This window comes from Canis lupus, chromosome 4, assembly GCF_048164855.1.
Source record: "Canis lupus baileyi chromosome 4, mCanLup2.hap1, whole genome shotgun sequence".
NCBI classification, from domain to species: domain Eukaryota; kingdom Metazoa; phylum Chordata; class Mammalia; order Carnivora; family Canidae; genus Canis; species Canis lupus.
This window is the reverse complement of record NC_132841.1, coordinates 71,044,689-71,621,404: the sequence shown is the minus strand read 5'-3', so window position 1 is coordinate 71,621,404 and position 576,716 is coordinate 71,044,689. Positions and strand designations below refer to the sequence as shown.

At 41.6% G+C, this 576,716-nt stretch overlaps 4 protein-coding genes, 4 long non-coding RNA genes and 1 other non-coding gene across 13 annotated transcripts; 4 read left to right on the top strand and 5 right to left on the bottom strand.

Moving 5' to 3' along the window:
* Positions 1–20,388: 20,388 nt before the first annotated feature.
* On the top strand, positions 20,389–24,515 carry LOC140632630 (uncharacterized). Its single transcript, XR_012030238.1, has 2 exons — positions 20,389–20,579; positions 24,306–24,515. It is a non-coding gene; the product is annotated as an uncharacterized lncRNA (long non-coding RNA).
* A 111,180-nt stretch (positions 24,516–135,695) lies between these two features.
* LOC140631429 (uncharacterized) lies at positions 135,696–145,758 on the bottom strand. The gene is given in 6 exon segments (XM_072822837.1): positions 135,696–142,080; positions 142,082–144,220; positions 144,222–144,347; positions 144,350–144,588; positions 144,591–145,085; positions 145,377–145,758. Coding segments are annotated over 6 exon segments (3,687 nt in total). The 3' UTR covers positions 135,696–141,774.
* Positions 145,759–168,263: 22,505 nt separating this feature from the next.
* LOC140631627 (uncharacterized) lies at positions 168,264–290,715 on the top strand. Its single transcript, XR_012029155.1, has 5 exons — positions 168,264–168,376; positions 184,303–184,457; positions 190,971–191,112; positions 230,250–230,425; positions 290,605–290,715. It is a non-coding gene; the product is annotated as an uncharacterized lncRNA (long non-coding RNA).
* A 13,125-nt stretch (positions 290,716–303,840) lies between these two features.
* On the top strand, positions 303,841–485,535 carry EGFLAM (EGF like, fibronectin type III and laminin G domains). Of its 4 annotated transcripts, none has more exons than XM_072824830.1 (23): positions 303,841–304,164; positions 367,023–367,132; positions 368,196–368,279; positions 371,165–371,191; positions 379,515–379,632; positions 380,873–381,008; positions 399,849–400,015; positions 430,806–430,921; positions 431,503–431,821; positions 432,493–432,593; positions 433,691–433,791; positions 436,006–436,150; positions 439,433–439,622; positions 447,972–448,097; positions 449,452–449,695; positions 453,000–453,111; positions 458,682–458,798; positions 461,601–461,781; positions 469,900–469,978; positions 473,362–473,505; positions 480,210–480,293; positions 483,460–483,563; positions 484,365–485,535. In XM_072824830.1, the coding sequence occupies exons 1-23, from the start codon at positions 304,068–304,070 to the stop codon at positions 484,517–484,519; spliced, it is 3,057 nt and encodes a 1,018-aa protein (XP_072680931.1). In that variant the 5' UTR covers positions 303,841–304,067; the 3' UTR covers positions 484,520–485,535. The 4 variants fall into 4 exon arrangements, with proteins under 4 accessions (XP_072680931.1, XP_072680932.1, XP_072680934.1 ...); XM_072824831.1 differs by lacking the exon at positions 303,841–304,164 and adding an exon at positions 321,172–321,191; XM_072824833.1 differs by lacking the exons at positions 303,841–304,164; positions 367,023–367,132; positions 368,196–368,279; ... (13 more) ...; positions 458,682–458,798; positions 461,601–461,781 and adding an exon at positions 466,783–466,802.
* LOC140631626 (uncharacterized) lies at positions 341,036–349,560 on the bottom strand. 2 transcript variants are annotated; one of them, XR_012029154.1, is made up of 4 exons: positions 349,054–349,560; positions 347,163–347,355; positions 346,188–346,284; positions 341,036–341,121 (listed from the first exon to the last, which is right to left on the bottom strand). It is a non-coding gene; the product is annotated as an uncharacterized lncRNA (long non-coding RNA). The 2 variants fall into 2 exon arrangements; XR_012029153.1 differs by lacking the exon at positions 341,036–341,121 and adding an exon at positions 343,841–343,947.
* On the bottom strand, positions 415,015–415,592 carry LOC140632627 (proteasome maturation protein-like). The gene is given in 2 exon segments (XM_072824829.1): positions 415,015–415,444; positions 415,446–415,592. Coding segments are annotated over 2 exon segments (426 nt in total). The 5' UTR covers positions 415,542–415,592; the 3' UTR covers positions 415,015–415,114.
* An 8,864-nt stretch (positions 485,536–494,399) lies between the features above and the next one.
* On the bottom strand, positions 494,400–571,636 carry LIFR (LIF receptor subunit alpha). The gene is made up of 20 exons (XM_072824828.1): positions 571,485–571,636; positions 548,092–548,253; positions 546,138–546,252; positions 543,208–543,347; positions 537,208–537,371; positions 531,495–531,669; positions 530,032–530,286; positions 525,435–525,564; positions 524,214–524,383; positions 522,209–522,354; positions 520,853–521,015; positions 518,234–518,304; positions 515,333–515,546; positions 512,946–513,125; positions 509,923–510,024; positions 509,064–509,231; positions 505,031–505,192; positions 503,826–503,919; positions 502,098–502,176; positions 494,400–501,715 (listed from the first exon to the last, which is right to left on the bottom strand). Exons 2-20 carry the CDS (start codon positions 548,231–548,233, stop codon positions 501,092–501,094), a joined length of 3,294 nt encoding a protein of 1,097 aa, XP_072680929.1. The 5' UTR covers positions 548,234–548,253; positions 571,485–571,636; the 3' UTR covers positions 494,400–501,091.
* On the bottom strand, positions 517,210–517,401 carry LOC140632817 (U2 spliceosomal RNA). The gene has a single exon (XR_012030501.1). It is a non-coding gene; the product is annotated as a U2 spliceosomal RNA (small nuclear RNA).
* A 613-nt stretch (positions 571,637–572,249) lies between the features above and the next one.
* LOC140632626 (uncharacterized) lies at positions 572,250–573,996 on the top strand. The gene is made up of 2 exons (XR_012030236.1): positions 572,250–572,412; positions 572,712–573,996. It is a non-coding gene; the product is annotated as an uncharacterized lncRNA (long non-coding RNA).
* The last annotated feature ends 2,720 nt before the right edge of the window (positions 573,997–576,716 follow it).

The window sequence follows — 576,716 nt, the reverse complement described above, 5'->3', positions numbered from 1 at the left end:
ACTTAACATGCAGCATCTAGGAAATCCAAAGACGGTTTAATCTTGGGTTTTTAACTCCCTTCTCTAAAAATAATATGTAACATCATTTAGCCATCTGACTCAAGGATCTAGGTGCATTCCAATCCAATAGGCACATTTTCCTAAATTACTTTATAAATGATAGAACCATCTGACCTTGAATGCCCCAGGACCTTATGAAAACAGATGAGCTGATGTTTAAATGGAGTCTCTAAGCCTTAAGAGGGCAGGCACTGTGTCTGTCTAGTTCATCATCATGTTCTAGTACCTATTTTAGTGGCTGGCACATAATAGATGCACATAACAGTTGGATTAATTAATAAATAATACAAGAATGATTTGAGGTTTTCTTTTAATTTATAGTTCTATGTATTAAGTACAGCTATTGGGCTTTTATACCTTAATTTGTCAACACCTATCTAGTGGTTATTTAACTCAGATATTGTTCAGCATTGTTTTATATGTTCCTTAAAAAAAAAAAAAACAAACAAGTAGGTACTTTTGGTGGAAATGAGCATCTGGGGAGATGGAATTGGACTCTTAATTGGAGGCTCTAAGAACATTCATGCTTGAATTCTTCTGGGGTGAGAGAGTATCACCCTCCAGATCTTAAGAGTTCTTAAAAGGGAGGTGTAGTATTTCAGAAACAACCCTTTCAAGCCTTAATGCCTTTCATCAAAGGCTTTTAAAGCACTTTGCCTTTAACCGGGTCCATGTCTACCTCCTGCCTAGCTTACACACATGCCTCCCTTTGAGGTCAGTAGAGGCTAATAGTGCTGAGAAAACAAGCCAGTGTACTCAGTGGAGGATGCAACTAGCTGTATTTCAGTCTTGCATGTGAGTGTACACCTGAGACTTCAAATAATTCAGTGTAGGCCAGTATGAAATGAAGCATGAGGGCCAAAGAAAATCAGCTGCCAGATGAAAGGAATTTAGATTTCAGAATTAGAGCCTTCTCTGAATGGAACAGTTTGTCACGGGAGGTAGTGAGGTCCTTATCATTGGAGATATTAGCAGTGCTGTGGCAAGAGGAGTGGGCAGGACTTAGGCTCAAGATGGAGGGACCAGCTTCATGGACAATAAGAACACCCACTCCTCCATGTCTATGAGTATATCGAGTCTGCCTCTCTTTCTTGGAAGAAGTCATCATACATCTTCAATTTACTTGGACATTCACCCACCCACATTTCCCCCCTCTTACTCAAGTTTAGTGAGAGAGAGGCAAATGACTTCACCCTTGTTACAAGTCAGGTTGGAATCAGAAATGAATTTTAAAAGGAGCTTCCAGGTAGGCTTTGGACTAGGACATATTCATCGCTGTTATTCCAAGTGAGGACTCTGAGCAATGAAGGAATCTGAATCAGCAATGATTTGGTTGGGTTTCCTATTCTATACTTGTTAAGGCAGGACATGGCACTAGTAAATTTTATCATGGCTAATCAAGTCATTAATTGTCAGTGTTGACTTTTCTTGGAGATCAGTGTCTGAGTGTGTTTGCTTAGTCTGGTGAGTGGCTCTCAAACTTTAGTGTGCATTAGAATTATCCCCAGGGGCTTGTTTAATGGCAGATTTCTGGGCCCCACCCTCAGATTTTCTGATTCAGTAGGTCTGGGTTGTGGCCAGAGAATTTGCCTTTTTAGCAACTTTCCAGATGTATTAGTTTTCTTATGCTGCTATAACAAGTTGTTAGAACTTCAGTGGCTTAAAACAACACGTTTTTTATTCCATAGTTCTGCAGGACAGAAGTCCAAAATGGGTCTGGGCAGGCTAAAATCAAGGTGTGGCAGGGTTGTATGGAGGTCCTATGGGAAGAATCTGTTTCCTTGCATTTTCTAGTTTCTAGACGCTGCTCGCATTCCTTCATCCATGGCTATCTTCCATCTTCAAAGCCAGCAATGACTGGTTGAGTCTCACCATGCTCTCTATCTGGTTCTTCACTCTTCCTCTTCCCTCTTACCCATTTAATGATCTTTGTGATTACATGGATAATTCTTTATTTTAAAGTGAACTGTTGGGGATCCCTGGGTGGCACAGTGGTTTGGCACCTGCCTTTGGCCCAGGGCGCGATCCTGGAGACCCGGGATCGGGTCCCATGTCGGGCTCCCGGTGCATGGAGCCTGCTTCTCCCTCTGCCTGTGTCTCTTCCTCTCTCTCTCTCACTGTGTGCCTATCATAAATAAATAAAAATAAATAAATAAATAAATAAATAAATAAATAAATAAATAAAGTGAACTGTTTAGCAGCTTTAACTTCATCTGAAACTTAATTCTTCTTAGCTGTGAGACATATATTCCTAGGTCTCAGGGATTAGGATGTGGACATCATTGGGGGGCCTTTATTCTTCCCATACCATAACAGGTGATCATTGCTGTAGGCCTGGGGACTTTACTTTGAGAACCTTTGGTTAAGTGACTTGAGGGACTGATTAGAGGCTGCATAGTTATGAAGAATACAGCTTGTCAAAAAAATTGGACAGGAAAATGTATATCTTATAGAAAATTAGCATTTTGTGTGGTTTATTTTTTTATCAAACTTTTATGCAAAATGCAACTCTGTAAAATATTAATCCCAAGAATCTTGTGGACATTCAGACAGAAGGACTAAAAAAAGGCCTCTTTCCCATGACTGCAGCACTCTCCCCTACTGCTATTAGTCTGATTCACCTCTTGTACCTGTGTTGTCTTTGCTGCTGTCATGATGATTACCTGCCACATTGTTCCCATTCTCTTACCTATTGAGACCCTGCTCCTTTTTAAGGCTCAGTTTGGAGACTCTCTCTGTCATGATGCCTTCCCCAATTGCTCTAGCTGAAAGATCATTGCTGGTTTACTAGATGCCCTCACACATGAAATCATTAGTTCCTGTGACAGTGTTGTGAGGTGGGCAGTATCTACATTTCACAGATGGAAAGAACGGGCAACATACTTTTTTTTTTTTTTAAGATTTTATTTATTCATTCATGAGAGACACAGAGACAGAAAGAGAGGCAGAGACACAGGCAGAGGGAGAAGCAGGCTTCCCACAAGGAGCCTGATATGGGACTCAATCCCAGATCCTGGGATCACGCCCTGAGCCAAAGGCAGATGCTCAACTGCTGAGCCACCCAGGCGTCCTAGGCAACATACTTTAGTGAACTGCTCAAGTTCACCCAACACTTTCAGGGCTGGGACTCAGTCTCTGCCATCACCTGAATGTTCATGTCTCCCAAAATTCCTATGTTGAAACCCAACACCCAGGGTGGAGCCCTCATGATTTGGATTAGCGCTCTATGTAAGACACTCTAGAGCTCCCTGGCCCCTCTTACCATGGTGGGGACACAGCAAGAAGACAGCCATCCATGAACCAGGAATTCTTCATCAGATACCAAATCTGCTGGATCCTTGATCTTGCACTTCTAGCTTCTAGAACTATAAGAATAAATGTTTGTTGTGAACTACCAATCTGTGGCATTTCCATTATGGCAGCATGAACAGACTAAGTCCCTGAAACTATGACTCTAAAGCTGATCTTGTCTAGCATTGTGAAGAAGGATGGGCATTTTCTGGGAAACTTATAGTTAGTGAATTTCAGTTTGACTGACTGCATTTAAGCCTTAGGTAAACTCCTTTCCAGTCAGTCTATGTTAAAGGAAAATTCTCTTTTGTTATGCTACTCTTTATTGGGTAGCATATTTTTAAAATTCTTATAAATGGAGATAGAAGCCCTTGCTTATGAATTTAATTTGTCAAATACAAATGCTGTCATGATAATTATTATGTGCAATTGAGATGAGCCCCTATCATTCTCAGCTTCATTCCTGGAGTTTCAAAGAAAGAGGCTCTTGGAGTGATAAAAATCACAGATTTGGAACAAGGTTTGTTAAAATCAAATACTAACAGCCATGTGTTTTCTGCATTCTGCAAACTCTGAGTACCATGACATAGATAGTCATTATTTTTTTCTTTCACTTCAAAAATAATTGGGCCCATGATTCTGATCGAGGTGAAAGGTTATATCATTAGGCTTGCTCCGTGGGAAAGGAGAGGGAAGAGGAAGGCCAACCACCTATAAAAAAATTATAACCCTAGGGTAGTGATTTTGTAAAACAAGTGTATCAGTAGATGGTGATTCAACACTAGTCTTTTCTTTTTTTCTAGCAAGTATTTATTTTGTTCTTGGGTGGGTGAGTGGGAAGGAAAAAAAATGGTGGATAGACATGGGATTAAAATATCAGAAAGGGAGACAGAACATGAAAGAAACGAACTAACTCTGGGAAACGAACTAGGGGTGGTGGAAGGGGAAGTGGGCGGCGGGTGGGGGTGACTGGGTGGCACTGAGAGGGGCACTTGACGGGATGAGCACTGGGTGTTATTCTGTATGTTGACAAATTGAACACCAATAAAAAATAAATTTATTTGAAAATAAAAACAGACTCTAATGACTCCTTTGGTTTTTCCCCGCCCTGCTCTTCCCTAGAAACTTCCTGATCCCCCTGCCTTCATTTCCTTGAGGATGTGGATGAACAGGCTGGGACTGAGGTTTACCTGCTGTGTGGGAAAGGTTGTTGGGTCAGTTCCCCTGAATGATTATGAGATAGTGTCCACCCAGCAGGTGTGTTCTAAAAGTGCATCTGTCATCAGAAAGGGAATTCCTTCTTGTTGCAAATGAAATGTGATTGCTTGCCAGGTGAGTGAGCACCCACCTGTTCTGCTTGTTCACGTTTGGCTGTTGGAAATATTCTGGGATGTAAGGAGACATTCCATTATAAACTCCGTGAATAAAATTCACTGTAATGTGACTAATACTGTGACACAAGATTCATCTACTTCACCTTCTTAAGTTGTGCCTTGGGCATTCAGAAGAAATGTTAAATTAATTGATTAAAATATCAAAATGCAACAGAAGTTCTTAATGTATTCCACAGTGTCAGAACATGAAACCAACATGGTGACTTTCCTCCTAAGTATCACATAGGAGGATCCACAAAATGGACTTCTAAATTTTCATTGGTTTCCAAATCAAAATATTTCCAGAAGAGACCCAGTTTCAAGAGCAGTAGATAATAGTGACTTTGATGCTGCTGCTAAAGAAATTATAGTAATTAACATTTGGAATGTTATTTACATGTATTACTACACTTAGTCCTCAGAACAACCCAATGAGGTAGGTGCTATAATAATCCTCATTTTACTGGTGAGGAAATTGGAGCTTAGAAAGCTTAACAAACTTGCCCAAGGTGACACAGCTAGTAAGTTCCAGAAATGAGATTCAAACCAATCTTTCTGACTCTAGAAACTGTGTTTTATTTACTATCTCCTTATATTTCCTGGTTTAAGCTAATTTTTCTTTCTTCCTTCCCTTTCTCTCCTTCTCTCCCCTCTCTCTGCGGTATTCATTCTTTTCCATTTATGCTCATTTTTGTTTATACTATTTAATTATTCAAACACTGACTAAGCACATGCTCTGTCCTAGGCATGATGTTAAGAGGCAAGAATTCAAAGATGAGCAAGACTCAAATCATACCAGCAGGAAACTTGCAGTTATCTTTGTTTCTTTATTGCCACTTTTTCCTCCTCCTCCTTCTCTTTCCTCCTTCTCATCTTCATCATCATTAGCAAACACAGCAGATAACTGAGGCTACTCTACTAAGACTTAAGAATTTTCCCTCTGAACATTAACTGTTGAAGGTAGAAAAAGCTAGAAGGCAGCTATCTCTTTGCCAGGGGGATTCTGACAGAAGAAAGGCAGACCTGAAAGGAAATGGTGCTAAAAATACCACCAAGATGTGAAGGACAGACTGACAGCCAGAGTCTTCAGAATGAGACTGTGCAAAGCTGGAGAAGGTGAAAATAACATTTGGTCTGTGATCACTCCCGGAATGATAATGATCTGCTTGTATGTGTCTACAGGGTGTGTGCACACAGGAAATGAGATGGTTGGGCAGAGTTCTTCAGATTAATCTGCCAGAAAGATTAAGGGGGACAGGGAGGAGAGAAAAGAAAATGATTGATTGCTATTCCTAAATAGACTTTTTTTTTTTTTTCAGTAGACTTTACATGCCATTTCAAACTCTGGGCCTACTAGTGAAAATCAAGGGAAGATGTTCTTGTTTGAACTATTTTTAGATGTTCACTTTGCTTTTAATATCAGCTGAATGACATGGATTATTTAAAATGCACAATGCCCAGGGATTTAAAGAAATTCCTATGAAATCATATAGTCTCTGGTAGAAGAATACAATGTGCTTCTCCCAGTGTTTTATTTCATTTATCTCAAAGGACCAGGATTTAATGAAAATTGAGTCCAAGACTATATTCCTGAGGGATAACTGCCAGATAAGGAAAGTCAAGCATGTAAGATAGTTTCTGAATTATTAAAAATGGTCATGAAAACACCTTCAGATCCTGACTCATAAAGATTTACCCTTTCTGTTTGGATATTTTCTTAAAATGATCTGTTCAGAGCTTTTATTCATTGCTAGTCCTCTCAAGTGAGTGTTAAAGTCAGGTTTCTGTGTATGTAGGTTTCTGATTTTTGGACTATCATGAATCCCTGTGTTCCTGATCACTTCTTCCACTGAGAGGCCTCCTGAGAACCTGGGAGTTTCTAGCAGGCCTTGTCCTACTGGAAAGGCACAGTGTTCAGATGCTGTGTTAGTCAATGTTCTCCAAAGAACAGAATCAGTAAGATATATAATGTATCCTATTGATATGTGTGTGCGTATATATAGAGAGAGAAAGAGAGAAATTTATTTAGGAATTGGCTCATGAGATTGTGGTGACTAGCAAGTCTGAAATCCATACTGCAGGCCAGCAGGCTAGAAACCCAGGCAGGGTTTATATGTTGCAGTCTGGAGGCCAAATCCCTTCTTCAGGGAACCTCAGTCTTTGCTCTAAAGTCTAAGCCCTTCAATAGATTGGATGGGGTCCACCTACATTTTAGAGGGCAATCTGCTTTATTTAAAGTCTATAGATTGTAAATGTTAATCACAAAATACCTCCATAGCAATGTCTAACCTAGTGTTTAACTCAACCATTGGGCATCATAACTTTGTTGACACACATAGTCAACCATCACAGATGTCTAGAACCCAGGGGTCTATGGGGATCATGCCCAGAGCAGAAGGCTGACAGAGCTTACCTTGGAACTAAAGTTAAATCTATGTTGTGTGGTTGTGGGAATCCACCCTGCTGTGACCTCTAGCCTAAATAATACAGACTATATATCATGGTGAATCAACCTAGTCAATCCACAGGGCCTGGCCTGAAAGTAGGGGAGGTGGAGCATGGGAAGTAGTAGATTCATGTGTGTGAATTGCAGAAAATTAAGATTAAGTCCTTGGAAACAGAACCTCTTCTAGTAGCCCCTTTGGCATTTTTGTCTAAATTAGAAAAAGGTCTTTCTTCTTTTGAGTAGATACAGCACCTAGTGAACTGTATAGCCTGGTGAACACTAGATATCATCCCTTGTTAGATACTTGAGCCAGGTGTCCTTGTGCAGTGAACAACCCTCCCAACCATATGTATTGGCCTTGCTCAGAGAGAACCAAATCTCACTTTATAGGTGAGAAATTAACCCCAGAAACTAATGAACTTGCCAAAGGGTGTGTCCTAGGTAATCTTGTACTTAGAATTTTAGATCCTAAAACTAGAATCTGAGTGGACTGATGACATATTATACTTCTCTCTTTGGGCAAGGGAGCCAAGGAAGATGTGTACAGGAAAGAACCCTCCTCTCCAAAAGTTCCCTTCCCCCTCTTGTCAGCTCACCAATTTCAGAATACTTAATTTGATGATAAATTTAAAATGAGCCCTGAGAATATTGCCCCAGTCATATTGGCATGAATGGCTTTAATCAGGTGATGAAAATAATTCTTTACAACTAAAAAAGCACCTAATAATTTTCAAATATACACAGTATTTTATTCCCAAGACTATAAGGATTTCATGGCTGTTGAGGACTCTCTTGAGGAAATTAATAATTAATGACTTCAAGAAGCATTAAAAACTATTTTCTAAGCATACTTTTTATTGAAATATAACACATAAAAGCAGACAAATCGTAAGTGTACAACTCAGTGAATTTTTACAAACTGAATACACCTATATAATCCCATCCCAGATTGAGAAATAGAATATTAGCAGTGCCCCAGGAATCCCTTTTCTCTAAAAATGATTCTAAACTCTTCCTAAAGACCTGGTGTTCAGTGAGATAACTCCAACAGGAGGTCTTGAGGTGAGGATGAAGAATTCAGACCAGGGGTGGGTTAATCTGTGCTTAACAAGTTAAGAATGAATGAGAAAGGTATTAAATAACTCCTGGCCTTTATTACTTTTAAACTTTATTTGAACCTTAAAAATGTTTACCCAATGATTTTGTTTTTTTGGAATCTATCAGAGATTCAGAGAGATTTCTGTAGAAGTTGAGAAATTGGATTTAACCTAAACATCCGGCAATGAGGGCTTGGCTAAATTAATTTTTCATAGACTGAGAAATGGAGTATTATGCAATGATTAAACAAATCAGGATGTTTGCTTAAATGCTTATGATACAGGAAGAAGTGAGCAGGGCAAGATATAAGAATTATGCATGTATTAGACAATAATCTCAATTTTTGTAAAAAAAATGTCTGAAAAATTGGGAAGATGGCAGAGTAGGAGGATCCTAAGCTCACTGTGTCCCATGGATACAACTAGATAATACCCACATCAGTGCAAATAACCCAGGAAATGACCTGAGGACTGGTAGACAGACTCTCCACATTTAAATGTAGAAAAGAGGCCACAACCACGAGGGTAGGAAGAGCGGAGACATGGTTGAAAGCTGTATGACACATGGGACTGTCCACAGGAGGGAGGGATGCTCTGGACACAAAGTGGAGAAAAACAGCCTCTCACATGAGGAGGCCTGAATGGGGAAGACAAATCCCTATAACATTTGGTTTTGAAAACCAGAGGGGCCCAACAATTGGTTGGAGCTTAACACTTGAAACTTTAAAAATCAGTGGGCTCCACTCTGGGAGAGCTAGGAAGGCAAGAAGAAAGTGAATCCCCACCCTTGAAGAGACAGCACAACAAATAGCCCCTCAGAGATATAACATAGAAACAGCAGTTTGAAAAATGCCTGGAGTATACAGGAGGGGGATTGTTTACTGATCACAGAGGTAGGCTGAAGGGGTAGGGATCATTGGGAGACTCAGCCAGGAGCCAAGGACTTGGCAGGTGCCATTTCCCTCTGCCATACCCCTGCCTATGTACACATACACCTGTGGGGAGCCAGCATAGTACAACACACGCCACCTAGCTTGCTAACAGTGCACTTTGTCCCTGCATTCTACAGATTTGCCTCCTTCAGTCAGGCCTTTGTTCCAGGTTCCCTCCTACATGGAAACCTTGCTAACATTATGAGTCCTGCTCCCTTCAATATGCCGTTGGCCAGAGCCCATCCAAAGCAGTGCCATAAGCCTGGCAGTATGCAAGCAGCCCCAAGAGGATAGCACTACTCAAAAATGACTTCTACCATAGTAAGAAGGGAAAGACGGTCACATACACTCAGACTACAGCCCCAGCAGTGGGCTGGGGGTAGACATCTGGTCTGACTGCCGCCCCGCCCACCATCCAAAGCTTCTCAGGGAACAACACATGAAAAGTGCCCTGCAGTTTGGTGCTATTACATCTCTGGAAAATGCCTGGTGTGACACAAAACAAAAGCTGAAGGGGGCCCCAGATGTCCCCACTTACAACACAGGGACCAAACTCCGTCCACACAAGCAAAGAGAGCCATTGCAGACAACTAGACTGGAAGCAAAAGCAGCTCAGCCTCAAGAGCAGGGCATACACAATACACATAGGAGACACCCTTGAAGTGCCAGATTCTGGTGGACAGGGAACAGTGCACTGCAGGGCACTATAGGACAACTTCTTCATAAGGCCACTACCTGCAAGAGCAAGAGACTTAGCTGACTTTAAGACATAGAAGCATTTGCAGAGAGTTAGACAAAATGAAGGGACCAAGAACTATGTCCTAAATGAAAAAACAGGACAAAATTATAGCAAGAGAGCTAAACAAAATGGAGATAATATGCCCGATAGAGAATATAAAGTAATGATCATAAAGATACTCACTGGACTTTAGAAAAGAGTGGACGACCTCAGTGAGACCCTTAACAGTGGTAGAAAACATAAATCAGAGACAAATAGATAAACGAAATTTAAAATATATTAGAGAAAATAAGTAGTAGACTAGAGAAAGCAGAAGAATGGATCAGTGACCTGGAAGACAGAGTGATGGAAAGCAATTAAGCTGAACAGAAGAGAGAGAAAAGAATAAAAAAGGAAAACAGACCTAGGGAGAGGCCTGGGTGGCTCAGTGGTTGAGCATCTGCCTTTGGCTCGGCATGATCCCAGAGTTCCGGGATCAAGTCCCACATCGAGCTTCCTGCATGGGGCCTGCTTATCCCTCTGCCTGTGTCTCTGCCTCTCTCTCTCTCTCTCTCTATGTCTCTCATGATTAATAAATAAAATCTTAAAAAAAAAAAAACAGACTTAGGGAACTCAGTGACACCATTAAACATAATAACATTCCCATTATAGGGATCCCAGAAGGAAGGAGAAGAGAGAGAAAAAGGGGCAGAAAATTTATTTGAAGAAATAATAGGTGAAAACTTCTGGAATCTGAGGAAGGGAACAGAAATCCAGATCTAGGAGGCACAGAGAGGCCCCACAAAATCACACCAAGACACATGGTAATTATAATGGGAGTGATAAAGAGAATTTTAAAAGCAGCAAAAGAAGTTACATACAAGGCAAACCCCAGAAAGCTATTAGTTTTTTTTAGCAGAAACATTGTAGGCCAGAGTGAGCAGTATAATATATTTAAAGTACTGAAAGAATAAAAACCTGAAGTCAAGAATACTCTATCCAGCAAGGCAATCATTAAGAATAGGAGACATAGAGAATTTCCCAAACAAAAGTTAAAGGAATTCATCACTACTAAAGCAGCCCTCCAGGAAGTGTTAAAGGGGACTCTTTGAAATAAAAGCAAAGACCATAAGCAGGAGTAAGAAAATTACAAAACACAAAAAGCAGTAAAATACAATTATATAAAATATAAAATAATTTATATAAAAAATAAAAAAGGATTCACAAAATAAAAGGATGTAAAGTATGACCATATACCTAAAACATGATGGAGGGAGAAGGGTAAAGAATGGGTTCAAACTCAAGTGACCATCAACTTAATATAGACTGCTATATGCATAAGATGGGCACTTGACGGGATGAGCACTGGGTGTTATTCTGTATGTTGGCAAATTGAACACCAATAACAAATAAATTTATTATAAAATAAATAAATAAATAAATAAATAAATAAATAAATAAATAAATAAAAATCTTATGGTAACGACAAATTAAAAACTGATAATAGATATGTAAAAAATAAAGAGAAAGAAATCCAAGTATACCACTAAACAAAGCCAGCAAACCATGAGAGAAGAAAGTAAAAAAGAAATAGAGAACTACAAAAACAAACATAACACAAGTAACAAAATGGCAATAAGTACATACCTATCAATAATTACTTTGAATGTAAATGGACTAAATGCCCCAATCAAAAGACTTGGGGTGATGGAATGGATAAAAAAGTAAGACATCTATATGCTGCATATCAAAGATTTATTTCAGACCTAAAGACACATGCAGATTGAAAGTGTAGGGATGAAAAAACATTTATGAAAAAGCAAATGAAAGTGAAAGAAAGCCAGTGTAGCAATACTTACATCAGACAAATAGACTTTATAACAAAGAATGTAACAATAGACAAAGAAGGACACTGTATAATCATAAAGGGACAAGAAGATATAACAAGGAGATATGACAATTGTAATACCTAGGTAATACTTATGTATCCAACATGAGAGCAGCTAATAATAAACATAAAGGATGTAATCAATAGTGATACAGTAGTAGTAGTAGTAGAGGACTTTAACACTCCACTTGCATCAATGGATAGATCATTGAAACCAAACCAACAAGGAAACAGTGGTTTTGAATGATATGTTGGACCAGATGGATCTAACATACATATTTAGATAATGCCATCCTAAAACAGCAGAATACACATTCTTCTCAAGTGCACACAGAACATTCTCCAGAATGGATCACATATTAGGCCACAAAAGTCTCAATAAATGTAAAAGATTGAATTTGCATGCATCTTTTCTGACTACAATACTATGAAAGTTGAAATCAACAAGAAAAAAATCTGAAAAGAATATAAATATATGGATATTAAATAACAATAACATACTTCTAAGCAATGAATGGGCCAACCAAGAAATCAAAAAGGAAATCAACAAATACATGGAGACAAATGAAAATGAATATACATCCAAAATCTTTGGGATGTAGCAAAAGCTGTTCTAAGAGGTAGTTTAAAGCAGTACAGGCCTACCTCAGAAGCAAGAAAAATCTCAAACAACCTAACCTTACACCTAAAGGAGCTAGAAAAAGAAGACCAAACAAAGCCCAAAACCAGTAGAAGGACAGAAATCACAAAGATTAGAGCAGAAATAAAAAAAAAAACAAATAAACAACAGAGCAGATCAATGAAACCAGGTATCTCTTTGAAGAGATCAACAAAATTGATAAACCTTTAGCTAGACTCATCAAAAAAAAAAGACTCAAAATCAAAAATGAAAGAGAAATACACCACAGAAACGCAAAGAAACGCATTTCAATATAATGAAAAATTATATGCCAACAAATGGACAATCTAGAAAAAAAAGGATAATTCTTAGAAGCACATAGCCTCCCAAAACTCCGTCAAGTAGAACCAGAAAATTTTTAACAGGCCAATTACCAGCAATGAAATTGAATCAGTTATTGAAAAATTCTCCCCTAAAACAGAAGTCGAGGACCAGATAGCTTTACACATGAATTCCACCACACATTTAAGAAGAGTTAATACCTATTCCTCTCAAATTATTCCAAAAGATAGAAGAGGAAAGAGCTTCCAAATTCATCCTATGAGGCCAGCCTTAACCTGATACCAAAAACAGAGAAAGACATTACAAAGAGAGAGACAAAGGAAGAGAGAACTACAAGCCAGTATCTCTGATGAACATATATGCAGAAATCCTCAACACTATAATAGTAAACTGAATCCAACACTACATAACAAAACATTTACCATGATTAAGTGGGATTTAAACCTGGGACATAGGGTGGTTTAATATTTACAAATAAATCAGTGTGATAAAAAAATCAAAAGAAAGGTTAAGAACCATACGATCATTTCAATAGATGCAGAAAAAGCATTTAACAAAGCACAACATCAAAATAGGAACTGTCAACAAAGTTGATTTAGAGGGAACATACCTTAACATAATAAAGGCTATATATGAAAATCCTTTAGCTAACTTGATGCTCAATGCTGAAAACTGAGAGATTTTCCCCTAAGTTACAAGACAAGGGTCTGTAACTGTCACCACTTTTATTCGACATAATACTAGAAGTCTTAGCCACAGGAATTAGACAAGAAAAAGAAAAAGTATCCTAATTAGTAAGGAAGAAGTAAAACTCTCACTATTTGCAGATGACATGACACCGTATATAGAAAACCCTAATGATTCCACCAAAAAACTAGAACTGATAAATGAATTCAATAAAGTTGTAGGATACAAAGTCAATATACAGAAATCTTTTGCATTTCTATATACTAATAATAAAGTAACAGAAAGAGAAGTTAAGTAAACATTCCCATTTACAATTACACCAAAAATAACAAAAAACACCTAGGAGTAAACTTAACCAAGGAAGTGAAAGACCTGTCCTCTGAAATCTATAAAACACTGATGAAAGTAACTAAAGACAACACAAACAAATGATAAGATGTTCATGCTGCGGAACTGGAAAGACAAATATTGTTAAAATCTTGTTTATACATCCAAATCAACCTACAGAATTAATGCAATCCCTATCAAAACACCAACAGCATTCTTCACAGAACCAGAACAAATCATCTTAAAACTTCTATGGATCCTCAAAACACCCCACAGAGCCAAAGCAATCTTGAAAAAGAACTGGATTGTATCACAATCCCAGATACAAAGAGAAACTACCAAGCTGTAGTAATCAAAACAGTATGGTACTGGCACAAAAACAGACACATAGATCAATGGAACAGAGTAGATAGCCCAGAAAGGAACCCATAAAAATATGGTTAATTCATCTTTGAAAAAGGAGGCAAGAATATGCAATGGGAAAAAGTCTCTTCAACAAATGGTGTTGGGAAAACTGGACAGCTCTGTGCAAAAATGAAACTGCACCACTTTCTTACCCCATATACAAAAATGAACTCAACATGGATTAAGGACCCAAATGTGAGACCTGAAACCATAAAAATTGTAGAAGACAGCATGAACAGTAATTTCTCTGGCATTGGTCATAGCAACAAAGACTTTTAGATAAGTCTCCTGAAGCAAAGCAAACAAAAGCAAAAATAAACTATTGAGACTTCATCAAAATAAACAGCTTCTACACAGCAAAGGAAACCATCAGCAAAACCAAACAACCACCTACGGAATGGCAGAAGATATTTGCAAATGACTTATCTGATAAAAGGTTAGTATCTAAAATATATAAAGAACTTACACAACTCAACATCCAAAAAACAACTAACCCAATTAAAAATGGGCAGAAGACATGAGCAGACAGTTCTCCAAAGAAGACATCCAGGTGGCCAACAGACACAGGACAAGATCCTCAATATCTCTCATCATCAGTGAAATGCAAATCAAAGCCACAATGAGGTATTACCTCACACCTGTCAGGATGGCTAAAATCAACAACACAAGAAAAGTGTTGGCGTGAATGTAGAGATAAAGGAACCCATGTGCACTGTTGGTGGGAATGCAGTCTGGTGGTGCAGCCACGGCGGAAAATAGCATTGAGGCTCCTCACAAAATTAAAAATAGAATTGCCATATGATCCAGTAATTCCACTACTGGGTATTTACCCAAAGAATCCACAAACACTACATCAAAAAGATGTATCCATCCCTGTGCTTATTACAGCATTATTTACAATAGCCAAATTATGGAAGCAACCCAAGTGTCAGTTGGTAGATGACTAGATAAAGAAGATGTGTGTGTGTATAAGTATACATGTACACACACAGTGGAATACTCAGCCACAAAAAAAGGGAAGAAAATCTTGCCATTTGCAAAACATGGGTGGGTGTAGAGAATGTAAAGCTAAGTGAAATAAGTCAGAGAAAGACAAATACCATATGATTTCACTCATATGTGGAATTTAAGAAACCAAAAACCAGATTCTTAACTATGGAGAACAAACTGATGGTTTCCAGGGGGGAGGTGGGTAGGGGGGTGAAAGAAATATGTGAAGGGATTAAGAATACACTTATCATCATGAGCACTGAATAATGTATAGGATTGTTGACTCATACACCTGAAACTAATATAACACTCTATGTTAACTATACTGGAATTAAAAGAAAAAAATTAAAATAAAGTATAAACATTTTGATGATAAAATGTCTAAAAAATTGGTAGGAAGTACATGGAACATAAACAATGTTGGTCCCTAGGTATGGAATTGGAGTCAATTTTAATTTTACTTTCATGCTGTTTTATTTACTTTTAAAATTTTAAACAGTTAAATGAGTGTGTTGCTTTAGAATACAATAAAGTATTTGGAACTTATTTATAAAACCATTTACCTCTGATGTTTTCCACTCACTAAATAACTTTATTTTTGTAAAAAATAAAACAAAATATGCAATTCTTCTCATCATATTAGACGTGGCAATAATTCCTTTTGTTATGGTCTATAGCCTTGACTGATGCTTGCAGCCTTAAGGAAATTATATACTCAGCTTTTCTGAACACAATACAAACCTTTTGAAAACTGGGACTGTAAATGACATGGAGCTAAACCACTGGCAAACACTCTTGGTATTTCTGCCATATTCAGACACCTTTGGAATTTTTAAGAAAATATGTGCGTATCTTCATCATGAACTTCAAAGTATGTGGGCTTTTGTTTTCTAATTATTCAAAATCTGATCATTTATATAGCATGTGTTTGGTCATTCTCAACCAGAACATTTCATTCCCTATTTCTGTTAATTGGGAGGAAGGGGTTTAATTTTTTCTCCCCATTTGCACTTGAAACTTCCCACTCAGTATATAACCAGTGGACACTTAGGTGTAGTTGTCCAGTTGTTCAAGCGTCCAAACTGAGTTTTTCAACTCTGCAACCTTGAGAAAGTGAGCAGTCTCTTTTTGTGCCTAGTTTTGCCTCAAGGAAATGAAGCCTGGAGACATGTTAATTTTTAAGAGCTGAACTGAACTGCAAGAATCTGGGTGCATGATGCCTGGAACATGGAGCACTGTTCTGGGAGGGCCATGTTTTGGCTGGAGGGGAACAAGCTTCTAAACAGAGCAGAGAATTCTTGGGTTATGGTGGAGGGGACATGGTATATGTGGTAGTTTCTTAAAATTGTAAAATATGGGGGCTCAAAGAATCCTTAGTGATCATCCAACCCAATAAAGTCCTTTTAAGATGGGAAAACCGAGTACAAGACAAATTAGGGACTCAATTAGGGGAGGGATCCAGTTAGCAATAGAGGCAAGATTTACGCCATGTCTTTTGTTGCCTGTCTCTGCGTCCTTTCTCCTACTCATCATCTTAAGCCAAGTAACTATCCAAACTGTGACTCTGTGGAGGTATGAGTGGGAAGAACTTCTTTTCCCAAACCAGCCCCTGTCGGGTGGTGTAGCATTTTCTTGGAAGATTCAGCCCAGATGCTGCCATTTTCAGAAGCCAGTGTCACCTGCTTACTTCCCAGTTTCCTTGGCCAGCCCCATGGCTTTATTACGTAGCTGAAGAGTAGGGGAGACTGGTTGCTGAGAAATATAAGGTTTGATGGATGTTTTGTGGTTTGGGTTTGGCCAGAAGCACACCTTGAAATGAGAATTTGAAGGCAAGTGGTTTACTTGGAAGGTGATCTCATTAAATATAGTAGGGAAATGAGGGAAGTGAGACAGGGAAGGGAAGGAAGCCAGTAAATGGTATGTTATCAAACCAGCTACCACTGCCAGCAATTAGTGCTCGGTTCTTCTGCACACCTTGGGAAACCATATAGAATAGACACCTTGGAGCAGGCTTTCTCATATCAGCACTGTTGGCATTTAGGACTGGATATTTTTTTTTTTTTTTTTTTTTTTTTTTTTGCAGAGGGCTCTCCTGTTTGTTTTTAGATGTTTAGCAGCATCTCTAGCCTTGACTCACTGGATGCAAGTTGCATCTCTCTGCCTATTGTAACAACCCAAAATGAATGCAGACATTGCCAATGTTCCCTGGAGGCACAATCTCCCAGGGTTGAGAATCATTGCCTATGGGTTATCCCATTCAAGGAATGAGGGCACTGGGATATATTTATCATCTGACTATATTGACATTGCTAGAGGGCTATTTCTAGGGACATTAACTCCTTGAAACTCATTGGCCAAACATGCCATCTTGGTCAGAAGGAAAATTTCACGGGCAGAGATTTTGGGGTAAATAGCTCTTGACATTTATAGGTAAGTCCTAAAGGTATGTGGGTGGCACACAGATAACACCTACTATATGTGGTCATCTGGGGATCTGTTTCATCATTCATTCATTTAGTCATCATTTCTTCACTCTATAGATGTTTATCAAGGATCTGTTATGTGCTAGGCATCAGGCAGGACATGGGAGACTCAACATTCAATGGTGAGCAAAAAATGGACCCAGTTCCTGGCCTGATGCCATTAGAAGGAACAATCTAGAAGAACAATGAGCATTAATCAGATAATACAGATGAATGTTTTAAATTTTTTTTAAAATTTATTTATGATAGTCACAGAAAGAGAGAGAGGCAGAGACACAGGCAGAGGGAGAAGCAGGCTCCATACACCAGGAGCCCGATGTGGGATTCGATCCTGGGTCTCCGGGATCGCACCCTGGGCCAAAGGCAGGCGCCAAACCGCTGCGCCACCCAGGGATCCCCAGATGAATGTTTTAAATTGCAACTATCAGTGATAAGATAGATAGTATGCAAATAAATGATAAACCTATGGCTGTTCCTCCAACACTCTGCCTTTAGGACTTTTGCCCTGTTGTTCCTTCTACCTGGAGCTTTTTTCTTCCAGATGGCAATGTTTGGTCCTTTCACTTCATTGGCGGCTCTGTTATGCATCTGCTCTCTAGAGACGTATTCTCCAACCACTTTATCTGAGATGGTGCTCCTCTCCTTTTGCCCTTTATCCTGTTTATTTGTAGTTCATAATACTTATCATACCTGACAGGACTTCTATTTATTGTTTATTGTTCCTCCCTGCCATATCCATTGTTTTGTACCCTTTATGGTACAAATGCCCAGCACTTAAAGGTATTCAAAATATATTTGTTGAATAAATAATCTAGAGAGATTGACTTAGTGAAGGAAGTCAACGTGTTCTGAAGGCAATGGCAATAAGCCATAATCAAAAGATTGTCCCCCCCCCCAAAAAAAAGATTGTCATTTTACCGGGGTGAAAAGGGTAGAGAAGAACATTCCAGACACTGGGAACAATATGTAGAATGGCTCTCTGGATGGAAGTAGTATGATAATCCTAAAGAACAGAAAGATGTGCCTGGATCAGAGTATGGAATTGTTCAAACCAGAGTTTGAACTGTAGTCTTGAGAGTAAAATCAATGGGAAGCCATTGATGTGTTTTAAATAATAGAAAGTGGGATCCCTGGGTGGCGCAGCGGTTTGGCGCCTGCCTTTGGCCCAGGGCGCGATCCTGGAGACCCGGGATCGAATCCCACGTCGGGCTCCCGGTGCATGGAGCCTGCTTCTCCCTCTGCCTGTGTCTCTGCCTCTCTCTCTCTCTCTCTGTGACTATCATAAATAAATAAAATCTTAAAAAAAATACATAATAGAAAGTTGTGCATGGGAAAATTGAAGAAGAGTCGGGCAAATACGACCAGTTTTCTGTTTTTACAGGATCATTCCAGCTTTAGCATCTAGAACACTGGAGAAGAGCAAGCACAGACACCATCATGGTGATGTGTCTCATTCTCAGCCTTACACTCATCTGGTTGAATATATGTGTGTACGAAAAATTTTAGGTCATGTGTCAGAGGCTCATGTATGTATCTTCCTGAATTAGGATGGAAAAAGCATTTTTCTCTCCAAAGAGCTTTTAGAGAGCTCTTCTGCCCTGTGTTCCTCACTGTTGTGTCTATCTTCAGAGTGTCTGCAGTTTTTGTTGAGGAATAAGGAGTTGTGGTTGCCTCCCTCTTACTGGATTATTTACCTTCTGGGGTCCCAACTCCTTAACTAATCTGGGTGAAACCAAGGCTCATCCTGGGTTTTTGTGGAGGACTTGTCTTACTGTTCTCAAACCTTTGATGATTTTTTCCCTGGAAGGATAATCCATCCCATGGAAATTTGTCATGGCCAGTGAACTTGCTTTGTCTAATGAAATGTGGGCCAAAAGGATATGTGTCACTTCGGATATAGAAATTTTCAGAGCCAGAGTATGGTTGTGTGTGCTTCCTTTTGCCTTTTGCACTTTATAAAAGTTTGTTTAAAAAATACTAATGAAAAGAAAAAAGCCCCAATTTAGGAGCTGGGATAACTAATTCATATTCCCAGAGTTAACATTGACTAGTTGTGGAATAATTGCTATTCCAGCGGCCACACATTTTTCTTGAGTTTCCTTTTGTTCCTAAAACTCTATCCAGATACCGGAGAAGTAATTGATGAATTTTGGATGCTTACTAGAAATAGTGACCCTGGGGGCTAATGTAAGGTACAACTTGGGTGGGGTAAGGAGGACACTGATAGGGAAGGTATTTTGAGATTTTTTTTTTTTTTAAGTTCTTCAGGGTAGTGTGCCTGAATGCCATGTTTTCCCTGGAAGCTGTGTTCCATCACACTTTTTTTTAGACTTTTCCCTCGCTGCGGTAAAGAGGAAAGACCCGGGAGTATTGAGTCTCTGAGGAGCCTGAGACCCGGAAGTTGACGGATCCGTTCTTACAAATTGTTGTCAACATTTACTGTTAGTAGTTCCCCGTCGGCGTTGGTTGGGTGACTTCGTCCCTGGAGGCACGTCCTCAGGGCAACAAAATGACAGGCGTGGGTTGTGTGTGAGGATGGTTGGGGACCGCCCTGTCCCCAGGAGCCGGACCCACAGGGTCTCCCACCAGAGACTCCGACAAGGCGGACGCCATCTTGCAGACGTGCAGATCCTGCCGCCGCGTGGGTACGTCACCGGCGGGGTCTTGTGCGCAGAGCCGGAAGTGAACGTCACAGGTGCTCATCCTGTTAAGCCTGAGCTTAGTGTGGAGTGACTGGGGCCGTCACGTGCCCCGGGCGCCGCCAGTGCGCCGCTGCGTGGCGGCTGCGTCCGCTGCACCGCGGCTCAGCTCTGCGCACGTGGCCCTGCTGCCCCTCCGTCGCCGTCTGTCACCCTAAAACCAGCCTCGGGTCTCAGGTCGGGGACCCTTGAGGGCTTAATCTGTCTGCTGTTCGTGGCGAGGTGGGTGGCCTCTGAAAAATCATTTAACGCGTCCCTGTTCTGATTCCGTCGATTGTGTGGTACCCAGTCCCCTCACGGTGTCGCCTCACGGTGTCGCCTCACGGTGTCACCTCACTACCTATGAAGAACAACGCCGTTCAGATGTTTAATCTTTTACCTAAAGACGGAGACTATCCGGAGAGGTTCCTCGCTTGCCGGATGATCTTGTGAACCTTGGGTCACCGTTTATCTTCTTAACTATGGCAGGAATTATAACCACAGAAGGTTGTACCTCAAAAAACGAAAGTTTCTCCCTTTCTAAAAATGAAAAGTCGTGGAGCCTACATTTGTGATTTTTTTCTGTGATTGCTCAGAGTCAAATATAAAAAACTTAATTGGCGGTTATGTTAACCCTTATTGTTAGAATATTTTTCCTTTTGCCATTTGGTCCTAATTTTGTATTTTATTGACCTTACTGATTTGACGGAGTGTGAGTAAATTCAAAAACCAAGTCAATTCATGCATAGCCTGAAGGGACTTTATGGATTGTTAAACCCGACTATGCAGTTTTACAGATTAAGCAGTTAAGATACGGAGAGAAGGAACTAGAACAAGTGCCCTCGGCTTGTTAGTTACAGACCTGGGCCTGGAGAGCAGGTCTTATGATTCTTAGACAAAAATCCCCCCCCCCCCATTTCATGGTAGCTGTTCTTAGAAAGTGGAGTTTACCTATAACAGCCTGGGCAAGGCAAACACAGGAGCCTTTGCTTGAGTTTCAGGAACAGGATTTTAAAAAAAAAAATTTAATTCCAGTATAATTAACGTAGAGTGTTATATTAGTTTCAGTTGTACAATATAGTGATTCCATACGTTACTCAGTGCTCATCACAATTAGTGTACTCTTAATCCCCTTCACCTCTTTGAGAACCCACCCACCCACCTCCCCTCTGGCAACCACTAGTTCTCTGTATTTAAAAGTCTGTTTTTTTTGTCTCTTTTTTTGTTTGTTCTCTTTGTTTCGCAAATTCCTCACATGAGTGAAATATGGTATTCGTTTTTCTCTGACTTAACTCCCTCAACATTATATTCTCTAGATCCATCCATGCTGTTGCAAATGGTAAGATTTCCTTTTTTCTCACAGTTGAGTATTCCATTGTGTGTGTGTGTATGTGTGTGTGTATCACATGTTCTTTATTCATCATCTACTGGTGGACACTTGGGTTGCTTCCATAATTTGGCTATTGTATGTAATGCTGCTCTCTTTTTGATGTAGTGTTTGTGGATTCTTTGGGTAAATACCCAGTAGTGGAATTACTGGATCATATGGCAATTCTATTTTTAATTTTGTGAGGAGCTTCAATACTCTTTTCCACAGTGGCTGTACTACCAGACTGCATTCCCAACAGTGCACGTGGGCTCTTTTATCTCTACATCCCACGCCAACACTTGTTTCTTGTGTCGTTGATTTTAGCCATTCTGACAGGTGTGAGGTAATACCTCATTGTGGCTTTGATTTGCATTTCACTGATGAGGAGAGATATTGAGGATCTTGTCCTGTGTCTGTTGGCCACCTGGATGTCTTCTTTGGAGAACTGTCTGCTCATGTCTTCTGCCCATTTTTAATTGGGTTAGTTGTTTTTTGGATGTTGAGTTGTGTAAGTTCTTTATATATTTTAGATACTAACCTTTTATCAGATAAGTCATTTGCAAATATCTTCTGCCATTCCGTAGGTGGTTGTTTGGTTTTGCTGATGGTTTCCTTTGCTGTGTAGAAGCTGTTTATTTTGATGAAGTCTCAATAGTTTATTTTTGCTTTTGTTTGCTTTGCTTCAGGAGACTTATCTAAAAGTCTTTGTTGCTAAGAGAAATTACTGTTCATGCTGTCTTCTACAATTTTTATGGTTTCAGGTCTCACATTTGGGTCCTTAATCCATGTTGAGTTCATTTTTGTATATGGGGTAAGAAAGTGGTGCAGTTTCATTTTTGCACAGAGCTGTCCAGTTTTCCCAACACCATTTGTTGAAGAGACTTTTTCCCATTGCATATTCTTGCCTCCTTTTTCAAAGATGAATTAACCATATTTTTATGGGTTCCTTTCTGGGCTGTCTACTCTGTTCCATTGATCTATGTGTCTGTTTTTGTGCCAGTACCATACTGTTTTGATTACTACAGCTTGGTAGTTTCTCTTTGTATCTGGGATTGTGATACTGCCAGTTTTGTTCTTTTTCAAGATTGCTTTGGCTCTGTGGGGTGTTTTGAGGATCCATAGAAATTTTAAGATGATTTGTTCTGGTTCTGTGAAGAATGCTGTTGGTGTTTTGATAGGGATTGCATTATTTCTGTAGGTTGATTTGGATGTATAGACAAGATTTTAACAATATTTGTCTTTCCAGTTCCGCAGCATGAACATCTTATCATTTGTTTGTGTTGTCTTTAGTTACTTTCATCAGTATTTTGTAGATTTCAGAGGACAGGTCTTTAACTCCTTGGTTAAGTTTATTCCTAGGTATTTTTTGTTATTTTTGGTGTAATTGTAAATGGGAATGTTTACTTAATTTCTCTTTCTAGTACTTCATTATTAGTGTATGAAAATGTAACAGATTTCAGTATATTGATTTATATGCTTTCTTTAACTTTAATTTTTTAACTTTAGTGTAGTTGACACATAATGTTACATTAGTTTCAGGCGTACAATTTAGTAATTTGACAGGTTTATATGCTATGCTCTGTTTACCATCTGTCCCATTATGTCACTATTAAATATCTTTGACTGTATTCCTTAAGTTCTGCTTTTTATTCTGGTGGTTTCCTTATTCCCTAACTGGAAGTCTCTATCTTCCATTTCTCTACTCTCATTTTGCCTAACCCACTACACTCCTCCCCTCTGGCAATCATCAATTTGTTTCCGTATTTATAGTTATGATTCAGCTTTCAGTTTGTTTATTCATTTTTTTCCCATTTATGAGTGGAATTAAGTGGTAGCTTTCTCAGTCTGATTTAGTTTACTTAGCCTAATACCCTCTAGGTTCATCCATATTGTCTCAGATGGCACAATGTCATTCTTTTATGGCTGTATAATATTTCATTGTATATATTGTGTATTGATTTTGTATCTTGTGACTTTACTGAATTCATGTTATCAGTTATACTAATTTTTTTGGTGAAGTCTTTAGGATTTTCTAAATATAGAATCACATCATCTGCAAATAGTGAAAGTTGTACTTCTTTCAAGAACAGGATTTTTAGAATTATATTGTTTCTGGTACATGTAACAGGGAATCCAGTTAATATATGCTGATTAGGTCACACTTAATGGTTATTATGCTTGTGACTCTAGGTTATGGGTTCTTTCGGAGTCTTCTGAAATTGGCAGACCATTTCTGAATGGATGAAAATTAACAGTCTTTCTTCGTCCTAATAAAAATTAGGAGTTTGTTATAGTTTAATTGCCACAGTGTATAGCTATTATAGTAAGTATATCTTTATTAGTTTATTTGAATAATTTATGAAGTTCCTATTATACCTAATAATTGGGGCTCAATAAACATACACAGATAATGTTTATGTATCAAATATTTTTTATGGGTAAATGTAATATGTTTATGTAGGTAAATGTAACATTTTGTATATAGATCCATGAATGTAAAATCCACAGCAGATCTATTATGATCTGTATTTTCATATTCTTTATAGGAATTCTGTTGCCTGGCTTCCTAATATTTCCTTATTCCTTCTCCTGACTCACAGTTTTCTTCTAGTATTAAAGAAGAATAGGAAAGCCATGCATGATGAAGCAGGTTTTGCACAGCAGAGTTCTCCAGGGCTCATTCATACCTGTACAGCCATAAAGCAGCCGTGCAGTTCAAATCATAAACTCACCACCTACCTAATGATATCTTGTAATTCTAAACTGAAGGCAGAATTTCAGGTGAAATAAACCATCTTCTGAACACTGAATTTGCAAACAAATGTGTATCAAAAATAACAATTATATCACAAAATGAATCAAACTACTTGTTAATATTGGGCAGAGTTACAAGATTGTATCCTCAAGAAAGATACTTGACTCCCCTTACTGGTGCTGTCTCTGAGGCCTGTAATATGATGTTGGACTAGTCATATTGTGTTGAAATTCTTTTAGTTCTCACCGATACGAAAAACATTCTAAATGTGTCTTAATTTCTGAGCTATAGTAAGATTACAATATAGTAAGACTCCATTAATTTCTCTGTCATTTGGAAAATTAATTGGAGAAGACGCTAAGAATTTTGCAGATAATCCCTCTCAATGGTAATATTGTAAATATTTAAGTATGGTTAGCATACTTAAGTATGGCTAACTATATTTAAGTATGGTTAACATTATAGTAGTACCACATATTTATATATCATCCTATCTCCAAGGAGCTCTAAGAGATTTACAAATTGTTTTTAAATCCACTTATAGCTTCTAGATTCTTTGGGAAGCAAGCTGTGACAGGTTCTATGAATATTATTTAAAGACAAGGAATTTGAAATTCATTGAGTGGCAAATCGAGACTCATCCAGTATGTCATTGTCTAAGTTAGATGATCCTGGCACCTATACCTTTCCTGTTTTGTTGTTTTCAATGGAGGCTTAAAGCTTTCATTCCTATTTGATGAACTCTCTGCCTTCTAGCTTGCTTTCTAAACACCATCTCACCATACTCTATTGCATGATGTTCAAGGCAAAATGGAAATCTGTCCTTTTTTTTTTTTTTTTTTTTACCGTGGGATTGAGATTTCTGTACTCACAGTGAATTTTGCCAAAAACCACAAACACACTGTTTTGGGTCAATAATTTCTTTTAAAATACTTGATGCATAACAAAGAAGAAGGGTTTCAGTGGATTCTGGGATATTACCAATGGAAAGGAGGTGATGGGGTACATTGGTCAGAACACTTTCTTGTGATTCAAGGTTCTGGGTTCTAGTCTTCAGGAGTCTTCCCTTTGCCAGAGATTGATGAGCTGAGCTGAATTGCATTGAGAATCTTCCCTAGGAGATGGGGCTTTAGGAAATGACCTTGATTTACAAGAGGACCCTTTTGAATTGTATCCTTTCTTAAACTCACCATAGTCTTTCTTCTCTGGTCACTATTATACATTTTTTTAGAAATTCGAAAATACAAGGGCAAACATAGTAATAATTGCTAACATTTTTGAAGTCTTTACTTATGTGCAGTCATTTCATCCTGTGACCTAGGTTTTAGCAATGTGACCTTAGGCAAGTGACTTAATTATTCTGGGTGTCAGTTTTATCAAGTATAAAAAGGAAGGGTTTGGCCAGAGCTAGTGGTTTTTAAATTGGGCCTTGTGAAGCTCTAAGGATCAGGAGAGAGTTTTATCTTCTGAGAACATCAAGGAAGAAGTTGTGTAGGCAGGTTTCCTCAGGCTATCAATCCTTTACCTCACTTTAGGTCACAAGAGCTTTGCTTTGTATCTGTGTTAAATAGTGACATTATTTGAAAAAAGCCTTCTCACCCTAAAAAAAAGTTTAGTTTTGTTTCTGTCAAGATGGATTAAAAGGGATCGGATTTACCTTTCCACCTAAAATGAACAAAGATATAATATATAAAAGAACAGTAGATACTAGCTCATACATATGAAGAAACTGAGACCAGAAAGAACTAGACAAGAGCATTAGAAGAAATAATCTCTGGTGCTCACACGGGAGACTGGAGTTCGTGTAGCAGTGGGTAGAATACTCAGAATAAATCTTGTTTCATTGGTAGGAAATAATTAACCCTAGGTTAAACACTGCTCTGGTTCAGCCTAACATGTTGCAAGCAAGAATAAAAAGACCAAATTGTTTCCTTGAGCTTTAGTTGTATCCTTGAATAAAGCTCAAAAATATTTGTAAGAATATAAAAATATCCAACTCTAAACAAAGTAAAATTCACAAGTGGAATCCAATAAAAAATTACCAAGCATGTAAAAAAGTAGGAAAATACAAACCATAAAGAGGCAAAAAGTGATCAAGCTGACTTGGAATCAACACAGGTGTTGGAATTTTCAGATAAGGGCGTTCAAAACAATTATTATAACTATATTCCATATATACAAAAGTAAAATGGAGATATGGAAGAGATCTTAAAGAAAATCAAATCAGGCTTCTATATGTTAAAGCTACAATGTATGAGATGACAAATACATTGGATGGGATTAATAACATATTAGACATTGCAGAGGAAAAGATTAGTACAGTTGAAGACCTAACAATAGAAATTGTCAAAAATAAAATACAGGAAAAATTTTAAAAAATAAGCAGAATATCAGTGAGCTGTAGAGCAACTTCAAAAGGATATATAGAGGGGTAAACTATTGACACATAAAGTAATACGGATGAATCTCAAAATAATTATTCTGAGTGAAAGACAAGAGAAAAAGGCGTGTGTGTGTGTGTGTGTGTGTGTGTATGTATGATTCTAGAAAATGTAAGTTAATCAATGATGATTGATAGAAGTCAGATCAGTGTTTACCTGGGGATGGGAGAGTGTGGCAGGCAGGAGTAGGAAAAAGGGATTGCTAAGGAATATTAGGAAACTTAGGGCATTGTTGGATATGTTTACTCTCTTAATTGTGGTGGTTTCACAGATCTCTACATATGTGTATATATATGTCAAACTTCTTAAATTATATACTTTAAATATGTGTGGCTTATTGTATGTCGATTATACTTTTATAAAACTATTTGAAAAAACTTTAACTGTCATGCTACTTGATTGAAACTTATCTTTTTCTTCTGAATAATGAGCAAAATTTTGAATGAAGGAACTGCTATTGGTGGTATAAATTATTATAGTTCTTATAGAAGGCAATTTGGCAATATTAACAGGATTCCTAAAAATTTTCATATGCTTTGCCTCAGAGTCCTATTTTTGATAATTTGGCCTAAAGAAATAATGGAAAATACAGAACAAGTATTATGGAAATCCTTGTAGCCTTCCCTCCCACAAAAAATCCCCAGAAATGGCAAAAATCTTCTGTTTAAAATTATTCCTCCAAACAGTTGGCCAAAATCATTTGATGAATTTCAGAAAGCTGGAAGATAGTTGTAATCAGTTTGAAGAGTGAAATCACAGTCCAAAACCCACGCAGGAGCAAACTCTTGCAAAGGTGGGTATGGCCCCAAGGATGTGTCTAACCAAAAGATTGGTAACTTTCAGAGGTGTGGTAAGAACTTCCCTGTGGCAACTGATAGAGTGATTAATTGGCATTCTGTAGTAGAAGCAGTCAGGTCTGTTGACCATCTGCACTCTCCCCGTCTTCTGCCTCTACCATTTCCAGGCAAAGAGCAACCAATATGTCTGTTCCCTTAGGCAGGAAAGATCAGTGAAGAGAAGTTGGGTGGAGCCTTTGGTGGCTGACACCCAGGTGAAATAATGAACCCCTACATCAGGAGATGACTAAGGCCTGCCCTGAAAGGGATAGCATACTCTGTTCCTCATCCAGATCACAGAAGACAGGCTAGAGGTCACACTGCACAGAACAACATGTCTTACTGTCTCCCACAAGCAGGCTGAAGATACACAAAGGTTGAAATGAAATGATTGAGAAAAAATGTAAAAGGAAAATGCTAAGGAGAATACTGGCAATACTAATATCAGACAGAAGAAAATTCGAGGTAGGTATTATTAAAATGACTGAAGAGCACTTCAGGATAATAAAAGTTATCAAGCAAACCTTTATAATCCTGACAGCGTAGTTCTTAAATATATAAAGCAAAAGGAAATAGGAAATATCAGGATAAGTAGATCCACAATCACAATGGACTTTCATGATTTTTGGAAATCCATAAATCAAATATGCTAAACATAAAGATGTAAAAGATTTGGGATCCCTGGGTGGCGCAGCGGTTTGGCGCCTGCCTTTGGCCCGGGGCGTGATCCTGGAGACCCGGGATCGAGTCCCACATCGGGCTCCCGGTGGGTGCATGGAGCCTGCTTCTCCCTCTGCCTGTGTCTCTGCCTCTCTCTCTCTCTCTGTGACTATCATAAATAAATAAATAAAAAAAATTAAAAAAAAAAAGATGTAAAAGATTTGATTAGAACAAATTTTACATATGCATGTAGCCAGTGAACAGCATTCATTTTTTTCAAAAGCACATTAAGCAGTCAAAAAAATTGATCATGTATTAGAAAATGTTTACAAATTAAATTGAAATCACATAGGCCACATTAACCATGATACATTTAAATTAGAAACTGAGAAGGAAAAAACAAAACCACCTCCCTCAAATGAAAAACTAACTATACTTCTTAAAATTGAAAATTGTACTCCTTGAAGAAAAAAAGGCAGATCTTTGTAACATCTGCATTAAAGAAGAAATAAAAAACTATTTAGAAATGCAGTATAATAAAAGTACAGTGCATTAAAGGCATTGTTATGGACAAGAAGTACTCAGAGAAATATTTGTTAACATAATTGTACTTACTAAGAAAAATGAGAAAAAATGAACTAATCCTTGAAATTAAGAAGCTAGGTACTAAAAAAATAAAAATAAAAAAAAGAAGCTAGGTACTAAAAATTAAAAAAAAATATATAAATGCCTGCATAAATATGCTGAAGTTAGAAAAATGAAACTAGGTATGGATGACATGTTAGGAAATTTGAATGTAGCCTCTAAAATTGTACACACAAGGGATTGTGTGAAATCCTAGCTATCTGAATGATTGCTGAATATACTGTCGAAAATCTGGTACTTATAAACCCATGGTTTCTTTCTTGGGGAAGAAATCCTTTTTTTGTGAGTGAAGTCTGAGAGAGGAATTGCAATTACTTTAGAATCTCTGAAGCCCTGCTCATGTGGCTAAACAGTTTAGGTGAGGTTGGCACTGCTGCTTTTCTTTTGATCCTATATACCTTATTTCTCACTTGCACTTTATGCTAAAAAATGGCTGGTCCTTGGAAAATTTGCAAAAGTCACTGTTGCATGTTGCCACATTCCCAGCCCTTTGCAGCTCCACTGAAATATGTTGTGCTTTCTACTTTGGATCCCACTGAGCTAGGATGATACCCTAAATTCTAATCACTTGCTTCTCCATCCAGCTTATTAATCCTATGTATCGTGATTTTATATTTCTATTGTATCCAAGAGGCCAATAACTAATTAGACAAAATGATTTGAATGTAGAATTCCTGGATCTAAAAGGAATCTGAGATATCTTCATATTCACTGTCCTTAACTCCATTCCATTCCATTCCATTCCATTCCATTCCATTCCATTCCATTCCATTCCATTCATAAGATGCACAGAGAGGCAGAGACACAGGCAGAGGGAGAAGCAAGCTTCATTCAGAGAGCCTGACATTGGACTTGGTCTCCAGGATCACACTGTGGGCCGAAGGCGGTGCTAAACTGCTGAGCCACTGGGCTGCCCTGTCTTTAACCACTTTAAACCCATGCTCCCCACAGAGAGCTTTTTTATTTTCATCTCTTGAATATTCTTATCAATTATTATTTTTTAAAATATTTTTTATTTATTTACTCATGACAGGCACAGAGAGAGAGGCAGAGACACAGGCAGAAGGAGAAGCAGGCTCCATGCAGGGAGCCCTATGCGGGACTCGATCCTGGGTCCCCAGGATCACACCCCTGGCCAAAGGCAGCACTAAACCACTAGGCCACTGGGGCTGCCCTATTCCTATCAATTAAATGGTTTTTGTTTCACTTTACTTTTCATAATATCTGTGATTAAAACAGTAAGAATGTTGGCAGACCCCATCCCCAATCTGATGTGTTGCTCCTATAGAGGTATATTCTCTTAGAATTACTGATGCAAGCTGCAAGAATTGGGTTTGCATTTGGTTATCTGTAACAGAAGCATAAATGCAGTGGCTTCACCAAGTAAGGCTTTGCTGAATTCCAGTTAAAAAGTCCAGAAGCAAGAGAGTTAGACTGGGGCTGCTGCTCAGGGAAGTCACCAGTACTTCACCTGGGTACATTGCCTCCCAGAAGTAAAGAGGAGTTCCTCTGGCATGGAAAATGGGAAGAATAGGTATCTGAGTGAGAACTGACAAAGTCCAATCTACCCATTTCATAAATAAAGAACCTGAGATCCATATAATTTTAATGACTTGCCCAAGGTTGTAAAGCTATTCAGTAACAGACCAGAACTCAAAATGCAAGACATTCTCCTACCTAGTGTTCTCAAAATCCCCCAAATTTGATGTCTCTGCATTTTACATATGTCTTCCCTTTACATGGAACTGTAGGCCAATATGCCTGCTCACTTAGACCATCTGGAAGCCCTGTCCCCCAACCCTACTCATCGCATCTGATGCTTTTCTTGATTTGAAGGTAGCAATTTGAAGAACTTGGGGAAAGCAATGTTGGAACTTATGTTTGACCTGAGGGTTTAAGTCTTCAGATCGTATAATTCATAAGCCACTTCATAATCTTCATTAACCTAGTGATAGCTCCTCTTCAGCTACCACTCTCTCTTCCCACCCATCATTTCCTTCCCACTGTTCACCATGATCTGCTTTGTTCTTTGAACTCCATGGGGGTAGAGCTGCCTTTGGAGCCCAACTCCCTCTGCACTCTGTTCTTATACCACAGCCTCTAGCATATGGATTAGAGGAGTTTTTGTGGGGGTTGGGTTGGGTGTGTCATTATTCTTATGGGACTTTATAAGTCCCTCACAGGAAATAAATATTAACAGGACAGGACCCTTTGTTTTCTCATCTTTGGATTTCCCACAGCACTTTCTATAGATACTAATAGTAATTCCTCAAAACATATTTGTTGGATGAATGACTTCTCAGGAAGTTTCTAGGTTGAGGTTTGGGGGCTTTGCTTTGCTAAGGACCTGGCACATAATAAGCCCCCTAGTATGATGTCTAAAACTTACTTTCAACTATTTCATCATCAGTAGTATGGTATTATTTCAATGTTGCTTTAAGCTACAATCTAGAGATGATCTGTTGATCTAATCAGGAATATATACCTCAGGAGTAGTCAGCTTGTGTTTAATCAGAAAAGTCATGCTTCAAAGATATCTTCAATAAGCCATTTTCTGTCAATATTAGAAACATTACTAATTGCATAATGAATGTTAATAAAGGTAGTGGTATTCAAGATAAGTGGCTGGATGTAAACTTTTTTCCAGGTATTTCCTATTCTTGTCTAAATAGGCTCTGAGAAATTAGTAAGGTCTCATGGATGGTGTCATTGGTGTACTGGTAAATGTTAAACAGGCTATTTGGGGAAATGTATAGTGTTTGCTGATATTATGGTGTAAATACTCCCACCATGGTCCCAGTACCAGCATGATGCCGTTGAACAGGAGATTGGGAAGAGATGTGTACAATTGGCGCTAATCAGTAGGTGGGAGCCTCAGTGAGCCAGTCTCAGTACACCTTAATTATGTTCTCCTGTAGACTTCTGTGTCCAGCCTCTGGTTCCTGGGTTCTTGGCTGCCTCACTCCAATAGAAGTTAACTATGTCATCCTGTTAATCTGAGGTGAATGTTTCTTGCCAGGTGTGGGCAGTGCTCTGAAAAGGACAGAAATCTTTGAGCTTACAGAACAGGTTGTTTGGCTGTTTTCTGCCTGGTTGCAAATAAATGTCTATGTCTATGTGTGTGGTTGAATTTGGTCTGAGCTTTTAGTTCACAAAACGTGTTAGAAAGATTGGGAGAACAGCTAATTCTCCTTTTCCTATTGAAAGCTACCAAAAATAATCTAATAGTTGTGCATACAAAGTGGTGTAGGCCAATTTACAATGCCCTCAGTAAATACTTGTTTTAGGAATACATGCTTCCAATCCTTGGAAGTCAGCATTATGCCTAGAGGTGTCCTCTCAGATCTTCAGAGGCCATGATGCTGCTGTTATTTGTGAGATATTTTACTATGTGGTTGAGTGTGAGTTGGATACCACACTTTCACCCTGAGTAGCTTTAAATAACATGGAGTTGCGTAGACAGGTGTCTTGGTTCATATTCCCCTCCAAAAACAGATTCTGAAACGGGGATTTGGATGTTAGTTTACTACAAGGTACGAATATTAGTTTACTGCAAGGTTAGTTTACCCAAGAGGATAATGATGTGGGAACAGAGACCAAAAAAATGGAGGAAAGCAACTCAAAGAGATACTAATGGGTACATCACTTCTGTGGGCAGCTAATCCTATAGCAGACCTTCTGAGAGGGTGAGTGGCATATAACTAATAACTGTCTCACCAATGAACTGGAAAGCTGAGGTGTTTCTTCACCAACTTTTGTGCCTCGTTGGTTGCAGGGGCTAAGCATGCTCTGGAGTCCAGAGAAAATTATATACATTATACATGTAAAGAAAGATACAGGGGATCCCTGGGTGGCGCAGCGGTTTAGAGCCTGCCTTTGGCCCAGGGCGCGATCCTGGAGACCCGGGATCGAATCCCACATCGGGCTCCCGGTGCATGGAGCCTGCTTCTCCCTCTGCCTGTGTCTCTGCCTCTCTCTCTCACTGTGTGCCTATCATAAATTAAAAAAAAAAAAAAAAAAAGGAAAGAAAGATACATGTATTTGTGGGAGGAAGCCTTTGGTATGTTTGAGAACTGTCTACTGAAGCTGTAAATGACCTCTTGAGTAGGCTGAGGGCAATGGATGGGCCTGACCTACAGTGGGGCAGACTGGCCTCCTCAAAATGAAAGAGCCTCCCTAACATCCTGGCAGAACACAGAGATTCCACTCCTACCAGGGTTTTTTTGGGAGGAGGTCAGTAACCCTACTCTACCCTGCTCTAGGGTGACCACTCTTGTGCTGGAAGGGGCTGGGTGTTGGACTCCAAGGTGTAGGGGGACTGAAGGGAAATAATCTTGACTCTTGACTAATTCCCATGACTATTAACCATGCTCCCAGTAAATTTGGGAGAGAATGTCTTCCTATCGAGTTCTTACCACCTCCACTTTACCTCTGGGAAAGAGGGACCCAGATGTGGTCCCAGAAATCTCCCCAAACTTTCACACATTTTTCTTTTTTTCTTTTAAAGATTTAATTTATTTATTTGAGAAAGAGAGACCACGGGTAGGGGGAGGGGCAGAGGGAGAAGCAGACTCCCCAGTGAGCAGGGAGCTTAATGAGGGACTTAATCCCAGGACCCCAAGATCCTGACTTGAGCCAATGCAGATGCTTAACCCAGTCACCTTGACACACATTTTTCTTTGAAACAGAGAAGCATGTGTCTCCTCTAACTCCCATGTGCCACAAGTGTAAACTCTTCCTTACACCAATGTCAGCAACAGTGAAGAACAGACTATAGAGGGTGTCTGTATATTCCATGTATACAGGCTCTTGTGTCTTTAAGTAATATTTGTTTGTTCTTTATCTTAGCTGGTGGTGCCCCCAGGCTGCTGAAGGGCAGACACCATCTTTAAAAACTGCAAAATAAATACCTTGGCAAGCCCAGAAAGTGTTAGCAATTGGGGTGAGGTCAAATTATTTAAATGAACATCAGCTTCTCCATCATGAAGAAGAACCTCCAACTGAAAATTAAATCAGCCTAATAATAACCATTTGTTTCTCCCTCTGCACACATTAGTTGGCAAAACCTCCGTCTACTTCCAACCAGTACATTTTATTCATTTCTGGTTGCATTCTTGTCATCCCAGTTCAGTATTGAGATTTTTATCCTGAGGCTAATTAGTTTCAGCTGATATTTGTACAGCACCAAACTTTTTGGGGATGAATACAAGTAAAATACCCATTTGGTATGATGGATTCTTTTATCTGTGTAAGTTTATGCCATCCTTACTATCTTCCCCTTTCACATTTTTCTAAAAAAAATGATAAAAATCTTATGAAATCTGTCAGCATAAGATAACAAGAGCTTCACAGGAAAGATAAGAGAAAAAAAATCATTTGCCAACCAACCCTCAGGGGCAGATTCTGAAGGAAATGTACAGCTTTATTTCTGTTGGAGGAATATGTCAGATGGATGAAAAAAATCCTACCTTGGCATAATGGGCTCTGTTTGCAGCCGACAGCTTGAGGTTTCTGCACTGGGGACCTGAAAAGTTGTCAGTGTTAATAAAAAGTTTTCCTGATAATAGTTTTGGTTCACTGTGTGCAAGCATGTGCTATTCCTAGTGTTTGGTCAGAAAGAAACTATAATATGGAATGCATTATACAGAAGAGCCAAAAATAACATCTGTCTCACAAATAAGGAAAACAATCTCATTTCATATCTCTTCTTATTTGACAGCATCTTTTTTTTTCTTTACTGGAAAATTATAGTTTTGTATAGTTCACAGAAATAACATTTAAACATCGCATGTGATTTTAGACTCAAATGGGATCTACTTAATAAAACACACAAGCAATTAGAGAACTTGGTTGTAATCACTTCTGAAACCCCAGAAGGTTCACATCGGCTGAGCTGGGTTGCTGCCTTCCCAGCTTCTCTCGTTTCGGAAGCTTAGTGTAGAGGAAATCACCGCTGCCCACATCATGTATACAGATCATCTTTACCTAGCCGTACAGATGTTTTTGAACTTTATGCTGCTACTGCTTGGGCAGATTTCTCATTTCTAGAATGAAAATTATATTCACCAGGGATTAGAGTTGGGTGGACACAGACATTAAGCACACTTGGCAGCTCATCCTAGGGACCTCTTAGGGAAGAAAGAATGATTAGGATAGAGACCCCAGTTTTCTGTTTTTAATTTTATGTAACACAGGAGGTACCTATTTCAGCTGTAAGCTAAGTCCACCTACTTACATTTTTTTTGCCCTTCCAAATATACAAACTCTTCTGCAAGTCCAAAATGTGCTACATGGAGGTGGCTATTTTGGTAAATGTGTCATGACAACCATGTTATTTTCATTAGGATTTGTCTTGTTCTTGGATCTACTGTGTTTGAGCTGCTTTGATCAGATGGACCTCCACATTTCAGGAGGTGCTGGTATTTCCTGCTGTTATGACTGTGCCTGATGAACTACCAATCTTCAGTTCGTATCATGGTTATTGTTTGGTTGGAGATTACAGTCTTTGATTTCAGTGCCCTTATCTGTTGGTTGAATCATCTCTTGGATGCCCAGGAAGACTCTATTTGGATAGTATATGATCTGGCATTTGTGTAATTCTGATAGTCTATAATGGGCAGTATTGAGGTGCAAGAGATGGTAGTGATGCTAGCAATAAATAGTTCTGATGGAGATCGTGGTAGTGGAGGTGATGGATGCAGTGGTATCGTAAGTGGTGGTGATGGTGGTGAGGGAGATGGTAGTGCTCATAGAGGTGATGGTGGTGCCAATGGAAATGATGGTGATGAGCTGATGATACTATTTTGCCAGGCTTAGGCTTCACAAGAATTACAGGAGGTACTGAAGTCTTACTACTAACACTGGTGGCCAAATTTTTATTGTTTAAGGTGTGGTCCATAGAATAGCAGCATTGACCACAAACCAGGATTTCATTACAAATATAAAAGCTTAGGCTCCATCTCAGACCAAATGAGTCAGAGTGTGCATTTTAACAATATTCTCAGGTGATTTGTATGTACATTAAAGTTCCAGAAGCATTGGTCTAAAGGAGAAATAAATATGAATATCTGTTACCCTCATTGCCCCATCCTTCTGCCCTATCTCCTTATCATTAGGAAATCTCAGTCTTCCCCTGAGTATAAGGTAAGGGAGGTTAATATTTAGCTGCAGGATAGATTATTTGGCTTATAATCTAGGGTCTAGAGTCAGCTTTAAGTATAGATCCAAAAGAAAGCTGCTCATGCCCTGAAATTGGAAATTTCTCAATGAACTACATCTTCTCTACAGATTCTACTGTGCCCGACATTCTCATTAGCTTGACTTTTTAAGAAGCCCAGCCTTTTAACAGGAATGAGTCATTTAGGTACCACATTGAGGCATTGATTATATCATCCAATTAATATATTAGCATGCACAGAATCTTGGGACTGAAACCCACTCCACATGGGTTCCTTATGGCAGTCTTCAGAAGGCTTGCTTATCATATCTGATATACAGTGGGAATCCATGGCACAATGCTGATACACACACACATACACACACACACACAGCCAGAATAATTACATTAGCAGAAATTCCTGTGTAGTGTCAGTGGTATGTGTGTAAATTGTGTGAGGAGAGGCAAGGTTGATTTCTACACATATATTATAGTTATGTATTTGCTGTATAATAATAGCTTTCCCCAATTCCTAGTGGCTTAAAACAACAATCACTTATTTTTACCCACAAGTCAGTCATTTGGGCTGGGCTCACTGAGGCTAGCTTGTCTCTGACCTACATAGTGCCATCTAGGTTGGCCTGATTGAGATCAGAAGATATGCTTCTGAAGTGGCTCACTCCCATGAGCAAGTTGGTGCTTAGCCAGGGCTGTCAACCAGAGTCTTGGTTCTTCTCCATAGGACCCTTTTGCTGGAGCTTTTATCACAGCATGATGGTTGGGTTCCAAGAGAAAATAGCCATGAAGACTTGGGCAGAAGCTATAAAACTTCTTCTAGCTTCTGAAGTCCCAGGTGTCATTTCTTTGCTATTGCCTTTCTTTCGTGTGGGTGCCGATATCTCAGTGGCTCACCCCTTTTCAATACTGTTTTCCTCTACATCTTCTCATTATCAGTCCCAATCCATATAATGAAATAAGAAACACCATTCAAAGGCAGGTTTAATGATACAGTAGGCTTACATAAGTATTATTTTTCACAGAGATATTTACCTTGTGTATAGTTTATGTATATATATTTATATATTATATATTTATATGTATATATAATTTATATATATTTATATATTATATAATATATATTTACATATAAATGTATATAAATATAGTTATGTATGTTTACCCTTGGTTAACCTAAATCAAATCACTGTATATTTATTGAGACTCTATTATGTGCAAATCTTTGTGCAGAGCTGTGGAAGTGCCAAAGCAGCATTAGACATGATTTGCCCCGAGGAACTTAAAATTTAGGTGTAGAAAGGAACCTAGTATACATTAGGAATAATGAAAATACAAGTTCAATGCTAAGGTGTTGGTTTTGAACATAGGGTATTTTATGGAGGCAGACTCAGCACCAGGATGAGACGTAACTGGTGGCTGGAAGGACATTTTTCTGCCACCACACAGGGTTCCTCGGAGTGCTTTATAAAGACCCTCTGTGATTCTTCTCTATAGTTGGAGTGGCTGCCAGGTCTCAGGGAAGCCGTGTGACCTAGAGATTCAGGGTAGTGGTGGTGGTGGATGGGAAGACCAGGAGGAAATCCTCACTCATTATGCTTGCAGATGCAGTCAGGTGACTGAAGAAATTATAAAGGAGGGGTGAGGACAAGGGAAATGTCATTGCACTCCATTTCAGTTCAACAGCCAGGTTCTTCAGGTTGCTTTATAATGGTAACATCCCTCCTCTGCAAATGGTGCTGTTGGAGGAAACCCTTTCAGAATGACAATTGGATTTGAACCATGCTCAGAAACCTCAACAGCCTACCTTTCCTTCAGCTTTTCAGAAGGAAATAGGGTATTTTGTGGTGGGTCAGGAGATGAAGCAAGAAAACTAGTAGGATGGGGAGTGCAAATAAGGAAAAACAGATCTACAGAAAACGGCAGAGTTTAACAAGCAGGGCAGGCATGTGGCCTATATTTAAATGAGACAAGTTTCCTATCTTTTAAAACAAGTTTACCATCTTTTTTATGTATGCAGGGAGACCACACAGTGTTTGTCATAAAATTCAACCAGGATGGATTTCTGGACTTACCCCTACGCACCCCAGGCTCTCAAAGAAACAAAAAGGGAAGCGAATTTGGGGGGCGGCAGGCTAAATGCCTGCAGAAGAATACCACCAACTTAACGTAGAACTGCTACATTTAATTCTAGGCCAGGCTAGCTGCCAAGTCCCACAGAAAGCAAATGCACACCCAGTGTTTTAGCCACAAGTCAACACTGAAACAGGGCCCATTAGTGATTTGTAAATCATTATTCCCATTGGTACAGTTACTACTTCATCTGGAACTAAGCAGGGGCAATTTTTAGGGAGCCTATTTATATCATTAGCTAACTGCTGGCTCATTCATTCATTCGTGTTCCCAGTCACAGCCTTTTCTTTATGCTTCACCAACACTCTGTATGTGTTTCCTTTACAACATTTGTCACACTGTATTGTTAGCATCACCAGATTTAGTTTCATTTCTTCTTGAGGACACATGGCTTAGACTTAATTTCCCTACTTCTTTTGCCATTAGGTATAGCTACATTACTGAGTCCTATCTAATGGAATGTGAGTGGATATAGTGTATTCTGTATACAGGCCTGGCCCATAAAACAACTTCATATGAAATCATCTATACTCCTTTCCCCTCATAGCTGGCTGGAATGGAGATGATGCCCAGGGAAATTTTTATGATTTTCTTTTGTTATAATGTCTTTATTTAATTTTAGTATTAAAATGAATACTCATAAAATGAATTAGGAAGTATTCCCTCCTCTGTTTTCTACAAGTTTGTGGAAGACTAGCATTATTTCTTCTTTAAACATTTGATAGAATTCACCAGCAAAACCATCAGGGCCTGGAATTTTGTTTGTGGGAAGGTTTTAAATCAGTTCAATATAGTTAATAGCTATAGGGATATTCATATATTTTTTTAATTTCATTTTGCCCCGGAATTGGTAAGGTGTATTTTTCCAGAATTTGTTCATTTCATCTAAGTTGTAAAATTAGTCGGCATAAAGTTTTTCATAATGTTCATTTATTATCTGTTTGATGCTTGTAGGGTCTGTGGTGATAATCATTTTTTCATTCCTGTTACTGGCAATATGTGTGTTCTCAGTGTAACTTTGATAACCAAATGTTGAAGATGCTGAAGCCATGAGATGGAATGGATGTACGTAGGTCTCTGAGTCACCCTTTGGCAGAGAACAGCCAACAAACTGGAAGTGCCTGTATCATATTGTTACGTGAGCAAGAAATAAACAGCTGTTGTATTAAGAACAGATGGGGGGGGGTTGGTTTGCTATGGCATCTAGCATCACTTCACCTATTCAAAGTGTCATTATTGGTTTGTGTTTATATTTCTCACTATGTTGTGGCCCCCAGAAGACAGGGGTGACAAGAATACTGCTCTTGGTGTAGGTTCTTGGGCTTAGTGCAATACCTGGTGAATATTAGGTTTTCTACAAATGCTTCTTGAATTATAAATAAATGACTGAAATGGTTCCTATGTGTTTGGAGCCTGGAGATTTTCTTCCAGAGATGAGTGACTCCAAGCTGGAGCCCCTAGGAACACTCCGTGTTGGTTGCTCTTGCCCTTCCATCCTCTGGTAATTCTCTATCTTTCTTCTTTCTATTTTCTGTGTCCTGCCTGTGTTCAGAATCATACCAGTGTGTCCCTGTCAGAGGCCTGTTAGGAAGGTAAAATCTCATCAGTTCAGATACCGCTGGGAAGGAATTCAGAATAAACCAGACATGGGCTAAGCTTATGTTTGCTTTTGCTTTCCTACCAAAGCATACCAAAAAGGATCGGCCCACCAAACAACACCAGCACTCAGAACTCTATGCAAATGAGTATGTAAAAATAGATCCCAGAGAGGAACATTGAGATTACTTGAAAGAACAAAGTTTTAAAGGATACTTCCAGTGACATCCATTTAATGCCTTTGCATATAAACAATAGACTAATTACAAATTATGCTTAATTAAAGTAGGTATCACATCCACTGCTGGGAAAAGCACATTTTGCTCTGTCTTAGCATATGTTCCTCTAAAACAATTAAATAAAAAATGTTTTGTATTTCAGACTGTCACCAAATTGGACTAATCCTCTTAAAAACAAGACATATTGGTGAGAGGCTCCCTGTACTAAGTAACCATTAGCTGAAGGCTGGGTGTCTTTTGCAGTCCTTTTAGGTGTGAATGGAAACGTTCCAACACGTAACTGCTGAGTTCTAGGTGATCTTGAGAGTATTTTTCAAGTAGTAAATGCTTAAAGCCAAGTTTCATTTCATTAGTGCTTTTTCTTAATTGCTGACAAGTTTACTCCTATGTTTTAAGCAAATAGGTGGTGCCATCCTAATTCTCAGACTATTTTTGTTCTTTGGTGTAATCTATGCTGAAGAGTTTCTGTAGTGCTATCATGCTTCACATACATCCTTAGAAAAGTATGTAGGCCTCTTTCCTTATACTCTACAAATGCATTCTAGCAAAGTTTATTATAAAGCAAATATTATTTTCCATAAGGATCTAAGGATTTATTTAGCTGGAGAAAATCCTCCAGTAGATTGGGTTGAAAAATTCTGGCAAGAAGTGTTGAAAGGGTGCCTAACTGAATGGTTCAGGGCGGCACTGCAGGAACTATGTGCTTCCTGGACTTTGCAATCTCCCCTTAAACCTTTCTCAACAACCTTACACCACCTTTCTCAACGCTGTTACCCTTAACTCCTGTTCCATCTTAGCCTATTGTATGTAGGTAGCCCTAGGCATTTATACAATATCCAGAAATTCCCTGGTTTCATTCATACTCACTTCCCTGAAACTCTGCTTCCTTTTTCCTTTTGTTTGGTTATATAGTGTCCCTTAAAGCTGGGCTGTGATATTGTGCCTTCACAAAAGATGTCACTGTCTGCAAATGAAAGACTCTCATCTGAACATTTCCTAAATTGGAGGCTTTAGATTCTGCAAAATGCAAATACAATTTGGTTAGTTTAAACTACATATAATTTACTTAATTGAAGGGAATGTGTTAAGAGCAGTCAGCAGAGTCAAACTTTGTCATAAACTATCTTGCTTTAATAATGCTGATTATAAAAACTCATAACTATTATTGAGTATTTACTATGTCCTGGATGCTATTGTAGGTACTTTACAATACACATTAAACCATTCGGTTCTCATAATAGCACAAGAACTTTTATTATTTCCATTTTACAGATGAGAAAACTGAGGTACAGAGAGGATAAGTAGTTTATCCAAGGTTACACAGCTTATAAGTGATGTCTATGCCACATATTCAAATATTTCTTGTTGAAGAATCTTCCTCTTGCTCAGAGTAATACATATTATATCTTCTTTTGTTATAGTAAAGAAGTACTGTGAAAGATACTCTTGTCTGCAAACGTCATCTGCATAAAAATGTTCTATATTTTAGAGCTATACTGATGTTAACAGCAAAAACATTTACTTAGTACCCTAAAGATATAGTAACTATATCTTGGTTTTTAATCCTGGCATGCGAGATCTAAATAGTTAATTTTGATGGGGTATTTTATAAATTGAATTGAATTTTATAAATTGAATCACCACTATCATTATGGTCAGCAAGATTGATTCTCATTATAACTAGTTTGTTCTCACTTTATAAGGTATAGTATTACAGAATTTGCCAGTTTTCACTAGCATGATCCATGTTGTAAAAATAACTAAAGGTAAGTTGGCTCCTAAAGGTCTTGCTGCCCTATCATCTCTGTGGTGTATTGTAAGGTTTAAATGTAAGAATACATATGGTATCACTTAGAAATGTTAAATCCCTAATCAAATGTTAATAATTTAACTTGTATTATATCTTATTAACCATTCATTTTTAAAGTGACTTTAGGCATGTTAATTCCTCATGGGTTCATGTACATTTTTGATACCTATTTGTTGAAAGAGTTCATTTTTCAGGCTTAATTATGCTACTCCTAGAATTCTGAGTATTTCTGCAGATTTATTGTATTCATAGCCCCCAAATTTTCACTCTCCCTACTGTAGGAGGGACATTTTGACCCAACTCTGGACTCTGTGGTCAGCCACATGACTTGCTTTGCCCTAATGGGATATTAGCAAATGTGGTGCAAAGTATGCGTCTGGACACAGTCTCTTGCAGCTATTGCTTCGTTGCCATAATCATGAGAACATGACCAGGCTAGCCCACGAAAAAGCTATAAAGGACAGGTATAAAAGATTCAGACAATTTGAGGCCATCCAAGACCAGTTAGCCTCTAGCCAACCTGCCTGCTATCTACACATTTATAAGGGGGTCTAGCCAAGATTAGCTAAGTATGAGCCAGATCAATAGAACTACCTAGCTGATCTATAGACTAGTAGAAAATATTAAATTAGTATTGTTTTAAGCCACTACTCTTTGGGGTGTTTTGTTATATAGCAGTAGCTAACCAATACAACCTTAATTGCAGCAATAATCATTACTATTCATGAATCCCCAATTTGAGTACATATTGAAGGTGCTCAGCATTGTAGTTTAGGCTCTTGGCTTTGGAGCCAGCTACCTACAGTTAAAATACCAGTCTTTAAACTTATTTAACTTATAATAGCACCGGGCAACTAGGAAGCATTATAAGTGTTAAGTGAAATGCTTTGTGGTCAGATCTGTGGCAAGTGTATGCACAAATGGTCTCTTTCTATCCCCTTCATTCTTGTGAAGTAGATAATAATATATCTGTTTAGTAGCTGTGGATACCGGGATCTAGAGATGTTAAGAAACTTGCATAGTATCACAGTCATTAAGTAGCAGAGCCAAGATTTGGGATCTAGGTCCGGCCATATTTATATTCACCATAGTGCATCTTAGCCATTTAAGCCTTCTTTTGGGCCTTTTGTCCCAAATTCAGTCTTGTGCCTCAAGTGGAATTTTTAAAAATAAATTCGGAAATCTAAATACTAACAGGGCAGGAGAGGATGTAACAGAGAAAGTGTGGAGTGTGCTGAGTGCTGGGTATTCCCTTTTACTTATCCCCTTTTATTAATGTCAAGGTAACTTGACATTAAAATCCTATTCATATATATCAGTTTTGGTCATGAGAGATGAAGATAAATGAAAACCATCAAGGCTAGATTTTACCTATTTAGTATGGTTTAGACTTATTACTGGATTTGAGGATGAAGTTGGGGAATAAACCCAAATGAACTTATAATATTTGAATTATAGATTTAATTTTCAAAGAAGTCCAGCTTTATTTAGGTAAATAGTATTTCCATGACAGATACTGTTGTTTATAGATTCCACTGAACAGTTATAGGGTTATTGATATTTAGCTCTCACCTTTTCCCTGTCTCCTGCTAAACTCTCTGGAATTATAATGAAATAAATTGCTTAAACATAGCTCCAGTCTTTTTTTTTTTTTTTTTGTATTCTTTTCCTTGGAAAGATAGTAATGATCCTGAGTTTTGGATTCCAGAAAATATATAACTAAGACTTTGTAATCCCTCCTTCCTCTGGATTTTCCCTTACAGCTTTTGATCATTGTCACCAACAAGCAACAAAATGCTAAACTTGTCCCTTTCTTGTGCATGTGTTCATAAGTCATTAAAGAAAAACAATCCCAGTGGAGTCAATTCTTTGGGAGCTGACTTTGGAAAACCTGGCCTGCATAATCCACAGCCTGAATAATATACTTCTAAACTCCAGATTCTTTGCTGAGTATATTTCTCAAAGTGTTCAGCTTTGGGACACCTGTCTCAGTGATTGAGCATCTGCCTTTGGCTCAGGTCATGATCCAGGGTCCTGGGCTTGAGTCCTGCATTAGGCTCCCCTCAGGGAGCCTGCTTCTCACTCTGTGTATGTCTCTACCTCTCTCTGTGTGTCTCTCATGAATAAATAAATAAAATCTTAGAAAAAAAAAAGTGTTCAGTGTCTGTTTTCCTGACGCTTTCCTTTACTCTAAAGGAGACTCAGACTGTTGTAAATGGTTTCTGCTTGGAACCAATCTCAAATGAGCCAGGTTTTTCAGTCCTGTATCTTGTACAGCAGAATCATCATGTGCCTCCCATCAAACATTTAAGAACTACAGTTCACCCTAGGAGCTCAAGACCAGTCGCTTCATGTGTATGGTGACAAGTGTGTCAGCCAAGATTCTGAGAGCAGCCTTCTGTGTCAGGAGCTTTCTTGGTGAAGATGGACTGTTACATGAATCTCCATCTCTAGGGATTGGCCAGTGCCAAGTCCAGACTCATGGACAGATAATTATTATCATAGTAAAGTTACTTCAAAGAAAGAGTAGAATTCTATGGCTGTGAGATCATGGTAGATGTGAGTGCAACTTTTGCAGCATTTCATTAGTTTTTCCCTGGAACAGTCCAGGAAGTGGCATGCATGAGGCTTTCTGGCTCACAGATTTGTTGTGCTTTTGGATGAAAAAAAAAAGTACTGAAATCTTAAGAAATATGTTTATGGTGCCTGTATCTTAAGAAGCTTTTACTTGATCTTGGCAGGGCAAGCGGCTGTTTGAACAATTGAAAACATCTTTTTAAACTGTTTCCAGAAAGCATTTGCAAACACCCTGAAGTAAGGTTACATACTTACAATTCAGTTCTAAGCCTCAATTAAGGCTGTTGTTGTACAGCATTTGCTGCCTCTTAATAGCCTGACACCATAATAATATTATGCAGTATTCCGAGATAATGAGAAGAATGCCTAACATCTGCTTATACTCAGAGAACAAAGGAGAATGCAAGGATGTGTCCTGCAACACTTGCAAAGCACCGCCTTTGCTTCTTGGAGATGCAGGGTTGCTTTTCCCATGGATTACTTCTCTGCCTTCCAGAGGCAATGGCAAAATGTTCTGGAAGAGTTTGCAGAAAGCTTACCATTGGTGGGCTGCTCAGGCTGGGGACTCAGCAAAACTGACCTCATTAAGGAAGCCATTTCTTGGGCTACTGAGGAATAGTGAAAGATAGTATTTTGAATTACAATTACTTTTTTTGTGGTAAGAACACTTAAGATTTAGTATTATTAGCTCTAATCACCATACTGTACATTAGATCCCCAGAATTTATTAATCTTATAACTGAGAGTTTGTACCCTTTGACCAATATTTCCTTATCTCCTCCATTCCCTGCAGTCCCTGGTAATCACTGTTCTATGTTTCTCTGAGTTTGGCTTTTTTAGATTCTACATACAATAACTGAGAACATATATTTATTTTTTTTAATTTTTTTAAATTTTTATTTATTTATGATAGTCACACAGAGAGAGAGAGAGAGAGAGAGAGGCAGAGACAAAGGCAGAGGGAGAAGCAGGCTCCATGCACCGGGAGCCAGACGTGGGATTCGATCCCGGGTCTCCAGGATCGCGCCCTGGGCCAAAGGCAGGCGCTAAACCGCTGCACCACCCAGGGATCCCCATATATTTATTTTTATGTTTATTTGTTTTTCTTTGACTTTTCTCACTTAGCATAATGCCCTGAAGGTCTATCCATTTATCTGTTGATGGAGACTTAGATTGTTTCCATATTTTGGCTATTGTGAATAATACTTCAATGAACACGGGAATGCAGATATCTCCATGAGATCCATATTTCAGTTCCTTTGGGTATATACCCAGAACTGGGATTGTTGAATCATATTGTAGTTCTATCTTTAATTTTTTGAAGAACTTCCATACTATGTTCTATAGTAGTTGTACCAATTTGCATTTCCATTAACAGTTCATAAGTACACCTTTTTCTTCATTCCCTTGCCAATACTAGTTAGCTCTTTTTAAAGATAGCCATTCTGCATCCAAATTGGCAAAAAGGAAGTCAGACTCTCACTCTTCACAGATGACATGATACTCTATGTAGAAAACCAAAAGAACTCCACCCCGAAATTGCTAGATCTCATACAGGAATTCAGCAAAGTGGCAGTATATAAAATCAATGCACAGAAATCAGTTGCATTTCTATTTGCTAACAACGAGACTGGAGAAAAGAGAAATTAAGGAATCAATCTCATTTATGATTGCACAAAGAACCATAAGATACCTAGGAATAAACCTAACCAAAGAGGTAAAGAGTCTGTACTCTGAAAACTATAGAACACTTACGAAAGAAATTGAGGAAGACACAAAAAATGGGAAAACATTCCATGATCATGGATTGGAAGAACAAATATTGTTAAAATGTTTGTTCTAACCAGAGCAATCTACACAGTGCAATCCCCATCAAAATACTATCAACATTTTTTACAGAGCTGGAACAACTAATCCTAAAATTTGTATGGAACCAGAAAACCTCAAATAGCCAGAGGAATGTTGAAAAAGAAAACCAAAGCTGGTGGCATCACAATGCTGGACTTCAAGCTCTCTTATAAAGCTTAATCATTAAGACAGTGTGGTACTGGCACAAAAACAGACACATAGATCAGTGGAACAGAATAGAGAATCCAGAAATGGGCCTTCAGCTCTATGGTCCACTAATCTTCCACAAAGCAGGAAAGAATATCCAATGGGAAAAAGTCTCTTTAACAAATGGTGTTGGGAAAATTGGACAGCCACATGTAGAAGAATGAAACTGACCATTTTCTTATGCCATACACAAAAATAAACTCAAAATGGATGAAAAACCTAAATGTGAGGCAGGAATCCATGAAAATCCTGGAAGACAACCCAGGCAGCAACCTCTTTGACCTCGGCTGGAGCAACTTCTTGTTAGATATGTCTCCAAAGGCAAGAGAAACAAAACCAAAAATGAATGGTTAGTATTTCATCAGGATAAAAAGCTTTTGCACAGCAAAGGAAACAGTCAACAAAACCAAAAGATAACGGACATAATGAGAGAAGGTATTTTGCAAATGTCTTATCAGATAAAGGGTTAGTATTCAAGATCTATAAAGAACTTACCAAACTCAACATCCCAAAAACAATCCAATCAAGAAATGGGCAGAAGACATGAACAAACATTTCTCCAAAGAAGACATATGAATGGCCAACAGACACATGAAAAAATACCCAGCATCATTTGGCATCAGGGAAATACAGATCAAAACCACAATGAGATACCACCTTGCACCAGTCAGAATGGCTAAAAATAAGTCAGGAAAGAACAAATGTTGGCAAGTATGTAGAGAAAGGGGAGCCCTCTTACACTGTTGGTGGGAATGCAAACTGGTACAGCCACTCTGGAAAATAGTGTGGGAGTTCCTTAAGATGTTAAAAATAGAGCTACTAGGTTTTTACCCAAAGGATACAAATGTATTGATCTGAAGGGGCACCTACACTCCAGTGTTTATAGCAGCAATGTCCACAATAGCCAAACTATGGAAAGAAACCAGACATCTATTGACAGATGAATGGATAAAGAAGATGTGGCATATATATACAATGGAGCATTAGACATAAAAAAAAAAAAGAAATACTACCATTTGCAATGACGTGGATGGAACTAGAGGGTATTATGCTAAGCAAAGTATAAGTCAGAGAAGGACAATGATATGATCTCACTCATATGTGGAATTTAAGAAACAAAACAGGAGCATAGGGGAAGGGAGGGAAAAATAAGACAAAATCAGAGAGGGAGACAACCCATAAGAGACTCTTAACTAACTATAGGAAACAAACTGAGGTCTTCTGGAGGGAAGGTTGGTGGGGGAATGGGATAACTGGGTGATAGTCATTAAGGAGGGCACGTGATTTAATGAGCACTGAGTGAGAACATATCATTGTCCTTCTCTGATTTTATGCAACTGATGAATCACTGAATTGTGCCTCTAAAACTAATCATACACTCTATATTAATTAATTAAAAAATAAAGATAGCTATTCTGACGGTATAAGGTGATACCTTATTGTGGTTTTGATTTGTATTTCTCTAATCATCAGTAGTGTGGAGATGTCAGCTAATGTTATGGGACTAATCATTTTGTAGTGTATAAATGTTTCAAATCCACATGTTGTACACCTTAACTTGTGCAATATTATATATCAACTATATCTCAATAAAGCTGAAAAATGCAAATAATAAATAAGTTGTATTTTTATATTAGTTTATTAAAATAAGCAGTAGCTGGTTCCCAGGTGGTAGAGAATACTCCAGAGATAAGTCTTTCTAACTTGGATCTTTGTTATAATACTCCCTAATCTCTAATGTCATCCTCTGGAACCAAGTGATGGGGAATTATGTTAAATATGCCTTGCTGACCCTTGTAGCAATAGACCCACCTGGAAGGAGGTTTAAGATAGATTTCCCTTATGGCATGATCTGCTTTCCTGGAGTCATAGTCTGTAGGGACAAGGATCATCATGCTCGGTCTTCGTTAAGTAGAAGAGACATGATGAAAGTAAATAGTTTGCAAATAGAAATATAGCAGGTAGGAGAAGGAATAGGAATGATGGAACCCAGTGTGTAATGCTTCCTGGTCTGCCAGGGAGTGCTTTGCTCTTATATGTTTAATAGAACTATAGGGGGAAAAAAACTCCATGACTAATTAATTGAGAGAGGGGAAAGTAATGACTTTGAGGGGAGAGTAATGACTAGTGGGCTGGTTGACTTTCTAGTACTTTGTAGTCTTTTTCTATTTTCTAAAAGAGCTCTAAATTTCAAAAAAAAAAAAAAACTCTAAATTTCCTACCTTGCATTTATTGGGCCTTATACTAATCTGGATACCTCTGGGAACAAACATGACACAAGGATTTAAGTAAAAGTAGCTTATTTAGGAGATAAACTGGTGGGAGAGAGAAAGTCAATAAAGGGTGTGCTAACCAACCACCAGGGACAATAGAGCTCAATACCCCTAGGAAACTTTGGGTTACTCTTTAGAACACTCGTGAGCTCTTCCAACTGAGGTGTGAGGATGCTGGAATATTTATGTGCCAATTTCCTAAATCTGTAGTTGAGGGCTGCTTCTTGGGGACATTAACTTTGGAGCTTCTAGCTTGCTCAGCGCATGGACTGGACAATGTTCTTGTTTCTAAGAAAAAAAGGAAAAAAGCCTGCAAGCTGAAAGTAGCAGGTGTTTGCAGTGAACAGTCTTGGCTGAGTAGATTGAGGGCTGAGGGGAGGTATATGAATACTAACAGTGAATACTGTAGGACTTGACTCCTCCTCCGTGTCAAGGGGAAGGCTTTGATTATCTCAAAGCAGTCAGCATAGTCCATCCCCTTAGACACTGTCACTGGTATTTGGGCACCTGAGTCAAACAGTCTATGTTAGGCATGTGACTCAAATCCCAGACTTTAGTTGGCTATTGCAAGGGCTGACTCCCTCCATTAAATATGAAGAATCAAGAAGCCTGGAAATTGCTGGCAGCCTTCTTGGGAGCAAAGAGAAGAACCATCTGAGCCCGAGGACTTGTAGCCAAGACTGGAGAGAGAGAAACATGGTCCTGATCAAAGAAATTGGGCCCTGAATTAAGGGTTTATACAAAGTTGAATCAATTGCCTGGGACTGCTGTAACAAAAGCACTGAAAACTAGGTGGCTTGAAACAACAGAAATTTGTTTTCTGACAGTTCTGGAGGTCAGAAGTCTGAAATCACAGTGTTGGCAAGGTCAGGCTCTCTCTTGACTGCTCTAGGGGAGAATCTTTCCTTGCTTCTTCTAGTTCCTGGTATTTGCTGACAATCCTTGCTGTCCCTTGGCTTGTACATGCAGCACTCCAGTCACGTGGCTGTCGTCTCCCTACATGTGTCCACATCTTCCTTCTGTCCATGTCCATATTCTCACCCAGTCCCTTTCAAGGACATTAGTTGTACTGGATTAGGACCCATATTAATGACCTAATTTTAACTTGTTTACCTCTATAAAGACCCTATTTCCAAATAAGATGACGTTCTGAGATGCTAGAGGTTTGGACTTCAACATATGTTTTTTGCAGGAGACACAATTCAACCCATAACAGAAGCCAAAGCTTTTTAATTTGATTGGAAACAAGCCTGTTTCGGTTTAAGGCATTTGGGTTGAGATTTTCTGTTTCCTGTTATGACAATTTACTTAATAATTTTTTTTTATCTGTGGCCATGGATAAGACAAAACAAAGCAAGTGGAGGATTTGCCTCTATGGTCCAATCACAACGTGTGAATAAGCAAGAGGATTAGAATATGCACTGCTGAGGTGCTGTGCGCAATGTAAATTTTCAGAAAGGGCCTCCATTCATTCACTGATTGAACATGTATTTCCTAAAATCCCCTTTTCCTCTGTAAGTCAGATACTGTTCTAGGCATTGGGAATATAGTACTAATTAGAAAAGACATGTTTTTCTGCCCTCATGGAGTTTATATCCTAATAGGGGAAACACATCATAATAAGAGTAATCTGTGAAATGTAGAGTACATTATATAATACTACAGGGACATAGAGTATCATGAAGCCTAAAATTTTAGATAGAGTGGGCAGAGAAGACCTTACTAGTATGATAACATTTGCATAAAAACCCAAAGGAAGTGATGCAGTTATTCATGTAGACAGATCCTAATGAGAACCTGGTATCCATTATAAGTCTTAACTGGAGGCATAAATGGATTAAAAGCCAAAAAGACTTACCCATAGAGGAGACTCTCCATAAGGAGATTATAGCTAGAAGATTCGTGTTTAAGGGGAATTTGGTTTATTTCCATCAGGTCCCTCTTAGATTCCTGGAGAACTATATAAACTGTTGTATCTGTTTATAGGAGACTACTTGTGGCAACAGTTGAGTCCAGCTCATTACCATGACAAGATGAATGAATCTTTAAAAGCTGACTCTGTTCTTACCAGTCATTATGTGCATTCTCCCTGACTTCAGGATTTAAATACTAGAAAAAGAAAGAGAAGGACTAAATCTTTTGTAATGTTTCTTGGGGTTTATTTTTTAACAGCAAAATATTGATTTTCTAAAATATCCAAATATACAAGCTATGGCTTGAAGGCCCAGGATGGTTCTACGAATACCCTTTGAGAATCAGTTGTATATCTTCTAGTATAATAAGTTCTTATGGATGGGCAACAGGTATTGAACAATGCTTTAAACCTAGTTAAATACACTGTTTATGCAAAAGGACTCTCTTTGCTCCAAAATTACATTGAAAAGGGTGATTTGTTACTTTGCCAGTTGGTATCACTTAGCACATTTTTTTACAACCCCAAATTAAGACAGCAGCCATCAGTTATATAACAAAGCATTGACTCTAGTGCAGATGGTAAGCAGAGTTATGCTCTACTGAATTGTCTATTGCTTTTGGATAGTAGCTACATGAATAGTAGATGATTATGAGTTTCCTATATATGTGATGGTAGTGATAATCAGTATTTGGATATTTGGTTAGGAAACTTCAAAAATGTCCCTTTATAGGCAAAATTAAGTGATAGGAATTTACAAATGATAGGAGTTACCAAAGGTTCAACTCAAGGTGTTAAAAGAGAGAGAGATCTCAAAATTCAGAGGCATAAAGAGACAAGTTTGCTTCTCTCTGATGTAAGTCTAGGACAGGTGAGCAGTCCAGGATGGACAGATAGTTCTACTACCTGAGGTCACCTAGAACTCAGTTTCTTCTGTCTTGTTATTCTGCCATTGTTAAGTTGCTGTCCTCATCTCCCTAGTGGCAGCTGTCTTAGCAGCACTCTGCTTTCTAGCCTTTAGGAATGGGAAGGAACAAGTAGAGGAGATGCAGCTTCTTTTTAATGACACAACCTGGAAGTTGTTTGTATCCGCATCCAGAGCCTAACTGCAAGGGAGGCTGGAAGCATCTCTTGCTATGTGGCCTCATTCCTTGCCAAAACTCCTGGGGTTCAGCTACCCCAAAGAACCAGAGATTAGAATGGAAATCAGGAGACTGTTAGCTTCAATAACAGTGCTACGGTTTCTTTTATGAAAAGGAATGACATTTGGACTTCTAAGGGCTGATAAAACTTTGGGAGGCATTCATTTACTTAACCACCAGGTACTGAGGATATGATATTTTCTTCATGGTCCTTCAGTCCAGTTGGAAAAATAGGCAATTAAATAGAAGTTAATATATGAAAATATTGCTGTGGGGGAGATACAAATACTAACCATGGACACTGAACAGAAGAACCCAACCTAGTCCAGGGACAGAAGGACTCATGATGATTCTCAGGGGTGATTGATGCTGGGCTGAGACTTCTGTGCAAGGTCCTGTTTGAATGGAAAGTGGAAATTGTTCCAAAAGTGGGAATCAGAGACACAGTGTGACTTTAATGAATCTTCCAAAGACAGAAGTCATTTACAAAGCTGCTGCAAGAAATCTTAATCCAAGGCAGGAGCTAAAGGGAAAGCTATGTAGAATTTATCCAGAAAGGAAGAAGGATTACTGAGCCAGGAGGAGATTTTCTTGGCAACAGTCTTGTAGCAAAGTATAGAATCGTGATGAGCCCCAGATTCTGGGTCATCTGTAGTGATTTGAAACATGGACCTGGTTATTGTTTGGCTGCAGGCACCAATAAATCAATCAAGCTTTTCATCAAGAATTAGAATATTCCTATAATTCCCCATTAATCACGTCTTTTGGAAAGGTAGGAAGTGGTAGGAATCACATCTGTTTGGTTCTTTGGCACCGAAGTATTAGCTCTCCCAGTGTTTATCTGGTGTTTCTTTATTAAAAAATGTTGTAAGTTTGAACCATGATGAAATCTATTTTATGTGGAGAGTTGTTTTTGGGAACGGATAGCAAATTTTCCTGAAAAAGCTGGGTGGGGGGATATTGCAAGATAATGATTGGGTAGGAATGGGGGAACTTAACTTCACTGTCTTTGCTAGTTTGAAGAAAAAAAAAAAAGTCTCATTTTGTCCTGCACTGAAACAGGATATCTCCTTTTCAATGTATATATTTTATTAGGTTTTGCTTTAAGTGCAAATTCTGAGCTGATGCATGCTTTTAATTTTACCTTTCTTAAGATTATTGATTTATAAGCACTTATTGAATGCCTATTATGGTGAAGTGTTGCTAGCCAGGGGTTGCAGGCTCTGAGTATTGCTAGGAACTAAGCATTACGGTCATGACAGTGAAAAAGGCAGACTTAGTTCCTGCCAAAATAGAGCACAGTGCTGGAAATTGAGGCACACCATTCATCAGCTTTACTTCTGAAATGCTGTGTGTCTCTGGCCTGTTATTCAACCTCTCTCTTCTATAAAATTCCCTACCTATAATAAGGATAAGTGCAGTGTCTTTTTTCCCCTTTCACTCTTCATTGGCAGCCTCTGGCAAAATTCTCCCATATCCAGTTCTTTCACTGTGGCTGGGACGTGACTCATCTTTGACAAAACTAAGACTGTTTTGAGAAGGATGACTCTGAAAGCATTTGCTGGGAGAGGTGTCTTCCCTGCTGTAGACCCTCCATGTTTTTACTCACAAGATAGAAACTTAAGTGTCCCTTGGAATGCTATGACCAGCTGAGACCATTTCCACTGTCTGCTACTTTTTAGAGACATGCTGAATAGAATTTTAGGAAAGTATCTTTGCCCAGCATTTGATGGGAATAGTGGCATAGAATGGATGTCAACTTTAATTGAAGTATGTGCCAGGCACTCTTATATTACCTTGCTTAGTATAATAGACAAGTCAACAATGAAGATTAATTATTCCTATTAAAAAGAGGAGGTTGAGGTTGAGAGATGCTAAGTAACAAGCTGATAAAATGTAGAGGCTGAATCCAAACCAACCTATCTCAGACTCCCACATCTATGTTGCCTTCCATTAAAATGTTTTCCCTTGAGCCAGTGAAATCCAGACACCTAATTAGTCTGGTTGGGTTAGTCCTGCTCCTTTCAGGAATCCAGGTGAGTCTCAGCTATTTGGAAGAGCAAACTCCTCCAAGGCTCGGGCAAAATGGGACAGATTTGAGCTGAGAAAGGAAGTTGGCTGGAGTATCATAGTGCAAGCTGCTGTCTTACTGGCAAGAACAGACCATTTTTGTTTAACAAAATGATTGAAGTTCATCCCTCATTTGGGCCTTAGAGATACCAATAAAACATTAATTTTTTTTAAATTTCTGGGGTTTTGAAAACTTTTTCCAAATTTATATTCAGTTCAGATCTGCAGAGAATACATGTGATCACCTTACATGCAGCAGAAGCTGTCTTTATCCTGTGCATTGTGCTGTGATTATTTGGCTGGGGGTCTCCAGAGGCCAGGGCTGTAGCTCAGTCATTGTGGAATCCCCAGCGCCCAGCACTGTGTCTGACATACTGTATAGCAAATGTCCATTAAAATTAACTGGTATCCTCATGTTTCTTCTCCATAACTAAAGGAAGCAAATTTAAATTCAAATAGACAAATGTTAGTCATTTCCAACTCTCTTTGTTCCTGGGGAATGTGTGGGCTTCGTTAACTTAGTTTTACCTGGTCTTACCTGTAAAGTGGATACTGTCTTTGTGCCATAACCCACCTTATTTAGGGGAAAGCCCCCTAACAGTGGTACATGGATTCTTGGTGCCATCCCTGGTGGTCCACCAAAGAATTTGACAGGTGGTAATAACATTTGTAACATGACCATTTTATCTATGACTGTTACTGCCAATTTTTCCAAGCAAATAAGGAAATCTGGAGAGAAATTAGGGAAAGCCTATGGTAATCTTGAAATATAAGTTTGGAGAGCTGCTTAGAAAATGGTTAACTTTTCCCTAGCACAGGAAGAACGGAAAGAAGCGCATGAATGAAGACAGCTGCTCTGTGTTCTGAGTGCGTCTATTTGCATTTTCACTCGTAGGGTCACTATGGCCTTTCTACTAATGTTGGTAATGCTCTGGTGGTTAGTTTCAATGATTTTCTTTATTGTGACTTGCAGATCAATCTCCTACATGGTTGTTCCATTTAACCTGTATTCCCTAGGTTATTCCTTAAAACAATTTATTGAACATTATCCTAAATTGAACTGCATTTACTATCCCCTGACCCAATTACTTAAGTGGTCCACATCCATTTGATTTTGATTGTCTGCTCTGTTGCTATTTGCTTTCCCTCTAATTTTACTATAGGTTGCAAAGGAGACTATTTAGTTCTGATGTCCTTCATTTCTCAAACCACTCTGTGTTTGAGCAGTGCAACTCATAAAGGCAGCTGTTGTAATTTGAAAAATCCCAGTTCTTCTGAGTATGGTTTATTTCAACAATTTAATTCTACAAAGATTTATGGAGTGCCTCATTCGTGATAGGACTCAGCAAAGAGCTATCTGCTTGCCCCCTTTCTCCTTTGGATTGAGTTTGCTAGGCAAAGGTCTCTGGTCTCTGAGCAGGGTGCCTTAGCTCTGGATCCTGTCAGATGGTGTTCCAACACCAGTTTCATCCTCTAGGTTCCTTTCAACACTCCTCTCCCAGTGCATAGCAAATGTCCAGCAGGTTACTTGGCTGCAATCATTTGTGTGTTTGTAATTTTTAATTCATAATCAAGCCCTGTTCCTTCAGGTGTTCTTCTGTTATAGTCCTTAGAATAGTTTTTACTCTATCTAATAACATTAATATAATATGCTTGGTCCTGGTTCATATCTTGAATTATAGTAAAAAAGTTTTTATTTTTTTAATTTTATTTATTTATTTATTTTTAAATATCTATCTATCTATCTTATCTATCTATCTATTTATTTATTTATTTATTTATTTATGATAGAGAGAGAGAGGCAGAGACACAGACAGAGGGAGAAGCAGGCTCCATGCCGGGAGCCCGACGTGGGACTCCATCCCGGGACTCCAGGATTGCGCCCTGGGCCAAAGGCAGGTGCCAAACCGCTGAGCCACCCAGGGATCCCGAGTAAAAAGTTTTTAAAAGTCAGTGTCAATACGATTTGTCATTCTCCATCCTTAGGATTTTCTCTTTAAACTTCTGAACTCAACGGAGATTCACCATCTTCGTCCATTTCTCCTAACCGTTCTAAACTAGCACTATGTTTTTATTGGCCTTAAACTTGTTTAAGTAGAGCTAGCAGGAATGGAAACGGTTTTCTTTGTGAACCTCATTATTTATACTGCACAAGTGCGGCCATCTTTAAGTAGGGCTCCCTTTTGGTCTGTTCGGATTTCTACCCTGGTGTGTGAAACTGACATTTTGCTAAGCTTTTTCATTTGCTAATATCCACGTCCATCTTGTGAGGTCAGTGCTGCTGTCGCCAATTTGCTGCTTAAATCCCATTATGACCAGTTTTCCAGTAACCCAGAGAGCATAGTTGCGGGTGGAATTCTTGCCTGGCCTGCTGGGCCCCACCCCTCTGGAGTCTCAGTACAAACAGGATTTGACCTGTTCTCTTGAGGGATAGAGAAGATCTTGTCTAAAGCCACTTAGTAGCTCAGTAGTTGAAAACCCAGAAATTCCAGATTTGGGGATATCTGCCCTGATCATTCAACCGTGCCATAGTTCAAGCCGCAGGTTATATTTTGAGTGACAGCGATTTGATTCAACCATGACATTGAACAGGCGATTGAATTACCTGAGTGTCGAGTTTACTGAAGGGAAAGACAAAACAAAGTAGGAGAAATGGAGGCAATCGAGAGAGGCAGAATTTGGTAGCAGAGTGGAAGGAAATGGAATTAGGCTGTTATTTGAAAGAGCTGGGACTGTGGGGATTATGTTAATGAGCCCATCAAGGGTTTTTTTCTTCAAGTTATGTGCAGTTCACTTTGTGTGTGTGTGTGTGTGTGTGTGATATGCTTTCTTGTGTTTCAGCAAAAAATAAGATCCTGCTCCTTAAGCAAAAAGAAAAAAAAAAGACATAGTTAAAAAGAAACCTTTATGTCTTAAAATGTGACCTTTGGTCTTAGAAATGCTTCTTTTCTTTCTGTTTGGATTTATTCTATGGCAAATGAAAGAGAAGGGTTAGACTACTCTCATTTTATCCTTGCTCCCTTTCCTGGTAGTGTCAGGATTCCACTAGACTCCCTTATTGGTGTGAGGATGTGGCCATTTGGCAAAAAACTGGAGGAAATAGGACTTTTTTGGTTTGCAGCTGTATTGTATTCTAAAAGGAAATGTGGCTCTATTACAAATTTGCCTTATAATCTTAAATATCTGGGCTCTAATACAACTGTTCATAAAAGGGGAGAGGAGGCAGGTTGTTTTGAACATTATGTACTAAATGTTCTTTTTATGGAATATGCCATGTCTCTCCATTTGAGATTCAAAACTTTGTAAAAATTCACTTCACTAAAGGATGGGGTTTTTTCCCCCTCTCAAGAATTAAAGAGGAATATTTAATGTAAACACTTATTCTGATATGAATAATTTCATTCTTGGCTGTAAGGAGCTCTTGAAAAACATTCATTTGAAGACTTTAAATTTATCTTGTGTGCAAAATACAACATTTCAAAACTTCCCAACCCTCATGTCCGGTTACAGTATATTTGATGATCAGAGATCAATTTTCTCTATTCATTTTGTCAACTAAACACATTTCCCTTTCAATCTATTTGTCTCAATAGAATGAGACTGGCTACTCTTGGCATTTGGCGTTTGTTATAGTAGTTTGTATTTTTTCCAGATGACTTTAGTATATATGTCAGCACTATGTACATAGAGCTCTATTTTTTCTTAAAGACAGCAGAATTCAGTCTAGCTCTTTTATATAGAAGAAAATAAAGCCATATGGAAAGATTTCATTTTTCAAATGTACTTTTAGCAGACAGAAAATTTAAATTCAGCTTTTGTAAAAAGCAGGTTGAGTTTGTTTCATGTCATTCTCACTGTTGACTCTGAGTTTGAAGAGCATTGCACTGACTCTTGCCTTTGCATCATGCACAATATCTCTTGCCCTTGTGTTTAGACAGATGTGAAGAGAAAGGGGGACTTGGGCAGATATTTTGGACAGCCAAAGTCAGACATTCTTGGAAACTGATGCAATCTAGGTTTCAGAAGAGCTTGTAAAGCCCCAAAGACCTTTATTGGTTCCACAGTGAGGCATTGTGTGGGGTAGTGGGGCTCAAGCCAAGCAATGGCATCTGCAGCCCCTGATGGATTGACACTTAAAGGCCAGCTAAAACGGAAACCACTTTCCCAAGATAGCTGGACTGCCTTCATTTGGAGATCTCACTACTTTGTAGAATTTGAAGAAAATGCTCATGGAATCACGGAATAAAGATGTCAGCCAAGAAATGTCCTGGAAGACATCTGCCTTGTATATGTAATAATCTGCTGTTTGAAAAACAAAAGCATACGCAGTATAGCTTGTAATCTGCACTTCGCTTGAGAAAGATAATGATTGTGAATGGAAATACATCTGGGTCTCTTTAAAGTACCAAACCCCATACTCATTTATGAATTGTTGATTGCAATCAGCCATGGTCAGGTGCTGTCTCCTCTCACTTCAGGAATGGCATGGAGCAGGTTGGAGCTTCTGAGGACATCTCATAGATGGATGCTCTAAGAGGAAAAACATTCCAGTGAGAAGGACCATAATGGGAAACACTAGGGGAGATTTTCCTTACCAGTGAGCTGTTCTGGATATTTCAGTAAGAAGGTGGCTTGGAAACTATGGAAAAAGCTAGATAAACATATTCAGAACCGTGTGTTTCTTAAGTGACTGGCAGCAAGTATAGATTATTATGAAAGATTCAATAAAAATGTGAATTGAAAGCAGCTGCAAAGTTATTAAAATCAAGTAGGATGGGACAGTATATTCTTATTTTTAGCTGTTTCATTTTTCTGGGTTCTTTTTATTTGGTTGGTGCCTAATGGTTCACAATAAGACTTCTGAGCTATTTTAAATTTTTTTAAAGATTTATTTATTTATTTATTCATGATAGAGAGAGACAGAGAGAGAGAGAGAGGCAGAGACACAGGCAGAAGGACAAGCAGGCTCCATGCCGGGAACCTGACGCAGGACTCGATCCCGGGACTCCAGGATCGCGCCCTGGGCCAAAGGCAGGCTCTAAACCGCTGAGCCACCCAGGGATCCCCGCTATTTTAATTTGTAAATAAAATGTAAATATTTTGATATGTGATAGTATGTCTTCCGTTGGTGTTCTTGGTATCTAATGTAGGAAATTTCAGATTTCAGGTTGCAAGTGATTTGTGAGTGGGAGAATATAATTTAGTGGTTTGTGACCACTATTTTTTCTTAATGTTTTACTGAAATATGATTTACATACAGAAAAGTGCATACACGGTTTGATATAATTTCACAAGTTGAACACCCCTCCCCCCCAGACAGCATCTAGATCCCTCGATCAAGAAGAACCAGGTACCCAGAACCTTCCCCAACCATGACTTCTTCAAATCACTACCCCTCCAAAGGTGTCCCACTACCCTGACTTATAACAGTATAGATGACTTTTGGCTGTTTTTGAACTTTATATAACCAGAATCATACAGTATGAACTCTTTTGTATCTAACATTATGTGTGGGAAATTAATCTATATTATCGCAAATAATTGAAGTGCTCCATTGTATGAATATACCAGCATTTATTTACCCATTCTTCTGTTGACGAGTTTCTGATATTTGGCCTTGTGAACGTTTCTTTTGTTCATAGTAGTTCCGTGACTATTCTAAACAAGTGTAATGGTGGACACATATACTCACTTGCGCTTTCATGGATCCTACCAAAGGATTTGCCAAAGTAGTTGTATCAGTTTAGAGTTGAATAGAATAGAATAGGAGTAGAATTGAATGGAATGGAAAATAAAATGGAAGACTGCATCACATAATTAGTGGTAATTATTGTTTTTCCAAACTTTCATTTTAATTATATAAATACTTATGTTTGTACTAAATGTCAGTATGAAATATACCCCCTTTTTTTCTGAGTTTTCATAAAAAAGTTTAAGAAGCACTTGTCTAATCTTAAGGCTCAAGTCCAAACAATTATATTGACTCTATTACTTTAATGAGCAACAGAAATTGCCCTGGTGTCAGTGAGTAATAGAAAAGGCATTGTAGAGAGTAGGGAAATCATAAGATCTTTTAGGATCATGACCAACTTTCAACAATAATAATATTTAGAAATATGTTGTGATTAGAGCTACACAAAGAAATGAAAGCATAAGGTTGAGTAAACTTTTGTGCTTTTGAGACACTCAGAACAGCAACTTGGATAATTTCACATTATCATTTCTGGTTTGGGGTACTGAAAGTGCTTGTGGAGTGTGCCTTAAAAAGCTATTCCTCACATAAGATTCCAGCTTATGCAGTTCCTCAACCAGGAGAATCCGTCACTTCTTAAGTCCAAGGCAAAGGGCTAATTCCATTATAATACACAGAATGTATGGATCACATACAAAACATATTTGCCTGAGTTTCCTGATTAAACTCCCCAAATGGTTAGGAACTCAATAAACAATGTAACAGGCATCATAAAAGAGTAGTATAGTTGACTGTCTGAGACTGTGTCCTGGCTCTGCTATTTCCTACCTATCCATCCTTTCTTCCTCTCTCTTTCTCTCCTAACTTCTTCCCTTTTACCCTTCTTTTTTTCCTTCCTTCCTTCCTTCCTTCCTTCCTTCCTTCCTTCCTTCCTTCCTCCCTCCCTCCCTCCCTCCCTCCCTCCCTCCCTCCCTCCCTCCCTCCCTCCCTCCCTCTTAAAATTCTGATTACAAGTATGGCATCTATTGCGTAGTGTCGTTCCGTCTTTTAGGCTTATAGTTCTATTAAAAGTGTGATCATGGCATTCCTTTTCTTCATATTTTTCAATGTTCCCATTGCCATTACAGAAACTTCTTAATGTGCCTTACGAAGCCCTCTGGCCCCTCCTTACCTCTTCAGGCCTGTTGAGTGACATTGCTCCTTGTTTTCAGCCATATTGAATTCCTTTTGATTCTTTGAATATGCCAAACTCTATCTTTAAGACTTACCTTGGGATGTTCTCTTTTTTCCTTTTGTGTCTGGCTCATCTTAGATAACATTTTCTCCAGGAGGCTTTTCCGAAGTGTGAATTATTTGCCCTGCTTCTGTTGATTCTTCTATTGATTCTTGCTGTTTTCTATATATGCTATATTGTATTTGTTTTTTTCCTCACTGGATAGAGGCTCTCTAAGAGCAAGGACAGTGTCTTTCTCATTCATCTTTGTATCTTTAAAACAATATTTGTTGAGTCAATCATGAAACCCAGGGGTATTCTCTGAAGGGTAGAATTGTAATTGACCTTTTATTTTTGTTTTCTACTTTTGTGACTAATTTTTTTGTGGTGAACATATTATTATCTGTCTTGTAAAATTGTGAAAGTTTTGAAATGAGTTAAATATCAAAAAGTAAATTTAAAAAATGAGATCACTGTAAGAAAAAGAAAAAGGGTGGTAACACTGTGAGCCTGTGATCCATACCTGGTGTTTAAAAAGTGATAGAATTTAGGGCCCTGGTTGTTGCTGTCCCAAATGTTAGTAGGATTTAGGGTGTGGAGATTGTAGGGTCCAGCCTATTAAAAGCAGGTGGAATTAGAGAGGAAATGAGTTATGATTAAGGAGGAAGAGGATCATTTAGGAGAGACAGATGGGACCAGCTGTGTGTGAAAGTTCCTTGGAAAACTGGAAGAAAATAAAAGGGTTCCAAGTATAAGAAAAATAAGAGCTGCAGAACCAGGAAATAGGAGAGAAGGCTAGAGGAATAAGAAGTACAAAGTATAATAGAGAAAAGAGAGACAAAAGAAAAGAAAGGAATAGGGCTCAGGAGGGGAAAAAAAATCTGAAAGATATTTAGGGAAGAGATCAGGAAAGAACAGAAAGCTAAGTCCTACCCAGTGTAGGACATCTGGGCTCCTGCTGGTAGGAGATCTGCTTCGTTCAGCCCTCCAGGTGCAGCTGTCAGAGCCACACGGTCCCACAGCGATTTCTGAAAAGTCCCCTTCAGGTCACTCTTTTCTTTGGGAGGTTTTGTCTTCCAAACTTAAGTGCACTGGGCCTCTGGTCTGAGCCATTTATTTACATTTTGAAATGTGAGCATTCCATGTGAACTTTCCCTACCCTGCTATATCTGTGTGCCTGGGACAAAAGACATGACTTAGCTGTCAGTATGCTGAAGTATGCAGCCTGCCTGTAGGTCAGGTCACAAAGCAAAGCTGTTTAAAAAGTATGGGGCTCCTCTCGGGAGACAGCTGTGTGTCCATGCAGCATTTGTCAGCTGTGCTAAAGATGGAATTGAGGACAGAAAGGAATATCCAGAAGAACACTCTATGAATGGAAAGGCGCCATGAAGTGTTTTAAACTGGTGTGAAATCAGGTTTGAAGTGTTGAGGTCAGAGGGTAAGTTCCCTTTCCGTGGAGCCTAAGTCATTTTCTGGCAGAATTTCAGAAAACTAGTTGTGGTAGGTATAGAATGACTACCCTGAGGCTCACTGACCATGAGTCTTCCTTCTAGTCTACCAAGATGAAGCCTACAGGCCAGAGTCCAGTGGTTGAGCATATTTCCTTAGGTTTAGGAGGAGGTAGTACTTGTCCTGTATGTATTATTTGTTTTCTATCTTGCCATAGATTCTACTTTTAATCATAGATGGCTTGGAAACTCATATTCTTGGCCACTATCCAGTGAGTCTGCTGAATGAAATTGATCTTGAAAGTGAAAAGGCTAACACAGGTGGTTAAATTGCCTTTATCATTCCTGGGGAAGAACTTAACCTTCATGAGATAGTTGTATTCAATATATGGAACAACATGGGGTGGGTAACGCAAAACTTGCTTTCCCTTGTGGCCTTGAATTTGTTTATGAGAGTATGGAGATTATTGTTGAGTTTGGTTGTTAAATTTGTAAACAATCATGAGAAGTAGAGTTAGGCAGAGCTAGGATGGCCCAGTGGCTCCAGGGACTCATCCTCTTCTGTCTTTGGCATGGATTGCAGGCAACCTTCCACCTTTTGGTATTGCTCTTCCATTGAAATGATTATTTTATGACCCATTGTGGAAACTATTATATTTGCAGATATGCTCATATGGAAAATATTGAGGCTCATTCATGTCTCTGTCTTCAGGAAACAGTTGTGATGCTATGGAAATGACATGGACTAGGAAACGAGACAGTTCTAGTTTCAAATCTGGGCTTAGCCACATACTTGCTGGAAAACCTTGGACACTTTGTTTAACCTTATGGCTTTAGTTTCCTTACCTGTAAGATGAGGATACTACTATTTGTTCATGCAATTGTTGTGACTATTGAATAAGAAAATGTGTTGTTAGGGTTCTTAGTTAGCAGGCAACAGAATTTGCTCTCATTGACTTAAGCAGAAAGATATTTATTTACTAAGGAATTTTAGCTCCAAGAATCATTGGGAATACAGAAAAATGGCCTTCAGGCTGGGCTTCCAAGAATCACACCGTGGAACTGGCCTGCTAAGAGAGATGCTTCCACAGTGAGTCCCAGAGCCAGACTGCCTCTGCTCTGATAAGAAATTGATAAATCATTGCTGCTGCCAGTCCTGGAAGAGCCAAATGCTTTTACCTTTGGACTTACCAGAAAAGCTGGCACCTATCACATCTCACTTCTCTTCTCCTACCTCTGGTCCCAGTGTGCTCTTCTTCAAAGGGTTATGGCCCTTTTTATGAAGATTACTTCCATTTTACCTTCTGATCTTTTATTGCTACCTTGTTACCCAGAATGACTTTCCTCCTGGTCTCCACCCATCAAAATCCTAGTAACTTTAAAGGCATTAGCTACAGTTCTTCTGTTCTAGGTGTCACAGAATTAAGTCATCTATCCTTCATGTTTTAAAATGATCTCTGCTTGATTACCCTCATTTCTCTGATACTGTTTTCTTTGCTTGTTATTTTAAAATTTTATCATGTGGTTTTTAAAAATCTGCTCTCTTCAACTAAACTGTTAAGTTTCTTAGTGCCAAGGATATATATAAAATTTGGTGATCTCTATAGTAGTGAGCACATGGTACATATTCAATAAATATTTGCTGATAACAGACCCACTGGACTGTTAGCATACTTAGAACTGGCTCCATTAGGAACTGTAGGAGATGCTGTGATGAGCCTCACAGATTGCCCTTTGGAACTGAAAGACTTACTCCACCAGCTGCTTTACCTCTCTATCTGGGGCAGCTTGAAAGGTGCCATCCCAGCTTCAGAAGCCCTTGGGCCCAAGCCCAAGAGGTGTTTGTTGACTCTGTCATAGACTATCTTCTTCCCCAGTCCCATTTCTGAGTCCTCTTTCTTCCTTAGGTGCTGATCTTGAGAGTACTCCCCCACAGACTTCCTACACATTAATCTCAGGGTGTATCTGTGGGAACTCGACCTGCTGTAGGAACTGTGTGATTAGCTAAAAGCAATAGGCAATTTGAAGGCTGTGAGCTTGGTTTCTTGTGTTTGAAAGAAAAAGAAGTGGTTCAAATTTTGGCAGGGTTTTTCATGCCTACATATTTGAAGTCAGGGGCATGTAATTATTATCATTTTCAAGGGGTAGTCCTAAAAACATTAACAACTAAGGTGTGTCTTTTCATTCAGGTAGTATCTGTCACTGTATTCAGAGTGATACATGAATCCACAGATAGGTCAATTTTAACATGTGTATCTTATTTCTTAAATGCGGAAACTTTGAAAAATTACTAACAGGTCCTGCCTGGTGGAAACTGAATATATCATAATGTTGATAAAAGACTTACTTATTTGAGTGTTCTAAATTAATTAAAAAACCAAATGAAGTAAAACAAATAACAGCATAAATTTGTTTAAAAATTAATTGAATTTTTAACAACTCTGTCAATTTGTTAGAAGTTGTATTTGCTACATTGTTTTGCAGTGAGAACTGTGCATTTTGGAAGATATTAACTATTATAGGCTTCTGTTTACGGACAGGACTATGTTTTTATACTATGTAATATACTGCATGTATAACATGGCTCTTCCCTCAAGTTCAGAGTCATACAACTAGAAGCAGTCTTAGATTTCATCCAGTGAGTCTGTTTCTCTTAGTTTACATGTATGGTTTATAAAGAAGATGAAAATAACAACAACAACAACAACAACAACAACACCCAACATGTCCAGAGTCAAGGTCCATTTGATAGCCAGGCCAGGCATCTAATCCAGGATCTTGAAATTCTGTTCCTTGTGTGTGGTAGTCCCTTTCTGTGTCTGTCTTTTGGAGATTGTGTGAATTACCTCTCAGAGCTGAAAGATGATTTTTCTCACTTGCATTTTTTTATGCTATGCAAAAAGAATTGGAGCAGTCAGATAAGAGTGTCTGAATTCCATAAAATAACAGAAACTTGAGTTTAATTCACTCAAGAGATTGACTTTTTTTGGCTTCCATAATGCCTAGCTGATGAATTGACAGAAATATTTATTTCTCAAATTACTATTGTACCTGCTAGGAAAACATTTGGTTGCTTGACATAAACACAAAGGAAATGGAGGCAGGGCAATAACCTTCTCTACCTTAAATGTAATTGAGTTTAACTCAAAGGCTGAGGAATACAAAAAGATACATTTTTTTAAAGTATCTTCCACTCCATTCCCTGCCCACCTCCCCTGCGAAATCAGCTTTTTGCATCAACCTGGCCTGTTCAGATCCATGAATCTGTGACTTATTCCTCTCACTTGAGGTCGAGAGTCCAGAAAACATGAATTTACTGTAAGCCTTCTGTGAGGCTGTGTTTCAAGATTTGTTTAGAAAATTGAATAGTTATTCAGTTTTCTAGTGGGAGAGCAGTGTGTCTATCACATTAGCCTGGAACCAGAGCCAGAAGAGTGGTAACTGGGCCCAAAGCAAATGGTGATTTAACTTTTATTTGGCTAATTTGCTTCTCCATAGATAGCCAATATTTTGGCCATATTCAGTCATCTTCAAGAAATCAAATCTACCGTGTACTGTTCTGTTACTTCTAGAGAGGTAAGGGCTATCCAGAGCTGTTTTCCTACTATCTATATAACAAAAAAACAAAATAACAACAACAAAAAAACCAAACCTGATCTATAGCCAGAAAAAGAAAAGGCAAAATGGCAGTAATGACTATACTCAGCCATTCTAAGAATAAACTCAATATTTGACTCCAATGAAGTTTAAGGTATCAATATCTAAATTCTTTTGTTGGAATTATAATACACTTTACATAGTTTTGGGGCTCTCTCTGACTTCCTCACCCCAAACAGATCCTGCTTATAAATCTTATGCATCAGACGATAGGAACTTGGTTTCTAGACCCTGATCCTCTACTGACAACTACCTTATTAAATGTAATTATTTCTTTAAGGTGAACTAAATGTCAGCTTGAAACTCTGCAGTTGCAGCCTGTCTTGGGAAAAACTCCCTAGTTTTCACACAATGATTTTATAATTATTCTTGTTTCCCAACAGTCATTGATTACTGGCAGATAGATCATTCCTGACGTGCCAGACAGGAGGGTATATGGGTCCAAGTAGATACTCTTTCTGCCAGTTTTCAGTTTTAACTTTTTTCCAGTAATACTCTATTATATTCATAGGTTAGCATTATGCATGGTGGGGTTTTGTATTTATACTTGTGAGCCTTAGTGTTACACAAATCTCAGAGGCCAGATCTATATTCTTACTGCTAATACTACTATGATAGCCATTTATCAAATGGTGACCATGTGCTAGTCACTGTGTGGAGCTTTTGTATATGTTATATTTAATCCTTTATGTAACAGTGCAAGTTAGATATTATTATATCCATTTATATGAAAACCCTGAGGCTAGGAGAAATGAAATAACTTATCCAGGGTCTCATAGCTGACTTGAGATTCAAAGCCAGTTCTCTTTGGGTTCAAAGCTCTTAATTTTTTATTTTTTTTCACTAGGAAAATAATATCTGTGCAATGCAGATAATCTGGAGATGGATTAATCTGTCCATTTTCCCTATAATAGTTTAATGCAGAAATATTCTGCTTTATTTTTTCTAAGTGCTATGAATTTGTTGATAGACAAGTTTTTCTATAGAACATAACATGGTAGTTGTAATACTTAAAATCACAAGCCGTCTGTGGTGGTGGTAAAGCGTGCCTGAGTTTGAATCCTGTCTCAGCCATTTCACCCAAGTAAGTCACTCAGCCCAATCTTCAGGGAGCTCTGCAGCCTAAATTGCACTGTAGATTTGTCCTGCCTTGAAGCAAGGAGCTGGGCTTTCATACTCCCTCACCAGCCAACCATTGGCTAAAGGCTTACAAGAAAGGATGCAAAAGTTTAGGCACTTTCAGTGATCTGCACTTGTGAAAAGTGGTGCTGTCTGTATTAGCCCCTAAAGCTCTAAGAACCTGGGAAGGTAGAGCACACAGACTGGCAAACCAGGTCCGAGGGTTCTGGCCAGAGCACAGGCAGGGTCCAGTGCAGTGTGCGAATCATTTCTCTACTTGCCTAATTCACTGTGGGCATATCCTGTGCTGTAGGAAAGGCTGTGTGGCAGGACCACTCAGGTTAGACCCCTTACTGCTCTATTGTGGGCCTGGAGATTTGAGTCCTATTGTTCTCAAGAGTACCTGGGATCTTTATCTCTTTTTTTCCTCATTGTACCTTGTTAGGCAGAACAGTGCTCTTGGGCCATGCTGTTGAGATGTGGGGTATGCAAAGAGGAGTCAGGCATAGTCTCTGCCATTCTAGAATTCACCGTCTTGTGAAGGAGGCAGCCATGTAACAGTTGTCAAAAATAGCTCCTAAAGACAATGACATTGGGGCTACGAAGAGGTAAAAACACAGTGCTATGGGAACACAAGAGAAAGAGTAGAGAATTCAGACCGGGGCTTTGAGGGAAAGCTTTATGGTAGTGGTGGCATTTTAGCAAAGCCTTGAAGGATAAATATCAGTAAGATTTGTAGATGGAAGATGAGATGGCATTACAGATTAAGAGAACAGCAGAAGCAAATACTTTGAGAAAGGAAACTTATAGTTTGCTCAGGGCAATGAGTGACTGTTCCACTGACCACGGGGATACTTGAGTGGGATGTGAGTCAGAAGCAGGGCCTTGATGCTGTGGAAACTTTCACAAGGGGACAATGCTGTCAGTAGTGGCTAGGTTTTACAGTACATGCTATGAGCACTGTGGTTTCATTACACTGCATCAGAGGTGTGCTTCAGTAAAATTCTCATAAAATGACTGCAACATAAATGATTACAATAAGTTCCAGTGGAAGTTTCTGTTGATGCCCAGGAACAAGAGAAATAACATTCCAAACTGAACGTAAGAACAGGAGTTCTAAAGCAAGTGATTGAAAACTTAACGCCTTGAACCCTTCATCCGTGTTGGATATAAAGGGGTTGAAGAGAGGAGTACTTTTCAAAGAGGATTTGTGGAGAGCATTTTTGGGGAGAGTGGGTTCCAATCCAAAGGATTCCCAAAGAAGTTGTTCCCCATTCTCTTCACATTAAGAGAAAGTAGCTGCTAGGACACCAATTGGAGATAGGAATCCCTCTGAGCTTAGGGAACACAGTGAACATGTCTAACATCACTGGAAAGTCCAAAAGGTGAGAGATGGACTAGCTGGTTGCTTTGAACTGAGAAGTAAAGGAGAGAGTGCTATGTATGGGATTGATCTGCACTTTCAGAGTTATTGGGGCAGGTGATGGGGGTTGCAGCAAGAGATAACTGGTGTAGGGTCTCCTATGTCCTGTCTGAAAGGTCTCACGGAAGGGTGCTCAGATCTCAGGAGACAAGCTGGAGGTACAGCTTGATTTTTTAGGACTAAAGAAGAAGTAAACCACTAGCTGGAATATAAATGCATTGTTCTGTTGGCAGATACGTAATTAAGGAGCATCTCCAAAGAATTCAGAAAAGTGCCTGCAAAAGATTCAACTTTAGACATTTACCAGGTCCTAAGAGTAGCAAAGCTAACCTGTCACAATCATATCAGTTAAGTAAGAATGTATCTACCTTATTTCCTTTACTTCTTCTATGACTTCTAATTCAGAGGCTTCAGAAAGTACATTTAGCAAGCTGAGGGGGGAGGAATAAAGTACTGGGCCATGGAGAGGAAAGAAATGGTCTTTAGCTCATTTCCTGACCTTAGGCTTCTTGTATATAATAGGCCCTCACTTTGGGTAGGGGTGATAGGGAAAAAGTTGTAACTTTAGAGCAAGACTGAAGTTTACATAGAATTGGGCATTTAAACTAATAGATTGGAATATTCATATTTCTTAAAGGCTATCAGAAAAGTAATGAGGCTGCTCAGATTTTCACCCAAGGGTATCCACCAATTAAGCTCCACTGAATAAGTCATTTTACAGCTAAATTCCATGAATTATATTGGTTTAATGTAATGCTGACACTACTAGTTATTCTTAAAATTGTTTCCTTCGGAAAAACTCATCTAGTTCCTAGAAGATGGAATACAGCATGTCAACACTCCCCTATTTGCACATTTTAGGTAATACCATATTGGTTATAAGCATGCCAGCCAGTGAAATAATGATTCTGATTTAAGAGCTGAATAAGTGACTTCCAGGCTTCTAGGATCACATTTGATCTGGAGTGAAATGATACATGTCTTCAGGTGATCTTTCTAGGATCAGATGTATGGGATCTTGCCACCTGGGTCTGGGCCATCACCCTTCTTTCTCCAGATGAACCGGAGACCCTCCTCCATTCACTAGCTCCCACTGTGCCCCTTAACAGGACACTGATCCTGCTGGTTCCCAGTCTAAGGCAAGGAGACATTACTTTTTCCACAGTGGGGTTCTAGTAGGCCTTCAGGACTTGAATAAAAGGCAGCCCACATGCTAATGCTTAGGGAATGACTGCATTGTCTGAGCTCTTCTAAAAATTATGTGCTAAGCATGTGAAGAACCTGTGCATCCTATTTAATCCTGCTTAAGCATTTTGTAGAGCAAAGTTTTCTTTTAGACTGAGGTCAGCAAACTTCAACCCATGGGCCATCTGCCTGTTTTTCTATAGTCTGTGAGCTAGTGATGGTTATTACATTTTTAAATATTTGGGGGAAAACATCAAAAGAAGAATAGTATTTTGTGACATATGAAATGATATGAAATACACATTTTAGAATCCGTAAATAAAGTTTTATTGGAAAATGGCCATGTGTATTCATTTAAGTATTGTTTGTGACTACAGTGAAAGTTGAATCCATGCTACAGAAACTATATGGCAAAGCCTGAACTACTATCTAGCCCTTTACAGAAAAATGTTTGCCAATTCCTGATCTAAACTATTATACTACTCCATTTATAATTTTATCTTAATCCAAGAATGTTCTTTCTTTCATACATTTCTTCCTTCCGTATGTTTTAGTTGTAGCAGTCATGGGGTTACTGATTTAGAAAATAAATCTTTTCTTGGTAGGAGATTTCGGTGTAAGATTAGTGGGCATAGCACTCAACAGAAAGGACAGCTGGCATTTAGGCTGGGTTCTGTCATTAGCTTAAAGACTCTAGGCTAGTCATTTCATCTTTTTGGGTTTTGAGGAATGTATGGAGTCACAGGTTTTCAACCTGTGCTTTGGGGACTTCTGGTCAGTCTTTGAGTCTTTTCAGGATCAAATAGAGGGTGCTTCCAGTACCCCACTACTTGGTCTTCAACCAGTCCCTGCAAGAGTATGATAGGCTTTACATACTGGCCATTTGCATAAGATTTTGTTGATAGAAAGGACTGGCTGCTAAGCATTGTTTTGGAAAGCCATAGAATCAGATCATCCCCAAGGTCCCTTACTGTCTCATGAGGCTAAGAGGAAGGAAGAGCTTTTGGGATATGATACTACTCAGAGCTTTAAGCCATGGACAGGAGATGCTGACCTTCAAATTCTAAATCCAGCTTGTTGGCATATTATGTAATAGTCCACCTGTTTCAGTTTTCCCATCTAGATAACAGAAGCAGCACATAGCTGAGTTCTCTAAAGTATATGATAGTTATGGCAATATATACTATTTGAGGAAGAAATGGTAGCTTGGTTAGTTTATTCCAATTTTTGGCTCACTAAAAACTCAGAGGTGTGGATTCTATCAGGGAAGCTGAAAGGTGAGGAGCCCTTATGTCTTTCATGTCAATCCTCAGGGTTGACAGTTTTGATGAGCAGTTCTCTAAAAACAATTTGAAATTAGTGTCGCTTTTTATACTTAAGTGTACACCATTAATGGTTTTGATTGGTGAAGTTCACGAGAAAGCCTAAAAAGGATGGATGTAATAAACCACAGTTTCTTTTTACTCTCTAATGTAGTATTTTTAGGTGCATTATCTTTGTGTTGATAAATACTTTCAGTTATTATCTTAAGGCAAGTGTAACTGAGTTTGCAGTCTACATTCTCTGAGTTTTACACCCATTTGCAAATGACCATTCACCCACCCACTTGAAAAGATTAATGATAGAGGGCAGACAAATTGTTTAAGGTACAGATTTGATTTATTTTTACTAAATAATGCTTCATAGTGCGTACATTGGGGAGATGGTACTGGTAATTTTTTTGCAGTTAAATTTTGAAAGTACAAGTGAGTGAAGAGAAGTAGAAGGGATGTTCAAAGGAATGATAGAAGGGTCCATTAAGTTTTATTTTAAATAGGGATGCCTGGATGGCTCAGCTGCTGAGTGTCTGCCTTTGTCTTAGGGCATGATCCTGGAGTCCCGGGATTGAGTCCCACATCAGGCTTCCTGCATGGAGCCTGTTTCTCCCTCTGCCTGTGTCTGCCTCTCTCTCTCTGTCTCTCATGACTAAGTAAATAAAATCTTTAAAAAAATTTATTTTAAATATACACAATTTTCTTTCCCCTCCTTTCCACCATCCTCTTTTCCCTCCCTGCCTCCTTTCATTAGTTCCTTCTTTCCTTCCTTGAGTTTAAACAGCAGAAGATTTTTATTCCCAGCTGGGGAGGATGAAATCTGAAATCAGAGTGCCAGCATGGTTGGGTTCCTATGAGAGCCCTCTTCCTGGCCTGCAGATGGGTGCCTTCTCACCATGTATTCCCATGGCAGAGAAAGAAAGAGAGCACGTTCTCTGGTGTCCCATCATGGCAGCTCTAACCTTGTGGCTTCATCTAATCCTAATTACCTTCCAGCTCCCGATACCATCACAGTGGGTGTTAGAGCTTCAACATATGAATTTAGGTGTGTGTTGGGGGAATATTCAGAACATTTAGTCATAACAAAGACCAAAGATAACTTTCTAAAACTTAGATCTGAACTCATCACTCCTTGCTTCTGTCTCCTGCTTATGGACTAGTGAACAAATTACTGAATGTGGGTCCTTCACAATTAGATTCTGCCCCCTGTGCTTTTTTATACTAACCCCAACTCAGCCCATGCCCAGGTCATAGTCCACTATCCTCCAAGCCTTTCCTTTCTCACCTCCAAGCCTTTATACTGCTGTTCCTTCTGCCTTGAATACACATATTTCCTCTATGTTATCCTGCTATGTCATAGACCAGTGTCCCAGAAGTCTTGAAGTGAGAATTCATGTATGCACACTCAATTTATTCAATAATAGTTTATTGACTGCCATACACCAAATGCTGCAGTGGAAATGACAATGAATTAATTAAGAGACCTGTTTTCAAGGGACCTGCTCTCTGGTGAGGAGTTCAGAGGCAGAGTGGATCCTCTCTGTTTAACTCTGATAGCCTGACCCTCCCCTGGCCCGCAGACCATGGGCGACCTGAGGTGCAGCTGGCGGGGAGTGCTCAGCTTGATGGAAACATTGCATGCATGAAATGACTCATTCTCTCCTATCTATCCCAATGTTCTTCCCACTTCCAGCTTGGACAGCATCGATTTATGTTTCAAATCATCTTCAGATAAGAGATTTAAAGAGGCTACATGGTCTTACAGTCCTCTGTTCAACATGAGGTTTGGACCGATATCTGCAGTGGGACATTTGGGAATAGAATTATGGAAGTTCTGAATCCAAATATTCTAACTGTGATGTTATACCATCAGGTTTCCCAGAGAAATCCTGGGATCCCACCCCTGGTCTGCAGTTGAGACCAAATTGTTGGCTCTGCTGCCAGTTGCTCTATCACTCCTGGATAATCACTTGATTTCCTCTCTCAGGTTCCTGGAAGGGGATGAGGACTGGCCTTTCTCAGGTTCCTGGAAGGGGATGAGGGCTTCCTGTAGCATTATTGTGGTAATTCACTGGGAGTTCACTCTTAATTGTCTTTCACTGGAAACCTCCATGAAAGTATATGATCAAGATTGAGAAGGCATGGTGGAATGAAATATCCCAAGATTTCCAATCATATTTGGGTATCTAGGGGGATAGAGGGTATATTTCAGAGCCTAGTTCAATCTCCCAAGTTGGGGACTTTGAAAAGAACTTGGACTTTGGAGGGTTCAAATTTGTTAGTTTTTGGCCAAGCACAACTTTCCATTCCTAAGGAAGAAGTCTATAAAAAGGCCATTTGGACTTCAAAGAGATGATATTTTGATGCATTAAGTGTACATATGAATCAGAAACATGTGGATTAAATTTCCTGTTCAAACACGTGGCCTTGACAATTTCAGGGGAAAGTGTTTGGCAAAGTCTGCTTGGGATTTGGATAGAGATGGAGCTATTTTTTATGTTTCACAAGTTTTATCTTCTTCTTTGTACCCCCCTGTGATGTGATTGACATAGCTCTAAAGTATATTCAGAGGGTGGCAGGGGAAAAATTGCCTCTTGATGAATACATATTGAGTTTACTAAAGAGGAGGAAGATATGGACCTTTGTTAGAAGGGTCACTGTAGTTTACAAAAACCCCAAACCCAACCAAATAATTTTTTCCTGGAATAAGGGCATGGGAAAGCAAGACACCAATTACACTGGCGACAAGTGCTGTGGGGCAGTTGGCTCTGTTTTAATGACTAGTGTCCTGCCCTCTCAGTCCAAGGCCACCATCAGTATTGGTGTGACCTTTGCTAGGCGGCCTTTAAAGAACTCAGGAAGAAAACCAGCCCTTCTGAACTTGGCTGCCAAGGTACCAGTTTCTGCACAAACTTTGGTTCATCTACAGTTTACTGGCTGTAGTGTGTATACCATGCCTTCTTAAGTTCCCCTGGAAGAGGCTGCCTGAGTGTAAGAGGAGCTAAAAAATTATTGCACTAAGGTCAGCTATTTAATGTGAATGGGTGATGACTTTCCATTCAAATACAAAAGAATCCTCCATCTGTCCTAGAGAACAATATGGAGGTTGACTCATTGTTTGGTCAAAGGTTGAGCATAACATTCTTTCTTTTTTGTTCTATAATGTATTTTTCCCTGAATATAAATAATTCTTGCTAATTGTAGAAAATTTGAAAAGCACGACTGCATAGAAGAAAATAAAAATCAAATAAAAAAAAGAAAATAAAAATCACCGTAGTCCAATAACTCAGTCATCATTTCCATGCCATTAAGTATTTTTCAAAAGCATTACTTTTAACAGTTTTTAAATTCCACAGTACAGATGTTTCAGAATATATTTGACCAGTCTCCTATTGTCAATATTTAGTTGGTTTTCAGTTTTTTTGTTATGATAATTCAGAGATAAATATTTCTGAATATAAATTTGTGTTCCCATCTCTGATTGTTTCCTTAAGGTAGATTTCTAGTGAGGAGATTGCTTACTTACAGTGAACATTTTTATACATTATGCCAAGTAGGTTTCCAGGAAGTTTGCATTAATTTATTTTCCCCCACTTGCAGTGCATTTGAGGGTCTCATCCATTCTTTAAAGCCATACCAGTGTTGGAAGGGACCCTCTTTATTCATGCACAGACTCACAGATGTAGATATTTATGAATGCTTTGCATGCTGAGCCCTCTAATAAGAATGGCAGTGACCATATATGTTAACCACTGAGCCATGAAGGAGGTGAGAGCCCTGCAGAGCGTTTAGAAGGATCTTGTTGGTTTTAGAGTATATTGGCTAAATTTTTCTTCTGTCTAGACCACTAGGACTCTATTTCTTCTTTGAGTTGTTCTAAGAACCTACATGGCAGCTTCCTTGAGGGTTCGCCACAGACTGATTCTAGAGTGAATACATGGGCTGGGGATCTTCTTCCAAGCCTGTTTTAGAGGGTGGGGATCCTCTTCCAAGCCTGTTTTAGACTTTATCATTCAGAGACACAGGGACCTTATACTTGACTTTCCAATTCAACCAGGCTGAATAGGAGCTAGGATTTGGGACAACTAGGCAGTATATGGCCGAAAGTCAGAATGTTTTCTCTGCATCGACCAGGGAGGGTTACTTACTCTTACTATTAGTTCAGAGATGCCTGAATTGTATTGTGCTATCAATCCTTCCTTGTTCCAAAAGCCAGTGGATTTTCACATCAGGGGTATGATGTGCCACAGGTGAATAGCAATACTGTTTCCCACATTTGGTGGGGGAATGCCTTCTGGGTTCCATTATCTGAACCCACCACCTCTCTCCCTATACCATTAGGCTCCCATTCTCCCGTGGCCACTGTATGTTAGGAATGCAAATTAACATTAGTATTAGGTTAAGTAGCACATATATTGGGGAAGTAAATTTTTCGTTAAACAAGTCATCAATAACAAATCCAAAGTCAAATACACAGATTTTGCATTTATTTTTCTGGATTATCTATAACAAAAAAGAATCACTCTATTCATTAATCAAATACTTAGAGTCTGTGTAAATACTATGAAAACAATATTTTAAAAACATTTTAAAAACTAAAAATAAAAGAAAAAGAAACCCTATGAAATTTCTATTTATTTTAGGCCACATGGTGTTCTGACAGGCATAATTAATGATATAATTTCCTGAGTGTCCATAGGACCTTTTTTTTTTTTTTTTTTTTTTAACATATAACACACACATATAGCAAAAAACCAAACAGGTAATTAAAGTGCTTCCCATTTTTAACGAGTAAACCCTTCAGAAACCTGTCAGGCAACATCCGGGCCCCACCTCCCACTCTTTATTAACTGACATGTCAAAGAAAAAAGCCATATCATTTTTATGTTCCCATGGCACAGAAACTAATTTTGGGTATTTTAGGCCAGGGAGATTTATAGATCAGCATCAGAAACTTCTCTTGGGTTCCTGAGAGAGTAGTAACATTCCAGGAACTGGATGGATTTAGTATCCTCCTTGTTTAAAATATGGGCTCCTGTCAAACCTATGGGTATCCCCGAGTAACCTTCTATTATAGCCCAGCTGTTCCTTAAAAGAAGCCATGGAAAATGTCAGCACACTCTGGTGGGTCTCCCCTCCTTTGCTGGGTCACCTTGGGGAGGATTGAGTTGAGCGGCAATTCTGCAGGAGGGTTCTTAGGTTCTCAGGAGAATCTCTTGCCAAATCCTGTTGATGGTGCCCTTTGAAATTGGGCATTTGGTGGAAAGGGAGAGAAAAAGAGTACCTGGGAATCAGCATTTTGGAGCAAATGTCAGGTCTTTCTTTAGCTCAGCTTCTCAAAGGGCCTCAGGAGGAAGGAAGTTGATGTTCAGAGTATAAATAGAAACATTACATAAGGCTTAAATAGATAATGCATTTGTTTTGATTTTTGGTGTTACAAATTCGTTCATTTGTTGGCCAAGGAGAAATAAAAGGTTTAATTATCATTTGACTGGATTACCTAGTTGATAACCACAAAATAAAGCTTTTAAAACCTTATTTCCATCTGCAGCATTTCCCTCATTATTCTAACAGAGGTGATAACAAAATGTTTCTTCTGAAACCCTTAAGCTACACCTGAATCTTCCAGAAATGGGCAGCTTTGAAATCTAAGAAGCTTGAATCTCAATCCTTCCAAGTTGTGTGACCTTGGGTAAACATTTAACATTTTTGGGTCTGATTCCCTAAACTCAAAGCGGGGATAATCACACTCATTTTATGAGGTTGGTTTGAGGATTCAATGAGATAATGCAAATACACTATTTAGTAGTGTCTGACACATGGTAAGCCCTCAATGAATTGGAGCCCTTAGGATGATCATCAGGGAAGCACCAGGAGAAATGGAAATAGATGGAACATAGGAAGGCCGAAAGCAAGCACACAGGAACTGCCACCATTTGTACTATAAGAAATTTGATGAAAGTCTGGTTACCTTTACGCTGGTAAGCTCCATGAGAATGGGTACATCTTGTTTTGCTCATCATCATCATATTTCCAGTGCCTAGTGGTACATAGGGTGTGACTATTCGGTGAGTGAATGAATGAATGAATGCTCAGTCTCACTTTAAGTTTTCTATTCTCCATGGAGATTTCTCTAATCCATTCTCATTTCTCTCTTTTCTGAATTTGACTGCCTGACCTGTTTTTTGGAAACTAGCATGTTCTGCCCTGTATTATTTAATGATTGTGTGTGTGTGACTTTGAACAGATTATTAACTCTGGAAGTCAGGAGCTAGGCCTCACACTTCTTCTGAGTCTTCTCCTGGCTTCCTCTCACCACTCCTGACCGCCCCCCACCCCCATCCTTAGGCATACATTAGTGATTAAATACATACATGTTGAATTGAGTTGAAATACTGCAGTGCCCTAGCAAAGGGGAATAAGCATATGGAGTCATAGATTTGTGAGAATTCACCATGTCGGAAAGTGATTATGTCAGAAAGCATAGATTTTATATGCTTCCCTAATCATTTCAGGAGTCTTGGGGGCTTGGCATGTTCCCACTTATCTTCTCTTGCAGAATATCTCCACCAGTCTAAGCAGGGTCATCATGTGGTTAGTTTCTTTATTGCCTTCCCATGAAATACATATTCTCAGAAAGTCCTCACTTTAACGTCAGTTAACAACAGCTTATATATCTATGCCAACAGAGGAAATCTTGTTCCTTTGCAACTATTGGCTCTTTGAGTAGACAAGCTGGGGATAAATTCATTGGTTTCTCCAGGACTTTGGTTTCAAAGTTAAACAGGTATGAGGAATATGACTCCCATCTGATCATATTTCATGACCACCGCAAGTGGCTGCTGAGAGATTTTGCTTAAGGCTGCAGCTGGGGCCAGTTGGATGCCTGCCAAGAGCAGGGGCATGATATATTTTCAGGGTGTATATGAATGTCTGTTTTCATAGGTATAATATTCATATATATTACTTTGGGGATCGAGGGGAGGGGTATAAATACTTTATCCTCTCCGTCTCCCACTTCCTAGTGGTTTGTAGGCTTCTTTCTGACTCCTTGGCTTCCAGCAGGGTCCTAAAGATGACAAATCCTCAGAAAAAGCCAGTACTCAATAAGTATGCCTTTAAGGAGGAAAATCATACGAGTCATTCACAAGCCTAGGGTAGGTATTATGCATAGGGGTATTAAGCCTTGTTGATACACAGTTGTCACAAATAACCAAATATGTTCCTACATTTTCTCTGAAAGCTTCAAGTTCTATTTTCACCCATGCCCTCCCTCATCAGCCTGCCTCAGGCCTCAGTTTGGATATCTGTTTAAGGGAATGGCTTATTAAAGATTGCCAACAATTATCCTCTCCCTTCTCTCTCTCTCTCTTTAAGATTTTATTTACTAGAGAGAGAGAGTGAGACCATGAACAAATGGAGGGGAGGGGCAGAGGGAAAGGGAGAAGCAGAATCCCTGCTCAGCAGGGAGCTGGATGTGGGGCTTGATCCTAGGACCTCAGGGGTTCAATCCCAGGACCAGGGTCATGACCTGAGCCTAAGGGAGACACTTAACCGACTGAGCCACCCAGGCACCCCTCCTCCCTTCTTATTTAAGGAAGATTCTATTGAGAAAATAGGATTTCAGGAACTGCTTGAATAAAGGGAAGAGAGGTCTTTGTGACTCAAGTGCTTTATCTGATTCTGTTTTGTAATTATTCAACATACACTTTGTATCTTTAGAACCCTTGGCATAGTGTTTAACTCTTTGAGTTTTTAAAAGTTTTCATTGATTACAGTAATAAAGAATATCTTATATTGCCTATATGTAAGAATTTTTACTTTTCAGAGAACTGGAAATTAGAGGATGGAGGAAAGAGACTCTGTGTGTGTGTGTCTATCTACATGCACACTTGCATGTGTATCTTAGATTCTGATAAAACTATGTGGATCAGGAAGCTATAACATGGTGTATTGTGTACTTACCAGGTGCCAGCCCCATACCGTGTCTTTGCAGGTATCATCTACTTTTCAAATTTGCATAATAGCCATGAGGCAGGTATTATTATGACTCACATTTTTAAAGATGAGGAACTTAATATTTCAAAAGAGAAAGTAATTTGTCTAAGGTCATACAACTAGTAATTGGCAAAGTAGGGAATCAAACTCAGGTTTTTCACTAGAGCTCGAGCTCTTCCTAATGGTACACTATCTTAAAGCCCCTGATAGATTGCAACACATACACATGCCATCACCATCATCATCACCATCAACACCAACTTTGAAGATTTAGGAACTTTCTCTGAGCTGTGGAGACATTTGATGAGCAAAAGCTCCTGGTACTGAAGGCCCAAATGAAACATGTTTAGGGATGCAGAGGTTCAGGTTTTATCAGGGAATGGACTCGTGAATACCACCAGCAGCTGGGCCAGCATGCTGTTTCTTGGTTGGGTGTGACTTACAAAGAAGTTTGTGATTTCAAGAGCCATGTGGTTTTTGGGAGTTGCTCTCCCACTCATCTACAGGGACCAGTCACATATCCATTTCCTGGACGTGGAGAGTAGGGGTCCACAGTAAACTTGGGCTTACTGGATATCTCATTGTCTTTGCATCTCCCTCTTCCTGAAGCTGCCCTCTTTCTTTGTTGATAGAGTGACTGTTTACTATTGAACCCCTGTTGACAGGATGCCTCTTGAGTGTTTTGGAAGGATGTATCATCTGTTGTTGAGGGCTATTTTCTGGACTGTTTTTGCTCTTTCTTATTGTCTCTTTGACTTTCCCCTGACAATAGCTACAGAGCATCTTGATGTGTTTTTGAAGATTAAGTCTGTAGCCCTTGGACCACTGACTGTAACTACCTTGAGCCCTAATCATCTTAGATTAGAAATGGACCTGGGATTTGGTTCTAATGTTCAGGCTATGAACAGAAAGCCAGCTTACATATCTCAAAGAATAGCTCATCAAGTGATTAAAGAAACACTTTGCAAACTGAGATCAATATCCTAAGCTCAACTCTCACTTAAATTCAGACCACCAGTATAATCAATTTCAGTAGGCATTATGCTGCTCCATCAAGGAGAATCAAGCCATGTTATCTTCATGTGGGCTGCATACATGATGCCTAATAGCAGTTTAAGTGAGTGGAATCTCAAAGAGAAGAGGAATTCCATGAATAGCTCATCAGTCATAGATGACAAAATGTCGACTAGCTTAATGGAGTTGGTCACCTGCTGCTTCCAGGAAGCTGGTTAATTCAATTTGTCAGCTTTAGGCAGACGCTAGGGATCCAAGCTCATCTCTAGAACTCATAAGGACTGTATTGAATTCTGATGTCTTTAGTTTCTCACTTTTCTTTCAGTGGCATTTACAACAGGATCCACTGGCCAGAAAGGTGGGTGATGTTATAAGGAAACTGCTCTGAATGAGCAAAGAATGAGTGCTGAAGAAAATTGGCTAATCTCTGACCTGGCATGGACTTCCTTGATAACTTCCTATGGTCCTAGACTGTTGTGCTTGCTGTGAGGAGACCTTTAAGGTCTCTATGACTGGAGCCACCAAAGAGTAACATCTGGCCCTGATGTTTACTTTTTAATATAGAATTCGAGAGTCATCTTGCTTCAGATTGAAAGACCTTTTCTTTAGTGTATACCTAAATTCCTCAAGTCTTCCTTGATCATGGAAGAAGAGGTAGTCAGTTCTCCTTGAGTCTGCTTGTTCTCAAGAAAAAAATAACTACATCATAGATAATGCTTACTTAGAATTTTTCCCTCTGCAGGATGTTGAACTTGTATGGATATTTTTTAGAGATGTTTATAAGATGTTGAAATACAAAAATGAGTAAATATCACTTGATTTGAAACATAGACATAAGAACTGTGGTATAATCATTATTCCCCTTAGGAGCATACGCTAATGATAACATGGCCATGAACTGACTTTCCCACCAAAAAACAAAAGTTCAGGAGAGCAGGATTGCTCTTAGGCATGACTGAATTATTTGAGAGCACCTACCTTTTGTGAGTGACCTAATTAGCATTCTTGAGGCTACACAGCTACAAGCAGTGGTCCAAAGAGTGTAGGTCTGAGTGCTTACAGCAAGCAAGGTTATTTAAGAACTTTCCTGAGGCCCTGTGGCACTATTGAATATCAATAGCCAGTTCCAGGTTGGGAAAAGGAGCAGTGTACAGTTACAGAAGGAGTGAGCGTTGACATTTTTTTGTGCCAGGCCTGACATCCAAGCAAGCTGCTTGGGTAAACATCTAAATTTTACGGCTTTGAACATGTGGCACTTCACACATATTGGGCATTTGAATGGATTGGTAATTTTGAATAAGCAGAATTTCTTGTTGTGTTCACTAGACTTCCCCTGTCATATGTTTTAGATTTTCAGAGTGGTGAACCGGGAGGCCTGGAGCTTCCAGTATTAAGGAACCAAATCTGAACAATGCCAAGGAGTAAGATCTTAGAAAATTAAATAATCCTTGTAACACTGTAATGCTTATCACTTTAGAAGGCAAAAGTTGGGGGTCCCTGGGTGGCTCAGTGGTTGACCGCCTGCCTTCGGTCCAGGGTGTGATCCTGGAGACCTGAGATTGAGTCCCACGTCGGGCTCCATGCATGAAGCCTGCTTTTCCCTCTGCCTATGTCTCTGCCTCTCTCTCTCTCTCTCTCTGTGTGTCTCTCATGAATAAATAAATAAATAAAATATTTTTTAAAAAGGCAAAAGTCTTACTGGGGGTCTCTTTTTTGCAAAACTAAGTGGATCCAGTTGCTGCCCTCCTCCTCTTGGATTTGACAGAATTTTGATACTGGTTCATTTCTTACCTTTCTGCAGCAAGATTTTTAATCTTGTTCTAGAAAAATCTGTTTTCCTGTTATCTTTTTCCTGTTTCTTGTCCCTACCCTCATGCCTCCTATTCCCAACTAAAAGAAAGAAAGGAAAAGAAAAAGGGAAGAAATTCATTCAAGATTAGCATAATGGGACCTCTGTATGTTTAGTTTAGGGGTTGGCATTAGTCAAATTTGAAGGTGAATGCAAAGGTCTGGAGACCAGGTAGATGGAAAAGTGGAGGACTTAGAATTTTCCCACAGTAAGCGAAATAAATAATGATCTTAACTCCCAGGGGCATTGTAGGATGAGCATTGTACAAGTGACTCTACAGCCTTTGTCTTCCATAAGACATATCCTCAACTTGTCAGGCACCTTTTTCCCACCTCTTCTTTCTTTATAGGACTTAAGTTACCCAGCTATTCCAGTTCCTTCTCTGGAATCAAGTAGCACTTCTGTAGTCCACAAAGTTTAGGACTTATACCATCCTTGTGTTGTGTTATCCATGTTAGTTTTTCCTCTTCTCTGGTGCCAGTTGTCTGGTATAAGGAAAGTACCATGTCTACTTTTCTAAACCTACAGGATCTAGTACACAGTTGAGCACATTATTATGCACAAGAAATATTTATGGATTAATCCAGTTTTTATATTAGGTAGTGAAGATGGACTAGGACCAAAAGAGGTAAGAGCTCTGGTCCTTATGCCTCAATTTTCTCACCAGTAGGATAAGGGTAATGGATTAGAGTTAGTGGTTTTCAAATTTTTTAACAGTGGAACTTTCCTTTATTCCCCCTGAATGAAGTATTATTTTATTCAAAGCATCAGTAGGCAAGGGTTTATTAAAAGTTGTTTTAAAAGTTTACATTTGTCATGTTTACTTATTATAATTAATTGGCATGTGCAACGAGGCTTTCTATATAGACACAAATCAGAAGTCATAGCAGCGGGAACTGTGTTTTGCTTAGGTTATACTATATGGAGAAACCCTGACTCACACGAGGATATTTGCAGGTAGGAGCAGTTTTCTTTTTTAAACAGAACACCGCGTCATTTCAGAGAACCCACCAATTAAAACTACCCAGAAGATTAAAAGAACGGGAAGACATTTTTGATTGAAGTTCTAATCACTCATAACTTCTCACACTTGACAATATTTATTATCTCATAAAAGTCAGATGAAGAAGCACCATATTTTATGAATGTGAAAACTAAGATATTAATACAGTCATTATGGTATCTACTTCTTGTTACACAACTGTGACTCTATAATACATATGTGTCAGACATGCAAATTAATGAATGTTAGTTTTATTAACATAAAAACATAAGCAGAAGGTCATTAGAAACTCATGGAATAGTACAGTTAAGAATTGTACATTTTATTCAATGTAAATTTAACCTAAAAAAAGTAACAGTAAACTAGTATTGAATTCTAGCTTGAGATATGTATACTTACGTGTCTAGGAGTGAAATGTTTTGATGTCTGCAGCTTACTTTGAAACAAATCAAAGAGATGGATTGATGGATGGATTGAGTTGGGTAGTTGTAGAGATCTATGGTAAAGCAAATAGAGCAAAATGTTGCTTGTTCACTGTACAGTTTTTCCACTTTTCTGTATGTTTGACAATTCTCATAATATTGGGCCAAATTTAACTAGAGAGACAAATCTATCTGAAATGAAAGACTGTGTATCAGGTATATGTTATCTTAAATTCCTTTCTGATTCAGGTCAGGGGTAAGACCTAAAAATGTACATTTCAAACAAGTTTCCAGGTGATGTTGATGCTGCTGACTGGGGGAAACACAGGTTCTCCCAGGGAACCTGTGAGATAGTGAGAACCACTATCTTAAAAAATAGGAAAATTGTTACATGCAATAAGAAATCTAGAACAATAGTTCTCAAACTTGGCTGTACAATACCACTGGGAATATTTTTTTAAATCCTGATTATTATATCTCACCATTTACTAGTTAAATTGGATTCTCTAGAGGGTGAGACCCAGACATCAGTATTTTTAAGACCAGACGTTTACAGTGTGCCAGAAAGATCTGTAGGAAGGTCTCTGGTCTACAGGAAAGTGAGGTTGCAGTTTTGGTTAATTCATTAGTCTGACAGTGTCACCATGGACTATGTATTTATCTTTCTCTTCTGTTTTCCTCTAGGTATTGGGCCTTGATGACTTTTTCTGTAACTCTTGCAAACTGTCCCTATTCAGACCTCACCTCCTCTTAAAACACTGTCCAAAGTTTGGAAAAAGAGGAGCACTTACCTTCCTTTTGTGTTCTAAACCTGAAGAAAACTTTCTTAGAAGCCTTTCAGAAGAAGCCTTCTCATATCTTTGTCCTGAATTAAACCACATGACCAACCCTAAGCCAGTCACTACTGACAGAATTAAATAATCATGTTGACTTAGACCAGTAGTTCTCAACCACTGGTGACATTAGAATCACCAGGGGACTTTAAAAACTATTGGATGCTGGGACCCATGGTCTGACCAATTAAATCAGAGCCTTAGGGTGGATCCCAGCCATTGGAATATCTAAATCACTCCCCAGGTGTTTCCAATGTTTAGGCAGAGGTTAAAACCATTAGTTTTGACCAATTAAGGTTCACCCCCTTGGACTGTGAAGAAGGTCACCTTTTAGGAAAACACAGTCACCTGGTAATTGAACAAAGTCAGGTTTTTGTTAGCAGGGAAGGAAGGTTAAGGGCTATTAGAAAAACAGCTGCCACTCATGGGGCATCCCATATGCTATATGGTTATTCATAATTGCCTACACATATATTCCCAGTGAGAACTGGGCTCTGCTCCACTTCTTTATAGCCTTAACAAGCTCTTATCTTAATGAGTTGCACAGAGTAGGTGTTCAGTACATTTTTATTTATTCTTAATTGGTCAGTTTGCTGAGGGATTCACTAACGGAGTGAAGTTTCTTCGCTTGGACATTTAAACCTGCCAGAAGGACTGCTTTGCCTCCCCCAGCATCGAAGCCAGAGAAGACCTTGAAAGGTTCTGCTCTGCTCCTTGATTAGTGTATCTGCCTCTTGACCCCACTGTGGTTTTATGTGACAGGGAAATTCCACACTCCTGGCAGGAATGGTTGGCCTGACCGAGGCCATGCCAGGAGCTGCTGCAACGTTTATGTGTGCCTGCTTTTGTCTTCAGGGTGGTAAGGGCTAAAGTTTGTCGCTCAGAGCAGACTTGGGCAAGTCAGCACTGGGGCTCTTTTGTGTGACAAGTACATTTGGATGCATAACTGAGAAACTTCCCTCTGCAGAGAACTTGGCATGGTTAGAGAATAAGGATTTGAAGATTGACAAGGTGAAGAGATAGTCCATCAACTGCAAATTAAGGGAGTTGATGGGGTGGGGGCTGTTTGTGACATTAGAAGCACAGATTCTTTTTTAATTCAGCAAAATCCTGTGCAGAGCTCCCCATTCACAACTCCTACAGAAGAGAATGTTGAAGGTCTTGCTCTGGGGAGGTTTAATTGGTGTTTTAACCTGTAAATTGTTTCATCTGGGGCATAAAAGGAGGCGGTCCTAAGAGCAAGGTCTAAGACATAATCATTTGGAATTTTTATTTCAAGGTGGGAGGAGGGTGTTTGATAGTTAATCGTTACTGTCCCTGTAATGAAGTCTGAAATAAAGACCTTGTATTTTGTTACACAAAACCTCATTCTCAGTGATTGTTGCTTCTCATTTCTTTCCTTTCCAAACTCATAATTAGTCTGGCCACCCCCTATTAATTACTTGGTTCTTGGTAATCTGAGACACTACTGGTAGGCTTGGACAGGGTCAACTTGGAGGGCTATCTCGCATCTAACAAGTGTTGGTATCAAATTTACTACACAATGAGCAGAAAGTGGCCATTTCTTTCCTATCATTTGCTTTGAACTGAGAAATCCTTGTAGCACTACCCCTTGTAGATGAAAGATTTTGCAGACCTTTCATTTCAGGGACAATTTTCTAAGGATCTGGGAGGGGGGCTGTAAATATATTGCAGTCTGTTTGAAGCCGACACTATTTGGAGAGGTAGGTGAAGCCAGGTTGATTCACTTTGGAGGCCCACAGCTGGCAGTGGACGGAATGGTATTGATTTCTCCTTTGTCTTCAATAACGTTCTTTGAGAGCTCTACAAAGCCAGCAGTACAGCTTTACGGGGCCAGAGTAGGAGCTAATGTTTTCTTTGCCTATTGCCATTTCCTATAAATCTTACAAAGACCCTTGCACGTTGTTTACAAAGATGCAGCATCTGAAGGCCAGAACAAGGATCAGATTATTTTTCCAAAACTTCATTAAGTACAACTTTCATCCTTCTTCCATGAAGAATTATTGTAAAAAGTGAAAACTCTACCACATGCGGCTAAAGGATGAAGCTGTGGAGAGTGTGTGTTCCTGGACCCAAAACAAGTGCCTCTAATTTGCCAAGTTGACTGTTGTCCAGGCTCCCAAAGAAAGGGTATATCCTGGCCCCCAATACTCATCATTTCTTTCCTAAGAATTCCTACTAAAGTGTAAAATGAGTATAAAGGTGTCTTAAATCTTAAACAAACAAAAAACCAGGAAAACCTCAGTCCCCGTCCTTCCCCCCAGTAAATCTCCTATTGCTAATTGGTTGACACCCAGGGTAAGGAAAGAAGAGCTCCACACCTGAGAATTTTCTAGTTCCTGGCCACACCTGCTTGGTGAATGGGATGACAAGGAGGGGAGAATTGTTGCTATTAGTGTTTCTTCTTGGGAGGCAAGAAGAGAGTGTGGCCAAGACTCCTCCATGCCCAGCAGCCTCTCTGCCTGCTTGTCCAATTCCTCAGGGTTTGGAGGAGGGGTGGTTATACTAGTTCCATGAGGATTTCTGAAACTCTGAAGGATTTGCAAGCATTTTGCTGTTCTTTGCTGCTGGTGAGTCTCCTCATGAGGAGGATGGGGTAGTCAGAGGTGAGTTGCACCAGGTGAAGCTGAAGCTTGGGGATCCCTGATGGGGAGCAGGCTGGTCGGTGTGGTCTGGGAGGGAGGCTGTGCCCTGATTCTGGCACTCCATGATGCTCCAGGTGATGGATGGATGACTTATTCAACTTTTATTCTCCCCTCTTGGTCTGGAAAATAGGAATGACACCATCAAACTACTCAAGGTTTCCGACATGTATGACTATGTAGGCATTTGCCAATAGGAAATGTTGACTGTGCTGACTGAATGAGCCTGGCTTCCCAGATAGGGGGACTCACTGAAACACCTCCATTCACGAAGTTTTCACCAGGCCCTTCTAGGCCTTTTGGTCTAAATCCTGAAAATGTCCTGACAAGACTGTTTGCAAGCTTGGCTAGTTTGTTAGCTCTTATGAGACTGTGAACATGCAAAATGAAGGCCAGCTGCATATTTGCACCTTTTTTCCTTATGGAGGAGCCCCAGGTATTAACTAGAAAAGAAATGGAAGAGATGTTTTCATTTCTCAGAAACTTGGCCTTCTCCCTGGGGTGTTTCTTCCCTTTTGGGTGTCAGTTGCTTTCTGACTCTCTCAGCCAAAAGAAAAGATTCAGCGTGCTAGTTTGAAATATCTTTTTTTTTTTTTTTTTTTTTTAAAAGGGGCAATCTTCATACATTGTAATTTGCCTGTGGCCAGATATTCCTACCTTTTGGCTAACTACAGTATTTACCTTTTCTACTGTAAGTGTGCTACAGTCTTGTGTGATTCAGTTAGAAAGAGGCTTTCAGTCAATCCATTTGTGCATTTTCTCTGGTGGTCTTGAACCATTGTGATTAAAACCTGCATTTTCAACTTGGAATGCAATTTCTGTGAAGATGGGCTGCTTTCCTCCAGTGCTTTCAGGATTCTTGCTGGTCCCCTTTCACTTGACCTGGAGGGCAGGAGCCCAGCCTTACCAAGGAACTCAATAGCAGACATTAGTGCAACCTTTTTGTAATTCTGAGAGAAGGATTAAAATGTACCAGATAGAAGGCTAAACCCTGATTTCCCATTCCTGTACTTTATCTGTAGCAGGGGTCTTCTGTACCACTGAGGCTCCCACTGCATTTCTGAGTGTATCCTCTTTTTATACTCCATTTACTTCTAGCTGCGTGGCCTTTGCTGTCACTGTCATTCTACCTCCAAGTCAGGTGGATAAGTGTGATGGGTGTATAAGATACGAAAATGTACCTTTCTGTCCCCTCCCGTCCTGTGTTCCTCTAAGTAACAGGGTGTTCAGTAGGTGACAGTTCCCAGAAAGAAGGTGAGGATAATGCTAATGGCAGAAATGTCTCAAGACTCTTCAGTTTCTCTTCTTTTATCCAACACTATGTCTCTACTCACACCTTGTATATCAAGGGCTAAATAACAGGATGTTAAGGCAGATCTCTCCCCGACTATCTACAAGTCTGGTCACTACCCTGGATGCTCAGTGTGGGTCTAATCCAAGTAAGTTCTCTCTTTGAGTCTCAAGAATTTTATTCTGTCAGAACAAGACCTTGGAGCCAGAGAACCATGGATCCTTGAACCATACATAGATACTTAGAAACTTTGTGATTCGTAGACTTTGTGACTATTATCTCTAAGTAGAATATGCTGAAAGTTCTCTAAGATTTATGCAGTGGATTTAAATTTCTGTGGTATTCCACATACCATGCTATTTAAAGTAGGTATTGTTTTTTCAATTTTACTGATGAAGGAAACATTAGAAGTGAGTTAGTTATCAAGCCTGAACTGGACTTCTTTAGTGCATGGTGTACCCCGAGAAACTGTTTGGTAAATTTTACAGAGAAGGAAATGGGCTCTGAGGGGGTAAAATGTACTGTCCAAGGTGGATACAGCCAGTTGTCAGGAAGGGCTAGGGCCACTTCCATGTGGCCTTGACTCTGCTCTTCCTTGCACCATTCTTTCTTCCTATAAGGGAGTGAGTGCTCTATGCAACAATTACCTGATTGAGGCAGATTCGATTCCAATGGAGAGAACTCCATTTTGTGTATCAGCAAAGCTTGTAATCTTAAAAAGAGCATAGAAATGTAAGTCTGTATTAATTTAAGATGCTAAGCAATATTGGTACTTCTGAGGTTTTCTATGGAACGCTTTTTGTTCATTATCATGGTCTATAAGTCTTGCTGTATCTGAGGGGGCTGGTTATTTTATGGCTTAAGAGTGGTGTAGACTTTGTGAATCTCCCCCCCCCCCCCACTCCCCTCCTCTCTCTCTAGTAGAATGTACTGAGAGGTGGGGGACTTACTGGACACAGGTTGAAGTCTTTCTATTTCATCACTTTTTTTTTTTTTCAGCTACTACGGCAGACATTGCCCTCCTGCCTTGCCTGCCTTCTTTCCTTCCTTCCCTCTCTTTCTTTCCTTTCTTTTCCTCCTCTCTCTCTTCCTCCTCCTCCTTCTTGACATCTTCTTCTTACATCCTCCTCTTCCTCTGCTTCTCCTTTGATAAAGGAATGAATGGTTGGGAGTGAATTGTCAGGATGAAGGTATAGGGTATGTTTATGGTTCAGTCAACGCTAATTATCTTAAATCACTTTGTTTGCTGGTGCCCTAGACAAAACAAAACAAAATTGTAGAAAAAAGGTATAGAGCAAAGTCATAAATAGGCATTTTACCTGTGATTGTGAAATCCTCAGTTCCTAATGGCATTCTGATGAAGAAAGTGTGGTCTTGGACAACATGATCATAGACTAGGTAAGATTTGTCTCTATTCCTGTATTCCACAATTTGAAAACTGGATCTGGGACTCCTGAAGGTAAATAAAGGGGCAACAGAGTTATATAACATCGGTAAATTAAAAAAAACATGATTAAGCCAATCAAGGATGACCTCTTCCCTGACTTTTTTTAGAGTCTGGACATGGTCTCATAGAAGTAATCCCATGTGGTGTAGGCCAGAGGGCAAAACTCCATTTAAATTCATTGCTAAGACTTCTCAAAACAGAATCAGTTCTGATCAGGCTGCAGTAGGAAAGGGGTTAATACTAATGAGTTGGAAGTGTAACCAAACTTGCATCTAAGGAAAACAAATATATTCCTAGAGATTAAAAGGCACTAATTTTTCCCATGAAAGGATGGATGGGACTCAATCCTCTTTTCAATTAGGTCTATCACATAGATTGGTGTGTGTGTGTGTGTGTGTGTGTTTCCTTTTCTCTAGAAACATCTTTCTTGTTTTTTGAAGCTAATTTAGACCATATTTAATAGTATAGAAAAAGTTCTAACCATGATGGTTTTCAGTAATTAAGGGCCTTTTAAGTATTCCCCTGGCCCTACTGATTTTAAAGGTGCCATGATCATCCTAGGCCATTTGGAAATTGTAGTGACAAATTGTGTAGTAAGTACTTCCTTGTGAACTTATGGTTCTCGTCAGATTTTGGAGCATGCTAATGGCCAAGGTGAGGGCAGGACTTGGAGCTTGACTGCTTCACTGCTCATGCATAGCTTCCTTTCATCCCCCTTTCCAGTTCAGGAACCCTACAAAGTTTTTCAAAGGCTATTACACTGCCCAATAGCATTCCTAAGAGTAGAAGGAAGACTGTTTGTTTAGCTGAATTAGGGGAAGTCTCCTGAGGCTAATGAAGTTTTATTGAGCTATAGTTGAAAGGACTAAAAAAACCTAAATGGATTTCTTCGTGTCTTTATATTCCCTTGAAAAGGTAATGTATACTGAGATTTGAGCCAGCTGACGGCAGTTGAGAAATAGGACATCATTTCATAGGACAGAAAGAGAGGAGGAGCTTGCAGGAGGTGACGCTAGAAAATATTGGGATAGGTAGACATTTAATTGAATTGTGAAAGAGAGAGTCTAAGAATTTCATAAAGTCAATTATGGACTCTGGTGACATTAGCTGAGTGTATAATGTGTCAGACGGTGAGAGCTTGCTGGGGAGTCTAAAGGGATTCCCTGCAAAAGGTAACAAAGCTGGAAGATTTGCTAGTTGGAACACTAAGGAGCAGATTGGGAAACTCTATCAATAAGGAAGAGTTGGGATGGAACTGAAGTGTAGCAGTGCCATGTCACATACCGAAAACATGATAGCATTATATGTAGATATTTGTGTGGGAGTGTGTCTGCACACGCATGTGTTTGATTATGCAGCTACTACAAATATAGACATGTTTAACCTAACACTTAATGCTTACTGTGTACCAAGCACTGTGCTGGAGTCAGTGATCTGAATCTCACAAGACTTTTTGTCCTCTGAATATTGCTTTGCTTTCTGTAAGCAAGTGACCGGCAGATGCAGGATTACCTTTGTATAAAATAAAATAAAAATAAAAAACAGAACAAAACAACGCAAAAGCCAGAAAGCATATATACCCATGGGATTACTGTGGAATTTAAGGTAAGTACTGTGGTCAGCCTCATTTTATAGAACACAGAGGAGTTAAAGATTTTGCCCAAAGTCATACAGTTAGAAAGTAGAATAGGTGGGATTTGAACCTTGGCGGTATGAAACCAGAATGTGGCTGCTGAACCATGATAGTACTTTCCTTCTCTATAAGCACTTCTTAGTCTTTCTGTTTGTTATCATGCCTAACTGCACATAAAAGGATGTTCATGGGAATGGTTAAATAATTTTGATATATTCCTGTGAGAGAATGCTATGCAGCTGTTAAAAATAATATTCTCAAAGAATATGTGTGAATACTTAATAACATTAAGTATTTAATGTTAAGTGGGAAAAGCAGGCAACAGTTCTGTGTTATAATTTGATGCCAATTTGGTTTTTTAATCATTAGAAAGGGAAAAAAGTGGAGACCATCTAACTGTATATCAGTAGAATAAACAAACTGTGGCTTTGTCATATGATGGAATATCACCTCTAGTTCAGCACAATGAAAGCCATATCTATGTATCAACATGGATAAATTTTAAAACATACTGCTGACTGAAATAAGCAAGGTACAAAAGGATGTGTATGTCATTATACCACTTATACAAAACTTTTAAATATACAAAAGAGCACATACACTGTTACGGAATATGTATAGAACGTAGTAAGTGTAAAAATATGCAGAGGATGTATACCCACTTCAGCTTCAGGACCAACTTCCAAAAGGTTTCTGTCAGGAAGGAGAGAGATGGGGGCTGGATTTTAGCTAGACCTATTTAAATCTATTTTATTTTTAAAGAAAAGAAAGAACTGAAGCAAATATGCAAAATATTAGCATTTGTTAAGCACTCAGTGGTATATAGGGTGGAATATAGGTTTGTTTATACTACTTTCTGTATATTTGAAATATTTTGTAATTAAAAATTCATATGTAGATAAAATACCCCAATATTATGGAAAAGACTATTAGATAGGCATCAAAATATAATCAGTGATTATTGTTGGAAGATTATAAACAATTCTTATTTTCTTAAGTTCTGTATTTTCCAAATTTTCTATAATAAGTATGAGATGAGAAATAAAAACAGTAAATGACTTTTTAGAAAGTGTTAATATGGGATCCCTGGGTGGCACAGCGGTTTGGTGCCTGCCTTTGGCCCAGGGTATGATCCTGGAAACCCAGGATCGAATCCCACATCAGGCTCCCGGTGCATGGAGCCTGCTTCTCCCTCTGCCTGTGTCTCTGCCTCTCTCTCTCTCTCTCTCTCTGTGTGACTATCATAAATAAATAAAAATTTTTTAAAAAGTGTTAATATTATAGGTAAAGAGTGCTGTATTGGAAGATAGACTCTGCTCCTGTGTATTGGATAACTCACTTAGCTGCTCTAGACAGTTTTCTCATCTGCATGGTGGTGGTGGTGGGCTTTGGGGTCTGTGTTAGAGATGGACTGCATGCTCCCTACACTACTGATTTTTCTTGGTATCCTTGGTATCTAGTTGGGCATGTGACTAACTCTTGCCAGTGGAATGGGAGGGAGCAATTAGGGGTAAGCATACCTTCTCTGAGGTTTCTTTTGTCTCTGTCTGCTGGCTGGCTGAAGTGGGTGTCTTGAAACCCCTTGTTGATATGGTGGAGCCACAGTGTGGAAGTAACCTGGAACCCATGTGTCACCACTTGGAGGAAAGTGGCCTAACCGGGAACACACACACTGGATTTTGTGAGAACAGTAAGAACTTTTGGGGTTCTTTGTTGTAACAGCCTACTCTAACCAATATAGTCCCCATCTCTAAGGTGCTTTCAAATTCTAATATTCTGTGAGTGCAGAATTCCTTGGTTTCAAGTTGTCTCTCCAGTTGTTTGACTCTTAATGAGGTTCACTGGTCTCAGGAACAAACTAATCTAAGCCATAAATTTGGATATGTCCAAAAGAAAGAAATTATATAAGTGACTTGAAAAGATAAGGAATAGCAGAAGGCCAGAGAAAAATCTAGAACCAAGTAAATTTGGAATGTGAACCACTTGAACCTATTATGTTTACATTTCTTGAGGATAAGGACCTGCACTTCTTTGATCTCTTTATAACCCCCTATTTTTATATATCACAGGCACTTAACGAGTACTGTTGCATGCATCAATGAATGGGTGGGAGGATACTATCAAGTTCTGATGGTTATGTACTGTGAGAAGTCCTATGGTCTGAATATAATTTTCTTCAAAATTCTTGTTGAAATCCTAACTCCCAAAACTGATGGTGTTACTAGGTGGGGCCTTTAGGAGGTACTTAAGTTGTGAGGGTAGAACCCTCATGAATGGGATTAGTGCTCTTATAAAAAAGGCTCCAGAGAGACCTCAGCCCCTTCTAACATGTGAGAACATAGTGAGGACGTTCTGGCTGAACCAGGAAGAGAGCCCTCACCAAAACCCAACCATGCCGTGGCCTTGATCTCAGACTTCCAGCCTCCAGAATGGTGAGAAGTAAATTTCTGCTGATTATAAGCTGCCTGGTCTGTGATATTTCGTTATCACAGCCTGAAGGGACTAAGACAAGAAGGCAATGCTGCTTAATTTCTAGCGTTATAATCAGCCTGCACTCAGTTCTGTAATACATGGATGATGCCCTTCAGTTTGATAAAGGGAGTAAGAGCACATGCTCTGGGCCTGGAGGAGTCAGGCTAGGTTAGAATCCTCTATGGCTTTGCCTCTTCTTTAACCCTTTAATTCTTCAGCTTTTTTTAAGGTATAGAATAGAAATAAAAATGTTAACAAAACTCTTGGAGCCATTTTTGAAAATGAAAGGAGTTAATGCAGGGGAAACACTTAGTATAGACTTGGCATTGAGTTGAGTAGCTTGGATTTATGACATGAATTCACAGTGACCCTAAGTTAAATCAAGGTGAGACTCCCCACCCCCAACCAGTTCTGCCTCAGACACACTAAGCCAGTACAGGTGTTGGCCTTGACAAGATGTAGCATTGGCACTAGTAATGTGCTCCGGAATTGCCTTATTAATTTTTTTTTTTTATGATAGTCACAGAGAGAGAGAGAGGCAGAGACACACGCAGAGGGAGAAGCAGGCTCCATGCACCGGGAACCCGACGTGGGATTCGATCCCGGGTCTCCAGGATCGCGCCCTGGGCCAAAGGCAGGCGCCAAACCGCTGCGCCACCCAGGGATCCCCGGAATTGCCTTATTAAACATCACTAAGTCATACTCACTGAATAAGCAATGGCTGTCATGTAGCAGGAGCGTGGGTGTGTGTGAGTAGTCTCCTAATGCAGATGTCCTTCAGAGTAACGCTGAGTGATCTAGAGAATGTGACTCAAGTCCCTGAATTTCATTTTTTCATCAGTAAGGTTGGGGAAGAACACCTACCTGTGTGCAGATTATTGTGAGGGCAAAATCAAAACAGTGTTCCCGAAGCTCAGTGCCTGGCACAGAGGGGCCTGGACATCATGCTTACCCCTCTGTGTTACCTCTTTGAAACCTAGCCCTGCTTGAAGGTTAGAAGACAGTTCTCTAGATTTTATTCAGAAAGACAGTTCTCTAGATTTTATTCAGAACACTGTGGTTTTTGTTAGAATTCACATACATTTTTTGGGAAGCTTTTATTTATTTATTTTTTCCCCAAACACCCATTTTCTTGAAGGGAAATGGAATCTGTCTGGTTTTGATTCATTTACACTCAACTTGTTAGTATTGTTTTGTAAGCGCCAGCCAACATCCAAGTAGCCCTTGGAACATTGTCTCAAAAGCTGTATTTTAAAATCTAGAAAGTTTATTTTTCCTTCTTCTTTTTCAAAAAGGGAACTGAACTTGAGCACCAGTTTGCGTTTATTCTGAGTATATGACTGGATTCCAACAAATTTGGTAAAAAAAAATAGACTTTGCCATTCCTGGTTTTAAAATTTCAGCTCAATTTAATTTACCGTTGTAAAAAGTTTTCATATTCCAAGCCAAGAGAATGTTTGTGTGTTCTGTTGCTGATTTGCTGGATCATGAGATTGTCGCCTCTTCAAGACTTTTGGTTTGCCACTTGAATGAAAAAAAAAAAGAAGACCTTTCCTGCATATTTGCATGGTACTGGCTTTCTGTTGATCCTGTCTTCATTGATTTGGTAGAGGGTTTTGGTGGAAATTGGTAAGAAGTTTCATTCATGTAGTCAGACATGAGAAATTACATATAATTATCCAAACCTATACTCAACAAGAAGAAAAACAGAAAGGAGTTGGACACTCCCCTCGGTGTAGAGGGTTTCTCAGAGGTTTCTAATGAGTAGGACACCAGTCCTCTGTTCTACTGTATCATTTTACCCACCAAGCTGGTATAGTAAACACAACCTCAAGACAATGCCGTTTACTTTCCATTGTGCAGTAATAGGCTTCATCTGCTACTTCTAGGCTAACAATTGTTCATTGTTCATGCTGCTTCAAGGTTTAGAAATTGAATTTTCTCTCTGGTTCTCAGGGGAAACAGGAAGACCAAAAACAAACAAGGAGGTAATTTCCACATGTGTAGCAGCCACTTCATTTGCTAAGGGTCTCATGTTGTGTATTTTAGGAGATGAATTTGCAACAGGTTAGATTTTTGTGTAAATCTCAGAAGGGAAATAAAATCTCCTCTTGAATTTGCATTCAGGTGTTTGAAGCTCAGCTGGGCTTTCTGGGCAGACTTGGTGAGCTTTGGCAAGTTTGACCTGAATATGTATTTCCAGCTAGACAAGGAAGGTGTGTTTCCAGTTTCCTAAGAGGAGCAGTGAATTCCGGTCTTCTGGACTGGAGGCAGTGCATGAAATGTCACGGATGACTTTTTATCTCCACCTTGATTGTGAGCATTTTAAGCTCTATAAGGGAGACCTGTGAAGTATCAAATCCATTTTCTTTAAACCATACTCCAATTTTCATATAGCCAAAATAGCCACAGAAGATGTGGTGAAAGTGATAAACAATCTTTGCAGCTCTTCCTTGTTTAATTTAATAAGTCAGGTAGAACTCAGTGAGAACCCGCCTACCCAAAGCAAATGTTGCCCACTCAAAGCAAAAAGATAGTAAGGAAAACCTCCCAAATACTAAGAGAGGTGGGATCTGAGGGAGTGGAATTATGTTTATGGTTGGTTTTCTTTTTCTGAATTTTTATACAATGAGTGTGTGTGTGTGTGTGTGTGTGTGTGCGCGCGCATGTATCTGTATATATTTTATTTACCAATGCATGTATCTGCATATATCTTATTTACCAATTCATGAGCAAATGTTTATTTTAAAAAAAGGTATAGAAATGTATAGAATGAAATGTTCAAGTTCTTTTTACTCATCCCCAGCACACTCTACTCTCAGAGATCACAGTTGGTTTTGTGTGTAAACATCCTGACTTTTCTCTTTACATATGTGTAATTGTTAGCATTTTATTGAAAGAATGGGACTCTGTAGGGTAAAGGTAGAGAATAGCTTCCCATTGCTGTCTCAATAAAGATGATATGCAGGCTCATTCTAACTTTCTTGGACGCTCATGTATATAACAGTTCCTCCAGTCCTTTCAAGTCTCAAACCTAGTCCCTAGGCTCTCTGGCTCTCTGTGCACACAGGGGGTCCACCACCTTGAGGGTATCCTCTGACAAAAGACGCAGGTGCTATCGGGGAGAATGAAAGCTCACCCCCAGAGCAGGTGTGTGAATATGATCAAGAGATGGGAAGGATATGAGTGGTGAGTGCTGACAGCATCTCTACAGGTGGAGTCCCTTTTAAAACAATCCTGGCTGGCTCCTTTGCATGTGGTCCGGAGGGAACACAGATGCAGCCTTGCTGCTGCTCTTAGGAGGAGTGAAGTTGCTGCAATGCAACACACTTGGTACCTGGGCCAATAAGGTGAGCTAGGTTTTCTCGTGTTTGTTCATTTCTTTTTTTTTTTTTTTTTAATTTATTTATGATAGTCACAGAGAGAGAGAGAGAGAGGCAGAGACACAGGCAGAGGGAGAAGCAGGCTCCATGCACCGGGAGCCCGACGTGGGATTCGATCCCGGGTCTCCAGGATCGCGCCCTGGGCCAAAGGCAGGCGCCAAACCGCTGCGCCACCCAGGGATCCTGTGTTTGTTCATTTCTATCTGTGCTCTGTGAATTGCTTCATCCCATAGCCTTCTCCATTTTGGGGTTCTAAGGTCTCTCCCAATTCCTTGTAGTTATAAACAAAGGCAAAATGGCAGAATGATAAAGGAGAGGGAGAATGTAGAGACTTGGTGGGAACCTGGGCCCAGCTCCATGAGGACAATAAATAGCAGAAATTCTACCAGTCAGATTTTATCACTTTTTTGCAAGTCTGAATCTGAAACATAGGCTACCTTTTTCCTCAAATTGACACATATAATTTTATTAGTAAAATTTCAACTGATGCCTTGTGTTTGAGAACATGTGCAAACTTACTCTGAATCTTAAGCCTAAGTAGTTACATTTATGCTTTTTTGTCTCTTGACCTTTATTTTACACATATAAAAAATTAAAAGGCATATTGGGTTTAAGAAGAAGAACTGTAGGAGATTATTTAGGAACACCTAGCAGCCATGGCAACGTGCCTTTAAAAGGGGCATGTACTCTGCTAAAAAATATTCCACTTACAGGTAATGACATACATTTGCCAAACAGCCCCAAGCTAACCCAAGAAAGAATAGACAGATGGTTTGAGGCGTGTCAGGAATAGGATTTACAAAATAAGATTATGGTTATGCTGGAAAGTAACAGCAATCATTGTAAACAGATGGAACAGATTCACTTTTTGCCATGGGGCAGAGGAAGAAAGGGGTTTTGCATTGCTGCATGTGAATTAGAGTTGGCTCACCTTTATACATAGCTCTCAGGGTTTTGTAGATTTTGTAGGCACTTGTATAGGCCACATGACTGGGCCTCCAGTTGGGTATCTTTAGATCCAAAGCAGGAGAACTGCATTCTAGTTTGTGTGTTGGCCCTGTTTGGGTTGTATCTGGCATTATATTGACATCCTTTTCTATATGAACATAACTACCATACCCCTTGAACTATCAGTTGAGAAGATATCAGAGAGAGGCAGCCTGTGTATTTCTGAATTTGTATTTTTGGCTGCATGAATTAGATTTATAGCAGAGGAAAGAACAAAACACCTCCCATTTATAATTAGTTTGTAATTGCTCATTAGTCCATATCCTAGCTCTTCAAGGTGTAATGAATGAGTCTGCCTCTGCCATGAATTTAAAAATCTCAGATCTCTTCTTTTCAGTTCAACTAAGAATTTAGATAACGCTTCCTCCTGGTGGTATTTTGGCATTTTTCAGGGGAAAAGAAAGAGGGGTTGTCAATGGAAATTTGTTTTGATGATGACATAAGAGAAAGGTGGTCATAAAGGATGACTGGAAATCTCAGATCTTGGGACTCAGTTGAGGCTCCCTTGCCTGGTTAGAACTGTCCCTATGTAAGCAAAGGGTGGAATTTGGCCTTTAGTATACATTTCCATTAGTCCTAGAGTTTGACAGCTAGTTCTTAATGGTAGCCCGCCGCAGAACATGTGAAGCCTCCAAGTTGGCAGAGTTGATCTCTGACTAATGGGGAAAATTACCCAATGAGAATTAGTAATCTTGCATCACTGATCAAAATTCTTACATTACCTTTCATGTGGGTAACAGAACAAGACTTCCAAAAGGAGTTGAGACTGGTTTTAACATGGCCTGTTGGTCACTGAGACAGGAAATATTTAACATGAATCAGACTAATTTGGAATATTTTTGATTTGTCTTGATCTTGAGGTTTCCAGGTATTAGTATTATTGAACACTCATGTAGTCCTTTTATGTATTGAAAAATGCCCTCTCATCATTCCTGGATAGATACATTTGCCTTGATTTGGCTCTATCATGTTCTTTATTTGTACCAGATTTTTCAGTGTAACACTTTTGAAGGGGAGCAGTCTTTAATGTGACACTCAGAAAACCAGACCTGACCAACTATCCCAAAGAACGTTGCTGTCATCAGCTGAATTGATCTCAGGTGGATTCTGGAATGGAAGGATTAGCAATGACATAAAATGATCTAAATACAAATTACACAATGATGACCTTCTAGAAGGGGGCTTGACCCACAGTTACATGTGTCCTCAGAGTTGGGGCTTAGATATAATTTCCTTTGGGCTTTGGATGGCTTGAGGTGGTAAAAATGATTTAAAAATGTCAAGTTATACGGACATTGGAAGATGGCATAGTTTGAGAACAGATGTAGCAATGCGGGCAGTAAACTTGCCTTCCATATCACTCATGTCAGAAATTAAGTGAGGGTGCAGGATGGAGGTGACTCAGCTTTATCTTGTCTTTTTGGACTACATTGAGAAATCCTGCTTTTGTCCATTTGCTATTTTGTCTTTTGGTAATAATAATAACCGAGTAGAGGAAAATGTAGTTGTGGCTTTCTGACCCTTCTCTAACCAGGACAATAAATATAATGACAATAGTGAAGACACTCAGAGTGCGTCTTTATTTATCTCTCCATGGGAAGTCATAAGATTGAATAGGGCTTTCTTTCATTTAGTAGATTCCTCTGTGGGAATACCCCTTGGTATGGGAAGCCTGCTTCTTCTCCCTCTGCCTCTCTCTCTGTCTTTCATAAATAAAAAAAATCTTAAAAAAAAAAAGGCTGAAATTTACAACCTTACAAAGTTGAAAAAACGGTTGACATCAAGCCAAGATCCTACCTAAGCAAACTTGAGAAGACAAAATTTGTCAAAGCTCTGTCATCTTTTTCAAGAATATTGCTCATTGTTCATTTAAAAAACAAAACAAAACAAAACATCCAGATACTCATATCCAAGCCATGTCAAACCCACAGGACCTGTCCTGGTCAGGGGCGCCATGTCTAACCCCAGGTAACTGGGGTATCCTGAGTAGACTGTAGGACTAGATGGGACTGTCTCTTCATTAGTTGTTTTTAAGGAATAGGTAAACTGTATACTTAAAATGAATTTTTCAGGACATAGGCTACACAATGTGTAGGTTAAATTATTACGAACCTAGTTCAGAATGGGAGTAAGACGAATACCAGCAAAATGCTCTCCTTTCAACAAATCTTACTACGAAGTCTAAATTGCCATTTTGAACACCTGCATGATATACAGGAAGTGTGGTGCTGTGGGACCCTTCCCCTCTACACACACACACACACACACACGCACGCACGCACACGCACTTACTTTAGCAGAGACTTATCCACTTAGTGAATCAAGATTTCTTAGGGGAGATTTCTGAGTGTTAAATCAGTGTGATTCATCACATGCAAACCAGGCTGCACACTAGAATTATCTGTGAATATTTCTTTTGGGGGAAAAAAAAGACCAGTTTCTCTGACCCCATACCAGACCCAAGTAAATCAGCATCTCAGGGCACTGAAAAAAAAAAAAAAAAAAGTTCCTCAGGTGATTTTTAATGTGTGGCCAAAGTTGAGAACTATTTTCTAGTATAGTAGCTTGCTGAGATGGTTATATAGACACTCCCTCATCTCTTCCAGATAGCTGTAATTTTCCATTAGTTTTTCAGTTCCTTGAGGGGAGGGGCTGCCTTATATAGCTTTTGGTTTTCCAGAACATCCAGCTTTCAAGGAATAATTGTTTCATGAATGGCTCCACAACAGAATGAGCTCCCATTTCTAGTGTTGGCTCTTCCATTCATTAGCTGGGAAACCCAGGAGAAGAGTGTTCAGATAAAATATAGGATACTCAGTTATGTTTGAATTTTAGATGAACAATGAATAATTTTTTTAGTATGCATCCTTCCCATGCAGAGTTTGTATATGAATTTTTATTCGCTCAGTTTGGCCTCTTCTTCCTATGTCGTCTTGGTCTCAGATTATTTACTCATAAAATGAAGAATGCAATCTTCAGGGATTAACTGATTTCATTTGATAGAAAAAATTGTAAGAAATCAGAATCAATTTTAAATATGATGAATTTAAATTGAAGTATAGCAAATTCTTCCTTCCCATTTAGAATTTGCAAAACAGGTTCTTAAATGATGTGTCTGGGTATACATAATGTTGAAAAGACCAGCAGACATAGTTATTATAAAAGTGCTTTTTCTCCATTTAATGATGTTTATTTGAATTGCAAGGAGCTCTTTCAGGTTAACACCAAAATGTGTTCTTTTCAGTTTCTGTAAAGATTGGAGATATTTGATTTTGAAAAGCCCTCTCTCATCAGTTTCTTAATTTCAAAGTACACAGAGGGTCTCTAGTCCACTTAGTTGAGAACATTTTTTTTTTTTTTACAAGCAAATGGAAATTTTTGTATTTTTCAGATTAAGCTTCCTCATTGTGTATGTATGCTACATTTTTGTGTGTAAAATTTTGTCCCATTTCATCAGGTGATGCAACATATAACAACTTTTGGAGTTCTAATACTTTACAGTATTTATTATGTATTTATTAAGTTGTATTTGCACATTTGCAATTATCCAATGCTAAGATCAAGGGAATAAAATTTGCGTCCTAAGGCAATTTCTTTGTAAATTGAGGAATCATTAAAATTGGAATTTCCAAATGAATTTTTCCATGTCTTAAACTTCATGGAATGGAATAATGAGTCAGATGTCCGGGAAAGTAATTAGCAGTGTTCTTTTAAAAACAATCACAATGTCTGTAAGGCAAAGACATTCCTACTTTCACCCAACATTAATTTAATAATGTGGGGTCAGGAAAGCATTCAAAGCCTGGTGGAGGTGGACTCTTTAAGGTCACCAGATGGAAATTTGAGGAGTTTTTCAGCGAAAACTGAAATTGTGTGAATTTTATAATATGGTCAACATTAAAACCAGGGGAAATATTAAACTGTGAAGGTTTACAAAATGAGTGTTGTAATATCTAAAAGAATCTGCCATTTTAATGTGATTTTAATGGGAAGGTCAAATGGTCAAAATAGAGGTCATTGAAATCTACCAGATTGGGATTTCTTTCCTGTTCTCCAGTCTCTCTTCTAGAGAAACTATCAGGGAGCACCTAGAAACAATCCAGGGGTATGCACTTTCTGTTTACTCTTACTCTGGTTGGTATCCTCAGTGGACAATTTATATACCAACTTTCTCATTTTCGTTTTCCTCTCCCTGACGTTCCTTGGGACCAGGCACCACACTAGACTGCGACAAATCCTGCCCCTCTTGTGGCAGGTCAATAAGCTTCTCAAAAGATTCTCATCCTTGCTAATTGTTTTGATTTTAGTAACTGTAGTTCCAATGAATTCTACTCCAAAACGCATGCAATGGTGATGTGCTAAGCCTTATGCCAGACATTTTATATGCATTATCTCTTTTGATCTTCCGAACAATCTTATGATGTAGGCATAATTATTTTGAATTAACAGATGAGAATTCTGAGGTCTTTAGAAGTTAAGTACTTCCCCAGAGCCACATGAGTATCAAATGGCACTAGTAGAATTTGAACCCGGGGCTCTGGAGTTTTTGACCACCATGTTATAGTAAGATGCTAGTTTTGTAATAAAAGTGACATAATCTTTTAAACAATAATGACTGTTATAGCAACATTTACTTAATACTTACAGTGTGTCAGGTATTATAGTAGGTGTTTTATTAATCCTCTCCTTTGTACCACGGTTAAGTAAGATTGTATCTATGCTACAGATAGGTGAGTAAGATTAGAAGTATAACTTTTTCAAAGTCACACAGCTGAAAAGAAGCAGACTCAGAAACCCAGACCAGAAGTATTTATGCTAGACCCTCATGCTCTTCTCTCTTCATCCCTCCTTTTTGGGAATCTTCTAGCTATTGCCAGCAATAGTCTAGAATGGTTTGAATCCAAAAGCCTATTTCTACACTACTGGCCTTCTGTCTGCCTTCCTCCTTCCCTTTCTACCTGAGGCTGGACTGCAGCCATGCAGAGATAGTGCTTGCTTTATTGAATGTGGCACTAATGCTGCCTGTCCTGAAATACACTGGAATTGGATATCCAAGATGGCATTAGCTGCCCTTGAAATGAAGCAGTCTTTCTTTTGGACTCCTTGAGTGAGGCCATTGTTACCAGTGAAGACATGCTCAAAGGCCATGCTAATGGAAAAATGCTCACCCTTATTGCAGCTGATGTTAATGACACAGTTGAAATTGTTTTATGGAAATATCAAGTCAAAGGTTTGATCCTGAAGGAAGGAATTTGGTCTTCACAAAAGAAAAATGGTTTAGCAAGTGGCATCTAAAGATAATGTGATTCTTACAAACTTGGTTGGTAAAGGTGGGACACATAGGAGAAGATATAGGGTATGGTGACCATATGCCCTGGTTTTATGCCTGTTTTAGCTCAACATAATTAGTAATCAGCATCCACTTTTACTCTCAAAAGTGTCATGATTTGAAAAATTTTACGAGTGCCCTATATAAGAGGCAAAATGTAAATGCTGTCAGGTTTGTTCATCCATTTATTTATTCACTCAACAAATATTTATTGAGTGCCTACCTACTCTGCTCCAAACAGTATACTAAGGAAGTAAAACAGGTAAGGTTCCTTTCCTCACTGGATATGAAAATCTAGCAAAGAAAGAAATACATTTTTACAAGTTGTGGTAGGAATTAGGGAAAAAATGTCTGTGAAAAAGAACACAGTGTCTTCTCTGGGGAAATCTAATCATGGGGGACTTGAAGAAACAAGAGGAGTCAGCCACGGGTTATGTGAATGGGAGTCAGACTGAAGAACTTGAAGGAACGCCTTCAGGTATGATAGAACTAAGTATGTTCCAGGAGCTAGAAGGATTGAGAGTTAGGGTCCAACTGTGGGAATGAGGGGAGGTTTTTAGGGGGAAGGGGAGAGGATTATTAGCAAAATCTTGGAAGATACTTAGGGGACAGGTGTTCTGCTGAGCCAGGTCCATGGTGGGTTTGTTGAGCAACAGTAGTGTTCGTTGGGTTAGTCTATGAGATCCTATGAAAAAGTAATGGGAGAACACACTTGGAATCTGGGCTGGGGCTGGAACAAGAAGTTGCAATATGTAGTTTCCGGTTTGGTTTGATGCTTCTTAGTAGGTGGCCAGGATTTGAAGTCATGCCTATGCTGAGTCTTAAACCTTGCTACCTATTTTTTATGCTCATGATCTGACTGGCTAATTAACAATTAAAAGAACTAAGCTATTGCTTTTGTGATAGAAATCAATAGGTTTTTTCCACATGGAAGAAGTGTTTCATCTAAAATTGGAGGTCAGAATAGGAGGTTATGGGGGACATGCCAAAGTATAGTCTGTTTTAATGAAAATAATGCAATTTGACTACACTTTAACATATGAGAAACTATTGTGTCATGGGTGCTCAATTCTGATACTACCTCTCCCCCATCTCTTCCCTTTTCCCCCAGCTCTCATCTTCAAATTGCATGGGGATTTTTGAACCAAATTTCTAATAAATAGGCTCTAAGAGAACATTACAACTGCATTTCAGATAACTGGTAAATACATGTAGAGTTACACTAAGGCTCAGATTTATGAATTGAGATGCCAACTTATTTCTTAGAGCTAGCTGATATTTAGGAAGAAATGCAGATGGTAGAAATACCATCTGAAGTATGCTAGAGCTAGTGACTGCTTCACTCCTTCCTTCCCTATTTGCAAGGTCCTCCCTCCACTAACCCATGTGGTGCCATGTTGCAAGCTCAAAAAGGGACCTCTCCCTCCAGGCAGAAGCAGCCATGTGCCAGAATGTACAATGGACAAAAGAAGTGTGAGCTGCATGTCAGCCTCTAGTCATCCTCTTGGCTGGGTGCCATTGTGCGGTGAACAACCTGTACAGTGATACATAGTTTCCCCAATCACTATTGCTGTGGTTCCAAACATTCAGAAGATGAAAATAGCAATGGGCCTGATTTGGCAGAGAAAGGAAAGAAAACTGTTGAGATCAATAAAAGGTCTAATTGCTTATGAATCCTTGAGTTTAACCACTTTGGTTTTGGTTTCTTGTATCATACTTTCTTTGATTTGCTCTTTGACCTCACTGATATGTTCTTGTTGGGGGGGAAATGTTCAAGTGTTCTTCCCCAAGGCAATATTTTTTTAAACATAACTAAATTGGAAAAATAAGTAAACTTTGTTCAGCTCACAGTAATTACATTTATGTTTTATTCATGTGTATAGAGCTCCTGGGGAGTCCACTCCTGGAAACCTGTTAGAAAAATAAGTTTTCCACTTCTATGTTTTGGTGGATAATTCTTGTTCAATCCTCTTTCTGTGTGAAGCACAAAATAGAATTCAGCAGTCTGTTCTGTGCTACCACTCTCTTGACAAGATGTTCACCTTGTCTGTAATTCCAGTAGAAAGTCATTCAGTGTCCTGTGTGGCTCAACATACATCTCCTTCAGATGATGCTCAGTGTAGAGGTAAGTGCTCAAGCAATGCACAACTGAAAAACCCCTCATCTGATTTCTCTCTGGGCTCTCATGTGAATAGAAAAGATTTGACTCCAAAATATGGTACCAGAGTAGCATTCTGATTGGCTATCATACTTGCATTTGTAGAGACTTGTAATACAGAAGTTAGGGTATTTTCCCTCTTAACCCATGTTTATAAATAGTAGCCTGACACCCCCAGGCAGGGGTGTTATAGGGAAGGATTATTGCACTTTTTTAGGGGCTTTCAGTCATTCTAATTTTGGAGACATACCTTACAACATACAGGAGGTATGCAGGAATCAGTGCTCAGAAATGCCCTGGCTGACATGTCTTCTGGCTTAATTATAGCAATGCACATCCACAACATCACTGTCTTGAATTATTCCCATAGCAGTGTTTACACACTGCTCTGCCTTGGGTTTCTAGGCAATTCAGCCCAGAGATGTGTTACTGATATACTGTACAGTAATTACTACTTGGATTCAGTTGTCCTACCAGTAGATTTATTTGAACTCTTTGGAGTTCTTAATACAATTATTTAGAAGTCCTAGTGCTTAAATTCTAATCTGGTGTTTTTCAAATTATAGGTTGAAATCCATTAATGAATTTGAAATCAACTTAATGGGTCATTACCAGCATTTTGGGAAGAAATGACATTAAATAGAATAGCACATAATAAAGGTTAGGATTATTGCTTGAAATTTTCTCTATATTCCATCCAAGTTATATTTTATCTAAGACATACAATTTTTCAATTACAAATCTCTGAAATCATGATGAGTTTTACTATGAACAATTTTTTTTTGTTCTTGTTTAGTGGTAAAGTTATGGTGTATCTTGCAATTGATGACAACTTAAATTCGGTATCATGTGTATTGGGTTTTCAGTGTAAACTATTTTTCTTCCTGTGGGTCATGGTTGAGAGCTTAAAGCTTTTGATTTAACCTATCCTTTCCAGGTTTTCTTTTCTACTGGAAGTTGGATGGTTGTTGGTCTCTTGCTGTCTGGAGACTTTATGCAGAATTTTTGAGCCTCCAAGTATTGCCTCATTCCTGATGAAGAATGGTTGTCCTCCCCCAACAAGGAAGTATGCGTTCCCAAACTGGTGAGCTCTAATGTAGTCTCTCTTTGGATTTTGAAGATGATTCAGCCAAGAAAATGAACAGTGTCAAGGATCTTGAGTAATGGGGATTCTCTGGTTTAACCCTCCAGTCTACTGTTCATACCAGTGAGTGCTTCCTGAAAGAGATTCTTGGTGATCTTGGAGGTGGCAGATGAGGCTGCTCCTAGATATTGCTTCCGTGGATGCTACCTCCTAAGTCTTCCTGTGGTTTCTGTCATTAGCCAGGGCTTCCTGTGGCCACTCTCAACAGTAAGGGTTCACCAGTGCAGTGGTCTTTTAAGGTCTTTGACGTTTTTCAGGTCTCAGGTGATCAGCCTCTTTTTCAGGCTGACAGCTCAGTGGGATTCCCAGCACCATTTACAGAGCTCAAGTCACAGAGTCCTCAGTTCCCTTTCTGTGCTGAATATCTGGAAAACTCCTAGCCATTCATCTCTGTTAAAGAAAGACATAACTTTTGCCAGTTTGTGTCTTTTATTAAGTGTTCAAGCTATATTTTTATGTAACCATGAATAGGCAATATGTACAAATGGTTTAAAATCAGAAGTTGCAGGGGCACCTGGGTGGCTCAGTTGGTTAAGTGACTGACCCTTGGTTTTAGCTCAGGTCATGATCTCAGGGTCATGGAATTGAGCTTGTGTGGGGCTCCCTGCTCAGTGAGGAATCTGCTTGAAGATTTCTCTCTCTGTCCTGCCCCACCCCCACTGCTCACACTCATGTGCGCCCTAATAAATAAATGACTCTTTTTTCAAAATTCAGAAGTTGTAGAAGGATACATATATATCTCTCTATATATAGATTCTTGCTTACTGTCTCTCTTTGACAATACCAAAAGTTGGCAGTTATGTGAAGCAACTAACTGGAATGCTCATACACAGATGGTGCTAGTGTAAATTGGTACAAACACTTGGAAAAGCTGCTTGGAAATATCTACTAACATCAGAATACCCTTACTTGGGATCTAGCTATTCCTCAGTACTTGTAAGATCACCAGGAGACTCCCAGAATACTACCAGAATACTTCCAGCAGCTTTGATTCATTATATTCCCAAACTGAAAACAACTGAATGTCTATCGACAGTAGTAGTTATACAAACTGTCGTATATTCATTTACCTAATGGAACACTATATGGTAATGAAAAAGAACTGCCATATGAAAAACAATGTGGATGAATCTCATCAAAATAATATTCAGTGAAAGGGATCCCTGGGTGGCGCAGCGGTTTGGCGCCTGCCTTTGGCCCAGGGCGTGATCCTGGAGACCCGGGATCGAATCCCACGTCGGGCTCCCGGCATGGAGCCTGCTTCTCCCTCTGCCTGTGTCTCTGCACCTCTCTCTCTCTCTCTGTGTGACTATCATAAATAAATAAAAATTAAAAAAAAATAATAATATTCAGTGAAAGAAGCCAGACACAAAAAGTTATATACTGTATGAATCCATTTATACAGTGCTTATCTTGGGAGGCTGGGTATTGACTAGGTAGGAGCAGGGGTATCTTCTGGGGTTCTAGGAATGTTCTGTATTTCGATTATTTGTTTATATGGGTAGATACATATGTAAAAAATTCATTGAGCTATTCACTTAAGATTTACATATTTTACCTCAATTGAATAGTAAATAATTTTAAGAAACCACACCCATATTTTTTAAAGCCTCTCTTCCCTCTTTTGATCCTCCAAGTTCTCTTCAGAGAAAACCAATGTTACCAGTATTTTTGGTGAATACTTTCAAGGGTATTTTATGCAGGTCCAGGCAAATACACACATATGTACATGCATGAATACTTATATGTGTGTGAATTATTCTCTACCTTGGACAAAGGAGACTATGATAAATAGAAATGATGGTAGAAGTTGTCAACCAATGAAGTCTGCTTTCTGTTGATTATGGCAGTGTTAGGACAATGTCACCCTGGAACTAGCATCAGAGAAAGTTTAGACTTAAAATTGATCGGTAATTAAAAAACAAAAATTGTTTCAGAAATTTGTAATTGTCCAGTTCTAGTTGAATGGTTTATGTCTGTTATTCTTAAAGTTGAAGTATTTATTAAGTAGTAGGAGATTTAAGACTATTTTCAAACTTCCTGAGCCTAGAGACTGGAGGTTCAAGTTCACTTTTCAAGTTTAAATGAATGTCATTAAGTCTTCAGTCAAATATATTTTCTTGAGCATGTGCTGTCTCATTGTGTGCTCACCTGGCCTTTCTTCTGTGTATGTGGTGGGGGAAGGACTCTCCTTCTCTTCTTACAGGGCCACCAGTCCTATGGGATTAGATCCCTACCCTAATGACCTCATTTAACCTTAACTACCTTCTTTAAAGGTACTATCTCCAAATATAGTCACATTGGGGGTTAGAGCTTCAACTTATGAATTTGGGGGAGGCACAAGTCAGCTCATAGCATTTACTAAACTTCCTCATCTGTAAAATAAGGACAATAATACTTGTCTCATTGGGTTATTGGGAGGATTGAAAGACTATCCTGATATGTCAAAGGTGTCTGATGTTTGTTTTCTTTCATTTTTAAACCTTTTTCTTTTGGAGAGAAAATAATAAAAGTGAAGAATGTCATGACTCCATGGTTATATGTGGTTCTAGTGATAGAATCCTAGAGCCAAATGGTCCCATACAAGTGAAATGACTTGTGCAAGGTCACCTATTAAGCAAGTTACAGAAACTGGGCCAAACCTTAGGTCTCAGAACCATTAGGTCTGTGTTACACTACACTGTGTGACACTACACTGTGTGACTTATTTTGCTCAGAGTTGACAAGAGTGGATGGACTGCTCAGCAGGCTTAGATTTGTCTTGGATATTTAACAGCAATGCCGCCCCCAGAAACATGCGGGCATTATGGGCTGAGTGGAACGCTATGTGCCCTGTGTAAAGCTATCCTTTCATTGGATTAATGAGCTGGACAGCCTCTTTTGCTATGCACAGGTCTGGCCTCACAGTATCTAGTTTCAGAAGAGCATGATTGGCCAGCATGCAGGTCAGGGAGAAAAGGTTCTGTGGGGGTCACTAGTGCCCTTGGGGAGAGGGGATCGTGCTTTTCACTGGGAAGGAGGCTCTGTACCAACTGCATTCAAAAGTGCACCAGCTCAGGCAGCTGAAATAATTTGCTCTCTAAGGGATTTGGGTTTTGAGGGACAATATCTGTGATTGAATAACTCTCCAACTGAAGTTTTCATGGCTCCAATTACTCTGATCATTTCAGCCTGCATAAACATTCTTTCTCTAACCTTGGGTGGCTGGATACATAATCCCAAACTGACTGGTGAGAGGGTGGAGAATGTGCTGTTTCCCAATTGATAGAATTTAGGGGACAATGGCTGGGGCCTAGCAGAGTGGCTCTGTGCCTGAACTCCCACCATTAGCAATGGATTCTTTTGTGTGTTGAAGGCTTTGGGGTCATTATGATCCCTCTTTGAGACTTCAGAACCACTATGTAGGATGGGAGGAAGCAGAGCTTTGTGAGTCTAGATTATCAGGCAGGTATCAGACCCTGTGGAAGGGTGACCCAGAGTAGACTGAGAAATGTTGTAGCTGATAGGCAACCAACCATGAGTTCATGAAACCCCCTTGATCTGCAAGGAAACCAAAGTAAAAAGACTTCTGCATCTGGTTACGGCAGAACCAAATCAGATACCCAGACTTTTGACTTCTGCTTCATCCTATTTATTTAGCATAAACAGTGATGAAGAAAATAGACTGGCTGTAGAAGGGTGAGCCCCAGAACATAGAAAATGGGAAGGACAAATTCTAACTGGTTCCCAGGAATGCCTAAACCCATACTGGTATCTGAATTCATGCAGGAAATCCTCTCTTACAGAGTCCTATCCCTAAATTCATTCATATGTTCAATTCTTGAATCATGGGGCTTGTTTTTCCATGGAAATAATAGTTGAAATGTTTCAAATGGTGAATTAGATTCCCTGAGATCTGTGTACGAATACCTATTTAATGGAATACCTGAAGCATAGTATTAATAGGAGTATTTCAATTAATCCTACTCAACACTTGTTACATTATTACTTCTATGGGAATATAATATAGAATAAATTTTAGATCAGGTAGGAAGAAAGGCACCTCTCACATAGGGCAGGGGTGGCTCTCCTGAAACACAATGTGGAGATTGGGATAGGGCACAAACTAGGAAGGGTGGGCAGGAGGGCAGCCATCCTCTTTGACCCTCAGCTCTAAAATAAAAACAGGGCAGCCCAGTGGTTTAGTGCTACCTTCAGCCCGGGGCGTGATCCTGGGATCAAGTCCCATGTCGAGCTCCCTGCATGGAGCCTGCTTCTCCCTCTGCCTGTGTCTCTGCCTCTCTCTCTGTGTCTCTCATGAATAAATAAATAAAATTTTTAAAAATAAAATAAAAACAGTAGGAATAATCTCACCTTGCCTGCTTCATAAGTTTGAGTGAATGACTGAGTAAAATAGTAGATGGGAAAATGCTTTGGAAAAAAATTAAGAAAATATTTATCTAAGTAAAATAAGCCCTTTATAGGTTAGTAACTCCCTAGATGGTTTGCTGGGGTAGTTGAGGGGAGTGGTAAGGTGGTGGTAGTGCTATGGTGCTATGTTCAGGCCTCATGTATCAGCAGTAATGATAATATAACAACAGTAGTTATGGTAAACTAATGTTCACAGAGACCTTTCTAGGTGCCAGACATGGTCCTGGGTGCTTTGTAATACTAATTTATCATACCCATTATAATAATGGTTCATGGTAATGTATTAACTTGCTGGGCTATGGTACCCAGATATTTAGTCACACTAGTCTAGATAATTGCTTTCTAGGTACTTTTTGGATGAGGTTAAATTTAAATCAGTAGACTATGAAGCAGAGTGATGGGCCATAATGTGATGGGCCTCGTCCAATCAGTTGAAGGAGAAATTTTGCCTCCAGACTGTCCCCAAACTCAAACTCAAGCCTAGATAAACTCTTGCCTACAGATCTGCAGATCTGTTGATTTTGGACTTGCCAGCTTTAATAGTCATGTGAGCCAATTTCTTAGTTATTCATTCTCTCCATCTCTATGTGTATCACACACACACACAAACACACTAACATACACACATTTGGTTTCTCTGAAGGATCCTGACTAATAACCCAATTAACAGGGAAAGAAGTTAAAACATTTAACACAGAAATTTTCTTAAGCAGCTATGGCAGAGACCAGGTAATTGTTTACCAAACCATTTTTCATTTGCCTGAGGGCACACAGCTACACTGTATTTCCAACCTCCCCTGCAGATGGGTGAAACTGTAACTGAGTGCTGGTCCCTGGCTAGTGGGTGAAAGTGAGACACATACTCAGACCATAATCGCTCTTCCCTGACTTGCTAACTCCAGGGCTCTGGATGAAGACATGGATACAGTGAGCCTGAGTCCCTGCATGGAGCAGAGCCTCTTGGCCAAAAACGCATTGTAGAGTGACATGAAGTGAGCAGTAAACCTGTGTTTTGTTTAGTCTCTGAGATTTGGGGTCTGATGTTAAATATAGGACTTTTCCTGGCCAATATGGGTGTGTAGCTAAATTCAAATCTGGCCATCAGACTCCAGACTCTGAATGCTACATCTCTGTGCTGTTCAGGTGCCCTTTGCATTCATTAGTCAAGAGTTCAAAGTAGGGAATGTCTCCTTCACTTTTCCTGCCTGCTCCTAAAAAACCAAGGATGCCTGGAAGGCACAGAACACCTTATCCTGGAGCTAAATGTTAAGCAACACACTCTAGGGGCCTGAAGCTATGCAAGGAAAGTGAGAACCCTAGATACGTATGAGCAGGGAGCAGAGACAGATGTGCACAAAATGTGTGCTTGATCTCTTCCCTGATTTCCCTGGATGTGGCATTTGTCTTCCCCGAGCAGGGGAGCTCCTGGCTCTTCATGAACTAATAAGCTTGGTCTGTTTATATTGGAGTAGGCTGTGGAAATATACAGCATGTTCTGGCCAGTGCCAGCCATTCCTCACTCTGAGGGGCTTTTTCCAAGCTCAGTTCAACAAAGGAGGAAAGAGCTGCCCCAGTACTGCTCAAGGAGGCTGGCGCAAACACATTTTTCCACATAAATGCTGCCGTCTATAAACAAAATCAAGGTTCAGGGAGAGAGGGGGTGGCTTCGTCTGCCCTTTTCTCTGCAGTCTGGACTGCTGAGGCACTGGTACCTAGGCCAATAACCCTGTCTAGTCTGGGGCAGTTATACTTTTCGGATTTGTCGGGGATCAGAAAAACCTAAGTTTGGAAGGCAACAGACTGGGCTCTTATGATCAGATTCAAATGAATTGACCAAGTCTTTTCACCCCAGAGAACACAGAAATCCTGGGGGGGCGGAAACTATAAACTGAAAAGGGCTATATTGTTACACGAAGGCTTCCATCAAAGCCGCCCTAGGAACCCTGCGCACGTTAGGTTTTATATTTAAAGGTGACCTTGCCCACAAGCTCAGGTACAAAGCCTGAACCTCAAGGCATGTGTTATCTGGCTGAGTCTTTCTTTGAGAAGAATTTGTTTGGTTTAGGAAAACATGAATTTAAAATTAGGATAACAACTATGTGGGGTCAAAAGATTTTTTTGATAGGTATTTCACCTTTTAACTAGTGTCAGATTGTTTAATTTCAGCTTCTGTCTAGCCCAATCTTAAAAAAAAATTAGAACATGATTTTGTGCAGCCTGACCAGTTAATTTATTTTTACCGTATAGACCACTAACTACTTTTGTTTAAATGAAAGATTACAAGATTGGCATGACCCTCGTGCAAGGCTGATACACAGATCTGTGAAGTGTTCCATATTTAAAAAATTAAAAAGTCATTGCTTTCCTGTGGTTTAATAGAGCTCCAGTATTTTAAACCAGCATGTCAGATTTATGGGGATGGAGGTATGTGGTTTGATAAAGCCGCCTGTGGGTTTTCCCTGCCCTACCACACTTCCCCTTCTGTAAGAATCCCTGTTTTGTGGTGGATTGCTGGGCATCATCTGGAGCTTGAGACAGGTTTCTTGAGTCCAACAGAAAGCAGTTTGGGATGATACCAGGTAAATAGAGGTTTATTTATTTATATTATGAATTACCAGATTTGATGACAGGCTAGGAGACTAAGCTTGGGAATGATAAGAACCAAGGAAGCACCACAGACCGAAGAAGCAGGACGTAAGACACACATAGCAATGTCTCTGTCTCCCAGCAGGAACCAAGTGGCTGGGACATGACCACCACTGTTGCCTGTTGCAATGAAGATCACCTCTAGGTAGGCAGAATTCTGTAGAGGACCCAAGATTCCTGTCCCCTGTTACTGTAGAATATGAATCTAGGTATCGTGTGAAAGGATTTTCTGGGTATAAAGTCCAAATCAGTCGACCTTAACATGTGGAGATGATTGGGATGGGCCTGATCTAATCATGTGAGCTCTTTAAAGCAGAAGAGGAAGGCAGAACAGGAAGTAGAGAGATTCAAAGCATCAGAAGGGTGCTATGTGCCATTGCTGGCTTTGAAGATGGAGGGACCACAAAACAGCTGCAAGGAGCTGAAAGTGACCCCCTGCCAACAGCTAAAAAGGAAACAAGAAACTCAGTCCTGCAACTGCAAGGAACTGAATTCTAATAACAAGAATGAGCTTGGAAGAGGTGTCAGATGGGTACACAGCATCTTGTGAGATTTTGTGTCAGAGTTCTCCAGAGAAACAATCAATAGGATGTATATGTAGGTATATATAAGAGAAGGTTTATTATAGGAATTGTCTTGCATGATTATGGGGGCTGAGAAGTCCTATGAGCTACCGTCTACAAGCTAGAGAACCAGGAAATAATACTGTCTAAGTCCTGAGGCCTGAGAATCAGAAAGCTAATAGTATAAATGCTGGTCCAAGTATGAAGGGCCAAGAACCAGGAGCGCTTATGTCCAAAGGCAGGAGAAGATGGATGTCCCAGCCTAAGAGAGAGCAGATTTGCCCTTCCTCCACCACCTTTTTGTTTTATTTAGGCCCACAGTTGGATCATGCCTTCCCAGATTGGTGAGGGCCATCTCTTTTCCTTACTGATTCAGCTGCTAATCTTTTTCAGAAACACCCTCGCAGACACACCCAGAAATAATACTTTACCATTTATGTGGGCATCCCTTAGGCCAATCAAGTTGACATATAAAATTAGCCATCACAGACCATGAGTGAAGAACACAAGCACGACATCCCTGAATTCTGACCTACAGAATAATGAACAAATGCACATCAATTTAAGATGCTAAATTTGTGGCTATTTGCTATACAGCAATCAATAACTAATATACTGTGCCCCATGTTATTTGGGAGTTAAAAAGTCTGGGAGACAGTGTCCAATCAGGTGAGCTTAGACCACGTACAGGTCCCTGACTGTATCCTTGGGCAGATATTGTATGGATTGGTCATTTTCTTTGTAGTTGGAAGGCAGGCTCTACGAATTATCTCCTGCCTTGGCTACACACTGGAAAAGAACTGATTTCCAAAATGAAATCGAGGTGTGGTTAATAAGGGAATGGGAGCTAGGTAGCCCTGGCAAATATCTACCACAGAGTTTTTTTCTCAGTAAATGTTCTGGGGTATCTCCTCCTCAGCCTGCCAGTGGTCGCTTAATGGCCAGGTGTCAATCACACTTAAGTTCCCAACATCCCTTTTTGTTTGGGAACCTCTTACATAAAAATATGGATAATGTATTGTATCCTAAATGCCAGTGTTCCAGGACAGGCTTAGGTATGTTTAAGAGATGGAGTGGTACAATGAAAAGACTGTAAGTTTTGAAGTCTAGACAAGAGGATTTTAATCCTGGGTTTTCTGCTGTGTTATTTCAGACAATCAGTGATACCCCGTGGATTTAAATTGCTTCTCTGAAAACTGTGCTTTGTGATTATCTGTCTTAAATTCGCTCATTCATTTAATATTTACTGGAAGTTGAAATATGTCAGGTTCTAAGGATGTAGCAGTGAGCAAGGCTGGCAAGATCCTTGAAGTACATGGTTAACATTATAGAGATTAGGGAAAACCTCTCCAAAGAGGTAGTATTTGAGTTGAATTTAGGGATGTGAGACTGGGTCTACTATGAGATTATGAACAATGTGTTGATTTCCAGGCTGTTAAGCCATCATCATCATGGTGGGGCATATTCTAGGTATGGTCCATGGGCCATATCTGGCTTCTGGTTTTTATATGGCCCTTGGTCTAAGAATTGTTTTTATATTTTAAATGGTGATACATTTTCTAGGGTTGCGTAGAAAGTACCACAAACTGAGTGACTTAAACCCAGATTTATTTTCTCACATTTATGGAGGCTAAGTCCAAAATCAGGATGTCATCAGGGTTGTTTCCTCCTCAGGGCTATGAGGGAGGACATGTTCTATGCCTTACTCCTAGCTTGTGGTAAGCCTCAGGCATTCCTTGGTTTGTAGATAACGTTCTCCTGTGTTTCTCTCAATGTCCACATTTCCTCTTTCTATAAGGACACCAGCCTAATAATATCATCTTAACATGACTATCTCTCAAAGATCCTTTTTCCAAACAAGGCCACATTCTGAGGTGCTAGAGATTAGGACATCAATATATCTTCTCTGGAGAAGGGGAGGGAGTGGGACACAATTTAACCTATAACAAATGGCTACATTTAAAACAGTTATATGTAAGTACCAACATAATGCCTTCAATTTTGCCTCTCACCCCACGAAGCCTAAAATATTTGCTCTTTAGTAAAACAGTTCATCAACCCTGATCTAGACAGGTGGCTCTCAAATTTTAGGATGTGTCTGTCTCTGAGAGGGCCTCACTTCTAGAGTTTTGAGAATTTGTGAGTGATACTGATACTGTTAAGCTAGACAGTGGACCCCAGATGTGGGCTCTTAGATGTGCCACATCATCTAGGGAATTTGTTGTCGGTATAGGCTCCTGGTGATGCAGACTCAGTCAGAATCCCCAGTAATGAGGCCAGAGGTGATATTAAAATGCAACCAGGTCTATTGGTCTAGTTTAATTACCTTGGTCAGGAAGAGCAACTGACTGGATTATTCTTTTGTGATTCAATTGGTTGTTTGGGCCTCATCTGTCTGGGTTAGATCAGAGTGATTGGGGAATCCTGTTCTCCTTGTCAGGACTTGTGCAGAAAGGAAACATCATCAAGAAGTGTATATGGTCTAAATTCTTCAAGGCCAGAGACCTTTGTTTGGGCTGTTGCATAAATATTATTATCATTAAGTGGCTTGTCAGCAGCTCATGGCAAAAAAAGACATATTGACTACAAACTCAGTTGGAGCCAACAGTAATGTGGGACATCTGCTCAGAGACCTCAGACCTCCTGGGCTGCTCTGAGAGTGGTTTACTATCCAGACCACAGAAGGTTAACAGTCCCATGTGCACTGGGCCCCATGTGCTGTGACTTCCTGGTCAATTAAACTTCAAGAGAGATACTGACATACTGGAATATTCCAAGGGAGGGAGATGAAGGGTCTGCAAATCACATTCAAGAAAGGAGTTGAAAGAGGGTTTATAAAATGGTGGCCTGCAGGCCCAATCCAGCCACAGACATGTTATGCTCAGTAATCCAGTGGTTAAAAATTTCTTGAACTTGAGTGCCTTTGGGCAAAGCACATACTTTGGCCAGTTCTACAACCTCACCACTTCTCAATTCTTTATGCCAGTCTCCTTTACAGGGATTTGTTACCTTCTTCCTCTCTGGGCTTTGCACTTTGAAAACTCTCAGAAGGAATAAAAATATATGGTCAGGTCACAGAAAGCTAAGGAGAGAGTATGAGCTATTTAAAAATGTCTAAAGATATATACTCACATATCCAGTGTCCATGGAGTACCCATGATGTGCCAGGTTCAATGTCAGGTGCTGGCAGTATAGCCATAACTAAGCGCAATGTGGCCCTTCTGAGAGCTAACGTTCTCTTATAAAAAAGACAGAAAACAATAGCAAATTTTTATAAGCACTTTGAAGGAAACAGCAAAGGTATAAGTAGATAACAATAAGGAACATCTTGGTTTGGATGCTGTGGTCAGGGAAGTTGCTGGCCACTCCAAAAGTGGGGAAAGACCTACCATGTGAAGAGGAAGTGCATCAATCCTGTTTTTCTTCCAAGGGTGGGTAAGTAATCCTGAGAGAGTATATGAAGGGAAGATTTTCTTTCATTAGAATAAAGAGAACTCTCCAATTTGAGCTCACCATCCATGAATTAAGCAGGCTTTCAAGGTAATGAAGTTCAAGACAATGGAAATGATAGAGCTGACCACAAATTCTCAGTAGGTGGAGCTATGAAGAAGGTGGTGTGGTTTCCAAAGAGATCCCTTGCAATTCTGAGATTCTCTGATGTGATATGATGACAATAGTGTGAAGCCACAGAAATCCTATTTTGGACCCAGAGAATATATAATCTATACTGGGATTATCTTCAAATTCTACAGGCAAACTAAGGAAGCAGATATGCTTGTTTCCAAAGGAACAGAGTAGGTAGGCTGTACAGATAGGATCTTGATATGGGAAAACCCTGAGGTATTAAACTCATGTTTAGAAAAGTGATCTGAAAGTCTGCTATTCCTATAATTATGTTCTTTTTAGGGAATGGGATTGGAAGTCACCTGGTGGCAGTTTCTATTATCCTTAAAAACTGTGTATCAGGATCCCTGAGTGGCTCAGTGGCTAAAGTGCCTGCCTTCAGCTCAGGGCGTGATCCTGAAGACCTGGGATAAGAGTCCCACATCAGGCTCCCTGCATGGAGCCTGCTTCTCTCTCTGCCTATGTCTCTGCCTCTCTCTGTGTGTCTCTCATGAATAAATAAATAAAATCTTAAAAAAAAAAACAAAACAAAAAAACCTGTATATTGAACTTTGTCCACAGTATGGAAAACCCAGGTAGCCATTCTGAGCCCTGTTGTTTGTATGGTTGTTTATTTTGTGGGTGCTAAGGGGCCAACCCAGAATCAGACCTCTGGGGTCATAAAATGAGACAGGATATGGTGGTTTCATTAGTATAAAAAATACCATCTGAGGTTCAGACATTCAGCCAAGGTGACACAGGGCTTGGTTGGTTGCTCAGCAAAATAAACACCTCTCTTTAAAAACTTCAGCTCCCACCTACTTCTGCTACCTTTTCTCAGGTAGCATAATGTTCCCCATTAGTAATAATTGCAGCCACTGGTTATGAGAGTTGTCTATGTGCCAGGCACTAAGTGCTTCCTATCTGTTATCTTCTGAACTTTAAAGTTCAGAGCAAACCTCTCTCCATTTTACTGATGAAGAAATTGGGGCCCAGAAAAGCAGAGATTCTAGTCCAAGTCACAGAGCAACTCAGGCATAGAGGATTTTTCTAGTTATCAGTTTTGAGGATAAATATATTTATATATTTGAGGGTTTTTCTAGTTATCAGTTTATTATCAACTAATAATTGAATTCTGTTTTGAAAGAGAATATACTGAGAGTTCCAATTACCCTTTAAAACTAACTTAGTGTCTCTGACACTGTGTTTAGTATCTTAATTCTTTTTTCTTTTTGTACTTTGGCTATTTTGTACTTTGTACTTTTGTACTTTGGCTTTAGTACTTTGACACTCCTTTGAATTTAGGTTTGCCTGGCTCCAGAGCCCAACTGTTTCCATCAGTTGCTACTCATTATGTTTGAGGCTAATCACTGGAACTAGATTTCACTATGATAAAAATGTTAAGAAACTTTCCTGGGGTTTGCTGACCATAAAAATAGATTGCTAAAGGAGGAATCTCTCAGGTTTTGTAAAACCTGTTCTATCTCTTGAAGAATCCTGTTCTACGTGTGTCTGTTTTCAAAGTAAACTTTGATATTTGCTTGGTTTTATATTACTTTTTTGTACTTCCTTGCATTGTGAAGTCACAGTATTTTGTATTTTTAAAAAAGATTTTATTTACTTATTTGTGTGTGAGAGAGAGAGAGTGCACGCATGAGTGGGGAGAGGGGTGTGGCAAAAGGAGAGGAAGAAGCAGGCTTGCCACTGAGCGGGGAGCCTGACGTAGGGTTCGATCCCAGGACCCCGAGATCATGACCTGAGCCAAAGGCAGATGCTTAATCGACTGAGCACCCGGGTGCCCCATGTGAAGTCATGTTTTTATAAGAAATTTGGTAATCTGGATACAGAATGAAGCCTACATTTAAGTGTATTTGTGTTTTTTTCATACGGTTAAGTGTTTTTGCTTTCAGGATTGTTTTCTTTTCCCTCTTTCCTTTATCGAGGAAATACTTCACACACAGCAAAGTGCCCAGATCTAAGTGTACAGTTTAATGAGTTTTGATAAATGTATGTACTCCTTCCTAACCATTAATTTTCATTTTCCTGAAAGGTGTTGGATGCCACTTTCTAGTCCATTCCCTCATTCCCCCAGAGGCAAACCCTGTTCTGATTTCTATCTTCATATATTAATTTGGTCTGTACTTGGTCTTAATATAAGTGAAATAAGATGGCATATATTCTTTTGCCTTTAGCTTCTGTTATTCAGTGTATTCATCTAAATTGTCACAAGTATCTTTAGTTCTTTTTTTTTTTTTTTTTTAGTGCTGACTAGAAATCCACTGTATTAAATATACTACAGTTGACTTATTCTTTTGGATGGACATCTGGTTTGTTGACAGTTTTTAGCACTTATGAATGAAGCTTCTATGGACATTTGTATACAAGTCTTTTTGTAGGCATATGCTTTCATTTCTCTTAAATATATTTCTAGGAGTGGAATGACATCATAAGGTAGGATATGTTGAACTTTCTAAAAACCTGTCAGATTGTTTTCCAAAGTGATGATATGTTTATGCTTCCATAAGTAATGTGTGAGAATTCTAGCTACTTCACATCCTCACCAAAACTTGATATGGTCGATCTAATTTTAGCTAGATAGTGGTATCGCATTATGGCTTCAACTTATATTTTCCTGATAACCTATGATGTTAAACAGCTTTTCATGTGCTTGTTGGGTACTCTGTACATTCTGTTGGAGGATTTCCATTTGCATCTTTCCCTTCTTTTTAATTTGCTTATTTTTTAAGTTACTGATTTATAGAACTTCTTTATATATCCTAGAAATGAATCTGTTTATATATCCATGTATTGTAAATATGTTCTCATAGTCAGTAGCTTGCCTTTTTTCACTTTAATGGTTTCTTTTATGGTTTCAGGTCTCATATTTAGGTCTTTAATCCATTTTGAGTTTATCCTTGTGTGTGATATAAGAAAGTGGTCCAGTTTCATTTTTTTGCAGGTAAGTGTCTAGTTTTCCCAGCACCATTTGTTGCAGAGGCTGTCTTTTCCCATACAATTAATTGATTTTTATATATTGCCATTGTATACTGTGACCTTGGAAATTCATTCAGTAACCCTAAGTAGTTTTTGTTTGTTGATTCCTTTGGATTTTCTATATATGTAATTATATTGTCAGAAACATAGATAGTTTATTTCTTCCTCATCAATCCTTATGCCTTTTTTATTTTATTTTATTTATTTATTTATGAGAGACACAGAGAGAGCCAGAGACATAGGCAGAGGGACTTGATCCTAGGATTCCAGGATCACAACCTGATCTAAGGGCAGACATTCAACCACTGAGCCACCCAGGTGTCCCAATCTTTATGCCTTTTATTCTTTGTTTCAAATCATTTCTTTTTGAAGGGAGGGGCAAGATGGCAGAAGAGTAGGGTCTCCAAATCACCTGTCTCCACCAAATTACCTAGAAAACCTTCAAATTATCCTGAAAATCTATGAATTCGGCCTGAGAATTAAAGAGAGAACACCTGGAATGCTACAGTGAGAAGAGTTCGCGCTTCTATCAAGTACAACTTACTTTTGGCCACTCTGCACTGAGCAAAATGACTAGAAGGAAAACCTCACCTCAAAAGAAAGAATCAGAAACAGTCCTCTCTCCCACAGAGTTACAAAATCTGGATTACAATTCAATGTCAGAAAACCAATTCAGAAGCACTATTATACAGCTACTGGTGGCTCTAGAAAAAAGCATAAAGGACTCAAGAGACTTCATGACTGCAGAATTTAGAGCTAATCAGGCAGAAATTAAAAATCAATTGAATGAGATGCAATCCAAACTAGAAGTCCTAACGACGAGGGTTAACGAGGTGGAAGAACGAGTGAGTGACCTAGAAGACAAGTTGATAGCAAAGAGGGAAACTGAGGAAAAAAGAGACAAACAATTAAAAGACCATGAAGATAGAATAAGGGAAATAAACGACAGCCTGAGGAAGAAAAACCTATGTTTAATTGGTGTTCCCGAGGGTGCCGAAAGGGCCAGAGGGCCAGAATATGTATTTGAACAAATTCTAGCTGAAAACTTTCCTAACCTGGGAAGGGAAACAGGCATTCAGATCCAGGAAATAGAGAGATCCCCCCCTAAAATCAATAAAAACCGTTCAACACCTCGACATTTAATAGTGAAGCTTGCAAATTCCAAAGATAAAGAGAAGATCCTTAAAGCAGCAAGAGACAAGAAATCCCTGACTTTTATGGGGAGGAGTATTAGGGTAACAGCAGACCTCTCCACAGAGACCTGGCAGGCCAGAAAGGGCTGGCAGGATATATTCAGGGTCCTAAATGAGAAGAACATGCAACCAAGAATACTTTATCCAGCAAGGCTCTCATTCAGAATGGAAGGAGAGATAAAGAGCTTCCAAGACAGGCAGCAACTAAAAGAATATGTGACCTCCAAACCAGCTCTGCAAGAAATTTTAAGGGGGACTCTTAAAATTCCCCTTTAAGAAGAAGTTCAGTGGAACATTCCACAAAAACAAGGACTGAATAGTTATCATGATGACACTAAATTCATATCTCTCAATAGTAACTCTGAATGTGAATGTGAACGGGCTTAATGACCCCATCAAAGGGCTCAGGGTTTCAGACTGGATAAAAAAGCAGGACCCATCTATTTGCTGTCTACAAGAGACTCATTTTAGACACAAGGACACCTACAGCCTGAAAATAAAAGGTTGGAGAACCATTTACCATTCGAATGGTCCTCAAAAGAAAGCAGGAGTAGCCTTCCTTATATCAGATAAACTAAAATTTACCCCGAAGACTGTAGTGAGAGATGAAGAGGGACACTATATCATACTTAAAGGATCTATTCAACAAGAGGACTTAACAATCCTCAATATATATGCCCCGAATGTGGGAGCTGCCAAATATATAAATCAATTATTAACCAAAGTGAAGAAATACTTAGATAATAATACACTTATACTTGGTGACTTCAATCTAGCTCTTTCTATACTCGATAGGTCTTCTAAGCACAACATCTCCAAAGAAACGAGAGCTTTAAATGATACACTGGACCAGATGGATTTCACAGATATCTACAGAACTTTACATCCAAACTCAACTGAATACACATTCTTCTCAAGTGCACATGGAACTTTCTCCAGAATAGACCACATATTGGGTCACAAATCGGGTCTGAACCGATACCAAAAGATTGGGATCGTCCCCTGCATATTCTCAGACCATAATGCCTTGAAATTAGAACTAAATCACAACAAGAAGTTTGGAAGGACCTCAAACACGTGGAGGTTAAGGACCATCCTGCTAAAAGATGAAAGGGTCAACCAGGAAATTAAGGAAGAGTTAAAAACATTCATGGAAACTAATGAGAATGAAGATACAACCATCCAAAATCTTTGGGATGCAGCAAAAGCAGTCCTAAGGGGGAAATACATCACAATACAAGCATCCATTCAAAAACTGGAAAGGACTCAAATACAAAAGCTAACCTTACACATAAAGGAGCTAGAGAAAAAACAGCAAGTAGATCCTACACCCAAGAGAAGAAGGGAGTTAATAAAGATTCGAGCAGAACTCAACGAAATCGAGACCAGAAGAACTGTGGAACAGATCAACAGAACCAGGAGTTGGTTCTTTGAAAGAATTAATAAGATAGATAAACCATTAGCCAGCCTTATTAAAAAGAAGAGAGAGAAGACTCAAATTAATAAAATCATGAATGAGAAAGGAGAGATCACTACCAACACCAAGGAAATACAAACGATTTTAAAAACATATTATGAACAGCTATACGCCAATAAATTAGGCAATCTAGGAGAAATGGACGCATTCCTGGAAAGCCACAAACTACCAAAACTGGAACAGGAAGAAATAGAAAACCTTAACAGGCCAATAACCAGGGAGGAAATTGAAGCAGTCATCAAAAACCTCCCAAGACACAAGAGTCCAGGGCCAGATGGCTTCCCTGGGGAATTTTATCAAACGTTTAAAGAAGAAACCATACCTATTCTCCTAAAGCTGTTTGGAAAGATAGAAAGAGATGGAGTACTTCCAAATTCGTTCTATGAGGCCAGCATCACCTTAATTCCAAAACCAGACAAAGACCCCACCAAAAAGGAGAATTACAGACCAATATCCCTGATGAACATGGATGCAAAAATTCTCAACAAGATACTGGCCAATAGGATCCAACAGTACATTAAGAAAATTATTCACCATGACCAAGTAGGATTTATCCCTGGGACACAAGGCTGGTTCAACACCCGTAAAACAATCAATGTGATTCATCATATCAGCAAGAGAAAAACCGAGAACCATATGATCCTCTCATTAGATGCAGAGAAAGCATTTGACAAAATACAGCATCCATTCCTGATCAAAACTCTTCAGAGTGTAGGGATAGAGAGAACATTCCTCGACATCTTAAAAGCCATCTATGAAAAGCCCACAGCAAATATCATTCTCAATGGGGAAGCACTGGGAGCCTTTCCCCTAAGATCAGGAACAAGACAGGGATGTCCACTCTCACCACTGCTGTTCAACATAGTACTGGAAGTCCTAGCCTCAGCAATCAGACAACAAAAAGACATTAAAGGCATTCAAATTGGCAAAGAAGAAGTCAAACTCTCCCTCTTTGCCGATGACATGATACTCTACATAGAAAACCCAAAAGTCTCCACCCCAAGATTGCTAGAACTCATACAGCAATTCGGTAGCGTGGCAGGATACAAAATCAATGCCCAGAAATCAATGGCATTTCTATACACTAACAATGAGACTGAAGAAAGAGAAATTAAGGAGTCAATCCCATTTACAATTGCACCCAAAAGCATAAGATACCTAGGAATAAACCTAACCAAAGATGTAAAGGATCTATACCCTCAAAACTATAGAACACTTCTGAAAGAAATTGAGGAAGACACAAAGAGATGGAAAAATATTCCATGCTCATGGATTGGCAGAATTAATATTGTGAAAATGTCAATGTTACCCAGGGCAATATACACGTTTAATGCAATCCCTATCAAAATACCATGGACTTTCTTCAGAGAGTTAGAACAAATTATTTTAAGATTTGTGTGGAATCAGAAAAGACCCCGAATAGCCAGGGGAATTTTAAAAAAGAAAACCATATCTGGGGGCATCACCATGCCAGATTTCAGGTTGTACTACAAAGCTGTGGTCATCAAGACAGTGTGGTACTGGCACAAAAACAGACGCATAGATCAGTGGAACAGAATAGAGAATCCAGAAGTGGACCCTGAACTTTATGGTCAACTAATATTCGATAAAGGAGGAATGACTATCCATTGGAAGAAAGACAGTCTCTTCAATAAATGGTGCTGGGAAAATTGGACATCCACATGCAGAAAAATGAAACTAGACCACTCTCTTTCACCATACACAAAGATAAACTCAAAATGGATGAAAGATCTAAATGTGAGACAAGATTCCATCAAAATCCTAGAGAAGAACACAGGCAACACCCTTTTTGAACTCGTCCATAGTAACTTCTTGCAAGATACATCCACGAAGGCAAAAGAAACAAAAGCAAAAATGAACTATTGGGACTTCATCAAGATAAGAAGCTTTTGCACAGCAAAGGATACAGTCAACAAAACTCAAAGACAACCTACAGAATGGGAGAAGATATTTGCAAATGACATATCAGATAAAGGGCTAGTTTCCAAGATCTATAAAGAACTTATTAAATTCAACAGCAAAGAAACAAACAATCCAATCATGAAATGGGCAAAAGACATGAACAGAAATCTCACAGAGGAAGACATAGACATGGCCAACATGCGTATGAGAAAATGCTCTGCATCACTTGCCATCAGGGAAATACAAATCAAAACCACAATGAGATACCACCTCACACCAGTGAGAATGGGGAAAATTAGCAAGGCAGGAAACCACAAATGTTGGAGAGGATGCGGAGAAAAGGGAACCCTCTTACACTGTTGGTGGGAATGTGAACTGGTGCAGCCACTCTGGAAAACTGTGTGGAGGTTCCTCAAACAGTTAAAAATAGACCTGCCCTACGACTCAGCAATTGCACTGTTGGGGATTTACCCCAAAGATACAAATGCAATGAAACGCCGGGACACCTGCACCCCGATGTTTATAGCAGCAATGGCCACGATAGCCAAACTGTGGAAGGAGCCTCGGTGTCCAACGAAAGATGAATGGATAAAGAAGATGTGGTTTATGTATACAATGGAATATTACTCAGCTATTAGAAATGACAAATACCCACCATTTGCTTCAACGTGGATGGAACTGGAGGGTATTATGCTGAGTGAAGTAAGTCAGTCGGAGAAGGACAAACATTATATGTTCTCATTCATTTGGGGAATATAAATAATAGTGAAAGGGAATATAAGGGAAGGGAGAAGAAATGTGTGGGAAATATCAGAAAGGGAGACAGAACGTAAAGACTGCTAACTCTGGGAAACGAACTAGGGATGGTGGAAGAGGAGAAGGGCGGGGGGTGGGAGTGAATGGGTGATGGGTACTGGGGGTTATTCTGTATGTTAGTAAATTGAACACCAATAAAAAATAAATTAAAAAAAAAAAGAAAATCACAAGTATAAAAATAGGTAAAAAAAAAAAAATCATTTCTTTTTTTCAGGATTCTTCAAGAGATACATTTTTACAAAACCTGAGAGAGTCCTCCTTTAGCAATTTATGTTTATGGTCAGCCAACCCCAGGAAAGTTTCTTAACATTTTTATCATAGTGATAAAATGATACATGCATTTGAAACTATCACTTTTCCTCTAAGCACTGCTTTGGCTACATCTCACATATTTTGACCTTTGTGTTTTTATTATCATTCAGTAAAAAATATTTTATAAATTCTATTTCATTTTTTCTTTGACCCACAGATTTTTTAGAAGTGCATAGCTTAATTTCTAAATGTTTGAGATTACCAATTTATTATCAACTAATAATTGAATTCTATTTTGAAAGAGAATATACTCTGAGAGTTCCAGTTACCCTTTGATACTAACCTATGTATCTCTGATGCTGTGTTTATTAGTATTTTAATTATTTTTTCTTTTTGTATTTTGGCTATTTTCTGTTGACTTACCTTAGAGTTTACTGATTTTTCTGTTGTTTCAATCTGCTTTTAAGCTTATTTATTACATTCTTTGCTTCAGATACCATATTTTTCTATCCTAGAATTTTACTTTTGATCTTCTTTAGAGCTTTAGTTTCTCTGATGAAATTCCTTTTTGTTCACTCATCTTTGTCTGTCTTTAATTTAGCATAATTCTTTAACATATTTTAAATAGTTATTTTAGAGACCTTATTGACTTATTGTAGTATGTGGTCATCAGTGGGTCTTCCCCTATTGTCTATTTTCTTTTTTTATTTTGGACACATTTTTTTTTCTTATTTATATGTTTCTTAATTTTTTACTATATATCAGACATTTTGCATAAAAGAACAATAGTGACTAAAGCAAGATCGCATATTTTTGTTTTGTTTTTCCCAGACTTGGCTTTTCCTTTCTTCTGTCCAAATGCTTGGGAAGGGAATTTTTATCCAGTTCCTATCATGAGTTTAGCTGAACTGGAACTGAGATACAAGTTTGATTAGTTTTAGTTTACCTCTTACCAATGAGATTATGGAAATTTCTCTTAGCCTTTCAGCCTAACTCCCAACTTCTTGCTTCATGTGTAGAGGGCTGATCAAGATTTGAACTAGAGGGATGCCTGGGTGGCTCAGTGCTTGACCACCTGCCTTTGGCTCAGGTCGTGATCCTGGAGTCTGGGATCAAGTCCGGTATCAGGCTCCCCATGGGGAGCCTGCTTCTCTCTCTGCCTATGTCTCTGCCTCTCTCTATATGTCTCTCATGAATAAATAAATAAAGTCTTAAAAAAAAAGATTTGAACAAGAAGAGGGTTTGGCTACAGTCTTGGTTTAATTTTACCTCCAGATTTAACCTGGAACCTAAGTACCACAAGGGACTGGGAAATCTCTCTCTACCTCCCAGCTCTGCTCCAACTGCTCCTGACTCAGCAGAATTCCCATGAGGTAGGATTGCTGTTTGGAAGATACATTTTTGTGTTTCAGATTCCACTATTTCAGGCTAGCCCACATGTTAAAAGTTCCATTGATTTCTTTTCATTCCAACAAACTCATTTTGTCTATGTCAAGCCTACTTTTCTACCTGCCTGTACTCAAGCTAGGCAGTTTATCCCTAGTATGAAAGTAATCACCATTTTGGGCTCTTCTTTGTTGTTGTTGTTGTTTTTAAAGATTTTATTTGTTTATTCGGGAGAGAGAGAGAGAGAGAGGCAGAGACACAGACACAGGCAGAGGGAGAAGCGGGCTCCATGCAGGGAGCCTGACGTGGGACTCGATCCCAGATCTCTAGGATCAGGCCCTGGGCGGAAGGCAGCGCTAAACCGCTGAGCCACCCTGGCTGCCCATTTTGTGCTCTTCTTTGAATAGCATGTCCCTCTCTGGAATTAGTTTATTTAGACTTGTATGTATGTATGTATGTCTAGTCTAAAGTCTTTAATGGTTTTAAAGAAAAATATAATTTTTAGTCTATCTGTTATTTTCTTTTGTCATGAGGGAAGTGATAGTTATTATGCCTCTCTATACCTTAACCAGAAGTAGAACTTCCCTCCCTTCTTGGAGTGTTTTCTTGGATTAGCTCTGGGAGGCAAGTGTAAGACCTCAGAGCAACATAAAGTAGTCACAATTCTGGATTTAGACTTATTTAGATTTAGAATGCCGGTTGCCTGAGTCATGAGCAGTATTTGGCCTTGTAAAGTATTGCTGTTGTTTTAACCTTCCCTTCTTAGCAGTTAGTTTTACTGCATAAGCTTATTTCATATGCCCCTTTCCTTCTTCAAATCTAATTTAAATCCAGGTGGTGTTTACTTATCTGTCTCCACTGGTACCATCTTGATCTAAGTTACCATCATTGGGGCAGCCCTGGTGGCACAGCGGTTTAGCACCACCTGCAGCCCGGGGTGTGATCCTGGGGACCCTGGATCGAGTCCCACGTCAGGCTCCCTGCATGGAGCCTGCTTCTCCCTCTGCCTGTGCCTCTGCCCCTCTCTCTCTCTGTGTCTCTATGAATAAATAAATAAATAAATAATCTTTAAAAAAAATTACCATCATTGCCAGATAACAGCATTAGCTTATTCCTGATATTCTAGCTGGTTTTCCTGCAACCTCTTGGGGCTCCCTCTAAGCCAATCTCCATACATATATCCAAACTAATTGTTATTGAAATACAAATCTGACCATCACTCTCCTGCTTAGATTCTTTCAATGGATTCCCATGGCTCTTAAAGTACAGACAAAACAACTGAGCATGGACTTTCCAGCTCAATCTTGCAACCTACCCACTGTTTCTTAATGTTCCACTGGTTTTCTTTTTAATGTCTGCCCTCTGTCTTCACTTTTGCCTGCTGTATAGCCTTTGCTCATGGTGATCCCTCTACCTGAGCTATCCTTCTTTCCTATTTTAACCTAGTCATTGCTATTCTTTTCGCCTTTCAGAGATCACCTCGACTATCACTCCTCAGAGACGACTTCCCTGATATCCCTGGCTTTTTCGTTTTCTCAGATCCTCCTGTCTGTTTTTCATCCATTTGCAGTTACTTGGCCTAATGAATCTATTTGCTTGTGAGGTTATTGAATTATTGGCAATATCCTTCATTAGACTAGAAGCTCCAGGGGGGACAGAGAAAAATACTTGTCTTCTGGATCGCTGTTTCATCCTCAATGCATAGAACAGTGACTGGCATTTAATACAATGTGTGGAATGAATGAATAACAAATTAATGAATATGGATAAAATTATATATTTTACTTTTTTAACCTGGGACATGTTCTTTACATGGTTCCTATGTTCGTTCTATCTATCTCCATCATAATCATCTCTCTATTTTTGTTTATTTAAAAAAATCTTTAGTATAAGGCCCTTGGACATCAGGAGTTTGTCTTAAATCAAACTTCAAACATAGGTTACATATTAAGTAGGAAGTACATCTACTTTAAATACTGAATTGATTATGATAAGTATGTTATTTGACTCACTATAGCAAAGGAACATGTCTCACAGAGCAGTAAAGAAATTCTCTAAATTTTTTTTTTTTTTTTTTTTTTTTTTGCTGGCTGCATTGACAGGTTTATTTCTCTTGACCTAGATAACTAGAGTGGATAGGAATTGAACATTTGCCAACTAATTAGTGACTCAAATCATTTGTGAAAATGGCTGTAAAAATCAACTCAAACTGACATAGCTGAATTTTTAGGTACCATGTAAACATAAGTGGTGTTGTCTTATTCTGTGGTGGTGTCTAAGGAATTGTGGTCAAGACTTAAGATCATTTAAGACCTCCTCCATAGAGTTGTTCTTCAAAGACTGGGTCTAGTTACCTAAGCTATTCTTAAATTATCTCTAGGTTTCCAATTCTACTCCTCATCAGTCTTTTGATCCAGTGTGCAATTACTGGCATTGAAAATGGTGGAATTGTAAAGGAAACATTTCTCCTTCAAAAGTCAAGAAGATTGAGTTTCACACTCACATGGGAGTGATTTTAATGTTTTGGTTCCTAATAATTCTTTGGCATCGCATCTCAGATGCTACTGGCACCCCCAAGATGACTCAGAGTTGGAGACTCACAAGTGTCTTTCACCATAGCCTTGCCTAAACACTTTAAACCTCAGGGGAAAATAGCACATATGGCCACACCTCTCATATTTGTGATCCTCTTCCTCTCCATCTTTTCACACATGGTAAAAGACCCTGCCCAAGTAAAACAAGGAAACTGTGTCTGCTGAAAGAAAGGAAGCAGTCAGATGCTTCCTGATATATCTTTTTTTTTTTTTTTAAAGAACAAGTAAATAAGTTCAAGAAGGACCAGATTGTATCTTTAATACTTAGTTTCTTGACATTTTATTATGATTAACTGGAATTGAGCCAAACTGGAATGGCTTAAAATGTCAAGAAATGCCTATTTGTGAATTGTGTGTATAAGTCTGTGCACACACACACGCACGCACAAAAAAAAAGTTGTACTAGGAGCTTGAACAAGAATATTAGTATTTTTTTAATTTATATTTTTGAGTAACATTTTTAGTGAAGTTTTTCTTTCTCAATATTCATTTCACATGAAATCCTTAACACTGCACAGACAGAAAACAATATGATTTCTTTATATTTACCAGTTCAGCAATTTTTTTGAGTACCTACTAGGTATAAGATACTATTTGGGATGCTTTTAATTATATATTAACTTGGAAAAAATATAACTTTACTTGAAAAATGCCAATGGACTTCTTTTCTCCGTATCCTTATATCTTGATTACTTATGTCAGTACTTGCCAGGCCCTTTAATGAAGGAGAGACTTTTGCGTCTTATGATATAAAAATAATAATAAAATAAATTAATAACTAACAATTATTTAGGGATTGCTATGTTTACTATAAGCTTTACATGCATCATCTCATTTAATCCTCACAGAAGCCCTATGAGATCATAACTATTTTTTAAAAAGATTTTATTTATTTATTCATGAGGGACACAGAGAAAGAGGCAGAGATATGGGAAGGGGCAGATAGAGGGAGAGGCAGGTTTGCCACTGAGAGTCCGAAGTGAGACTTGATCCCAGGACCCTGGGATCATGCCCTTAGCCAAGGGCGGACATTCAATCACTGAGCCACCTGGGTGCCCCAAGATCATAACTATTATTATCCCCACTTTACGGATGAAGCAACTGAGACAGAGTTCAGTTGCCCAAGTTACTTGCCCAAGTTACATAGCTAGTGAATGGAAGAACTGAGACTAAATAAGCTAATTAAGCACAAAATGGTATGCATAGAGCTGACTTGTGCAAAGTTAACATGACACATAGAAAGAAATGACTCATGGTTCTAATAAGGACAAGATACCAAGCCATCTGAAGAAGCCCCAAGTTCTTTCTGCTGATTTCAGAAATATTGACATGAATCCTTTAAAAATCGGCAGAGAGGGAAAAGTAAACAGACTAGCCAATAGAAGAAAACAAAAAATTCTAGAAACAAACCCACATATAGATAAATATTTAGTACTGCACAAAGGTAATATCTCAAGAGGAGAAATGATAGATCTTTCAGTAAAAAGTAGTAACAGCAATGTCTAACATTTGCTGTGCTCTGGGCAGTGTTTCTAGTTCTTTATGTGCTTAACACATTTTATGGTTGAAACCATTCTGTGAAGAAGGTACCATTATTTTAATCTTGCTTTATAGATAGGATATAGAAAAGATGCCTAACTTTCGAAGGTCATGAACCCAGTGGTCTAGCTTCAAAACCAGCCTTCTTAATCACCAGTCTATATAACATCTACATTAGGAATCCTGTTTAGCCATTTAGAAAAAGTAAGGTTATAGCCTGACCTTATTTCATACAACAAAATAAATTCTAGATGAATTAAAGATTTTTTAAAAAGATTTTATTTATTTATTCATGAGAGACACAGAGAGAGGCAGAGACACAGGCAGGGGGAGAAGCAGACTCCATGCAGGGAGCCCGATGTGGGACTCGATCCCAGAACTCTGGGATCACATCCTGAGCCAAAGGCAGATATTCAACCACTGAGCCACCCAGGCATCCCTGATTTAAAGATTTAAAGGTAAAATATGAAACAGTAAATGTGCTAGAAGAAAATATAATTAAAAATTGAAGTAATTGGGATGAGGAAGGTTATTTCTCAAAAGGACATTTAAGACAGCAATCTTAAATATACTGTAATTTTGATTATGTCAAAATGTAGAACTTCTGTATAGAAAAGCAGCAAACAACTAAACCCTGCCATAAACTAAAACAAAATAAAATGACAAATGAGGAAAAAATTATAACATATGACAGAGTTTACTATTTTTAATATGTCAAGATAATCAGCCAATTGAGAAATGAGCCAGGATATTAGTAGACAGCTAATTAAATATTAATAGATAAAAAATATCATTAGGTAACTGATATCAGAATAATTTCATCTTTCAAAAGGTTAGATATTTCAACAATGAGATGTTATTTTTGTCTCTTGAATTATTTGTTGGTGAGGCAGGTTATGGGAAGCTGGCATTGTGGTACATTGCTGCTAGAAGTTTCACTTTTGGGGAAAGCAATTTGGCAAGATGTGTAAAAACTGTAACGTGTATTTTTTTTTACTTAATTGAATTTTTAGGAATTATTCTAATATACACATGCAAGAATATGTACAGTTGTGCTGAAGTATTGATTCTAATAGTGAAATGATATAGTTATAAAACCAAAAAAGAAACAATTTATTAAGTAAATGAAGCCAGAAGATGTTTGCACAGAAATCTATACATCAAAACTGGGATCATGCTTTATATATAATAACCATTTATAATCATATTTTAACAGTGGAAAGCATTTTGAGGTTAGCACCTATTGTTTGCTGGTCAATATCAGTTTCTCCTAATTCTTGGTTATGACATCTCTCGACTCCTTTGTAAACTACCACTTTGGTTTGACCTTTTCCCACTTCCAGGGTAGAAGCTGGTTGATTTAAACAAATAATCATGTGGTATTCTCCTGACCACAGTGATGCTGCAGAGGTGAACAACACATCATGTAAGCATACATTTAGCATTTAGTACATCTAGGTGTACTTCATGACTTTTCCTGAGAACTCTTTGGACAAACTGACTTGCTTCTTATCTGTTTGCTAATGTAGAAGCAAGTGGCTTCAGGGACTGTTGGCAGTCATCTTTGCATCATTAGGAGGGAAACAAGAAGGAGCTAAAGGAGCTAAGAAGTAGAGATGGGAAATGGTGAGAGAAAAACTAGGTTCTCTTCACATCTTTGAGCCCTGGGTAAAGCTCTGTCTGAAGCAATATTATGTATCAGCTCAGACTCTTCAGGTAAGTGACCCAGTAATCCCAGTAATTTCTCTTCCCATGGCCACTTTTTTTTTTTTCTTTTCGGAGGGAGGGAGAGGGTGGGGGAGGGTCAGAAGGAGAGGGAGAGAGAGAATGTTAAGCAGGCTCCACACTTGGTACAGAGCCCAACACAGAGCTCAGTCTCACAACCTTGAGATCAAGACCTGAGGGATCCCTGGGAGGCTCAGCAGTTTAATGTCTGCCTTTGGCCCAGGGCGCGGTCCTGGAGTCCCAGGATCGAGTCACGCGTTGGGCTCCCTGCATGGAGCCGCTTTTCCCTCTGCCTGTGTCTCTGCCTCTCTCTCTCTCTCTCTCTCTATCATGAATAAATCAATAAAATCTTTAAAAAAAAAAAAAAAGAGATCAAGACCTGAGCTGAAATCAAGTTGATGCCCAACTGACTGAACTACCCACATGCCCTCTATGTTCACTTTTTCAAACCCAATTTGTGTAGGGATGCCTGTTTCATGCAATTAAAAACATCCTAACAGACACACATCTCTCTGTCTCAAACATGTAATACTTACATGTTCGGGACACACTGATTACAGTTCTAAATAGCAAATGGTCAAGTATGAAAATATTCTGATGAGGCAGAGGCTATAGTTCAATATCACAGTCATTGAGAGAATTTTTGGACTATACAAAACCTGAGATTGTATGCAAATGTTTAAATTATTCTTTATTTTTAATATTTAATAGTCAAAAATTCAAAATGTATTATACTCTAGGAACATTATAGTAGTTTCTCATAGCTGGCAACTGCTGGACAGTTCTTTCAGCTGCTATTCTGCACATTTTTATACTAAAGAGAGGGCAGCTTTCAACTGGCACATTTAATGTCACCAGCCATTGTGCACAGCAGAGTATCGTTCAGGTAAAAGTTTCAACTGTGTTTTCTAAAAAGACTTTTTATCCAAGATTCATCACTTTGGCAAATCTCAAAAATCTTTGTCTGCCTTTAGGGACTGGTAGTTATAGCAATAATTTCAATAAATTTTTTACTTAAAATGATAACTTCTGTAAGCTCAAAGACTATAAAGAATTGCCTTCTTAGATAATTCTTATGAAGTTTATAATTATGAAACTGGATTAATGAAAACAAAATGCATCATATGGGCCCATTTTTCTCTAACAACTTGCTATGTGATTTATATTCTTATGTCTGAAAAAGACGGTTTGTTGGTTTATTATGGATGTGTGGTCCATGATTTAGGAACTTCTCATTGTGAAATTTTAAGGTGTCAGGGTTTACATAATTGTTTTAATTCACCTTTAAAAAAAAGATGAAGGATTCCAAAATAGCACTTTTTCTTAAAAAATTCATGCCAAATAAAATTAAATACCTGAATATTAGTCTGCTTTATATTATTATTTGAATTTTTATTAATATGTTTTGGTTCAGAGAGGATATCATGATCTTCCTAAGTTCTCATTCATTATTTACTAATATTTGTATTAGTTTATTCTATATTAATAGTTCAATATTTGTAAACTATCTCCTTATTTAACCTTTTGAAAGTCTTCAATAATCATTTTATTTTATTTTTATTTTATATTTATTTGGGGCTTGAACTCATGACCCTGAGATTTAAGACCTGAGCTGAGATTAAGGGTCAGACACTTAACTGACTGAGCCACTAGGCACCCCTTGATAATCATTTTAATACATAAAACCAATAGCATTAATAATTTTTAATTATAACATTTTACTGCTGTGTGTGTATGTATGTATGTATACACAATTGCAATAATTGTACTCCAGGTATTAGAATTTCAATATATAAAGCACATATAGAGATTTTCCTTCCAGGTTACATCTGAAATGCTTATGTGTATTTTTAGGTGAATATTCAGTTATCAACTTGAAATCTGATAAATGTCTTCTTCAAGTTACTGACATTATTACCAACTAGCTGTGATGGTAGTCTGTTGTACCATAACATTACTGAACATGCATGGAGTTCAGAGCTGCCAGATGGTGATGAAGCTGGCACTCAGCTCTTTCACTTGTCAAGGCCAAAACAAGAGATGAAACCAAAGAGCAGATTTTGGATGAATATGGAGGCCAAGGCCCAAGGTGGGTGGGTCATGTATGTATCATTCTTAATAATGGCATTTTATAACTCTACCAGTATTTACTTTACCAGTCTCCTGAGAAAAATGTCTACAAAGCCATGCCCCAGAATGATAATAACAGTGTTTATCTGGGTGGTGGAATTATAGATATTTTTTTCTTGTGGCTTATCAGTATTTTCCACATTTTTTTTTCTACAGTAAACCTGCGTTGCTTCAGTAATGAAGAAAAATATAAAAGTCTAAAACTTCTACAACTTAGAATGAATAACAAATCACTAAATTTACAAAAATAACTTCACATTAAAAAAAAGATCTAGAAATACACTGGGTAATCCTTTTTGGTAAAACATTGCCAGGACTTAAAAGGGTCAGGAAGTTTTTCCTAAATTTTATCTTCAATTCCTCTTGCTGTTAGTTAAGCCCTTTTACCAAAGGAGATGGGACAGCTGCTAATCCTCATTTAAATCCACTTCCAGATCAGTATTGTATTTCCTTCTCTCTGTTTTCTCATTTTTAGGCCAAACTTTCTTTAGTGTCTATTCACCACACCCTTATTCTCAACAATTGTAGAATTAAGAGTAAAGGAGCAAATTCCTCTTTCAAGGACATGTTCCTATTCATTTTGTTGCTTTGAGCCACATTGGCCAAAAAACAACAAAAAGTTTGTTGGAGATAGGCCTTGAAGCCCCAGTTTGTAGAGGAATCCAGAACCCAGCAAATCAATAGAGCTGGGATGGTTAGCACCTCTTTATCTTGAAAGCTCAAAGATAGAAAAGTCACTTAGGAAAAAAACTCATTATAGACACACACACACACACACACACACACACATTTTCCATATATATTATTTTCCATATTCCCTGCCAGAAAATGCAGGAAAGTCATTGCCAAATTGTGTTGGGCCACTCACTCACTGTAAGGAAGCACAGCCTTTTCTTGGAGTAGAGGCAGATAGACAACAAGGATCTGGGATCTGGCACATCTTCCCAATTAAAGCAGTTAGTATTCATGGTTTGAGCCAGGTGAAGCAAGGTTCAAATTCTGGCCATGTCTGTATAATTTAAAAAATGAAGCAAAGCAAAATGGAAAAAAGTTCATAATGAAGAGTGAGTGACTCCCTGTTTTCCAACAGTATTCCCAGTCAGTGTGGACCTCAGTCCTGAGAATGGTGTTGCGCTTCAGTAAAGAATTATTGACATGTTGATTGATCCATTCTACCAAGCAGTTTTCTGCAAAGCAGTTTCTATGATGATCTCCTTTAGATACACACAACCTTTGAATAACTTAATAAATGATATTTTCTGGGTCTACTTGGAATTTTTCTCATTTTCAAGGCCTTAGACTTATGGATTTAGATCAGAGTTTGGGCTGGAGGTAGAGGGCTGACCACAGACATAATATGTTTCTGGCCTAACCAATAAATGGATAAAGTAATGAAGTGAACACCTAGAAGAACAACTAGTTGGATTACTTACTTACCCCATAGTCATGAAAGCACACTGAATAATGACAATAAATGATATGATGCTTTTAATGAGGTTATGGGATGGCTAAAATTAAGATCAAAGTTATAACTTTATTTGATGCAGTAGAGTAAATCATTCTAATTGGAAGAATCCAAAGCACAAATATTATGCCAAAGAATCTAATAAATGTGCATGGTGTATATACTCAGTGACTTTCAACCAATATCCTTCCTTTCCTTTTTCAAAATTAGAATTAGAAATCTTTGGGCACAATTTAAGAGAACTCAGAAACCTCCTTTCCAGTTCTTTGGTACATTTTTGTTTTCCTTGATTTACAGGGGAAGTATAGAGTGTATTAATTTAAAGCTACAATTTAACAGATCTAAGCCAGCTGTTCAATCTTAGAAAATATCAGATCCTAAGTATTCTTTCCTTTAAGTTTTAGGCATCGTCCAGAACCATGGAGGGGTGGGAAGGAAAACGGGGCTTATCCAAGTCATTAAAATTTGATTACTGTGTTACTCAGGACATCCCAGCCAAATGAATGCATCAAGTTGTCATTGGCCAATGGCTTTGATCCCAAGATGGGCTATGCCCAAAGATGGAGCTATGCTGCCAAAGACTGTAATCTAAAAACATGGTGGGATTATGTCCAGGAACTGAGCTCTCGCTGCCCCTCAAGCTGGGCTTGAGTTGGATCTGTGGTGACTGCTGTTGTCTAGGACTGTTAGCTTATTAATGTGACTGACGTCACCAGGATTGAGGAGAGCAAAGTGTGCTTTTGCCAAGAGTGAGGCAGTTGCTAGGGGAGGTAGTTTAAGGAGGGGCTCCTGGACCTAACTTCTGTGAAATCTTCTGAAGGAAGGCTGATTAGAGTTGACATGCCATTGTCCTCTAGAAACCTAATAGGACACATATTTTTTTCCAGTAAGTGAGACAATTGCAGAACCCGTATTTCGTAAAGGCTCAGAAGGGGATCTCACACATACAAGAAAGTAAACTCATAACTAATAGCCCTTTGGGGGGAAAATTGTATTTCAATTACCATGCTCAGATGGCCTTCCACTTAATCTTGAACACTGTTGTCGGAACTGGGCTATGAGCCAATTCTCAAAATAGCATAAATGGGAAATAGTTAGGCAAGCCTTGTGATATATACTAGGTGTGTTTGGTTATTTTAACATGTTTCCCTTTAGTGTTTCCAGAATATGTGTGATGGATTATAGGGCTTGAGATTATTATAGTAGGTGTCATTTCCCCTATATGTCATAGCTGGGCTAGAGGTCACAGGAATAGGAACTCACTATTAGCGAAATCAGGGTACATAGGCCTTACTTGGGGAGTGTGCTCAAAAATAACAAAACCTCCAAGTGGAGTAGAACACATGAACATATTTTTAGCTCATCTGTAAAATGATGAGGGTTCATCTCTTAAGTCATTTGCAGCTCTAACATTGTATGTGGAAATAAATTTTCAACCTATTAATTGAAGATTGTCTGTAAGAGGGACAATAGTAGTAGGCACCTTGGGTATCAACCCTTTGCATTGACATGACAGTTAAATGAGTTAGTATATGAAAATAACCTGCTTTGGTGCCTGGCACATAGAATGTGCTCAGAAAGTATTAGAGGTGGTGACTATTTTTATTGGTATGTGTTTTGAGACTTCTCTAAAACCAACACTATAGCCTGTACTTCTGTCCTACTGCCTCATACATAGCCTCATAGAAAGTATATACATTTCTCTCAGTGATGTTGCCATTGGTCAAATATCTCCAAATTTTATCTCTAAAATGAAGAGTTGCTGATAAATTAAGATAACCAAGAAGATGTAAAAAAGATATTTTTTTAAGCAAAAGAGGGCTATTCAAATATAACAAAAAAATTGGAGGCTGGCTATTACTAGTATAGATGCCATATTAAAACTTACCCACTATCCCTTTTTTTTTAAAAAATAGGTTTTATTATTAGTCAGATATGGTGACTCCCAACAGATCAGGAGGTGATGGCTGCTGGAAAGACAGTTTGTCACTCACAGGTCCAAGAGGAGGGAGCATGCCATGTTTTGTGGGACCATATAGTTAAGTACCAGCTAGGGTCATTCAGAAGACTGAAGGAATGAAGGGAGAGCATAAGCAAGAGCTTTTATTATGGTTTTGTTGTTGTTGTTGTTTTGGGTGTTTTTTTGTGGACAGGAATGGGCAAGGCTGAGTAAACAGGCTAGACAGGTTTAAGATTGACTAGTTTGAAGAATTTTAGTAGGCTTTAGCATGTAGGGATCATCCCTGGTTGCCAGGTAGCAGACTGTAGAGTGATTAGGGCAGGGGGATAGTGGGTCAACTTGCAAGAGCTCAGTAAAGGAGTTAGTTGGTAGGTATGGGCTCTAGATTGGTTGGTTTGTTATATTTGAATAGCCCTCTTTTGTTTATAGAATATCTCATGTACACCTTCCCAATTGATTTAATTCTATCCCAATTGCCTTCACTTTAGAGACCAAAATTTGGAGATACTGGGTGAAAGACATGTTCTCAGGGGAGTCATTTGTTATTTTGGGGAATTCTCTAGAGCCCTGGGAGGGGCAGTTTCTCCAGAATAGACAACAACTCCTATGATGCCAGATGCCAGAACACCAGGAATATAGAAAATAAGAAAATACAGTTAATACATCATTTCTTTTTCATTGCATCTTTAGTTTTGTTGTTTGTACCTAGAGGGGGCCAAAGGAGTTTGGGAATAAAAAGAGAATTTTAGCTGGGCTGATTTTGAGCTCCTAGTGAATAAAAGGTATGAGTAAGAGAATCTGATGAAACTTCCCTTCTTTAGCCACAATAGATGTGTATCGGTAAGGCAAGTAAAAACTGTGGCATAGAGTTGGAGAGGAAACCGCCCTTCCCCATCTCTTCCCCTGGTATCTTTATGTGGCTCAGCCCTGTTCAGGTTCAAGAGGAAAGAGATTTGGAGCATCTAGGACACGGTTGGGTCTTGGTGTTCTCAGGATGGGTGCTGACAGTCATGAGACTTTTCCCAGTGGCTTTACAACAGGTGTGAAGAAGTGGGAGCCCGAGCAGAATGAGAACAAGACTGGCACATGTGAGTAATCTCCTTGGGCATTCCCAAGAATAACTTGGAGATCTATCTTATGCCCCTGAACAAATACACATTTAGGCCAAACTATAGAGAATGGCATTATTTTATTTCAGACCTTTTTCTCATTCAATAGTTAACTGGATTCAGTGAGCCGTTTTTAACTGTTACACAAGAAAATTCATCTTATTTTATAGCCATTTCTAGCGTTTGCCCGAAATATGTATTAAACAGATTAACCACCACCCCCCTTTCATGGCACCTGGTGAGAATCAGATGCCAAGAAGGTATTAGATGTGCAAGGAAAAGGAGGATGTAGGAAAGGCAGGAAGAGCCTTCAGACTGCATTGCAGGTATGACACTCGTAGGAGAGAGGGAAGGAAGAAGAGCTGGGTGGGAAGAATATCAGACTGTAGCCAAGTTATAGGAAATGTTCAGCCAGACTGTAGGGGAGGCCTTGAGTCCCATGTCTTGCTGGAAGGGCCTGCCTTTATTTTCCACCATGCTTAGTCATTGTCTGGGAGTTGCATGTCAGATCAGAGGCAGTAGCTGGGGCCATCAGTCATTCATGCTCCCAGCAGCAGGAGATCTGAATGGCACATTTTCATTGCTGCCACCTCTGGGATCAAAATCTGTTTCTTTTTTTTTTTTTTTCTGATGCAAACACACGAGGGTTATTTACAAGCTCGAGCTTGGGTCCAAGTATACCCGACACAGCGGAGCAGGGACTTGGACCCCGAGGTGGGTTTCAGCTTAGTTTTTATAGGCTGTTCTAGGGGATCTTCAGAAGGGGTGGAGAAATTTCTCAAGTTCTGTTTACATTTTGATATGGGGCTTTCAAGGGCGTTGAGCTCCTTTCTTATTCTAATAGGGGCTTAGTGCCCTTGGCTTGGGCTCTGTTCTCATTCTAATAGGGGCTTTCTAGGACGTTAAGCTGCAAGCTGTTTTCCTCCTGTAACTGAAGTAAGGTAAAGTTCAGCTCTTATTCACAGCCTGGGATGGCTGCACTTGTGATAACACTGAACTCAAAGTGGAATGGCCTTAATTTTCTCGGCCTCCACATTTCCCCCTCTCAGAGGAACCTAAGGAAGGACCCAATCATGGGTCCAGGTTGCTCTCAGAGTGAGCCGGGGGAATGATTAAACCAGGATTCTAACCAACCTTGTTGCTATTCTCGCTCCCATTTACATTCCAGGGAAGAAGCAACATCTTACGTTTAAGGCAGCACATAACCATCCCCACCCCACCCTTTGTTGTAAGAAGACTAAGTCTAATCCCCTTCTATTTTGAAAGACAACCTCAGACTAGGGAGTCTTGGAGGTGGGAAATAAGTGAGAACGGTGCAGTCTTAGCTTTAGGGGATTGTCCTTGTCCGGTTGGCTTTTCCATTCTGGAACAGTCCTTGAGAACTGCTTGTGGGTCAGCTGGCCAGACGTGGGTGTAGTGGACCCAGGGAGTAATCCCGTCGACCTTGAGAGCGGTGGGAGTGGTCAGGATCATGATGTAAGGTCCCTTCCAGCGAGGTTGAAGTGTCTGGTGTTGGTATCTCTGCACGTACACCCAGTCACCTGGCCGATATCGATGGGGGACTGGGGTCCGGGGGTGGCCCAGTCTCATAGAGGGCCCTCAGCTTAGGCCACACCTGCTCATGGGTTCTTTGTAACATTTGGAGGGAGAAAAGAAGTTGGTGATCATCAAATTCAGCAAGCACCTCAGGTTTTAAATTGGGGATAACAGGTGGAGGAAGACCGAACATGATCTCGTAGGGAGTCAATCCCATCTTATATAGGGAGTTCCTCACCCTATATAGGGCAAAGGGGAGGAGAGTCACCCAGTCCCCACCAGTCTCCAGGGCTAATTTAGTTAAGGTCTCCTTTAATGTTCTGTTCATCCTCTCTACCTGTCCTGAGCTCTGGGGCCTATATGCACAATGTAATTTCCAATCTGCCCCAAGTACTAGTGCCACTCCCTGTGTTACCTTAGAGATGAATCCTGGGCCGTTGTCTGACCCAATCTTAACAGGAAAACCATACCTCGGTAAGATGTCTTCCAGCAGTTTCTTGGTCACGGTCTGTGCCGTTTCATGTTTGGTGGGAAATGCCTCTGTCCATCCTGAAAAAGTATCTACAAACACTAATAAATACCTGTATCCGTATTTTCCAGGTTTTACCTCAGTGAAGTCCACTTCCCAGTAGGTTCCTGGGCGGTCCCCTCGGAGCCGGGTGCCTGGGTTAGATCCATGGGTGGTGGCATTCGTTAACTGGCATGCGTGGCAGCTTGCCACAATCTGCTCAATCTTTGCTTGAGAGTCTTTAATAGTGATCTTTGCATGTCGTATGAGGTCTTCCATCTTCCTTGTTCCCATGTGAGGACTCCGATGCATTTTGGATAGGACTCGCCGTCCTAGTTCCTCTGGCAAGATGATGCTGGAGTCTGCGGCCCTCCACCAGCCACGCAAGCACTGGGTCACAGGCAAGCGTTTGATCCAGTGTAAGCCAGCATCAGTATAGTTGGGGGTGTCAGGCAGGGTCGGTGCCCCTGGATCAGGTCGCGTGGTTGCTAAGACCTGGGTCACCAAAAGGGCTGCCTCCTTTGCTTTTAAATCAGCTAGCCGGTTTCCCCTGGCTACTGGTGTGTCTGCCTTTTGGTGCCCAGGACAGTGGATGATGGCTAGGGCCTTGGGCAGCCAGAGGGCCCTCAGGAGTTCAAGAATCTCCGTTTTGTTTTTAACAGTCTTTCCCTCTGCTGTCAGGAGCCCTCTCTCTCTATAAAGGGCTCCGTGGAGGTGAGCGGTGGAGAAGGCGTACCTGCTGTCGTTGTGGATGTTTATTCGTTTACCTTCCCCCATGGTCAGCGCCTTGGCCAGTGCGATCAGTTCTGCCCGTTGAGCAGATGTTCTGGCTGCCAGTGGCTCCGCCCAGACGGTCTCCGTCTCCGTGGTTACAGCTGCCCCCGCATATCTGACTCCTTCTTGGACAAAACTGCTGCCGTCCGTGTACCAGGTGGCATCGGCATTCAGCAGTGGCTGGTCCTGCAGATCAGCTCTGATTCTGTGCACCTGTGCCAAAATTTCTTGACAGTCATGCAGAGGCGGGTCCCAGTCTGGGTTAGGGAGTAGCATTGCCAGATTGAGGGTTGTTGGTGGCTTAAGTAAAATTCTGGTGGGGTTTAGCAGCAGGCTCTGATAATGGGTCAGACGGGCATTGCTGATCCAGCGGTCTGGGGGCTGTTTGAGTACCCCTTCAATAGCATGTGGGGTGGTAACATGCAGTTCTTGCCCCATGGCCAGTTTGTCTGCATCCTTGACCATAGTGGCCACTGCAGCAATAATTTTTAAGCATGGGGGGCATCCAGCAGCCACCAGGTCCAACTTTTTGGAGAGATAGGCTATGGGTCTCTTCCAGGGACCTAAGTACTGGACAAGGACCCCTTTTGCCACCCCGTCTTTCTCGTCCACATACAGGTAGAACGGCTTGGCTAGATCGGGCAACCCAAGAACCGGGGCAGACAGTAAGGCCTGTTTAAGGTCATTAAAGGCTCTGTTCATGGCCTCTGTCCATTCAAAATTTTGCTGGTGCCTGGTGGCCCCTTGCACCCATGAAGTTTTGTTTGCCAATTTCCCTTGGGGTTGTAATAAAACCGAATGTTGTGCCCCAGTGTCCACTAGGAATTCAACAGGTTGCCCCTCCACTTTAAGAGTTACCCTGGGCTCGGGGAGGGGTGCCGAACCCTGAACTCCCCTAATTGTCCAGGTCCTCCATTTCCAAAATCTTGGCAGGGGCCTTAGATCTTTTGTTAGGGCAGCTTTTTACCCAGTGGCCCTCCTCTTTGCAATAGGCGCATTGGTTTTTGTTCATCTTAGGGCACTCCCAAGGCGGGGACCAGGGCCATCCTCCTTACTGGTCCCTGAAGCCAGCTTCTTGAGGTACCTTCGTCTTTCCTGTGGGTCGTCCATGGTTGTGGCCAGCAGGATCTTGGCCAGGTTTCGGGTCTGCCGGTCACTTAGTTTGGTTTGTTGTTCTTCCAGACTTTCTCTATTATTATAGACTCGTTCTGCTACTATCACTAAGTCCTGCAAGCTCTTCTCTCCCAGTCTCTCTACTCTTTGCAATTCTTTTTAATGTCTGGAGCAGCCTGGTTAACAAAAGCCATGATAATTGCGGCCTTTGTTTCCGGGGCTTCTGGGTTCATAGGGGTGTACTGTCTAAAAGCCTCTATGACTCTCTCTAAGAAGGCTGCTGGACTCTCATCCTTACCCTGTCTTACATCATAGACCTTGGCCAGATTGGTAGGCTTGCACGTGGAAGCCTTGAGACCTGCCATTAGAGTCTGGCGGTAGACCCGGAGTCTCTCCTTACCTTCAGCTGACTTGTAGTCCCAGGTGGGGCGGGATAAAGGAAAGGCAGCGTTTATGAGGTCTGGGTTTTGAGTCGGCTGTCTGTCCTCTCCCAGGACAGACTTCCGGGCTTCCACCTGAATTTGTTCTCTCTCCTCGATGGTGAAGAGAACCTGTAAGAGTTGTTGGCAGTCATCCCAAGTAAGCTGGTGGGTAAAGAGAACAGTATCTAAAAGCCCGATTAGATCTCTCGGATTAGGGGATCCCTGGGTGGCTTAGTGGTTTAGCACCTGCCTTTGGCCCAAGGCGTGATCCTGGAGTCCCGGGATCAAGCCCCACATCAGGCTCCCAGCATGGAGCCCTCTTCTCCCTCTGCCTGTGTCTCATGGAGCCTGTCTCTCTCTCTCTCTCTCTCTCTCTCTCTCTCTCCGTCTATCATGAATAAATAAAATCTTTAAAAAAAAAAAAAAAAGATCTCTCGGATTATCAGAGAACTTTGCATTTTGGGTTTTCCAATTATATAAATAACTGGTGGAGAATGGCCAATATAACATTAGCTGTTCGCCAGTCTCGTCGGGGGGCCCCATGGCGTGGAGAGTAAGGGCGGTGGAGTCGGCCGGCCCTGCATTCAGAGGTGGGGCCGTCTGGTGGGTCTGACTGCGTGTCCCCGCTGCTGGCCCACGCACAGGGACTCCCTTGTCAGGGAGGGGTGGCGCCCCTTCTGTAGCCCCCGGTGTCTCCAGTGGAGGGGCAGAAGGGGGAGGGGGTGCCCGGTAGGGTGGCGGGAGAATCAAGTCCTCCGGGAAGGAATCCTGGAAGACCGGATGAAGGGGCGCTTGGGGTGTAGAGTCGGTCTCCTTCTCGGCTTTCCGCAGGGCTAGAATCTCGGTGGGTCCTGCTTTGGCGGTTAAAAATGGTTTTAGCCAAAGAGGGGGATTCTCGATCATGTCCTTCCAGATCAGGATGTAGGGCACCTGGTCAGAGTGGCCATCCGGTTTGTCCCTGAAGATCACGGCCTTAACCTGTAAGATAAGAGGTAGGTGAAAAGTTCCTTCTTGGGGCCATCCCACGTCAAAGGTTGGCCATTCTGATATGCAATAAATTTGGAATCTCTCTCTCCGTATGTCTATGCTCAGAATACGAGCTATTTCCCTAACATCTGAGAAGTGGGAGAGCATAAGAGACAGGGGAGTGGTTTCTGTCTCCCCCATTATGTACCCGATCCGCACCAAGATACAGACAGTAAAGACAATTAACAAGGAGACAACAACACAGACAAATGCAAAAAAAGTGAACAAGGACATAGTAACACAGACAAACATTCCAGTGCGGCCGCAGAGACAAAACAGAAAGCAACCCGAAGGGCTGGCAGTCGGCCCTCCTTACAGATGAGGACTTCTGTCCTCCTTACAGATGAGGACCCTGTCCTCCCTGTGGGGGCGAGGGATGTCTCCTCAAGACCCCCGGTCGACGGCCCGCCAGCGCGTCCGCTTAAGCCAATGCCGACCTAATACAGATTGGAATTCCTTCAGGTTAGAGCTCTCAGAAATATGCGCGCAAAAGGTGGAAAAGTTGAGTGCACTCACCACGCGTGAAACCCTCCAGATGGGGTCCTGGAGGTTTCTTGGATCCCGGACGAGCCCCCAAATGTTGTGCCCAAGATTGCGAATCCGAGAAACCACCAAGGAGCTGACACTGATGCAAACACACGAGGGTTTATTTACAAGCTCGAGCTTGGGTCCAAGTATACCTGACACAGCGGAGCAGGGACTTGGACCCAAAATCTGTTTCTCAAATTAAATTTAGCTTGAGTAGTTGAAGATTTGGTACTTTTAGAAATAGTAAATGAATGTTCTCTAGAGTTTGAAGGCAGTTCTGGAAGAGGCATCCTGAACAAGGATAACTTTGAGTTAGTAGAGTTCCAGCAGGGCCACTGAGGATGCTGAGTAGTCTATGCACATACATAGGGCAGCTGGTAGAGGGGGCTGAGACCTCACCCCTAGTTTGCTCACTAAGCTGTGTGTCCTGGGCAGGATTATATTTCCCACAAAGATCTCTCTTTATCATTTGTGCAAACATCAGCCTGGGTTCTAATGTGTTCAAAGTTCAATCACATATACTATAGAGCCATACTTGCACATCTCCTTCATGGTGACCTACAAAAAACATTTTCAGTCACCCACAAGACCTAGGGACATCTGTGAAAGAGCTGCCAGTGTCTACCCACTTCTTTCCTCAGTACCTCTTCTGGCTGATAGAAATTTTCCTTACTCACCATTTCTACCCCTGCGTCAGTGTCCCTCCTCTGCTGGTCCCATCTAGGGCTGCCCTGATGTGCTAACCTTTTTATACCGAGACTTGTGTTGTATCTTATCATATACAACCTGGCCAGCTAGTTCTTCACTAGAAGAAAGTTGGACCATGTAGCTTCACCAGAGGGCTTAAAGATTGACACCACCACCTTCTGAGGGAATAGTAATAGATAGCATTTATCTAATTTACTTTGTGTTAGCTGCTATGCCAAATGACTTCATTTCATCTTCACAAGAGTGATGAAGGGATGATGTCATCCCCGTTGTTTTCAGGAGGAAAACCAAAGTTACAGCGTTTAAATAACTCTGCTGGGGTCACATTGTTACTGAGTGGCCAAGCCAGATTTTGAAACCAAGCATTTCCCCTACAGATTCTTTGCTCTTACCCATTGTGTAATACTGCTTCAGCCACAGAAGCTTCTGACACTGCCCCCTTGGCAAATCTTTAAATAGAGAAAACTTCTCGAAAGGAAAGATTTTGCTCAGTGCTTCTTACACTATGCCATGTAAGTCACTGGTTTTCAAAATAGTTGTTCAAATAATATTTCCCAACCAATTTAATTGGTCACAAGCAGTATTTCAAAAAAAGAAAATACAAATAAAAAAATACAATAGAAGAAATATCAGAGGACATCATACATACAAAAGGTAAGTATTGTTTCAGAAATATTTTTTCAGTTTCATATATGTGCACATATGTGTGTGTTATATGACTAATTATATGTATATGTATGTCAGTATGTATGTGAGTACTGAGTTCTATAAACTGCAAAGGCAGTATACTCTTACCATTGATCAAGGTCAAATGAGTTTGTTTCACACTTGGATGCTGAATTAATCTGCTTCCTCATTTATCTGGCCCTAGAGGAGCAGAGAGCTTAGTAGATAGCCATACAGGCCTAGGGTCTGTGCCCTAGGGAAGAGGCCTTGCAGGCAGAGCTGTGCTCCCAGCACATGTTGTCCCGACTTTTCTCCCTACCCCCTCCATTTTAGCACAGCCTGAAGGCAGTGTAGTCATTTGGCGCAGACTTAACGAGGCCTCACCCCGGGGTACCTTCAAATCTGTAGGGTGCCAAAGAAGTGAAATAATTACTTCAAAATATAGTTTATAATTTAAATATTGGTGAAATTCATATGTTGACAGTATATGTTTTCAGTGAATTAGATCCTAGTTACCAAGAAGAATTAAAGCAAAGCACAACACTGTTACCAGGACCAATCTGTGAACAGTATCACAAATTGCAAAGTGAATTTGAGGAAACATGAGGCTGACATTCACATTCTTTGTCCTGAGCATCAGAATTCCTAAGGAGTTATGATTCTATCTGTAAGATAGTTAAGATTAGGGCCACTATGATCAGTTGTTAGGCAGTAATTATGAGTGCTAAGATTGGTTAGTACTTGTAACTTATCAAATGAAGATATGTATTTGTAATATCTTTGACATAGACCAATACATATATATAAAAACTTATCAGATTTTATTATTATCCCCATTTTGCAAGTGGGGAAATCAAAGCTCAGAAGTTAAATAACTTGCCCATCGTCATATCTACTAAGCACCTCAAGCAAGCTCTATTGCTTGCTGTGATTGATTATAAAAATGGCTCCTGTTCTCCCTCAATTTTAAACACATCCCTTGCAATGTGATTGTTGCTTTTCCCATAGAGAGACAAAGCCTTTTTCTCTTCTCCTTGAATTGGGACTGGCCTTAAGACCTTCTATGGTCAATAGATATGGTGGAAGTGACTACGCATAGGACCTGATCCTCAAGAGGACTTGCATGCTTCTATTTTCTCTTTTGAGCCTCTGCTTCCATCTTGGGAACAAGCCTGGGCTAGTCTGCTGGAGGATGAGAGGGTAATGGAGCTGAGATGAATCATCCTAGCTGAGGCTATTCTAGACCAGCTAGCCCCTAGCCAACCCTCCAAACTTCTGACTAAGACATATGAGCAAGCCCAACCAAGACTGGCCAACCCTGACTCAGATGAACAGAATTGTCCAGCCAGCCTACAGGTTAATGAAAAAATAAGAAATTGTTGCTTTTGGCCACCCACTGAGTTTTAGGGTGTGTTGCTATGCAGCATTATTATAGCAATTGATAACAGATATAGTTGTCTACCTGAAGTCATTTCTTCTCTTTTCTTTAAAGGAAAAATCTGCTTCCCACAACAGAGGTTTAAATGGTGTGTGTTCACTTTTCAAACTTTTTTTCAGTTTGGGTGATCCATTTCTATCAGATGTATGGTGAGATCAACTTTGTAGGAGGGGTTTGGGGAGAGAAACCATTTTGAGAAACATTTTCCTTTCTGAGTAGAAAGAAGCTGTCAATGAAACAGAGGCCTTCTCTTTTCCTTCTGTCTGCTTTGGGCACTATATCGTCAAAAACAGGCACTTGAACAATAGCAGCCATCTTGTGACCACTAGGCAACAAGCCTAGGAACAGCAATCTAATACATTGGAAAGAATGGAAAGCTGAAAAGAGCCTACATTCCCAATCATATCATTCAGTTAACAGAACCAATCCTGGAACTCCCTCACTTTCTGACTTCTGTACCATTTAAGCTATTGTGTGTCAGTTACTTTAAGTGTCTCAGTGTAGGAACCAGAGTCCAACTATAGGCAGTCTAGTTTGTAACTATTATAGCTTCACTCGTGGAACACTATTAAGTTATTAATCTATTAAGATTAATAGAACTCTGGACTTGAAAGGCCCAAGTGAATATCTAATGTGGTCGTTGACAAGATGTTTTGTTGGTAAATGCTGAAGTACAGTCTGCTAACCTAGCATGGGCTGGAGCACATCTACAAGGATTTTCACTCTCCTGGATAACAGTACCACTGGGATAGGGTATGAGCTTTCATGGGGGAGTCAGAAAGTTTGCAAAGATTTTCTAAAGATTCAGAACCCGTAGAGGAAAGAACCATAAACTCTATCATCTACCACAAACCTTACCCAATGCCCCTTCCTTGCTCTTATCCCTGGTCCAATCTCTATAAATAACTAGAGTGATTTAGAGATTCTAAATTTGGTTTAAATTTTAAAATTCATTCTTATTATCTTGATTTATGAAATTGCCATATTTTATTATGTTTGTTTCATCAAAGAGTAATACAATATCTTTGATCACATAGATCTACTTAAGAAAAACAGGCTTTGTCTATACAGAAGAGCCCATATCAAACTTCCCACTGGATCCCATGTTTATTACTGGTTTTACCATTTCTTCAGAGCTAAGCCCAGAGACATTTCTGGCCTGGCATTCTGTCTTGCTCTCTCACTATTCCATATCCCCACACCCTCAAGTGGTGGTGTCCTTTGGTCCAGGCATTCTTCTTGCTTTCCTGAAGTCTAATTTCTGTTGACTCTCTCCTGAGGACAGTGGGTCTCTCAGTCCCTATCTTTTCATGCATCATACATAGCTCCTGATGTGCTTCACACACACCTATCTAATTCCTACTCCTTGCCTGGGTCATCCCAGCCAGCCTTGTCTTTGGCTACCTACAACCCAAGTATTTCCATTAGTGTATTCATATATCCCTTTTCTTGCATAGCTAGAGGAAAACCTTGGGTAGATCAGTCATAGTTTTCATCTTAAAAAATATTGTCCTTCCATCTCCTTCCTTCCCATACCTGACCCCACAACACACATAAAAACTCCAGCGTGAAAGTTTCCAAACCCTTTCCGAACTTCCCATAAAATTTTACATTTTGAAACAAAAATTGATATATAGCAGATTGGACAGGGTCTGGTGTGTTTTAGCCTTACTTGCCATCTAGATATTCTTTGTAGGCCCTCCAGATGGTCCTGGATGGTAAGGTCTCTGCTGCAAAGGGAAAATGTCCTGTGGTTGGCAGGGCAATTACACTGCCAGAATTAGGTTAATAGCATTGTGTGTGGCCTTTGAAGAGCTTGTAGTCAGCAGTTTTGTGTCCCCTCTTTTTTCTTTTTTGATAAAACCCCAGGCTGATGATTCTAGATTGGGAGTCCATTTAGCTTTTTGTAGGTAATATAGAAAAGAGGAGCCATTCCTTCAAAATACCCACATGAGCTAATGCTCCTTGAAAGGTCTTCCAACCACAAGATACTTGAAAAATTTTCAAGTTTTTAAGGGACATTGTCTTATCAAGTACTGCCAGTGGGTCATCCAACTGTCCTTCTGCATGGAGGTCAACATGTGGGCCCCACTATCTCTTAGGTGTCCTTACCAGCTGTTATTTTGATTTTTGTGGTTCTGTTTTATTCTTGGGTCTTTTCAAAAGCTGTGTAGCTTCACAGGAAGATCAGTGTCCCTAATATTTCAAGTGCAGTTAGAGATTCTCTATACCTGCATGTGGCTAGAAAACTTTAAGGAACTCTGCTAATTGTTACCATTGACATTTCATTTGTATCTTCATTGCTGCTCAGTAATTATTTTGTTCAACTCATTCCTTCTCCATAGAATCCTCCTCTGAACAATTTCCACAAGCTCTAATTTTCTCCAGCTCTCAAACTAACTTCGCTGCCTTTTGTATCTCAATGGAAGAGTAAACGTCTCTTAACATGAGCTTTCATGTCCATCCTGGAATTTCTTTTTTTTTTTTTTTAAAGATTTTATTTATTTATTTATGAGAGACACAGAGAGAAAGAGAGGGGCGGGGGCAGAGAGAGAAGCAGGCTCCGTGCAGGGAGCCCGATGTGGGATTCGATCCCAGGTCTCCAGGATTACAACCTGGGCCAAAGGTGGCGCTAAACCACTGAGCCACCCAGGCTGCCCCCATCCTAGAATTTCTATCATCTGCACCTTCTCTTTTTTTCCCAGAGGAAGAAATTTCCTTCCCTCTTTCAAACACTAGTCTCACACTATGTGTCCTTGATCCTGTATTTTCCTCATTTTTCCAAGATTTTGTTTCATTAATCTTCCTCTCTTGAGTTTTCAGTTACTCCTTCATGGGCTCCTGCTCCTTCCTTGGCTTAGAAACAAATTCAGGCTTTCCCCATCTAAGAAAATGTTTTTACCTTAACCCTCTACTCTCTTGAGTTAGCATCTTATCTCCCTGCCCTATCAGTTACCTCCAACAGTTTAAAGTGAGTCTAATTGCCTGTCTCCATTTTCTCACTGCTTTCTCCTAATCCCTTTCAGTCTGGCTGTCATCCTCACTGATATACCAAAACTGCTCTGTGGAAGGGAAGAAGGAAAGAAAACAGGGCAAGAAGCTTCATGTTGTGTTTAGAAGCAAATCTATTAGAATCATGAATTTAATTTTAAGAACAAGTTTTTGAGGAGAAAAGCAAGACAAGGAGGTGTGCCTTGTAGATAGTGAGTTAGAGAATGCAGTTAATGACTTCATAGAGTTGGTCATCATCCACACAAAACTGATGTGTATATTATAATTTAGGAGAGTAAAATTCCATTTACTACAACAAACATATTCTAGCAAAAATCACCTTTATAATAAACATAAAGTGTCCAAATATAATTTTTAGTACAACTATGTAAAGGAAGATTTGAGTTATCATAGCTTTGTAGTCAAGGTTTACATTCCATGGGAGATAACTATAAAACTTTTGTGGTTAAAAGCAGAAAATCACGGGAGAGCTTCTTGCCTTTTTCAATAAACAATTCAATTTTATGATGACAAGATACAGAGAATGTATAGATTTAACTTAAACAGGAACTTCCCCCCACCTGGATAATACTTCTTATTTTTTGGTCTTATAACTGGCATGTAAAATTCTCTTCCTTATTTTTACAACCAAAGATGATTCTAATCAAGAACCTTGATATCTTTAAAGAAATTTTGTCAATGGTCTTTTTCTTTCCAAATTGCTTTATTAGTTCCTACTTGTTATCTTACAAGCTCAGATCTTCAGACTCTCAAAAAGACAAAAAAAATCTTACCTCAACCCTGTTCCCTCTTGAGTTAGTATCTTATGCTTGCCTTTCTTTATTCTTAAGATATTGAAGGTAAAGGCTACAGTGCTTATCTCCACCCCCAAATTTCTTATTAACCATTGTGATCTATGATATATAATTCAATGATGATTTTAAATGAGACTGAACCCGTGTTTTATAGGGGCTTATAAATGTTTATTTTTATAGAATTAACTTCAGTACTAACTATGTATCAAATGCTTTGTATATGGTATGTTGATTAAAAATCATAACTGCACTGGGGTGGGTACCATTTCTTTCATTTAATGGTTGAAGAAAATGGTGTTAAGAATCTTGCATAACTGGGTCGAAGTCACCTATCTGGTACATGTGGAGCTTGGCTGTAGCCTATCACAGCCAGGACTCCTAGTTGCGAGCAACAGAAACTAAGTCTGGTTGATTTCAGTAGAGAATTAATTGGTCATGTTAAGTTGTTCACAGAACACCAAGCAAGTCTACAGACATAGATTTAAGGTAGATTTAAGGTCATTCCATAGCTAGGAATGACCTTCATCCATCCCAAAGAGAATGGGTAGTACACTTCTGGCATCATTGTAGCTTTTACTACTGACATCGCCAACACTGTGAAATGGACACTTCATGCCCTCATCAGCACCGCTTTCATCAACTACCCCAGGAATTTAATATTCCTGCAATTCCTGTTATCACCAGGGTGGATTTCTTGTCGTCCCCTGAAATGAGGTAGGTATGTCTATCTACCAGATACTAGATCGTGGGCCTATACTCCTAGCTACAAGTTTTCTTAAGAAAATATGCTGGAATTTTCCATGTATAGTGGAAGATAGGTTTTACTGCACTTAAAGTATTGTGTGATTGTGTGTGTGTGTGTGTGTGTGCGCGCGTGTGTGTGTATTGGAGGATGGAGGGGGCTCTCAAATCAAGGAAATCGGATTCATATGTTGGATGGTCAGAATACAATTAGAGATTCCATTACCAGATCTCAAATGTGTCTGATTATGGGTCTTTCTTTTATACAATAAAACATCTTGAAAGTCACAAATGATCTCCTATTTGCCAATTTTAATAACTATAGCTCTTATTCTTTTTATTAGCAGGTATAAAGATTCAACACTATTAAATATACTGCTTTCCTAACTTTGTTTATTCCTTCCTAAAAAGAAATCAGTTTGTTTTTGCAACACAAAAACAGTAGAAGGAAGGAATAATAAAAGAGCAAAATTCGTGGAATAAAAAATAGGCAAAAATAGGGAAAATCAATAAAAACCAAAATTGTTTTTTTAAACATACTAATAAAATTAATAAGTGCACAGGAAGACTGATCAAGAAAAAAAAAAAGAAACACAAGTCACAAATTAGGTGATATCTGCACAGACCCTGTAGACATTTGGAGAGTGATAAAGGGGATATTATAAACAATTTTGTGGTGATACATTTAACAATTTAAAACAATGGACTTTTTTTTTTTAAGATCACTTTCTGAAACTATCAAAAGTAAAAATAGAAAATGTGAATATTCCTGTATTTGTTAAGGAATTAAAATCTATAATTAGAAATCTTCCCAGAAAGGAAATCCCAGGCCCGAATGGCTTCATTTGTGAATACTAACAAATATTTATTTTTTTAAAAGATTTATTTATTTTAGAGAGAGAGAGAACACAAGTGGGAGGGGCAGAGGGAAAGGGAGAGAGAATCTCAAGCAAACTCCACCCTGAGCATGGAGCCCAAGTCAGGGCTTGATCTTATGCCCTCGAGATCATGACCTGAGCTGAAACCAAAAATTGTATGCTCAGCTCAACTGACAGTGCCACGCAGGTGCCCATAACCAAACATTTAAATAAGGAAAAATACAAACATTAAAACCTTTACAGATAATAAAACAAGAGGGAATACTTTCCATTCACCTTATGAGGAAAAAAAAAAACAACCCTTGATATCAAAATTTGACAAGGAAAATACAAAAATGAAAACTATAGATCCAGTGAACCTCATAAATGTTAATGAAAAATTCTAAACAAATAGCAATATGTAAGAAAGATAAAATATTATGACCCAGTAGGATCATTCAAGTTTGGCACAGCATTAAAAATCATTAAATAACACATTGAAAAATAAAGAGAAAACCTATGTGACCATATTAATAGATGCAGAAAAAGCATTTGATAAAACTAAACATCTGTTCATGAAGAAAACTCTCAGAAAAGTGGGAATAGAAGAGAACTTCTTCCATTTTATAAAATCATTTATGAAAACCTGAAGCTAACCTAAAACCTGATAGGGAAGTATTATTTTCCCTGTAATACAAAAATGTTCCTTCTCATCACTTTAATTCAACATTGTGCTGGAGATCATAGCCAGTACAATAAGGCAAGAGTAAGAAGTAAACAGTATAGACATAGGGAGGAAGAAGTAAAACTATTCAAAGCTATCAAACTGCTACACAGAAAATCCTGTGGAATCTAAAAAAAAAAGTTACTGCAAGTTTATCAGGTTCAAGGGATACATAGTATAACAAAGCAGTTTGCATCTATTTATTAGCAACAAACAATTGGAAAATGAAATACTATTTACTTATTTAGTGAAATATGTGCAAGACCTGTCTGCATATTGAAAACCACAAAACACTACTGATAAAAATTTTAAAAGACTGAAAAAAGTGAAAAGATATGATGCTTACAGATTGGAAAACTCAGTATTGGGAAGATGTTATTTCTTCTCAAATTGACATATTGACTGATTTCAGTTCCAATCAAAATCCCAGCAGGTGTTTTGAAGTAATTAACAAGCCAATTCTAAAATTTATATAGAAATGCAAGGACTCATACTAGCCATTGTACCTTGAAAAAAAAAAGAACAAAATTGAAGGAGTCATGCTAACAGATGTTAAGATTTATGAAAGCTTCAGTAATCAAGACAGTATAGTTGGCATAAGGGTAGACAGATAAATTAATAAATTAATGAAACAGAAAAGAGAGTCTGGAGTAGGACTACATATATACAGTCCATTAGATTTTAAATGATGCCAAGTCAATCCAGTGAAGTAAAAAAGGTCTTTTTAATAAATGATGCTGGAACAATTGGACATTTATATGGAAAAAAAGAACTTCTTACACAATGCATGAAAACTAATTCAGTGAAAGCTTAAATTATAAAGCTTCCTAAAGGAAAGATAGAATATTTTTATAATCTTGAGGTAGAGAAAGATTTCTCAATACATAAAAGCACTAATTATAAAAAGATGATAAATTATACTTTATCAACATTAAAAGCTTCTGTTCATCAAAAGACATTTGTTAGGAAAGTAAAAAGCCAAGCCATAGTCTGGGAAAAAGTACTCATAAATATATATCTGATCAAGAACTGATACCCCAGATGTAAAATAACTCCTAAATTTTAAAAGGGCAACAGTCTAAATAAATCATGGCAGATGACTTGAACAGGCACCTGACAAGATTTATGAATGACTAGTGGCATGTGAAAGATGTTGAGCATCACTAGTCATCAGAGAAATACAAATTAAGACCATGATGAGATGCCAAAATAATTAATAGTAAGAAGATTGCTATTGTGGTTGTGGAGCAATTGAAGTTTTCATGTATTTCTTGTGAGAGCGTAAAATAAAACAACCACTCTGGAAAACTTGTTTCTCACTCTCAAAGTTAGACACACATCCATCCTATGACCCAATATTTTCATTCCTAAAAATATTACCGAAGGAAAAGAATGTATGCATCTATTCCTACAGGCTTTTTCAAGAATGTTCATATCAATTTTATTTATAAGAGTCCCAAATTGGAAACAACCCAGTGTCCATGAGAACTGAAAAGCTGGAGGGGCACCTGGGTGGCTCAGTCATTGAGCATCTGCCTTCAGCTCAGGGTGTGATCCCAGGGTCCTGTGATTGAGTCCCACATCAGGCTTCCTGCAGGTAGCCTGCTTCTCCCTCTGCCTCTCTCTCTGTGCCTCTCATGAATAAATAAAATAAAATCTTAAAAAACAAAACAAAACAAAACTGAAAAGCTGGAGTTTGCCCTCAGAAATAAAAAAGAACTACTGACATACACCACCATTTATGTTGATAAATGAAATACAAAAACACTATTTGGAGCTAGAGTTAGATAAAATAGTAATTCTGTATTATTTCCTTTAGATGAATTTTAAAAACAGGCAAAATTAATCTATAGTGATAGAAGTCAGAAAAAGCATAGGGATACTTACCAGAAAGAAATACCAGGAAACTTTCTGAGGTGACTGAAATATCCTAAATTTTGATAAGCTGTTGGTTATACAGATTGAGGTTCACTGAGCTAAACATTAAAATATATGAATTTTGCTCTATATAAATTAAATCTCAATCATATACTCTTAGCATTGAAAAAATCGAAATAAGAAAAAACTGATAAAACCCTATTGTAATAATTCTTTCACATTTGAAAATGTTTATTATTACCCAATATCTTGCCTAGTTCTGATATTTTGAGACACTATCTCTCCGAGCTTTGTGGACATTTTTACATTATCTTCTGACATCCAGTGTTGCTGTGGAGAAGATTGAGGTCAATTTGTGATGGTCTTCTCATGATGATTAGTTTTTTGTTGTTTTGTTTTGTTTTGTTTTTGCTGTCTAGGTATCTGAGAATTATCTAGAAATTAATGATCTTAGCAGTATAAGTGGTTTCCATTAATTTTTTTTCAAAACAGGATGATGTGATCTGCAGGCTAAATTTTTTCATTCCATCAAAATTTGCTAGTATTATATCATCTAATACTTTTTGCATCCATATTTAATGTTCTTTCAGAAACACTATTCTTATGTTGTAACAATTTTATTCTCTATGTCAGTTAACTTCTTTATTGCATTTGCCTCTACTTTTTAATTTTATTTTTTGAATTTGCATTCACTTTCCTATATACTGGAAAGTTTGTTTTTGGGTGTATTTAGCGTGTTTCTTGTATTCTCAAATTTAATCATAGATGATCCTGTTTTCTCCCTTGATTTGTTTTCTTCTGTAACTTAGCCTTTTATTTCATTTTGTTGTTTACTCATCTTGAGTAGGAGCCCTCGTTTTATTGAATTTATCTTCTGATAGGTTTTCTGTACCTCAGAACACTTGTGAACAATTTTCTTGTGATTTGTTTTGCATCCAAATTGGTTTCTTTATCATTTGCATTTTAAATATGTGATTGTGTGTTTATGTATATGTGGATGGATGCCAAGTTGCTAATTTTCATCTTGCTTAACTGTTTGCTTGGTCCAGACTTGTTATTTGCCCTAATGTTGTGTAGGTATATTCTTGTTTTCCTTTCCTTTTGACACTCATCTGTTTTCCTAACAAACTATAGTTTTAGGGCTGAGTCTTTTATGTTATTTCCACTTTTTCTATAGGCATAGCAGGAGAAGACAGAGCCTAGTTGAGGTGCTATACAGACTTTGTTAGAGTATCAGTGTTCAGAAGTCATTTCTAAAGTTGTTAAATGTTTACTAAATGTACGGGGTTTTCTTTACTGAGTTGAAGGTGTGTTCTAGTCATATAGGAATGTACCCTCAAACATGGAACCTGTGCTCCAATTTCATTTTAGTCTTGGAGCCTTCAATGCCATACATACCTCATTATTCATTTCCAATATGTCCCAACATTTTCTGTGACTTCCTGTTTAGAGAATTAGCTTCTCAGTAAGCTTGTCTTCCAATTTGGGGATATTAATGAGATGTTCATGGGTTTAGTTGGCATGCCTATATGGCTCCAAGGGATAGAAATAGGGTTAGGAGCCTTGCCATGATGAACTGTGTCACTTCACCACAGAATTTCCAGGTCTCATTCATTGGCCAGTACTTTTTGAAGTTTATGGCCTAAGGCTATCCACTTCTCCAAGGGATAGAAATAGGGTTAGGAGCCTTGCCATGATGAACTGTGTCACTTCACCATCGAATTTCCAGGTCTCATTCATTGGCCAGTACTTTTTGAAGTTTATGGCCTAAGGCTATCCACTTCTCTGGTTTGGTTGTTGCTACAACATTTTGGAGGCCTGTTTTTTAATGTATCATTTTGTTGATTTAAAAACATACTGGGGCGGGGGTGGGGTGGGTGGGTAGATTCTTACCCTGTGACTTCATTCTGCTTCTGCAACCTTAGAGGTCTTGCCTTGTCTTTCCTCACTTCACTTCCTCACTTCACTTCGTTTAAAAGTTATTTTCCTTCTCCCCACTTCCCTTCCTTGCACCCCTCAGTCTTCTTTCTGGCTTCTTTGCCCATACCAATTAAATTAAAACATTTTCAAAGGTCATTTTGTATTCTTCTTCTTTTTCCAGTCCCTTCATTTACATTCTCCTCCCATGTAATCTCTTAATATGCTCTTTTGTAACCTCCTAATTCATTCCCATGCCTCATTAGTAATGTCTAGGCAGAAGTCACTCACATCTATATTTCATGTCCTGACCTGTCTTCTGTGACCAGGTTTCATTTCTACTCTCTGCTGGATGTCTTACTACAGTCCTTAAAATACCCCAAAGCAAGCTCTTGTGTTTTGTTCCAAACCAGTGCTTCCTCCTATCTTGTTTGCTCTTACTCTTTGAGGCACAAAAGCCTGGCATCTTTGTTTCCTTTCTTGGGCCCCTCCGTTCAGTCATTAATGAATCCTTTCAATTGGACTCTTCCTCCCCTTTATTTCCACTGCCATTCCCCTGGAGTAAGTTTGTACTTTTTTCACTTGAACTTTGTTATAGACCTTTAGTCTCCCTCCTCTAATTTCCTCTTCCTCTAATAAATGTTTTATACAGCTCCAGAGATGTCTTGCTCTAAAACCTTCCATATGAGCACCTAACACTTTCCCCAATATTCAAGGACCTGTATAATCCCGCTCCAGTTTCTATGTGAAGCTTATTTTCCATTGTACCCTTGCGTAAGTCTTAAATTCCAATCAAGGCCAATTGATAAGCGTGTCCTTATTCTTTCCAATTTCAGAAACTCCTCATGACGTGACCTTTCTCCCTTCTCCAACTCTGAACATTTTGCCAGTTTTCTAAAAATGCAAATCAAATATTACCTCCTCTATGAATTCTTCCAAATAAATCAATTGATTTGGAAATGATTTGATCCCTCCCTATTCTCAACTTCTATCATTCTTTATCATTAATCACATGATTCTTCAGTCATTGTGAATGTATCTTAGCTTGTCCCAAGATTGTCATTTCCTTGTCAGGTGGGGATCAAGGTTATGAGAAGTTGTAACATTTAGGGAAAGTCATGATATAGAAAACTTGGACTCAGGTATCACAAAACCTCAGTTCAGGCTCAGTTTTGCTACTGTGTGTGGCTGGGTGAGTCACTTACCTTCTTTGAGCTTTACTTTTGTCCTCCTTGAAAGAGATTATGTGAGTATTAAATGAAACAGCATGTGTGAAAGTGCTTTATATACACACACATATATGCGTGTGTGAGTACATAGACAGGTAAATGAAATACAAATTAAGGTATTACAGGTTTCTTCCAATTCCCTGCAGCACCAAGCCTGATAGTTTACATGTAGGATAGTAATAAATGTTATTGATTGAAAAGCATGAAATATATCTAGCTGCAATTATGCCTGCCTGCAGAACACCAAGGAGATGCTAATGGATAAGGATAAGCATAGAGGAAGTTGATAGTTTGTGTGGTTATGCCAGCAATTTGCCAAGCTGGAGAACTGCTAAAGTGCGTCATCTCAGATTTCATGCACGGTGCAGAGGACCTGCCTAAATGGAGGCAAATGGATTAAATGGTTTGTTCCAGTCCCTCCTAGCCTTTGGCGTCTAGTCTTTCACAGAACAACACATAATAGATGTCATATGTAAAAGTAAAATATTTGTTTATCAGTAGCTATTTTATATACATGCACATGTATACATTTCAGATGTGAGTTTACGCTAAATATATTTCACGTAAATATAGACATTTATCTCCTTAAATGTTTCCTTATATAGTCTTTGTTGACATTCATTCAATCACCATTGTTTCTCTTTTCCAAACTCCCAATTTTCCAGTAGTCCTCCGTTTATAATCAAAGACAGCAAAGCTGGTGTATCCACATCAAAGCTGGGTAGAGAGTGACAAAACAAGTACATGAGAATGGCCATTAAGTAATTCCCTTAATGATTGAGATCATCTGGATCAAATCCTGTGAATGTTCAGATTTTCCATGCCAGCTTCTCTTGCTTTTCCTCCAGGACCACATGCTCAACTGTTTTTAAAATATTCTAATTTTATAGGTTTTTTTTTTTTTTAAATCATACTTCATAGAAAACTATTTTTTTTGGAAAGGATATTAATAAAAGCCAAAGAATGTATTCTGAGAATCTGCTTGTGATGTGATAAATTTAAGACCATGTGTGCAAAGTCCAACTGAATGTTCACATTCATTCTGCACCTGGACAAAGTTTTGGGCAAAAATGTGTGTAGCATCTTTTGTCCTAGACTGAACCTAAGCTGTATTCCTCATTCAGATGCCTCAAACAGTGCCTCTAAGGGCACATTTGCGAAAGTCTATGTGCATAGAGGATAGAGACACTTTCTTAGGAAGCATTTATCCTAAGGGGAGAATGAGACAGGACAAGTGTGTCTTAGTAAGAAGCCTGGCAGCTCTTAGCTGGTCTCTCCATGAATTCATATCTAAGTTCTGGGGACAGAGGAGACTGCACATGAGCATCCTGGGACACACTGAGGTGGCAAAGCCACCTCACCACAGTAGAAACTGCCACCTTCAAAACATCGACATCCTGGAATTTGTAGAAGTGGAAGTGGTGGCAGTGCCATATGGTGGGATCCAGATCTAGAAGGTTCACAGGGCAGTGCATAGGGAGGTGGCAGAGGCAGCCAAGCTCAGCAGACAGGAGTGTTTGCAATGGTGGTGACATACCTTTAGGCACTGGGAACAGTGGTACCTGTACATGGCTTAGCAGGCTTGGCAGGGAGGGCAGCGGCAGGGTCAGAACAGTAGAAGAGAAAGGAGAAAAAAATGTGTAAAAATAATATTTGAAAAATGCCCACAGTGTTTAATATGATTGGGAAAATTATTCAGAACAGAGGGAGCAGGAAAGACAATTACTAATCTGTGAAATTTATCAAATATTTAACAATTTCCAATTCATTTATTCTTTAAAAAAATACTTGTTGGAAGCATTAGCTCTCAAATAGGCACAATCTGAATCTACTTATGTAACTTTTATTAAGTGCATCACAGTTTATTAAATGTTTTGAAGGAAACTATTGAGCCTGACAAATCAAATACTTTTGATTTCCTAAGTAAAAATGGAATTTATTAACATCACTAATAATTAAGATATCTTAAATGATTGCAAGTTTTATTTATTTTTTATTTATTTATTTTAAAAGATTTTATTTATTTATTCATGGAAGGCACACACACAGAGGCAGAGACATAGGCAGAGGGAGAAGCAGACTTCATGCAGGGAGCCCGACGTGGGACTCGATCCTGGGTCTCCAGGATCACACCCTGAGCTGACTAAACTGCTGAGCCACCTGAGCTGCCCTGATTGCAAGTTTTAAAGAAAAAAAAAAATCTCACTGTTGTCACAAATGATCAGATTATGAAACTGTGAGTGTCCTACTGGAAGTGAAGAGGGGTGGCATAACATATAATGAATATGTAAGGGAAAATAAAAAATAAAGACGGGGTGAATTTTACAAAGAGGGCAAAATGACAAAGATGTAGTAACAAAGGGTACTGCATAGAGTTTTTAAATACATCAACCAGCTAAGCTAAGTAGTCTTCTACAAGAGGTGCTGCTTATGTGAGTTGCCGCCACTAATGATATCTGTATTTGAATGTTTCTGCATTAATCACCAACTCTTTGTCACTGAAGACTAGGGAAGATTCTTAACCAACTGCATTCTGGTTAATTGGACAGAGGATGTGAACAGGCAATGTGACTGAAACACGGTGAGGGGTAAGATAGAGGTATGCCCAGAATACTTGCTGACTCACACAGGAAAGGCTTTATTCTGAGTTTAGGTAAAGTTCTCAGAATGCTTAAGTTTCACAGGATAAGTGTAAGTGAGGCAGGCAAATAAAGGTGGGAAGGGACTTGTAGCCAGAGGAAAAGGGAAGAGGAAGGGTACTGAAGTGTGGGGTTATATATATGGTGTGTGTGTGTGTGTGTGTGTGTGTGTGTCGGGGTGGAGAGGAGGGGGCAGTCTAATGAGGAGGGTGTAGCACCACATGAGAGGAAATCAGGGTGTGAGGGATCAAGATGAAGAGACTGCAGAATACCAGGCGAAACTGGTGTTGCCGGTGTTGAAAACAGATGCTGGGGACGCCTGGGTGGCTCAGTGGTTGAGCATCTGCCTTTGGCTCAGGGCATGATTGCGGGTCCTGGGATCGAGTCCTGCATCGGGCTCCTGCATGGAACCTGCTTCTCCCTCTGCCTGTGTCTGTGCCTCTCTGTGTCTCTCATGAATAAATAAATAAAATCCTTAAAAAAAAAAATTCTGGTTCAAAAAAAAGAAAAAAGAAAACAGATGCTGGAAGACTGACAGAGGAGAAAATCTAAAAATTGGATTGTGTAATGCTATGTGAAGTCATTCAACTGACCTAATTTCTATTTTTGCCTAATTTTTGTCTGCCGGCAGGATGTATGTATATATAATACATATCATGATATAAATTATATATCACCAAATTTACATAGAAACACTACACTAGTTGATTATATATAATTGTATTATATGTTATATAATTATATGCCACAAAATTTGATAATACATATCATTATATATATTATATATAACATATAAAAATCACTAAATTTGTCAAGTTACCTGTATTGTAAATTTGATTGGAATGCAACAATAAGCACCATACTCCTAGGCTAATATTATTTTCTTAATTGTTCAAGTAGTATTGTCTGTTCAGCCATGATGATGATTTTTTCACGGCTTAAATATTTACATGGACTCTTGCAAATGTATAATGCCTTTGGTCTTGCATAATAAATACCTCCTCAGGACAATTTAGTTTTTATGTAATTTATTCCTTTTTGGTAAGCAGGGAGAGTCTTTCGACTGCAGAGTCACAAGGCTTGGGCCTCACTCATTCTCTGCCCAGCTAGGTGGGGGGCCTTGGTATAGTCTGTGCCTTCTTTTTCTCATTTCAAAAAAAGGCAGCTTTGGAATTAATGTTTTCCGGGTGCCTTTCACAGGCAGCACAAATATGGTGGCAAGATGACAGGACCAGGACCTACGACTCCTGGCCAGTGGTTCTGACTCTCCCCTAGCGTACCATTTGTCACAGTAGGTTGGGAGTCAGTCCCATCTTCTGCTCAGTGGGTATAACAACACCCGTTCTGCTGGTTTCATCAGGCTGTCACCCAGATTAAATTAGACTGTGTTAGAGAATAAAGTATTTTGTAAGTATCAGTTCGCAACAGTACTATCCTGGCTGGAAGTTTTATTTCCAAGGCCTATGGGGCTCAAGCAACTTTCCTAGAGTTTTCCTTCTTCCAGTTCCTTCCTGCTTTTTTAGATGAATGTTATAGTGTTAATATGACATATTAATATGCAAGTAATATATATAATGACAATATTATATATTATTCATCCTACAAACTTAGCATGTTCATTATGTTCAGTGTCCTCTGCAAGAGCCAAATATGTCCTTTACTCTGTCATATGATGTGTGGTTTACAACAAGGATAGAACAAAAACATGTTTCCTTTAGTTAAGCAAAATGGCAGAATATTAGTATGGTCTTTTTGCAGTAGGAGCTACCTAAATAATACATACATAAATTAAAAATAAATAAACACCACTTTGAGAATAGAGGTCACTGTTTACCCTCAGAGTGTCTGAATAGGGAGAGGTGAGACTGACTCAGGAAATTAAATTAAAGAATAAATAATGGCAGACCCTGATCCCGTCATCATTTCTCACCAGACCCAATAAGACTTTGAAAGGTGGACTCTGTGGAATTCACTTTAAGTCTTGGGGAAACAAGATGCAATTTAAATATTTGCACATAAAAATTTTGGGGGTGGGTAGGTTAGGCGATGTCAGACAGCATGGGATCACAACCTCACTCCCCAGACCTTTCCCCATTAAGTACAATTATATGTAGTCAGCCCTAGTGGTGACAATGGTGTGATTGGAAGTTCCTGGAACTACCTGTTTGGGGAGATTTTTCCTATGTAAGTGGCAAATCAAGCTTGTCAGTATTTTTCCAAATTTATATAGCTAGAAGAATTATATTGCATTTGAGCTAGACTGTTGAGAGACCTTCAAGAGCTCTCCTTTTTCAAGAAAGAGAACAAGACCCAGAGAGGTGAAAGGATCTACTGGACCCCTCCTGCATCCCTCCCCCATCCTCTCCAATTAAGAGCAGAGTGGAAAATTGAAATGCAAGATCCAGCTGGCTGTTTTACTCTTTTTTTTTTTACCCCTTTGCACACATATTTATGCCATTCCTATATTATGGAAGGCACTTTACAAACCCTGTAGAAATGCAAAGCACTCCCAAGGAGGCTTCCAATATAGACAAGTACAGAAGTAAATTCCAAGGCTAGAGTGAGATAAATTCACCCTTGGTGATGCAAAAATCTACAGTGGAGCCTGAAGGAAAGAAAGATCACTCGCCAGTGAGGCTCCATGGAAGAGAAGGCATTTGAGAAGAGCCTAGAAAAATGGCAGAAGTCTGAGAGATGAGGGTGGATGGGACTTGATAAAGTATAGAAATGTGAAAATTATGTTTATTTCCATTTTGGCTAAAGAATGGCTGAGTAGCAGGGGATGAGACTAGAAAGGCAGGTTAGGGCTTTGTTGTATATAGATGGATTTGTGCCAGGCTGCAGGGTGTATATTGGGTTCGTAGTCAACAAGGGACCACTGAAGGCTTCTTCAAAGGATTGAAATGATTGCAGGATTGAATGATGAGAAAGAGGAAGCAGGATTGAATTGGCAGGCTGGAGTCTTTTGAAACTGCTGGGATGTGGGGAATTAACTGGGGCATTGGTAATACCAACTGAAACTGAAAGGAAGAGAGTTATTTAAAAATTATCATGGAGATGAAATCAGCAAGATATGGCACTTAGCTTGATGATAGGCAGAGAAAGAGGTGGGTTTAGAAGCCAAGAATAGTTGCAAGAGAACTGTGATACGTGGAAGGAATATGATGATGAGTATTTTTAAAGATTTTATGTATTCATGAGAGACACAGAGAGAGGCAGGGACATAGGCAGAGGCAGAAGCAGGCTCCCCGTGGGGAGCCCGATGTGGGACTCGATGCCAGGACCCCAGGATCACGACCTGAGCCAAAGGCAAACACTCAGCCACTGAGCCACTCAGGTGTCCCCGGTGACGGGTTTTGAATGCCCCTAGAAAATGCTTCAGGAAGAGGGTCTTCAGCAAGAGAGAGTAGCCACAGGAGTTCAAGAGTAGGTATTTATATTGCATTGATCTTTCCAGTGAGTGTCAGTTGCTCTTGGAGGGGAGTGGAGGGAGAGGAGAGCCTGGGAAATTCTCAGAGTCAGGAATCTGAATCAGATAGCCTAGACAGGGCATTGTTGAAATAAGTGCTTTGAAATCCAAGCTGAATAGGGACAGAAATGAAAGCAGAGAGGCCAAAGGAAAAGAACAGTAGGGAAGCCTTGGTGTGGAAGGTTAGACTTGGTAGGAATAAAGGAATAAGAGAGTTAGAAGACAGACAGATGGTGGTCTGTGAGGACAGTTCTTGGTGGTGAAGTTGTTTGGGGTGATGTAAAGGACTAGTATGGGATTGGGCCATGTAGGTGAATATACACACTGGATTCTGAATCTCAAAAGAACTGTGAGGCTGTCAGTGATGAGTGAAGAGAAAATCCCAATAAAAACATTCAAAGAAAGTTTGTGGAAGGCATTTATGGAGTTTGTGTGTATGCATGTGTTTTGGGGGCAAGATGAGTGCGGAATAAGGGAAGGTTGTCGCTGTATCCATGTTGTCTCATACTTTTATTGCTGCTTCCTTAATTCTTCATGAATTGAGCCAACTTGGATCTTACTCTTATTTTATACAATCCATGTGTTTTCTCATGACTTTGAAATATGCCGGATGTAATGTCTTTTTCTTTTATTTTTCTTTGTTAATCCTGTTCCTGGGGAAACATCTATGCGATGTCTTCTGCCAACTTATATTTTTTCTGAAATTAATCTTTGGTATCTCTGCCAAGGTTAATCTAAGTACCTCACACCTGGCCTCAAATATCCAATACAGAGTTCACTCCTCTGGCTACAATAGCAAAGAAGGACAAGGAAAGCAAGAAAGAGAGGCTTCGTTGGAGATGGGGAGAAAAAGGCAAGCACAGAGTTTAAGCCATTGTGGATACCATTTCTTATGAGTTCAACATCTGAAGATTATATTAAATCCAGGGTTGCTTGGTTTTTGTTTGTTTGCTTGGTGGGGTTTTTTTCCTCCTCAGATGGTCTTGATGCAAAGACATGGAATAAAGGCAGAGTTTTGTCCAGACAGGATGGGAATTAAGAGAGAAAAAAAAGAATAATTCAGACTTTATGTTTTGCTTTGGTTCTTCAGTGCTGAAGTCCTGCACTCACTGCAGTTGGACTACAGCCATCCATGTGTGTGCTATGTCTACATACACAAAATAAGGGACCCTTTAACCCTCCAAATCCCTTTTGAGATAGTATCAGATCCTCCCTTCACCGTTTTAGATTTTCAGTGATTGCTAGGAGAGAGGCAGGAAGCTGAAGATGCTTAATTAGGCTAATGAACCCACTTATAATAGAAAGCTTGTCTCATTTTCTTTTTCAACATCTCTGCCCTTCCTCATTCCAAATCTCTTTCAGGAAGATTTTATTGTGGGAGAGAAGTTAGAATGACAGTTTGGTCCTACTCTCTTTCCTCCAAGTTTTTCCTGCGAGAGCCAGAAAGGTGCAGCTGATTTTTTTTTTTTCGGAAGAGGCATTTTTGCTGGAGGAGCTGGCTGGGTGCAGCTCTCATTCCCGTGGGTGAGTCATGGACTGGAAGAAGAGTCAAATTAATGCGAGAGAGAGAGAGAAGAGGCTTCTAATGAACAGACCCGGAGAAAAGGAAAAAGTCAAAATCTGAGCCTCGGAAGCTCCTGTTTTCAGCTTATGCTCTGGCTTTCACAACTAAATTTTAGCTTTGAATGCAAATAAAGAACATTAATTTTGTTCATCTTTGTAAACTTCTCCTGCATTTATTTATTTATTTATTTATTTATTTATTTATTTATTTGCAGAGAGAAGAACCTGAAAGGAGGAACAAGCAGCTTCTAAAACATGCAGCAGTGTCATGACTTAAGCTTCATTATTTGAATTCTTTAAGACAATTTTCCTCTTACTGAATCCAGGGTTAGGTGAGAGGATTGTTGTTTGAGGGTTTTTTTTTTCCCCTTCATTCTAATGAAATATCTTTTTCTATTTATCTTTCATAAGCCATGTTTCATCACTTATAAAATGGGATTTACTTTGGTCAGATGAATTTGTGTAACTGAGCTAACCCTTGAAAGGTAAGGGGAAAGAAACTTAAAAAAAAAAAAAAAAGAAACCTGTGTTGGGCTGTGCTTACACACACACACACTACGTTTCTTTCACCTGGAGACCACCAAGATCGTATGGATGGTGGAGACCTGGTCTGGTTTTTGTTTGGATTGGGTATTTTTATTTTTAATATTTGTCTTCTGAGTCAGAAGTGGTTATCTCTTAAAAGAAAAATTTGATGGCTTGAAAGCTGGGTGTTTGTGCTTTCCCCTTCGAATGTTAACATTTAAGTAGCCTTCAGTGTGCTTCAAAGTTAGCACCCCACTAAGATAAATTAGTGACCTTCCCCCCACCCCACCCCTGCCCCCATGCACTGGTGCAATTACCTCTCTGAGGCTGGCTGGGAACCCCCTCTGGCCTGAAATGGGCGATTTGGTAGGAGACTCAGTCGATCTGGGTGGCTTGAATGCCTTGCCAGGACAATGGTGGCTTTTCATGAGGATTTAGTAATCTGAAGAATGCAGCAGCCTGTCCTTGAGAGGAACCTGCTTCTGTTGATATGTTTATGTGGTTTCCGGAGGTGGGAGGTGGAGAGGGTAGGGGTTTGGGGGTGGGGAGTGACATGTGGATTGCCTGGAAATTTACAAGTTAGTTTGAACCTAATTTATTGGGACTTTATGAAAAGTTTAAAAAAAAAAAAGTCACCTATCCAGTTTCCTGACACATTAGGTTAAAGATTGATGAAAATGAGGTTTTTCTGTTCAAACACTGACCCTAATTACTGAAAGACCCTACTCCTATCACAGCATACATTTCATAGTAGTTTCAAACAGCATCTTTTTGTAAAATTCTAAACTCTACCTTTTTTGCTTTGCCTGCCTGCTGATTGAGACGCTCTACTTGGTACATATTTTGCCATCTTGGGTGTTTGTGGCTTGTCTATTCCAGAATGGTGCCAGTGGCACCAAGGTTGGTATCTATTAACATGCCTTACCCACCATCGGAGGTGGTAATGTGCCTCCATGCCAGGTTGCCAGGGTGAGGTATGGAGTGGTTCCATGGAGTATGTTCATCCCTGCTGCTGCCTGAAATGCAGTTCAAATCAGATGACCTCCCAGGAGTGTATCCATTGCTGTCTCTATGCGTGGGTGACAATCCTCGTCTCTGCGATTCTAGTACAGAACAAGTTATCAATATCCCCACCACCCCAAGCCTCCAAGGAGGAGCTCTTTTTACAGGATGCTGCAGGCACTCCCATCCCAGGGCACTGTAGCATTTGTAGTAGATACCACACAACTGGGCTCAAATTTCAGCTTGGTCAATCACTTACCCTCTCTGAGCCCCAGTTATCTGTAAAAATGAGGAGGTTTACACTTCGTAAAAGGGCTGTTTTGTGCTTTAAGTAAGATAGTGAGCCGTTTCCCTGGCATATAGTGCCTGGCAAAAAGTAGGTGCCTGATAAATGTTAGTGAGAGCAGTATAGTAAACAAGTACATCTTTTGATGATTCAAGATAACTTTATTTTTGCTTCCCTTGGTACCTTTAAACTCTATTTGAAGGTGGTGTTGATCATGTTCCCTACTCAGGTGAAAAATCAGGCAGGCTGTGACTTTTATGCTCATCCATAGGAAAGTGACAACCTTGAGTTCCCTCGAGTCACGTAGTCTTGAATCAGAAGACAGAAAGCCTCCACTGTAATAATAAATATTCTGCACTTGACCCAGCAGCAAATCTCCCCTCCACCTTCAACACCTTTCAGTGGTCCTGCAGTTATCCTTGCCTCAGCAATCTTCCTTCCCTACTCACTGATTACTTTTTCTTTCCCTTGCCAGAGTGGCAGGATAGAGTGGCATGAGGGGAGAAAATAAGGGGCAGAGCAGTTCCTAGTCAGATTGTTGGGACCTGGCAGGTGGCTAAGGCTCCCTAGAGGGACATTGCCCCGTCTCTGACTCTGCCTTGTGCTGCCTCTGTCATTCCAGGGCAGCTGGCCATCCCCAGCTTCCTTCATCTGAGGCTACCTGCTTCCCAGGTGACTGCATAGCCTCCCACAGTTCCTGGCAGTGCAAACCCTCACAATCTTGGGATCCATTGGGCTCAGTGAAGGGGATCCAGGAAAGACCTCTCATGGTGTACTCCTCAAACCTCATGAAAAGGTAGAGGGAGAGTTCAGAGCACAGTTTTCTTCTAAGATTTCTGCAAATCTTCTCTTCTCTCCATTCTCTGATTCCTGCTTTATATTCCAGGTTCTCTGAGCTGTTACGTTGAGAGAGAGAGAGAGAGAGAGATGGTGGAAGACTCTGTCTCATATCCGCCTTATTATCCTGATATTTATCATATTGACACCTCAGTTTCAAGTTGAAGCAGGAAATTTCCCCTTCCCACATGAACACAGTGACCATAATTTACCATAAAGGAAACTTTAACTGATGGCAAAGATGTAGCTGAATGGAACCTTAGCCATGATTAAAAGCTGGTGTCCCAGAGCAGACAAAGTTAATGGTTAGGGCAGTTAAAATAAATTGGTATTTGATATTTCAAATAGCGTCAAAGTCATCATGATGAGAAAAGAAAATTAGAGCTTTGTTGAGTTTCCTTTAATTTGTTATTCAGTTTTGTTTTTATTTTGAATTTCATGGGTTTCGGGATGAGCAGGGCAGCTTATTCTTACCAGGTCCTGAGAGGCTGAGAAGGTACCAGATTTTCAGGTTCTACCCTGCTAGGGGTTTGGTCCAGGCCACATATACCCTACTCTGCACTTCAACTCTCAGTGGTGTTTGCAGCCTACCTCTGTGGGCTGATGTCTGTTATGTGGCTCACGGGGCCCTCACTTGTTTTGTGCCCACTGTCCTCTCGTCCAGAACCCACCCACTGGTCCCTCAGCCTAGGCAGGCCTCTACTTGTTGTGAGGTGGGCACTACATTCCCTAGAGCCTGCCTCACTGGTTGCCTGGGAATGCTTTGGTGCAGCCACATGTGGCACTTTCTCCCTGAGCCCTGCCCTTGCACGGCATGCGCAGAGGTAAGAGGTCAAGGTTTGGAGGCTCTTGGAGTTCTGATCTGACTGCCCATGAGCTGTGTGACCTTGGACATATTACCTAATCTCTCTAAAGCCTCTATTTCCTCAAGCCTAAAACGGGAAGAGTATAAAGAATATCAAGCACATGGAGTTTGTGTGAGGATGCAACGAGGTCAGGTGTGGAAAGCAGTAAGCTCAGTGCTTGGCACGTAGTAACACTGAAAGCATTAGCAATTATTCCATGACCTGGTAAAAAGGCCGTTCTCTGGCTCCCACCTCAGGAGATTCGGATTCTGGACTCTATTTTTCACAACTTTGCCTGGATGATTTGTCTGGAGAGTCAGGTGGGAAACACAACGGACATCTCCTCCTTGTGCCACGTGGCATCATCTTTATTTTCTGTAGCCAAATACCGAATGTTACTTAGGTCGTTGAGGCAGCTGTGCCTCATGATTGGAGCTGGGCCTCTGGAGTAAGAACGTTTGGGGTTAAATTCCTGCTTTGCCTTGAGCTGGTAGTGTGTCCCTGAGGAGGCTGTTCTGTGTCTCTGTTTCCTCATCTGTAGAATGGGGAGAATAATGGTGCCACCCTACAGGGGTGAACATTTAGTGAGTTAATATATCCAAAGAACTTAAAGCAATGCCAGGCATGCAGTATGTACTCACTAAATGTTAGCTACTATTTCTTGCAGAGCTGATTTGGTGTTCACATATTCTTTCAGTTTCTGCCTATCTTGGAAACTCTTTCTCTCTCCTATTCTGAATGACAGCCTTGCTGGATAAAGTATTCTTGGCTGCATGTTCTTCTGTTATAGTACCCTGAATAGATCATGCCAGCTCTTTCTGGCCTGCCACAAGATGCTACACTGGATGTGTACACAGCCATCAGAAAGGACGAATACCCACCAATTGCTTCGACGTGGATGGAACTGGAGGGTATTATGCTGAGTGAAGTAAGTCAATTGGAGGACAATCATATGGTTTCACTCATATGGGGAATATAAGAAATAGTGAAAGGGATTATAAGGGAAAGGAAGGAAGATGATTAGGAAAAATTAGAGAGGATGACGAAATATGAGACTCCTAACTCTGGGAAACAAACAAGGGGTAGTGGAAGGGGAGGTGGTTGGGGGGATGGGGTGACTGGGTGATGGGCACTGAGGAGGGCACTTGATGGGATGAGCTCTGGGTGTTATATGTTGGCAAGTCAAACTCCAATAATAATAATAAAAAATGTTAGCTGCTATTATGTTTACTTACCTTGGAGCACTTACCACATACCCTGAGGAAGTCTTAAAACTCTCAACAAAAATTTAAATTCTTTCAAAAATTACCTTCATAACCAGTTGATTCTTAAGTAACGTACACACCATAATTCTAAATATGAAAATCCAAAATTTCAGAATTTAAACACTAAATATTAAGTAACTAAGGGTTAAATAGTAGTAACTGTAAAACAATTCAAAAATCTAAGACATCACAGAAAGGCCTGCTGCATACAGCTCTCTGGCCCAAGGTTTGCTTTCTCCCACATTTAAACTCTTTCATGGCTTTAGTTTAAAAGGCTTTTTTATTTTTCTTTTTAAATTTGTAGCACCTGTAAGTTCATCTTAAAAAATTTTTAATATCACCTTTTAAGGTTAATTTTCACTAGATGATCCCATTTAAAACATTATTTTTAAAGCATTTTTTAAAAATTTGAAGGTGAAGGTAATTTTTTCTTTATATGTTTTGGTTATTCCTTCTTACAAAAGGATCATGGAGATTATCAAGGAGACTTTTATTCTAAAAACTAAACAGAGCGTGAAAATTTAAATACTCTTTTATTTTTAAAGTCCACAATTCATAAAATTGTAATAGGCTCCAGAACTAAGTCCAGCTCAATTTATAGTTAACTTTGGTGTCTGTACTTGGAATCTACTGAGTTTCAAGTGCTGTTATAAGCAACGATAACAGATTGATTCAAAACATCTTTGCACGTGCCCTTGATGATTTTGAGGGGGATAAATGATTAGAAGGAGAATCTCTGGATCAAAAGATGTGCCCCTTATTAAGGCTTTGTTGCATATAAGGAAATTGCATTCCCAAAATCTCAGCCAGTTCATACTCTAACCAGCAATATATGAGGATGCTTATTTCCCACCCACTCATACTAACACTTGTTAATATTACTTGACAATTTAATAAATTAAAATTGCGGTATATTGCTTAAACATACAACTTTATGCACTCTACTAGCAAGGTTGAACATATTAGATCTATTTATTGACAGTTTCCATTTCTTATTTTTATAACATATCCTCATGTTCTATGGCCATTTTTTAAGGTTGTCCTGTTTTTCTTATTGATTTATAAAAGCTTTCTATGTATTAAAGAACAACATTCTCTTAAAGATATTACAAATATTTTTCCTAGTTTTTTTTATCTTTTAACATGTTGATTTTGAGTGTGTTGAAATTTTAAAACTTTTTGGCAACTTGAAATTTTCCTTTATGATTTTGTTTCTTTATGATAGGTCTTAATAACCTCAAATTTCTATAAATATTGTTTTCAAAATATCTCTTTAATAGATTAGGCATTTAGTTACTTTGCTCTTCCAAGTAGTTGAACATTGATCTCAATACCACGTATAAATCACACCAAGAATAGTTGCTAGTACATAGTAGGAACTCAATGTTTGGAATCAATGAATAGATAACTTAGGTAATGTTCTTATTTAGGAGTTAATTTATTGGAGTTTAATCAAGCGTTGCTATATTTGCAGAATGAAGAATAGACTGAAATACTCACATATTATAAAAGATCACAAACCTTGAAGAAATTCATCTGTATGTAGAAGGACTGAGACCATGGATATGGAGTCATTTCTTTATATGACAAGAGCCACTAGTTATCCAGTATACCACCAGTAATATCAAATTCTGAAAAGAACAGGACTATTTTGACAGGATGCAGAACCTGTTGGTTGCCTGCCCAATAACTACTGCCCACTGTTTCTTTTTAATAATAGAAACTCAGAATTATTAGACATGGGTCAACAACATACTAGGAGAAGATGGTTTCAGGACAAAAATCATGAATCACCTAACCATACAATGATATTCTTTATTCTTTTTGTTAGTAATTGGCTTAAGGATAGGCATGTAACTCAGTTCTGGTTAATGAGACTTGAGGGAAAGTCTGCTGGGGGCTTCTAGAAAGTATTTATGTCCCTATAGTGAAAGAAAGCTGTGTAAGGGGAGTTTTCTCCCTCTGCCTTTCCCAACATGTGTGCACATGCATACACATGTGCACACATACACACACCTCTTCCTCTCTTTGGTTATTGTCCTGTGCCAACATGAGATGAAGATCTGTGTCTTAATAATGTTGACTTTCTGAAATAGTCTGTTCTCTGGAATTCTTATTATGTAAAATGATGTAACCCCAATTCTAAAAACCATTTGTAGATTTTTTAAAAAGATTTTATTTATCTATTCATGAGAGATGCAGAAAGAGAGGCAGAGATATAAGCAGAGGGAGAAGCAGGCTCTCTGTGGGGAACCTGATGCAGGACTTGATCCCAGGATTCCAGGATCATGATCTGAGCCGAAGGCAGATGCTCAACCACTAAACCACCCAGGTGTCCCTATAGGGTTTTGTTTTGTTGTTTTTTTTTTTAATGGTGTCTAATACTACTGTCTTGGGGGAGTTACTCAGCCTTTCTGGCCTTTAGTTTCTGTGAAGTAGCATGGATGAGCTGGATGGTTATCTTGGTTCTATCCAGATTAAAAAGTACGATTCCAGCTAATGAGTAGTTGCCCTCTGGAGGATCTTTTTTTTTTTTTTTTTTAATTTTTATTTATTTATGATAGTCACACAGAGAGAGAGAGAGAGAGAGAGAGAGAGAGGCAGAGACACAGGCAGAGGGAGAAGCAGGCTCCATGCACCGGGAGCCCGACGTGGGACTCGATCCAGGGTCTCCCGGATCGCGCCCTGGGCCAAAGGCAGGTGCCAAACCGCTGCGCCACCCAGGGATCCCTGGAGGATCTTTATCATCTTTATTCTAAGAGAAATGTTTTAAATCCTGACACACAATGATAATTCACATCTGTAGAGTACTTTTCAAACACATTATCTCTTGTGAGCTTTATAACAACTCTGAGAAGTAGGCAAACCCATTTTGAAGATAAGAAAATTGAGATTCAGAGAAGCTAATGTCATACCCAACATTTCTCTGGTAGGTTGACTGAGACTTAAACAAACCCAGCTTCTATGGCTCTAATTCCATTTCTCCTTCCCCTGTGCCTCACAGCCACAGGCACCATTATCTTCAGTTGGTTTATAGCAGCAGACAAACCTCCAATGTGATTAATTTCTCCTTGCTGTCCACATGATCACCGATCACTTTGAAAACAACTCTGTGAACAGCCAGAGAGTCCAAAAGGAATTTTACCACCCACCAATGGATTCTTTTTTTTAATGAACTTACGGGGTCAGGCTCTGATGTTTATATGAAAGGAGATAAAGCACACCTGTTCTTCTGGGAATATACTTTAAGGAAAGGAGAATATATGACTTATTTTGGATAGGATATTTATAACCTACTAATCTATAAACTAAATGATGAATCACCAAAAGTCAGAGTTCTGCAGGCCTTGGCAGGATGCAGTTTACACCCTGATCATGCTATTCCAGCACCAAGAGGTAGAGGGGAGATCTAGGGATGGGCTCCACGTTCATCACAACCCATTACTGATGAGTCACTACTGCAGAGCTTGGGGACACATACCTGCTGTCTCCATCTCCAGAGCACACAATCTTTATAGCAGGACAGAAGTTGACATAAGCTAGGCCTCCTTTTCACTTTGCAGATGAAGGGATTGCCTTTATGGTTATATCCTGAGCATCCAGCACATAACCTGGCCATAACCTGACTCATAACAGGCACCCAAAAGATGTCTTCTGCATCCAGTTGTTGATTAATGAAATTGAAACCTAAAGAGGTGAAGTGACTTATTCAGAATAAAATAACTAATAAACAGCTAAGCCCCGACTTTCTGTCTCCTCAGTTTCATCTGAATGATTTAACTCCAGTAAAACTGGAAATCTGGACTTTGTTCGAGATCAGAAATCATTGTTTGAATTCTGTCTCAAATGTCTGGGATCTAGTGTAAATACATCATTCACTAAAAAAAAAAAAAAAAAAAAAGCCAAATATATCTTCCTAGATAAGTTGCAAATGTGGGTTGAATGACTGGAATAGCTCTGGGAGTATTTAGTGATGGAAATCTGCCTGTCTCCCAAGGCTGTGCATAGGGTCCATGGTGGTCCCTGGTCAGTCTGAGCTGAGCAGTCCCTTCTCTATGGCTGGCATGGCCTTAGTCACCCTTGGAGAGATGCCCACCAGGACACAGTCATAACTTCTTTATAGTTCCTCAGTTTCTAACCACATGTTAATGGCTTAAATGTGATCCTCTGAGTTACCTTAAAGACAAAACAAAGGTACATACTAGAAACATAGATTCCAAGGAGGTTATATCAAAGATAAGGGAAGGATTCAGCTACTTTGACTTGGTAATAAAGGAGAGGAAGAAAAGTGAAAGCACTATGCATCTCTTGAAGGTAGAGACTGAATAATGTTCTTTGTATTCGGCACATAGTTTGTTGAGCAAATGAAAATTACAGTCTTATTATATACATAAGCATATATTAACTCTTCACATGCATGTATATGTGTGTATATTTGTGTGTGTGTATGTACATAGTATGTATATTATATAATTAGATGGAGCAAACACTATCTTCTCTGATCTCTATTAGCTGAATCGTTGGTTTTCTTTCTGTTGACAGTAGCCCTGGGTCTCCCAAACATAAAGTCTAATATGATCAATACAAATGGTCCCATTCTGTGGCTTTGACTAGCAGACAAAATGAGATCCACAAATGTAACAAGATGTTTCCTGAAGGCTACTTGTAAAGAAGTTTCCTCTCTTTTCTATGGAAGCCATCTGGAGAAAGTTCCTCTTTCTGGTGGACAGGGCCATTGCATTGCACAAATCCAGGGCACTGTGGTATTGTGATTCGTAATAAGAATTATATATTTGGTCTTCATGCCCATTTCTGACACAGAGCTTCTAAATCCCTTGGAATTTCCTAAGAGGTGAGTGCAAGAAAGGTATCTTTTATTATACAAATGAGTGACTTTTGGAAAGCACCTGAGGTTTGGGGCTGGTTGCCATGTGATTACAGGGTTGGCACTTTCAGTACCCCCTCCCCCTGCCCTATCCTCTTAATGAAGCCTCCATAAAAACCCAGGACAGGATTTGGAGAACTTTTGGGTTGGTGGACACATGGAGAGGCAGGAGAGTGGCACTCATTCTCAGAGAGGGCATGGAAGCTTGCTGCCCTTTCCCCCTATGTTGCCCTATGCATCTCTTTCATTTGACTGTTTCTGGATTGTGTGTGTGTGTGTGTGTGTGTGTGTGTATACATATTGTAATATATGGTACGTATATGATATATATATATGTACACACACACACACACACACACACACACATATTCTAATAGACTGGTAATCTAGTAGGTTAAATGTTTCTCTGAGTTCTGTAAGCCACTCTAGCAGAAAACAAAAAACCCCTCAAAAAACAAGGAAGGATGTAGCCTTTAGAACCTCTGATCTGTAGCTGGCTGGTTGGGAGAACAGATGATAACCTAGACTTGCAACTGGCATCTGAGGTGGGGGGAGCAGGCTTGTGGGATTGGACTCTTAACCGGTGGAATCTGATGCTATCTCCAGATAGATAGTGTCAGAATTTAGTTGAATTATAGGGCACCCAGGTGTCTGAGAATTGCATGATGGTGTAGAAACCTGCCCCCCACCTCCATCAGAATTGGGTGCTCAGAACCTTGTAGGTATCTTTGGCATTATGATTAATTCAGTTCTATGAATGGTGTACTCTGGAGTTGTGCAACATGGTGGACCTGCCAGTGCACGTAAATGAGGAAGCATTTATTCCCCAGTAGCTGCTAGTAGCTTACAGTCACTTTGTGACCGTAAGTGAAACCAGCCTTTGGGTTCAACACAGCATGTGGAAGACAGATTGGAGACCAAATGAAATTGGGTCTTTGGTGACACTGTTGAGCTACTGGAGCAAGTCTTGCTGAACTTATCTACGTCATTATCAGGTGGCACCAAGTTCCCTTTATTGTTTAAGCTGGTTTGAATTCAGTTTCATATTACTTATAACCAAAAAGGTCTGAACAGACAAAGAGCAATGGATACCTTGAATTTGTAGCATTAGTCTCATCAGTGTAGACACCCAGGTCAGACCACTGGATCTCAGAGAGTTTATTTTGTCCTGAGTGTCCAATTTCACACCCTATTTATAGTCACCAGATAATTACTGAGTGTCTGTTTCAGCTTGGAATAGACATGGGAATGTCTATACACATTTAACAATTCTCTTTAACAAAACTTTAGCAAAACTTCCTTTACACGAGGCACTTTGCTAGGTACAAGGTCATAAAACAGAAATGTAAAATATTGAATGTGTTTAAAACATGAACAAGACAAGAATCCGGCCTTCAGGAACTTAGAGTTTCATGGACAATAGGAGCTTGTAGGGGAGGTAGGAGAAAGAAGGAGGCCACAAATGCCTCCTATCACATAAGGCACAATTGTTAAATACAAAAAATGAAGGGCAAATACATAGCCTAGGAGGGAGAGACTAATTCCAAGATGGGCCATCAGTAAAGGGTCAAGGATAAGTTTGCCTATGAGCTGGACTTGAAGAATTCACAGAATTTCCATAGCCAGCAGTGAGGATAAGGGCATCCCAGGCAACAAAAGGGTAAGCAAAGGCCAGGAGGCAGGAAATTACGAATGAATAATCTAGTGTGGCAAATGCTGGTGTGTGGGAGTGACGTAGTGAGGGATCAGGCTAGAAGGTAGAAGGTCCAGAGTGTGGGGAGCCAGAAATGCTTCTTAAAGGAGCTGAACTTCATTTACTAGTAGAATAGCATGTATACACATAATAATAGCAAGTATTTGTTTTGTGTCAGGAATTGGTCTAAGAAGTTTATAAATATTGATTAATGTAATTTTTACAACACCTTCATGAAGCAAGTATCATAATTATTATTCCCATTTTATAGATGAGGAAACTGAAACCCAGAGAGTTTAGGTCACTTGTCCAAGATCACACTGTACTGGTGGAGGTGGGAGTCAAACCCGGGTAGGCAGGCTTCAAGGTCAGGTGAGTAGTTCTGTGTCTAGTGAGGACTCAGGCACTACTGCAGAAGATACATGACAGTCAGATTATTGTCCCTAGTAGCTCAGGTAAGAAATGAGAGTCTGACTATGTCAGTGGCAAAAGGAGAGAAGACAGAGTCAGGAGAGAGATACAGAGGAGGGAGACTCCATACAAGGATTGTAAACTGGGGCATTGACCTGTGTGTTTTACAGATTGAGCTTTGAATGCATTTTGATGTTGAATGTGCTTTCTGTTTTCCTGTATCACACCCAGACTCTTGCTATATTTCTTTCTTTGGGCTGACTTTTGAAAGCTGATACATTTATAACCCATGGGTCCATAGAATTTGATATTAGGGATAAATGAATGAGTCAGAGATGAATTAGAGATGTTGAACTTGGGAGTAGCATGGGTGGTGTTGTAATCATTGATGTGACATGACAAGAGGCCAGGGAGAGAGGACCAGCTGGCAAGTCTGGGATATGGGGAGTTGAGAGATCTATGGAATAGACTTGTGGATGGCCAGTAGCTATATGGAAATATAGTTTGTAGCTTGGGAGCTAGAAATGGTTCTAGTTGTAGGGGTAGATAAACTAGTTAAATTCATGGAGGAGGTATAGGGTGACACATGAGGGCTGGGAAAACATGCCAGGAATGGATGGATACCTTATTTTCATCAGTTTTTATCGTTCATTTGATCCATCATACTTAGCAGGCTTTAACTCTACAAGTTTAATCCAAAGAAACCAGGGGTTCTAGACTCTGCCTGTACATCAAAGTCACCTGGGGAGCTTACAAAATGCTGACTCCAGGCTTCCTCCTCCCCACTGATGAATTAAATTAGAATCATAATTTTGATGCTCCCCATGTTCTAACAGGCAATCTGACAGGTAAGCAACACCTGGGAAAGTCATCAGTGGATCCTAAACTTTGTGGTAGAGAAAAAGAAAAGGAAATGGAAGAGACATCCCAAGCCCCAGTTCTAGAAAGACTTTGGTGTTTTGCCTGTTGCCTTGCCTGGAGCAAAAGAGAGTCAGATGTTTGGTTAGTCAGGCAAAGCACATTACTAGACCTGGATAATGTCTGTAGTAGACAGTAGCAAGGCTTAATGCTTAGACCCTAAAAGTTATATGGAGCCTAGTTCAGCCCTTGCTTCTAAAGCCAGGATTGGCCCCCATGACAGCGGTGGGACTGAGCATTCAGCCAGGCGTGAGGCCCAGCTGTGAAGGGGGATGGGCTAAAGATGTCAGGAACCTGATAGAATATTAATAGTTTTTAGTGAGCACATGGCGAACTTAGCTTATTTTTAACTTTGGAAAATAAAGTCCTCATCAAAGTAAAACAGTAAATAGATAAATAGCTAAAAGTGCTCCAAGTGACTTTAATATGAAGCCAGGTAGATGCTACTGCCATAGCCTGATTGAACTGCATTCCATTTACTATGGATGAATGCAAGTAAAACAGAGTTTACCTCATTCTAAATGTTTAAGGTATGTTTTTTTCTGACTTTAGAGGTAATAGATGTACATTGTTGAAAATTTGGAAATTGGAAAAGGATAAAACACCAGAATAACTCAAAATCTTAACTACTGTGGATAACTATTTTGTTGTATTTTTCCTTCCTGGGGGAGCCTCTTTTTTTAAGTTTTCATTTTAATTCTAGTCCAGTTAGTTTCAGGTGTACAGTATAGTATTTCAACAATTCCATACATTACCCAATGCCCTCACAAGTGCACTCCTTAATCCCCATCACCTGTTTCACCCATCCCCCACCCACTTCCCCTGTGGTAACTATTAGTTCTCTATAATTAGAGTCTGTGTCTTGATTTCTCTCTCTCTTTTTCCCTTTGCTTATTTGTTTCTTAAATTCCACATGGGGGTGAAATCATATTGTGTTTGTCTTTCTCTGACTGACTTATTTCACTTAGTGTTCTACTCTAGCTCCATCCATATTGTTGCAAATGGCAAGAATTCTTTCTTTGTGGCTGAATAATATTCCTTGTGTGTGTGTGTGTGTGTGTGTGTGTGTGTGTGTGTCTGTCTGTCCATTCATCAGTTGATGGACACTTGGGCTGTTCCCACAATGTAGCTGTTGTAAATAGTGCTGCAATAAACATAAGGAGGGGTGCATGTATCCCTTTAAATTAATATTTTTGTACTCTTTGGATAAATACCCGGTAGTGTGATTGCTGGATCATAGCATAGATCTATTTTTTTTTAAAGATTTATTTATTTATTCATTCAGAGAGAGCGAAGAGAGAGACAGACTCCATGAGACACAGGCAGAGGGAGAAGCAGGCTCCATGCAGGAAGCCCAATGTAGGACTCGATCCTGGGTCTCCAGGATCACACCCCGGGCTGCAGGCAGCGCTAAACCGCTGTGCCACCAGGGCTGCCCAGGATAGATCTATTTTTAACTTTTTAAGGAATTTCCATAGTGTTTTCCAGAGTGGCTGCACCAGTTCCTATTCCCAGCAATAGTCCAGGAGTGTTTCTTTTTCTTCACATCCTCATCAACACCTATTATGTCTTGTGTTATTGAGTTTAGCCATTCTGACAGGTGTAAGGTGATACCTCATTGTGATTTCAACTTGCTTTTCCCTGATGATGTTGAGCATCTTTTCATGTGTCTGTTGGCCACCTGGAGAATGTCTTCTTTGGAGAAATGTCTATTTGTGTGTTCTGCTCATTTTTAATTGGATTATTTATTTTTGGGGTGTTGAGTTGTATAAATTCTTTATATATTTTGGATACTAACCCTTATCAGATATGTCATTTGCAAAATATCTTTTCCCATTCACTAGGTTGTCTTTTAATTTTGTTGATTGTTTTCTTCACTGTGCAGAAGCTTTTTACTTTTGCTTTAGTTTCTCTTGCTTCAGGAGACATATCTAGAAAACAATTGGCCACATCCAGTGTCAAAGTGGTTACTGCCTCTGTTATCTCCTAGGATTTTTATGCTTTCGGGTTTTACATTTAGGTTCTTAATCCATTTTGAGTTTATTTTTGTGTATGGTGTAATAATGTAGTCCAGTTTCATTCTTTTTCATGTAACTGTCCAGTTTTCCCAACATCATTTGTTAAAGAGACTGTCTTTTTCCCATTGTGCATTCTCTCTGTTCATTTTAAAGTGCATGCATATATAACATATGACTAACATCATACTATAATTATCATTTTATTTTTCACCGGACATTGTATCATAAGCATTTCTTCATGTCATTAAAATATCTTTGGAAACATAGTTTTAAATGGCTTCATAACTTTTAGTTTGTGTGGCTGAACTGTAATTTACTAATTATTTGCCAACCTTTGAGCACATAGATTTTTTTGCTTTTTTATATTATAAATGGTCCTGGTATTCGTCGTGTCCAAATTTCAGATTAATTTCATAGACCAGGTTCCTAAAAGTAGAAACACTGGATCAAGGAATATAAATATTTTTAATGTGTTCACAACTGTGGCTAGTTATGCAAAAATGGGATTATTGGAAGGAGCTTAGGAGGAGTTCTGACTAGCTGAAGTCAGACCCAAATTAGTTGGCAGATAAGAGACACACACATATACACACTCACACATGCACATGTGCCACCAGAAATGGCATTATGAGCATAGCATCCACCTAAACCTGTATCTACTTCATGAAGATACCTAGAAATGACTTTCTGGGTCAAAAAAGTATGAATATGTTAAAAGTTCTTAATAGAAATGGCCAAATAGTTTGCCAGAAATGGACCAATATATACCTTTTTATCAAATCCTGTATCTGGCATTGATTAATATATATATAATACATATATTTAAATACTTATGCATATTTTAATTCTTCCAAAAATTGATATGCAAAGAATTACATCTCATTTTGTCATTTTATTTTACTTTTTTTTTTTAACATGCAAGAGTTCTGAACATATTAGTGTTCAAATATTTGTATTTGCCTTCCTTGAGCTGAATCGTTCTTTCTGTCATTCATTTATTGATTGAGATCTTGGTTATGTGAATTAGTCAAAAGCACCCCTCTCTACCCTCGCACCAAAACTCCTTACTAGGTTCTGAAATGGCCATATCATTAAGCAAAAGTATTTGTTTCCTTGAATAATGCAAGTGGTTTCAGTTTATACTTCATGTACCTCTTTAGTGTGCCAAAGATTTGAATCTTATTCCAAAGGAATGTTTAAAAAAACACAAAAGCTCCGTATAAAAGTCTTAAATTTTCCCTTTATTAAACATGATTTAAAAGCTTTTGATTTGTAAAGTACTAAAAAAATCCCTTTGGCTTGTGTGGGAGGTGGGGACACTGTCTTTCACTAGCTGCCGGTTGATTAGTACTTGGAGAAGAAAAATACTTTCCTCGTGTAGGCAGAGGAATAAACCTATCAAAGATTAGCTATCAGCCTGGACTGTTTATGGGTAAGTCAAGGAAGATATCAAAATTATGGGGTTTTTAATTATCGTTAAATAACTCTTGATGTGCCAAGTCAGGAGGTCCTTATTTTTATGTTTCTAAAGAAAAATCCTTTGGGGCTGAACAGTTATTTCTTCTCTCCTCAGAACTTAAGATCATTACCTTAATAAGGAGAAGAAATCTATAAGAAAAGAAAAAGAACCTCACCATTAATAATTAAGCAAAAGAAGACATGAAAGATCAAATGGAAACAAGACCCAGACCTCCTTTTTGACCCTCATTCCACCTTTTGTGGAATTCTGTAAGTTTACATAGCCAGGTGGTTCAATTCATAGTGCTTATCACAAATGTACTTTTTTGCAATAGGTTTGATAAGTCCAAAAAAAAGAAAAAGAAAAAAAAAAAAAGACTCCAGTTTGTTGAGTCTGAGATCTCAAAGCATTCCTGGTGATCTCATTAGTTCCTAGAATCATGTTGAGCTTGTAAATAGCTGGCCTGTCAGGAACCTCATAGAGATAGGCTCTGTTTGAATTCATGTCCAGTCCTGTCCCAAGGTTCTGTCTGTCAGCTTTACAGGGTGGATGAGGGAAGAGGAGCAGGAGAGAGGAGTGCTGCACACAGCACTTGTATGTCATTAGATTGACCCACTTGGGCTGCCCTTAAAGGTCTTGAATGGAGTGAGGGTAATACTACAGGCATTTGCAATTAATTTGGATATGTATTTTTCTCACATCAAAAAGTTAGAAAAGAAAAGGCTCCAAGGTAAGTTGCCAAGCTCCAGAAGGCTCTCTGCTATCCTCTGTTTGTGAACTACATTTCCCTCATGGCTACAAAATGGCTGCAAGGCCTCTAAAATCTTCACAGGGCATCTTTAGAAACAGAAAGGGATAGAAGAAGGCAAAAAGTTTTCATTCTGTGACTGGCTTCTTTTTCAAGAAAAAAGTCTTTCCCAGAAACCTCCAGCTGACTTCTTATATCTTACTGAGTCACCTGATTTAGAACTTGGTCACCTGACTGCTACTGGTTTCGCAGGTAAAGCTGACTTGGCCTCTTATACTTGGTTTAGACCAGTGGCACTCCTCTCCTGGGGTGAGCACATTGCCACCTAGACCAAAACTGGGGGCTCTGCTAACAAGGAAGGTGAAGGACTGGCTGCCAGGACGCAACCTCCGGCGACTGCCCTGGCTGTCATGGCTAATAACACCTTCCCCTGGCAAATCACTTTACAAGGTATCCTTCAGTATGTGAGATGACTTCACATTATACAATTATAATTGAAGAACCAGGAAGGAGAAAACATGTGGATGTGCTAGTAGTGGTGGGAAGAGGCTAGAGATTAAGAAAAAGGAAGACTGTGTGGACCATCTCAAAGCAAAGAGACCAGTTCACTGAGTACCTCATATGCCTGGTGTAGTGCTAGGCTCTGGTCTGTTTCAAAAGTGCTCTAAATGTGTGTTTGTCTTATGTGCAAGGGACTGTAGAGGCTGCTTTTAGGCAAACAGGCTTGAGCCCTGGAATACAGAAAGGGCCCACGGCGACCACTTGGCTGAATTGACAGGCCCATCAGGCCACCCACCTCAAAATATCCATAGGCCCTAACTCACCAATAAGCTACTTAGAACCAGGCACAGTTACCCAAAAAAAGGGAGAATTCTCTATGTTGCTACATCTCCCCACCTTCCCTCTTTAAAAACAGCCCCCACTCCCACTGCCTCATTGTAGACAGCCTCTCCTCTGCTGTCCTGCCTGCCACTTTCTTGCAGTGCAGTCAGTAAACTATCTCCTTTGTCCTTTTTTAAAATATTTATTTATTTATTTATTTATTTATTTATTTATTTATTTATTTATTTATTTATTTATTTAAGTCACACACAGAGAGAGAGAGAGAGCGAGAGAGAGAGAGAGAGGCAGAGACACAGGCAGAGGGAGAAGCAGGCTCCATGCACCGGGAACCCAACGTGGGATTCGATCCCGGGTCTCCAGGATCGCACCCCAGGCCAAAGGCAGGCGCCAAACCGCTGAGCCACCCAGGGATCCCCCTCCTTTGTCCTTTTTAAGATTTTATTTATTTATTCATGAGAGACACACACAGAGAGAGGCAGAGACATGGCAGAGGGAGAAGCAGGCTCCATGCAAGGAGCCCAATTAGGGACTCGATCCTGAGACTTCAGGATCACACCCTGGGCTAAAGCCGGCACTAAACCGCTGAGCCATCCACCCAGGCATCCCTATCCCCTATGTTCTGCCTCAGGTGAATTCTTTCACCTCCCACACCGCCAACTTCCACCTGATTGTTGCCCCACATTCGGAGGCCAGCAGCCGATCAAGAGACAACCTCATTTAGACACCACAGGAATTACAAGCTGTCTTGGTACCAGTGAAAGAACAGTAGGAATCATAACATTGCTAAGGGCTAAAATGTGATGTAGAGAAATGGATAGAGGAGATCAAGGTGAGGAGACATCACTGCAGTTTGGAGTCTAGAGATGGCTTCAAGAGTGATGGATTTCAGGGCTGGGCGGGATTTAGGTGAGCAGTGAGGACATTCCAGGTGGGAGAACGTGGCCGATCTGGGGAAAGGACATGTCAAAGACCAAATTAAGAATGAATGTGTATTTGAGGGTAGGAGGACCCATCAGGGAAGAAACCTGAGTTCGGAGCAAATTTGGAAAGCAACTGCTAGAATTCTTGGAATGCTAATGCTCAAAAGTGCACCTCTGAGAGCAAAATGGTGTCTGACAAGTGAGTTTTGCTTCACGAATGTTCCTGGAGGAACATTTTTGTTGTTGTTGGCAGCACAGTCTTGCCTCTAATGCTTACAAACATGAAGCCCTGAGTTCATTGGTTAAAAATGTCACAGATGAGGGTGGGGCCGGACTGCCTCCTTCTGGGGACAAAGGTCCATTTGTTGTGCACGTAGATTGCACAAAATCAGACATTCCTTGTAGCTCTGAACTTACATACCATTGCATTCAAAGGTATAGAAATCCTGCTCTGGGCCCCCCTTGAAGAATAACATCCATCGTTATTATGGGTTTTCTTTTTTCTTTTTTAAAGATTGTATTTATTTGTTCATGAGAGACACAGAGAGAAGCAGAGACACAGGCAGAGGGATAAGTAGGCTCCCTGTGGGGAGCCTATTGTTGGACTCCATTCTAGAACCCCAGGATCACAACCTGAGTCAAAGGCAGACATTCAACCACTGAGCCACTCAGATGCCCCTGTTGCAGGTTTTCTTAAAGAGTGCCTACTGATCTCTTAAGATAGCTTCCCCTTACCCCCCAAAGTTCTCCTCACAGTAGCAGCTGAAACCCTCTTCTTCTCTGTCCGCAAAACAACATGCTTCCATCCTGTTGACTGCCCCCCCCATTCCTTCTTCATACACATGAAAACTTTCCGGAAAGCCTGCCCCCCCACCCTTGTGTACAAAGATCTGCAATTTTAAACTGGACTCCAGAAATCTACCTGGGAAAGGAGAGTGGAGAGCTGACCCCTTCTACAGGGGTTCCAGGGATGGGCGACCATGAAATTCATATAGATCACTTTTATCTCAGTTCATATCCAGTCTACCAACCTAATAGACCTCATTTTTTTTATTGTGATAAAATATACATAACATAAAATGTGCCATATGGACATTAAAAAAAGATTTATTTAGGGATCCCTGGGTGGCGCAGCGGTTTAGCGCCTGCCTTTGGCCCAGGGTGCGATTCTGGAGACCCGGGATCGAATCCCATGTCGGGCTCCCAGTGCATGGAGCCTGCTTCTCCCTCTGCCTATGTCTCTGCCTCTCTCTCTCTGTGTGACTATCATAAATAAATAAAAAAAATAAAAATAAAAATAAAAAAAGATTTATTTTGAGGTGAGGAGAGAGGTAGGAGGAGAGAGAAAGAGAGTATCTCAAGCAGACTTCCCAACATGGGGCTTGATCTCATTACTCTGAGATCATGACCTAAGCCCAAGAGTCGGATGCTTAACTGAGCCACCCAGGCACCCAAATTTGACTGTTTTTAAGTAAACAATTCAGTGACCTTAATTACATTCACAGTGTTGTGCAACACATCACCATATCTATTTCTAAAACTTTTTGATCACCCTAAACAGAAACTCTGTACCTCTTAAGCAATAACTTGACATTCTCTCCTCCCTCCAGCCTTTGGTAACCTCTAATTTACATTCTGTTTCTCTGAATTTTCTTATTCTAGATATTTCATATAAGTAGAGTAATACATTATTTGTCCTTCTATGCCTGGCTTTTTTCACTCAGCATAATGTTTTCAAGGTTCATCCCATATCGTGGCATGTATCAAAACATTTTTTATCACTATATTCCATGTTCATACCATATTTTGGTTATGCATTTATCTATTGATGGAGATGGGTTGTTTCCACCTTTTGGCCGTTTTAAATAATGTTGCTGTGAACACTGGCATGCAAGTATCTCTTTTGAGTCTCTCTTTTCAGTTCCTTTGGGTATAATACCTAAGAGAGGAATTGCTGGAGTGTGTGGTAATTTTGTTTAACTTTTTGAAAAATACGAGACTGTTTTCTATAGTGACTACACCATTTTATGTCCCCACTAGTAATGTACAAGGGTTCTGATTTCTTCACATCTTCACCAACACTTATTTTCTGTTTTTCTGTTGCTGCTGCTGGTGGTGGTGTTATAGCCATCTTAGCAGTTTTAAAGTGGTAGATCATCATGGTTTTGATATACATTTTCTTAATGACTAATGATATTGAACATTTTTTCATGTGGTTATTTGCCATTTATATATCTTCTTTGGAAAAATATCTATTCGTCTATTTTTTAAATTGAGTTGTCTTTTTGTTGAATTAGAGGAGTTCTTTATATATTCTGGGTATTAATCCCTTATCCAATATATTATTTGCAAATATTTTCTTCCATTCTGTGAGGTATATTTTCACTCTTATAACAGTGTCATTTGATGTATAAAAGTTTTTAATTTTAATGAAGTCCAATTTATTTATTTTGTTGTTGTTGCCTATGCTCTGATGTCACATTTAAGAAAACATTGTCCAACCCAAAGTCATGAAGATTTTCCTATGTTTCCTTTAAGAGTTTTACAGTTTCAGCTTTAAATTCAGATCTTGGACTCATTTTGAGTTAATGTTTGTAGATGGTATGAGGGGATTGTCCAACTCCATTCTTTTACATGTGGATATTCCATTTTCCTAGTCCTTTTTGTTTGAAAAGACAGTCTTTTCCCCATCAAATGTTGTTGGCACCCTTGTTGAAAATCAACTGACCAAAAATGTGAACGTTTATTTCTGGGCTGTTGGCCATTGTTCCTATTCTGTTAATCTACATGTCTATCCTTATGACAATACCACTGTTTTGATTATTGTAGCTCTGTAGTAAATTGAAATAAGGAACCCGGAGTTTTGAATACAAAGAAGGCCTTTTCCATTTTGGAAAGTCATACTTTCTTTACCTAAAAATTGTGCCAGTAGTGAGTACAAATATTCCTACCAGCCTATTTACTTGTTGGTCCCTCTACCTGTTACAAGATTGGCCCTAGTTTAGGTCACAGTTGGGGCAGGGGAAAGTCCATCATTTTTAGGCAGCCCAAAATAAAAGCACCGAGGTCTTTCCCCAGGAATTAGGTTGGTTTCATTATTGTTGTTTGTTTATTTCCCTAAGTACAGCCAAAAAAGAATTGAAGATTCAGAGCAAGCCCAAATAAGGGAGAAAATATTAATGAGAGGGCATGAGTATCTGTCAGGTTCTAGCCAGAAATATGGAGACCGCTTCAGATACTATCACCGAATTGAATTCAGGGAACAGTTATGAAGGGATGGAAAATTGGGGAAACTAAACATAGAGGTAACTCAGAGATGAGAAAGAGCAGGAAACTCATGGCTGCTCCCTAAATGGTATGAGCAAAGGAAAGAAGCAATGTCACCAAAGCCTGGGGTTTGGTATCACTCCATGGAGGCTGGGGATTGTCAGACAGGAGGTGGAACCACAGAGGAGATGCAGAGTCAGCAAGAAATGCCACATAAGGCCAGCAGGAAGGGGAGAAATACTGTGACTTTTCCCAGGTGCAACCCCACCACTAGCCGAACCCAGCCAGAAGTCACCTCTGAGGGCCTGGGGAAAGGCAGTCTGAAGGGGTTCTCCTGGTTCCCCTTGCCTTTCCCAACCCCAACCCCCATCAGTGAAGGAGAGGGAAAAATGCTACAGAATGGATCTGAGGCTATAAATAGGCTCAGGAATTGTGCACAAGGAAAGCAGGACCTTCCCCTCATCAGAGTGCAGGGACTTGGAATGTGCCATTAAAGATAATAAATTCAGTAATGACAGCAGTGTTAGGATTATTGAGTATGAGATGTGTATGAGGCAAACTGCTAGGTCTTTGCAAGTTATCTGCTTTCAATTCTGAAAACTTCAATGAGGTCAGTATGATTGACTAATTTTTAAGACAGGGAGAAAGAAGCTCAGTTAACTGGCTTGTCCAAGCTTGTAACCTGCAAAGCCAGAATTGGTATCTGGGCACATCTCTCTCCCCCAACTCTGTTACTCTTAACCATGAGGTTTGCTGCTTCACAGCAAAGAAAAACAAGGCTAACAGTTCCGCAAGCATTGGGATGTGCCCTGCTGCGCTGCTGCTCTTTCCTACTTGGGTGACTGTGACCCCCTGAAAGTCATGGATATGTGAGTTACCCTCAACCAAATTATGGACAACATAGGAAGAGGTGGTGCAAAGGGGAAAAGGGGAATTTAAAGAACATTCTGCCTTCTGGGTCAGCTTGCTGCTACTTCTATAAGTAATTTTGTCTTCTTTCCAAGATGAAGGAAGAATGAGCAACCATGATGAAAATTCCTGCCATTCCTTGGATGTGAGGAGTGAGCGTTCATCTAGATACCATGGCAACCAAGAACTGTCCCGAGGAGGCCCATGGACAGCCTAGCCAGGTGTCAGGCTACTAGGGTGAGTATCTGGGGGAGTTCTGAGGTGCCCATATGAGTTTGACCCATATGTGTGCGTTTCCATTCTTTTATCCTTTTGTCGTCAATCAGTTCCCCATGACTCTTCCTGTGGCAAGTGACTGTCTTCACGAGTCCTTACGGAATGAGATCTGCTGGTCCACCAAAGTGTCTCTGGAGTGAAGGGAAATGTTTTCTTCATCTAATGAGTTAATCAGGTATAGGTGCAACAGGATCTGCCCCCCACACCCATCCCTCTTTACCTTTTCGCTTCTCTGACTTTGTTTTCTGGCACTCTTGCTGGTTCACTTGCTCAAGCCACGCTGACCTCTTTGCTGTTCCTTGGGCACATTAAGCATGGTCCTGCCTCAGGCTGGGCCTTTGCACTTGCCCTTTCACTTGCCCAGAATACTTTTTACTCATATATCTGCTTTATTCTCTCCCTTATCTCTTTTAGGTGCTCTACTCAAAAGTCACCCATGTCAGTGAGATCCTTAGTTCTTCTTTTAAAAATGACAAACAGGGCAGCCCGGGTGGCTCAGCGGTTTAACGCCACCTTCAGCTCAGGGTGTGGTTCTGGGAACCCGGGATCGAGTTCCACGTGGGGCTCCCTGTATGGAGTCTGCTTCTCCCTCCTCCTGTGTCTCTGCCGTGCTCTCTCTCTCTGTCTCTCATGAATAAATAAATAAAATAAAAAATAAATAGATAAAAATGACAAACATCCTTCTCCACTACATTCCATTCCCTTTCTTTTTTTCCCATAGCACTTACCATATGTGCTCAGACCCTGGCAGGTATCAATCACTTAGGATGAGAAGAAGAAACGTGTTAAAATTCAGATTGCTTGCCCCAGTCCCAATTTCTGATTCAGTAGATCTGGAAAGGGGGCATGCTTTTTTTGTTTTGTTTTCAGAAGTTCCCAGGTGGTGAAACTGATACTGATCCCAGGACCACATTTTGAGAACCACTACCATATAACTATCCATTTGTCTATCTTTCTATTAGCTACTTATCTACTAATATATATATTCCAAGTTAATTGCCTTTGTTTTTTGTTAGTAATTTTTAAAAAAGATATTTCTGGGACCCTGAGGTGGCTCAGTTGGTTAAGTAGCTGCCTTTGGCTCAGGTCATGATCTCAGGGTCCTGGGATTGAGCCCCCAGTCTGGCTTCCTGCTCAAAAGGAGTTTGCTTCTCCCTCTCCCTCTGCCTCTGCCCCTCACTCACTTGTGTACTCTCTCTCTCTCTCTCAAATAAATAAATAAATAAATAAATAAATAAATAAATAAATTTTAAAAATATTTTTATCATTTTATTCATTCTCTCTTTATATTATTTGCAATTTCTTCCCCCATTTAATCAGTTATATGAACTTTTCAAAAAACCACCTTTCATTTTTTCATATTCATTATTCTCTCTCTCTCTTTGCCTCATTATTATTTACACCCCTTCTTTTTCTTACTTTTTCCATCTTCTTTATGTATATGCTCTATTACTCCTTATTTTCCTGAGTGTGTGTATATGTACTGTATCTTAAAATCTAAAATTGTGATACCTCTGGTTTTGTCCATTTTCTTGATAATTAGCTATTCAGACTCTTTAGTGGTTCTATACAAATTTTAGGATTATTCTAGTTCTATGAAAAATGCTTCTGGTATTTTGATAGGGATTGCATTAAATCTGTAGATTGCTTTAGGTAGTATGGATATTTTAATAGTACTTGCTCTTCCAATCCATGAGCATGGATTTTTCCATTTATTTGCCTCATTTTTTATTTCTTTCATCATCAGTGTTTTATAGTTTCTAGAACACAGGTCTTTAATCTCCTTGGTCAAATGTATTCCAAAGTAATTTATTGTTTTGGGTACAATAATAAATGGGATTGTTTGCTTAATTTTTCTTTCTGCTACATCATTATTAGTATGTTTCATTAGACTATACAGAAATGCAATGGATATCTGTGTATTGGTTTTGTATCCTATAACCTCACTGAATTCATTTATTAGTCCTAGTAGTTTTTTTTTTTTTTTCCTAGTAGATTTTGGTGGAGTCTGTAGGGTTTCCTATACATAGTATTATGTCCTCATGTCCTTTGCAAATTGTGAAACTTTGACTTGTTCCTTACCAATTTGGATGCTTTTATTAATTTTTCTTATCTGATTGCTGTAGCTAGGACTTTCAGTACTATGTTGAATAAAAGTGGTAAGAGTGAATATCCTTGTCTTGTTCCTGATTTAGGGAAAAATCTCTCAGTTTTTCACCATTGAGTATGATGTTAGCTGTGGGTTTTTCATATATGGTCTTTATTATGTTGAGGTATGTTCCCTCTGAACCTATTTTGTTGAGGATTTTTATCATGAATGAATGTTGTATTTTGCCAAATGCATTTTCTACATCTATTGAAATGATCATATAGTTTTTATTCTTTCTCTTGTTGATGTGATGTAACATGTTGATTGATTTGCAAATACTAAACCACCCTTGCATCCTGGAAAGAAGGCCCACTTGATTGTGGTGAATGGTTTTTTTAATATGTGGTCAGATTCATTCTTCTAATATCTTGTTGAGGATTTTTATGTCTATGTTCATCAGAGATAGTGGCTTATAGTTCTCTCTCTCTCTCTCTCTTTTTTTTTTGTACTTTTTCTGAGTTTGGTATCAGGATAATACCCTCATAGGATGGATTTAGAAGATTTCCTTCCTTTTTATTTTTGGAATAGTTTGAGAAGAATAGGTATTAACTCTGTTTTTAAAGATTTATTTATTTTAGAAAGAGAGCACATGTGAGTGGGGAGGGGCAGAGAGAGAGGGAGAGAAAATCTCAAGCAGACTCCCCACTGAGTGGGGAGCCTGACACAAGGGCTTCATCCCAGGTCCCTGAGATTGTGACCTAAACCAAAACCAAGAGTGGGATGTTTAACCAACTGAGCCACCCAGGCATCCCAGGTATTAATAACTCTTCTTTAAATATTTGGTAGAATTCAGCTGTGAAATTGTCTGGTCCTAGACTTTTGTTTTGGGAGTTTTTTTGATTACTGATTCAATTTCATTACTGGTTATTAGTATGTTCAAATTTTCTGTTTTAGTTTTGGGAAGTTATATGTTTCTAGGAAATTATATTTCTAGGTTGACAATTTATTGGCATATAATTTTTCATAAAATTCTCTTATAACCCTTTGTATTTCTATGGTGTTAGTTATTTCTCTTCTTTCGTGTTTTTATTTATTTGCATCTTCTCTCTTTTTTTTTTATGAGTATGGCTAAAGGTTTTTCAGTTTTGTTGATATTTCAAAGAACCAGGTCCTGTTTCAATCTATTTGTTTTGTTATTTTTTTAGTTTCTATTTTGTTTATTTCTGTCTTAATCTTTATTATTTTCTTCCTTCTACTGGTTTTGGGTTTTGTTTGTTCTTCTTTTTCTAGCTACTTTGAGTATAAGATTAGTTTGAGATTTTTCTTGCTTTTAGAGGTCAGCCTCTGCTGCTATGAACTTTCCTCTTAGAATAACCTTACCTGCATTTGAGAGATTTTGGACCATTGTGTTTTCATTTTCATTTGTCTCCATGTATTTTTTTTTTTTTTTTTTAGTTTTCCTTTTTATTTCTTTGTTGACCCATTCATTGTTTAATACCATGTTATTTAATCTGCATGTATTTGGTGGCTTTCAGATTTTTTCTTGTGGCTGATTTCTATTTTCATTGCATTGTGGTCAGAAAAGATACATGGCATGACTTCTGTCTTTCTGAATTTGTTACAACTTGTTTTGTGGACTAATATGTGATCTGTTCTGAAGAATGTTCCCGGAGTGCTTGGGTGGCTCAGTTGGTTAAGCTTCCAACTCTTGGTTTTGATTCAGGTCATGGTTTCAGGGTCCTGGGATTGAGCTCCACATTGGGCTCCATGCTCAAAGTAGAATCTGCTTGATATTCTCTCCTTCTCCCTCTGTTCCTCCCCCCTCCCTCCCTCTCTCCCTCTTTTTCTCTCTCTCTAATAAATAAATATTTACAAAATAAAGAGAATGTTCCATGTGCACTTGAAAAGAATGTGTATTGTGTTTTAGGATGGAATGATTTGAATCTGTTAGATCTGCCTAGTCCAATGTGTCATTCAAAGCTGCTGTTTACTTACTGATTTTCTGTTTGAATAATCTATCCATTGATATAAGTGGGATGTTAAAGTCCCTTACTATTATTGTATTACTATCAATTACTTTCCTTATGTTTGTAATTAGCTGCTTTGTGTATTTGGATGCTCCCATGTTAGGTGCATAAATATTTACCATGATCATATCTTCTTTTTAGATGGTTCCCTCTATAATTATATAGTGTCCTTCTTTGACTCTTGTTTCAGTCTTTATTTTAAAGTGTCTAATATAAGTATCGCTACCCTTAAGTTTTCACTTTCTTTTGCATGATAGATAAATGCTTTTGCATCACTGCACTCTCAATCTGTATGTGTTTTTAGGTCTAACATGAGTCTCTTACAGACAGCATATAGATGGGCTTCGCTTTTTTTTTTTTTAAGATTTTATTTATTCATGAGAGACACACACAGAAAGAGAGAGGCAGAGACACAGGCAGAGGGAAAAGCAGGGTCCCTGCAGGGAGCCTGGCATGGGACTCGATCCTGGGACTCCAGGATCACATCCTGAGCAGAAGGCAGATGCTCAACCACTGAGCCACCCAGGTGTCCCGGGCCTATCTTTTTTATCTATTCCATGTGTTTTGATTGGAGCATTTTGTCCATTTACATTCAAAGTAATTATTGGTAGGTATGTACTTATTGCTCTTTTGTTACTTTTTTTATGGTTCTCTATTTCTTCTTTTGTTCTCTCATAATTTGCTGGCTTTCTTTAGTGATATATCTGTATTCCTTGCTTTTTTTGCATATCTATTACTGGTTTTTGATTTGTGGTTACCATTAGGTTTGTATATAACATCTTCTGTATATAGCAATCTATATTAAATTGGTGGTCTCTTAAGTTTGAACACATTCTTTATTCCTGTTTCCTCTATGTTTTAGGTATACAGTGTCATACTTCACATTCTTTTATTTTGTGAATCCTTTGGTGGATTTTTATAGATATACCTAATTTTAGTGCTTTTTTGATTCCTACTTTTCTTACTCCTACTTTAATTAAAGTCTTTCCTCTCCACTCAAAGATTTCCCTTAAACATTTCTTGTAGGACTGGATTAGTGGTGATGAACTCCTTTAACTTTTGTGTGGGTAACTCTTTATTTCTCCTTCTATTTTTGGCTGCAGGTTTTTTTTCCTTTCAGCACTTTGAATATATCATGCCACTCTCTTCTGGCCTGCAAAATTTCTGCCCAAAAAATAAGCCCATAGTCTTCTGGATTTCCCTTATATGTAACTGTTTTCTTATCTCTTGCTGCTTTTAAAATTCTCTCATTATCATTACTTTTTGCCATTTTAATTACTATGTATCTTGGTATGGACCTCCTTAGGTTGATTTTGTTTTGGGCTTTCTGTGGCTCCTAAGATCTGGATTTCTGTTTCCTTCTCCAAATTTAGGAGGTTTTCAGCTATTATTTCTTCAAATAAACTTTTTTTGCCTATTCCTCTCTCTTCTCCTCTGGGATCTCTATAATGTGAATGTTATAACACTTTACACTGAGTTCCTTAAGTCTATTTTCATTTTTTATCATGATTTTTCTTTCTTCTATTCGGCTTGATTGCTTTCTATGACTGTCTTCCGGGTTGCTGATCTTTTCTTCTGTTTCTTTTAGTCTATTATTCCATCTAGTGTATTTACAATTTCATGTATTGAGTTATTCATCTCTGATTGGCTCTTTTTTTATGTTTTCTGTCTCATTGTTGAGGGTCTCACTGACATCCTCCAGTCTTTTCTCAAATCCAGTGAGTATCTTTGTGACCATTACCTTAAATTCTCTATCAGGCATATTACTTATCTTTATTTCATTTAGGTCTCTTGCTATGATTTTGTACTGTTCTTTCATTTGGGACATATTCCAATGTCTCATTTTATCTAATTCTCTGTGTCTGTTCCTATGTGTTAGGAAAGTCAATTATATCTCCTGCTCTTGAAAGTAGGGGCCTTACAAGGAAGAGGTCCTATAGTGTCTTATAGTGTGACATCCCCTCTTCACCAGAACCTGGTACTTCAGGGGTGTCTCCTATGTGTGTTGTTAGGCCCTACTATTGTAGTTGAGCCTCTTTTCCCTTTAGTCACCTGCAGTGGCTCTCTCTCCTTGTTGTGAACAGGGTTTGGTCCCTTTGTTGTTATTGGGCCAGTTTAGGGCCACCTTGGGCTTGAGTTCTGACAGGCCAGAGATTTTCCAAAGACATAGTAGCACTGAACTATAGCATGCTTTCCCTGTGTTTTCCCCTGAAAATTTTTTGTTGGTAGGCAAGGCCTATAGTCAGATCAGATGTCTGCCCCCAGCCCACTACTGTTCTACAGTCTGATTAGTGTGTGTGGTTCTCTTTCCCTCTTCCCAGGTCAGGAGTCATTTTGGAGTGGGCCTGGCCCCTCTCAGGCCTGCTTATACACTTCCAGGCTTGTGACACTACTTTGGATGGGCTCCAGCTAAGAGTGTATTGGAAGGGGCAGGCTCATAGGAGAGTGTAGGGGTAGAGCTCCCAGTACCAGCAAGGTTCATGCAGGTCTGCTGCAAGAGGGGCCTGCAGCTGGTGGGACCTAAGCTGGCTGGATTGGGGGTGGAGTGGGGGGAGTGGATCTCTAGAAGCTTCAGTGGGGGTGGTTGGGAAAGACACCTGGTAGCAAGGTTTGCAATTGTCTGCTGTGGGAGGAGACCAAGGTCTGGTTAGAGGGATGCTGTTAGCAAGTTAGGTAGTGAGTGTTTGCACCACACTAATTTCTGCAGGCATTTGTGTACCTGGGTTGGTGGTATCCCCCAGCTCCTTTGTTGCTGGACCAGTCTCCCAAGGATCAGCCCCTCCTATGCACCCTGAGATTAGTAAACAATCTCCTATTTGTTTATTCCAGGGGTTTTTCTTTTCTTTTTTTAAATTTATTATTATTATTATTATTATTATTATTATTATTATTATTAATTCATGAGAGACACACAGAGAAGCAGAGATATAGGCAGAGGGAGAAGCAGGCTCCCTGTGGGAGCCCGATGCGGGACTTGATCCCGGGACTCCAGGATCATGCCCTGAGCCTGAGCCAAAGGCAGAGACGCTCAACCACTGAGCCACCCAGGCGTCCCTATTCCAGAGGTTTTTCAAACTGCTTCTTCTATACTGTATCTTCACAGGCTGCTTGTTGTGCTGTCTCTTTAAGGGTGGGGACTCAGTTTCCCACTGCCCTCCAGCTCTCCCAGAGCTCAGCCTGCTGATTTTTTTAAGTTCCATGTGTTAAGCCCTGCTGATGGTAAGAACTCACAAAGTTATGCCCCTCTGGTTGTCAAAGCCAAATGTTATGGGGCTTTGTCTTCCCCGCAGGGGTTTCCTGGTGTGAGGGTTTGTTTCTCTCTCCTCTCCCCGCTGGTGGTATTCCTCCCTGCCATCAGTGGTCCTGCAGGTCCCTTTAGCTCCAACTGCATCTTCACTCTTCTTACCCTCTTCAGTGTGGCCTTTTCTCTACATTTAGCTGCAGAGAGTTGCCAGTCTTCAGGTTGTTTGGAAGGTTATTTATATGGATGTGGTGTTATGTAGTTGTATCTGCAGGTACGGGTGAGCTTAGGATCCTGTTACTCTGCCGTCTTCCCTAAAAGTTAGTAGTATCTTTTTAAATTTCCAGTCACATGGAATTTTTAAAAAACTATCGTTTTTATGGATTTTGACATTTACTGCACTGGGTCAGAGAAGTTAGCTGATGATGCCTTGAAATGTCTTGATCTTTTTTTTCTAGCCCAGAACATAGCCAATTTTTGTGAAATTTCATATGAATTTGAAAGGATATGAATTTTGTTTATAGGGAATGAAGGTATACATGTATATATGTTGGTGCTTATAGAATATATATAGGGTTGAACTTATTAATATGTATTAGCACTTTTTATTCATGTTACTAAAATCTTCTGTATATATGCTTATTTGTTGTCTATTTGATCCACCATTTCCTTCCCTCTGTTTCCTGTCAATGGAATTCCTGTTAGAAAGATGTGATGCTTCATGTTTACCTTCCATGTTTACCATGTTTATCTAGCTTTTAATCGTACCTTGAATCGTGCCATCTCTTCAGTCTTTCTTGATATCTACGGGGATAATTTTCCAACCTAAACATCAGCTTGCAAATTCAGACCTTGTATCTGTTTTTTCCTGTCCTGCAGTGAAGACGGGTAGAAATCATGCCAGGGAATGTGAGGGAGAGAAAATGACACAAAGAACAGCTCTTTCCCAGAGGCTGGCTGGTGCTTCAGCTGTGCCCCATGTTCTCTCTAGCATAAGGTCATCATTGCTTACCCACCTCCCCCCCCACAACAATCCCAGCCAGCTGGGTCCCAGTCAAGACTTTCCCTGAGGGTTTCCCACAATGTTTGTGTTATTTGGCTGAGCACACTTGAACTCCATCAACTTCCCCATCTCTCCTGGAGCATCTACAACCCTGGGATCCATATGGAAACCAGCAGCCCATGAAGAGTCACTTCATGTCCATCCCAGCTTATCTGTGGGTCCCAGTTCCCTGTTTTAATAGCCACTGCTTGTCTTAATTTTAGCCTTTTCAAAATACTGCAAGAGAAAAAAATACCAAGAAGTTTGGGATCACTTTATTAGCAACAAATGTCTGTCAATATTAATTTATCCCATGTGTGATGTATGAGTGAGGTAAGTGCCAAACTATTAAATTCAACTTAAATAACAGGGACAGCTAAGAATGAACTGAAATTCTTGGCTGGTAGAGTAGCCACATTTTTTTTCAGCAGACTTGACCTGAAGTTCAGAGGTCTGAGGTAAAAATCTTCAACAGAGGCTGAGATAAGTACTGAATCTGGGATGACAAATTTCTTGGGATTAGTCCCCAGGATTTTAGCAGAGTAGTTCCTCCATCGAGTTGCTAGACCTCACAAATAAAAATATAGAATACCCAGTTAAATTTTAAAAATTGCTTTGACTGCCAAATTTTTGCAATCTAGTAAAAGAAATGGCTGAATACAGGACATTGAAGGGATCTTGATGAAGCCAATATATGACACAGGACAAAAATAATTAAATACAGGCCATACCCTGTATACCCTGTAGTTGCCGTCTGGCAACTCAATTTCATTTCTCCATTCACTAGTGTTACTGGACATTAACAGGCTTAATGGTGGCTTAGGATCATGATGAGAAAGGCTTTTTTTCCAAAAGTGTTATCTGTGACCACAGTGGGAGAGAATATTTGACATCAGGACCATTCAGAAAATTCCAGGGCAAGCATTTGCATAGAACTAAGCTTTCTTTATGGTAGACGTTCTCAACTCTGGATGTATGTACATTAGCATCACCTGGAGATTGGGTTACCAGTTAAAATACAGATGTCAATAAGATTTAAGTTTCAGGTAAATACAAACAATTTCTTAATGTAAGTATGTCCCAAATACTACATAGAATATATTTGCAGTAAAACAACAACAAAAAAAAAAAAAAAAAATGAACGGAGGATCCCTTGGTGGCTCAGTGGTTTAGCGCCTGACTTTGGCCCAGGGCGTAATCCTGGAGACCCAGGATTGAGTCCCACATCAGGCCCCCTGCATGGAACCTGCTTCTCCCTCTGCCTGTGTCTCTGCCTCTCTCTGTGTGTCTTTCACAAATGAAGAAATAAATAAAATCTTAAAAAAAAAAGAACGAACCAAAAACCTCTTACTGTTTATCCAAAATTCAAATATAACTGAGTGTTCTCTATTTTTATTTGCTAAATTTAAGGAACTTTTGAGACATACCCTTGCCTAGGCCACATACCTCAAAGAAAATAAAAATGTAACAGTGCAGTGGCACCTGGGTGGCTTGGTTGGTTGGGCATCTGCCTTTGGTTTAGGTCATAATCCCAGGGTCCTGGAATCAAGCCCCACTTCGGTTCCCTACTTAGCAGGGGTCTGCTTCTCCGTACTTGCTCTTTCTTTCTCAAGTAAATAGATAAAATCTTTTTAAAAAAATCTAATGGTGGGACCTATCTTTTGCTCTAGTTAAAGATGTCTCCAGGTGATTCTAATGTGCAACCATATGACTCCTCTGGAGTCTAGAACAGAGCTCAAGCCTAGATTTTATGTGAATCACCTGGGGTTTGTTCAAGTGCTGATTCTATAGTCTGGGGTGGGGCTTGGGATTCTGCATTTCTCACAAGTTCCAGGTGATGTCCCACAGGTCATGGAAATTCTTGTTGACCAGATATTTAAGAGCACCTGTGGGTTACATAGTGCTAGAGGAGCCTGGGGTAAAAAACTATAATAATTGAGAGAGTGTCAGTTCCCCGGCACTACCTGCACTACCTATAATGGTCAACAGGGGTTTGGTGCATTGTCCATGTCTTCTCAGTACTGCAGTGGCACCAGGTAAGATGAAGAGTTCTTTGTTTCAGTTTGTCTTTAATAAACTCCTAATGGTTTTCTTGCTGAGTATAGGATGTGCCTGGGTGCAAGAAGGAAAGTCTGGTGTGTGTGTGTACTTGGAGAGGTGAGTATTAGGATGGGGAGGGCAGTGGCTGATGCAGTGCCTGCCCCCTGAGGACCTAATCTCTGGTTCCACCTGACTTGACAGCCTCTGTTGGCCCAACTGAAGCTAGGGTTTGATCCACAGAAATAATCTGACACAGAAAAGATTTAGACTCCTTAGAATAGCCACTATAGCCCCGCAGAAAATCATGGGATTTCTTAGGGGTGCGTACATATGAAACAGATGGTGTAGAATGGATGTGGATAAAAGTGTGGCAGGGGAATCTGTAGAAATAGGTTATGAAGTCTGTGGTACTAGCAGTGGGATGTGTGTGTGTGTGTGTGTGTGTGTGTGCATGCACAAACTTCAGGTTTTAATCCTATTTCTGAGTGGAGTCCTTGAGGCCTTTGCTCCTTCTGTCATCTAGCTCCTCCCCATCCCTGTTGCTTTTTCTTTGTTTTTGTTTTTTTTAAAGATTTTATTTATTCATGAGAGAGAGGCAGAGACCTAGGCAGAGGCAGAAGCAGGCTCTCTGTGGGGAGCCTGATGTGGGATTCGATCCCAGACCCTGGGATCACACCCTGAGCTGAAGGTAGATGCTCAACCACCTAGCCACCCATGTGTCTCAAGTTCTGGTTGCTTCATGTCATATCTGTTGTATACACATGTGCACACATACACACACATGCATACACTTTCTTTTTTCAACTCTTTAGGGAAACTTTGAAAGTTTAGATTATTAAGATCACCAGGGAAATGTTGGCTTGTTCTCTGGATTTGTTCAGCCCAGGTTACAATCTTTAAAGCAATGCACATGACAAGGAACTGGTCACTGTGAAGTCTGACAAGTGAGGAAACTGGAAGAATCATTCTGAAAGTTATTACAGGACCATCTGCTAGACCTGCCATTGGAATGCTACAGAGAAATGGGGCCACGTGGGTCCCTGTTCTCATCCTGCCTAGGAGCTGGGGGTAGATTAACTGGAAAAGCAGTGCTGCTCAGAGGAGTAACATTTGATTCCCATCTCAGTTTTGCCAGCCTAGAAGCCATATGACTTTAGGCACGATGCTTGACTGGTCTGACTCAGGTTTCTACTCTAAGAATTGGGCTGGTGCTACCCAAGAGGGCTACTGGAGAGTTAATGAGAGAAGATGCTGGCAAACCCGGCACAGTGCCTGGCACCAGGCAGCTGCTGATCAGTATTAGCCAGCTCTGCCTACGAGGAGAGGTTCTGTTTCCACGACAACTTCGTGACCTTTGCATCTCCAGTGCTTATTCCCAGACACGTGCTCTGAGGGAAGAAGGCCGTAGAAAGCAACAAAAGTGCAGTTCAAAGAGAACTGCAAAGCCGTGTATCAGCAGCCCAGCTCATGTTTATGAAGAATGGCATTTATAGCTGAGCATTTTCCAGGGTAGCATATTTCAATAACCCAAAACAAATCACCCAAAAATACCAGCACACACACACACACACACACACAGCCTTAAAAAAGTATTTACTATTAATTTTATGAGAAGTTGACTGAACTGTTGAAAGAATGTTGAAATGGAAAGCCACTTCTGAAACATCCCTTCATGCTCAGAAACATTTTGGTGTATTATTAGCATTATTCTTTCTAAGCTGGAGGCTCTTTGCCGCCCCCGCTTGCGTGACTGAATGAGGAAATGCTCCAGGTTGGTGAGCAGGAGTATTGCTGGTTATCTCCTTGGCGAACATTTGTCGATTCCAAATGAATCATCGCTTGGGAATACCAAGAACTGCCATTTACCTATTAGATTCAGCGGAACTGTACTCAGTGAATTAATTATTTGATTTTCATGCCAATTAGGCAGAAAGAAAATTTTTTCATAGGCTGGGGGATGCCCTGATTTTTTTTTTAATTTATGATTGCAAAAGTGAGTTCAACTCCTCATTTTTAAACACTGCAAAGTGAGCAAATGGAAGAGGGAGATTTGTTTTCAGTCTGACCAGTGTAGCCAGACGTAGATTGTATTGTTTTTATGAATAATGACCAAGTTCATATAATCCAGATTAAATGTATTCTGGTGTGTGCATACATGTACATATTCATGTTAGACTATAAATATAAATTATACATATATAATATGTTAAATACATTGTGCTATATATATACTATTCTTTTTCCATATATAGGACTAATGTATAACCCCTAAAAATGAGGTAATTAAAGAATATTCAATGAATGACAAGGGAAGATCGTAAAATAAGTTGAAAAAGGTTATAAACAATATTAGAGGGATGCCTGGGTGGCTCAGTCAATTAAGCAACTGCCTTCAGCTCAGGTCATTGGGTTCCCTATTGAGGGAGGAGTCTGCTCCCCCCCCCTCTGTCCCCCTGCTTGTGCTTTCTCCCTATCTCTCTCTCTCTCAAATAAATAAAATATTTTTTAAAAAACAGTATTAGAGTATTATTCTAGCTTTGGAAAATTACACACGGAAAACATACACAGCAAAAATTATCTGGGTGTTTGGAGGATGGGTGATTTTGTTTTCTTCAGGTGTTCTGTATTTTTTTTTTTTTGCATTTTCTTCAATAAACATGTGTTATTTTTAAAAACCAGAAAGAGAAATCCCACAACAAATATTCTCAGGAAATGAAATAGAAGCTCTGGTATATTCTCTGGCTGAGGGTCAGTAAGCTGCCGAGACCCTGCCAGCCCTTCCACTGGCATAGCCAGGGCCAAGGGTGACACCTGCCGCAAGATGGTGGCTCTTGTAGAGTTGCCTCCAGCAGCGGAGCCTTGTCCAGGGAAGAGATGGAGGTCCAACTGCCATTGGGCTTTGTACCTAAAGACGCAAAGGATGAGTGGCCCCTGAAGCCACAGAGTTGAGCTTGCACTTGGTGGATGTTCTATTATCCCCTTGCTGAAAGTCTTACCAATTTTTGAACAGAGCCCTGACATTTCATTTTTCACTGGGCCCCGCAAATTCTGTAGCTTGGTCTTGCCTGAAACTCTGACCTCTCAAAAGCACAATCAAAGATAAAAAAAGAAAAACAAAAAGAGAACAGCTTAGCATTCCGCCTCATCTGTCTGTTCTGCAAGAACACCACCCAGGTTGTGTTTACTGGGAACACCACATTTCCTCTGCAGCATTTCGCACTATTTCTGATTATTAAAAACACAAAGCAAACCACCTCAACAATGTTGGAGGCTGATGGTGCCTTTCACTCGGCTTGTGGATTGATTTTGTTATCCTCTTTCAGTTATGTGGTTGCTCTGGAGTGTGGCTGTGCAGGACGAGTTTTCTGGCCAAGCACCACCCTGATCGGGGCTGTGGTGGCAAGTGGGTAGCCCTTCTCAAAGATTTTGGAGCTACCCTATGTCATCAGCCGCTGGGCAAGGCTGCTCTCCACTCTCTAGGCCCTGTGCCCTTCAGATTTTTGCCCTAAGACAGTGCTCCCACTCTCTCTCTCCTGCTCTCTTTGGTTAAAGAATGATTTTATTAAAAAAAAAAAAATGCTGTCAGTAAAAATTCACCTGCTTTGTTGGGTTGATGCACTCTTTAAGAGCAAAAAATAAGTTTGCATTTCATATTGAACTAGTTCAGTTAGGGCCACTGAACGTTTAAAATAGATAACAAACAACAGGGTCTGTATTAACTCAGTGCTTTTCGAGAAAGAGGCAGAAAACCAATAGTGAAGCCACCTCCATGCTTGCTGCTATTTTTGGTTTGCAAAATATTTAAAACTGCATTTAAAATATTTATACTGAATAAAACACCAGCCTGCAGCGTGCACCATGTTGCGCTGGCTGCATGCTGCTCCCGGGCTGAGGCTCGCCCGTGGCTGCTGGGCCGGTGGGGTCTGTGGTGGTGACCTCCCGCCTGGCCGCCCTGCATTCTCGCCTGAGCCCCCGGCTTGGGCTTGTCATCTCCGCGTGGGTTCACCAGCTCCGGAGCGCTGGCTCCCGGCACAGCATTCCCTGATTAGTCTTGGTCTCCCTCGACCCTGGCCCAGGAATGGGCTTCTCTTATTACAAAGTATCATCCCACCTCAGCTGTTGAAACCTGGTCATTTCGCACCTGCTTCCATGAATTCTGAGTGACTCGTGTAGTCGACGAACTGCCCCACCTCATAAATTCACCCTCCCCACTTATCAGCACTCGGTCACCACTCAAGTGGGTCCCCGCTCAGCCTTCACGGCAGCCCCAGGAGGAGGCCACTTTGCAAGCCTCTGCTCACGTTCAGATTCCAAAATGATGATGGTTCAGTCTGCCCGAAACCTTTAAAAGGCCTAACTAAACAGAGGATCAAAATTGGACCCGCAGCCTGACCCCGGGGACAGCCACCGACGCGACGTGCCTGCACGTGCTGGAGCACCAGCCAGAGCAGAGGCAGGATTATGTTTTTTCCTAAAATTAAAGTAGAAGTCCGGTTCACCTTCTCACCCTCTCTTGGGGGATTTATTTGTTTGTTTTCCCTTTGTGAAATCACTGCCTGGGTTCTTTTTTACCCCTCAAGGATTTTCAACACCACTAATTGCTGGAAATACCAAAATGCCAGGGGTTCCAGGGCGCTTCTGGCATTTTAGGATCGGCTCGGACCAGGAAATACTTCAACTTTGGGAAGGGAACCTGATCTCTTGATGTTTCTAGCCCAAATAGTTTTCGAATCCCAACCCTCAGCAGCCTTGCTGAGGACAAAGCTGCCCTGCTCCCTCGATCTCCTGGCTGAAAAAGAATCTTCCCCCAGGGCAGATTCGGGCAGATTGGCATCGACTGGCTCCTGGATTCTCTGGAGCAGCATTCATAGTCTCTGTGGTCTCTGTAGTAGATGATGATGCGTATGTGTGTGTACGTAGGTGTCTGAGTGTGTATGTGCCGTGAGTGCAGACTATTTGGGAGTCTTCCAAATAAGAAACTCACTGGGTTTACACTTAGGACCCTGGTGGGGAATTCAAAATGTGAACAGTCTGTAGTGGCACAACCCTGGCTGCTACTGACTGACAGCCCCAGGTATCAGTGGTTTGAGAACTCCTTTCCTGACTCTCAGGTATCCTTTTCCAACTCCTTCTAGAGAGAACCAGAAAGGCTCCTTCATTGGAGCCTTGGGTGAAATGTGGCAGGCCCAGGAAAAACTCAGTCGGGACATCTCCCCTCAGAGTAAGCCCTTCCCGGGGACCAGCCCTGGGAAGTGCAGGGCGCATAAGCTCCCACCCTGTCTGTCTGTTTCCCCTGGCCCTGGGCCCTCACCTGCCAGGAGATAAAGGGACCCACTTCTCAATAAGATGTGCAGTTACCAGCTGGGATCATTTTCTGTTGCATTCCAGATGTCATCTGCCTTCTGAGTCTGTCCACTTAGGGCTTCCACACCAGCCCTTTGAGGACTAGACCTCCAGGCTTCATCAGGGTCTCTTATAGGATCTATCTATCTATCTATCTATCTATCTATCTATCTATCTATCTAATCAAAGCGTGTGAGTATGGAGAGGTGCAGTAGGGACAGAGGGAGAAGAATCTTAAGCAGGCTCTATACTCAGCGCAGAGCCCGACACAGGGCTTGATCTCACAACACTGAGATCATGACCTGAGGTGAGATCAAGGGTCAGATGCTTAACTGGCTGAGCCACTCAGGGGTCCCCATTGTGTGATTTTAGCTCAGAGTCACCTCACTGGCTCCTCCTGCCTTGGACCAGCCCTTCGGACTCTGAACCCCACCCTTGACTGCAGCCATTGGGATGGGGTTTTGGTCACTTGTGTGGGGTTCAGGGAAAGGAATAGTCATTCTCATCATATGCTGCTACTGCCACAGACAGCCACAGGCTTTGGGGACCTCATTCTCCCGGTAACAGCTGCTCTCTGCTCCCCACTGCAGTCCTTCCCAGAGTGTTCTCTATTAGGAGTAGCTACCTCGTTGTCACCTGCCATCAGTGGGGAAGTATACTTTGGAGTAGTGGCCTCTGGGTGTGATTCTTCTGTAGACTTCTGCTGTTGCCACTCTTGGAAGCCCCTCTCTATTGGGAACTGGGAGATAAATCCCTGGGAAACTCCCTGATACCGCTTCTCAGGGGCCACCATGCCAGAGCTTGTCTGCACTGCTCTACCTGAAGAGCTAAGTTGGCAGGCCCACCCTAATAGTTCCCTGCACTCCAGCATCACAGCCCTTCTCTTGGCCTCTCCCAGGTCTCACACATCAAGAGTATATTGGTATAGTGTGTATAACCCAGCCCACCTCAAATAAGATAAGGGGCCTTGGCCCTAAGATTCTCCTTAATAAAAGAGCTGCTACCTATGCTGTACAGAACTATTGCTTCTCCCTTGCTATCCCCATTCAGCCCCCTTGCAACCCTAGCTGGGGTTTATATGCAAACAACCTCGGAGGCAGTGGACCTGAGCTCTCCCACTCTTCTCCAAAAGCTGGCCAGGCTCAGATACATACTCCAGGGGTGATAGTGGAGATTATCAAGTGTTCGGGCACACCAGACTCACCTCTTATTACAGTGCACATTCCTTTATTTCACTTCAAGAGATTACAGTATGAGTGGGGCAGGGCATCTGATAATTAGCAAGCCATTTCTCTTCCCAGGTGGTTGTGAGGCAGATAGCTTCCAGACATCCTTTTGAGAAATGATGCCTCATGGTCTTTAGATTACATCCTTATTTTTAAGAAGTAAATACCAGGGATCCCTGGGTGACGCAGCGGTTTGGCGCCTGCCTTTGGCCCAGGGCGCGATCCTGGAGACCCGGGATCGAATCCCACATCGGGCTCCCGGTGCATGGAGCCTGTTTCTCCCTCTGCCTGTGTCTCTGCCTCTCTCGCTCTCTCTGTGTGACTATCATAAATTAAAAAAAAAAAAAAAAAGAAAAAAAGAAGTAAATACCAGGTAGTAGTCTTAAATATCAAAATAATAAGTGGTGATTATGAGTTTCTGAGTTAACTGAGATTTTTGAGAAGTCTGAGATTTTTCTTTTGGCTGGGTGACTTACTCTCTTTTCTATGATTGGATCTCTGAGTCATGGGACCCTAGAGAGAAAGAGACCAAGAAGGTTATAAATGGTTAAAACCTAACTGTATGGGTGAATATAATAATTGTTCTTATATCATGAAAAAATGATAGAGAATCTTTTTTCTGATGTTTGGGGTGGTCTGATTGGGCACTTCAGGAGTCCCCAGAAGAGATGCTAACAAAGCGATGGACAGTGAGGGACCTGGATGGCTCAGTGTTTGAGCATCTGCCTTTGGCTCAGGTCGTGATCCCGGGGATCTGAGATCAAGTCCCATATCAGGCTCCCCATAGGGAGCCTGCTTCTCCCTCTGCCTATGTCTCTGCCTCTCTCTGTCTCTCATGAATAAATAAATAAATAAATAAATAAATAAATAAATAAATAAATAAAATCTTAAAAAAAGAGAGAGAGAGAGAGAGATGGACAGTTATCTTCCAGAGTCACCAAAACTATAGTGAAGAACCAACTGGCAGAGACATGCTATTGATATTAAGACACCATGGACAACATGATCATGAGCGTTGGCAAAGCTGTGGAGAAGTCAGAATCCTCCTTCATCGCTGGTGGAAATATAAAATTGTGAAAGTGCTATGGGAAAACAGTTTGGCAGGTCTTCAAGATGTTAATCATAGAGTTACCATATAATGCAGAAATCCACTCCTAGTTATCTACCCGAGGTAAATGAAAAGTTGTGCTTGCACAAATCCTTGTGTGTGAACGTTCATAGCAGTATTGTTTATAATAGCCCCAAAGTGGAAACCACCCAAATGTATCTTAGGTGATGAAGGGAGAGACAAAATGTGACACACCATGGTGTATTATTCAGCAACAAAAGGGAAGGAAGTACTGACACATACCACAATGTGGTACCACATACCACAAGAGAAGCCATAAAGATGCTGTGCTACTTAAAGAAGCCAGTTACATGAGACCATATATCTCAGCTCTGCTGAGACAGAGATCCATAGAATAGACTAGTAACTACTTGGGGTCTGAGAGTGATAATTAATGGGTATGAGGTTGCTTTTGGAAATGATGAAAATCTCTGGCATTAGATTATGGTGATGGTTGCACAACTCTCAACATACTAAAAACCATTACACTTTAAATTGGTGAATTTTATGATGTGTGCCAGTTATATCTCAAAAGGCTGTTTTTTAAAAAGAAGACACTCCAGACAGAAAATATAATCATTTCAATCATAAGCCCATACAAAAGATCACAAGGGCAGACCTTCCAAACTGGAACTATTGATCTAGGCAGAGCTGTGTAACTTGGTCCAGGGTTTTTATTTGGTTAAAGATTCGGCCAAGCAGTGCTGTGTTCACAGCTGGTCTAGGAGAGTAAGTTTTCTGGTGACAGGCTTCCTGAACCAAGGGGCTCAATGTCCCCAAGTGGTGGGACCTTTGCATCCCAGAGGGTAAGCATCCACTGCAGCTCAAGCACACACTTGAGAGCAGAATTTCAGCAGTCCCGTGCTGAGCTCAGAGTGCTTTGCCTCTGACCTGTTAGCTAAATCTGGCCCAGGCAACAAGCCATGATCCAAAGACGATCTTTGTGAAAACTATGTTACTTGTATAAAAACCTTTCCATTTTGAAAAATTGCTCCAGGTGCACTTGCATTTGTAACTTTATTTGGGCCATTTGGCTGGAAAATGGATGGAATTTTTCAACATGACCATTTTATTGCTTGAAAGATAAACTTTTTCTTTCTTTCTTTCTTTTTTTTTTTTTGTTCTTCAAATATTATACTTGTTGCTAAGATTATGCCAATGAAAACTGAGCTTTACCCTTAGAATTACTTACATGGTCTTCTGTAAATCACTCTGAGTATTGTCCTAACCTTAGAAATAGAAACTCAAACTTGGCAACTTTGGACTCTGGGATTGTAACATCCTCTTTTTTTGTTTGCTTGTATGTTCTTATGAAATTTTGCTACTCCTCAGCAAAGAACTTGGACGTGATTCTGAATTCTTCCTCAGCTCTATCACTAAACTGTGTGTTCTGTTGAGAAAATATGAATTAAAAGTTAAATAGTACTGGACATGACTTTAGGGAAGCCTCAGTTCACCCTTTCATTCTACAGGTCAGGGCAAAGCTCCTTTGGAAGGCTGTGTCCATGTCTAAAAGCTAGTTATTTCAGGCCTCTGTTGATTCACCTTTAAAATAGGATGGATAATATTGTCCCTTCATTATTAATGTTGCTTCATTCATAGACTTGTAAGGATAGAGTAAGGTAATGCGTGTGGATGTGTCTTGAAGAAAACTTTTTAGAAGAGCTAAGTAAATAGTATTTTTAATAAACACATGGAAACTCAGTTTTTTTTTTAAGATTTTCTTTATGTATTAATGAGAGACACAGAGAGAGAGAGAGGCAGAGACACAGGTAGAGGGAGAAGCAGGCTCCATGCAGGGAGCCTGATGTGGGACTCGATTCCGGGACTCCAGGATCAAACCCTGGGCCGGAGGCAGATGCTCAACCACTGAGCCACCCAGGCATCCCACTCAGTTTTATTCTGAGAAGGTTTTTATCTCTACTGAGAAAGTGAGACCCTCGGGGAGGTCATAATGCAGGTTAGATTGGGAACCTGTTGCTTTCATCTGATAAACATCTTCTAATGAGAATAGCTGAGTTGAATCAGTGTCTCATGTCCAAGAAGGAAGCTGTATTTAATAAACTGTGTTTCCACATGTTTTAATATTCATCAGCTTTATAATTTTTCACTGAGATTAGTTTGTAGAAATTGGAGCAATGGGAAAAGCTTTGATGTGATTTCCCATATAGAAAGAAGGCTTGAAGTGAAACTTTTCTCACCGTGTCACCATGGGTAAGAGTTGTCTTGAAGAAACCACAGGAGAGGGTTTGAGACAGGCCAAAGAGTTGGTTCCAGAAGATGATATTGGAAAATTTGAAATAGATGTAAACTGTTGAGCTGAGTATTGGGAAGATGGGCAATTTATATGTTCGTGGTTTTAATTTGAATTGAGGGAGTGTTTCTGAGGACTACATTATGTTATGAAAGCAGTGAGATTTCCAAGCCAGTGCAATCACGTAAATTGGGTCAAACATACCCATAACTAAGTGGGGTGATACATTTTAGGAGAGAAATCAGGCTGAGGAACTATAAAAATACTAATAAGACTCCAGTGGAAAATACATGGAAAAAACTTGAATGAAGCTCAGGAATATGCACATCTCTTAATTCATTCTTAAAAAAAAAAAAAAAAGTGAGATGGTTTGTTATGTTCAAAGAAGTTAGCTCTTCTTAGAGAAGCAAGCAATGAATTGCAACTTTTCTTCCAGCTAAAAGAGAGAAATTTGTTCTGGTAGGTTTTCTGCAAAGTTGAGTGAGGTTCAAAATTAGGTGATTATCTTTATACTAAAGCCCACAACTGAAGATTTTTTTCTGTACAGTTCAAGTGGAGAAAAAATTTGGAGGTGGCAGCGAAACCCATGCTCTGGGTCTCTGAGAACCTCTCCTGCTAGACCCTATGGTATATCTTTATTGTGTAAACTCTCCCTCATTGTCAAGCTGATTGGATGAGTGAGGGACACTCAGGCTAGGTTGAACCAAGCAAATCTTTTTCCCCCAGGATGCAGAATTAGGATTCTAAGATGCTGGCCAGATTCAGCTGAACTTTTAAGCTGAACTTTTGTTGTGAAATAAGATGTCAGGCAGAAGTGTTAAAGGTTAGTGTGCTGAAGGGAAAAATAGAATGCTGCTCCTATGCAGACAAAGGCAGAAACAAGAGGCCATGTGACCCCAGGTGGAGGAACTGACTTTGGGTCTGATAGCTCTACTGTTTCCGGTCTAATTCCTTGTAAGGCTACACTTTTTTTCCGTTATTATAAAATACCCTTCTGGATCCTGAAAATAATGTATCTTGGGTATTTCGTTTCAGAAAACCTTAAACTATAACACATTTTTAAAATGTCATATGAACATCATTCACATTATTACATACAAATGCCACTTTAGCCAGGGAAGGCACGATTCTTAAATTCCAGCATAGTAAGGCTCACTAAATATTTGTTGTTGAATGAATGAATCTTTCTTTGACAGATATTTACTGAGCCCTATTCCAGTATTGAGATAAGTCACGTATTAATCCTCTGTTTCCAAAATTAATGATTAATGCTCTTGGAAGATTGTTGTACCTTTCATCAAAAATACAAATGAAACCTTTTTATGGATTTGCTAGAACACATGGCCTACATGTGCCATGCAGTTATATTTGCATTATTCCCATATAAGAAATTTATTGTCTCATAATAGCAATTAGGAGAGGAAAAATGATGTTGGGCCTTTGTAGATGTAGTTTATGGAAAGAACCAGCAGTTGAATTTTCTATGTGGGAAAGATTTTGCCTAGAATTTATTCACTCCCAATACTGAGATGCTTCGTAGATACCTGAATGCAAGTTAAAATTATTTTCCTTCATTTTAGAATTAGACCTGAAATCACATCCTGTTCAGTGTCTGGGGAGATAAATTCAGTGCTTGTCTAAATTGCATGATATTGTTTCCAGAATTACCTTAAAATTGTTTGTGATCATCATCTCAACTGCCCAGGAGGAGAAAAAGTTCATCTCTACTGGATACCTTTACATTAATGAGTGACCCCACCTGAGGTTGATTTATAAGCATTCTTAAGGACATAGGTGTGGTTCATTAACCTCAGCTGGCCTTCAGACTGATAGAAACCAGTCATTTGATGGAATAAATGGTGGCTTCTGATCATTACCGCATTAGCTACATAGCTTTTTGGTCTAGACAATTTCTGAAAGTTAACAGGGCAAGATATTTCCTGAAATACTCAACTGTAGCTGCCTATTTTAAGCTCCAAATAATTACTCTTTGGTGATTTTTATTTTATTTTATTTTTTTAATTTATGATAGGCACACAGTGAGAGAGAGAGAGGCAGAGACACAGGCAGAGGGAGAAGCAGGCTCCATGCATAGGGAGCCCGACGTGGGATTAGATCCTGGGTCTCCAGGATTGCGCCCTGGGCCAAAGGCAGGCGCTAAACCGCTGCGCCACCCAGGGATCCCTCTTTGGTGATTTTTAAAGGGATAGGTGCTATAAGTTTTCTAAAGCTGTTTGCCATTTGAAGGCTTTCTTATGCCTAAATTTATCTAAGCAACTGTGATTTTTATTAGCAGTACTATTTTTGTTAAATAAAATTTAAATGATCAAAATAATGAGAGAGTAATAAACTTAAAGATGTGAGGGAAAACCACAAAGACAGTTTTTTATTTTATTTTTTCCTAACATGCAGAGTCAAATTCTCATTTAGTTCAGGGAAATAAATGGGTCCGTATTTACCACCAGTCATGGCAGCGAAGATGTTTAAGGGAAAGCAAAGGGGATTTATTTTTCTCATCTTTCAAAAAGTCCAGAAGTAAGTGGTTTAGTGATATTGGCTCAGTAGCTTAAGGATACCAAGGCTGAGGTATCTGGGAAGATCTGGGAGGAACACAGAGGTACATGGTACAGACCTTCGAGGCCTGGCCTCCTTTAAGCTCCACACACAAGCTCTCCTGCTCACACCTCATGGCCTATAACTCTATCTGGGAGTTGTGGATTTCTTGCTGGGTGTCTCACACATCCCAACAAAATGATTTGTGAGAAACAGGAGTGGTGACTAGCAAGTCTGCCCCACTGTCTCTTCAAATAAAGATGAGGGGAATGGCCTCCACATCACTAGAAATGAACACTTCACTGCAGATATATGGCCCCAAATGTAACTAAAATTTGTTTGAATTTATTCTGTCCTCAGCCAATCTACTTAATGCTATGATCAAACTCAAAAGTGGTTGTTTCCAAGGTAGTATTTTTTTGGGGGAAGATAGGAACACAGTGGTCAGACAATTATGAAACTTAACCATTTTGTGGTTCTTGCTCACTTCCAAAAGTACAACATGGGATCATGAATACTTGGAGAGACCTCCCTGTCTCCCCTGCTCCTCACCCACCCTCCACACACATATGTGTGTTTAAACCTTTCATAGAAATGAAATTCCATCCCCCCACCATAAGCCATACTCTGTCGCTGAGGCCACTGGTGTTCCAAGGTCTGGCTCCTCTCAGAGGTTCAGGATATACAACAATTTGTGATTGAACTGCAGCAGAAACTTAAACCCTGTACAGAACACTGGACTAGATTTGTTTTCAGTGTTTCTCGAAGTTTGGTTCAATGACCAACCAGCATTAAAAATGCAAGTTCCTAGACTCCTAGGACACATTTGAAACCAAATCTCTGAGGGAGAGCCGAGGAAAGGTGCTAGGGTGCTGTAGGCTTCAGGAGGGCAGGGGTGATCTGTGTTCCCTCCCCTACTGCAGCACTGCTGTGTGGCACAGTGCCTGTTGAAGGTCGGCACTCAATTATTTGTTGGAGGTGAGTCTTAATGCTTCCTATGTTCTGGGCACTGTTCTAAGGACTTTCTTCTGTATCTACTCATTTAATTCATAGAACAACCCTTTGAGAATAGGCACTGTTGGAACCAGTGGGGAAACCGAAACACAGTTTCATCACAGATGAAATGACTTGCCCAAGGTCTCCACTTGTAGGTGGTGGAGCTGAGGTTTGAACTCAGGCTGTCTGAATAAAATTAATGATGGGCATTGAACTTAAAAATATTAACCTTAGAAGAAAGAAAAAGAAAGAAAGAAAGAAAGTTAGTTACTGACAAATCTAGAGATCCATGATAGTCTCAGAATATCTCTCTCAAGACTGACAGGAGATGGTTACAGTAGACACTGCAGATATAAATATGAATAAATGGGAGAGACAGACAAGTTAATAGGCAATTACAGAAATTGTGTGACATATGTGGTGCGAGGGAGTGGCCCATGTGCTGGAAGCTCTTGCAAAGCCAGAGGAAGGGGTGTGAGAGGAAGCTGGGGTGGGGCCATGGGCAGAGTTGAGGCTGGAAGTTGATAAAGGAAGTTGTTTGCCTAGATAAGGACATACATGGAGCATCAGAGAGCGTTCCAGAACAGAGATGGGTTGCTCAGGGCTTCTAGAGGACATAGGGAACAGAATCAGAAGATGGATGAGCTCAGGAGCATGCATTCACCCAATACCCAGTCATTCTTATGGCCATTCATTAAGGCCAGTAGTTGTTGAGCATCTGTCTGTAGTATACCAGGGACACATGTGTGCATTATCTCACTTCATCCTTGCTACAGTTCTGTGAAATTGTTAGCACTCCCATTCTACAAATCTGAAAAGAAAAGATGACAGAACAATTGACTTAGCCATTTTCAGAAAGAAACCAGATCATAAGGTTGAACCATCAAATTAGCAAAAAGAAAATGTCCAAATGCTTATTATGAGTAAACATAAATGGCATACCAAATCTGATGAAGTCATCCTTTGAACACAGCTCACTGTCTTTTCTCATTCATGTACGCATTTGTCAGTGCATTCTACTGAATGTCAATTTCATGAGTATTTCATATTTCAGATAATTCTGAGGACTTCTCCAAAGCTGAATATTTCATATATGAATGGGATGACGTTCCCTTAAATGTAATTTGATTCTCATAGATGAAGTGGAAACTTTCTTTTGTCGGAGGGACAAACCAAGTCTGTATGAATGTGAACGTGAAGTTTGCATGTGGGCCCGGGTGCCTATGTGTGTATGAGTGCACACAGGGCTGCTGGGTATTTGTGCATGGAGGACACATATGTAAAGGTATTCCTAGTCACAATTTCCCAATTCCCACACAACTGGTTAACTTTTACTTCTAAACTATTACTTCTCTGTGAAAGATTGTAGATATAAAATTGAACAATTTTTGGGAAAAGACCTTTATTTTTTATAAAATCCTTGAAATTCATTATATGTTCAAAGTTAGCAGAAACAAGGAGAAATTACCCCCCCATTCAGTGAACTTTAAAAGGCTTCATAAAAATACAAATTGGCATACATCTCTTAAGTAATTATTAGAAACAAGTTTTAAGCAAACATAATTTAGCAAATTAATTAATGAATGGCTTTTACAGAAATTAATTTCTGGATAATTGACCTAGAATTCTTTCTACATGTATCAGTTAGAATCAAGTTGGATAGCTTACAACAGAAAACACAAGTGACAGTGGCTTAAGAAACAGATTTATTTTTCTTTTTTTATAAAAAAAGTAGGTCTGTAATGCAGACTGTTATGAATGCTTATAAGACCATCAGTGTTCCAGGTTCCTTTTATTCTTCTTTTTAATCATCCTTAGATCTTACCTTCCATCCTTGGGGTCACTTCATCGTCTCAGATGGCTGCTAAGGCTCCAGCCACCACTTCTAGGGTTTAGACAAGAAGAAAGAAAAAGGGAGATGGGAGCAGGGGACAAAAGGGCATATACCAGCCGTCTACTACTCTTTTAAGGAGTTTCCCTTTAAGTCTCACCTGACAAATGCCCTTATGTCTCAGAGGCCACTCCTAATTACAAGGGAGGCTGAGAAATAGTCTTTCAGCTGGTCACATTGTTTCCTGAAATAAAATTAGGGTTAGTTTGGTAAGATAGGAAGGGATAATAGGTGGACAGTCTCGGCCACACTACACCAAAATCCTGAATTGTTTCTGTACATCAGGACCCAAATTTTAAGGAAGGAAGGAAACCTAATGCTGTCCTTTGGGAACTTCCAAAAAGGATGAGTTCTCAGGTCCCTGGCCTAAACAAGGCTTGCTGACAACCCAGCAGGCATCTATTAATCTAAAGTCACAGGAACCTTCCAAATTGGGGTGAGTAGTGAAAAGCTCGCTCAGAGATCTCTCTGGCCTCTATGCTAATGTCTGCCTGGCAATCACCAGATTTAACCCAATCCCAACTGATACGTAAAGGGTGACAAAAGAAAAGACAGAAGAAAGGAGATTACTATTAATCCCCCAAACTTTCAGGGATGACCATGAAAACATGTGATTTTTTTTTCCCCATCAGATTTGCCGAGGGGTAGATCAGATACAGAATTACTTGTTATGCCGTGTAAATGCTTATATTAAGCTACAGCATAAACTGTTGGATCCTTTGAGCTCTTGGTTGAGTTGGCCGTGCTTTGGGACAAGGACGTGGGTTTTTTTTTTCACATAAAGCCTCTACTGCTTCAGTACGGGAAGTGCCATGAGTGGAAAGTGCTCCGTGCAAAGGATAAGCTTCCTGGCTGATGAATAGTTCATCCAGAACAACATGGTGCCACTGGCCCATCCTGTGTGGAGCATCTGATTTGTGCCACATCTCCTGTAGTGGTATAGAGTTTCCACTCCAGCATTTGTATTCATATTCACATTTGAAATGGACCTGGGCTCTGCTATAGCTCCAAGCAATCCTGAAAATAGGTAGACTGTGCATGTGTGCTAGAAGCTCCACCATAGACAGTCCCCCACTGTCTGTGGCCTGTAGTGACTTTACAAAGACACACCAGATGAATCTAAGCCATTGACAATTGCCTGCCTTCTTCCAGTTCTACTTCCTTCCCCTCGCACTCTCCTTTTTCTTTCCACCTGGAGCCTTTTGTCATTCTAATCTTTGCTCCCAAATCGCCAAAAAAGTTTCTGTAGCACCCTAAACATGCTCTAGTCCTTTGATGTATTGTGGTCTATGAGTCATAAAAGATTTTTATCCTTTTTTTGGTTTACCCAAAATTATGCTGAAAGTACCTATGTTTGAGAAAATGATAAATCCTTGGAAAGGTGGCTGGGGGAGAAAATACTGTGACAAGGAGACTGTGAGGAAGACAAAGCCAGGGGCCCCTGGGGCTGAAGTGGGGAGTCTGGAGTCCCACAGGCCCCTGAGAGCCTGGAGCTGCACTCAGCAATTGCACAGGGCAGGTCTGAGGACAGCCTTATCTGATGGCTCCTGTGTGTTGGCCATGGACCTGCCTCCCAAGGACGAGAAGCTGCTAGACAGATACATCACCTGCCTCCCCAAAGAAACTCCAGGCATTGACATTGCTGTTAAAGGGTTTATCATTGTGTCAGGACTTGAATTTCAGACTGAGAGTTTGGGGATTGTTGTGGTAGAGATGGTGGAGGGAATAGAAGCCATTCAACCACTTCTCCTGAAGTGTAATAGAAACATAACTTGTTGGCCGCTTGGGTGGCTCAGCAGTTGAGCGTCTGCATTTCAGCTCAGGGTGTGATCCTGGAGTCACAGGATTGAGTCCCACATCAGGCTCCTTGCAGGGAGGGAGCTTGCTTCTCCCTCTATGTCTCTGCCTCTCATGAATTAATAAATAAAATCTTTAAAAAAATAAGAAGAAACATAACTTGAGCCACATATGTAATTTTACTTTTTCTAGTGGTCACATTAAAAAATTAAAAGACAGATGAAATTAATTTTAATAACATATTTAATGCTATACAGTTAACCTTTGAACAACATGGGTGTTAGGAGCACTTACCTACTCCCCCATACAGTCAGAAATCCACATATAAATTTTGACTTCCAAAAAATAAATAAATAAATAAATACATAAATAAATACATAAATAAATACATAAGTAAATAAATAATTTTGACTTCCCACAAAACTTAACTGCTAATAGCCTACTTCAGACTGGAAGCCTTACCAGTAACATAAACAGTTGATTCACACACGTTTTGTATGTTCTATGTATTATATACTGTGTTCTTACAATTAGGGAAGCTGGAGAAAATAAAATGGTATTAAGAATATCATAAGGAAAAAAAAAAGAATATCATAAGGAAGAGAAAAAAGATCACGAGGAAGGGAAAATATGTTTACATTCGTATACTGTATTTACCAAAACAAATGTGCATTATATTTCAAATCTGTGTTGTTGAAGGGTCAACAGTACATCTGAAATATTATAATTTTAAAAGGCAATCAATATGAAAATATTAATACTTTGCAATCTTTCTTTTTTCTTTGTACAAAATTCTTCAAAATCTGGTGTGTGTTTTGTACTTACAGCACATTGGAATTCAGACCAGGTGCATTTCAGGTGCTCAGTAGCAACACATGCTAATGGCTGCAAAATTGATCAGCTGCTTCTAAGGAGATCCATTGCTTCACTATATCAAAGCTACTTTCATCTGCCCATGTCCCACTCCCTGATCATTCTCCAATCTCTCCTTTCTTTCTGCTTGACCCTCCTTTCCCCAGCTTCTTTTCCAATATTCCCCTATCTTTCTCTCTCTCTCCTTTTCTTTCTTATAGCAATGACCTGATTAAGTCATTTCTAGAATCATTAGAAATGAGAAGAGAGTTAGGACCAGAAAGAAAGGGACAAAAAAGAGCTTAAATTTTATGATAGAGTAGAAGGAATCTAGAACAAATGTTATGCAGTTCTAGCCCAAACCATGCCACATCAAACTCCAGGAAGAAATAATATTTATAAGTGAATTTTGTATGGATAGGAGTTTATTAAATTAATTTCATTCATAGTGAAAAAGAAATATTAACTCTCCTCTATGACCTAATTACTTGATGCCCATGTCTTGTCACGTTTTCCAGTAGCAACCATATGGGATCTTTCAGTTGCATAGAATCTATTTAATTGCTGAGTCTCTGACTAGCATTCACGTTCATGCAGAACATGTAGGGAACATTTTAGATGCTACCTTTCTCTTTTGCTACTCAAAGCCTTCCAACTCGTATCCCTATTTCTTAGAAAACAGGGAGAGGACATACCCTTTTCCTTCTTTCTCTTTGATGTTCAAAGACAGTTAAGCAGAGCCTGGAGGCTCATGTAATGTGGTGGTTGGCTCTAAACTGACATGTAGGTTTTTTGGAACTGAAAGGTGTTTTTCAAAGTCTTGAATGTGTAGGAAGTCTAGGTTGGGCTCCCAGAGAGATTAGATTTTCCCCCAATTTCCTAATTTCGCTGTGGTCCTATAGTACTCACTATTACCTATTGTTAAGTCCATCAAAGATTAATTTTGGTTGATTCTGGACATTTTTCTTAATTATCTCAACTCTTCACTCTTGTTGGAATGCACTATATCTATAAAGATCCTTTCCAAAGTTTAGATTTGAGACCCTATTGACATGCTGCCTCAAGGTCTTGATCCATTAAATAAAGATAAGTCAAACCATTGTTCTGCTTCTTAAATAGAAATCAGTTGGTTGGTGGAATATTTTGATTGCTCATTCCTACATTTAGATATAATTTTGCTTAGATTGCCTTTTCCTACCATGTGCTGGCTTGACATTAAACATTACTCTCTTTTTGCTTTAGCTTCACGGGCTATGCTGAGCCAAAGCTTGTGTTGTTTTCTGTCTAGCTTATCCACCACCCACTTCATTTGACCTTATAAACATGTTTAAATAGATTTCTCGGATAATGACCATTTTAGCTGGCAACTTCCCGTTTAGATATTATAGCAGGCACAGTGCAAATTAGAGGGCAGCGCAAAAGCACTAAGAATCATGAGACCCTAGATAAATATAGTAGAACCGCTCAGCCTCGGTAAGACAAGGCTGGGTTCTGATCCCAGTTTACCCACTGACTCAGTGAGTGACTCTGGGTAGGCAGAGTAAAACAATCATTGGTTTCATCCACCGGTGACTAAGTCATGTTGATCTCAATAATGGGGGCCAAAGAAAGAGTTTACTGTCACAAAGACACCTCATTTCCATCCTGGGTGTTTCACTGTTCCCTGGACTTGCCTCTCAGTTCATGCTGAGGAAAACAAAGATACTCTTTATGTACTACAGAGGGGAGACAGGGTGATCACCAGCTGGCCTTATCAGCAATAAGAAAAATATTTCTAAAGGTTAGCAGATGGGCAAAATAGGAAGAGCGGGTCAACCTGATATTAAAAGGGGGACTTTAAAAGGTGGCTTTGTTCAGTTTTGTGTTCTCTTGATATAATGCGCTTTACTGCTCTGTGATTTCAGTAATAGCCCAGGTCCACAAATGATTCAGACTTTCAGTAAAAAGCCTAATAATGTTCTGCTCAGCACCCAGCCCCAAATTTTGCATACACTAGTTGCCTGATGGATGTTGAGAGAGTGAGTGAATGAAGAGCTGAAGAATTAGGTGTGAATAAATTGCAAAGGACCTTGTTTACCTTCTTCGACAGCAGCTTTACTTGTGATTTTCCAAGTTGTCAGAGCTCTCAGATCTATCTGAGCTTCAAGTCTTCTTCCTTTTTCTGATTCCCAGAGTAAGGGCTGACTTAGGAAGCACTTTCAGCTACTTGCTGGCCATCTGATGGATCTTTTACATTCAGTTATTTACAAGAGAACATACTTTTTTGACCTAGAAGGGAAATATTTGGCATAAATTTTCACCACTCCTTATTAAATAAACTGAGCACATGCCCCTCCTCGTTCCACAGAAATACATTTCCATATTTTGAGTTGGAACGAAGGAATGAGAAAATATATAAAACTGTACAGCAGTTTAATGAACAACTGGATTTTTTTTTCCCAAAATGCATATAAACAAATCTTTGTATTGGGAAAAAAAAAATTATAAAACAAATTCCAAAAATGTTCACCAATCCATATTTTTCCTTTGGAGAGAGAAGAAGCAAGTTCAAATGGGTGAATGATATTTCTATGGACTAGTTGATAAACATGTCACCTTATACTATTTAGTTCTTTTACACTTTTTTTTTTATTTACCCCAAATATCTTTATGTCTTCATAAAAATTGCCTGAGGCAAGTGGGACAAAGGTTAAGGCTCTCCTTGAGCAGAAGTGGTTACTGAGCTTTGCCAGGGATCTTGCAGTTTGTTTGTGAAATTAATAAATTTTTTTTTGTGTGTGTGTATATATGTGGGGGTGGGGTGGGTGGGTGCATATACAAAATTAATAACCTGGGGCAGATTCTGAATGTTCATTAAATGGTAGGAGTTCAAGCAGTGGTGCTACCAGGGAAGCCTTTTTGAAGGAGAGTGTGTTTATGAATGTAAAAGATTAGTGAAGCTAAAGCAAATGGAGGGAATTGGTGTTGGTGGACCAGGGCCGCAGAGAAAGGAGCAAAACCAAATACCAGTAAGTCTAATGGTTTTTCAGGATTCCTTTGACCAGATCAGTTTAAAGTACAGACTGTAACTTATGATTTGTATGTGTACTGATTATATTGAATTTGGGTTCTGTTACGACTGTCACAAAAACCAGATTCTGATAGTTTCCTGAGACAGGCATTGACATCTTTGGAACAAACTTTAGCTAAAGAATATAGCATCTCTGACCAGGAGAGTAGGGGACCTGCACTGCTCTACTCAGATCCCTCTGATCCATTTTACCATTTTGGTGTTCTCTTCTCAGGCTTCTGAGTGTTTTGTGTATAGGTTCACACTTGTGACTCTCTCAGAAGACTGCCCCTTCATTTGTCTGCATCCTGGAAGCCAGAGCACCTGAGGGATTATATCTCCCTGTGGGACCCTTAGCCAATGACTGACTGGCAGAAGAGAGTGAAAGTCCAGACCTATGGCCTCAACTGGGGAGTCTTGGGGGTTTAATCCACACTCCAGAGTTCTCCTGGAAGATCAGACTCAAAATACCCTTTGTGAAACTTTCCCTAAAATCACTGTGGTACTTGGCTTTTCCCTCACCCTGTCCACCATCCAACTCCTCTACCCTCTTATAAAACAAATCTTCAGAATCTGCGTCTGGGAGAATCACCCTAAAATAAAGAAACATGCCTATCTTCCAATGTGGGTATAAGGTCTGTAAAAGATAGCCAAGCGGGAGAGGGTAATGATGAAGCTGAACCAGAAGTGAATCTCTTACTATTTTCTAGCACAGGAAGACTCTGCTGTGCATCCTTTCTTCCTCCAAGTCTAAAGCAATAGAAGTTTGGAGATGGTAAACTCTGATAACTATTCCCTGAATAGAAATGCACAAGCCTTTCCCTCCATCCTCAACATCCCCAATACAATCTATGTTCATAATATGCAATTTGGAAATGATGATGACCAAAAGCATAATCATAGTCAAAGCCCTGTATCACTGCTCTGTACCCACACATCCTCTTGCTCATCCCATCGATGTTTACCAGGAGGCAGCTTGCCAGAAAGGAAATCAGCTGTGGGGGCTGCACAATTCCAGGAGCCAATCCATCAAGAAGGCATTTGTGCCTTTCAGGCGTGGGGGTGAACTAGAACAAAAGTAGTGTCTGTTTGCTTGCGTCATGGGAAAAGCAGTGAGAGAAATTGCTGCTGACCAACCAGTGACAGTTGGTGGAGCCCAGACTTTTAACACCAACTAGTTGCCAATCGGAAAGGATTTCCAAGAGATGAATCCACCACCATGACTCTCTTTCCTTCTGTTTGATTTTTTCAGAAGGAGTGCCAATCTGTAATAGGCTGTCCTCATGTGATGATTACTCTATTGTGCATCCACTTACACTTATGATGTACAGGCTTCCCAAAGTTCAGCTATTCAAAATTAATACCATGAGCATTTCTGGGAAAAGAAGGGGAACCACTGTGACATATGGGCAAATCTAATGATTTGTCTGAAACTGATCAGCTGAATGTTTATCTCCTTTGTCCCCTTCTAATCCCTTAAGAAATATGAATCACTCAGTGTTCCATTGTCCAATTATTTCAAAGCAAGGAATAATCAATAGCACTGTATACTTAAAAGAGGAACTTTCAAAGTTTGTCACACAGAATAGGACGTTGTGTAGTCATTGGAAAGTAAGTTTGTATCTCACGAATTTTGACTTATTAAGATGTCAGCCTTAATAGTCATTACTTTTAATTAATGACTGAATTCTAGAATATTTTGTACAAAAATTTATATTTAAAGAAGTGTCACCTAGAAGATTTTTTGAATGCTTTGGTAAAATTAGTATGTGCTATTATTAGTGTCATCATCTACCATTGTAGGAGAAAGTATATTTTGTTTAAAAAAAAGATTATTTTGATACAACTTGGTCTTATTGAATCTCTTATTCCTCAAAGATGGGGTTTTATAATCACTGCTGAAGGGTCCTTATTAATTCTTGATTAGATAAATGAATGAACAAATTATAATGTCATAGATCCATCCATTTACTCATCATTTTATTTAGGACCTCTTTATGCTTTCTAAAATGTTATTTACACTGTGAATTGGTTTTGTAAGATTCTTTTTTTTAAAAAATTTTATTTATTTATTCATGAGAGAGGCAGAGACACAGGCAGAGGGAGAAGCAGGCTCCATGCAGGGAGCCTGATGTGGGACTCGATCCTGGGTCTCCAGGATCATGCCCTGCGCTGAAGGCGGCACTAAACTGCTGAGCCACCCAGGCTGCCGGTTTTGTAAGATTCTTTTAAAGCAAAGGTAAAATTCAATTAAGTCATTGTCTTATTGAAAATAAGAAATCAGTAAAGCCTAAATTTATGAGATTGACAACTTTACAGTAGTCAACATCTACAGAATAAATAATCTAGACTTTTATAAGTTCTATACGACATCTATAGGACATCAGCAGAAGATAGGCTGCCTTTCCCATGTTATTTGTTTTTATCTGAAAGGAAATCTCAGAATCCTCTAAGCAAGTTCTTATGTAACATTGGTCAAGATTGGATCCATGCTTCTTTCTAAACCAATCACTGGCAAAGGAGATGAAATTACTGTAATTAGTTAAGATTAATCAAGATTTGCTCTCTGAGTCAAGGAAAGGGGGAAGACCTGAACTAAAAGAAAGGAAGGGAGATGCCTGAGTGGCTTGGCAGTTGGGTGTCTGCCTTCAGCCCAGGGTATGATCCTGGAGTCCTGAGATGGAGTCCCGCTTCGGGCTCCCTGCGTGGAGCCTGCTTCTCCCTCTGCCTGTGTCTCTGCCTCTCTCTCTCTTTGTCTCTCATGAATAAATAAATAAAATTAAAAAAAAAAAAAGAGGGAAGGAAAGGAGGGATGGTGGCCAAGAGGCCAAGAAACCAGCAATGCCTGTTTCAGGTATTCAGCTTCTCTTGCCACTACAATGGGGAGAGAAGTGTTCGAGGAGTGTGATGAGACTTTTGTGAGGGTGGTTTATAAGTGAAGATATGGGACTATTAAGCTATGATTGATGGATGAACCTGTTTATCTTTGCTTCTCACTAATGAGTCTTCGGAAAAGTCTTACCTTATTCCTTTGGGTTAAATTATCTTATCCAGATTACGTGTGCAATTCTGCCAAAAATACTTAGATCTTTATTTTGTACTTCAAAGGTTCTTGGTGGCAGGTCCAGAGTTCTGGAATTCACTTCCCCCAGCTATTTTAACTATGAGTAGAAGTTGTCACCGGGATTTATGCACGACCATGCTATATATGATGGATTCTAATTGAGGATTGGGAAGTGGGAGGTGTTATAAAATAGCAAAATGAATTCTTTAGACCTTATCCATATACATATGCAAAAGGAGATATCTGTAATTTTTAGGCCATTCAATATCAGGGCTGACTTTTATCTGGTGTGCCCTGGTAGAGAATACTGGCCAGCATCCATTCTGTTATTGGTAGTGACCCATATTGTACAATGAGTTAATTGTTTGACTATCGCATTGCACAAAACACTGAATTGCAAATTTAAAGAATAAAACTAATAGAAAAAAATAAGTTGCAACTTCTAACTTGAACACTTTTATGTTGGTATATTCTGTGTTAGAAATGTCACCTACTGGTGATTTTTTATCTATAGATCATTAGGTATTAATACATAGACAAAGAGGAAATTAATGTGGTTCAGAAAAGTAAGTGGTGTGTTCAAAAGATCCTTGGCTTATTAAACATTCTTCTCAACTGGACTTGATAGTTCAGTACAATCAGAAAAGTTTCCAGAAAGAAAATTAACATACGGTTGGTATAATGGTTTCCTATTGCTTCTGTAACAGGTTACCAAAAACTTAAGTGGTTTAAAACAACACAAATTGATTACCTTATGTTTCTGGAGGTCAGAAGTCTGAAATGGGTTTCAGTGGGTTTAAATAAGGACGTTAGCAGGCTGTATTCCTTCTAGAGATGCCAGGGAAGAATCTTTTTCTTTGCCTTTCCTAGCTTCTAGAGGATGTCTGTATTTCTTGGTTCATGGCTCCTTCCATCTTTAAAGTCAGCAATGACTGGTTGAGTTACTCTCACACCACATCACTCTGACACTAGCTATTCTCTCTCCCTCTTCCATAATTAAGGGACCTTTATGATTACATTGGATCTACCCCCCAAAATCTAATAATCTCCCCATCTCAACATCCTTAACTGAATTACATCTGCAAATGTACGGTGATGTATTTATTCACAGATTCTAGGAATTAGGATGTGAATGTCTTTGAGGGGACCATTATTCAGCCTGCCACAACGGGTTTACAAATGTCAGTATTCAGATTTTAGTGTTTGATCTTAGAATCCACCCTGGCCACCATCTCAAGCATTTTCTTTCTGAAGTTTGCAACTGAAAGACAGGATTGTTTTGTCTCTGAGAGTCATGGTGATGTTGAATTGGAAGATGGAAATAAATATGAAAAATAGAAAAAAGTTAAGTGGGCTGGCATCAAGAAATAGTTATCAAAAACTTACTGTGTGCTAGGCTTATGCTAAGTATGATGGGGCAATACAAAAAATAGAAGAAAGCACAAACCTTACTTTTAAAGAGCTTCAAACCTTGGAGGCAAAACACATATATATAAATAATTCATTTGTACATTCACTCCTCATTTGCTGGGAGGTGTAGACTTCCTTGTGTCCTCCAGATAGACTTATACCCTAGAGCCATGTCTTGGAGCCTCTTGATCTTGGGGTTGTGAGTTCAAGCCCCACATTGGGCATGGAGCCTACTTAAAAAAAAAAGAAGAAGAAAGTAGCAAGCATTAATCTGATTTCTCCTTTTGAAAAGGTGTTCTCTCCAGAGTCATACATCACCTGGTTTGCTAGGATGGAATGGAGGAAAGGAGAGAGCAGAGAGAGGGAATTTACATGGATCAGTCACCTACTGCGTGCCAGCACGGTTCACCCAGCATCCTTTATCCTCCCTGGGAGAGCTATAATATTACTCATGCTTTTATAGATCTAGAAACTGAGGATCAGAGAGGCTTTTAAAAAATACAGGAAAAAAACCCCCGACCTCCATCTAGGAGGTCATGCAGTTAATAAGTGGGAGGCATGAGATTTGAAGCCAGAGCCCTCTGATTCCAGAACATGTGGTTTTCTATAATTTCCAACTGCCAACAGGACTTGTAGAAATACTTAATTGAAAAATATATCTTTTTGCATTATGTTACTTTAGAAACTTGGAGAAGCATTTCTTTTTTTTCTCCCAGTCCTACTGTAAGTATCTTCCCCTCCTTATAGGATGTCTGTCTTTTGCTGCTACAAGTAACAAGCAGCACAATTCCCTTAGAAGTGTGACTTGCTCTTCTATAATAACCCAGAGACTATTTCTTCTTTGTGTGCCTTTCAGCGCTTTGTCCCTTGCCTTGCCTCTGGCTCTCATTGCAGTCCATTTAGAGCTATCAACATCTTTATTTTCATTCAATAACAACAGCAATGACCTTGTAGGCTAACTGTTTTTGTGCCAAGTGCAGTGGTAAGCTCTGAGGACACTGCTGTATTCCTTGGACTGCTAGAGCTTATATTCTTCATAGTGAAATAGTTTAAAGCAGGGGTCCTCAACCTTGGCTACACATTTGGCAACTTAGAAACACTTGACAAGTATTCTTTTTTTAAATGCCTGGGCCACTCCCAGAGGTGTAATTGGGTGGTGGGGGGAGGGGGTCAGAGAGGGAGGCCTGGCATGAGCACTTATTTTATACCCAGACAATTCCAGTGGGTAGCTGCCATTGGACGCTCTAATTAATCGGTAGACTTAATGTGTTGCCCATCAAAGGAACAGTCAAAGGATGTTTGGGGCAGGTGCCAAAGGAATATATCCTGAATGTGGAGTTTCAGACATTGTGGCTTTAGATAAAGAAGGTAGTTTGGTGTTTGAAGCTGACAGCTCTTCCCATTGCGCTTCGGTTCACACTGGGTGGTGACTTGAAGTGACATCGATGGTTAAGTCAACTTGGCCCCACAGCCTTTGGATCACAATTCCCCCATGTAACCTGACTGCAGATTATGTGTAGCATTAGTTGCCATTTACTAAGTGCCACCTGCCCATCATTCTCACAATGACCCCGTGAGGTAGGCCTTATGATTCTCATTTTACAAATGAGGAGACAGGAGGGCAGGTAACATGCTAGAGGCCACACAGGTTGGAGGTAAAAAAGCCAGTTCCAATGCTCCACTCTAAGCCATGGTGCCACCTCCCAGGGCCACGAGTGTGGTGCTGAGCAGGCTGGTCCCCTGTTTCTAAGGGGACCAGGAGGTATCATTCCCAGACCCAGTCAGCCTGGAGGCTCTGCAGACCATGCCAGGCTGTGGCCTGGGTAGGGCCAGCTGCCTTTGGGCCTTGACTTGTGCTACACACAATTACCAGTAAGTCCCTCTCTCCCTTCTCAACATCACTGCTTGCTCTTGGAACCTTAGCAGCATTTCCATTCTGCACTATCTGTCTTTCTGGAAATGAGAGTCTAAGAAAGACCTTATGTGTCACATCTTCCCTCCTGCCTTCCACCTGCTTGTTAAGCTGCCAGGGAATTTAGGGCTGGGCACAATTGGGAAGTGACTGATCTACGTCTTTGTCATCACCATCCTCTCTTCTGTACTTTCTTTCCCTTTGTGGAATCTAGGACGTTTAGGCTTTTTAAGTAAAACTTTTTCTCAAGCAAGGGTAGAGTCAGTTCATTAGTCTATGGTGTAAATGACTGATAACGTCCCACATGCCACCTTTTCCAGAGACAGTCACATTTTAACAGGGGACAAATTTCAATTTGGGAGCCCGACACACATGGACTTGAATCTTAGGCTGCTTACTGGTTATGTAATGCTTGGCAAGGAACCTAACCTGTCTTAGTTTCAATTTCTTCATCTCTAAAAAGAGACTGACATCTCAGAGGAGACATCATTGAGGATTAAGAAGATTGGAGGATGAGACTTGCACAGTGCGTGGCACAGAGTAGGTGCCTGTTCAGCGTCATTCCTTTTTCCTTCCACCCAGTTGCAGAATTCATGCATCTGTTAGATAGGAATAAAGTTAGGCAGGGACACATTTCTGAAATCTCTCAGCAGCGAATGACCTCCTGTTACCTTTACTCCGTAGAAAACACAAGGTGTCATGGAGGAATGCTTGAAACTTATCCCCAGTGAGTTCTCTCTCTTTTGCTCTCTGTCTCTCTCTCTCTCTTTTTTGTCTCTCTCTCTTTATCCATCCCTTCCCCCCCTCCATTGCTGTGTGACATACTGGGTCACAAAGGAGAGTTGTGACTATGCTTTGCATCCAGGCTTCCTTTTTTTTTTTTTTTTTTTTAAGATTTTATTTATTCATTCTTGAGAGGCACAGAGAGAGACAGAGACACAGGCAGAGGGAGAAGCAGGCTCCATGCAGGGAGCCCAATGTGGGACTCCGTCCCAGGACCCCGGGGTCATGACCCGAGGCAAAGGTAGATGTTCAACCACTGAGCCACCCAGGTGCCCCTGTGTCCTGGCTTCTTATCAATCCTGCCTTTCCACCCTGAAGCCTCCCCCAACATGTAAGTGTAAAGATTCATACCTCATCTCTGAGGTACTACACATTTGGATACATATTGGACAAAACAATCTCTTGGTCTTTCTTTCTACAGAGGCTGAAATGCCACTCCTCTGAATGGAAAACTAGCTGCTATGTTCCCAGATAGAGTGGCTGAAATGCAGATGCGCTCCCGGGTTTGCAGCTTTATTCCAGTGCACTGAAGAGCTGGCTGTTATTGAAGAACAATTCCAGCCGCCGCGAATGACCCAAGCTTTCCAGGGAGCCCCGGTGAGCAAGCCTCACTTTCCGTGTCTGTCTCTGTCATCCTCATAAAACATCCCATTAGGCTTTCTACTGAGACAGAGAAACCGAGCTGACAGTGGAAAGTGAGTTGTTTAATTGCTATTACCTTTCCATGTTTGAAGTGCATTTTTTCATAATTGTTCCAGAAAAAGAAGCCTGGATTTGAGGGCCAGGTTAGGTGAGCTAAGGATTGAGGTGGAGCTGACTGCTGCCATCGAAATTCTGCTGATGTTGCAGATCCTGCCCAGTTACAGCAGGATTCTGACCTCACCTTGACTGGGTGTACAGACCCACGCTGGTACCCTGAGCTCTGGGTTCAGAGTTCAGCTGGGCCACTTACTGGGTGGTAGACTTTGGCCATCTAGTAACCTCTCCATGTCTCAGTGGCCATATCAATAAAATCAGCAGACTGATAATACGTTCGAGGGTCTTTGTGATGGGTAAACAGAACTTATGTAATTCCCTGTCATATTGCCCAGAGAAAAGTCAGCAAATGCTCCTGCCTCTTCTCTTCTCTATGCAACCAAATGTAGTTGGTCCAGAGGAATTACATTTGATGAAATCACATGAAATGGGCCTCAGGGGCCCTGCAGAGGGAAAGAGAAGTCACAGAGGGAATATACCTTGTGTGTGTGTGTGTGTGTGTAAGCCCCAGTTTTTGAAACTCAAAATATAAACTGAAACTCCAGTGCATTTAGGAAAGCTACCTTATGGCAAAGAGTACAAACAGGAGCTCCAACACCAGTGCTAGAAATAAGTGCCATTTACCTGGCCTGGCTCTATTAACTCCCTTCAAAGATGTCATGTTCATAGCACAGGATTTGATGAGTTAATTCAAACCAAGTCAAGGCATCAAATATCTTGTGGAATAAATAACAATGGGTCATGCATTTCTGAGACATGTTTCGCGCTTTTTTTTTTTCTTTTAAACCAAAGTAGTCCTTCCTGGCTCCTGAACACAAGCCATCCTCATCTATTTCCTAAGATAATCCATTATAAATTATGACAGGCTCCCAGGAGCCTGGCGGGCAGCACGGCCCGATCTGTGCCCTGGTCTCACTTTTCTGTCCTGGTCATCTCCGACAAGTTCCATGCGTGACCGGTCAGGAGACGGCTAATTCCAGTCCAGGCATTTTTCAGATGAGCCTCATTTTATTTTTAATTTCCCCACAAATGCATGCCAGGCGCAGATTTCGTCAGTTACAGACATAGCTCTCTAATCTGTGCCGCCCTTCCGTAGCTCAAACTACCAAATGAATTAAGGTCCAGTTACATATAAAAGTGATTATGATCAGCGAAATGTCTGCCCAGAGTGGCCTTCCCCAAAAAGGGCAAAGATTTGAGGCTCTGACACTCCTCTTTGGGCATCTTGGGGCCATACACTCACTGTAAAATAAAAATGAACCCATTGACAACCTTCTCAAACATACATGGCCTTTAGATTTTATGGCTCAGTGACTTCTGGCCACCATATAGTAGAGAAATAAATTATTTTCTCACGTTGGGAGAAATTATTTGTTTTCTGTCTTCATCTAGTAAGATTTCTTTTCAGGAGAACTCACCTCATCCTTTTGAAAGCTTCCTCTTTCACCTCTGCGGGCATCTGGCTTTTGCTTAGAGGCAGATGACTACTCCAAATCCTAACAGTTGAGGGGCAGGACTCTACGTAGTCTTTAGGATTCTTGTTAGGCTCATCCACACATTTTCAGGCTGTGCAGACTCTGTTTTCTCCTCAAGCTGTCAGGAGCCAGGAGCACCTGGAGTAAGCATTGCACAGAAGCTGTAAGTTAATTTAGGACCAGAGAGTGAAGGAATAAAGGCCATCCCCACTTACAAAGAGTTCATAGTCTACCTCGGGGAAGAGGAAATATTCCCAAGGATGCATACTGTGCTTTATCATCTCAATATGTTAACGGGATATGTACAAGGTGAAACAAAAAATCCTGTAGCAGGAGGATAATTAGGCACCAAGGGGAAGTAGGTGGTCTTGGGTGATCTTGATCTGCCTCTCTCTCTGGGCATTGGTCCCCATGAATGTAAAATCTATAATGTATGAGGCTTCTGCGATGAGTGGCGAAAGAGCCAGGGAAATCAAGAAAGCCTTCCTCCCTGGAGTTTCTAGAACAGTGATCACAAAAGCATAATCAGGCTGATCCTGAGGGGGAGATCTCAGTAGCTCCCCCATCAGGCCTCTTTCTGTAGCTTTTCCCCTCCACAAAGCAGATATGGCAGGGTTTGTTCAAGCCCTGTGACACAGTTCTGTTGGAGGGAACCAAGTTTATAAAAGGTCCCACAAACTCAGATCTGAACCCAGAGCAAAGCCTGAGGTGTGGTGATAAAGGCAGGGGGGCGTGCTGCCCCCAGTGGCAGAAGCGTGTTTACACCTGCTTCCTCCTGCCCGCAGGGCCAGGGCCAAACTGCCCTGGGGACAAGCCAACCTTGGTAGGCGCCCAACCTGAGAATCTTTTGAGCTCTTCCTGTCGCCATGCCCCACCCCATCCCATTCCACCCTCGCCTCTCTTTTCTCCTCCCTGGCAGCCACTCTGTTTTCAGATGTTTACCATGAGTTAGAACCTCAGTGGCAGGCATGAGGCCTGGTGGAGGGCGGGTATGTGGGGTGTGTGTGTGGAGAAGATGGTCCTGAAAGAGGATTCCTCAGGGAGGCATCTAGGGCACATCATATGGATGCCTCCTCTTTGTCTCTCTGAGAGATGGTACATACGCATTTTCACTGGTTGACAGTGGTCTGTTTCTCTGGCTGGCAATGTTTTAATCCTAGATTAGCCCAAGTCAGATGCTCTTGGGGAACACCAGTGTAGCCTGTGCTCCCAATGCCCCCATCTCAGTGGTCTCAATTTGATCAGGACATCCGGATTTTGTAACCTCGTTTTGTAACTGTTCCCCCGACCCTGGTGCCATCCTTCAGAGCTCTGAGGACATGTAACTGGAAGCCACTCCGGCTCCTCTCCCCCTCTGCAGTGGACCCGTGTCACCTGCCGCCCTGGCATCATCACCCAAGCATGCACTGTCACACTCCCAACCGGAATGTCAGCTTGCTGTTTGAGATTCACACCGACACGCGGTCCCCAGAGGGCTCCTCCTGGAGCCAGGGCGGCCTGCGCTTGGGAACACATAAAAGCACAGGAGTCCCCTGGCTTTTTGGCAGCACTTCAAGCGCTAGCCCAGTGAAGAGATCTTGACAGCATACTTGTAAACTCCACAGGCCCCAAGGGCTCAAACACCACCATATTTATGCTCGCAGGCTGGAGAGCCAAAATAGTTGGGTTGTTATGCAGACATGGGTCTCTTAGTCCAGGCCAGCATTGCTGACACCTGTTAATTGGCATTTGAAAGAACTGAGTCGAGGGGGATGGGGAGCCTTTGGAGCTGCTGCCAACCTGTACCTGAACAGCAGGGAGTCCAGCAAGATTTTGACCTACCCCTCGGGTAAGAGATTCCCTGGTGGGATGAGCAAATGAGTTGAAGCCTTGCCAGAAAGGATAATCAGAGAAGGAAGAAAATAGAAAGGAGGGTGGGAAGAAGAAAAGGGACCAGGAGGGAAAGAAAAAAATAGAGGGTAGGTATTTTTAGATTTGCTAGCACAGAACTTGGTGTTTGTAGCACCCTGGCCCTGTGTCTGCAGCACCAGTTCTTCTGGCCCAGGTGGGAGCCAGCCCTCCTTGTCCCCTTCTCTCTTGAGGCTGTGGACCCACCCTCCTTTCAAGGTCAGTAGCTGGACCACCTCCTCCAATGAGCCTTTTCTGAAAACCCCAGAGACCCCACTGTCTTCCTCCTTGGTACTCTTGTCATAACATACACTCCCTATTCTCCTGTGTGCCCCTTGGGCCCCTCTCCATTTGTCCCCCTCCCCATTTTGTTGATTTCTTAGGATCTTCCTTGAGAGACTCTCTGGCCCACACTGCCCAGCACAGCCCAAGACTCCAAATAGGGTCTCCGTTTCCAGGCTCATGGGTTGGTGTTCTTCTTCTGGATATCTTTCTCTCTTTTATAGCTCTAGGCCTCCTGCCACAGCTCACTCAGCAAAGCTCTATCCCACTCTGTCCCCACACAGCGTCAAGCTGACTCAGGGGGCCTCAATAAGTCTTTTTCCTTGTATCTGTCCCAAGATGGTACACAGCCTGACCTGAGGGGAGAGTAGGCTTATTAAAAATTATTTCTGTATTTCAGTTATTAGTATGCAAAACATTTCCAGAAGGTTCATATTTATGGACTGACTTACATTTCAAAAGTCAGCTTGAAAATCTGTTGTTTGAATCTGGAAGTCCATAGAAACAGTATTGTAAATGAACTGGTTCATTCATTCATTCATTCATTCAGCAAATACATCTTGAGCATCCTATACAGCAATACTATTCAACCTGCTGGGGATGCTGCAGGGAACAAAGCATATAAAACCTCTCGGCTTCAAGGAATGTGTACTCTGGGCAAAGGAGACAGATCTGCTGCAGTTAAACAAGTAAAGTATGTGATATGTTGGGTGGTCCTAAATGCCATGGAAAGGAATAATATAAGGAGGGGGAAGGAGGAGTGCCAGGATGGGCCTGGGATTATAATTCAGGAAGGCTTTATTTGAGAGATCTGAAGGAGTGAGAGAGGTGGAGGAGGAAAGTTCAGACTCACGAGTGAACTTGGTATGTTCAAGGAGCAAGAAGGCCAGAGTAGCTAGAGCAGAGTGAGCATTGGGGATAGAAAAATGTGGGTTGGTTTTCCTGGCCAACCCGCAGGTGGTTGATTCAGCCCATAACAAGTCTGAGCTATAATTCTAATTCAGTGCGATACACATCTACTGACTGCCTTCTTTCTACCAGGGATTAGTGCTGGGTCCTATTACTAATTCTCTCAACTACCATAACCATGGTTCTATGGGAATATCTCTTTTGAGTGTCAGCTGGGGAGGGTTAGGGACATACAGAGCCCACTCAGAGTAATGTGGGGCCAGACAAGTGAGATACATTGCCCAGTAGACAAAATCTCCCTCCTAGAAGCAACTTGGAACATTAGAACCATCTCTTCTTGATTTGCTCTTATACCAGATGGCTTTAGCCATTCAGGGTGATTAACCATCTCTTGATCTGGAGACCCGGGCACTTGATTTGTTGGTGAGTGTTGGTTTTTGATGCCTTATATATCCGTTTTGATTCTTGATTTCCTTGTAATGATAATGACTGCTTTACCTTTTTTTTTTTTTTTTTTTTTTAAATCAATTGAGGTTAGTATATATAACAGAACCTTGTAAAACCAGTCTACTGTCTGAGTTGTGATTTTAGAGCAGTCACTCTGTCTTCTGCCTCAGGGAATTCAGGGAAAGGACTCAGAAATAGCATCTTTCAGTGACACCTTCATAAATGGAAATTGCTGGTAAGTTTTCTGTTGGCTGTCTAATCTCCTCTGGAAAAAGTGATAAGGATAGAGAATCTCAAGATGGCAAGTAGCTCTGCTCTAAGATCCAAGTGGGAGAAGAAACAGGTTAATGAAAGCAAATTGCCTGACTCTAGGGGAGGTTGTGGAGTAGAAATTAAGGAAAGGTATGTAATTCATATAGAAAATGACAAGCAAGGGATCCCTGGGTGGCGCAGTGGTTTAGCGCCTGCCTTTGGCCCAGGGTGCGATCCTGGAGACCCGGGATCAAATCCCACATCGGGATCTCGGTGCATGGAGCCTGCTTCTCCCTCTGCCTATGTCTCTGCCTCTCTCTCTCTCTGTGTGACTATCATAAATAAATAAAAATTAAAAAAAAAAAAAGAAAATGACAAGCAAGAGGATAGACCCAAATGAACCATTACAGAGGTGAAATCACATTTCTCCTTTGGACACTGCTCTTTTCTCTCCAATTGCCTGCATCTTCAGGCTCCATTTTCCAGTGTTTAAGCCACTTAAATAGCCCTGATCCTACCACCTGGGCCCCAGCCATCCAGTACCTCCCATGTCTGCCTACCTTTCTTCCAGTGCCCTTGAGAATGGGAGACTTTATGTAGGAAGGAAAATTTCTAGTGACAGAACTCACTTCCTTATTTAAGCCAAACCAGGCATTCTGGGAAGTCCTTGTTATTAGGAAGTTCCTCCTTAAAGTCATTTAAAATCCGCCCCAGAGGTTCTGGGTCACCCTCTGAGGGGCTCAGAGATATTGCAACTAACTCTTCTTCAGAGACACAGCTTTTCAGATATCTGAAGACAGGTCCCTATCCCCTTCAGCTTAAGATTTTCTTCTTATCTTTGGCATTCTTCACCTTCATCATGAAGTATCTGCTTTAGTTTTGTTTATTTTTTTTAAATGCTGTCCTGTATACAGTATGTGCTTTCAGAGGATTCATGACCTTCTTCAGTTCTTAAAAATTCTTAGCCATAAAGTTCCACTATTGCTTCTCCCCCAACCACCCTTTCTCTTGCACTGAAATGATAGACACTATGTTGGAACCTATCAGTCTACCTCCCAGTCTCTTGTAGCTCTTTCATGTTTATCTCTTTGTCTTTCCGAGCTATGTTCTGAGTGAATTCTTCAGAACTGCCTTCCAATTTACAAATTCTCTCTTTCATTGTGACCAATGTGGTGTACTCAAAACCATTTAATATAATTTATCTATTTTAATTTCCTATTATTCCACAGAAGCTAAACTCCAGAATTTTCCTTCTAGCTGTGGGTTACTTTACCATTCTGTTTTAAATGTCTCTTGCACAGAAATGTCTCTTAATTTAGAATATAGCCTTTCCTTTTGATGTTCTCCTTTTACATTTTAATTTCCATACATATGTCTTCAGAAAAATAAGGGCCTCAAATTGGGAACTTAACTCTCTGTCTTGACTTTCTCCCTTTAGTCCTTGAGCTAGCCTCATAGGCTTGACCTCCTGAATTTCCCTTATCAGGATCACTGTCCTCTGAACTCACTCTGTGATACCCAGAGTGGAATGCAGAGTATTACAGTGAGTGCTTTGAAAGTCCGAGACAGAGAACACTGAGCAAGCAGTTTCTAATAACACATGTTCTTTTACAGACATGTCTATAGCAGGATAAAAGGCAGGCACCAGAGAAATGTCTTTGAGGCCTAACCTGTGTAAGTATTAGGGATAGTCACAGGGTCTTCAGGCTTATGATAAACAATGCCTCTTGATCCAGGGGAAATTAGGCCAAATTCTAGGGAAGAAGAAAGGACACTGCAGCAAAGAAGTCATCAAAGGCCAGTAAGAGGGAGCCTGTGGAAACAGGAAGGCCATCTATGCATTGGCTTTGGAGGTGATAATGGTCCAAAATAATCAAATGAAGCATATCCATATGTACCTCACAGCTTCTTGACACTGTATAGGCCCATGTCTGTCTTCTCTCTTGTCACTTCATCATGGTCTAACCATAGGTAAAGTTTGATGGAGAGAAGCTAACTTCTCTGCCACAGGGAAGAAGAGTTTTCCCTGTTCTCAGCAGAAGGATGGCTTTGCAAGGAAAAAGTGATCATGGGTCTTTATGATTGTTTTTCAGTTTTTCAAAATACCTGAGGTGAAGCCATCTGGTGTAAAAGCATAAAGTGCCAACAGTTATTAGCTCTTTTCAAAATAGTGTATGAAGTTACCTGCTGAAAAGAGCATGAGTTCTTGATTCCAAGCTTGTGAAGTCACAGCTTTGTCACTTACTAGCTGTGTGATTTTGGGGTAGTTTCTTAACCCTTCTGAGACTCAACTATTACTACATAGGTTTATGGTGCCTACATTATTATAAATGTAGATTAAATGAAATGATGCATATAAAGAGCATAGAGTTAAGTTCAGTTAACATTCTTGGCACTCATTCCTTTTTATTGGGTGTCATTTGACAGAAAAGGCAATGAGGAGGGAAGCAAGAAGGTGAAAAAAAATGAAGGGGATTTTTAAGAATGGGAAGAATTATTAAGGATGGTTACAAAAGGGCCTGAAGCCACTTTGGCCATGAGCCATGTATGGAATGTAATACTAAATATTGCCTCCAACATTTAGGGGCAGGTGGATCTTCATGTCTTCTTCCTATACAACCTGGCTATGGGGTGGTGGGCAACAATAAAAACAAGTCTCAGGTCCCATTCTACCCCATTCTGACATTGACCATCAGTCAGGTCCCTAAATGCCTATGCAGTGTCAGATCTCATAAGCTCAGGATGTCCCCACTCTCAGTTTTTTTTTTTTTTTTTTTAGGCAATCTGTCAAACACATTTCTCCTTTTAGACAGATTGCCTATTCTCTAGGTTCCCTAGCGTCCAGTGCCCTTCCATCTTTCAAGACTCAGCTCACATATTACCTTCTGTAAAGTCGGAAGAGGGGTCAAAAGCTTACAAGTCATTTTTAGAACCAGAGTAGGGAGGAAAGTAAGGGCAGTTGGAAAGAGGTGGAACTAGAAAAGGAAGTCTTTTCCTCACTCTTGGTTTCTACAAAAGGGGACTACCCACACTCCCGACTGCTGTCTAGCTTTAGGGAGGTGCAATGACTTCCCTGATTGGTGCATTGCAGAAGAATACTTGGGCATGTTCTGCTTATCCCTGTACTCCTTCATCCTCTTGGGATAAAAAATGTCTACCACATGGAAATCCGCTCCCTTGTGCTCCAGTCCACATGGATGGGGTTGCATGTGAGAGTCTGTCTAATGGGAGGTGGGGGGTCAGTTGGTGGGCCCACTGGTTCTCATACTAGGCTATATTCTCCAGTTTAGCCTTTATCAGTAGTAAAGGTGGTGTTCTGGCCATGTTTGTACCCATGTAGCTATTTCACAGCTTTCCCAGAGCCCATGTGGGGAAGAGGGATGCTATGTGTTGGGTGCCCCATGAGGCAGATGACAGCCAGACTATGGAGGGCTTGGAATGCTCTGCCTTGTGTTTGGAATCACGGGAGGAAAGGGCCTATAGACAGAAGCAATAAATGCAGCCTTTGCAGGAAGAATATGGATCCAGGTGTCAGGAGAACTGGGAGCCAGCCCCAGCGCTGCCACTAACTATCTGGATGACTTTAGGCAAGTTGCTTAAACTTCTCAGGCTTCAATTTCCTCATCTGTAGAATGAGCTGGTTTATAAAAATCTCTAATAGCCCTCTCCAATTATATAAACATTAGAAAGGGAGGATTCCCTCACAGGAGGAGGTTATGGAATTTCTTTCTTTGGGAATCTTGAAGAAGCAGCTGGTTTAGCATTCAGTTTGGATAAGAAATGTTATCTCAAGCATTTTATTACAAGCAGAAGGTGAACTCTGTCAGTTCATCTTCATGCCAGCCTACGAAATAGATGATATTATCATTCTTCATTTATGTACAAGGAAACCGAGACTCAAGAGTTAAGTAACTTTCCCAGTAGCCTATGAGTAATAAATGCCAGTTCTGGGCTTTGAACTTGGGTGGTGTGGCACCATAGCTGTGCTCTCCAGCACTCTGCTGCACCACCCCCATGTGAAGGGGTGGCTCTGGGTTTTTTCCCAAAAGCCCATCCCAATTTATGGTGTCTCTAGAGGGACCCAGTTCACAGCTTCTCAGACACGTGCAAAAGGCAGGTGCTTGGCTAGTGAGAGAAACCAAACTCCTTTTGGCTCTCTCATAGCTCTGTGCCCTCAAGTTTGACATTCAGGGGTGAGAAGCACTTGTTTGGCAATTAATAATGCACAGCGTGTGACATCTCTTGTATTGATGTCTTTATTGTTCAGTTTCTACGTGCTTATGATTTGTCTCCTTCCTTAATATTGACACCCGAGCACCATACCAGGAACTGTTCCACATCCTTTAAATGTGTAATTCCATTTGACACTTGCCACAATCCTTCAAGGTAGGTACTATCATTATCTCCAATTTACAGCTGAGAAAACTGAAGCTCAGAGGGGGGAGATACTATTATACTATTGGTAGGGCATAGACATTGACTGTATATCCCAAGTCCTAGATAAATATTTTCAGATGGATTAATTAGTCAAGGTTCATGTTTTTCAGAGATTCTCTTTGCCTAGGTCTTGTATGGTCTTCTATTTTTTCTCTATTTAGCTCTATGTTCCTGTATTTCTTTTGTTGGCTGTGTGTAAGATGCTGATCAAAAACCGAAGCAGCCATCCAAGTTTGAGCTGTTCCTAAATACCTATTCTCGTCAGCCCTGGGGAAGCTACAGGAGGCTTCCAATCCAGAAGATGCAGAGTATCATGCACTCAATAATTATGTAGTAATTGACTGACAGATTGATGGCATTTTGGTTTGCTTTATGATTTTCTGGTAGACATGTTTATTCATTCTTTTATGAATTTTAGGTCTGATAGAATGTTCCTTGCTTTTTGTTGTTACTGTTCTTCATTTCCCCTGACTTTTGGCGTTTCTTGCTACTGAGAAGTAGAAATAAACTGAACTCAGCAGAATGGGAGCTGCATGGGACAGCCTTACTTTTCTGAAGTGTGTGTGTGTGTGTGTGTGTGTGTGTGTGTGTGTGTATACTTATTTTTGGAGGAGGCAGGGGGGCTGTGAAAAATAACCTCTCCTCTTGAATGCCCTATGAATTGTGTCTCAATGTCAAAACCACAACTTCTATTTTTTTTTTTTTTTTTTACTTTGGGTTCTGTCAATGGGCATTTAGTCTTCTCCAATGGGAATGTATCCACTGTGGACATTCCAGTCCACATTAACATTACACTTTGCAAACCAACCAACCTAACTATAGCTGGGACAGCAGTTTAAAGTGACAGCAGCAATGATTCATACAAATAAGAGGCTAGACAGATTTGCAAACTGAGGTCAGTTTTTCCTGTGTGCCTAGTGCCTCGTGTATCCTGACTTTTTTAAATCCCTGGTGGACAAAATTGGTTTTCCATAAGAAGAGTTAAACAAAAATTCACACAATAAGCTTTTTGCCTCTTCATTGCTGACCCTTCTTTGGTGAACACTGTGCTCCAAAATTGCAGTGAGAGAAATCCCAAATTCAACCTTGGGCATTTCTTTTGGCTTCATTCACTGTGACATGTTGTTAAATAAATGTTAGCATTTTGCAACTGTGAAAAATACCAGGAATACACATTTCTTCATAAAACCCAGGGAATTCTGAGTATTAGAGCATGAGCCATAGCTCCATGACTCTTGCTGTGGAGAATTAGTGTGTACAGCCTCTATCCAGGGCATGCTTAGGCCTCTCCAGATCAGGTGATGCAGGTGGCCATCTGGATAGAATCAGCATCAGCTCAGCAACAAGTGCCATGAGGACCCTGAGTTTCAGTTCTCTAACAAGAGACTCATTCTCCACCTGCACTGGCTGGTGTCAAGAAAATATGGATACACTGAACCTAAGGAAAGATGATGCTTGTCTACAAATTCATGTAGTACAAGTGGGAGCTATGTTATTAATTCCCCACGAATGCATTGCACAATAGTGAGATCTGGTCATACAATTCCTGACTTGCCTGGAATGGAGAGTAAATACAGTCCATCCATGTTAAAACTCAAAGGTAGGCAAAAAATATGAAGAAGCAATTCACAGAGGAGGAACATGAATGAATGACTGTTAAACCTATGACAAAATGAACTAATATGATGGTTATCAGTAAAACACATGTGAAACTACAACAGACTACCATTTTATGTCCATCAAATTGGACATAAGATGCCTGACTTACCAAGTGATGGTATGAATTTTGCACGGTGGGAAGCATTGTGCCCTGCTGGTAGGAATATATATTAGTTCAATAACTTTAGGGGAAAAAAATAGCATTATTTAGTCAAGGTGAAGATGTGCATTCCCTATACCCCAAGTAGTCCACTATTATAAGAAGTATCACAAGTGCTTTGTTAAAAAAATGGAAACAACCTAATATCCGTCAACAGTACATAAATGGTGGCACCTTCATATAATCATTGCTAGACAGGGCTGAAAATGACCAAGTGTTACATGCATCAACGTGGATGAAGGTCACAAATAAGATGTTAAAAGAACAAAAATCACTTGTAGACTCATAAATACGATATGACACTACTAATAGAAAGTTAAAAGCAGGGGATCCCTGGGTGGCTCAGCGGTTTAGCGCCTGCCTTTGGCCGAGGGTGCGATCCTGGAGACCCAGGATCGAGTCCCATGTCGGGCTCCCGGTGCATGGAGCCTGCTTCTCCCTCTGCCTGTGTCTCTGCCTCTCTCTCTCTCTCTCTCTCTCTCTCATGAATAAATAAATCAATAAGTAACTCTTTAAAAAAAAAAAAAAAAAAAAGAAAGTTAAAAGCAGGCAAAAATGCCACATATTTTTCATGGATCCATATAAATGTGTACAATAAAAGTGTAAAGAAATGTGTGAGAATGAAAAGCATACAATTTAGGATAGTGTATTTTTCTGGGATAGAGAACACACTTGGGGAAGGATACACAGAAGTTTGTCTATGACACTTATAACCTTTATTTTTTAAGTCAGATAGGTATTTGTGGTATTCTTTTTTTATATCATTTTGTATCTCAAATATTTTATAATACATTTTTAAATGTTCCTTTGAGGTGCCAAAGAATTTGAAAGATAGGCTTTAGAAATAGAAATTAGAAATTAGAAATTAGAAATTTCATCAGAGATGAAAGAGGAGACACTACACCTGATACCACAGAAATACAAAGGATCATAAGAGACTCCTATAGACAATTATATGTCAACAAATTGGATAACCTAGAAGAAAGGATACATTCTTAGAAACATATGACCTACCAAGACTGAATTATGAAGTAGAAAATCTGAACTGACCTAAAGCTAGTAAGGAAATTAACTCAGTAATCAAAAACCTCTCAACAAAGAAAAGCCCAGGACTACAGGAGAATTCTACCAAACATTTAAAGAAAAATTAGTATCAGTCCTTCTAAAACTCTTCCAAAAAACTAAAGAGGAAGGAACACTTCCACGCTCTTTTTACAAGACCATCATTACCCTGATACTAAAGCCAGACAAAGACACTACAAGAGAAGAATACTATAGACCAATATCCCTAATGAATATTGATGCAAAAATCCTTAACAAAATATTAGCAAACTGAATTCCGTAGTACATTAAAAATACTATATAGCATGGCCAACTGGATGTACCCCTTGCTATAAAGATGGTTCAACTTGAAAAAAAAATCAATGTAATAAACCATACTAAAGAAGGGAGGTCAGAAATGACATGATCATCTCAATTGATGCAGAAAAAGCATTTGATATAATTTAAAATTCTTCCGTGATAAAAACATTGAACAGACTAGGAATAGAAGGAAACTACTTCAGTATAATAAGGTCATTTATAAAAAGGCCACCACTAGCATCATACTTAACAGTAAAAGCCTGAAAGCTTTTCATCTAAGATCAGGAGTAAGATAAGGCTGTCCACTACTTTTATTTAACATAGTACTAGAAGTTCTAGCCAGAGCAATTAGGCAAGAAAAAGAAATAGAAGACATTCAAATTAGGAAGAAGTAAAAGTATTTCTGTTTGCAGATTACATGATCTTATATGTAGAAAACCCTGAAGATGCCACAAAGAAAGAAACTGTTTGAACAAGTAAATGAATTTGATAGAGTTGTAGGATATGAAACCAGCACTAAAAAGTCAGTTGCATGTCTGTGTATCAACAGTGAATGATTCAAAGAGGTAATTAAGAAAAAAACCTATTTACAGTAGCATCAAAAAGAAAATATTTTGGAAAAAAAGTTAACCGAGGAGGTGAAAGACTTGTACAGTAAATACTGCAAAATACCGATGAAAGAAATTAGACACAAGTAAGTGGAAAGAGATCCCATGTTTATGGGCTGGAATACTTAATATCATTAACATATCCATACTTCCCAAAGCCATAAACCTATTCAGTACAATCCCTATCAATATCCCAAGGGCATTTTTTCCATAAAGAGAAAAAAATGCAAAATTTATACTGCATCTTAAAGGACTCCCAAATAACTGAAACAAAGTGGAGACAAAAGAACAAAGGAGGCCTCATACTTTCTGATTTCAAAACCAGAAATATTACAAAGCTATAGTAAACAAACCAGTCTGGTACTGGCATGAAGAAACATAGACCAATGGAACTGAATAGAAATATAAGTAAATCCTCACATAAATGATCTTTGACAAGTATACTAAGGCTACACAATAGGGAAGGAATATTTTCTTCAACACATGGTGTTGGGACAGCTGGGTATCCACATGCAAAAGAATGAGGATGGATTCTTTTTATTATACCATATACAAAAGCTAATTCAGATGGATTAACAACCTAAATGTAAACCTGAAACTATAAAACTCCTAGAAAACAACATAGAGAATATCTTCATTACATTGGAATAGGCAATGATTTCTTGGACATGACACCAAAAGCACAGGTAACAAAAGCAAAGAAAGGTAAGCAGTACTACATTAAACTTAAAAATTTCTGCCCAGTAAAGGAAATAATCAATGGAGTAAAAAAGGTAATCTACAGAATGGGAGAAAATATTTGCAAACTCTATATTGTTTGCAAATGAGGATGAGGGATTAATATTCAGAATATATTAACAAAAACTCCTACAACCCAATAACAAAAAACCAAATAATCTACTTAAAAATGAGTGAAGGACTTGAATAGATTTTATCAGAAAATATGCAAATGGTCAAAAAGCATATGAAAAGATGCTCAATATCACTAATCATCAGGTAAATGCAGATAAAAACCACACTAAGATACAATTTCACACCTGTTACGATGGCCACTATATATATATAAAAGAACAAAACAGAAAATAACAAATATTGGCAAGGATGTGGAAAAATTGGAATTTTTGCAAATTGTTGGTAGGATTACAAAATGATGCAGATTGTTATGAAAAGCGGCATAGGGGTTTTTCAAAAAATTAAAAATAGAACTACCTATGATCTAGCAATCTCACGTCTTAGTATATATCGAAAAGAAATTGAAAACTGGATCTCAAAGAGATATTTGTACACTCATGTTAATTGCAACATCATTCACAATGGCCAAGATTGGGAAGCATCCTACTACCCATTGATGGATCAAAGTACAATCCCATAGAAAATATGGCATATACATGCAGTAGGATGTTATTCGGCCTTAAAGAAGGAAATCCTGGGGCAGCCCCGGTGGTGCAGCAGTTTAGTGCTGCCTGCAGCCCAGGGTGTAATCCTGGAGACCCAGGATCGAGTCCCGTGTCGGGCTCCCCGCACGGAGCCTGCTTCTCCCTCTGCCTGTGTCTCTGCCTCTCTCTCTATCTCTCTCTCTGAATAAATAAATAAAACCCGTTAAAAAAAATGTTTAAAAGAAGGAAATCTGGGGATCCCTGTGTGGCTCAGTGGTTTGGCACCTGCCTTTGGCCCAGGGTGCGATCCTGGAGTCCCGGGATCAAGTCCCAACATCAGGCTCCCTGCATGGAGCCTGCTTCTCCCTCCTCCTGTGTCTCTGCCCCTCTCTCTCTCTATCATAAATAAATAAAATAAATAAATCTTAAAAAAAAGGAAATCCTGGCACATGCAATGACATGGATAAAACTTGAGGACCTTATGTTAACTTAAGGCAATCACAAAAAGATTGCATGACTCCAGTTATATGAGGTATCTAAAGCAATCATATTGATTGGAAGAGAAAGTAAAATAATGGTTGCCTGTGGTCAGGGGAAGGGGAAAATAGCTGTTGTTCAGTGGATATAGTTTCATTAACATAAGATAGAGAAGTTCTAGAATCCGTAGTACAACACTGTGCATGGCATATGGCTTAACAATACTGTACTCTACACTTGAAAATTGTTAAGAGGGCAACTTTGTATTATGTGGTTTTTACAATTAAGAAACAAAACAGAATGAAAGCAAGGGCCAGAGTGACGGATGTCTTGCCCAAGATCATGAACTAGTTAGTGCTGGGACAGAATTGGGGCTGGCCGTGTCCAGATCGTTGGCCTCTTCCTACAGCCTACGCCTCTCCTTATTTGGACTTCTGTTTTATTTGTGACACCATTTCAGAGATGTGAGATGGCCTTTTCTGGTGATCGCTCTAGAAGAGAATCCACTCTTTGTTGAACAGTGATGTGTCTTAATGTTTGCTTATTTTTTTTTGTGAGGCTTGCCCATCTAGCTTCCATAGGCTCTCAAACCGAGTTCCTGATTTTTTTTTTTTTTGAGTTCCTGATTTTATTGCAAACAATCACACGTTAATATATTGCTCCTCTTTCTGTGCCTTTTGGATGTGGAGCTCGAGGCCCTGGGGAGGCAGTTAAGGGCCATGATTTGCTTACTGGGCAGACCTGCGGCTGCCCAGAGCTCTATTATGGAGAGAAGAACTTGAAGCCCAGGAAGGTGAAAGGCCTTCTCTAGCATTACAGGCCCATCATTGAGGGGAGCAAGCTGTATTTTAAGTTCACATTGGCTTCTCACCCTCACTTCAGAGCATGATTATCTACTTCATTCTCTAGCAGCAGAAGATGATTGAAATATAGAAATAAAGAGGCTTTAGGATCTGCAGGCTCACCTTTTGCCCTTGGAAGTGACCTCCTTCCCTACTAGCCTCTGCAATACTCAAATCTTAAGGGTTCGGTGAGAAAAGCATAAGGCATTTCCTTGATTCTAAGGACACTTTTCTGCAGATTTTCATAACCTTGGGGAGCCTTTCAGGGGAGAGGGAGCATGGGTAATCCTACCCAGAGTGGGGATGTTGGCATGTTAAAATAAAAAGCCCCTGCAGATGAAGTTAACAGTCAAAGGCATCCTGAGTCATAATTCAGTCCTTGCCGTGGCAGTCATAATTCATGATTTCCCGAACACTTCGTAGGTTCCTGAGGGTAATTAGGGCTGCCTTCTCAGGGGCCCGTTTGCCCAATATGGGGCACAGTCGGGCACACGGGCCCTCTCTGAGGTTGGGGGCCGGGCGCCTGGTCTGCCAGCCTCCTGGTTCAGCTCAGATTCTCTGTTTAGAACACAGAGGCTGCCAGTTGTTTACACCGCCTTCCCTGATGATTTGCTTCCTTTTTGGTGAACTTGCCTAAGCTGGGTTCCAGGAAAAATGCCACTTTGCAAAACAGAAGCAGTGGCGGAATGGGGGTTCTGGGTGGACCACGTCCCCAGGACCCTGCTGCCTTGCCCTATGGGAACGGCAGGAAGCCCGCCCTTCCCTCCCCACCTCCCAGGAGGTGTCTGCTGGCACCCATTGGGCTCCTGTGACCTGAGCGTTTGTGGAAAAGCTGTGTGCCCTGATGGCCAGGGATCTGGCCCCTTGCATTCCTCATTCTCAGGGCACGTTGATCCCCTTCTGGGCCTCCAGCCTGACCTCTGGGTCCTGGGTGTTGGCACGGATTTATGACCCTGAGCTGCTTTTTATCTCTTCGGGAAGTAAACGTTTTGGTTGGGAAGTTTTTCAATTTCCTCCTGGCCTGGACCAAACTGCTCAGATTTCCAAGGGCGAGAGTCCTCTCTCCTCGTGGGTCCTCCGGGCACTGAAGTGTGATCAGGAGCCTCCCCGGGCCTGCAGACAGGCCCCGGCCAAGGCGTCCACGGTGGAGCAGGAGACCTGCGGCTGCCCAGAGCTTTGGCTGGTGCAGCGGACGTCAAGCCTCTCCCTGCAGGCTTGCACCTTTGTCCTCATGGGACAAGACCTTTCTGAAGTGCATGGGGGTGGGGTCAGGGGCATAGCCAGGGGCCTTCCCTCAGGTCAACCACACATTCTCCCAAGCCACACCTCCCAGGATGGGGCCAGAAACCGACGCCTCTCCCAGCTGCCCAGGCTGTTCTGATACACCCCACGTTCCAGAGCCCCTGGTGTAGAGACCGTTCAGTGGATGGAACAGGGTGCAGCGAACTACAGCCCTCCTCCTCTTAATCCTCCTGAAACCCTATAGCATCTTTCCCAAGAGAAGATGAACCCCGGACGGTCCAATAGTGCCATACGTTGGCTTCTCACCAGTGATATTGCTCTACTTTTTTGTTCCTTGTGTGAAGACATTTTCATCCAATTCCACATCTTTTTCCCCTCCACGGGATCCCCGCCTTCTGACTCCCGTACTCACCCTCCCACGCAGATTGCCCTCTTAGCCCGGTGCCCGACACGACACGATGTCATTTGAAAGTCAGGGAAAGCAGTGAAGTCGAGGCATCCCTTTTATACCTTCGTGAATATCTTCCGTTTGGATGGGCCCTTTTATCCTGAAATGCTTCACCCACTTTATATCCCAGGATAACTTCACCCACCACTGAAGTACCGCCAGCCGGCTCAGGAGGGTGCGTGGCAGCTGTTGCTCTGTGCAGGGCAGGAAGTGAAGAACATGATATTCAATTAAAACCGCGGGGGGAATTCAGCGAGACGGCAGGGTCTAACGGAGACTCGTGGCCCGGGAGATCCGCCGGCCTGAGTTCTATTCCCATCTCCGCCACCAGCTCTCCGGGGTGACCTTGGGCCCCTCACTAAAACTTTCTGGGCCTTCGTTTCATCTGAAACACGGTGGTGATGATACCTGCACCCTCACAGGGATAGTGCAGAGGATTAGGGAGATTAGGAAAATACACAGGGCTCCTTTGATCCCTTCAGAGTTAGGAGTGAGGGGTGGACGGATGGCCGTAGGCTGGGTGGAATCGACTGCCAATTACAGGATGTGATTTGAGGTGTAATGAAAAGTCGGCCAGTGCCCAGACACCTCCCAGACCAGTGGCCGTGGCTCTGAAACGTTGCCACTCCACCCGCATGGGGAGAGCAAGCGATGGGTGGGAGGCACAGCTCACCCCACAGCCTTCTCCCAACTTAGTTTCCCAGGAGGGAAAACAGGGCCCTGAGCGATTGAGGCACCAGAACAGGTCCGTGTGAGTGGAGGGGGGTTTGGTGCAAAGAGTGAGAGAGCCAGCATTGGGGTGATCATGGTGAGGGACCCGGTGGGGAAGAGGGTGTGGTAGAGAAACTGACTTGAACGCCACTCTAATGTATGTTGTGTGATGACCAACAGACAGCCTTCCTGAGGCAGTACTTTCTGATGTCCTGTCTAAGATTCTGTACCCGTCATTTCTTACTGACCTTTGCTCTTCGTGGAACTGGCTGTGCTGTACATACATGTTCATGGCACCAAGGAAGACTTGTCCTCGTGAAAGCCACGTGATGGTGATGATTGGGCCGTGCTGGTGTCCAGTAATACCATTCTCATTCCTCCCATCCACTTATTCACCAGCAAGAGTCATACGAGGGCAGGTGGTAGTGTCCTGGGGCTTGCGTTGGGTGATTCCCAGCTCTGTCACTTTGCTCTGAGGCCCTGAATACTTGCCCTTCTGGGACCCCGCTTCATTTTCTGGAAAACTGGGGTAATAGTTCTACGTCACGGCACTTTGGAGAGGATCGAATGGGGTGGTGGGATGTGGGAAAAGCATGTCTGCATGGCAGAGGTGTGCCGGTCACACCACAATAACCCAGTGTTTAATGGCCTAAGGCAACAAAGGCTGATTTCCTACTCATGCTGCACATCTAGGGCAGGTGAACATAGGGATACCCTGCTCACTGAAGCCACAGTGGGATGCAGGCTGATGGAGCAGCCCTCAACTGCATTGGCAATGAGGCCAAGTCAGCATTGGCTCTTACAGCTTCTGCTTACAGTTCATTAGCCCGAGAAAGTCACATGGTTATATGGACTTTAAGAGGGCAGGGGAGGGCAATCCTATCGTGTGTCAGAAGGGGAAAGAGCGGGAGTAATTATTTCCAGCCCTATGGCAGGCATAGTTGCTAGTCTATAAGGATGGCTAAGATGTGGTCCCTGCCCTCAAGAAGCTTCCCCAGAAATTACCTCCAGATCATTCCCAGAGGCCTCTGAAACATCTCCAGAAGCGTGCACTGCACTTTCTGCTGTGAATCCCCCTCCGCCTCAATGTCACATTATTAGAGCCTTTGCTACAGACAGCTAAGACATCCACCTGTCTCCTTGGCCTCTGCCCCGCTGGTTGTAAAAGAACTCCACGGCCTCACTTTTCATGCTGGTGTCCTGCCTTTGTCCTTCACCTGGACTGTGCGGAGAGGTGCCTGGGCAGCAGGCACCTCCCCAGGCTTCAGCTAATTGCACCATGCTTGAATGCTGCTGGGAAGAACAGCTCTTCACTTGCCTCAAGCCCTTCTTGTTCCAGACACCTGCTGGCCTGCCCATGGCCCAAGCTTGGGTCTGTTGTTCTGACTTTGGGGAGAAACTTAAATCAGGCTTTGCCCCTTCCAACTTCCCTAGGATCATTTTCTTGCTCTCTTGCTGGAGGGCTGACATCTCTGACACCCCCTTCTCCGTCATCCAGAGAGTCCTGCTGTGGCCTGAGACTCACCAGAGTTTTTCCTACTTTCTCCTGAATCATGTCCCTTCTCCTTGGGCAGTTCAGTTGGGACCCTGAAAAAGAAAATTAAAAGATTTAAAATAATATTATTAATAACAGCAACAAATATAACAGCCTTTGATGTGCCAGGTTCTGTTCTTAGAACTGGAGAAACGTGAACTCATTAAGTGTTCACAACAGGCCTACGAGCTAGGGATTATTAATATCCTTATTTTATAAACAAGAAGGAAACCGGTCCAGAGAGGTTAAGTAATTCATCCAAGGTCACACAGCTAGTAAGTGGCGGAGCTGGAATTTAACCCAGCCAGCCTGACTGCAGAGCACACGCAAATCGTTTTTCCAGCACAGCAATTATTTATTCCGTGGTTGAAGTTCTAGATTGCAAGAGGCCATTCACTCCCGATGCTCATTTTGTGGATGGAGGCGAGAGAACGTTCCTGAGGCATTATGAGGGCACGACTGGCCTCTGGTGGTCGTTGGCGTGCATTGCCACTTAGAGTGCAGCGAGCCCAACCAGCCCACAAAGCGCTTCACAGGACACTTCAGAGAATGAACTGGCAAATATACGTGCAGCCTGCATGCAGCGATGGCAGATTGACTGTTTCTTTCCCTCTGGTCTGATGTGTTTTACATTTTTTCCCGGGGGGGGGGGGGGGGACAAAGGCACGCAAGCAGCTCTCTACCTCTGTGAGAACAAGCAGAAGAAAACCACAACTATGCAACTATCAAATAGCAAGTCTATGTGTTTCTTGTCATGGAAATGCTATGTAGGGTAGATGCCCATGAAATGTCATCCTAAACAGATGCAAAAGCACATTTTCAGTCGTTTGTAACTAAGTTAGGGTAGAATGCTTTCCTAAATTAATCAGGGTAGTCTTCCACTATAGAACGTTGCGTGCAGAAAGATTTATTTTTCAAGTTCAGCCGTTTTAGATTATCTGTGTTCAAATAGAAAACTGAGGTCGTTTTTTGGTTTGATGTGGAAAGACAGAGATGGCCATGTCTGATGAGGCTGAAACTGGGCAGCTTGGCTTGAGAAGTAGCATTTCAATACTATTTTTTTGCGGAGGAATCTGGCTTCTTAGAAAGCCCTAGCCAAGACCCACCAGACAAGGTGGCCTTGCCTAGTAAGTCTTCAGGGTAGTGGAGAAGGAAGGATGAAGAGGAAAGGGGATCCCCACCTGTGCACGCGGAAATCTGATCTTGGAGGCTATGCCTGGAGATCGCCTGGATGAAGCCCCGCTAACAGGTGGCTGACCTGAGGAGTCATGACTTCTGGAGGTCGGGTTTTCAGCCCTCCAGATGGAGAATCATCAGCATTTGCAGCTCGTCACTTGGCTATTTAAAAATCTTGAGAAGGTAGAGCAAGGTATTCACATACGGAAGTCACACCAAGAACAGTCCTTCGTTGGTCAGAGATCCTCTGCGTGTTTTTCACCCCCTGCCAACACACTCCACTTCAATTAATGTGGAAATCACAAGAAAATTGCTCATAGGAAGAGTTAGTAAGGGAGACCTACTTTTAGGACATACCTTGGGGTCTGTATGTACTCACACCACCCACAGGTCATGCCTGGACCACATACATTCATCTCCTGTCCTTGGGTAACTACTTCTCCATGACCATGCCTTCAAATCATCATCTCCGTATGGGCAACTAGCAAATGCATTTCCTTACTCCTCCTTCTGTTCTGGGGTCCTGACTTATATCCAACTACCCGACAGAGAACTCCATTCAGTTGTCCCTCTAGACCCCCATGTAACATGTCCAAAGCTGACCCCAGCATCCTGTCCTTGGGAGTGCCTCTCCTTGACTTCTCCATTTATTTTAATGGCATCACCATTCTCCATGTGATTCCAGGGCAGAACCTGAAACCCCTCAACTTTGCCTCGTGCTTCTGTCCCACCCAGTGGACCTAGTTAGTCACTTGCTGACATCTCTTACATCTGTCCTCTTCTTACTGCTATGTACCTTTCCCACCCCATGGCACGATATAGGGGGCAAGTATGAGTTTCAGAGTCAGACTTGGGTTTAAATCCCAACTCTGCTGTTTGTTACATGTACAAATGCAAACTTCTTACGGAATTCATTTAAACCTCTGTAAAATGGAAGCAATATGTGATTGATTCCTTCTGTTCAGTGCTGGTGTTTCTCACCAGGGCTGACTCAGCTTCCTAATTAGTCCTTGCTTCTTGGCCCTCAGTCATAAATTTTGCTTGGGTACTCACTGTTTGCCAGGCCTTGGGCTAATCTCTAGGAAAAGAAACATTGAACAATTCACAAGGCCCTGCCCTCACGAAGCTTGCAGTCCAACAGAGAGCATAAATTCTTTCCTTCCGGTGATTTATTTTCACTTTTCTGTTCAATGAATCTTGCTGAAGCACAGATCACATCATGTCATTTCCCTACTCAGGACTGTCAATGGCTTCCCATTTCCCATCTCATGTGATATCTATTCTTTTGTCTACATTCAAGCCCTCCTAAATAAAAAAAATCTTTACCTCCTTTTGTAGCCTGATTTCCTATACCCTACCACCCAACTTCCTTCTTTCTATCAAAGCAGAACTATTTTCTAGGAGACACTTGTATTTTTAAAAATTACTGATCACTGTTTCTGTTTTGGAGAAATCCCATGACCATGGGTCTTAGTGAGAGGCCCCCTTCACACAGAAGCAGGGGCACACTGTACTTCTCCTCATTGTGTGGATCCTGAGATGTAGGCAGTGACCCAGGCACCAGCAGCCGAAAACTCTCTTCAGGATTCTGAATTTTGAGGGAGTGACAGATCCCTCAAAACACTCAAATGGTATCAGATGAAACACTCAACTGGTTAGCTGCAGATTTCTTAATGAAGAGACTATTTACAGAGGTATAGGCAGGGTTATGGGGGTTAAGAAAGCCAGCAAGAGATGGTGAAGTCTCCTCCACCCTAAGAGTAGCAACACCCTCGGGGGTGCACTTATAAAGGCAAATCTAGATAAAAGCGTGTAGACCTCCACCCCAAAATGTGGCACTTTCCTACTTTTGTCACCAAAAAAATCTGGAGAATAACATAAGAATGTATTCTTGGGTTGCCTGACCAAGGAGGGAAGGGGATCATTTTAGCCGGACTGGGTTTATCAGTAAAAGTGCACTTACCAGTGACTAGCTCAATCATCTGGACGTGATCCTTGTTGTTAGCTTGGTCAATAGATTGAAGCTAGTAAATGACATCAAGGTGAGACACATTTCTTTACGTAGAAGAAGAAGTCAAAATGGGAATGCTGGAGTACATTTAGCATGTTCGATCAGTATCCATTCTGTGTTTCTGGAGAGGGTCAATTTAGCATACTCTTCACCAAGGCCTTTGGAAATAACATTGAGAAGGAGATCTACAAAAACAAAACAAAACAAAAGGAGATCTACCATCTTTGAGTGATGCTTTTATGGCTCTTGAATGTGGACTGGGTATGCTAGTGGGAGGCATTACAATTGGAATGTGTCCCCTGATTTCAGTGGGGTTGGAGAGCCACTTGGGCTCTCCATAGAAGCACTTACTGGACACAGACCAAAGTATGATGATGTGTTTACCATACATAATAGACAATAGAGCTGACTTGGTAATTGCAATGATCAGACTAACAAGAATCTTTGGCAGAAGATAATTGATTCTGAAGTTCCATGAATATATGGATAATTCATCAAAGTGCTACTTGATTTGTATAAGTAAAAGTGACTTTCAGACTGAGAGACTATGGATTTGCCCAAAGTGGGTATTATAAACACATGGCCGGAAATTGACCTCTGATCACCAAAACACTCACAGCTCTCTCAAACCCTGACTCCCATCAGGGAATCAGGCCTGAGAATGGGAGTGCCACTTCTATGCGGACAGAGACTTGACACCAGAGAGGCATGTACTGTGCCCATGCCTGACCACTGCCTGCGCTTCAGCAAAGCCAAGTGTCCAACTTATTGGGAAGTATCAGCTGTGACAAACAGAGACCTCAAAGAGCTCAATTTAACTGAGTCACAGGGAAAGTCCGTATTTTTTTCTTCTTGATTTCACATTTTTGCATTAAACGATCAATTTAATGACAGAACTGAGACTCTATCTAGATCTGTAAACAGTGAAGTGATAGCATGCCCAGCTGATTCACAGTCGACCTATTTAATATAAGGGAGTACCCCTCACATACAAAGAGACTTGGATCTGGGAAGATCTCACTTCTTTCAGATTGGATCCATCAGATCTCAAAGAATCATAGTGCATGGAGAGCATAGGTCAGTCTTCAAGGTCTCCTTACTATTGATGAAGAAGGATGGGATCTAACAGCACTTTATAATGGATGAGGCTCCTGTTGGCAGCGTGGCCACATGGAAAAGTCCATTCTGTTGGAAACCTGATGGTAAAGCGACATCCCTGACTCAGCTGAAACCTGAAGTATTTTGATAAACTAAATGGAAAACTACTCTCTCAAGCTCTGATGCTTAATTTGAAAGTTATCAATAAGGTGCAACCAACATGATATTAAATAAGCAATTTCCAGGGATGCCTGGGTGGCTCAGCGGTTGAGCATCTGCCTTTGGTTCAGGGTGTGATTCCAGTCCAGGGATCGAGTCCTGAATCAGTCTCCTCTTGAGGAGCCTGCTTCTCCCTCTGCCTAGGTCTCTGCTTCTCTCTGTGTGTCTCTCATTAATAAATAAATAAAATATTAAATAAATAAATAAATAAATAAATAAATAAATAAATAAATAAAAATAAGTAACTTCCAGATCTTATGACTGCATGTCTGACTTAAGCTAGGCCCCCCCATGGCAGAAAGGGATACCAAGTTGAGCCACAGGCAGCACATAAAGGAATTGGGTGCCTTTATGAAAGTCTCTATAGAAACACCTCCAGGACACACTATGGCTTTTCCTCCTGGCTTTCCAAAGATACCTAAAGACCACTTACTGAACTTACCGGGTGCTGGGGAAGACACTATTTTGACACTGATTATAAGCCAACAAATTCTCAGAGACTGAAGAGGGAGCTTATGGAGGCCATTGATCCACGTCAAATACAGCTTAGTGGGATCCCAAGCACATCCTAGTTACTTCACCAGTGCTCGGGTATATAGCTAAAATCAATATTTCAACAGAAGAATCTTTACCTTGGAGTAAGATATTTCATGTTTGGAAGGACCCCAAAGGCTCCAAAAGCCCTGCCAAAAATTTTTTTTTTTAAGATTTTCTTTCTTTGAGATAGAGCTTGCATGCAAGAGAGAGCACAGGCATGGAGAGGCAGAGAGAGGGAGAAGCAGGTCTCTGCCTGAGTAGGGGACCAGTTGTGGGGCTCCATCCCAGGACCCCGGGATCATGACATGAGCCAAAGCCAGACACTTAACACACTGAGTCACTCAGGCACTGCCCCCCAATTTTTTTTAAAAAGTAATACAGCATTCCTGGGTTGGTGAGGAAGATATTTGCATAAATTACTGCTACTTGAAAGACGCAGGGGTGGTGATTCCCCTCAGGAATGTCCCAGTACCAGCTGTGGGGTCCTTGTGGATCCAGGACTGTTCCAAGTAAAGGCCCCTGTACCCCCAGCAGTGCAGGAAAATGAGCTTCTTTCTGGCTATGGGTAAGATGGCCCCCTCTTGGTTTATGCAGCCATAGGGATGGAAACTTCTTCCTTAAGTTACAAATCTCTGGTTCATCTGGCCTTCCTGTTTTTGCTTTCCTGGCTCATTCAGTGTTTTTGTAACTAATTCCTGAATTAAACCCTCTATGTTAGAAATGTTTAGCTTGGTATCTGTTCTCCACATTAGGCCCAGAGTGATATGCTATCCATTCTTCAAAATACATCCCTAACGCACTCTCCTCCGTGAAGTCTTCTCTTTGATCTTGCACCCACAGGTAATCTCTGAACTACTTGTGATTAGTTATTGCTTTTTGAACGTTTTTTGGCACTTGCAATTTTTCCTCTTGTATAAAATTGACTTATTTTATCCCATCCGATTTGCATTAGATTATAATCACATCGAAAACAGCCACTGAATCGTAATCGTATTTTCTGCAGCAACTAGCTCAGTTCCACTGACTCAGCTGATGTTCTGAGCCACCACTGGTTGACTTGAACTGATGTCCCAAATGGTAACCCTAAGATCTTACAGCATCGTCTTTCTTCAGTGATTCTACTACTTGTGCTGTGCTGCAATAGTTGTACTCAGAATGTAATCATTACATGTGTGGGTTTTTTTTTTTTTAACTGCAGTTAAATTGCAAGGAAAAAAAATTCTATCCAGTAATTCCCCAAACTGAAATGAAAATATTTGCTCTATTTCCTGCCTTATACTCATTCATTGATACACTTAAAACAGTACTTTCCACAAACATTATCTCATGTAAACCTCACATGATGATGTAAACTAGGAATTAATACCCTCACTTCACGAAGTGCTGAGTAGCAGAATTTGGCCTCCTGGTCCAGGTCCTTTGACTTAAACGTCCAGCACTCCTCCCCGCCCTTTGTTTGAAGCTGTGGTCTGGCAAGCCAAGGATCATAATTCTCTGAGTGCTTTCTTGCTGCTAACAAATGCCATTAGCCATACAGACTTCCCTGTTTTATACAAAGGTACAGAATAATAGATGATTTGTGATTCCTCTTTCATATGAAATAAAGGGGAAAATGACCGTTTTATTTCTTTGGCTTAGAGAATGTGGACAATCATGTGCTCCATTTCACAGTTCATTGCGCGTGCATTTATTAGATTAGCACTGGTTTAGAAACGCACCGTAGAACCTCCCAATAACTTGGCAACCACTTTCTGATTGCTTTTCAGAACTGTACTGTCTTGTTCTCCCAAGACTCTGACCAAGGATTAGTGAGTTAAAACTGAAATGCTGCAGGCAGAAATTGAATCCAATCCAGGCAAAGCTCAAGTTATTACTTTGCTCCACCTGTTTATTATTTGGTTTTTCATTGGTGCCACTTCTCATCTCAGGGGCTGATGTCATAGAAGCAGATCTCCTTTCTAGGCCAGGAGACGAAGAGCAGCATGTGTGCCTTGGTACAGAGTGGGGAGGTTCCTTCCATCACTATCCCTGTGTTGGCCCCCAAACACCTGAAAATATAGCCCCAGTAAGTTCATCTTGTACTTGGCTGCAGAAGAATTCTTCTCTGGCCAGCTATATGAGGTGTTGTTTGAAGGATACTGGAAATGTCCAGGCATAAATGTCATTCTCTGCACCACACCCCTTGTCTTACTTTGTTGTTAATACCTAAATTCTACCAACAATAAGTCATTCTTTCCTTTCTAGCTGGTTTGTAAATTTGTCTTCCTGAGGAATTTAATACATTGATTCTGCTTCTCTGATCTTATCCAACCCCCTCATCTGATCATACAGCTTTGACTCCAGAACCTTAACCACCGACGTTATATAGGCAGATATACATAGAATACTGCCTGATAAATAATAAGTCCTCAAACAATGGTCATTATTACTGTTGTTATTATTATTACTATTATTAAATTTGTTTTGTTGGTAAAATCAGCAACTAATGGCTACTGTTCATTGAACATGTACTATTTTAGGTATTGTTCTATGTGCTTAATTTACTATTTGATCATTGCAACCACCCTACGAATGATGTGCTATCAGTTGCCACATTTTATAGGTAAGGGAATGGAAGAAGCATCTTTCCCAAAGTTAAAATTTCTAGAAAGTGGCAAAACCAAAATTCAACGTTCTGCACCCTGATAGTGGAGGAAGTGAAGACAGAGGGCAACAGAAGTATCTCAACAAGCAAGAGCTCAGAGGCAGAGGAAAAAAAAATTGAGGAAATTTGTCTAGACAAAAGGAAAGATTCACAGGTCTGGGCCTTTAAGGAATGGTGTGGGCCCTCGTTCTCCCCAAAGCCTTCAGAATGAGGTGTACAATATTATGTACCTTGGGAAAGCTTGGAGGATGCATTTGAAGGCAGAGGATGCATTTGAAATATGGTTCTCAGCCTTTCTTTGCATTGGAGTTATTGCTTGGTGACTCCCCATGGGTGTGCTTGGGTCTGTGGACAGCTCCCAGCCTTGACTTATGTATCTCCTCTTTACCCCTCCACTCTGGGGAGCACACTGGAAATTAAGTGAATGAAAGTGATGTCTTTTGGCCAAATAACTTTGGAGAGCATTATCTGGTGGCCCCAGTGGGCTATGTCTGAGGAGAACCCAAACATCCATGCTTCCTGCAGGATATCTGCGGGTGCACTTGCCTTGAGAATTGGGAGACTTCTGGATCAAAGTATGGGAATGAGGAAAAAGAACAGAGGCATAACTATGCAAAGCCAGATCCCATGAACACAATTTAGATGTGGTAGAGAAAATGGTGGCCATGTCATCTACCCACTTTCCAGCCCCGCAGACATGCTCCACTCCCACCCTCAGGCTGCAGAAGGGAGTCTAGCCAACCATGGGCTCTGAGTGGGGGCTGGGCTGGGCTGACAACTAGCCAACTCCTGTGGCTGCGGGAGCAGGATGAGTGACCATCCCGCAGTGACCAGTCTGGCTGGCTCTTCTTTCTCTTTTTCTCTTTTCTTTCTTTCTTTCTTTCTTTCTTTCTTTCTTTCTTTCTTTCTTTCTTTCTTTCTTTCTTTCTTTCTTTCTTTCTTTCTTTCTTTTTTTTTAAAGATTTATTTATTCAGAGAGAGAGAGGAGAGGCAGAGACACAGGCAGAGGGAGAAGCAGGCCCCATACAGGAAGCCTGATGTGGGACCCGACCCCAGGTCTCCAGGATCACACCCTGGACCACAGGCGGCACTAAACCACTGCGCCACCGGGGATGCCCTCTCTTTTTTCTCTATTCCTCAGTCATCACTTCCCGGTATCAACACTGTTGGCAGTGGGAGCAGTGGGAGCCCACGTTGCCTATGTCATACCCTGCCTAGTTCCAACATATTGTCCCAAAGGTGGGCAAGGTGGGTTGGGGTGGACACTGTAACTGTCTGGAATGTACTACAGCATGAGATACCAGAAGTACATGAAATATGCTGCATACGTTATGAAACACAGTTCAGAAATTTAGTGGTTATACTATATCACACCTTTTGTTTATTAAAACAAACATGTGGGACACCTGGGTGGCTCAGTGGTTGAGCGTCTCCCTTTGGCTCAGGGCGTGATCCCTGGGTCCCGGGTCCTGGGTCCCTGCAAGGAGCCTGCTTCTCCCTCTGCTTATGTCTCTGCCTCTCTCTCTCTCTGTCTCTCATGAATAAATAAAAATAAAATCTTTAAAAAATAATAAAAATAATAAAACAAACATGTCAGTTAGCACTCTGTAGTGGGGAGAGCTGCCTTCCCAGTTATTTTCCCCATCCCTAGCTCCTTGGTGAGAAATCTGTCCCTTTCCCTATCTGTCTGGACTTTTTTCCTGGCCTCCCTGTCTCCCCTCCTGCTCTTACCTACCCACCTCCTTCTCCTCGCTCCTTCCCTCTCTCCATACTTCACTTTGCCACTCCTCTTTGTCATCTCTCTTTTACAGCTGCTATGCGATGGTAAATGAAAAACCCCAAATCCGAGTAAAAGTGACTTCCTCCCTTCTCCTAACTTTTCTCCAGAGTGTTGGAATATGCATGTAAACATTTTTCTCTTCCCACAAGGCTTGTGTGTTTTTAATCTGAAATGGCACCATTCCAAAGCTTGCGTGCGGAGCTATTAGCTGAGTTCCTCTATTATCAACAAGTTCTATGGTGCCCTATGTTTAGGAGAAAGGTGGATGACAAGGAAGCAAGCATAATCAATTTTTTAAAATTAGTTTCAGAGGTGGAATTTAGGGATTCATCAGCTTTCAAAAGGACACTTCTCTACAGTGACCTATTGCCACAAAAATGCTGTATAACAAATAACCCCCAAAATTAGTAGGATTATTTATTTCTGCTCACATGGCTGCAGGTCAGCTAGATGGGACTGATCCAGCCTGGGATGGACTGGGCTGGGCTCGGTTCGGCTCAAGGCTGCACTTGGTTGCAGTTCTGTTCTGAGTCTCTCCTCATCCTTGGATCAGTGGGATTCTTGAGCATGTTCTTGTCATAAGCAGGACAGAAATCCAACTGGTCAAGCACAATTCAAGCCTCTGTTTGCATCATGTCTTCTAACGTCCCACTGGGCAAAGCGTGTCACATGGCCACACTCAAAGCCAGAGGATGGGGAAGTAACACTCTGCTTCTAGTAGGAGGAACTGCAAAGTCACATGATAAACAGTATAAATATGGAGAAGGATGAAAAACTGGGGACCCTGAATTCAACCTACCACATTCCCATCTCCTGGGAAGGAGCTGTCACCCTAAAGCCATGAATAGCCAGGATTTGGATGAAAACTTCATTTTGGTAACTCTGGTGGCATAAGGGGCCCTTTTGATGCAGAGGCAGTGGGGCATGAGGGAAAGCAGGCAGAGGAGTGGCCATGGCAATGGGATGCCACGTGAACATTCTGAACTTCTCACAAAGGATTTCTTTCCAGGATACTGTCTGCCTCCTTCCATGACCTTCATGCTGTCAGTTGTCCACTTAGAGCCTCCATTTTTCACCCATAGAAACAACATAAGGGGAGAGAAGGGCCAGAAGGAGCTACATGGTCTTGAGTTCCCTCCAGACTTAGAAGTTTACTTTTTTTTTTTTTAAAGATTTTATTTATTTATTCATGAGAGAGAGAGAGAGAGAGAGAGAGAGAGGCAGAGATACAGGCAGAGGGAGAAGCAGACTCCATTCAGGGAGCCTGATGTGGGACTCGATCCCTGGACTCCAGGATCACGCCCTGGGCCGAAGGCAGGCACTAAACCACCGAGCCACCCAGGGATCCCCAGAAGTTTACATTTTTGAAAAAATATTAAAACATCCTTACCTACCTGGCCCCTCCCTCTCTCCCAACACTGTATTCACCCAGCAAGACCTCAACCCAACTTTCTTTTTAAATTTTATTTTTTTTATTTTTTATTTTTTTAAGATTTTGCTTGTTTGACAGAGAGAGACCACAAACAGGGTGGTGGGGCCTGGAGGGAGGGGGAGGGTTGGTGGCAGGCAGAGGAAGAAGCAGGCTCTTGCTGAGCAGGGAACCTGATGCAGGGCTTGATCTCAGGACCCTGGGATTGTGACCTGAGCCAAAGGCAGACGTTTAACTGACTCAGCCACCCGGGCACCCCTCAACCCACCTTTCTGCCTAGTGCATACCAGAACCCAAGCAGGCTCAGTGTTTCTGAAGGGAGTGTGATTCCAGCAGCGTTGGCTAAGCCCACTTCAAACTTATGATCAATAGCCCAAATGACTCTCACCACTGAACAACATCCTACATTTTCCTAGTAAATACACAGTCCAAGCTTATCTCTCCTTGCATTGCCAGTATTTTTTCCTTGCCACATGGTCATTAGGTGACCTCACCCCATGACTTCATAGAAAATATAGAAGTCATCAAAACAAAAATACCTCACTTTCCTCCATTTTCAGCAGGGGACCCTCAGGTCTGCTCCCTTCCTCCACCCGCAGCTGATACGATTAGCCACAGCTCAGGCAACCTGTGAAAGTTGTGTAACAGGAGAAAAAACAGGCCCTTGTGTTAGGTGTGCTGCTAAGACTTTGCAGATATTTGCTACTTCAGCATAACTTAGGGAAAGCTGGCTAATATCTTTTGCTCTTCACCAAATTAATACATACGGCAAAAGCAACTGTGTCATTGAAAGAGTCCATAATCTAGAGTTAAAAGACCCACATTTGAGATCTAGATCAGACATTGAATTTGTTATTTTGGATAGATCACTCAACCTCTAAACCTCATTTTCCTAGTTTGTAAATTGGAAATAAAATGTCGTGGGGTTTTGCTTTTTTTTTTTTTTTTTAAGCATTGTTATTTTTTCTACTATAGTCAATAATCATAATTCCTCCCACTTTTTGTTCTCCCACAGTTGAGTGCTTGCTTACCGGGCACTGGGGCCCAGCACCTTCCATGGGTTTAGTCGTCACTGTAATGTCATGAAATAGGTGTATTATTCCTTTTTACACACTTAGAGCTCGAGGTCTTGCAATATTAAGGAATGTTGCCAAGGTCACACAGTAAATAAGAGTAGACAGACACCAGTACATTTGCAGAAGCTCAATGTGTTGAATTTAGCAAAAATTTCAACTTTACAAGTAGAAAGAAACTCATAAAAGGAATATATAAACTCCAACTCATACATTTTAGAACTGTAATATTTTAAGATTCGTGTTATTCATTAGAATATCTAACAGCAGCATGTGCAAAGTATGAGAATCACACTGTATTTGGTTGTCTAAAGACCATTTTTCTCTTGCTTTTACCGCGAGATGGCGCCCAAGGCCAACAGCTCTAACAAGCCGACCCTTTTGGTCTGATCACTTCCCAGCACAACTTTGCCGAATATTCTGGCACTTTCAGGACAGGCCTCACACCATGCTCATACCAGAGGGTTCAAGCTAGAACAGCTGATCAGCGTCCTCTTGGGCTGCAGACATCTGGATACCCTAGGCCAACACTCAGACTACATTTGGAATTTTTTCCTGTAGGTTTGTTAACATTTTTCCAAGTAAATTTACCTTGAGAACCTCCCTTTAGAAACTTTAGAGGTCCTCAGCCCAGACACGACACACCTGTCCCTTCTGACCAAGATATATTATTATGAATGTTACCATTTAATGCAATAAAATAGATATTTAAACCATTTTTTAAGGTTTATTTATTTATTTATCATAGACAGAGAAAGAGAGGCAGAGACACAGGAGGAGGGAGAAGCAGGCTCCATGCCAGGAGCCTGACGTGGGACTCGATCCCGGGACTCCAGGATCATGCCCTGGGCCAAAGGCAGGTGCTAAACCGCTGAGCCACTCAGGGATCCCTAAAATAGATATTTAATGTAACTTAAACTTTTAAGTCTATTGTCATGTTAAAAATTGCACTCTATGACTCAAGCATGGTTCAGCGAGAACATGATGGGTAAAACCTGGGAGCATATTAGAAGTGTGGAGTTTTTGGGGTCCGCTCCTCACCTACTGGGTCAGATCCCCCAGGTGATTCATACCACCTTTGAGTTTGAGAAGCACACAAGAGCCACAAGCCAAGTGGTCTTCCTGTAAATTAATTTTTAAAAGTGCTTCCCTGCAGGCAGATGTAGCCACAAATGTCTGAGCACAGCAGAATATCAGCACCCACTAGCACTTTTGGCCAGGGGCTCCCATGCTTGGATTAAATCTGCACAGCAACCCTGATTACTGATTTATTGATGGTCATATTGTGTTGTCTCTCCTTCCCTTCCTCCCTCCCTCCCTGTCTTTCCTTGTTCCCTCCTTCCCTCTCTCCTGGCCATCTCCCATGCCTCTCTACATGGAATCTATACCCAAAGATCCACCATAATATATAGATCATGATAGATACAGTATGTCATTATAATAAATGTATATCTTATACATAATATATGTGTATATAATATATAATACATCATTGTAATATATAGTATGTGCTATAAAATATATTCATTATATATGATATATGATATATAATATTTGTTTAACCAGAACACAACAGTTTATCTTACCAGTGCTTCTATGGAAAGCACTTAACAATTTTTAGCTACTTGGAATATTTGTGTTATCCCCATTAGCTCTAGTAACCAAGAGTTGGTTCTATCCTAAACCCTGGGATAAACACATGCCTATTCACAAACTCACATGGCAAAGAGGAGGGAAGGGATTGATTAGGCAACCATCTTTTCCCCACCACACTCCCATCAACACAGTACAATTTGCATATTTCTTTAAATGCTTTGGGATCTTGTTTATAAAATGACAAAATATTCTTGATGGTCTTTTCTTTAATTCTCATCTTGTTCTTCATAAGTCTTTTCTGTCTGGTGCCGAGCATCTGAGGAATTAGGTTAAATCCTGGCCTGGGTCAACATTCCCTTTGGCTTATTCCCAAGGGCAGTGAGCGACTTGGTTTCACATGCCACCAACTGAGCTAAGTACTACCCAAAAGAAGATCACAAAAGGGCTCCTAGAGGAGCAGAGATAAAGAGGCATAAGTAGATGGGGGAAAGGTGGGTGGAAAGACCCGCAGGGAGAGCAGAGATGGGAGGAAGGCAGAGTGATGAAAAGGTGCACAAAATCAATAATGATGATGATATTCCCCGTCTCATGCACCGTCTTATGACATCCAAGTCTTCACTAGGATCTGTGCCTTGTCCTCCTCACAGTCCCCTGACTCAGCCTTAACCCCGATAGGCACCCTTTCTCCTCTGGGAACACAAATACAGGTTTCTGCCTCTGGCATTTTGTACTTGCTCTGAGCTCTGTTGACACATGCTTGCCCCCTGTATCTCCAGGTATCCACATGGCTTGCATCCTCCCTAGGTGGAGTTTTCTGCTCAAGATCTTGCCCCTGTCCCCACCTCCCCCTCCATCCTGTTTTATCTCTTTTTCAGCCCCTATAACCTCTTGACGTCTTACACATCTGCTTGTTTCTTTGTCTGACTTGCTGGACCAGAATACGGGTTTCAGGAGAACAGGGACTTTGTTTTGTTTGCCACCCAACCTCCAGCCCTGGGGAGAGTGGCCAACGCAGAGTAACGGGCAGTGATGCTCCGCAGAAGTGTCTTGAGGACTTGCCATGTACCAGGGGCGCTCCTAAGTGCTTTATACATAGTGACCTGTTTGCCCACAACGACTGTGTATGGTAGGTTTTGTACTGAAGAGGAGCCCCAGGCAGAGGAGCGAGGTAACTTGCGCAAGCTTTCTTTGGGTTTGTTCTGACTTTCCATGGACTGGTCTTTCTCCAGTGAAGGATGCTCTGGAAGAGAGTTGGGCAAAGTACAGCCTGCTGGCTAAATCCAGCCCGCTGTCTGTTGTTACAAAATTCTAGTGGAACACAGACATGCTCTCTGGTTTATGTGTTGTCTGTGGCTGCTCCGTGCTATGGTGGCAGTGTTGAGTAGCATGACAGGGACCATATGGCCTGCAAAGCCTAAAATGTTTACTAACTGTCCCTTTACAGGAGAAGTTTGCTGACCCCTGTTCTAGAAAGTAACCCCCTATGAAAACAAACCAAAGCCCATTGTGGCCATCTAATTAAATGAATTTGATGGTTCGATCATTGTGTTTGATCATGTCTTTTCTAGGCATTCAGATGAACTAAGAAAAAAAAATTGAACTCAATAAATAGATATCCTCGTCTTTGTTCTGTTCTCACTTAGCTGAGTGATCTTAGGTCATCATTTCATGTTGTGGGATCTGTTTTCCCATAAGTAGCAAGAACAATAACAATAGCTCTTGCTAAATGCCAGGCTCTGTTCTTGGCATTTTACTATAAAATGATAGTGTTTGATACTCCAAGTTAATCCGTTGGGATTTTCATAAATATTCTGACTGTCCTTCCAGGCAGACAGTAGAATTGTGCTTCCACACCCACTTGGAAGTAAGTGTGCCCATTGGACTTGCGTTGGTGAATGAAGTGTTGGAGGCATGGTTATAGGAACTTCCGACTGTATGGTAAGAGCTTGTGCACACCCCCTCTCATTCTTCCCGGCTCCCTGCCCCCAGGTCTTTCCTTTTACCATGGCAACCAGAAGTGTTCCAGAAAGTGGATGCTCTGTCAACCGAGTCTCAGAATGTGGATAATGCAGAGCAGAAACCCTGGTTGATCCTCATGGAGCATAAGCATTGAATATACTTGTTTTTGTTTCCCAAGCCACTGAGATTCAGGGCTGTTTATTACTGAAGCAGCAGCTTAACCTGCAGACCAAAAAGACAGCCACTAAGATTGTCTCCAGGCCAAATTCTGGAGTTTTAAGAATTAAAGGGCCTCTTCCTTTTCAGGGTAGGATCTTCATTATTTTTGCCACAGGGAAGATAGTCCCCTGTGATGTGGAGAAGTGATAGGTGACCGCTAGCTGTATCTAGGACAGGGGACAGGAGAGAGAATGGGAGAGGGTTCTTTCTGATTGAAGATGGTACAGTCTAGTTTGCCCTATTGTTATTTTATTTACAGTTCTGGATGATCTTAACCCCAAATATCTGCATCTGTGGCCACTTTAAAATGTCATCACTGCTCATTCCTATGGGTAAAGTACTAAATAAAGGTTCTTATTAAAATGTGTGTACATGCAAATGCATGCAGGTGCATGGTTACAGGAACGGTAATACATTAAGTTATTAGCAGTCATAAATAAAAACCAATGCATCAAGTTTTATTACCTGGAAGGTAAATGAAGGAGGCCTGAAAGAGATACATTTTGGAAAGCAGTGTAGGAACAGTTTATACATGAACATTTCCGGGAAATGGAGAAACCAAAGCAGCCAGGGTTCAAGGTTCCTGGGCTTGTGGGAGAACTGGAAGGGAATTGAGAAGGATGGAGCAGGTACAAATGTTGATCACTCGGACTCAATTTTGAATCTAAGTCAGACCCAGTTTTATTTTTTTTAAGATTTTATTTATTTATTCATGAGAGACAGAGAGAGAGAGAGAGGCAGAGAGAGACAGGCTCCATGCAGGGAGCCCGACGTGGGACTCGATCCCGGGTCTCCAGGTTCAGGGCCTGGGCTGAAGGCTGCACTAAACCCCTGAGCCACCAGGCTGCCCAGTTTTAAATACGAGAAAGTACAAGGGAGAGGCTGAGCATTTCATCAGTTTTATCAATGCAATTTTTAAAAGATTCAAATTGGCACAGAAAAAAAATGTATGGAGAGGGTGACAGGGATTATGTGAATTGTAAACATGGTGTATTGTCTGCATAAACCTTTTGCTTTTTTCCCATCCCATTCTTAGAATAGTTTCAGATTGCACGTTAGATTGAAGGTGTAGGACATCTGATGTGTGGAAGAGTTCGCTGGCTCAGACTGGCCAACTTTCACCACATGTGGGCCTTGGGTGGAATAATTTTACAAGTGGGAGGATTTTTTTCATTGTCTTAGAAGAGACAACTGGTGTCTGTTTTAAGATGAGCCACAGGTCATTCTAAAGTGTGGGTGGACTTCTTTGTAACCAGCATAGACAAAGCCAAGTGGCAGCCACGTTAGGAGGCCTGGCAGCATCTGAGCAGTGGATGAGACTCCACGGTATGAGCGTGCACTAAGTGCAGCAGAGAGCATGTGCCGAGTGCCTACCCTGTGCCAGCTCACAGTCCTCCTCCAAGCATGCTGGCCACCAAGCCAGCTCTTCACCCAGCTCCCGAGGTACCATCCCCTTCTGTCCAGGGCTGTGTGGATGCTCTTTACGCAGTGTGCTCCTAGGAGTTGGACAAAGTGGTGGACCTTCTTTTTCTCTAACCTTCGATTGACCTATATGCTGAGGAGATTGACCAACTTTTACAAGGCACATAGGTCAACCTTTTAAGGCTAACTCTTCTGGGGTCAAGGCAGGAAGGAGTGGGGTCTCTCAAGAAGCTGAGTGGCTAGGAAGAGATGGAATGCAACCTTGAACTCATGTTGTATAAAGGAGACAAAAGAGGCTCTAGGCCAGAAAGGGATAAGGGGCTTTGAAAATATAGGAACTCCCTTCCCTGTTGGGCAGAGCCAGAGAGGAGGGGACCCCTCCGCCGAAAAGTCTCAAGTCAGGACTCTATGTTTCAGGGAATCCAAATGAATAGTACATATGGTTAACACATTTCAGAAATCTAGAAGGATGAGAAAGATTTGTAGACTAAATATTATTTCTTCCGATGTGCTTTGCTTGCTTGCTTTTTCTTACTTTCTTTTTTTTTTCTTTGAGTATATATTGCTTTTATAATCAAAGAAGTCAAATAGCTATTTCTTTTTGACAAAATTAACTCAAGTGTGTTGAAGAAAGGAGGTGGCAGCATCAGTACACACCATTAATTTATTATTAATTATCTGAGCTGATAATGACAATAATTTACATACATATGATCATACAGTAGTTATCATTTAAAGCAATTAATTTACACTAATTATTGATGATGTGGAGAATGCATGAGCATCAGGCATGGCATGGGATGTAGTCACCTCTTTCTAGATGCATGTCTAAAGGTAGGACGTATTTCTGGCATCTGGACCATCAGGACATGAGAGCTTCTTGTTTCCAAAAGTTTGTCATGTTAACATCTGTGCTTGGTATATCCAACCCGTTAGTAATTATTAACTGAAAAGCACCATTTTGATATTCAATAAACCTCTGGTTTGAGGCCAGGTTTTTATTACGAATTTTTTTTTTTTCCTGATGCACCAGTGTTACTTTGATGTGTTCTGGTTTGAGATTCAGAGACCCAAATGCTACCCAGGTTTCTAAGCTTATAGACTTTGGAACCTGCAGCATAGCCACTTGAAAATGTGGGCTTTCAAATTAATAATATTTTTGTCTTAGCTGTTTGAATTCAGAATACATGCAGTAGCAAAGAGAACAAGTCCTGTCATGTCTAAAAAGCCCTTGGGCAGTTGGGATTTTTAGGCTTACCTTATTCTCTAGTCAGGGTAGAATTTCTTTAGATCAGTATGTAAATGAAAAATGTAGGAAAAAATTCACATTTCATGTCTTTTCTTCCTTAACATGTTCCTCAATCTCCTTTCCCCCCGTCTCTGTTATTCCATAATTGTGTGACTTAGAGAAGCTCTGTAAAGTGCTTGGATATTCAGTGTATAGGAAAGACGTCATATAAAATGAAGTTGCTATGCGGGCAGCTCCACTATTTCCATGTGAAGCATTTTGAGCATGAGGAGCACAGACTTTTCGACAGCAAATGAAAATGAGATGAACCAAACCATTTTTTTGATTCATTCTAATAATACTGGCAAGTGATTTCCTGTAGCACTCATGCGGTTAAGAAAACCATGCTTAGTTTCCTCTGCAAGATGAACCAGAAATGTAAAAAGAAATATTAGTTCTGGAGTGGTAGTAACTTCTAAATTTGGAGCTTTAAAGCAGTTTGCATTCATTCAACTTATTCAGAGATGAGAACACATACCTAGATAAGTTAAAAGGTTCACTGAAGACCATCCAGAAAGTGGAGGAGTCAAGCTCAGAACCTGGTCTCCAGTTCCCAGCCACACATTTATTTCATTAGATTTTATGGCCTTGTTCTGTCTCCAGTGACGGTTTGAGTTCATCCAACATCTCTCTTCCACTAAGATCTACTTCACCGTAGCATTAGAATTTGGGTGCCATTTTGACATAAAGCTTATGTCTTCTACTCTCTGTAAGTTGGATAAAGAACTTTGGAGAAAGAAAGGCCATTCTGCTGGCTGAACCCACATGAAGGCAAGCATGAGGAAGAATTATAAAGAAATGAAGACTTTGGATTTTAAGAAGTACTGATAGGAAAGTTTTGGTTTATGCTCATGAGCATATTTTTTAAAAAATTTTTTCTGATTCTACCTCTTTGCAGACTGAAATGTTGAGCAGTTGGATTCCATTTCCAAGCTAAAATTCCAATTCAGTGAAGCTGAGATGAAGCTCTGTGTTGACTCTTGTTTTACTATGACCTAAGTGTTCTATCTATGCCAACTTTTTCATTTTTTCTTTTCTGTGCATTAATGATGCCTTCTTTTTGCCTTGAAATTTAACTCCATAAAAAATCCTATTTAGCTATTCTACTTGCCACAGTCTAAACAATTCTCCAATCAAATAGTCCTGCCTAGCACAATACCTCCTCTCAGAAAGCCAAAAACATAGATATGGAGCAGACAAAGTGCAACTGTGTTAAAGCTGTTTAATAGCCCGCCAATGCACAGCCCACCAATATTGGGGGGGGGGGGTGTGCAGAGGAGAGGGGACAGGGTCAAGAGGAGGCAGAGACATCCACAAGTAAGAACAACAATTTTGCTTTCAGAAACAAAGTTAAAAAACATGTCTTTTAAAATGATATACATGGGATAAGAAAGCAAAGTGTGATCTAATAATATAGGCTCCAGCATCAGCACTCCCCAGGGAGAGAAAACTTATCTGGAAAAGTTAAGCAGTTGGATGGCTGTTGCCATGGAGATTGTTAGCTGCCTAGAGCAAAGCTCTCTGGGAGTCTCTGTAACATTTTGGGGTGTTCATTAGATGAGCGAGGGTCTCTTACCAGCCCAGTGAGACCTAAGGAGCAAATCCCATTGGTGTGGACAGAGAGTCTCCACATCCTTAAAATGGTTGCGTATCATCAGGAAGTTAATTCTTTAGTAGTCAGGAAAAAAAGGAATGCTTGGTTGGGGGCAGGGGGACACTGAGCCTTCTGGTAAAAGTGGCCTGAAGCTAAGGAAGAGAGTTTTTAACAATAAGCCATTGATGATGAAGGATTTCAGAGAAGATATTAATGGAAACCATGGCTGGGTGGTGGGGCAAAGCAGAATGGGATTGTATCATAAGTGCCCCCAATACAAATAGCCTTCTGGCCTTTCATGTTCAGGCTTCTGTGGAAATGTGTGCTTCCTGACTCCTGCATGTGCAGATCAGCTGAATGTCACAGAAAGAGATGTGTTCCTTCTCCTGTTGAGTTCTGTGAAGTAGTAGATGGAGGGAGTTTTTGAAGTCAAACTGTACCCTTTGGGTAAGATGCATTTATTTAAAAAGACAATGACACCTAGGCTGTAAAATACTGCTGAATCACATTTTGAGGCTACATACTGAAATCTTTGAGATTTAATTAGTCCCTTCCCCTAAATTATGTTTTTATTTTGGGGAAAACTTAAATCTTCATTTCTTTTTCATTGCTAGAGTATCTTTCCATTGTATTTGATGAGCTTCATCCTGGTGACACACAGATATTCATGCCCCCTTTGCTGGTTTCATAGTTCTGAGCCAGGCTCAATTTTATAAACCAGAGTTAGTTTAATCATATATATCAGTCCTTCTCAAATATTAGTGTGCATAAGAACACACTGAAAGCCTGTGATATGGTAGCTTCTTGGCCCGCACTCCCAGAGATTCTGATTCAGATGGTGAGGGGCCCAGGAGCCTGCGTCATGGCAAACACCCCAGGTGATCCCGATTCTCATGCAGCTCGTCTGTCAGTGACACTTTGAGAAACAGTGCCTTGCTTTCCCCTTCCAGTCCCTGTCCCTTTCTGCCCATCCTGTACTTGCTCCATTTCCAGAGCCACACAAAACTCTTCTGGATTCATGTCAAGGGGAAACCTAAGTAACCCCAAACTTCCTCTAAGTCCATCCCACACGTCAGTGTCACCCCAGTACTTGCCCTATCTCCCTTTAGCATCACACTCTAATTTTATTTGCTCTGGAATGGCCCCTGAAGACAGACAGAGAGGGAAAGAGACTGGTAATAGCTGTGCTTTAGGCAATCCCCCAATAGGTGATCACAGTCCTCTCTTTAGTCCTCTGGTCCGTCAATTAGAACATCAAACAATTGGGCAACACCAATAGTTCTCACACTTGTTTGGGAGGCAGAGTACCTAGTCTGTGTGTCATGCTAAAGAATTTACCATTTTCTTACTCCCAGGATATGAACCAGAAACAACTTTACTAAAGAAATCTTGGGGACAGCTGGGTGGCTCAGTGGTTGAGCATCTGCTTTTAGCTCAGGATGTGATTCCATGGTCCCAGGATCAAGTCCCACATCAGGCTCCCTGTGGGGAGCCTGCTTCTCCCTCTGCCTTTCTGTGTGTGTCTCTCATGAATAAATAAATAAAATCTTAAAAAACAAAAAAAGAAATCTTGTCCATGTAAGGTAATATAACCACCATAACCACATGAACAGCGGATTGTCCTTCCCAGAAATGGCCACACTCATCTGTCTATCATATCCCGCATATTCTTCTTATAATGTGGCTGCCACTTTTATATCTGAGATGTGGGTTCTTTGGTTCCTCCCCTTGAATGTGGGCAGGAATTTGTGATAGCTCAGACCCACAGAGTATGGTAGAAATGGTACTTTGTGACTGCCAAGGCTAGGTCATAAAAACAAAGCACTACCACCTGGCATTCACACCTTCCAGTATGCTTACGCTAGGAACCCAGCCTCCACAATGTGAGGAAGCCCAGATAGAACATGAGGCAGTCTGTGATTAAGTAAGCTGTGTCACCCAGCTGTAATGGCTGAGTTAAGGGACAGGCAATTTTTGCTCTGTCAGCATTGGGACAATCTCTTATTGTCTATACTTCGGTTGCTGAGTTAGGTGTTTTTCCTTTATATCCATTTAGGGTATTTTTATGGCAGCCCTGGTTGTCAAAATACAGAGTTGATTTTATTCTAAGTACAATGGGAAACTATTTGGGGCTTTTAAGAGAAGAGATGGTGCTACTTATATCTGATAAAGATAATTCTTTTTTTTTCTTAAAGATTTTATTTATTTATTTGTTCATGAGAGACACAGAAAGAAAGGCAGAGACACAGGCAGAAGGAGGAGAAGCAGGTTCCATGCAAGGAACCCGATGCGGGACTCGATCCCAGGAATCTGGGATCACTCCCTGAACCAAAGGTAGAGAGATGCTCAACCACTGAGCCACCCAGGCATCCCTTATAAAGATAATTCTGACATCATGAAGCATGGGTTGTATAGACAGATGTGGAACCTGGAAGCCTGTAGGAGGTTATTTTAGGAAAAACATGGTAATGGTGTGGACAAAGGTGGCAGTGTGGGAGATAAAGATAACCGGATAGATTTGGGATATGTTATGGAGGGAGAGGTGACAGGATCTCCCATGGGATTTGCCATGGGGAGAAAAAAAAAGTGTTCTCTTAGCTTTTTTCCTTGATTTCCTGGTTGGAAAATAGAGCGTCTTACCGAGATGGTTAAGATGGAGGGAGGAGTAACTTGGGGCTGGGGAGATGCCGAAATCAATAGTTCTTTTTTCAGAACCCATTAGTCCCCCACTCAGGTACATCAGGTCCAAGGGAGGCTAAGTGTGGGGTTGAAGAGATGCGTGGAGGCTGGAAATGTGGATATGAGCATTGGCAGCATTGGGATGGTGCTTGAAGTCTTGGGGCTGGATGAGGTCTGGGAGAAGGGCAGTTAGGAAAGTGAAGTGAGTAGAGGCAGTAGACAGTCTGTCTGGAGAACTGGTAGAAAAGATGGAGCTGCAAAGGAAGCCACAGAGGAGAGCTGAAAGAGGACAGTGTATTTACATAAATGGAGAATAAATGAATAGAGGAAAAAGAAGGTGGAGGAGGAAAAAGAACCACAGAAGCAAAGCTCTTGAGACAGCGAAGGAGGACAGATCCAGGGCACAAATGGAGGCTGGGTGTTTCATAGGAACAGGACAACTTGGGACTGATGGGAGCGGCCACAGCCTGAGCAGGCGTAGAGGTGGCAGGCTGGTGGACTTAGTGTGGGAAGATGGAAGAGTTTGGCTGGAGCCACTTGTGATAATCCTCATGGAAAGCCTGTTTGGAGAGGTCAGCTGGTCTGCAGGAGGATCAGAGGTTCAGGCTGGTGTTACCGGAAGGTGTTTGCATTGCAGAGTTAATGAACTCGGAGCTAAGATTGGTCCTGAGCAAATGGTGAGGTAAATAATGCTTATCTTTAGAAGTTCTCCCTCCCCAACATTCTTCACTCTCTCTTCACCTCCTCATTCCTTTGCTCAACCTTCTCGAAGTACTTGGATAACTCAGGTCAAAAAAGAAAACATCCAATAAACTTTTCTATCCCAAGCTGCATGGGCTCAAGTGTCACTTTTCCCAGGACTGTTGGCCTTTTTAAAGAGAGTTCTGGGAAAAGAGAAGACAGTTCCCAAAAGAAATCCCCAGCGAGGAAATTCAGGCATGGGGAAGATTTGTGGGGAGTGGCTTTCAACCCTTAAATCCCAATGGGGACAGCAATCATCAAACAATGACAGGATTGAGAAACAAAACACCAACTAAACCACTGTAAACAAATCTGATTACTGCTCACAGATGCTCTCTGTTTTATCTTTCCAGGTATTTAAGTGTGACATACTGTAAGCCTTCCTGGTTGGGGGCAGACAAGCAGGGGAAGGAGGAAGGAGGGAGGAAAGAAAATAAACTCTTTGGCATAGCTCATTGACTCTCTCTGGCTGTGTAGTCATACTTCTCTAATAATCCAGTTATATATTTAGTAGCAACCCTGTGGGAGTGTCCAAGCATTGGGATTATAGCGTATTCTAGATCAAAGTGGACTTGGTATGAAGGCTGACTCGGTTATCACCATCCATCACTGCACTTATCTTTAATAATGAGATCTACAATTTCAGACCAAGTGTTATACGTATTGTATCAGAGGCAAAGTAAAGAAATGTAGCTCAGCTGTTTCATAATCAGGAGAAAAGCAGACTCATTCTAACACCCGCAACAGCAGTAGCAGCCGCTCTCATTCCAAGCGTCTGCTATGTGCCCAACACAAGGCTGGGTAATTGATATGATCCCATCTAATTACTTTCATTTCATCTTGTAGATATTTTTTTAAGCCCATAATCTCATAAATAAGCGCCTGTAAGTTTGCAGGTTTTGGAAGGTCAGGAATAGAGTATTCCTCAAAACTTGCAAATGTCAAGGGACAGTGGTCTTTAGCGTAGGATTTTTGTCAAGTCCAGAGAATATCTGTTCATGTAGATTTCTGCCTCGACTTTCCCTACTCCACCCAAGCCAAAGGGAACAACATACTTGCTCCCTTCTGCATTTGCTTTTTTGTCTCATTTCTACATCTCTGAATTATTTCCAGACTCTCAATGGTTGGTGAGTGCTCTGTAACCTAGGCCTGGCCCCTTACCATTAGCCAGCAGCTCACATTGAAGAATATGCTATTTGAGGTGGAGCAGCCCTGGTGGACAGAAGTCAACAGTGTCTGAATCACAAAACCTGCATTTGAATCTAATCTCAGCTATTTATTAGCTATGTGGCCTTGGACAGGTTCCTTAGCATCTCTGATCCTCCACTGCCTCGTTAGAAAAATAAAGAAATCTTTATTTTATATAAGGACAAATTAGAAAGTGTATGTGAGCATACCTAAATGCTCAATGAAATGAAAAGGAGATGTTGAATTTGTTGATTTGTAGCACCTCTGTGTCTTGGAAGGAAGTGGGCCAACAAAGAGAGAGAGAGAAAAGGAGGTGCAGAGAGAAAGAAAGTACTTTGAGGACTGGGAATTGTTTTGCACATATGGGAAACATTTGATTACTGGCTATAGCAACGCATCGATTTCAGCAAAAATAATCACAATAAATAGCTAACAGCTCGCTCTGTCTCCCCCACCCCCAATAGATTCTTCTATATGCCCCACCGAAACTTTTGTAAAGAGGTAAAATCGCAGATTACATCATCACCTTCTGGGGCTAATCCTGATGAGGGGAGAAGGAAAACAGAGCAGAGGTTTGGGATAATTCAATGGCTGAACAAGAGCTCCTGAGTAATTGGGAATTGGCTATTTACACAGTATTGCTTCATGCTAGTTAGTGAGACGGCCAGTCCAGATGACACACAGCCAGGCACTGTGCACCTACCACCCTTGGCCGGCCCCAGACACGAGGCACAGGTATTTGACCTTGACCTAAGTTCCAAATCCAGGACAGTCTGAGTTGGGTTTGGTACAGCATATTCTGTGTGTGCTCAACATATATGCTTCATACATATTTAAAATATAAGTCTGCCGTGCTTTCTAATGACTTCAGGGAAAATGAGGCTCCCTGTCTGCAAACATCGCCTACTTGATGCAGAATTAAGAAAATATTTCCACTAAAGTTTCTGAAAAAATGTTATTGGAATGATTTGTAGGCTCTGAACTTAGTAACAGGCAACCATATAGTTATTAAGTAAAACCTATAGGTATACAGATAATAGAGTTATAAAATAAATAAGTATATAATTAAGTGAAATCCATTTAGCCTTTACGGGGGTTTCTTTGGTTTGCCAAAGAATTCTGAATAAGCTGGTATTTGAATTCCCAGAAGGATTCAAAGAATAAAACTCTCTCATTCTTTGTATTATTCTGGACACTGCTGCAATGGAATAAATAATGCTATCAATCAATGCTGGTGCTATGGAGGCTGTGATTCCTTCTACTCTCCAGCAGAAACCCCATGTCAGGGGGCTCATTAGTAAGGGTTGATGCTGATATCATTTCAGAAGAGCATGGTTGGAGAATTAAACGCTTTCTGAGAATAGATAGGGTCCGCAGCTATCACGCACGTGTCCAAATCTTTGGCGTCTCTCTGCAGTCTGGGAACAGAATGAGGTGGTTTTCCCAGAGGCCACTCTGTCCCTTTCCATGTGTGTCATCACACAGGAGGGGAGAAGTCAGCCTCAGCTGAGTGAGCCCCTCGCTGGCAGCAGGCTCTTGAATGGCTCCAAATACTGATTTGAGGCTGAAGGCTGCTGATTCCCAGTGAAGCCAGCCCACATCCCTTGCAGGCCTTCATCACAGTTTCCCTGTTAATTCTTTTGGTTTATAATTTGTCAGGGTTGTGGAAGACGCACCAGCTTCGGAAATTGTGAAAACAAACTTGTGGATAGATTTGCTGAAGTCTGTCTTCCAGTGCCCAGGAAAATGGGGAGAATCACTGGGGGCCGAGAAGAGGCAGGACACAGGGTCTGTCTACTGGCAACCGAGCAAGTGTGTTTGCTGCAGGATGAAGCCCCGACGTTTTAATGCGGGCTAATTGGGGACTGAAATCCTAATGCCAGAGCAGATGGCCATTCTTAGGTGTTGGCCCTAGCTGTATGCATAAATATTCCTGAGGTCAGAATCACACTCTGTCCACGATAGAGGGAATCACTGAACATTCAGAATGCAAAAGAGTTTGACTAAAAGCACATCTTTTCCCCCATTGTGAGAATAAAATAAAAGCTTCAGATTCAGTCTTTGAAACAACTGTGGTCCACTCTGTTCTGTGATCCTCACATTTTCTTTCACTTAAACCATTAGAGGGTGCTTAGGTGGCTCAGTTGGTTGAGCCTCTCACTCTTGATTTCGGCAGAATGTGGTGATTTCAGGATCCTGGGATAGAGCCTGAGCGGGGGTCCGTACTCAGCTTAGAGTCTGCTTGTCTCCCTCTCTCTATCCCTCCTCCCACTTGTGTGCCCTCTCTCCCTCCCTCTCTCTTTCTCTGTCTCTCAAATACATAAAGAAAGAAATAAAAATCATTAGGTGTTGCCAAAGTCCCAGGCAGGTCAGGAGCACCAAAGGGAGACCTGGCAGCCCAAGGGGGGCAGGAAGCATTGGACAACCCTAACTGAACCAGTCTTCAGAGGCTGAACTGTTGTCCTAGGACTCAGATTCTAAAATGGTTTCTTGGTATCTAAATTACCAAATTTGGGATAAATTCTTTTCTAAAAAAAGTTTGTTTGAAACCATTTCCCTTGGGACGCCTGGGTGGCTCAGCAGTTGAGTGTCTGCCTTCAGCTCAGGGCATGATCCTAGGGACCCGGGATCAAGTCCTGCATGGGGCTCCCTGCATGGAGTCTGCTTCTCCCTCTGCCTGTGTCTCTGCCTCTCTTTCTCTGTGTCTCTCATCAATCAATAAATAAAATCTTAAAAAAAAAGAAACCATTTCCCTTAAAATGGAAGTATCTAGAAAAGAGTCTTGTTGTTTGTAGGAGACAGTTTCCTTTCTGAAACTTACAGCATGCGCAATTTCAGGACTTTCTTGCACCCTCTTGAATCACCACGTCTCCTGTGGTAGAGATTGTGTAATCCCTCCTCAGACCCTTGCCCTTTCCTCCTGGACACCCAGTGGGGCTGCCTGTCCCAGCCTCCCTGGCAGTGAGGTGGGGATGGTCCTTAAGCTTCATCAGGCTGCCAAGTGGGTTCCATCACATGAAAACATTTGAGTCTCTGGCCTGGGTGGTGGTGGGGTCACAAGATAGAAGCACCCTGTGGTCCCAGATGACTATCAGAGCAGGGTTCTCCCACAGTTCACATCAAACTGCCATAGGGGTGCAAGATAACAGATGTGAACGGCTTGTTTCAGCGATCAGCCTACACCTGGTACGCTCTCGTAGTATAAGTAGGGAGGAAGTTCACGTTGATGTTCAAGTTGATGTTAACATTCTGGAAGTTTTCTGCATCTAACTGGCAGGCAGCCAGCTCCTGGGCTTTCACCTCTGAGGTCCTCAGTGAGGGCTCTCTGCACCCCACCAGAAAGAAAGCACTTCGCTCCCCAGCATTCTTAGACTGAGTTCCCCTACATCCATAGCCAAGTCCAGGCTGGGAAGGGGCACAATGGAACTGGCGCTTGTCCCTAAAGCTGGTGTGGGGTCGCATCTGCCTACATACACCGCAGTCTCATGAAAAGACAGCTAACCGGCTCTTGCCCCGGGGGGCTTGGAGCAGGGGGCCGTAGAACACTCAACAGCATTCTCTCGTTTTCTTTTCAGATTGATGCTTCTTTCAATGCAGAAGCCATGGCATCTAAAAAATATGTATTTGTTTTTTAAAGTTGGTTTTAAAACAAAAAGAAATTTTGATGTGGTCATCAGATTCAGTAATTAAATGACTTAGGAGATTGACTGCCAGTGGCCAAGCATATGCTTCTGGTTATAAGTTCAGCTGTAAATTGCTTTTTTTTTTTTTTTTCCTTTGCTTTTCCTGGTTTGTTTAACCAGAAAATATTTTTCCGTGGTTCTATTTTAATGGGCTTCTAATGATGTTCTAAGTATTCACTTGTACATTACTGGAGAGCAATGGGTTTATAAATCTAATGAGGTTGATGGTTATAGAAATTCAAATCACATTTGTAGCATATGCAATTCTTCTTAAACCTCAGTCTATTTATCAGTAGCTAATGCACCGATACTGTTTGACTTCTCGCCTTTTGTGGAGGCATATGGACAAACAAAACACCATTAACAAGCATTCCTAGGTTCAACACTTGAGCCTCAGGAAGCATCTAACACTCTTAAAATTGGCTTTGTTCTTGAGCTGCCCAAATCTCTTTGGGGCATCTCATTTTTAAATTTTAAAAATAATTTAATTTATTGTTGAATAGATAATATAATGCTTATAATGTCCAAGCAACATAAAAGATCATCTAGTGAAAAAAGCCTTTCTTTCTCCCTTGCTTTCTAGAAACCTAGTTTCCCTCTCTAAAAGCCACCACTGTTACCCATTTCCTATATAAGCTGTCCCTTGAACAACAAGGCAGTTAGGGCTGACCTCCGCCCACCATGGAGTTGAAAATCCAAGTGTAACTTTGACTCCAAAAACCTAACTACTAATAGCCTACTGTGACCAGAAGGCTTACTGATAGCAGTAGCTTAACCCATATTTTGTATGCTGTATTGTTATATACTGTATTTTTACAATAAAGTAAGCTAGAAAAAAATGTTATTAAGAAAATCATAAAGAAGAGAAAATACATGTACTGTACCGGATTTATTAAAAAAAAAAACAAATCCACGTATAAATGTTCAAACCTGTGTTGCTCAAGAGTCATCCGTATGTCATTTCAAAAGTATTCTATGCGTATTTAAATAAACATGTATATATTCATTTTCCACACAAATGTAATATTATACTATAAATACTCTTTAGAATCTTTTTTTTTTAAGATTTTATTTATTTATTCATGAGAGAGAGAGAGGGAGAGGCAGAGACACAGGCAGAGGGAGAAGCAGGCTCCATGCAGGGAGCCCAACATGGGACTCAAATGGGGTCTGCAGGATCACACCCTGGCCGAAGGCGGCACTACACCACTGAGCCACTCTGGTTGCCCTAGAATATTTTTTTTTTAAACTTAACATTGTCTAGAAGATTTTTGTATATCAATACATAGGGAACTTCCTCCATTTTCTGTGTATTATTTCATTTTACCAATGTACTGTGTTCTGTTTAACCAGTCCCTGTTCATAGACCTTTCAGTGGTTTTCAGTCTTTTGCTATTTCGATGTTCCCGTGAATAGATTGTCCTCTTAATGCCATTTTGTGCATGTGAGAGTGCCTATTAACCAAATACTGAGAAGCAGAAGATAGAGGCATTTTTTAACCTGATAGGAAGACTACAGTTACATAATAATGGAAGGACTACAGTTACATAATAATGTCTTTCCATTGACCAGTGTTGGACTCCTCCACTAGGGAAAACTTCCTCCAGAGAGTTCCCGTGATGCACCGAGCCAGCAGCCTGTTTGGCCTCTCTGGGCCAAACTGATACAATAGCCTAGACCTAGAGATTGCAAATTTACAAGATGCAGAGATGGTGGGCCTTAGAGGAGGGGGGAAGAATGAGAGGAATGAGAGGGTAGGCCAGCGACATTTAGAATTCAGGCCAGCCTGGTTGAAGGTCCTAGCAAATGCACAGGTTGGGGAAGGACAACTACCTGGAAAAGATCACTGTACAAATGTGGGGAGAGAGAGAGAGAGACTGAGATTGACCCCACATGGGGTGAAATTAGAAGATCTATGTTTGAGTTCTGGTTCCAGCACTTACTAGAACTGTGGGACTTTGGACAAATTAGGTTAGCAATGATCACTTTATAGGGTTGTTGTTGGGGAGAAAGAGAGGATGCATGTGAAAATGCTGGGAAATGGTACGAACTTAATGACTGTTTATGGAATCAAAACGAATTTAGGTTTTGACATGTTTAGACAAAGGACTACTCACTATGGAAAGTTCATCAGAACATCACCTCCATAAGAGCAGTGGCATGTCTGCCTTGTTCACTGCTGCATGTGCTAGGCTCAGAACTATGACTAACCCTGAATAGGAGCCCAAAGAATATTCATTGAATGAATGAAGTCCAGGTCATTGCTTTACAACTGGGGAAATGGAAATGCAAAGAGAGAGGCTGATTATGACTGGAGATACAGTTTTGAGAGTTGTGCATTTATAATTAGTCCTAACATTATAAGGAAAACCTAATAATGTAGGTATTTTATGAGAATTTGTTGACTGAATGAACTTTGCATGATGCTTTCAGAAATTATTTCATGAAATGGATGGCTCCTCAGTCCTAGAGGAAGAAGGAAAGAGTATTTTTATTTGAAATATTTATATTACAGTAAGTTGAACTATTAACAAAGTTATTCCATATTTTATTTTCCTGTAGTTTTTACCTATTTTTTGACCCATGTTTTGGTTGAAATAGATGAATGTGTTCTTGTTCCCTTTTGTTGGCTACATAACTTTAAAGCCTGCTTTAAGTATTAATGTGGCTTATTTCTCCATATGGGGATGTATAGATAAGGAAATTCCTCAAACTTTGTCACCAATCAGGGATCAGGTTTTCAAAATTAAATGAAGGAATTTTGTTAGATGGTCTTGAATGCCCTTTTCTGTCCTAAGATTATAGGGTTCTGTGAACAGAGTCAGAAGGGGAAGACCAGGGACTTAAAAAAAAAAAGTCCAAGGTCTCTGTGGGACATAAGCCTCATTATATTTGATATTTGGGAGGTGATAATAAACACCTCACATTTATAGAGTGTTTACTAAAAGCCAGGCCTCCATACTTTGTTCCACTTAATCCTTACAAGCCCTATAAAAGGGTTGTTGGAAATTCTGCTCGGTGACCAACAGCTGGAAAGGAGGAGATCTTTCTAAGCACATACCAGCAAAGTTGCCAACAATAATAACCTTTGTAAAAGTAATTGCTGCCCCAAGTCAAAGAACTGTCTTCCACTGAGTTGAAAGGGCTGTTAAATCTGGGGGTGGTCTCTCCAGCCACAAAGACATGCAGAGATAATGTCATCTTTGACTGAAAGACTGGGTTCTGAATGACACGGAAGACTGTGCTGTTAGGACTTCACGAAGCAGGGCTATTTGCTTGCCCTTTGCCTTTCTCTAGAATCAGTTCTTCTTCCCTTAATTGGTGATACTGTCTCCTTTCTGTCTGTTTTCTTCTTCTGTTGTGAACTGTTCTAAGCCAATTTGGCAGCATAGAGTTTTGGGGTTCTTTTATTCATGTTAGATGTATATCCATCATCAGAGGTAGGTGAGGACTACAGATCTCCAAGCCTGTCATCATGCTGCAAGTAAGAAAAGCAAGACTCAGACAGATTAGGCTGCCACACAGTTATTGACAAGTAGGCGTGAGAGCATGCAGTGACTTCAGGTCTTTGCCCTTTTAAATACTCCAATTACTCCCCATTTAAATGGCACATTTGGGGCAAATGCCATAACATAGTAGAAACAGGGCTGTTAACCTTGTAGTTGCCATCAGGTAACTGAATCCCCAAGCCAGCGGTGGGCTTGGGACTATTTTAGAACTCAACCTTGTGAAACAGTCTAAGGAGTGAAGAAATTTTTATCCTTAAGTGATTTCCATTCAAGGACAGGCAGTGTTTCTATGCTATTCTAGCTTAGCAGTTGACAAACTATGGCATACAGGCCAAATGTGGTCTGTGCCTCTAAATAAAGTTTTATTGGAACACAGTCATGCCAGTTCGTTCACATATTGTCTGTGGCTCATTTTTGTGTTACAATGGCAGAGTTGAGTGTATTGTGACAGAGGCCATTTACCTGCAAAAACAGAGATAACATCAAACCTCTTTAAAACAGGTTTTCTGACCTCTGCACTCACCAATCCACGTATATTAAGTATTTTTGGCAATGCAAACCCATTACTAATATATATTTTTCTACTTAGCAAAATCTCTGGTGTGGATCAGGGAAAAGATAGCTGAAGTGCTTACAGCCTCTGAAGTATGGACTACTTATTAAATACTAGATGACACCCCTGAAATGTGCACATCCTATTAGGGTGGCAGTAATAGAATCAGAGTATTTATTAAAACTAACATACTTTTCCAGAACTTTATCAATTTTGGAATTTTAAAAGTAAACAGCCATCATCATAATATTTCCTTTTATTGCTTCTCAAAACCCATTTTCATTAGTGATTATGATTAAACCTTCAGATACCCTTATATCAATAACAATATTAAGCCTAAGTTTTGAAAACTATATTATCCAAATGGACCCCAATGCAGTAGCTAAGTTACAGTAGGTTTATTTTTACCCCATTTTACAGGATAAGAAACCTGAAGTCTGGAAGTATATGTCATTTTCTCACAGTTGCAGAATTGGTTGAATCTGAAGCCCTTCATTTTCCAAACGTGATAGTCTCTCCTCTATACTCCAGTAACTTCCCAGTCACCACTGATGGATCATATTTTTGGAGCAAACTGCAGATTTTAACTTTCAGTCAATAGAAATGTATTCCCTCTTCAGAGAAAAATAGCATTCTTAGAAAGTTCTTGACTGCTTCATAATACACCTCTTTTCTTCACATTTTTTTACTCTTGAAGTGGTGGAGCCTGCAGGATTGGTTACTAGGGGTGGGAAAGAATTTCCCAGAGGAATCAAAGAAATGAAGGGAAATGTTGGAAATAGATCTGTTTCATCAACTACATAAAATGAGACCTGCGGGGTCAAAGAAGCCTTTGAAGGACCACCCTGAGTTAGAGGCCCATCACTATAGCACAGTGTAACAAGGCTCCAGTGCTAGTCATAGATGCATACGTGTTAGAAGAGGAAGAAGCTCATTATTAGGTCAACAGATTCACCCCCACTTCACCCTTACAATGCTGGATTGTTCTCTCAGTTGTGTTTGGCTGCATGGGAAGTTCGCTTACTATTAATTGGCGAGGGGTGATTAGAACTGGTGTGGTGTCTCTGCAGCCTTTTCTTAGCCATTATCCCCACGGCTCTGACCTTCAGTAACCCATAATGTATTTCTCCCCATCCTAAGATACCATCTTGGCTGGATTAAGCCCATAGATGGTGCTGGTGCATTTTGCCTCTTCCACCTACAGGTTGAGTTGGAGCCTTTCTTCCAAGACAGTCCCTTCTTATACATGGGCTCCAGTGGATCTCTGTTATTACCAAAATATCTAGAGAAGAAAAAAGGAGGCAGATATTATATTCAGGAATAAGAATATCAAGATTTGAGCTCAAGAAGTAAGTTAAAGGTCTTCTCTCCAGGCCCCAGAGTGATTGTCTGCCAGTTTCTTGGGTCATAAGTCATATAATTGTTTGGATTCTAATAGCAAACAAGTGGCCCCATTGGAGACTTTTAAAATTCTAAACAACTTTAAAGCAACAACTTAATAGTGTAAAAAGACAAACATAAGTTCAAGTGTGAGTCCACTGGTAAATATTACAACAGTAGTACTGTTAGGAGAAATCCTCATATGTGTGTCGAAAAGATGTAAAGTCTCTTAAAGATAGCTTTTCATTTCTGAACATCTGGAAATCTTCTGTGTGATTCTTTTAGTTGACTTTTGATGATACATGGAAATAACACTATTGGTGTTGGGAACAAGGCAAGACTTTCAAAAATTTGAGTTTGAGATTAAATATTTAAGATCCATTCTCAGTAGAAAAGGGGAAAACAATGAAATCTTAAATACTGATTTTGGGGGAGAAAAATTAATTTAAAAAATAATTTCTTGGGATCCCTGGGTGGCGCAGCGGTTTGGCGCCTGCCTTTGACCCGGGTTGCGATCCTGGAGAACCGGGATCGAATCCCATGTCGGGCTCCCGGTGCATGGAGCCTGCTTCTACCTCTGCCTGTGTCTGTCTCTGCCTCTCTCTCTCTCTCTCTGTGTGACTATCATAAATAAATAAATAATAAAAAATGTTTTAAAAAAATTCTTTTTCCTATAATACTAACTTTAAGATTATTTAGTGAATCTTTCAAGATGGGTTAGGTTATCCTGTGGCAACACACAACCTCAAAATCTCAGTGGCTTAAAAAAAAAAAACACCCAGATCTATTTTTCACCCTTGCAACATATCCATTGTGAGTGTTGACTTCACTCAGGGACTCAGGATTACAGAATTGCCACTCTGTGGAACATGGTTAATTATTGTGACAGACAGAATCAGAATGTTGAAGGGTTTGGACCAGCAATTAAGTGCTTCAGCCCAAAGTAATGTTTGTTCTCAACTCATTCACCAACATGGGTCACATGCCCCACTCAATCACAAGGGGCCAGGAAGTGTAATCCTACCAAGTCCTTGGAATATAGAGAGCTAAAAATATTTGTAAAATAGTACTAATGACTTCCACATGTCATTAAAATTGAAAGGACAAAATTTGACCTGGAGTATGTTCAAAAGCATGCATGTCCAATGCTTCTAATAATGAGGATACTCTGACTTTAAAAAAGGAACAAGGGATCCCTGGGTTGCACAGCGCTTTTGTGCCTGCCTTTGGCCCAGGGTGTGATCCTGGAGACCCGGGGATCGAATCCCACGTCGGGCTCCCGGTGCATGGAGCCTGCTTCTCCCTCTGCCTATGTCTCTGCCTCTCTCTCTCTCTCTCTCTGTGTGACTATCATAAATAAATTTAAAAAATAAATAAATAAATAAAAATAAAAAAGGAACAACTCTGGATCCCTGGGTGGCTCAGCAGTTTGGCGCCTGCCTTCTGCCCGGGGCATGATCCTGGAGTCCTGGAATCGAGTCCCACATCAGGCTCCCTGCATGGAGCCTGCTTCTCCCTCTGCCTGTGTCTCTGCTTCTCTCTCTTTCTGTGTGTGTCTCATGAATAAATAAATAAATAAATGAAATCTTAAAAAAAAACAAAAACAACTCAAAATAGGAAGAGGCTCTACCCAATGGTTCCCTGCACTTGGGAGAACGAACATCAGGCTTTCCTCAAAAGTTTAAAAAAAACTCTGATGCCTGGGTCCTATTTCAGAGAGTCTAATTTAATTAATTTGAGGTGCAGCTTAGGCTTCAGGGGTTTTTAAAGCTCCCCAAAGTAATGACGAAGGTATACCTAGTGCAGAAAGTCATTAGTCTCTTCTATGGGTTGGGGTTTTAGGATGATTTTGAACTCCACTATTCTCCATCCATCTGTGTGGTCTTAAGTCAACTTCTCCAGGTCTCTGTTTTATTATCTATAAAATTAGGAGTGGAATACAATGACTTCGACAGATCCTTCCAGCCTTAAAAATCTCTCATAGACCACGGACTTCTACTCAGGAAGTGTTTCAGACCTCAAATTAATGTGTGAGTGCAACCAGATTACTTTGTAAGTTAATCTGGCTAAGCTTCTATTGTTTCAATAATGGAATAAGGGCAATAATTGGAAAAAGTCTTGATGAGTTAAGTAGTTGTAATTTCCCACCAAACCAGGAAGCTGTACCAGACTTGGGGATAAAGTCACATTACAAAAAAGATTTGGAGTTAACTTGGTCCCTTGGTTATATGTGGACCGAGGGTGAACTTCCTGATCTGAAATGAAAAAATTGTATTACCTAAGGCTATTCAGATAAAAATAAATTTAAAAAAGCCACTTCCCTCAATTCTTCTGGCTGAAAATGAAAAGTTAAAGGTTTCACAATTTCTTCACCATGTAATCCTATCTCAGTGCTGTCAGTATCTTAATAGTGTATTGATTGGCTCATACGCCCGCTATCTTTAAAGAAGCATTATCACTCTGTTGGGCCAAACATGAAAAACTACTTTTAAAGACCTTTTTAAGAGTTTTTTGATTTCTCAAAAGCTTCTTGGGGGCTTATTGAGCTTCTCTGGCAGCTGGAATTAACTCTACAATGCTCTTTCTCTATTTCTGACACAGTGAATTCATCTGGAGCGGGCAAGTTATCAATGACTCACAGGAGGGAGATGATAAGGAGGCCCTTGAGATAAATTCATGTGGTAATTAGTTACATGGACACCTGTATTTTCAGGCTCTTTCTAATTGCTACCGTTGCATTGGAAACTCACGATAATTATCAATAGCCATCTTAAATATGTGACGTTGACTCCACCATTAAGGGGTAGAAAGTGAGGAGAGGAGAAGATGAATTGTAAAAATTAAAACTGTTAGTGCGGAAAATAGCATTAAACTGATTTTCAATTATCAAAATGCCCGGCAAGCTGAAATAAGACAAAAATCTTCATTTATAACTCCACTGTAGTTATCTAATGTCTGTATCTCTCTTCTTCAATTATTAAAAAAAAAAGCATCAGAATAATTTTTGTTGAATGCTTAGGAAAATACTTGATGAAAATACACCAAGATGTTATCACTTTGGGTGATGGTATCGTGAATGAGTCTTTTTTTTTTTTTTTTTCCTTTGGAAACTGTTTTGCCACTTTGTTCCATAAGCACATATATTTTTTGGAACTGGCTTTACTCTTCACTGTGTTTGGGGGAAATTACTTAACTACCCTGAGCCTCATTCTGTACCCCAAAATGAAGATAATAATAGTATCTACCCCAAAGGGTTGTGGTAAATATTAAGTTTAAAGCACATGAAATAGCTGATTTGAGACCATCTCTTGACCAATGAAAATTGCAATTTGAAATGGTTTAATATAACATTAAACATTTAGCTTTGTACCTGACAAATACTAAGCATGCAAGAAATATTAGCTATGAGAGAATGTGAAGGAAATACAGAGAGCAAATTTACAAATAGAAAAGAAATAATAATGCAAGCTTTAAAAAGTCAGGCAAATTGAGGTATAATTTACATATAGTAAACAGCTCTAAGAAAAGTTGACACACACAATTGGGTAACCACAGTCAGTATAGAAAATAGTTCTATCTTCCCCATAAATACATTGTGCCCCTTGTATCCCTTCCACCCACCACGGTCCCTGACCACCGCTAATCTTTTTAATGTCCCTATAGTTTTGCCTTTAATATGGGTATTTCCTCCTTACTTTACTTACCCAAATGTGTTGATTTGCTTCCTTTTTATGTGGTTGGACAACTGCCCCTTCAGAGCCAGTGGGGGAGGCCCTATCCCTTTGGGCGGCCACTAATGGAAGTTACATGAGGGAAGGTCCCTTTCAGTTTGCTCTGAAGGGTGAAAGGTGTGGGTTCAGGCTGTGGAGGGGCAGCCAAAGGCTTTTCCTGAGGCTTTCCAACTGGTTCAGTCACAGCTCCATGGAGAAAGAGGAAAGGAATGTGTGCAGATATAGCCCATCTTGATGCTCTCCCCCCCCGCCCCCGCCGAGTACCACCATAGGCACCATGGTCAGAAATATAAGGATCAATTTAAACCCCAGATCCCCAAGTAGACTTTAACCAAGAGTCCTCCTCAGTTCAGCTCTCCTTTGAGAAAAGTGCCCAAGCCCTCGGCTTGTGGATGCTGGTGCACTTTTAGCAGGGTCTAGCTCATGTTTCCTGTTCTTTGAGGTATTTTTTTCTTGCCTTCCTAGAAGATCTTCATCATGATATCATTTTGCATGAATGTAATTTGCCACAACATCCAATGGACCAAATTTTATAATCTTGAAATTAGAGTATCACTGCTTCCCTGCAAAATCTCCAGGGCTCCCTCATAGTTTACAGGGTGATCTCTGGATTCCTCTGTCTGGCAAATAAACCCTTCCTGATTGGACTCCATCCAGATTTGAACAGCACAATGAATAGATTTGATTTAGGGAGGCATATAGAGCCCAGCACCCACCAAATAGAGGACCTAGAACATTTGGACACATAGGTCACTTATTAGCCATAGAACAAATTTCAGAAATCTCTGAGTGTTGGCATCATGGACAGAGGCTGTTTCACATAGTAGAAAATTACATGGGTTTGGGAGCCCATCTGCCTCTGTCTGGAACCTGACCGCTTCTCTTACTAGCCCAGTGATGTTGGGCCACTTACTGAAGCTCTTTGAACCTCAGTTTCCTCATATGTGGAACTCGAAGACTTATGGGAAGGAAAATGGTACCTCAATCATATCACATTCTCCCTGGCTTCTCTGCCTCTTCCCTTGCTCTTTCTACTCCAGAACATACTTTCTCCATACTTGTTCATTTGAAAATGCCTATCATCCTTGGAGTTTCAAGTAAAATCCTTTGCTTCCTAGGGCAGGCCCGGGGCTCCCACTGCCTTTTTGAACACATAAGGAGTCCACTGGTGGCTTCACTGTATGGCAGTTGCTGGGAATCTGTCTTCTCACTGATCTGTACACTCCCTGAAGGAGAAATAGCAACTAGAATTTTAGGAAACTCCACTAAGCACTCAGTATTTACAGAATGCTTATTATAGCCCATGCATCGTTCTACACCTTTACATATGTTAGTTCATCTATCTCCATAATGACTCTGTGAGCTAGGTATTGTTATTTTCCCCCACTTTACAGATGAGGAAACTGAGGCACAATGTGGCTGTGGATTTTGCCTAACTTTATTCAGCTAAGGAGTAGTTAAGATGGAATTCAAAGAGTCTACATTTTACATCATTGTATGGTATCCGGATTAGGATTGACTGAATAAGTAAAAGCTATATTCTAGGCTTTTCAACCTAATTGTGCACAAAATCACCTGGAGACTTTGCGAAAATGCACATTCTGATTCAATAGGTCTGATGTGGCATCAAGATTCCAGTCTGTGAACCATACTTTGAGAACAAGGCCAATGCTGCTGGTCCATGGACCACATTTTGAGAACAAGGTCCTAGAGTAATAATGGTCCAAAGCTTTTTTTTTTTTTTTTTTTTTTTTTTTTTTTTTTTTTTTTTTTTGTGCCAGGACCTCTTACACTCTTAACTGTTATTGAAGACAGCAAAGAGCTTTTGTTTACATGGGTTATATCTGCTGATATTTACGGTCATAAAAATTAAAACTGAGAAATTTTCAAAATATTTAAAAAGTAGTTAAGTAAACCCCTTACATGTACATGTAAATAGTATATTTTAGTGAAAAATAACTATGTTTCTCAAAATAAAAAGTTAGTGACAATGACATTGTTTCTTATTTCTGCACATTTCTTTAGCATCAGGTTTAGTAGAAGAGAGCTGGGTTCTCCCACCTGCTCCTGCATTGTTGTGATATGACATGACATGCAGCCTCTGGAAATCTCCACCCTATACTCATGACTCATGCAAATCAAAAAGGCAAAAATGACACCTAATTATCACCTTAATAGTGTTAACCATGAAAAGACTCCATGAAAAGGTCTCAGAGACCCCACCTGGGGTTCACAGACACCAGTTTAAAAACCACTGCTCTAGACCACTCTGAAGACTACCAGAGGACTTTGAAAGTTATTTCACTTACTGGGCAGTTAGGTTTTTGGTGTTTTGTAAAATCACTGGCTTCAGAAGTTCTGTGAGGATACTCTTTCTGATTCTAGATTTTGCTTCTTTTCCAGTTGCAATTGACAGCCGCATCTTCATCCAGTCGTGGTGCATGGTCATGGTCTCAGCACAGATAAGAATCTCTTCAGTAAACCAACAACCCGAAGGTGATACTCCCTTTTGACAGAATATTTGATAACGAAGAATATCAAAAGGAAAAACATTTTCTTGAATCCCTGAGAGATTTAAAAAGTGCTTTAGAATAAAAACAATATTTTCAAATAATTTTAAAAATTGCTTTAAAGAACAGATCATCCCAATCTAATGTATCAATTCACCTAAAGTTAGTATGATTTTCCTGTGAATGCATTTACTACATTTATCTTTAGTGCTTTTGTCCAAATAAGGTTTCACAATTTTTAAAATGTAAAGTATAAAGTGTTTGAAATCATTTGATATCCTTAAATATCTTATGTCCACTTCTTGTTCCTACTTTTTTTTTAAAGATTTTATTTATTCATGAGTGACAGAGAGAGAGAGAGAGAGAGGCAGAGGGAAAAGCAGGCTCCATGCAGGGAGCCTGACATGGGACTGGATCCCGGGTCCCCAGGATCACGCCCTGGGCTGAAGGAGGCGCTAAACCATTGAGCCACCCGGGCTGCCCGTTCCTACTTTTTTATACCTTACTTTGATGCCTGGATTTCCAAGCTTCCACCATGTCTACTCAGAAGAGTGGTTGAGTAGGCTCCTTGGTTCCCTTTGACCTCTGAAATGTTTCCTTAGCACATTTGCTTCTCCACTGGGTCTATAGCAACTTGACTCCTCTGACTGTACAAGGAGGGAGTTATGCTCCAGACAAACCTGTTCATCATCATTTCAGGGCTAGGCAAATAGAGTACTCTGTGGGTCAAGCCTTCAGGCCCCCTCTCTGGACTAATCTCTCCTCTCCAGTCCTATTGGTCTCAGTTCAGAGAATCAGAGCTTCTTAGGATCAGAAGGATCTTCAAGATCATTTAGATCCTTGCTACTCAGTTATGACCTCTGGATCAGCAGCCTGGGCATCATCTGGGAGCTTGTTAGAAATGCAGAATCTCAGGAGCCCACCGGACCTACTGAATTGTCATCTTCTCTTTGATCAGACCCCAAGAGAGTGTACATATTAGGTTTGAGAAGTGCTGCTCCGGACCAGCCTCCCATCCGATTGAGCAGTCCTAGCTACAGCATCTTCCTCCTGACTACCCTCCCTGCAAGTGTTCACCAGCCTTCACCTTCCAGTTTCAAGGTTACACTCTGTTACTCTAGACACTCTAGATCACTAGTTCCTAATGTTGATTGCACACCAAAAATCCCTTAGGGGTTTCTAAAAACCCTAATGCCAAGGCCTTGCCCTGACCAAGTGAATCAGAATCTGTGGAGATGGAACCCAGGCATTGATATTTTATGAAATTCCCTTACACAAGATTCTAATGTGCATCCAAGTTATGAACCCCTTGTTGAAAGCCATCTATTTGCATCTTAGACTATTTACTTCATTTCTTGCTTTGATATTCTGTGAAAATGCAAATATCCCCTCAGAAAAAGCAAAACTGTTATCTCTCATTTGCACTTTGCTTGGGAATAGGGTTCCTTTTAAAATCAGCATAAATAATGTATTGCCGACTCTTTTAATATCATACACGAGTGGGCTTGACAAATCACATAGCAGTACTCTGGGATGGAGGAGCCAGAAGTTGGGAATGAGACAAAAGTGTATGATATGAAGACAGGTTGCTGAGGGGACAGACTTCATGCCTGTGTGTAACCAGTTCTCAGTCGGCCAAATTACCTGGGCAGGAAGGGGCTGGGCGGGGCCAAGAACAGGAAGTTCTCCTGTGGCCTGCCCACTTCAGGTCTGTGGCCCATTACTCCTCTGTTCTTGGTCCTCAGGGTGAGAGAAGAGTGGGGAGTTAAGAAGCTCTATAGCTGACAGGTTGGTGAGCTCCATCCACTGAGCTTTGGTTCCCAGTATAGCCCTGCCTGGACAGGTCTAAGAGAAATTTTGCGAATGTCAAAATCTTGCTGGCTTGAAAGTGGCTGATTGTTTTTCATCACTCAGTGGTCCTCTTGAGTAAATACATCCTTTTGTTTGTGACATGACTGTTCAAGAAACTGAAATCTGGTTGGTTTTTTGGGTAAGATTTAAGGGAAAATGTTGTTTTGACATTTTATTGACTTAAATTATCTAGTTTTATTTAGATACTGTGTATTAGAGTAATTATTGTTTGGGGATATAGAAGTCATGCTAACAGTAATTTGGAACAGGGTAACTACATGATAAAATAAAAAAATTGGGGAAATTGAAAAAGTGTTATTTATTTTTAAAGATTTATTTACTTACGGAGAGAGAGAGAGAGCACATGCAAGGGGAGGGATAGAGGAAGAAGTAGAGAGAGAATCTCAGGCAGACTCTGTGCTGATCCAAACGAGGGACTCCATCCCAGAACCCTGGAATCATGACATGAGCTTTAATCCAGAATCAGTCGTTCAACCAATTGAGCCACCCAGATGCCCCTGAGAAAACATTATTTTAAAAGGAACATCAGCTTACTACCCATAGTCATATTAATTTACCATTAACAAAAATATAGCACAAAATAAACCCTTAAAAGTAAATTTGGAGGCTCTACCATTTTAGATTCTAATGAGTATCATTCACATATTAAACTATAATTTAGAAAATTTACAGCTTGCAAACTCTCCTAACTTACTTGTTTTATAAACTAAATAATAGTCTAATGAATTTTGATACTTGAGGCTAACATACCATCACACCTTCTCCTCCCTGTCATTAACTGCTCATCTAGCTTTCAAATCTGATAAACTTACTAGAACATTGTTTAATCATGAATTTGACACATTTGACTGGATTTTAGATCCCATTTAAAAAAGTTGATTCTTAGTTCTTTAACATTACAATAGGTAATCTTAGAAATAATTTGCTATTAAAGTTTACTCTCTAGGCTAAGCAAATGCTGTCGAAGAGACGACTATGTTTCAGTGCCTTGGAAAGGTAAGGAGAGTTTTAGAGTATTTCTGTTCTTTGTTATGGAACATGTGGTTTGGCTTCCTAAGAAAATGTGGGAGAGGAAGATGGAGAACATTTTGAGAATGATTTTTTTCCCTAAGTATAATTATTTTCTTCCAATAGTGTAGTATTTGCATTTTTAAATTTTTTTTTAATTTTTTTTTTTTTTTAATTTATGATAGGCACACAGTGAGAGAGAGAGAGAGGCAGAGACACAGGCAGAGGGAGAAGCAGGCTCCATGCACCGGGAGCCCGATGTGGGATTCGATCCCGGGTCTCCAGGATCGCGCCCTGGGCCAAAGGCAGGCGCCAAACCGCTGCGCCACCCAGGGATCCCGCATTTTTAAATTTTTTAATGAAATCTCAATTTGGATATATACATATCATATATATATATTTCACTTTTTTTCCACTGGATTACACTTTCATTTCAATAATGTTTTGTCTTTATATTTGAATGCATACAAATTGAAATTAAAGCTAACACTTTAAGTATCTCTTCCACTCTCAATCAAAGCACTTGGAAAATCTCCCTGTAGTGACTACTTTTCCTAAAAGTCTTTTAAAAATTATGAAAAAATCCCAGTTATCCCCTGAAAGAATCTTTTACATAAATTCCGATTTCTTACAGAAGAGCACACCTGTAAAGAGCCATCAGTTTGAACTGGTAATCTTGTTTAGCTACCTGACTTGTCATTAAAATGCTAAATAGTTAAAATTTGAAACTGTGCTATCAAACTGGTGAACTACAATTCTGTGGACTTTTGGGAAAATAGGTGAGACTGCTCTTCCTATCTCTGTATCTTCTACTTCTGTTACTTTCTCCACTCTCAGTTTGTTTTCTTGACTTCTGCGTTTTTTCCTTGTCCTAATTTCCCTCCATATAGTTCTCTCCTGTTTGGGAAAGTCCAGGTGTACAATTGCATGGTGAGGACATATGGAGGCACATATAAATATGCGCACATACTTTATTATGCATTCAAAATAAGGTCCTTATATTGCTGTCATCTGCTTTTCACTCCATTGAAAGTAGAGAGTTTGAATTTCATGTTGCTTTTTTCCAATTAAGCCCATGATTATAATGGAGCTTGGGAACAAAGCGATTAAAGCCATCCCTAGAGAGGGATGTAGTTCACTGGTTCACCGACTACATGCAAGTCAACATCTCCACGACTTTTGTCTATTCCTTTGGCTCAGAAGCTAGAGCCATGGTAGCATTTCCCAGGATCAGTTGTTAGGGTCTAGACAAGACTGAGAAGGACCTGCATGGGACTACCATGCCCAAACACGGATGCAAGATTGTCCGAGCCGGAGCTGAACTCCATCCAAGTTCAGCCCAGGAAACTAATGTCAGGGAAGCAATGTGACTCATCCAGGGACATATAATGAGTAATAAAGAAGGAAATAGGGAACATGAAAAATACGCATACTGGATCAATTAAGAGACACGAACGCTGAAGGAAAATATGAATAGGCTAGATCTTGCCAGGAGGAGCTAGAGCTACCTGGCATCCTACCAGATGTAGGTCTATCCTGTGTGTATCTTCATTTATTTTGATGGCTCAGCTATTATTCCTTCCTGGGAGAATTCCTATCTAGGATGTCATAATCTTTTGGGAGAGGTCTTTCATTATCTCAAAATACAAACCTTGGTTTTCCATTATTTCCGGTTCATGCTGAAAGTGTCTGGATCAAAGCTTCATCTCTGCCCCCAAGCCTCCATTGCTCTGCTAGCAATAATCTACTGGTGCTTCTGGAATTTAACTCTGGAGGGCACTTAGCTTGTCTCTGTGATGAATGTGAGTGATGAAATGAAATAAAGCCAACTTTCAGTGAGTGCCAAGTGCATGGTATGCGTAGTGCACTGGGGCATCCCGTCTGATGGGCACAGCATTTACAGTAGGTGTCACATCCCATTACACAGGGCAGGCAACCGAGGCTAACTTCTCTCTCCTCCTTCACTGTTGATCTTTCTTCATGTTGTCAGTTAACTTCATATTGTCATGAATCTAAGCCATTCCCTCCTACTTTTCAGATCCACCTTTGAAGCTGTCCCATTCCTCCCTTGTTCCACAGCACTGCCATCCTGACAAGTCACACAACTTCTTCTCTTGCATAAACCTTTTTCTGTCACCCCCACTTTCCTCCCCTGGGGCTGGGTACAAACCAAGTGTTCCCCTCACTCAGCTGTTTTTCACCTCCTTGACACCTTCTGCTTGGTGATACTGATCAAACATACCTTCAAATCTTCCAATCCCCTCCCCCTCCTCCTCACTTTCTTTCCTTAAGAATTGCGCAAATAAAAATACAATCAATCTCAGATGGAAAGATTGGCTTTTTGCTTCTTTCCACAGGTTTTCTCTTGGCATCAGGAAATTTGCAGTTATTTGCATTGTCACTAACTAACCCAGAAAGGCCAGCATTCCTCTGCCTCCTACACCCACCACCCAGCCCTGGTCTTCTCTGCCCCTCCTTTCTCACACCTCCCCATTTCCTCTGTCTGGATGGGCTGGATGTGGCCTGCTTGGAAACTTTGAGTTTGCTTCCTACAGCCTTCTCTGAGGCAAAGAATTGCTTTTGCCCTGACATCTCTGGGTGTGTGTACATGCGTGTGTGTGAATGTGTTTTAAATGTTTTATTTTGTTTTGTGTTCTTTTTATTTCTTTTCTTTTTTGGCAAAAGACTTGTTTTCCAACTTCAAAGTTTTTCTGAGAACAAGCCTTTTACAAGACTCCTTTTTGTTTTTAAGTACTGACATCTGTCTATCTTGGGAAAAGTAAAGAGGCTTTTCTGTGGAAGCTGATAACTGTGAGTGCCTGGATAAGCTGAGACCTCATCTTATTCAGCAACCTTGGTTGATAGAGGAGAAAAGTAAGGCCTAAAGAGGTCGATTGAATCACCAGAGTCCCACTGACAGTTAGTGACAGGGCCAGAGCTGGAGTGCAGGTCTCCTGACCTCCAGTCCACTGAGATTTTTCTGGACATTGCATTGTTCCCAAACAAGCCCTACATTTTGAAATGGCATGCCAGTGCTGTAAATAGATGCCTTTTAGTGTGATGAGCAGTTGCCTGTGGCCACTGTGAGGCTCCCGTGTTTTGTTGTGTTGTGTGTGGAACCCCAATCTTCAACGTGCTACAGGGTATCCCTGCATTTCCGGAAGATGGTAGCCCTTTCTTTTTTTCTCGGACCTGAAGTCTGGCACACAGAATCACGTGATTTGTGAGATCTGCCTTTTATACCCTCCTTCCCTTTTGCAGTGCCTGTCTCAAACTCTATTCCTTCCCTCTCTCAAGATACATGAGACCTGTATCTCTTCTCTTGGTTTCTCAGTCCCTATCATTCCTCCTGTTGCTCCACCTAGACTGACGTATCATCTTTAATTTTTTTAATTTTTTTTTCGTATCATCTTTTAAAATGCATTCATACTTTCTTTTTAATCCAGATAGAGAAATTCTTATAATTTAACAATACAATTAATTAAAAAAATAACACATTGCACATTTCCCCTGCATTCATCCCAGATCCCCTAATCCCCTTCCCACCACTCTGTGAACACCTGCACTCTGTTCTGCAGCTTGTTTTGTCTACTTTGTTCCATTTTAGTACATGAAGCTCTAAGTCTATTCCTTTTTCAAGAGCTGGATACACCTCCATTGTATTCCATAATGTGTTTTACCCATCTCTCCTCTAGAGAAAGATTTTTTTATGACTTCCAGAGTTTTGCTATTACAAACAATCCATGTCCTACATTCTGAACCTCACCTGCCACCAATTCTCCTTCCCAAGACATTATCAAATTCATACGCTCCACCTGCTGTGGAACCTGGACCTCATATCATAGGTGACAGCTAAATTAGCTAACAAATTAGTCCTCATTTCTTTGTTAACAAGCACAGTATTAATGAGCTCTTTCTCCTTTTCAGGAAGAATACGTCCATGTTAAGGGAACCACCTGGATAAAAGTTCCTAAACTCTCTCTCTTCCATATTCTCCTGTGCTCTTTGGAATAGAATGGATATAAGTTATTGACAAGTTATACTCTTAACTCATGGGAGTATTTCAAATGGTAAACATTTCAAGGAAACTGAGAGACCTGTAGGTGACATGTTTTGGAGCGGACGGACTTTGTTTATACTACAAAACACATAATGCAAGGTAGCTATCTCCTTAGATATACCTGGTGACAAGTCACAGTGTTAGTCTTGAATATCAGCTTGGCTGATGTTTGCGGAGGAAAAGATACCCTCCCAAAGCCATACTCTGGAAGCCGCATCTCCCTGTGAAGATGCACCTGCCCACATCTAAATCAAGACAGAGCAACCAGTCAGAGAGACTTGAGGACTACCCAACATTGTGCACAAAGACCCATTGCAGATCTAAATGTGGAAGGTAAGCAATAACACTTTCAGAAGAAAACATGGACTATTATCTTCATGACCTTGAGGTAAGTAAAGATTTCTTAAATAGAACATTAAAAATGCTAGCCACTAATGAAAAAGAATTGATCAATTGTACATTAAAACTAGGACTTTTATTCACTCAGAGTCATTATTAAGAGAGTAAAAAGACAAGACAGAATGGGAAAAATATTTTTCAATATAAACATCTGCCACCAACAAAAAAATCCTATGACTCGTTTCCAGACTATATACAGAACTTCTATAATCAATAAGAAATAGGTTGACAGTCCAATAGAAAAATGGGCAAAATGCATGAATAGACACTTCACAAAATAGGGTTCCTTTCTGCCTTCCTCCCTTCCTCCCTCCCTTCCTCCCTCCCTCCCTTCCTCTCCACCTCTCCCCCCTCTCTTTCTTTCTTTTGGGCTCCATTTCCAGTGTACCCTGAGATCAAGACCTGAACTGAGATCGAGAGTCAGATACTTAACCGACTGAGCCACTCAGGGGTCCCCACAAACTAGAATTTCTAATAGCTAATACACAAGTGAAAAAGTACTTGACTTCATTAGTTTTCAAGAAAACACAAATTAAAACTGCAATGTGATATTACACACCAAAATGACTAAAATAAAAAAAAAACAAGAAAATACCACATGTTGGTGAGATTGTGGAATGGCTGAAACTCTCATATACTGCTAGTGGAAGTATAAATTGGTATAGCCACTTTGACAAACTGCTTGACATTATCTTCCAAACTTAAACCTGTGCTTACCATATAACCTAGTAATTATGCATAATGGAAATGCATACTTAGGTTTACCAAAGACACATACAAGAATAATTATAGAAACATTTTTTGGTTGTAGCTCCAAACTAGAAAACATCCCAAGTGTTCATCAGCAGTAGTGTGTAAACAAATTGTAATATATGCATAAAATGGGGCACTATACACCAACGAAAAGGAATAACCATACAATTTAGATGAAAATCTTAAACATAATGTTGAGATTATGGACATAAATTATTACATCACTGGAGTAAATTACTCAATTCCATTTATATAAAACTATAATTCCGTGGTCATTTTAATTTATGCTTCCAGAAACGTATGCGGAAGGAAGGACAGATTTGGGAATACCAAATAATTTACCCTTAAAACTCCAGTTCTGTTCTTGGTAGAATCCTGTTATGTAGAGAAGCATGATTTAAACATTCATGAGGTCGATGGCTGTATTTTTATACGATACTGCTCCATAGGTTATCATTTGTAATACAAGGTCTTCCTCTCTTGACATGCCAATAGCATGGTGTTCAAATTCTTATCTAGTGCTTCTTTTGTTCTGCTCTGTGGAAAAGTGGGCTGTGCAGTTGTCTTCTCTAAACTGTCTTCTTGAGTGCAGAAGACATTGTATTTTCTTTCCTCTAGTCTTTCTGCTCTCAGCACAGAGCCTTACACATAGTGGGATCAAATCTCAATTAATGCTCATTTCCTAGTGGGGATGAGGAATGCTTACATTTTCCACTGACCTATCTCTATTTGTGTTATTGTAATTTTTATTCGTGAATTTAAATGGGAGGTCTGAACTCTTCTCATCCCTCTTCTAGAACCTCTGCATCTTGAGAGGAAACATGAGGAAGGGTTACTGGAAGTGGTAGTAGTATTCTCATTCTTGATCTGGGTGCTTTTCTTTATATGTTGGGTGATGGCTGAAACATGCAACATATATGGAAATAATATGTGGCTCTAGTTTGATAAGATATTGTGTTGATGAGATTTTGTGGAATTAGTCACATTTTTCTTGGCTTCTAGGAGTGCAAATTTGTATATTCTCCTAGGGAGGAAATTTGGCCAAATCATCAAAGTGAAAAGGCAAATTCACTGTTCTGCTGAGCAATGCACAGTCTAGAAGTGTACCCCACAGTCTGTTATGACATGTGCAAACTGTTATTCAAGGTCATGTCCAGCAGTATGGTCCATAATGACACAATAAGAAACAACGAAGAAGGAACAAATAAATTGCCCATCACACAACAGAATATTATTCAGCAGACAGTAAGATGGAGGCAGATCTCTATTTGCTGATGTGGGCAGATTTTCAGGTTGAAAAGCATGTACAAGGTTCTCCTTTTTGTGTTAAGTATATATGTATGTGTTTGCTTGTGTGTTCATAGAATATCTCTGGAAGGACATACAAGAAAACTGATAACAGTGGTTGCTTCTGGGAGAGACAGGGTGAAACATATTTGTCACTATACACTCTGCCTGATGCAAATTTCAAAGTTTATATGTACATATAACTTCCTTCAAAAAAAAATAAATCCAAAGCCAAGTCTTGACTGCTGGCTTTTCTGCACTCTCACATAGGGACCTCCTCAACATTCTGTCATTGGTAACTTTGCCTTTACTTTCAGCTAAACACCTTCAAAATCCATTCCACGAAACAAAGGTCAGTCTCTTCTATGATGTTGAGCAAAGCAGGCAGGTCACTCTTCTTCTGATGACCTTATTAATTGAGTTTAGACCTCCAGTGAATGTGAACAGATTTTTAAAAATGAAACATTCAAAGTCTCTGGCCTCTGTTTCCCCTCCTCCCGGGAAGGAAGTGAAAGGCAAGTGTCCATTTATCTTTAGTCAGATTTATAAGTGTTGTAAACTGGTTATCAAATTGATACGAGAAGGAACCTTGGGGGATGTGATTTGACTCTCAAAGGAAGGAAGGAAGTTCAGTCTAAGGTATGCCCTAGATTTGTAACAAGCAGATCTCTGGAAGTAAGTGCTTATCTCAGTGGGCTGAGGATCCAGAGCATTTGGAGGTGAACTCAAAAGTAAAATATAATAACATAATTGAAGGTAATCCCATAAGGAAGAAACAAGAGGTGCCTCTGAAGAAACCAAGCCAGCTTTCCAAATCACCTACAGCCATCTGCAGAAGATCGAAGAGAAGCCCAGGGCCAGAGATGAAGAGGTGATATGGGCACAGGTCAAGGGTATGCAAGAAGAATGAATCTTGGGCTTACAAAATTTGCAATGGACAGTTTGTTCCAGTCTTTTAGAAGGCACGTTCAGAGCAAAAATGGCTTGGATTAGATGGTGCGATTCATCAGATGATAAAGACAAAGCAAAATCTGGAAGTTATCGATGATTTCATCCAGCCCCTTCATTTTATCAAGATATACTTGAAAAGAGCCTGATATTAAACACCAAGATTTTGTTTTTTGTTTTTTGTTTTGTTTTGTTTTTTTAAAGATTTTATTTATTTATTCATTAGAGACAGAGAGAGAGAGAGGCAGAGACACAGGCAGAGGGAGAAGCAGGCTCCATGCAGGGACCCCGACTCGGGTCTCGAACCAGGGTCTCCAGTATCACACCCTGGGCTGAAAGCGGCACTAAACCCAGGAACCACTCGGGCTGCCCAACACCAAGATTTTGTGATCCTTGGTCCACTTCTGTGTCTGCTCTCCCTCTGTCTCCTTAAAAGCCTGGACTCTGGAACCAGACCACCTGGACTCAGTCGAAGCTCTGTCTCTTGGGAGCTGCATGATTTTTTTTTTTTTTTTTTTGAGAATTGTGCAGTTAAAGTAACTTGAAGATTTAAGTTACTTAACTTTTTCATGTTTTAGTTGCCTCATCTGTTGAATGGAAGTAATACTAATAACAATTACCTACCTGGTCTGGTTGTTATTGGGATTCTAAAGCATTTCAGAGAGGGTCTGGTACATAGTAGGTGTTAATATAATTGCCAGCCATTATAGCAGGTATTATTACTTCCAACTTTTACATCAGGGAGAATTATTTTTAAGTGGGGAAGAGCAGAACCAACACGGAAGGTATCTTCATGGTAACACTTGCTTGGTTCTGGCTACTACCTTAGATCGGATACAAAACGCCACTTTCTCATGGGGCAGCTGGGTAGCTAGCCAGTTGAGTGGTGGATTCTTGGTTTGGGCTCAAGTCACAGTCTCAGGATCCTGGGATGGAGCCCACCCTCCTGCTCTGTGCTCTGTGGAGTCTGCTTGAAATTCTCTCTCCCTCTGCCACTCCCCCTGCTCATGCTCTCTCTTTCAATTAAATACATTGTTAAAAAATAACTTTCTCATAAAAGGAGCTATCCAACAACTTCTGGGCTGGTGGTAAAATAGGATCTCTTTGTTACAGGTGGAGGTTAAACCCAGGTGAATGATCTGCCAGAGGTGCTGAAGGTAATTTTCTGTGTGAAATGGAGGTAGGAAGGGACTAGATGCCTTCTGGGGGGTCCCGAGGGTCCCAAGGGTCTATGATTCTGCTACTTTGAGACTAGCAGTGTTGGGGGCAGTCACATAGCCTGGCTTCCAAACTTGGCCTTGGTATCCCCTTGGAAGTGAAGAGAACCATCTGTTCAACTTTTCTACTCTAGCTCCGTGTAAAAGGACAAGCTCTGGTGTCACAGCTAAGAGTTGCAGATACTCCAGTTGGAGTGGACTTGGATTTATCATGGGCAGTTGCACACCTAAGAACCCAGATACTAAGGGACCATATTCTCAAGCTTTGCTAACAAACAAGGTTTGTTTGTTAGCAAACAAGGGGCTCATTACAAACCCTCTAGCCAGGGCTTACTTCATTCCTAAAAAGAGGAGAAATCTTGGGGGGGTCGGGAGCGGGAGAGATGTCAGTCAACCTTGTTCCCTCCCGCTCTCCCAGAGGTTAACAAGGAAGGGCCAGGAACCTCAGCTGGGCTGCGCGGTGGGGCGGTTGCAAGGTCCTCCCAGCCAGCCAGCGCTGGCTCCCTCTGCGGGGCACTTCCTAGGATCTTTGATCTTTCCCCAGGAGCCGGCCAAGCCTGTGTTGCCTTCTAGGTTTTTCCCTCTTGGTTTATTTATTGTATCCGCTTTCTCTTCTCGCCGGCTTGAAAATCAGCACGAATCCCGGGTCTCCCTTCTCTAAGCGCCACCAGGACACCCGACCAAAGGCGTATTTTACGGAGTCTTAGGGCAGTAAATCCAGAGGAGAAGAGAGCTGACCCGGGAACCCAGAGTCCGGAATCAGTGGCCAGGACCTCGCACCTGCACCCCACCTGGCCCCCAATCCCAGCTCAGCGGGTGTGGGGGTGGGCGGGGTGCCGTGTCCGGGTCTGGTCTTCTCCATCCGCCAGGGGGCTTGATGTCCCCGACGCCGGGCTTAACCTGGACTTTCATCTCTTCCCCCTGGAGGGTCTCAAGTTGCCTTCCTCTGCAGGGCGGGGTCCCCGCTCCCCCGCGTCGGGGCCCTAATCTCCACCCCGCGTTTCTAGAGGAGTGGCGGGGCCTCTGCTCTCCATCTGCGCGCCTTAAATCCCATTTATCTTCTTAGCGCCCCAGACTCGGCCGGCCCCGCCCCCTCTTCCTCTTATCCTCCCCCGCTTGCAAACCGCAGACGCCCTCCCTCCGCCCAAGTGCGCTGGACAGACCCGAGCAACCTTTGGAGGTGTTAGGAAAAAGTCCCCAAGCTGGGTGGAGGTGACCTGGGGCGGGGGGCGCGGCTGGAGGCGGGTCGAGCCGGGGGAGGGGGAAGCGCCGCAGGATTCCAGGCTCTGGACCACCGCAGAGGGTCCTGGACTGTAGTCCCCTAACTCCCGCCCTGCGCCTCTAAGTGGTTGGGGTCGGGCCCCTCCTAGCGTCCCTATCTAGGTCACCAGCGGGGAAGGGCTGAGCCGGGGGTGGCTGGAGGGCGATGAGCGGGCCGGCCGCCCCAGAGGTGGGCGAAGAGTCCGCGGTGGCCGGGCCTGCCCCCCTCACTCCCACTCGATGGTAATTCCATCCCGGGCGGGTCAAGCCTCTCTCCCTCCCACGGCCAGCCGGTCCCTCCCCGTCGGCTTCCTTCGCCGCCCCCGCCTCCCCCCACCTCCGAAGACGCCGCGGCTCCAGGAGGACTTCACTCCCGGCAGCTGCCCTGCCTCGGCGCACTCCCCGGGGGGTCCTGGGCCAGCGCCCTCAGCCCTGCACCTCCGCACCCGGCTCGCGGGGACCCGCGGGGCCGCCCCCCCCCACCTCCCCCGGGAGACGCCCTTTCCCCGCGCGCCCGGGACTTGGTGAAACTTTGCGGGCGCCCGCGGTGCAATGGATTTGATCCGAGGCGTCCTGCTCCGGCTCTTGCTCCTGGCTTCCAGCCTCGGACCCCGCGCAGTGTCGCTCCGAGCAGCTCTCCGAAAGCCAGGTAAGGCGCCGGGCGCGCGGGGGGACCCCAGGCCCCACCGGGGCGCCCAGCGGGCGGCGCACCGCCCCTCTCCCGCCGCACCCGCCGCAGCCTAACTGGGTTCCTCTGCCCGAGCCGAGAGGAGACGCGAACCTCGCCCTGCCCCCAGCTCAGGCGGCTCCAGGGATGTTTGTTTGTTAGAAAGAATAATCTCTTTTCCAGACACAGTAGAGGTGGAGGCTGCGTGTTTGGCCGCAGAGCTGAGAGTAGGGACCGCGGTCATGCTGTCTCAATTACAGAGGATTGCAACTGTGCGAAAGAACTCAAACAGCTCCTCCTGCGTCTCTAAACATCTTTATTGAATTCATATTGTCCAGAGCCCAGCCATTTCCTGCTAAGTGAAGATTTGCCTGGAGGTCCCCGTGCCCATCTCTGGTCCTGCCTCGGCGGCTGTAGGGATGTGGCTCCAGCTCTTCAGGGTGGATGCTCTCCACGCTGGGGCCATTTTCTCCGACAGGGGTGCCCTGGAGGTTAATTTCACTCGTGTCTTTCTTTGCTGGGCCATTTAAACAAAGATGTGCCGTGTAGGCTATTACAAAGAATTGGGGAGCCCTGGAAACACAGTCCGTTGCATTTCCTCTAGGTACACAAGTAAAAGTTGTTGATGTATTTTTGTCTACTTTGATTTGGTCTGGGCTGTGATATTATTCAAAGTATAGCGTTCTAAACAATAAAGTTCTAAACGTCGTTGCCCCAGTAATGCTTTTTATCCTACGTTGCTGGGACTGGTATTTTGAATTCTGAAAAATCTGTGTTCTTCTGTTTTCTGGTTTTGTTTTTTAGTTTACTTTGTAAGCGAGGTTGTCTTATGGGATTAATTACGTCTTAGGAACAATGGAAAACAATACAACTTTATTTGAATGCAGTCTGCAAAACTCTGCAGAAAGTACAGTTTATCTTCACAAATAACGATTCCAAAAGAAAGAGACGAACCAGGGGAAATTTATCAGAGGGTGAAGAAAATAATCTTGGCAGGTTCCCATATGGATGCTTAAATATTTTCACTGCTCAAGGATACCTTCATTTGGAAATATGACTTGTTGCTTTTCAGCTCTGGGGGACACACTCACTCTTCAAGCTGTATCTGTTGCTACCTGACTTGAAATTTAGTCATTATCATAATCTGCAACACACTTAAATTATGAGCTGTTCTATAGCCACTGTTCATTTCATTTTGGAGATGATAGCAGCACTCCAAGGAAATATTCTATTAAATTGTTTCTCTTACATGCATGCATAGACACATCTTCAAGGATTTCAGTGAAGGGCTTCTTTCTAACTTTTCCTCCGTAAGAGAAGCATATCATGATCAATTGTATTTTGTGGGTTTATTCACATAAAATCATTTAGTCACAATTTTTGAATGATGCCTGGTTGTATCTACAGTTCCTAAGCTTAAGCAGTGTATGTAATATTCTTTTAAGGATAGATTTCAATCCATTTAAGCAGATTTTTTAAAAAAGCATTTCACAAAAGCCTACTGTATAAAACTGCTCATATGGTTCACCATATTTCCTTTTTTATTTTTTGTAGCTTCTCTCCTAAAAATATTTTCGACCTGGTTCATCCAGGGTCTCATTCTGATACTCATGCCATGAATATGCCATCTTGGCCTCTTTGGTTTTATTTGAAGCATGGATAGGGTTTTGATAGTGGAAACTCTACCTTTTAAATATTTTGGCATATTAAGTACATCAAATTTGAGGTGGAAGGGGTGTTTGGACTAGGTTCAGTCTAGAAGAGCTTTTCATTACTTTATAATTTTATCCAGACACTGGTTTTTAGGTTGGAAAGCTGCTCAGATTAAAATGACAGCTACTTCATAAACTTCAGGGGAAAATTTCCTCCTGCGCTCATTTACATCCTTTGGAAAGACTAGTTTTTGATCCGGAAAATTGGTCCAGATTAAAAACTGAATGTGCCCTGCTTGGCTCTGATGTGAATGGCAACCAGCTAATTTATAATCTTCCCTAGACACCAGCAAATCCTGCTAGGATCCATATAGGAGTTTCTTTGTACCTCGTTTTCTCTAGAAATTGGTTTGTGAACAATATTTGAAGGTAGTTTGGTCACCATGTAGGCGTACTGGAACAGTCCTGTTTTCTTTGGATGATCCTATGTGTCTCCTAACACTCCTAAAAGATGGAGGAGTCTTGGATTCAAAATCAGCCTGAAAATTCCCCATCCCCACCTAGCTCTGGTGGGAAAAAAAAAAACAGCAGCTTCAATGATGAGTTTAATTTGGGTCCGAAATAGGCAACCTTTCCCTCCACCCCAAGACAGTTCATCTTCTGCCATTGAGCATTAATAAAGAATCCTCTGCATTCGCTGAGACTAACAAGAAATGACAGCTCTTAAGTCAAATTAAATAATAATAACGAACTCTAATTAAGTACTTGCTACACTGCCCTAAAAACTTGGCACATACTGATATTTAATCAACCCAGCAGCTCTTTGAGATGGGTACTATTATTACCCCTGTTTAACTGAAGATGAAATTGTGACTCTGAGAGATTAAATATCTCCTCCAAGGTCACATAACTAGTAAGTGGTGGAATGGGATTTGGTCCATGATATTCAGGACCAGGAAGGGAGTCCTTAATGGTCCTATTAGCAGAGGTCAGCAGACCTGTCCTGGAGGGCATCTCCCTCCTGGCTGAGCAGGGGAGCTCCCGTGGAAAAGCCAGGTGGAGGGCATTATCCCTGCTGCTGTGTGTGCAGAGCCTGTTCCATGCCGTTAAATGTTGGTACAGGAGATCGTGCCCAGGTCTTCAAAGAGTGTGAATGATACTGAGATGGAGTTCTGGAAGCCATTGTCTACTGACCTCATCTATAAGAATTAGGGGGTGTAACCTTATAGGTTGATGAACCGCTTCCTTTCTCTTGTTGAACTCCTGGGTGCTAAGTCTTGTGAAGGCCAGAGGATCCATCCAAGTACCTGAAGGTAGAAAAAGGGGCTTCTGAAAATAGGTAAGGTAGAGGACACCATCATCACCCGGGGTCTTCATGGCATGGAAACATCACATATCCTTCGTTCCTTTTCAGATTACAAATTAGAATCAGAGACCTGAAAGGAAGTGAAAAGGCCTCATCTGACAACGGAGCTGAGGGCGATTAAGAGACTTGTCCAACTTAATATCAGAGCTAGTACCCAGGCCCTCCTGAGTGGTTACTTCTCCCTTATTCAGATCTCCCCAGGAAGCAGGGGAAAGACTGCCATGTGTCTGATGAAGCAGGAAACTGGAAGCAGGAATCCAGACACACGTGCTGGAACCAGCACACTTCCAGCCACACACACGCTCCCCAGGCAGATTGGTAACTTCGTGGTGTTCCTTCACTCTCTGGCACAGAGAGAGGGGCTGGAGGACAGCATGAGGGCCCTGCCTTCCCTCCTGTCTTTCCAGTTTGCCTGGGGGCTGTGAGACCAGGCCAGGTCAGGGTTGGGAACTGTAGGTCTTCCCTAGAAGAGCTGGGATTCCACAACCATCTTTAGGGAGAAGTAAGTCTCTAATCTTTTCCTTTCCACTCCCTCAGCATTTCCTTACCCATAAAACTGGACTAGGAGGAAGATCCAGAGAAACCCAGATAGAAAAAACAGAAGTCTGGAAGAGCAGAGTTAGCTGGCGGGCAGTGTATCTTGCTCGTTGATGGTGGTGAATCCATGAGCCTCTAGGTGGCCTCTGCTGTTGCTATAGTAAGGCTCATTGGCCCTCCTGTTCTGCCTCCTATGTGGCAACCTGAACAACGTGCTGGTCACAAGGGCCTTGGTTATGTCCTGACAGCTCTCATGCACATCCTCTTCCCAAAGCATGTATTTTGGGGGGCTCATCTCTTTTGTATGTGCCTCCTTCTCCCTTTCCAACCCGAAGTACTACAACACGATCCAGATTGTCTTGCTTCTTGGGGAACACTAGAGCTCATAAAGGCTCTACATATATCCCTCCATGAGGGCCATATATATATATATATATCCCCAGCACCTAACTACTGGTGTCCATGCAGTCCAAACAAGATAGCAGAAATATTTCCTCTGCTCCATTTCATCAGCTCTCCTACCTTCCTGTTTGTTTCTACAGCGTATCTAATCCCTAAAAGAAGCCTCCCTACCCCCCCCACCCCCCCCCCCCACCCCCGTCTCCTTGGATTCTCTGTGAGGTAGAAGGACAGAGAGGTCATGGTCGGGGTTAAATGTTGTATAACATGAGGCAGTACTTGTTTCTCAGAATTCTTTCTCATGGAAGAGTGACTTGGCCAGCAAGGAAGCCACCACTGAGTGGTGGTTTTTTTAGTTTTTTTGGTTTTGTTTTTTTTTTTTTTTTGCTTTGTGTTTCTTACCCTGAGCCCAAGGACTTTAATAACCTTAGAATTCTTTTGGGAGTAGTTGTCCATCTGTCTAGCTCAAAGTGACCCAGGGCTGCAGAGCTAGATTTCTGGAAGACAGAGACTCTGGTGTCTGAGAGACTACAGTGGGACCTCAACTTTCACAGGGTGGTCCTGTGGATATCCTGCATCTTCCCACCTCACCCACTCAGCCAGCAAGTTGGGTTTCTCCCAATCGATTCAATGAGTGATGTGATGTTATGGTTGCAGCAGAAAAGCTCTGGAGCTGGTCAGGACTCTTGCCACTTATTTTGGTCACAGCATGCCAAACTGCAGATATTGGAAGTGTTCCTGCTATTTTCAGGGATAGAAAAGAGGAAAAGATACTAGAGAGCCTAGATGGCCATTTGTAGCTGAAACCCCCAAGCCCAGCTTTGATTCCACTCCCCTTTTGAAGAAAGACCCGAGTCTGGCTTCAGCCTCCTGAAATGAACTGAAATATGTTTGCCTCTTAGACACCCCCCCCCCCCCGCCCACCAATCTCACATGGTTGGGGGTGGGGATGGGGATGGGGGAACTGGGGACACAGGTGAAAGTCAAGTAAAATAGCTTCCAGCAGAGGACACACTTTTCAGAGCTGGTTCAGAGCATATCTGACTACAGGGGATCTCAGGCCTCTGACCCAGGCAAGTAATTCCTGAACTTTCAAGGAATGAAAGTTCTTGGAATATGTCATAGGCGTACCTGACTTTTTAATAAGAACTCAGGGACTTGAGGTGATTTGCAGTCTACACTTTGACCAAAGAGAGTTTAGGCTCCTGTCAGCCTCCCTCTCCTCCCGACCTTCTCAGATACTCTGTGGGACACCCACAGTCTTCCCTTGCTTCCTTCGTCCACACCACGTGGGGTGGGCAACAGCAACTCATAGCTCTGGAACTGTATTGTAATGTTAGGCTCCTCAGGTCTTCCAAAGGTTGGATTTGGGACCTGTGTGATCTTCTGAAGGTGGCTGAATGACACCTCTTCTGGGCAAGCCCTCCTCCTCCTCCACTCCCCCCCCCCCCCCCCCCCCGCCACCACCCCGCCCAACCTGTTCATTGAGAGATGGCCGCACAAAGGAGGGAAAGCCTGCAGCAGCACTAACAGGCAGCCTCGTGGAACTGTGTAAAACCAATCCTCCGCCCTCATTTCCCTCAGACCCACTCTACCCTCCCACCCCCCATCTGTTCATTCAGCCTCCAAGTCTGGTTTCTTCTTGGGTGAGAGCACAGACTTTAATATTTGACAGATTTGGGTTCAAGTTCTGACACTGTTTTTATTTAGTGCCTTGATGATGTAAGGCAAGTTATGTTAGCTCTGTGGTCTCCACATCCTCATCTGTAAAAATGGGATGAGGAAAGAACCTGCCATGTAAGGTTGCCACAGAATTAAGTGGGGCAAGACATGTGCCAAAGCATTTATTTATTTATTTAGTTAGTTTTGTTTTTTAAAAAATATTTATTTATTTGAAGAGCGAGAACAAGTGGGGAGGGGTTAGAGGGAGAGAGAAGCAGACTCCCTACTGAGCAGGGAGCCCAATATGGGGCTCAATCACAGGACACAGGAATCATGATCTGAGCCAAAGGCAGACACTAACCTGACCGAGCCACCCAGGCACCCCTGACATGTACCAAAGCCATTTCAAAGGCACAGAAGCCTGAGGCTGGAAAGCAATGTTTATGGAACTGGGATTGTTTAATCTAGACAGAAGAAAATAACAGTGAATATGCGTGACTGAAAGGATATGTTCCAGACATGACAAAAAACACAGACACTTAGGATTTTGTGTTCCTTTTCCGTACATATTAATGTATAATTAATAACGTGATTTAATTTGTACTGAGTCATAAAAATTTTCAGGTAAATTAATTGGCAAGTCAGAAGGACACTCTGGTTGACCACATGCCTTGATTTTTGGTTTGAAAAATGTGGCTTCCACGTTTATGATCTTGCTGGAATGGATTCCCTGGGGAAAGAGTACCCCCAAAGGTGGTGGACAATTTTTGCCTGGTAATTGTCTTGGGGAGGTTTTGCAGGGTGTGGTGGTGGAAGGGGAGCAGCTGTTCCTGAAAGCGAATTACCCAGACTGATGCATGACTGGGAGTTGGTGGAAATCTCCGTGAAGCTTGAGAGCTAAGAAATGATTCCGGTTTGATTGATCAGTATATTGGAGTAATTGATGAGCCACTACCAGTGACGTGGAATGTTAGAGGCCATTGGCTCTTCTTTCCTTAAGGATTCTTGCATTTCCTCAGCTGTGAAACCCCCCACTTGTCCCAGATAACCCCACCAGCTTATTTTAAGAATCAAAGGAAATAAAACAGGCTAGTGCTTGAAAGAGCTGAAGCACTACACAAAGATAGGATATTATCATTCAACAGTAATCATGGTGACTACTATTACCATAACCAACCAGACCAACCAAGAATATGCCTCCTGAAGCTTTCATCTCATTCCCAGTCCCTTCCTCCTCACTCCCCTAAAGACACTTGAAGATTCTTTCTTCGTCTGACTCTGCAAATTCTGAGCAATTTAAATCTTAACACTTGTGTTTGCTGACAGGGCACCCAAGATCCCGAATCAGATTTAATGCAATGTTAATGCTATTTATTTTTCTTGGTGCAATAAGTTTATATTAGCCAGTTAATGGTTTACATTGTGCAAAAGGAGTTGTATCAGCAGGCACTTTTCTGTAACATCTGGGCAATTGGAAACATAATACTTAAATACAACCTGAGTTTAGAGCCTTCCTTGGACAGATGGCTAATTTTATCGATCTAATTTTACACTTAGGAATAGGTCCCATGATCCTTTGCTCGTAATTCTTAGAGTGAGCAGAGAAATAAATAAAATGGATGATGGCTGTGAATTAGATGCCTGTTATATTGCTTGTAGTTTATTTTTAAAATACTTCAGTAAAAATAGTCATTGTGTAAATTACTTTACTCTCTACCCTAAGGGTACTCAATTAACACTCGAAGTAATCCAGCATAGAAGGTACCATTCCTGTGTACGAGTTTACATCCATTTTAATCTCTCAGTAACTGTGCCATACCAGTGGTCAAATATTATGAGCTTTATCTCTGTGCTAGCCAGAAATCCACATTCCAGAGCTAGTTAGCTACCCGTTGAATGTACACTGTAAAGTCCACTCTGAGAGGTGGCTTGGAAAATAAATGAAAATAAATGTTAGCATACATCCAGGCTAGATGGTTTGTTAATTAGCAGAAGCGCTGTTAGAAATAAAGTTTTCATTGGTGAGATATGTGAGTAATATCCCTCTATTTTGGTGTAGACAAAGGATAAGAACCAGTGAATCCAACAGTCAAGCTGCTTTGGAGTTAGGCTAAAGCTCCATTCACTTCTGCATTTTGCTCAATAGTGGACTCATTTGCCTGTTCCCTCTAACTGATTTGCTGTCTCTGCCATTAGAATATTGATGTATCGGCCTCAGCAAGGTCTGGCTGCTATAACAAACAACTCCAAATCTAAGGGGCTTGACATGAAATTTATTTTTCATTGATTCTAAGTCAGAGTGAATATTCCTTGTTGGGCAGCTCTCTTAGACTGCTCTCCTTCAGATGATGACTTGAAAGCTTGAGTCATTCTTTGCAACCTCTATCTTGTAATACCATCCTCTTTAAAATGGGCTTCCAAGATGTCATGGAAGATAAAGAGAAAGAAAGCTAGCATGAGAGATTTTTCTTTGCTGGGCCAGAACATGGTCACATGGGCCCAACCTAATGGTAAGGAGGCCAGGAAACGTAGTTTGCTTATGTACACAGGAAGAAAGTGACCAGATGTGGTGGGTAGTTTCTGATGGAGTGCTTTGGAATTCCTAAATCCGCAGACAAGGGATGTTAAAAGAGTAAGTTTATGAGAATTTTTGTGACCTTTTGCCAATGAATATTTGTGTGAGTGCAGAATTTGGTCTAGAATTTGCATTCATTATAGTGTACAACCTGGTTGAAAAGCAGATAGTTGCCACCTCTTCATGTGTTGGAAACAATCATAATTTAACAAAAGATCCTGAAAACTGAGCAGTCAAATTCACTTAGATTAGTTTGCAGCAGGATGCAAAAATATGTATATGATTATGTGAATACATGCTATCTGTTGCTACTTATTTGCTCCATTTAACAAAAAGGTAAAATTAATCCCTTTTAAAAAGTAAAATAACTATCCAGTTGGTTAGATAGAGTGAATTCCTAAGGCGCATCAGCTAGAACTCCAGTTATTTTCCCTATAGTTTTCTGGAAGCTCCTTCTATTTGTGTCCCATAACAAAAAGGACTATTCATGGTAGGATAATATATTCAGTGAGATATGCCTCTTAAAATATAAAAATCAGTTTTTAGACACCACAGCCTGCTTTGATAGGGGCTGAAGATGGTGTGGACTGATCCCAACAAAAGTAAGTTGATACGTTGGGTTAAACCACTGTATATCTCAAAACACCTTCATAGAAATTATCTCATTTGATCTTGTAACCCTCACCCTACTGGGAAGTCAGGAGCAGATGACTTAGCAAAGAGGAAGTAGGCAGAGCCAGGACATGAACCTAAGTTGTCCAATCCCTAGCCCTTGTTGTTTCCCATCAATCCAGAGGTGTTCCTGTGGCTAATGGCTAAGATCATGATCACTGCAACATACCTGAGTCTAGCATTGTGGGCGGGAGGAAACTTACCAACAAGATTTGCCACTCTTTACTTAGGGAGGCTCCATGCCTGTCGTAGGACACTACGTAGAATGAACTGGTACTGCTTTCATTCATACACATGGCTGGTTAGTGTGCATTTTGCAAAGTACATGTCAACTGAGGGGCTGTTTGCAATTGAGAAGCAGCTGTAGTTGCTGGAGGACAGCTCCAGAATCCCCTTAGATGTCTCCTATAGAAAGAAGACCCTTTTGGAGTCCCAGGGACCACCCAGAGGACTCATCAGGGCCTTGAAACTTTCCATTCCTCTACTATTTAGCCATCTTCTTTAGTGGCAAATGAGGTTTGCTAGACCTTCAGTTTGGCAAATTTAAGGTTTATCATTCAAGTCTCAAGGCTTTCTGTTGGTTTCCTAAACATCTCTTTGATATTCTAGGAGTTCCTAATTAGTACAGTTAAACAAATACATCATTAATTTGAAAAAAAGAAGCATTCTGCTGATAGCTACTTTAAAGTAATTGATGGGCTCTGGTCACAACCTACACACATAACACACATCTCTTTAACTTGGAGAAATTGTAGCAAGAATCCAATAAACAGAACTGGGTTTGAATCTTAGTTTGAAAATTTATGGCTGTCTGACCCCAGATAGAGTACTTAATCTCTTTATGCCTTAGATTTCCCTCTGAAAGTTAAGGCTTGTAATACTTATCACATAGATTTTGTGTGATAAATAAATGAGATAATATGATTTCCAGAAATGCACCTAGGAAAGCACTTAAACATTTGGTAATAATTGTACTCCAAAGTTAGTCTATATTAATTAGATTCATTATGGTTTATAGAGTTTATATAGTGGTAGAGATGGTAGCTTTTTCATACTTGAAATAGTCTCAAATATAGACAACATTGACACAAATGTATAATTGAGTTTAGGTTCCCATGAAAACGGAATTGAAAATAATTTCATTTCCTTAATTTTATATTATAGATTTTTGGAGTTTATATTGTTAGATGGTAACTTTTGGTATCTAGATTGGCCATAAAGTTCATGTTATTGATGGAAGATCTGGAATCAGCCTTAGAGTTTAATAAAAATAGCCAACATTCATTTGTGTAAAACTAAGAAGAAAGAATCAAGATCATATATCAAGATTATATATAGCCACTGTAGTAGTAACAGATTTTCCTGTATCAGCTGTATGGTTCCTTACCCAAAAGGAGGTTATTTGCAGTCAGAATATAAAGAAATTTCCTTAGCTCCCTTCTTTACTGTGGTATTAAGAGCATAAATATAAAAGGTGCTATTTCTATGATGTGTATTCTCTCCCCATTTTGAGTCAACCATACTCTCTGTTGGAATAATCTTCCTAAAATGCAGTTCTAATCCTGTCGCTCTTGTGTTTAATATTCTTTTATGGCTCCTGCTGCCTTCCCAGCTCTAAAGCTGAGCTTCCCAGGTCTGTCACAATATGGCTCCAACTTACTTTTCCTGTCTTCTCACTGAATACACAACCTGTATTCCAACCAAACTAGATTATTTGGTATTCCGTAGACTGCCTCTTCACTTTCCCAATATGAGTCTGTGGGCATGTTGACCTGCCCCCTTGGAATATCCTTCCCTCATCTCTGCCCAGGGAAATGCAATGACCCTTCAAAGCATGGCTCAATTGCCCCCTATTCTGTGAAGTCTTCATGTGCCCTCCCGGCCAGGAGCCCCATTTGTGATTTCTCCCATTCTCCCTTGTATTGTGTTATTGGTTTGCCTGACTCATGCCTTCGATTAGATTTGTAGCTTTGTCAAGGAAAGCACTATGACGTCTTCACCTGTGGGTCCCCTCCATTGCCTGGTGGAGTGGTTTGCATGCAGCTGGCCTTCCCTAGGCAGCTATGGAATGGAAAGTGATGGCCTTGTTGTGGGCAAATATGTGTTAAGATCATATGATTAATTTGATTCTGCTCCCAGCTCCCGAATTCATTTCCTCCCTCCAGCACAATACAGGAAAGGTGTTGCTTCGATGTGCCAATACTTTTGCTCCACCTGAGCAGACATTTGAAAATCCACACTGCGGTGTGATTTAGAGAAGGAAATCTCTCAGGACTCAGTCTGCAGCAGTATTGTAATTTACATCCTACATACGTGCTACCAAAGGCTGTTGGAATTGTAGGTTTATAAGGAGCGTCCGATCGAGTCCATACTGTGAAATGTGTCATTTTCAATATGTGAAGAACACATAGGGTTTGAAGTAACATGCAGGGTTGCCTCAGATCTGTGTTTTATCATGCCTTGGGAGGTTATGAAGCAAAGGCAGTAATACCCTTTACTTGTACATCAAAAGATAGTGGGGGAGGAGTTAACAGTCTAATGTTCAATTCCCCTCCTTCCCCCATCTGTCTTTAAAACCAAAGGAAAATGAGGCTGTGTGGGAAATGGCACTGGCCATATGATTGAAAAGGTCAGGTTGCAGAAGAAGGGATGAAGCCAGTCCCTCTCTCGTAATGAGATCTGACTGTGAGGTCGGGAGGAAAACAGTACTCAAGTTCTCCGACATTCCTCCTCAGTTTTATTGCGCTGACCCCTGGCTTGCTTACAAAGATCAATTCTGTAATCCCTGGAAGGTAAAGCAACCACAAGCTGGAGTGTTTGCAAAGGTTTCTCCAGTCTTTGTTTTGTATGGACTGGCATTCTTGATGAAATGAATGTCCTGGGCAACCCAACTGAAAGCAACCAGTTGACTGATTCACTCACCGATTGACTGTATATATTACATGTATAATATGTATCTGTTTATATAGAGAGAAGAGCTGAAAATAAGCTGCATTATAATAGCAATTAAAATTGAACTCAGTAAATGATTTGCTGCTGAAATATTTAGGGACAAGTGTCCTGATGTCTGAAAGTTACTTTGAAATACATAAAAAATAGATTTCCTGATGGATGGGACAGGGCTAGGTACATATACAACACATGATAAAGCAAGTAGTAAAATGCCAGTGATTTCTATCACTGTGTCCCATGTGGAGAGTAGATGCGTGTTCACTCTAAAACCCTTTTACTTTTTGTATGTTTGAATATTTTCATAATAAAGGGATGGAAATGGTGAACTGAGTATTAAGGAAGCACATGAAATGACTGCAAAGTTTTACCTGTGAAGGCCGAGATTCCAACATCTTCAGCTCTGTACCACCTGCCCATAGGGTTTTTTTACCTTTGCCCTGCACCTCACCCCACACTTACTCCCTCTCTTCTCTGCCCTGCACCTTGCCTCCTTGGCCGCCTTGCAGGATCACTCAGATTGCTGTGCTGCCCTTGGCTTCTTGTGGGTTCAGCCAATGGGAGACTGGAAGGTCAAAGGGAGCAGAGGAGAGAAGCTGGTGTATTCCTTCCCTGATTCCTCCTGCTTTACTACTGTCTTTCTCTATGATCTCTGCTCCTGCCCTTCCAAGGCTTCCAACTCAGGCCTACTCCAGTAACATAATCTGGTTTTCTCCACTCGCTCTTTCTGCCCTGGGGATAGTGGCAACATTTTACCAGTGCTGATCTCTGGATTGCCTTCAATATCCCTCACTGTCCCTTAAAGCAGCTCATAACCTCTGTAAGAAGTCTTTTATTTATTTATTTTTTTAATTTTTTTATTTATTTATGATAGTAACAGAGAGAGAGAGAGAGGCAGAGACACAGGCAGAGGGAGAAGCAGGCTCCATGCACCGGAAGCCTGACATGGGATTCGATCCTGGGTCTCCAGGATCATGCCCTGGGCCAAAGGCAGGCGCCAAACCGCTGCGCCACCCAGGGATCCCTGTAAGAAGTCTTTTAATTAAAACCTTTTTTAATTAAGTAAATTCTTCTTCCTGCTGGGACCTTGATTGATACCTTTGGTGCTACTACTTTGTAATACATGGCCTATTTCTACAATTTTCCTCCTTCGGCATAACTATAAAGTTTTGATTTATGTTTACCTTGTGTTCAGGACTCTCTGAGGATCAGGTCTGATATAGCTTAAGGATGCCGGTTGTAAATTTATGACAAGAACAACAGGAACCTTGGGCTTTTGACGATGAGCTTGTTCCCTGGGCCCAGATCAGCTGGCCGCTTAGGATAAGAGCACATTGAGACCAACCTATCCACCGCTGTGTAGAGTTGAGAAATGATCTCAGTGATATCCAGGACTCCTAATAGAAGTCCTGGAAACTCAGAACTTTCTAGAACACATATCAAATGAAGGGAAGATAGTTCTTCATTTCTTGAGAAAGTCACCGTGAACCAAAACTAAGCCCTTGTAACTCCATGAATTTGACCTCAAGGGAAGAGGCCATGGGAAGCTCGGACTTTCTCCCACTTCAGTTAGGTTTGTTGCTGTTTTTTTAGGCTTTTGATATTTTTTTAGACTCCATTCTGATTCCTTGGCTATGAATATCTTAGAGATGAACTCTTAGATTAGAGTTGAAAATTCTTATTATTCAAATTTAAAGGACTTAATTAGGTTACATCCATTGTCTTGGTTTGGATTCCCCAGTAACAGACTAAAACAAATTTGAATAAAAAATAGTTTATTTGAGAGATAAACTGAACAAAACATAAACAGAAAATGGGAGCTTAGGGGAGTGAGACAGGGAGTTCACTGAGAAGGCAGGCAGTGCCTGAAGGTTTTCTTGTCGAGTGGGTTACACACTGTGGATGATAGAGCTTAATCTCAGGAGAAACCCAAGGCAATGTTACAGAACACGTGGTCCAGAGCTGTCCTCCCTGAGGGAGGTGAAGGAGTGGGGATGTTCACACCAATTTTACAGTCACTGGGGAAGGGCAGCTGCCAGGAGGGTGCTCATTCCCCCAACACTTGCAGCCTGCCAGGCTGGTGGGCAGAGCAGATTTCTGTGTCTTCTGAGAAACTCTCTGGCAAAAAGTTGCAGAGATTGGGAGCTGGACGTAGGCTGGCCAGCTCTGATGTGGTGAGGCTGGAGAAATTATGGTGGATACTAACAATTCTTCTACACCCATAACTGATGAATTTTATTTGGAAACTTATGACTGACACCCCCTACCCTGCCCCCCACAAGAGGTTCATATACATTATGAGAAAGCAGGAGATGTTTAAAAACTCAAAATCTTAGCCCTAATCTGTACTATGATTTTTGGGAGGCAGGGAGGGGGCATCTCTACACTGCTATATAAAATATAGGCTTATGATTCAATCAGTTCTTTAGTTGGAAGTATTCAGGAAGGGTGACTGCACTTCGTTTTTAGATCAGAGAACACCCCCCCCCCCAATAACCACCAATAAAAACAAAAACAAGAAAAACCCAAAAAAACAAAACAAAACCTGTGCTAATTGAGAAGGCAAAAGGAGTTAGAGTCTTCATTGCTTCTGGGTGTGCTCTGTTGTTTAGAATTTGCTTCTAGGTTGTTGATTGTTACAATGGGGATAAATCCTCTTTTACCTTCAAAGGCATGCATTGTGCCTTCACAAAACGTAGCAATTGCTAACATTTATATAGTGCTTGCTAGATACCAAGCACTGACTGGCATCATAGAAACCCTGACTTTTAGCACAAGAAGGGACCGACGTCTAACCCTGTCTAGTGAAGATAAGTCACTTGCATAGGGTCATGCATCTCGTTAGTGGCAGAATGAGCACTAGGACCCAAATCTTTTGACCTGTGGCACAAGGCTTTGTCTGCTAGACCCACCGCCTCCATGACCACAGGGGTAGGCAGAGACTCATGTGCAACTTCTGTTTTCATTGACTATCTCTTACTTCCCTTCAAAAGTGGTTTTGCTTGTATGTTTAGAGGTAATGAGCCCTCAAGTCATGCTTGTTAAGACAGTGCCATATCCAGAGAAACAAATGACCTGTAAAAGGTTTGCTCCTGCTTGTCAAGTCATGGCCCAAGCTGCCTTCTTGGCTCCTCCTGGTTAGCTCCAAACTATAGTATCTGTGAAAGGCACCCTTTTCTAAGTCACTGGGACCCACAGGGAGGTAGATAGGGGTATCAACGCAGAGAAAAGAGTAACTTTGTACGGGATCAGAATGTCCATCTGGAATTGTCTTCGTAGCATGCTCTTGAGAGAATCCTTCCAGGAGGCACCCTGAAGGGGAAATTGAGGAGAAATTTGTGTCCTGAAACAGTGTCAGTGGCTTAATCACTTGGCTTGTCTCTTATTATTGGGGATAACCTTGAGGAATTAATCCATGATGGCAAAGTTCCAGAACATCTTTAGAAAACACAGTTACTGTCATACCTTGTAGAGCACTGCCTAGTCAAGAATTGATCCTTAAGAACCAGATTAGAAAACTTTTTCTGTAAAGGATTAAATAGTAAATATTTACGGTTGTTGTTGTTGTTGGGTCTATATTGCAACTACCCAGCCTGGTATTATAAAGCAAATATAGCCATAGGCAATATATAGAGAAATGTATGTGACTGTGTTTTAACAAAGCTTTATTTATAAAACAAGCTGAGGGCCATATCATGCTGGAATTCTGGTCAGCTCTAAGCCTTCAGGTACTATAGGTCAGCAGCCCTGCTGCTGTCTTTTGTATACTCCCTCTATGGTGTCTTTATTCATTAACATTGTCTTTTGTTGCTGAAAGTGTATTGTTTTCTGGCAGATAACTTGATTCAATCCCAAACACCAACAAAGATGGGGCTATTATAGTGCTTAAAATATATGCTGGCTGTTAGAGCAAGCTGGGGGCAGTTAGCCTCAGATGGGTGTGGGGGTCTTACTCTGATTGTAAGTAATCCTGAGACAATTGAGTTATCAACCAATAGATTCTCTGTTTGATGTAGATAACAGGCAATAAATGACTATGTCTAAAACACACATACGTAGAAAACATTATAGACCCGAGCCATATCCTAGAAGCCTCATTCTGCTCATTTTTTAAAGTAATGACAATAACTTTGTTTTAAAGAAACAATAAAACTCAGTTGTTATCAGGAATAACTATTTTCATATAATTACAGTAGAAACTCTCCTATCCAGTCCAATTTGCCTTGGTTAGTTAATTGAAAGAATCAGTTAAGGGGACAATTTAAATATAGATACATTTTATTTTCACTTAAAAGATAGCTATGGAAGATTGATTTGACAATGATGGGAAGCAGGGGGAAAGCTATTTATTTATTTATTTATTTATTTATTTATTTATTTATTTATTTATAGCATGGGCACACTGGAGTTTTTGGTCATCCTGCAAGCATAAACTGCAACAATTGGGTGTTATATGAGTGCAGAATCCTTCTAGATTTTCCAGTCTTTTAGAGTTGCAGCAATGTTGCTTAGAATCACCTTTATTGAGTTAGCCCAAAGCAGTCAATCTAGCTTTTACAAAAACAACTTTTTCTTGTACTTATTTTTTTTTTTTTTTAAGATTTATTTATTTATTTGTTCATGATAGACATAGAGAGAGAGAGAGAGGCAGAGACACAGGCAGAGGGAGCCGTGCCGGGAGCCTGACACGGGACTCAATCCTGGGACTCCAGGATCACGCCCTGGGCCAAAGGCAGGGGCTAAACCGCTGAGCCACCCAAGGATCCCCTTTCTTGTACTTATATTTCATCCATTGACAAAAGGAAAGATCATGTGATCAAAATAACAACTGGGAACCCTTAAAGCTGAGTGGTAAGCACACCAGTCGGCTGCAGGGGGCAGGGCAGCAAAGGCACAGAGTCTTAGAGAGAGTGGAACCTTTCGGGACCCAAGCCTGTCCAAGGCGCAGGCAGCAGTCAGTAGCAGTATGCTTTGCAGAGGGAATGGACTCCAGAAATAACTTACTAGACTTTCTTTTGCTCACAGTTCTTTAAAAAGTTGTTGGTATTGGTTTGTTAAATCCTGCCCTCTTGTTCACACTTGTATTTTGCACAGGTAATTTCTTCACAGTAGGCTGTACACAAGCTTCTGCCAAACCCTGATGAAATTATCAACTAACTTTGGCTTGGTGGTGTTCAAATCAATGAAATTGTTTTCAGTGAGTAACCTTTCAATTGTTCATAAAACCTGTGTCTTCTGTAATGACAGACAAGCGTAAAAAAAAATATAGTGATTGGTAAACTATTTCATAATTTTAATTTTTAAAAGATTTTTAAATTGTTATTTATTATTATTTTTTAAGATTTTATTTATTCATGAGAGATAGAGAGAGAGAGAGAGGCAGAGACACAGGCAGAGGGAGAAGCAGGCTCCATGCAGGGAGCCCGACGTGGGACTCGATCCTAGGAATCCGGGATCATGCCCTGGGCCAAAGGCAGGCACTCAACTGCTGAGTCACTCAGGCATCCTTAAAATTTATTTATTTGAGAGAGAGAGAGAGAGAGCATGAGCAGGGGGGAGGGTCAGAGGGAGAGGGAGAACCACTGAGCCAGGAGCCTGATGATGGGCTCAATCCCAGGACCCCCAGGGATCATGATCTGATCCCAAAGTAGATGCTTAATCGACTGAGCCACCCAAGTACCCCTATTTCATGATTTTTAAAAAGCTTTAACATTGATATAGCTTTACTACATGCCAACTATTATTTCAAGTGCTTAGAAATAATTATACTTTTATTCCTTTTAACATCCCTTTGAGGTAGATCTTACTCCATGACCATCTTCCCAACGAGGAGACTAAGGCAAGAGGAAGTAGAGTAGCTGATCTGGAATTTGAACCAAACCAAGGCTGGGCTAGAGCTTTTCTTGCCATTTTCTTCTGTCCCTCCAGGGCAATTTGCAAAACTCTTGTCATATTGTTAGTAATGCTACTGGTGGTAGATTTTGGAGTCAAAGTAATTTTTCAATCCTGCCTCCTACATCTGTGACTTTGGTCAAGTTCCTTAATCTTTGTGAACTGTTTTTTTTTTTTTTTTTTTCCATGTGTAAAATGGGGATAAATCATTTACATTTTGGAGTTTCATGAGTTAAGTTCTAGGATGTGTTCGATGTGCCTAGCACAGAGCCTAATCTGCCATAGGTTTAGTGAAGATTTCCTTTATGCATGTGAACAACCAGATCCTACATTTTCTGACTCAGATTAGCAGTCTTTGCACTTTATCACACGTTGCCATTTAATAACCCACAAGGCAAAGAAGCCACCTAGTCAGAGTGGACGCCCAACCAATCAGAAAGCAATGGATCAGTGCTCTGAGTTGAGACTTGGAAGTCAGTATCTTTCACGCCCTGAATGGGGGCAATGACAAATGAATGCGCTTTTGCTAATCACTTATTTATGATTACATATTCATTTATTCATTCACCAATTGTTTATTTAGCAAGTACCATATGCCAGGTACTGTGCTAACTGCTGGGAATAAAGTGAATAAGAAATATAATAATTTCTCTAAAACTCATTAACGCTTTGCAAAATTCCAAAGATATAATGATTCCTGTTGGAAATAGAAATTACTTAGTTTGTAATTTAACTCTATGAGATTTAAATCATCTGATTACAGATTACAGAACTAATTATAAAGCTGAAAGGTACATTATGAACTGCTTTTTCAGTATAACTTCTTAATATAGAGCTTTATTAATGTGTTTTTACATACATAAATGAAAATTCAGTGCACAGGTCTGCAGTTTAAAAAAAACCTGTTAAAGATAAAAGGGCTTAAATATATGATAAGGCTGTTTTATTGTATTACCCAATTTTCCTGACATCCTCTGGCAATTTCAGTATAATTAGTAAAATAGCTGTAACTATTGTGAAGGAAAGATGGTCATTTTTAAAACTGGAAAATGGAAAAAACATATTGCTGGGAAAGAAAGGATCTCCAGTTTGATATTATCTATTATGCATATTTTTATTCTCATTTTCCGGTCAAATAGAAAGCTCTTATCTCACAATTGTACTTTAACTAAAAAACCAAAACACAACAACCCCCCAAAAAACCCTAAATAATTTTATAAAGTTTTATAATATCAAAGAATCTTGAGTAGTCTATATTTAAGGTTTGACAGTGGGCTTTTGAGTTCTTGAGACTTTGGTTCATAGATTGAGAAAATACAGGACTTCTATTCATTCTTGGGGAGAAAGTGGTGTTCTCCAGTTACATAGTGAAGCTGAGGACAACTCGAGTGCTAATTTTTGTTGTGGTAAAACGGTCTCCCACTGTAAGAAGGAAAAAGATGACAAATATTTGCTTTATTTTCCTAACGAGTTACATACTTCAGTTGTCTAGACAATATTAAATTAACTTCATTGTTGAGCAACTCCTCATCTGGTTGCGTAGACCAGATGTGTGCCTTTTCTTCAATACTGGGGCAGTTTTGCTCGGTAAGAAGAGCAACGGGTCAGAAGGCAGGGGCCCCAGGTACAAGCTATCCCACTGTTCTGTCCTATGATTGGATCCATGATCACCACGCATTCCATGACTGTAACTCTAGGGAAACCCCATGTGGTCCGCCTCATTATTAACCCCCAATCCCAGGAGTCCCCTGTGGGGAGAGGGGATAGGAAGCTATCAGTGATAAGAAGTAGAACCCCTTTAAACTCATGCCTCATCCAAACCACTTTTCTTCTGGATTGCCTTTTTCTTCTATGGCACTATCTTCCTCTCAGTGTTCCAAACTTGTATCTCTGGAGCCATCTTTAATTCTTTTTCTCTCCTCCCTTACTTGCAGATTCTTCTTGCTTGGGAATTACTCTTTCATTTCCCTCCCTCACATTCCAGTTTCTAGGTCTTATTTCCTTTTTTCCTGGACGCCTGCTATAGACTTCAAATTACCTTGCCTCAGTCTCTCTGCCTTCTTCCCAGTTGTATCAGTCAGGGTGACTTAGGTTAGGCTGCCATAACAAATAATCAGAAAATCCCAGGAGCTTAAAATAAAATTCATTTGGCGTTTATGTGACATGGTCATCATAGATTGCAGCGGGGTGGTGGGGGGCTGCTCTCCGCAGCATCTTCACTCTGCGACCCAAGCTCTACTATCTATTTAGAATTCCGTCATTTCTGTTTAAATATTCTGATGCAGCAGGAAGAGGGTCCTGGAGGACCTCATACTGACAACTGTTCAGTGTGCCATACTAACTTTCACTCGCTGTCCCTGGCCACAGGTAGTCACATGGCAGAAATATATATCCCTTTCAAGTGCTTGCAACAAGTGGAGAAATGGATATTGAGGAGCATTAGGGGGCTTCACTATTCTATCCTACAGTGAAGGCCAGAATCCTACACTGAAGGTCAGATCCTCCAATAAAGGCCAGGGACTTGAAGGAAGGCCATGGGTGATCTCTGAAAGCACTTCTTTACTTTATTTTTTAAAAGATTTTATTTATTTATTCATGAGAGACACACAGAGAGAGGCAGACATAGGCAGAGGGAGAAGCAGGCTCCCTGCATGGGGAGCCTGATGCAGGACTTGATCCCAGGACCCCAGGATCATGCCCTGAGCCAAAGGCAATTGCTCAACCACTGAGCCACCCAGGTGCCTTCAAAGCACTCCTTTAAATAAAACCTTTCAGTGGTTCCCACTCCCTGTCTCTAGCAGATGGCCCACAATTCGGGGAGCTCTAACATTTATTGAATAACCAATCTTTATGAAGCTCCTACTAGGCATCATCTTCCCGATATCTCCCCAGCACCTCCAAGGCAGTCATTATTATCCACATTGGACAGATAAGGAAACAGGATGAAAGAATGCCCTACTCTGGATTGCTCCAAATTCAGCCCACGTGGTGGGGCTGTGGGCCCCGGAGAGAGGAGTGTGAGCAGGTGACCCTGGGGCGGGGAGGGCCCTCCACCAGGCGCAGACCCTCCGCGAGACTGGGCTGGTTTCCCAGCGGCTCCCACAGGCCTGTGTTGGGAGCTGCTCTGGAGATGGGGCCCCCCGCGCTCGGCCGCGTGTCCTGGAGCCAGCACAGGCTCTCGGCGCTCTGCAGAGCCGAGCGAGCGGCCGCCTTGCTAGAGCCGCGCTGACGACCCAGGGGCCGCAGGCACTGGCAGCCTCTGCCCGGAGCCGGGAAGCCACTTGCCCAAGGGATGCGGCGGGTAGCACTGAAACCCCAGGGCCGTTCCAGAACCGCTGGTGACACCACCCCTCGCTGCTCCCCGGCGCAGATGGACCCGTGCTTTGGCCACGCGGCCCCTGATCACTCCGCAAACCGTCTCCTGCCTTCTCCTCCCCGGCTCCTGCTCACGCGTCCCTTCCACCCGGAGTCTCTTTGCTCTGCGCCTCCCGGAGACCGTCCGCCTCTGCTCCGCTCCGACGCCGCCTTCTCCCCGAAGCCGCCCCGACCCCGGGAAGCGCTGCCCCCTTGACCCCGCGGCCTTGCTGGCAGGTCGCACGCGCGGGCCTTTCTGCCCGGTGGCCGGGCAGGGCTCCCCGTGCGCCCGGCCGCGCCCATGCCGGGGTCTGGGCGCCCATGCCGGGGTCTGGGCGCGGCGGAGTCCGGTAAACAGGCCGTGCACACGCAGTTTGCTGCGTGCCCGAAAGCCGGGTGTCGGCGCACACACGCACCCAGGTGCACACCCCGTGCTAGTTCACTCCCCGTCGGCTGACCCCGCTGAAGGTCACGGCGAAGCCTGGATGTTGGGAGGTCTCTATTTTTTTTTTTTAATTTTATTTATTCATTCATGAGACACACACACAGAGGCAGAGACACAGGCAGAGGGAGAAGCAGGCTCCCTGCAGGGAGCCCGACGCGGGACTCGATGCCGCGTCTCCAGGGTCACGCCAGGCACTAAACCGCTGAGCCACCCGGGCTGCCCCGGAGGTCTCTATTTTGAGGCAGGCTGTGTCCTCTTCTCCAGTCCCTGGGCTGCTGGGTTGCCGTGCGGCTGCCACTCGGGAGCCTGTGGCGCGCTGCCCTCCACGCGTGTGCCTGGGACACGCACCTGGCACTGTTCCTGCCAGAAATGGGAGTGGAGCGAGGATGGCCTGCCTCATTCGGGTGACGTGACAGCAGAATGCAGTTCAGCTCAAGGTGACGCCCCAAACCGCACCCTGAGGGTGACAGAGCTGGGGAAGGGGAGAGGAGTCCGGGGCAGTTCACCTTGGTGTTTGGAGTTGCCCCTGGACAGGCTGGGGGGGCGGAGGGGGGGGCTGTAGCCTGCAGGACGGAAGTCCACTGGGCTGTCACCTCAGAGACACACTCCCTGTTACTGAACCATGGCTCTCAGACAGCCACCGCCCGCCTCAGTGACAAGGGATCAGCGCAGGGATGGCCCTGACGGCATCTGCGGTGTCCCTTTTCTCGGTTGTGCACCCATGAGGTTTTGGGACATGGCTAATCCCAACCCCTCCTTGTTAATATTGGCACTCAGTTTTGAAAGGCTTAGCCGAAAGAGGAACTGCTGGTCACAGGTGGTGAGATTTAGTCTAACAAAGAGAGATGACCCTTATCCTTCTCCCCCACAAATGCAAAAACAGATTGCAATCTTTGTCACATCCTTAAAAAAAAAAAGACATTAAAACGGTAGCAAATAATTTGCCTTAACGATTCATGTACAGCAACTTCTTAAACTGATTTATGTAGGGGACGAAAAAAATGCATTTTCTTTTATCCGTTTTAAATAAGTGGCCTTTCGATTTCATTAACTGCCCCTTTGTTCTTGTGCGGCTGAGTAAGAGTGTTTTAGTAAGAATGGCTTTGTTGTGTTTCATGCGTTTGTCTCAACTGCTTCAATAGGAATCTACAGGGCAGACATTGAAAAAAATAGCAGCAGCTCAGTCATGAGTACTTGCAAACACAAGTCAACTACAAGTTTGCTCCTATATCCCAGATTCTGACATCTGTCCCATTTTTAAATCACTCACGTCTCTCCATTTGCTCTTCTACACTATCCGCAGTCAATGAGTTGATAAGTATCCCTTTATCAAAATCACACAGAGATCCCAGACATACTAAGGGGTCGTGCATGGGTGTACACGTGTAGGCAATTCAAGTACACTTTGCAAAGGTACCTGTTGATATTTTGAGAGTTTTTGGATATACACGTGTTAGCAGGATGGCCAGGGCTGGGAGGATGATCAGTGATTCATCAAGGAGAACTTTCTGGAAGAATCATGTTTTACGCCCATGTTAGAAGGCAAGGACATAATACTCTAGCGAGTCATGTGAGCATTTATAATTATTGTACTTGGTGAGATGGTGGGTATTTCTATGGAGACCATTAAAAATTCGTGAAAAAATATCATTGCCTGCCCTCTTTCTCTTCCTCTCACTATGGAACATAAGACAGAGAGTTGCCCTTGTGAAAAGCAGCTCCACTGGAAATCTTTCCTGTTTTTGTTGTTGTTGTTTTTAGGTTGCAGCTTTTATTTGTCTTTGAGCCTCTGACTCTGTATGTTTTACTCAGAAGAGTGCGAACTGCTATTGACTGAGAACTTTTTGTTCTCAGGCATTTTGTCTTTAACCTTTTAATTTGTCTAGCGTTCCAAACTCTGAAGACCCTTGGCTTTCTACTCTGGGTTGTATCGCAGTTGTCAGCTGTGGTGTGGTGGGACTGCAAGCTCGTTCTGCTTGCCATGTGACAGCCCAGTAAGTCGAGAGGCGAGATGTTGGGGCAAGGAAAGAGACTTTATTTGGAAAGCCAGCAAACTGAGGAGGTGATGGACTATTATCCCAAAGAACCATCTCCCCTAGGATAAAATGTGACTTCTCTTGTATTAGGAAGGGGGAAGAGTGGGAGGGATTGGAGTCAAAAGGTGACCAATGGTCTGTAGACATCTGAGAAAGGCTTTGGCCGGTTGATCTTTGCCTCCAAGAATCTGGTTCTGTTGTTTCTGTAAATCTTAAGCACAGCATAGTCATTTCTGTCCCTACTTCCTTATCTCCTTGAGTGAGGTTGGTGTCAGGTAAAAAAGCAGGTTTTTGGAAGTCTCAGCTGTAAGCAGAATTCCTTCTATGATTAACATGCCTACGTGCAGGGTGAAGCAGAAGTTTCTAAGCTATAGGTCACAGCAGCAAAGGAAATAAAAGTAACATGGAGTCAGATGTGCTACGCTTCTCCCTGTTACTGAAAGAACAAGAGATTTGAATCAGAAGAACTGGGCTTGAGTCTGGACCCTTTATCAGTCTCAGTTGTGTCACTTTAGATAAGACCTTCAACCTCTCTGAACTTCCATTTCCTTGATTGTGGAATAAGTTAAATAAGGATGACAGCACTTGTTGCCCACAGAATTACAGTAAGGATTAAGTTTCATCATATGAATTAAATTTTGTCTTTTTTATTTTAATCATCAGTGCTATAATGTACTGGCTCTGTATGGAGACTTGGCTGCCAAGAATTTCTCCTTTAATGTCTCTTCCATGCCTGAAATACTTTAATTGTAAACAGTTAACCACACAGAAAACATTCTTCCTTAGCAGTTGCCCTCTACCAGTCCTGGAAAGTGTCTCTGTATGTGGTTCTTCAAGATATGAACAATGGAGCGGACATTCTCTGGGGCTACTTCCTGTAAGGTCAGTGCCTGATGTCAAAATTGCACCAGGAGTCAACATTATTTGAGTCTTTATTATTATTATTCATTAAGTACAGTGAATACGCTTTGATGTCTACACATGTGACTCTCATTTAGGGAGCTGCTTGTAGGAAAAGTATTTCTCTTTAAACTGAAATCACACTCTGTGGGTTTGATACTCACACTGGGAGATGCATGTGGAAATTGAGAAGTATTAAGGACAAATAGATCCAAGACTCTCATCTCACACTCGCTCCAGGTGAGCACTCGACGAGCGCCCTTTATATTGATGTTTCTTTTTCTTCTTTTTTCTCTATTACCCTGCCAGCTATTACTGGGTAGCAAACCACTCCAAAACTCAATGACTTCTAAGAGCCATCATTTATTCTCATGCGTGTCTCTGCAGGTTGGCTGGGGACAGACTGATCTCGGCTGGACTCGGCCGGGCAGTGCTGTTTCAAGGTACAGGTTTCTCTGGGCTTGATTCCTTGTAACAAGTTAGGCTCAGGTCTGCTCCATATGTGTCTGTTCCAAGCTGCGGGAGCTGTCATAGCAATGACAGAGGCACAAGCGGCAAACCCAAGTGCACAAAAACACTTCAGGCCTCTCACTGCTTCATGTCTGTTAACATCTCATTGGTCAAAGCAAACAATACAACTAGGCTTAAAGACAAGGAATGGATAAGGATATATGCCTTACATACCATGAAGCCAAAGTGGGTCATATAGCCAAGCCCAGTGTCAAAGGGGGCTGGGAAGCACAGTCTGTGTTGGACTAAGGAGGTTACATATTTTTGGTCAATAATCTAATCTACTCCTATTGTCAAGTGCATTCGTTGAGCTCCTGTAAGAAAAACATATATTTGTGTGGTACGGCTCTACAGTATAAACACAGGAGGTGGGATCCCTGGGTGGCGCAGCGGTTTGGCGCCTGCCTTTGGCCCAGGGCGTGATCCCGGAGACCCGGGATCGAATCCCACGTCGGGCTCCCGGTGCATGGAGCCTGCTTCTCTCTCTGCCTATGTCTCTGCCTCTCTCTCTCTCTCTCTCTCTCTGTGTGACTATCATAAATAAATTTAAAAAAATAAAAAAATAAAAAAAAAATAAACACAGGAGGTCCAGTGCCCCTTCACAGTGGCCATCCTGAAGTGACACATAAAGAATGATGCTCATAAGATGATACTCCCCTACAGAGTCATTTCCACTGTTTAAAAAAAAAAAAAAAAGATAATAAAGACCCCAGATTTTACAAGTTTGTCTTGGTTATAGCTGTAATTCTACTTTTCTTCTCCCTTTCAAGAAAGTGCATCTCCCTTGACTTATTTTTTAAAAGCAAATAATTCTTAAACTTTGGTATTTTAGGTACAATTAGTAATCGCTTGTGATGAAGCTCACACAGATGGCAGCATGTCAGAGCTAAGAACTACAACTAGATTCCATTAGCCACTAACCAGTGTGTTTGGAGGGTTGACCACACAACAAAGTTCATGGAATGTTGTAATGACTTAGGCTTTTTTTATTCACTTTTTATCAGTTTTTACTTGGAAGGGAAAGCAGTTTTGTGGTAGTAACCAAGACACAGAGAGGCCCATGTCTGATCTTTTAGTAAATTAGTGTTTTAATGTAATATATATATGAAAAATTTCAAAAATATATGGCTGACAAATAAGGACAAGCTGCCTAAAGTGAGATGACCAACAGGACATTCCTTTTCTTCTTCTAGGTGTATTGTAGAAGAGTCCCAATATTTCATCAAGTAGAAAAAGTTAGAAAATAATCAATGACAAATAGAAACTGAACTGATTTTTTTAAAAAAATGTAGGCTACAACTGAGCGATGTATACTGAATTGAACTTTGCAACTGAGATATGCCTTTCCCCCGGCCCCAAACAATAAATAAGATTGTGGTGATGATTATCAGACAACTGCGAAAGCTACTTTCCACAGTTCTAGTAGGAAAAGACTGCTCATGTAAAGCAAAATGTATTCCATTGCTAAGGAAACCTCCTGCTTCTATTGATAATGGAGTGAGAGGCCATAATAATTCTATACTATCTACATTGCAAAGGCAAGTCTCACGTAGGCAGCACAAGCAGCAATTCTGAAACAGAGAGGATTGTTTGTTATATATTTAGGGTTAGTGCTACTATTTAAACTACAAAATACAATCAGAAGCAAGCCCGAGAATAACTGTTAAGAGTCTGGTAAGTTTACAAGTCTACTTACTGGGGATCCCCGGGTGGCTCAGTGGTTTAGTGCCTGCCTTCAGCCCAGGGCTTGATCCTGGAGACCCAGGATCGAGTCCCATGTTGGGCTCCCTGCATGGAGCCTGCTTCTCCCTCTGCCTGTGTCTCTGCCTCTCTCTCTCTCTTTCTCTCTGTCTCTCATGAATAAATAAATAAAATCTTAAAAACAAAAACAAGTCTACTTACTTCTGGTTACACCACGCACTCCTGGCCCTGCAATGCTTTAGAAAGATGTGTGGACAAGAATGTAGTATCCATGGGGCTTGATAGGGTCAGGATCGAAAGCAGAGTGGTGTCCACACAGTCCCTTTATGGAAGAAGTCCAGGCCAACAGAGAGAAGGAAAGTCTATTGACTCTTACTGTTTTAACAATTCTAAACCAAACTAAGGAATTGCTCTAGAGGAGGCACATGGTAATTTTTGATGATGATGATGATGATGATGGAATCAACTTGCTGAATGCTTGCCCTGAGTTGAAAAGTTTGCATTCCAAAAGAGGGCAGTTTAACTATGAATCCACTCTCTTTCATCTAGACTCAGTGTACACACCTGCCTCCTACTTAAAGGGAATGACATCTTTTTTACAGAAGACTTCCAACCAACAGATGTTGAAGGAATGAGAGAAATAGAAAATCACTTTTAGGCAAATGCTGCAATAAGAAGCAATACAGGCAAGATCCGTCAATCCGTAGGCAAAGTTTGAAGAGACGAAGGATAATTCATAGTAACAAAGCATCTCCCCACCCAAAGATATTTATTAATTACAAAGAGAAAAATAGTAACTCCACAGTGGAAAGGGTTGGCAGAAACCACCTCATCCAAGTGGCCAAAGTTCACATCAACCACCAGTAATAAGATGTATTCATTCTGTGCTCCTTGATTGCATGCACTGAGAAGGGCATCCCTTCTGTGACCTTCTTGCCCACAATATACATCCTCAGTGTCATCATGAGAAAAATTAGAAAGCCAAATGGAGGGATATTCCACAAGACAACTGACAAGTACTCTTTAAAAGTGTCAAAGTCATGAAAGAAAGGGAAGGATTTAGGAGTTGTTGCAGATTGGAGGAGATTAAGGAGACAAAATTTAATTATTTTTTCAAAAGATTTTACTCATTTATGAGAGAGAGAGAGAGAGAGAGAGAGAGAGAGAGAGAGAGAGGCAGATACATAGGCAGAGGGAGAAGCAGGCTCCATGCAGGGAGCCTGACGTGGGACTCAATCCCGGGTTTCCAGGATCACGCCCTGGGCCAAAGGTGGTGCTAAACCACTGAGCCACCTGGGCTGCCCAAAAGAGACAAAAGTTAATGCAGTAAGGGATCCTGGATTGGATCCTGAAACAGAGAAAGGACATTAGTGGAAAACTGGCAAAATATGAATAAGCAGTATAGTTTAGTTAATAGTCTAGAGCCAATGGTAATTTCCTTGTGCTAGGGAAGCTTGGTGAAGAGTATACAGGAGCTTTACAAATTGCCTGTAAGTCTAAATTCGATAAATAAATAAAGGGCTCAGGAAAATACAGAAAATAATGGCATAGGTTAAATTAATAAGGGCTGTGGATCTTATTGTTTCATTTAGGAGTCAACCTTCTACCAAATAAAGACTATTATCATCTCTTAGTTACTTATCTGAGAACACAGATATTTCTAGAATTTTTAAAATATCTAATCTTGGGGCACCTGGGCGGCTCAGTTAAGCATCTGCCTTAGGCTCAGGTCATGATCTCAGGGTCCTGGGATGGAGGACCACATCAGGCTCCCTGCTCAGTGGGGAGTCTGCTTCTCCTTCTGCCCCTCCCTTCCCTTATGCTCTCTCCCTCTCTCTCAAATAAATAAATAAACTTAAGAAGATAAAATATCTCTTGGCAATGAATTTAAAATTACAGTTTTGTTTTAGCATTTGTCAGTTTGATACGTTACTCCTTTTGATGCTGCCCTGTGGATTTTGGACTTTTTCTAAAGACTAGACTATATGAACAATAAACCACATCAGAAGTGGATGGAAATCTCTTCAGAACATGTCTGTTGTAACCTAAATTTGCTTGACTCATTGAGCCTGTCCTGACTCTGTACTAATTACCTGGTCTTTAAAGTCACACTTCTCAGGCAAAAAAAGCCAGCAAGAGCCATTCTTTAGTAAGTGTGATTGGAGCCAAAGGGTTGCACTTACTGTTCTTGGGCTCACTATCCAAATAACAGCATCAGAAGGTGTTCCAATAATTTCTGGGCCTTGAAAACCTCCCACCAAAGGTTCAGAGTTATTTCTCAACACCTGGTCCCGGGTTCTAGGAGGATACTGCCAGTAGCTGAGGTCCGTGCTCCATCATGTCTAAAAACAATGTCCGTCTGGTGCTTTCTGTCTGGATCTGCTGTCATTCAGCCCAAATCCACACCAACTGTAGATGACACCATCAGGAGAGTGGCCTCTAGGAAACTGAAGTCCTCGAGGGTTTGTGAAGATTCAGGCAGAAGACATCTCCAAGCTTGACAAGATAGGTAATAGAGGAGCTATGGTCTGCTTAGAGAAGGAGGGGAATGATTTTCTAATATTGTTCTAAGAACCTTTCCTGGCGGTACATCTCTCTTTGGTGTCCTCTTTTTTTCCTTCTGTACAGCAGTTGGCATTATTGAAGCCTTCAGTTTTAATTGACTATGACTCCAGCTGTATCTGAGCAATGTCGGAGTCATCTTTAGAGATAATTTCCCAACCATTCACTTCCAGGGCTTTTCGATTAGGGAGATGTAAAACATCCCAGCTTCTTGTACCTTCTCTGCTGCTCCCTGCCAGCATGGCGCTCTGCAAATAGATAACTTGCTCAGTCCTGATGAGTCCATGCCATCACAATTCCCCAACTCTGGACCATCTCTAGGGTTATATAGGTCACTTAAAAAAGCTCATGTGTTATCCCCAAATTCTATACCTGAAACTAATATTGCAATGTATGTTAACTGGCTGGAATTTTAATTAAAAAGGGGGAGTTTAGGAAAAAAAAAGGGGGGGGGGAGTTTGTGTGCTAGGGTTTTAAGATGGTATTAAGTTCTCTACTATATACTGAATACAACTATTTTCAATACTAATGAATATGAAAGCTAAAATTTCCATTAAATTACAAAAAATATAAAATATAAATATTTTACCAATATTAGTTAAAATTGTTCAACATTTATTATATCTAAGTATTGGTTTGTTTCTTGCCTTGTACGAGCTAATTTAATCCTTATATAATACTAGATGTAGGTTCAGCTATTATCTCCATGTGACAGTTGAGAAAACTGAGGCACAGAAAGGTTAAAGGAATTCCCCCCAGGCACCTGAGTGACTCATTCCCTCAAGCTCTGACTTGAGTTCAGCTAGGGTCATGATCTCAGGGTCCTGGAATGGAACCTGCTTTGGACCCTGTGCTCAGCGGAGAATCTCTTGGAGATTCTCTCTGTCTGCCCCTCCCTCTGCTCTCTCTCTAAAATAAATAAATGAATCTTTTATTTTTTTTTATTTTATTTTTTTTAAATTATTTTATTTTATTTATTTATGATAGGCACACAGTGAGAGAGAGAGGCAGAGACATAGGCAGAGGGAGAAGCAGGCTCCATGCACTGGGAGCCCGACGTGGGATTCGATCCCGGGTCTCCAGGATCCCGCCCTGGGCCAAAGGCAGGCGCTAAACCACTGCGCCACCCAGGGATCCCTAAATGAATCTTTTAAAAAAGAAATTCCTCTCAGTAATTATAGCTAGTGAGTAGTAGCAGCAGACTGTGAACCCAGGAGAAAGATTTTCTCCTGGCCACCTGTCCCTGGGCTATGGCTTATATTTTGCAGCACAAAAGTAAAGATGTGTGTGCCTGTTCAGGTGCCCAATATTATGACAAAAATAATGCTTTTTCTACAGTGTTCCCATGCCCACTTATTATTCTTTACTTATAAAGCATCCGTGTACCATGTGGCTTACATAAAGAAGTGATAGCCCAGTGAGATGGAACATAATTCAGGACACTATGACAAATGAGCCTTGGGTATGGCATTGAATTCTGATGGCCAATCTCCTAGCAAGGTGGTACACAGAATTCACTTTGCATGCATTTATTGAACACCTGCTGCGTGCCACCTACTCTTTGAAGTACATGGGATGCCTGAGTGAATAGAAGCAGACACTGAGCTCTACCACCATGGAGATTATGTTCTAGAAGGGACAGACAATAAATAATAACCTGGAAAATTAAGTATATAAATTAGTAGTGCTAGAGGAAACAAGAAATACTGGAGAGAAAGAAGGATAAGGGGTGCCTGGCAGGGACAGAGATGGGCCACAGTTTCAAATAGAGTGTCAGGCTGGTCTCGTTGGGAAGGTTGAAAAGTTAAAGGAGGCAAGGGAGTTAGCAATATAAAGTACAGTCAGTAAAAACATCCTAAGGTGGGGGTGTGCCTGAAATGTTCCAGAAACATTGGGAGCCCAGGATGGCTGGAGCTGAGTGTTAAGAAGCGAGGGAGCAGAGCTGGAGCGGGGGTCAGATCATGCAAGGTCTCAAGAGTCCGGTTTTTACTGAGTAAATGAGGAACCAAGGCGGCGTTTTGAGCAGAGAAATAAACCTGGTTGGATTTTTCTTTTATTTATGTATTTATATTTTATTTTATTTAAATTCAATTTATATACATGCCATTTCCTCTGTGTACTGTGTTTTTTTCCTTTACCTGCATACCTATGATAAGGTTTAATTTATAAGTTAGATTAACAGCAACATCTGATTAAAAATAGAACAGTGAGAACAATATACTGTAATGAAAGTTATGGGACCGTGGTCTCTCTTGTTCTCTCAAAATCTCTCATTGTCCTGTACTCACCCTTCTTCTTGTGATACTGTGAGTTGTTCAAACTCCCACATGATAAGATGAAGTGATGGGAATGGAAGGTGGGCACAGTGCACTTCGGGACAGTAAATTCAGTTAGTTTTGGGGGGCAGGTCACATCCAACCTGCCCATTACCTTAATGAATGATAGGCACCCAAGCGCTGCTGCAGCACGGAAGGCCACCGCCGGGCCTAATGCCAGACCTAACGCAGCATCAGGCGGGAGCGAGGGCCAGCTCCCAGGAGCCGCAGTGGGGACTGCCGAGTGGCTGCCTCTGCTCAGAGCCCCGAGGGCTGCTGAGGCCTTGAGGAGGGCACCGAGCATGGACACTAGATGGTTTTCAACCCCAGAATGAAAGTTGATTCTGATCTTTTAAAGTGCTTAAACAGATTTCAATGATCTTTTTTTTTTTTTTTTTTTTTTTAAGATTTATTTATTTATCCATGAGGGACAGAGAGAGAGAGAGGCAGAGACACAGGCAGAGGGAGAAGCAGGCTCCATGAAGCGAGCCCGACGTGGGACTCCATCCTGGGTCTCCAGGATCAGGCCCTGGGCTGAAGGCAGCGCTAAACCGCTGAGCCACCCGGGCTGCCCAATTTCAATGATCTTCTGCAGAGGCTTTTCTAGCTCTTTTTTCTCCAAATCCCCAAATGGCATCATCATTCTTCTTTGCATTTATTTAAGGCCTTGTCTTGCATTGAGGGTGCTTTGTTCAGATCAGGAGAGTGGTTAAGAGCTATGGGATCTGGAGTCCCACAGTGGAGTTCAAATCCTGCTGCACTGATGAGCTGGGCAGCTTTGTACTGTGGTTTCCTTATCTGTGAAATGGGGATGATAATGCCTGTTAAACGGATTATTGTGAAGATTACATCCATTATACTTAGTAATTTACTGAGTTAAATCACTCAGACCCTGTGTGACACACAAGGACTCAAAAAGTGTCTGTTATAATTATTCTTTGGTCATTTTCATATGAAGCTACCTCCACTCCCCCCACCCACCCAGTAAGATTTTCAATCTTCTTTGCTGTTCTTCTTTGCTGTTTCTTCCTTCCCTAGGAATCTCTTTGAATGTTATACTTCAAGCTACTATTAAAAAAAAAAGGGAAAACTGTGTCTTTTTATTTCTAGTGCCTCAGCATTCATATTTGGGCCATTATCATCTACCCTTCTAGCCTGAAATTGTAGGCAATTTTCAAACATAATGTAAAGTTGCAAATGCGGTGACATTGACCTTCCTTAAGATCTCAATCCTGGATAAGGGTCTGACATGCCACTATTTAAACCATTCTGGCCAATAAGCTCTGAGATCTGTTCATGTGTGAAAGCTCCTGAAGAGTGATGGTCTCAGAGTGGCACTCTGTGCCAGAAAGCCTTGTGCTGGGGCCAGCCCAGGGGGGACTGCTTCCGGAGGTGGCCAGATGCAGGATCACCAGCTCCCCTTGTTTGGTCTCTGACCAGCTCCCCTTGCCTTTCTCTCTCCCACTTGGGACTTTGGATTGGTCACTACTGACATTTTGTACGCAGCAGCCACCTGTTCTGGTGTGTGTGTGTGTGTGTGTGTGTCTTGTTTGTTTTAATGCAAGCAAGAATGGAAACAAAGACATCTACAAAACATTATAACATTTGTACACTCCACTCCCCGCCGAGATCTTTATCAGATGGTGAATGTGGAGGAAAGTTGGCAAGCCTAGAATTGCAAAGGCTGAGAAAGGAAAGGAATGCAAAACAGGCTGAGAAGCAGCCGGATGACTAGTGAGGGTCTTGGGCAATCGACACACGGAGAAGCAGGAAAAAGGGGCCACAGAGGGAAAAGAAAAAAGTATGGGAGCTATAAGCACTAGTTATTTGTGCTGGTGTTAGAAACAAGATTGAGGGGGGAGTGGGTTCCAGAATCAGATTGCCTGAGTTCACATTCACCATCCTTTCTTGCCAGGCCTGTAACTAGGGTCACTTAACATTCTCAGAGCCTCAGTTTTCTCATTTACCAAAAGTGGCTCATTAGGTTGTTACAATGAATAAATCCAACAATCACTGTATAGTTACAGGCGCTGGCTCTGGAAGGTCTTGATTCAGATCTTGGCTCCATCCATCCCAGGCTGACCAGCTGCATGATTTTGGAAAAGTTGCCCTACCTCTCTGTGCATCATTTCTTACCTGTAAAATAGGGATAATAATAACACCGAATGACAGGATAACATATGGGATGAGTCAGAGCACATCCAGCTTAGATGCTGTACTGCTGCCTTCAGTCGTAGGTGCTTCTGCCTTGATTTTGTAAGGTCTTAGCATGGCACTTGACACAGCACTCAGGTATTATTATTAACTCTTAAGATGCTTATTTTACTCTCATAAAAGTGACACATGCTCTTTAGGGAAAACTCACATATAGGGGAAATAGAAATTCATTACTTTGAGCCAACTGTAGTGAACTTTTGCTGAATATTTCTCAGGGCTTTGCTCTGCATAATTTTGTATTATGTATGCATTCATTTTGTAGACTGCCTTGTTTATATAACGTCATACCAGAAACATTTTTCTCTGTTATTATAAACTTCATAAGCATCATTTTAATGATAGACCATCAATTACATATGTTACTGTAATTTACTTAAACATTCTTGCCTGAAGGCATGCAGTCTTTAAGTTGTCAGTGTTATAAATATATTGAGATAAACGTGTGTGTATAAACCCTTTTTTCCATATCAGAGATTATTTCTTTAGGAGAGAGTATGAGAAATAATAATACCGGGGCATATTAATATATATTTAAGAGTTCTCATACATTGCCCAATTAATTTCCAAAAGAGTTACACCAAGTTAAGACTATGATCAAAATTATAAAAACACACCTTTAAAAAACTAACTGGGTTGTATCATTTAAAAAATTTTGTTTCAATTTGTAGGTAAGCAGTGGCTCTCAGGGTTGCAATAAGTTGTTCTTTATTTACTCATGAGTCTTGAATATTTTTTCTGGGTATGTGTTTAAACTTTATCTTTTTTAGAAACTTGTCTGTATATCCTCTTTATCTGTTTTTCTCTATGAACCATAAAATGCTGCTGTTGTATTTTGTACGAGTTCCTTATATATTAAATGATATTCATCTTTTTTTCTGTCTGTAAATATTTGTACTAGGCTGTATTTGAACTCTGGTTGTTGTTTTGACAGGAAGAAATGTTTGAAAATTTTTTGTTGTATGTTCCTTTATTTTGTGGATGATTTCTTGTTAACAAAAAAGTAAAAGTAAATATTCTGGGGTGAATGGTGAGAATCTTCTTGTTTTATGGCTTTACAAATATAAATATCTCTAATTCTTTAATCCATCTGGAGTTAAAGTTGTGTTGGTGTGTGGCGTGAATTAAGGCTAGAAATTGATTTTCTCTTCTAATTTGCTAACCAACTGTCCTAATGTCATCTGTTGAATAATTCTTCCATTCCCCATTGATCCAAGATGCCTTTCTTATCATAAATTAAGTTTTATACATTCTAGGGCTATCTGTTCTGTTTTATTGATTTGCCTGTCCATTTCTATGCCAATACTATGGTGTTTTAATTATAGTTGAAGGGTGTTTTTAAGTCCACTATTTCAAGAGTGAGCCCGGCAGAGCCAGAACAATGATGTGAATGTGAGAATATGGGCAGTAGATAGTTATAAATGCCCAATAGTTTTGCTCTCCTTGCCTACCTTTGGGCCTGAACCAGTCAGAGAGTAATTGGTGTTTATTGAAGGGAGATACTCAAGGATGCAAATAGGATGTAGACGTCTCCCAGGTACTAGCTCCCCCGGACAGGGCCTAGATGGGTACCACACTCATTTGCCTCTACCTCTGCTGTTTCTGTGATCCACATGAATCCCTACTTTTCCACCAAGGGACAGCATCTTTCTTCACATCTTGGTAGAATGCTATCATTCATCCATAGAGGTAATCTGTTGACTAGTTGACCATAAGAAGGCCATGTGACTAGTTCTGATCAATGAAGGTGAGTGAGAGTGATATGTGTCACTACAAGGAAGTTTGAAGAGCCAGCACATGTTTCACTAGGCTCTGGATAGAGGCTACTTGTGAGCCTGGGCCCCACCATGGGAATGGCAGGAGCAGAGTTGCAGCCAACCCTCAGCAATTTTGTAGAATGAATGGTAAAAAATATATATATATATCTTGTTGTAAGCCATTGTGTTTTGGAAGTCATTTATGATAGCAGCATGACCTAGCATATACTGATGGATTGCAAGAGTCAAAATGTTTAACAGTTGGTATGACATGCACATTGGCTAATCAAAATGGATACCAGCCAGGACACCATAGAGGTGCACCCAGCATGACTGCTATCCTTGTACTTCATTTGAGTCTTATCATCCCATCTCTTTAAGGGGGCTTTGCATATCTCAAATCTCATTTCCTGGGTATTGATTTTCTGACTTGGATTTTATAGTCTTTAGTGATCCTAGCCCCTCCTCTCCATAACCTGTGGCATGATCTGCTGTGCTGCACAGCAGATGACTATTCATATTTCATTGCTTCAGTTCTGTTTATCTTCTCTCCTCATTGATATCATAAGTCCTGACAGGCATGGTCAATGTGTATGCAACTTCTGTCCTTTCAAAGGTTATAGCACCATACTGGACCTTCCCTCGTTCATCCCACAAATGCGTACTCAAAGCATTTTATGTTTCCAAGGTCCATGTGTGAGATGCTCTTATTATATTTTCTTAATTGATTGTAGCAGCTTATTACTCCTAACTGAACAGACCTGCGCAGATGATTTGGAACTAAGAGCTTTAGAGGAAAGAAAGGGTATTAGCACTGTCCCCAACAAGAGGGAGTATAGTAAGCCTAGCGATGGAAGGGCTTGATTTTTGAAGTCCCACTGACCTGGATTGCTAGCTGCCGCTTAGGAGGTGTGTGATTAGGGCAGGTTATTTTATTTCTCTCAGCCTCAGTTTTCCCATCTGTTGACTGGGTTTCTTTGTGAAGATTAGATTAGAAAATACATGTAAAATGTTTAAACACAGAATCTGGTCCTTAAGGAAGTTCTTTTTATTTTATTTTATGATTAGCTTAGCCCAGATGTCTTCAATATGATCTTTGCCAGCAATTACTGGCAGATTACAAATCTGTTTGTTGCTATCACCATTCCCAGGGTTATTCCATCATGGGATCCAGGGGGTAAATTGCAAATATCCATTTTGGAGTCAGAGAAGCCTGGAGTCAAATCCTGGCTACTCTGCCTTCTATGATCTTGAATATGTCAATAAATTGTTCTGTTTCCTCGTTTTAAAAATGGGTATAACAACACCTACCTTGCAGAGCTGTCAAAAGAATTATAAAGAGTAACTTACATAATGTCGGGCCAATCATGTGCAGCCAAGAGTTGCAGAAGTCTGGAATCCAGCTGGGGATCACTTTGTTAATCTTGAGTTTGGCAGTTGCCTGTGGGCAGAAATGTCACCCTCTTTCTAGGCCTCTTCCCCAGCCTGGGGATCTGTGTCTGCCAGGAAGGGAAATTTTTTTCCTATTTGCCTGAAGTGTCCTATGGAGTAGAGTCTGTGGTAGAAGGACTCTGCTTGTAAAATGCTGAAGAGTGCCAGGCTTAGAGATGGTGGTCAGTAAATTACAGCCATTATCATCCTTTGCACATTCGTGTGCCAAAATTCTGAACCTACCGTCTTTAAAGTTTCCAGTGTTTTTGGGAAAGGTATGCAGTTGGCTTCTTTCCCATTTTTAAATGACTCATAATCTCTATTCCCTGAAGGACAAGTCATTTTAACTTTAAGCCTTTTGCGATTCCGTACATGCTTCTGCAGCCCATTGATCATTAAGCTTCATGTTCTGCTAACCCAGTGGCTGCACCAGGAAGAGTCTGGTTTTGCAAAATGCCTTTGCTGCCATCCTGAAAATTGCAGAGGCCAGATTCTGGCCCAGCACAAGGGAAAGGAGAAAGCTGCTTCCTAAGGCAGGTGTAGCCTAGATACCCCTCAACAGATGTACTGACATATGGTGCAGAGCCAGTGTTGGCGGGAGGAGCCTGGAAAGAAACCCAATCCTAAGAATGTGAGAAAGAGTGGTGAATTATAGGGATGATACCAGCTTTCTGTGGTTGATTTTTCAGGGCTCGGGACAGTTGTGCTCCAGGAGAGAGCCTGGCCTGTGAAAGGGGCCCTGCCAGACAGAAAGGGATCTCCTGCTGGGATTATGATGAAAAAAGGAAGGATCTGCAGCTTTTTTCCTTCAGTAATTTTATGTTTGCATTAATTTTAGATTTATAGAAGAATTCTGGCAATACTAGCTTCTAAACGTCTCTCACTCAGCTTTCCCTGATGTTAACATCTTACATTGCCGTAGTCCATTTATCAAAACTGATATTAACATCAGCATAATGCTATTAATGGAAGTATAGTCCTTTTTTTAAAAAAAAGATTTTATTTATTTATCCATTAGAGACAGACAGAGAGAGAGGCAGAGACACAGGCAGAGGGAGAAGCAGGCTCCATGCAGGGAGCCCGATGTGGGACTCGATCCCGGGACTACAGAATCACGCCCTGGGCCAAAGACAGGTGCTAAACCGCTGAGACACCCAGGGATCCCCAAAAGCACAGTCCTTATTCAAATTTTATCAATTTTTCGACTGTCGTTCTTTCTATTCCAGAATCTAATCAAGGGTACCACATTGCATTTTGTTGTATCTCCTTAGTCTCATTCAATCTGTGGCAGATTCTGTCTTTGTGTTTCATGACCTTGACACTTTCGAAGAGTATTGGTCAATTATTTTGTAGACTGTCATCCTGATTTGGGTTTGTCTGATATTTTTTGATGACTAGACCAGGGGCTGTGCATTTTGGGCAGGAATACCAGAGCGGTGAAGTGTTCCTCACATCCAGTCAGATCAGGGGACAGATGATACCCACATGTCTTCTCACTGTTGATGTTAACCTTGCTCACTTGGCAAAAGTGGCATCTGCCATCTTTCTTTATGATAAAGCTACCATTTCTCCCTTTTGTCCTCCATTTATTAGAAGTAGGTCACTAAATGCAGCCCACACTCAAGGGAGGGAAGGTCAGCTCCACCTTCTGGATGAAGAACATCAAACAATTTGTGGACATGTGTTAAAACCACCACAGTAACTGGTAACTGTCCTTTGAAGCTATGCAAATGTTCTCTTATGTGAAAGCTTCCCCTATAAAAGCCTGCATTCACCCATGGATTTTGCTGGCAGCATCAGGTCACTGTGGTGTTCTAATAGCAATTCTTTTTCCTCATAAGGACCCTTATTGTAGTTACAGTAACCTAAAAAGGTCACACGTCTAGCTGTGAGCCAGAGGAATTATGGAAAAGGCTGCCTTCTGTGAGAACTGGTCATTTTCTTAAGGTCATCTGAGAGAACTATAGAAGAGGGTGGTTACAGACGTTATAATTCCTAGCCCTCAGGCCGCCTGGGTGGCTCAGTCGGTTAAGTGTCTGCCTCTGGCTTAGGTCATGATCCTGGAGTCAAGTCCTGCATCAGGCTCCCTGCTCAGCGGGGAGTCGGCTGCTTCCTCTACCACCATCCCACCCCCCCGCCGCTTGTGCGATCTCGCTCTTTCTCAAATAAATAAATAAAAGCATTTTAAAAAATCCCTAGCCCTTATAAAGATCTCCTACATAGCATGGCTTTAGGCTCATGAAATGGGCAGGATTAATATTAGGAGCAAAGAGGGGTGCCTGGGTGGCTCAGTGGTTGAGTGTCTGGCTTTGGCTCAGAGCGTGATCCCGGGGTCCCAAGATCGAGTCCTGCATCGGGCTCTCTGCATGGAGCTTGCTTCTCCCTCTGCCTGTGTCTCTGCCTCTCTTTGTGTGTCTCTCATGAATAAATAAATACAATCTTAAAAAAAATAATATTAGGAGCAAATATCACCTTGGCCCTTCCCCAGTGTTCCTTTCATGCCTTCTTTGGAAAGATTACCCAATTTTCGGCAGCAGACTCCTGACCCCCAGGGGTCTCTGGAATGACACATTCCCTCTAGACCTCAGATTGGAGCCTGAGCTAAGTCTCCAGTGTGTCTCTGGCCTGGAGCAAATGGCCTCTGGTCCCAAACAAGACAGAGGTCTAATGGAGAGATGATCCACTCTTGCTACCATGACTTTTTTTATTTTTATTTTTTTATTCTAGCAGTCCTGTAGTATTTCAGGCATCTGGAAGAGCAAATTGAGGTTTTGTGGTTATTTGGGGACAGTAGCACGGTTTGATAGAAGGCTGAACTAAGGTCACGGCAGTAGTGCTAGAAGGAAGATAAGAATTTATTCAGGCATTTAGTCCATCAAATACCAAATATTTATGGAATGTCTACTGTATTCCAGAGACTATTGTAGGTGTCAAGAATAAAGGGTGAACACAAAGGTCCCTGCTCTCAGGGAGTCTACATTCTGTGGGCTGTTGAGGGGTAGGGTAGCATCAGGGTTGTATCTGGAAAGTCAGAGAAGAGAAGCAGTTAAAAGTGCTGCACATTTTTGAACCACGGAGAACATGAGAGAGATCTGAAGGTTGAAGATGATAGTTTTATTCTGGAATATTTGGAGTTTGGAGTGTTTGTGGGCCATCAAGGCTGAGGAGCTCACTTAGATGAAAAGATCCATTTGGCAGAAGCCTGGGGACACTACGAGAATGGATGAGAGGCCCTGCAAGAACTGGACTCACAGTGGGCTCAGCCAAGGGCAGGTGCTCATCAGGAGCATCCAGAGAGTTTCTTCAAACCCCATGCCACAGTGTTCTTGGCCCGGGTGTTGAGTTAGAAATATCTTGTAGAGGCAGCCTCCCTAAACCAGGGGTGTCCTCTTCAGGGAGTGTGATGTATGTTAAAGCAACAAGAAGGGTTGAGAGTTACTGGTACAACCTGGTAAGAGGCCTGGGCCAAACTGAGAGTGCCTACAGCTTCCTGAGACTTAGAAGTACAAGCTTTCAAGCATCTGGCAAGAGATTCAGTACATCAAAGTCTTAGTGTCAGCTCTTCGCTAGTTGCTGTGACCTCGCACAAGACACTGAACTCCTCCAGGTTTTAATTTCTCCATTATTAAACTCTGAGGTTCGGCCACACTGGTGGTTCTCATACTGTGGTTTAGGAACCTCCCCCCCCATCCCCGCCCCCAGGACCCGCATTTGTGAGAGCCTATTAGAAATGCAAACCCTTGGGCATCATCCCTGATCTATTGAATCAGCAGCTCCAGGCAGGGCCATCAATCTGTTGCTATAATCTTTTAGGTGATTTTGATTATGCACAAAGTTTGAGAATCACTGAATTAGATGAATTTGAAACTCCCTTCTAGCTTAAAAGCTTCTATACTGTATTCTTGTTCACATGCTTTTGTCAAGTGTAATAGCCTATGCTGCTTTGTCCTCCCTCCGTTGTTGAATGATCTTAACATTTAATCACTAATGAATCATTGTTGAATGGTTTAAAAAAGTTTTCTGCTTGGGGCAGGGAGGATGTGTATGTATGCATATGTGTATATCTGTGTGCACATGTATATGTGTGTGCATACGTGTATATGTGCATGTGTATATGTATGTGCCTGTGTGTGCATAAGTGTGTATCTGTGTGCACATGTATATGTATGTATATATGTGCACGTGTGTATATATGTGCACGTGTGCACATACACGTATATGTGTATGCATGTATATGTGTGTGCATATGCGTGCATGTGTGTGGCAACAGGAGGCTCGTGAGTGGAGACTTAAGGCCCTCCTGCTTGCTTTCCTGGATGCCACAGTGCAAGTGAGCTGTGTCAGGGAAAGCAAAATCCACAATGGGTGAGCTCCCACACTCAGTGGCACTCAAGAGCTGTGTTTTGCCTCAGCCTTCTCTGACACATCTGGAGCTAGGGGTAGGACCTGGAAGTGGTGGAATAATCATTCCACTAAGTTGCCAGCTCTGTGGTGCTAGTGATGTGTTTTCGGAGTAGTGTTGTTGGGGTCCAGAGCCGGTGGCTAAGAAAGAATTCTTTAGATGTCCTTGATGCAAAGGGGGTTTTATTAAAGCATCAGGACAGCACCCTTGGGCAGAAGGAGCTGCTGCCTCCAGACTCTGAGGAGCAACTGATTTTGTACTGTGGGGCTGGGGGAAGTAAAGACAAAGGGAAGTTTCCAAAAGGATTTTCATATGCCCAGGAAGACTCACAGGACTCCTTGGAGGCCTGGCTATTGTCAAGCTAAGTAGTTTTCCCCTCCAGCAAGGCATTAACATGCAGACAGTTGGAAATTTCCTGGAGGAAAGTTCTACTCTGCCTGCCTCAAGTATATGTCAATGGGCTGCAGATAATAAGGACAGTTAATTTTATCTACATTTCCTTCTGCCTTTGTTTCCTATATTATTACCCCCTAACAATTTTGACCTTTAAATCTTGAAGGTTGTTGGGGTGGAAGGTCTTCTTCTGTAGCTTCTTCCTGCTGAATAGGGGCATAGAGATGTCCCTACCTATGGGTCAACATGGTTCAGTTGGGGAATTTTTATATATGATTTACCAGAGGCAGAGGCCACCAATCCAAGGTAGACAACATATATGAACCTGCTTGAGTAGAAAGGATCATCTGTTAGCTGAAGTTACGGCAATGAAGGAGTCTTGGCACCAGTCAGGGAGACACCGGAAAAGACAACAAAATAAGATTAGTATTATAATGAAAAAGAGAAGCCCAATAAAAACAGCCTTTAGTTGACCAAAAATTTCTTCCAGTCCAAGAGTTTAACCAATCACTAAAGGAAAGAGAGAGATTGTTTAAAGCGCCAATTTGAATATTTATATCTGTTAGCCATCCTGTTACATTTTTGTGATATCTGGAATATATATACAACATTCTATTTTTATGCTAGTAATTCTTTCACCTTGCACAGCAGTTCAAAATCTAATGCCATTAAAATATCTAATGCCATTTTGAGAGTTATTTAGGGCCTTAACGGCGTGGCAAGTGATATTAACCATCAGATCCTCTTTTGTTTACAAAGCAATCAGGTAATTCATAAGAGGTACCTTTTGTAAAAAAAATAAAAAGAAAAAGAAAAGAAAAGGAAAATGATAGGTTAAGCGTTGGAGCAAATTACGAACAGTGTCTTGAGTCTCAAGTGTTTAAAATCTAATACCTACAAATATGTGTTGTTGAAACATTTTCTTTCTGTAATAACCCTCATTTTTATCAAAGATAGCCAAATCAAGACTAATTCGTTTGAAGAACAAGTCTAATTTTAACAGACCTGACCTATCGATTTACATAAGCTCAGCAAGAATAGGGAATGATCATACAGATTTTTTAGAATTGGGTCTGGAACTTTTATAAGAAATCTAGATTGAACTTTTAGTAGCCTCTTTAGGCCAGAAACCAAGCCAAGTGTTTGCCATCAGACATGTCTATGATACCTGTAGATTTGGGTGAATTCCATTTCACAAGGTCCCCAAAGTATTCTGAGGTTCCTGCACCTGCCAGGAAGTGACATTCTTCACTCACCTGGTAAGGCTGCTGGGAACTCTGTAAGCAAGGTATCAGGCCAACGTTTCCAAGGGGCTGTATTGGCTTCAGGCTTCATAAAGTCAACCCTAGGTCTTAAAGCTGTTTGGTCACATCTGAGTCTATGCATGTCTCTCAAATAGGACATTCCAGTTAAAGCCTTAATAAAATAACCAATGTTTCCAACGGTGTCCTGTTACAAGGAGAACAGATTTTTATTGAACTTATGCAAATAACTATGATTGCCAAGGAAGAAAGAATCTTAGGGAGATCTTTTGAATTTCAGAGGGTTCAGGTGGCAAGAAAAGTTAAAAGCTTCAATTTGTTCACAGAGGAATACTTTATCATTATTTCTGTATATCATTGATGTCTTAAGAGAAAGTTTGCTTAATCTTGAAGAGCAAACATTAGAGAACCAGCAGTGTTTCGAACAAGAGTCACAAAAACTATAATCATCCTCACTTTAGTTAGTTCTGGCAATTCTTACCCATTTTAGTTTTAGGATTTTAGTGATATTAAAAACCGGTATTTGTCAAAAGCCCTTTTTATGAATCTCCTTGAACATGAAACACGTTTTACAAGAGGATACAGCAATGGCTATAAATGACAAAAGACTAAAAAATGGACATGGTTAAAGATGTGATAAGAGGTTAGAATATAGATGGCAAGGAAACCTGGTTATTTCTGTGACACATAACGCTTCAATAATCAGAATATTAAGTAATGGCCTTATGCCAAAACATATTAAAACTTTAGGAACTGCCTATCATCTCTAGAATAGTACCTAAGCAATACAACGTAAGGCTAATTAACAGTGTTTCCAGAGTAATTTAACATACCAAGTAGAAAGGCCGGAAGGAGTCAAAAAGACTTAATTTACAATTTAAATCTTAATAAGTTTGTTAAAAAAAACCTCAGAAAGTTATAAAACACATGCCTGAATAGGATTGCATATCATTACAAAATGTAATTATTATTTAGCCAAGGTAACAATAAGAGATTCCAAAGGCAAATATGTAGGGTTATATAGTTGTTAGCAAAATTTAGCTCCTTTAATACTGAGAAGTTGTAACTAAGTAATCAAAGACCTGAGAAAGACAAAACCTAGAAACTAGTTTTCTGGGCAGACAAAAGAGAAAAAATTAAAACCTTTGTTTACATTTTCTCATCAAATGCAAACCAAGAGTTCAAGAAAACTTCATCCCTTGAACAGAGAGAAAAGCAGAATTTCGATCATGCCACTGTACTTTTAAAATCCATTCTTTTTAACTTCAGTCCTGACCGCATATAAAATTCCTTTCCAATGATTTCCCTTCGTAAACCTTTTACACAGAGCTCTTCCCTTATTTCCATCAGTCTTAATTACATTTAGCCGAATTTTAAATCTTAGAAACCTTAGTCTCCAGTGAAAACTAAGTAGTAACCAAGCGTGAAGTATTACACCAGAATTCTTTCAATGGCAAATTTATTAATCTAGTAAGCACCGAGAAGGTTTACCAACACATTGAAATATGCTTACTTTCTTTGCCATAAGAAGTCAAAAGTGCAATTCAGTACTTCAGTGAATCAATGCTTCAGTATTTTATCTCATTTGGAAAAGGCCTAGATGTCCAGTGAATTCAATCTCATTTATTATCTAAGCAAAACCTTAAAGTTTCAGGTTACTGAAGGCTTTGGAAGCTATCTTAACAATTCCCCCTGAAAACTTGAGACAGACAAAATTAACCATCGTTTTAAGTCATCTTTTGGCTGACAAATTGCAACGGAGTTAACACGGGCTTATCTGACCTTTAGGAAATGTTGGTACAAAGTTTTAATTAGTTTAAATACTGAATTATGTTCCACCTGGGGCCACTTAAAAGTCAGTTTGTTCCCCATTATCAGTTTTTACCTGGGGCACCGGTGGCGAATTCTGAAGTGGGTTGTGGGTCTACAGCCATACCACCCTGAACGCGCCCGATCTCATCTGAAGTGGGTGGTGGTAAGACCAGGGGGTGCTCTTGACTCCTTGACAGCAAGGGGAGGAGTAGAAGCAAGGGTGTTGGAGCAAGGAGGATGGGCTCAGAAACCAGTTATGCAGGTGGCACCCAAGGTGGTACAGAAACAGGAGGGGGAGGGGAAGGCAGAGGCAGTGAGGTGCTGCCAGAAGGCAGAGAGAAGGTTCCTGGCTCTAAAACTTGTCAGCTCAGATGAGCAGATGCCATGTTTTTTCCCCTTAAATCTTGTTATCTGAATTGTTTCCAGTGGGTTAAAAGGCATCCCAAAGGGCTGAAGAGAAGAAGGTCCATTACCAAGAAAAGCCACCCTCCCCTCCTACCCCCTGACACCCAGGTGGCATCCCAGGTGCAGGATATGTCAGAGGTTCCTGGTGTCAAAGCCACCAGAGGCATCCCTAGAATTAAATCACTCTCTGCCTGCTGTAAAGGCCCCTGTAGGAGGGAGACCTGCCCCCCCACCACTCCTGCCCCCTTGTCCATCGCATTCTAGAGGACAATGGGTGCTGGAGTTTTGCCTTGCTCTGATGGCCCCGTGTGAAGGCCACACCCTGCCTTGGCTACCCTTGCTGTGCCCTTGCCCCCTTGTCCATCGCATTCTGGAGGATGATGGGTGCTGGAGTTTTGCCTTGCTCTGAAGGCTCTACTGTGAAGGCCACAAAGAACCTACCATTTTTAACCCATGGAAAACATTAGATAAGTTTTACAAGAGGAAATTACCCAAATTTGTAACTTAGTAGAGGACATTGATGGAAAATATTAGAGATAGAAATCTATCATGGCCTAAACCACATTCCAACACATGTAATATTTAAAGGAAACTTCTCTAGGAAACAGTCCCCAACTGGGTTTTAATTCAGTCAGGTACTGGTTTCGGCCGGCTCCCGTTGGAGGTCTTGAGGCCAGAAGTGGCTAGACCAGGGATGTGAAGGGGGTCACATTAGACCAATGAGGAGGAAATCTCACACAGGAGTCTTAACAGGATCTGCAGCCATGCTAGTCACTTAGGTGGCTGTCCTGGTGCCCAAGACAGACAACCTTGTATAAGGACAAGAATAAGAGAAGGCATCAAGTTTCTGGGTCTTATTATCATTCTGCCCAAAATGTCCTTCCAGCCACAGGGCAGGCTTTCTCCCCCATAGAGTAGCCACAGGCTAGAGGCTCACAGTCTGACCAATTGACACGAAAGTGTTGCAGTGAGACCGCACTCCTTGCAGAGCCACTGAAATGGGAGTAATGGGAAGGGGAGGTGAGGGGAGGCGAGGGGAGGGGAGGCGAGGGGGGGGGAGAGGAGAAGAGAGGAGAGGGGAGGGGGGAGGGGAGGGGACAGGACAGGACTTCCCAAGTCTGCATCATGGCTCAGAGTCCAGTTGAAAATATTCAAGCTCCACATAAGGGTGTCAAATGCTATGCTTTTGGAGTAGTGTTATTAGGGTCCAGAGCCCACGGCCAAGAAAGAGTTCTTGAGATGTCCTTGGTCCAAAAGGGGTTTTATTAAAGCATCGGGACAGCACCCTTGGGCAGAAGGAGCTGCTGCCTCCAGACTGTGAGGAAGCAACTGATTTTGTACTGTGGGGCTGCGGGAAGTAAAGACAAAGGGAAGTTTCCAAAGGATTTTCATATGCCAAGGAAGACTGGCTGGGATCCTTGGAGGCCTGGCTATTGTCAAGCTAAGGTAGTTTTTCTGCCTAGCAAGGCATTAACATGCAGACAGTTGGGAATTTCCTGGAGGAAAGTCCTACTCTGCCTGCCTCAAGTATATGTCAATGGGCTGCAGATAATAAGGACAGTTAATTTTATCTACATTTCCTTCTGCCTCTGTTTTGCACATCACTAGCACTCTCTTTGGCATCTCTGCATTTCTGGCATCTGTGTTCCCTTGGGCTTGTTGACTGATTCTTAACAGGAGCTGCAGCTAGGGGCCCTCAGCCCACATTTCCTCGTCAGAAGTCACCAGCTGGGGATCCCTGGGTGGCGCAGCGGTTTGGTGCCTGCCTTTGGCGCAGCGGTTTGGTGCCTGCCTTTGGCCCAGGGCGCGATCCTGGAGACCCAGGATCGAATCCCACATCAGGCTCCCGGTGCATGGAGCCTGCTTCTCCCTCTGCCTGTGTCTCTGCCTCTCTCTCTGTGACTATCATAAATAAATAAAAATTAAAAAAAAAAAAAAAAAAAAAAAGAAGTCACCAGCTGGGCCAGAAGGAGTCCTCTGCGGGATCCCCTCACAATCCAGCTGAGCCCAGTTTATGAAGCTGTGTGATGCTCAGAGGCAGGCCTGTCCCTAATGCTAGTGAACCAAGCACAGAAGTCAAGTACCCTTTGTGTAAAAACTTACAATTCATTGACTAAGCCAGCAAACTATTAGATACAGTATTTTCTCTCCTTTACAATGACCTGGAAGACCACATTCAGATTTAGATTTCTTAGACTCCTTAAATTTCCACTTTGAAAAGAGACAATGTGGAGAGAACTGACCTCTGAATCTTGGTGTGGTGCGCCTCTTGCTCTGTCCTTCCATCAGGGATGCTCCCATGCACGCATGCAGACACCCAGCCAACAACCCTAGCTCTGTCCACCACCTGTCCTGGCAGACTGCAATCCAGTGGCCATACCTCTCACCTGAGGTATTCACACCAGCAGCATGGTCCACCCTCAGAAGGAAAAGAAGAGGCCACTGGGGATCAGGAAAATCTGGGTGGGGAATCCAGGGTCTTGGGCACTCAAGGAGTGGTCTACACATGGCGGGGTCCTGGCTCTCATAGGCATGTGGCCTAGGACACCACATTCCAGCCAAAGAGTGTGGTATGGCCAAGTGAGGGCCATAGTGGGACTTCTAAAAGGGGACCCATGTTTGTGTGGGTATAAGGGAACAGCCATGAACTGCTCTGAGTGATCCTCTTCCCTCTCCCCTTCACTATTCTGCAGATAACCCCATGTAGATACATAGGGACGTATCATCTAATGTCAAGGTGTGAGAGACACTAGAAATCATCTAATTGAGCCCACTTACTCTTTGGAATTATACCCTGGAGTAAAAAGTTACACCCTGAAATTACTCCCAAATTACATTTGGGAATTACACTGTGTGGAACGGTGGAGTATATTCTGGAATTATGCGCTGCAATGGCGGGTTTCAAAGGGAAGCACGATTGTGATGTGAACAGAACTGCCCCACAGAGAGAAGCTGGCAGGGCTTTAGAAAACACTTCATGCTGCTCCTCAGTGTCTGAGAATGTCTTGAATCCCTGGGTAACTAGAACAAACACTGTTCTGTCTTAAACTCACATTTTTACTGCTGCCTTGCAGGCATCACCTTAGAAGAGGCTCTAGTGGCAGATTTTGGTTATATATTCATAGTACTGCTTTGGTAATAAGAGTTGAGCAAGCTTCAAAAAGATGGAAATAAGGATTTTTTTCCCCCTTGTTCAGAATTTCCTGATTATTTTTAGTTAGTCCGGGCACTTTCCATTGCAGCAAGTGAATATAACTTGGTTCATTCCATGAAAATCAAATAACGAAAAAGCTAGCAATGTATTTCTGTCACAGATGATATTTTTGTTTGCGTTTTGAAGTGTTTTTATGAATTGGATTACAAAACTAACTGAATCGGAGATGAACTTGGCTCAGGAAGTTGGAGTATTTTATGAAATAAAATTACCTTGAGAAATTGACCTAATTATTCAGAAGTTTCTAATGCAAAAACCTAATGCAGTTTTGAAAGCTCTCCAAAGAAGAAAGCCCAAGAATACAGCTCCCTTGTGGCAAAGCAACACTCTTTATTTATTTATCTCTTAAGAAGTATAGCTTTTAGCTCACAAGAACACAGCTTCAGGATATATTGTATAAATGCATTATACTAGTTTTCAAGGCTACGGTTCTTCAAAACTAGTTTTCTATCGTGTAATACATTTCCCCCATCGTTCTAACCATTGTTGGTTAAATATAAGTGCAATTTTCATGTGTAACTGCTTAAATCTTTTGTGCACATGTAAGTGGACCACTGTTTCAATTTTTTTTTTTAATATTGAAGAAGTGCTAGTATGTTTTTAGTTCATAATAGAGAAAATCCCAGAAGACCTGTGTTGTAACCATTATCAAAACTTTCTGCTTCATTAGGAGTTTTTGGAGTGTAGCTTGGGCTTGACTTGCCCTGTTCAAAGATTGGCCTTTCTCCTGACGTAAGGAAAGTCTCCTTAGTTTTACTCAGCTGGAAGAGATTTAGAGAGATACTTTGGCGCTCATCCCAGTTAGGACCACACTCCACCATCTCCTTATCTCTGAGGCTGATGCCAGGCCATGTGTCAGGACTTCCCCATGGTTTCTATGGCCCTTCCAGATCCCCCACCTCGCCCTGTCTGGAATCTATTTCCAGGGCAAAGGAAGCTCTCCTGGGTGGCTTTCTCTCGCTTTTAACTTGCTCCCTCTACATATACTCCAATCATCTACAATCTCAAACAATGTGCTAGCTCTGCAAATACAGCTTCGGACAGCCCGCAGCTGGAGACCTGCCCTACCCTCAAGGACACTTCAAACAAATACAGAGAGAATAAAGCTGTGCTCACAATGCAAATGTGCCTCTGGTGTTTCCTTCCAGCAGATGGCCATTCATACATGCCTCCTACACATCTTTTAGAGCCACCAGTCCTATGACCCCAACACCCTTCATGTTGCATTCCACTGCTTTGCAGAAAGAAAGTTTCACTTAGTTACTAACACATATTCTTCAGAGGAGAATAAATACTGTTTAGGATCTGGAAAGATCTGGAAAGACAAGAGAAACCACCAGGGAAGTCTTGACCAAATGGCAAATAGGTTCCACTGCACGCACAGCTCTGAGCAGTTGGTAGTGCTGCTCTGGGCAATGGGTTGAGGATTCCAAGGTCTCCATGAACAGGAGAAAATTGATACCGCGGGATAAATTTGATGCTGAAAGTGACGCTTCCAGGTTTTTGGAAGTCATGGTAGATGGTGATGGCATTTATCAGGATGGGGATTACTGATGCAACTCAGGGTCTTTGTTTTTGTTTGTTTGTTTAAAGATTTTATACATTTATTTGAGAGAGAGGGGAGGGAGAGAGAGAGCTCATGCACTAGTGGGGGTGGAGGGGCAGAGGGAGAGAGAGAAGCAGACTCCTGAGCAAGGAGTCTAATGCAGGGCTTGATCCCAGGACCCCGGGATCATAACCTGAGCCAAAAGCAGACGCTTAACCTACTGAGTCACCCAGGTCCCCCACAGCTCAGGTTTAAGAGAAAAATAAGGAACTCAGGTTTGACACGTTAAATTTGAGAGGCCCATGTGACACCTGGGTCCACTTGGCGGTTATATACATAGACTTGCCCCCTGAAAGAGAGGGCTGGGCTGGAGGAACAGATTGGGGAGCTCCCAACATCTTTGGTAGTCACCGGCAGAGATGAGGGCACCCAGGAGGAGAGTGTATTGGGCGCTGAGAAGAGCTTGGACAAAATCACCAGAAACACTTCTAGGAGGAAGAGCCATTCTACCTTGTTACTCACCATTTCTGCCTCCTGACCGCTTGATAAGATTTTACATTGGCACACTCTAGATTTCAGTTTCTTCATCTATAAAGTGGGAATAATTTCTCCTTCCTGTATCCCGTATTGTCATGGAGATCAGTTGATTTGTGGTGAAATCAGTTTAACCAGCAGGATAAAAGGAAAGAGCTAGAAGACAGCAATGATGAAATTTTGGAAACTGAAATGCCCATGGACAAATGGCAATGGATTTAGAAACCAAAGAACAGGGCAGCCCCGGTGGCACAGCGGTTTGGCGCCGCCTGCAGCCTGGGGTGTGATCCTGGAGACCCGGGATCAAGTCCCACATCGGGCTTCCTGCATGGAGCCTGCTTCTCCCTCTGCCTGTGTCTCTGCCTCTCTCTCGCTCTCTCTGAATGAATAAATAAATAAATAAATCTTTAAAAAAAAAAAAAAAAAGAAACCAAAGAACAGAGGGGCGCCTGGCTGGCTCAGTTGGTCAAGTGTCTAACTCTTGATTTTGGCTCAGGTCATGATCTTAGGGTCATGAAATTCTCTCTCCCTCTCTCCTTCTCCCTCTGGCCCTCTCCCTGGCTTGTGCTCTTGTGCTCTCTCTATCTGAAAGAAAAAAAAAAAAAAAGAACTGTGATTGCCCAGTTAGCAGTGAGGGGAAGATGACTGGAAACTGGCTACTATTTGAGGGATGCTTTAAAGTTTACAAGAGTTTTCTCCTGCATCTCTGTTTCTTTCTCCTTCCTTAGATCTCTCTTTCATTTTAAAGAATAAATATTCAAGGAGGAAAGATATGGGTACCTTGTATGAATAAACGACAATTTCTCCATTATCTTACTGATGGACAGTTAGGTTGTTTCTGGTAAAAATAAAGAAATATGCAGATAGGGGTGCCTGGGTGGCTCTGTCAGTTGAGCGTCTGTCTTCGGTTCAGGTCATGGTCCCAGGATACTGGGATCGAGCCCTGTATTGGGTTTCTTACTCAGTGGGGGGCCTGCTTCTCCCTCTGCTCCTCACCCTGCTTTGCTCTCTTTCTCTATCAAATAAGTAAATAAAATCTTTTTTAAAATGTGCAGATAAAATAAAAGTATGTAAACCTCCATGGAGATAAAACACAGTAACACCAAATGGTTGTTATCTCTGGAAGAGAGAAGGAAGAGGAAAGGAATAGTGAATGGAGATTTAACTATTTTATTTCCTGCCCCCAGGTTTATTTGTTTATTTATTTATTTTTGGCTTTATTGCGATATAAGTGACATATAACATCATATAAGTTTAAGTGTACAGTGTGATAATTTGATATCCTTTTGTGACATACATGTTGAGAAATGATCACCACAGTAAGGGTAGCTGACACATTGATCATCTCAGTAGGAACTTTAAACACTTACTCTCTTAGCAACTTTCAAGTATTATAAACTGTAGTCACCAGGCTGTATGTTCAATCTTCAGACCTTATTCATCTCATAACTGGAAGTTTGTATACTTGGGCTACCTTCACACATTCTCCTTCCCACCCTACCCCATCCACTGTGACAACCACCAATACTCTGTTTCTGTGAGTTCGACTTTTTTTAGATTCCACATAAAAATGAAATAATGCAGTATTTGCTTTTTTCTGACTTATTTCACTGAGTATAATGCCCTTCAGGTTTATCCATGTTGTCACGAGTGGCAAGATTTCCTTCTTTTTTACAGATAAATAATATTCCATTGTTCAGTGGTGTGAGTGTGTGTGTGTGTGACATCTGTATCCATTCATCCATCAACAGACATTAGTTGTTTCTATGTCTTGGCCATTATAAATGATGCTGAAATGAATGCAGGGGAGCAAGTATCTCTTTGAGCTCCTATTTTTATTTCCTTCAGATACCCAGTCATGGTAGCTCTATTTTTAGTTGTTTGCAGACCTCTATATTTCCATAGTGGCTGTGCCAAGTTACATGCCCACCAACAGGGCACAGGAGAAGTCCCTTTTTTTTCCATTCTCATCAACACTTGTTATCTCTTGTCTTTTTGGTCATAGCCATGCTAACAGGTGTGAGGTTGTACATCATTGTGGTTTTGATTTGCATTTCACTGTTGATAAGTGATGTTGAGCACCTTTTCATGTATCTGTTGGCTATGCATTTGCGTATCTTCTCAGGAAAAAATGTCTTTCCTTGGAAAATTTCAGGTTCTTTGCCCCCCTCCTTTTTTTTGATGTACTGTTTTTTTTTTTTTTTTTGCTATTGAATGGTAAGAGTTCCTTAAGTATTTTGAATAATAACTCTTTATCAAATACATAGTTTGCAAATATTTTTACCATTAACTAAAATGTTAGTTATTTTGAAAAAAGAAAAACAAAATCTTCTCATCAATATGCAAGGACACGTGCGTGTATATAAAGGGAGCATGCTCAGAGCACTGGGCCTTCCCACCAGCTCTAGTTGAGAATCTTCATGAGGATGTGAAGCCCAGGACCCTGGTTATGCATCTGTCCCTCCTCTCTTAGACATTGTGAAACCTGGCTCTGGCCATCCTCCAGTCTATGTCCTGTGACGCCCCATGGCTATGCCCCTCTAACTTCCACTGCTGTGAGATCTAATTTAGAATCAGAGCTGCCTTAGAGAATTCAGGGAATAGAGAGCAAAAAAAATTTGGAAAATCCTATTCTAGAATACAGCCAGCCACTAAGGTGGGGAGGAGCAAGAGAACAGAGTAGCCTGTTCTGTGTCCTTTATAAACCAGGTCACCTCGATAGCACTACTGTCACTACAGTTGACAGTGCTGTGCGGCATTGTTCATGGCAGCGATAGCCTCCTTCCTGGGCACTTTCATTTTACTGCAATGATTGACTTATGATACAGGAATGGTATTTTATGCAGATACATTTCCTTTGGTTGTTAAGAGCTAATGGATCTGCTTTGTTAATTGCAAACTATTTTTAGCCTTACATTAAATGGAGAGACAGAATGTGTCTATGAGGTGACAAAGCCTGCCTTAACCCAACTAATACAAGCTTCAGGAAGCAGTGCTTTGTGGATTTCCGTTAGCACACCCGCATCCATACAATGTTTGGTCTTTGACTATAAAAATACTTTTCAGAGTAGCTTTCTAAAATTATAAAAAATGATATACTAGCATTCTGTGAAGCTTATCAAATAGAAGAAAACAGAAGGGAAAAACATCATCCTTAATCTCTGCCACCTTAAGGTAACAATTGCCTTTACTCTTGCCTTCAAGTAATTTTTCAAATGAATATTTCCTTATAAATCTAGTAATAGTATCAGTGGCAATTAGGTATACTTTTTATTTAACACTACATCATAATTGTTGCTGCACAGTGACAACAAGCCTCACTTTTAAAATAGACCTTTTTAAAAATATATATTTTATTTATTTATTCATGAGAGGCAGAGATATAGGCAGAGGGAGAAGCAGGCTTCCAACGGGGAGTCCGATGTGGGACTTGATCCTAGACCTTAGGATCACTCCCTGCACCAAAGGCAGACGCTGAACAGCTGAGCCACCCAGGCGTCCCTTAAAATGGACTTTTAATTCTGAAATAAATTCAGATTTACAGTTAGTTGCAAAGATAATAGAATTCCTGCCCATCTTTCACCCAGTTTCTCCTCATAGTCATGTCTTCCATAACCATGGCACATTAGTCAAGTCCAAAAAATTAACTAGTGATAGTACTAATAGTACTGTGTTATCAACTGAACTACAGACTCTTTGGGTATCACTCGTTTTTCCACTAATATCCTTTTCTGTTCTAGATCCAATCCAAGATACCACAGTGTGTTTGGTCAAATCTCATTGTTAATGTCTGTATTACGGTCTACCCATGTAATATACCACTATTGGCCTATCACCTGCTTCTAAGTTATCTAGAGTGTTTCTATTTTTTTCTGTATCACAAGATCACAGACGGAGCATCTTCATGTGAGCAGCCTTCTCTTCTTTTAAGGTTCTTTTCCTCACAACAGACTGTAACCACACTTCTGAGAGGCCAAGGAAAGGAACGTATTTATGGCTCCGGATATTATTGCACATTGCCAAATTGTCTTCCAAAATGCCTGTGCTCATTTACACTGTCATAAGTAATTTTTTGTGAGTAGCACATTCATGTATTCTTGTCAGCATTAGTTACTATCACTTACACATTTTGGCTAATTTAATAGGTGAAAATGACATCTCAACTTTTAAAAATTGTATTTATTTGATAACTAGCAATTTGAATATTTTACCATGCATGTTTACCAGCTATACTTTCTCTTTTCTGAGTTGTCTCTTCATATTTTATTTATTAGGGTCTAAATAAATTTTTTATCAATATGTATGAGTTTTATAATAAAGATAGCCCTTGGCCTGTCATTTTGTTGCAATGATTTATCCTCCGATCTGTTGTTTTGATTTTTCTTTTGCGATTTTTGAAGAGCATGGTGAAAGTTTTATGATGCAGAATTCATCACTTTTCTTTTGATTTATTTTCTTTACCTTTTTTAAGGTTAGAAAGGTTTCTCCTCACAAACAAAAATCGGATTTTAAAATCCGATTCTCTTCTGTATAATTTGATTTTGCATCTTTAGCCATTTGATTCATCTGGAATATTTTTGGTATTTGGCCCAAATGTCCGACCTGGCTGCCTCTTGCTCACCAGCTGCAGATGACCACACCTCTTTCATCATTGACACTAAAAGCCATCTTTGTGTTCCCAAATGAGTGAATAACATACACCCTCTCCCCTGTGTTACCCAAAGCAGAATCCTTGGAGCTTTCCTGACTCTCTCCTCTCCTTCACCCCTCCATATCCACTCAACTATAATGCCCTCATGGTTCTATTATGTGGTTCTTCCTCCTACTTTTTTGAGGAAGAGTATATACTGCTCCCTCTGCTTGGAACAATTTTCCACCCCTACTTTGCCTCATTCCTACTAGCCTGGCAGGTAGGGCCAGGTATATCCTTGCTATGTGCCACAAAAGTGCCCCATATTGTCCTTTACATTTGTCACACCCAATTGTAGTGTCCTGCTAACATGCTTGTAGTGGTCCTCTGTCTCTTGTATCCTTAATGTAGTCTCACTGACTAACCCAGTGCCTGATACAGATAGGAGCTCAATACATATTTATTAGGTATGTGAAAGATCTAATAAATGAATGAATGTGACAGTACAATAGAAGTCATACCTAACTGTGTCCCATCAGGGCTTGATTAGAATATTTTCCTGCAGAATATGAAAGTAAAGGGGATAGCATATTGGAGTTCATGCCTTTTATGGTATGACCATGTCATGGACACTGTAGCTTTGGCTTGTTCAACATCCATTTTTTCTCCTTCTAGGCACCATTACTATAATGCAAAGGCTGGAAAAATTAAAATGATCTTTTTCAGACTGCCTTGCAGCCAGTATTCTGGATATAAATTAGGTCTCACCAGTGAGATGCATTCTTGGGACAAATGGAAAGCAGGAGTGGGATGAAGGCCATTTTCCTGAGGCTATTTCTCCTCCTAAGCGAGGGTATCAAAACATGAGAACTCATCCTTCCAAGGTTCACCATCACTTCTGTAGGTGTCTGAAGGCAGTCTCAGTCTCATGGCAGGATTGAATATGAAGGCAGAGACTTCTTAGTTTTGAGTCACCACTATAGCTAGTTTCTCTCTTTCTCTTGTCTATATATCTATCTTTAAAATAGAGTGAAGGGAGAGTCATGAATTCCATTCCACTGGCCTTCTCACCAGTTTTGTAACCATGCTTCTGCTCAAAATACTTAGAGTGTTTTCTGTTTTCTGTACTGAACCATGGCTGTTACGTGAGGACACAAGGACTGGTGTCCCACTTACTGACCCAAGTAGCCCACCTTGATCAGTTGTGATTTTTCCCAAAGTAAATGGAGAAAGTTCTATTCCTAGGATTTAGGGTGAAGTTGTGTTTATTGGTTATTCTACGGTTCTGTGAGGGTCTGATAAATCATTTCCACTATCTTCCCCCCACTTCCTACTCCCCCGTCTCCTTTGAGATTTTGTTAGCATAAACCTCTTAACTTGGCGATATAACTACTAGTAGTGGATAATTATACAGCTAGACCCAAAAATAAAAATACACAGAGAAAATATAAGTGAATGATTAAGATAGTAACATAGTAAGAGTTCTTTTAAATCAATAAGAAAAAAATTAACCCAGTTGAAAAATGCACAAACACATAATTAGAGGATTAAAAATAGCCAAGGAAGATATTAAGGTAGTCAACTTTTTTCTTACCAAATTAGCAAAGACTTGGTGTCCCTGGGTGGTACAGTCAGTTGAGTGTTGAGTGTTAAGTGTGTGCCTCTTGGTTTCAGGTCAGGTCACCACCCTGAGATCAATCCCTATGTTGGGCTCCACACTCAGCATGGAGTCTGCTTGAGTTTCTCTCTCCCTTTGCCCCTCCCACTCATGCTTTCTCTCTCAAATAAATAAATAAAGTTTTAAAAACTTAGGAAAGACTTTTAAGTAATACTCGGATCTGGTAAAGATGTATTACTTCTATTGGGCTTTCTCATACACCTCCGTAAGTTTCTAAATTGGTTAATCTTCTTAGATGTTAGTTTGGATATACTTATAAAAAGTCCTTAAAATATCCATTCTCTAGGATCCGTAGTTCTCAACTGGAAGCAGTTTTGCCCCCAGGAGACATTTAGCAATGTCTGGAGATTATTTTTGGTTTTCACAACTATGGTTGAGGGGTGCTACTGGCATCTAGTGAGCTGAGACCACGGATGCTGTTCAACATCCTGCAATGTATGGAAGAAGTCCTACAAAAAACCATCTAGCGCAAAAGGTCAACAATGTTGATACTGCGAAATTCTGTCTTAGATACAAGAATTTGGCTTTAAGAATTTTTCCAAATGAAAAAATCAAATATATTTAAAGATTCATGTATTTAATCCCTTTTGGAGAGCAATAAGTCAGTAACTATTAAAACTTAAAATGTATATACTCATAATTTAAAAAATTTTAATTCCAGTATAATTAGCATACAGTGTATATCAGTTTCAATTGAATAGTTTAGTGATCCAAAAATTCTATATATTACTCAGTGCTCATCCTGGTAAGTGTACTCTTAATACCCTTCATACGTCATCCCCCTAACCCACCTCCTCTCTGGTAACCACCAGTTTGTTCACTATATTTAAGATTGTTTTTTGTTTGTCTCTTTCTTTCTTTGTTCATTCATTTTGTTTCTTAAATTCCACATATGAGTGAAATCATATGGTATTTGTCTTTTTCTGACTGACTTATCTCAATTAGCAGTATATCCTCTAGATCATCCACGTTGCTACAATTGGAAAGATTTCATTATCTTTATGGCTGAGTGATATTTTTGTGTGTGTGTCTTTACATACCACATCTTCTTATCTATTCACCTATTGATGGATACTTGGGCTGCTTCCATAATTTGGCTATTGTAAGTAATGCTGCAACAAACATAGGGATGTATATACCTTTAGAATTAGTGTCTTCATATTCTTTGGGTAAGTACCCAGTAGGGGGACTTCTGGATCATATGTAATTGTTATTTTAGTATTTTGAAGTATGTCTATACTGTTTTCCACAGTGGCTACACCACCAGACTGCTTCCCATCAGCAGTGCATGAGAGGATTTCTTTCTCTCCAAATCCTCACCAATACTTGTTGTTTCTTGTGTTTGTGATTTTAGCCATTCTGACAGATGTGAGATGATATGTCATTGTAGGTTTGATTTTAATTTCCCTGATGATGAGTGATGTTGAGCTTTTCATGTGTCTGTTGGCCATCTCTATGCCATCTTTGAAGAAATGTCTGTTCATGTCTTCTGTCTGTTTTTAAATTGGATTATTTGTTTTGTATAAGTTCTTTATGCATTTTGGATACTAGCCCTTTGTCAGATATGTCATTTGCAATATCTTCTCCCTTTTGGTAGGTTACCTTTTAGTTTTATTGATTGTTTACTTTGCTTGCATAGAAGCTTTTTTATTTTGATGTAGTGTCAATAGTTTATTTTTGCTTCTGTTTCCCTTGCCTCAGAAGACATGTCTACAAAAATGTTGCTATGGCCAATGTCAGAGAAATCACTGCCTGTGCTCTTTTCTAGGATTTTTATGGTTTCACATCTCACCTTTAGGTCCTTAATCCATTTTGAGGTTTGAGGTGTGTGTGTATGGTGTAAGACAGTGGTCCAGTTTCATTCTTTTGCATGTAGCTTTCCAGTTTTCCCAACACCATTTATTGAAGAGACTGTCTTTTCACCATTGCCTATTCTTGCCTCTTTTGTTGAAGACTATTTGACCATATAATAATGGGTTTGTTTCTGGGTTCTGTATTCTGTTCTATTGATCTATGTGTCTAGTAATATATCTTAAAATCCGGGATTGTGTTACCTCCAGTATGTTCTTTTCTTTCAAGATTACTTTGGCTACTCAAGGTCTTTGTGGTTCCATACATATTTTAGGATTTTTTGTTCTAGTTCTGTGAAAAATGCTGTTGGTATTTTGAGTAAGATTGCATTAAATCTGCAGACTGCTTTGGGTAGTATGGATATTTTAACAATATTTATTCTTCCAATCCATGAGCACGGAATATCTTTCCATTTTTTTGTGTCATTGTCAGTTTCTTTCTTCAATGTTTTATAGTTTTCAGAGTATAGATCTTTTACCTCCTTGGTTAAGTTTATTCCTAGGTATGTTGTTACTTTGGGTGCAATTGTAAATGGGGTTGTTTTTCTTAATTTCTCTTTCTACTACTTTGTTATTCATGTATAGAAATGTAATGGATTTCTGTATATTAATTTTGTATCCTGTGACCTTACTAAATTCAGTTATCAGTATTTTTTGATGGAGTCTTTAGGGTTTCTTATATGTAGTATCATGTCATCTGTAAATAGTGAAACTTTTACTTCTTTCTTACCAATTTGGATGCCTTTTATTTCTTTTTCTTGTCTATTGATTGCTAGGGCTTCTAGTATTATGTTGAATAAAAGTGGTGACAGTGAACGTTCTTGTCTTGTTCCTGATCTTAGAGGGAAAGCTCTCAGTTTTTTGCCATTGACTGTGATGTTAGCTGTGAGTTTTTAATATATGACCTTTATTATGTTGATGTATATTCCCTCTAAGCCTACTTTCCTGAGGGTTTTTATCATGAATGGTTGTAGTACTTTGTCAAATGCTTTTTCTACAATTATTGAAATGGTCATATGGTTTTTATCCTTTCCCTTGTTGATGTGATATATTATGTTGATTGATTTGTGGATATCAAACTACCCTTGAATCCCAGAAATAAATCCCTTTTGATAGTGGTGAATGATTTTTATTCTACTGTTGGATGGTTCACTAACATTTTGTATTTTATTTTTATTTTTATTATTATTTTTTTATTTATGATAGTCACAGAGAGAGAGAGAGAGAGAGAGAGAGGCAGAGACACAGGCAGAGGGAGAAGCAGGTTCCATGCACCGGGAGCCCGATGTGGGATTCGATCCCGGGTCTCCAGGATCACGCCCTGGGCCAAAGGCAGGCGCTAAACCGCTGCGCCACCCAGGGATCCCGGTTCACTAACATTTTGTTAAAGATTTTTATTTCTATGTTCATCAGAGATATTGGCCTTTAGTTCTCTTTTTTTGTAGTGCCTTTATCTGGTTTTGGTATCAGGGTAATGCTGGCTTCATAGAGTGAATTTGGAAGCTTTCTTTCCTCTTCTGTTCGTTTGGAACAGTTTGAGAAAAAAACATTATTTACTCTTTAATTATTTGGTAAAATTCACCTGTGAAGCTGTCTGGTCCTGGACTTTTGTTTCTTGGGGATTTTTTTTTTTTTCTTGGGGATTTTTTGATTACTTATTCAATTTCATTGCTGGTAATCCATTCTTTCAAATTTTGCATTCTTCCCGATTCAATTTTGGGAAGTTATATGTTTCTGGGAGTTTATGTGTTTCTTCTAGGTTGGCAATTTGTTGAGATATAATTTTTTTATAAAATTCTCTTATAATCCTTAGTACTTCTGTGGTGTCAGTTGTCATTTCTCTTCTTTCATTTGTGATTTTGAGTCCTCTCAGTCCCTCTCCCCCCCTTCTCTTTCTGATGGGTCTGGCTTTATCAGTTTTGTTGATCTTTTCAAAGAACCAGCTCCTCATTTCATTGATCTGTTCTATTGGTTTTGTTTTGTTTTAGTTTCTATTCATTTATTTCTGTTTTAATGTTTATTATTTCCTTCCTTCTACTTTTTTGAGTTTTGTTTGCTCTTTTTTTTTTTTTTCTTTTTTCCTAGCTCCCTTAGGTGTGAGGTTAGGTTATTTATTTAAGATTTTTCTTGTTTCTTGGGGTAGGCCTGTATTGCTATAAACTTCCCTCTTAAAAAAGCTTTGCTGCATCTGAAAGATTTGGGACCATTGTGTTTTCATTTTCATTTGTCTCCATGCATTTTTTTATTTCCTCTTTGATTTTTTTTGGTTAACTCATTCATTGTTCAGTGCATGTTATTTAACCTCCATATATTTGTGATCTTTCAGATTTTTCCTTATGGTTGATGTCTATTGTCAAACTGTTGTGGTTAGAAAAGATGATGGTATGATTTCAGTCTTTCTGAATTTGTTGAGACTTGTTTTGTGGGCTAATCTGTGATTTATTCTGGAGATGTTCCATGTGTACTTGAAAATAATGTGTATTTCATTGTTTTAGGTTAGATGTATCTATAATTGTTGATAGGTATCCATCCCTGAAATCCTCAGACATGGGAACAAACAGGCACATAAATGTTCTTCTCAGCATTATTTTTAACAGTGAAATTTTGGAAACAACCTAAATATCAGTCAGCTGATACAGTTAATGTACATGTGTGTTCTGCATAGCAGAGTATTTGGGCTTCCCACCTCCCACTGCTCTTTTCTCGGATCTGATTCCCCTCTAAGGAGCCTTTAGTACTATAGATAGGAGGGATAGAAGTACTATTCCTAAAACTCCCTTCATCCTGTCAGTTCCCAGTTTGGAAACCAGAAAAAAACTGATTATTCCTTTCTGACCCCTTGGTTGAGTCAAGAAGGAGTCACATTACAGAAGTTTGGCCAGCCAGATGGGACTTTAGATCTTGAACCAAGGCAGAGACAGCAAGTAGTTGAAGATCAAATCCCTGAGTGACAACAGTGGTGGCTGTGGTATTGTCTGTGGGCAGAGAAGTGTGGCTGCTGCCTCCTAGACTGGCAGTCCTTGCCAAGTGACAGCACTGAGCCTCTATTACTTGGGCCACCAGAAAGGCTTTGGTTTCTGTTATTAAAAACACAAGTGGGAGGCCCTAGCAGCAGTCTAATAAATAGACGCATTAGACCTCTGTGAGTTGCAGACAAAGTACCTGAACTGATATGCTGGAGAATTATACACAGTTGTTAAAAAGAAGGATCATCAGGACATACTAGCAGGTGGGAAATCAGAATGAAGAACATTCATCCACTCAAGCTTTTTCATTTATTAATATCTGTGCTCTCAAATGGACATACCTGGGTTCTGCCCTCATGGAACATTATTTAAAATAGCAAAACACTGGAAATAATTTAAGTGTCTAACAATAGTGGAATGAGAAATACCGTACATTGTGGCATATGCATTACAGCGGTCCCTCACGTGTCTATGGTTTCAATGTCAGCAATTTCAGTTACCCACTGTCAAACGGTCTGTAAGCAGATGATCCCCCTTCTGACACATCATCAGAAGATCGGTAGTAGCCTAACACGATGTGTGGCCAATCATGAGGGAGTATCAGACAAACTCAAATAAACATTCTATAAATAAATGACTATTCTCTTCCAAAATGCAAGCTCATGAAAGAGGAACTGATCAGATTAAAGGAGGCTAAAGAGATGACAACCTAATGCAATGCATAAACTTGGATGAGATTCTAGTGCAGGAGAAAAATAGAAACAAAGGATATTATGGAATAATTGACTGTAGACTATGGATCAGAAAATAGTATTGTCTCAATATGGCTGATATAGACAATGTCCTTGTTTTTGGAAATACATACTGAACACCGAGAAAATGTAGAGATGAAAGAGCATAATGTCTATAATAAGTGAATTATGTAAACAGACACAGCTATACAACATACCTATAAAACATATATATATGTTACTAAGTAAAAAGAAAGGCAAATCATCATCTTCCTTTAATACATTCCAAGCTCCTAGAGTCAAGTCGGAAGTGTTTGGTCTGTGCTACCCCCACTCTTCCTTTGCCAGCCGCCGGGGTGTTAGAAGTTACAGAAGGGAAGTAGGTTACAGTAGTTACAGTAGGGAAATAGCTGGGCGGATTTCCCTACCATTGCCACATCGGGTGGATGCGTGCAGCCTCTAACACGGTCTTTTTTGCTTTGGGGCAGGCAAGGTGGGGCCGCCTCTCGATATCATGCTGTCCTCATTGAACTGCACAGCTTTCAGCATCCAGTGGAAAATGCCAAGGCATCCCAAGAGCCCCATCATTGGGTATACTGTGAGTACCGGGGCCCAGGGATTTCCATAGTGGGTATCGTTGGGGTAACTGCACACCCTTCCCACCCTTGCTCCTCCTTTATATGGCCTCCTTCTATCAACACTCCCCTATTAACAACTGCCCCAGTCTCCTTACATAAAACCAGAGGAAGTGTTTCCCTGTTGTAAGGGTATTTGTCAGTGCCTGGAACTCAGTTAGGATCTATAGAGTCCTGACTCTGTTCAGGGATGGGAAAATAGAAACTAAGTGGAAGATGTGGGTCCTGCTATCTGGTTGCCCACAGTCAAGTGCGGAGGCTGAAGCAGGCACATGGGAAGTAATAGAGTCACTGTGGAATGCTGTCAACAGATAGAAAATACTGTAAAATCTGAATTAAAGTGAAGACATGGATGGCAGAGTGGGGGAGGGAACAGAGAATGTGCTCCTACCTTTCAGGAGGAGTTCCTTTCAGTTCACCAAAATGTCTCATTTGTACAGGGTTTTTCAAAATTAGTCAGCTTTTAGGAGTCAAGAGATTTCAGATAAATACTTGGAGTTCTGAGGTCTCTGGGAATAATATCCAGAGAGCTGGCCACACGGGGTCCACATTCCTATGGCCTGAGCCTGCTGGAGGGGGGCTGCCCATTTTAAATGGGACAGAAACCTCCCCCACCCCCGACTCCCCATTACACCCAGATCTCTAACTACTACTCCTACTGCCTCCCTTTCACCAAAAATAGGCCCTCATCCTATTGTCTTCTGAAGGCAGAGAAATGTGTTTCTGAACTCATGTTACTTATCAAGAGTGGGATGATGGAAGATTACCTGAGAAAGTCATGGTTTGGGGAAAAATAGTGAGAGCTTGGTCCAGCCCCCTCCTTCCCACTTCACTGATGCAGATCCTCCTCCTGGGCCTCCTCCTGAGTTTGCAAGCCCTGCCATGTAGAGCTGATGTTTGCAGTGGAGCTGGTGTTGGCCAACCTCGAACCCCCTGCGGCTGTGAGTGGAGCTAGAACCACAGGCCCTTGACCTAGTAGAGAAGTGCTGGCCCTGCTCTCAGCCTGGATGCCTCCCTCTTTTCCAGGTCTTCTTCTCTGAGGTCGGCAGGGATAAATACCTGCAGGAGCAATCCCACAGCGTGTCGCTCAGCCAGGACAGCCTGGCCATGGTGAGTGTCTGCATCGTGGCAGCCCCTCAGATGCACACCGGGGCTTGGCATCTCAGCCAGATGCAGAAGGCTTTCCAATCCTGTGTGTGTGTGCATGTGCGTGTGTGCAGCTGTGGATGGAATACTAATGTTTGCAGAATTCTCTGGAATTTACACGTGCCTTTTGTGCACATTCCCTTATCACATGCCTCTCCCTCTCCAGGAAGACAGCCTTGTGAAGAAAGAGTTCTGGTGTAAGCACTTCCATCCTGGGCTCAACCCACCCCATTCATCAGGCCACAGAGCAGCCACGTTATAGCTGCTGTTTCACCCCTCCCTATTTTTCCTTCAAGAAGCTCAATTCCAACTTTTTAAAAAATCCCAATAAAGCTTTATAAAGAAAGATGACACATTTGTATCTTCCCAACCACCTGGAGACACAGCGCAGGAGAAAATGATGTCATTTGAAATGTATATTCACACGGTCCAAGTTGTTTATTTTTCCTGCCGAGCTCGGCACCCTGTCCTTCTACTAACCAATTGTTGCCTGTCCATCTTTTTTTCTTTTCCTGTCAAGGTCTGTCTGGGTGATTTTTTCTGCCTTAGGCATGTTCTGGTTCCTTTCCTCCACTCTCCTCCTCCTTCCCCATTCTACTGCAGTTATCCTATAGCTAGAGCCTTTTAAATTGCTCTGCAAGCGGTTAGCACCAGTGCCTAGAACGCTGCTGAAACGGGGTGGCGGTGGCAGTGGCGGTGGCGTGGCGGTGACCGTGCTTCCAGGTCCTACATAAGAGCCTGCTAGGCACAGCGCCAAGAAACCCGTTTGTCAGCCGGGAGAAGTAGCGATCACTTGCTGGGCATCTGTTACCTGCCAGGCACTATTCCTCTGCTTTACCTTTGTTTTTCAATCTCATCTTCACAACTATCCTATGACCTCATTCTATGGACAAGGATGCTGGCCTCAGATGGTGAAATCACTGTCCCTACATTGTACATTATTGAGTAACAGAGTCAACTGTAGACCCAGTGCACACTGACTTCTGAACCCTGCCCTGGCTATTTTTACCCAAGCTCTTCACAAAGCAGAGATCGATGCACATCTGCAGCTTGCATGTATGCTTTTAATCTCAGACTTTTGCTCCAGCTGCCCTTGTTTGCCCCAGAAGTCCTCAGCCCCAACCTCTATGGCTTACTTTATCCTAAAAGGAGAGATTGACTTAGCCCACGCAGGAAGCCACTAATTGAAGTTCTGTCTCACCTCGGCAGCATGGGAACTTTCAGCGAGTTCCTGGACCCCACCAGGGAGCCAGCAGTGTCCCCAGCCGCCAGCCTCCTGTCCTGCAGGGAGTGTGGCTCAATGCTCTGCCTGCAGCACAGCCCAGGCAGTGAGGGCACAGTGCAGATGGCAGGTGTCTCGGAGTCCCGACAATGCCTCTGGAACCCAGATGCAGCCCCACCACATGGACCTGGGCTGAACACTGGCATCTCTGGGGAGGGCACTGCGAAGCAAACATGAAGCAAAGGGCCAGGAGGGAAATAGGCACCCTGGGCTTCCAAGCACCCTTTCTGCACCTACAGGTTGGGTAACTTTGACCAGTCACCTAACCTGGCCAAGTCTTACCTTTCTCCCATGAGAGGGGTAAAATAATTACACTGTGGTGAGTTCCAAATAAAATGGTGTGTATACAAGCCTTTGGTTTTAAAATGTAAAGAAGCCAGATAGATGTTGGTGACCATTCCTCATGATCATTGCCTTTATGTTAAATATATTCTTTATGTTAACTACATCCAGGCATCAGAGTAGGCTATCAAGTTATACCTGGCTGATTTCAACAAGCTTTCTTCGTTGCTCCTTTATGCCCAGCATAGGACAACGCAGGGTCCTTATTCTCAGGGAGCTTTCAATCTTACTGGGAAAATCACGTTCTTGCTGATAAACAGCTGGAAGACCAGATGTCGTTAACATGCTGCTTAATAGGCAGACTGAAGTTTTGAAGAGGGGGAGATTAGTGTAAGAACAAATGGTGGAACCAGGGGTTGAGAATTGAAGCAGGGGCAGTTTCTGGAAAGGCAGAGGAGAGGGACGGGCAGTGAAATCGAAAGGAATGGTGTGAGCCAAGAGGACAAGCATGCACGTGTGTGTATGAGCTTGTGTGTTCCAGTGGGGAGATTTGGGGGGGGAGGCGTTCAGAGCATCCGGAATGGAGGGAGGAAATACTGTTTAAACCTAACGGCAGTGAGTCGGGAGGAGGGGAGGGGTGTGATATAACAGGGTGGGTTCTGGGTTCAGAGACTTGCTTGCAGATGGCTGTATTACAGCAAGCTAGGCCTAATGGACTTAGTTCCCCCATGGACAAAACAGGGATCCGAATAGTATCTCTATTACAGGTAGTATCTGTGGGGTTTCCAAACGGTGTGCCAGGGTGCTCCAGGGCTCTGCAGCAAACTCACAGGGGGCACTGCGGAATGTTGCAGCTTTTCAAAGGAAAGGGTAACAAGTGTGTGAACTACTACTGCCAGGTTGTTTGGGTATAACTACTGAAAAAATGGAACGCTTAGGCGTTTCTTTGGCATTAGAAGTGCTGTAAAAATATTCCAGAGACAGCAAAGGTGCCGTGACAGAGACAGTTTGGGCACCTGTCCTGTATCATATCAGCCTATAGCATGAGGCTGCTGCCATCATTAAATGGGGTCGTGGATGTGGAACCCTCAGCATCACCAATGGCAAGGAACAAGAACTGAGTGAGTGTCAGCAGAACTCAGGCGGGACACTGTGAGTTTGCTGCCCATGGCTGTCTGTAGAAGATTGAAGGGCGGGGGGGGCGGCTATTGTCCGGGTTCATTTTTTGACCTCTAAGTTTTCCTTTCTTTCATGTTTTTTTTTTTTTTTTCCCCCTCCTCTGCAGGGACAATCTGATCATCCAGTGATTTTTGTAAGTATGCTTCAGATTCTGGGGGTCTCTTTTCATCGAGATGTTGATTTTCCCGCATCTTGCTCATAATGATTAAGGCCTAAGGGAGAGTGCTTCGTTCTGGAGTAAGCAGTGACCATAGAGCATAGCAGATGAATTTTTAATCATTTAGAAAGAAGTTGCTTTTATTCTCTTCTGTGCTGCTTCATCTCACATGGCAGAGTAAGGTTAAGAGGAGTATTTTTAAAGGTTGAAGTAATTTAAGCTCCTTTCCCAAACTAGGTGAAAAAGACTGAAAAGGAAAGGATTTATTTAAACGAATGAGCACCGCTGCCGGGGTGGTTCCCCTCACCCTCCTCTTCCTCTCCTGTCCTCACTTCCTCTAACAATTCCAGACCTTCCCAATAAGGCAGGACCAACTCACCTCAAACTGCTTGACTTGCTGGATTCAACGGTAGCAGAAGATGAGGTTGACCACTGGTTGTATCCTTAAGTGATCTGCCTGTATGGAGGCTTCTGATTTGGTTAGCACTTGACACTTAGCTTTTTTTTCTTAGAAGAATAACCTGTAGGTTTCAACCTGGAAAAATAAGTAGTCAAGCCAACCCGGGGAATTTGGTCATATTTTAGTGTTGGAAATAGAAGCAAGTGTTTCAGCTGGTGGGCTCCATACACTTTCTGATCATTCATAACATCAGCTTTTGATGAAAAAATATTTGACTATGTACCTATATATATGTATATTTACGTACTTATAAGTTATACATATGCTACTCTACTGATATGTTGTGTACTTTATAAGTTCCACAGAATCTTAAAGGAGGAGATAAAATAGAAAATAGAAATAGAACGTTCTTTTCTTCTGGCATCTCAGAGAATTGTCTTGCTCATCTAGGGGGATGCACCATCACCCTGCTTTGGAGTCTGCTGGTCTGGTTGACCCAAAACAGTGATTGCACTTGTGTCTTCCCCAAGGTTAGAGAGAGAAAATGTAGGCAGGAATCATGAGACTTGCATGGAGTCCCAGGTCTGCCATCACAGCCAAGGTCATCTTGGACAAGGTTACAGAGCCCCTTTGAATCTCTGTTTGACTGTAAAATGAAGGGGTGACCTAGTAATGGTTCCCAACTGGGGGTTCCTTTGTTTCCTATGGGGCATATGGACATTGAATGGACATTTTCATGGACAAGCTTCAGGGATGCTGCTTTCCCTGCAGTACATAGGACAGACCCATACGAGGAAGATTTGTGCAGCCTCACAGTCATTGCTGCCCTTCCTATGCAACTCTGAAAGATACTTTCTAGCCTTCTGTAACTACTCAGGGAATAGAATCCCCCCAACTCTTGCCTCCCCTCTGACCTGCACAGCTTTCCTCAGGGCCATTGAAAAAAGTGTGTTTGGAAGATAGTACTTCTCTGTTTCTTTGGTGCCTTTCATGTAATGATGATGTTAGATGTTCCCAACCAAGGCCCAGTCTCGACTTGTAGAGTCAACTGTGTAGTCGAATCCAAGGTTATTAGCTACCAACAAGGTCATTTTAGAGCACTCATAGAATTTTGGTGTTGAAACTTTGGCCCAGAGAAGTTAAGTGGCATCTCCAAAATCACAAAGCTATTTGGCGCAGAACCTGGGTCTCCTGGCTCCTGGTCCAGTGTGCTCCCACTTTATGCTTTCTTTCAGCTCTGCTCACTGGATGCCCTTAAGGTATAGTAGCTCCCTGTTTGGACTAGCAAGCAAGACAACACCTAACTTCATTTCTGGAAACAAATGACCTGGGTTTCCAGCAGTAGGAGAAAAGTATGGCATGAAAGAGGATAAAGGTGGAATCTGAAATCAGGGTCAGAGATTTAAGTTTAGAGTTATTCCACATGGTTTTATTGTTGCAAAGAGGTATTCAGTTAAGAGTAGTTTCAGCTTTTTAGGGGTTCCTTGTATGTAGCTATCCAGATTGTTTTTGTACATTGGGTCATATATTAATTAGAATAAAAGTCTAACAGTCCAAAATGCCAAGATAATAGTGATCCTAACAAAATGTTCATTCATGTTTCCTTCCTGATATAACCTGTTTGGTTATAACCAGTTTTGGTGGCTTGTCTCTGTCAGAAACCCAGAATCCTTCCATCTCATTGCTCTGCCAACCATTCTGGTCTACTTTCCCATGGTCCAAATTGGCTCACTGGCACATCCACATTCTAGCCAATAGATTTGGAAAAGAGAGAAGAGAACAAGGATGGCCCTTTCTATTAAGGGATAACTCAGAAATTGCCCTCAGCATTTTAACTCAAATTCTACTGGACAGATTTTGGCCACATGGCCACAGTTAGATCAAGGGATGCTGGAAAATGTAGTCTGTGAGTGGTGATGGCCCAACTAATATACAAGGGTTCTATTATAAGAAAGGAGAGGGGCAGCCTGAGTGGCTCAGCAGTTTAGTGCCTGCCTTCAGCTCAGGGTGTGATCCTGGAGACCAGGGATCAAGTCCCATGTTGGGCTCCCTGCATGGAGCCTGCTTCTACCTTCTGCCTGTGTCTCTGCCTCTCTCTCTCTCTCTCTCTCTCTCTCATGAATAAATAAATAAATAAAATATTATAAAAAGAAAGAAAGGAGAGAATAGGTATGGGGGACAGTTGTCCCTGTCATACTGTGAATGGAGGAATGAGACCCGTACAGCAGATGTGGAAAAGGCAGTTGGACATCTGAAAAACAAGGTGCTAGCCTAAAAATTTGATATGCTGTGTTTGAGAGTTGGGAAACTGGAAGCATATTATGTTATCATGTGTCTGATGAGGGAAACCAGACCCATCGTTGTGTTACACATGGTGTTGAGCTTTCTTCTTGGACTTAGTGAACTAACTAGCCTTGCTTTTTCTCTTCTATAGATGTAAATTCTTTGATCACATGCCAACCAGTGAGGGTATTGAGAAGACAAAGGGGGCAGATTTGGGGGGTTTTGATTTTAGAAAAGGCTAGGCAAACACAAAGCAGGATTATTTTGCAGCAAACCATCCAGCTTTGCCTCCTCATCCCCCCAAAAAAGGTGTGAGAAGGGCCCAATGGAGACTGTTGAATTTACTCTGGACTCTTCATAAAAGCAATTTCTCTCACTGTTTCTCACTATCTTGTGTAGAAACAAAAGCCAAGAGAGAAGCATTTAGACTTGTTCTCAAACCTCCACCAGGTAACAAAATGCTGAGTTTTTTAATTTCAAAAAGAACATATACACTGTCTTGTCTAGTTTGATGCAAGTAATTATAGAACATTTAAAGATGGAAATAGAAGGTTTGTGGAATTATATGGTATTTTTAAAAATAATCCAAGGGTTATCACTAGTCACAATATAGTGAGAGATTACATTTGGGAGGATTGATGTCAGAGGAAGAAGTGTTGGTTAAATCATTGAGTGCAGTTCCCCTACCCATGGCCCCAGCTCCTCCATGCCCTTGACCCTCACTTCCTTATGACTGTTAATCAGCTGGTCAAAACAGGAAAAGACTGGAAATAATTGGCTTCTGGGAGGGTCACCTTTTACCTATCTACCTATCAGAATATACCTGGGCTAAAGGCAGTGCTGATCTTCCATATCTAATAAAGAATTAGTGTTTTTAGTTTAGTTTTGTTTTTTACTTTTTTTTATTCATGAGAGACATAGAGAGAGAGAAACAGAGACATAGGCAGAGGGATAAGCAGGCTCCATGCAAGGAGCCCAATGCGGGACTCGATCCTGGATCCGGGGATCATGCCCTGAGCCAAAGGCAGATGCCCAAGCGCTGAGCCACCTGGGGCATCCCAAGAATTAGTTTTTTAATCTACATAAGCAACTTTGGCAAGTCTAATGTCTCTTGGTTTTCAGTGATAACTTCTAAATTTTCAGTACATAAACTTCCATGTTTGTGGATAAAATAATAATCTGGTCTTTAGTGTTTATGATAAGTGTCTATTGATTTAAATATTATTTATTATTTTATTTAATATTTTCTGTAACCTGTATTATCAAATTAGAACTTGGGCTTTGGAGTAAAACAAAGCAGATTTCAAATCTCCATTTTGTTACTTAATAAGTTTATGTTCTTGAGCAAATCATTAACTTTTCAGGGATTCTGTTTTCTCCTCTGAAAGTAAAGTAGGAGTGATATCTATCTCATAGGACTGAAAGAAGAATTAAATCAGACTATGTGTTCCTGGAACAAAGAAAACACACAATCCATGGTAATAGTAGCTGTATTTAGGATTGGCTTATAGCTAATATCTATAATAATCTATAACCATAGCACTCCTCCCATAGGTCATCCAGCATAAGGACTTCACAGGGGGAAAAGATTCTAAAGCAAAAGGCTGTGAGGGCATTGGTTTGAAAGTGTATTTTTGCTCTCATGGGAAGAGCTGGGGCATGGCTGCCGGGAGAGAAGTGAGAAGCCTTATATCCACCTGCTGCCTCCAGTCTCTTAATCTCTGACTTGATATGGAATGAGAGGACAGATAGTGGAACTGGGATGCACAGATGGAGGGAGTTAGGGCAGGCAGGGGGCTGCCATATGTTCAGCCAAGACCCCTTGTGCAGCTGCACAAGGATAGAGTGGGGAAGAGAGGAAAGGAGGGGAGGATTGGAGACAGCCCCCCTCAGGGAGGCTGTAGAAATGGCGAGGTAAGGAATCAGAGGAAGTGGAGGAAGGCAGCAGGTATGAAAGGCACATGGAGATGGTTGGAGGGAGGTGAGTAAGAGAAAGTCAGCGTGTCTCTGGAGTTGTCAACCCCAGGGCCTGGGACAAGATGTTAACCAAGATGGAGGGGTCAGCAGTAGAAGCTAGTTCTTGATGAGGTCACCTGCTTCTATTGGACACCTTGATTTGATTTCTTTCTTTCACTCATTCACTTTGCTTCCTTCATTTATTCATTCATCAAAGGAGCATTGCTTGAGCATTTGCTACCTGTCTGGTAATACTTTACTAAGCTTTCAGTTGCCAGAGGAGTAAGAACTTGCTCCTGCCCTCAAGTGGGTGGGGAGAAGGTGACAAATAGACAATTAAAATCTAAGGTGAGTAGTGCTAAGATGGAGGTTCACCAAGGACACCAGGGAAGCATAGAGGAGGAGCGCCTCCCCAGACTGGAGGCTGGGGGGTCAGAGAAGTGAGGTAATGTCTCAGCTGAATTGAGTCATGAAGTATGAGCAGGGGGTGAGCCAGGCAAGTGTGGGAGAAAAGGGCATTTCGTGGAGACAGAGCAGCAGGTTCAAAGGCCCAGAGGCAAGGAATTGAATGGTATAAATTTGAGCCCTGCCAAGTTCTTAAGTATGACTGGAATATAGAATGCAAGGAAAGGAGGGGACATGAGATGATGCTGAAAGGATAGACAGGGGGCTGCAACTATGCTATTCTAAGGTGATTTTATTTATTTATTCATGAGAGACACACACAGAGAGAGGCAGAGACATAGGCAGGGGGAGAAGCAGGCTCCATGTAGGGAGTCCGATGTGGGACTCAATCCTGGGACCCCAGGATCACACCCTGAGCCAAAGACAGACACTGAACCGTTGAGCCATCCAGGCATCCCTCTAAGGAGATTTTAAAATGGGAAGTGACACACTCATATTTGAGGTTTAGGAAGATAAAATCACTGTAGCTGGTGAAGTCTACACTGGTGGTGTAGGCAGCATGGGTGGCAGGGAGAATCGGAATATTGGAAATCACTGTCATAATTATGAGGACTTGGACTTGTGTTTATGAGGACAAGATGGCCTAAACAGATTCAAGTGACACAAAAGAGTCCTGAGGACGGACTTGGTAACTGGCTGAATGGTGGTTAGAGAGGAGGGATGAACACAGAGAAGAAAATGTCAAGAATTTGTGGTTTGGGTAACGAGAGAGCAAACACAAGAGGAGAAGCAATTTCTTATTTTGTTTTTCGTAGCAGGAGGAGAAGCGATTAGTTGAGCTTTGGTTATATGGAACAGTAGGGGCTTGGTAGAGAAGTTCTAGAGGCAGTTGCAAACCACATCTAGATGTCAAGAGGCAGGTCAGAGCTGAGAGGCAGATTTGGGAGGTGTCAAGTGAAGGTGGTGCTCGAAGCTAAGAAAGTAGTAGATGAGCTTACTCAAGTAAGACTACAGAGTGAGAGGGTAAGATGGCAAAGGATGACTCCCTGAGAAAAACCAACACCAGTGGGGCAAGCAGAGAATGGGGAATGCATGGAGGATATTGCGAAGGAGCAATGAGAGAAGTAGGAGACCAAGGAGGAGCAGAGTCATGGCTTCTAAGGGAACCAAGAAATTTAGGAAGCAAGGGTAGGCAACAGTATTGAAAGATACACAAAGTCAAGTACAGAGAGTCATTCCCATTGGATTTACTACAAAACTGTGTGGTAATTTTGGTAAGAACAGCTCAGTAGGTTTGTAGCACAGAGAGGCCTGGTGAGGGGTGAATAAGAGGTGAGGAAGTGGAGGCAGCTCCTTTAAGAAAGTTGCCCCTGTGGAGAGGGAGTGGGCACATGGGTGCCAGGGGAATAGTGACCATTCTTAAGGTGGGAGAGACTTGAACAGCATAAATACTCACATCACACCAGAACTGGGTAGGTGGGGGAGGGAGGGAGTTACAGGAGAAGGAGGACAATAGATGGAATTCAGAGCACAGGGGATGAGCCAGGCCCTGGACCAGGCATTTGTACACCTGGATGCCCATTAGCCTCAGCTGAGAGCTTTATACTGACACCAGGGCCCTACCTTCCATGGATCCTTTTTTTTTTTTTTTAAAGATTTTATTTATTTATTCATGAGAGACATAGGGAGAGAGGCAGAGACATAGGCAGAAGGAGAAGCAGGCTCCCTACAGGGATCCCCGGACCCCGGGATCATACCCTGAGCCAAAGGTAGACACTCAACCACTGAACCACCTAGGCGCCCCACGGATTCTGATGGAAGTAGCCTGGAGTGGAGCCCAGGTGCCGGTATTTCCTAGTGATTCTAATGTGCACTCAGGTTAAGGACTACTGTCGTGAGTATTCCACAACTCTTTGTTGAATCCTTTTAAAAAGTTTTTTCTTGATCAGCGGGTGAATTGTCCTTAGCAACAATGAATGTCTGATCATCTACAGAGGAGGTCGTGAAGACATACGAGACAGGATCCCTGCTCTCCAGTGGCTCACCATGCCATAGGAGAAAGAGACATAATTTGTAGTATATAAAAGTACTAAATTAGTGGCACAACAGTTGGTGGGGTAAGATCAGGTCTGCGAGGTCAGGTGTCATGGGGAAGGTTTGGACCTTGGAGGAGTGGGAGAACCGAGGTAAGCAGGGAAGAGGAGGGGCCTCCTACATTCAAGACGGTAATCATTACAACCCATTTCTTGACGATATCCTCGGTACCAGGTACTTTACACACGCTATCCCAGGTATGATAGCTATGCTAGATAGTCCTACATCAACTCCATTTTACAGAAGAGGAAGCTGAGGCTTGGGGGTTGATATCAAGGCCACAACTAGCACTCAGTGGCAGAATCAGGATTCAGGCCCAGGATTGGTTGATTCCAGAGCCTGTGTCTTTTCCATGGTAGTGTGCTGGGATTGATGGGATCCAGACTCCCATGTACTATTTAGCACCATAACCCCATGGGCATGTTGCTTTTGCCAAAGCCTCAAGTGGAGCAAGTCTTCTTCAGCTGGGGCCTTCTGGTCAGGGACATCTGTGCGGTGAAGTTCATATATATCCTTCGTCAATGTGGAGTCCGGAGACCAATAGCAGCACTTGGAAACTTCTCAGAAATGCAAATCCTTTGGCCCCTTCCCAGATGTACTGAATCAGAAACCCTGGGGGCCAGGGAGGAGGGACAGTGGGTGGGGACGGGGGAGGGCAGGCCCTGCAATGTAAGAAGCCCTCCTGGTGATTCTGATGCAGTTTAAAATTTGAGAACCAAAGTTTGAGTCCCTACATTATTGGTACAAATCAAGACCTCAGTTTGCTGTTGTGGCTAGTCTCTGAGCATCTGTGACATGCAAATGGAGAGAACGAACCCATGGATTCCAACCCTGGAAAAGATTGTTACTTGAATTTTAGCAGTTCAGTACTCTGATCAAAGAACTCAAATGTTAAAAGCAAGATCTGATAGTTCTAGAACAGGCTTAGTTCTAGAACAGTGGATAGATTCCTATAAAGGGTAATTCTCTAGTTGGAGGGAATATGTGATGGTGTTTTCCTCTTTGCAAATGTTAAAACTTGGGCAATCCTAGAGAAGCCAGTATAATCTCTATCCAAGCAGCTTCACAGGACCCTTGAGATGCAACCCTTATGGAAATTGTCTGGTTCTGCTCTAAAAGAACTTCTGGTCATTGACGCATTTCCTGTTTGGTTATTGACAGGAGGAAGTGATTGGAGATTTGAAGCCAGGCACTGAATATCGAGTGACCGTAGCAGCTTACAGCCAGACTGTCAAAGGGCGGCTTAGCTCTCCTCAGTATGTTACCACTTTGCCCCAAGGTAAAACAGGTTCAATTCACTCAGAGTAGAAAAGCAATGGGTGCTGTTCATTCATTCCTTCACTTGGTATATATCAGTGAGGACCTGCTACTATGTGCCAGCCACCGTGGTAGGCTCTGGTGGGGAACAAAAACAGGCACAGCCTTTGCCCTCCTGAAACTTAATGGGGTGGGTCAAGATATTACCTCCTTAGTGTGTAGTCACGGACTGTGGTAAATGCTATATGTTGCTGTAAGAACATGTAAAGGGAGACACCATGTAGGGGTGAGGTAAGAATTCTCTGGAGAGATGCTGACTTGTAAAGGTCTGACCAGTAAGTGGGAATCAGGAAGGGGAAGGGGAATGGGAGAAGACCTGTCATAGGCAGAGGGAACCCAACAGAGGCTCATTGAGGTGGCACTGTGCTGTGCTGGACACTGGGGCACAAAGCTGGCTCCATCATCATTACTCACAAGCTCATCGTGGAGGGAGAAGCAAATGGTAGGTGAGTAGCTCCAGGACGTCCGTGGTCTTCACAGTGGGCTCTGGGCTCGGGAGCACTTGGAAGGGAGCACCTCCTCCACCCCAAGGCTCAGGGAAGATTTTAGAAAGGTCCATACTTTGGGCCCAAACTTTGAAAACTACATAGGATTCTGCTAGAACAAGACGGCAGGGGAAATGTTTCTGGCATAAGCAATATTATAAATAAAGACTGGGAGATGTGAAAGTCTGTGAAAATAATAACAGCAGGTTCCTTGGGGTGATAGGATTGTGGGTGACTCTTTTATCTTTACACATGAGGGCGTGTCCCAAATGTCCTACCATTGGTATGCATTCTGATGTTGGGGCAACACACACATACACAAAAATTGGACATAAGTGACAGTAATGCTATGCATTTAATTTTCCTTGCAGGTGTCAATTCTGACATGCAAACAGAGATGAAAGGTTGCTAGGAGGTGGGAGTATAGTTGAGGGTTTTAACACACCATTGTGTGCTCCAGGGCCAATGGTGTGCTCATAATTTAGTTGGATTTTTAGTCAAGGGGTTGGGGAAAGGAGGGAAGACCAGCTCTCGTTATCTCAAACCTTACATGGTGAATCCAGTTGTGATTATTTTTTAATGTTTGTTTGGTTTGAATTTTGAGGCTGTTCTGAACACAGATGTTTAGGCTGTAGGAAGCACCCGGGCTCTTTATATATTAAAAGTTTCCAACAGCAAAGACCATAGCCAACTCTAGGTGTCCACTCTCCCGCCTAGATTCCTGCCTGCCTCCAACAGCACCCCAGCAGCCGCACATCACTGTGGTCTCCGATTCTGAGGTGGCCCTGTCTTGGAAACCTGGAAAGAGTGAAGGAAGCTCTCCCATTCAGTACTATTCTGTGGAATTCATTAGGTAAGTTTGTGTGTCACGTTCAAGAGCTATGTGTATCGACCTCAGGTACTCCAAGCACAAGAGAATACTACATGGCAAGTGGTCTCCACTGCATGTGTATTTAAGAGATGACAAAAGGGGGCACCTGCGTGGCTCAGTCAGCATCTGCCTTTGGCTCAGGTCATGACCCCAGGGTCCTGGGATAGAGTCCTACATCAGGCACCCTGTTCAGTGGGGAATCTGCTCTCTTTCTCTCTTCTTCCTCTCCTGCTGCTCATGCTCTCTCTCTCTCACAAATAAATAAAATCGTAAAAAAAAAAGAGATGACAAAAGCTTGAAGACCTATATTTATACTCTGTCCCTGGGCCAGTACCTGTCCCATGCCTATTCAGGTCATCTGGTAAACCCAGCACTCACCTTAACCACATCCTCATCACTCCTCCACCATCAGGACTGTCCTAGGCTTTGAGAACTCCTGAGGCATCAATTGCCAACGAGCCTCTTGCATTTCAAGCGTGAAACTTGCCTCCTTGGCTTTGGAACATTATACTTGAAGTAAATATTTGATGGTGATTTTTCTAGAGGGAGAGGAAACACAAATAAATATAAATCATTATTTCTCCCACATCTTTATTGCTGTGGGGCAGATCTCTTGGTTTGGTTTCCACTTTTTTCTCTCATCTACCTCTCCAGTTCTCATTTTTCGGCTTATCAGAGGATAGAAGAGTGATGAGGAATTCTTGCCTAAGCTTCCAGATACGAAAACATGGATTCTCAATGCTGCTATGTAATTGTAAGCAAAAATAAACAAAACAAAAACAATGCCCACATGCCCCTGCCCACATACACACATACACACACACACCAAGCAAGAGGAATTCCCAATCGAAGCCCCTTCCTCTGAGCTCTAGTGGTGGTTGGAGTATGAACCGAAGAGCTGGCTCATGCATGCAATGTCTGTGGAATTAGTGTTCTCTACATTAACGGTGGTGGGGTCTCTCTGAAGTCTGCTGCTTCGTGGATTCAGCAAAAAACTAGTCCAGCACCTCATTCCTGAGGCTCTCTGAAGCTGGGGCCCAGTGGTTTTGCCAAGGTTTTCATGAACTCTGCTCTGTGGCTTGACTTCCTTGCCTATTCCTCCGGAGTGGAAAATAGATTCTTGTTTCTTCAGAGAAGTACCGTGCAGAGTATCTCAAATGCTTGAGTACAGAGCTCGTTTCAGGCAGGACGTGTTTGACTTGCAAGTGGCAGAAGGCTGGAGGGTGAGGCGGTCATGTAGTGGCTCCTGTGACTCTAAAGTCCAGGGCAAATCTCGATTCAGGGAAGATCTCATCGGTGCCAAAGTAGCCATTTGTCCCCATCCATCTCTGTGTTCTGCTTTCCCCTTTATTGACTTCATTTTCATGCTTTTCTGGTGTGGTGGCAAGAAGGCCAGTTGGCACCGAAAACTTGCCATCCACTCGTGTAACTCCCCACTGGAAAAGGGTGGCCATTTCTCCGTGAACCCATTGGAGTCTCAGTGTGCACTCTAAGGGGCCAGGCTTGGGTTCCTCCCTCTTCTCTGAGCCAATCACTGTGGGCGGGGAGGGGGCTACACTTACTGACCTGGCATTTGTCATTTTCTGAGCTCTGGAACTAAGGACTAGTGCATCTTTCACACCTGAAGTACATGGATTGAGAGAGTTTAGAAGGATTGGTTCCTCAGAGGAAACCTATGGCGCTATTGATGAAAAAAGGAAAGAACAGATGCTGGGAAAATTAAGGGAGGAAAAAAAAAGATGCCCACTGCAAAGCTCCAGACCGATGTTCATCATTGAGGATAATCTACAAACATGCTGTTTAGCAAATTTGGTAGGCAAAGCTGGAGTGTGCCTGGAATGGAAAAGATTCTAATCCTGGTTCTGGTAGTAGTTAAACACGAAACACTGCAAGTCCTGAAACTTCGGCTTGCTCATCCACAAAACTCAGAGTGAAGCTTAATTTGTCTAACTCACTTGTCTGGTGCCAGCAAAGCAAAATGTAATGCTTTCAAATTTGGGGAAATACAAAATTTTTTGTGGTAGCCCAGCAGACCGTCTGTGTAACCCCCAGCAAAGATGATGATTATCATTTATTTTTAGTCTTGTGCTAAAATGTATATTTTTAAAACTGGTTTTAACTCTGGCCTATTGGCAAAAGGTAGAAATTACAGTTTCTTAACCTGTGTGCACTACCGAAAGGGGAAGATGAAAGGGACTCATTGGGTTTAGAACCAGAAGAACAGGAAGAAAGCTGTGCATCTACTGCCTGCCGACTGTGAGGCCCTGTGCTAGTCACTTCCTGTCCAGAAACCTCAGAGTTTCTCAGCCCTGAGAAACCAGGGCTTCTCAGAGTTCGGTGTCCCCCACAGGATGGCCTGATACAGGGGCTTCAGTGCAAGTAGGTTATTTTTTTTTAGAAGCAGGTATGAGAAGGTGGGAGAGCAAGACAGGGAAAGAGAACATATAACTATGTCCCTGAAGTCAGTCTATAGGCAGCAGAGGCTTCTCTGGGGGCTCAATTCCTCTGAGCTCTCTCTGAAGTGTGCAGAACTGCTCTCACATTTGCCTATCAAAAGGACAGATGCCATTTACTCACTGGCTCCTGTTCTCTTCTGCTGATTGAGGGTTTTTTTAAATTTTATTTTAAAGGTTTTATTTATTTAAGAGAGAGGCAGAGACACAGGCAGAGGGAGAAGCAGACTCCCTGCCGGGAGCCCGATGTGGAACTCGAACTCAGGACCCCGGGATCATGACCTGAGCTAAAGGGAGACGCTCAGCCACTAAGCCATCCAGGCGCCCCTGATTTGAGGGTTTCCTTCAGGGATATACCTTCCCACCCTCCTAGGGTCTCCTGGCATGTAGATGAAGGACAAAGGTCCCAGGATAGAAGGTGGTGTGATAGGAACAACATGTGACAACATGTGATTGAGGTTGGGTGCTGGTCCACAAGGCAAATCTGAGCTCCTGTGAAACTTTCCACACTGTAGCTGCTGCTGAAATCAGAAGTGGGGCAGAGGGGGGTGATGTGGCCCCCACGGGCATCGAGCACCAGCCCTTATCTGCAACATACGGGTGATAACCTTCCAGCCTCAACTGTGTGGCCAGGAGGATCAACATAGGAGAAAGAGCTTCATGGATGTTGAAACCTCCAAAGTGGAAGGTATATCTGGGTGTTATGTGCCTCCATTTAATAATTCTACTACTTCACCAAGAAAAATGCCTTTTAACATTCAGAACAGTCTCCTACATTTGAGGGCTCAGGTCCCAGATTTTTATGTGTCGACATTTAAAACTTCTATACCATCCGAACAAACTGTTAATTTTTAAAAATCCATTAATCTTGACAAATGTAACTTTACAACTGTTCTGGAAAGTGAACTTTGAAATGTAGAGCTCTTGGACATCTTGGAGTTCCAAATGGAGCATGGTGGGATGGGGAGAGCTGCCCCCCCTGTTTCCAGGCCCCGTGCTAGGAACTCTGCCAGTTATCTCCTCCAGGACATGTAACTTTGGGCAAATGATTTTACCTCAGCACCTCCATGGCCTGATCTATAACAGCAAGTGCTGGAACCCTCATTGCAGAGTTGTTGGCTGTAGTCTTTACAAAGTGTTTGTGTATCATAGGCACTTAATGTCTGTTTCCTTCCCTCCACATCAGTAATTCCCTTTTACAAAGGAAGAAATTGGAGGCTCAGGATCCCTGGGTGGCTCAGTGGTTTAGCGCCTGCCTTTGGCCCAGGGCATAATCCTGGAGTCCGGGGATCGAGTCCCACATCGGGCTCCCTGCATGGAGCCTGCTTCTCCCTCTGCCTGTGTCTCTGCCTCTCTCTCTCTCTCTCTCTCTCTCTCTCTCTCTGTCTCTAATGAATAAATAAATAAAATCTTAAAAAAAAAAAAAAGAAATTGGAGGCTCCATTGCTTAATTTGCTTTGCCAAGGTCAGATGACTGGCTGGCGACAGAATCAAAATCAGAAGTCTCCTGACTTCCAGCCCAGTTTTTTTTTTTTTTTCTTGTAGAAATAGACTTTTTTGATAAAATTAATCTTTTATTAATCAAATATTTTTTCAGAAGTTGAATATTCATTTAATTTTATTTTTTAAAATTTTATTTAAATTCAATTTACCAACATATAGAATAACACCCAGTGCTCATCCCATCAAGTGTTCTCCTTAGTGCCTGTCACGCAGTCACCCCATACCCTCCACCTGCCTTCCCTTCTGCAACCCTTTGGTCCCCAGAGTTAGGAGTCTCTCGTTGTTTGTCTTCCTTTCTAATTTTTTGCCACTCAGTATCCCCCCTTCCCTTATGATCCCTTTCACTATTTCTTACATTCTACGTATGAGTGCTCTTTTTATGAAACCCTACATCCCTTTCATGTCTGTGATCCACCTCCCGAGATGGACGCAGAGACTCTGTCCTGCTGGTAAGGACAAGCGAAGCCTCCTCTTAGACTGCTATGTGCTGTTGTCCCAGAATAAAAGCTTTCACAGCTTGTTGTAGTATTTAATGTTTGGCTGCAGAAGAAATCCCTACATTCATTTGTAAACGTCTCAGAGCCTATCCCATTCCAGATGAGTGCTCCAGGATATGTTTAGAGAGAGCTTTCTTAGCTCTAAATCAGAGACTGCAATTAGTATGAAAAGCTTTATGGGGGCTTTAGTTATTTTTCTATTTTCCCCACAAAGGTCTGCTTAATATTAAATTGCTGTTGCCCAGATACCTCCTGTGTACACAAACACCTGTGACAGGTCTTTGTGTGAACCTAACGTTTCTTGTTATATCTAAGAGGCAGGCCTTTGGCAAGCCAAGGCTAGGAAATGATAGAAATCCGTTTACTGTGGGAAGTTACCCTCGGATTTCACCAGGTGAAGTTCTCCTGTAAGTCCTGTTTCTGGAAGATGAGCTTTCTTTTCCCTCTCTGGGCCTTGTTAGGTGCTTATACATCAGTTATTCTTCTTATTCAATGAGGATGATGATATCAAAGGCATCGTTAAGAAATTACCTAAAAATGGGATGCCTGGGTGGCTCAGGGACTGAGCATCTGCCTTCAGCTTGGGTCGTGATCCCGGGGTCCTGGGATCTAGTCCCACATTGGGTCCCTGCAGGGAACCTGCTTCTCCCTCTCCCTATGTCTCTGCCTCTCTGTGTCTTTCATGAATAAATAAATAAATAAATTTAAAAAAATAGTCTAAAAATCTTTTTAAGAGGTATTTAACTGACTGATAGATTGACCTGAAAAATTTTTACTAGACCAGAGTATGGGGGGGTACTGACTGCTTATTTGCTAGTTTTGGTGATATTTCAGCAAATTTCTGTTTCTAATCCAGCTTCTGTCCCTTCAAAATGAAGGATACCCCTTGGGTGACCACCCTAAGGGGTGCTCTCAGTGACTTGGTCTGGCTCAGGGAGAATGAAGCTTTAGATGAGCGTAATCTTCTCACCTCCCCGAAAGTTGGCCTGGGGGCTATTTATTCGCTTCCTCGATAAGAGTAGATTTTTTTATTTTTAATCAGTGTAGAAAAGATTTGAAGAGGCAGATTCTAAGTAAACCTAGAGGCTGTAGCATATTTTGCAGTGTTTTAAAAACTTTGACCTGCTTTTCTAAAACAGAAAAGCCATGCATTTGAAATGAAAGAGAATATTTTTTTCTATAGTGATACCAAAAATTTCTTTGGGGGCAGCAATGCTTACTGTTTATGAAAATAAGAACCCAGCATAAATATAGCTACCTATGATTTGAAATATTTTGGCTATAAATATCTGAGAAACTTTTCTCCTTCTGCCTAAGAATTTCCCCAGGGTAAGTGCCTTTCTCATAAGCAAAAAAATATATACTATGGTAGCAATGAAAACCAAAGGCCTGGAAAAATATTCCTTCCCTCTGATGTTCCAGTTGGGGTGCCTTGCTCCATATATGCTATCTCTCAGGTTGGTTAAAGGTGAAAAATAGTTTTCATTTAACTTAAGTATAGTTTTTCTGTAAGTGTGACCTGATGGGTTAAAATTGCTGGAGCTTTGCATTGACAATTACGGGAAAGGGTAGATTAAAGTTTTCAGTGGCTGGGTTTTAAGTTTCTATTCAAATTCCAGTTTGTTAACATAAAGGTAATATTCTTTTCAGGTGTATAATATACTGATTCAACACTACCATACAACACTTGGTGCTCATCACAAGAAGTGCACTCCTTAATCCCAATCACCTATTTAACCCAGCCTTTCCACCCACCTCCCCTCTGGCAACTATCAGTTCTCTATTGTTAAGAATCTGTTTTGTGGTCCACTTCTCTCCCTCTCTTTTTTCCCCTCTGTTCATTTGTTTTGTTTCTTAAATTCTACCTATGAGTGACAGTGGCTGTTTTAATAAAAAGTCCACCACTGGCTTATTTAGTGTACATGTGAAAGTTTAAAATATTTCTGTGTACATATTAAGGACACTGGTCAAGAATTATTGATCTCAACCTCGGCCCAAGACAGTTATACTAATAAATGAGAAAAAGCATTGCTTCTTCTCTTTTCTCTTTCATACCTTTCTGCTTAAATAATTCCCTGGTCCCTTGCAGATGCCTTCCATAATGAGACTTGCAAAATTCATCTTCACACAGCACTGCTTCTAAGCCAATTGCGATGTCTACCTATTGGTTTCGCTTGAGAATCTTAAGGTCATACACACTTGGGTGGGTTTTTAAAATTATTTCACAAATTGATATTTTTGTCAAAGTCATCTGTCTTTCCATCCCATCAGAAACTCTTCCTTAATCTGCAAGTAACGGGTGAATTTAATTAGTTTGCTCCCAGGAAGTTACCTTGTAAAGGCTGTTACTAAAATGAAGATGAAATCTGGGATTTGGAATAGAAGCTGAATGGATTATGGATTTTCCTTGAATAGTTTAAGGGATGATGTGATTTGCCTCATGGTCAAGGTCACAGCCTGTGAAGGTCAAAGCTTCTCATTTTGAATTGAGACTTCAGAGAACAAACTGATGGTTACCAGAGGGGAGGTGGGTGGGGGGGATGGGTGAAATGAGTGCCGGGGATTTAGGCATGCACCTGTTGTGATGAGCCCCGGGCGGTGTATGGAACTGGTGGATCACTCACTATATTGTGTACCTGAAACTAATATAACACCATATGGTAACTATACTGAAATTAAAACTAAAATCAAAACATAATAAAAAAACAATTGAGACTTATAGTCCAACTCTTGGTTTCATCTTTCAAGTTAGAGTTTGTTCGAATGTGGAATCAGAAGACACAGCTCAGAGCTGGCCTCTGAACCTGGGCATAAATTGCTCAATTCCAATTCTTAGCTTCCTTATGTATAAAATAAGACTGGACCATCTGCCCTCTAAGTCCCAGTGACTCTGATTGCTGTTCTCATGATAAAGGTGAGGCAGAGTGAACTGGTGGTTTAATGCACAGGCTCTGGAGCTAGCTCCCTGCTCCATCCCTTCCCCCCACCACTTCTAAGCTATGTCATCTTAGGTGGATTATATAGCTTCTCTTTGTCTCAGAAAAAATGGGGATAATGATTCATTTACCTCATGGAGTTGTGAGATTAAATGAGTTGATGCAACAAAATGTACAGAACAGCTCCTGGCACCAAAATGCTCAGTCAGTATGAACCATTGCTATTGTGGCTTTGGTGATAGATCTCTTCTGCCTTCATCTAGAGCCATGTTCTTTCCTGGCTAGAAGTCTTTGTGTTTGCTCTTCTCTGCCAGGATAGTTCTACCTCTTTACCTAGCTAACTTTTACTCATCCTTCTGGACCCCTGCTGAAATACCTCCTCCTCCAGGAAGCCTTCCTTGAACCTCTTCCCCCCTCCCCAGATGAGGTTATGTACACCTACAACATTTACTTGCGACACTTAGCACACTTGTAGTTAATGACGTCCAAGATCTGTCTTCCTCGCCAGGACATGAGGGCAACATCTTGACTTGCTTCCTTTTGTGGAACATAGTACCTAGCCTGGGACAAACATACCACACATCACATAAGTGCTGATGAACATTTGGACAGAGCAGTCATAGGATCAAATTTAGAGAATACCCAAACTAGCTGGACTCTTAACAAGCTCTTCGAGCTCTCTGAGCCCTACTTCCATCCACTATAAAGTATGAATGATGATAGTGGTTACACCAGGAGGCTTGGCAAGATGAAAAGCTGTCTGTACAGCACGTAGTGAGGTAGCTTATGGAGGACTTTTTTATGTTGGTTCCTTTCCCTACCCTGAGCTACATGGAAATGGAAATGTGTTGGCACATGAGCCTGGGGGATGGTGGGTTAGGGGTGGGTTGGTCAATGAATCCTTTACCACTAATCTCAGGAAGCCACAACAGTAACCAATCTACCTTACCAACTGCAGAGGTATAAGCCAGGCAAAACCCAACATGGATCTGCACATACATCTCCCTCCTCTCCCCCCTGATCCCAAGTTATTTATTGCTTTTGTTTCCGTATCATAAAAGGAATATTGGTATATGGCAAAGCTTCAAATAATACAAAATATAAAACTAACTTGGAAGTTCTCATTGTTATTTCATATTGAGTAATAACTTGTGTTTTGGAGCTCTTCATAGTGTGTAAGTGAACTGCCAACTTTTTTCATAGCATTTTACTCAAATTTATAGCAATAATTAGGCAAATGGCTGCAATATTTAACAGTGATGTAGCCCTGTGTTGGTTTTCCTTCCCCTGAAAGTACAGAGCTTAAAATATTTAAAGAATTTTTCTTATACAATTAATTAATTTTGGTGGGGGCGGGAGGTGGGGGAAAAAAATCTTCCTTTCCTTTCAAGTAAGCATTTAGGAAGTTGTGCTGTTGAAGTATAAGCCTTCCTGGGATGCCTGGGTGGCTCAGCGTTTGAGTGCCTGCCTTTCAGGGCATGATCCCAGGGTCCCGGGATCGAGTCCCACGTTGAGCTCCTTGCGTGGAGCCTGCCTCTCCCTCTGCCTGTGTCTTTGCCTCTTTCTGTGTGTCTCTCATGAATAAATAAATAAAATCTTAAAAAAAAAAAGTATAAGTCTTTCCCTATCACCACCACCAGAATTATAAATAAGCAAGAATGGGCTTGCTTTGATGTCAGCTGAGATTTCATATTAATAAGTGGTGCTTCACAAAAAAATTTCCTTTTTATCTTTAGTTTCCAAATCAAAGATCTTAGAACCACCTTCCAGACTGGTAGCTGATCTCAGACATCCTGGTAGCCAGAAGGTTCGTCTACTTAGGCTCAAATGGAAGGGTGATTCTGAATGTTTTTGCAGAAGTCTGACCTACAGTTCTACAGATTGATTCCTTAAAGATTCCATCCTTCCTACCCTGACCTATCCTGATGTAATCCCTGGTCAGATTGATGGGACCTCACATAAATTGAATTCTTGTGTAACAGCATTGGAAGCCATTTGTAAACTGTAAATGAAAGTGTACTCTCCAGTTGCTCTGCCTGGGACAAATTGCCAGCTGAGTTTATCATTACTCCATTCTATCCATCTGTTTGTCATTTGGTTGGTTTGAACCAATTCATAAATAAAGAAGGAAGGCTGAAAGCTGAAGGTTAAACAATGCATTTTTTTTTTTAAACTGTAACTACTTAGTGGTTTTGGACTTTCCTCCTCAATTCATTTTAGTCTAGAGAAAATCCTGCATAAAATCAGTCTGTAAAATTAACAGAGAATCAGAGGGCTTCTCTGAGTATGAGGTTTTTACCCCACTTGTGTTCACCCTGGATAATCTGTGGAATCATGTCTCTTCCTTTAGAGCAGGGTGTTTAACCTGCTGTCTGTAGATTCCCAAAGGATCCATGGATAGAATTCAAGGGGTCCTTGGACTTTGGTTGGATAGAAATTACATTCTTAGTTTATCAACTGAAATTTAATGTTCCCTTTAAATATGAATGCAGTCAACAAACCATAGTAGTATTAGCAATTTCTGTGACTTTGTTACTAATAAAATCACAGATGTGTTCTTATCTCAGTATAACTCTTGTACATATCTCCAAACACTGGTAGTGCTTATCACTACTTTGAAATAATTATAGTTTTTTAAAAAAGATTTTATGTATTTACTTTTTTTTTTTAATTTTTTTATTTATTTATGATAGTCACAGAGAGAGAGAGAGAGAGAGAGAGAGAGGCAGAGACATAGGCCGAGGGAGAAGCAGGCTCCATGCACCGGGAGCCTGATGTGGGATTCGATCCCGGGTCTCCAGGATCGCGCCCTGGGCCAAAGGCAGGCGCCAAACCGCTGCGCCACCCAGGGATCCCGATTTTATGTATTTATTGATGAGAGATACATAGGGAGAGGCAGAGATACAGGCAGAGGGAGAAGCAGGCTCCCCATAGGGAGCCTGATCTAGGACTTGATCCCAGGACCCCAGGATCACAACCTGAGCCAAAGGCAGATGCTCAACCAGTGAGCCAGCCAGGTGCCCTGAAATAATTATAGTTCTTAAATCCATTGCTCAGTGTTGTTACTTAATGTATAAACAAAGGTGTGTGTATATATATATATATATATATATATATGATCATAATCATAGTTTTTTATTGTTTACATAATTGCTTTCAATATAATCAGTGTCGTTTCAATCCTAAGTATTTTATTTGATGAATTTAAAAATATTCTGAGAAGGGTTCATAAGTCTTTCTCAGATGGTTGAAGTGGCACGAAGTTAAAGACTGTTGTCTCTGATCAGGGGTTGGCAAACTTTTTCCACAGGGTCAAATAGTAAATATTTTGTGCTTTCCCCAGCTATATGGTCTCTGTCTCAACTACTCAATTCTGCCATTAGAGCAAGAAAGCAGTCATGGACAATACCTAAACAAATGGTCATGATTGTGTCCCCAAAAAACTTTACTTACAAAAATCGGCAGCAGGCTGAAGTTTTCCACTCCCTATTTTAGGATGTCATGTTATTCTTCAGGTCAAATTTTGAAGCTATTTCAATTTCATCTTAGCCAACCTTTATCAGATACCTACTGTCTTCATGTGATCATCCAAACAGGCACATATTAAGTATCTTCTATATGCAGTGCATGTACAGGAGAATTAGGGGTCAAACAGCTCTGCCTCTGTTTGCACAATGCAGTGGGGAAGGCAGAGACAGGACTAGTTCCAAGTGATGAATGTTGCAGGCAAGAGTGGGGACCAGGAGCCTACAGGAATACCAGCCTGACATCTCGTGCAGTTTTGAAGGGGTCTGGGAAGACTTCTTACAGGAGCCAAGAAGGACACACTGGTGATAACCAGGCAAAGGGGAGGGAAGAACAGCATGAAAAGAGTCAAGCCCACAAGTAGCTACTTGAGTGATGACTTGGAGGCAAGAAGAAATGTTCCTGGAATTACTTAGAAAATCTGAAGCTTTGTGAGGCAACAGACAAGGCTAGATGGGTAAATAAGAGTCAGAGCAAGAAAGGCATAATAACAGAGTCCCTGTCCTGCCTGCAGGGAATAGGGAGCTATGGAGAGTGGTAAGCAAGAGAGTGGTAAGCAGGAGAGAGACAGTATTTGTATTTTTGAAAGATCATGCAGCCTTTCCCAGGAATGCAGAGATGAATAAGACCATCAGCATGCCTAATGAGCTCACAGCCTAGTAAGAGAGACAAATATAAAATAACATTAGAAGGTGCTAGAATCGGTGTGATGTTAGAATCAGATTCAAGGCATGGGAGAGTCCTGAGCAGGGTCTTTCTAGTTGTGTTTTCTGAGATGATGCTTAGAAGAAATAACATGAAGAAAAATATTTAGGAAAGGAGCCTCCAAATAATCTAAGGCTCTCCCCAAAACAGAAAGCTGTGGAATGATAGGTCTGATACTGAGGCCACACTTATCTCTGGTGTACTATAATTAGGCTTTGGGTCCACTCCCTCTCAGACCAGTTGAGTGGCCTCTACTGTCAAGGCCATTCTGGATGTTCTGCTGAATCCCCTGGAGGACTCTTTGCTGCACCAACAAATTCCATTCTCAAAAGTATTTCCCTACCAGGATTTAACCATTCTTAGCCCAATTTCCTAGTTAATGTCCGAAGCATGCTTGAGCTTCACTCCTCAGCCCAGCTCCAACTTTCTAGGGAAAGGGGTCTCAAACTGTGAGTAGTTACTCATTAGAAGGTCATGAGACCAGTTGAGGGATCCTGAATGAGTTTTTTGAAAGTGAAATAGAACAGAAGAGAAAATATCAGAGGGCATCACACATAGTAAAACTAGGAATTATTTTATGAGACATAGGTTTCAGTTGTGTGTGTGCATAATGTGTATGCGTGGTATGTACTGTGTCACAATGTCCAATGTATGTCTAACTGTGGTTCATTAAAAGACCAAAAAACAGTGCCTGAGGAACATGATGTATCTAGAACGTATTTGGAGTTGAACAGACTTTGCCACTTTGGGGACATTTGACGACCCTGTAAGCCATAGATTTCTCTCTCCATGGCTGACAAAATTTGCTTTCTTCATTATCTGAACTTTATAGTTGAAAGCTCCAACTTAAGTATTCTAGGAAAAGAAAACTTCTAGTCCAGTATTTTTCAAATTATGGGTCACAGTACTTCAGCGAGTACTGCGAGTGAGATGGATTTAGTGAGCTCTTAACCAGGAAAAGGAAGGAAGGAAGGAAGGAAGGAAGGAAGGAAGGAAGGAAGGAAGGAAGGAAGGAAGGAAGGAAGGAAGGAGGGAGGGAGGGAGGAAGAAAAAAGAAAGGAAGAAAAAAAAAAGAAAGAAAGAAAGAAAGAAAGAAAGAAAGAAAGAAAGAAAGAAAGAAAGAAAGAAAGAAAGAAAGGCAAAGTGAATGGAGTAAGGATATTTTTCCTTGAGAGTGTTCTTCAGTTTAGTTCGCATATATAAGTCATATACATACATACATATTTTATAGGTGTATTGGGTTACTTGCATAATCGTACTTATCACTGTTAGTCTAGATCAGAGTTACTGAACAAAGTCCAACCTGCTGTCCTATTCAGAAAGTCTCTGTTCCATCCCTGATTGATGGCCATTCAATTTCTGCTTCAGTACAGCCATTGATGCAGAGCTTGACCCTTCTGAGGCAGCTGGCTTCATTGTCAACCATTCTTAAGTGCCATTAAAGATTTTCCTTAATGTTGAGGGACTAGTGCTGCCATTGGCTTCTCTGTAAGGAACAACTGGGCCTTCTAATCCAATATGGACACCTGTCTTTGCCATCTTCATTTGGCACACATGTAAAGACACTGTCCTATGCTCAGTATCTTGAGCCAGGCAATACCAGCCCTTTGAACTCTGCCTCAAGTGGAGAGGAGTCCAGAGCACCTCCTAGAGTGATCAACCTAGAAAGCCATGTCTCTTCAGGGTGTGGGCATGGGACCATTCAACAGCAGCTTGTCCAGAGATTTCATATTGAGTGTGTGACCAATTTTTAAAGTCCAGTTTTATGCCCCCTGCCTTCCCAATAGATTTTTGCCACACCTGGTTTTCACTGTCTTTATATCTGGGCTGTTGGCTTTATTAAAAAAAAAACAAACCCACTAATATAAGATTTTGCATCTATCATTGGAGTTGGACCTTTGCCCTGGTGTTTCTGTATATGGAGATCATTTTGAATTTATTCTATCATGCATCTTATTTGTAAGGCCACTTCCCAGGCAACTATTTGCATTTCCTAAAATTCCTCTGGTTATTTTAGATTTTCTTCTCACTTTTACTGAGGTATGATTGACAAATAAAAATTGTATTTATTTAGGTTATATACGATATGATTTTTAAAATCACATAGTTGCCTTTGTGTGTGTGCACATGCCACACATATGTGTGGTGAGCACACTTAAGACCTACTCTCTTGGCAAATTTCAAGAATAACATATGGTATTACTAACTATAATCACCATACTACACATTAGATCCTCAGAACTATTCATCTTAAAGCTGACAGTGTGTACTCTTTGACCAACCTCTTGTATTTCCCACACCCTCCAGTCCTTGCCAACCAGCACTCAACTTTCTGGTTCTTTGAGTTCAACCTTTTTAGATTCCATATGTAAAAGTGAAATCATACAGTATTTGTCTTTCTCCATCTGCCTGATTTCACTTAGCATAATGTCCTTATTTTATCTGTGTTCCTGCAGAATTTTCTTCTTTCTCACGGCTGAATAATATTTCATTATATATAATTAAATACACACACACACACACTCACACATACCACATCAAAGGCAATTATGTTTTAGTCGTTCAGCTTTATCAAGTCTTTCAAAAACATCTAACATAGCTATCACGTTTATTTTTTACTCATACTTCACAAGTTTATCTAATATTACATTAAATAACATAATTATAATACCAAACACCAAAGTCATAAGTAGGTTTGGGAATGAACACAACTGACTCTTGACAAGCCAGTAGCTGAATTAGTGGTAACAAATGAAGATCATTGGTTAATTTGACAAGTTGGTTAAGTGGAGGTTGATAAGGAAAGCTTTGTGTGTGATATGCACAGAGGTGCCATATATTCATTTACCTACTTATGGCTAATGTTTTTATACATTACACCCATCTTTTATATAGATTCATTGTTATTCATTTCCAGGACCTGTATTATTTACTGTCTTTGGATATCCCATACTATATTTTACATGTAGCTAGTGTTTAATATGGGCAGATCATCCAGAGAGCTGATGTTACTCTTGTTTCTCCTCTACCCAAAGATACTCTATTCCTTTCCAGTTATCAGAACCCAAATATATTTGAAATCTAATTAGGTTTTTCCTGGTCTCATAGACCAGCATTCCAGTTCACATTGACCCATTCAAAAACAGTTAACTCTTGAACAACATGGGTTTGAACTGTGTAGATCCACTTATACATGGATCCTTTTTTGATAAATACAATATTGTAAATGTATTTCCTTTTTTATTTTCTTAATAAGGTTATCTATTCTCTAACCTACTGTATTATAAAAATACAGAATATGATACTATGTAACAATTAAAATATGTGGTAATTGACTTTATACTTTTTTTTTAAGATTTTATTTATGCATGAGAGACATAGAGAGAGAGGCAGAGACACAGGCAGAGGGAGAAGCAGGCTCCATGCAGGGAGCCCAACATGGGACATGGGACTCGATCCCGGGTCTCCAGGATCCCATCCTGGGCCAAAGGTGGCGCTAAACTGCTGAGCCACTGGGGCTGCCCAACTTTATACTCTTGATAAGATCAACAGTAGGCTGTTAAGTTTTGTGGGAGTCAAGAGTTATACATGGCTTTGTGGCTGCACAGGGATGTCAGCATGTTGTTCAGTAGTCAGCCGTATAATACTTGAAATATGCTATCTTTCACTGGCTTCCCACTGATCCTTAGATATATTATCTCCCAGTTAGATTATAAACTCCCTAAGAATGGAAATGTGTTTACAATTCCTTGGAGCCTCCTAGAACATAGCTTCTGTGATGGGTGCCCTGTTGACAATCAATCACATACCAGTTAACTAGCCCAAGGCAGCCTCCTGCTGGGTTTGATGGTACCAAGAAAAATGATTGTTCACATAAGATTGAAGTGGGCAATAGACAAGGTAGTGAGTGAAAATGCCACAAAAAAGGGAATAAGACAGGAAGATATACCACTCAGTTGTTCTATGGATAAATGACCTTTTTTTAGTGTTCAGATGGGTAGAGAGAGACACCGGACCAGGTCAGTGACTCTTAAAGCTTTTGGGATCATGATTATCTTTGAAAATCTGATAAAAAGCTAAGATCACTTAGGAAACTGAAATGATGCTCACACATAAAATCTTGCATGTAATTTCTGAGAGCTCTCAGACATCTGGACGAGTTGATCTGTAAAGATATCTGATAAACAGGCTGGATTCTAACATTGCCAGTGGTGCAGCTCTTTCCCACCAAAATGAACCAGGGAGTCATTACTTGAGTCAGCTACTTAAGTTTTGAGTAGCTGGCGCTGACTGCATCATATCTGCCCCATCAGACCTCCGCAGCCGAAACACCTTCCAAAGGCATTTCATCTCCTGGTATGCAGGGTGCCCAAGCCAACCCTATCCCATATTTGGAAAAGCGCTAACAGTGCCCACCCTGCTGGTGGCTGCCCATTTTTACCTGGGACGGCAGCACATTTCTTAGTTTACTGCTCCCCCCATGCTTCCTGTTGAGGGGGAAATTGGCAGGCCAATGTTGCTATGAGGATTTGACTGGCAACTGTAGTCAGAACAGAATGATTTTCTTCAGTGGAGAAAGATAAAGCTATTGTTTGTGATCTAAGACAACCCTTTTGCCTAGTTATCTCTCTCTCCCAACCTCACCTTTGCACTTTTGTACCTCAAGAGACTCTAAAAACATTTAAATGTGAAACCCGTGACAAAATCAGAGGCAAAATGCTAAAGGTTTTGAACTGGTATTCAATCCGCATGAGCGTGGCTCTCTCACTTGATATCATGACTTAAATGTTAATGATTTCAATCTCTTATTCCCTGAAAATATAGCTCTCTTCCCTGCATCAAACGAACAAGTAAATATAATCCCTTTTATGTGTGTGTGGGTTCGGGATGGTGCTGTAATTTCTACATGAAGATTGTTGCAAATATATGCAAGTAGTCCTGGCTAGACAATGGCACGGTCTGAGAGCAGTTTCATGGCATTTCCTCTATAAATGCCACAGGAAAGCTTAGCAAAGGAGAACAGGAGAGTATTATCTAAAGATCACACACATCTTTTCTGTCAACTCTTAGGTATCCCTGGTGACTTTCCTCTGTGACGTGATTTGTTCTAATTTGAGTTTGGAAATGTGTTTCCGTCCAGTCACTGAGATTTTCTCTTTGATGACAAAGTTAGTTCACACAAGAAGTCCATCTTTAGGGAAAGGATATCAAGAAAGAGAAATGAGCCCTGCTTCCTCCAGTGAACACGCCCTGTGACAGCTGCTTCTCCAAACAGATGAATTCTTAGGGGATATGGGCTCCACAGACTACTTGTCTGCCTGGGGAACTTGAGGAAACATCATGGATTAGGCTTAAGGACTCCACTTGGCTTTTAATTCCCACCCATGAGAAACTAAGCAAGCATATATTCGAGAAATCCATATATCATACAGGTATCTCCTTTCGGCAAAATAGATCTCTATTTCCTTGCCTGATAAGTTGTTCATAAAGGATAAATATCACTCTTTTTTTTTTTTTTTTTTGCTCTCTGCCTTTCTCTAAATATCTGTGAGCAGGGGCATTTAGCGACTGAACAACTGAGAAGTGGTCAGGAAGCAAGCTAATGGATGGAGCATAGCCTCCCCGACCATGGTTGCCCCAAGTTTTCTTTCATCCAGTATCAAGGATCTTCTTAATCCAGCCTTTCCTCATCAACCTGAGTTGGCCTCACCATTTATCAGCTGTATGAACTCGGGCAAGTTACTTACTTGCTTAATGCCTCAGTTTCCTCTGTAAAAACAAGGGGAGAAGGATGTTTAATATTAACATCTCCTTCAAAGATACTGTGAACAAGGTTGGTACTTTACAAGCACTTGATAAATGGTAATTTTTATTAGCTATTAATACAGAATATCCATTTAGGCCCTTCATACCATCCCCCAGCCATACACAACCATCTCCAAGTTTCGTCTTGCAGTTCTTACTTCCCGGGATGCTTTTCTCCCCACTCCCCACCCCATGACACACTGGGACACCGCTATGTAGAGCATCACTGTCCGGTAGAAATACAACGCAAACGGTATGTGAAATTTGAAGTTTTCTACTAGTGGCATTAAAAAGGCCATAAGAACAAAGTGAAATCAATTTTAATAACATATTTTAACCCTCTGAATCCAAAATATTACCGTGTCAACATATGATCAGTGAGATATTTTGCAGTCTTTCTTTCCCTCGAAAATCCAATGTATGTTTTACGCTTGCGGCGCATCTCAGTTCAGATTAACCATATTTCAGGAGCTGACTAGCCACAGGGGCCAGTGCAACCGACCACATTGGAGCACACAGGTATAGAGTAGTAAGCAGATGACCCAGAGGTGTCTGCTAGCTCTGTGATGTGGGTAAGTCCCTTAAATAATGGCCAGAATCTGCTGAGTGTTTATAATATGCCAGGCACTATGCTGAGGATAGAGATTCATTTAATCTTCATGATAGTCCTCTTAAATAAGGACTTTTATTCCTTAAAGAAGTTAAATAGCAGCTAGTAGGTAGTTAAAGGTAGGATTTATGCGGCGCTGTCCAATCCTGGTTTGTATCCTTACCCTCTGCTGATTGCCTCCCAGGTGGGAGCTCTAAGTGAGGGTCTGCATTCTCTATAGGGTTCTTAGAAGAACATATGAAAAGTCAGCAAGCTGGCACAGCTGTACAATTTTGTTAAGAGCAAGAATGGCCACAAACAGAATCTTCTTGGGTTTTCCCATGGCAGTTCATGCAATTAGTCACCCTATAAAACTTACATTTGTTTACTTTGTGAACAGATTGTGAATAGATGGAATCTATGCTCTCCTGACCTCTGGGAGTGGGGACTGTTAGGGGAAGGCTTGTTTATGAAACATCTGGAAGGCAAAGTTCTGGAAAAGGAACTCCTATGTGGGGATCTTTCCACCATAGTCAAGCCCATGCCGAGGGAAAGCAGATGATGTTTAAACACCACTTAAAACTGACCCTAAAAATGATCTACTTGCTTTTATAGGCAGAGACCTAAAAATTATGACCTATGATTTAAAATCAAGATGACTCTGAGATGGGAAAAGTTAACTCGTTTTTATGAGTATTGCTTCTAGAGTGTGAATGCTGTTACTTTCCATAGGCAGCAAGCTTCCCTTCCCTTTTGCTCCTCCTGAATTACTGCTTCTTGTTTTGTTTTGTGTTTTTTTGTCCATAAAGACCGGATTTTGAAAAGAGTTGGACCTTAATCCAAGAGCGGATCCAGATGGACTCCATGGTTATCAAGGGCCTCGATCCAAATACCAACTATCAGTTTGCCGTGAGGGCCGTGAATCGCCACGGCTCCAGCCCCCGCAGCCAGCGCAGCCACACCATCAGGACCTCCTGTGAGTACCACAGCCCCTTTGAAGGACAGACGTAGGCTGCTTGGCTGAGGTCGCCTTGCCAGGACTCACTTGACAAGAGTTTCTTAGTGCCCTGCAGTAGGACAGCCTGGCCTGGGGTTATCCTCAGCTTTTCCTGCTGTGCTTTTCCCAGCACTTTGGAAGCTCGAGGCTTTCCATGGAGACACAGGCTGTTTCTGTGTACAGGAGGTCAGCAGAAGGTTTATTTCTGCACCATCCTTGGGGAGTTGGAGGTCAGCGTTTTCACAATTACAGAACAAATCATATATCAAGATGATTTGCAGCCTCCCCCTACCTCCTGCCCTTTGCATCTTTTGAGAAAATGGGTTCATCTTAGAATCATAGGACAAAGCAGTAATGCTCCCCGACTCTTCAGGGTTAGTGTTCACCTGCGTAACCAAAGACACAAATCAGGCCCACTGAATGAGGGGCAGGGAGAATCAAATCTGGTACACTGACATGTAGCTGGGGGTCATCTGATGGCAGAAGTTCCTCCTGGTGGGCTGCGGGAAGCCTGGGCCACTGTCTATTAAACCCCCCAGGGATTTTGTGAGAAGTCAGATTCTGATGATGGTTTAGGGTTTAAGAAGTTCCCGCATGATTCAAGCAAGACCTACACTTGCTTTGACCACCTTGCCCATCTGGCTTAGAAATCTCTGTCTTTTGGAAATGGGGGGCATATTGCCATAAACTTAGAATGCTCTAGGGGGGAGACCTCAGAGCTGGGATGTTGGCACTTTTTTGTTTGAAAATTGTGTAATATTTTCAGTTTTAACAACAAATGCTTCCAGGTTCCCATGTCTAAAGATCCCTGCTGCCACCCTGGGTCCTCTTTACCTTAGAGAAGAACTCTCAGAAAAGAAGCCTACCTTATTTTGTTTTTCTTTCCCTTCCCCTACGTTCATCTGTTTTGTTTCTTAAATTCCACATATGAGTAAAATCACGTGGTATTTGTCTTTCTCTGCCTGACTTATTTCACTTAGCCTTATACCCTCTAGTTCCATCTGTGTTGCTGCAAATGGCAAGATTTCATTCTGTTGCTGGCTGAGTAATATTCCATTCTTCTTTATCCATTCATTTGTGGATGGACAAGTGGGCTCTTCCCACATTTTGGCTATTGTAGGCATTGTAGACATTGCTGCTATAAGCATTGGGATGCATTTGTCCACATGTGCTTCACTATGTTTGTATCCTTTGGATAAACATTATTAGTGCAATTGCTGGATCATAGAGTAGCTCTATTTTTAACTTTTTGAGGAGCTTCCATACTGTTTTTCAGAGTGGCTGTACTAGTTTGCAATCCTACCAGCTGTAAGAGGGTTCCCCTTTCTCCGCATCCTTGCCAATATCTGGTATTTCATAAGATGAAATCAGAAAGGGAAACAAATCATAAGAGACTTTTAGCTCTAGGAAATAAACTGAGGGTTGCTAGAGGAGAGGTAGGTGGGGGGATAAGGTAAATGGGTGGTGGGCATTAAGGTAGGCACATGATGTAATGAGCACTGGGTATTATATGCAACTAATGAATCACTAAATTCTACCTCTGAAAATAATAATATACTGTATGTTAATTAAATGGATTTTAAAGAAAAAAGAAAAAAAAGCCTACCAAACACTGCCAGTTAGGTAGTGCTTCTATTGGCCAATGCAGAGCCCTATTTATATTGGTTAGTCAATCTGAATAAGCTCCTCACACATGGTGACTTCCAAGGCCATAGCTGTTTGCAGGGGTGCAGATTTACCACATTCCCCAAGTCCTAGGAATTTTGGCTTTTCTGAAAACAGTCCTTACCCAAACCTTGAATTTCAGAGCTTCTTTTTTTAAATTGAATTGATGAGGGTTATGGGGCTATGGTGAGGCCACTCCCCACACATATGTACACACAGACACAGATATACACTTGTACCCACACAAACATAGGCATATACCCCACATGCATAGACCTATACACACACACACACACACACACCTACGCTCATAGTTAAAGAGTAACTATGATCACCCAGCAATTGTTTCATTCTTCTTCCTTAGGGTTTAGAAGCTAAAACTCCCCAGTCATATGACAAAGAATGAAGCTCCTTTCCAGAGAAATGTTAACGATTCTATTTCAAGTCCAGGAAGGTCTCCTTCCACTTTTGCTAGATGAGATCTGTGGTATAATCTTTGGTTAAGCTTTGGGGGACATGGCCAAAATTGGGGCGGCAGTGGCTGGGGCAGGCCCCAGGATCTGAAACATGCTGTTCGTCTTTTTACCTTATGGGCTGAGCGGTTGCTCGGTGTGGTGTGCCTCCCACCCTACTTGCTTCCCCAGAGTCTAGCTCCTCTGTGCTTATTTCCTCTGTGCCTTCCTATCGCCTTCTCCACATAGACAAGGAAGTAGAAGGATGAGATGTGACAACTTGTGCTGGCCCTGGGTGTGGGTGTGGAGACTGAGTCCCGGGAGGAGGGCAGAGGTTGGGACGTCTCTAACTTTTTTTTCTTTTTTAAACGGAAACACTGGTCTGAGTTTGCAGTTACCGATAATTATTTCCCCACTGGTGGGTGGCAGCTTTGTGAATTAAGTGGGATGAGGCATGTGAAATTGCTTCACCATATGTAACGTTGCATATGATCCATCTCCCCTGTGAACTAACACTGTATCATTGCAAAGTAATTATGTGTAGGGGAGGCGGCTGATTCAGTGAAAACTCTCAACTATGAAATATTCTTAAATAAATAAAATTTAACTGTGTTTTACATGTATATAGTGGCTCAAATCAGGAAAACAGAAATAGAATTGATGAGGGGGCTGGTTTCATGAATGCATAAGAATGTGCTCTAATTGGTATTTCAGTTGGGAGTTCTTTTCTCGTGATTGCTTCCAATATGTTAACTCGTTGTTAACCTTGTATTCCACTACATTCACGCTCCTTATTCTGCTATTACTTTAGATTATTAGTTTCCCAGCCCATTTTCCATATATAAAATAACCTAATTACCAAATAGCATTTATCTGAAACATAATAAATTCTCAATATCAAGGCTACTGTTGCAACAACCTCCTATGAGCCAGGCACTGTGCTGAGGGCATTACTTAGGAAATGCCATGTCAATTCTTCTTTTTTAAAAAAAAAAAAAAATGTATTTATCTATTTGAGAGAGAGAGAGAGAGAATGCACAGGGGGAAGGTCAGAGAGAGAGAAAGAGAGAGGGAAAAAAAAAACCCAAGCAGACTCTGCGCTGAGCATGGAGCCTGGTGCAGAGCTTGATTTCACAACCCCGAGATCACAACCTGAGTCAAACCAAGAGTGGGCACTTAACAGACTGAGCCACGCAGGCGCCCCTCCATGTTAATTCTCACAGAAACCCTGTGCTGGAGCAATAGTATCCCTTTTTATAAATTTTTAAAAATTGAGTCTTTGAAAGCTTTGCAGTCAGCTAAGTTTGAGTTCAAATCCTGCCTTACAATTAACCATTCGTTTCTCCACTTCAAAGTCCATCCCACAGGGATGTTTTCTTGGTGTAGTAACTTCTTTGCTTCCTCAACAGTGAGCTTCAGAACAGAATGTTCACGTTGACCACCAAGGTGGAGAGGGCCCAACGGGATTCCTCGAGATCCCACCCTGGACACCACCATGGGCAGGGCCCCTCTGTTCCTTATTTTAGGTCTACACCTACCTCCTTTCATAAGGAAAGAGAACATCTCAGCTCCACTGACAGGGCATTGACTTCCCCTGACCTGTTAATGCCAGACCCTATTAGCAGCTTAACTGCTGACCAGGGCCAGTGGTGGATCTCAGTTGCTAGTGTGTATGGTTAATCAGAGCCGAGGCCCAGTGATTTTTGGACTTGGTGCTCACTCGGAGTGAGGAAAGGTTTGATGGCTTCTCTGAAGTGGTGCCCCGTGTGCCCAATGCCCACATCTCACCTCAGCTCCACCAAATTACAAGTGGGATGGGAAGAAAATATTAAGATGTTTCAGCGGCAAGATCCTCTAATGAGAAATAGAATCACTTTGGTGACCTTGAATAACAATGATGCTACCCTGTATTTACTGCCAACCTCTTGCTGGTGACTTTGCACACATATCAGATCCTATTTCCCCTGAGGAAATACAAAAGTAAAGGTCATGGTTTGCCACTCCTTACCCCATCCTGCTCATTTTTTTTTAATTTGAGAAAGAAATGCCAACATTATATTTGCCTTATTGCACTGTGCATTCTTTTTTTCCCTGTGATTGATCTCAGAAATTAGCTGGGTGGAGCAGGGGGCTCTGTGGGGCCTCAGGGCACAGGTCCACTCATGTGGTTTTGTAGGACATGTGTTTGCCCCGTCTGGTGGCTGCTTATTTGCTGGGATCCAAGCTTAGTGTGATTGAAAAGGCTGGAAAGAGTAAAAGAGGGCACACACGAGTTGGAAATAATGGAAATGGTGGAAGTAAAAAGCCAAAATTTGTGTTTGTTTGTTTGTTTTCCCAAAGACAAATGAAATGGAATGAAAAAGAACTCACACGTTTGACCAACTGTAGGGTTACATAACCTTTTCAGAGAATGGAATTTGGTCCGAACACCCTCAGCCACTTCATTTCTCCTGTTCTATCTTCATTATTTAGGCAGAGAAAGAACCAAGAAATTCTTTGCTGAAGTGTCCTTGGTATTGTCAGGGTCTTCTCAACAGAAGGTGCTATTTTGTTCCTCACCAAAGCCATCTTGCTCTTCCCTGCCTTGGGGCTTTTGCACCCATTGTTTCCCCTGCCTGGAACTCTCTTTTCCAGATCTTTCCATGACCGCCGCTCGCACCCCTGCTAGCTCAGATGTCACTTCCTCAGACAGACTTCACTGAACTCCACCCTCCTTTACCTGAGCCCCGTTCCTGCTTTAAATTCCTCAGAGCATGCTCACTGCTTGAAATAAAATGGTGCATGCTCACCATTTTATTATCTGCATCCCTTCTGCAGGATAGGCTTCAGAGTGGAGTTGGAATGTCCTGCTCAGGGCTGTGCTCCCAACACTATGCACAAAGTAGATGCTCAGTAAATATTTATGGAGTCGGTGACTGACTTCTTAACTCTTGTGAGTTAAGACAAGAGCTCATGACTATTTTGGAGGCTGGAAACTTTCTCCTGCTACTGTCTGGGGAATTCAAAGAGAAGATGGAAGGAGAAAGGTAGTCTAGAAACCCACCAGTTTTCCCCACTGGCAACGTTCACAGGAAAAGTCCAACTTCAGAATTGCAATGTGTCACAAAAAAGAAAAAGTAGAATAAAAAAGGGAGGGAAGGGGCCCCTGGGTGACTCAGTAGGTTAAACATCTGACTCAGGTCGTGATCCGGGGGTCCAGGATCGATTCCCGCATCAGGCTCCCTGCTCAGCGAGGACTCTGCTTCTCTCTCTCCTCCCTGTTTGTGTTCTCTCTCACCGTCTCTGTCTCTCTCTCTTTCTCTCAAATAAATAAATAAAATATTTAAAAAAGAGAGAGAGGGAGAGAGGAAGGAAAGAAGGGAGCAAAACCTGGGGGTTTAAGTTCAAGACAGTAAGGATGGAAAAGAGGCCTTTGCAAGAGAATCTCGTGATCAAAAGAGCACAAGTTGCTGATGAGGGGGTGAGGGAGGGAGAGACATTTTCTGACCAAGCCCATGTCTACTCCTGTTTTCTTTCTTGTTATTTAGAATAAGCTGCTGTTAACATTTCTATGCTCAATTCAAGTGCATTTTCCCTTTGGTTCTAGCAAGTCTAATCATGGGCGTAGACCTTCAGAGATGGCATAGGAAGGTGTGAGATGCCGGTGTGGGTTTGGTTGCCAGTGTGGATTTGGTTTCCACCAAATGTCCCCCCATCTCCCAGCCCATTTTCTACAACCGTTGCAGAAACACTCTCTTCTACTGAGCTGAGACAACCCATCCTGGTCCAAATCAATCAAATTTCTACAGTAGAGTTGATTTCATGATGTTCTCTATCCTCCCCTCCCCACCCCGGCCACCCCCTTCTTGTCTCTACCTTCCTGCTTACTGGGACATTGCAGCTGGCATGGGTTGTGTATCTGTTTATATAACCTTATCATGCGAATGTCTGTGAGTGAATCTAATTTTGCTCTGAGGTTTGGATCCTTCCTGACTGTCTCCCCAGAGACCTGCTTAGTGTGCAAGGGTTCCTCAGTGCATGTTGTTACATACCTAGCCACAAGTAGAGTTCCTTTATCCCCAGTCACTAGTAAGGGCTCCTATTTGGTGGCAGTGCCTTGAATTGGCTGCAGCAGTGAGTGGAGAGGGAGCAAGTGGGGAATAGAAAGCAGTGATGTGCACCAGGGATGGGTAAGAAGCAGACAGGAAGGGACTGGAGCAGCTTCTCCCCAAATCCCCATAACTTATATGTATAGCCAACTGCCTCTTTTGGTCAGTGCCTATGAAAAATCCTCACCAACTCTTGAAAAGTTCCTCACTGCCTCCAAATACTGTAACTTTAGGTGGAACAGAATCCGTTAGGCATGCCTGGGCCTGATGCCAGGAGAACGATTCTCTTATTATGTTGCTGTGGGAACTCAGGAAAGTCACTTAATCTTTCTGGGCCTCAGCGTTCTCATCTCTAAAATGGGTACAATAATGTCTGAGATAGATAATATTTTCTACTTCTAAAGATCATTTTGAGAAACACGTGTGAAACAGGGATTATGACCTCTACCCACTTTTCTTTTTTTTTTTTCTTCTAAAGATTTTATTTATTAATTCATGAGACACAGAGAGAGAGAGAGAGGCGGAGACACAGGCAGAGAGAGAAGCAGGCTCCATGCAGGGAGCCTGATGTGGGACTGGATCCCAGGACTCCAGGATCATGCCCTGGGCCAAAGGCAGGCGCTCAACTGCTGAGCCACCCAGGTGTCCCTCTGCCCACTTTTCAAGGTGAAGGAGACATCAATAAGTATTTCCTCCATGCATAGTTATGGGAGGATGGTGGAACTGACCTCCAGGTGACCGCCAGTCGGTCTATCGCTTTTCCTTTATGACTCCACACCCTGAGCTCTGCTCTTGAGCCTTGAGGATATTAGAATGTCAGATTTCAGAAACAAACGGTCAAGGACAAAAACTGCCCTGACATTAAGTGGAAGAATAGAAGAGACTACGAGAATTAGGTCAAGCAGAATCATTAGGATGGATTTGGTTGGTTGGTTGGTTTTAAAAGATTGCAGATTTAGAAGACATTAGATAATTAAAACTACAAGGGACAATGAATTTTGCTAACAAAATTTCTTCTCTCTCACCACTCAAGCACATCTTGAATTCAGGGAAAAAAGAGAAAAAAGAGAAAAAAAAAAAAAAAAAGAAAAGAAAAAAAGAAGGAAAGAGAGAGAGACCTCACAGTTATAAATACTGTACCTCTAATTTTTGTTTACTTGTTTTTAACCTCCCCAAAGTTAACCATTTACTTAGACAGGGATCAGCAGATATTTCTGTAAAGGGCAGAGTAGTAAATATCTTGGAATTTCTGAGTTCACTTCTGCTGTTGTAGTGTGAAAGCAGCCATAGACAAAAAAATAAAATAAAATATGTGTGATTGTGTTCCAATAAAACTTCATCAACAGGCATGGGAAATTGAATTTCATATCATTTTCCCATGTCGCAAGATATTTTTTAAACTTGTTTTCAACCATTGAAGGAAGGAAAAACCACTTAAGTCATGTACTATTTAAAAGGATTAAAGAAGATAATTTAGGTGATACACACAAACTTTAACACTTCATGAAATGTGCAGTCTCCGTTCTCAAGATTCCAGAGAACTGCAAAATGGGATGATAAGCAGGAAGCATCTGCAGGGTAAAGAATGAGCAGCAGGAGGAGAAAAATAGAAAATGAATTGGGAAAAAAAGCTCTATACTTATATTGGTATAAGTATAGAGCTCAGAGTTGGCTTGGGCATTTGGGATTGGCTGGCTCAATTTCTGGTCATGAGGAGCATTTACAGGGACACAAAGAAAACCTATGTTCTGTTTGCTGATGTGATACCCCTGGCAGAGGCAGAAGCAGCTCCATCTTGGGCCTAGAAATTTATTTCACGGGTATAAAGACAGGTAACTGGACTAGATTTGGCCTGAGGGTCATAGTTTGCTGACCTCTCTGGTATCTTACTGGGGTTCCCCCACCCCAGATTTCAGGAGATTGTCCGGGAAACTTAGAGAATCTACTTGGTAGCAATTACATCACACTTGGAAAGAATCAATTAGTGCATACAAATGAAATTGTCTCCTTGATGGAAATTGAATTTTCACCTGAAATTTAATTTTAATTTTAATTGTCACATAAAACTTCAGATAGAAATGAGAGCCCCAGAGAGCCTACAACCTAGGTGCATTTGGACAGGTTTGCGCTGGTCTCCAGGAACAGTGAGAAAGCTGAGGATGGTTGTTCTGCTGGGCATCATGCCCGGAACTTGAGTTAGGCCTGTAAATTGGTGAGCTTCATGGATTTGTAAATCTTTGGAATGTAAGACAGAAAAAGAGAACAGGAGGAAGAACAAATCATTTGTTTCCCTCCTAGCCTAGGTAAATCTGCATTTTAAGTGTGCAGTTTGTGCATAAACATAACCTCAAATGCGATTTTACATTCAGGTGCCCTCCACAGTAATCGCCCTATTGATTTGCTAATACCTCGATGCATGTAAATCCGAGTAGGGCTCATTTGCACAACTTTATTTGTTCTAAAGGGAATGATTCACTTTGCTGTTTAAATACCTGCTACCTATTAATTGTTCTTCAGAGGCCTCTGTACATCTCACATTACCATACATTTACTTATAATCACTACGCGGATATTTTACCCCCGCTGGCTAGCTAAGGAAGAAAGACTAAAGCAAATGATAAGAAAAATATAATTTTCCAAAGAAGAGGCGCTCGTGATGCTCTAGTTTCAACCGAAGCATCTGTTGAACCGGTCAGCTGCTCTTTCATGGCCACATTGTGAGCAAGGGTATACTACTTACTGCACTCCGTCTCAATGTCTCAGTGGATTTTGAAACATTAATATATTGAAGTAATATGCAAATGTTCTTTACTATTTTTCCTTTTGTTACCTCCTATTTCCTTATTACTCATTTTGTCCTTTCTTTTATACTCCTTATATCATGGTTCATCTTTTCCATTATCTCCTTTGGAGGACGTCTTGCTTTTACACAAAAAGCAAGATCCCCCACCCCCATCCCATCCCCCACCCCCGCCCATCATCTCTTAGCATCTAAATCTATGAATCACTGAGGTTCTTGCATGAGAGAGGAGGACCACAGTGGTGGTTTAGCACAGAGAGAGGAGGCCCATGAAATCAGATGGACTCCGGGACAGACATGGAGGAGGGACAGAGTGCACACTGGCTGAGTTTGATGGAGCTCTTCTGATTATGCAACCAAATATGAAACAAAGATGCACACGTAAGAAGGAACCATGGGAGCAACGATGATTTTTCTAATGATCATAGGTGTCAGCAGGAAACAGAGGCACTCACACTTAGTTAATTTGAAGTGAGTTTAGCTAAGGAACCTTTTGCAAAAGTTTGGGTAGATGTAAGGAAAGCAAAAGCAAGCAATTGCCAGCACCTGGAGACAGACAAGGAGAGCCATCCGGCAAGAGCTGTGACCTTCAGACTTGTGTCGGTGACAACCTAGTAGACTGGAAGTTGGAGGACAGAGATTGCTGACTGCTGACTCCTCTCCTTCCTGCTTGCACTCTCCTGCTGATGCTCCAGATGGTCACATCACCGCTGGAAGCCCCATGGGTCAGCCTCCCAGGGCCCGGGGGCCCTAGTGGACAGGAGGAGGGGAAGATGCTGGGGGATGGAAGAAAGGAATCCACCAAGAGAAGTAACAGTATCATTTCATATAATAAGAGATTGGGGCCTTTTAATATAGATCCCAAAAATATGGGATTGTATTTCAGCCTTTCACTCTTACTGATGGAGAACAGGAACCTTATCGCATTCATCTTTGCCTTTTTTAGCATTTGCCTTAAACAAGGGAGGTTGACAGGTCTCATAGCCAAACTTTGGTTGACTGAAAGTTTTATAAACTCAGAGTGGACGAGGACTAATTCTTCATTTGGCAGATGAGGAAATGGAGGCCCAGAATGACTCAACAGTCTTCTCAAGGTCACTTAGCTGCAGATCCTGGATAAGAGTGCAGTTTGGTGATGACCTTGTTTTCAACTTGGTTCCCAAAGTTTGTGGGATTTCTTTTTCCTAAAGAATCAGTTCCCCCAAGTTATTTTTACAACATACCCATTTGCTCTTTCAAAAAATACTTAGTGCCATGGTGGCGAGGCACTGTTTCGAATACTGGGGTTTCAGCAGTGAACAAAACAGACGAAAAGAGTCCCTGACCTTGCAGAGCTTACATTTTAGTCAGGGCAGACAGGCAATGAACAGATCAGTTTAAAAATGTACATACTGTGTCAGATGGGAATAAGGGCTAGCAAAATGCAAAACAGACAAGGGGATGGGCAGTCAGAGAAAGCCTCCTGAGAAGGTGACATTTGAGGAAGAAAGATGGGGTGAATTTTCTGGGTACATGTACCTGGGGCAATAGATCAGTTGATCTATCTACCTATTGTCTATCTAATCTATCCATTGATCCACCTGGGAGAAGAGTGTTCTAGGCAAATTCAGAGGCTTTGATGCAGGAGCATCCTGGGATGTTCAGGGAAGAACAAAGGAGGCCTGTGTGGCTGGATTAGGGGTATTTGGGGGAGAGGTCTGTAAGGAGATGAGGTAGCAGGGAAAGTGAAGTCATGGTAATAGTTGATTAGGATGTTGGAGGCCCTTGGACGTTGCTTTTACTGGAGAGGAGATGAGAAGACTGGGAGGGTTGGGGGCTTGACCAGAGGAATGTAAAGATCTCACTTAGGTTTCAGTGAAAGCACAGGTACCAGTATGGGAAGAGGCCAGAAGAAGAGCAGTGAGACCAACCAGGGAAACCATTGCAATAATGTCAAAGCAGAAATTGCTTTTTTTTGTTGTCTTTAAGTAGAAAAAGTAATCCACACTTAATTAGAAAAAAACATTCAAACAACATTAAAAGTGGAAAAAAATCCAAATGAAAATTATATTTAATTTCAGCATCTAGGCATAGCAGCTATTAACATCGTAGTCTATAATCTTAGAGGATTTTTAAAAATCCAATGCTGAGATCAGAGTACATATAACTTTTCTGTGTAACAAAATGCTAGGCACATCTTTAAATATCAACAAATACAGATCTACATCATTAATAACTATAGTATATTCCATTGGAAAGCTCTACCACATTATTTAATTCTTAATTGATAGACACTTAGATTGTTTCACTATTATATACAAAGCAGGGCCTCCCACTAATGCCCATTACTTAGCTTTCAGCTTGTCTACGTTTATATTTCCCCTCTGACATCTCTGTACAGCAGAGTGGGTCAGGACTGTTATCCCTTCCTTATACTTATTCATGGATAGACTCATGTGTGCAGCCAATTGGTAATATGGATGGCATATGAAACCCAACTATTAGTATTTTGATAAGTAATGTACATAGTAAAGCACATTGTTCACACACACTTTTAAGACAAAACTATGTTTCAAAAGGAAAAATCATCTGCCTCAAAGCTCAGGTCTCATACTGGAATTTTTATTTCCAGCTTTTCATTCCCACCTGTATGTTAAGCTACAGATCCGTCAGGGAATGTGGATTATTAGCGCAGCTATCTTACTCAAACCCCCGTGTCTACCATACTTAAAAATGTAAATGTATGTCTCTTTTGCTCCCATCAGTAGCCCTGATCATCTGGTCATAAAGGAATCGCAAAGGCCAGACGTCCGAAGGATCACAAACCCTGGGGGATGACCAACAATTGCTCCTGGGGAGGAAGTAGGAAGCCTCGCCCCCAGATGGCGGTAGTTCCCAAGCCACCCAGCAGATGGCGGTAGTTCACAGACTTTCACAGCTGGAAGACCTTTGGGATCAGTTTGGCATCACCAGAGGTGGTTGAGAAGGGGAACCCAGGGAAGTTCCCTCACTTGCCTCACATGATTGACTTCTTCCCCAGTTAACTAGTCCCAACCTAAAGGGGAGAGGGCAGCTAATTTTAGATTGTAGTTTCAGCAATAGAAAGAAAAGTTCGCAAGCACAAACTGAAATCTCTGCAGAGATCTGAGGGCTTTGTGACATCCTGCTTGTAACCCATGCTGAGTCTTCATGGTACCAAGAACCCAGAGAGTGAATTTCTAAAATAAAATGAATGAAAGGCCGTCCAGTACAGAAAGAATTAGAACAATGAAAGTTAAAAGAGTAAAGGTTTTTTTTTTTTTTTTTTTTTTTTAAAGGCTATGTGCAACTTGAAGTTAGGCCTTTTTTGGTTTTGTTTTTTGCTCTTTACTTCAGACATTATCACCACTGGTAATTATGTTAAGTTGGAAAATGTCTTGAGGATGCCCAAGAAAGTATTTCATTTCTGAATCTACAGCAATTATTTCACTTGTGTAAATGTTCTTTTGCCAATTCATGTTTAAAATGTGTATGTAATGCCTATAATATACTGGGGTCTAGCAGTCAACAGGATAGATGATCCCTGCCCTCATGGAGCCTATATGTTTGAGAGTCAGTCTCTGAAAGTAAGTAGATAATAAAATTAGTCTTCATTATATTACATAAGTAATATGTCTTTAATGATGAGTCTTAAGAGGAAGACAGACAGAGTAAGAGGGCAGAGAAAATGGAGGGAACTGCTCTTTGGGATGGGCTGTCAAAAAGGATTTGAGCAGCATCCCTCTCTCTGTGTGGAGGGAGCTGCAAACGTGCAGATCCTTGGGTGAGAGCAGGCTTGGGATACTCTAGGAGCTGTAAGGAGGCTCTCGTGGCAGGGACATGGTAAGTGACAAAAATGATAGGAAACGAGATTAGAAAGACAGTCAGAGGCCAGTGGTCAAACACTGTAGGTCTCAGTGAAGACTCTGGGTTTTATTCTAAGTTAGGTGCAAAGACCTTGAAGTATTTTGAGCGGCAGAGTGATATGATGTGATCTACATTTTAAACAGGATCATTGTGGCTATGGAATGGAAACCAACGAGACAGGAGGGGAGACCGACAGTAAGGCAATTCTGTATTGCTTTAAGGAAAAGAAAAAAGTAGAGAGCCAAACCAAGTCATGGAATTTTGGAACTAGCAGGTAGTTTAAGGACATAGTCAAACTTCCGCAATTTTCCGATTAGGAACTGAAGCGTCACCAGATTATATGACTAATTCTAGGTCACAGTGGCTGTAAGTATTAGATTCATGGCACTTCTGGTCAGTTCTCTTTTCATTCCCTACCCACTTCTCTGCTGCAAAGACCCCACTTGCATGGTCAGGCCCTTCTACGGAAGAGTAGTGTCACTTCTTGCCACATACACTTATTTCCTGTATTTCCTACGTACTTGTAGCTTCTTTTCAGAGCAAGGGGACTGTTGCTTCCATGGTCCCAGTGGAAACCCTGCACGTGAGGTTCCTGACATCCTTCTTTCACTGCAAGGCTCTACTTCTTTCAGCTAACAGTACTGGGATTCTTTCTCAGCCCTCTTGTTGCTTCCAAAAAGACCTCCTGACCCCGAACACTTTCTGTGTCCTGCTGTGCACTGCTCTGTCTAGCCACATTAGTGAAAATCTTGTGGTTAGACTGATGATGTTCTGTGCAGTCAGAGAGTGGCCTGTTGGGACCTGGTTGTAAACCTGACAGAGGTTAAGAAACTTTGCAGATCGGTATCCTCAGACCTTCCATTTCAGTAAGTGCCTCCAGGATCTTTGCTTCCGATCGTCTTATGCATTTCCTAAAGGCTGCCTGAATGCCTGAATTATTTGGGGGCACCATAGAGTGGTAGTTCTCAAATGGGGGTAATTTTGCCTCCTAGGGGGCAGGTAGCAGTGCCGGAGGGGCATTTTTGGCTGTCACAACTCTGGTAGGTGCTACTGGCATCTGGTGGGTAGAAGCCAGGGATGCTGCTAAGTATCCTACGATGCCCAGGACGGGCATCCACAGCAGTGATCTATCCTGAAATGTCAATAGTGCTAAGGTTGAGGAACTCAACTTGAAGATAAAAATAAAATTAGAAAATCTAACCTTTGCTCAAAATAAAATGGCAATCAGACTGGAAAATTAACCAGCATTCAAAAAATCAACTAGAGCGAAATATTTCTCAGTTTTTTTTGGACTGCCTCCCACAGTAAGAATATGCAATTTGCACTGTAGCCCGACACACACCACACACAAATGTACGTATAAATACGTGTGTGTGCAACTGTCTCCCAGAACAATACCCACTCATGCTGAATGCAGAGCTTTATATTTTTATACCATTTGGTTCCATTTTATTTTTATTTTTTTTTAACTATAATGAAGATTTATTTTTAAATAATTATGGAATCTGTTCAGGGATACATGGTGTGTGTACATGAATATTGTAATTTTTTTCTATTTAATCATCTTGTGATATATAAATCTATCCATTACAACAAGGTAATCAACATATGCTGGTTGATTTTTCATTTTAAAGACAAGACCAAAATCAAAACCTTTGAACTTATACTTTTCAAATTGAAAGAATCAAATGGCTACAATTCTAAAATAGCATCAATAAACCCAGTATTTTTCTTATAAGTATCAACAGGCTATAGTGAAACAAGGTAAAATATAAATACCCTACTCTGTACTTAATTTGAAGTGTTACCACTGAAATCAATTACAGATATTTATTCTGAGATGCTACTATGAAGGTTGTAGACTCAAATGCTGATAATGGTAATCAAAATTAAATTTATGGGATACCCAGAAAACAGGCTGGATTGAAACCTGTACAATTTTAAAATACTCATTAACAACAATTTTTGAAAGACATATAGAAGGCTATTGTTTTCATATAAATTGGGAGTTTTAAAATCATCTTCCTTTAGTGCTTCAATTGTCACATGGCCATAAACCAAAGACTAAATCATTTCAAATGATCACAAATACTATTTAGGCAAAAATTATCATGTGTCAGTACTTTTAATGCTGTACACATCAAATTATAGTAAAAAGATGACTATAAACAACATGCAGCCCCTCTATTTTCATGAACAGCACAACAGATTACAGTAAACCAAGTTTATATTCCACCATCAAGTGTGGTTCTCCCATTAGTTCACTTTGTGATGGGTCATTAAGAATATCTTCAAATCCAATAGTCTCATCATTACCCCTTAAAATATCCAATGAAAGGTTTGAGCTTGGAAGAAATGGAAGACGCTGAACCTGCTGCACTGCCTTGAATTCCATTTGTAATTTTAGTGGAGCAAACAGACCCTGGATGTTTCTTAATGTAGAAAAATTCATTTTATCTTGGTTGAGCTGGAAATTTTTTTCTGATAATTCAAGAGGATGACTGGGCAAAAGTTCATTTTTCACACAAGGCAGACCTTTTTCGAAGAAGATCATGCTGTTCAAAAGGTCCACTTGCTGAAAGTTCAGTAACTGGAATACTGTCCTTCAGCTGAGATCCAAGTCCTCTGGCATTCATCTTCACTTGCTCTGTGAACAGCCGCTCGGCCCTATTACCGTCAGCCAGCCCCGCCCCATTTGGTTCCATTTTAAAAGAACATGGCCATGCCCACTGAATTATTTTTACTGTTCACTAATGTGTTTGAGATCTGTAGTTTGAATAGTACTGAACAAAACGTGTAAGAAAATTGAACACAGCTTCATATAAATAAAAATTAGCACTGAAAAGCATGAAGCAGGAGGTGTATTCTAGTATAGAAGTCACCAAAAGTATCAGCCATTCATTTCACAAGTAGTTATTTTTACCAAACTTTTTTCAAAGAGGATTGAACTGGCTCTTGCCTTCCTGGGGTTCATGATCTAGTCTGGTGACCAGACTGTCATTCAACTAACTGCCTGTACAGTGATGTGCAATATACAGAGAGCGCTCCGTAGCTTGGAGAGGGGGACAGTGATTGATTTTGTGCATCAGAAAGCTGGGAAGTGGATTGACAAAGGTCTCCCAGTGAGGTGACATTAGGAATGGCTGAGTGGGATTTCTCCAAAGGGACAGGGGATGAGGAACAAGAGAATCCAGGTAGAAGGTTTTCTGGGCTGGGTGTTGAGGGAGATCTCTGAGGATGTGCTTGAGGCCAAAGGATATAGAGGTGCAACGCCAGAACACAGCAAGCTACCCTGGACCCCCGCTCTAGGCTAATATAAAACCACCCCCATTATTAGCATGTTACACTCCTGCTCTTCCTGTTCACAGGATAGGTGCCACACTCCTTAACCTGATGTTCACAATCTTTTGTAATCTAACCCCAGCCAGCCTTTCTGGCCTTACTGCTCCCGGCTTCATAGCAGGAGCCCCCGACCCCAGCAGATGGATGGTATATTGACTGTACCCACTGTGGCCAGAAGCCTGTGCTCTTCCATCCTCGTCTTTTCTTGCTCAGCAAATTCCAACCAGATGGTAATTTCTCAAGGTGTAGGTTTCAAACATGGAAAAAGGAAATCCTTCCATGGAAAGCATTGCCAGGATTCCATTTGTTATCCAGACAGTGAATTCTCAGCGCTACCATTTCATCGTTTTCTCTCTGATGGAGGTCGGTTTGTGATGCTTCAGTGCTTGCAAACCCTCAGCTGAACCCCTGGCTTCCCTTCACTCTCTATGTGGGTTTAATCAATATGCCAATATCTATTTGAAAGTGAGAACAAATTACTCTTGTTTCCATTTATTTTGGAAAAAAAAAAAAAAAGTTTCTTAGGCACAGCTTAATCCATGACCCAGAGAGAGTTTGGCTTGCTCCTGTCACAGACTCCCCACAGGGTTTTCAATCAATTGTTGGACAGGATTGTGGGTCAGAGTAAGGACGTAAGCCAGACTCTCTCCTCTGATTTAAGACTGGCTCTACTCCTATGATGATATTCATAATGTAGAAGTTGTTTTCATCATGACAGCGCACCCTCCCTAGCTTAATTACCACCAGTGGTCTTTTCTATAGCTCATCATTAAGGGCTACTGTCTGCTAGAGCCCTGCAAGCTTTTGGAATGTGAGTTCACCCAAGACATTTGAATGTAGGTTTAAATCACTTGTATTTCACCAATGCACAAAAATTATTTGAGGAACTGTGGAATATATGCACACACATTCACACACCATAATTAAAAATAAGTGTGGTAAGATGAACAGAAATCAAACCAGAAATACAAATATAATCACACGAGGTAAAACAGTCACTTAAGTCTTGGGTGTCGCCAAACTCTAAACTCCTTATTAGCAAAGACAAGAAGAAAATCAAGGCCTTAGAGAATTCTTTGTATCTCACTAAAGGATGTAAACCTGCTTTTCAGTGAAAATAAAGGGTATTTCAAAAATAGTTCAGACACTCTCTGAAGGTAGTTAACATCCTTTGCCTTCCTAACTTGCCTATATTAATACACTATCGATAAGTCCCCTTCCCCAACTTGTCTGCACAGAAATCACCGTCCTGGTTCCTATGACTTTTCCTTCTGCTTTAGGAATCTTACTGACTTGTATCTAGGTCTGGGTCTTTTCATTTTAGCAATGATATTAGCTTTTTTTTTTAAATTTATTTATTTATTCATGAGAGACGGGGGTGGGGGGGGGCAGAGACAAGGCAGAGGGAGAAGCAGGCTCCATGCAGGGAGCCCGATGTGGGACTTGATCCGGGGTCTCCAGGATCACACGCTGGGCCGAAGGTGGCACTAAACCGCTGAGCCACCTGGGTTGCCCCCAATATTAGCTCTTTTGAACTGTAGTCTATTTTTTTTTCCAGATCAGACGTTTTATTTTTATGTCTTTGATTCATAAGACATTTGAAATGTTTCCATCATTCTGGTAAAGACTAAAGAAGCACCCGTGACCTTGGTTTGGATCTTGTCCTCTACATTCACATCCTTATGTAGTATTTTCTCTTGCATTTTTTCATCTTTCTGGGGACATTTCTCAGGTTCACCCCCATGTCACTGACCGAAGTTACTACAATGTAACTTTTGGTCCTTGCTGTCTTAGATGTGGATTTTCATCCTCCTAATAAAATTCTGGCTTGGTTACATTGCTTATTTTTTATTATGAACAATTTCAAACATAGTAAAAAATGTCAGGAATATCTCTATATCCATGACCCAACTTTGTCAAATCTTAACAGTTGCCATATTTGATTCAGTGTTAGAAAAAGAAAACATCCCTGTCCTCTGCACCCTGTACCCTCCCCACCACATCCTCCTGCCTTTTCTTTGGAGGTGTTTGCATTTAGTGTTATGGTTTCCCTACACGTTAAGTCATTGTGCTAACATGTATATGTTTATTTACGAATGATATGGTATTGTCTTGAATGTTTCTACACTTCTTATAAATGCAATGCAAGTACCCCTTGGTGATGAATTTTTCTCCCCAACATTATGTTTTGACTCTCACACCAGTTGAAGTATAAAGCTCTAGTTCATGCAGCTTCACTGCTGTATAACGTTCCACCAGATAAATACACTTAGTAATATGTGTTGCGTAGATCTTCCACTAGCCTGTGACTTATCTTTCACTGCCCTTACAGTATCAATTAATGAACAGAATTATTTCATTCAATGTAGTTAAATATCTCAATTTTTTCTCTTATGATTTATGCTTTCTGTGTTTGTTTTTTTTTTACTACTTCCTCTTTCCAAGATCATCAAGCAAAATTTTGTTTTACCCTAAAAATTTGAAAATTTTGCTTTTCACATTTAGGGTCTCAATCTACCTGAAATTTACTTTTAGGCATAAAGAAGGAAGAGCCTAACTTAATATATATATATATATATTTTTTTTTTTTTTTTTCATATAGATAACCAGTTGCCCCGGTACCAATTGTTGAATCATTAATCCTTTCTCCTATTGATTTGTAATGGCATCTTTCTGCATATCAGATCTCCACATATTTGTAAGTCTGTTTCTGAGTTCCACTATAGTCTATTTCTTTAGTCTTTAGACTATAGTCTACTTCCCTAGGTCAATACTGTCTTAATTTATGCAGCTTTATAGAATTGTGATATCTGGTAGGTAATTCTACTTGACCTTGTTCTTCTTCAAAATTACTCTGTCTTTTCTTGTCCTGTCACTCTTCAATATAAATTTTAGAATCAGTTTTTCAATTCCATAAAAAACTCGATTGGGAGTTTACAAATCAGAATTATATTGAATTCTGTATTGAATGTATAAATTAATTCTGGAGGAATTGGCATCTTCATGATATGGACCCATCCAATTCATGGCTGTGTTATATCTCATCCATTTATTTGGATCTTTCCAAAGCCTTTTAGTGAGCTTTTGTTATACTTACTCTCCAGGCTTGTATACTTGAAAGGCTATTTTACAGTAGTTTAATCTGTGGAATTTTCTTTCTTTCTTTTTGTAGTCACAATTTCCTTTTCATGCAGTTTTCCTGTGTACTTTTTTGAAAAGAACATATGTTCTCTTATTTTGGTGTCTAGGGTTCTATGTATGTCCACTTGATCAACCTTTTTAATATTGTTGTTCAAACTTCTATATTGTCAGCTTGATCTATTAGTTACTGAGAGAGACACATTAAAATTTCCCGCTATATATCCCTACCTATATGTCTCTCAGTCTTCTTCTTGATATATATATGAGATTGTAATATTAGGTACATATAAGCTTAGAATCGTCTTATATTCCTGGTAGCTCCTTTAATCATTATTTAGCAACCATTTTTAACATTAACGATGCTGCTTCTCTTTTCTCTTAAAGTTTATGTTGTCTAATGATAATACACCTACACTAGCTTCCTTTTGGCTATTGCTTGAAACACCTTTTACATTATTTTTCACTTTTGATCTCTCACTGTCTTATGTTGTAGGTACTTTCTAGAAACAATATACAGCTTAACTTGCAAAAATCCAGTCTGACAAGCACTGTCCTTTAAATGGCAAGTTTTTTTTTTTTCAGTTTTGTAATTGTTAACATATTCTATTTATTTCTACCATTTTATTTTGTGTTATTTACTCTGCTTTCTTCTTTTTTCTTTTTTTCTCTGCTTTTTTTTTTTTTTTTTTTTTTAGTTTTGGTGACAGGGAGGAATTTTTGGTGCTTCTTTCCTGTTTTCTATACAATTGACAATATTTTCTTAGCCCCCCCCCCCCTTTCTCCTCTCTTGGAGTGAATTATACATTCTTTATTTACCATCCTTAAGTTGTTAACTTTCAAACTTTTATCAGGGTGCTTGGGTGGCTCAGTTGGTTAAGCATCAGTCTTTTGGTTTCGGCTCAGATCATATACTCAGGGTGGTGCAATCAAGCCCTGCAGTGAGCATCCACTCAGCAGGGAGTCTGCTTGAGACTCTCTCTCTCTCTCTTTCTGACCTTCTCCTTCAGCCCCCCCCCCATGCTATCTCTCTAGAACAAATAAATAAGATCTTAAAAGAAAAATCTTTTATAGTCTAAAGTTAATCAACATCTATTACCCTCATCACAAACAATAAAACCTTAGCAGCCTCAATTTAAGTCAATTCTTTTTTTTTTAAAAGATTTTATTTATTTCTTCATGAGAGATAGAGAGAGAGAGAGGCAGAGACATAGGTAGAGGGAGAAGCAGGCTCCATGCAGGGAGCTCAATTCAGGACTCGATCCCAGGACCTCAGGATCATGACCTGAGCCAAAGGCAGACGCTCAACCACTGAGCAACCCAGGTGCCCTCTAAGTCAGTTCTTTCTTGTCTTCCATGTTATTTCTTAATATTTTTGTCCCATCTTGTTTAGTAGCCATAGGTTAGACATCTTTTTTTACAGAATGCACATTTAGATTCATCCAAATGTTTATCAGTTTCTCTGTCCAATACATTTTTCATCTTATTCTTTCCTTCTTCTTCCTGAAGCATACTTTTCAGTAAATTCTTGATGGTCTGTTAGTGATAAACTCTCTCCAACTTTGTGATCCAGTCCTTGTTTCATTCTAATTGTTGAAAAACCATTTAATCAAATATAGAATTTTGTGATGGTAATGATTTATCCTAGCATCGTGTCTCAAACTGGAGAGGGGGGATGAGAAAGTATAATTGTCTTTGGTTGAAACCATCTGGTTATCATAATACTTAAAAGAGATGGTTTAAACCATCTGGTTATCATACATCACAGTTGATACCCAAATGTGAAGCTACTTTTAAAAAGACCACAGAGGCTAGTTTGGATGTCTCAGTGGACATTAGTGCCCACTTCAGCCCAGGGCATGATCCTGGAGACCCGGGATCGAGTCCCATGTCAGGTTCCCTGCATGGAGCCTGCTTCTCCCTCTGCCTGTGTCTCTGCCTCTCTCTCTGTGTGTCTCTCATGAAGAAATAAATAAAATCTTAAAAAAAAAAAAAAAGACCACAGAGAGTCCACGGTGACAGTCCACAGCCACAGTGGTGCTCCCATGTGCAGAGCATCAGTCATCCCACCCTGTGGGTGTGGGCGTGTCTCCCTCCCCACTGGACTGTGAGCCCTCAGCAAGCTGCCTGTCCTCTTTCTCATCTTGCTCTGTACTCTACCTCCTGGGCCTCAAATGCAGAACTCAGCCCTGTTTTGTAATGACCCATTGGAGATCACACTATATATGTCAGTTTTGTGTTTGCCACCCAGTCTCTGCTACAGGATCCAACATTCAATCCCCGCTTTTCTAGATCATTCTCATGAGCACACAAACATGTATGCTATATTCATAAAAAAGACTCCCATGACCCCAAATGCCTCCCCCTCCCATCTTGTTTCTCTGCTTTCCTTCAAGCTAGAGTTATTATGTTTTCTACACTCATTGTTAACCAGTTGTTTTTTTGTTTTGTTTTGTTTTTTGTTTTTACCTCTATACCCTGTTCATCTGACTCCAGTGTGCTTCTACCCCCAGTGCTTATGTGGGAAGGGCCAATGACCTCCATTTTTCCAAACATAATGTCATCCCATGAACATATCACATGCCATCATATTTAAAATGAAGTAATGAACATTTATAATACATCTGACTAATTTCTTAATTTTTAATACAACTATAAAATTGAATAACTCAAATATTTGATATAGATTGCCAAATTATCCCATGGAAAGAGAGAGAAGGAAAGAAGGAGAGAGAGAGAGAGATCTCACTTTTTAAGCCATATCCTTCTGACACGATGGACAATAGTTTTCTCTGCTGCTGAACTCCCAGTGAAAATAACTGGCTGCACAGTTAGAACATTGGCATTGACCAGATTAAAACTGGAGTCCTTCAAAAAATATTTAGCTTGTGTTTACCATATGCAGAGTATACTTAAGATTTGGCCCTTAAAGAGAACATTCAGTCATTCAGTCATTCTCTTATCTAATAAATCAGCATTGAGTGCCTGTTGTATACATAATACTGAAATCTTAATGCTAGTCACATTTCGGCTGTTCAGAAATGTCCTCATTGCCTACCTAAATAATACACCACCCACTCCACCTCGACTCCTGAGGTATCACCATAGAATGTTGTCAGTGAATTGTTATTCATTATTCTTTGAAGTTACAAAGATTCCAAGTCTGAAATCTCTAGCACAGCATGATGAAAATATGGCCTTGGGTTTTCCTGCTGTGTTTACAGCCACCTTTTGCATTATGCTTTGGCTATGTATCTCCTCCATCAGCAGGAAACAAAAAAGTAGGTGCCTAACACCTTGGTTTCTGTCCATTTGCTTAACTTTCCATGGCCCCATTATCTTAAGAAAGGGAGGCTCTGAGGGAGAAAGATATAGTGGCTTGTACTTGGTTGACTGGTTTATATTCTTCAAAAGGTGATACCCCACAGAGTTATGCACAGTTGGCATGTCCTATGCATGTGTATGCTGAAGATAAAGGAGTAGGAGAAGCTTTGAGGTGAGGGCTCTAGAAATCACTTGGCACCTGGGGTATCATCCTGAGCTAGAGTCAGATGGGAGTTTCAGGAAGCAGGAGCAGAAAAGAGCAAACACATTTGCCTCTGGCTGGTACTTAGAGCAGCTCTCTCCCAACACCCCACTCCTACCACTATAGAAACACACCCTGGATTAGTTAGATCTATTCAGATTGGAGGAAAACATTCAGGCAGACAATTTGGGGGAAAGGAAGGAAAAAGGGAATGCATTCAGCATCCTTGTAGATGCTCTGAGTCCCTGTGCTGCCGAGGCTGATATTAAGCAGGCTAATTTTCCGCAGAACCAGGAGTCTCTCCCAGTAACCTTCAGGATCACAAGGGAGCTCTGCGCCCCCACCCTTCAGCATGCACATGGTTGGTAGATACACTTCTTGGGGAGAGGGTCTAATTGTGTCATTTGACTCCCATTCATTTCAGTTAGGAATGCACTGAACTTCTAGCCATCACAACCACCCTCACCGCCAAAGACAATATAGTAGAAAGGAAAGTTCCAAAAGACTTCTACTTACATCTTACCGACCCAGACTACCTCACGGCCACCTCTAGATGCAAAAGAGGTTCAGAAGTCCAATGTTTAGCTCCTGTAGCACCTACAGAGAAGAGGTAAGGGAGGAAGGATTAAGGTTGAAATATCCGCCTTGCCTTCTGATGTGAATGCTGTCTTTTGGTAGATTTTCACACAGGCCTCTCAGAGGTGGTTGGTCTGGATATGATTGTCTTAGGCTCAGGCATAGATCCTGGTTCCATCATTTTTGGCCAGGGTGGCAGGACTGACTTCATTTAAAGCAGATAGCCCAAGCCAAAGCAACTTAATGCCAAAGAGCCACTTGGAAGACTCACCCCAGAAGGGGCACAGGGTATGGATTATTTTCAAGGCAAGGTCTCTGGAATGCTTTCTTTAAGATCTTGGAAAGAATTGTTGATAGCTTTTAAACCCTTTCTATGGGTCCTTTTGTGCCTAAAGTTTTGCTGTTTAAGAATCCAGATGAATGCTGCAGTCATATATTTTTATTATGCCTAAATTATTTCAAAAGTTTACTCTTTTTATTTCTTATACATTTTATAAATTTCTACAATGTTCCTGGGAGTGAGTAAGGTTTGGTGTTATAGTAGAAACCAATATAGACGATATTACCTTCTTTAAGGTATTTTCAATCTATTGAAAGAGTCACTGTTATGAAATCATTCCACAAATAAATATATAATTACAAGTTTAAAATGCTATAAAAGAGGAGAGAACCATGAGAATATATAGGAAGGGAACCTGACCTTATCTGGGATGAGAAAACATCCCCAAGAGGGTGATTTTGAGCAGAGATATAATAATTAAAAAGGCAAAAGATGGGCAATGAGGGATAAGATTTCCAAGCCTAGGGAATGTGCATGTGCAAAGACCCTGAGGCAAGAGAAAGCATGATGTACCTCCCAAATGAAAAGAAGAACCAATGTTTTTTCTGGCTGGAGCAGGATAAGAAGGAATAAATTGGTATGAGATGGGGCTTGAACTGGCAGTAACACAGAGTCTCTAAAGGGACAAAGGCCACAGGTCTGACCTGCCATTTTTCTGTCCAGCCAACCAAATCTTGAATATTTGCGCTGGAGGAGATGACCCAGTTTCAATGACACATTGCCTCATGGGGGACTCTTTCCCTCCAACCATTCTTGTTCTAGTGAATTGAGGTTTTGAGGATGCCCACTTAAAAACACTTATCCTCTTTTTCCATTTTCTGAACCAACTGAGAAATAAGACAACAGAGTCAGCAGATAAAGAATCAAATTGCTATCGTTATTTCTGAAATTTCCAGCACAAGGCTTGGCAGAGAAGACTGGGCAGAGAAAGTAGCTTACTCTAAGGTACAAAGTGGGTTTGAGAACTCCCCTCTGCCTAGGGAAGAGCCCACTTGAAGCAGAGTTTGCATTTGCAGAGAAGTCCCACCTGCCCAGGTCACTGCTTTCCACTTTTCTAGGTTGAGAAGGGAAGTGGGAGGGACCAAATTTGCCCACAACTCCTCCTCCCTCCCCCAGGTCCTTTGATGGATTGGCTTCAGAACCATGGACCAAATACTGCCACCTGGAGCTAGGTTACTGTCTCTACCCCTGTAGGGAGGCAGAGGGGTTGGACAAGAATTCAACATTATTTTGGGAAACTCCCTGCATGATTACAACTTCAGGAGTGGAGAATATCTTTTCCTCTCTCATCCATTGCCAAGAGCTGTTAAGAGAAGGGACTCACATACCCTGGTCCTTATGAGTGAAGATGAATTCTGATAAATGATATCCTATCTTCTAGGAAGCTAATAACATTGAACACAAAGCCACAATCCCCAAAGCATATAACTTCCTTGCTGAACTAACTCCTTTTTTTTCCTTTTTATCCACATAAATAAAATTCCCCAGCTGTATCTTTTTCAAACCTTGCTTGAAGTAACAGATGCCAACAATATGTCTAAATCAAAAGTGTAAACTTTAGGGTCACAGAATGTTAGTGCTGGAAAGGATCCTGTAGGTCATCAAATCTAATCCCACTCCTTGTTTTATTAGAAAACATGAGACCCAGAGAGATAAGTGTCTTGTCCAGGGTCACATAGTCGTCCGTGTGCCTCTTGTAATTATTTGGATTCCGTGACCAGGGGTATTTCCAACTACACCATGTTGATACATCAGAGAAACTCACTATTTGTAGAATGCTTGTGATGCTTTTATAAAAATAAATATACAGGGGCTCCTGGGTGGCTCAGTCGGTTAAGCGGCTGACTCTTGATTTTGGCTCAGGTCATGATCTCAGGGTCCTGGGATTGAGCCTTGAGTCAGGCTCTGTGCTCAACAGGGAGTCTGCTTCAGGATTTTCTCTCTCCCTGTGCTCTCTCCCCACCCTCAAATAAACGAATCTTTAAAAAAAACAAACATACAGGTTTTTGCAAAATAAGTCACCTGTAATTTGTTAGTAGTCATTTGTATTTTGTGTATTACTTTTTTCTTGTAGTGGAATAACCCTTGAACTTCTTTTGCATTCAGTGGTTTGACTTTTCTGGTTCTAAGTAAATGCCTTCTTTTTAATGTTCTCTTTTCCTAATTAACAACATGCCAAGTAGAAAGAGATAAGTCATGCACTTTAATTATAATACCCCAGGCTACTGAGAGAATTCTTATCACTCTCTCAGACGGCGCATTCTGTGTTCACTGAGAAATGGCATTGGTAGAAACTATATGTAAGCCATGGTTTTGAACTCTGAGGTGGAGAATTTTATTCCATGTTTCTTCCAGTCATGCTGTGCTCCTTCCCTTCCTATTAAAAATGACAAGTAACGGGCAGCCGGGGTGGCTCAGCGGTTGAGCTCCGCCTTCACCCCAGGGCCTGATCCTGGAGATCCGGGATCGAGTCCCACATCAGGCTCCCTGCATGGAGCCTGCTTCTCCCTCTGCCTGTGTCTCTGCACACACCACCCCCCCTCATGAATAAATAAATAAAATCTTAAAAAAAAAAAAAAAGACAAGTAACTACTACCCAGGTTATTATAAGGGATAGGGAATTTAAGAAGCTGTAAACAGTAGTGGAAGCACCATGGGGAGCTCAGAATTCTGAATCAGCTATGCCACCAATGAACTGTTTTTGGGCAAATCACGTCAACTCTCTGAGCCTCAATTTTTCTCTGAGTCTCGGTTCACCCGTCTATAAAATGGACTTGTTGTGCCAGCTGCTCTCTCAAGTTTCCCTATAGAAGTAAAATTTGACTCTGAGTCCTCGTGATTCTATATTCCTTTCTCCATTCTTATCTCACACCCTTCATTTTCCCAAACCAAGCAGTAGCCTCTGGCTTCAAAGAGATATATGATTTCCTGTCAAAACAGAGCAGTTGTTATAAATACCAAAGGACTTTATCCAGTGAATAATATACGCCTTATTCTACTCATTAGGAAGAACAGAGAATCTGGCATCATTTCCATTTTCATCATGATAACAATGTCATAGTTGCCACAACACATCCGTGGTCCTTTTCTCTAAGGACTTTCCTTCAAGACAGACTTCCTAGGTGGACTAAAGGGCAGGAGGAGACCTTGGCTGCCTATACCCAACCACAGTGTCTTTATGTCCTTCCAGCTGAAGTATCTTAGATAGTTGGCACCAAAAAGTTCATGATAGGGTGTTATGGATACTGAACTAGGGGTCATATGATCCAATTCTGGACCTAGATCTTCTAATGAGATGCAAGACCTTAATCTCAAGTCACTTGTCTTCTGTGACCTCAGTTTGCACATTTATGAAATGGGAAGTTTGGACTTGATGGTGTCTAAGGTCTCCTTCAACTTTAAAGTATGTGAAGTGTTACTTAGATGGACTTTAAGGGATGATGGAAAGGTATCTCAAGAAATTTAGAATTATGGCTCCTGCCTTCAAGGGACTCACAACTGGGTTGGGAAACACAAGGAGAGCATTCCAGGGCCAGGAGTCCAGAGGAAATAATATTTTAACATCTGTTGATTTTATTAAGCCATGACAGTTTATTCTAAGCTCATATTCAGGGGCATGTATCCACTAGGATATGGAGTAGAATCCAACAGGTCTTGGCAGTTCCATCTTTTGTGGAGTCACCATCTTTTTTCTAGAAGTGTCTGATCTCTTTTTAAAATATCACTTGATTTTGACCTTTTGATGATATACATTCAGCTCTGTCTCCACAGGATGCATGCAATTGGAAGGATGTGTAAGCTTTGTGAGTAGAATAAAGGAGAGGAAGAAAAGATGACAATGTGGAAAGAAGCAATAAGCAGTCTTGGGATCAGAAAATACAAGATGTATAAGAAGACAACTGGTTGACCAGTTTGGTCATTAGGACTTTTGAAGCAGGGAAAAAAATGCTAAAAATACAATTTGAAGTCAGATTGTAAGTAGTATGATGTAGTCAAAAGAGAGACCAAAGAGAAGTTCTAGCTCTGCCATTTGCCATCTGCATGCCTTTAAGCAAGTTATTTAATCTTTCTGAGTTTATTTCTCCACATGGTAGAATGGAGATAATAATACCGATGACACAGGAATTTTTGAGGACTAATAGAAACAATGTATGAAAAGTTCCTGGCACAGGAAAAATGGTCAATAAGTGTTAATTTTCTAAATCCCAGGCTCTTTCCACCTCCACAGTGGCTTCTTCTCTGACAGGCAATTGGGAAAGTAGCAACCGGACAGACCCTGGCTTGGAGTTAGTCTTGGCCTGTTACAGTCTTTGATCTTAGTCAAATCATTTAATCCTTCTGAGCTTCAATTTATTTACCTGCAGAGTGAAATTAACCATACTTACTTTGCAGGATTATTGTAAAGTCTAGAAATGTATTATGTTATGCACACAGCCATATCTGTTAATTGTGAAGAGATAGTAGGTTTCCATAAATGATGGTGACGGGGGAAAGGAGGAGGAGAAAGAGGAGTTACCAATGAGATCCTTGAACTCTTGACCAAGAGCCTAGGATTTATCTTGTAGGTAGTGGTAGTCTTTGAAAGTTTTTATTTTTCAGATAGGGTATCATAAGATGAAATGAAGAGAATCTTGACTTTGACGAGTGCAATACAAGAATGGCGAGAGTGGGCCCAGGGCAGAGAGAACACCTTGGAGGTGGGAAGACCTGGAGATAAAACCCAGCTCTTTTCATGTATGTGCTGTAAAGTTCTTTTATTGCGAAATGGATTCTTTCCTCCTTAATCTGACGATTGTGAATATATGAGAGAGCCAGACCTAGAAACAGCGAGTGAGAAATGGACCAGAGAAAGAGGGAGAGTTGAGGAGAGAGGTAGAAAGATACAGATATGGAGAGACAAGAGAGAGGAAAGCTGCGTTCAAGGGCTTCCTGGCTTTTTGTGGGAAGACATCTGGACCCAGCTGTGCTGGCTGGATGCAGGTAGCTTAAGAGAACTTGCATCCAGGTATAAAACTGGAATCAACAGGCTTGAATTTTCAGCTGACAGGTGGGCTATCTTAAATAAAACTGTGGAGAGTTGAAATGAGGGTGGTGAGAACACCACCTCCCCTGTGCTATCCCACCTCTACCAAAATGTGCCTTAGCACCTGAGAACAGCTCCTTCCCTGGTGGCTCCAGATTACCTGCTCACCATAGTTTCTCTCTTCCTGGTCCAGAGATTTCTGGTCAACAGTGCGCCCACCGAGAAGGCTTCCCACGCCCTCTTTCTGTCATGTCTTTCAACTCTGTTTTCAATCTGCTCACTTTTTTTCTTTTTTTTTTTTTGGTTAAAGGAGAGTGAGTTTGCTTTTGTGACAAAGGTGCTTATTTGGCTTAGCTTATTATGAAAGCAAACATCTTTAAATTCAGTTTATTTTTTTCTTATCTTTCTCCTCCTCCCGCCTTCTCCTCACTTCTCCTCCAACCAGTCATCCAAACACTGAGTGTGTGATGGGCATTGGCAACCTACAAAAGTCCATTTCTATTGCCAGAGTTGTTTCTGCTACAAGGGCCGGTGCCCGGTGTGTCCTGTTTAGAGAATGCAGTTGGTACCTATGCCCAAACCAACTGGGAGGAAATGGGGGGTTATAGAGCAGCACTTTGAAAGACTCACATACCCTGGTGAGTGTTTTTTGTGCCCATCCCCCAAAGGACAACATCATGTATTATCTCCTAAGAGTTTTCCTCAGCCCACCTTCCAGTTCTCAAAGATCCCATTGTCCTGCTAATGTAGATGGAAATGGTGGCACCCAAGATACCCATGTAGGGGCCCATTGTTCTGGGTATAGGAGTGTTTACTCTAGTGCAATGTCTCTTTCTTGCTTCAAAGAATTTGTAATGAAATATTTCATACATGAAGGGTTCATATAAAAATCACATGAACACTCACAATTATCCAGCACCTGTCTTAAGAAATAGACTGTGATAGGTAGCCCCTCAAAGGGCTCTGGGTCCCACAGCTCATTCATATCTGTCTTCTAACTTCCCCCAGATATTTTGTCATGGTCTTAGTTTTCTTATGAGTTAAAAAAATATATATATTTTATATATATTTATATTAATATATAATATATAGTAATATATATTTGTATTAATTAATTAACATATTTATCCTACATATACATATTTAGAACTATATGTATATTTACATATATACATATTTAGTTCTATATAGTTATACACATGTAACTATACATATTTCTCCCTAGATAATATGTTAAATTCTGCTTGCTGTTGAATTTTATATAAATGGTATCAAACTGGATATGTTCTCTTGCCACTTGCATTTTTTGCATGGAATAATGTGAGATTAAGCCATGTCGATGCATTAAATGCTCATTCATTTATTTCCCCTGCAATATAGCATTCCATTCCATAGATACAGTGTAATTCACTTATCTATTCTCTGTTGACAGATATTTAGGGTGTTGCTTGTTATAATAGCCAATTTGAAATGTTTTTTACCATTGTAAATTCTGAGGCTATGAATGTGTTTTGCACATGTACAGGTTCACATGTGGGAGAATTTCTCCAGATTTTATAAGTTGGGGTGACATTGCTGGGTCAAAAGGTGTGAACATTATCTACTTATTTCCAAGTATTCTTGCAAAGTGATTGTACACATCTAACATCAGTGTATAAAGAGTTGCCACGGATCCCATCTTTGGTCATATTCTTTTATTGCCCACATTTTACATTTTTGACAGTTTTGTCAGTATAAAATGGCAGCTCTTTCTGGCATTGATTGGCATTTCCTTGGTACTTATGAGATGAAACATTTTTAAATTTTTTGGTCATTGAGACTTCCTCTCTTATGTTGAATTCTTTGTGTTTCCAATACATCCCGATCTATTTGACAGAACTCTGTATATGGCTCAGTTAGGATAGAAAGGGGAAGGCAGGCATATGGTGACTGTGTGTGCTCTTTTCTCTGTGAAGGCCCCGAGGAAGGAGGAAGTGGCCGCTATGGACCTTGTTATATCACCAACATGGGCGTTGGTGTGGATGATGAGGGATTTGAAGATGACTTAGATTTGGATATTTCCTTTGAGGAGGTAACAACAATCTCTGCTTGTAAAACCTGGGTGTTTTTGTTTTCATGCTGAACAAGGCAGTTTAACCAATGGACCATGAACATTTTACTTAAACTTACTTAAATTGGCCCGTTAGCTCTTAACACAAATTTTCTCTATTAGGCTCCAGGTGCTCATAAATTAGTAGTAACTAGGTACCAACCATGCTAATGTTCTGTAGCCAGCCCCTGCCTGCTGACTTCACAATCTGGCAGAAACATATTTAGTAAAATGTATGAAGTCAAGTATTAGAAGGAAATGAACAATTCCTTGACAAAATAACACATCTTTGTGATATTATAATAATAAAGATCATGCAATATCAGCTTTACCATTGATTTCCTAAATAGCACAGGGCAAAGCACTTAAAATCCTTGAGCTTAAGGTTCTTATCCACAAACTGGGATCAGTACTATCCGCTCCATTTACATCCATCCTAGGGTTTTGAGAAATAACAAAAGCATCCATATTTTTAAGTATTAGACATCAATCAACCATAAATAAGGCTGTCTGAACACTGTCCTCTGTGTTAATCCTGAACCATTTCTCTTCTATGGCTGTAGGTGGAACCACTTTATGCTACTAAAAGAAGAAATAGGAAATTTTTTGTGGAATCCAAGATGGCACCCAAGTCAAACCCAAAGACTGTTTCTAGGCTTGTCCGCCCTACGCTAGCATCTCTCCCAACAACTACAGTGGCTCCCCAGCCCACTCCATTGGAGAGGAAAGGAAAGAATGATGTGGCTATAATGCCAAGGCTCTTTGACATGTCTTGTGATGAAATTCTCTGCTCTGCTGATAGCTTTTGTGCCAGTGACTACACCTGGGGGGGCTCACGGTGCCATTGCAACCTGGGCAAAGGTGGTGCGACCTGCTCAGAAGGTAGGCCTTCGATGAGGGGAACATGATGAGGGGTTGGCCCCAGTGGGAGCCAAAGGGCAGTTTTGTGCTCCACACATTGTTCCTTCTAGCCCTTTTCCAAGATAAGCAACTTTTCCATGTATTCATAATTGAATTAGCTATCCAGGAAAAATGTAAGACCACTTCCATTGCTTCTAGTTGAATAGCAGCCCAGTTTCTATGTGTGCCACACATGCAGTACTTTTGGAGAAATTAATAAGTCACCCTAGTGGCACCTTGGAGAGGTGGACTTTACTTGGATCACATCTCTCCTGAAAAAGTGCAGCTGAAAACATGTACATGAAGGTTAAGAAAGACAATAATTGAACCAAGTCACATTATACAAATGTACAGCTGGAAGCTAGGTGTCAGTGGTCTTGAAAACATTGATTTCTTTTTAGAGTAGCAAGTTAACAATCTCCAGTTTCTCCCTAAGAATTTCAGAAGCTCAAAGTTCCCAAGAATGATAATCGTAGATGTGTAAAAAAAAAAAAAAAAAAAAAAAAAAAAAAAGAGAGAGAAAGTAATAAGCCAGGTTTAACAGATATTCAGAGTTTTCACTTAAGGACATCCAGGCAATGGCATATATTGCTTTTTGCATTTGAAGAAGTAAGGAAATAGTGTTCTTTCATGTTGTCTTTTTCTTTTTTCAGATATTGCTATACAGTATCCTCAGTTCTTTGGCCACTCCTATGTAATCTTTGAACCTCTGAAGAACTCCTATCAGGCATTTCAAATTACTCTTGAATTTAGGGTAAGAAGGATTAGTTGTTTGAATGCCTAGCTGAAGGACACCTTAGCACAGCTTTGTGCCATATCAAACGGGGCGGGCTGGGAGCGCAGGAAGCACGGAGGTAAATTTAGCAAAGGTAAGTATGACACAGAGTCTGTCCTTAAACTGGCTCACAGGATAATAAGAACAGTGGGCGCATTCACACATTCGAGGGTGCCAGTGAGTGGAGGGTGGGTTCTGTTCACTACTGAATGATGGAAATGGCTGGCTGGCCAGTGAGAGCATGTAGGCCCAGCCCTGCACCTCACCATTGTGATTCCTCACGGACCAGAATCTCAGAGGCATAATGCCTTCCCCATTCCAAAATCCCTCTTAAAGGGAACTCAAATGGCTGCCCTCCTTGCTATGACTGTAACTGAACAAATAGACTGCTATAAACCACGCTGGCACGTAGTGAGGGCCCAATGGATGCTCTCTGATCTGAGTCAACTGTAAATCAGAATTCAGTCAGTGACTTCAGCTTTACTTTGGGCATCTCAGACAACACCATGAGGTTTGAAGATCTGGAAGCGAGTCCCCTTGAGGTCATGGTCGCAGTGTTGAGTGTCCAAAAGCTGATCTGTCCCAGTCTAGGGCAGCCAACATATGGGTGAAGACCAGACTAGTCAGTCTATCAGCAGGGTCGGGTATTTTATTGTCCTAACTGAAGGAAAGGAGCAAATTTGCATGCTTCTCCAGAGGGAGGGGAATAAAAAGAGTTAAAAAAAAATGCTCTTTGGTGAAAATAGAATTCGATGGACACACAAACAGCCTCTCTGTGACTGTGGTCTCTGTGCACATGGTTTTCCTGAGGCTCTGCTGGTGGACCCATGAAGCCAAGGGAAGAGCAGGCCAAAGGCAGAGCCAGCTTTCTCTAAACTGCCTGCCATTCCTCACACTGTGTTTATCACTGCCATTTGTTTAGGGGAAAGGAAATGAGAATTGGTACCTGGGAATTAATTGGAATCCATGTGCTTGCCCCTTTGTAAATAGGACCACAGAGAGAATGCTCGTGTTGCATAGTCATGAGTGTTTCCACGTGATGCTCACTGTCCATGTGGCTTTTGTTTATACAATAGGCAGAGGCAGAGGATGGCTTATTGCTCTACTGTGGAGAGAATGAATACGGGAGGGGCGACTTCATGTCTCTGGCCATTATCCGACGCTCACTCCAATTCAGGTAACTCCCACCAAAACCTTATGGAATTTTAATACCATCCTACATTGTGTTTACATTTTTACAGTGTGAGTAACACATAAATGGGATGGATTCTTGTAGATAAAGGAACAGTGTATTTAAGGTGACCATGGAGCTGTTTATTAAATAGTGTTATATCAGGATTGCGAGTTGCCCTTGAAACTTGAGTTTTGGAATCTTGTAATTAACCATCCGTTCAATCAACAGGAAATGTTTCTTGAGCACCTGCAGTATCCCAGGCACTATTGTAGGTTCTGTGAATGTACCAGTGAGCCAAAGCCATCCAGTCCCTTTGCTCCTGGGGCTTGAGTAGATGTGATGGGAAGGAGGCTGTGATCTTCTTGTCTCTTATGGCAAATAGGACTGACAGCCATGGAGAGCAAAAAGGAGCCGACAACCTCCTCAGGGTTCCCAGAGGCTTAAAGCCCATCCTTGTCTTCCCCCTGGGCCATGGCAGGCTGGCACTCCTCCTTAGCCCTGGTCTTTTCTCTCCCAAGATACCTTAGAAGCTGCCTTTAGTTTGTGTGCAGTTTTCTGGGGACAGAATTTTGTGGAGGCATGAGTGTTTTAACGATCCTTGTGGAGGTGTCCATAGCCCCTCTTGGAGAATGACCAGTGAGGATCATCCTTGTCTTTGTCCCTAGTGCACTGGTTAAGGTCCTGATGGCACCATTCCTCTGCAGCCTGACCTGCAAGTGATGCAACCTCTCTGAGCCAGCATTTCCTCCCAGGAGCCTTGTGAGGATGCAATGAATTAATACATAAATGTGCTTAGAGTGGTGTCCAGCCCATAGCAAGCACTCAGTAAGCATTAACCTGATCGTCTTCGGATGATTCCAGCACAAAAATTACTTTAGGTTAAGCTGGAGAAGACTGTTGGACATCTCACTTGGGGCAGACAGTGGTCCGCCATCCTTTGCTAAATGCCTTGATTCATGGGCCTTTGATGGTGGGCCAGGGTCTTGGGCAGTGGTTCTCACACTTGGAGGATCTGAGAGACTCACAGTAGCTTGGGTACTCTTTTGCTGGGAGCCGCTCTCCAGCTCCACAACTCCTATGGGGTGATTCTGTATCCCCCTCTATATAAGCTACTCTGCAACACCTCCCTACTCCATCCCTCTCCACCAGCGATCGTGGAGACACAGAATCCACGAGAAGGAGCTGTAGTTAGCACAAGTCCTGGGTGTGTGTCCTTTCCCGCTGGCCATCTCAGGACCTATGCGGAAGTGGCAGGGTGTCTGTCTGGAAGTGGACCAGAAAAGGTCAGAGTTCTAAATGTAAGGCGTGACTAGTGACTAGTGGGTACCCTGTGCCATAGGGAAGTTGGAGGAAAAACAAACCAAACCAAAACCAAAACCAAGAATAAAGCAGTCGTCTGCGAATGTTCCCCCTCCGCTCACACCTGCCCCCCAAGTTGGGGCCTCCTGTGGAAACCGCACCTGCCTTTGGGCTCAGCTGAACACAGATGGCAGTGCCAGCCAGCTTGCCAGAATGAGTGTGAAGACTTGTGTTTTTTACGTGTTATTAATATCGCTGATCCTGTCATTTGCGAGTTGGGGGAAGTCCCCAGAGAAATACCTGGAAGCAGAATGACTCAAGTTCTCAATTCACTGTACCTTGGATCCACTTGAAGCATCTGGCAGTCACAGAGAAGGCTGAGGTTGGGGGAGATATTAGTTGCCCATCGTTTTTGAAGCTTCAGAGAAAATCAGGTTGAGGGGCATCTGGGTGGCTCAGTAGCTGAGCATCTACCTTCAGCTCAGTTTGTGATCCCAGGGATCCTGGAATCAAGTCCCACATCAGGTTCCCTGAAAGGAGCCTGCTTCTCCTTCTACCTGTGTCTCCCCCCTCTCTCTGGGTGATGATAGATAGATAGATAGATAGATAGATAGATAGATAGATAGATAGATGAAAATCAGGTTGAAGAAGACCCCACATCTCCACATTTGAAGGGTCTATGGGCAAAATTAAAGAAAACTAGACTGAGATTGGCCCAAAGAGCAGGTGTCCAGCTCTTTCATGTAGAGATTTAAACAGTTCTCGATATTCATAAACGCAGCTCTTGATATTCATAAACATAACTGAACAGATTGGCTCTCAAAGAAGCCATCACCCCAGAAGTGGTGTCCACAGGGTCTGAAAACACGATGAGATGGTTGAACCTTTTCCTCCTTGTCCTTCCTTTCCTCCCCACAGGTTTAACTGTGGAACCGGGGTTGCCATCCTCATAAGTGAAACCAAAATCCGACTAGGGAGCTGGCACACGGTGATGCTCTACAGAGATGGGCTGAACGGGCTGCTGCAGCTGAACAACGGCACCCCGGTGACCGGCAAGTCCCAGGTGAGTGCCAGCCCCTCGCCCGGCCCACCCCCCCCATGCACCATCAGCAGCCCCCACACAGGACAGACCTGTAGGGCTTGAGCTCCACTGGGCTGGGCTGGTTTTCATGGTGAACCCAGGCAACCAAGCTCTGAGGTGCCCCTGCTGGATTTTAGCATTCCGGGTGGGCTTTTAGAGCCCACATCCATCCACATCTACATGAGAAGAATCAAATTTGCAAACATCATCATTGGGAGAGGAGGGGAAGGGGTGTGCACAGAAACATGCACTTGGCCTTCCTTGTGCTCGGGGGCATGTTCTTTTTTCCACAAGGACATCGAAGCCGGGCTAGAAGAAGGCCTGTATTGTAAGAATAGAAGCCATTATTAGTGCCAAACACAAAGCTTGCTTTTACAGCAGGGTGTTGCAATTGTGGCTTTAGAAAATAGTCCCAAAAAGTTCATTTGGTTGAATATGCAGGAATGATCCTTTCATCTACCATTTTGGGGAGCCATGATTATAGGAAGCGGCAAGACAATTTAACTGGTGGGCCACTCAGTAAACCATCTAGGTATTCACATATTGGTCATGCTTTAGGCAATTTTAGGTCCACGTTTAGAACAACAGTTTGGATTAGCAACCTGCCAAGGAACTGAGTCTGTAATTATAATCAGGCAGGTGTCTGTATTCTCTGAGGAAAAAATGTAGGAAGAAAGCCTTTGTGTGTATGTGTGCGGCTTCCTCCCTACCTGGACTTTTCACTATGTTTTATTGACAAGACATGTCTCACAAAGGGCCATGGCTTGTTGATTCCCAGTTGGGACCCAGTGGTTTCAAAGGAACAAGAATCCAAATATAGTGAATATGAATCCAGGGAGGTCACTTATGCATATGTGCATGTATTTCTAAGGAAAAAAAGACAGGATAAATGAACTATAGAATCACATAAATGCCAGAACAATAGCCCTAATATAATTAAATTTGATAGGAATAAAGAAGCTTTGAACTTGGATCCCAAATACTGATGGTGAATATAGGATGGAGAAGCTGTAATAGAAGCAATACATGTGAAAATGTCTTATGGTTTAAAGCAAGGTAATCCAATAGAGGTTAATAAGCAGAGCCACGTGGTAACAACAAGCTAAAGAAATTGTAAGTTGCATTAATAGAGGCATAGCATCTAGAAAAATGGAGGTGATAATCCTATTATATTGTGGTAGCTCTGGATATAGCTTCCAGTGTTCTAATGGTGACTCAGATCCTCTAAGAGGCTTGCATTCAGATCTGTGAATGCACCCTAAGAGGACCACAGACAAATTGCAGCATGTTTAGACAGCAGCCATTGAAACAGGAAACTGACTTGAAATCCTTAGAATGGTTGATAGAAGGAGCATTGTTTAGTTTGGAGGAAAGAAAAGAAGATGAAGGTGTAGATGATGCCTTTTTATCATAGACTCAGAAAGAGAGTTTTATGGAAGAAGGACTTACTCTGTGGACCATCAAGGTGAAGTTGAATGGGGGGAGCCTAAGAAAGTTAATTTTAACTCCCCTTAATCATACAAAGGTGTACAAACGTGCAATAAACTATCTCTATCTCAGGAGATGGTTCCCTGTCCTTGGGGGTGTTCAAAAAGCATGTTACTAAAACCTTTTGGTAGGGAAGTCGATGAGAGCTTGGACTCCATGAGTTTTTGTATCTTTTCCAAACCTAAGGATCAATACTTTTAATGAATATAAGAATTGATTGCAAGAGGCATATAATTTTATGGATTCTCAGGACAACATTTGCCTCTCTACTACCAGGACTTGCTAGCGAGCCATATACGCAGAACAGCAGCTGTGGAATGTTCAGTAAACTGTCTTGGGAGATAGTGATTCTGATTCTTAAATAATGGTTTACAAAGTTTTTCAGGGTCTGGCTTCAGCCTGATTCTGTAGGGAAACTGCAGTATAAGTTACACCTCAGAGTGATCCCAACCCAAAGCAAGGGAACTGGACTTTCACACTTCGGCACCCATCAAAAACTAAATGCAGTCCTGGGGGAAGGCAAACTCCAAGGCACTTCTCATTCTTTGCATAGCAGGTAAAGTAGGTTCCAGAACCCAGAGCAACCCTCGTCAGAGGACAGTAAAGGCCAGGCTTTACTAGACTATTGCCTGGGATGTTGTAAAGGATGCTCAGAGGAACCACCTACCCCTATGATGCACATAATGGTCCAGGAAAGGAAAAAAGGATTGGGTTGTCAGGCCCTTGCTGTGGTCCTGGATCAGGGAACAGAGGGGAGATGAATTCCAGCAGTGAATTCTGAGGACAGGGCGCTCAATTCATGTAACGAAAGCAGTATGCCCAGTGGCTGGCAAACAATCCTTAAAATCCACTGTAAGCACTTTAAAGCTGCCCAGCTCATATTCAATCTATTATTTATTAAAGATTCTTACCTATTCATTAGAAAAGATAAAGTAATGATTAGCCGTTCTATTTGTTGGCAACAAAAGTATAAAAGATAAAGATTACATTTTAGTGGCTTACATTCCGGACTTTTTATAAATTCTGGTGCCATGCTTTTCCCCCAGTCCCTTTAATCCAAATGAATGCAGTATATCTGTAATAAAAAACAACAACAACAACAACACATGACCAGTCACCTTAATTTTGTTCCACCTAATGTTCAAGTCTGTATTTTGTAACCTTAAAACCTGCAATCCAGATTGTGGTTTTCTCTAAGATTAGAAATGTCCCTACCTACCTGTAGATACACACACATACACACAAGTTGTATCCATGAGCTAATTTCAAAATATTTTGCAACACTGTGTGACAATCCTGCCCCCCACCCCCAAACACAGCATTTCTCGCAGGACCTAGTGTGAGGGCCACTAGGAGAGTGAAAGGTAAGTGTTAGCGCACATATATACAAAATTAGCATTATCACCTTTTGAGACACACAAGAGCCCTATGATTCATCCAAGGAACACAGTAAGTTGGTGTCAGGACTGGAAAGAGAAAGTTTTTTTTGGATGCCCAGCACGGTGCCCTGCCTGTTGGGTTGCTCTTGGCTCTGACCTACCTTCCTTTCCCTTCTAGGCGTTTCAAAACCATTCCTTCTCCAAACACAGCCCTCACTGGGTTTCCTACGGTAACTGTGGGTTTACTTTTCCAGTAGGGCAATGTTGTAAACATAAATACAGATGGAAGAAGGCAGTGGGGCTGTAAAGTGCATCTTAACCATGTCCCTCATTAAAATCTGCCGTGTTTTGGCTTTTGATTTTGGTTAGTGAGTTACGGTTTTCATCTTTCTTAAAGGGCCAGTACAGTAAAGTTACCTTCCGCACGCCCCTCTATCTTGGTGGAGCTCCCAATGCATACTGGTTGGTCAGATCAACAGGAACAAACAGAGGCTTTCAAGGCTGTGTGCAGTCGCTCACCATTAATGGGAAGAGAATCGACATGAGGCCCTGGCCCCTGGGAAGAGCATTCGGTGGGGCCGACGTGGGTAAGTGGTTGCCCAGTGGGCCAGGGTACTCTTGTGGGATCGCCTTTCTGGTGTGGGCTAGGGAGGTGAGCAATGTCATGGATTGTAACCCTAGGCCACTGGGTTAATGCAGAACTTCAGGAGGGAGGTGGGCCCAAGTGGTGAGGTTAGTGCTTTGCACACATGATGACCTGAGCCTGAAGAGCAAGGCATGGTAAACAATATGGCGCAGCAAACCCTTGGTTGTGTCCTGCTACCCTTGGCCTTCTTCATGAAGCATGGCACGGTCTTATCCGACAAAGCAACAAGCAATTCACCCTTCCTCACGTGGTCCAGCGGAAAAGCTAACACAGTAATGTAAGAAGAGCCTTCACAGGCTCTCTGCTTCCAAGAGGCATTCCCCTTCCAAGTTCTAATTTTTAGCCACTGTGTCCAACACTTTCTCCTGTGCCCTCCCTTAATTCCTTGCACTAGCTCTCAGAAGTAGCGATTATTATTATTTCTTCATGTATAAAATATGAAGAAACTGGAGCTTGTAAAAATCAAACAGAACTATCCAAAAGAGCAGACAGAGCTAGGACTTTTTTTTCTATTTTGTTTCTTATTAAGACTTTATTTTTTCAGCAGTTTAAGATTCACAAAAAAATTGAGGGAAAGGTACGGAGTTTTCCCATTTCCCCCCTGCTCCCACATGCACAGCCTCCCCTGTTACCAGCATGCCACCGGGGTGGTATTTTGTTACAACCGATGAACCTGCACCGACTCATCACTATCACCCAAAGTCCACAGTTCCTGTTATGGTTCACTCATGGCATTGTGCATTCTGTGGGTTTGGACAAACCAGTAATATATATCCATCATTACGGTGTCGTACAGAATGGTTTTGCTCTTCTAAAAAACCCTCTGTGCTCTGCTCATTTTTCCTTCTCCTCTCTCCCCACCCCCAACCTCTGGCAACCACTACTTTTTAAATATTCTCTATGATTCTGCCTTTTCCAGAATGTCACGTAGTTGGAGTCATATAGTAAGTAGCGTTCTCAGATTGGATTCTTTCAGTTGGTGACCTACATCCAAGTTTCATTCACGCCTTTTCATGGATTGATGGCTCATTTCTTCTTGGTGCTGGGTGATTCCATCATCTATATATACTGCTGGCATGTCTATCATGCCTACTGAAGGGCATCTTGGTTGCCTCCAAGTTTTGGCAATTAGGACTAGAACTGCTATAAACATCAGTGTGCAGGTTTTTTGGGTGAACGTGAATTTTCAACTTCTTTGGGTAAATACCAACAAGGAGAGTGACTGTTGGATCACATAGTAAGAGTATGTTTAGCTTTGTGAGGAACTGCCAAACTGTCTTCCAGAGTAGCTGTACCATTTTACATTCCCACCTGGAATGCTTGAGGGTTCCTGTTGCTCCACACTTTGGTTGGCATTTGGTGCTGTCAGAGTTCTGGATTCTAACAGATGTGTAGTGGTATCTCATTGTTGTGATTTACATTCCCTTAATGACATACTATGTGGGGCCTCTTTTCATGTATTTATTTACCATCTGTATATGTTTTTTTTTGCTGAAGTATGTCAAGGTCTTTAGCCCATTTTTAAAATCAGATTGTTTGTTTTCTTATGGTTCAACTTTAAGAAAAAAAATTAGGGATCCCTGGGTGGCGCAGCAGTTTGGTGCCTGCCTTTGGCCCAGGGCACGATCCTGGAGACCCGGGATCGAATCCCACGTCGGGCTCCCGGTGCATGGAGCCTGCTTCTCCCTCTGCCTGTGTCTCTGCCTCTCTCTCTCTCTCTGTGTGACTATCATAAATAAATAAAAATTTAAAAAGAAAAAAAAATATGTTGGACAATAGTCCTTTATCCGATGTGTCTTTTACAAATATTTTCTCCCAATCTGTGGCTTATCCTCTCATTCCCTTGAGAATTGCCTCTCATAGATTAGAAATGTTTAATTTTAATGAAATTGAGCTTATTTTATTTCTTTCAAGGGTTGTGCCTTGGGTGTTGTCTCTGAAAAGTCATTGCCTTACCTAAGGTCATCTAGGTTTTTATCCACACTACCTTCTAGAAGTTTTATAGTTTTGTGTTTCACATTTAGGTCTGTGATCTATTTATTTGAGTTAACTTTTGCAAAGGGTGTAAGGTCTGCATCTAGATTTTTTTCTTTTTTGCATGTGGATGTCCAGTTGTTCCAGCATATTTTTTTTTTGAAAGACTAGGATTGTTTTTAAAGCAATAAAGACATTTATTCCATCACTGAAAGCAGATAGATAATTCTAAGATTGATTCAGTGATCATTTTAATCTATTAGAGCTGCCACAACAAAATATCACAGATTGAGTGGTTTTAAGAATATTATTTTTCACAGTTCTGGAAGCTGGAACTCCAGGTTTAGTTTCTCCCAAGGCCTTCCTCCTTGGCTTGTAGATGGCCATCCTTTCACTGTGTCCTTTTGTCTGTGCCTATATCCCTGGTGTCTCTCTCTTCTTATAAGGTCACTGGTCAGATTGGATTAGGTCCCACCCTTAAGACTTCATTTAACCGGGATCCCTGGGTGGCGCAGCGGTTTGGTGCCTGCCTTTGGCCCAGGGCGCGATCCTGGAGACCCAGGATCGAATCCCACATCGGGCTCCCGGTGCATGGAGCCTACTTCTCCCTCTGCCTGTGTCTCTGCCTCTCTCTTTCTCTCTCTGTGACTATCATAAATAAATAAATTAAAAAAATTAAAAAAAAAAAGACTTCATTTAACCTTAATTACCTTCTCAAAGGCCCTGTCTCTAAATACAGTCATATTGGGGGTTAAGGCTTCAACCTATGAATTTGTTTAGTAATTTCCTCATCAGATTACTTTGTTTAGAGGAGTTGTGGTGGATATAAAGTACTAACAACAAAACCTTACACATAGCAAACATGTTGTAAATATTTCTTGTTATTAATATTATTATTCTCATTCTGACTCTACCCATCAAGCAGAGTATAAGTTCTTTTTTTTTCTCTTCATTGACCTAACAGGGAAACAGCCCCGAAGGACAGATCTATAGTCTCAAGGCTACATGGTAACCTCTGACAGGTAGTTAAGACATTGTGAAGTTGAGCAAGGACCAATTTCTGGCAGCGTTTTAAAATCCTCACATGGTATGAAACCAGCCTCTCCATCCATTGCGCAGATGGCACGAGGCAGGCCCACCTTGCTGGCTCTGGGCTCCCCTGAAGCAATTCTTTTGTTGTTTTGTTTTGTTTTGTTTTGTTTTTCCCTGAAGCAATTCTTGGATTATTTGATGACTAGGAGCCCTCTAAGGAACCTTAATGGCAGGCATCAGTCACTTTGCCTTTTTTTCATTTTTTTCCCCATTTTTCATCCTGGCATACTAGAAAGGGCTGCTGTTCTCCCTCAGCCTCCATACTAGCCTTCCTCTGAGTCAGTCCTTCAGAAATTCAAGTGCTTTTAAATTAAATGCATGCCACCATGCGGAAGACAGGCTCCTACAAACAGCAGTGACTTCCTGGTAGAGATGCAGGCTTCCAGAAGAAGGTAATGATAGTAGCAGAGTCATGGTTCCTCTGTCTGGGCCCTCTGACTTGGCACTGCTGTAGGCAACCACAGCGTTTTCTCTGTCCTCCTCTCTACCTCCCCTCAGCATGCCACCACTCCTCAGAAGGGCCTTTCATTCCTCAAGCCTTCCACATCCTCTCCTTCATTTGATTATTCCTAGTGATTGGCCTCTCTCTAAACTCATATTCTAGACTAGTCAGCAATCTCAGCAAAACTTTGCATGCTCTGGCCTAGACTTTTCTGTTATCATTCCCACCCACATTCTTAAACCTAAGCCACCAGCACACCTTTTTTTCCAATCCTGTCTTGGATCTTCACATCCCGCTGGGTTAATATGACAAAGCCAGGTTCCTAAGTTATGTGAGAGTTGGGAGGTCTGAGGTGTCCATGGGTCTCACCATGGGCTTATCACTCTTTTAGTCATTCTTTCCTTCAAGATACTTCTTAAAAAAAGAAAAAAAGATTTTATTTTTATTTATTCATGAGAAACACGGAGAGAGAGGCAGAGACATAGGCAGAGGGAGAAGCAGGCTCCCTACGGGGAGCCCGATGCGGGGACTCGATCTTGGGACCCTGGGATCACGCCCTGAGCCAAAGGCAGAAGCTCAACCACTGAGCCACCCAGGTGCCCCAAGGTACTTCTTTAAGCATCTGCTTAATGACAATCATGATGCTGGGTGCTGGGGATAAAGTAATGAATAAGAAAGATAAGATCCCTGGCTCAGCCCTTCTGTAGCTGCCCCAAGGAGAGACCAAATTGATCAAACAATCACACAAGTAAATGTAAAATCACAATTTGGTGTAAGTGTTACAAAGGAGAAGTGACAGCACAATAACAGTGTGTTATAAGGGAATTTTCTGAGCTGGAGGTCCGGGAAGGCATTCCGAGGATATAATGCGAAGTTGCTATCTGAAGCATTTTTCTTTTAAGGCAGATAAGAGAGGGAAGAACATTCCAGGCAGAGGAAATGGCTTGTCCCAGTGGGAGTCTAAGGAGGAGGTGGGTACTATGATGTAGTCTGTGTTTTGAAAAGATCCCTCTGGCCGTGGACAGCTTATTGGAAGCAGCATTCAGGATGCACATGTAAATTGGCTGGGAGGCCGGGACGATAGTCGATGATGGATCATGATGGATCAGATCAAATGGTGGTTTGCTCCATGCTGGTGGTGGTAGCAGCGGTGTGGACTGAGTTGACAGATCCTCAGAAGGGGAAACAGAAAGGCCTCAGTTATGGATTGGGAGACAAGGTTCCTCACTGTCCACATGTCCTGGATGTATTTCACCCCATGATATTCCAGCTTCACTTCTCTCCTGCCCTCACTTCATTGTCTTGTGAAAACACAAGTTGGCATCTGGTAGGTTCAATGTCAACAAAAGTTATTTTATATATTGATGAGGTCGGACCAGTGCGCTAGGCACATGACCTTGCAAACCAGCTTCTTTTCTCCCATTTTCAGAGTTGAAAGTTTTCCTGCTTTCTAAAACTAGCCTTTTAATCTCCACTCTGCACCCATCCTTCCCTATATCCCTGGACCTTGCTACCAGGATTATCACTTCAGTAACCCAAGGGTTCTTAACCTTTTGTGTGCCATGAATTTCTCTGGCAGTCTGGGGAAGCCAACGAACTCTTCTAAGAATGATGTTTTTATTATTTTTTTGAGGTTTTGTTTTGTTTTGTTTTGTTTTGTTTTGTTTTGAGAGAGACCACAGCCGGGGGGTTGGACAGAGGGAGAGAGAGAATCCTAAGCAGGCTCTATGCCCCCATTTGAGAGCCCGACTCAGGGCTCCATCTCACGACTCTGAGATCCTGACGTGAGCCAAAATCAAGAGTTGGATGCTTAACCCACTGAGCCACTCAGACACCCTAAGATTTTATTTTTAAGTAATCTCTCCACCCACCATGGGGCTCAAACTTGATCCTGAGATCAAGAGTCACACGTCCTACCAACTGAGCCAGCCAGGCACCCCTCAAAATGAATATTTTTAAATGCAGAGAGTAAGATCCATGATAGGAAACACTGAATTTGAAATAAAGCTTACAATGTTTTTAAGTTTGTTATTGTAGTCATGTCTGGGTTTCTTTATAAAGCATTAAAGAACAGGATTATTTAATGGTGAGTGCAATAGCTACTGTGGTTTCAAGGTAGTAATTAGCATAAACAGACATTTTGAGATATTTGCAACAAATGGAACGTGCTGTGACAGTTACTTGGGTCTGTTGCTCACAGGCCACAAGAACTGCTAGTCCTTAGAGGTTTGCTGCTGAAGGAAACAGTTCTAATTGGAAGTGAGGGAAAATAAAGATGAATGTGTTTCCCACCTAACTTCATGGACACCCCCCCCACACACACTCTGGCCTATTCACACTTGCCTCAGGTACCCCCTAACCCCCTCTCCCCCCCCCCCCCCCGCCACCAACCAGTGATGCCCTTCACACAGTCCTGCTACCCTCCCAGCTTGGAAAGCTTGCTCCGCTCTTTCTAGACCCAACTGTAGCAGGCCCCTGTGTGAATTCCTGTAGTGGGGCTTCTGCCTTCCACTGACAGCAAAATAGCTCTCCTAAAACCATGCATGGCCATCTCTTTACAAAACCCGCAGCTTGGGACACCTGGGTGGCTCAGCGGTTGAGCGCCTGCCTTCCACCCACGGTGGGATCCTGGAGTCCCGAGATCGAGTCCCGTGCTGGGCTCCTGCATGGAACCTGCTTCACCCCTGGAACCTGATTCTCCCTCTGCCTGTGTCTTTGCCTCTCTCTGTGTGTCTCTCATGAATAATAATAATAAATAAGTAAAATCTTAAAAAAAAAAACAACACAGCTTGTCTCCCTGGGCTTCTCAGCAGCATTAACCCGGACCCCTCCCTGAGCTCCCAACAACCAGCCCTGCTCCTCCGAGCCCTCGGGCCTCTTGTCCCTTTGTCTTCTCTGCTGGCTCCTCACCCTCCGCTGCTTCCCTGGGAGTTCCACGGGGCCCTATCCCCGGGCCCTATCCCCGCCCTCTCTCAGGAGGCCCCATTGGTGGCATCAGGGTCACCCCGTGTCAGGGTCGCCCCGTGTCGCCGCTGCCCCACCTGTGTGCAGGGGGCTGGGCCAGGGGCTGAGCGGGGCAGGTTTCCTCGTCCCTGTAGGCTTAGGCCTGGAGCCAGCGAGGCCCGCCCTGTGCCGCCGAGCAGCCACTTCCCGCTGCTGTCACCTAGCCGAGCTAGGACCCCCGAGGCTGTGCTAGCGTCTGCCTCGCTTCCACCTTCCAGAAGGAACCGGCTACTTCTGCCTTCCCCGTGTCCCCGCTTTCTGTCCCGTTCCTCTGCTACCACCCTGCCGGCCGGGAGCCCTCCCCCTGGGATTTCGTCCCCTTTTCCCTGCCTCCTCCCGTCGGCCCAGACGTGCTTCCAGGAGGAAACACCCCCCCCCCCCCGCCCTACTCCCACCTCTTCAAATATAGTCACAACACAAATATATAAAGTAATATTTTCCCATGTGCATCTAAAATAACCTGAGGACCCCATGTCCTCCTGTGGGAGGAGTCCGAGCCCCCGAGATCCGTGGGGCGCGGGGGGCTGTGGGTTCAGCTCCCGTGGGTCTAGGTGAGCCTCCCCCCGGAGCTGGGACGCTGGCCGTGTGCTCAGGCCGTGGCTGCAGACCCCTCACTCCACCTGAACTTCCGAGAGCCCCGCTGGAATTCGCCGAGGCCAGCCCACACCCCGGCTGCAGCCACGAGCCTTCTGGAAGGGCCCTGAGGTCAGCCTCCTGGCCTGGGTGCACACCTCTTCCCAGTGAGGCTGAGCATAGAAGCAAAGACTGCATCAGCTCCACACACGCAGAGGGCAGAGGAGGAAAGGTGAAGAGGCTTGCCCTGCCCAGATGACAGCACCAGACCAAGGGGGCTTCCAGCTCAGGCGGGCACAGCATCACCGCCTGCAGGGCACAGAGCCGAATCCTCAATCAGAGATGTGCCCTTTGCCTCCATCCGGGGAAGAAGTGTTTTGTTCTGACATACGTCGTTCTGGGCTAGGTAGTGGCCCTCCTATTTCTTATATACAAAGAGAAAAAGAAGACCGAAGAAAGAAGAAAAGCCACATAGGAGAATTCCATTTGTTTCCTCTTCATCTGATGAACTTGACAATGTTAAAATGCACTCTGTATGGGCCCCTCTGATACGTGTTTGGTAAAGAGAATGGTCCCCCAGGCCACCTTCCTGTCTCCCATAAGATCGTAACTTTGGAGGTAGAAATAGGGATTCTGGAAGGCACATGCTGAGGTATTATGGAACCCCCCACCCCTCCCTGCCCCAGACAAAAGAGTGGACAGTTCAGGCCAGATGATACGTTAGACATGGCACCAGTGCCTACCTTATTGCCTCAGCTCTGAATCCACAGGGTGGCAGCACTTATGGTAATTGGGGCCATACAAACTAGAACGCTTTTAACAGAAATACCATATTGACGTTGGAAGAATTGAAACACATTCTTGTGGGAATGAGAGAGAGATGAATTAAAGCAGAAACAACTCATTCATCCTCGTCAGTGGTCATAAAACTCTCCAACAATTTAGTATTTGATTTATTGTGTCCACCATGTTTTAAAGATTCTGTGGCTCTTCATAAAGAACAGGCCAAAATCAAATTAAAATGAAAGGTACGTTCCACTTATCCTGAAAGCTCTTTTGCAGTTGTGCAGGGGTACAAATTAACAGGAGTGGGAACTGAACTGCATTTATTCGGAGCTCTGAGCTGTTGACATGATCAGCATCATCGCCTGATGATCGCCTGGCTCACATGATGGATCGGTTTTGTAATTCCTGTTCTGTATTTAGGGGAATGCAGCAGTGGACTCTGTGACGAAGCCTCGTGTATCAATGGTGGCACCTGCATGGCAGTCGACGCCGACTCCTACATTTGCCTCTGTCCCCTTGGATTTAAAGGGCGACACTGTGAAGATGGTGAGAAAGAAGCAAGTTGATTGCGATTTCTGTCTGCACTGTTAATTCATGTTGATGTAATTTTTTATGAATGTGCTTTTAGCAAAATCCCATACATTTTTATGGGACTAAAATTCATGCATTGCTGGGAGGCATGAGAGAATTTTTAAAAATATTTTATTTATTTATTTGAGAGAGAGAGAGCGTGCGTGTGTGCTCATGAGTGGGAGGGGCAGAGGCAGAAGGAGAAGCAGACCCCCTGCTGAGCAGGGAGCCCCAAAGCGGAGCTGGATTCCAGGACTCTGAGATCATGACCTGAGCTGAGGTCAGATGCTTAACCAACTGAGCCACCCAGGTGCCCCTCCTCTTTTAAATCAGGTTGGAATGTCTATGAGTGTCAAAGTGTCAAACCAAGCAAAGATATATTCATTTTAGGATGCTCTTGGGCCAGGCTTTGGGGGCAGCTCTTCTTGGCCCTCAAATAACCTTGGAAAGCTTCTATGTGTATGGTCTGTACCAGACTGAATTTGGAGCATTTGCAGCTCTTGCTCCTTAGAATATCTGACAGTTTCAGAGAATAGGTTGGGAGGATATACACAGAATCATTAACAAAGGGATGGGACATAAGTCATCTTGTTTCTTTGTCTTTATACTGTTCTAGTGAATTATTCCACTTCTCAATACTGTCTGCATTTGTCGCAATACATCTATATACCAACATGTGTATATATACCTGTAAACACACATACATACACAAACACATAGAATAATGGAAAGTTTTAAAGATTTAAAAGACTTTGGAAAACCATGCCGAGTTGCACATGTTTTAACTTTTCTACCAGTGATTCAAATTTGGACCTAAGACACCATCCTGGGAGAAATTTTTTTTTAATACTCTACATAATCCCAAACAAATCTCATTTTACCTAAAAGAGGGCATATGATTTCCACTAAGCCAAAGCTGTAACACACCATGTCATATTTTGTAGCCTAACATAATAAAGGTGGAACCTTGCTCGCATCACGCATCACTGCAGGTCAGTAGGGGGGCGGGGAGGTGGCCTCGGAATGTAGTCATTCAGGCTCCCGCCTTCTAGTGGCCCTGCCAGGACCTTAGAATCGGCACCCCTTGCTTCCTGCATTCCACTAGCAGTTGAGGGACAAGAGGGCTCATGGAAGATGGAAGGGAGTTTTAGGGGTCAGACCTGGAGTGCTGTATAATACTCCCACCCATTCCACTGACCGGAATTCGGTTACACCAGCCAACCAACAGAGGGCCGCTGGGAAAGGTAGTTTAGCTCGGTGCCCAGGAGGAAGAGAGCGTGGCTATTTCTGCCATAATTAGGGATTTCTAATAACATGCTTCTTTCCTCAGCTTTCACCCTGACCGTTCCTCAATTCAGAGAGTCCCTGAGATCCTTTGCTGCAGTGCCCTGGCCCCTGGAACCCCAGCATTACCTTTCCTTTACGGAGTTTGAGATCACATTTCGGCCGGACTCGGGCGACGGCGTCCTCCTGTACAGCTATGACACAGGCAGCAAAGACTTCCTGTCCATCAGCATGGCAGGGGGCCACGTGGAGTTCCGCTTCGACTGTGGCTCTGGGACCGGTATTCTCAGGTAAGCACTAAGACCTTTAGGGGACCCCCTCACCCCAAAAGCTAAACAGCAGTCACTTTGGAAAAAACGTAACTTTGTCCTAGTAGCTTGCACCCTTCCTGTCTCCCTTCCCCAATTGTCTTTCCTGAAATTTGTCCTGGTGTTTACAGATGACGTGCTTCCTTATGGATCATGCTTTCCTCCTGGCAAGATTTCCTTTTCTCAAATAACTACTATAGCAGGTAGTGAGTCTCTGCTTCAGCCTCTGGCCAACAGGCTGGCTTCAGACGTGAGGTCACACAATGCCATCGGGAGAAACTCAATGAATTGTAATTAATCAGCACCTGCTCAGAGCAACACTTGGTGGGCACTCAACAAATATATGATGACGAATAAAGAAGTATTAACAGAAACTGAATGAACAGAAATGTCCTTGGACATTTCCAGAGGTCCTTGGTGACCTCACTTTCCATTTTTACTGTCCCCTTGCAGTGTTTGATGGTAACAGTTATTTAGCAAGTCTCCTACCATTCTCCATTTGAGAGAATGACAAGGAATCACCCATCGCAGAGACTCATCCCTGACCCCTATGCTCAGGAAGGCTGTGTGATGAGTAGTTTCAATAGGGTGGTAGTGAATAGGTACTTCTGAAAGTACTTGCTCATAGCTGCAGAACTGACTGCGAGTCATCAAACCTTTCCTCCTGTTATCTAGCTTGTTCTATTAATTTACTTAGCGGATCGACGGTTCCCATACAGTGTGTCACTGTTTTTATGGTTCCCTCAGAGCCTGTGGATGGTTGGTACAGATGTTCTTATTTGTTTATGCCTCTCTCTCCTTACTGTCCTCCTCCCATGGTGGATCTCATCTTCAAGCCAGAGGCCCTGCCAATTTATCTAATGCAGACACGGTCCTCGTTCCCACATTTGGCCAATTCTCTTTTGAAACTCACTACTATGTTTCACTCGATGGTGCCCCGCAGCAGGAAATGAGTTGGTGCTGGTTGTTTCAAAGGAAATTGCGGGCTGCATTCAATCATAATTCATACTGCTAGACTGTCATTTTTAGGAAGAGCATGCGGGAGAGATGTTAGGACCATACATCACCCCTTCACAGCTGGTCATTTTTCATGGCTGATGGGAAATGCCTACTGCATTAGTTTTCAACAGTTCTTTTTTTTTTTTTTAATGTTTCATTTAATTTATTTATGGGAGACACATAGAGAGAGACAGAGACATAGACAGAGGGAGAAGCAGGCTCCCTGTTGGGAGCCGGATGTGGAACTTGATCCCGGACCCCGGGCAGAGCTGAAGGCAGATGCTCAACCACTGAGCCACCCAGGCACCCTAGGTTTCAACAGTTCTTAAAAAGGACAGTTCATTTTTGTCCTGTAGCTGAATTCCTGCACATCAGTGATGTGCTTCCTACCTTGGGGCACGGACAAACATTTTTGTACCTCTGGTTATGCAAAAACATCCTAGGTCTCAAGACAACTTTGGTTGGTCTTTAATTGACTCAATTTACATATGATTATGCAAAACAGTCTAAGGAATTCATGTAGAACTGTTTGTCAAATGGAGAAGGGAAGACACCTTGAATATCACCTTGTGTTTTCAGATGGCCTCCTCCTGGGTAAGGAGTGACCAGAGAGCATGAGGGGAGGGTCAGGGCTCATCATCCCTCCTCCTGGACAGATTGCCCCCTCCCCATCCCCCCAGCCTCTCATCCTGTACCTCCACAATGGCAGCTCCAACTACAGGGTGGGGCACAGCCACAGAGGACCTTGGTGTCCAGCATTTCTCTCCTTTATAATTCTGTGCCTATTTGAGACAAGGGGTGGTTTTAATTTTTTTTTTTTTTTTTTTAAACATGAGTTACTGTTCCCTGCCTGGCAGGAAAGCACCTGGAGGAAGGATTCTCTGTATGGGTTGTGATGAAAAGGAAGCCAGTGCTCAATGTCTAAGGGACAAAGAAAGCACCCCTGTCTCATTCCCTCTCCAGTGTAACCTGAGGACAGTGATTACCGCTGGTGTTTCAGGCGCCCCTTTGCAAGATGTTTATTTTGAAAACCATTTCAAAGACCTCGCGCTTGATGAAGAACATTCAGTGAAAGCCCAAGCCAAAGGAAGTTGTGGAATTGGCCAAATCATTTTAACTTTAGGAAGAGGATAAGGTGGTCAAATTCATTACGAGCTTGATTCAAAAATCGAGGCAATTGAAATGAGCTCGTGATGGCTGAGATCAATCTGAGCGTGCTGAGGACGGCAGGTATTGACAGAGAATGACCTCTGCAGGACAAGAACGCCACCAAGGCGCTGTTACTTATCATGAAGATGGGGATGCTGTAAGAGCGCCTCTGGTTTCTTTATTGCATATCGATTTAGCCAAGGTGATTAAATTCTAATTGCTAAGGACAAATCACAAAAGCATTTGCCAGAGCAAAAAAATCAAGTAAGGGGGTGGAGACCTTTCAATAATTGTGCCCATTGGTATTCCTGACAGTTTTCTAAAGATGATCCAGGACCAAAAAATAATTAGGAGGTTCAGTGAAGGCCAGGAACTAGACACTGTTAGAAATACAAATGCAATAATTATACTCTTCTTGCATACCTCACTATCCAAAGTAATGTGTAGAACTCCTACGGGTAACATTTAAACATCAGGCCCTTCCACCTTGAATTAATAATCAAATTTTTAAAGTGCCTTTAATCCTTTTCACAATATCATACAATATAGAATCCTCCTGCCCAATATTTTATTATGAGAAATTTCAAACCTATAGAGAAGTTGGAAGAACTATCCAGTAAACATCCTTATACCCTCTCATCTGTCATTTACAATTAATATTTTGCTATTTTTGCTTTATCACATGCCTAGTTATCCTTATATCCATCCATCTGTCTGACCATTCATCCATCCATCCATCCTATTTTTAATGCTTTTCAAAAGATGCTGCAAACATCAATACACCAAAGAATCTGTGTTTTACACCATAACCCAGGTAATTTCCTCTTTTTCAAAGCTTACATGCCACTATGATCACATCTCACCCTCCTGTCATCTCTCATCTAGAAAACCAGGCTCATCTTACCCACATTTCAGCCTTGTTATAAGGAATAAATAAAATAATAATTGCAATGTTCCTACCATAAGGGAGTCCAATAAATGGAGCTAGAACTGTGTTTACTAAGCAGGAATGATTGTTTTCTTTGACCAGATGAAACCAGGTATCTAAGGTTGGTGTCAGTTGCATCAGAGCAGATTCATGAATGTTATCCATAACGCCAATGATGCTAACCTATGTTCAGTTTCCTTCCTTCAACAGGAGTGAAGATCCACTAACCCTAGGCCACTGGCATGAGCTGCATGTATCTCGCACAGCAAAGAATGGTATCTTACAAGTGGATAAGCAGAAGGTCGTGGAAGCAATGGCAGAGGTAAGAAGGACACACGTTAGTGTGAACTGAGTTACTGTTTTCTTCCTGTCCTGCTGGACACCTGAGGAAAGCAGCAGTATAGTGGTTGAGTACATGGTCTCTAGTGCCAGACTGGCTCCCTTAAAACCCAAGCTCCCCACTGGGCAGGTTACTTAATTTTTCCTATTTCTTCACTGTGAATGGGGTAATAAGTAGAGGACTCATAGGGTTGTTGAAAGGATTAAGTGAGCTCATACAAGTAATGCATTTAAAAAATTCCTTGCCACCCCTACCATCAATCCCTGCCTTTGTTTAAGTCAGTGTATAATGTAGTAGGTCAGGACACAGACTTGGAGGTCAGGCCAGTGGTGTGCGGATCACACATCTGACAACACAGCTCTGGGACACTTGAGTGACTCAGTTGGTTAAGTGTCTACCTTTAGCTCAGGTCATGATCTCAGAGTCCTGGAATCGAGTGCCGTGTCGGGCTCTGTGCTCAGTGGGGAATCTGCTTCTCCCTCTCACTCTGCCCCCTCTTATGCTCTCTCTCTCTCAAATAAATAAATACAATCTTTAAATTAAAAAAAGAAAGAAAGAAAAGAACACAGGTCTGATACCAGGATCCTGGGTTCCATCTAGCACCATTATTTAGCAGTAGTGTAAACTCAAATGGGTCACCTGACCTCCAAGTGTGTGTTTTCTCGTCTATAAAATGGGGATAATGGTGATGATAATAGTGCCTACTTCATAGTGACTCCATAGAGCTGTGCAAATTAGAAGAACTATATATGTAAAACACAATGGTACCTGGCATATGGTCAACACTATGTAGCTTTACTTGTTATTTGTTAAGAAAGTACTCTCGTGACCTCAAGAGCACAGAATTTCTACTCAAGTTTATAACTTTCATCCATGATTTTGTGTCTAAGGTCATGTCCAAAGCAGATAACATTTTTAAGAAGACATGAGAGAGATTTTTTTAAAATTATAACCTATTAGGATTCTTTACACACAAAAAGTTTAGTCTCCCCAAAACAGAGGGAACTTTAGATTTTCTGCTATCTTAATTCCCAACAGTCTTTGTTCTGTACATCACCAGATTTAAAGAGTACATTAATGAATGTGGGCATTCTGATAAGAAAATAGATTGGTAGGGGGCAGCCCAGGTGGCTCAGTGGTTTAGTGCTGCCTTCAGCCTAGGGTGTAATCCTGGGGATCTGGGATCGAGTCCCACATCAGGCTCCCTGCGTGGAGCCTGCTTCTCCCTCTGCCCATGTCTCTGCCTCTCTCTCTCTCTCTCTCTCTCTGTCTCTCATGAATAAATAAATAAAATCTAAAAAAAAAAGACAAAAGAAAATAGATTGATAGAAAAAAGAAAAGGAAGAAAAAGAAACTTTGTGTGAGAAAAGAGGTATTTGGTTGAAGAAGTGAAAAGGAAGAACACGTATGTCCAGAGGCCAGCATCAGGGATGGCAGTGGTGGGAGGTCTTGTCAGAACCAAGGACCTCCTCAGGATTAGAAGAATTCAAAACTGAGTTCTGCTTCAAGAGGTGAGCACCCTTCAAACCTACAAAATATTCTACATGTATTTGTGGAAAGAAAGAGGGAAGGAGAGAGGGAAGGAAGAAAAACAGGGAGGAAGGAAGGAAAGAAGGAAGGAACGAACAAATGAACGAAGGAAGGAACGAAGGAAGGAAGATGGATGAAGGAAAATGGATTTTATTTTTTATTTTTTTTAATAATTTTTTTTTAATTTATTTATGATAGTCACAAAGAGAGAGAGAGAGAGAGAGAGAGGCAGAGACACAGGCAGAGGGAGAAGCAGGCTCCATACACCGGAAGCCCGACGTGGGATTCGATCCCGGGACTCCAGGATCGCGCCCCGGGCCAAAGGCAGGCGCTAAACCGCTGCGCCACCCAGGGATCCCCCGGAAAATGGATTTTAAAGGGAGAACAGGAGTCACTTCTGGTATGATCCAGAAAATTCTAGGAGCCGACTTTAGTCCAAGATAGAATTAAAAGCTCACAACTATAGACTTGACTGTGTGTTGACTTAATATAAATTCAAAAAAGCATTGTATCTCCGTAGGCCTGAGCTACAAACATTGTCTAACAGGAACAGAAGTACAGAATGGGAATATTTGTAGATAGTGGGGTTAAGGCCTTTGATTATAGTAAGGAACTCTTCAGGGCATGGTATCTACCATGGGGATTTACCATGGGATTTACCATTGGGATTCTACAGTGAAGAGACAACACTAAGGTAGAGACCACACCTCAGGATTTCTATTGCTACCATATCAGAGAATGAGAATTAAACCAATACGGTAGAACCAGTGTCTCCCTGTTGGCTTTTGGAACAGACTGGAGTGCAACTCCCACGTGGAAAGCAATGGAAACATGAGGGTAAAGGTGTAGCTATTTTGGGTATGTGTGATGTGGTTTTATGTTTGTTTGGAGGCAACTCTGAGACAGGAATGGAAGGCCCCAGGCTTGACCTCAGTGACTGAGCCTTACTCACATCTTCCCCCAGGGGTTTCTGCTCCCCAGCTGCCCATACCATGGCCAGAGGCCTGGCCAACCCTCTTGGGTATAGAGCAGTGCTATTAGCAATAGTGGTCTTAGGACTTAGAGGCAGGTGGAGTGAGACAGCACTTCTGGGGGTTAACCCAGGACATAGGCCCCTAGGTGTCTGCACTAAAGCTGAACCCAACCCTGGGTCGCTAGGCTGAGAAATACCAACAGTGCAGGGTTGAGGCTATGCCAGCCTTGAAGGGATGTGTTTCTAAAGGCTCCAGAAACCCCGGACCAGTGGCTTTGCTCAGGTTTTCCAACCACTTCCAGCTAAAAAGAAGTGGCAGATCTGGACACAAAGCCTCATTTTGGTGGAGTCTGTTTGCTTTTCTCTTGCGGTTCCCCGTGGGTGGGGCAGCTGCAGCCCTGCCTCTTGTCAACAGGGGGGAGGTGGGGGAGGATCTTGATGAGCAACCAAAAGGAAGCAGCTCTCACCCCATGAGGCCTGGTCGTGTTCACCAGATATCAAACTGTAACTCAAAGGGTTTTCAAAACAGCCTGTTTCTCTGAAATCCCTTTTGACCCTGCAACCTTCCTCCTTTCCTCTTATTATCTTATCTTAACTTTTGGATAAGAACTAAGAGGAGCCCGTGATGGGTGCCTGTGGGTGTGCGGTGACAGCTCTGGCCTGGGGCAGTATTCCATGCAGCCACTAGAATTCCTCAAAGCCCTTCTTTGATGAGTGCTGCCTCCCCGCAACCCCTGTCTAGTTAAATAAGAACTCTGGAAGCTGCTTAAAAGGTTCCTGACAGAAGGCAATGCTGTCTGTATTGCAGTCAAGACCTCCTGGCCATTACCTAGCCAGACCTGGCCCCTGCGAGCGATCCCTGGGATGTTGCACCTCCCTCTCTGCCCTCTCTGTCTCCCCTTCTCTAATCTGACCTGACCCCAAATCCATTCCTGTCCCTCTCACCAGTGATCTGCCTAAAACACAGATAGGGCTATTTTCTCTCTGCTTAAAACTCAGTGCCTTTTGGGTATGGGGCAAGTTTCTATGCCTGCAGGACCTGGTCCCTCCTTGCCTCTGCCCTATACCTATTATTTCCCCTCGAGCCCTGACTGGCCAGTTTCTTCAATTCTGACTCTTCCTTGACCACCTCCTCAACTCTCTGTATCTAGGGTAGGATATGGGACATCCCCACCCCTGCCCCCACCTGCCCCAAGTGCATCCAGAGTCACCTGAACAGTCCTTGCTGAGTGAATCCCATCTGCCCATGTAAGCCTCTGTAGGGCAGAGACTGGTCTTCCTTATTTCCTGTTGTTTGTCCAGCATTTAGAGCCTGGGAAACAGTTATGTCCAGTAATATTTGCTAAATTAATGACTAAATACTGCTACTATTTATTTTCTTTTTACCCTTAAGTCAGAGGAAACATGACTTAGGCTACCTCAAGAGTGGTCATCACAGAGCTCCCAAATGTCAATTTATCTCTATTTGTTATCTTAGGGCATTTTAACCTTTTGCTTACGGCTCATGTCTGAAGGAGTTTTGACATGAAATATTACACGTAGCATAGCTTGTGTCTAGCCCACGCACGAAAGTTTAAGCTGTTGAAATAACCAGTAACAGGGAAAGCCTTTGGGGGTTTTCTCAGAATTTGGAAAATAGAAGAATTTCTCTACCCATTCTTTAGTTGATAACAAGGAAGGCCTCCCACTCACCATGCCTTCCTTCTCTCTTGGCCTAAAGAGATTCCATCTTTACCACTGCTGAACATAACAATAGCTGGTCAGACAGGAATGCCGATTATGCATCCAACTGTGGGCAAAGTGCTCGGTAAGCAGGATCTCAGCCTCTAAGAGAGGCTAGACTGTGCTAAAGTCAATCACAAACAGCTCCAAAATATCAGCAGCAACAATAAGGGCTTATTTCTCACCTACATTACGTGTCCATCAATGGTCAGGTGCAGCTTCTTTTTTTTAAAGATTTTATTTATTCATTTGAGAGAGAGAGAGTGGGGCGGGGGTGCACAGGCAGAGAGGGTGAGAATCTTAAGCAGACTCCCCTGAGCAATGCAGGGCTCAATCTCACCCCCAAGATCATGACCTGAGACAAAACTGAGAGAGTTGGATGCTTAACTGACTGAGCCACCCAGGTGCCCCTGGTCAGGTGCAGCTTTAATCTGACACTGAGGCTGAAGGAACAGGGAGAGAGGAAGAGGGCACCGTGAGCCACTTTCTGGCCCTGAAAACTTCTGCGCACAAGTGATTCATTTCTCTTCTGCTCATGTTTTATTGACTGAAGCAAGTCACCTGGTCCCACTCAAGATCAACAGGTTGGGGGCACCTGGGTGGCTCAGTCTCCTTTGGCTCAAGTCATGATCTCCAGGTCCTGGGATCCAGCCCGTATCAGGCTTCCTGCTCAGTGGGGAATAGGCTCCTCTTTCTCTCTCTCTCCCCCTCTAGGCCTCCCCCACTGCTCGCTCTCTCTTTCTTAAATAAATAAATAAAATCTTTAAAATTTAAAAAAAAAAAAAAAAAAAAGATCCACAGACTGGAGGTGATCTTCCTGCAGAGAGAGGGGTACTTCTGGGGAAGCACTGAATGATGGCGGATAGTAATGCAGTCTACCACATTCACCAGGACACATCTATGTGGTACATATTATGGTTCCCATTTTATAGATGATGAAACGGAGTCTCAGAGAGGTTAATACATTTACAAACATGCAAACCAGGTGGTAAGTGGCAATGCCAAACAATGTGAAAATCCAGCCAGCCTGTTGTGGTGGGAGTCTCTACCATTTGGTAGTCTTGACTATCTTTAAAAAAAAAAAAGAAAGAAAAAGAAAGAAAAAGATTTTATTTATTTATTCACGAGAGACACACAGAGAGAGAGCCAGAGGCATAGGCAGAGGGAGAAGCAGGCTCCCCTTGGGGAGCCTGATGTAACACTTGATCCCAGGACCCCGGGATCACGACCAGAGCCTAAGGCAGACGCTCAACCACTGAACCACCCAGATGCTCCTTAACTATCTTTTCCGAAGCTATACCATGTTTTGTTTTTAATCTGTTGCCAGGGAGGCTTCACACAGATTAGGTGCAACACGGACATCTTTATTGGCGGAGTCCCCAATTATGATGATGTGAAGAAGAACTCAGGCATCCTGAAGCCATTCACCGGGAGCATCCAGAAGGTACAGGCTTCACATTTGCATGTTTATGTGACCTTGACTACAGATGATGGAATTGCAAACTTTGTTCCGTGTAATCTGATGCATCCAAAAAAGAAGCCCTGGAGAAAGTTTTAACATTTTTTAAGATTTTCTTTTTTAATACTAACAACATAGCTTTCCAACCCCACTTTCTTATAATGTCTGCTCCTGGGCCTCTGTCCAGCAGACATTCCATGAATGCAACTCAATGGAGATGAATCTTTAGAGCAAATCCACCAAAGGATCCAGGCATCGCTGAGGGAGGGACCAGGCATCAGGTAGTTGCAGATGTTTCTACCCCAGGGAAGGAGGCGAATGGAGTCTCCTAGCAACTCTTGGCTCTGTGCTTCTCTTTGGGGTTACTTTGAAGTCTGCTCAAGTCAAGAGCCAACCCTCATTCCCATCTGCACCCCCATCCCCACCCCCACGATTTAGCAGTTGTCATTCATCAATCACATAACCAAGCTCTTAAGAGCAGACATGAAGGAATCCTTCTATAGAAGGTTCAGAAAAAATCTTTCAGCTAGTAAAAGATACAGGGCATTGACCTCACCCATATTTGTCTGTTATTCCTTCTGTTGGGGCTGCCTGTGGCCTCTCCAGTTATGATAATATATTTTGTCTGTAACAGACATGCAGGCTGACTCATCAAACCAGATTTCCAGGACCTCCAAACACAGGGAGAAAAGGGATTTGAAGAAAAGCATATTCGATTCCTGGATATTAGCATCCTCTTGTTTTCCTTTAGCAACCGATGGTGGGCAGTGGGCCACCGATCCTTTCTAGTCTTGGGACGAAGCAGGAGGGAGGCTAACATGAAGGCAGGCCAGTGAAAGGAGGTCCTGTTACGATTTGCTGCACATCCGGGCACTCTGAAGGGCCCCGTGGGGGCTCTGTCCTTCTCTCGTATCCCAGTGTGGGTCCCAGGAAAGGGGCCTAATCAATACTTGCTGACTCTAATGTGTTCCCCTTTGTTGCTGAACCACGATGTCAGTGAGCCCTTAGCTCTGCCCGTTGTCCCCCATCAGTGGGGTTGGCCATGTTTAGTCATGTGCTTGAAATTCTCACTAGAAAGCCAGCCAAGATACGAAGGGCCTCACACCCTCACCCCCACCCTTGTCAGGCTTTGCCCCTCCCTACTTCACAGAGCACACATAACCCTTTCCTCCACACCTCCTGGGAGGGCCACCCTCCCCTCTTAGAGGCTGCGTCACTGGCTGTGTCATGTCCTGCCATGGACGGTAGCATCTTGGCTTGTCTCAGACACATATGACTCAGTTTCACAGGCTTTCCCTCGGAGCGTGGAAAGGGGGTGAGGGTAGAAGGACTTTGGCTATGGCTCTCGCAGCTTGCAAGATTCAGGACTAGGAAAAAGTGTCCTCCCAACACTCCTGACACCCTCCAAGGACTTAGGCAAGCCTGTGGAACCGAGCATTAGTGGCAGGAAGGACCATGGCTAACCTCTTAGGGACCCCCTGCAGGGCAGCAGTCTTTCTGAGAGGTGTTCTGTCCCCACGTTCTTTTTTTTTTTTAACATTTGTTTTTATTTAAATTCAGTTTGCCAACCTATAGCATAACACCCAGTGCTCATCCCATCAAATGCCCTCCTCAGTGCCTGTCACCCAGTTACCCCAACCCCCCGCCCACCTCCCCTTCCTCAACCCTTCGTTTCCCAGAGTTAGGAGTCTCTCATGGTTTGTCTCCCTCTGTAATTTTCCCCACTCAGTTCCCCTCCTTTCCCTTATAATCCCTTTCACTATTTCTTATATTCCACATATGAGTGAAACCATATGATGATTGTCCTCCTCTGATTGACTTATTTCAATCAACATAATACCCTCCAGTTCCATTCATGTCAAAGCAAATGGTGGGTATTCATCTCTTCTGTTGGCTGAGTAATAGTCCATTGTGTCCCCAGGTTCTGCAAAGCCTGCGTGACACGGAAACACCAACAGCTCACAATAAACACACTCTCCAAGTCAAGGGCTGAACATGTTGGATCCATTTATTTGGGGCTGGAAGGCCCAGTAACTTCTCCCTATAATTCATCATTTTTACTAGAGCCCCACTGCAGGGAAAAGGAAGTGAAGGCAAAGGAGCTTGCTGGTCCCAGTGAATATGCATGGCAGGGCTAAGAATGTGATCTGAGTCCCCCCCTCCCCCTTTTTTTTAAATGGTGGGGTGGGGAATGTGGAGAGGAAGGGAATCCAAGAGTGTCAGGGAGGGAGGGTAGAGGAGTGGGTGGGACAAGTGGGGAGACCCAGTGGATGGAGCTGTAGACTACCCCAGGCCATTGGCTAGGAGAACACAGCAGTACCTTATAGAAGCTGCTCCCAGCCCCATTGCCACCAGGAGCCTGCAGCCCCCTTTGGTGCCTGCCTGTATGAGACTTTGTTTTGTATTCTTCCCTAGTTGGCTTTATAGCAGCACCTCTCAACCTTAGCTGCACCTTAGAATCAGTTGGAAAGCTTTTAAAAGTTGCTGCTGACTGGATACCACCCTCTGAGAATCTGATTCAACAGACCTGGGTAGGACCTGGGCATGAGCACCTTTCTTGAAGTTGCTGAGTCCATGCTAATGGGCAGCCAGGGTGGGAATCCTAACTTTGTATTTCTCAAGACTTCTTTAAAACCTCCTGGAATCTTCCAGAGCCAGAGGATGCTTTCTCCTCTGCAGCTTCTCCCAAGGGCCACAGGTAACTACCTAGTGCAGGTCAGGGTACCCAGGGAAGCTGCAGCAGAGGGCAAAGATGTTCTGAACATCTTGACCTTCTCTGCCCTGAAGATCATCCTGAACGACCGCACCATCCATCTGAGGCACGACTTCACGTGGGGCGTGAATGTGGAAAATGCGGCCCACCCCTGTGTGGGGGGCCCCTGCGCACACGGGGGCAGCTGCCGGCCCAGGAAGGAGGGCTACGAGTGCGACTGCCCCTTGGGCTTCGAGGGGCTGCACTGCCAGAAAGGTATGCAGGGTGAGGTGGGGGGTGCGGGTGGGAGTGGGGAGCCAGGGCGGACTCTTCCGAAGGGGCTGGGAACCCCGGCCAATGATTCTGAGCAATGCTTTCAGGAATGTGTTAGGTGGTATGTGCCATGGTTAATGAAAGAAGAATTAAAATGAATTAAAATACTGAAATATACCTGTAGCAGTAGAGAAATGGCTTCTTCCCTGAGAATCCTCTGATGGTCTAGCAATCAGAAGGTTTCTCTTCTTTGCTTTTTGTTTTTTAAAGATCTTATTTATTTATTCATGAGAGACATGCAGAGAGAGGCAGAGACATAGGCAGAAGCAGAAGCAGGCTCCCCTTGAGGAGCCTGATACAGGACTCGATCCCAGGACCCAGGGATCACACCCTGAGCCAAAGGCAGATGCTCAACCACCCAGGTGCCCCCCAGAAGGTTAAATAATAGTGGGGGGGTGGTTCTGGGACCCTCTGTCTCTGAGCCATGCCCAGAGCCTATCCTGATTGTTGGATGCCTGGGCTTTGTGGGCTGATAACTATTTTGACCCTTACCTGTAAGCACTCTAAGGAGAAATCTGAGAAATCTTGCCCAATACAGAAAAATATAAATTCTACTAAAATATAAGTAACCGTCTGTAAAGTGCTGTTTTTCATGCTATTTCCTCTGTACCTGGGTTTCCTCATCTGTAAAATGAGAATAATCATGCAATAGCGTCTATCACAGGGGGTTGTAGCATAGATTAAATGAGGTGACACATATTCCCAAGAAAGATGCCTGGTAAGTACTCAACCAGTACTCATACTCGCCATTATTGTTATTGGTGAGAAAAAGAAAATCCACTACAGGTCCTGTGAGCTACTCAGCTTCCAACCTGCCCATGTCTGAAAGATAGAGCAGGTCACAGGCCATAAGTCCCTGCTGGATGGAACTTTCCACACCTGCCTTAGGGAGGCATTGACCACAGACCTGGTGTCTAGAAGTGGCCTACCAGCATATGGTCATCATGTTGGGCCATTGGATCTTCATGCTCAAACATCAGTATGGCCTACCCTATCTGGGAACTAATAATAAAAAAAAAAAGCATCAGGCCAAAGGAAATAAGGCAGTGAGCCTAAGTGAAGGAATGTGCTCTCTCTCTTTCCTATTTGTTTCCAGGTTCCTGATCTCTATCAGAGTTAGCTTAGGGGAAGATCGGAGGTTACACATGGATACTGTGGTATATGGAATTGTAGGACAGGTTGTTTTGCAACAGTCTTGGGAAATATGAATGCTAATTTGCTAGTTGGAAGCCTGAGTAGTAGTATATTTAAATGGATTTTGAAAACTGCATGGCAAATTATGTGAAATCTATTTATTAACATAGCTCACCACAGTGATGACCCTCCAAAGAAGACTAATTGATCCATTTCTGAAAGATCCTGATTACAATTCTAACAAGCAAATTGTTGTTTAGCTAATAGCATGTACTTGCAGAGATTTAGTTCAAGAGTAGCCCATTCATTCGGAAAATTGAGTTTGGATTTATCCCTTAGTGTTTGAATTTCCTGCGTCTCCATTTTTACCACAGGCAATACCAGTTGGCTCCTGCCTTAAATGCTTACATTAATGGTCAGTATATAAAGCCCAGGCTTAAATGAACATTAGCTTTGAGAATTAAAAGAAGAAGGACAGGATAATTGATGAGCTTGTTAACCCTCGATTTCTGCTCCTCAACATTGGCCATAACAGGTATAAAGTGCTCACATTTATAGCTTTGTAACTGTAGGTGCAGATTCAGTGAGAAGCAAGCATCACCGGCATGAGGAGTCAGATCTCTGGGAAGGGCCTGGGCCTTCTGGCAAGATCCAAGGGGATGGACAGTGGCCAGGGGAGCTGGGGGGCATTTAGGCCTTTTTTTCTGCAACATGTGAGGCTCCAACCCAGAGTAAAACTCAGGCCGACTATCAGCTCCCCTCGTGTTGTATCAGTATTTCCTTATGCTTTCAAATGAAGATAGTACTTCTGCCAAAATGCCAGCTGTTGCCAATCCTAGGAAGGCTTATATATGGGGGGCATGGCCCATATCACGTCATTTCTTCTCCTGTTATATGGCTTGAGAGGATTAATGGGAGTCTGGGCGCAGGTTAGGGGCATCAAGGACAATTTTTTCCAGGCCCTAGTGGGCACACAGTGGTGTGCAGTTGCCATATAGACTGCTGTAATATCGGGGTGAGCACCTAGCCCTGAGTAAGGATTGGAAAGAGAAGGGAGAGAGATGGGCAGCTCTACTATTCCACAGAGATGCAAAACATTCTAAAAGTTTGGTTAGATTCTTCCAGAGAGAGACCAGGAATGCTCAGAGGCCATCCTTGGTTGTCAGAATGAATCCTGACGGGTAGACGGGAGTCTTGTCTGATCTGGCAAGGTGACCCATAGCTTCATATATTTCAAAGTTTGGATTTTTTTCCTTCTCCCTGATAACCAGATTATGTTTCAAAAGCAAGAACCAATTCTTAGTATCCCCTCCAGAAGTTAAACTGGTCCTTTTACATTGCATAACACATTGCAGAAGTCACCAGCGCCAGGCTTCATTCAATCCATACCACCTTCTCCTTCAGGAATTTAGCTTCAGGGATCCTCAGTGAGTCTGGTTTTCTCTAACCTGGTCAGGGAGTTTGTGGCATGCAGGAGATTTCCACTAGAGCCCTCGTTGGGAGATCGGCACCTGTTCTCACCTCTTGGTGGCACGGGAGGGTTAGAACAGAAACTCGTGCAAATCCTGGAGTGGTCTAGACACCCAGGCTATCACAGTGGTTTGGGGACCCCACCACCACCACTGTCCCTGCAAGGCTGAGCCCACGCAGAAGCAGGCATGGAGCTCCCACTGAGCCCCTCACTGCTCCCCGGACACTGCGGGCTCCCTGTAGCACTAGCAGCTACGGAAAACTGAGCCTTTCCATCCCAACCTGGGGAACCCACCAGGACAGGAGAAACCAGAAGTTCTTCTGACTCCCAGCCTTCTTCTAACTTCAGGTGCCTACAGAAATCATAAGGCCTGACTTTGCACCTCATGCAGCACCCCAATACTGAGAACTCCCCTTCTCATCTCACCAAGGCCTCCCTCCTCTGAAATGGCATGCCCTATCCTTAGAGATTTCTCTTCTTTCTCTTTATTCTCATCCACATTTACTCATCTGTGTCCAGTCCCTCACAGGTTCTTGTATCTAAGTAAGTTACTAGTAAGTTAAAGCAGAATTTCACGAAGCTCGTGTACAAAATTAGGTTCTAAGGAATATTAATGGCTGTTTGGGGCCCACCTACAAAGACAGGCGACATACACTCACATACACAAAATAGGGGAGGAGCTCTGTGGTGGGATAAGCTTGGGTAATCCTGAGTGTCCCCAGTTAAACAGCTCTCTCTTCTGGGGGACTTCTCAGCACCTTGGTTATGATCTGAGTGTCCAAGACAAGGGTACAGGGTGCAGCCGGTTCCCCCTGGGCTTCTCCTAGCCAGTAGCATGCAGGTCTTTTGGGAAAGGACTCTAGGTCCTGGTTCTCCCTTCCCTTCCCTGCATTACTAAAAAGTTTGGACTCTGAGCGCACAGCACCCTTCAGGCCGCTAGATGGGGCTGTGTCTCTGCCGCAGGTCGAGTCGCTCCGCACTCCCAACTGACCATGAACCAGGCTTGGGCACACACTTAGCAATCCTGCAGGATCGGATCTCGGCTCGTCATTACTCATCCACCACAAACACAATTATTTCGAGCATTTTATAATGTATTTAGTAAATTCACAGCACATTGTTAGGTCTGATTTAGATGGTTTTACTTTTTCTGGTCCCAGTGTATGAAACAATAGCTTCAGGAAACATAGGCCATAATTTAACAGAGATTAATATATACAAACAAATTATTTTTTTAATTTTTTAAAAAGGTTTTATTTATTTATTCAGGAGAGATACAGAGAGAGAGAGAGAGAGGCAGAGACACAGGCAGAGGGAGAAGCAGGCTCCATGCAGGGAGCCTGATGCGGGACTCGATCCCTGGACTCCAGGATCACGCCCTGAGCTAAAGAGACGCTCAACCACTGAGCCACCCAGGCGTCTCTAAAAACACAAATGAATAAAACATATCCATTATGCATACCACAGGGCGTGTTTATTCCTTAGGACATTGTATCATCAAACAATGGGAAAATGTGGGGGTATCCAGCCTGGATGTTGATCTTGAGAGGGTTGAAGGCTGGTCCTGGAGAGAAAGATCTGTGTTGTTGTTACTCTGGCTAGAGAGTCAGCGTCATGTAACCAAGAATTCTGGACCACGTAGAACTGTCCAGCAAAGGAGGGTGCTACCCTGTGGATGCAGGCACTGCCTTGGGCAGGGCGGCCATCCATCAGCACATTGGAAAAGTCAGATTCCAGCCCCCGGGTCCTTCCTTCACTGTGGTCCTGTGACTGTGTGAAAGAGCCAGCGCTCTCGTCAACTCTTTATAGTCTGTTGGGAATTTCAAGTCCCTCAAGTGGAAAATTTGCCTTGCCTGGCTTGGAAGCTGCTATTCATTGGGGTATTTGTATGTGAGTGTCGGCAGATGGCACAGGCTTTTAGAGATAAATGTGAAGATGTGACAAAAACACTTTTCGACCAGTGCCTTTGCCGCAGAAGAAAAGACAATGTAGAAAAAAAATGAGATTCGGATAAAATATCATCATGTTTACAATATCTTAACAAACTACAAAGGGCCAGGAGGGGCTAGATGGTCACTTCCAGCTCTAGTGTTTTAGGACAGGATTAATATTTCTCCATCTAGACGGCCTACAGTGAGTGTATTTTCACCACCTTGTATTCAGTCGTGCCATTCCTGGAGCAGTCGACTGCCCTTTGTTAACCACAAAGAAGCAGGGCTCTGGAATCTTGCGAAGAGTGGGTGGGGTGGGAACTGGGGGGATATTTTTCCACCACAGAGAGAAAAGAGGCAGCTGGCTGGCTTATCATTCCTCTTTCCCATGTAGCCTAGAGGCAAGAAAAGTAATAATCCTTGACGAGGTAAGTAACTCTTTAGCAAAGGACTGTTTCTCGGGGTTGAGAGTCCATGGGGGATTATTAGTTCAAGGTCAGGGGCGCTAAGGAGTGTCAGATGACTTCCACATCTTCGTCCCCATCCCAGCCCCCAGTATTAGGTGGAGACTTAGGGAAGGGAGCTGGGTGACTTGGTGCTGAGAAAGATTCCCCTGGGAGGGGGGCCAGTGGACTCAAATTCATGTTCCCCTGAGAGGACCAGCTGGGCCCTCGACAGGGCTTTTGGAGCAAAACAAGGCTGGTTTCCAGTGATCCCCAACCAAGGTACCTGGGATTTTACGATGACTGTGGAATTCTGACTTTCCCTGTTCTGTTCCATGCTGGCACGTGGCAGAGTGTGGGAACTATTGCCTCAATAGTAAGTACAGAACGTTCCAGAGACCCTGGGAAAGCGCTCTGGGCTCATGCCAGGGTGGGCGCGGCCGGGCCATGGGCACCGACAGGCAGCTCCATGCAGAGGGTAGGGGGGTTAAGTGGTGGGGGCCTTGGCCACTCCACCGGGGAGGCGGGCATCGTCCCTCTGAGCCCAGCAGCCCCGCCATCCTGTCTCCCAGCTCGACCTCGGGCGAGGGACGTGCCTGAACCTCAGAGCTAGGGCCTCAGCTGGGACAGGGCTCCCACAGACCCCTCTGAGGCTCTCTGTGTGCACAGCTGACCACATGTGACAAGCACATCTGATTTCAGGGAGTCCGGGGGAACGAAGGCTGTTGGCCACAGGCCCACGGCCATGGCCAATAACAGCAGGGGGACAGGCCCTGCTTGTGCCTCTCGGCCTGGGGGTGAGCCAAAGCCGGTGGGGGAGCCTTGGCTATGTTTAGCTCTGGGAATGTCTCCTCTGACGGCTTGGATATCCTCTGCTTTTCCCTCCTGGGTGCTCGTGTCCTGAATTAGGGGCCTGCATCCCCCCCACCTCCAAGCCCCCTTTCACCTCTTCCTCTCTCACCGTCCTCTGGATCCTCCCTTCCCTGCCTCGCTTCCCCACCCCCTCTCCTTCCCCCACCTGAAGGCTCCCCTGCCCTGAGCCTGGCTCTCCCTTTTTTTTTCTTGCCTCCTCCTTTCCTTCCTTGGCAGCTTCTCTTCTCTTCCCACCCCACCCCCCCCACCTTCCTGTTCGTTTTTCTCCTCAGCTCCTGCTGTTGTATATCCCACTCTTTTTCCTCCCTCTGCCTCCTTGCCTTTTCTACCCCTCTTCCTCTTACCCACTTTAAGCAGAAGGGTTACCCCCCTTATCTGCAGAGTAAGCACCCCCAGCCCTCCGGTGGATGCCTGAAACCACAGCCAGTCAGGGACCCATATGTTCTATGTCCCCCCCGTACGTACTTACCTACAATAAAGCCTAGTGTCCAAGTTAGGCCCAGTAAGAGATGAACAACAAGAACGGATAATAGAACACTTAGAACAACATATGGAATCAAAGCTATGTGACTATGGTCTCTCGCTCTCAAAATCTCTTATTGGACTGTGCTCCGCCTTCTTGTGATGCTGTGAGATACAATAAATGCCCATTCGATGCACTGAAGTGAGGTGAATGATGCAGGCTCGGTGACCTAGCGTTAGGCTCCTGTTGACTTTCTGAAGATAGGATCATCTGCCTCTGGACCACCCAGCCGCTCAAAGAGTGGATAAGCAAACTGGCGAATAAGTGGGGGCTGCTGTACCAGAGCCCTTCTGGGTTCCAGTAGGCCGTCTGGGCTGGCAGCGCCCTGTCCAGAGCTGTGCCACGTCAGAGAGCACGTAAACAATGTCTCCAGAGTTACCTCAGAAATTAATAAAGGTTCATTTCCCTTCCTTCCTTCCTTCCTTCCTTCCTTCCTTCCTTCCTTCCTTCCTTCCTTCCTTCCTTCCTTCCTTCCTTCCTTTTTTTTTTTTTTAAATTTTTATTTTTTACATAAAGATTTTGGGAACCTGCCATGGGTGACCTGCTAACAGAGGAAGTTATACTTGCGGTCACTGGGTTTCGGGTTTGCTGTTGCCTCTCTCCTTCCTCTCTGTCTCTCTCTTTCTCTTTTCATGTTAGAAGTTAAGTTTAAACTCTCCAACTGTTCATATATCAAGTAGCTATACATTTTATGTCTTGGGTGTAGAGTCAGCTCCATGTCTCCTTTGCATCAACCACATATTTTTGTGAAACTCCTAACTGGTTTTATAAGGTGGCTTATTCTCTCTCGTTTTGCACATTTCTTTGAAAAGGATTCTTTTTACCTTAATTTCCTTAAACCGTCACTTCTGTGTCTTTTTAAAGAAGAGAAAGATATTGCTTTGGGGAAAAGGGTGATTCCTTGGGAAGGCAGAGGGGTGAGAAATTAGGAAGAAGGAAATATGGTTCTAAGATACTGGAAAATAAAAGGTGGGCTGAGGGCCAGAATTAAGAGCCTGTCTGGTTTAGGGTCTTTTACCCTCTTCTTAGCTGTATGATCTTAGTCAAATCCTTGATGATTCCTGTGCATTGTCTTCCTCTTATGTGAAATGGGAATAACCAACCCTCTTCCATATTCCCTGCTGCTTCACGAGAAGGTGGTGAAGACCCTGTAAAACAGGACATTGGAAGGCCATTTGTAAAAAATGGGTCAAAGCCTTATCCCGCCTACTTCACCAGTCCGTTGAGGTCATGGCTGAAGCAGTTGGAGTCCTGGGGCAGATTGGCTTCAGTTAAGGAAATCCTGGTGGGCTTTGTTTGGGGATTGTTTTCCCTGCCTCCCTAGGAGAACATCTAGGGCTATCCCCAGCTGTTCCCCATATGGCTCAAGACCTGCTCTTTGGCTTCCAAGAATAATTGGGCTCTGTTCAAGTTTCAACATACTGCAAGGACTTCTCAGGAGTGCCGAGGCCAATAACAGTGACAGCCAGCCCCAGGGAGGCGACCACAGGGAGACACCAACCCCAGGCCATGACAGGCAGCTCCGAACCTGGCCAAATGCATGTGTAGCCAAGAGGAAGAGGCTGACAAGTTGTTAAATGTCCCATTTCCAGGAGCTGGCTTCCTTTGTATTTTCCTGCCCTGTGGTTGAGGGCTGGGTCAAGAAAGCCATATACCATGTAACCTCCATTGTCTGTTCTATCACAGCCATCACAGAAGCCATCGAGATCCCGCAGTTTATCGGCCGCAGCTACCTGACATATGACAACCCAGATATCCTCAAGAGGTAATACGTTACAGCATGTACCTTCCTTATCTCTGCGGGGGTAGGTTTCTCAAAGTCTTTGCCAGGACTTTTCCTTATCTTACTTGCCAGAAGATAGTTCTCAAAGAAGGCCTTTTAGCCATGGCCTCAGGGAGAGAAGAAACACAAACTAGACATAGAAACTAGAATAAAACAAACAAAAAACAAACTAAACTTGAAAAATGCTGCCTTTCAAACAGCCCCATTACAAACAACCCAAACCCTTTCTGGTCAAAGGGCCTGGAGAGAGGAGCATGCTCAGCCCCAGGATTTCCAATATTGGGGTTTTGAGAAGCAGTGAGAACCTGACACTCCCGGAGCCAGGGCTATGAGTGTGATTCCCCAGGCAGGGCAGTTAGCTTCGTGCTGTTCCATGACCACAGTGTGCAGCTCTGCCTGGAGCTGGCAGCAGAAGTGCCCCGGTGTCCCTGCAAGCACTCGGTCCTCAAGTCCCTGTGCTACCTTCGGTCTTCCTCACCGAAGATCCGCTCTTCTCTTCAGGCTCTGGCCAGTTCAGTGAGGGCTTCTCAGCTCTCCTCATATGGATGAACATGATACAAGGAGATGCCCACATCCCCGCCCTGGCTCTTCACGCCTGGTGGCAGCAGCTCCGGCCCAGCTCTGGAGTCCAAGCTCCTGATTTGGAATAGCATGTTTACCTGACGAGGAAAGGCTGGCCCTAGGCAAAGTCCTCGCACTAGTGAAGCTCATCTGTGGTGCTTTCAGTTTGCCTGTCTCTTTCTTTTTCCTCCTCTAATTCTTTGTAGTTTATAGGGTGCCGTCCTCCACCCTGTCACCAGCACCATCATTCTAGAATTATCCTTCCTCTTCAAGCTGACTGCATCTTAACAGACTATAAGGCAAAGCTTGAAGCTAAAGGCACCCAGTTCTTAGGGTAGAGTTTGGGAGCTTTTCAAGGGACAAAAATAGTCAAGAGACTTTCCTGGGGTCTTGGATGTAGCTGGTAACTCTGAACACACACCAGATAGACATGCTTGGTTTTGTTTGTTTGTTAGTTTGTTTGTTTAATTTCATGTTGTATTTATCTAGGTTGTTGTGACAGGGGGCCTTAGGCAAAATAGATTCCCAGCCCAGAGAGAGTTTCTCCCTTCTTAAGCCCTTTCTCCCAAAAGATGCAAGAGCATTCAATCCCCAGAAAACAAGGCATTGTGAAAGGGGCCCAAGTCTTTAGCCCTCTGAGGCTTAGTAAGAGGCATCAAGTGGCTGTGGGGAGTAGAGGGGTTTGGGGAGAATAGGGGGTGCAGGGCCCCAAACCAAAGCAATTATGTACATGTGTGTATGCATGTAAGTCAACCTCAGGATCTGTTTCCATTGGATGCCTTTGGCTGCATGTAACAGAAAATTCAACTCAAAATGTCTTAAATGTGAAAGGTATTTATTATATCATGTAATAAGCAGTCCAGACGTAGACTGGTTCCTGAGTTGATTAATTCAGAGATTTAACTGTATCCTCAAACACCTAAGTCTCTTGCATCTTTCTGCCTTGTTAACTCCAGGTTATTCTCCGGGGGCACTCCTTTTTGTGGTTGTCTATAAGATGCTCATAAAATTGCTATAAATCAGGGCAATATCCAGGGGAAGTAAGAATTTCTTTTTCATGCAACTCTTTCTTAAAGGAAAAGAATCGTTCCTAGAATCCTTCTGATAAATTCCCTCTATCTCATTGGACAGTATTGGTCACATGCCCACCCCTAAACCAATCACTGCAAGAGGAATGGAACCATGATGGTTGGCTTATTCTAATCAATGCATCCAGAGCAAGTGAAGGAAAAAAAGGAACTCAGAGTAAAAGATGGAAAACAGCAGGTCTCTAGGGAGTAGGCCAGGGCTGGATTCTCTGCACCTGGCCTGGTGGCAAAGTCACCATTATGGACGCTGCTCCTCCCTGCCTCACTCTGAAGCCCTGCATGGGGAAGGTCAACGTGATCTCTTCCTGTCTAGGTCAGGCCCTGGGGAGCCTAGACAAAAGTCCCCTCCACTGTTCGCTATAGATCATCCCCGAGCTATGATGGTTCGACTTAACGATTTCACCATGACAATGGTGCAAAAGTGTGCATTCCATAGAAATCATAATTTGAATTTTTATCTTCTTCCAGGCTGATGATTATGATACGATCCTCTCTCACGGTGTTGGGCAGTAGCAATGGCTACAGCCACACCATCACAAGGGTGCCCTTACCACCATTCTGTTCCCGTAAACTTATTCTGTTTTTCACTTTCGGTATGGTACTCAATAAGTGACATGAGATAATCAACGCTTTACTATAAAATAGGCTTAGTTTTAGATGATTCTTCTCTAGTGTAGGCTAATGGAAATGTTCTGAGCACATTTAAGGTAGCCTGGGTTAAGCTACGATGTTCAGTAGGGTAGGTGTACTAAATGCATTCTTGACTTAGGATATTTTCAACTTATGATGGGTTTATTGAGGTGTAACCCCACAATAAGTCGAAGAGGGTCTATAGTGAATATACAGTACAGCTCCTGAGCAGGTATATGAGACAGAGAGGGATGGTACAAGGGATAGGAAAATAGAAAAGGAGACTTTCCCAGTAGTGTCATATTAGAAACAATACTATATTAGGTTTAGCCTTATGTCACCTTTTATTTAAAGACTTCATGCTTGCTCTTCTCCTTATATTAGATGAAACCCTGGTAACCTTAGAGAGACTAGATTTCTCAACTATTCTGTACCTAAGAACTGATAAGAACATGTAAGCATGTGGTCCTATCACCAGCATGGCTGTGAGGGCAGGAACTGACCTGTCTGAGCACAGCTTCCTGTTCCTCTCCACCCTGCCTCCACTCCAACAGCTCTCAGGATCATTGTCCCAACAAGCCACCTTCCTTGTCTGACACTCGGCCCCCTGTCCAGTCACTCCTCCTCTTCCCTCAAGGACAGTCACTGCCAGAGTGGGTCATCCACAGCCATGATTATAGCCCAGAGAGCTGCCAACTTGAACCTCTTGGCAATTAAGAAACTCACTTTCTGTTGGGGAATGAGAAACACTATTCCAAGGCCCCTTGAGGATGGGACAGGGAAGAGGGAAGACTGAGGTGTGTATTGGTGGTATAGCTTTGATGCTGGCTGGCATTGGCCAGAGTCTGGCAAAGCTGTGGCTCATCAAAATGCCCTCTCGTGGGGTTTACCACATGTGGGGAGGAGGACGCTGCTCTAAAATGAGCAACCCAGAATTTTAGGCCCATAGTGCAGCTTGTGGTGGTGATGCCATTTTTAATTTCCTGGTAGTACGTTTCAGAAATGCCAGGTTACCCTTACACCTGGCTCCTCGGTGTATTCAGAATGGACGTGGATTTGTTGCAATTATTTGTATATTTTCCCCAGGGTATCTGGATCAAGATCAAATGCATTCATGAGGTTTAAGACAACTGCCAAAGATGGTCTGTTGATGTGGAGAGGAGACAGCCCCATGAGACCCAACAGTGACTTCATTTCCTTGGGCCTTCGAGATGGAGCCCTGGTGTTCAGGTAACCCCTTGCCGGTTGTCTTCAGCACCACCTTGTGATTTTTCTCAGGCAGTGCCAAACAGAGTGATGCCAAAGTAACAGCATACACTGCTGGAACTGACTGTTGGTCCAGGCTTATTTGAGGCTCCTGGTATTTCTTTCCAGCATCCATCTTCTAGAGCACCGGTGGGCAGATTTTAGCCTTAGGGCCATATCTAGCCCATCACCCACTTTTGCAAATGAAGTTTTATTGAAATTCTCCTGTACTCACTTATTTATATATTATTCCATTACTTTCATGCTACAGTGACACATTTGGATAGTTTCAATAGGGACTATATGGCAAGACCTAAAATATTTCTCATCTGGCCCTTTACAGAAAATTTTTTGGCCCTTGTTCTAGTATGTTGCTTTCATATCTCCCTACTTGCAAATTAGGCTGTGGTAGAAAGAGGCCTCTGATAGTGCTGAGCATGGATGTGAGCTGAGCCCTCAGCTCAAACTGGCTCAGCAGATGTGACCATCTGAGGTCAGAGACCTGGCCATAAAATTCTGACCCTGCTTAGCTGCGCAGCCCTGGGAAGGAGAATGCCCACCTTCCAATCTCCCCCTGCAAAGCACAGATTCACACGTCAGTGGATCAACCCAGGATTCGGATTTTTTAAGTGTTTCTTGGGTGATACTGATAAGGCAGTCCCGGAAGTTCCTACCTCTTTTGAGCGCCATGAGACTATTCTCAAATTTGTCAAATGGAAGCTATGAAGTAGCTAGAGGATTACCTAGACCACTTCTGCCCACCACAAAGGGTGGGAGCTGGCTTTCCCCAGGGCAGGCACTGGCTTGTGTGATATGAGAAAGCCTCTGTAGAGTTTGTGATGATACATCCTCATTTGAGGTTAGAAATAACTTGCCCAGACCCATGTTTCTTGAAGCACAGTCCCTGGACCACTAGCATCAGTGTCCCCTGGGAACTTGTTAGAAATGCAGATTCTCAGGCTCCATCCTTGACCTACTTACTGAACCAGAGTAACTATAGGGGTGGGGCCCAACCATCTGTCTTCACTGTTTCTCCAGGTGATTCTGTGTCCCCTAAGGTTTGAAACCCCTGCCTGGTCCCGAGATCCTCTCTCTGCTATGGGGTGGGTAGGAGTTTCTCTGGTTTTTCCTTCTTTAATTCTCCCTCTGGTGACTGGCACAAATGCACTAAGTGATATGGAATCAGTTGGAATTAAAAGAAAGATGATTGGCCTGTGGAGAAGATGAAGATTTAATTCTGGGGCTTCTGTGGATCATGCGCAGGGATTACTGACAGCCCGAGTAGAATAATGTCAGTCTTGGCAGTTTGAATAAAAGGCACTTGGGGAGGCCCTGCGCCTCGGCCCGCGGCCCGCTTGCCCGGACAGCAGAGCGTGCGGGGGCGGCCCTCCCGGGGTTGTGGGGCCTGTCGGGGCCCCGGGAGACAGCGTGTGCTTGAGGGCTCGAGGCCGGGGCTGGCGGGTGGGAGCCGCTCCCCCTTGGCCCTGAGGTCACACACGGAGCTCTTCACACCCCACTTTCAGGCCGGCTGCCGCGGAGCCATTTTCTTGTGGTTTTCCTGTGGTTAACCTCGCCGAGGCCTCAAGTACTTGATTGTGCCCAGAAAGGGAACTGAAACAGTAGCTCGGCCGTGGGCGGGAGGCCCGGCGTCCCCCTAAGCCTGAGCCGCGGCTCGAACCTCTCACTAGCCGCCCCCACCCGGCGCCACGGGGACAGGGAGCTCGGCTCGGCCCGGCCGCCACGCAGCTGGCCAGCCCCCGCTTCCCTCTCCCCGGACACCCCTCTGACGGCCCCGCCGCATCCCAGACGTTTTGCTCATGTTAGCGGTTCTCCCTCCGGATCCGGAAGATGGGCCCAGCGTGTTTCTTCTAGCCCGGAGCCGGGGCTGCGTTCCCTGCGGACGCCCAGCTCGCCCCGCCGAGCCCCGCGGCTGCTGCTGGCGCGGCCCTGCCCGGGTCCCCCGGCCTGGAGCTGCCAAGCTGCCACCCCACGTCCACTTCCTTCCTCCGGGCAGCGACTTCCCACATCCATTCACCCAGCACAGACGGAGGAAGCGCTGCGGGGGGCCGGCGTGGAAGGGGATGAGAGCGCGGCCAGTGGTTTGAAAATGTCAACGGACTGAGTCAGCCGGGAGCTGGGCTCGAGGTAGATTCCTGGGACCGCCCTCAGAGGCTCTGATGGACCGGGTCCTGCTGGGGGCCAGAATCCGATTGGAAACAAGCAGGAACCATGCCCTAAGAAACAGGGTCTGAAATGGTCAAGGGCCCGGGCTTCAGAGTCAGACGTGACATTCCCACGGCCAGGCGACCTCCCCAAGCTACCGCATCTCTCTGTAGAAGCCAGAAGCAAACAGTTGTGAGGATCACATGAGTTAATTCACATAAAGGACTTAGTGCAGGGTCTAGCTGTTAGTGGTAATGATTATTTAAATTCTTATCTTGGGATCCCTGGGTGGCGCAGTGGTTTGGCGCCTGCCTTTGACCCAGGGTGTGATCCCGGAGACCCGGGATCGAATCCCACGTCGGGCTCCCGGTGCATGGAGCCTGCTTCTCCCTCTGCCTGTGTCTCTGCCTCTCCCTCTCTCTGTGTGACTATCATAAATAAATTTTAAAAAAATTAAAAAAAAAAATAAAATAAATTCTTATCTTTGAGCAAATGTTTTCTGGGTTTCTTTGTGCAAGATTAAATAGAAGACAGGGAATCTAAGGGTTCAGCTAAAAGTGTAGTTTTTGGTTGTTTTGTTTCATTATGTTTTATGATTGTGTATGGGACAAAGTGAACAGGTGAACAGGTTTGTGAAGACCACCTGATTGATAATCTTTCCTATTTCCATGTGACCCTGATAACATTTTCATGCAACAGAGAAAAGGAAGAGATCTGACATTAGCAAAATGCTCTGTGCTACAGTTCAAAGGGGGTAAGACTAAGTTGGTGTGTCATCATGTGGAGGCAGCCGCTGGTTTCCAGAAGGCCTTACATGGTGGCTTTTCCCAGAAGCCCCATAGCTTCCTGCGCACAGCAAGTTGAGCAGGTAAATTTGGATCAGAGTAACCAAGTCATGCTAACCAGATTTACAAGGCGTTGATAGAGAAGCCAGACATGCATTCATTTGTTCATTCATTCATTCATTATGTTTCTACCTTTTTTTCTTTTTTTTAAAGATTTCATTTATTTATCAGACACAAACACACACACACACACACACACACACACAGAGGGGCAGAGAGACATAGGCAGAGGGAGAAGCAGGCTCCATGCAGGGAGCCTGATGTGGGACTCGATCCCAGGACTCCAGGATCACACCCCAGGCTAAAGGCAGCGCTAAACCGCTGAGCCACCGGGGCTGCCCTCTACCTATTTTTTAAAAGATTTTATTTATTTATTCATGAGAGACACACACAGAGAGAGAGACATGGGCAGAGGGAGAAGCAGGCTCCCTGCAGGGAATCTGATGTGGGACTTGATCCCAGGACCCCAGGATCACAACCTGAGCCAAAGGCAGACACTCAACCACTGAGCCATCCAGGTGCCCCATGTTTCCACCTTTTTTAAAACTGAGGTTATAACTTACATGAAGTGCATAAATATGAGGTGTACAGCTTGATAAATTTGAAAAATTTTTAAACGTGTAGACACCTGTGTAACTACCACCCAGAATAAGATAGAAAACATTTCCCACACCTAAGAGAACTCCCTCATGCTCTCTCCCAAAGCAAATAACCACTATTCTTGGTCTTTTATTATTGTAAAAAAAACCAAAGAGATAGTCCAGGGTAACAGGGCGTCTGGGGAAACAGGAGGTTACTTGGAAGGTCCGAGAGAGTGGTGGGGGGTGTTGGAAAGTCAGGCCATGGAAATGCCAACTAAGTTCCCGCCCCAGCCTCCACCTCACAATGAGGGCTGGATTCCTGTCTGCTAGGTTCAGTGTTGACTCCCTTGAGCACATTCTGGCTCTTTGCATAAACAGGAGCGTTATCAGGTTGGAGAGCAGAAGAAGAAAGCCCGTCTTTTATCCAAACACAGGTGAAAGGTTTCCATTCACCGAATTACAGTCACATTCCAGCCTAGTGTCCCTGAGATTATAACCAAGTCCCTTTGATTCTGAGATCTGGGTGTTCCTGACCTTTTTAGTTACAGATTTACAGCCTGTTGGTTCATTCTCACACATGACTACTCTTCCAAGAGAGGCTTGATGAATTTAACTCTTGGTGGCAACTTTCTGCTTACTGCAGGTTCCTCCAGGTGTATTGTTAAGGTGGACTCTAAGCCACTTCAAGGACTGCATATATGTAGGGTGGTGGGGTTATTTGTTTGGATCTTACGTGCTGTGCTCTTTTATGTAATATTCCCTACAGTCCTTTAGGGAAGGAATTATTACCCCCACTTCACAGATGAGGAAAGAGTCTCAGAGAGATGGGGCAAATGGCCAAGGTCACAGAGCTAGTAATTGGCAAGACTGGGAATCCAGGCAGGCCAGTCCAATCCAAGTGCCCACGCTTGGCGACCCTGAGTTGCCTTTCATAAAAGCCACACCTGGTAAGTCAGCTCAGTTTCTGCCAACCAGCTGTCAGCTCTGCTTCTTGTTCATTCATTTCTTCAAGAGGTAATTTGGCCACTAAATGATGAGATCTGAGAGTCCCACCTCCGGTCTGCTGCATGCAAGGAGACTCCGAATGTGGAAAATTCATTAGGAAGCAGTAAACTTTTCAGGATCAGCGTGACAGCTGAGTCTCCCAGCTTGTCAGGTCACCCAAGTTGTATGCTTGGCTCAGTGTCGATGGGCTGGGTGACTCCTTGGAGCCTCCATGATTATAGGAGGGACCCATAGGGCATTCCCTGGAGAAAGCCAAGGGCTTTCTATTTTTGCTCTTTTTCTCAGAGCGAGTGCATGGAAGAGCTCAGTAACTAAGCCAGGTTTCCTTTCAATGTTCCTGTTTCTTGGCCAGTGAAGTAATGGACAGACATGTCCTCTTACAAGATGAGGAGAGAGGTGCCCTGGTGGAACACATTTTCTTTGAAAAGCATGATCACATAGGCTTTATTACATTATCAAGGGGAGGGCTAGGCAGTTGGCCCAGCGCCCAGCCCGGAGTAGTCACTCACGAAATATTTGTTGAATTGAATTAAATTATAATTATTAAATGAGCACTGGACTAAGAGGAATAGTTCTCTCTGGTAAACAACATGTGCACATCTTCTGGTACCCTTAGGGTAGGCGAGGGCATCTGGAAACTGAAATAGGAAATACGAAGCTACCGAGTGGACCTGATATCAGAGTCAAGCGGGGAGGGAGGAGCAGATAAGGCACCAAGTTACATCCTACACATTCGCTTCGGGGTTTTAGGCAGATTGTCCTGATCTCTCTGGGGCTCAGCCCACTCTGCCTTGTTCTGTTTTGTTCTGTTTTTCAGAAAGTGAAAACACATGTATTAGTTTCTGAGAGCTGCCATAACAAATTACCACAAGTTGGATGACTTAAAACAATAGAATTGTCTTCCCTCACAGTTCTGGAGGAGAGAAGTCCAGCACACAGGTGTTGGCAGGATTGGTTCCTTCGGGGGCTTCTCAGGGAGAAATGTTCTTTTTTACTTTCTTTTTTTTTTTTTTAGATTTTATTTATTCATGAGAGACACAGAGAAAGGGGCAGAGACACAGGCAGAGGGAGAAGCAGGCTCTCTGCGTGGAGCCTGGTGTGGGACTGGATCCCAGGACCCCGGGATCACACCGCTGAGCCACCCAGGCGCCCGTGAGGGAGAATGTTCTATCCCTTTCTCCCAGGTAGTGGTGGTTGCTGGCAATTCTTGGTGTGTCTTGGCTTCTAGATGCATCATTCCAATCTCTGCCTGCATCTTCCTGAGGCATTCTTCCTTACACGTCTCTGTGTCCAAAAATGTTCTCTTGTTCTAAGGAATATTGGATTTAGGGCCGCCCTAACCCAGGATGACTTTGTCTTAACTAATTACATCTGCAAAGATCCTCTTTCCAAATAAGGTCCTGTTCTGAGGTTCTGAGCATTAATTTGGGGAGGACAGTATCTGAGGTTCTGAGTGAGCATTAAATTGGGGGAAGGGGAGAGACAGTATTTAAGCTAGTACAACACGTTACAAGTGATGAAGCCCTTCCTGTCCTGATACTACAGTGTTGATGCTTCTGTATGTGGGGCCAACACAAACAAACGAACGAACCCTTGAGGACGTTGTGCTAAATGAAATAAGCCATTCACAAAGGGACAAACACTGTATGAGTCTACCTAGATGAGGTATCTAGAATAGTCAAGGCCATAGAGAGAGAAGATAGAACAGTGGCTGCCAAGGTTGGGGAAAGGGTGAGCGAGGAGCTTTAGTTTCAGGGGTGCAGAGTTCCAGGTTTGCAAGATAAAGCCAGTTGTGAACATTGCTTGCACAACAATGTGAACGTACTCAACACTAACCAAACTTATCCTTGAAAAGGGTTGAAAAGGTAAATGTTTACTACATTTAAAATGAAAAGAAAACTTTTTTTTTTTTTTGGATCATTCATGGCCTAGCCTGGAAACTCTAATGATTTTTATAACATTGTTTTGTTTTGTATTAAGGAAACTCTAGTCTGAGTTCCAAGGAATTTTTGCAGTGAGAATCGTTTGTGGTTGCCCGGCTGTCTGTACTTCAGCACCTTATTCTGTCTGTCTGTTTCTTCTCTCCTGCCATTAGCTATAACCTGGGCAGCGGCGTGGCATCCATCATGGTTAATGGCTCCTTCAATGATGGTCGGTGGCACCGAGTCAAGGCTGTTAGGTGAGTCCCCACCACAGGGGGAGACAGAGCCAGAGCTCAGCAAGGGGTGGATGTGCCTTCCAAGTCCCTGTGGCCCCAATGTCCGGTTCCCCAACCTCGCCTGGCATCCTACTACTTCTGACCCCAGTCGTTCAGGGCATTCTGTTCCTAACTTACCCCTTGCCTTTCCCTAACACTGACAGGCCAGACAGGCTGGACTCCCAAGTCTTCACTCATTAGAGGACTTTCAGAAAAATAACGTCTTGATGACCGAACTGGATCTAGATCTAGTGAGATCTAGATATCTCTAGTGGGATAAGACTTCAGGGCCTCTGGACTTTGAGGAATGTTTTAAATCTCATTGTGGAGGCAGTTGCCCACTTTTTTCTTTTTTTTGACATTATATTACCTGAGCTTTAGAAGTTGTGTGTGCCCTGCCTCAGTTACATATCTCCCCGCTCACAGAGGTCACTACCTTGACTTCTGATTAACTTTGGGTGAATCATTCCTTTATTTTTTTTTTTAAGATTTTATTTTATCCATTCATGAGAGAGAGAGAGAGAGAGAGAGAGAGAGAGAGCCTGCTTCTCACAGGCAGAGTGAGAAGCAGGCTCCATGCAGGGAGCCTGATACAGGGTTCATTCCTGGGACCCCAGAGTTACGCTCTGGGCCAAAGTCAGACACTCAACCACTGAGCCACCCAGCTGCCCCTCATTCCTTTAAAATTAGTTTTACTACCTGTGTCCATAGTCTTAACAGTATATTCTGAGAAACCAAATAGCAGGCCCAAGCTTAGCTCTGTAAAAAAAAGGTTAGTCTTGCCACATTAGATGAAGGTTCCAGAAGATGAGCTGAATAGAGTCTGTGTTTCTTCCCTGAACATTTACCATAGCCCTTCCCGGGGATGTCCGTAGGTGAGGTCATGAGTGCGGCTGAGGAAACATGGGGCTACCATGGTCACTGTCCTCCTCAGCTCACACATAGGCTGTGGTGGGAGTAGCCTGGCTGGACTCCACTCTCCTGCCCATTACTTATTACATTAGAAGTTGATACAATGTTTTCTTAAGCCTAAGATGCCGTTAATTATATGACATATCCTCGTTTCAGACATAGAAAAAAATGAAAAATTCTTAGATGAATTAAAGTGGGAAAAAATGGAATTTTTTAGAGTAATGGTTGGGAGGGGGGGTAGCATGGGAGAGGCAGGTCAGGTGAGGCAAGCTGGGGGGCCGGAACTGCCCATCCCAGCATTCAGGCATGAGATTCTGAAAAAGCGTATCCAAAGTGAGGAGGCAGTGTATGGTCTCGAGGGTGAGGACAGAACAGAATTACCTCTGAAGTTAGTTATTAGAAGAGTTGTTACCAAGACATGAGACCTGGGCAACCAGATTTATATTATCATATCCCCCAAGAAAGGGTAGAGCCAGAAACCATTGGAAGGTGAAGGAGGAGCTAAAAGTGGGAAGATTGGTTTTAAAAAACTTACTTGAATTTACTTGAGGAGTTAGAACTCAAGCCCCTCTTCTACCTCATATAGTGGGCACATTGCCCTTTCCCTACCCAGGGGAAAATAATGAAAGGCAGTTTTCTGGAGAAAGTAAAACAAGGGTCTGAACTGGTGGCACTGTATAGTGTCAACTATACAAACTAAGGCTGGGGACTGTGAACAAGCTCATATTTTGAATATTACAAACCCCATGATTCTTCCCCTGGTGAGATTCCAGGATGCTGGGACCCAGGCCTATACCCCACAATAAGGAAAGTAGAAAATCCAGGTGTCCCCCAAGAAAATGATGGAGCCAAATCCCAGCACTATGAAGCCCCAGTCAACAGAACCCATCCTGCACACAGAGCTCCCAATCTGCCATTTAGTGCTTTTTCTCTTTTTTTTAAAGATTTTATTTATTTATTTTAGAGAGAGTATGATCAGGTGGGGGAGGGGCAGAGGGGGAGAGAGAGAGAGAGAGAGAGAGTCTCAGGCAGACTCCTTGCTGAGGGAGGAGCCTCTTGCTCAGTCTCATGACCCTGATAAGATCATGGCCTGAGCCAAAATCAAGAGTCAGACGCTTAACCAGCTGAACCACCCAGGCGCCCCAGTGCTTTTTCCCTTCACTTAACCATAAAGTGGCAGTCAGGAATCCCTAGGCATTTGAAAAGTCTCCAGTATAAAAGATGGATGTCAGAACAAATCAATGTAACAAAGCAATTTGAAGGAAACAGAGACTTGAATGAAAAAATGAACATATTACTATTGTCAGAGAGATAAGGGGCTAGAAACCCAAGAAACAAGAACAGTTTGCTATAAAAAAAAAGACTATGAGAAGATCAGTAATGAGCTGCTAAAAATAAATAAATAAATAAATAAATAAATAAATAAATAAATAAATAAATAAATAGATAGTGCAGCCTGAGTTGGTTCAGCCCTCCAAGAGCTATACAAACAGGTGGCTTTTTTGAAGAAGATCCCTGGTCCTGGATAGTTTTGGAGACCAGCTTAGAAAATGGCAAGGCCCTTGCTGCAGATGAACACCCCCACTCCACTGTCCTCACTGTCACTTTTGGGCGACTCTGTGGGTCCTTTAGAGACTTCTCAGCCATTCTTTGTCCTCTCGTAGAGTAATCCTCTACCTACAAAACCTGCTTCATTGGCTTCCCATTTTGTTTTGCTCACCGTGTGTCACGTTACCACCATTCCTTCCTTATAGTTCTTCTCTGGTTCCCTTTGGGAGAAATGCACTTCACCATCTGCTTCTGGCCACTCTGCTCCCACCTCCAGAATTCTCTCTGCCTGGCCTGTACCAACCCCCTGTCTTTTCTCTCTTTGGCATTTCCACTTCCTGTTCGTGTTACCCTCCTCCTTCCCCTGACCTACCCAGCCTTTGAAGCTCATCTCAGAATCTCCTTTGCAGCTTTCCCCAACCCCCTCACCTTCTCCTGTGTTCCATGGCATGCTGGCATTCCTCTGTTGCAGAGTGGTGACACGCTGTTGTTATTTACAATTTGATTTTTTTTGTTCACCTCAGGAAACCATAAACTCCTGAGGGCTAAGAACTTTTTTTCTTCTTTCATTTCTTGTACTTCCATCATTTAACATAGTGCCTGGCACAGAGGTAGGTACAGTTGAATACAGTTTTATTAAAATGAATGAATAATTGAGTGAAGCTCCCAAAAATGATGGTTTCTACAGGGATGGCCAATCCGGAAAGATAACCGTGGATGACTACGGGGCCAGAACAGGCAAATCACCTGGCATGATGAGGCAGCTCAACATCAATGGAGCTCTCTATGTGGGTAAGTGACCTCTGACCGAATCTAAATTACACCAGTGCCTTCTCATTAATCCTCCATTTGTCTTGGTGGGGTTCCCCAAAGCGGTGCACTTCACTGGATCAAATACTTGGAAGTTGGGAAACTTGCCAAATAATTCTATTCTTCCATTTTCTGAACTTGTGACTCAGGGCTGAGGGGGCAGGAAGCACTTAGATGCTTTTGTGCTTTGGACTGACCCACCAGGAAAACCATGCTTTTCTTGTTTATAGAACAAGAACCTGCTTAATATAGCTCCAAAAGTGTTCTCTGAGGAAGGAGGATCTTTCTTGTCCCCTCTCAAAATTAGGATGAGTAGTATTTCTGTAAATAGTGTAGAACCTGCTACTGTAGATGCATAAATGTGAAAATACATCTCTATCCAAATGATATTTCCTACAAGTGAACCTGACTGAAAGCTCTCACTCTCAGTGTATTTCTTTCAGTTTAAGATGACATCATGCTTTAACTGCATGCTACTTCTTATTGACATTATATAAGATTTCAAAATTTACCAGATGCTATTTGGTTTTAAGTGGTCAATTGGGTCAGAAATCACATGTGAGGGGGTATTTGTAGCCTCTGGTTGTGGGTCAGATCGATACAAGTCAATCTGCTCCTTCCAGGGTAATTATGAGACACATGCCATGTACTGAGCAGTTGGAGAGCTTCACAGCCCTCACTCCTCCTGTCAGCCAAGGGGCACCTTGGTCAGAAGACACTCAAGTGTCCTAAAGAGACTTGCTCCCCTTTGGCTCACCCCATCTCCTTCTTGCTTCCTGGCAGGTGGAATGAAGGAAATCGCTCTGCACACTAACAGGCAATACATGCGAGGCCTTGTGGGCTGTATTTCTCATTTCACCCTGTCCACCGATTACCACATCTCCCTCGTGGAAGACGCCGTGGATGGGAAAAACATCAATACTTGTGGAGCCAAGTAACACCAGCTGGCCTTGCCCAAGGGACATAGCCTTCTATGCCGAGAATCCCAGGGGCCCCAAGACCCTGCCTGACGCCATACACAGAGGCACGGGGACCAGGTGTGTATCTTCTCATCAAGGAGAAAGTACCCCCTGATGAGAAACTAGAACCAAGACAGGAGTCCCTGTGTGGCCTTTCCTGCTGACTCTCTGTGGGCCAAACCCAACGGAATACTCTGTGTAGGAAGCATCAAACTTTGTCCATTGAATGTGTAGGGGCTGCCAGAGATCACACATCGATGCAAATTCCAGAGCCTGTCTGCTGTAGCTCAATGACTGTGTTGTGATTCATAGTGTATAAAAAAAAAGAAAGGAAAAAAAAATAGAGACCCAAAGGGCGGTATTAAAATACTTCCCTCCTTCCCTGACTCATGACACTCTTACTGACAGCAGAATAACTATTTGACCTTGAACCTTGAATTTCTCACCTTGGCCAATGAATTATTAATCCCTTCCACTCCTCAGTGGCTGGTTCAATGTGCTCTGACTGTTCCAGGAAAATAAGGTTGGGGGACAGCCGTGGAGTCACAGTAATAATGCCACCCCCCCCAAAGTTGATCTTTAATGAAAAATCCCTACTTTTTATAATGCAAATCTAAGAAAGTGGGCACCATGATTTTGTAGCTGTCTTTTTGTATGTGTATATTTTTATAGCTGCAGATTGTCCACACCATATACTTTTGCAAGTTTGTGCGGACAACTCTGAATTCTTTGCACATTTCCTAAAAATTTTCCCCCCAAAGAGACTTGTTCGGGCCCTTTGCGGCATCTGTTGGAGTGGGATGGTTATCTTGAGGTGCGCACCTTGGGGAAGCTGACTATTCTCTTACGGAAAATGTGGATGGCTCACGGAGATGAACATGAAGCTTCCAAAATAAGCAGATTAACGGGCACGTGTTACTGAGGAGGGTCACTGTCATTTTTAAGAGAGGGGGAACGTCTGTAGTGAACTTGAATAAAAGAGATGAAGAAGGCTAGAGCTCATTCATTCAGTCTTTTATTCACCGGGGGGAGGTGTGTACTGGTCCTCGCAGAAGCCGTGTCCACAAATGGGCACCGATACACTTGGTCATGAACAGTGGACATGATCCCCGCGAGGACAGTGTCATACTTGGTGATTCCAAGGCTGTTCCGGGCAGAGGGTGCCCTCAGCATCTGAGCTGCTGGGCAGGAACCAGAGGAGCGGGGCTGCCTCCTCGGAGCCTGGGCTGCGATCCCGCAGACAGCTGGCTCGGTGGCCGAGCCCCAGGACGGGACTTGCTGGGGGGGGGGGGGGGGTGAGATGGGTGCTGTCCCCAAAGAGGAGGGAAATACGATCTGACTCCATCAGAGCCTATAATTAGTCCGTCATGACTTGCCTCTCGTGTGTGCAGCCTGTGTTCAGTGAGGACTTTGGGCGAAGCACAGAGCCGGGCGCCCTGAGATCTCTGGAAGATGAGTAAGTGAACTAGAGACGGTCACTGGTGCCTCCGCCTGTGCTCCTGCCTCTGGGACCCCCGGTGGGCAGGACCCCGCTCCCGGAGGACCACGTGGTAGCAAGCGGGGTGTTCTGTGTTTGCTTCTTCTGTTGTTCTCCGGTTTAGTCAGTTGCCAGACCTTCCCGCTGGCGTTCAGCTTCGAAAATACGGAGTCACCGTATTGCTGCGTGTGTTCCCGTTGCCTTCGGTCTGTTCCCTGCACGGTTCCCAGAACTCCTTGTGGACTTGCACGTCTTTGCACAGTTCTCTTGTGCCAGTTCCCTGGCCCAGCATTTTACATTTCTTAATCCAACAGATCTGTATTCTCTGTCCCCTTCAGGGAATCCAGAAGGTTCTGCCCCACGACGTCTCAGGAAACAGGTTTTACTGCCTCCCAGGGGGCCTTTCCCTTGGCGACTGCCAGGAGCCACACTCCCCAAGATACAGTGGAGGCGCGCTCCTAGCCCAGGTGGAATCCCTGCCTCTAGACCCCCCAAAAATAGAAATAAAAAACCACCCCAAAAATATAAAACATTGCGATGTTAGCAAAATATGCAGCTGCGCTAAAGCCAGAGGGGTTGTGCTGTAGATGAGCCGGTGGTCCCTGCAGGTGTCATCCAGAGAAAACTGCGGTGACCCGGGATCGGGACCTGGGAGTGTGTGTGGGAGCGGAGGAGAATCGTGGGCCGCACCCCCGCCCCCGCTGGGTGGGACCAGAAAGGGTTAGGAAGGGGGAAGCCACGGTGGCCTGGGGGCAGCAGAGTAGGGTGACCCCCGAGCAGCGGAGCCCGTGGGGGCTCGGGGTCAGAGAAGACGGTAGGAGACGGTGTATCCCACGCCAGGAGCCGGGCTCTTCACCCTCTCGGGGGACGAAACCCCGGGGACCCAGGATGGGGTGGTCGAGGGGCTCGGTCGTGGCTCTGAAGCTGAGGGGTTAGGGCCTGGGCTCGGTGGCGGGGGCGCTGAGGTGAGCGCGGGCTGCCGCTGGGTCCCCCAGGTCCCGCTCCAGGTCTGTCGCCTGGCGCCACAAACCCTGCCCGCCAGCCGGCGTCCGGGGCCAACCGCACGGAGGGTTCATCGCTCACGGGCCCTGAGCGGACGGCTCGCGGCTCCGCTGGGCTCGGCCGGGCTCGACCCGACGGTTCTGGCCTCGGCTGGGCCCGTCCACGCGGGCCTCGAGTCCGGCCAGGGGACCGGCTGGCGCCTTCTCTCTGGAGAGGAGCACAGACCGAGTGAGGGCAAGGCCTGGGAAGTGTCCCCAGGCGCGTCCCCCGCCGCCTCCGGGAGCAAGTGCACAGACTGAAGGGACAGGAGCCTGCACCTCTGCAGGGAGCGACGGGGACCAGGTCACTCGAGGAAGGGCGAGGGGCCGCGGGGCCGAGAGAAGTGGTGGGGTCGGCCGGGGGCCCCCACTCCGGAGACGGGGCCCCGTGCCCCTCCACCTGCCGCCGGGCACCTGGCAGCCGCGCTGTGATTCTGAGGACGGGCCTCGTAGGCCCTGCGTGGTGGCTCCCCCGGGAACGCTGACGACGCCGCCGGGCCTTGGGCTCAGGGAGGGCTGAGCGCGGGCGCTGGAGGCGAGCCTGTCCCGGGGCACGGAGAGCACGAGAGCACCGTGAAGCCCGGGGCCCGAGGACCTTCTGTCCCACGGTCAGGGTCTGAGACGATCCTCCTGACTCCCAAGTGTCCCGAGCAAGGATGGCGGGGGGCAGGCGAGGGCGGGGTGTTCTTGCCTCTGCTACTGACCTGACTGCCACACACCCGCATGTTCCCCCTGAGCCCGGCCGCGGGGTTTGTTTCCGGAAGGCCCGCGGGGCCTTGGTGGCGCCCACGCTGTCCCCGAAGCCCTCTGGAGGGCCGCCCTGCTCCCCTACCCTCTTGTTTGCTTTTCCCTTCCGGCCCCGGTGCTGTTCCAGCCTCCGGGCCGCGCCAACCCAGACAGGCCCCGGGGTGCCCCCCCCGCCCCCCCGCCCGGCTGCACCACCCACCTCAGCCCCTCTCCGCCTCGCGAGCGCGGCCTCCTCCCTGAGTGGGAGGAAGGATCTCGGAAATGTGCCCGGAGCTGGCAGGCCCAGTGCTTTCCACTTGGAGGAAATGCTGCATTTTTCACCTTTAACCCAGAAAAATATGGTTCTCAGAAAGCTTGTTTTGAGCACTGAGAGTTCCCAAAGGAAGAGGACGAGGGAGCGGGGGCGCCCCAGCCCCCTCGGCCCACGCCGCCCCTGCCCCGCAGGCTGGCCCCTGGGAGGGAAGCGCCAGGCGGCCGGCCGAGGCCCAGCGGCCGGAGGACATAGAGGCAGAGGATTCCAGCTCCAAGCACAAGGACCGTTCGTCATTGAGGCGAGAGGCCTGGACAAAGCATCAGCCGCTCCCCGTTCCCTTTACTGCCTCCTCCAGCTCGGCCGGTCCGGCCACACACGGTAGCTGCCCTGCGGGGCGGGGGGTCACGGGGGCGCCCCGCCCGGGCCCAGACCCTCCGCTGAGAAGGGGGTGTGACCAGCGGACCAAAGGCACGAAAGGCTCAGAATCAGAATCCCGAACAAGGGCTCGGCGGGGCGTCACCCCCTCCCAGGTGGCTTTTCCCCGGACGGAGGATGAGGGTCACTCAGGGCCCCCTTTCCAGGTGTTGGGAGCCGGGGCGCGGCGGCGTGGCTGCCACGGCATGGCCCGGGAGCCCCACCGCAGCCTCAGGGTCGCGGGTCGGCCTAGTACGAGCCCCGCCCTGAGGACGGCCAGGCCAGGTGCGCGGCCGCTTGGCCGGGAGGAGCCGCGGTCCCAGCAGGAGGACGCAGCCCCGATGGAGCTTGCCAGCCCGTCCCCCGGCCCGCCGCCGGCCACGACCAGGATCGCGGGGTGGCCTGCTGGGGCTCCCTCAGGTCGCCGGGCGCCCGGGCCTGGGGGGGGTGGGCGGAGGCCAGGCCCGGCGGCTGCTCCCCAGCTCCCCGTCGCGGCTCCACGTCTGCCTTCCTCCAAAGTTCTCTTCTCCCGAGGACTCTGGGGGGATAATGCTGGAAGCCCGGACGGGAGCCATTCGGTCGGGGTGGGGTTCGGGGAGCCGCAGCGCCGCGAGGTCTGGGTGTGAAGTGTGTCCTCTTCTCCCCTCCGCCCCCCCCCCCACAAGCCACCCCCAGCACTGGGGACGTCGCCAACTGCTCCCAAGCAGCGGAGTGCCCCGGCCTGGCAGCCGCTCCTCCCCTTGAGGCCCTGCGGAGCCCGAGCCGGCGCGGGTCCCAGGGAGCGCTGGTCTTTTCCTGGAAGGACGCAGGAGGACACTGGTCTCGGTGTTTGGGATGAGGTGGCTGCTTTCCACTTGCCTTTGTCTCGCAGACCTGCTTGAGCTGCAGGTGGTTTACAGGGGCCCGGAAGGAAATCTCTAAGCATGTGGTCGGGGGGCGAGGGGGGCCCGTGGGGGGTCCGAGCGGCCTACCTCCGAGCAAGGGCCCGGCCTGGCGACGGCCGCAGCTCTGCTTTAGCTCCAAGAGGACGGGATTGGAATGTCTCTGAGAAGGAAGGCCAGGGGGGCTCAAGAAATTTGCTCAAATAGCTTCATTTAGCAACAAAAGTAACAGGCGCCAGGCCAGGGGCTGAGGGGCCAAAAGCCCTGTTAGGACATGGGCTTCTGGAAGGCAGAGGCCGGTGAGGGGCTATCAGACGGAGAGAGTTGGGGAGAAGGGTGTGGATGCGAGGCTGCCGCTCGGTGACCTGGCCCCCGGCTGCACGTGTCCCGTGTTCCCGCTGAACTTCAGCTCCCAGCGGGGGGAGTGTGGGTGTGACAAGGGGGCGCCGTCAAGTTGAGCAGAAAATGCACCCACTGGTTGCCCGGGCCGCAATTCTACCCCCCACGGATGAAGGAAACGGAGTGATCGCCTGGTCTGGCCCCTCAAACAGGGTTGGGGAGGTGAAGCGATTGGCCAAGTGTTGGGGCCTTAGTCACTGTGACCCGATTGCCTCTGGACTGGCAACCTGAAGCCCTCGGGGTTTGCTCAGGGGCTTTGGGGCTGTGAGGCGGAAGGAGATGACATGACCTGGGGCCTCACAAGCATTGCTTTAGCGGCCCCCCTCACAGGCACGTGCCTACACGCATTGGCTTCGAGAACATTCACTGAGGGTTCGCTACGTGGGGGCCAAGCCCTGGATGGGACATGGGTGAGAAGACGAAGGATGGAGAAGAGCCAGCTCCTCCGGTCAGCGTCGGCCGGGGCTGCGGCCTCATCCGGCAGGCTCACCGGCCACCTGCTCCCGCAGAGCCGCAGGAGACCCCTTCGCAAGGCCCAGCGCTCCTGTGACAGCTCTGGTTAGGTGTAGGCCCACCCTAGATAATCGTCTTTTTGTGAACACAAGTCGTTGATGAGAAGCCTACTCATCTCGTCTCACTCCTGAGTCGGGCTCCCGCTCCAGGGGTGGGGTGGAAGCAGGCCTCGGAGGCTGAGAATCTCGGGGACCGTCTTAGAATTGTGCCTCCTACAACCCATCAACCCCAACTCCCCGGCTGTGCCACGTCCACACAGTACTTCGCCGGAACCCGGAGCTGTTTTCCTCAGACACTTTAGGTCATGTGCTCTCCCCTTCATGCCACGGTCGGCCACTGCCCTACCCTACAGGTCAAACCCAGACTCCCTGGGTTAAGGAACTTCTATTCCCAGAGTGCATCAAAATCTTTCAAAATCCCTATTATAGTTCCTGAAAGTTGTGTTTCCCTTGGGTCCAGGGACCCTTACCAATGACCAAGGGCTCACAATGTTGGTGGGGGTGCCCTGAGGGATGGGGGAACCCGAGCCAGGCAGCTGCCTTTTCCAAAGGCCACCCAGCAGGAACCCCATCATCTTAGAGGAAGTGGCACGTAAGCAGAACTCTGCAATAGGTTGGCACCTTCATTAGTCAGTTGGCGGTAAAAGACCACATTTTATGGCTTAGAAAAGTCGACTGGGGAGTGCTTGACTAGTGTGTCCGTGGCGCCCAGTGTGAAGCTCGAGTGTTGGTTTCTAGTGCCAACCAAATCAATGCCAAGCATCTTTGCTGGCTTCCAGAGCCATCCTCTATTTAATGCAAGGTATCAACAGTTTTATAAATGAGCAAGCACAAAGGAATTCAATAAGGAAATTTAAATAATATATCCATACAGTAGAGTCTACTATGTCCATGAAAGAGCAATGCCGTGTAAATCCTACTGATATGAAAATATTTTCAAAATAAGTTATAAAAGAATCCGGTTTGAAAACAATATACAGTGTGACCCTCACAGACACGCACACGCGCATATGAAAATGCATCACTTTATGTACACATATTCACAGAGGAAAAGTGTCTGAAAGGATACAAGGCAAAAGTGTTAGAAATAGCTACTGTCGGGCAGCCCCGGTGGCCCAGGGTTTAGTGCCGCCTGCAGCCTGGGGTGTGATCCTGGGGACCCGGTATCGAGCCCCACGTCGGGCTCCCTGCACAGAGCCTGCTTCTCCTTCTGCCTGTGTCTCTGCCTCTTTCTCTCTCTCTGTGTGTCTCTCACGAATAAATAAAATCTTAAAAAAAAAAAAAAAAGAAAAGAAATAGCTACTGTCGTACAAGATAGTATGATTTTTTTTTCCCTTTTACTTATTTTCTAGATTTTCTTTAGTGAGCCTGTCGTGAATATTGTTTTGTTCGCTCGGAATCTCCCTTCCCTTCTTTCCGGAGACTGGTCCTCCTCCGACTTGGAACGTGCAGTTTTTGTAAAAGTGGCCCGTGAACAAGGCCTCTGTCCGGCCACGCGAGTGCCCAGGGACGGACACGAGGCTCAGCAGGCCCCCCGCGTCCCCACCGGGGGCCTCTGCCCTCCCTGACGGGGAGGCCGTGGGCTGGGAGGAGCCCCCTGACCTGAGAGAAGGCAGTTTGGGGTGCAGAGAAGAGCTGTGTCAGCCCCGGAGGGCAGTGGGGGGCTGCGGCCCAGTGTGGAACTTTCCAGGATTTACCTGCCCCCCAAGCCCATGTCTGAGACATGAGGCCAGGCTTGTCTTCTGGGGAAGCCGATACCATCCGAGGCCGAGGAGGGGAGGCGAAGCCTGGACGGCGCGGAGGGCCTAGCTGTGCAGCTGGTCACTTAGGGGGGGTCCCCAGAACCCGACCTGGAGAACGACATAGGTGGCGAAGCAGGAGATGCTGGGGTGGCAGCAGGGGGCTCTAGCCCGGGTCCCGGCTGCCGTTGCCAAGGAGCGGTGGGGAGGAGAGGGGGTCTCCGGGGGGCACAGGGGTGACCAGGGCTGGGCACCTGTGCCCTCGCAGTGGCCCCTCCTGCCCTCCCGGGGCCTGCACCCCAACAAGGCCCCGGCCTGCCCTGGGCGCCGCCAGGGCCCCCGCGGGTCACTGTCCACCAACGTGGCTCGGACTCCCCGGAACCCCGGGAAGCCGGCACCCGAGGTCCAGTTATTCCCGGAGCCACTGCGCCCATGTGCCACCCTGCGGTGGAGAGGCGCTTGGGGGGGCCCCGGCCCAGGGCCACCGACGGGGAGGGCTCAGGGAGGCCTGGCGCCCGGAGGGGACCCTCGGAGCCGCAGGCCCGAGGCTGGGGGAGGCTCCCGGGAGGGCGGGTGGGCAGCGGCGGGTCCCCTCGGGGCCACGGGGGTGGCGGTCGCACAGGCCCTGCCAGGGGCTGACACAGGGCCGCCGGCTTTCCTGGGGCTTCGGGAGGCCAGAGGTCAGCCCCCCGCGTCCCGGACTCGCTCTGGAATCCCCCCAAGAGCTGGGCAAGGGGAGGCCGCCCGGCCCCAGGGTTCAGGGAGGAGGAGAGCCAGGGCTCAGCTGCCCCCCCCCCCCCCCCCCCCCCCGGCCCCGGAGGACGCGAAAGGCGCCACCAAGGGGGACAGAAAATTCAACTCCAGGCCCTTGGTGAGGGGCGCTGCGGATGGGCCACCTGGGAGCGGGGGTGCAGGTGCCTGGTGCGACCCGACCCGCCGAGACGAGGGCCCGGCTCCAGGCCTGGGTGCTGTCTGCCCAGAGGCTAGGCCGCAGCGGGCAGACAGAGGGACGCAGAGCGACGGCGCTGGCCCCGCACACTGCTGTCCCCTCGGGGAGGCTGAGGGGGCCGCAGCCGCACCCCGCACACTCCACGCGCACTCACTGAACACGACTTCCACCTCCCAGTTTTTATCAAAATCATCCTCAACGGCTTTTCTTGTCTCTTTAATCTGAGACTAATCGCTCCGGGACAAAGATCCGCTCCGATTTAATCCCAAATCAGCTCAAGACATCTCCTGTTACATCAACTCCCTGCTTCTCAGAGACTGAGGAAATACTTTTAATTCGGTTTTTCCATTAGTCACTCCAGGCGAAGGGTGATGGATCAAATTTATAGGCCATTCAGAACCAATTCTCACACAGCTCTTCTGTAAAGACCTGGAGCCTGTGAACGAGCGTCAGTGACGTTGAATACTACACGTTAAAAGAAGTGCATCCAGCTGATACATATACCATTCCTGTCCTTTTGACCTTTTCAAAGTCCTTAGGGCTGATGGTGTTATACATCTTGGCCCAAGAATCCACCATCTGGGAAACAAATTATGCACGGACATCCCCCTGAAGGACAGGCCGTACGTACGTGCTCTACTAGACTTGAACACGGACGTGTGTTTCACAACTGATTCACAACTGGCCCATAGTTTCTTCAGGCTGAGTTGGAGCCCATTCATATTCTAGTCCTTACTCTGGGTAAAAGCACAGGCTACCCAGGTAGGACTAGAGACTTCTTTCTCTCCCTTATGAAGAGAAGTCACTTAAGATCACTTTCTACTTTAAAATTACCATTTTGCTGAATCAGTGACTGTTATTTCCAAACTCAGTGACTTTAAGTTAAACTAATTTTGATCTATTCTTAGAATCTTCAGAAATGTCAGGTTGTTTTCAGAGGAAAAAAATTACAAAACCATACTTTCAGGACCAGTGTTCATTTTTTGTTTTATGATGCTGGATTCCCACTTCGGATTATTTTTATGCTAAGTTCTCTTATACACAGAATACAGATTTAGTGCAACATATGGAAGAGTATGTCAGTGGCATGCCAACGTATTAAAATATTAAAAACTTAGGGGCACCTGGGTGGCTCAGTGGTTGAGCATCTATCTGCCTTTGGCTCAGGTCATGACCCCAGGGTCCTGGGATCGAGTCCCACATTGGGCTCCCCACAGGGAGCCTGCTTCTCCCTCTTCCTATATCTCTGTCTCTGTGTGTCTCTCATGAATAAAAATAAAATCTCTAAAAAAAATTTAAAAATGTAGTTACAACCCTATGTGATTGTCTCATAAACCCTGTTAATTCTAATGAGAAGTAACAGAAGTATTAACAACAAAACAGAGGCTACTTTTTCCTAAGTGCTTAAAACAGAAAACAAACAACAGTAATGCCCAAATCCATCAGTATAAGTTGTAAGAAAATATATTTATTTTTCCATGACAATACTATGATAAAATTGTTAAATACATGCATTTTAAAAACAAACATAAGTAACATCTTTAGAATTAAACAGCCAAGCACACTACTTTTACGTTTAAGGTGTCTTAGTAATAGGTTACTTATATTCTATGTTCTTGATATAACCATGTTCTCCAAAAGATATGGAAATTAAATTCTGAAATTATATGATATAAAATGTTCAAATTTTCCATTCTAACAGCAACGTAATCTCCAAATTTTCATAAGGCAGAAAATACTTCAGTTGTCATCTCTGTTAAGTCGAGTTGTTTTATTTCATATTAAACTTGGAATTCTGTGAATCAAACTGAATTACACAAATATACTGCAACCTATAGTTTGCTTCCTACTACAAGTGTATTTAAAGGTTTCCTTATATGATTAAGCAGGATTTTAGGTACAGAACATCACAAATGATAATTCGGGTTAAAAAAAAAAGTCTGTAGTGGTAACAATTCAAGAAACAGGAACAGGAACCGTTTGGGATGTGCAGTTTCTCCCTATCTTTCAGCTACATTTGCACACACCTGACCAAACAAAAATTAGTAAACAGTTATACTAGTATTTATAAAAAAAACAAAACAAAACTGAAAATATTTAACATATAACAACTCCTTTAAAAAGACACTCATTCTACAGACAACCTTATAAAAGACAAAAACTTCCTATCTGTTCACAGTATGTGTATTTTGTAAACAGTAATTCACTATAATGCAATTTCGAGAGTAAAAAAATGGCAATTTCCTAAACAAGAAGACGACCTCTGACTTATGGCCAACTAATGAGAGAGAAGAAAAGGCAACACATTCTTTTTGGGATAGTTGAGTATTTTAAAATGATTTTCAACCTCTGGACATACTTTTAAGGTGGTACCATCTCAAATTTTGTATGTCTTTATCCAGGCCAATATTTTTCAAGCAATTCTGAATTGAAATATATTTAAGAAAAAGTCATGCTCCTTTTTGAGAAAATAATAGGAAAGCACAAATGCGAATGCACAAATGCTAAGCACAAATGCACAGAATACTTCCCCTTCCACAACAAAAGGAATAGGGGTTTCTTATTGTGTTTTGTCTTCAACTATTCATAACATATTCACATTTTTCCAAACCATTATTTTGGAAAGAAATTAAATAGAAGGGTATATCATAAATAATGGGGAAAAGTTTTGGAATCAAATTGGCTGAATATTTGAGAAAAAATTTTTATGAAAATTATTTAGTATTGTTGTCTATGATTGATCACAAAAATACTAACGTTAAACCTAAGTTAACTTGTTCATGTTCCAATTTTATTGAAACGTACTGAATGTGGTACTGAAAACTGTATTATCACCTAGAAATCTTACCAAATCTCTTACAATGGAATGTTTAGGAGAAACAGTAAGTTCAGAAATTCAAAGTTACCCATTTTTTAAATGGTGTAATTCTGAAGGGAGGTACATTTTAGATGTGTAAGGAAATTCAGTACATTTAAATAAGCCATCCAACCAAGTATACAAAATATTTTTGGCTTAAGGGCAGCATAAGGTCTATGTTGTTAGTTGTTTGGCTTTTTAAAGTTCTGATTGGCTATTGCAAAGAAAATCTTAGAAATTATATGTCAATACAATACATATTAATTTCCTTATCAATTAAATATTAATTTCCCCAATTCACATCTAAAAACACATAGTTTTTAGGGTGTTCGGTTATGGCAACCAAAAAGTAATGTAAGTTATTACTGTTTTGTATGTGGTTAAATATTCAATCAGTGATAGCTTACTTATTTGAGAGATTTTGATTTTATTGTTTCTATGGTTCTTCAGCTGGGCACTTGTACAGTACAGAAAAACATTCAGGTTTCCCTCTTAAAACACTTTTAATTTTCACAAAAACGTTGCACAAAATTCGTCTTGCATTGGTAACTTCGGCCTACAACTTGAACACTTATAATCCAAAATATTAACATTCTTCATATAGGGAGAAACAAGCACTACTCGTGGTTTAAAATAACAGAAATCTGTCATAACTCAGTATCATAATTGTAAGAATTTGAATATATTCTAAATCAAATCACATCCCATGGAATTTTACCACACACAATAAAGCCTGACATATCAATAACTGAATGTTTGCCTTAATCCTCCATACAGGCATTAAAAATAGCTCATTTGTATTATAATTGGCATGAATATAATCATGTAATAATTAAGACAAAGGCACAAGTTGAAAAGAAATAAAAATCTCACCACCCCATCAAAATAAGAGGTTTAAATATTAATAGCCCTGGTACATAATCCATGAAGACGTAACTAGACCGAATTCAAACCAAGTGACTTGCAATGATATTCTAAGGTCATGTCAAAGGATGCATTTCCAGTAAGTTAGAAAATCAGTTTCTTCTGTGAAAAATTTTCTTCTGGAGATAAAAGGTAAGATGGGCATGGTACCCTAGAATTTTGTTTCAGCAGGAAATACCAGTTTAAAATAAATGCTTTGAAGAAATAGTTTTTAGCAAGAGAATGAATGAGTCCTTTTATTAAATAGTTAAGCTCACACATCAATGTATTATTGTTGGTTTGCTAGAACAATGCTGGTTGGTACAAACAGGTCCCAAGTTCTATACCCATCAAATAAAAAAGACACTATGGATACTCACAGTGAGGGAGTAATACGGTATCTAGGGATGCTTTTGCCTGAGTCTTTTTCCCAAGTTTTCACTCAAACTGGAGCTACTTCTCGAGGAGATTTGAATCTTTCAGTCTCAGATCTACATGCACTAGGCCCTGGTATATACCACCCTTATGAAAACCATTCAATCTGCACATTCTGGAGTGGGACTCAGAAACAGTTACTCACTGAACTTCTACCATGTAGCTAGTCATCTTTGTAATGAGCTAATGATCTCACATTTGACTTTTGAGATGCCTAACTTTAGACTTTCAAAATAAGAAAAAGGCATTTTAAAAAAGGTATGCACATTTTAGATGGTTCAAAACAGAAAACAGTAAAAATTACTTTAAATAGGAAAAAAAAAGTCTTATCAGATTATGTGCCTAAGCAGTAGAAAAACTTGAGATAACATTTTCTGCATTTTGATAAGTTAGGGAGTAGTTTAATTTCAAAATACCATGAAACACGGATTTCAAATTCCTTTTGGAAGAAAATATTCCCTGGTCTCCACTAACCTACAGTTATTCAAATGCAGACAGGACTGCAATGTTCTCTATACATGGGCCTATGGAGACAGTTAAGAAATTACAGGACTAATGGTTTCCAAGGAGAATACAAGCTGCATGAAGTTTTAACAATGTGACTCTTGCCACAGTTTCTGAGTGCAACAGTACTAGATGTTCTCTACCCGCAGTCCTTCAGATCCATGAGCCGTGAAAGTAATGCTGGTATGGAAAACGAGGCCGATCCTTTCGCCCTTAACCTTTTCCATGAATGGCTGCTTCAGAGTCTAAGCTGTAGAACACAGCACCCCTATCACCTAAGCACGCAAACACAACCATCCAGATACCCGGGGCCAGTCTCAAATCCAGGCTTCTGTAGTTCAACACAGTGATGATTTCAACTGTACATGGGCACTAATCCATGCAGGACATAATGTACAAGCTCTACCTAACGTCAAAATTCTAGCTAAGTCTTCTAAACATACTTTTATGCTAAATACTGTTTATCTAGGAGGGCCGCTCACAAGAGCAACCACCAGAATCTCCATTCCTCACAAGAGAAGCTCGATCTGAAATTGGCTTATGAGATATATGAAAATGTGTCCTAATATGAGGGCACTATTAGAGTGGGGCATAACTGAGTTCAGATACTTAGAATTTCTAACCAATGGCTAGGCTTTAGTTGAGGAGAGAGGGATTTCCCAATTATTTTCCCCGTCAGGAAGGGCTGAAGGGAACACATCTAGCCTTTAGCCTTCCCTCCCCCGCCACCCCAGGAAGAGGAGTTAAAATGATTGGACACAGCATGACCGCTACAAGCCTGCTTTTCACACCTGAGACTGGTCCCAGCATTGGCAGACAGTGCACATTTACCAGGGTCTCCAGTGCCACAAATGAACGGATGTGTGACCAAGGACGGTGTCTTCTCTCCTGGTGTTCAGGCGGCCCCCACATGCCCAGGTAGGCCAGCAGGGGCGGAGGAGGGAAGTGAGAGGTAATGACTTCGGAAGTGCACAGTGGGTCTGGCTGTCTTCAATTTAGAGGGTAAAGACAAAGCAACTTGCTTTGGCCTCAGACATAAGCCACATGCTTCTAGGCATACAGCAAGTTAAAAAGAGCTTGCCCAGACTAAGTGTTACTCGGCTTCCCACTCACCTAGTGATCACTGTGTGCGGAATTCCAGGGGGGAGGGGAGAGGGGAGTAAGCAGCACTCTGAACCTTTTTCATGCAAGAATAGCAGTGAAGTCTTGGAGAAAGAACTGGAGAGCCAATGATATTCACTGTGAGCCAAACAAATGAGTCATCATCTAGGTTAGAAAGGGCCCCGGATCCGCATGGCCGCAGCTGCAATGCATATATACTGATGACAGAGCTCAAACAATTTCTCCTGGCCTTTTCCCATTCTCAGTTTAGTGTAGTTCAGACCAATACCCTTTGACCTTAGCCAACACCTATCCTAAAGAGATGAAGTACAGGATCCACCGGTTTCAATGGGAGACAAGGCAGGAGTTGGGAGCAGGAGGGGCACGGAAATGACAAGCTTCAGCAGGGAATGAAGGCAGCCCCAGGTCTGAGTGTCTGGGGTGCAAACGAAGGAAAGGAGCCCGAGAGGATAGATAAGAAGAGCGGACTGTCAGGGATTGCTCTCGTTGGAGACATTTTTCATTGCTGAAAACCTCCAGGAGCTACGACAGGGTTTTAATATATATTGTCTGTGTATAAAATTGGTTCTGTTTCATTCCACCTGTCCATATGTCATGGAGCTCAAGAATTTAGGTGAACTCTAGCAACTGAAATCAGGATTTTGAGAACGCCCAAATGGATTCTACTCCTTGTCATCCTGCGGCTTTTTATCATGACGTGGGTGTTTTTTTTTTTGTTTTTGTTTTTTTGTTTTTTTTTTAATAAAGAAACACTAAGACCTAGAAGAAAAGATACACAATCCATGATCATCACAGAACCTCAGAGAGTAAAAAAACAAAAACAAAAACAAAAAAAAAACCAAGCAGGCACATCTCGATGTATTCGGGTATTTCCATTTTTTTCTAGTACTTTGCCTTACCTGTCAAAAGACAGAATACATAGGCGACCTGGGGGTTGGGCAAATATAAGATATGCTTCTTAGTTTTTCATTCTGCTTTTCCAAAAACCACACTCACTCTAGGCATCACTCATGAAAAGCAAGGGTGGGCAGGTGAGGCTGCGAAGACACGCGGTCCTGGACAGCTCGCACAGCAACCGCTACGCCCTCACCACGGTGTGCCCACGGAGCAAACGGACACCGAGGCGGGCCCTATGAAACAGCCCTTGAGGACTGTTCCAGTAAGGAAGCATGATCTTTTCAGTTGCATATTTAAAATTTTGAGGACTGGATCAAATAGTCTAGGCTGATGATCATCTCACAGGGAGAAATTGCCAAACTGCCTCATGAGGAACCTTTGCTACACGAAGTCAAAGATCATCACTGCCTGGGTGACTGGGGTTCCAGGGCATGGGGTTCTCGGGAGGTGATGAAACCGGTCAGGACCGTGCAAAGAGCTAATGCAGCGAGTCTGCTCAGGAATCACCTCAAATTGTAAATCACTGCAATTATGTTTATCAGAAATATTAAGTTTGCTCCTACACTTATAAAACTGACACGGTGTCACACAAAAAACCAGATTTAAAACAAAAAAAACTAGGTCTACAGTCTTTAAAAATTTGCCCTTAAATCTTAGGGCAACCAACCGCACTAAGGGAAGCTAGCATGCAAGCCACAAAGTAAGGGAAAGGTTTGTAAAACCTCCCGAAGCAAGACGACAGGATTCTAATTTGGGCTGGTCAGTGTCACGCTCATTTTCAAAGTTTGTACCCCTGAGAAAACTCTTTGATAACCATGATACAGTAGGCACAGAAATCAGCACACTTTATCAAACAAAACACTACAACAGCTGTCACTACATTAAAAATTATATTAATTTTGTGTAAGTGCCGCGGATAGAGGAGAATAATGTTGAAAGTTTTGAAATCTGTGCTTGGTTTTCCTCTAGCATGGAGCAAGTGTCAGGCAAATAAACATCGTCTGTTGCTTTTTGACATTTTTCTCCTGTGCCTGTAAATCGGCTTGCAATTCCATCCAGTACCCATAGGAGAAAACCATGAGCAGAACAGAACACGTTGCTGGGGGATTTGGATTGCATGGATGGGCTAGACGGAATCGGCCACGAAGTGCTTCCTGAAGGCAGAGCACGTGCGAATTCTTTGGCTCCCATCACAGATTGCTCCAAAACTTGAGTTGCAGGGACTGAATTTCTGGGTTACACTGCTCTGGCTGTGAGACTACGTTAAAAGCACATGAACACTTTTGAGTGTGACTCGCGCGCGGTGAGGCCCCCTCGCTAACAATACTTCACAGGATCCCTCCAAGATGCCCCGTGCTGGCACGGCAGCGCCAGAACCCAGAGCTCACTGAGATGGCAGACTGAAGTGACAAGGTGACTCTGTTAGTCATTTGGTTTGTTCTGAAAGAAGTTTGTAAAGGACCACCCTCCCCCACTGGATTTCGGAGAGTCTTCATCTTTAGGAGGAATCAGAAACTGTCGGGAGTTAATGGAGCAGGGGCTTCCAAAGGAGACAATTTCACTGTTGCTGTCCGTGGACCTGGGGGAGTCTGGAGATACTAAGTTCCAAGTGTTGACATTTGCCTGAGGTCTGTAACCCGCAGCTTTATCTAGGTCGTCCTCTGCAGCGAGGTCTTCTACAGTAGAAGTGACGGGGAGGTGCATCTGTGGCTTGTAGCCGGCCCCCCCGACAGGGTCATTTTCCTGTTCTTCCTCTGGTTTCGCTTGAGGCTGGTACATAGACTGGATGTCAATGTAAACGACTTGAGAGGCTCCCCCCGCCTCATCTGCGCCGGGGTTCGGCGTTTCCTCCTCAATGACAGGGGGGCAGTAGGACACCACCACGTGGTTCTCAGCTTCCGCATCAGAGCTCTCTTCCGGACGCTCAGCTATGGGAGAGATTATTTCTGTGTCTTCTATTTTCGGAACTGCTGATCGAGTCTCCAGAACCTCAACGTTATTTGGGGTACAAGGATTCATTTCCAATGTTTTGAGAGCACTGTTTCCCTAGAAATAAATGATAAAACAATGATTAAGAAGAGTGCTAAAAGCCGCCGCCACAATGCCCTTCCTACAAAAGGGGCATTATCTTCAATATTTTTCACACAGCTACTTATAAAAATTTATCTCTACTATTCTGCAGTGCATACTAGAACATAGTTCCTTTTTTACATATCAATATGTTCCTTGCTATTAATAGCAGTGGAAAAAAGAGCATGGTGAAAACAAGTTAAAATGCAGAATTGTAGAAGTTCAGCAGATGTTAAAGCATTGCTCTTTGCTTCACACATTTTATACTGGATGATATTTGCATGCTAAAAACTTTTCACAAAAGATGAAAAAAATGAAGCCAGTACTAAAAGATAAATGTAAGAAAATAAAGGATTACCTCACAGACACTCTTTTGAAACTGTAAAGCTTTACAATTTTCTGGATTTGGAATATCAGGGTAGAAGGTTTCTTTAATCCTTTAAATAAAGATGATTAAGTACATTTAATAATTAAGATTATCAATTAGACAACAAATAAATTAGAAAATCATTGGGCTTATTCTGACATTTCATATGATGCTTTAATGAACATCTGAGATAAAAATGCAAGATCTAAAAGTTTTTAGTGTGATCATTCACTGAGCTTTCTGTACATAAGGCACTGAGGGGCTCCTACTTGAAAACTATGAGCAGTATCTCTATTTCTAGAACCACGATATCTTCTGTATCTCATGAAAATGGAAAGCAAAGGATTAAAATGGTGATTGTGCTCTCAAGTCAAAAGTAAAACAGAGGTACTGTTCATCTAAGCTAATGTCCACAGTGCAAATGGATTACTACACAGGGCCCAGTACTTCAGGAGTGTATTTGTATCATGCAGTTCTCTACTGCTCGTAACAGGTTCCAGACTATTAGGAGAAAAGGCTACTAATGATGAGCAAAAACGAGATGCAAACAAAAAGATTTGCTCCGTCCCAAATCATATGTATAGTTGTTAAAAAGAAGTTTAGTATTTGAAATTCCTGCAGAAAAAACCCAACTTTGTTAATACAAGTCTGACACGCCCTAGCTTCTAAACTCTCTCATTTTATCTTCTGTATTAAAATCATTTTTAAAATGTGATTTTTGGTAATGAGAATATGGTCATCAAGACAGCATGTTCTATAATTAACTAATACTATGTTAACTTATAAGCCAGGATTACTAGAATACAGTCTCTTCAGTTTGCCAGAAAGGATGGCATCTTTAATGCCAGTGAGGGCCATCTAGGCATGAACACAGCCATCTGCCCAGCCCAGGGCAACTCCTGCCAGCTGGCCATGAGGTCTTCTCTCCCACTGAGTCCCGGCTCACCTCACCTCTCCTCTCCTCATCTCACCTCATGCCTCTCTAGCTTCACTCAGACCACAGTTCTTTTTGCTTCCTCCTGATGACCAAGCTCTTTCCAATTTCTGGGTCCTCAGGAGCTATTCATCTCTTTCTCTGTGAGAAAGAGCTATTCAACACTCTTTCTCCTCTCTTTACCCTTTGGGCCTCAGCTCTAATGGAACTCTCGTAGGGAAGCTGTGGTCAGCCACCTCCAGTGACATAGTTCCCCTGTGATTCCCCTCGTGGTGCACAGTGACCTTCCTAGCACACATATACTTATGAGCATGTATTTACTAGATGATTACAGGTTTAATGTCTACCTTTCCCCAAGGTGCTCTAAGTCTATAAGGATCATGCTTATTTAGTTCACCACTATATCACTCTTCACATGGGAAGAGTCATTCATATTTGTTGAACAAACGAATAAATGACAATATTTTCTCAATAGGTAACCAGGACAAGTGTAATCCTAATCAGTAACCTTGCATATAGCTATTGCCATATTTATGCCTGTAGGTAATTTTAGTATATCTGCTATTACTTTAAATTATCAGTAAACACAGTAGGAAAAAGTTTACCTCTTATTACTTTAAAAACATTTAAACGATTCTTGCTTAATATTAAATCCAATTATTAATATAAATCTAGTAATTCAGACTAAACCAACATTTTTTACCAAGTACTTATTTCTTAACACATAAAATAATCATGCTCTTAAGAACACAACAGCAAGGGTAAATGGATGTAGGTACCATTACCATTCTCGTTTCCGATAGCAAAGGATACTTGTTACCACTCCCACAATGACAGCCACGGCCACAGGAATGAGAATGGCAATAATTAATCCCACAGCTGAAAAGAGAATATTGGATATATTCAAATCACTATTTTAAGCAGGACATACAGAATACATTTGTATTAGAAGATACTTAAGTTGGTAGATTATTTAAAGAAAAGAAGTACTAACTGTTCCAAGGACACTGAAAAACTATTAAAATGTGACCTTCAAAAGCATTTTAATAATTTTTACACTAATACTTAAATTCCTTAGAACAGGACAGAGCGCTACTAACACACGAGGCCAGGTTCTTCTCCCCGGTGTGTGGGGCTGTCAGATGTACTACAGGAAGTTTAGCCACATCCCTGAGCTTCTACCCACTAGATCTCAGGAACACCCACAGTTCTGAGATCCAAAACTGTCACCGGACATTGCCATGTGTCCCCTAGGAGGCAAAATTGCCCCAGATGACACCGCACCCTCACGGTGCTTCACTGAAGTGTGTATGTGAAGTCTTTCTCAGGGCTAGAGACTATGCCGCCATTCAACTCAGGCTCCTCACTGGGGACAGTCAAACCCGTCTTCCTCGTTCTCCATCTCAAATTTGTGAATGCTGGGGTTCACAGGTTTTTAAAGGATATTTCTTTTACTCTTCCCTGGATAGGTTAAAAATCACATTTAGAACAGTCATGGCAAAAAAATGCTAAAATGGAGGGTTTCTAGGTGGCTCAGTGGGTTGAACATCTGACTCTTGGTTTTGGCTCAGGTCATGGTGTCAGGGTTGTGAGAGGGACCCCACTTTGGGCTCCCAGATCAGTGAGGAGTCTGCTGGAGATTCTCTCTCCCTCTCCCCTTGCTTGTGCATGTACTCTCTCACATAAATAAAATGTTTTAAAAAAATGTTTAAGTGGGTCAGCTTTATATAGATTCAACATGAATTTAGAACTCCAAGACTTAGGATGTATCCTTCATGCATTAATTTAAGTAGTCTTAGGAAATAGCTTCAAATAACTGACAAGAATAAATATGAAGTCATCCTGTGGCCTTTTAACATTGTTTGACACTCACTATAAATATGCACAATACATGAAATCTTTAAAAAAGGGTTCCTACATAAACAAAACTTGCTGGAAACACTATGCATTTAAGTACAGAAAGCACCTCAATAGGCAGTGATTAACTTACAATTCTCCTTTGTCACCACAAACATGCTCTTCTCCGGGCCCATCCCACCGTCTGTATAGGCTCGTAAGACCAGATGGTAACTTGTTTTACCCTGAAGATCAGCAATTCTCAGGGTCTTCTGGGATAGGTCAGTAATGTTCTTCACCTTTATGTCGGACCGACCTATTTGTAAAGTGAAGACCATCATTACTGACCTCTACGCCACTTTAAACATCTAGTTATTCATACCTGTTCTACCCATATCCCTTTCATGTGAGTCGCTGCTGGCCGCCCTCAGCGTCAGGGCCAGGACCTGCGGGGTCAGCCAGACCCAGGTTCAAGTTCTACCTCTGCCACTTAGCAGCCACACGGGCTGGACCTGTTATTTAAACTACTGTGAACTTGAGTTTCTCTAACCTATGAAACAGATGATCACGATTTATCTGCCAGAGTGGTGTGAAGTTTTCATATATTCTCTAGAATAATCCTGGAATATAGCAGATAATCAATACAAGTCTCTTCTTTACCTAATGGCATGAAACACACCACAACCCCCTGGGAAGGCCCCTGGGGAGGGGGTCGCTGTGCCTGCCTGCATCCAGAGAGAAGAGCACACCTCATTACAGTGCTCTCTCCAAACCACTAGGGAAGAGAGGCAGTGCACCGGAGTTCTCAAATGAACCGCTAGCGAGGAAGCCTTTGAATCATTTCCAAAGAAGTAAGAGAATTGTTTAAACTGTTGTTTTATAGTTTTAATCAAAATAATGGAAGACAACAGTTTGAAAAAATGAACTAAATGGCCAAGAACAAAAAGTAGCAGTTCTGTGCCGGCACCTTCCCCTGCCACCTACAGTCACTGCAACATCACGTTATCGGTTTCTTTGGGTATTTACTTAGGTATTTTGGAATAAACTCACATTGGCAGTACTTTGATTTAAAAATTGTAGACATTATGTATGCATGTTCTACAAAGAAGGTGAAGCTTTAGTGTTTTCAGACCCCCTCGCCCTCCCATCCCACATCATCCACACAGACACACTAAAACGTTTGGGAAATTCAGCGTTTATGTTACTATGATCACATAAATATGGATTCCTGCTAGACAAATTGCTTAGTCTGCTCATATTTCCTTTCTTATTTTTCTGTTGTTTTAATTATGCTTTTTCCTCATTTGCTTAATGTACCAATTCCTAATTCCTCCCACAAATTTCTGTGAACATTCAGTGCCATTTTCCACATGGCCCAATGCAACAAAATCCAAGTGCCCAGTGCGGTGACTGGCCACCCAAACCCTGCCCACGTCTCCCAGGGGCGTCCTCCCCAGGGTATCTGCTCCAGACCAAGGCCTCCCTGGCTCCGGCCCCCCTGGACCGCCCTTGCCCTGCTTGTTTCCTCAGGCTGAACCACTGTTCTGAACCACCACCTGAGAAGGGGACACGGGGAAGGAAGTATCTGTAGCTCTACGGGCCTGAAATCTGAAAATACTCTCATTCTGCTCTCACACTGGCTGCCACCAACGAGTACAGACTTCTAGAGAGAAAAGAATTTTCACTCAGTACCTTGAAGACACAGCTGTGCTACCTCTGGCCTCTGCTGTGCTGTTGAGAAGTCCGAGGCCACTTTCATGCCTGAGGCCTCGCACCTGAGTGACTTTTCTGTCTGTAGGACTTGTTCTTTATGTATCAGGTGCTGAGAAATTCATGACAATCTACCTCAGTGTAGATTTTTCTTCTATTTATCTCATTGTGTAGTTGATGGGTGCTTTCCTCTGTGTATCCTGGTCTTCTAGTTCTGGGAAATGTTCTTAAGCTCTTTCTTTGGTTATTTTCTTCTATCCTCCCACCCCCACCCCGAAACTCCTATAAAGCTTGACAGCTCAAGTCTCTGATGCTCAACTTCCTCATCTTTTTACCAAGTCGTCTCCTCTGCATCTAACTGGAGAAAGAATTTCTCTATCTCTCATTCAATTTCTCCATCTTCTATTTAATTCTTTAGACTTTTCTTTGATCACATTTCTAATTCTAATGAGTTCTTACCTATCTTTTGACTGTTCTTTTTTATAACATCAGGTCTTTTCCATAAATACAGTGTAACTCAACTATGCGAGGATAGTTTGGTTTGAAATTTGTTTCCTTACACTGAATCTGTTTTCTCTAATTTCTTCTGGTTTCTGTCCTGTTAGAATCTTCCTCAACCAGCTGGTTATCCCGGCTGCTAGTCATGGCTAGAAGTGAACCACGGGAAGGTCACTGTGAATGGGTAGAGCTTTCCGGTTGGTGGGCTTTCCTGCTCACTGGGGCCCCAATACCAGCACTTTTTGTGTCTTTCCTCAGGAACCATTGCCTTTTTCTAAAGAAAGATCCTCTAATCTCATCAGGGAGACAGGGCCAGCTGAAGATGTCCTATTAGCCCCTTATAAGACAAAGGAGGCTCAGGGAAAGTCACGTTCACTCTGGTGTCCCTCTCGCTGGAGGCTGTCTGGTTCAACTTCTCCAAAGAATGATCCTCTCGTCTTCAGGCAGCGGAGAACGCATTCACATTAGCTGCATGAAGTTGGCATAGGACCCCCATGGGGGTTCTAATCACTCCTTAAACACTTAGAGGCAGCTCTCAATGTTCAGCCCATGTCCATCCTAACATCTGCCCCCAAACCTCACCTAATAATGGAAGTCAGATTACTTCTCCCTGAAGCCTGAACGTCCACCTGGATTTCACCATCCTTCATCCTCCAGGTCATCTGTCCCACTCCCATCAGCCCCAAAATGTCCAAATCTGGTATACTCTTGCCTGTCTGGTTCTCTTTTTGTGGCATCATACTTTTTTTCCCCCCCCCTTCTTTAACTTTAGTGACTAATTTACCACATCTAAATGGAAGTCTAAGTGCTCAATTTTAACTGGTACAAGTGTAAAATTTCTGAACATTTAAAAAAAAATTCACTAGACTCTGGATATTCGTAGAACTTTATACTTAGGGTTTTTCTCACAGGCAATTGTGAAGGTTCAGGAAAGCAGACCTTAGTGGTGTGGGGGAGGTGCACATTTAATGCAGCTGCTCTGAGAAGTAACTTAGCTAATGCCTGCTCGGCATCTCCATGCAGCACTGTTGTTCTTGACTTGTTGGACAGGCATTAAATAATTAAAATGTTTTTTTCTGAGGAGAAGTCATTAAGGGAAATGAAAGCTCTCAAACTGAAAAGATGGCATGCTTGTGTTATGTGGCTATGAATAGGAAACATCTGACTCCCAACAGAAATATAATTTAGGGAGAAGCCAAAACTCTATAAACATTTCTGTATTTGTAAATCTGAAAATTCTCTAAGGTCTTTGGACATATACGCTTACCAACTGTCAAGGATTGACTGTACTTTTAAAGATCTAATGGGGGATCCCTGGGTGGCGCAGCGGTTTGGCGCCTGCCTTTGGCCCAGGGCGCGATCCTGGAGACCCGGGATCGAATCCCACGTCGGGCTCCCGGTGCATGGAGCCTGCTTCTCCCTCTGCCTGTGTCTCTGCCTCTCTCTCTCTCTGTGTGACTATCATAAATAAGTAAAAATTTATTAAAAAAAAAAAAAAGATCTAATGGATACACATGTCCCTAGTCAAGTCAATTAAGCTTGCCAGCTCATTAAGGCCCTAACTGTGTGGACGGCTCTTTTTCAGGTAACAGTGGAGGCTCTGGAGCCATTCTTGGGTTCCTGAGCTTGTCTCCTCCATTATTAGAATTACAGGAAGCCTTTTTTTTTTTTTAATAACCTATATAAGATGCTACGTTATATATCATTCAAAATTACTAAGAGATGGTCTCTTTCCTATGGGGCTTATAATCAAAGTGCAGAATAAATAATTTAAATGAAAGACTGTACATGCCTTTTATCACATAGTAAAATCCTAAAATTCTCACATTCATATATATTCATTTACCAATTTTTCAGTTTTGGAAACCAGTATTATATTATTCACTAACATGTTTTTTCCTTGTTTTTTTTCTTTTTTTTTTTTAATGGTTAATGAGAACTTCTAGGAAATACTATTCTCACTGTAGTAAGTTACTTACCTGACTCCAAACCCCTTATCTTAGAGGTGTCTCTCTCTCCTTTTTCAAAGTAAAATAAATATCCTCTTAAAAAGCCTCTGAGCTCTTCCACAGGAATATCTTCCCATTTTACTAATATTGAATCTGCAGATGTATCCTCAACAGTAAAATTTGGCGCCACAATTGGAGCTGTAATAGGAAAAACATCCATAGCTAAAGGAGAGTTCACTGATACAGAGTAAGATATTAACATTTAATGAGATTTCTATCTTCAAAAATAATTAAATCTAAAATTAAGACTTTATTCTCTACTAAGTCACACTTTCAGAGAGCTATCACAGGCGTTGCTCCAGTGAAGCTTGCATGCAAATGACTAGAGGCACACGGGGAACTTACAACATAAACACACTGTATACAGTCTTGAAATTAATGTTTTTTTAACGTGTTTAAGTGCAAATAAGTCTTTTGACATCAAAATTAAGATTTAATTTTCTCAATCACAAGAGTAAAACTGTGAAATATTAAAGATATGAAGATTAGGCAATCACAATTTTAAATTTATCATACAAATTATTTTTCCTTCCTTGAACTAAACACCTTAATCTATTTTTAGAATTCAATCTTGATGGGACACCTGGGTGGCTCAGCGGTTAAGCATCTGCCTTCAGCTCAGGGCGTGATCCTGGAGTCCCAGGATCCAGTCCCACATCAGGCTCCCTGCATGGAGCCTGCTTCTCCCTCTGCCTGTGTCTGCCTTTCTCTCTCTGTGTCTCTCATGAATAAATTAATAAAATCTTAAAAAAAAAATTCAATCTTGCAATTGTTGAATTTCTAATTTCTCACATTACCCTGGACTCTAAGACTTCCCCAATTAACTTACCCAGTTCTTCTATATATCCGATTATAGAACGTAATAACTGATATCCTTCATTCCTGCACCCATACAGGAAAAAACTGTATCTTACACCTGGTCGAAACTGATCTACAGGATAAACACAATTAACTTTCATAAGTACACATTACTATGAGCATCTATTTTATAAACATCAAACTTACAATCACTTACTCTGAAATTTACAAAGCTAATTTTAAACAGATGTTTTCTTATCATAAAAAATACTGATATTCAAAACTGATAAATATTCAGAATGAAAAATGACTAAAGAAAAATTACACATACTCACTTCTGTTGTAATGAATTGTATTATAACATGATATGACCTTGAAGGGAGGAACAGTGATCAAGGTTTTCATCTTGTTTCTTAAAATCAAGCAACGATGACTTCCCAGATTTGGGCCAGGATCAGTTTACTAGATAATCCCAGGTCCGCACCAAGCCTCTGTCTGGAAAGCCCTTCCTTCCCTAGCCAGTGTAATCTCCTACTTTGCTCCAAAAAGCAAAAAAACTTTGCTGCTTCAAGGAATGCTGAGCCATAGCATCTGTTTCTCTTTAGAGCATTGCTATTTCGTGCCCTTGAGTTAACTTCACAAGGCACACAAGAGAAGCATCTTAACTTTACTTCAAAGAGCCCCTTTGGTACATCCTTGATACAATGCAAAGTGTGAGATGTTGGGAACACAGAGGTGGACATAGTGTGGTCCACGGCCTAGAAAGGCTGGCAGAGTGGTGGGGAGACAGATGAACCAGGGTAACCAAGACACAGTGTGCTAGACTGGAGGGACCTATCCTAGGCTGGGGCACCTTTACTGTGGGACCAAATGGGTCTAAGAATATCACAAAAAGCCACCAAGAAGCGACATTTGAAGAGGGCCTTAAAAGGCAATGAGGAGCTCACCAGTGGTGGTCTAGGAAAAAGATCCCGCTTGGGGGAGCTAGGGCAGTCTGTGGGATTGTATCTAATTTGTGGAAAGCAACTATTCTGGTGTGGTCAGAGCACAAGTTCTCCAATTCTGTGCCCACAGAACACCAGCGGTTCTACAAGCCCAAAAGTGAGATGGCCAACCTCTAAAATCATTATGAAACTTTTTTCTTTGGGGGTCAGGAGTGCCTGAGGTTATTTTAATCTGCCTGTATGTTGGTAAATCTGTACCCAGGGTTATGTTACAATGATGTAGATCAGTATTCTATAGAGTTCTGCTGCCTTAAAAAAAAAAGAGCCCAAGTGGGAATTATGGCATTAGTTCCATGTTTTGAGATCATAAAATAGGACAATTGAATGAATCGATGACTAGGTTGAGAAAGGAACGAGAGAAGTGCCTCCTGTGGCCATACACTGTCCCAGAGGCAGTAAATAAAAGAGACAATGACTGGCCTCCTGAGGCTCTGAACTGCTTTGAATCTGAATTCTGGTGCTATCACACACTAGTTCTGTGACCTTGGGCAAATCATCTGACTTCTCTGAGCCTTTGTTTTTTCAAGTGTGGGGCCTTTGCTCATCTGTCTCAGCATGAGAGGTTCTCCCTCTCACCGTATAGGTCTTAGCTTAAAATTTATGTCCCCAAGACACTCTATCTAAGGAGACCCCTCTTCACACCACCAAGCCTGCCCCCGGGCCACCCTGATTATTCTCAAAGCCCAGGTGAGAAAGGTGGAAGAGAGAGGAGAATTCATATGGCACATGCTAGGACAGCCTAAGGCTCAGGCAGCTACAAGTGGAGGTGCAGGAGAGGAGGGCAGGGTGTGCAGGCACTCTGATAAGGGAGGTGGGTTCTAGGAAATGATAAAGGGAACCACCAAGTATTTCAAGTAGGACTGGCAAATAATCTAAACCCACTTGGGAGTAATCTAGTGGATGGGACTCATCTTCCCCATCTGATGGTAACAAAAGCAAGTGGGTAGCACCGGTTCCTAGGAGAGAAGTATTAGCAGTTGCTTGCTCTCCTGAGCTTCACCTCCACGTGAGGGAGAACCATGACCATGGGATGACCTTGAGAAGCATCACCAAGGCTGCAGGCTCCAGAATTCCCAAGGGTAGAGGCACAAAACACTCATCAGCTACTCAGAAGGAACAACGATGGTCGATGGTCGAAAGAGGGCTGTAATATCCCAGGACAAGGCTCGCTTAGCCTGCGGGTTACTACATACTCTTCAGGGCTGAACTGCAGGCTGCTCCTACCCAAAGCAGCTCGCCTTAGGGGACTCCTGGCTCCTTATAGCCAGGCACTGGGGGGTGCCCCCTGCCCCATGGATGGCCCCTGTCCTGCATCAGTGGTGATGGGGGCAAGGCGTCTGTCCTCGGCTCTGCCTAGCCCCAGTGAACCTGCGCTCCGGCCAGCAAAGGCAAAGGACCAGGGGTGAGACCACGCTGCCTAGGGCTCTGTGGTCGGCTTTCTTCAGGAGCATTCCTCCACATTGTTGTACCTGTGACCCAAATCTACTTGACATTCCACTGTACAGATACACTGTAATTTACTCATTCTCCTATTTGCTATGGCGGTTTTCAATTTTTGTGATTATAAATCACACTATGGTAAACGTTCTTAGATGCAATCCTGTGTTGATTATTTCTTAGGATAAATTCCTAGACAAGCAACTACTAGAGCAAAAGATATGAAGCCTTTCACACACATACTGCTACAAAGCACCTTCCAGAAAGGTCACCAATTCACACCCGCCCTAGTGATAAGGGGGAAGTGATCACTCATACCCAGTCACACCATGTATTGCTCTTTTAAAAATATTTTTTAACAGGGGCACCTGGATGGCTCAGTCAGTTGGGCATCTGCCTTCAGCTCCAGTCATGATCCTGGCTGGGGTCCCAGATCCAGTCTTCCATCAGGCTCCCTGTCCAGCAGGAAGTCTGCTTCTCCCTCTCCCTCTACTCCTGCCCCCTCTCATGCTCGCATGCACATGTGTACACTCACTCTCTCTGATTCACTCTAATAAAAAATCTTAAAAACAAATGTTTTTAACTTTCACCGAGAGGTATGAGTTCATCTTACCAGATTCTATTACAGCTTCAGTGCTGTTTGAGGGGACTTTTTTCCAGTCCATAAGGCAGGGTTCAGATCGAGATGAGTTACACCATTTAATAACATAGTCACAGGTCATATTGGGATCGTAATTCCAAGTGAGGAGAATCCCATTTCCCATTCCGACAGCCTGCTCTACTTTGAGATCATCTACAACAAGAAAGAAGTACATTTTACTTGTATTAAAAACAATAATATAAGATAAATCTCATAACAATGGACAGGAGTTAGAAAAATGTCATTGGACAGAAATTTTAAAATCATGCTCAAACTAGATAAGCCTCTAGCAAAGTTTAGAAGTGTTGCTGTTATTTTTGTTGTAAAAAAGTAATTACCTGTACGTACAGAAAAACTCAGAAGCTCTAAACAGTAATAAAAGAGCACGTAGGTTAGGTGGTAATATGCTGCAGGCCGGGCTGTGAAAGTCAGGGCCATGAGGGATGGGGCTGAGGGCATGTGGGCACGAGAGAGGGTAGCAGTGCAGGGGCAGGCAGCCCACAGGCAGGTGCAGAGCTCAAGTGGACAGTCCAGACCTCCTCTCGTTGTCCACTATGATGTGAGCTCTGTGAGAGCAGATGGGGGCTTATGCCTGCAACCCCAGCCCTGGGCCAGGACCTACAGAGTAGGAACATGGAACATGTGGTGAATAGGGGGATGGATCAGCTCTTGTCTTCCTTTCGAGCCTATGGGTGGGCTGAAGAGGCTTCTGGAGATGAGGTGAGGAATGGGGAATCTGCTGAAATGCAGTGCGATCTGAAGCCGTGCGGCAGAATGGCCGGCCAGTCGGGGCACAGGGAGGGAAAACCCAACACAGGGCAGAGAGGTGAGGTGTAAGAGGTTGGCGGGAACGGGGCAGTGCCCAGGTTCTGTTTTCCCCATCCTTGTCAGATCTCGGTCTCGGGATGAGGGGGCCCAGGGCTGGGGGTAGGACTGTGTAGGTTAGGCCCAGAGGGAGAGGGAATTTCCCACAGTAACAGGAGAAAAGAAGTTATTTTTTATAACCGATTTCTATTCAAGGGTTCAGTAAAAAGCTGCAGAAAGGTTTTTGGAGAAAAAAATTGTATTCATAAAGCAACTACTACCTAACACAAGACAACAATTTGGCTTAGAATTCAGAGGACACTGGACACGAGAGCGTTCAGGCTCAATGTGATTAAAACTCCACACCATAAACCTGCTGAGGCCCAGGGCCTCCGTCTCAGGAAATTGTCAAGGAACAATGATTCTGTGGCTTCCGTAGCTGTCTAGGAGCTGATGCTAGGCCATTGTTAGTTCCGTAAATCACTATCTTCTGAAGGACACAAGGAATACGGTTCTTGAATTAAAAGACAACACGGCTATTGCCTATCAGTATGAAGCAATGAAATACAGAATCTAAATCAGAAGGTATCTTCTTAAGGGTGTTCACATCGCTCTTCTCTCTCTTTCCTTTTCTTTCTGCTGTCACACCTCTGCCTGAAGACCCCTCCTCTCTGTGTGTGCTGCTGTCTGGGCTCTGCGCTCCGTGTCTCTAAAATGTAAGGTGCCTCCACCCCCACCCCAAGTCCCTGACAGTTGACAGAAACTAAAACAAAGAACCAGCTAAGTAAGAAGGTGCCTCCATTGGGAGTTGAAAAAATATTTGGAGGACCCTAACTGGACCAACTTTTCTTTCTTTACGAGTGGGTGGTCATAGACAGGAGCCCCATATTGGGGCGGGACAGCAAGGTGGGGGAACAGGAAATGAGCTGGAAGAGGAATTAACTGAGAAAAGAGAGAGAAGTGGCTATGGATGAAGTATTTGGGATTACTGGTAATCCCTAATATTTAAAGGAAGACACTAAGTTAATTTTAAAATTTCACTACAGTGACTCTTTTGAAACTTGTATTAAAGATCTAACTTAGACTTTTAGACTTCTTATCAATAAAGGATTCCTATTAATAAGGAATGTCTTACCAACAAAGCTGCCATTCAAAAAAGTACTTTTTCCTCCCTGGCAGTTTGTAAAACAGCCCAGCTGTTACAGCATCAGCTCCCATGGTCTTGGAAGATACATGAAAACGGTACTTAAATAAATGGTTGAAACATTTCTTACTAAGAGTAACGTCCACCACACAGCTCTCCAACATTACACACTAACATAATTGGATACACTAATTATTTTATCCATCAGTGCAGATGTTTGGAGTCAACCCTAATGACTAATGGCTGCTGTCTCTCAATGAATTCTGGACATTAATCTGCTTGTTCCTCTGTATGTATCAGCAGCAGCAGGAGGTAGGAGAAGAAAGCTGACATTATAAGAGCAAGTGATAACCTTTAAAATGTTTCACTTTAATTTCCTGTTCTTATATCCTACATTATTTTAAGTACTCACCATTTGGAATTTCCATACTAGCTATTTTAGAAGGTGGCGATGAGCCAACAGAATTTTTTGCCACCACACTGATGATATAGTCATTTTTATCAAGTTGAAGTTCCGCCTTGTGTTGAGGATCAGGGATCTCAGAAAGGGACTGTGTCTCTTCATCTAGTGAACATGATACATTATAGGAAAGTATTTTCCCATTAGCTTCATTAATGGGTAAAGGCTATGAAAAACAGAAAAATAAATTATGTCAAGAAACCTGCAAAACTGGCTGTGTGATGAGCAAAGACCATGAAGTCTAAACCAGGCACTACGTTAATCATGACAAGGTAATGTCAGAATAGATGGGAGTTGTTAACGGTGTAAAACACAGATTTAAAAGGCACCAAGAAAAAAATAAAAAATAAAAAAATAAAATGCACGAAGACCAGGATAAATCAGAAGCATGATACAAAAGAAAAACTGTACTTACCGTAAGCAGTAAGATCACACAGAAATTTAAAAATTAAGTAACTACAAACTAGTATTCAGCCTCACATTCTTCAGAAGCAAACAAAAAAGTAACAAGAATCACTGCCCTACCAAACAAAACATAGAAAATTACAGAATGGGTAGGGGGGGCGGGCTGGCTCAGTCAGTGGAACATGTGACTCTTCATGTCAGAGTCATGAGTGTGAGCCCCGTGTTGGTAGTGTAGAAATTACTTAAATAAATAAAACTTTAAAAAATTACGGCGTCACAGTTTTTAAAAAATATTTATTCTTTTCTCGAAATAGTCCATGCCCATTACCAGAAAGTTTGGAAATTATACACAAGTTAAAAAAAAACCCTATAAAATGCTCCCATATTCTTGTCTCTTAAATATGCTTTCATTTTGATATTTTTTTCAAGTTGGTTGTCTAAGATGGAGATGTTTTTTGTTAACATTATTTGAATCATACTATATACCATTTTATCTTTTTTCACTTTTCTATAATATACTTGTCTCTGATACATATATTTTAATGGCTTTATATTTTAAGTAGTATTTTTACTAGTTTTTACTTGAATATTCCTTAAATAATGGAATTTAAGTTGTTTCCAATTTCTCACAATGCTAAAATAATATTTTGGTGTATCTTTTACTGCCAATTTTTTTTCCTTTTTCATAGTTAGGATTAATCCTTTCATGTGGATTTCCAAATGGAAATTATTGGGTATTAGGAAACATTCAAACTTTTTCATTTGTGTAGCTAAAGTAAAGTGCCTTTTAAGACTATTGTTCCAATTTATACGACAAGGCATGGGACCCTCTGATCCTGACTGACCTTGATATTAATACTCTGCTGAAAACACTGCTCCATCACAGGTCCCCAGTGACTCTCTGATGGCCTGTTCCATTGGACCCAGTATCATGTTACGATTTGAGGGCTTCATTTGATGCTGCTGATAGCTCACTCCTTCACGGAGCCCCCTCTTTTGGCTTCTGCTTTACCAATCTCTTCTGGTCTTCCTGTCCCTCTAACCTTCCCACTCTCATCTACTGGATCCTCCTCCTTTGCTAGTCCTTTATATGCTGCTATCACCTACGAGTCCATCCTTGGCCTCTTTCCACCATGCATGCTCTCCCCGAGTGATCCCATTTATATGCTACTCAAAGCTATGTCTTTAACTCTGACTTCTCCCCTGAACTCCAGAGCCTTACATCAAACTACCACCTATTAGACTCTATTTGGATACCCCAGTGGCACATATTTTTAAAATACACTGAAAACAATTCAACCCTAAACAACTTCATTTTCCACCCAAATATGCCCCTCCTTGGCAAATGGCAGAACCACCAACCTCATCACTTCGGTGTTTTTAATCTTTGTTTAGGCATTCATCTAGTATGAACAACATCCCAAACTTTCTCTACAATGAAGTAATGGTACTGCAACACCCGGTTGATAGGTGGAGTGGAGAGAATAAGCTCCTATCCTATCTCCTAATTCCAAAAATCCATGTAATATATTGTCTCTGGATAGAGGATATATCAGGTATTAAATTGTTAAGAACAGATACTACGCTTGATCTTAGCCAAAAGGCTGACAAGTGATACACTGAAGTGGCTGCAATATTGTCACTACACTATCATGAAATCTGACACACAACTGTGAGTAGCCAGCGGATTTTCTAATCAAGATTAAGAGGGGTACACAGTCATACACAGACCATCACAAAGAGAACTTACAATGAACTTGCAAATAGACTTTACTCAAAGCTGTACTGATGTCAAATTTTTGTAAAAAAAATGTTTTGCTTTATAATAACCGAATTCACTATTTAAAAAAATCCAATTATGATTGCTCTTATAAATCTGATATAGAAAACAACTGTTTTTGATCCCTGCAAATCAGATAAAGAATACAGAAACAAAAATGTTCTAGTAAGAGAAAAACTAGTGAAAACATAATGCAATTTATATTATATCTAAAGATTTTACAAAATGATGCAAACCTTTTTAAGTGGCATATAATAATGTCATTAGGGAAAACAAATTACATTATGAGATACGTAAAAAGTTTCTTATTCACTGAAGAAAAAAATGTAACATCAACACTACGGAGATTCTAACTTGTAGCTTCTTCCTGTGTTTCTGATTAAAGTGAGAGAGATGGAATTCATGAAATCCTCAGGTCCTTTACAGGTCTCATGAAATCAAACTAAAGAATGCTCAGATCTGACAAAGAAGATTCCTAGCAAACTGACTATGGTGAATTAGGAGTAATGAGTCTGGGGGGTTGTAGGAGCCAAATTAGATTCTCAGCAGTACTTCGAAGAGCCAGTCTGGGAAACAGGGGCTCCTTGATAACCCAAGTACTATATATAAATTAAATAGTTTAGCACAATACTGTTATTTAAATATTTAGGGAAAAAGCAGATACTTACCTTCCAATAGATGATTAAATTTTTCCCATCAGAACTCCACTCTCTCCAAGTATCTGGTCCCTTTGAAGGAACTAGGGAAGAGATTTAAAAGTTAGCATTTGAAGATGTGTATTGTATGTCAGTTGATAATATCAATAATTGACATAGTGGTGCTTAAGACTTTTTTTTCTAGGTTTTTGGAATTCTCCATAAAAATATGAGGCAGTTTCAGTGGCTTCCACTTAGAAACGAAACAATGAAAAAACTGAGGTCTCAATGTCTGAAAAACATAAGGCCCCTTAGAATGGATTAAAATCACCCTTCAGGCTCTAAGGGATACTCTGGTGCTGCCCCATTTCACATCCTCCTACCTCCGCTTGCTTAAGTGGGCTCTGGCCAAATAAAGGCGCCCTGGCACTCCTCCAACATGCTGAGAACACCTGCCTCAGGCATCCTGTGCTTTCTGAGACCTCTCCCTGTCTGCAGAAACTCTCCTCCCCTGGATTACCCATGCAGGTACCTCACCTTCTCCAGATCTCAGCTCCAATGGTGCCTTACTAGCGAGGTCTTTTCTAGCTACCCTATTTAAAATCGCAATCCCTCCTCCCCTGTCACCTTCTTTCCCTAGTTCTCCTTCTAGGCTGTCTTTCTCCATGGCACTATCCAACATACTACTTTTAAACATTTATTTCTAAACCTCTATCCTATAAACTCCATGAGCAGAGACTATTTTATTCAGTGCTATATCCCAGGTGATTACTACAGTTCCTGACACACGGTGGGTACTCAAGTACTTGTTTTTAAGATTTATTTGAGAGAGAGAGAGAGAGAGAGAGAGAGCACGCACGCACACGAATGGTGTAGTGGGGAAAGGGAGAGATTCTTCAAGCAGACCCCTCCGCTGAGTGGGGAACCTGCTGTGGGGCTCAATCCCATGACTCATGAGATCATGACCTGAGATGAAACCAAGAGTTGGTCACTCAACTGACTGAGCCACCCAAGCACCCCTCAGTAAGTATTTGTTAAGTGAATTAATGCTATCATCTTAATGAGGTATAAATACAATCCTTTCTCTTGGCAACAACAGCTCCTCAACTGAAGGCAAAAGCTTCTGTGGTAGCTAGTCTCCAAATGACCGATGATATTGGTCACACCTCCTGGTATGCCTGCCTTCGTGTGGCTCCCTCCCACTCCATATCAGCATTGGCCTGTGTGACCAATAGGGTATGACAGAGGTGATGGTATCTCTCTTCTGAAGCTAGGTCATAAAAGACATTGTGGAGGCTGCCATGTTCTCTCTCTCCTCAGTAAGTCTGGGAGGAGCTAGCTGCCATGCTATGAGGCCACCCTGCAGCACTATGGAGAGGACTGCGTGGTAAGGAACAGTTACTGTGAGCCATCTTGAAAACAGATTCTCTAGCCCTGGGCAAGCCTGTAGTCCCCATCCATGTCCACACTGTGGCCTCATGAGAGACTGTAAGCCAGAGCTACTCAGCTAAGCTGCTTCTCAATTTCTGACCCAAACCCACTGTGAGATAATAAATGTTTACTGTTTTAGGCCACTGAATTTTAGGGTAATTTGTCAGGTAGCAATGGATAACTAATATACTCCCCCTTTCTGGATTTTTTTTTTTTTTTTTTTTTTTTTTACATATTATCACAAAGCTCCTGTCATCTTTTGAAGATGGATGTGGAGGCAAAAATCTGGATTAACATCTATCATTTTTTGTTTTATTGTTCATAAATCTTTTGGAAGAATTTTTTTAAAGACTTCTTTATTAGAGAGAGAGGGAGAGAGTGCACACTTCAGCTGGGGGAGGGACAAAAGGAGAGGGAGAAAGGGAGGGAATCCTCAAGCAGATTTCCTGCTGACCGTGGAGCCTGACATGGGGCTTGATCCCACAACCCCAAGATCACAATCTGAGCTGAAAACAAGCACAGATGCCTAACCACCTCTAGAAGAAGTTTTATATTCCCTATATTATCTAATACAAATAAAGCTTTTGCTATCTTTGGCTGAATGACTCCTAAAAATTATACCTATTTCTAAGTTTTTTGTTTTTGATTTTTAAAGCTGACATATGATTGTTTAAGGATAGAATCTCATTCCATCTTTGGAAATTATCATATTCAGAAAACCAGTTACCTAATTTTGTACCTATTTTAACCTCTGTGTACCGTAGAAAATGAAGCTCAGGAGCACTGGCCTCATCCATTTCTCAGGCCTTGGTCATAAATAAAAATTCCAACAAATTCTCTTCATTAATAATTGTCTTCAGTAAAGAGGCAATTTAAACAGAGTTTTAACACTAGGAAAGGAGGAAAGTGTCAGAAAAATTGTCCATAATCTTACCACAGTTTTGAATTTGTTTCCTCTGCATCATTTTAAGACAGCTGCAAATACACTGCTGATAGGGCCCAGTCTTTCCACACAACACAGGCTAAGCAGCTGACTGTATTATCACAAACCTTAGAGCCACCATTTAAGGTGTCTAGATGATACTATCAGATATTATTACATAATTACACAATTCAAGTCGCCTCCTTTTACTCACTTTGCTGACATTTTCTTTAAAAATAAGCTGTCAAATTTCAGGATCCATAGCAATAATCAGCTTATAAATCATTTAGTTAACTTACTGGCTTCTGTGGTTAAATATTTTTTTTCATTGCTCCATTTGCTCCATTTCCAGAAAGTTTCAGTAGAACAGCGAATCCGGAAAGTATATATAGTATATGGATTCAACTTGTCCACGGCTACAAGGTAACTTGAATTTTCTACTCCTTTGATTGTGACATTCCGCTATTAGAAAGCAAATAAATATCTGTATGTATGTATATGTAATGTTATGTAAGAATCCACATATATATATATATACACATACATACTTTTTTTGATAAGAAAGCCACCCGAATTTATAACAAATTGACCAAATATCCACATGAGTTTGCCTTTATAAAACTCTTTACAATTCATTCACCAAAAATATTTTAATTTTTACATAAATACCAAATCAGTGAATTTATGCTCTGTAATAACAATAAACAAAACCTAGGTGTCATTTTAATCTAAATACTGGATCTAAGTAACAATGATTAAGTAAATTTTGCAGAGAGGATGATATAATCTTGACCATTGGTCAATGGCTAATGGTAATACAACAAGGCTTAAATACACTTTAGTAATCTAAGTTGTCCTTGAGGATTAAATACATCGTCAGCTATATTTGGAAGCTTCTTTGAGATAGACGTCGTCTTATGGATTTTTTTAATAGGGCACTTAGAACCTCTAGTATGGTGCTAAACATGTAGAATATTCAACAAATTCTTATTTAAATTAAATTAAAATAAAGCAATTTAAACAAATTTGAGGATCTGCATGCCTCAAGAAATCCTCTGAGCTCCCAATTACTAATTACGAAGGAGTTTTTTGGTTATATTTTGGCAATTCACTGATTTTCCAGCGATCATCAGTAAGTTTCCAAATGAATGTTTTCATTACAGTACCTTTTACTTTGGATTTACCACAAATCACAAGGTGGCATGGTACAAGAGTCAAGCTAGGTATCTAAAATGTATTAGAAAGTCATGTTCTGACTTAGAATGATCACATTCTGACTTAGAACTTGCTCCTTTTGTGCACTAGGCAATTTTAAAAACCGCATCTTCTCTGGTGCTTATCAGTCCATGAACTGATGATGCTGAAGGTTATGGCAAAAACCATTCATTCACTTACAAATTTACTGAGCACCAGCCATGTTCCAGGTACTATACTAGATCTGGAAACATTATGAGGAGTAAAAGTCAAACTCATGTTCTAAAATATCCAGTATTACAACTGTTTTCAAGTGCTAAATATAATGTTATTACATTGACACATAGTGTCTCAGTTCTTAGTAAATCTCTATAATAAATCATCTGAGAGCTTATGCATATCAATTTACTTTTTGAAAACTATTTTATCCAAAAGGAGGTTTACAGAAAAATCTTACTCACCAATTCTTGTACTGAGTTAGTTTTATTAATTTCAATTTGACATAAAAGTTTAATCTTTGCAAAGTTGCCTGGTAAATGCCAGGAAAGCATAACAGCTGTTGAATTAATGTCCTTCACTTTGATTGAAGTAGGAATACGAGGATAAACTGTAAATATAATTTGTAAAGACTACTTTAAAAGCTACTTTCTAAAATAAATAAATAAATAAATAAAAGCTACTTTCTAATATGACAAATGACAATTAAAAAAAAACCCAAAACTAAGAGAGGTATCATTAGTACTGACCAACAATATTTCATTCAGTACCTGTGGCATTCACAAACCTCACTTTTACTGCTAATATCATGACAACAGTTTTTATAGACCAACTACACTCAAGGTTCCTATATTGGCATCAGGAATACTAAAAGGTAGTAGGATCATAATCTCTACCATTAAGGAACCCCTAATTTATCTAGAGAGTGACAAAAAAAAAAGAGAGAGAAAACTAACAAGAGTATATATGCTGACTTTGAAATGTCTGGTACAGATATTAGTGACTAAAAGAATTGAGAGATAAGTGGGGTAGGGAAAGTCTTATGGTGAAGATGGGACTTAAGATGAGCTTTGAAGAAGAATCTGACTAAAACTGGCACAATGGATGCAGAAAAAAAATTGAAGTTGGGGTCTTGGCAAGAACAAAGGTACAACAGTGAAACACACTGCACATGATACTGATGATAGTGCATGACAACTGGGAACAAAGAATCATGTGAAAATAGGTTGAAAGGCAGAGGGCAGACAGACAAATACACACAAACACCGCCAGTCAAGTATAACATGTAGCTGTTCTGACCTTAGGAAAACCAGGAAATAACAAAAATGATGAGAAGGAATAATTAATAGACATGGGTACTTATGTTTCCAAATAAGGCAACAAGATCATCTACTAACCACTTGCCAGTCTCTTAACACATTTGCTTTAAGCCTTTCTATAAGAAGGCTGCTATGCCAGTCCTCTGTGTGCTACAGAGCATGCTATGGAGTTGTACAGTGGGATGCCCACAGGAATGAATGCTAGGAAGATGGATCGTATCTTATTTCTATTTTGAGCTATATATTGATAGGGCTGGTAAAAATCCCAGAATCATCAGCAATAAAAGGGAACAAACCACTTACTGATATATACAGCAATCTGGATGGATCTCAAGGACATTACCCTTAGTAAAAAATACCAATCTCCAAAAGGTTATGTACTGTAGGATTCCATTTATGCTACACTTCAAAATGACAAAACACAGAGATGAAGAACAGAGTGAATGATGCCGGGGAACAGGGATACAAGAGTGTGGGGTTGGGAGTGGCAGAGGTGTGGGGAGTTTTGCTAATCAGGCAGCAAGAGGAAGTTCCTTTGTGGAAACAGAACAGTTCTGTATCTTCACTGTGTTGGAGGTTCCGTGAATCTATATGTGGATCCAACAGCACAGAAGCACATACACGTTCACACACCTCTAAATGCACACAGAAACTCGCAAAACCTGAGCAAGGTTAGTAGTACAGTTCACTGGTCCGCTTTACTGTATTGTATAGCCAACTGCCTCATCTGGAAATTGTACTGTAGTTATTAATAAAATGCTGCAAGTGGGGAAAGCTGGGTGAAGATGTCACAGGGCTTTATCATATTTGAACCACTTTTGACTCTAGGATTATTTTAAAATAAAAAGATTTTAAAAAAATAAAAAGCTTTTAAAAATTAAGCAAAAAATTTTTCAAAAGTCAAAAGTTTTTACCATTAGATAAAGCCAATTAAAGTTTCTATGTAACAACTAATTCAAATTTTTATCTAAATTCAATGAAATGGTGAAACTTGAAATCAAATATTTTAAAGATTTTAAAATAAAATTTGTAAAATTAACTATGAAGAAAATTATTTTAAAAAAAGCCCTAGAAGCACTTTTCACTAATTTCAAAATATTTTGCCACTTCTGAAACTGTTTTTATGAAACTGGTTTATGCAGCAGCTTACCTTTTTCAGTTATGTTAATCAAAATAGTTGATTCTGATCGACCCAGAGGATTGCGAGCATTCAAAGTAAAATTATAGATTTCTTGATTTGGACGCATTTGAAAGAATAATTGATAGCTTTCATTTGTTGGTGCTTCAACTCTTTTAAATCTAACATATTTCCCTGAGAAACTATGAAAAGAGAGCAACAATAAATATATATACATATATATATATTTTTAAAGATTTTATTTATTTATTCATGAGAGACACACAGAAAGAGAGCGAGAAGCAGAGACACCAGGTAGAGAGAGAGGAGCAGGCTCCATGCAGGGAGTCCAATGTGGGACTCGATCCTGGGACTCCAGGATCACACCCTGGGCCAAAGTCAGGCACTAAACCGCTAAGACACCCAGGCGTTCCAGCAACAATAAATATTAAAATAATTTCAAAGTGGCAAGACATAAATACTTCATGAAAAAAATGAATGTGTAAATTTCTAATAATCTTTTTTAAAAGTTTTTTATTTTTTTTAAACTTATTTAAACTTTTTTTAAAAACTTATTTATTCATGAGAAACACACAGAGAGAGGCAGAGATATAGGCAGAGGGAGAAGCAGGCTCCCTGTGGGGAAGCCAGTGCGGACTCCATCCCAGGACACTGGGATCTCGCTCTGATCCAAAGGCAGATGCTCAACCACTGAGCCACCCAGATGGCCCAAAGTTTATATTTCTAAGTCTAGATGTACTACTACATACTTGGTGAAGAAAACGTATGTGATACAGAAAATAGAGGAAAATAATCAGCCATAAGCCTACTATCTAGAAATAGTTTGTTCATATTTGAGGGTTCTTCTAGGATTTTTAAAAAGGCATACGAGGGCAGCCTGGGTGGCTCAGCAGTTTAGCGCCTGCCTTTGGCCCATGGCCTGATCCTGGAGACCCGGGATCGAGTGCCACGTCGGGCTCCCTGCATGGAGCCTGCTTCTCCCTCTGCCTGTGTCTCTGCCTCTCTCTGTCTCTCATGAATGAATAAAAAAATCTTAAAAAAAAAAAAAAAAGGCATACGAATCTAGTTTGTGTGCATATTCATTTGCAGTATTCACATTTATCCAATTTTACACAGCATATTAGGTTTTATATCTTACTCATAACATAAATTAGATAACTCCATTTCCCTCTGTCATTTAATACCCTCCAATGTACCCCTTGCTGTTTGACACATTTCCCTGGTGACTTTTACCTTTCAAATAAAGTATAACTTGTATTGCGAGGGCCCACCAATGCGGTTGGTCTTCCTGGATTCCAAGTACAGACAATCTCTTTTAAATCGTATGTCTCACAATTCACTTTTTGAGGAATATCAGGTGGATCTAATAGGGAAAAAAATGTAGTTACTTATGGATTACATATATTTTCCCTGAAAACATGTTTTATAAATGTAAATTATATTTATACAATTTCCTTTAGAAGTGAAACAACTCATTGTTTACGTTTTACCTTTTGAACAATGCAGGAATTGCCATGCTTTCTGTAGCATGTTTTTCTGGAGTTCGTATTTTGTTAGAAATGATGGATTAAAATATACTGCAGAATGACTACTCACTCATTTGCAAACTCCCCAACAGCAACCTGAAGACATTTTTCCCCCTTAAATCCTACCAAATCTCTCAAAGGAAGCTGTATCCAACAAATTAGAAAAACCTACTGGGTTCAAGTATTATTATCTATCATGTATATACTGTGATTTGAAAAGTGGTACCAACTCAAATTAAAGGTCAACGCAAGCCATGTTACAAGTTTCAGAGTTCTTAAGAAAGTTACAATGACTATTATTCACAAAGTATCTCTTGGTAAAATTCTGCATCTTCCTATGTTCAAAGTGACTACTGCTCTTCTGTTTTTGTTCTTTATAGAACATTCCCTCTGGCTTTGCAGGGGCATAACTAGAAAAAAGTAAATATTTGCGTGTGTCTTAGACCTTTAATAATGGAAAATTCTGCAGTTGGACACTACTAATTATAGAAATCGATATTTCTGTATTCATGTTTAATCAAGTATACACAGAAACTGGTGTTCTCTGTCATATTTATCCAAACTATCTTTCACTAAGTTTTTAAAAAACAATTATCTACTTGTTGAAAAATTCTGTAAAATAATTGTTTTTTAAAAACAGTTCTTAGACTGTCTTAAGAGACTTAAAAGGACATAGAAAATTTCACATACCTTCTCGAGATAGAAAAATGCCTGTTAACGGCATTTTAGGTATTAAGAGGAATCATGAGTATTTAAAGTCTAACAGCTCCATTATCAGACTAACACTGACATACTTGTTTTGAAAATTGTTTCATTTTTTTTAAAAGATTTTGTTTATCTGAGAGAGAGAGATAGAAACAGAGTATATGAGCAGTGGGGTAGGAGGAAGAGGGAGAAGAGAAGCAGGCTCCTCGCTCAATGTGGGGCTGGATCCTAGGACCCTGGGATCGTGACCTGAGCCGAAGGCAGATGCCCAACTGACTGACCCACCCAGGCACCCTGAAAATTGTTTTAAATCTAAGGCTAAACTTTCAGTCATTTTATTAAAATCACATACCAAATTTTTTAGTATACTTAAAATGTTGATTATCTTAGTATTTGGCAGATATGTTAAGTTGAATGGTTAAAATCCAAGTAACAGAAGCACATTAGAAAGAAGTGGAAGCAAAGATGGAGGGAGAAAGAACATGAGAAGGCAGTATTTGAAAGGTAATGTACTGTCTTCTCAAAGAAAATAACTTACAAAGGAATCAGCTGAAGCTGGATAAAAATTAGGTATATATCAATTGCATTACCATAAAATAGAAAATGCAATTTAAAAAACCAAGCCATTTTTATGAAAATATTTTCAAATGAGAAAGTATAAAATTTGACATGTGACATATTTATATGCTCTAATTCTATGTCATGGTATAGTATATTGAAATTCTTAAGTATGATGAAAGATTAATATTTAGGTCAATTTTAAATGCTAAAGTGGTCCTATCTATGAAAATAACAGTGATTATTCAATGCATGGTGTTTATAAAAGATTCTGCTTTAACTGAATTAGCTCATGCATAAACACTGACAAGTACTGGTAAGTAACTATTCTGTCTGCTGGATAACAAATGCATTTGCAATTATAATAATAAACTAAAGAGGGAAAAAGGCCATTTTTACTAGTATCAAACATCAAACTCTTAGGAACAAATTCACTAAAAGATATAGAAGACCTCCTATCACTAAAATAAATCAAAGATGACATAACTAAATGAAAAGATATACCATTTCCTGGTCTGGATAACTCAATATAGTGAGAATGAAAAGTCTCCCAAACTGGTCTCCTAAATTGATAAATCTAATGTAACTCGAATCAAAATCCTAGCAGGTTTTGATTGTGTCTTTTCAACATATGGCCGATTAATAGGATCTCTCTAAGGGAAAGAAAATAATGAATCTTAATCCCTAACTCACGCCATACACTGCCCCTGCTGTTAAGTTCCTAAAGAAATCCCTCTGAAGGGAAATTCTATTGCTGCTTCTGAGTTAACAAATATTGAATATTTCCACTTCCAAATGCCATATATGAAGGTTAAGTCATGAATTAAGTAGGCTCATTCTACTATTATGATAGAAGATTAGAACTCTATTGGAAATAATAAAAACCTGATGAATAATCTCATCTTCTGAGTTTTAATTTTTTGTCTTTCATACTTTTAAGTGGGTATTTCACTTATTGGTATCACTTATCATAATGTAGCCTCACTCCACATACACTGGTTCTCCACTTTTATTCCAGATCATTTGTGAAGAACATTGCAAGTCATTTCCCAAAATTCCATCAGGAAGGAAATTTCTAAAGTTTAAATTTGAATATAATCTCACTCTCACTTGAATTCCAAAATGTATAACTGGGAAGACAAAAAGAGTAAGGTTATAACTATCAAAACTGAGAAGTGCATCTAATCCTGGTTATTCCCTTGGGAATATATCAGCAATTCAACAAACTTCATCCTAAATTTCACTGGAAGAAAATGAGAGATGGAGAGCTGCTGGTCTAGAGCACAGCTGAGAATCAAAAAGAGGGTAAGAAAAATCACCATACGATCAAAATAAAATCACAAAATTCATCCACTATATTCCATACACTTTAATCAAGAGACCAGGCCGACCAAACTCAGCCTCTAATTCAGAATGCTGGGGAGAAAGGAACCAAGCACTACTGTGGGCAAAGCCAGGAGTGCACCACATCACAGTTACCCTGGGAGAGGGGACAGAAAAACTCAAAACACAAAATTCTCTGTGGCTATTCAACAAAAGCTATATAAATAGGGCAGTCCCCTATCACTTTTGGAAATGTCATGGAATTTTACAACTGCAGGAGTGACCATGTTAATGAAGATGGCCCTGCACTATGGAGCATATGTTACACATGGAGCAGAGAGAGAGAGAGGGCCGCTTCTCATGCACGTCCTCCAGCTACTCTCTCCTTCTCAAATATAGGACTTTAAAGGTTGGAGAAGTATAAATTATGCTATTGAAAGATTTTGCGTAAAATCATGGTTTCTTTAATTGGTGTATGTTTTAAAAGTTAGGTATTAAATTTTAATTTTAAAAGGTATGTTTTAGGTGGGAAATTGATTAGAGTTGGCTCTTGAGCAACACAGCAGTTAGGAGCACTGACCTTGCATGCAATCAAAAATGTACTTACAAGGGCACCTAGTTAGCTCAGTCAGAAGAGTATCCGACTCTTGATCTTGGGGATAGCGAGTCTGAGCGCCACACTGGCTGCAGAGATTACTAAAACAAATAAACTTAAAAAAAATCTACACTGGGCAGCCCGGGTGGCTCAGCGGTTTAGCGCCACCTTCAGCCCAGGGTGTGATCTTGGAGACCCGGGATCGAGTCTCACGTTGGGCTCTCTGCATGGAGCCTGCTTCTCCCTCTGCCTGTGTCTCTGCTTGGGTCTCTGCCTCTCTCTCTCTGTCTCTCATTAATAAATAAATCTTAAAAAAAAAAAATCTACACATGGCTTTTGACTCCTCCAAAACTCAACTACTAGTACTTTACTACTGACTGGAAGCCTTACCTATAAAATAGACAACTGATTAATACATATTTAATGATGCCATATGTATTACATTCTTACCATAAAATCAGCTACAGAAAATGTTAAAAAATCATGAGAGAAAATGCATTTATAGTATTGTACTGTAGTTAATAATAAAAAAAAAATCTGTATAGGGACACCTGGAGGGCTCAGTTAAGCATCTGGCTCTTGGTTTCAGCTCAGGTCATGATCTCATGGGTTGGAGGATTGAGCCCATCAAACTCCATGCTCAGTGGGGAGTCTGCTTCTCTCCCTCTGCCCCTCCCCCCAACCTTGCCTACATGCTCTCTAATAAATAAATCTTAAAACAAATCCATGTATAAGAAGATCCATGCAGTTCAAATTTGTTTTGTTCAAGGGTCAACTGTATATGAAATAATTCCTAAACAATATAGGATTAAGAAATATTATATACAAACTACTCTTGTCTCAACAAAGTTGTTAGCTAAGAATTTAAAAATAAGCATCTGGATGTTTCAAATCTTAGTACAAAAGCTACAAGTTATATGAATACAAGTATATAGAAAACAAGACTATAACTCATCTTAAAATAAGCAAAAATTCTGGTGCCTTCATATATCATTAATATATATTAAAAATTTTTTTAAAAAAGAAATAGAACCATCCCCTTTCCCTTGGAAACATTATTAAAACTTTTAAAGAGGACCAAAACATGTCAATAGAAACTCTTTCTTTAATATTATATACTTACATCCTACAAAAATAACCGTCCCAAATATGTTATCTTCTGTTGTGAAAACCACATTTGTTCCACTATTTGCAGAAACAGAAATATTATGGATCTTGATTGCAACATTTTCCCCATCAAGATGGATAAGGGGACAATTCGTTTGGCCAATCTGTGCTGAAAGCACTTTTTCTTGAGTCACACAACAAAATGTTATATCTGAGCCTACAAGTATCACTTTGTCTTGAGGGAAAACCTTAGTCTGAGAATCAGGTGACCCTAGAAAGAACAAAAGGAATTACAAATACTTTAGAAGTCTTTAGCCATAAAATAGCCTAATAAAACATACTACAAAGTGTTTTGTAATAATGGTGGCCTAAAGAAGCTTTCAAAGGAGTAAGATATATACTAGAAATAAAATCAAACCATGTATGTTTTAGATACTTTTGATGGATGATGATTGGGGAGCAGGATTGAGGAGCAGAGAGGATTGAAGGCCAATGCCTAAGGTCACAGGTTAATGTCTAAGAAGTCTGAAGGTTCAAATTAAATGGGTTTATATCCACATGTGAAAAATCCACACCAAGAAAATGTCACTCATGGAATAATTCTGTTCCTTTGAAAGGATTCTATGTATTTAGGACAGACTTCTTTCTTTCCATCAGCCTGAATATATGTTTAAGTATTCACATCCTAAACAGCACAGTTTTCTTTACCTCCAGCTCTCTGCAGGTTAAAGTCACACCTTTGTTTTTATTTTCCTAAACTTCCAATCTTTTAAATTATCTCTAGTTTCCTTTCTACCTGCTTATTCTTTAATCTACTGCAATCTGGCTTTCATCCCGATCACTCACTGTCTTTTGCTGAACTGCAACAGGATCCTCCTTACTTATCTACATGCTCCCAGTCCTTCCTTCCTCTGATCTGTTTCTCCATGTGGTCACTAGAGTGGATAATCTACAATGATAAGCAGCCTTTTCAAGGGCTTCATTTCACCATCAACAATTTTCCAGGTCTTCCTCATACTGCCAACATTCTACCTGCATGAAGTTTCATTCAGTGTACAGATGATTTGGGGGATACTTACAGATCCCCATGTTCTCTGTAACAGCTCTGTAGCTGACAGGGATCTGCTCTGTGGGCAAGAAACTAGGAGCCATTTTTTTTTTTTTAATATAGACTTGATCTCAATAACATCTACATAAAAGTTTTAAAAGTTTTTCCATGCCTCCCACAGTGATTTTCAAACTTGGATGTTTATCTAATCACTCAGGAAGATCTTTAAAAATACAGATCCTGAATCCTATTTCAGAGTTTTTGTATCAAAATGTTCTGGAATGGAGACTTAGAAGATCTCCAGGTGACCCTCATGAAACTAAGTGGCATTTGGAGAACTCTCCTGCTCTATGAACACTGTAGCCATGTGAACCCTAGATTAGCCGAATCTAACTCATTTGAAAGGAAAGCTTTTTAAAGTACAAGCCTACAAGAAATGTTCTTCAATGGGCTCCAGTCACTCCACTCTTTGCGACCAGAGAAATGAGGATCATCAACATAGCATCTAATTCCCACAGAATGAATGGCACACTCCAAGGGCATGTCTGAGGTCCAACTCCAGTGATGAACTGTATCTTTACCATTCACAGTTGTGTTGTGAGTTATCTAAAAAATGAACACAAATGAAAAATAAGATTTCTAAGTAGTGATATGCTCTGCTTCCCTTTCAGTTTAAAAAACACAATAAACTGCATACAATCGCCACTAAGTTAAAGGTTTGCCCTTTTGTACAACCATCTCAGTTTGCTGTAAGACATAATAGGAGAGTTATAGGAACATCAATCATGATTCATTTATGTCTACTTCTTTTTCTTTTAATTCCAGTATAGTTAACATACAATGTCATATTAGTTTCAGGCGTACAATACGGTGATTCAACACTTCCATACGTCACCTAGAGCTTATCATAAGCGCACTTGTTTATTACTTCTTTAGCTTTAGGTTCCATTGCATGATTATACATGATGTTAATATTCTAAAACATTCAATACAGTTCACAGAGAAATGTACCATTGCTTAAAATTATCTCCATTTGTCATTGAGAAAAAATAATGGGTATTTCCAAGAGTTAAAGGCAAAGAGAGGAGCAGCATTTCAACAAAATGTTTCAGATTAGGTTATTATATGTGTTACAAGTTTAAATTTTTATTTTTAAATATGCAGCTTATAAAAAGATAAAATAGTAATCTCAACTGTGAAAAATGGGAAGGATTTCAATCAAATATCAAAGATCTAAAAAAAACCTTGGGACCTCCAGTTAAAGACAACAGATTAAATAATTGTATTTCCCTCCCTCTTACCTTCTGAAATCTCTGTAAAACAAAAGCACACAGATTTTTTTTTAAAGGCATAGATGCACAAGGGCAGAAAACAGAAGAAACAACAGCTGTGAAATTCTGGATACTGCAGAGCTTATGGACAACAGTAATGGACTCAGAATATGTGAGAAAGCTGAATCTTAAGCCTCCAATGGAAAAGGCAGAAATAACCTGATTTCTACCACAGAAATGTCAAAGGGCTCAGGAGGGGGCTGTACCCGGCTTCCCTGGAAATGCATGATGAAGGTGAGGTGCAGACAATTGCTTGAAAGTTGTTTGAAGATATGTTAGATACCCAAATACCCCTCCTACATTCTGTGCTACCAAAAGACCACCCTTCTTCATCTTGGCAGAATGATGATTTATGATCTGGAAAAGTAAAACACAATATCTCTGGAATGAAGAACCTCAGAAAGAGTGGAGAAGGGGGAATACTGTACCAAAAAAAGAGGCACTGCTAACCTATGCACTATGAAGGCTGGGGTTCTCCTGCCTTCTTCTCCTACTCAGCCCCCAGGATACTGATGGCAGAGAGTTCCTACTTACCAGATAAAAATGTAAGTTAACTTTTCTGGGGCATATGAACAGGTCAAGATAAAAACCTAAAATAATAATAAGATTTTGCCAACTATATGGCCCATCCTCACCTATAATGAAGACTCAGTCAACAAGTCCCTGGATGGCAAACAAAAGTTCCAATTAGATTAAAAAAAATTTTTAAGAGCCACTCACTTAAATACAAGCAGCAACCAGGATGACCATAAATTGGAGGAAAAGTTCTAATATGAGAGCCAAAGATCAAAATAAAGAAAAAAGGAACTTGAAGAACAGACTACACAGAAAGAAAAAAAAATTAAATAACTGATGTCCTCAGAGATAAGAGATATTGCATCCATAAAACAAACAAAAAAATAGACAAAAGGGATCTCTAGTACATAAAAAATATCTGTTAATAGAAATTCAATAGCAAGACTGCAAGATAAAGTTTAAGAAAAACTGTCCAGAAGATAGAGCAAAATAAAAATACAGATAGAAACTAGGAACAATTAAGAAAACTAGAGGATCAGTTTAGAGGGTCCAATTTCTGAAGAACAGAGTTTCTAAGAGAAAAAAAAAGGAGAAAACAGGTATGAAGAAATCAAAGACATAAGGCATAAAATAAGAAAAATTTCCAAGCTGACATGTGTTTTCAGATTGAAAGGGGCCCAATGACTGTCCACACAACAGGGGAAGACAGATGCAAGAACAAACAAAAGGAACAATGTCTTCCAAATCCTGAGAAAATTCCCCAATCTACAATTCTGTACCCAGCTAAAGCAGCAATCATGAATGAGTCCATAATGACATTTTTAGAAATGCTGTGTCTTAATGAATTCATCAAGTAGCATTTTATACTCCCATCAGAAGTGTAGCAAAGTTCTAATTGTTCTGCATCTTCTCAATATCTGTCTTAAATTTTGTTAGAAACTAATTACATTAAAAAAATTTTTAAGTGTATCTGTAAGCTACTGTTACAGGTACCAGAGTATTTATAATAAATACAGATACCTACTAGAATATATGCTTCCACCCAAATGAGGAAGAGGAAGAATTCATGAAAAAGAGGATCTATCATTAAAAAAAAGGTAAAAAGTATCCCCTGGATGATGATAGAGACCCCGTGGATCACAGCTTCCTAAGAAATGCACCAAAAAACCACAGAGATTTGTCCTGAATGGGTTATAGGTACACCCAGGTATTAATCTCTTCAAACCTAGGGTTGGCTGGTAGGAGTAGAGACTGCTGGAGCTCCTGAGAAACCTCTGGCCATAAAAGCCCTCAGATATTTACCAGTCTCCTGCTCCATGAAAATTATAGCTATGTGAACCCCATGTAAGAAGGATTGAGAGGTAAGTCAGAAGGCCTCACCAGAGAGCTATTTATAAACATATACCTGATAAAATACTAATGTGTTTGAACATTTCAACAGGAGAGTCATACAACTTGGAGAGAATTCAGGATTGAATTAATGGGGCACAAAAATAAAACTAAAAATACAAGACAATACAAGAAGCTATACCCAAAAAAGGAAAATGGTTAACATATACTAGTTTAGCTGTAAATAGTGTTTTTATAACCATAATACAAACAATGAATGCCAGTCTACCAAAAATTACAACAGAAAGATAGAACAATACTGGAAAAAGATGGGAAATGTAAGAGTGAGCAAGCGAGCAAGGACACAAGCATGCAAGTATGTGTGCCCAGGCCACATATTACACTGCTGTCAGAAGTGTATGAAGCCCCAGGAAGTGAGGGACTAAAATCTCACCTCCCACTGTTATAATAAATCATTGCTAAAAACTGAAAAGAAAAATTAAGAAAGAGCAACAAAAGCATGTTATATGGACAATGGAAATACATAAAGAAAGAAATGAAATTTACTGTGTACATGGAGAGAAAAATGGGAAGGGAGCAGGGTCCTGCAGAACTTCCAGGTGTCATTCCCACCCTGGCCAGTGTAGCGCACCACTTCTGTGCCTGTATGTGAGGCCATGGGCAGAAACTGTCAAATTCTAATTGAAACACCAATGTACAGTATTCTTGATTCTTAAACAATCACAAAATAGCAAAGTGACAGGTAATAAGCAACTGTCTTAAATAATGATATTAATAATATATAATCATAGGATCCCTCAGTAGCTCAGCAGTTTAGTGCCTGCCTTTGGCCCAAGGCATAATCCTAGAGTCCCAGGATCGAGTCCCACATCAGGCTCCCTGCGTGGAGCCTGCTTCTCCCTCTCCCTGTGTCTCTGCCTCTCTCTCTCTCTGTCTCTCATGAATAAATAAAATCTTAAAAATATATACATATAATTATAAACAAAAATGTCACATTTTACTGTAGACCTGTAACACTTATCCTCTCACATTTTACTTTTTAAAAATTAATTTGTTCTAGGGCAGCCTGGGTGGCTCAGTGGTTTGGCGCCGCCTTCAGCCCAGGGTGTGATCCTGGAGACCCAGGATCGAGTCCCACGTCGAAGTCCCTGCATGGAGCCTGCTTCTCCCTCTGCCTGTGTCTCTGCCTCTCTCCTTTGTCTCTCATGAATAAATAAATTAAAATCTTAAAAAAATTAATTTGTCCTATCTTTATTTTTCTTGCCTCTTGCTCTATTTCCACATATAAAGATTTTTCTTCAAAAATCAGATCCCAAAAATACAACTTTGTCACTGCCTTATTGTGATGCACCTTGTGGCAATAAGTTATATGACCTTAAAAATAATACTTCCATTCATTTATGCTTGACTTCACTTACACTTCAAACAGTAGCCTCTTATTTTAGCATCCCTTAGGTCGCCCCCCAAGGAAGTATTGACAACTAGTCGTTGTTTAGTAGCTTTATAGATATCATCATCATTTACTGAAGTAAATATTTGGTACCACTTCACAAATGAGAAAAAGGAGGTTTGGGGAAGTTACCCTAAGCCAGGAAGTGGTAACCAAGAACACAGAATGTCAGGCCATAATTAAAAGCTACACGAGACAATTTTTGATAAGCAATAGTGTTAAGACAACAGTGGTAGAGCTGTATCAAAGCTACCTGCAACTTGGATTTACAGGAAAGAATTGCCATTAAAATTCGAAAAAGAGAGCATTTAGGCTGAGGTGATTAGAATGGGCTTTAAACTAAAGGGCAGGATTTGACTTAGGTCTTGAAGTATATATTCAATCTGCACAGGTGAAGAGGAAGAAAAAGCATCTTCTATGAAAATAAATATATCTGTTTTGTAACAGAAATTGTAGTGGTTAAGAAAGAGAATAGACTCTGTAACTCTGAGTCCTGGCTCTACTACTTAATATCTTCCTGTGTCTCTGTATCTTCATCTATAAAATGGGGATGATGTTAATAGTGCCTCCCTCATGGGTCTGTTGTGAGGATGCAAAGTGATGAACACATACAGAGCTTTTACAACAGTGTCAGCAATGGGGGAAGTATGGACACACCCTACCTACAGTTACAGTTGCCACTATTTTAGGAATGTAAAATAGAGTATCAGAGAGGAAAAACAGGACAACTATGAAAAAGAATAATTCTATTTTTTTTATCTTTTATGATCTATCTTATCCATGTACTTAGGCAAATAGTTGTAAAATCATGAGGCAGTCTTCTAATTCTTAAATCTGTAATTAAGTGGATTTCAAATCTTCATCAAGGAGGAAAAGAGTAAAAGGACAAAAGAGGGAATTACCATATACCCTGTCAAAACTTTTCACTACTATTCCTCTTATCTAAAGGATAATAAAACTAAAAATAGATCATAAGGAAACCATTCATAAGCAAAACTTTTTTAAAAACTGAGAAGAAAAACATGTGCTATTAAATGTAAGAATGTTATTTCAGATTCAGATAAATTCAAACTTATAAGCTTATACAAAATTTCCCAACAATTACTATGACTAAGTATGTTTCAAAAACATTTTTATGTTTATAGTATTAGACAAAAATAAAAATAGTAAATTATACATATACATTTATTTCACTTATGTAAAAACATTCATATAAAAAAACAGAAAACACAAAAGTAACATTTACTGTGGTCAAGTGGTGGAATCATGGATTATTCCTCCCTTAATTTCCTAAACTTACTTTAATTAGAAAGTTATACATGATTTTAATAAGTGATTTTTGAGTAATAGCACATCATTTTTAATGAATCCTGAAAGGATTTTTTTAACTATTTCCTTAACCATGTAAAAGCTCTCTGATATCACCTTTAAAATCTTTTAAAAATTACTTGGTTTCTTTAATGTCATAGGAAAAAATCTATTTTGGTTCAAACTTACTAATTTTACGATTTCCATATTTTCTTTACGTAGAATTTTAATTTCCCAGATGACAGTTAACTGATGTGGAAAAACAGAACCCCTGTCATTCCACTTTAGGTGTATTGTGGAAGTTGAGAAATCAGCAGACAAATTCAAGATCTCTGGCGTGTCTGGAATTAAGGCTTGAAAAAAAGAAAACAAGATACAACTTAGTAAAATAAGTAATGGTTTTTCATATTGTAATTCCATTAATTGACTACTTTTAAACACAATTCCATCTTGGTCAAAAAATAATCAAGAATTAGGGCAGCCTGGGTGGCTCAGCAGTTTAGCACCGCCTTCAGCCCAGGGCATGATCCTGGAGACTCTGGATCAAGTCTCATGTCGGGCTCCCTGCATGGAGCCTGCTTCTCCCTCTGCCTGTGTCTCTGCCTCTCTCTGTGTCTCTCATGAATAAATAAAATCTTAAAAAAAAAAAAATCAAGAATCAAAAGCAAACTTTGGGGGTGCCTGGTGGCTCAGGGTAGTTAAGCGTCTGACTCTTGATTTCACCTTAGGTTGTGATCACATGGTTGTAAAATTGAGCCCCACATCCAGCTCCACGTTGGGCATGCAGCCTGCATAAGATTCTCTCTCCCCCTGCCCACTTCTCCTCCTGCCTTGCACATGCACACACACACACACACACACACACACACACACACACAACCTCTCTCTAAAGAAAGCAAACTCTCAAAGTGATTACTGAAAAAAAGAGAATATATGTATTTATTTACATAAGCAGCTCCTAATGATTCATCAGTCAAATCTGAGAAAATTACTACCATATCCTAATATGCCTTCTAATACAAATAATCAGATTCCCACAAAACTCTAGTTCATCAGTTTGGAATCTGTAAGTGGGCAAAATCAGAGAGAAGTAAAGGAGCTTCCTCTGTATGACTGTAGGTCAGGCCCAAAAAAATGATGGAATACGGAAAGCTTGCTTTGGTAGAGCTTTCCATCTGTTTTCTCTGCACCCTTCCCAATCACCTCACAGTGTCAAAGCCCCTGATGCTACTTGGGGATGCTATGAGCTATTATTGGCTTAGGTATCTGTAATTAGCAGTAAGAATGACCAAGGCATTGAGTGAGGGAGTCAACAGGGTACTCAGATGTGGCAAGTACTCAGCAGGATAAGAAGTCCTTTGGAAAGGTTAGGTGAGCTGTGGCGTGTAGTGTAGTGCAAGGAGCTGAGAGAGAGAGCATGATTAAGTGGGAGACCACTGGAGAAAGGCTGACCAGAGTCGCAAGATCATGTCTCGTCACGTGCGTGAGGGATATGGAAAAGGAAAAACTCTGATGGGCATTTCAAAGAAATGACCAGATCAAAGAAATGAAGGATTACTACAACGAGAAAGGGAAACACTTAAGATTTCCTCAAGTTTCTAGCTTAGAAAGCAGGCACAAGGAACCATGGACATTGTGAAGAAATGCAAGAGACAGGCTATGAGTGACCAAGTGTCAGAGGAGCGACAGAAGATCTGTGGAGAGGTCCGCAGACAGTGAGCGAGAACGGGGACCATCAGCACCATGGACACAGACTCAAGAGGAACTCGCTCAGGGCAGCTGAGGAAACAGACTTAAAAGCAGGACTCAGAGAACAGCTGAAGCTTGTTTGAGAGCTACCAGTATAGACAGTCACACCTTCAAGGAACCAGAGAACCACAGCAAGAATCCTGAGAGGCAGAAGGAAATGAGAGAAGATCCAGCACTGCTGAGACTAAAAGAAATGGGTTGTCATTTTAGGCCAAATAAAAGAGTTCATAGAGGAAAAGTGAGAAAAGACCAGTAGCACTGGCGATGGTACTACCCTTGGCGAGAGAGAAGTCTGGGAAGATAGTGGGCCCAAAGCTGCAGTACAAAACGTAAAAAGGGAAGGACACCTGGGTGGCTCAGTGGTTGAGTGTCTGCCTTTGGCTCAGGGTGTGATCCCAGGGTCCTGGGATTGAGTCCTGAATCAGGTTCTCCACAGGGAGCCTGCTTCTCCCTCTGCCTATGTCTCTGCCTCTCTGTGTCTCTCATGAATAAATAAAATCTCTTTAAAAAAGAAAAAGAACCATGTTTTAGGATACAGTATCTCGCACAGGGAGAAAATGGTAAATTAAACAAAAGGGGTTGGGGTAGAAAAAGTGCGGTATTCTTTAAAATCTTCAGGTCTCCCTACCTATAAGGGATGAGTAAATTACTCAAATAGTTTGGATCAAGGTGTGAGCCTGTTCCATTCTGTGAAACGTAGGCTTTCTGGTATGAAGGGCAGACAATGTGGGGACTTTTTCTTGCTTGTTCTCTCTTCAAGTAACAATAAGTGAAGGTAAGTTAAAAGAATTTGAGAGAAAAATGCTCTTGGGCCTCATACCTACCCTACCACTTCCTCATGAAGCCCAAGGGCCAGTTAAGTAAGTCACGGAAGTACATATTTGCAGGACTTTACAGAGGTAGAGTAGCTGAAAGTGTTAAATAACAAAAAGGGCAGAGCAAACCAATAAAAATTAGTCTTATAATTTAAAAACAAGTTCTTAATAAATTTAAATAAAATTTGCTGGCCACAAGTGCTCTACATTGGATTTTGTAAAACATTTACAGCTGTACAGGAAACAGTACATGTGGCTCCAAAACCAAAACACTATACGGCAAAGTCAATGGTTTCACAGCTACGTAAGAACAGTGGAGGATGCTTGATAGGACAAGTTTTAAGTAGGAGCTGGTTTTAAAACAGAAGGAGCCACTGTATCATATACCTGAAACTAACATAACAAACACTATATGTTAACTAACTGGAATTAAAAACTTAAAAAAACAAAACAAAAAAAACAGAAGGAGCAAATGAGCAAGAAGTTGCCTTAGTGCCAGGAGAGGGAAAGTTCAAGGTCCGGTGTGACCTGAGAGCAGAGGTTTCTAAGAATATGGTTCTTTCAAATGTTTCAGGCTAAAAAAAAAAAAAAAACAAAAAACAAATGTTTCAGGCTGTCACAATATAGTCTAACTTAAAAATTATGAAACATAGGAGCATTTACACTAAAGCAATATTCATCTATTAAAATGTTCCCTCCCTGAAAAGTACACATAATTTACATTTGTCTAAATAGAAGTGGGCTATTCTTCAAAACACAAGTCATATCTGGTATTTCAAGCTAAAGACAGAAATAATCACAATTACACAAATGAAAGATTTAAATACACACATTTTCTTTGTTACTTCTTAGTACACTTCCTCCCAGTAAAATGGGAAGTATCCCTAAGCTCCCATAAACTATCATCTGCATTTCTTTCCAGCTAAAATAGACACTTGAGGACAATATTAACTTGCTTTCTAGAAGACAAGAACTTTTCATCTGGGAAATAAATTTAATCACTTGTGTTTATTTATTTTTTAAAGCTAGTCCATCTTTACCCATAACCTCCATGCTCTTTTTTGCTTAAACATCAGAAGATGGGAACTTTCCCAGCTCATTTATAGGATCCACATTATTTATTCTGCCTCAGACAGATCCATATTTTCAGGTCATTTTAAGAAACTGAGGCACTAAAAGTCTTACAAAGCCTTATTTTTGTGTTTGCCCTTGTCAATTAGAAGCTTATTTTATATATGCATATATATATTAAATATACCTTGTTTGCTTCATATGTATAGTGTTGAAAGCATCTGGAGAAAAGTTAACTTCTCATATTTTTATTCATAGCAAACTGCCAAAAAACCCAGATCCTCTAACATACAGGTACACTATCATTTCATAGCTCCTTCCGAACACAGCAGGTACTCAAAGATGTGCTGATGCATCCATCTCTCTTGTATTCATCTAGTTTGCTTTTCAGTTTTCTTATCTGTATTATAGTAGTAGTATTAGTAATATCTTACTATTGGGATGCTGTTAATTTAATATTCTGATCATAATCAGACCCAATATATTAAAATTCTATCAACAAATTACCTGATATGTAAAAATAACAAACTATTCATCTCATAAGTCATCTAGAGTCTGTCTTAATGTGCCCTTCTAGATCTTTCTGTCAAATACTATCACTTTCAAGTAGCTTCCCGGGGCAGAACTTTCTCAATATCTGCTGAAAAATCAGACAATACAAACTGGCTCTCAGACAGAGTCCTGGGGGACTTTTTTAAAAATCTGGAATAAAACTAAGTTAGATTCCTTACACCTTACTACAAAATAAGTCTAGATGGGTAAAAGATTTAAATCAAGTATGATAACCAAACCAAAAGCTCAAAGAAAAACAGCAAATGAGTCTATTTATATAAAGATGAAAACCAATGAAGTTTTAAATTTTAAACTTGGAAAATTATTTGTAGCAAATTATGACAGAATTAATAACCATAATATAGGGAGCGCTTGTGAACTGACGAAGGGAATTCTGAATTTCAACACAAGAGAAAACTGAGAAAGAATACAGACAGTTCAGAAAAGAATAAAAATGACTGATTTTTTTTTTTTTTAAGTAATCACAGAAACGCAAAAACAAAATGCTATAATTAGGGGCCTTCAGACTGAAATGGCAAAACTAAGAGAAATGGACAATATCAGCAAGGAAGTAAAAAACAGGCCCCTCTCATAGGGTATCTGTGGAAATGCAAAGAGACTCAAAAGTTCTGAAGAACAACTGCCAATGGACATCAAAAGTCCTAACAAGAAGACTATCTCTAGGGCAGCATTCCCAATTTTAGGAATTTAGGCCTAAGGAAATCATCACCGAAATTAGAAACATACATGTATAAAACATGCTCACTAAAGCACTGGTTATAATACTGAAAAACCAGAAATAAAAATCTCAATGTTAATAATCAATCGCTTAACATAATTACAGTACCTCTATTCAATGGAATACTATGCAGCCTATAAAAATAATACAGATTTAGATAACACATTGAAAATCTATGCCTCTGTTAAGCAGGTTATAAAGTAAAATGAACCTTACTGTTTATATGAATATGCATAGAAAATATATTTACGTGTTAACAGTATTTCTCTGTGGGTATTGAGGGCTGATCTGTATAAAACATTCTCACATTCAGCTACAGAAAGAAAACAACAAACATGGCTCTTCTTTATCTTGAAAGGCAGTGAGACAGATGCGAAGTTCCTGGAAAGCTTGCTTTGCTATTATCCTTTCAGAATCTGTTCTATCTCAGACACAGACCACTCCAAACAGGCATCTTATCCATGAAATTGGACAGGTCACCAAGTTAATTGTATTTTTTCCCCTTGTTTCAAAGTAAGTCATCTTTATAAAACCCATTATATGATTATGATGCCACGCCTATAATAGTTATCAAGAGCAAACAAACCTGCTTCCCCCACCATTAAGAGTCAAGACTCCTGGGATTTCTAAGGTCTCACTGTGTAGCACAATTTCCACTTCCATCAGCCTGGGTCTATTTCATGACTCCACTCAGCCTGTAACCTAGATCGTAGACATTCAATCTGTACAAGATGCCTGCCACATGCAAGGCAGTAGGCTAGGAGAGAAACTCCCTGCTCTACTGAACCTATTTTCTTGTAGAAGTGACACAAAATAAGTTCCTTATCACATAATACATTAGTAATGCAACTGTAAGAAATGCCATAAGGAAAAACACACATGCCTAAGGGAATGTTAAGACAGGAATAGGGTCTCCTCTAGGAGAGTAAAACTACTTCCTAAAGCACGGGACACCAGAGAAGTTCTGAAAGGTATGCAGTAATCAATGAGGCGAAGAGGTGACAAGAAAAGCATCCAAATGTGGAAAGGATCCTTTACTCTGTGACATCTACTTTGACTAGAAGGCAGTCTGCTTCCTTCCCCATCTTAGCTATGCTCCATAAGTCACAGTCAATGGTTGCTGGGAAAATCCAAGTGTTACTCTAACAACTGAATTTCAAAAAAAGAAGAGTAAATTTCTGACAATTATAAAGCACTGCAATACTAAACAGAAAGGCACTGTACTGAGTTATTTTCAAATCAAGTTTCTTTTCAAATACTTACAAACATTCTTTTCATTCAGTGTGAATTTACTTATAGGATTTCCGAAATCATACAGACGGTTTATTGTTATTTCATGATCACCAGGTAAAAGAGCTGGAATTTTAGTATTTGTTTTCTCTGATTGATAACAAGAATGGGACCTGCAACAGAAAAAAAATCAAATTTTAATTAGCAGATAAAGTGACAGTGCAATTTTCATAAAAGTATGATTAGCACAAAATGTGCTGGAAAATGCTTTTTTCTTTTTTTTCTTTTTAATTCATGAGAAACACAGAGAAGGAGGCAGAGACACAGCAGAGGGGGAGAAGCAGGCTCCCTACAAGGAGCCCGATGCGGGACTTGATCCCATGACCCCGGGACCACAACCTGAGCCAAAGGCAGAGGTTCAACCACTGAGCCACCCAGGCACCTCCTACTTTGTTCTTTTATACAAAAACATGATATGTTATGCTGCATCTTAAGATTGAAAAAAAGTTGGGGGGGTGGTGCCTTGGTGGCTCAGACAGTTAAGCATCTGCCCTCAGCTCAAGTCATGATCCCAGGGTTCTGGGGTTGAGTCCCACACAGGCTCCCTGCTCAGCTTCTCCCTCTCCCTCTGCCTCTCCCCTCTGCTTATGCTCTCTCTCTCTCATAAATAAATAAAATCTTAAAAAAAAAAAAAAAAAAAAAAACCCTGAAAAAAAGAGGTTAATTACTGGTAAGTGCATCAACGTGGAGGATGAATAACCAGACTGTACTAGAAAGTCGAGTGATAAGAGGGATGATTATTATCAAGAAACTCAGGATTTTAGCATGCCCTTCAAACTCCCACCAACCTCCCCCCTGCAGCCTTCCCGTCACCCTGCACTTCTACACTTCTACATCATCATAGGTCTCATGCTGAGATGGCGCTCCACACAAATACTGAGGATGGGGATGAAACTGGCTGCTTGCGGCCTCAGACACACCTTCGATCTGTCCACTGTTCCTTGTTTTGACCCAAGGTTTAGCATGAACAACACCTTCTCACCCGCTCTGCTTTCAAAACTCTTCTAGTTCCCCACCCATAAGCTCCTCCACAAAAGTCGCTTTTTCCCCCCTGGTTCCTTTGAACCTTCACAAAGCCCATTTACATTCTCTTTATTGCATTTCACATACACTTCTAACCTCCCATGCAAATCTGAGCTCAAGCAGAGGGGCTGTGCAGTGTCTCCTGCAACCCTGCACAGGCCTCTTCATGTTCTTTACTCTGGACTCTGACTTAACAGGTCGGCTCACTGCTTCTCATCCTCACAGGGGCAGGCCTCCTTAGCTGCCAATAACACAAAACCACCTGAATTCACTAAATGGTGCTATTTCATAAGATCATGCCATTGAACCCATATTCTTTCAGGCTGGAACGTTCTCTGTCCTTTTTCTGAGAAACTGGGTATTCACACTCCATAATCACACCTCTGACAGCCTCTCTGGAGCCCCACACTCCTCAGTCAGTGCTCCCTCAGCCCTTCACATATAATTTCCGTCAGCACTTAAACCCACAGTGATTTGTTTCTTGTGAACTCCTGGAGATTCTGAACAACCTCCTCTCTCTTTGGCCTGAGATAGTCATTTATGTTTTTACCAAATTTTTCAGGTTCTTCCCTTCTGGATTCACAGCAGGATTACAGTCCCTGCTCCTCTGAAGCAACGCATGGCGAATTGACTTTATTTGCAGAGAAACGTGAGCAAAAGTCACATCTATCTCTTCGGGAGGGAAGCTCTGGAAGCCAGCATAGGCCGTGTTGCCTCTCCTTCCTATCTTTATGCACTGGAGGGTAAGAGACCCCTAGGCTTGGGTGCCTGAGGAGAGACTTGGGGCAGAGATGCCAGCTGACCCAAGGTGGACACAGAACACAAGGAGGAAATAATCCTTTATTTTCATAGCAGAAAATAAGGAAATAAGATGTTAGGGCTATTTCTAATACACAAACAAGCTCTTCCTGGTTGACAAATCACGACAAAGCTTAGACCAACGCTCAATAAACATATACCAAATGGGAACAAAACACCTGAGTAGTACCTGAATGCCCACTTATGTGAGTTTACATTAGGACCACCCATCAGCAAAACAGGACTTGGAGCTGCTGTGCTGAACTACTCTGGTGATGCTGAACCACTTAGAGCCCTGATGGAATTGGGGGCAAGGGGAGAAATGTTTTGGTTTGCAGACAGTCCAAAGGCCTCACCTCTAGGCTTCAGAGCCTGTGGCCCTCTCCAAGATTACCTGAGAGGGGAAGGTGGTGTGAGGGAACCTGTCACTGACCTCCTAATGTCCATTCCCCCTTTCCCTTAATAATAATAACTCAAGGTTTATCCAGGCACATTGCCCGCCTCTTATGCAAATAGGCTTCATCATTTGACTAAATTCTTCCAATGAGATGCAAGCAGAAGTGTTGTGTGGGACCTCTTAGAGGTCTCCTTAAAGAAAATCATCCTTTTCCTCACTGCTTTCTGGAATGAAGCCATGACAGCCACTCCTCAAGCATTCTTGAACCATGACATCACATGCTAACGATGGAACGGCAGCTTGATAAAGAGGAACCTGGGTCTTTCATCAATGACCATGCCAGCCTTGAACTCCCCGCTCCAGAGCTGACATTTCCTGTTAGGCAAAGTCAAAACCTGAACCCAACTGATCTAGACAGATGTTGATTTGGGATGGACCAGTAAAACTTTATAGCAGATTAGAATCCACAGTAAAAGTGTATTTCATACTTAAAATTCATATAATACAAGAATCAAAGTTTTGGAGAAGGGTTTGTTTCCACCTTGATTGATAGAAGATTCAGAGTTTTTAGGAAATAGAGGGTGAAGATTTAAAAATTTCATTTAAAAAATTTCTAGAATAAAATATGCTCTAATATTAAAGGCCTTTAGTCATAGCTATTAGTTAACCAAAGTATTTCTTTTACCTGTTTTCGATGCAAATTTCATAAACAGTACCATGGCCTGCTGCAGAGGGTGCTTTCCAAGAACAGTCCCATACTCGCAAATTGTTAGTTATACACTTCAAATCACGAGGAGCCCCTGGAGAAGGAGAAACACAGAATATGCTTAATAATTTCATTGCACATCAAACCATCTTTAATCATGAGTATGAGCATATGTGTCTGCACACGATGCAGGTCCTCTGTGCAAGGATGAGCCTGTAGTCACAGAAAGGGCTGGTTTTCTTTTCTTTCTTTTTTTTTTTTTTTTGTAGCTGTGGATCAAAAAATGAGAGGAAATCAATGGAATTGGGCCAAGCATGAGACCACTCAGGGACTGAGCCTCCATCAAAGTCCTACCTTTAGCCACTACAATAAATGGAGGGAGGGACTGCAGGTTGGAGGATGAGACCCAGAGAGAGCCTGGAAGAATTTTATCTCCAGTAGCTCCACTGGCCCCTCTTCCTCCCTGCTAAATACAGTAACTCTAAGTAAGAATTATGTGCTTCGCATGCTCACAAACACTACTTCTAAGCACTCCCTCCCAGCCAATGCTGCCCTGCTGCCTATAACCAGACTGCCACCTCTATAGAAACCCCACAACCAATCTTTAAATTTTTATGAAGTAGGGATGACTGGGTGGCTCAGTGGGTTAAGTGTCTGCCTTCAGCTCAGGTCATGATCCCAGGGTCCTGGGATTGAGCCTGTCGGGATTCCTGGCTCAGCAGGGAGTCTGCTTCTCCCTCTATCCCTGCCCCTGCCTGCCTCCCACTGTGTCTCTCTTTTTCTCTCTCCCTCTCTCAAATAAATAAAATCTTTAAAAAATTTTTTCATGAAGCATATTATATTTAAATAGTAATGAACTCACACAAGCCTCTGAAAAATATGTCTTTTGTGTAGGCCTAAAAAACTGAAAAGTAACAAGTAACTCAGAAGATTATAATTTCAATAGTATTTATTCATACTATAAAAGAATACTAGGTCATGGAATACATTAGCACTGTACAATGAAAAACTGAAAAGAGAATGAAAAGAAAGGAGGGGTATGAGAGGGAGGACAAAAGGAAACCAGAAGAGGGAGAGGGAAGGAGGGAGGAAATAAAGCAATTAGAGTGTATAAGAGGTTATTCCATCTCAGACTCTCTCTATAAATGTCTCTGAAAGAGTTTTTTAATTTTTACACCATTGGCATGACATTTACAATAGCAATAAATTATAAAGCTACTTACATGAGACAGAAAACAAAAATGTTAGAAGCACTCACATTAGAAATCATCAGTAACCATAACTAGAGTTATTTAAACAGTGATCTCAGAGGAAAAGAAGAGATCTGTTTAATTATAGAAATAATAGAAAACTAAACTCAGGGGCAGAAGGATGATAATGTTTTTTATAGAAATAAGCTAGATAATAACATCTACATAAACATTCGTAATATATTTAAAGAACATGAACACAACATGTTATTAAAGAAAGAGATTTAGATTTCATTTACGTGACATTCAGAAAAGCAAAATTATAGACAGAAACTAGGCCAGTGTTGGCTTGAGAGAGGGAGGAGAGGAGCTGAGGATAGAGGAGCATAGGGAATTTTCTGGAATGGGGAGTGTTCTGTGTCTTCATTGTGCTGGTGGTCATGTGACTGTACACATTTGTCAAAACTCACAGAGTTTTATCCTAAAAGGGTGAATTGTATTGTATGTAAATTATACTTTTTTTTTTTTTTTTATGGGTAAAGAATATTTAGACCTAGCTTTAGGGGCCTTTTAAAAAGAGGGCAATAGTGTATAAAAAAAGAAAATGACAAAGAAATTGATTTTAACCACAGAAAACCTGAGGGGTTCAATAAAGATACAAGACCACCTCATAATCAAAACAGTAATTGTGAAAAATAGCAACAGCATTGCATCAGTTCATTGTAAGACTCAGATGCACTTACCCCTTTTCTCACTAGTCACTTGGTTCATTAAATACAGGAGAATAAATGTTAATAAGAGCCACTGGAAATGTGAAGTCATCCTCCGTCCGTTACTATCCACCATCCAGGGTGGTCTTCTCAAACGTAAGGAAATGTTCATCATCCGTGCAAAAGTAGTCAGTCCTAGATGAGAAGAATTTCAAATGGTGTTCAAAGTGCTACAAAGACACCTCTTCCACTGTGCACAGCCACAGAAACTTTGCAGACATTAGACTCAAGCTGCCCTGGGTTTAGGAGATGTGAATAATCGAACACAGCTGTTGCTTTAGGGATCCATTATAGGGTCAATTTTCAAATGACAGGCTTCAAGTTCAAGATTATAACCAAACACATATTTCTCAACTCTCCATTCCAATACTACTACAGTAGCACACTACTACCAAAAAGCAGTGCGTGAAACTGAAGTTTTTACAATTTTAAATTATCTGGAATGACAGTTTTTATTTTAATTAATATAGTCATTTCTGGTAATATTTTTTCTTTTTCATTTATGCTGTGATATAGTTTCTATTTCATATAAATTTAAATAAAGGAAAAACTAGGATAAATAATAGTATAGAAGGTTTGCAGATGTGGCAAAAATAGTGACCAATACACACGAATGCCTAAAGTGTAACAAACACCACAACAACTATAACGGGAAAGGGACCGCTAGTAAATGAAAGATGTCAACACATGTAGGTGAGCAATGACTGAATCCGATGCGCCGTGGGGGAGGGGCCGCAATGCAGGCTGGTGCTTTCAGCCTAAGAGCTCCAGGGACGCTCACTTCTTAGCAAATGACTAGAGACAGCCTACCACATGCCAGGTCCCCATCCAGGCACTGGAGGTACACACTGAACCAGACAAAGTCCCAGCTCTCAAGGAACCTGGAATCTAGTTGGGAAATACATATACATAAACCACTAAGAAATTTAAGATCTTTATATGTGCTTTAAAGTAAATGTGCGTAGAGTGTGAGTGAGTGAGTGAAGGTGTTACTTGAGCTAAGGCCTAATGAGAAGATGGCCATGGTAAGCCCTGGGGAAAGAGAAGTAGCAGCAAATACAAAGATCCTAAGAAAGGACAAGCTTACTAGGTTCGAATGTCAGGAGGAGGAGCTGCGGCCAAGAGGAGATGGGCGGGTCAGGCCACGAAGGGCTCTGGGCCATGGAAAGGATTCAGATTTTAACTAATCAGGGGGGAATCCATAATCTGATCTGCACTTTGGGAAGATTTCTCTAGCTGTTACATCGAGGGTGGACTCTAGGGGAAGAGTAGAGGTAGGGAAACCAGAGTCCAGGTGAGACCACGAGTGGTGAGGACTAGGGTTCTAAGAGCAGAGATGGAAGAGATGGTCAGATTCAGGATCTGTTCCAGAGATGGAGGGTCTTCCCAATGCACTATATAGGCAGAACAATGTGGTGATTTAGGAGCATGGACTGGATATCTGGGCTCTTTCCATATCTTGGCTATTGTGGACATTGCTGCTATAAACACTGGGGTGCACATGCTCCTTTGAATCATTATTTTTTATCATTTGGATAAATACCTAGTAATACAACTGTTGGGTCGTAGGATAGTTTTATTTTTAACTTTTTGAGGAACCTTCATACTGTTTTCCAGAGTGGCTGTGCCAGGTTGCATTCCCATCAAAACACGGACGGAACTAGAGTGTACGACGCTAAGCAAAATAAGGCAGGCAGAGAAAGACATATACCATGTGATTTCACTTACATGTAGAATTTAAGAAACAAAACAGACGAACATATGGGAAGGGGTAAAAAGCAAAAAAAAAAAAAGAGAAAGGGAAACAAACTATAGGACACTCTTAAAGATACAGAACAAACTGAGGGTTGCTGGAGGGGAGGTGGGCAGGGGGGATAAATGGGTGATGGGCATTAAGGGGGGGCACTAGTTATAATGAGTAGTGGATGTTATATGCAACTGATGTGTCACTAAATTCTACCCCAGAAACTAATAATACAATATATGTTAACTAACTTGAATTTAAATAAAAACTAAAATAAAACGAAACAAAGATAGACCAGGGCTGATTCACAGCTTTGCTACTCGTTGTGTGGCCTTAGCCTCTCTGCGCCTCAATTTCTTCATCTGTAAAGTGGGGATGGTAACAATATTTTCCGTTAGTTGTAAAGATTAAAAGAGTAAATATGTGTAAAGCACTTAGCAGAGTGCCACACATGTAGTCAGTGGTGTAGTACAGTGTGTTGGGTGAGATATAAGGAGAGGAAGCAAAGATGGCTATAGGATTTGGTGGAAGCAGAACAATGGATGGGTGGTGGTACCATTTAAATCCTTCCTGGGTTCATCAAGAGGGAGGCAGTGATTTACTATTTATAGGCTGTTTATAGGCAGTCTGTTTATAACAGAGGTCTAAGGACCTTAACCTTGACATGTTCCTACTTCCAAAACAGAGGCATTCCCTACAGAATGTAAAAGAACTGCCCAGGAAATGAGAGCAGCTAACAAAGACACAGGTGTCCAAGAGGAGAGACTTCCACATCTGACACTGAGGGCTTCCTCAGAATAATGATGTTCCCATCCACTCCAGCTGAACGAAGCCTGCCAGCTGACAAGCCCTCTCAATGCACTGAAAACTCTGTCAGACTTAACAGTTCCTCATTTTTATACTAGAACAAATAACCAAGGATCATCACACATACAAGCAAAGCCTGCTTTTAAAACAATAAAAAGAGATTCAGAGGAGAGAGGATCCCTAGGAGGGAAATAAAAATTACTCCCAGAGAAAATGGGGATAATATAGAAAAGAGGAAAACTAAAAACAGAAAAATTGCCTCTAAACAATATTCCAGAGTGAATATGGCATAGCCATAAAAACTAGAAGAAGATGCAATGAAAAAGCAATAATCGGAAATAAAAATAGCTCTTACAAGTGAAATGTATTGGCTAATATTAAAAAATTTTAAAAGACAGATAAAAAATATTGGGCAATCTTTCAGGAAAAAAACCAAAGATAAAAACATGTGAGAAAAGATGTATGAACAGGGGAAAAAGATCCAACATCTAAATAACTGGAGTCCAAAAAGATAGTTCAGAAAACACTTTCCTTAGCAAAAGGAGATGGGAAGATCTCTTCCTGGCTATTGCTGAGTACTGTCAAAAACTCAGGAGACAAATCTGGAGTAGCCTACGTAATCATAACCAAAACAGACACAAGGCATAGGCACACATTTCAAAAATGGTCAACTCTTTTTTTGCTGAATAACTTTCTAGTCACTTCTGGTGCCACTGAGCTTATGTATTAGAATAAAAATGTATTCACGGAATGTCTAAAATGCCAGCTGCTAAAGTTATAGAATTCCACAGCATGGGCAGGAATAACAACTGAATAAAGGAGTCCCGAACACGACCAAACCAGGACTGAAACAATCACAAACCATATTCGCTGATGGGCTAAACATCATCTTAAAATGAAACAGTCCCTTGCTACAAGTTTACAGTTGTTCCAGAAAAGAGATGTGTGTCCCATGAAGTGGCAGGAGGGGTAGGGCCGCCACCAAGGTCCTGGAGCAGGTCCCGTGGATGCAGACTCTCATCCTGGCTCCACTGCTAATTAGCACGACTGAGGCCAATCACTTAATCCCTTCCGGCCTCGGCCTTGGGAGCTGCAGCACAGGGCCAACCCTGCTCCTGGTCCACATGAGAAACTTCCCAAAGCTACGGTGTAATATTCCACTCCTGTGGGCAGGCAGCGAGCGAGCAGACACATGAGCACAAGGTCAGCGCCAGCATCAAGGACACCACCGAGCAGGCCAGTGAGAGGCAGGCTGGGGTGCTGGGTGTGCTGGGACAGGAGAATCAATGACACTGTCACCACACCTGCTTAACTGAAAACAGGCAGGATAAAGAAAACTTTCTTTTGTTAACATTTATGTCAAAAATGTTGAGCAAGTCACATAGGCCATATGATATGCTTGTAACAGATCTGACTTCCCTACTTAAGCAAACATTTCAAATGGACTCACCTGAGGCCAGAGCAGTACACGGAGAGCTTTCTAACGTACTCTAAGGGGAAAAGGACACATGAAACTTGTCTCTGCTCCCTTCTAAAAGAAACATTGCCAGAATTTATTTTTCCCCCATCGATGCCTTATTCCTCGAGAACACATTCTTAGAGAGTTGCAGGAGCTAATTTCCAAAATTAGGATCACTGTCACTTGCTGCAGCAGTAGACTGCAAATGCACATACCTGGAAGGCAAAACAGGTGACAAACTCCAAAGGCAGGTGCAAACCGGAGCTCACCTGCCTAGCCCAGAGGTGCAGCCATAGGTCTTTTGCCAGATTTCTGATTTTTTAAACCAAAGTAGAAGCCTGGGAATTTATATAAAAAACTCAAATTCGTCAATGTAAGGAACTAATTTGTAGTTCTTAAATATTCTAAAGGCCAAACCAAGTAGGTCTTCAGACTGTATCCTACCCGAGGGCCACCAGTCTGTATCCTATGCAACACAATTATGTAGGGGATCCCTGGGTGGCTCAGCGGTTTAGCGCCTGCCTTTGGCCCAGGGTGTGATCCTGGAGTCCTGGGATCGAGTCCTGCACTGGGTTCCCTGCATGGAGCCTGCTTCTCCCTCTGCCTGTGCCTCTGCCTCTCAAATAAATAAATAAATAAATAAATAAATAAATAAATAATCTTTTAAAAAAATACAATTGTGTTAAAAGATTTAAAAATGTCAACAAACCTTTTTAAGAAAACGGATCAAGCAAAATCAGCTTATACAACTGTTGGAATCGAAAGAAAAAAAATCTGTGTTTTGCTTGTTTTATTTATGTCGTATCCTCACTTCTGCCGTAGGACGTCAGAAAGCACCGGCTCCCCATGTGCAGAGCTTGTGAAAATGAAACAGCCCACAAATGCACACTGCTTTGCTTTCTCCTCAGCTTTGAAAACTCTGGTTCCAGTCTACATGAGGTTTTGGTCCTTTCTGCCCGGGATACTTAGAAAAGAGAGGTGAAAGAGGAAAGTAAAGGCAGAGGAGGACCAGAAACTGTGGTCCAGATATGTTTTGTTTAGTCTGTTTTCTCTTTTTGGTGGGGCAGAAGGGGAAGGAGGTGGAGGGGACGGGGACAGATGACAGAGGGCTAGTGCATTCTGCCGGCAGGACTGTCCCCAGCAGCACCAAAGTCCGAGGGAAGGGTCTGAGAAACACCTGTTCAGTCAGAAAGACGTGAGTAAGGAGGAGCCAGAGAATCTTTGATCTCGAGAACCTATTTTTCTGTCATCACAATGAGATACTTCCCTTGTCACTGATTCACAAAAGGAACTGCCCACGGGAGGGAGAAAAGCCACTTAACTACAACATGAAATAAACATGTACCCAAACCTACAGTAGAGGAGATGCTAGAAGGTCTGCCCCAAGTGAGAGGCCGAATGGAACGTAAGCAGGATCCATACTGCTCCTTCATATTCTTACTGTCCCCTTCTTTACTCTTTTCTATTAGGGGACAAAAAAAAAAAAAAAAAAAAAAGAAGAACTGTGACCAGCAGCTACTTACTCTAACTTCAGTCCTCATTCCATCCCCCCTACACACGCTATCTTCAGTTCCTGGAGCACAGCCTTTGAAGGCGGCTTTTCAGGAACATAAACTTTGCAGTTAGGGAGACATCACTGTACTGTAAAGTGAAGTGTGGGGGTTTAAGGAGAGTGAGACATACCCATGAAAAAACACAAATCTGGCCGGTTTGGGAAAGTCGACTGAGACTAGACGGTGCAGGGAGACAGTAAAGGTTTTTTCAGGAAGAGGGAAGCTCGAAGGAAGTGGGGTTTCAAAGGGAGATTAAGAGACAACTGCAGGGGATCCCTGGGTGGCGCAGCGGTTTGGCGCCTGCCTTTGGCCCGGGGCGCGATCCTGGAGACCCGGGATCGAATCCCACGTCAGGCTCCCGGTGCATGGAGCCTGCTTCTCCCTCTGCCTATGTCTCTGCCTCTCTCTCTCTCTCTCTCTGTATGACTATCATAAATAAAATTATTAAAAAAAAAAAAAAAAAAGAGACAACTGCAGTAACAAAGACACACAAAGAATTACCAATATATATTCAGCAGCAAAAAATCTAGTTCTCCATATAGTGAATTTACAAAGAGTTATAACAAAGTATATCATTGAGAATAAGTGTATAAAAGAAAATCTTAAAAGCTTCCAGGTTGGGGAATGGCAGCCATACAAGGGCTCTGAAATGAGAACAGCATGGAACAGTTCTCTGAAACCAGGACTCTGGGCCTCACTGTGTGAGCCCAACAAGCCCTCCGCCCTCATGCAGGGACAGTGACAGTGACATGGCTATCTTCGAAGCAGGCTGCGGGTGTAGAGGAGACCCTGGGTGCATGCTCCATAAACATGGTGGGGGTGTAGAGGGGATATCAGACTTCTTGGCCCTGAAAGCTAAAGAGAACAGCTCCAAAATTGCACATGAAAACTACTGTCACACTTGAATTCCATACTCAAACTACTAATTGAGAGGATACGCCACAACTCAAAAGATACACCTTCTGCCAAAAAAGTGAGGTAGAAAAACAAAAAAACAAAGAAACAAAAAAGGGGGGGAAATGAGAAAAATGATCTATGACACTGTAATCCTGTGCCCTCCCCTCCAATCCTTACCATTTGCAAACTGCCACTTGCAAATGAATAAATAATCTTACAAAAAATACAATTATGTTAAAAGATTAAAAAATGTCAGCAAACCCCCCCCCAGAATTTTCCTCCTGCCTGGAATTCCTTTCTGTACTGCCTTCTGCCGCCTTCCTCCGTTCACCTGGGAGACCCAGGGAGGAGGAAGAAGAGCCCATCCTGGCCTCTGGGGTCCCACGGGAGGGACTGCTCAGCACATCAGCAGCGCAGCTCCTCCTGCTCCACAGCACACGAATTACACCTCTACGTCAGGGGCTGCACAAATGCTGACCTGGAGGGGCCATCCCGGCTTTAGAGCGAAGTTTCACGAGGACACAGCCATGCCCACTTGTCTAGGTGCCGCCTGGGCTGTTTTCACATTACGGTGCTCACACTGAGGAGCTTCACAGCCACTCGCGTGGCCGCCAAAGCCTGAGGTAGTCACGTGCTCCCTGGCCCCTTACGGAAAGCTTGCTGACCCCGGCTCCGCCGCATCACTTCCCAACTCGGTGATTCCTCCAGGAGACTGTCAGTCCCCTGCGCCGATGCTGCCCCTCGTGAGGGTGAGGCCCCCGTAAGCCCCGCAAGCCCCCGCGCCCGGCGCAGCGCCGGGCACCAAGCACACACTGAGCTGGCTGCTGGCTAACCCCACGCCGGGCCCAAGTCAGGGCTCTAGTCCCCAACCCATGCACCGAAGTACCGCAAGGCACAGGAGCAAGTGAACTGGCATATGACAGTGTATTCGCAATTTTCAAAGGAAATAACTGCTCAACCTTATCACAACCTTTAGCTCCGGGCAGTTCAATTTCAACACCAGGCCACGCTCCATTCCTCTCGATGATCTCGTATCTTGCAAACACGGGTCACTGGTTACTGTGCCAAGACACAAGCACCATCCATTCAAAAATCAATGTAGAAATGGAAATGAGGGTGGCAGTGTCCGACCTATTCCCAAGGTTTGTGAAGCTATGCAGTGTCCCACAGGTTCACACATGTGGCTTTTAAGGAAGAAAATAAAAATAGGATTTTTCTTCTAACTTGTTATGCATTATTTTTCCAAACTACTACTAAAGTGTCAGCTCAGAAATACTTATTAAGTTGTTTGGAAGTAAATATTTCATGAGAAGAACTGTTAGGCATTTCTTTTGACCTGGGGGCACCATAAAAACAACGAAACTCCAAGAGCACCGTGAACCAAAACTGTGGGAATCTAGGTTAGAGGCCAGCTCAACTGCCCAGGGATTCCATTATCGCATCTAAATCTGCACGCAGGAGAACACGACTGAAAGGTAACTTTCCCTATGTTAGAAGAACAGATCTTTGTGGATTCTTCAGAATAGTGTTTCCCCAAAAGAACTGCAGTTATTTCTTGGTCTGTGACTTTTTATCTCTCAGGATTCTTACATTCCTCTTCTTTGGCTTTGGTAATCCTCACTCCGGTGAGGACTCCCCTGTCAACTGAAGAGCCTGTTCACTATCAACTGCAGCATGTCAAAACGGATTTGAGGACATTGCTCTGGTGCCTGAAATCCTTTGAAGACTCCCCAGTGCTCCAACCTCAGGTTCCTGGCCAGCCTGGTAGACAAAACCCTTCAGTCCTCTCTACTCCCCACTGCAGCAGGCTGCCTGCCTCTAGCTCCCCACATTCCCACAGGGACTCCCCTCAAACCACTGCCTCTGTGGAATGTGCCTCGTGATGTTCTCCACACCTCCGTTCCGCCTACGCTGCAGGATCCACCGGAACCCCCCGCCCACACCCCTGACAACTGATGTCTGTACACTCGCCTCTCGTCTCAGCTGGGCTGTCGGGGTGCCTGGCATGCAACAGCCTTCAATAAATGCCTATGTCTATCACACAAGTGAATTTGTTTTTGCCTTCTCTCACAAGGGTGAAACACTCTATTATTATAATAAAGAAACAACCTGAAGAATACTCCTTCTTGTTCCCAAAATACGCCATGGGATCTTTAACACGCTGGGGAAACACACAATAGAAGCTCACTTTCAAAAACAACCAGGGACGGCTCTGTTCCCCAGTACATGCTTCCCCATGCTCTCATCAAGATCAAGATTTTCTTTTTAGATTTTAATCTCTTCCACTTGTTAGGCCATAAATGGCATTTCCTTGATTATGTGGTCAAAAATACCTTTCATATGTCTCCTCGTAATCTGCAATGTTTTATATACAAGATGCTTATTCTTTCTTTTGCTCATTTTTCTAATTAGACATTAATCTTTTCTTCACTGCTTGATAAGAAACAAATCCTAACATCATTCCATAATATGCATATGACCTGTTATCTACATCGCAAATATTTCCAGTTTGTTTCCTTACTTTTCAATGTGGTTTCTGTTTGACTTTCATGAAGTTAGCTTTCCCAATTTTGTCCTTTATGGTTTCTGACCATAAACTCTTTCTCATGCCAAAGCTGTATCAATTATCACCTATACAGTCTTCCAGTATAGTCAAGGCTTTTAACATCTGAAACTTTAATCCAAATGAAATTAATTTTGGTGTGTAACAAGAGTCGGGAAGCCAGGTTCCCCCCAGTCCCCAAAGGCTACATATATCCTAACACCACGAATTAAATAATCCATTCCTTCCCCCGTTGACTAGAGATGCCCTTAAGAGAGCATTCCTTTTCAGCTTCCTTGTGGGCTCCTTTAGCCTACTGCTTTTCCATCTTTATTTCTTCACTGAACAGCATTATCTATTCTGCAGCTCTCATCAGGCACAACTCGAAACTTCCAAATCTGTTTCCAGGACCAGCCTCTTCCCATTTACAGATTAACCATCTGCTTACTAGGCAACTGCTTATCTACATACATCCATGAGGACCAATGGGGTCCTTCAGGGACGACAAAACATTTTGACACCACATACCACTTAGGTATTTCATAGATCCTTCAACATCTCCACAGGGATAAAAATTAAACTCACTTTCCCCTCTCAATCTGCTCTCTTCTGCCCCAGTCCTTGTTCATGGCACCAGTGTCTCCTGGGTCACCCAAACGCAAGTAACCCTTAACTCCTTCTTCCCCAACCCTTCCACCTACTCGTCAGTTTTATCTCTTAAGCAGGACCTGTCTCTCTCCCTATCCCTTACCCCTCTCTGCGCATCCACTGCCCTGGCCAACCCTCAGCAGCACTGCGGCACAAGTACTTTAATCACAGCTTAATCCAACCCGTGGCCTCTGGCTTCCACGGTGACTCCTCTGGCTTTAATTAGCTTCTCCATTTCTAACCCTCACTGTCCCTTCAAGCTTCAGGCCAAGGGCCAGGAGCTGCCTGACCAACTGTTCAGACTGTAGATCCAAACTCAAATTCAAACTTCAGCCCCACAATCCCTTCCCCCTCCTCAACTCCCTGTCCCTTGGACATCTTTGCCTCCTGGCTCCCTCACAGGTCATCACGCCCAGATACTGGCATTCTCTTCATGCTCCCACTGCACTCTGTTCAATTTCCACTCTGGGCATTTATTATATCATACCAGGTATTATGGAGATTATTCTTCCCTTTCCTCCCACCCTCTCTTTACAAAAAATTATGAGCTCCTCAAGAGCAGGGATTTGTTTTTGTAACTCTCTTGCTTCTAAAAGGGCTTTACACACACTATATATTCAAGATCTATTTAATAAATTGAACAAATCCACACAAACGGCATCCTGGGTGAGGAGTGAAAAATACTTTGATGACACCTGTTTCTTTACATTCCGAAGAGAAAGCTGAATGGTATGCTTTTGAACACATCTCTGTGCTACAGAAAAAATTATGAATAAAAAGATAAAATTGGGTCAAATTTTTGGAGGCTTTTTTTTTTTTTTGGAGGCTTTTCAAAAGAATACATGGAGCAAAATTATCCTATAAATCCTTCCTAAATTCTAAGAGGAAGAAAATATTATGCATTAGTATTGTGTGGTTGAAATGCTACTTTTAGCTAAGTCTGCTGTGATAATACACAATTTATAAATGTTATTTTTCAGGTATCACGCAGTGTTAATGCACTATTTATTATCGGCAGGCACCATTTTAAGTTCCTCAAATGCAGTATCAGATTAAATCCCTATACCCACCTGATGAGGCCAGTATCATCATTCTCCCCTTCTTTATAACAAGGAAAATGAGGCACAGACAGGTTTTTGACACTTGCCTGAGGTCACACAGCTAGTCAGGGGCAGAACTTGGATTTGAGTCCAAGCCTGGTTACCAACCTCATCTCTAGCCCATTACACATAAGTGAAAAACATGGAGTGGAAAAAGAAAATATCACTGAACCAGAGTCACGTGTCCTGGGCTCCGGTCCGTACCCCACCACTGATCAGGTGGCAGGTATGTGACCTCCTCGGACAAATCTCCTAACATCACTAAAATCCCATGACAGCGCCCTAGGGCCTACCTCCCCTACTTTCCACCTCCCCTAAGAAATGCATAGCAACTCGATTCCTAGGACAGCCTGCCTGTCGCCTTGAACTAGCAGATCTAGAATGCCACGAGGGAGGCTGCTCTCCACACTGCCCAGCCGAACACCGCTCCTGGGAGAATTACCCCACCTACTTTCCCAAGCACTGCCAGTCCTCACATCATGACCGAGCTCAAACAACCTACGTTCAGGGAACAAAATCTCAAATTGCTTCCACCTTACTATTCTCCTCCCAACCTTGAGGTATACTTTTAGTTAGTTAGCTCTCTGACTCGGCAGGTACAAGCTCAAACCCACCCTGAGGACCAGCCCGATGAAGTGAGTGAGGCTGGCCACAGGGACGGAGTAAGGAGTGCACAGCGGCGGTGGGTAGCCTCCTGCTGGTGCTTTACTTCTATACAACCACCATGTAGAACGTGGTCCAGTGTAGTCATAGACCATCAAGATTTTCAAAAAGGAACAGGAATGCAGGTTTGGTTTTATAACGTGAAATCTCCTTATTTTTAAATGTTGGCAACTAACTCTTTATGAAACACTATGTGAGCCAAAGAAAACATATTTGTAGGCCAAGTACAGTTCTTAGGGCACCAGTTAACAACCTGTTTTCAAAATGTATTGGCATTAAAAAATTCTGGACTTGCTGTTGAAATAATCTTAAAATATAAACTGTTTGAAGATTTATATTTCAGTGCACAGATATTGTCCAAAATGTGCCTGAATGTTTTCTTAACACTCTTTGGGGTCAGAATCTCAAAGCTCTCTCCTCTCCAAAAGAATTCAAATGGTCCTTTTCTTTTCTTTATAGCATTATTTAAATCCAGATGTCCAAGTCCTAAGCATTATTTTAGAATGTAAATGCTTCTCAAAAGGAAAACAGGGAAAAAAGAATTAAAACAAAATCTTTAGCTTCTGACCATAATCTATGACATCTTTTAAGCATGTGGAAGCGCAATACTTCACCTTACATTCACTCGAAACTTCTAAATAGAGCGAAATAGAGAATGAAAAATACAACAGAAATAACTGGTTTCTGGCCAAACTGTTTTTGGAAAAGGACGTTCTGTGGGATATCCTGTCAAGAAAGCACATTCTACAGATGAGAGAAGAGACGTGAGCTTGACATTGATGCTGGGTAAGATTACAGAACATATCAGGAAAGGGACCCTGGGCCAATGAACCTCAGCCCACCCATACCCCCTTACTCACCTTACCTTCTTACTTGATAAGGCAACTGAACTGAGAAAACCAAGCGTCAGCAAGAGCTTTTCTAAATGCTTTAAAGATATTTATGAGCAAGATGAAGAGACACATACTGTATACAAAAGACTATAGAGGGTTGTTTTGTATTGTATGCTTGAAAATTGCTATGAGACTAGATCTTAAGCATGCTGACCCCCTCCACACACAAAAAGGTAACTGTGAGGCGATCGACATGTAGATTAATTTGATGGTGCTCAACCTTTCTCAAAGGGCACTAATTATAGGATGATGTCAATTTGGCCTGTTTTTCTTGTGCTTTTCATTAATGAACTCGATGATGACCCAGGAAACCCATTTCTCAATCTGTAGATGAAAAGAATGGGCAAAATACCAAATATATTACAGTGTAGTAATAAGGATTCTAATAAGTTAATCCAATAAACTAGTATGAAAGATAAATCTAGCATCAATAATTTCAGGGTCCAAAATAAAATGATGCTGATGCTGACAATGGCAACATGTGCAAAATGAACAAATACAGGTCAGAAGAGATGTGATCTAGCTGTAACATGTGGGAAAAACGCAAAGGGCTGATCAGTGAAATGGGCCCACAATGTAACATAACTGCCAACAATTAGTAACAACAAGGACAACTCTTGTGTCTCCTCATTTTATCACAATGCCTAAAATCCTATCCTGGTCCAGCAGCATTAAAATCAGAGGATTCACTTTTAGCCTGAAAACTTCACAGGTAGGTAATCCAATAGTAAGGTATTCTTAATATTACAAATAAGCTATTATTGACTTTACTAATGCCCAAATTATTTTAAGTTCTTGCTTTGGTGGAAATCTCACCCCATTTATTCTTATCCCATCTCTCCCTTAGTGTACCTACTCCCTATTTTTTTCTCAGCTTTCCTGAGGTGTAACTGACAAAACTGGATACATCTCCAGGGGACAACTTAAGGATCTGATATACACTGTGAAATGACTGCCACCATCAAGTTAATCTACATGTCGATCACCTCACAGTTACCTTTTTGTGTGTGGAGGGGGTCAACATGCTTAAGATCTAGTCTCATAGCAATTTTCAAGCATACAATACAAAATTAACTGCAGCCACAATGCTGTCCATCAGATTCCCAGAATGTACTCATCTTAGAGCTGAAAGTTCGTAACCTGTGACCAACATCTTTAACTCAAGCAGCTACTTTGTCACTACAGACTTCACCTACTCCCTATTTTACAATGCCACCCACACTTAGGGACCCCTCATTTAGCAATGTAAGGGTAAGGCGTCCACTAATCTGTGTTTGGAAGCTCTAAACACACTGAATGTTTCTGCACTGAGTTTAATCAGAAGCTTTAAAAAAAGGCACGGCAGACTGAGCAGGAGAGGAGCTTGCAGTCTCCGCTACTCCATTTCACTACCTTGACATTGGAAAATACTGACCAGCTTCCGGGGCTGGGCATGGTGGGGGCCCTTCCCCTCAGCCTACACGACCACAGCGCTCCTCACTGGTCTCTGGATTCACAAGCCCTTCACGGCACAACCAAGGGTCATCTTTCTGAAATGTTGGTCTCACGTGCCCCAAGTTTTCCACCGCTCTCCCTGGCCTACTGGAAAAGGTGCCGACATTAGCATGACATGGGGCTCTCCACTGTTTCAGGCCTCCTAACTTCCCACTCCCACCTCTGCCTGTAGCATCGCCTCTGCACTCAAGTCCCACCAAACGTGCCAGACTCTGCTGTCCTCTGTGTCCCTGCACACACTGCAACCTCTGCCCAGAATGTCTGTCCCTCTCTCTCTTCCTTGTCCAATAACAAACACCAACCCATCCTTCCAAAGTAAGCTCACACTGTCCCACATCCAACCTTCCCCAGTGTCTTTCCTTGCAGGCCCCCCCTGAATGAGACAAATTTCAGTTACCATTTACCATCTAGATTATCACTGCTGTCTATGTTGTAGTAAAAAAAGATGTTTCTTATTGTTTCTATCAGAAGCATAAAGAGAGCAGGCCGATCAGACCCACTCAGCAAGGTACATGACCTCCATTGCACCTGCAAGCATCTGAGGTTTTGATCCCAGCAATACATCCCATGGTAGGTGTGAGTACAGCAATCACAGCTTTGACTATTTGTAAGTGAGCTGAACAGTTCCAAAACAGAGACATCTGAAATTTTATTGAAGCTGGCATTTGAGAAGGGGCAAGCAAGCTAAGTTCAATGTCTAGCCAACAGCCTAATGTCTGTATGTCAACACAGCTTGCTTGCTCTCTACTTGCCAATGCGTACTCAGTACATCTCACTGAGAGACATAAAGAGGGTATTTCTTTCTGAAAAGTGATCTCCCTTCAACAAAAAAAGCAAGCAAGCAAGCTGACTGCTGGTTCCAGTGGGAGCAGGATGGAGGGGGTAAAGTGGACCATGGAAAGCAAGAGAATATACAGAAAAAAACCTGAGATAAATGAGGAATAAAATGCTGGCTCTGCTGGTGCCTCTGACCTGTGACATGCATTTTACACAGGCACAAGAAAAAAGGATTTGTGGAACCATCTTCTTTTATTAGGCTGTATGAGGGAAATGAAATGCAAGGTCACTGCTTGTCATCATGAAAGTTCTGAGGCTTCCTTTGTGACTGCTGCATCTACTTTATATTAGAATTTTTCAACTGTTACCAACTTAAAAATTGCCCTTACACTAGGAAATTACAAAATTAATGTTATTTTATATATTTTAGGCTGCATGCTTTATTGTTCTCATCCTCTGTAAGATTATGTGTTAGAATTTCTCAAATGGGAGATCTATGAATTCCATTCCTCCTAAATTTATTAGTAGGAGCCCGTCTCAATAATTTTATAAAAGATAATCTCAGGGCAGCCCTGGTGGATCATGCCCCGCCTGCAGCCCGGGGCATGATCCTGGAGACCCTGGATCGAGTCCCATGTCAGGCTCTTTGCATGGAGCCTGCTTCTCCCTCTGCCTGTGTCTCTGCCTCTCTATGTCTCTATGAATAAATAAATAAAATCTTAAAAAAAAAAAAAGATAATCTCAAAAAGGCATGCCCTTCACAGAAGATATACAGTAGCAATTTTAAGACTATTAGCCTAGGATATTCTTACACATGTATAAGGTAAATCAGCAAATCCTCAGCAAAGGAAATAACCTAGTCAGATTCTCCTGGAGTTTGTAGAAGAAGCAATGTTTGTGTTCACTGAAAAGTAACATCAAGACAAAGTTTCTTTTAGAATTGCAGGAGAGGAAATAAGTCCTGCTTGGCTGTCAGCAGTGGTAATACCATTTACTAAGTGTGTGCCCGCCTCCTGGCCCTGCACCATACTGGCCACTTGCTATGGCTACTTCCCATATCCTGCAAGTGAAGGGGGCACGTCTGTCTGGGACTGCTGTATATGTGATGCCTACCCACTACCCAAGGGGTGAAAAGGCCCCTAACAATTACTGAATGAGTGAATGACATCTCATTCTACCTCTACAAAAGGGAAGAAGATCAGATCCTGACCTTCAAGAACTTACCACTCATGACTATTAAAGACAAATATAAGAGCCTTCTATTTAAAATTTCTTGGCAATGGAAAGCATTTCAGTTTTAAAGTAAATAAATATTCAACAAAATATTTCCCAGTGACCATAAACAACAAAATATTTTGTCAGAATGTCCTGAAATGCTTTTCACAAAGGTTTGATATAACTTGTAAAACAAGTTATCCTGCTTAGAAATTCTGTATTAATAGGAACATAATATTGACTTTAGTCATACCAGGTTGGTGGGGTCAAGGTAACATTTATCAAACACTACCTGTAGGCACCTTGAGCTGGATAATAGTATTACCATTTTACAGATAAGGAGACACATAGAACTTGCCCAAGTTCACACAACCAGTAAATGGGAAATAGCATCTATTCCCTTTCTCTGAGCTATATAACATGCTTTATATAATGGAAATCAGGAAAATGATAATAAAAAATAATAGTCACTTGTAATTTCAACACATAAAGATAATCTCACCTAACATTCAGTGTATAATTTCCTTGGCATTTTACCAAATAGGTAGAAAATTGTACAGACACACACACACAAACTCACTCTCTTACATTCATCCTCCAAAACAACCAAAAAGCTTAGATCAATTTATACATGCAATTTGCAATCTTTTTCAGTTTGCAAATTTTGATTTTCTTTCACATCAATAAATTATTCCCCTACCTCACTGTTAATAAATAAAGGGCTCTCCACTACTTGTACATACTACAAATTGTGTAGCCAATCTCCCTATTATTAAGCATTTAAATTGTTTCTAGTTTACAACTGTCATAAACAAAACTACAAAAACCATTTTTGTAAAACAGAGGTTGGTTTTTTTGTGTGTACTTTGTGGGGAAGTCACCAGAATCTGGAGATATGTTTTTCCCAAACTTCAGAGAGCAACCAATTTTGAGATACTCCACTAAGTAGACTTCCCACCAAGTTAAGAATCACTGTTGGGGAGAAAGCTACTGACAAGAATATGGTATCTATATGTACTGTGTAGGTAAGGCCAGATGCTATAGACTGGTCTCTGTACACATGCTTATTTCTTTTTCCTTCGTTTAAATTCCTAGTGATGGAAATGCCTGACTAAGGGACATGGCACATTTTTGAGGCTTTCCATGAGTAATACAAAATTGCCCTCCTGGAAAGTTAAAACAATTCAAACACCCACCAGCAACATTTGAAGTGACAATTTCCCCAAATCCTCCAGTTGGCTAGACTTGTTTTTAAACAATGAAATCACCATATAGCCTTAAGTTTTAAAAATAGTGAAACTCCTAGTAAAACATATCTAAAATTCAGATAACAAATGCCATATTTTAAAATACATATATTTTCAAATACAAAATATAAAACTTTCACGAAATCGGATCCCAGCAGACTGAGCTTATAGGATGACAACTAGAAAATTTAGTGAAACCAGGCTCGGAAGGTGCTCCATTAGTAAGTAAAACTCCACATCTTCACTTACCTGTCTGGCTAATATTAGGCTTAACATTCGAGGCTTTAATAGCAACATGCCATATTTTTTAACAAGAAACTCATGAAATTGTACATTCTTTCAAATTTTATAAATATCTTAGAGCCAATAAGGCAATCTGAAGTTGTTAAAATCCTGTAGGTATTCATTTATCAACAAATATCTGAATGCGTATTATGGGCTGGGCAATGTTCTCAGCTGAGGACATGGCGGTGAACCCCACCAAGTCTCTGCCTTCAATGAGTTACTACTGGATGGGGGGAGGGAACTCAGGACCCTGCAGGGAAGAATCAGCAGATCATGGTTACAATGCCAGTCTGGAACCCCTGGATTCTTGGGCAAATTAAAACATCTCTGGGTCTTGGTTTCTTTATCAGTAAACTTAAGAAGCTGACCAGATGACCTGAGATAACTTCTGGATCTCCAATTCTAGACTTTCTTTGGTTTTGTTTGAATGTTTAAGTTCTCCATTACTAGTAAGAGCTCTGCATTTTAAGTTCTATATAGTTCCACATGGATCTCCACAGGAAAAAAAAAAAAAAAGATAATTTTACATCTACAGTAAAAACCCTGGTGATCCGGGTATCTTCAAAGAATAAACACAGAATAGGTTCCAGTTCAACGAAGATTTATGCTTTCAACTTAAATGGTTTCTTTGACGAGGTTTCTAGAACACCCTGGCTCCTTCACTTCTGCACTTGACTATAAATACTGAGTCATGAAACGTGACACAGGACCTCACCGGTATGGTAGGAGGGGTCTCCAAGCTTGTGGACAGGAGTGGCAGGCTTTAAGGTGGCACAATGGTGCCTTCAGGGGCTGGGGCACTGAAGTCCTGGGGGATTCTCACCTCTCTCCAGCTGACACCCACTGACAACTCATAGGCACACACATTTCTGTCCACAGCATGTCTACAACTGACTGCTCCATTAGCATTTCTAATATTAGTAACGGGAAGCACTACTTCTGCCACCACTTGTTATTTTCCACCAGATGTTCCTGCTACCACCATCTCCACTGTCCGCAGATCCAGAGTCTCCTTGAAGCTGCTTCTGAGGGCGTCGCAGGAAGGCACGGCGAGGGATGCAGCATCCCAAGCCACTCCCTTCTAGGGAAGCCACACACACACACACACACACACACACACACACACACACACGCTTTCAGGAAATGATATCGCCTCCTTGTGGTCCGTCAGGATACTGCCACTTAGTAATAAAGCTAGATTCTCAATTACAGGCCCTTAGGATGATTCCAAGTCTTCTGTACCTTGCCCTACAAACCAGAAGAATGGGCAAAAGCCAAGATTTTTTTCTCACCTCTGTGCAAAATTCCATGAAAAATTCACCCACCAGAAGTTTTTCCTCACCTTTCCACACAAAACCATAAAACGGTATCTGAGAACCACCACCTTTGCACGCGTGAGTGACATTAGCAGCAACAACTAGTGAAAAAATATGTGCTGTAATTTTAGACAATGTTAAGACAAATTTGGAATTCCTGCATCTCTATAGTTCATAAAGGAAATATAAAGGAAGTAGTAAAAGTACTTTAACTCAAACATCGAAGCCGCTAAATCACCACAACCAGTTACATATAAAACAGATGCTGGGATCCCTGGGTGGCGCAGCGGTTTGGCGCCTGCCTTTGGCCCAGGGCGCGATCCTGGAGACCCGGGATCGAATCCCACGTCGGGCTCCCAGTGCATGGAGCCTGCTTCTCCCTCTGCCTGTGTCTCTGCCTCTCTCTCTCTCTGTGACTATCATGAATAAATAAATAAAATCTTTAAAAAAACAAAACAAAAACAGATGCTTACATGCTTCTGCTATACGAAGAACTTTTACTGCAGGGACAGTGACAAAGGACAAAGCTGACTTCACCTAGGCCTTAGAGGAGTCACAGAATCCATCCTTTACACAGTGTTTGAGCAGAGCTCATGAGAAAAAGTTGGAAGATAAACCTAGAGACAACTTATTGGGTTCTGGCATCAACCAATTAGAATATCAAATTAAAAAATTTAAAACCCTCATTCTGCAAGATGACAAAACTCCTAATATCAAACAGAAGTCAAAAAGTCACAGTCAAGAGAAAGATAACAGATTCTTATTAGACATCTGTAACAATTACTTGGCAAAAACCTCATTTCCCACGCTTTCAATTAATATAAAGGAACATGTATTTAGAATGACAAACAGATTAGAAGTTGGGAAGAGGAAATACCACAGTTCCTGATACTCCCTAAAATAGAACATGCACACATTCTTCCTGTGAGAATAAAAGTACCTGCATAAAGTACGTATATTTTATTTGCTCATTAGTCTGTCATTGGCCCCAAGGAATTAATGTATGTAGTATCCCTCCCTACCCCCCCCCCCGCCAAAAAAAAAGGTATCTGAAAATTTAACACCGGCCGCTAACAAACCTACTGAAATCAAAGATGAAACCTCTGACTAAATTACTCAGAGATCACTATCATGTCCTGGAAAATTAGGTATGCTTTTAAGGCTTCATACTTTAATTTCATGGAAAAGCAATCAAATACAACCAACGTAAAGCAATACTTTGAGAGGACGTGCATAACAGATTTGGTAACGTGAAGGGCCAGAGCCAAGATGGAAAGGTCCAGTAAGACTCCTGAATCTAAGTATTTTGACCAAAATCAAGCAGGATTATTTTTTTAACTCTCAGATTACTCATTAATTCAACAAATATTCACAGCCCACCCTGACTGAGGCTGCTCTTGGTGGTGAGAAAGGATGGGGAGCAATCAGATCCTCCCGCCCTTCTGGAGCTTCCAGCAGGTGGAGGACTGCCACCAGCCAGGCCTCTAGTCCCCGTCTGCAAACATTCCTTCGCACGTGCAGATACACAGGGCGCCCAGTGCAGCGCCTGCTCTCTCCTGCCTGCCACTTTCTCCATCTCCTCTCCATCTTAAACCCCAGCTGCAGAGACAGCCCTCTGTTCCTCAGGCAAGAGGCTCAGTCTCCCTGGAGGGCCTCTGCACTTGCTGTTCCCCCTGCCTGAGCCACTCTTCCTCCAGACATCTAAACACAGCCTTCCCTGCATCAACTCTCTGCTCAAACCTCTCCATCTGAGAGAGAGTTCCAGGACCACTCAATCAAAAACAATGGCCCCCATCCTGCCCCTCTTTACTACAGCAAGTCTTACTACTTTCCCAGTGCATATCACTCCCTGGTATTACCACCTTTATCGCTTCTCTGCTTTCTGTTCCTCTCCCCCAGGGAGAGGTGAAGCCACTATAGCAGGGTCCGTCTACTCTGTGCAATGCTATACTTGCAGTCCCTATAGAGTTCCCTGCAATGTAACAGATGCTCAAGATGCATTTTTCAGAAAAGCAAATATAGGCAGTATTAGCAGTTTTGTACTACAATGGCAGGTGACACATAATAAAGGGAAAACACCTTAAATGCTAAAAGAGTTAATCAGCATAAAATTATGCTTAAAGGACTCTTGAAATACTCTAAAAAGATAAACGTAATGAACATATAAAGGTCATCACTGGCTAATATTCGACTTTTATAATGTATCAAGCTCAATTTCCAGGATTAGCATTACTTCTACAACTAACTGTGTTTTAAAAGCACTCTGAGATGTCGATTTTTAATTTAAAAGAGTCAAATATTTTCTGAAAGCATATCCCCCTTTAGGAGTTACTCATAACCTTCTCCTAAGCTGTACAATTTGCAACCATATTACATAACAACATTACAATGTAAGATATTGGAGATAATCAATGAAAGGCAGGCATTTTAGTGCCTAATGGTGAACAAAAACGGCCTTCATCTTCAATTTAATCAAAGGTACAAGCCTTTTCTCCATGTTCAAAAATATTTACTCTCAAGAATTTTTCTTACAGATTATTCTAAGAAGTTTCCATTTGCTCTTTAATTTCTCAAAACAAGGAAGGTGTTAATCAAGATATATGACTTTATTTACTGGCCATCATAGCTCAGGCTTCACCACGGAGACATCAAAGATCCTTATGGATCACTATGAAATTATACAAAGGCAGATGATACATATTGGAGAGAAGGGGCATTTGTTTCCTGGAATGTGAGGCAAAGAAGTAAGTTACTACTGCCTTCGGGCCTCTGGGAATAACTGAAATCCATTTAAAAACCTTAAAAACTAATGTTTTACGATAATTTTATAACAAAATATTAGAAACAACCTACATATATCTCAATAAAAAAGGTTAAATAAATTATGGTTCACCCTTGCTTGGAGTACTCTCAGCAGCTCTCCCAGAATGAGGCAGCTCTCTTCAGTACTGATAGAGAGACTGCCAAGATTCAGCACTCTAAGGGAAGGGCGGGGAGCTGGTGCAGAGCAGCATATACAATGTGTCCTCGTTTGTGGAAAGACAAATAAAAAGAACACATATGAAATGTTTATACTAGCATAAGCCATATCTGGAAAGATATAGACAAGGAACTAGTAACCCTGGTTCCTGGGGAGAACAAGGTGCTGTGTTTCAGAGAGGGGAGAGAGAGACACTTCCCACTCCAGAGCTTTTTATATCTATTCAATCTCCTACAAGTGTGCACAGATCGCCTGTCCCACAAATTATTACAATACATTCTAATATCAGAATAATTTATACCATTGCCAACATATGGTTCAAGGATCATCTTCAAAAGTACAAGCTTTCAAAAATGACAAAAGTTGTTCGGTTCGGGAGCCTAGTTCCTGATCCTTAATTCCCAGAAGAGAATCCAAGTCTCCACTAATTAGAGAGGCACGCTTGTGATCTCACCTATTACAAAGCAAATAAGCCTCAATTCAATTCTTGGAAGGGAAATAGCTGCTAAATTCACCTTGAAAGCATACTTCGCATTTAAATTGAGCTTGTTACTACCTAATGAAGCCTTCAAATTAACACAGTTTCCACCTGGCGGTAAAACAGAAAGTCAATGTAAAAAACAAGAGGAGAGTCTGGAGTTTCTGAAAACACTAAGGTTTCCCTTCTTCTGCCAGGCTTAGCCAAGGAATCCTCTGATATTAGTGAAATAGGATTTCAGATCTGTAGCAAAATAGTAATTTTAAGGGGAGGGGCAATCATCGTTTGCACTATACAAACGCCTTATTTAATTCTTCGTTCGTAGGGGATGGGAATTTGCCTCAAATTTAAGATTCCATTGTGGACCTCTGACTCAATGATACTGTCACATTAATTTTATTCCAAACAAAACTTTTAATCAAAGGCAAATCTGAAACTGAAAACAAACACGTCAGAAGACAAACCTTAAACTGGAACCCTTCTGTTGAAAAATGCATGTTAAAAAAACACATAAAAAGAAATGCAAAAAATTTCATTTCCATACAAATGCTACTCAATAATCATACACACACGTTGTATCAACATTTGGCTGCATTAAACACACCCATATGAAGAGGAACACAAAGATACTCCATTGAGAATGAAGATCTCATATACACACACGTATATAATTTTGGGGGGGCGGGGGGGGTAGCTGAAGGTGGGGGCCAAAACCACGTTATTCAAGCCCAGAAGTAAAGGCACAGCCGCTGGATAATGCCGTTTTCTGTCGGGAGCTCAGAACCCAAAAGATTCCAGCTCCATCCTTTGAGACAACCTCCGAAGTGGCATCTCTCCTCAAACCCAACTCCGATCGCTGACACTTTTAACTTTGGGTTTTTCGACTTTAGCAAGTCTTCGGACAGAAGCACGCAGAAAATACAGGTAAATCCAATACACACTATGCCCAAGGGAAGAAGGGGTTCGAGCAAGAGCTGAAGCACGCTCGGGGTCACGAAGCCAACCGGTTGCTTCCATCCCCAAAGGAAAATAAGAATTAAAGCTCCTTCCCATCCCCCAGGTAGCCTCGGGTCTCAGAACCCAGCGCCCTCCGAGGGGCACGAGTCGGCGCCCTCGGGGACGCGGGGTGGCCCGAGGGCGCGCGGAGAGCGGCGTGACCTGGGGCGCCCCCCCCCCGCGGACGCCCCCAGACCTGAGCCGGCCGCCCGGAGCGCTGCCCCCGCCCGCCCCGCGCCCCCGCGCCCCCGCCCCCCGCCCCCCGCACTCACGGGCCGCTCCCGCGCCGCTATCTCGCCATCCCCCGCCGTCCGCTCGGCCGCGCCCGCCGCCGCCCGGGGGCTGCCCGGAGCCCGCAGTCGCCCGGGGACCCGAGGCGGGAGGAGGAGGGGGGCCGGGCACAACCCGCCGCCCCGCCGCCCCCGTCCCCGCGCCGGGCGGGCTGCTCCAGGCGGCCACGGGGGTCGGGCGGCCCGCTGCCCTCCGCGAGCCCCGGGAGTCGCCGCCGCCGCCGCCAGAGCCCGCCGGAGGCAACGCTAACGGCCACGGCCACGGCCGAGACGCTCCAGCCCCGACTGCGGCGCGCGGGGGCGGTGCCTGCACGCCGCTCGGCTGGGGGCGCTGCGGCCCGGCCCCGCCCCCGGCCCCGCCCCGCCCCCGGCCCCGCCCCGCCCCCGGCCCCGGCCCCGGCCCCGCTCCGCCCCCGGCCCCGCCCCCGCCCCCGGCCCCGGCCCCGGCCCCGCCCCGCGCGCCCCCGCCGGAAGCCGCGCGCGCGCCCCCGCCGCCCCCGGCCCCGCCCCGCGCGCGCCCCCACCGCCCCCGGCCCCGCCCCCTCCGGCGCGCGGCCCCGCCCCCGGCCCCGCCGCCCCCGCCCTGGCCACGCCCCCTCCGGCGCGCGGCCCCGCCGCCCCCGCCCCCGCCCCCGCCCCCGCCCGGCGCGCGCGCCCCAGGGGCCGCCCCTGGGAGCCCGAGGAGCGCGGCGGCGCGCGGGGCCCGAGCGCCGGGGGTGGCGCCTCCGCCGAGAGCCGTGTCCGCCGGCGGATCTCGGAAGGTCACGGAGGAGGCCGGGCCGGCCCGGCGCGCGGCGGCCCCCGAAAGCTCTCGGCCAGCGAGCGTTGCGCAGAGGACTGGAAAGCGCGGGGCCGTGCCTCGGCCTCCCCTTGCAAAAACGCGGAAACCAGCTCCTGCGCCTCGGCGAGGGTGGCTATGGTTGCGGGGGGAGGGGGGTTGCTTAGATGTCATGGGTTACCTAAAAATGCGCCCCGGGCGGGGGCCCTGGCGCCCAGGCCACCTTCCTTCTCGGTGCTGCGGGGCTCCCTCCGTCCGAGAGGGCCCGCGGGGCCAGCCTCGGCATATCCTGGAGCCACCTAGTCTTGCCTCCAAGGCGTGGTGGGCTTATTTGTGCAGAGAAGAAACGGATCCCTTAATGGGGTGAGATTTTTTCCCTCCGTGCATTGTTCCCATTTCCGCAGTTTCACTTGGCCTCGATTTTCTTCCAGAGTAATGCACCAAATGAAATTAGCTGGAGAGCCCTTGATGGCGCAGAATCACGGCTTGAAGATGTTTACACTCCACGCCGGACGCGTTTGATGGTGTTCTCTTCGGCACAATTAATTTTGCAAAGTTCAGAAATGTGCCAGATAGAGCCCCTGGCACGCAGAGTCACAGGGCCCTGCAGACACACCTTCAATAGGAAGCCAGCTTGTTTGTGTCGTTTGTGATTTATTTGATACACCAGCACCAAGGCCCATGTGTTTTCTAGAGACGTTTGGGTGAAATTCTAAGCAGTTTCTAAATCGGCGAAATGGAGTTTATTTTCTGAAATAACATTTCCCTGTTGATAATGTGACTAAAATGGGCAACAAGACACGTGCAAGAACGTTAATTCAAAGTAAGCTTCCGAGACAAAAACGTGCATTTCACAGTAAGAGGTGGTCCCTATTAGTGTCCTACTGGCCAACTCCATCCACGTGCATATTTAGAACACCAAAAATGAATGCTTCCTATTTTGTCCCTAAGATCTTGTCTGGAAAACATGCTTCTACTAAGTGTACCTGAAGCTCTGTTTAAGATGTACAGCACTGCTTTTTGTTTACCCCCATTCTTGAGCCCATGATGGTTTGGGAAATTTATCAGTATTCCATATTGGAGAATCCTCTGTCTTTTCCAATAAGCACAGTGCCTAGGGCCCATAATAGTTTTAGGGGCCCGCAAAAATGGTCTAATTTCAAATCAGAAGGGAAGAAATTAACATTGAGGTTTAAGAAAGTATTTCAATATATATTAAAGTATTTGTCTTTACATTAATACAATGTTAAAATACAATTTTTAATTTTGTTTTAACCGAGGAAGGGATTCAACAAAGGCAAAAGTGCCTAGGGCCCCAAAAATGATGCGGTCTCATTGCCTGGGATTGAAAAAAGTTCCTTTTCATGAAACAAATTTGCAGTTTTAAGCACGTAAAATGCTAACTTCTGTGACTGCTTTCCAGCTAGGAAGTAAGAAAGAAAGAAAAAAAGGAAAGCTAAATGGAGAAAGGAAAACATTTGGGAGCAATAATGCTTAACCTAGCATCCATTGGGTATACACACCATGTACCCGGAACTGTTCATTACTCATTTAATCCTCCAGACACACCTGTAAAATAGGTACTGTTATCATACCTAGGCGTTGATGCAGGTTTTTGTTAGGCCTGAAATTTATGCATTTGGGGTAGTCCTCTTAAAAAAAAAAAGAAAAAACAAATGCAGCATACTCATCCTGCTGCAGCGACACCCAGCACAAGAGAATGTGACAGAGGAAAAAACCCATATGCAAAAGGACCTCAGTCTCAGCTGATTGTGGTTAAAATATCTTACTTTTGCCAAGTGCACAAAAATGTACAACCATGGAAATGTATTGCCAGGGTTCCTGCCTCCGCCTTGAATGGGGATCTGGAGAAGATGCCTTGAAACTAAGCTTTAATTAGCTTCACTGAAAACTACCTCTGATGTATACCCAGTTCATAGGGCAAGAAACTTGTGAATTTGCTGCAGCTTCTAAGGATCACCATAGTGCTCACCCCATACACCCCATACCCGGGTCTGGTTTGAAGAGGCGGGTATATACACTTCTCACAAGAAAGAATGGATTTTATATTTCTACACCAAGGCAATGGCTTTAAAAATACATTAGCAATATTCTGATTACGACTAGGCCATAATTCAGTTCACTTGATATGATCCTATCTGTGCTGACAGGAGTAAATTTTTAACTATTGTGTAAAAAGATGTATTAACTCCACTGTAGATTCTTAAAGGAATCTCAGCTTAATTTCAAGCTCCATGGAGTTCACTCAGCTTTAGGTGTCATAGGCTAGTCAACCTGTAGATACTGTTTTATGTAGTATTTACTTTTTTTTTTTTTTTTTTTACAATTTCCTGAGATGTTGCAAAATAAATATCAGAATAAGAATTTGTTTTGTTCGATGCGTATATCTTACAATATGAAGAACCTGACACATAGTTCTCACTAAACGTCAAACAAAGGATGAAATAGAAAAGATCATGGAATTAGAAGTAAAAGGGTAGGTTATATTACAAGCTAAAATTAAATGGGAATGAAGTAGCAAGTTGCTAAACTTTAACTTCTTGATGGATAGCAGAATTTAGCTTCTTAGTTATTTTGTGCCCAAGATTTGTGCTCTTCTTTCCAACTCTTGGCTATTTCCCCTGTTTTTCTGTTTTCTTTCTTTCTTTCTTTCTTTTTTTTTTTGTAAATAAGATTTCATTTGAAATGCTTAAAATATAAAATAATCTCTATGTGAAACAGAAATCATAATCACACCTGTAATGAAAGTTCTGGAAATGAAAGGCTTTGTTCTTTGAAAGGATCGATCACCCACGAAAGGAGCAACCTTGAGATGATAAGGTTTTATTATTAAACTAATTCCATCTTGGCCCTTAAACTGGCTTCTTTCTTGGGATGTGTGATCTTAACACGTAGTGTTTATCAACCAGTGGGATGAGACTTGGCTGTGCTCCTGAAAGAAATTTTGGAACTGAATAGAAATCTACAAATTAAGTATAGTTATTAACTAGTAAATAGTTGAAATGAGTGAAACTGTTCTTTGTCTTAAGCCTGGCTGATAAATGTAGATTTAAATTGGTTTATTTTAGAGCACAGTTTTGGACAAGATTCAAAACTTTAATTAGATCCCTGTAACAAGAAGACATATGTGAGCAATCAGCTAGTGTTCTTTTCCCAAAGTGGTCTGGAATGCTATTTGAGGGGCATGAAAAATGTTATAAACACCACGAAAGATAGTATCTGCCCAGGATTCCATTTAGAATATTATCTTTCGGATAAAAAGATTTCAAGGGTGTTGGGTAAACTATTTTGGTAAATTATTATATACCTAGCATAGCCTCAGCAGGATTACATTTTGTTTGTCTTTTGTTTGTTTTTATTGTGCCTTCTCCAAAGAGAATTAAGGTGGTTTACAATGAAAGGCAAATATTAAGAAAAAAAAAAAAAGTCAAAAGAAACTCTGGCTGAGACAGACAATAGCATTTTAGCACAAAACTTAGTTCCAAGGTTCCTCATAGCCAAGTGAAACAAGGGAAATGAAGATTTTCATAACTCTCATTGTCAAATAGAAGGAATCATCCAATTTATTTAGGAGAAAAGTCTCTCCCGGCCCAAGCTCTGAGAGGAATTTGTTATCAGGGTCTTTATATAAGAGATATTTAAAAATCTAAGTTAAGAAGGACACTACACAACAACAGTTTTGGACATCTTTTGGTGGCAAGCCCTAATATGTATATATATATATATTTTTTTTATTTCCCCCCCGCTGGTGAATAGCTTTGAAATTGCTATTGTTGAAAATAAGTAGCAAGATGCCCACAGAGTTATTATTATTTTTTATACTGACCTTTGAAGATAAGTCAAGGACGTAATATTAAATCTTGGTTTTCCCAGTTTTCTTCTTTATAAAAAGGAGTTATTAAAAGTACCTGCCTCATAACAGCGGTAGAGGGAACAGATGAGTTAATTTCTATAAAACCACTTACTGCCGTGTTCCTTCTGCTAGTTTTCCTCAGCCAAGGTGTGCATATACATAGTTCTTCCTGCCCTTTTATAGTTTATCCGGTACTGTAAGCAGCCTCGAGACCCTTTTGGAAGACTATGTTGTCTATATGCCTGACACAGAGTAAGCAATGAACATTAGCTGTGAATATTCTCATTATTACGATTTCTTTTATTCCTCCTAAGTCTATCAAAGGAGATATAAGAGCCTGCTTTGGGGCTAAGTGTGGTTATAAAATCTTGTTATCCTTAGTGGGTAAAAAGCTTAGAGGGTTAGGAGGGGTAGATAGCTATCACTAAGATGCCCATAAAAATCATCTTTGTTCTCTTTTATTCCCTTTTACTGTTTGCCCATCATCTCCTGTCCTACATGACTTCACTTAACTATTTGATTTAAGGAGCACTGAGTAAGGGCCCTGTCCCTCAACAGACTT

What these genes read in the sequence shown, in the direction of transcription:
- EGFLAM (XM_072824830.1), top strand. Translation starts at nt 304,068, where the DNA reads ATGGATTTGATCCGAGGCGTCCTGCTCCGGCTCTTGCTCCTGGCTTCC. An exon ending in TGGTGCGACCTGCTCAGAAG is followed by an intron (nt 431,822 to 432,492) that starts GTAGGCCTTCGA and finishes TTCTTTTTTCAG; the next exon opens with ATATTGCTATACAGTATCCT. An exon ending in AAATTACTCTTGAATTTAGG is followed by an intron (nt 432,594 to 433,690) that starts GTAAGAAGGATT and finishes TTTATACAATAG; the next exon opens with GCAGAGGCAGAGGATGGCTT.
- LIFR (XM_072824828.1), bottom strand. Translation starts at nt 548,233, where the DNA reads ATGATGAACATTTCCTTACGTTTGAGAAGACCACCCTGGATGGTGGAT. An exon ending in ACTGAATGAAAAGAATGTTT is followed by an intron (nt 537,372 to 543,207) that starts GTAAGTATTTGA and finishes CTTTTTTTCAAG; the next exon opens with CCTTAATTCCAGACACGCCA. An exon ending in ATTTAATCATCTATTGGAAG is followed by an intron (nt 515,547 to 518,233) that starts GTAAGTATCTGC and finishes TGTTTTTCATAG; the next exon opens with CCTTTACCCATTAATGAAGC.